At 43.0% G+C, this 482753-nt stretch overlaps 2 protein-coding genes across 2 annotated transcripts; one reads left to right on the forward strand and one right to left on the reverse strand.

Annotated features, from left to right (window-relative positions):
• Positions 1-110258: 110258 nt before the first annotated feature.
• AGBL1 (ATP/GTP binding protein like 1) lies at positions 110259-382528 on the reverse strand. The gene is made up of 23 exons (XM_032123269.1): positions 382270-382528; positions 362902-362965; positions 361468-361614; positions 360763-360894; positions 358308-358401; positions 337619-337656; positions 328498-328706; positions 323160-323325; positions 322155-322228; positions 319960-320076; positions 318385-318986; positions 317013-317096; positions 315891-315980; positions 315399-315547; positions 311994-312081; positions 305816-305960; positions 302117-302270; positions 278214-278394; positions 244108-244237; positions 239366-239497; positions 235264-235440; positions 201488-201648; positions 110259-118560 (listed from the first exon to the last, which is right to left on the reverse strand). The coding sequence occupies exons 1-23, from the start codon at positions 382318-382320 to the stop codon at positions 118254-118256; spliced, it is 3492 nt and encodes a 1163-aa protein (XP_031979160.1). The 5' UTR covers positions 382321-382528; the 3' UTR covers positions 110259-118253.
• Positions 382529-450867: 68339 nt separating this feature from the next.
• Positions 450868-476099, forward strand: KLHL25 (kelch like family member 25). The gene is made up of 3 exons (XM_032123039.1): positions 450868-451048; positions 467787-469617; positions 474539-476099. The coding sequence occupies exon 2, from the start codon at positions 467804-467806 to the stop codon at positions 469571-469573; it is 1770 nt and encodes a 589-aa protein (XP_031978930.1). The 5' UTR covers positions 450868-451048; positions 467787-467803; the 3' UTR covers positions 469574-469617; positions 474539-476099.
• Positions 476100-482753: the final 6654 nt, after the last annotated feature.

Below are 482753 nucleotides of genomic sequence, written 5' to 3' on the forward strand. Positions count from 1 at the left end.
CTTTGCTCCTATCACAGTTGCTGTCTCAAAATTCATCAAGCCCATTGTAGTAATTATATTAATCACCCAGAAACTCTGGCAGGATGTCACGCATTATGAAGCCATAGCCTGCTATAAAGTAATTATTCAAATTTTCCCCCTCCAGAGAGGACTGTACGTGGCCTTACCCAGGGAGATGTTCAGGTCAGAGCTGAGAACCTGTGGAACGTTTTCCATGAATTCTGCAGGGGAATGAATATATTTGAAGTTAAGGCAGTTACATCTTTAGACACCAAACTAAAAATAGATACATATGTAGATGAGACAACCTTTGAGTGCTGTGATGAATGAACACTTTTTTTTTTTTTTTTTTGCTGAAAAGCACTCCTTGTCTTCAAGTAGCTTTCCTAGTTGAAAAAGGACAATGCACAGTTTTCTTGAAAATATTCTGGGAAAACAGTTCAGAATGAAAACGCACAGCCATGAAATGTGTCTTTAACCTCCAAATCCAATAAGCAAGGCAGGAAGACTTCCAGGGAGAGGCATGTTCTTGACTGTTTTTTAAAGCAATTGCTCTGAAAATAGCAGATGCTTCCTTCTTGCTCACCTGCCTTCTCACCTGTTGTGGGACTGGCAACACTTGTGAAATGCCAGATCAGAAACAAATGCAGCCACCTATTTATAAATACCTCCCCATCAAACACCCTGCATAATGCCTGTGGAAAACAGGGTGCCCCGGGTGACTTTGCTCCTCTCACAACAGTTCATGGGCTTCACTGCAATTATTTCCAATGATAATTGTAAAGATAACACCATTTAAATTATCTAATGTTTTATTCAATATTTCAGTGAGTTTCAATTACTTCCAATTATAATTCAACAGCTTTCTATTTAAAACAATTATTGTCTTTTATAACCTGTTTCAAGTCAAATAAATTGTTTGCCTTTATTCCTCCTTGGCTTCTTCCATAGGTATTCATGCTAGGTCTCCCTTTGGTTTTCCATTAACTTGTGTGGCCTTTCATTAACCCCTTATGTGCCCTCCCACTCTACCACACAATCAAGTCTCTGAGAAGAAGCTGTCAGCACAGCCTCTGAGACAACCACAGTCAATTAAACTCATTAAAAATCAATATGATTAAATAATGAGCAGGTTGGTTAGCGCTGGGGTACTTGGAGCTGGGAGGACTCCACTGGGGCAAAGATGAGCCTCATCATTGGCACATGGCAAGTGAGAGGAATGCCACTACAGTTCATCTTAGAACAGGAACACTGTGGGGTAAGACTATTCTTTGGGTCATGGAATTTATGGGGAAACAATGCTTGAAAAGTGTCTCCCTAAGATACACTTGCAGTGATGTTAGCTTATATGTTATCTTCTTATTCCTTTGTAGCATAAAATATGTCCTGGTAATAGGAACTGGTTGTCCTGTGATTTTAAAAAAAAAAAAAAAAAAAAAAAGCTATTTGATCATAAAGCTATTTGAATCTGTGAAAAAACTCCCTTTGGATATGGGATGGGAAGAAACCCTTCGTTGTAAATTGTTGTCTCCTTGCTGTTCTTTGAAGGTGAGTTCCCAGTTCAATGGCTTTACATAACTGCGAGTTATTGAGAGATATTGGGGAATAAAAAAGTTTGTTTTGTGTAGAAGTAGAACAGAAGCACTTTGTCCTTCATTTCACTTAATTTCTAGGTTTTTTTCTTGATGAAAACTTGGCACATTTAAAATGAAGTGTTTTTTTAATGTCGTTTAATTCCCCAAGAGAAAAACCCGCACAAATCTTTCAGTTAAAACCCATGTTTTTAGATATATTTTTTCCTAGTGGGACACTTCTAAAAACGAAAGCATGTGTTCTTCTCTTTGGATTTTTTTGCCACAATGTTTTCATTTAAGCAAGATACTTTTCCCACAAAAAAAAAAATGCACACATTAGACTAAAAAAATCCATAAAGCTTAAACAATTCCATTTGGGATTTTTCTCTGGAAATGGAAAATTAGAAAAAATCAAAATAGGTCAGGAAAAGTTTTCCATTTAGCCAAAACATTACTTTTCAATTAATTTATTCTCAATCAAAGCATTTCACTCAACTCTAATCACTGGACTGAAGTCACCCTGCAGGATTCAAAGGGAGTTGATTTAGATGCTCCCATGGGTTCCCATGAATCGGAAAAGTAATCAGTCAATCATCTTCCTGCTCTCACAGTTTTCTGTTGTTGAGTAATTCCCCAGATCACACTTGCTGAAACTCCTTGTCTGGCTTATTTTTCTACCTAGCAACCATGACTGCAGCATCCACGGCCCCAATCCAGCAAAGCACTTTACACACACTTTCTTTAGTTAACGTAGTCTCCTTGATGTTAATGAGGTATTCATGTACTTAAAGTTAAGCCCAAGCTTAAGTGATTTGTTGGACAGAGTCCTGAGCCCTGGAAGGGGAGGTGCTGAGAGCCATTTTGTGGAAGCATCCTCAGCTTTAAAGCAGTGTGGCTTGGCAGTGGTCAAAAGTTGTATTGATTTGAGTAAATCAGTTTAGCAATTGATGAAGCTCCATTTAAGCATCTTCCATCCCAGGCTCCTCTCTAACTCCCCTTAAAGCCGATTTTGTGAGATGTGCTCTCCAAGCAGGATGAGAGCAGGGCCTGCTCTGACTGACCAAGCTCAGCTCATGAATGGTTTTCTGAGCGCCTGTAGGCACCTGAAATGGGAAGTTGCTTTTGCTGAGAAGTGTGAGATCTGTCCCTGGACGCCCATAAGTAATCACCTTGCTGAAAACAAGCAAACACAACTTGCTGCGTTTTTATATAAATTACATATTTATAGCCACTTTTAGCATCAAAGTGATCAACCTATTTTGTTCAAAGCTCCATTTCAAGTGATATAACCTGTAAATTACTGTAATCTGTTCTGCTCTACTATTATTTACATTAAAACCCTCACCACTATTAGGTGTAGTTGGAGGGCAAAGAAGGTTCTTCCCACCTGCTTGCACTTTGTAATCCTATGGATCCCTGCTGAAACGTAGCAGACAGCATCAATCATGTTACATAAATAACAGCTGTGCAGTGCAGTGCAGTGATATACCTGTCCCTAGGCATTGTCAGAAAATCCCATGTCTTCCCTACAGAAGAACAAAAAGTATGTATTTCTTGAAAGTCACCAATCAATTTCTTCAGTCTTTTCCTGCAGACCTGACACAAAAAAAATGTATTTGAAATGCCAATTCAAAATGCTTCAGAGGCAAGTTTTCCTGACTGGCAGAAGGAGACTTGTTACTGACAGTGCTGCAGGAAAAAAAAATACCTGCTGAAAATCATCTCTCAGTGCCTTTCCATGGTCTGGAAAGCAGATAATGCAAAAAGATTGTGTAATTAGATGCAGGTCCACCCTTGGGCCAAGCATGTTACAGGCTTAGACAATATCAATAATGTACATCTAAACCAGACCCAATTCTCACCTGTTGCACCTGGAATCTGCTTCAGCCGTGAGGATTTGGGTGGGTTTCAGTACAGGTGTCATAGGTTGCCATGTGCTCTCAGTTGATTCTGACAAAACCCATCATGTGAGGGAGTCCTGAGGTCTGGCAGTACCGCAAGTGGCACAGAGCATTTCACTGCTTGCATATCCATCTCGCCTTTCTGTACAGATAAGCCATGAAATATCAATGCATTAAATCTCTAATTCATTGATTTCAGAATTAGTCTTACTATTTCATCTCAGTATCTGATCACAGCCCTCCAGACACAAAGGACAAGGATAAGAAATCCATAAGCACAAGTGTGTGGTTAAAGAACAGATATTCTAGATAACACAAAAACATTAGAGCAAGGACAGACTGAAGTCAATATGCTCAAACATATTTTAATTGCTTCTTAATAAGAAGATAATTCTGAGACTTCCCAACTCAATCCTCTTCTGCTTTTTCCATTCATTCATCTACAAATCCTCTTCTCCTCTTCAGGACAGAGTGGGGCAAGGTGCTGGCTGGACTCAGGATGTGTTGATATCCATTGACCAGATGGATTGCAGAGTATTCCCACTCCTCTGGCCTAGACTAATAGAGGTGCTGACCCTTTCCATTCTCCTCTGCCATCCCTGCATCTCCACCTTCCTCAGAGGGGTGGGAAGCTGCATTTCAGCACTTCTCATCTTGTTTCAGTATGACCCACCTCACAGCTCTGCCAGTGCATCTGTACACAAAACCCAGCATCCCCAGGGGAATTCACGTGGCTCCATCACTAAGCCTCATCCCTCTCCTGCAGCCCTCTTCCCAGCTTGGGTAGCCAAAATATTCTGGTCTGCTGCCTATCGGATCTGCCCACACACCAGCTCTGTCCTCAACAGTTCAGTACTGATCAGTTCCTCCCAAAATCTGCTTTCCTGCCAGTCCCCACTGGGACCCTCCCAGTATGCAGCCATTTATAGTTTATGTCAGCAATGTGGACAGAGTCAGGGGCTATTCACCTGAGGCAGGGCTACTGCTGGGCTGAAGTGATTAAAATATTAACTGCTGGAATAGCTGTCCATCCCACTCATCTCCATCAGAAGCAATTAATATGGATTATACATATTTTGCAAGCGGAATATCTTTCCTTTCAAACCTTGGAGGAACTCCAGGGAGGATTAGGTAGAAGACTGAATGAGCTAATTTGCATAAATTAGGTAAAATGTGAATAGCAATTTGTATTCAGAAAGGCTCTCTTTGACTCTTCATGATATATTGATGCCATCTGGAGAACCTAGCTATGAACCAGGCATTTGTTGGAACGATTTTCCCCGGGCTGTTCCCACAAACTTTGCGTGTATGTTCAGAAATATTCCCCTTCCCTCCTACTGCTTGGAGCAGGGTTAAAGACCTCTTTATATGATTGACCCTTTTTATTCAAGAGAGGACAACTCAGATAGCTTAAGAAGAAATGGATGGTGCATTGGAAATACTGCAATTGCTGTTCTTCACCAGAGGCAAATGTTCCTGCAGTGGCTGTGTTGAATCCCCATGTTAATACAGCAGCAGAGTACCAGGGAAAGGAAATGGTCAGGCTGGAGTCTCATGTCATTTTTCTTTACTCAGATTACATCATTTCTTTGGGAACCATATTTTATGAGCTTACTTTTTTCTCCCTTTGATATACAGCTTTTCCTTGCATTATACTAATTTCAGCCCCACTCCTTCCTTTATCAGAAAAGATGTCGCATTCCTGGGAGTATTCCAAGGCCATGTTGGATGGGGCCCTAAGTGACCTGGTCTAGTGGGAGGTGTCCCTGCTCATGGTGGTGGGTTGGAACAAGATGATCTTTGAGTTCCCTTTGAACCCAAACCATTCCATGATGTATCCTTTGTGCACTGGATTTCTCACACAGCCACATGGAGCTCCTGCACTCTGCCCAGCTCTATCACGTGCCAGAGCCAGTAAAGTCATAGTGACAGTAAAGCCACTGTCCCCAGTGCCTCCAGCAGAACATATTAGCTGATCACCACCTTCTCCCTCTGCCAAGTTTAATGGATCACCCCTTTTTCACAAAGGCAGGAATTTTTCCCAGGCATCCATAAATCTCCACAGCTTGCAAATGCTCTTCAGGACAATGGACTTTCTGCTGCCCCTTGGAGCTGCTGCTGAAACCGCCACCAAATCCCTCAGTGGTTAAGCAGGTGGTCTGTAGGTTCTCCTCCCAGAGCTGCTGATGTTGCTGAGACTCACAGTAAGGAGCTACTGAGCCTCAGCATCACTGCTTTGTACAGACAAAATCATCTGGTGGAGCCAGACCAGGGAAATACAGCACAGTAAAGGAACGACAGTTAATAGATAAAGACTTTACATGCCCCAAGGTTTAGGGCAAAGAGACAACGACAAAGGGTCAGAGAAGTTCAAGATGCCAGAAATGAGAAGAAAACCTCTTTAGATGTAACCTTTTTAAGGCAGGATGGTAAAGGAAGCTGGCATCAGGTTTGAATGTGATTTATAGTATCCTTATGCAATGAGAATTGCCACTACCCCCCAAACCCAATTATTTCCACAGCTCTTCTCCAGACAAATGTGTCTGAGATAACAGACAAACACGACTGGGGCATGAGTCACTTGCTCATGCAGTTGCCAAGTTCACAGACTGAAGTCCGTGACGAGTCGAGTCTGTATCAGCTGCCTATGCTTGAGAGGCTGGATTTGGAATATCTGAGATGAACAGCACTTGACTACAACTGTCAAAACTGGGTGAAGGTAATAGCATCAGATTTATTCTAAATAAATACATTCAAAGTTAAAAGGATGGATAAGGGTTTGGTGATTATATAACAACTGTATAAAGCCCAAACTTGTATATCCTGCAATTAAATTCCTAGAGCCCTTCAAAGCTCTCTTAGAGCTGCAGAATTAGAGGTCATTTCTGTGTGACCTGGAGGCTAAGGTAGTATCAAAAATATCTAAGAAGTTTCAAACTTGAAATCCCTGACTGCGCTTAACTCCTTTAGGCCATTCTGTTTTTCTTTTTGAGAACACCATCACCAGCAGTAACTTTTTATGCAACTTCGTATGTTTCATATAAACTTTTGATAGTAAATGGCAAGCTGACAGTTTCCAGATTAAATGTTGGTGAATGTAGGTCAAAATAAGCTGTTTGCAGAAGAACTTGGTTTAAATGAATTTCTTCATTTGAAGAAACCTTAGTTTTTTTTAATGGCAAAAAGATCCTGTTTCTTCATTTTCAACAACTAAATAAATAATTTCTTTTTTATTTCAGAAATCTCACCACCATCTAAATGGAATATTATCAAGTTGTCTAAATGAACTGTGCATTGATCTGATCTGTACTTTTTTCTAGACTATTGTTTCACAAACACAGATAAATCCAGAATAAGGAAAATGATTACAAAATCTTGCAAATTCCCACAGAGAGAGAAAGTATTTCCTTTACTGATCTAATAACAAATAGCAATCATAATGAATGTCATAATTACAGCGGTCGTGAGGATAGTTATTGGCAATTTAAATCAAACTGCTCCCAGAAAACAGGAGAAAGTGGGAAGGAGTGAGGTGGGTGGATGATGGCTTAAAAGGATGGTTATTGATCGAGTTGTTCATGGTGGATTAACTCAGGAAGGGAGAGCTAGATTTATTTTATCTTTATCTGTGAAAAAACATTGAATATTTGCCTAATTTTATTGCATATGTACAGCATAACTCGATGATTACACAAAATTTATACAAAAAGCCCATACTAAAGCAATTAAATACTCATTATGTTAGTTTTCCTGGCTCAGGAGGAGGACTAGATATTTCCTTGGGCTCTCCTCCAGCCCTGTCTTCTATGCTTCCATACCCTATAGGCCAATCCCTCCAAAACTGGCTTTTACCGGGCTGGGCTCAGAGCCACCAGGGCTCTGACAGGAATTTCCCTAAAGATCCATTTTGAGTCCAAAGAGCATTTGGGTCAGTGGTTAGGCCAGGCAAAATAGGAGGCTCTCCTATCCTCTCCCTAGACTCCAGGACAAGTTATATGCAAGTGTTTTTTAACCTTTTCCAATTTGTTGACCCCTAAAACCTACTTGCTTTCCCCATGTAAGCCTTGTCCAGCAAGCTTAAGCCCACTGAGAAAAGCTTTACCCTTTTGCAAGATTTATGGCTTCCCACTGCAGAGCCATTAGAAACAGCCTCCAGGTCCAGAGGCATCCTCGGGGGTTGCAAACCACTGGTTTGCACCAGGGCACTGCCAAAGTAATCCTGCAGAAGGGTGGTGCCGAACCCTGAATGTGCTGAAACTAATGGAACGGGCGTGAATCTCAGCTGGAGATAATGGAGTGGAGAAGTACTGACGGCTCTGAAACTGCCCGCTCTGGTACCAGGAGCAACACAGCTCGGCTTGACCTAATTTTCCTTGTTCTCAGGCAGATCTTACAGCTCCAGGCTGCTGCTCAGCACCAGGGCACTGCCAGAGCTTCTGCTCCAAAGCCACCTCGTGGCCCAGGAACCTGCCGGGCTGCGGGGGCTGGACAGGGGGTGAGGAGGGCAGGGCAGGCACAGCAGGGCATTTCCTCTCATCCTGTCACTGGCGAGGAGACCTCGGCCTCCACCTGGCTGCAAGCTCCTGTCAGGGAGTAGTGAAGAGTGATAAGGTCCCCCCTGAGCCTCCTTTTCTCCAGAATAAACACCCCCAGCTCCCTCACAGGACTGGTGCTCTGTCTCTGCTTGTTTTAGCACAGGAGGCTGCAGAACTCCCTGCCAAGAGAAATCATCGACTTCTTTGTCTGGGATAACACTGAAAGGTCCAAACTCTGATTAGAGTTGGCTTGTTTGCTTGCCCTCTCTGTAGTTACATGTGGGTATAGGATTCACCTATATCTGCTGCACTTTTCCCCCTGGAGAAAACATTTTGGCAGTACTGAGAGGAGTCTAATCAGGTCTTAAAACCAAAGTGAATTGCACTTGCTGTAGGATTGGGGTAAATTACTAGAGCAATGATAGAGCCCCTCTCCTGTTTTAATCCATTTTAATCTCATTGTTGAGTTAATAAAACCTACTGGTTTACTAAATCAATGTAGGGTGTGATTCATTATTATGCGTGCTGGTACACAGATTCAAACACAAACTCTCTCTGCTATAGACTGGAACAACACTGATCCAATGGAAGTTGGCTCCAGGGAAAAATTACCTCTTGCCACCTGTCATAGAAAGACACTAGCTATGGTAAATTTTTGCTTGTGTGAATCAGAGGCTTTATTTGACTTCTCTGATGCTGAATGCACTTGAAATATTTTTACAAATGATTTAATCTACAAACAGAAAAGAAACCTCCTTTTGTTTGAGTTCATATTGGATTCATTTATGACCATTAAGCAAAACAGCTATGCCCTATAATGAAGAGGGATTACTAGGGAAACAAATATATTTGTTAGCTTTATTCTTCCCCCTGCATCTATTAGAACAAGCCTGTGTTTCCAGCTTGCATTTCATTTTCTTTACGGCAGGCTGCTGGAGTTGAGACATAAATTAAATAGATACATTTATATAAACTCTGAATTTCTGCTGCTTTTCTGTCTCAGATCATATCATTCTTGCCAACTGTCTTCATTTGGGAGGGTCAATCTATATACTGCTGGAGAAACAGACTCCATTTCTTTCATGCTGTTCCTCCCAATGACTCTCTGAAAACAGTGAAGTTCAACGAACTTAAGAAGTATTTATCTTATTTATAGCCTTGCAGATATCAGATATTTGACAGAATCTCTTTCTTCTTTAAGAACCATTTTCAGTTCTTTTTTTTTTTTTTAATTTTTAATTCTCATTAAAGGACTTGAAAGGGCTTGGGTCAGAAGGTGCTGTTCTCTTGGGAGATGGTTTTTCTGATCGATAAAAAGCATCCAATCTGTCACACCCCATGTAAAAAAAAAATCTGGGCAAAATATCTGTGCTATATACAGCCGTAAGTCCTTGCAAATAAGAATATATCCCAGAGTAACAAAACCAGGGCTCCCAAGGACTTTGTGACAGCTGTGAAGGACTCCAAGCTCTGACATATGATCAAGCGAGAGTGACTTAACAAGTTACCAAACATCAGAAGAGCTGAGGTAGCAGTCTGGGCACAGTTCTTGGCTGGTGACAAAGATATAATAATGCAATTTAACTTCGCTGACAGTGAAACAAAGTGAAGCTACATCATATTATTTTGCATTAGCTCCAGGCAAAGAGCATATGTACGGACAGGTACCTTCGCTCTGCTGATGTGCAAGAACATATTGAGCCTCCGTGACCCGGTGTTTTATCCAAAACCTCAGATCTTGCTTCAAATATCTTAAGCTTTCACTCCATCAGCCAGAAGAGATTCTCTAGCCAAGGTTTGTCAGGGGAAGGCAGCCGTGGCTCACCACCCCCTGTGCAGATTAATGGAATGCAGACTGCACTGAGCTAAGGTGGGATCTGCTGCCTGGGTTCCACCAGCACAAGGACGCAACACACCACAGGACAGACTCATGTGCAAACTGAGGTCAAGAGTCTAAACCTTAATCCAGACACAGGACAACTGAAACAAGGTCCCCTTACAGAAAGAGGCCTCAGCTGCACAATCAAAATGTCCAGATTTCAGCCTCTTCACAAACATTAAAGGATTATTACAGACTTAAATGGCCTTTGCCCTGCCCTTGTTTGGGGTGTCCTTCCCAGCAAATGGCACTCTGGAGGCTTCCAAAGAACACCCAGGAAAATGTAGGGAACATACTTTGAACCAGCAGTATTTGGTTTGGAGATTAAAAAGAGAGAACATGCGAGCTTGAGAATGGAAAATCAATTACAAATGAGTTCCTTAGGGCAGCGACAGTCTCAGCTGAGAGGAATGAGCCCCTCTGAGCTCCACTGGTGCATTGCTGTAGATTCATGGAATTGGAATGATTTGGGTGGGAGGGGTCCCTTAAACATCATCTTGTTCTAACCCCTCTGCCATGCACAGGGACACCTTCCATTAGACTTTGACTAGATTCTGTTGGTTGCTGTTGCCCTAATTTTCTCCAAAAATTTGGGCTGGATATCAGAGGCTGGAGTCTTCTTGTAGACAGGGCAGGATGTCTGCTTACAGTCTCATTACAGAAATTGTAATGTACAGTGGAAATAAAGTGGGATTAGTGTCACCTTGGAGGGCTAAGCCAGGTGAGAAGAGAACCTGAGCATTGGTTGAGTACAGGAAGTGACAAGGAAGGTTTTATTTATTGTGTACCTGGAAAGCCACCTGTTTCAGTGGCTCTGCTCAAAAGCAGGATAATGGGAGAGAATAAGTAGGTAATGAGGACAAGGACAGAGCTCCCATCTGGAAGAAACTAAATACAGGTAACTTCCCTCATCTACATGCTGAATAGGCCTGACTTGGAGCTTTAATGTGCTAGGGATGGATTAAATACAGAAGAATTCAAAAAAAGAGGGTCAGCAAATTCTTCCTTCTTCATCCTGTTCAGCAACAGCTGTGGAGGGCAATTGTGCTTCTGGGATGCAGTGCTCCTTCCTCCCCAGACACCTGCATGCTGTGGTAGGCTGGAGAGGAGGTTTTTCCCAGCATCTGTCCCTTGCCTTTTAGTTTCCTTCTTGGATCATAGGATTCAAATCACCAGTCCACCCTGTCTCTTTTACAGTAAGTGACCTGACAAGAACTGCATCAGTGAAGAAGATCCAGCTACAAATCAATGTCAGACTGCAGAGATGTCTTTTCTACAATGGAGCTGGAATAGATATGTATATACAAGGCACACCAAAAAAATCTGTTCCTCTAGTCCATGGAGTATTTTCAGTTCTTGACCCAGGGTTATATCTGTGCCCAAAAGAGAAGAACAAGAAGGGAGTGGGGAGCAGGACACAGAAAAAATTAGGATATTAGTACCTATTCTCAGACTTATTCTTCTGAGAGAAGCGATTGTCAGCATCTAGGGGAGTGTGAAAGTGGGGTTCTGCTGAGATGCTCCTGATTTTACACACTCAGGTGAAATAATCATAAAAGAGGCTACATAGAAAACTCTGACCATTCCGGTGCCTCTCTGCTCTCCCAGTAGAAAACCCTTTCCTTGTGCACTTGTGTGTGAACATGCCCATCTACCTCAAGATTAGATTTATCTCGAAATACATCCCTCAGTGACTCCTGCAGCACAGTCTCAGCTGGCAGCCGTGGCTCGCACCATGTGGGTTACGCTCGCTCACTTGTTCCCAGCACGACGCAGATCCAGCAGGGAAGAGGCACAAACTCTGTTTTGTGTCAGGGCCAGGAAAAAAATCTTCATGCATAGAGCTCATGGGCAGACAACTGAAATCGCTGGCAGAGAACTAAACTCTGGAGTCGTCATAATACCTGGAGGATTGTTCTTCTTAACCTACTTGCATTTTATTTCACTCGTTTCTTCTTTCCGCCTCTGCCACTCGAAGCGCTAAGTTACAAATCTGTCTAGTAGAAGAATCTCTGCTCCCTCAAATGGCCTCCCTGGGCTTCAGAACTCCATTAATTAGCATCTTTTAAATGGTTGGGTAATATTCGTTGCTCCTTTTTGAAACCATTTCCCCAAGCCCTAATTCTAATAAAGCTGGTTCTCGTGAACATTTGAATATTAAAGCCCTTGGTTACAGAAAGACAAAAGAGGCATTTTAAAAGACAGCTGGGCAAAGATTACTTAAATGGCTGATATAATTTTGTGTGTCTGTGTGCATGTGTGAATGTGCAGCACCTCTGAGATAAAGCCTTTTCTTAGAGGTGTTTCTGTGTCAGTGTGCATGAGGTTAGAACAGCTGTCACTTGGGAGGTGGCAGTGTCTGTCAGGGCAGTAACAACACCAGGGGCCCCGGGGAAACACGGTACAGTGCAATATGTTTAAGTGTGGACAAAAATTTCCCTCAAAACACACCAGAAAGGGCTGAGTTTGCTTTGTGTATTTGCATGCACTGTATCAGATGTGAAAGGTGAAATTAAAGCTGCTGTATATTTAAAGATATTATCCTGGGGAGGGTGTTTTGTAACTTTTATTATGTGTGTTCTTCAAGCTTTACAACCTCACCAGCTGGGGCTGATGGTGGTAAAGGCAGAAACAGTGTGACTGATTTTGTGCAAAGCACTCCTCTGATGGGGATGATGTACTAAAATCAGCTAAGTATGGAATTGTCTTTCAGCATTGTCAGGAAAGATCTCTAGTTCTGTCAGGTATCACTAGCAAAGGTTTCCTTACCTTGCCACCAATGTCCATCTTTGCTCTGGAGCCTGGACTCCACCACCTTTTTTTTCCCTCCTGAAGCTGACAACAGAGGTGTCAGACCGATGATGTTTTCTGTTATGTTGATACATCTTGTCGACTCTGGACAGGGCATAGACTCTCTGATTCATATCTCACAGGTTAGTGGATCAGACAGCAGTGATTTCTGCCTTATCACAAATCTGAGGTTTGGTGATCAGTGAGGTGTAAGCATTTCTTCAGATACTTCAGCCTGCCTGGGAAAGATTTACAGCAGTTTCCTTGCTGAAAGGCTTTATACACTGTCAAACCTCTCCTGAGTCAGAGGGCTGCCTATCAATGGGCTGTTATTTGCTCAGAAAGCAGCTGTGTTTTCCCACTAGATGCAGTGGCACAGCCATGATTTGTAGCCGCTGTAAAATGATGATAATCTGATATTCACAACCCACCAGAGGTGTGGTCATGGGGTTTTGCTGAGCTGTACCTACTGCCCAAGCTAATACAATACCTGAAAAGTAGGCTGGAAATTCTTCTTTTAGTTCATCTGATCTCACTGTCCTCTTTGCTGTGGTTGTTGCTGACCCTGAAACATCCTGAGGAAGCTTTGGGGAGCTGATCCCAGCCACTGGATCATTCACACACCAGCATTGCATCTCACCTCTGGTGGAGCTCAGCCTCACACTGAAAACCCCAAGTGGAAGAACTGACACAATTTTCAAAAGTTTCTTTCTCTGTATTTTTTTCAGTGACAGATTCGAGCAACAGTCTCCATCCTTAAACCATTTTCTTCTTAACAAAGAGGCTTTTCAGGAGTGCTGAAGCACTCTCTGTCTCTCTTGTGAGGGAGCAATGTTCTCCGTGACAGTGTCTGTGCTGCACTGAGTCCGTGTCCCCTCTGCCAAATCACGTCCTCTACCCACTTGACCGTAAGAAGATGTTCCGTAGCTGACCCCACTCATGGGACAGTCACAGGAAGTCCATACTGTCCATTGGCCTGCAGACAGAAGGCCAGCATGCTGTGTTTGGAGGGCAGACTGTTGAATTTGGAGGAAATGTAGTAAAAGATAATGCAAGAGAGCCTCCAGACTTCCATGTGAGAACGAGGGTCATGGAGATGGCTCCTCATTCCCATGAAATTTCCTTCTAAACCACTGGAAATGTGTATGGTGCAGCGAATCTACCTGCAGAGATTTTAGGATTTATATTCATGATTTCCATAGTCACCAATCCAAAATTAGTAAATAATCCTGAAATGTGACTCCTCTTCCCCCCTGCTCCTTTGGATCACCTCTGTGGTCTGGGCTTCTTTCCCAAGAAAGCAGTACCTCTGCAGTTCTGAAGGCTGGGTGAGAAAGGAGATTGGGTGAAGCAGAGGTGAATTTAGATTTGCTGCCAATGATCCTAAATGCAGTCCAAGGGTTTGGAGCCACCAGGGAAAGGCTGAAGGGGGAAGGGTAATACACAGGATTGAGTGGGTGGCTAAAGTGACCACAGCCACACTGTGGCTCTTCAGCTGCTTGTGGATCACGAGCAAATTTACCTTCTGTGGCTTCTTTTTCAGGGGCAGCCCCTCACCCTGCAGCAGAGGAACCCAGCAGAGCAGCAATCATTGCACATCACTCCTAAAGCTCTCCTTACCCCATGTGTGGGGGGTCCTGAACGTGAGATTTTGGTCATTGATTTGGAAAATCAGAAAATCGACCCTCTGAGAGGAGGCTGAGCTTCTCTACCTAAAGTAAGATCAATCAGCAGCCAGGTCAAGGGATGAAATCACAAACGCAGTGTGAGAGAGGAGTTTTGCTAAGCTTTATGTAGGGTTTTACCAGCTCCTACCACCCCACAATGTGCAGGATGGGTCTTCCTTCCTTCTGCATTGGATGGTCTTGTACTTCTCTTAAATTTTGCTAGTGGTTAAAACATAGAATATTTTTTTCTAAAAATCTAGGAAGACTTTCTTGTACACACTCAGGTTGCAACAGAAATTTGATCTTGAAAGGCAAAGAGAAAAAAAAAGAAAACAGGATTTATAAAGGCTTAAAGTCAAATATTTACTTTCTCTACCTTGTTTCTTTGCATTTGTTTAAATAATTGACTAGAAGTGGAGAACCTTCTAGGTGAGATGAAGAAGAATAAATTTTTTTCAGGAAGATGTATAATAGGTGAAAGATTATTATTGGTTCTAAATGCAAAATAAAACCCAGCTTCAGGCCTTCTTTGCTTAGGACGAAAACATCTTTTCATAATTTTCATGCATATGAAGGAAAGTGAATCTTTTTCTCTTGTAGTAATTGCATTTTTAGTCACAATTGCCTGCTATCTTTGCATTTCCCACAGGTGGAGATACTGGTTTTCATGGAGGGTTTGCTTTAGCTGTTCATCTCTCAAAACCCTTTGTGATATTATGAAATATCAGGCTGCCAAGTAATCAGTGTGGTTTTTTTTTTCTAATGAACACACATGCACAGGCAGTAATTTGTTTATTCAACTCCTTGTGCAGGGTTGAAATTTACTCCAAAAGCAAGCAGCAGCATAGAGAGAGCCCAGGTTAAGGTTCAGGGGAGAGATGGAGCCCCTTCCCAGGGACTGCCCTGGGAGCAGACCCAAAGGTCATTCATTCACTGGTAGTCCACAACACCGCTGGTGGGAATCTGTTCAACTTCCCCCCATTCAAAGAGCTTTCATTTGGATTTTTAATTTCTTTTTCAGGAAGCTTTTCCTGTATCATTCATGAAGTCTCTTTGTCAGAATGGAAATAATTCTAATCACCTACGTTTATTCTTCCCCTGTTTGCTGTTTTTGTTGCAGTCTGATGAAACGAGTTTGGTCAGCTTCCCATTTGGTAATAGGCAGATTCACTTTCTGATTTTCAGTCACGCACAACACAGCAAGAAAACAGCTCACGGGGGTGATCAAAACACCTCACTGAAACCATTTCTGCTTATTTTGTGTTTTGTAATTATTCTTTTTCTCTTTTTCCTTCAGCATCATGGAAATATTGAGTCAAAATTAGGTTGCCAACAACACTTAAAAAGAGATGAACGATCTTAAATCCCTAGTCAGTGTTAGAATCCATAGGCAGTCTACTAAAAAAAAAAAAAAAGAGGGAAACATTTATCCTCAGAATCAGCATAATTGTCACAGTTATTTTTATTATTCTTTGTTTTACCTGCCAAGCTCTGAATTTCAGATTACTTTCCCTTTATTTTCTACTGGTGATGGTGAATAACAAGAGATGGTGAATAACAAGAAGTGTGAAAGCAAAGATAGGATGCCAGATTTGTGAAGAAAAAAAAAAATTAATCCACTTTGCTCTTCTGCTCTGGCCTCAGTCTGTTGAGAGGAGAGGAACATGAAGGTGAAAAGAGCAGAGAAACAATTTCTGAAAACCTGTGCAGTGGCTAGGGGGAACAGCATGAAAACAGGTCTGAAGCTGCTTCAAGTATTGTTTTATCCCTCTGATAACCTCACTCAAACCATCTTTCACCTCCATTTTAGAACCTGACACCAAAAAAAAAAAGCAGGGGGGGGGAAACAGGCCAGTGAAGTGGGATGGAAAAGATTTTTCTATTTCCCAGTTCTTCTCAGAAATCTGGTGGTAACCAAATGGAACAGACCTATTCCCAAGGTGAACTGGGGGCTGTTCCCTTCATCAAGACCCAATTTGCAGCAGATTTCAGTTCTACAAGGCCAGAACCAGCTTTTGTCAAGCAGATCCTGTCCTAGAAGCTTAAAGAAAACCAAAAGTAACACCAGGCTGACAGTGTTGTCACCAGACTTGTGTCCACGTGGGGCTGTGGACACTGAGCAGTCAGCAAATTGTGGTCAGTGTGTGGAAAGGAGGATCCTGGGCTTAAACATCATGTCCTTCTGTGAGGAAAAGGGATCTGTGACATCAAAACTTCCATTCCTTCAGAGCAGAGACCTATCTCCCTGTCATGACTCTGAATTTGATGTGTTTTCAATGCAGTTTTATGTGATGGATGGCTTGGGCCCCCTACAATTTACCTGCCAAAAGTTAATGTAAATGCTCCAGAAGTTTGCAGAGGAAATGAAAGCCCAGGACGTTTCTGAAGTCTGGGAGATAATTAGTGTGATTTACATCCTTGGCATTACAGGAAGCTTAACATTTCTCGTGTTCCCATGAAACGTTGCTGGAGAGGTGGGGGTTTGGGAAAATGATGTTGGCTGAAATGCATGGATCAGGATGCTTGTGGAGAGTGTGGCTGCTAACACAGATGGAAAGCTGATAACAGACTACAGGGGCTTCAGATCCCGCTGCTGCACAAGGACACACTTTTACAGATGCTGGAACTGCTGAGCTAACCACTTATCCTTTGAAAACTACTGCTTTGAATGGGCAAGAAATGTCTTTGCTATACTTAGAGGTGGATTATGTGATGGGAAAAAAATAGAAGGGCTACTTCATGTGCCAGCGCATGAAACTGCCTCCAAGTCTTGCCAGAAAAGGAGAAAAGCACAGCAAAAGCTTCTCAAAATCTTGCTCTAGTGAGAAGCAGGTGTGAATTTTGCAGAAAGGCAGGTTGCAGGGCAGCTCCAGGGAAAGGTGACATGCTGTTGTGATAGGCAAGGACTACACAGAGGAGCGGAGAAGTGGGAGCCTCTGGAATTCAGGCCTTAAGGTTTGACTTGTTGACACATGAAAACCTATTCAGTGCTCACTGTTCTCAGAGATCAGTCACCCTCATGGGGATGGAGACTGCACAGTCCAGCAGCAGGATTGCTGTGCATCTGCAAGGTCAGAGGGGCAGCGGGGACAGGGAAAATGCTGATTGGGAGATAGGATCATCTGTAGAGTGGAAAGCCTCAGTGCTGGAGGCTCTGGGCCAGAAAAAACCCATGGGACAGTGGCAGGCAGAAAGAGGGGATGCTGCTAGAACAGGGCTAATAGATTTCCATCTTTCCAGGTTATTTAGGGAAGTAGCCAGTGTAACGGTGCCTTTAATATTTTAAAATATAATTTAACTTCTCCTATTTTTGCCCTGTGTAACCTCTTCTTGCCTTCTCTCAAAGAGATTCCTTCTGTCCACACCGGTGAGTCGCCATGGAGACTACAGCCATGTGATGGCAAGACGTGACTCCACACTGCTGGAGCCTCATCACTTAATTATTTATTAATAGACTTTTACCCTCATAGCCTCAAGAGATGCAGCATCTTGTTACCAAGGCTGGGAGAGAAACAAGAAACAAAGGCACAAAAAACAGGGGAGAAAAACACAGGCAATTAGAAATAATTAATTAGAAGTACTATAAACATGCCAGGAAACATGTAATAGGAGTGGAAATTGAGCTCAACACCCTATAGGTCAATACTGTTTAGCTGAAAAAGTATCTGGCTAGGTAGAGAAAAGACACTCAGCATACTGGGAGGTGAAGTTTGTGGCCAGGGTCGTTCTGCTTGGTGCCCACTGCAATCCGCTGGGATGGGAACAGGTTGTTCTTGCTCTCAGCTGGAAATGTACCCCAACAGCTAAATCACATTGCCCTGCCTTTAAAATCTTGCCTTAAAGATTTTGATTCTCCAGGAACCAGCAGTAAGGACCATGGAGACTACAGGACCATGTGGCTTTGATGACCGGTCACAATTTCTAAATTGCAAGGAGACTCTGGCAAACCCTTGTGAAAAACTCTCACTCCCTGAATTTTTGATTAAAATAGACCTGGCAAATAACAGGTCAATTCATAGGAATGAGTGTCAATTTATAAAAAAGGTCAAGATGCTCAGCAGGATTTCCTTGCTTTGTATTTGTTTTAATTGAACAGTTAATCCAGCCTATTATAATGGAAAATAAGTAGAGGCATCATCTTATTTCTGTCTCTTTACTTTTAGACTTCTATAAGAGCTACAGCATCAGCAGACCAGGTATTACTTTTTCTGAAAATTTATTCCCAATATAATTAAATCCCAAAAACTTTCTTGTGCCTGTTGCAGTTGGTGACTCTCAATGAGGGGGAGACTGAGAACAAGTTGGAACTCCAACAGGGCTTGTAAGGGGACATCTGTGCCCTCTAGATAAATATGAGACATGACAAGACAATGCACCAGGCAAGAAAAATGAAAATCCTTCCACAATGTGTCTTCAAAGAGGGGAAAAACTATAAAAATCCTTCAACCCCAAGCAGAATATAAAACAAAACTGGAAGAGTTGCATGGCACAGAGCCAAGCAAATTTAAGAAACAAATCTAGCAAACAATGAAACGTAACAGCTCTGACCAAAAACGACCATTAAATGTTAAATGCTGCTCTTGTAACTGACAACACCAACAACTTTAAAGGGCTGTTTTACTAGCATGTGTATGCGTGTGTAGGGAATACTTAGCCTCTCACAGAGCTGGCTAAATTTGTATTTCTTGTGTTTTGTTTTGTGCTTTTTTCTTTAATATTTATTTGGGTTTGGGTTTTTTGATTTTGAGGGGAACTCAAAATGGCTCAGGACTCAGGCTACCCCTTTTTCTTTGCTGTTCCACTCTTCTCCTATCCTCTTGTCTCTCCTCTAAGAATTCCAAAGTTTCTGTCAGTTTGTCTGATCAGCCCCTGTTGACTCAGTGTTGCATTTGTGAGAAGTCTTCCTTACCCATCTCCTTAGAGTTTTTTAGAAACAGTTCCTACCAGCTCTTGTATTCTCTGACACTAGCCAGGTGATTCTCTAATCATATTTAGTACAGCAAGATTAACCTGTCATTAAAAATATAATTGTTCTTCAATTTGCACTTCTTTCTGAAATGGAGGCTGAACTGAATGCCAATGCTGTGACTGGAACTTTGCAGCAAAGCCTCTGGCAACAAAAAGCTTATTATTTGCAAAAGAGGGGATCCTAATTGGAAAATATGATGGAGTGAAAATAGTGAATCCCCAGTAATCTCCTTCCAAAATGATAATGCATGCGGTATAATGAATATTAATGTATCATATTTATGAAATGGGGACACTGGAAAGCACAAGATAAGTTTTCCTTCTCTCTGCATTGTACATGGCAAATAACACTCGGTGGAGTCACATTCACCCAGCAGCTGTCCCCCACACCTCTGTTTCAGACACAACTGAACAAAAATGCACCCAGAATTTCCGTTATCTGTGACCTTACAACAGCCACCATCCCATCTCTGGCATTCCCTCGCCACAAACCTCCTCTTGTTTGTTTGTTCATGACTCATTTCAATCAAACATGACACTCCTCACAGAGCCCTAATTATCCCTGTGAAGCCAGGAAGATACGTGAGCTTGGACCAACCTGGCTGAAAACGTGGTGTTATCCTAATATCCACTACCACTGCACACTAAGTACCGACACAAGTGATCTCTGAGAAAGGGATATGTTTCATTTCAAACCATTCAACTGGGTTTCAGAGTCAGGTTTCTCAGTCCCCCTAGACTCTCGAAGGCACTGGAACTAATGTGAGTTGGTGCTAAGACAAAAAATTCAGGAACTCATAATCTGGCCCTTGCTGTTTAGCTATTAAATGCTAAGAAGTGCCAGAGTTTTTCCTGAAGTCCTTGGCAGAGGTGCTGTCACCCAGAGATCCCCCCATATTGGCTAAATTCTTGTTTGCAGCACTGTAACTATAGCACATGAAATTTTCTAGGACAATCGACTCTCCCTTAAGTATAGTCATTACCTGTTCTGGCAGAGTTCTTTGTAAGTCTTTAAAAAATAATTCCCAGAGAACTGAGGTTTATTGGAGAGAAATATTCTTTTATTTACTTGCCCTTTCTCACACTAATATCTTCCTGTTATCTGCTTCCTTTGGAATTAAGTGGTTAATGTATTTACTGTGCAGAAATGTAGATTTCCCTCGGCAGTCCTTTGGGGGATGAAAGGATAACTTCAGGCAGGTTCCCCTTTAGGTAATGCATCTGCCAGAACTATCTCAATACTTCTATAGGACAAATGAGAGTGACAGTCTGGGAGAGCAGGAAAGGAAGAGCCATCATGCTGATAAAACACCTGAGTGGGACCCCAGGGATCTGGACTCACTCTGGCCACAAACTTAGTGTGTGACATTAAGAAAACCATTTCATTTCCCTATTCCTTAGTTCTCTACCTGTCAAAAACTTTCCTTTCCCTCAACTCTTTTTCTACCATGTCGGTGTAAATCACAAGCTCTTAGGTATAATCTCTATCTCCTCCTGTCATGTTATTTAGCAGAAGGGAACATGGATCTTTGCAGGGGCCTTTAGAAACCAGAGCAGAGGTAACAATAACAGCGATGACAATGGGAAATACCATCCTCAGGACTACAAAGACGACTCACTGTCTTCTGATGTCAGTCCACATAATTGCCACACAGAATCCACACAGTGTTGCAATCACCACGTAGTCCCACCAGGATTACAGGAATGATTCCCCTACAAAATACCTCATCAGTTAGCACTTGTGAGGGGACAATTTGAAGGTGAGGGTGGCTCTGGGGCTGCCATCAATCTTCACAAATGTTGAACGTGGAGTGTGACAGCAAGTCGTGTGCTCTGGCTTTAAGCCTGGTCCCTGCTACTTCTGCTAAAATAAGGTCTCAGCACCTGCAGCTTAAGGGCTGTGGCACAGACAAGAGTAGTTTTGAATACATCCAACAGGGTAACACACAGAGGACATAGAGTTCTGTAGGGACAGCAGGACACATCCCATTGCAATGGCTTTGGGTTGTGCTTTCTTCACCCTACCTCCAGCAAATGCTAGGATTTGCATCCACGTGTTATTTCAGAAAGCAACTAGCACTGGGAGAAATCGCCTCCCCCAGGCTATCCAAAACCTTCAGCCACTGCCATTCGGAGCAATCTCTATAGACGGAATAATTATTTCAATCAGGAGATGTGTTAGAAATAGGATATGTGCAGCTGTTTTGTGGTTTCCTGCACTTCCTGGAATGGCTGCCTGGAAAAGTGGGTTAAAACCGTGGGTGGAAGGGCAGTTGTCATGGAAACTGCATCATTGGCAGCTTCATTTCAATCTTTTCTTCCTTCTGATAAATTTTTACCCATTTTGCCACTCTGAGCTTGTACTCTGCCATCTTGGTTCTGCCTTGCCTTGATCAAACGATCTGTGGTGCCACAAGTCGGGGTTTAGAAGTGAACCTAGCTGGGTGAAACATGGAAAACCAGTGGAGAGGGCCACTAGCCCTGGAGGACAAGACTGTGGCCTCAGGAGTTATTGACATGCATGTTTAACAAGTGCAGCTGAGAGTTAGGGTTCAAGATTTCCAAATATAATCTAAAGTGGCCTTGAGAGAATGAATTACCTTCAGTTGATTTTCAGTGGATTCTGTGGATTTCTAGCTTTGCTTTCCCCAAATATTCAGATTGCTCTGGGGCATCCAGACAATGTTCCAAAACCCCTAAAGTTTAATGAGCTTTTGTTCAGGTCATTATTCATTTAAAAAGAACAAAAAAACAACTTTCCAGAAGGTGTATTTCTTGTTATTAGCACTTTTCTACCTACTACTCTCAGTTTTGGAGGTAAACTAAAACCATGAGGTTCAGAAACCAATCAAACCATAAGAAAAATGAACAATTGGGACTAATGAACCTGAAAATGATTGGTCCAAATTATTGAATAAATATAGCACTTAAGAGTAATGAAGGTACTTATGCAGCACTGGGACTGGTTTCAGAGCTATTTGCCAACTAGACAGCAATCTAAATTTGCAGCAAATGCTGGGCCTGATTCATCACTGAGTTTTCTATCCCCAGGTGACTCTGGAGGCTGTTTTGCAGAGTAATGAATTAAGTTCATTACTCGAGATGCACGGTCCCTCTGCTCACACCAGCCCATCGCTTCCTGTTTGGTGACGTCTGGCAGAACTGTGTTGGTTTTTACACAAAATTTAAGTTTTAATTTGTTTTCTGCAGAGGCAAGAGGCCATTGGCGGGGCACAGGAACAAGAGCAGAGCCCTCACCTGTCAGCAAACTGTGCTTTTTCCCAACTTATGGCCATTTTTCTGTTGTTTCCTGGCCATGCCTGTGGTTTTTTCTCCCAGTCCTGGTTTTATCTGAGAAACAGAACCACAGCCACAAAGACGGGTTTGTCTTGCATGCTTGCTTCTGCTCTGGGTCCTCAGAGTACTTCCCAGGGATGTCTGCAGAGGAACACCCTCAGCTGAGGTCTTGGGCTGATAGCAGTAACTCCAGAGCTCAAGACTACCAGAATTATTGTCCCTTTCCTTTCCAGCTCCAAACCCTCACTGTGCAAATGAAAACAGGATTGGGTGTTTCCATGCTGATTTAACACTGGAAACTGCAAGTTCAGCACCGAGATGATTGCATTCAGTGCATCCTGTTTAACTGTTCTTCAAGCTCCCAGCAGTGGCTGATGATAACAATGGCTCTTTACCTTCGTGTGTGGCAGCGCCTGCAGTGGGAGGAAGGCTCAGAGGCAGAGATGAACAGCCTCGGCTCCTGCAGGTTCCTGTAAATGAAACAGTGCAGCCAAATAAAGGAGAAGAAAGGGGAGGGATGCATAAGGAAGAGCTCAGCTGCAAGGAGACCTCGACCCCCACACTGCTTTCCCTTTCCCAGCCGGGGAATAGAGCCCTGTCTGTCATGAGTCAGAAACCTGCACATCACATCCAGAGCCCTGTGGCTGGGATGTGGAAGGATTTATAAACATGTAGGCTGGACTTTTATTTCCTGATAATCTGGTTTAGTGTGACAAATAGCCCCATGAACAGGACACCCGCTGGCTCTCACCGTCCACGTCACTTGGACAGCCTCCAGCTTCCCAGTGCCTGAGGTGCTGGCTTCCTTCCCAGCGCTTCCCTCTATCTGCAGCCCTCCAGCAAGTTTTCATCACTCCAGCCTCTTCCGAGGCAGTGACCCCAATGTACCTGTCTCATGGTGTTCTCCAGATAGCCATGGCACTTGGCAATGTGTCCCAGAGCCAAGCACAATTTGGGAACTTAGTGCTTCACTTTCTTTGTCATTCCTCTGCTCCTTCTCCTTGCTGCTGCCTTCCTCTCTCTCTGATGCTCCATCCAGGGAGCTCTTAGATGAGGCTTTAGGTTGCTCTCCACACACTTCTCTAACCCTACTACTGCCTTATAGTGTGATAACCAGCGACCCAGTCAGCTCCTTTACCATTCTGTGGAATGGGAATCTCATTTGCTTATCCTGTCACATAGCTCCAGGCTCGGTGTCTGCAGCTGTTAAATCCTGTTTAAAATCCCTCAGAAGGGAGTTCCAATACCACTTGCACCAGATGCTGGCCTTTACACACTCCTTCCTCACCACTCAACTGGTTTCCCAGCTTAACCAATTCTTTACTTGATAATAAATCATGAAGCAACAGAAGGGAACCGTGTTTTGTTTTAAACAGAACTGTGGCAGCTCGATTCAATATAAACAATCCTGGCACTCCAAAGATTTCCAGTTGATGGAATGAGCATTTGTGAGAATATCAAATAGCTCTTCTGAGCTCTACATAAGTCAAATGAGTTGGTCTGAACTAATCTTGTGATTTCAGGGGAATCTTCAAAGAGGCCTCAGCCCATCTCAGAGTGCAAAACAATATTACAGCAAGGCAGAAATTGCTGAAACTGCCTCCTTTTTCTTTTTTTTTTTTCCAAGCAGCAACAGCAGGATGCACTGGGGTGGGCAGATGGTGCAGAATTTATCATTTTGCCTGGGTACTGTGGGCAAACCTGGTAGGTGTGTGCACCTGCAGGAAAGGTGCTCTCCATGCATGATATGTGCACAGGTGACATTCACACATGCATTAGTACATGACACACCCTCGTGTGCTGCATCCAAGAGCAAATGCCATTGTGCATCGCACACATTTTCATTTAAACCAGACTTATATTATGCCTGAAGAATCAGCTATTGCATTCTGTGAATCACTGCCATCCAGTTCTTACACAGAAATCATTAGCCTGTGGAAATACTTTTTTTTTCACCAGCAGATGAAGCCATATGCTCATCCAGAGGCAATTACTCGTCTAATGCAAGTTCTATAATAACCTTAAACAGTACAGAATAGCATAATTGTTTGCTTTAATAAATACTTCAGGACACTTTAGCTGCATTGTAAAATGGCTTCACACAATCCTGTTTTAGCTTCTTCCAGCCTGCCTGCAATGTTCTCCATCCTTCTGGTCATACATTTTTCCCCTTGGAATTTTGCAGTGATACCTAAGCAGAGATGTTTTGAATCACAAGTGTGAGCAGTTAAGAATCCTTTTCTATTTCTCTTCTAAATGACTTTCCATCATGTGTTGGACCCAGGTATCTATTAGGGTAAAATCAATAGCAGCTCCCAGAATAAAGAGAAAATACCCCAGACTTAATATACTTCATGCACAGCCACTGCAGCTGTATATCCAAAAGGAAGCTAATAGAGTGGCTCATTCTACAGGTTACTGATGTTTGAAGTAAGTCCATTGCTAAAATCGCTAGGAACAATGTAATTCTTAGCATTACAACCAAAGTAGGACTCCTGCTTCTTTGCCTTTATAGGTACATCAGAGCAGCAATGATTTCTCTGGCCTCAGTTCTTAATATCTGAGCACCTGTCCATGTTAAAATTGGTAACAGCCAAACAATATCCTTCTTCCTTTCTCCATTCCTGTGGGAATGCATGTGAGAAGTTTTATGTTGAGTAACAGATAGGAAATGAAGAAATACATCCCTTTGTTGGGACTTCAGCATCCCACTGCCTGTTCACGTTGGACTGGTAGCAAAGGTCAACGACCCTCTACTATTTTCTGTTATTTTTCCTTTTCTAATATTTCACGTAGATCCCATGCTCCTTTCTCCTCTGAAAGCTGTGAAGGAGCCAGCAGCTTGGGAAGGATCCTCTGGCTGACGAGAGCTGTTATTTAAAATAAAATTATTCTCTGGAGAACCAAAAGTTCATTGAAGACCAGCTGAGTGACACCCTTGGCACTGAGCTTGCATGTAACTGCAACCTTTGTTCTTTAGGGCTGGCTGGGTCAGGCACACACGGAGAGCAGCAGCTTTGTTCCCAGTCCCTCCCATGAAGAGTAGGGCACAGCAGGACTCCTGGCTGCATATCAATCAGGTTGCTCCAGAGAAAACAGTGGGAAGATATTCCTTCTCTCCCTCCCAGGTCCTGCGATGGGACCCGTCCAGAATACAAAGCACATCCTGTGTCCAGGAAACTGCAACCAAAAACCACCCGGAGCCATAAATATCATGGTTGCAGCACATTTTAACAGTATGTAGATGGACAAAACAGCAACAGCATTTATAATTCAGGAACACTAAAGAAAATACACCACTTTCTGGAAAGCACAGTGGTGCTCTCCATCTGCCTTATCACTGGACTCCAATGGTTGGGTGCCCACAGACCTTTTGCATTAAACTTTACACTGATTTTTATGGCCAGTTATTGCACACAGTGTCTGAGCACTCCAACTGCTCTGTCTCCTCCCTGGTGTGGTGTGAAATGAAGTTCATGGCAGTGGTGTAATGGATGGCTCGGACCAACTCCAAAAGCGGGGGTTTATCAGGTAATTATTTGAGGGGAGTCAGAAAATGTGGTCTTTTATGTCTACATATAAAAACTTCATTAGGTTTGGAAAGAGCCAAAACATGTCATATCATGGGTTCCCAGTGCTTATTACTTCAGCCCCTTTTCTTTTTCCTCCCTTTCCCTTCCAGAGGAGCATTTCTAGGCCTTTGTTTTGCTGGGAGGAGCCCAAAGCCAGCATCCCATCACTCACAGCCCAAGGAGAAAGTTATCTACTGGAGCCCACATAGATACTGAGCTGGATGCTAGAAAAACACAAGTTTTATAGCAGCTGGCAAACCCAAGGCCTGCACACCTCCCTTTATAAGCTCTAATGTGACTTTCAAAATCAAAAGGGCCAAGGCTGCCTTCGCCACATATTCAGTAAAGATGTGCTCATACTGCCTTGTACTCTGGGACCTTCCCTGCAGGAAGAGGGATAGATTTTTAGCAGGCCCTGTTGTGATGGGACAGGGGATCATGGTTTTACATTAAAAGAGAGTAGGTTTAGGCTGTGTATAAGGAAGAAATTGTTTACAATGAGGGTGGTGAAACACTGGCACAGGACCCAGAGGGGAGGTGGATGCCCCTTCCCTGGAAATATTCCGGGTCAGGTTGGATGGACCCTTCTAGCTGAAGATGTCCCTGTTCAGTGGGGGTTGGACAAAATGACCTCTAAAGGTCCCTTTCAACCCAAACCATTCTGTGGTTCTGGTAAAGGCTGTTCTCATGCTGACTTCAAGGAGAACTGCCCCCTCACAAGGAAGGCACAGCAGATTTGGATTTGCATAGGCTTGGATGGCATATTTCCATGTTTCAGGATCTTTTTCCTTAAAAAGACTGCACCACCAAAATAATAATAAAAAAATAGTGTTGAAACATTTTCTAAGGTGCAAGTAATGAGTTAAAAAGAAAAGGAAAAATTCCACTGGATTTCTACATGGCATTTGCCTCTCTGAGGTACAACTGGATGGTGGTTCAGCCTGGAAGGGGAATTGGCGATGCTGGACAGTTGCAGGGGGAATTGTGCCTTTTCTATACATCTCATTTATATCTATCTGAGAAGAGCTGGGCCCATTGTCTCGAAATTGCTTTGAGCTAGAACAGGCTGTGGATACATGAGCTATTAGAGCTATTAGTGATGGTGATGTTAGACAGTATCGCTTGTCTGTCTGCTTTACAGTTATAAATGTGTATCATTTAAAATACAATAAGGGGCCAGATGCTCAGCTGGTGCCTGACATCTATCCACCAGGTTCTCACTGCCACAGCTTTAGCATAATTCACTGTCTTTACAGGGAAGATATATATATATACATACATACATATATATATATATAAATTGTTTCTGATTTTGAGATCCAAGCTATGTCCATGACATGTGAATTCATTGTCTGCTCACATCTCCATGGAGTGGTGTGTCATTGTGCATACACTGCCCTGAGATTACAAACTGGGATTTGAAAGGAAGGTCCAAATAATAAAATAAGGTCTTGTTACTAAAAATCTTCTATGAGTGCTTGCTTGTTCAAAGACAGAAAGTTAAAATTATTTTATTTTTAACATGCTAGGGACTGAGTAATCCCTTCTCTGCCAGCCTGGGCATCTTACTTCTGCAAATGCCAGTTTAAGATGAGAAAGGGAAGATGAAGAGCTCTATGAATCATACTCCTTGGGTTCATGTCAACTATGTGCTTGCATAATGCCTCTGAACCAGCTGCTGAGTATTATCTCTAGTTTCTAATCCTCTAATTTCAGAGTTCTTTTGTGCAGATTATTGCTAAAAACTTCATGTAATTAATATCAATTATTTAGATTTGCAGTTTAATCAGTGTCAGATATTTTCCAGCTCAGAAAGCTGTGCTATTCCTGTTGCCGTTATTATTAATTTCTAGTCTCGGTCACCCAAATAGATGATAATAAATACAAATGTAGATTCACTTGATACCAGGACTGTGCATGACACGAGCTGATAAAAGCCAGGAAACTCCTGACAATCACATTTTTGTTCCTGTTACTCTGCCTGAATCTGCCCAGTCTGACAAATCTGGTCTCAGTGAAGCTTCAGTGTCCCTTTGTTGCTAGGTGCAGTCAATTATTTTGCTGTTGAACCACTCTGAATGAGCGCATATTTAAATACTACATTTGCTCACACAAATGATACCCTGCTCCTTCTCCTACTCCAGATCATTCTCACACCTAGATCACAACCCTCACATCATTTTGTTTAAAACTGTGGTCAGCCATGACTGCTGGATGTGAAGTGCAGTCATGGAATGATCAATATATGTCTACACCCGTTGTATTAGGAAACACAGCCACATTTTTTTCAGATCCAAAGCCAGATGGATAATACCCCACGACCTAAGTGCTAAGGGAGAGATTTCCCAGAAAAAAAGTATGTGTGGTTTACCCAAGAACAGGCAGGCTCGTACTGGCAGCTCAGGGAGTGGAGCTGATGTGTCTCAAGCCCACTCACAGGTTCAAGCCTCACGCCTCAAGTACCCCATGCTTTACCAGCTCTGACTATTCAGTCACAGCCCCCTGCCTCCCCTCTTGCAATTCCTGGCATCAGATAGTTCAAGATGCTGCAAAGATTAACCCTGGCAGATGTAACCATGTGTTCAAGACTGGGGAGCTGGAGGAGGGAAAGCCAGTGCCTGGAAGATGGAAGTGAACATCTTTGGAGCACACAGCTTGCCTTGGGGTAGCACAACTACGGCACAGGTGTGCGCGGGAGATGAGCTTTTGCCGCCACCAGCAGATTTCCCAGGTTTGAGGGCTGTCTGGGATGAGCAAAATGGAAATGTCTTCCTGTGAGAGGGTATAGAAATACTTGATTTTTGTAAATATTGAAGCTAAAAAGGCACAAGTAGGTACTGCAACAGCCTCCTACAGTATTGTTTTATGACAAACTGTTTAGGTGCCTCATTTCATGCCAGATGAGTTTGCCTTTGTAATTTCAGGTTGTGTTTTTTGTTTATTTATTTTTGAAGTTTTACTTTGCACATCATCCAGTCATTTACTAGTACCTGAAGGGGTAGAAATTCTTTGTTTTACTGATTTTAAGAAATTCCAGCAGGAATTTTATGGAAAAATTTTATGTGCACATACTCTGCAAACAGGTGTAGGAATGTAATATGCTGGTGGGGAGATCCTCCTTATCAGAAATATGAGGTTTTCCCTTTATTTCACCAACCCTCTTCTAGCCAAGCTGCAAACAGAGAAAGAGAAGCACGTGGAATTTCACAGTGCTTGTACTTCCAGACTGTGTAGGAAATTGTAAATATGGCATGGCTTAATTTACAAGCACCTAATTTTACAGCCCTAACACCCCTTCAATGCAGCATTTTGCACATAATGCAGGACTTATTCTTCTTGGTGCTTAACCCCTACTTGTGTGTGCCAAAGTTGCAGTGACTGCTGACACTCAGGTGTGGGAGATCAGACCTGGCCAGAGGTGACTGCCCTGGCCACAGGAGCACAAGCAGGAGAGGCAGGGGGACCCTGACTTGCCTTTAGAAAGGCTCCAGGTGTGGGGTGAGAAAAGTTCGTGTCTTGCCTACCTTTTCCTTGATCCTGAACAAAACTGCCAGTCTTAACTTTTCAGCCCAGTAAGTGCATGCAGAAAAATTTAAGTTTTTTTATTAAAAAAAGCTGGGGGGAGCAGGGGGGGAGGGGGGAAGAAATAGAAAATCACGTCCCAAGTGATGACTGTTAATAATAAAACTCATCATTTTGGAGTGAGAGAATGTGGCTTTCTGCACTTTCTAAGAGAGCATCAGCAGAACAGGACAGAGTGAATATTATCTCTAAAAGCTACGCATCATTCTCTTAAAATGTTAATGTTCCATTTCTAGCTGAACAAATAAACCTCTACAAGTTGGATGCAAGTAGCACTAATGAATCAGAGTGCAGACTGGGAAAACAAAGAACCAGACTCTGACTGCAAAAAAGCATCTTTCAAGGAATAAAAAATAATTAAGTCATTATTTAAAAATTGTTCCAGTAATGTGCCGTGAACAAAGGGCTGTTAGCTTGAAAGGACCAAACAGCTTTTATTTCAGAGTATTTTATTTGCTGCAGGAATATAAACAAGATCCCCAGCAAACCCTTCAATCAGAGCATGCGTTAGTAAAAAATTCAGAAGCCTTTTCCCCATTTCCCATTTCCTTGAGATGGTTTCTTTTCTGTTTTGCCTCCCTAATGTATTTATAGTGAGTGTGCAGTTTCCACGTGGTTTAACATACAAGTCAAAATCGGGTGGATGCAGGCAGCAGTGCTTCATGGCTTGGTTTTATGGCTTTCATTGAGTTCCTGGTGCCTCAAAACCCACTGCAAAGATTAAAATAATGCAAGATCTGATCTCATATATGCTCATGTTGAGTGTAGTGTTGAATGAAAACCCCAGGCTATTTTCATCATCCAAGCACTCAGGTTTATTATCTGTAACACATTCCTGCCTAAAAGCGCTAACCAAGGTTGTGTCAGACACTAAAGAGCCACCTGGAGTTCTTGCCCTCAGGAGGAGCTAAATTGGACAAAACCAGGAGGTGGTGAGAAGGCAGAGATGAAGTGATTCATGAAGGGATGCAGAGCAGGCCAGTGGTACAGATGTAAGCCTGCCTGCATTTAATAACTGTGTCCTGGTGGCAGCACCTTCAGGGATGACACCGGGTGTTGGCACTGTGCTTTTCAGGAAGCAAGGTGCCTTTGGTTTGTTTTCTCAACTGCACAGCTCCAGGAAGTTCGTATGACTGCATCTCCCGTGCTGACAGAGATCCAGAGCCCTGCTCTGGGCATCATTTCAAAGCACACTTTCACCTCCGTGTTCCTGCTGATGTCCCGGTGTCCCGTCTGTGGAATGGCACTGCTCAGTCCTGCCCAAGCTGCTGAGAAACCTTGAGCGAGCTCTAAAAGGCTCTTGGACTCTTGAAAAAGATGGTGAAAAACACAGTCACAGGAATCTCCTCAGGAAAGCTGTGTTTTAGAGGAATTTCAGTCTACTTTCCCCATCCCCAATTTTGTGGCCTTTAGAATAGGTTGAATTCACTCTCAAAATCACTATTGTTATAGAGCTTCTGCTTTCCAGCCTATGCTCCCCAAATATTTCAGTTTCTCTTCTCTACAGAGAAAATTCAGAAGAAAAATGAGTGATTTCTGAAGGAGGACCCCAGTATTTTGAAATTTCTCATTAAATGAAATTTCCCTTCCTAAACCACTTTTGTAAATTGCCCCATTGCAACGTTTTTTGGTGAACAATATAATTCATATGAGAGCCAACACAAGGAGGTTGAAACAAAGTGCTTCAAACTTACCCAAGCAGAATGTTAAATAAAAGTCAGATGAAATTGATACCGTCCCTTGAAACACTCAGATTGTCAGAATCAGCATTTTCTCATAGCAAGCTGTTCCATATCCCCTGCTGGCAGCAGGCTTAGAGACATCAGCTTTTTCTGGAAAAGCTTTAAGTGCTGGGTATTATTGTTGTTATTATTATCATCAATAATATGCAGAGGAAATGGAGCTGGAAAACAGAGGCAAGGGGATAGATTCTGCTACAGCATTCTATGCTCACTAGTAATATGGCTTTAAATTCACAGAGGTCCAAAGGAGAGGAGAATTCACCTCTACAAAATACTGTCCACCTCTCTTTCCCTCCATGTTTCTACTTATGAGTACATCAGGTGCTCTCAGCTCACTGCTCTGCTCTGGTGGATTCATTCACATGCCACCACTGCCTGACATGACATCAAAACTAACTCCTTAATGCTCCATTTGTGGCTTTTGCCATTTTTTTTCCCCCATTTGCATAGAATAGAAAGGTAACACTGATGCTCAGGAGAAGGAAGTCTTTGGACAGCACTTCAGTTAGCTAAGTGGACTCCTACAGGGTGACTAGGCCACTGCTGCTTGTAAGCTGCACAGATTCACTCAAATATCTGGTTGACAAGTGCAATTTAGAACTCTTTAAGATGGTTGTTAGCACACACACATGGTTGTGTGCCCACTCGATGAGCAATCCCATTAGGTGGCTAAGCCTGGATGGCAGGGAGAAGTGGGAATCAGAGTGGGGCAGGGTGGGTTGGTGTCTCACGGCACGAGCTGCTCTCTCAGTGTCAGAAGGGGGTTTATAGGAGGATACAGAAAACCAGGCATAACTCTGTCTCTGAGGGTTCCCATCCCATCTGGGGAGCCTGTGACTGACCACAGCGCTGTTCCTTCCTCCATGTGCCATTAAGTCCCCAAATTAAAATTATTAATATATTTTCCTTTAGAAGGGATTAATGACACATGTGTCTGACCCATGTCCTGGTCCTTCATGCATGAAATGTTTTGTCTTCCCCTTTAAGGAGTTTATTGCCTCACTGACCTTTATACTCTGCAAAGAAGCATTTTAATCTCCCACACTGCTGGGCTGCTAAGTGGTTTCTCATTTGGCTTGTGCTGCTCAATGGTCTTTCCATGTTGACAGGCTCTATCAAGTCACTGGAGTTAGTCTGAAACTGTTCTAAGCTGTTATTTTCAGTAATAACACTTCCATTTGTTCCCCAGGCTCGCCGCGCCCACAGGAGGTGGGAGGAGACGTGGAAGCACAAATTCTCATTAAAAGAAAAAGCAATTTTCTTTGGGAATAATGTACCTCAAGGCAACCAGAAAGGGTCAGAGCACTGGATCCAGTATGAGGAGAGCTGAGACTGGAAATTTTTAATCAATTCTCCCATTGAGGACTTTCCTAAAATGGTATTTATCACTCAGACCTGTCAGGAAGTCTCTGTGAGTCTAGGGAGTGTGCCAATATGTTATGGATGATGTTGTAATTGTTCACTCCTGTCATCATCTCTTCGTGTGGAGTTTGTACATAAACAACTTGTGAGTGCTCATCCTTCAGCACTATTTTCTGTGTATTAGTCACCAGTCATGTGACTTATTTCCCTTGAAAGGAAAGGGGGGGGGGGGAACTAAGAAACATCTTAAGAAAACTCCCCATGGAAGACAGAAAAACATACATTTTTCACTGAACTCTTCTCATCATCACATAAAATTTGGGAACAGCCAGGTTGTGTGAACTGCATGCCAGAGACAAAGCCACCCGTCAGGGGGTGAGGGAGGTTGTGCCTGCTTGATCAGATGGCAGAGCTGTTCAGACAGCCCAGGAAATTCCCTGGCCCTTCTATCAGAGAAATTAAAATGAACCTTTCCCACCGTTCTCTGCTGCTGCTTTATCCTCTCTGTCTCTTTTCTTGGCTCTGCATTCTGGAGCCTTGAAACCCAACATCAGGGACAGACCTAATGGTATTTCCAAACTCCCTTTTTTTTCTTTTTTTTTAGTTAGAGATGGTGAAACAAAACCCTCTGACTGTGAGGCCTTTGGTGCAACTTCCTTGTGCTGCTCAAGTTCTTGTTGGTTAGAAATAACTGCAAAATGTTCCCCAGTTCCACCCTGTCTTTTCCCTCTGTGCCCATTACATAAGGCTGTTTTGATAAGCCTTTGTGATGAAATCATATACACACATAGTGCAATAATATCAACCTCATAATGACTAGGGAGAGAATAAAAAATGTCGGCTTTATCAAAAAAATGATCTCTTTTAACAACAAATTGTAACTAATTAGACTTTGAATGGGAAATCAAATGAAAGTGCATGAAGGCTCAATTTTCCATACAGCTGACGTTCTGACCTTTTTAGGAGTGGGAAAGAAAATTATTTTTAATTAACATGACTAATCATTTCCTGTCATTTTCAGATAATTGGCTTTGTTGAAAAAAATGAGCTGTTTTGGGGGGAAAAATGGGGAGGGTGACAGTGGCAGCTCTACTGGCATGTTTAACCTTTTAGATTCTGCCTGCAAAAGGAATCTTGAATCCTTGTTAGCGTGGTGAAAAGGCTTTACATGGAAATTTGGTGTCCTACGCCTCTTCCTTTCCATATGGCTCATACGAATTCATGCATAGGGAAAAATTATTTGACACACTGCTAGACTTCTTTCACTTTGAACCAGTCCCTCGTTAAGAAAATGGTTTAGCTAACAGACTGTTTTCTGGTACATCTTGAGGTCACACACATGATCTAGGACAGAAGGTCAGATCCTGGAGTCCTCAATACATTCTGCTCCAGCTAGTTGGGAATTTGGCTTGTCTGAGAGTAGCCAGCTTTTATTCTGACTAAACAACAAGCAGTTGAAGGTGGCCAGACCAAGTGCTGTAAAGACTGTTTCATTGTACCTGCTCGCTGGAAATGTGGAAGTGAAAATCCTAGGAAAACAGAAATCCTAGGCCATGGGGTGTGAATTCAGTCTCTTTTAACCAGCAATGAAACCTGGTGTGTTGGAGGCTTTCCTAGGCAATCGCTGTGAGGATTCAACGCACACTTCAAGGGACAGGCAGAGTTGTTGGAGAGAGACCAAAAGGAAAGCAGGAAGATCAAATGACTGAAACACGATCTGCAAGCAAAGACTGAACAGCCTGGGATCGTTCAGCTAAGAGAAGAGAAAATTCAGTGGGGAACTTAGGTTTTGAATAACATTAAAAAGACACTGAGAAAGGCGGTAACCTGTCCTCCGCTTTCAGTTAGTGGGGTAAGTAGAAGTGAGAATAAATTGGAGGAAAGTCTCAGAAGAGATGTCAGGAAAAACTTTCAAGTGATGAAGAGAGCAGAGCACCAGGAACTCAGTAGAGTCCCCACCTCTGGTAGTTTTAAATGGGACAAACATCTGTCAGGGATGACAGGAGGACAGTTCCTCCTGCCTTGGGGCAGGGAAATGGATCTGCTGCTGTGCTGTAGTCCCTTTCAAATGTGATTCCCATAATTGTACAGGACAAAGAATTCCTGTTTGATATCAGCAAGAAGGATAAGGCTCTAAAATAATGAGCGGGTTTTGAAACAAAAGGAAGACAGGAGCATATTGCAGGTGAGCAGCAATCAACACTGGATGTAAATGAAGGCACAAAAAGCCCTGGTTAAGCAATGGAGTCAATACACACAGACCCTTTTCCACAGCAAGGAGCTGCTGGCTGTAGCCTGGTGCCTGCTTGTGCAGTTGTCTGCTGGGTCAGGATGCCCAGAGGTTTCTCAGGCTCTGGGGTTGTTACTGGTACAGCCATAAAATGATTCCTGATTTAATTGGCTTGACTTGATGCTATCTGTTTTCTTTTGGCCAGTGTGGATTGTGAAACCAGGCTGGTGGCATTCACCCTGGTGTCTCCTGAAATGACAGTGATGGAGTCACTGACACAGGGAAGGAACAGCTCAGCCTGTTACTGCTTTATTCAGGAGAAAGGAACTCATTTAATGGCTCTTTCATTTAACCCCTACCATGAAAAATAAAACTAGAAAAAAAATTGGGTTTATATTAAATTTATACCTCATGTAAAAGAAATACCTCTGACTTTCAATTTTTCCAACCCCATTTTTCTCCCGTTGCCTCCACTTACAGAGCACTCCAGCTGCTGCAGGATGAGGAACAAGCAGGATAAATTCCTAAACTACGTAACAGCAGCAACTCCTGTCCTTTCCTTTTATTTAACTGACATATTCCATAGCTGAGGAATCCCCTCTTTTACTGATTTCAAAACCGTGTAGTCATTTCTATTCATGAAATAGATCAGAACAAGTTCCACTAATGACTAAGAGATGTATTTGGGAGTTGAGAATTCTGCAAATTAGCAATCAAACACAATAAAAAAAAATCAAAGGTACTGCATTACAAAATACACTTTGTTCATTTACTTTAACAAGTATCACTTATTTTCAATTATTTACAGTGCTGGTTAGTGTGCTCATAAAGTACTGTGGCATATTGAGTTAAAAGTAATGGATTCCTAGTGCTGGGAAATCTCAGCAGAGTACTCTGCTATTAAGCACTGGTAAAAATGGAAAGGTAATGTTATGGTGGGCTGCTTTCTGGGCTTTTTTTTTCTTGTTGTGGAACACTTTTTGATGGGGTGAAGATAATTGGGTCTGCAGATTAAGGGAGTTAAGAATTTGTTGAGTTCTCACACTGTGAAGAGTTTTGTAAATTCCTACATCAGTCTTTGTCTTCCAGCTCATCTCTCCCTTTAACAAATCCAGCGTTCAGTGCCTTATCTCAGGGTGTCCTTTCCAGTCTGAATTCTCTGGCTTTCTTCAGCTGCTCATCATTTAAAGACAGTTATTTTTTTTGCATTTCATTTCCTGCTTTTTTCCTCCTCCTCTTGCATCTTTTATAGATGGTGATAAATGTGAATAACAATGTGCCCAGTGTGAAAGACAGAGTGTAAAACCCAATTCCATTTGATTTCTCTTTTATTCTGACTTTAAGTCTCAGATTTGCCCATGTCTCACTCCCCTGGACCTGTCTCCTGAACTAAAGAGTGACTCTTAAAACTGATTGCTGTGAAGAAATAGATCTCAGAAGCAAGAACATTCCTAATAATTGTTGAAACTCATTTAAATTTTATTCCCCACCCCTGATATATGGAAGCAGCTCAATGCTAATCAGGAAAGGGAGAAAAATCACCTTAATTTCAGATAATCTATTTTCAAAATCCTGTTGAAGGCAGCAAAAGGCCCTGATAATTTGCACATGGTGTAAACGGCAGAGGAAGAGAGGGGCCGGCAGACAGGGAATACTGAGCCACTTGTCGGCTTCCATGCGTCACTGCTGACACCTGCTGCGGAGCCGCCCGGCACGGCCGCCTTCCCAAAAACCGGGAAAGGGCTGGCTCCTCCCGCTTGGGAAAGGGAGTCCCAGCGTCCCTAGCAGGAGGGTCAGCTTGGCCACCCCGGGAGGAATGAAGCAGGTTTAACAGCAAGGAAAGAGCCCAGCTGTCTGGGTTTGGGAGGAGAGGCTTTCTCCAGCTGTATGATGCCTTTTCCTGGTCTTAAAATCAAGAGTTGTACATGGTTAGAAGGGGAAAAGGGATTTTACCTTGGTATTTATTTTAAGGATCCTTAGGTGCACATGTCCAGGTTATATGCATCGAGATGCACCCCACCGAGTGTATCCCCCCAAAGATTGGGTATAACATTATAGGTGTTACTAATTAGCATATCTATCAAAGATTCCCCAATGAGAGGCTCAAGTGAGCCCCCCTCCCCAAGGAACCTTCCCCTGGATGGTTCTATCTTGGTTTACAGAATGTGTTCTGGAGAGGACCTTGGGGGCTGGGGCACACTGATCCCCAGCTACGAAGCTTCTAAAATGTTGAGTCTCTCAGCTTGACAAACAAGTCCAAGAATGTAGGCAAAAAGCACTAAGAATACAGAAGTTGTAAAAAGGTATAACAGGGGTATAAAAGAAAAGGCAAAAAATCCTCATGGCATCAGTATACTGCTTTCTTTTTTCTATTTTCTTTTTCCCCAGTATTCAGGTCTTTTGCCTGTTTTTCAATATTTGCTTGACATCTTGATAACCAGAGGGTTTTTTTCACTATCTCAGACTCTGAAATAGATGGAACTGAGCTACCCTTGGACCCTGGCCAGAAGAGAAGGAATGAGCAGCAGGTGATGCTGTAGTCAGAGCTGTTATAGATTCAGGTCAAGGTTGGTTTAGAAATAAAAGTGACCAGCTCAGGCAATGGCTGTTTCTTTAGCACATCTTGCTTGCTCGTATGGGTTAATCTGGTTGGTGGCTTCCTGCCAACATGTGGGAGTTGCTCTGGCAAAAAGTGTGGTTTTCTCTGAATTCCTGATGTAAAATGAGGAGTTCTCACCTGCCATAAACCTTCCTGCTGTAAAAAGCTGTTCAGCACAAGGAGATGCCCAGCAGAGTTATCATCATTATCTGATGTGACACAAGAAGCATTTAGTAGGAGTCAGCTTCCTTTGGTGTGGTGATACAGTGAGGATTCTGATGGACAACTTGCATTAACATCATAGACCTTGGGAGAGGAAAAAATAGAAGAGAATTTTCTCTTTAAATGGATGTTTGATAAAAGAACAGAGGCAGGTAATGGCTAGATTTGCTTTGTTAAGCAGGTGTCCAGAGTATTTGCATTTTATAATTGTTCCTGCAAAATTTGGTGTGAGCTGAATATCAGCTTAGCTTTCCTGTGCTTCTCTCTTCCTCCTGTGTGGAGTGCCAGAATGTTAAATAGCTTCAGTTCCATCATGCCAGGTCCATCTTGAGCTCTGGTCATTCTTCCACTGAGTGGCAAAGCAGATGCCACCCCTCCTTCAGTGAGGGTCAAGGGGAGAAGTCCTTCAAGAGCCACCCCTGAGGATTGTGCAGCACAGCTCATCCCCCTGCCCCAAACAAAACACGCCACAAGTGGCAGAACGTAGCTCCCTGTTATTAATCCCACTGTGATTCAAGATGTCGTGCTATTACTGCACACACAAAGATACTTGAGGGTTTTCTGATTTCAATTATGATTATTATCTCTTCTGAGAGATGCTTTCTCTGCTGTTGGGAAATCTGCTGTGGAACAGCAGCAGACAGCAGTAAATAGTCCTGTTTGTATTAAATGTGCACTCCTGCTGGCCTCCTCTGCCTTGTTGAGGTCCCCTTGCTTTGTGTCCCTCTATGAGAGATGTGGGAGACTCTGAAAATGTGCTGCAGATAGCAAGGATGCACATTTAATTTACACTACCTTCTGAACGCACTAAGCCAAGCCAAAGTCAAGATTTTCACTTTGCAAATGTCACCACTAAGAATTTTTCCCTAAAGAACTTCTGCTAGATGTGAAAACAAGTCAAATACCTTTGTCCCAGGCCTATCAAATCACACCCTGAACATTGCTGTGTTCACATGGGCCAGTCCTTGAGGGCACCATGGGCAGTAGGAGTTCATGAAAGTGATAATGCTCTGGGAACAGTGAGCATGCTGCTGTGGTATCATTGGGAAGAGCACGGTGACTTTGGACAGTGAGAATTTTGAGTCACCAAACCACACTTGGAGTCATCAGTGGGCTCAAATTTATGCATGTCCTTCAGGTTCTCAGCACACTATTCTCCAGAGCAGCACCTGCTGAGCCCTGAGACCATCTAGGAGCTCTCCAGGGGTCCCAGGTATGACCTGAGAGCCTCTCTCCACCTCTCAGGGGACAGATATCCACTCATAAAATGACCAGATCAGCTCATCACCTCCCTGTTTGTCTCAGCAAGGCAGCCAAGAGATGAGCTGGCCAAGAATAGAAATCACAGGTAGAGAACAGAAAGACAAATGACTAACAGATGCTTGCCCTGCTATTCCACCTGCACTGTGGCTAAAGGGTCAGTCCACTGCAATCTGCAGGATATATATTTTCCTTAATGCTGAAAATGCTGAATATTCAGTGTTCCAGATTCTTGGTGTCTGTCCCAGTGTGTCAGGTCTGTATAATCTTACAGCTACCACAACCCCAGTTAACTCATTGTCCTCCTCCTTCTGGGGATGAGCTTCTGTGTCTCCATAACTATGTCCAGAAGCTTCTCTCCCACACAAATTTAATATTAGAAACACTTTAGTTTCAAAATAACTTCCTACTCCTTCCTTCAGATGTCCCTTTCCTGGGGTGAAGCACGAGAATAAAGGATGAAGATACTTCCTAATCCCAAGGCTGCCACTGCTGCCACTCCTTATGAAGGCTTTACAGAGGCTTCCAGATGCACATTAAGCTTGATGTGGGCTCCTTAAATCTCAAGAACATTTAATAAATGGGGAATTAGTCTGATAAAGTCATACCAGAGATGAATTTGCTACATTGATACAATCTCCAATGAGCACTGCACTTCATTTAATAAATGTATTTATTAAATACATAAAAGAGTTGTAAATGGAGCTCTTGTCTTGCTGAACCTTATTATCTTCATCCTTATTTAACATTTATTTTCTTGAGAAGAGACAATATTTGTTAAATCTTGAACACGTCATTGCAAAATCCACCCATGGTTTATTCAGACTGACTCTAAATATTAAATTTCAACATTTGCTAGACCTGGCTCCTTGTTTAATCTACCAAGATCTCTAACAAGCACAAGGAAAGATTTGCTAACTCCAAAATAACTGTTATTGAATCTCCAGTGGCTTTGTACAAATCTACATAGTATTTAATAAATATGGCCTAAGATTTGCTAAAATCTGTTTAACCTCCATTAAAAAGGGGAAAAGGAATTTGTTGGAGTCCCTTTTTGGATTCCATGCAAAACTTCATAAGTATATCAGAAGTTCCCAAAATCCTAATAAATTGCCATGTGAATTTTCTCTTTCATTTCTCATCATTGTTGATTATTAATGTATTTGTGCACAAATAACAGCTCTCTCCCCCAAGGCACTGCATCACTCCTGTCCTCCTTACTCCCCACCAGGAGAATTCAGCCGGTGGGAAATTAGAAATCACTGCTGGAGCATTTCTGCCACGCCACCTTTGAGATTGCAGCCCGTAATTTTGCAGACCTTTGCTGGGAACTTGCAGATTGCCTTGGTCAGTTTTATCCATCTCCTCTAAAGAGACACATTCCAAGAAAAAGTAATCACGCTGTATCCATAGCAGAAACAATGCTTCCCCACCTCTTATTATTCCAGTCTCTTGCCAGACTAAGACAGACCGAATAACAAACACTGTACTTAGTTCTCAACCTGCATTCAGAGCATTTTTATGTCTCTATCTAGTTCCAGGATTTCTGGGGCAGCGCTCCCAAATTATGTTTGGCCCAAAACCTCTGCCAACTTGTCTTGCAGATCACCCTGCATCCTGACCATAAAATTTCATTACAAAAGAGAAAATTGAAAGCAATTATATTTTTGTGTGCTTCTGCACACCACTCCCCCTGGCCTTTCAGAGCCCAGAGATGGGGGAAGCATGGCCCAGGAATCCTCCTCCAACACGTGGGCAGTATAGAAACATTGAGTGGGGAGGTGAAAGTAGTCTGATTTATTTGCCCCATTTCATGGCAGTTACCTTGAAATCTCCTCTTTTCCATGGCAATGAATGCAGATCCCTTCTTTACTAGGTCTGACCTTGGAGCAGCTAGCAAAAGGCAGCAGATGGGATGTTAAAACTCTCAGCACTGGAGATGGAGCTTCAGACCTGCTCAAGGCTACAGTGGAAATGAGCTCAGCCATCTGAATCCTGTCACCATTTATCAAGAGCAGGGAATATCCCACTATTTTCCTGCCTGGCACTCTGGGCACAGGAGGAGATTGTAGGAATGCAGAGGTGGGCAGTACTGTGGGGTCACTGTGTGAGAACTTGTCCCCTGAACAGCCGAGAGAAGTGGATTTTTCCAGATGCTTCAGAAATGTGGGGCTGGGACAGCCAGCAAAGCCAACTGTTCTGGGAAAGGCACTGGCAGAGCTGATTCGGGTACAGAATGGGAGGATTCAGCTCTCCTTGTAGCATGGCAATGCTATCAGACTCTCCCTTTATTGCTTATCAAAATCCTCTTACAAAAACATGGTGCCAGTATATTATTTAATATGAGCACTCTGATATGACAGTGAAGAAGACCAGACAGGCCAGACATGACAGATAACATGGCAGTTAAAGCTGCTACTAAAAATAAAGGCATGGATTTATTAAAGGGTTACAGAGGTAGGGTCTGCAGTCCAGCTGATCCCGGGTACAGGTCTCACATATTAAACATTTGAGTTTGGGTTCAAGTAAAGTTTGCAAGTCTCTACAAATCTGTAAGTTTGCCTGTGATAATTTGCTACTAGGTTCAGGTTATTCTCCTACTGATTTATAGCCTTGGATGTTCTAAGCAATATTTATTGCATCAGATAGTAGAGCCAGCTTTCAGGAAATGCTGGTACAGATGACACAAGCCTTGAACACTTGGGGATCTTATAAATACTATTTGTAAAGTGGCAGAATTTGGGAAAATTCTTGAGAAAAGCAGAAAGGATGATGTAATTACAGATTTTCAGAAGTGGTCAGTAATTTTCTGAGCATTTGAAGAAAAGCAACTACATATTTTTGGATAAAAGTGGTCATTATCACACTGAAAATCTGTTCCTTTTCCATGTGAACTATGACAGGAACACAGCACAGAGATATGCAATATATGAATCTACTTCTGGACACCTAGACTTGTGAATTATTAATAAACCAATAAACAAAAGTGACAAAAAACTCCCACAAAACAAAAAATGCACAAAAAAATAATTTTAAAACCCCAAAACAAAAACAAACAAACAAACCAACCCCAAACAAAAACAAATTCCAAAGATCTCAGACTGTTTATATGCTAACCCAGTTATTTTTCATAGGAGCTGTTTGAGCCTGAAAGGAATCCATGTTCCAGCCAGGCATAATTCTGTTGTCCCTATTAATATATGTCTGTGTATTGAGCTTGATGAATGTAGAAAGTCTGGATACACAGCTCTGAGATCCTGTAGGAGAAAAAGACAACTCTTCATCCAGTTCTGACCAAGACTGGATTCGAGACACAGCTATTTAAGAATCCATCTGTAATAACAGGCACAATTTAATTCAATTCAACAGCCTTGTAGGATTCAGAAACAAATAAAAAAACCCTTTACTTCAGTAGCATTAGAATTTATCTCGAGGAAAGCCAGCCTCGTAAAAAAATGAAGCAGAAAATCATCAGCTTAGAGGGTAAAAAACTTTTCCTGTGGCATGAAAATTATTGAAAAGATCACATTAGCTGCTCACTAAAATTTATAGCATCAAAAATTGCAGGAGTGAATACAGGGAAAAGGGCTATGTTTGGTTCAGCCATCGATTTAAAAAAACCCAAAACTTAAAGTAGAAGATATCCACCGAAGAGCAGAAATTGGGCCAAAAAGAGGAAAACAGAGAAGAGCTTAGCCAAGTTCAATGTTAATCTGTCATATGGCAGGGCAGAAAAGGTTTTCAGAAACAGCCCCTGAGAGGCAATTGAAGTCACAATTCAAGCACATCAGAAACAAGAAACTTGTCAGATATTTTATACTGGCAGTTCATGATTAGTGTGTAATGGGTTCTCAAGAAAGAAAATGCTGAAGTGGAAAAGGCTAATAAATTCTTTTATCAGAGTTCACCAGGGAGGAGGTCAGTAGTTTACAAGGGATGAATCTGAAGAATTCTCTATTTGAAATGCAAGTAGAACAACTTTCAGAATATTTTTCACAAAGTGAATGCTAACTACCCTTCCAGACCAGATAAACATAAAGTGTTACACATGAGGAAAATCAATTTTAATTGTAAATACATAGAAATGGTTCCAAATTAGCCAGAGTCTCTCAGGAGTTATTTTGGAATCACTAGGAATTTCTCTGCAAAAGTCAGTTCAGGGCTCAGCAGAGGTCAGGAGTATGTTAGTAACAATTAGGAAATATCTAGAGTACAAAAGAATAAAAGGCGCTGCTAAAATTACTCACATCTTGATTATTCTGGTTGTGCCATCTCAGACAAAAGTTCTGTAGAAATAGAAGGGGCACAGAGATGGCTGAAAGCACAACCAGGTGGGTATGGAGCAGGTCCTGGGCACAGAAACCAAAAGGCTGGGGCTCATCAATTTGATGAGTGAGGGGTTTATGTGTGGTTATATAAAATCATAAATAGCACAGAAGGGACTACAAATCATTTTTCACTGTTTCTTGTGAGGCAGAAAGAAGAGGCACCGAATAAACCGATCAGGCCACAGATTTAAGCAGAGAAAAGAAAACTCTTTTTCACACACAAAGCATAATCAAACTGTAGAGCTCATTGCCCAAAGTATAAATGGGTTCAAAAAGCAATTAGACAAATTCACGGAAGAAAAGTACATCAAGGGCTTATTAAACACAGTGAAGTGGATCCAAGCTCCAATTTGGGACTCTTTAAGCTGTAGATTACTGAAAAATGAGGAGAGGTGTTGACAGGGAGTTTTCTTTCTCTGTTTTTTTCTCTTTCTTATACTCATTTCTAAGCACCCACTACCAGCCATGGACAGAGGGACTATTCTGCTCCAGCAGGATGTTTGCTCTGAGACTGGTGGTAGGCTGTTGTCTCCCCTGTTGTAGGGAATAGACAGGAATCATTTCCATTAGCCCTCAGCCTTTCCTCTCCAAGATTTCTTCCTTTCTCCCCTTGCAGTAGGGGTGGAAAGCTTCTGTCTCTACAGAAAACCTCCTGTATCAGCCAAGTCCAAAGCACAGAAGCTGGCAACGGGTGTCACACTGGCGCTGCCTTCTGCACTTGCTCAAGGAGCAAGGAGGCACCAGCACCTTCAGCACTCACGTGAAGCCAGGGAGAAAATTCTCCTAAAGCTGCCCTGGATCAGCACATGGGTGACAGCAAGGGCAGCAGGAGCAGGGTGGATGCTGATGGAGGAGCACCAGGCTCACTCTCCCAGCCAGTACCCCAGGGATCAAACTTCTGCTGCTCAGACAAAGCTGATGCACAAAAGCATTCTTTGGTTTGTCCACTCCCAACTGCTAAATGACCCCAAATTCACTCTGTAGACCTTTAGAAGCAGAGCTCCAAGGTCCCTGTGGTGGGTTCAGAGAGTGAAAAATACATAGCACTGAGGAAACCTTGAAACTCCATACCACTCTTATCACAGTTAATCTTTGGAGCCACTTAATCATACAGGGTTTTCAGTTACTAAGGTCCTTTTAATTTAGAGTGAGAGTGTGTGGTAATTAGCCTTAACCAGGTCATTGATCTTAGGGGAATACACTCTGTGAGAATTTACATCCATCTTGCATACTTGAGGGAGGGAAGGGCTGATCAGCTTGACATCTCGGCTCACAGTATTAACTAGGCAGGTTAATGCTGACCTGCTGGCCATGGAAACACAAGGGCATCTCTCCCATAAGCCCCATTATTCCTTTGCATTCAGGAGCAGCACTGCTGTGAGTGGAGTGTTTTCACCCTTACCTTGCTGTAAGTGCAGAGATGTTCTCCACGACCTGCCATCCACTTCACAAATACCGCCAAGACTTGTGGACTGTTTCAGCAGGAACTTTGCTCTCTCCCTCATTCCACTCCTCCCTGGGGCAAAACTTTAATTCCAGGTCAACCACTTGCTGCCACAGTAAGGGCTGAGATGTCACACGTTGTGCTCTCCAGCTTCCCGTGGGCTGCAGGGATACAGATGCTGAGAACCCTGGAAGAATAAATCCGTCTCATGGCATGTGCCTTGCTTCAGGCATGGAGGGATAGAGGCCCAGACCAGGCACTGTTTCACACTAACATTTTCACAGCCAATTTCTTCAAAATGTGCAGTCAAAGTAGCCAAAATCATTCAGCACCTGCCATTCCATCACATGAGCCGCTCACTGTGACCATGCCTGTTCTCAGCATTAGGCTGGAGCCCAAGGTGGACCAGCAATCGCCATTCCCTATCACACACCAGCTACTAGGGCTTGTTCAACATTAGCTCTGCAACAGTTCTCACTGGCCTTACATCTTCAAATTTCTGCTTGGAAAGGCTCTCTTCTGGCTTTTTAAGAACTTTGTTTTTTTAATTTTCTTTTTGCAAAGCTGGCTCTTTAGGAAACTCCATGTGGACTAATATATCACTTTCCCCTTGCAGATTTTGTGGAAGACAAAAGGCAAGCGGGCTGGACCTCTCCTCCACCCAGATTTCCCACATCATGTTGTTGCTATTGCCAGGTTGTGATGTTTGTTTTTTTTCTTTTCTGGGTCTCCTGCCAAACATTTGTCTGCTTTGTCAATTTTTTCTTTTTTTCTTTTTCTGGGAAAAAAAAAAAGCCTGTTTAATTTTAGCAAATGGGTTTTTCCACTTCAATAGCCTCAAAATTTTCCCTGGAGAGCTGTAAGCCCTTTAAATATATTTAGGTTGCCAGATTTCTTATGTTCTCTCTCCAGGAAGCCAATTTGGCTTCTAAGCTCTTGAGAAAGGGCCAGTCTCATATTTTCTTGCACTTTGAAGCTCTCATACACCACCTTCCCTCTTTTCTCTTTTCTTTCACAGTCCTCCTTAGGTTTAGCACTTATCCCTGAGGTAGCACAAAGGGCAGAAACCCTTCCCAGGCTTGTGTTGAGCTCCTTATCCACTCTGGGTCTTTCATCCTGTATCCATCAGCAACTCATTCTGGTGTTTCATGACAACCATCCCCACATGCATTGCTGCGCACCAGGCTGAAGACACTAACCAGGACTAAATGCTTCAATGGCTGTGTGCCCTGCTCTGATCCAGAAGCTCTGTGGGGAATTTTCTTCTCTCTCCCTCTCCCTCTCTCTTTTTTTTCTCAAAACCAGCTCCTTGGGAAACACCGCACAGTTCATTATCTCATTTTGCCTTCATCAATTTTTGTGAAAAGCAAAGACGATACTTGTGTTCTGTAGCTCCCTCCTTTCCCACTGAGCATCACCACTGAGACATTTCCAAGGTGTTGAAATCCCAGAATAAAATGGCATCCTGGGATCTGGCCAGCCCCTTACAACCCAAACCTCTTTTCCAGCTATCTCGAATAGTTTTTGTACAGCTTGAACAGGATCAGACAAAGATGCAGTGTCCAACAGGTCTCACCACACACATGGGGAAGAGCTGGTTCAATTACAAATGGAAAGTGGTTCCAGCTTGCAAACTGAAGGCAAGACAGCTTGTGGTGTCTGTAACTGAACCAGCAAATGAGTTGTATAATATGTGACCTCTGGGACAAACAAAAGTTCCTTCTTCAGACCTTGGCAGGTTTATAAACAATGCAAAAGAAAAAAAGAAGAAAAACCCCGCAGCTGAAGTGTTCTGTGATGACCTGAGGAGAAGAAAGATTTACACTGCTGACTGACTGGCTTCATGGTGAGACCAGAGCAGTGTAAGTAATGGATCTGCAGCCTCTGGGGAACAGGCATGGCTACTCAATAAAAAGTGCTGTTTGTTTTACAATCAACAGTTCTAACACAAGGACTCTCAGGCTCTCTTATGCAGGGTGACAAATTATTTCTAGGATCAATGAGATTCCTTTTTACTGCCCTCCTATTTTGCTTACATAAAAGTACGCACGCACTGACGAGCTTAAAGAGCACCTTTGCAGGCAGTAATTAAAGACACGTTTCACACGTTCTTCCATAAATGTGTCAGGACTGCTATTACCCCAAGACAAGCTCTCATTAAGGCACTGTCCAGCTGGTGTCACTAAGGTGCAGAGGGGATTTAATAAAGCCAAGGCTGTGTCTGGGAACGGACCACGGGTGTCCTGATTTGTGCTCTAATGAACGTGTGTTCATCTCAGAACCTGACATGGGCCTGCACTGTGCCAGGAATGCTGCTCTGGTCCACCCAGCACCCTGAGAATGGGGAAATATCCCCCAGGCTGGACAGAAAATGAAAATTCCATTTATGGGAAAGGACAAGGTCTCTCTGGCTGCTTTAACCATGAACCAGGACAACGAGATAAAACATTTAATTATTCTTTTTTTCATGAACCAAAATATTTTGAAAAGGTTTTCTTTCAGTCTTATCAGTACGCTGAGCCATGTTATTGTATTGCTTGCAAATCCATTCAAATAATAATTCCAGTGCACTCATGTACATAAAAACATGAGACCTGTTGCACTTAAAATCTCAAGCCACTGTCTGGTCAACCTGTAGCTCTGCAGCATGACCATGGGCTTGAATGCTAAAAATGAAGCTTAAGAAAGAGAAGGTTGCAGGTGTAATAATGGCAGGAACCTGACTACTGAGAAACACAGAGCAAAGCACAAATATGATTAGCTTCCATGAAATCTAGATGACGGCTGTGTAATTTATACAGGATTCTTTGGCTTGTCAGCATCGTTCTTGTTTTCTGGGCTCCACTGCTGTTATCTCAGAGCACGAGAAGGCTGTTATAGTTCTCCTGCCAGACCCAGTAGCCTTTAGTCAGATTTAAGAGTAAGTGACTGTGGGAAATGAAGATTAACACTGTGGGGACAGGTGAGATTATCTCATTGCAGGTCATTATAGTTTCCATAAATCAAATATGTTTGTCTACGTATACACACACTAATGTCCAGCAGATCTATAGCACATAAATGAAAGGCCTGGGGAATATTGAATCACAGGGACTTATTGTATGGGCCTGTGAACAGAGTGTGCATGAGGACTGGCTGGGAACTGCTGATGGAAACACAGTGCGTGTGACAGACCCAGGACCTGTGTGTGGGTGTGCCTTTAAGTTCTCTCCAAAGGAAGAACAAAAATGCATCAACCAATAATTAAAAATTGCTCACCCCATTTATGGGTATTCATATTATGAGACCAAAACCCTGAATCCAAACATTCCCTTTACTGATGTATTTGCCCCCACAAAGCAATTTCAGTGACCTGATTTTTTTGATTGCCTGAGCTGGAGGGGGAGTAGGTGAGTGAGCAGCAGGATTGATAAGAACATTTACTGATAGTCTTGCTTGCCATGGATTAGTGTTCCCTGTGCTACATCCTGAGAAACTGAGAAGCTCAGAGTTACAGAAATGTGACTTTCTTCTGCCCCCTAGACCCACTTCTGGCTCTGTACTCTCTCTTCAAGCTGTTTCTATCTCCTCACTAAACTTGTTTAAAAAAGTGAGAACTTGAGGATTATTGTGCAGGGGGAAAACTGAACCCTCAAGAGGACCCCATTGAAACACAGCACCTCCTCTGGGGGGCCCTGGATCTCCTGCCACTGCCCACAATGGCCTGTCTCTAGAAAGTGCAAGGCTATTGCCTGAACTCTGCAGCTCACATTTGATCTGGCTCAGCAGATCCCCCAAGGTCATGAACAGAGGGACAGGCACGAATCACTCCACAGTCTCTCAGCTGGAGCAGTGTTGCTGCTACAGAGGGAGGCAGAAGTTTTGAAAATCAGGTGGCAATCCTGAAAGGATAAAGCGGATGGGATCCAAACTCTACCATCTCCTGACTTTGCTAGCTCAGCCCCAGGCACTGTGAGACCCTCATGCTGGCAAGGGTGATGTTGTAAAAGAGGTAGAGGTTTGAAAACAGGAATGCAATAATACAAAAATGAAGAGGCATCACTTGTAACTGGAGTCATTGGTTTTGGCATTATACCACTGCCAACTGAGACAGATTTCCTCCACAGGAAGAGATATGATCTGAATAGGGCAGGAAAGCAGCAATGGGAAGAAGTATTCTTCCAGTGTTAGATAGCCAGCTGAGGTAAGCAACTAACTCTCACCTCTTTAGTGGGTCTGCAACAGAAATTGGACTTAAATCTGCATCTACCAGAGCCTATTGCAAAATTTAAGCCACAAAAGCAGCTACTTGCAGCTTTCTTCCCTGTACAAATGCTCAGCCAGTGCTCAGCTGTTCTGCAGAGCACACTGGCCAACTCACAGGAGCAGCATTTCTCATGAGGCTCCCAGTGCTGCTCGCTCAGAAATACCTTCTGCAAGTTGGAGAGTCAGGGAGGGCCCTTGAAAAAAAACTGGCAATGAATCCCTTAGGTTTCATCTTCCACTTCACCTTAACAGTGACTTTCCACGTGAACCACACAAATCAGCCACACTTCATTTAATGCTGACTTTTAATACGAGTCACACATGGAAGCAGCTCCATGCCAGTGTTTCCAAGCCTCCCTCCACAGAGATGGCTTAGTCACACACGCTCATATCCTCTCCTTCCACGCCAAGGAGCAGATTTGCTCTCGTTCTTGCTGTCCATCTTTCCTGTCACACTCTTTTCCATATTCTCATTTCCCTTAGACGAGAAAAGCAGCGAAAGGACAGGGCATGTTTTACCTTCTGCTTGCACTGAGACTGTGCTTATCTTCAGAGCCTGGTGCCTGACAGATCAGAGCTGTCTCCTCCAGTCCAACCAAAACTAGAACAGAGTCACCCATCGTCTTATTCGCTGACGTTTTTCTGAAACTGGGGATATAATGGGTCTTTTGAGCAGATACAAATTCATAGGGCTGCTAGTTCTGTCTTTCATTTGCAAATCTTGTTTTGAGGACATGAAAAGAGGCATGAAGCAAAATATTAGACATATCTTACCAGTAAACCCTTTTTTTTTCTCTTGTGTGTGTGTGTGTGATTTTGCCAATCACAGGTCTGAGAGTGCTGAGGATATCTGGTGAGAAATGTTATTGATAGTGAGTGTCAGAAAGTATCAGTTCAGATCTCTCTGTCTGGACATCTCCCTGAATCCTATCAGAGCAATCTGAAGTTCTAACATCTGTGAAAGTTTGCTGGATTGCTTTCAGAGGCAGACTCCCTCATGAGCAGAGGTGCGTGAATAAGGGATTTTTGTTTTGTTTATTTGCTTGCAGTTCTGGAAGATCAGAAAAGAGATTGATTTCAGGGTAATCCAAAGCATATATTTTAAAAAACACCCTCAGCAAACAAAATGAAAACTTGCAAATTGCGGTCATTCAATAGAAAGATTTTTAGTGAACTAAAAACTAAGCTTCTTTCAGCTTTTGATTTTTTGTTGGTATATATCCCAGAATTACTGAGCCTGTTCTTTTCCCCCCTTCCAGAATGTTCACTTTCTTGAGTTAAAACTGATTGAATTGACCTACATTAATGAAATGTCTGGATTAAACCCGCCAAACTGTATTTACTGTTCAAGAAACAAAGCAAAATATAACCATTTCATTCAGACATTCAGCCTGTCAGAAAAAAAACTTCCTGATGCCGTTTCACTTTCCTTGTTTTATTCAGTTTGCTATTAAAATCACTAAGGTGAATCATTATCCAAAATTAACTCCAGTTTAGTTTGGGACATAAATAACTTCCTTGAATTCATCTTTATTTTACCTGAACACTGCTGCCAGCTTTTACAAAACAGGCAGCATATTGTCTTCTTTATTTAACAGAACTTTAAAAGAATTGAATTGAAATTGAATTGGCTTCTCAAAGCAGAGCAAAGCAATTAACAGGGCCATGTCAAAGACAAATGTTTAATAGGATGTGATCACTTAAAATCACTTAATTCTGTGTCTGCCTGCTAAATATTGGTAAATCTAATCAGGGCTGGCAATAAATAAAATGTTTGTGGCATCAGCAGTTCTGCTTGAGAACTCAACATGGAAAAAACAAGTCTCTTTATTATCAGTATGGAGAAATTGTTATCCTGGGGGCATAGGAGGCTTGCACAAGCATCCAGAAATCCAGTTCTTTATTCATATCCATGGCTATTATTCTCAGCACATTTGAATTTGCAGATCTTGGCTGAAAATCACATGTTAACATGCTCTTTGCTCTTATTAGGGCGGGATATTGACTGTAGAGGTCTAAACAGTAAACACCATGGAAACACCTTTGCCTTGGCATTTCCAGGCTCTGCATGCAGAATGGGAGTGGGAGGCACAGCAGCAATCAACACATATATTTTAGGTTATTCGTACTCCCCTCCACTCCTCTTTTTGAATCTGAAAAGGTTCTTGCTTCTAGAGTTACATAAAAGGTGGAAAAAAACCCAAGGAGATTTGTAACTTATCCTTTCCCAGACACTGAGTCCTGGAGTGTGACTGGGGCAAATACGGCTGGAGGGGCAGCACAGCCAAAAAAAAGGTTTTGATCAACAAAACTTAAAGAAATAAACCTGTTGAAAGCAGACCTTCTCTTCATCAGGAACACTCCAGCACTCTCATCCTCTGTTCATGATATGCAGGTGGTTCAATGGCATCGATAGAGCTTGTCCTGTTTTTCCTGTTGATGTAACTGAGATTCCAAACTGGTCCAAGAATACCCAATTTCTTAACAAAAACACTTGGCTGTGCTCCCCTTTGGCCTTTGGGCACTCATGAGCAGAGGAAAACCAGAACCATGAGCTAAGGACCCTGCAGTGCAAAACAGATAAAAGCTGTCTTTGTGGCAGGAGATGAGGCCCTAAAGGATAACTTCAGAGGAGGTCAGGGATGGAGAAAATGATGGAACCAATTGTCCAACTTTCAGCTAAGCCTGTTGTCCCCTGAGTGTGAATGATGGACAGCTGTTGGGTTCCTGCAGCCACCTGGCTCTGTGTATGAACCACTCACCTTTCTGGCCATGCTGATGTCACAAATCCCAGCCTGCTATCCTATTTAAATCAAAATATCACTGACATTGCCTGGACTGAAAGAGTAGCCTGGAGTGAAATCATCTGTTGAGCTCACCCAAGCTCAGGGGAAGAGCCTGCCAAATCCTCTTGACAGTCAGCAATGCCAGGACCAGTCTGAGAACTGTACTTGCATTGCTCAAGGGATATTGTAATTTACTGAAAAAGAATTAGGAGCTTGAGGTCAGAAATACTACAGCTTCTTTACAGGTGGAAGAAAAAAGACTGGCAAAAGATAAACAGAAACACTCTCTACTGAAATAAATTTTCTTTTCTTTTTTTTTCTAGGTACCTGTTAATTAGGATAAAAGTGGGAAACACTATCTAACAAGGTTCCTGGGAGCAAGCTGGAAAAAGCCTTAATGAATTCAGCATTATGAGAGGGTTCCTAAGCAACAGAACATTTCAGCTGAATATTAACCCTAGTCACAAGGAGAGAAAAAAAATGGCCTCAAAAATAACCCAGAAGTCAGTTAATTAAGACAATGTCTGCTCTGTGCAGAACCACTCTTGGACATCTTAAGGCAAGCGTGGTTTGGGTAACATTTGAATGAACTTCTGGCTGACAGATTAATTTCAAGACTTTTTGGAATTCATTTGCTGCTTTAGTATTAATCATCATTATGGTTGTTTACAACAAAGCACCTTAGAAGATGAGGCAAAGAGCAACGTAAAGATGTAAATCCTGTAACATTAAATTTTATAGAAATATACTCCCAGGAATGTACCATCCCTGAGTATGGACCAGCCACCATGTATCTTCAGGTAGAAAATAGATGGAAATTTCAAATTTGTGGCATTTGGAGTAGGAGTTGGAGGTTTTAAGGGAGGAGAGGAACTCGAGGACTATGTAGCTGTTTGGCTACTACTGTGTAGTTGGATGGGTCCAAAATATTGCTTAGTACAAAAAGTGGGATCATGTACCTGAAAATAGGTTATCTCACATGTCAAATGGCAACTGAGCACTGGCTAAAGGGAACAAATTAATCAAACCATGAAAATTAGGTCATTTTCAGTCATGTTACCATATTCTCAGACAAGAATCATAAGTTCATCACTCTCTTCTGTACCTAACCAGGATTTAATTTCTTAAAGTCATATGAAAGACACAGCTTTTCATCCTTAAAATCATAACTCTTACTCTTTGAGTACGCAATGATGTTTCTGAAGCTGTACAAGTAAATCAATTAATTTGTTTATGAAATAACACTAACCATAAATTTAGCCCCTTCAAAGAAGAGCAGCATCTAAGGCAATTTCTTCTTTGTCCCAAATGATTTGAAGGGACTGCAAATACGAACTCACGTAAATCAAGAAATTGCAGTATGGGCTTATTTAAATAAATTATGCTGATTGCTGTATTAGAGTTTGTGTAATTGTGTGGAGGTTACCAACTTTCTTCTGCTCCACAACCAAGGCAAGTCCAGTTTTGAGCTAGAAGGGAAATGGTGAATGTTGGGACAGGGTCACTGGTGTGCTTTGGCAGCTCTGCCAGTGCAACTCAGGTCGGAATTACCAGCTGATGCTTGCTGGTTGGTCTCTCGGAACAGTGGTTCACAAGCTGCAAAGTCTCTGGACCAGATGTGCCCCTAAAAGACGAGTAAATCAAGCAACTTCTTACAGTATGAAACATTAAGAGGTTTTTAGTTTCATTAGTAAGTTTGTCGACTTGAAAAGACTGAAATTCAATGTGAAAATCTGCCCTTAAAGTGAATTTAAAAACATACAATGCAAGGTAAATTCTGTATGGCTGTTAATCTGTAGCACTATTACCTAATAACAGTCTCCTCGGGTTTCTTTACCAGTTTTGTGTGACATTTCTGATAGCTAAGGGAAAACAAAAAAAAGAAATTAAAGCTGTTCTTAGAAAAAAATGAAGTTAAAATGGAGTTTAAATTGCATCATGGATGTAATGTGCAGGTGAAACTTTTTGAACGTGACTGAAAATGGTCCCCAACCCAAATCTTGAAAAACCTGCTTCATAATTATTCTACTGGGAAACAAAAAAACCCAAGTAATTTTACATTCAGGTAGGAACAGGAAAGGTGATAAGTGATCTCTACTCTCACTGCAGTGCTGATAGTTTAGTGAAAATGTGTGAAACATAATTGGATGGGTCTTTAAAGATCATCACTTAGGAGCCTGATTATATTGAGTATCTGTAAGTGTAACCACCTTCTTATTTCATGGTGTGACAATGGCCAGGCTTGGATGGCTCAATGCTTCCTCATGTGTCACCAGAGAACTGGAGGAAAAGATCTTTGTCCATGACGGTGCCAAGAACACAGGCAAAGGAGATTCAGCTTTGGGCTGCTGTGTTTCTCCATCGAATCCATTTCCCCTCATGTCTTTCCTCTAAGCACAGTTAGGTGGTGGAGAAGCCACAACCACCTAAAAATATCCTGCCTTTATTCAGTGCAAAACATTAGGAATTTTGCATGCAGGGCTGGAACAGGCACTTGGATCCAACGGGCTGCCCAACCCCACACACATTTCCCTGGCTGACATTTACCTCATTCTGCAGGAAGCAGTGAGGGGAAAGGTGGCTCAGGTGAGGCAAAAGCTTCCTCAGGGCAGTGAAGAAAGCCCTGAGCATGGCAGCGGGCACCATGCAGCAGGTTCTGCCTCACTAGGAGCTGTTAATTGTCCTCCGTGTGGAATTAACTCTCCAGCCATCGCAACTACTGCTGCATCTAAATCTTCCCTCTAATGGGCTCTCAGGGAGCAAGCGGCTGCAACCTGAACTGTGCTCGCCACTACATCAATCTTCCCCTCATCACTCGCACGTTATGCAGCAATCCCGAGGAACATAAGAGCAGAGCTGCTTGCCCTGGCTGTAATTCCCAACCCTGAGTTGCCTCTCTGATGTTTGGAAAAGGAATTTGGAGAGAGCATCTCTCACAGTGGACAAAACCCCGTGGAACAATGAAGAGAGAAAACAGGATTCTGGTCTGGGCATCAGAAAACAAAAATATCTCTGTGAGGGCAACAGAGAAGGCAGAAGCAGCTCTGAGTTTCCAAGCAGGAGGCAGCTCTTGATTTAAAAGGCTAATTTGATGCATCAGGGACATGTTTTGGCTGTAAGGATTCAAAGATCTGTTCTGCTTCTGTGTTTTCACAGTGCCCAGCACAATGGGATTCTGGAAATAAACAGCGCTAAAAGAGGTTTGAGAAAGAAGCAAGAGCAGGAGCTCATTGGGAAGAGTAGGGGGATAGGCTTTATTTCCATGCACATCAGAGAATCCTACCCTGAGAAAGAGGTTTGGTTAATTATAACTGGCCAGGCATGCCAGCCATTTGATCAGGGATTTGATCAAAGAAGTGTGTGTACGCAACTTTGAGAATCCAGTAATTGTTTATAAGAAGTGAAGAGTCAAGGTGAACAACTTTCACCATGTGTTGAAGGCTTGAATTGATTCCCTTAAAACTGCCAGCTAAATAGTCCAGCTGGCAAATATAAACTCACAAAATACTTGTGCAAACAGGAAAAAAAATCAGTTGATAGATGATACTGTTTACATGGAATAAATTCTGCTTCTCTGCTAAGAATAAGGTTCACAGCTAAGCAACTGATTTCACAAGAGATAGGTGGGAAGTGAGCTATTTTTTTTCCCCTGTGACCAAATTACACACTTTTCATTCACACATCTAGGTGCAAGAATAACCTTTCTGCTGGGATTATTTTTTAAACAGTTTAATTAATATTTCTGTTTGCCTTGAGTAGTTCTCAGAAACAGGAGGGGGAAAAAAAAAGGAAGACAGTGTAGCAACACAGAAAAAAGAAAGAAAAGCCCAGCGTTACTTTAACACTGACAACAAAAGTCACCCTTAGATGAATTAGTGATAAACTCCTGGGGAAGACTTCAGCTCCATATGGTGATATTTAATATTAGTCACGTAGGATCGGACAAATCAACTCCACATCCTTCGGTACCTGTGGGACCTGGTCCTGCCTGTTTAGCATTCCACTGCGACCACCTGTGAAACACTGCCATTGTCTCTCCTGATATAAATAAATAACTCCAGAATGCCAAACAGAAAGGGGTGGGCATGGGAATGATAAATTCTGAGTCAGAGGCAAGCGCATGAGAAGGGCTGTAGCTGTGATTTAGGGGTGCTAATGAGCCCCGACAGAAAATGCTTCCGACAGGCCCCTGTTGGCAGGATGTCCTGCCTGATGCAAACCAGGTGTCCAAGGTGCTCTGTGGGTTCACAGGTTCCATGTCTCTGGCTCACTTTCTCATTTCTAAATGATTAGTTAGAAAAACACCTCTTTCTTCACACCAAAGGGTACCTCTAAGCCTCCAGGTCAGTGCACACACAGACTTGGCCCACGGCAGCACATGGCTCCGCACATTCATGCTTGAGTTTTGGGGTTTAGGCTGATATCACTGGGGAAGACAAGGCAAGAAAAAAAGCTTGTCTGGGCTCTGCTCTGTCCTGAGCAGCTGTTTTGCAAACCTCTGCATGTGAGAAACTCACTTTCTTTGAGGAATAAGCTTCTCTGTTCGTCTTCACTCCCTGATGCTCACATCTGAACAAGTAAGCCAGGCCAAGCATCTTGGAGTGTAACGCAAAAGCTGGAAGCATTTGACTCTGCTCAGCAGGAGTGACTGAATCATTCCTCTCACTCTGATGGGACCATCATAAACCCTCTCCAATTAGCCTTAAACTACCAGTACACCCAGAGCTGTTCTCAGGAATGGAATAGAAGTTGTGCTTGATCCATGCTGGTTTTTGCCACGCAGCACTGCTTCTCTCTCTTGAATATGACATTCACAGGAAAGTAAATTAATGCAATCCTCTCCCAGCACCTGACTCACTCACTTTGCCTGTACTTGCACTGCTAGTACATAGATTTTGCCACAGATTCACAAAAATGCTTTATTTAGGGCTTGGTTTTTCAAGCCCACTGAAAGAGCACCCCTGAGCTGTACTCTCCAAAGCCCATCATTATGCAGATTTGCCCTGCTGATCCCAAAGTCCAGTACTCAGGGAAGACTCCAAGGTCATGCTGAGATGTGCTGCCAGGGGAAACCCCTGCCATGCAGAAGTTTTTTTATGGATTTTAAGTGATTATTTTCCTAAAGTGATAGAAGAAATGAAGCAGCAGGCACCAATGAAAATAAAGCTGCATATGTTTGGCAGCAGGCAAAAGCTGGGCCCTGACTGAGACAAATATCCTGGGCAGTGGCTTAGGTTAAGTTCCACCCTCACACGTGTGAACACCTCCCCACACACACCCAGCACAAATAAGTGGCCCATGTGCACCTACACAGTACTTATAACCACAGTTTTTCTTCCCCTGCCCTAAGTCAACTTATTCTTTAGTTTCCTCCTGCCCTGAAGTCCATCAAAGCCAGTTGCCATGGAAATGGTTGTGATGTGCTTTCACAATGTCCTCAGCCATGAGTGCATATCAAGAGCTCTCTCTGCTGGTCTGGAACCACCATCATCCCTCGTGGCTCCAGATGGCCACGTCCATGATGGTACCTGGAAGCTCTCAGAGGTGCAGCCTGTGTTTCTAAGCATTGTCAGGGGCTGGAGTCTGGCAGTGCAGCTCCTGTTTCTGAGCTATCTAGGAATATTCAGCTTACCAATAAGCTGTAATGTCCAGCCCCTGTGTTCTCACAGTCTGTCATTCAGTGAAGAGCGTTTAGTGATGCTACCAGGAGAGCAGGGGTAAGGAGGAGCCTTGCCTGAGCTGGCACTGCTAGAGAGAGCTCTGAAGCAAGGCTGTGGGAAGCTGCAGGGTTATGACAAATAACGTTTGGGGTCTTTTCTATTTCAGCAGTGCTGTCAGCCTAGGAAAATTGGCAGTGGCCTAATCCCTTGCCTGAGCAGTGCTTTTTTCACTTGACCACAAGGTCCTTGCGTAGGGTGGGAACACACAAACCCTTTTTTCACACTCGCTGTAACAGCATTAGGAGGACTGAGATCACTGTATGACTTTTACTTTTCAGAGTGTCAGTAATCCTTCCATGGGCTGAGCACACTTTGCTGCCTCCCAAATACTCCCAGGAGCAGCAGAGCTAAGGCTGATTATCAGCATGGTTTATTGTTAGCACTGCCTCCCTAAAATACAGCTTTTTAGGAGACCTGCACAGGACAGAGCCTGCCACTAGGTCCCAGAGGTTCCTACAGGCAAAGGATTTGCAGGAACCAGTTCTGTTTGCCTTCCACATCACGGAGATGCAAGACCATTAACAGACCCAATCTGTGTACCAACCCTCTGATTTCCCTCACTGCTTGGGTGTCCATTGTCTGTACACCAGAAACCCACAGGAAAAGGCGTTTTTGCAGGTGGCAGTCATGGACCACCCTGAAACAAACCCATCTCTTCTACCTTAAGTGTCTCATGAAGTCAGTCTCAAGGAGCTGAGCTCTCAGAAACCCCTTGAAAAACATCAGAATCTGACTTGTAATTGGTGTAATTACAGTATTAAAAAGAGGCAAAGTTAGATTTAATTAACTAGGTGGTGCTACCAAGCTTGCTCTCTACTAAGCACATAGCTGAAGAGCTGAGCATGCTATTCCTCAGAAAGGGCTTGACTTTTTTTCCTCACTGTCATGGTGATGACATCTCTCTGATGGACCCAATAACAGTGAAACAGCAAGAAAACCACTGAGGTGCCACTCGTTGTCTGCCTTCCACTTCTTGTACAAGATAATTGCTAGCTTTTAGCAGAGACAGATAGATCTTTTTATGTAAAAATAATAACTCCCAAAGTTGCATGATACTGTGCAGTTTTTCTAAGATTTTGGTTTTAAATAGTTTACTACAGAAGTGTATGACTGGGTATGAAAGCTGCATCTAATCCATCCACAAATCATCCAAGTTACTTTCTAGCCCCTGAGCCTGGGTTGAAGTTGCTTGGAGTCATAATGAATAAATTGTTTTTTGTTTTCTCCGGCCGCTGTATGGTTTTGCTCTACTGTATGAAAAGTAGAGAAAAAAATTCACCACAGATAATTTAGGAGGGAAGCATTTCAATTACATGTTGCAATAGAAGGATAAGGGACAGAAGGGGCTGCTGGTCTTATCATCTGAAAATCTCAGAAAGCACAAGGTTGACCAAGCACAGATTATTTTCCCTCCAATCCTGATTCATAGTTAATAATTGGCATGAAAAATCAGTCAGAGCCACGGTGCACAGAGTGGCCTTGGTAAATGATTCTCTTCCATGAACTTATTAGAGCTGATTAAAGTCTTGCCATTGATTTTTTTGGGCCATCCTGGGGAGACCAGACACAAGGTCAAGCACACAATGGATAAGTGTATCATTAAATCCAGTCCTTCTGGGAGTTAAGAAGAAATGCCAAGTAGTTACATGGAAGTTTTAAGAGCTCATCCTGAGATCTACCTGTTTTGTAATGTTTCATTTTGACAACAGCCATCCCCCTCACGTCCTACTTCCCAAACTAATGAGATATTTAGTCACTGAGAGGAGAGCATCGTGCCAAACTCCAGTTAACAATATTTCCAACCTGAGAGAACACAGCCAGGCTTATGAGACCATTTTCTGACCCTTAAAATAAAAGGTTTCAGTTGTCAAGTCTTATTTCCTCCCCACCCATTCTTTGGTCTCCTTCACTTAAAAGCATGGATATGGGAACACTGGGAATGGGTGTATGGCATCCCAGAAAGGAAAACGTGTTGCCAAGAGCAGATTTTGAGGAGAGATTAGCCCAGATTTATCCAAGTACAACCAAATTACTCTAACTGCAACCTCCTGTAGAGTCAGTGGAAATACTTCCAGGGAGTGATTTATTTTGCTTCCCTGTGGAGCTGCTGGTGTCTCTCAGGTAGTTAGTCCAGGGTAGACGAGCACCTTGTCTGGGTAGTTCACCTCGCTGCTGCCTTGGATTTCCAGGGGTTGGGAAGGAATAGCTTTTGGGCATTTATTACTTATCAATGCAATCCTTGCTCCCATATGAGACAGCACAGTGACAATAGGTCTATCCTTCCTGCCCTCTTCATGTACTTGGGGCTGTCAGCCCCAGGAAGACAATTAAATATCAGGTGAGGGGATTTTGAGATTGCATGCAGATTTGAGGAAGATGCCATTCAGACTATGAAAAATCCTCAGACACTGCAGTTACTCTACTGAAATTTTTGTAAAGTTTTTAGATGAGAAGTTTTTAGGTGTGGAGTATCATAACAAGAAGCTCTTTGCCCTATATTTTGGATGCCTGGCTTCTGTGACAGACGGTCCAAGGCGAGGCACAAGCTAATGGAACAACATCAAAGCTTTAGCCAATATTAGCCTTCTTCTGTGAGATGCTGAGCACAATGTGTGAGCAGCCACATACCCTCAAGGGCCACTAAGCCATCCAGAATCGAAATCACTCTGAGCACAAGTTTGGATCAGGCCCATTTCCCCACTTTCTAATCCTGTGCACCTGGCACAGCAAAACTCTTGCTGCGTGAGCGGATGGTCCGTGAGTGAAGCCTGGAGGCGCCTGCTGCTCCTGCTGTACCTGAGCAAACCTCTGCCTGGGAACTTGGGACAGATCCAGCTTCCTCCAGCAACTATGGACAAGATGCTGCTTCATGCACACCTCATTTGCATTCCTACTCTAAATCTGTTTCAACTCTCCCATCCATATGTTTATCAGGGAAGAAAGCAGAGCAAGGAAAGCGGGAAGCAGCTGAGTGTCTTTTCTCAAATTGTTGCACCTCTCATTTTAACTTCCATTTCATGTTGACTTCCCCCCCAAATCCCCCAAAGTGTTTTCAAAACCTTCCTCCTACTTCCTTCTCCTGTTCACTCACTTCAGATCTTTACTAATACTACGAACCCATCCCTGGAAATGTTTTCCCTTTGTAAAGACATCAGATTTAAAACAACAGCAAACAGCATGGCACCTTTTAATCCACCAGTACTTTTGCTGCTGCTTCATAAATGATTCTGGTTGAAACTCAGATCTCCTGTGTTGACTGATGGGAGAACCACATGGGAAGTGAATAGACAATGATCTTGGAGAGCAAAGGCTTCCCAGTATTCAGGAGAGGACACATTGGTTTGACAGGAGTGATTTAAACCAAAGAAATGTTTTTTTGAGGTCCCTGCATTTTTGTGGTTCAGCTGGAGAAGAGGGACAGAAGCTCACTGCAGTGTTCAGCAGTGACTCCTGAGGATTTAATGCTCAAAGATAGGAAAAAAAGGATTCTGTGAGCACCTAAAATCTGTGAGCTGCAAAACAGCTTTTTCTGGAGAGGTGGTATGAAGAAATCTAGGAGCCTCTCAGTGTTTTGATTCAGCTTTTCTTTTAAACAAAACCTTTTGAGGTCCTATTTTGGAGGCTGACAGATTTTTCTTTTAAACGTTAAGCCAAAGTTCAAAATGAAATGCAAATTTTTCAATCCAGCTCAAGTAAAATGGGTCACCTGATCTGGGAACTTATCCCTGTGCTGCCCATCTCCTCAGTTCAGCAAACAGTGTGAAAGTGGCAGGCACTGTCCCAGCCCAAGGTGCCTCCCAGCCCCTCATCTTCGCTCAGACAGCGAGTGAAACTGAAATGAGGGGTTTTCTTCTGGAAATGGAGTGATGACATCCAGATCTCTCTGCTCAGCTCCTTCCTCCACCACTGAAGTGAATAACATACCAGAGCAGTCAGGCATTTGTGTGCAGACAGCTACGGAGCTCCTTGGGGAGGGCCCAGCCTTGTTTTCTGCTCCAGAGGGAGATTGGCTATTTTACCAGGTGCCTGGCTTTGGTTATATTGTTTTGTGTGAGACTATGAGAATTTTTCCCCTGATGTCAGCTAAACTTTCCTGTCCCTTCTGGTGTGCTGTGTGGTCTGGTGCACTGGCTCACCCAGAAGTTTTACACAACAGCCACACTACTCTAGGAAAATCTAGGACATGGGAGATGTTCCTTCTCTCCTGCTGTCTTCCCTTGTGAAGAATAGCTGTGGGGTTTTGTTTTCATCTCTCACTCCACGTCACTGATGTGGGGTGGAGGGCAGTGGGACATGTTCTTTGAGGGCAGGTAGAGCAGCTGTTCTGCAAATATTTCTTGGACACCTACTTTCTGTAAGTCTGCCTTTGCTGGGATGGACAGGACTCGATGACTCAAAATTGTCCCTTCTAATCCTATGCCTCAAACAGCTAAGTGATGACTTAATGGTCTCAGAAATAAATCTGCACCTCTGTTGGATTCTGCCATTCTCAGGGATGTTTGTGAAACAGGTCAGTGCAGTAGCACAGTGAACTGAAGCTTAAGTGAGCGGAATTCCTTCCCCACCATGCAGTTTCCACTAACTTCCTACCACAAAGAACTTAGTTTAGAGTTAATTGAATTAACAAAGGCCTTCAAATACTTCCACAAGGGATTGGGTTCATTTTCGCCTTACAAAGCCAACCAAATCATCAGAGAAGCAGAAAAAACAGTCAATGACTCACATTAATCATCTGAGAGAGGAAAGGGAAAAAAACCCAACCAAACAAAATACAAACCAAAAAACCAGAAAGGCAAAAAAACCCCAGACTGCAACTCTCAGAAACTTGGCTCACCCCAGACATGGAGCACTAGATGAAAAATTGACTCTGTGAATTGCATTATAGATTTTGAAGATGGGTCTCTTTCTGAGAGTCTGAGATTGAAAGTCTGGTACGTGCTGATGGAGTTTACTGCTGCAAGGACCAGGTTATGCTGGGGAGCTCTGGAGAACACAAGCCCAAGGCTCTCTACACAGGTACCAGGGGGTCTCTGCTCAAGCACACGTTGCTCAGGGTGTTGGATTTGTGGCAGGGACTCAAACTACTTTCCCCTTGCAAGTAAAACAAGTCAGAGGTGCAGACAGCAGGCACGTGGACATTGGCGTGTGGCCCCCAGACTGGAGGGGGTGCCTAGATTTGTAAAAGCATATTTATACATCTAGAAGGGTTTGGGGCATTTTTCCCAGAGCTAAAAGCAGAAAAGCAGGACTGACTTCCCCAGTTTCCAGTCAGATAAATTAATAGAGGAGCTTTGAATTTTACAGGTGGGTGTCCATCCTACCTCCCAAGGAAGCACAGGGGCATTCTTCATCGTCCTAGACATGTCAGAGTGATGCCTGGATGTGACATCTGTGTCACACACCTGGCAGCACATGTTCCACTGCACATTCACTCCTCCTGTTGGCATTGTAAAGGTGCACCTCAGAGTGCTGCAGGCTGCAGTCGCCCCATGCATTAAATCCCTGCAGCTTCTCACCCCAGATGAGAACAAAACGCCTGCCAGAACCTGTCAAGTCAAAGACAGTGCTACAAAATCCAGTCACAACAGGAAAGGTAGCTGATAACGCTACCTGGTTTATTCCCCTGCCAGGAAAAGATTTAGATCGGATTTCAGGCCAATCTCTGCATCTCTTTCTGGTTTTTATTTTTAAATAAGTCTATTGTAGAAGGCACCAGACTGAAAGCCCTCCCTTCTTCCACATTTTTGTGCTTAACACTCAGATTTAGAGCTGGTAATTCTATTTTTTTTTAAAGATCATTCACTGTCTCTTTTAGGAAAAATACTGGTATAAGACAAAAAAGGAATCATGAAAAGGCTGAGTTTTAATTAATTTCTTTGTTCAAAAGATTTCAGAGGATCTTTTGCACATAAGTGGGGTTTGGCTGTCTTTTTTTGGTAGGGGTTTCTATTTGTTTTGTTGTTTTGGGGTTTTGTTTTTTTAAAAAAACCCTTGTTTTTTCTTACTTAGATAGAGAGTTGGTAAGGATTTTTACATAGGGTAAAAAATGAACCATCTTTCTGAATAAGAGATGTTTCAGACTGCTACAAGATATCCAAATTACCTAAATAAAAGATTCTGTCACAAAAAAACGTATTAAGATGTGATTTTTCCTCCAAAAGCATGGGACAGAAATGATTTTGAAAGACTTGAATCATTTGATGGGACAAAAACCTAATTTTGCAGTTGCACTACAAAAGCCCTGGAAAGTAAAAGATGAAAACAGAGCCCTGTATTTCCCTTCTATAGTAACAAAAATAATAGAAAGGAACAATTATTATTTTATTGGTAGGAAATGGTTATGCTAATTTTGATGGAATAAATGGGCATGAAATATCAAAGTTAATAATATGTCCAAAGCAAGTAAAACACAAAAAATTTCCAAATGAACTTCAGAGACTTCCTTTTTTTTTTTTTGCTACAGAAAGTTTAGTAAGCCATGCCAAGCTCTAGTGGCAAGCAACCATAATTAAAAATAATTTTATTCTTTTGTTAAATATGCAAAAAAGTTATCTCGACTAGAAGTCCTTGCAGTGTAGAAAATTATGTCAAACTTTCATTTTACAAGATCTCTTATTCCCTATTTCTCTAGCAACAGCTTCTGTAGCATAAGATGACCCCTCCAGACAGTCTTTTAGATGTATTTATATATGGTATTTATGGGAGAGGAAAAAAGCATTGTGAAGTTTGTGTTCTTGCCCTTATTTTAGAGTGCAAGCTTTTTTCCTTAAAAACAAAATAAGAGCAACCACATGAGGAAACAGGGTGAAAGAGAAAAGAGCAAGAAAAATAGTAAATAATGAGACCTCAGGGCTAGAAAAGGGCAGATGAATTCTTGGACACCTTAACCTGTCAGAAACAGGGCAAAGTCATTCACTGCTGGATGTTTAAGGCAGTGCTTTCAGCTGTGTTTATCTTCACTGTTGTTTTGTGATGTCATCATAGAAATGCCATTTTGGTTGAATTTTTTTCCTCTTTTTCTTTTTTTTTTTTTTTTTTTTAATGTGGGAGTGTGGTGGTGGTGTAGGAGAAATACAGCAGGGGAAATCAAAAAGGAGAAGGGAAAAGAAGAGCTCCACCTCTTTGATTGCATGGCTGTCAGCCGTTTGGCAGAGCCAGCGGAGGCACTACTGTCATTTGGAGCTTTCTCTAGAGCTCACTGCAGTGAATTTGTTCTTCCTGAGCAAGGTGACAAAGGCCTGAGCTGTCACAGTGACCAGAACGCTCTCTGGCCTCAGCACCTGCAGTGGCAAAGCCCATTCCACCCATGCACCTCTTGTCTTCAGCATCATACAAAGGATCCTCAAGGGTGGAGACAAAAGGCAGGCTGACCTCCCACCACGTCAAGTCATCCAGCAGATGGAGAAAAACTAGGGATAAACCAGATGTTCCTTGCCTCATGGACTGGTTCCCTGGCCACTGAGATACACCAAATCCAATCTGCCAATCCAGGGTATGCCCATTCCCACAGCTTTGGAAAAGGCCAATAAGCAATAGCCAAGAAAGGTCCTTCTGGTTCCACCTTCCACTTGACTCTTCTCCTGGTGAGGAATTAATCTGATAAGTGGGTAATTGCCAAGATTCACTCACCATCCATATTTTCACATCACAGCCAAAGTTAGAGATTGCTGGAAACTGTGTAGTGCCCTCTGAGAGCCCAATTCAATTCCCACGATCCAATTTTAATTCTGAAACCAAAATATCTGAACTGTCATCTCCTTGCACTTTCCAAAACCCTGCCTGTCTTCCACCTTGTGTGAGAGCCCTTTTTTCTCCATCAGGGCTCTGCCTGACCTAACCATGCACTCAGGTGTGTTTCCTTCCTCTCCCTTAAGCATGACAGAGTTTGACCTGCAGCTGGATCATTCCCAACATAAATCAGATCAAGACATTTCTGACTACTGTGACAGATATCCATGAACTGGCATTCAAGCAACGCTGCTATAAGCTTTTAGTTGAACCTTGCTGCCAGAAATACTCAAAATTTGTGGAAAACATGAGAAGTGAATTATGAGAACTTGTTCAAAAACTTGAATAAATACTCACCAGGGAAAACAAAAAAGGCCATGCTGTTTTCACAGAGCTAATATTAATTTACTGATTTCTTGATTAAAACGAAAATGGAAAAATGATTCCCAGCAGGTCCCTCTTCTCTTGCTAAGTCAATAGCAGGGATGCCATTACACTGAAAATGATACATTTGATGCTAAAACCTAGATATGTGTTCATTTCTTCAATTCATTCAGCCAGTGAGGTTCAGCCATGTCCACTGGGCTGGGACAATCTCCCTGCATTCTTAGATCTCTTCACAGAGATCTGCTGTTATTTATTGCTTGTACTGCCATTTTCCCCTTCTGTACCTTTGCTCCTTCTTGGCTGAAGCAAGTTAGTTAGAAACCAAGAAGTCCTTTCACAGGGACCCCAACACCTTCTGAAAAGGGTCATGAGGTGGAAAGAGGAATATCCATCTGCAAAACATCGTGTCCAAAACGCCTTCAGACACCTGTAGGACATGCTGCCTGGTATTCAGCTAATGGTTTCTAAAGGTCTAAAATCTCCACTTGGGTCCTAGATATATTTGCGAGTCTCTGCTACCCTTGGGCACCTGAAATGCCACACCTGTGTCCAGGTATCTGGTTTTATCTCAAAAGCCAGTGGCTTTTTATCAGTTATGTAAGGGGAATGTTTAGCTTCAAGAGGGAAATTCAATCTGTGAGCCAAGAAACTCGAAGACAAAAGGTCTGATGAGGCACAGTTGAAGGGTGCAGGAGCTTTGCACAAGTGCCCATCTCAGGTTGGTTATCACCACTCAGCAAAACCTTGGCTGTTCCATATCAAAGAATGATCCTTTCTGTGCTGCCAAAATGACACAGTGCTGACAGACAAATCCTGCTTGTTATACACCACAGCTGAGTGCTGCCCACACACACTGCAAGTACCTAAGGGGAAAATGGGCTTAACAACAGAGTTAGAGCACAGATCCTCAGAGTACAAGAGAGGAGCCAGCACATGTAGCTCAGAATCAGCAGCCTTTGGAGAGCTGAATGCATTTGAGGAGGCCACTGCTACCAGCTGCGCTTCTCTAAGATGAATTTACATTTAACACACAATTAATTTTCCTTGCACAAATGAAAGGGGTGTTGGATTCCTCAGGGACAGGCATCCCTGTGAGCTTGGCTACTAGGCAGGAGATGTTCCTCATCACAGATTCTGGGTCAGCTCGGGGCAGGGAGGATGTTTTTCATTTCAAATATTAACCAGGATAAGCAATTTTTGCTGGATTCCAGAAGCTCCTCAGGGACAAAGTTCTAGTTGTAGGGAATGTGCAAGCAGTGAAATTCCACCCATTCAGCATTGATTGCCTGTGTTACTTGGGGTGCTGCTGCTGTGTCTCCAAAATCAACGCAATGTTCAGCAGTCAAAAGCCATTATAAAACTCAGTCTGTTTAGCTGGAAGCATAATGTACTCAAATTTATGGTCAGGTTTGCCCTGTTTGCAATCACCAGGATCAAATGAAGGTTTGGCTTGCAGAAGGATATGACTTAGGCCATTTGTGTCAAATTGGCTGGAGGGACAGTGTTTGGGAATAAGCCATGTGTACCCCACAGTGTCTGAACTTCCCAGCCTGGACAGCAGATTTGGTAGGTCAAGACAGGCAGAGTGTGACACAATACAAAGGCAACTCTGAGGATCAGAAATGCAGCACTAAATATCTAAATAACATTATAGTCCATAATGCTGTAGACACAGACTACCAAGCTGTAGAATAGCAGGAAAAAAAGGCACGGATGAAACCCTGAAAAAACCAAAATGAGAACAAGCCTGCTTTTTTCCGAACAGGCCCTTTAAAAGACCCAGCTTTTGAGTCCTTGTGCACAAAGCCAGCATAGTTGATAAGATGATGGATGATTGGATCAAGCCTGGCAAACATCAGAAGAACCCACACCACTGAGCTGGAAGACTTTTTCTGCCGTGTCCTGGAACAGGCTTTGAGCTTGCATCCAAATCTGTTGAGTTTGGCCGCCGCTTCCCCCTCAAACAGAGCCGTGGAGCAGCACCGTGGAACAGTTGCATTCTGCAAGGGGAGCTCAGAGAGCAGCAGCTGATGGAGGGAGGCAGCTCCCTCCACTTAATGCAGGGCTCGGAGGCGAATTCCGGCTCCCAACAGCATGTGAAATTTGCAGTTCGCTGCGAACGTTTTTTGCTGATTGTGTCACACTCAGTTTCCTAAGGAGGAAGCAGGGGAACTCAGCCTTATTTGCATGAGCTTCACATCCCCCTCCTTGGCTGAGAACACACTGTGCTGTTCGATGGACAGCTCTTTTCTGATTCACTGCTCTAATTATGTTTTACAGCCGGAATATGGTACTTATGTCAAAGCTGATGGGTAAAATTCTACTGAGAAGCAACAACATTTTGTAGCATTCTCCCGTTGTTCATTTCCATGACTTCCCTTCATTTTTTTTCCCCTCAAGGCTCATTTTCCAGGCGCTAGTCATTCTGGAGAGAGATGTTCTCACCTCCTTGATGCTTACTTTTGACTAACAGCCATATTCTTCTTTTATTTGTTTATTTATTGTACATTTGCAGGCATATGGTGACAGAAAGAGAAAATAAGGAGAACAGGTTTATGATTTGTCTAATGCAGCTGGTAAAGAGCTGTAGTATCTGTCTGCAGGTAGACCTTCACAGTAACAATAATCCTTTTGCACAGGAGAATAGGATCATACAGGTTTAGAGACATTCATATTTCCAAGATTAATTCAGGCCCTGGGCTACATGAAACTGCTTCAGGTATGCTCTGTTATCCTCACATGCAGAACCTCTCCTGGACCACATGCCAAGGGAGAATAGTCCTGAGTCAGCTTCCCCTCTCATCCCAGACGAAAACTGCCATCAAGAGCTGGCCAGTCATCTCCTGGTCCCAGACATCACTGGAGGGACCATCCCAAATTTAGGGATAGTTTGACTTGCTGACTTCTCCTGAGAGGCTCAAAGGCGGCGTCCCTAAATTGCAAACCTGACCAATTGCTCCTTATGCAACCAGCTCACAGCACCATGGGGAAAAGGGCTGGACTCCTCCCCACCCTATGGAAGAGAGGAAGGGGAATTTCATAGGAGACATGGTATAGGACTGCAGAGCACCAGTGCTGCTGGGCTGAGCTTCACATCATTTTCCTTGCCTCCTGTTATTTTCTTCAGCCAATGTTGGAGCTCTTCCTGGGGCTGGATGATTCCCCGGCTATTCCATGCTGTAAAGTACAGCAGGACTCCAGGCCAGACAGATCTGGTGTTTGTGTGTGTGTGTTTGGCAGATAGGGAGAGGAGAGAGAGGGGAGCACGCTCGCTCCTGCTGCAGCAGCAGCAGGATCACGGCTTGGCTAACAGGGGAGAAACAAAACATGATCTCTCATTTAACTGTGCTAAATGACAAATTGCTTACAGGCAAGGCTGCCCACTGGGGAAAACACCACCAAAGTGATTGTTTCTCATTTCCTAGAGACTGCTGACCAAGGGAGGAAGGGGAAGAAGGTGTATTTGAAATGCTGGTCAGGTGCTTTATAGTGCTTGACCGCAGCTATTCTCTCCATTTTTGCAAGAACATTTAGTGTAACACTATTCTCAGTCCTTGGCAACATCGAAATGAAACGAAAAAGCTCAGGTGACTTCTTTAAAGATACTTTGTCTTTCATTGCTTAACTCTGTTTCAGCAGAACTTGAGGTACAGACGGTTTCCTTTTCTTTTTTTTCCTAAACTTAAACCTGCCAAACTTAGGGTTCAGAGATCTGTCTTTTCACACTGCACCTGCTGATAGGCCAAGCACCTACACTGTGCTGGAAGAGTTATTTTGCACCACCCCTTCTCTGCCAAAAAATACATTCTGGCGTTGCTAAGGAAATCTTTCACCCAAATCTTGGCGAGGGAGAAGAAATGCTTAATTCAAAAAAAAACCCAAAAACCTCTTCATTCCTTTATTGTATTTGTTTGCTCTACCATACGGTGCCTATTCATAAAACATAAGCCTCATTTTCTTAGAATTCTAGAATAATTTAGGTTGGAAGGGATCTCTGTAGGTCACCTAGTACGACTGCCTGCAGAGCTAACTTCAAAGCAAGATCAGGCTGCTGAAGGTCTTTTGTAGTCAAATCTTGAAAGCCCCAAGGATGCAGAGCCACACCTCTCTGGGCCCCTGTTTCAGTACTTCAAAAAACTCACATCAATTTTTTTTTTTTTTTTTTTTAGATATATATATGCAGCCAGAAATTCTTTTTGCTGCAGCTTGTGCCCACTGGCTCTTGTCCATTGATTGTGCACCTCTGGGAAGGTGCACAATCTTTGGCTCTGTCTTTGCTATAATGTCTCTTTCAAAGGTCCTCCCACTCGTTAGCAGGTCACTGTGGAGAAGCAAGGGTCTCCCAGCCTCACACATGTGGGTCTGCTCTGCTCTCTCCTCCCCATGCACCTCATCCTGCTCATGTTTCCTGCCCAGTTTTCCCCTTTGCTTTGCCTGAGATGGCTCATGCCACACATCACAGCACGTCCAGGCTGAGCAAGCCCATCAAGCAGGAGGTGAGAAGGAAAGAGGCATGAAACAGATCTAACCAAAACATCAACACAGGTGTCCAGTAAGGGAAATAATCCCTGTGGCTCCCCAGTCCCCATCAGAACACTCAGTTGGGACTGACTGGCTTCTGACTGTTTTGTAAGCACCAAGAAAAGCCTCATTTTCCCCATTTTACTGGTTTGTTCCACTGTGCATAGGCATATTTTGTCAAAAACAAGGCGTGTAAGTCCAATAATGAGTTCCAAATCAGCAACAATCTAACCTTTTCCTCCACAGTGTGAAAGAACACTTGATAGAACTAATATACACTAATTAACATATTCTTACTGTCAGAAAAGTTCTTTGATAAGTTTTGGTTATATTTTGTTTCTTGATCCTTGCATTGCAGTTTCAGGATGCTTCATGTTGACTTTTTATTCTTTTCCTCTTACTCATCCTGATCAATACATTTCTAAATTCTGACAAGAATCCTCAGGAGTATTTGCCATAGCTGTAAGCAGGCCAAAATCTCTGCACTTGACAACTCAGAAACACACTGAACTTTCCACAATTGTACAAAGACAGAGTCATGTTAACAGCTTTGACTCTATTTTCCAGCCAAATTGCAGATAACCTTAAAATAGTCTTATGGAGGGATTTCTCCAGAGATTATCAGGAAAGATTCGTACTGGGAGATCATTTTGTTCCCTGAATAAACTGAGGTTACCAAGAGGTGACATTTCAACAATGTCAACTGTTCTTATTTCTTTAGTAAAGTGTTTCAGTAGAGCCTGGCATGGGACAGAGTAATGCATTCCCCAGATAACTGGGGTGAGCTAAACCTGACTTCATGGCCCAGATTCTGGAAAGCCTTACACTGTTTCACCGTATTATTGTGTTTGGTTTTATATGCAAGTACCAACAGGAGAAGAAAAATGCCAAAGGGAACAGTCTGTTCCTCTCTCTGTCAAAAAAAATGTTTTAAAATGGTTCATTAAATAAGATAAATTGTTTTCTCATTACTATTCAAACCAGTAAATAATGCGTTTTTGAAGAACACTTTATTAATTAAAAATGTTTATGTCTTTACTAAACAGATTGCAAGAACTCTTTCTAATATCAAAGATGATGTTATTTCTCTGGTGTTGTCATTTATCTTATGAAATTATCACTAAACAAATGAAAAAGATTAAATATTTACCCCTAGAGTCAAACTTAGCCTATAGAATTATACAGGAACCGGTTCTCCATGTCTGACACCCAGACTATTGACTCCCTTGCAGGAACAATACCTTGCATTACTTGCACCTTTTGGCTTGAAGAAAAATACCAGCATGAGACAAGCAAAAATACCACGAGAATCAGGGGGATGGGTTTAGCTAGCAGCATTCTGGGTTGTGCACGTACCTGAGAAAGATCCTGGCTCACATTATGAAGAAACTGCAAAAACACTTTTTGAGTGTGTCAATTTAGAAAACAAATCCTGGTTCTCACTGTTTGGATGGGGCTATATTGGAGGGATGGATGATGCAGACTGCAAGACCAGACTAAATTGCAAGCTCAGCTGAAAGTGCCTCAGTTTTAACCCCCTGGACACAGTCCTAAGGTTTGCCATGCCCAGCCACATGCCAGTGCTGTGACAAGATGGGTGTGCCCTTGATGGAATATCCTGCTCTGCCAGTGTCCTAAAGGTGCTGCTGAGCCCAGTATTGATCACTGCATTGCAAACAGTGATCCTGGACAGCCACATGCAAAGGTGGGAGATAATTGTTGCTCCTGGGAGGAGCTGGGAGATCTCTGAGACCATCCTGCCCCTGACTCCCAGGATCTTGGATTACAGCTCTTCTTCTTATTCAAGAGGACACTTATCCTTCTCAAAGCACAGGACAGAAAATGGATTCCATCCTCTCACTGCTGTGACAAGACTATGATCCTTTCTATAGGTGGGCACAAAGTAAAGCAACAGAGAGATTAAGAAGTGAGGTATTAAATACATTCCCAAGTACAACAAAAATCCAATCTTAAATTTTCACAGCCTGGCCTTTTATACCTCTCTTCAAAAGGAACAAAAGAACACATCCAATATAATTTGAATTTTGGAGCTCCAACTTGACTATTCCCACTGAAGTAAGCGTGTGAGGTGAGCAGGGGAGGCAATGCCATTAATGGAAAAATGAAAAAGGCAACATAGTTACTCTGAAGCTACAGGACTTTGGTTGCTCTGAACTGATTGCTTGAATGCTTTTTTTGTGAAAAGGTTTTTTTAAGGCACAGCTTCATTACCAAAACGTTAACAAAGCAAAAGCCCCAGGAGCAGGTAAGAAAATTAGAAATGTTCACACATTCAAAAGCATACAAAAATAATCCCTTTCCATTTTCAGGACAGAAATGCAGGGAGATGCACTGCAGCAGTGCTCATCGCCCTGCCAGGGTACTTGGGCTTTGCAGATGAAAAAGGGGGCAAAACCAGCATAAGGCACACACAGGCAACAAGTGCTTCGTTATCAATGTGTTATTATCTGATGATTATTGACTTCAGATTCTTAACAGCAAACAGTAAATCTTTCTGATCAGCAGGACCCCTGGGATGAGAAAACTTCATTCATCTTTCTGAGTTTTGAGCCCATTCTGGCCTCATCCCCTCTGTCTGCATGGCACAGCACAAATTCACTTTAATTACACCATGTTATTCCAGCCTGGGCTGGCCAGAAAGTCTCTGTAAATGTTTGTGAGGGCAAATGTCAGAGCATGGTCACCTCTCAGCCGGAGGCTGAATTGTAAATGTGTCTGACACTTGGGTAAGACAGTGTCTCTAGTCCGTATTCACGGAATCATACTCATTTAGGTTGGAAAAGACCTTTAGGTCAGCAAGTCCAGCCATTAACAAGCACTGCCAAATCCACCACTAACCCATGTCCCCAAGTGCCAAATCTATACATCTTTTAAATACCTCCAGGGATGGTGCGTCGACCGTTTCTGTGGGCAAACATTTCTTCCAGCTGCTTATAGAATATTTCATCTATCTCTTTATCCTGCTTGGATGACCCATAACAGACTCCCACCAGGATTCCTGCCTTGTTGGCATTCCCCCTCTATCCTATTACCCCCACTCTTAAGCTCCAGACATTAAAAGCACTCCCTAACAGGGTTACCCCAGTGTCTCTCCTTCCTTGCCTATCTCCTCTGAAGAGTTTGTAGCCATCCACTGCTGCTCTCCAGTTGTTCCAGTCATCCCACAATGCTTCCAACATTTCCAACTGTGTCACAGTGTTCCAGATGCACAGGTGCTTCCAGCTCCTCCTGTTTATTGTCTGTGCTGTGTGCATCGGTGTAGATGCTTTTTAATTGGACTATAGATTCCTCCACCTTTTTTAGGGGGAGAGGTCGTTAAAAGCAAGAGTTGCCCAGAGTGTTTTCCTTCACCAAAGGAAAAACAGCTTTCCCATGGATATAGAGACAAAACCCTGATTTCATTCTGGGGGGAGTGCTTTGAATTTTTTTAATTAGCAAGCAAATTAAGAAGCTTAAGGGCAGGCAAGAGTCTCGCTGGTTCCCTGAACGCCTCAACTGCTGAACCTCACCTAAGAAAATCCCTCCTTTTGTGCATCTCCCATTAGAAAAAGATTAAATGAGCTGGACTAATTCTATGAGTAAAAGCAAAACAACCTCAACTTCACAAAGAGGAAGCATGCTTCAAGTGCACGTTTCAGTCTTTGTTCCTGTTATTTATTCCTTTTGTCTTTCAACATCTGGCAATCAAAGGAATTAAAAGGATTAAAAAGCACGCACAAAACAAGTGATGGCTTAATACATCAAAGCAGGTGTGACAACGAGTGAAATAGGAGCCAGGGAAAGAGAACAGTTTGCTGAGAATTCTTAAATTAGATCTCCAAGTTCTACATGTGAAATGGCCACAGCACAACACACAGAACCCTGTAAAACACAATTGCAATTAAAAAAACCAGCCTGGGATAAAACCAGAGTAAAATGCACTTGTCAGTGCTGCAGATGTTGCTGTGTCCTGAGGCACCTCAGATTAGAGATCACCAAAACACATCCACTTCTGCAGTTAATGCCAGCACAGAGCCACTTGATCAGTACTGCGTTAGGTTGGGACGCACAGGGAGGTGTGGATGCATCTGCCCCCCACATGACCTCCCAGGTATTGACAAATATTCTCTTCTTGAAATAAATGTGTTTTCTGAACAGTGTATCTCTTCCTTTCACAGCTGTGGTTAGTGGCAGACCCTAACCTGCAGTGACAGGAGTGTCCCAGCACAAGGTTCCCAGATGGATTTAGCTTAATTAAAACATCCACTGGAGTTACATTCAAAAGCTAAGTGCAGCCTTATAAATATCCTACACAGCTGTAAATTGAGTATTTTCTCACACTCGCAGGCAAGGTTCCTGGCTTGTCATGTGCTTCAAAATGATCTACAACCACCCCCTGAAGGGCTGTAAATGACGAAAAAAAATGGGCATGTGGGGAGGGGCCGTCTGATGACCCACTGCTGCTTATGGAGGTGAGAAACAGGTTGAGGGGACTGCCAGTCCCACTTTCAACTGCACCATGCACAGAGCCTGGCAAAAATCATGTTTGCTGGATACAACTAACAATCTAGTTGAATCAGGACAGTCATGGGGTTGCCTCCAGCATGTCCCTGCAGATCAGAAATGATTGCCCAGAGCTGAATATCATCACCACTCATGGGCTGCTTCCCCACTGCCACCTCCCTTTGACTGAAACCTTGCAATGGATTGTGCAGGTGCTCCTCAATCCTTTCAGGGCTGACTCAGGTCTCTTCTCTCAGGGTACACTGATGTTGTACCAGTCTGACACGATGTTGCTGCAATTGGCACTCTGAGGGGAATAGGATTCCCTTTCTACACAAGCCACTGAGACTTGTACTGAGGATGTACTTTTCATTTCAAATTGGAGGAAACCAAAGCAAAAGCACACGCTTGCTGCCTCAGAGCGATATTCCTGCTCAGATGCTTGGCTGGATCAGGCCCTCAGCACGGACAGGATGAGCAAAGTTCATTGTTATGAAGCACCATATAGAATTTCTATGCTGTGATTTAAGCAGCTCCTGGTCACCTGGGACACGAGGGCTACTGATGCTGTTGCAGCTACTCAGCAACACCCACTCCCTGCAGTACAGAGCGTGAGTTTGGAGCATTTGACCATTTCTAGGGAGTGGCTGATGTCCTGCCAGTACATCTGGCAATCCTGCTCCCAGTGACAGCCACCAGTGCTGAGTACAGCGAGGCACCACCCATTACTGGCCAGCTTTGTTATGTGGCAGATGAAGGAGCAATACATTTTCCAGACACATAATAAATCTGTGCAAAACGTATATCGCGGTTGTTGCCCAGAGACATGAAAATTTTGTCTTCCCTCCAACTGCTATCTTGGAAATCCGAATTGATGGGTGTAAGAAGCATCAGGGGAGGGCTCAGGATGCTCTGGATGGATGACATGCAATTCAGCCTGACATAATGGCCAAGAGCAGACAGCCAGGGCTTCAATTAACTCCCCATGTGATGGAGTCACATAGCCTCTTTCTTCTATTAGCAGTACTTCAAAAGGCCAAAGAAGCAGCAACACTTGTCCCCTTGAAGTACCACAACTTCCCCACATGCCCAAAAAGGTTTGCAACTTCAAATAAGCCCTGAGCCAAAACTGGATCTTGATTGCAAAGCTATTAGAAGGTTAAAAAAAGTGTGAGTTGAACAGAGGGGTAGTTGAAGGTACAACTCTAGCTTTCTAAGGAGAGACAAGAAAGGGAATTCATTGCTCGTTGGTGAGTGGGTCAATGTAATTTGCTGGCCTGCAGATGAGAGCTGCCTCTGTTAGCAGTGCTTGTAAGTGCAGGGCTGTGCTGGCTAAACAGGAAGCATTTGAAGGTTCTTCTTAGTTGATGTCTGCAAGGAAAGTTTGGGAATTACAAGAGATGAAGTTTAGATAAATCTCCGAGGGAGCTGAGAAGTTGTTGAGTACTGAGGTCTTTCTCCTAGGTAGGTTCTTCCAAGGAAGAGTTAAGTGGGGAGTACATCTGGTGTCTTTGGTGCCCAGTATGACATTGAACAATGTCCTTAGGACATCTTCTAACAACAGAAATCCTTTCTATCACCGTCAGCAGTGCAGTAGATTTCAGAAACAAAAAAAACTTCTTCTCCAGTATATCAGTCACCTATATCCTTGCTGGCCTTAAGGAGCCCAGTTCTCCTTCGCAAGTGCCCCTCACATATAATCCTTTTTCATCACTGAAGACCTCCCCTCCTTTTCTTTCCCATGTCACTTGTCCAAGGCAAGAAATGACCAGTCTGTGTCAGGCCTGTGCATGTGCTGACCAGCCATCTAGACCGAAGCAGGACAGGTAATGCTCATGGCAACCCTCATTAACAGAAACATGCAAATCTCTCTCCTTTGCCTGTTCTACTCAAAGAAACATAATTTCTTCTGTCCAGAATGGCTGAAATTCGCCAATTAATTCAGAGACCATTAGAGGAGGTCTGAGGGACTGCAAGACCAAAGGTGAGGGAGCACATGATTATGGATTCCTAGCTTGGGAAACTAGGCTAAAAATAGCAATAGACTGAGAAAGAACCAAACCCTGAGGTGCCCTGAAGAGGTCGGTCTGCAACATCAGCAGAGCAAAGGTGGGTGGGGAAATCCTTCTGAAAAATTGCTCAGAAAAGAAGTTCATCAGGGGAAAGTCAGTGCTTGCTATTATCTCCCTATTCCCTGGCCTCGGGAAGAACATAATTGCATTTCAGCTTAACTGCGAGGAAACGAGGGTGAGATATTCCCTGTCTTTGATCACATAAGATGTTTTACCAGGGAGAACCACTGTCTCCCCCTACAGGGTGATCCATATCCAAGGCTAATGAGCCTGCTAATGAGAATTACTACAGCTGCCAATCTCCAGGTCCAGAGAGATATCTTGCAAAGCAAATTCTGCAGAGTTCAGCTCCTGAGGGAGAATCACTGCAGGACAATGCTGGGACACCCTGGAGTAATGCTGGATATAGTCATGCAGGGTAACTGGATGAATCCTGGGCTATAAAAATTGTATTACTTCATTGCAAAACTCTGATTCGTTTCTTCCCTCTCACTATAGGTCAGGGGAAGGAATATGTTCTTCCTTCCCCCAGGCAACAGTCATTTGGATGCAAGTGGGAATTTCTTTTGGTGCTGTTCCTGGCTCTTCTCTTTGACAGACAGGAGAGTGCTTATTAGAGCAGATGCACAGAACATAGGAGATAGCCTGATTACATTCCCAGCATGAGTCAGAGAAAATTCAAGACAGTGTCTGTCCACCCTGCTGTGGAATGTTTGCCAGTCTTCCCAGGCTGTTCAAGAACAACTCAAGCTTAGACAGTGCTTTGAGTAATGCTGCAACATGCACCACTTGTCTCCATTAATCTGAGCAGTGCCAGAGCTAAGCACTGCCTCTTCCACCACACCACCACCAGAATCCCTTGGATTAAACACCGGGAAGAGATTCCCACATCCTTCAGAAGGGCCTCAGAGCAGGTCCTGCAGGAGCTGCAGTCCCAGGCTCAGAGCAGAGCAGCAGGGCAGACAGCATGTGCTGTCCTGCACCTCCTGAGTGCTCAGCAAAAAGAGCTCTCCTCATTTTAGACCTGTTCCTGTGCAGATGCACAGGGTCACCTTGCTACATAGCAATTCTTCATGCCATCAGATCACCACACACTCAGGCAAAATCCAGGCTAGAAGAAAATGGAGAGAGGTGGCATAGGAGAGGCTGAAGCCTCCCCTCCTCTCTGTGCAGCTGGGCAAATGGAATTTGTGATGTTCTGTTCCTGCTGTGCCAGAGCAATGTGAAATTTTCTGTTGCTAGAGAAGAGAAATGGAAGAAAAATGAAAAAAAACTTTGCAACAGGCATGTTGCTGTTGCAGAAAAAACAGATACCAGATCAAAAAGCTCTGCTTAAAGACACTACATATGCCAGCTCCAGGGGATTTCAAATATTTATGGTTTGCTACATTTTTAATCTTTAAGATTTCCAGGGATGCTGTGTGTAGAACATGATGCAAGCTCATCCCATGTCTGACATGGGTGTGCCTTGTAATTCGCTGCAGTGGTGGGAAGGGGAAAGCAGGATCTCTCAAGGGTTCCTGAGGCTCACACCTCGCTGTAGGCCTGATGGGGCTTTTCACTGTGCCCTAGAAGCAAATTCTGAAATCTGTCCTCACCCACTGACTCTGACACTGGTTCTGCCCCCACCTATTCCCTCCCAGGCAGGGCTCACAGCACTTTGGAAAATGCTCTCGCCACAGGCAGGGAGGTGCAAAGGAGAGATGGTGCCCACTGCCACCACTCCAAGACACCTTATCCTACCTCTGTCACAATGACAAAGGAGAGTCCCCATTCTACTCCATGGCCTAAATAGATTTCTTGCCTTCTACATGATTAATAACCTGAAAGAGATTAACATTTAAGATCTCACTGGGGAGTAATTTGCAAGGTACAATGGAGATTTTGGTTCTTCTGTTACAGCAGCATGGGCTGAAGTGCTTTAGCAGGAGTTTGGTGTGTGTGCAGAACACCTTAGGCACACCCAGGACTAATGCATCTAACACAGATGCTGGGATTCATTATTATTTCAGCTCATGTCACCTTCAATTAGAAGAGATTTTGGGTATGCTTGCCCATATGCCTCCACTTCTCTTTCCATGTTTCTTGAATAAAATAAATCTAAAATACCAAAAGCTGAGGTAGGATTTCAAGGAACTCTGGCTGCAGCACGCTGGCTGATGTCTGCCTCTTAACTTGGGGTGAAGCTGCATAAATTATTTAGGTTCCTTTATTTTAACTGTCAGAGAAATTTAGGCTTCTTAACCCATTTTGCCAACTATCACGTGAGCTGAGGGAGTTTGGGAGAGAGAAAGTACTTTCTGGAGGGCAGAATTGTTCATGTTCCCAAAGAAAATATAAGATGTGTTATTCTTGGGTACAAAAATCATGTCCTGCTCCACTTTTCTCAAAAAGGCTTTACTTTTGCTGACCCTGAGGAGGCTGTAAAAGCACAGCTGTGGAGGTCACGATTTAAGTTGTCCCTCTGTGATTACACCAGGTCCCAGGTGCTGATGAGCCAATGCCCCAGCCAGCTTTCCCTGAGAGCACTGGTACTGCTGCATCTTCCCTGTTCTAGAAACTCCCTGAGGCAGCAGGAGCATCAGCTTTCCCCCTGCCCCGTGCCATTCTATGCGTGCTGCTGGAGCTTATAGATTACAGCAGGAAGGGAGTACATCCAAAGACTGTCCCATCCACGTTTTAAAAGTGATGGGACTGATATATCCAGAGTGAGCCAAGTTACCCCATGGGGGGTTTCAGCATGCAGCGCTTTCCTGGAGGTCGCACAGAGATTGATAATTTTCCATGGCTTTTCCCTGCCTACTGTAATCTGGCATCATTAGACAGCACAAGGACAGCTCATTTGAACAGCAGTTAAGGGATTACAACTGGACTGTGTCTGGCCCTGCTTTCTTTCTCCGTGCAATGACCAGGTCATAATTAGGATGGGAATTATGGTGTTCAGCGATGTGAAGAGGCATTAAGCTGTTGAGCTTCTGGCGCCGTGACCAGGTATGTGCTGCCAGGTTTCAAAGTTCAGCAGCTTTTAGGACTGGCAGAATTGTGGCTTTGCACTGTGGCACAGCAGTGAGGATCCAGAGCATTTCTGCAGAGCCAGGTGGCCCTGGGAAGAAATGAGGAGTGGACACAGCCAGAACTGCGGTGTGGCCAGAGCAGCACAGCCGTGTTCAGCCCCTCCGCTCCTACCCAGGGAATGCACATAGTCCCTGTCCCTACCCAGGGATACCGTGGGGCAAGATGCACTATCAAACACCCAGTTCTGTGGTGGTTTCACAGGAATTCAAGCCTACACCCCAATTTAGGCAGAGCGACTTTGCAAAACCGGCCCCTTCCTCACCAATTTATTTGTAAGAACCCAGAAGTGTTGCCTTAATGCTGTTTTCCTCCCTTTTTATTTTTTGATCCACCTGACCTTTTGGAAAAGCAAATGCCATTGTCCGGCTTTTGCAACATTACCAGTGTTCTGTAGTGTTAATTATTTATAACCATATAAAAATGAGGCTAAGCACTGGATGTTCATTTGCCAAAGCTCCATCTTTACTCCTGTGCATGTTTCTTAGTATGCTCTTCACAGCAATATGTGTGTTGGAGAGTTTTACCACCAATTCCTCTCTTCTTGTGAGTATGTAGTCAAGTAAAGCATTAGCCAAGCCTGGTCCATCCAGCATTTGAATTAGGAAACTGGCACCAGCACAGGAACTCCCTTGACTGCTCATATAATGCTGTATAACCCTTCACAGTTGAAGAATTTACAATTTTTAGAATTTACAATCTTTAAAATGATTTCTAAGAATGCAATGCAATGTTGGCCCACACAGATTAAATAAAAATATCTTAGCAGTTGCAATATGACAATTTGTCAAGAAATAAAGAGCGGTACACAAGACCCTGCAAATTGCTGGCCATTCAATACCCTAAGGGAGATATCTTCCCAGTCATTTTTATAGATATGCACTGGTGAGTGTAGATTTCTGTGAAGATGAGCCATACTCAGGGAGCAAATAAAGGAGTGCAAAAATATATTTGGCCTTATGTGTCAAAGAAAGGGTATCGTCAATATTTTTTAAAGGAGCCTCCTATTGGGTTTTTCTTTTTTAATTCTGAAGCTGAATGTGCTACAAACACACGATATCACTTCAAATCAGACAACTTGCTTCATCTGTGTGTTTATTGAAAAAAGGTAACTCTGCTTTCCAATTTCAGATGATTGGTTAGTTTGAAAATACATGAAAGGTTTTATGGAGTGTTAAAACATTTTCCTTTTGTGTCTATTTTGTTTCAGCAGTAAAAGGTGATATCAGAGGATAGAAAATGAACCTTTTTCTGTTGAGGAGACTACCACGAGATATCAGCCATAGTTTCACTATCCTGAATGACAGACCATGAAAGATTATTCATCTGCCTTCCTATCTATCTACAGCAATATGGGTATCATCTGGTTCTGTGATAAAAGCCCCCTGGGAGGCTATGCTCTTCTTATCAGATGTGGCAGCAATTGAAATAGCAGCTGAGTAAGATAATAAATAATAAATGAGCCTATATATTTTAATCTGATGTAGGAAAATGTTAACTGTTAATCTGGATAATGGAGGCTCCATGTCCTAAGATCCCCTACCCATGAACTTCAGGCAATCTCTCTCTGAGAGCTTCAGCTTCGGCTTTTCACTGGAATCAAGCTTCAGAAGGCATCAGCATTTCTCAAGGGCTTTCTCAGAGGAAATCACAGCCTCACACTAAATAGATTCATTTGCTTGGGGCTGATAATTAGTACTTCTCAACTGCATTTACCATCTTGGGATTCAGATCCTGTACTTTAAGAGACACCAGGAAACACTACTGCTTCTTCCATCAGTTTTCCCCACAACCGCACTGTCTGTAAGGGCTCTCAGTCCCTCCTGCCAGCAGAAGCAGCTGGATCCTCATTCTTCTAAATCATCCTTTCCCCCATCTTTGCATTAGCTGGAAGATGAACATCTGAAAGCAAGGTGCTATGAGTTTTTAAAGATTCATTCCTAGAAGTTACTGGAGGGAAAAGGCTTGGGAGCCGCAGGTACGATACAATAAAAGGCAATGCTGTTTCGAAGCAGGCTGTGGTTGATTAGACCTGACGGGTGCTCTGCAGAATGATTCCTGCTGTGATTGAAGAGCTGCTGGTGAGCACAGCCCAGCACCACCTCAGACAGGTGCTCAAAACAAAAACCCCAAGCAGCAGTGATGCTGGACTGGGGACCTCTGCTGACAAACCAAAGACTGAAAGCACCGACCTTCCTCTTCCCCATCCTCCCAGGGAGGGATCAAAGCACCAAGTCAAGAGGCAGCCCGTGCATATTCCATGTGCTTCCCAGCAGCTCGGATTTCCCTTGCTGTGACCCACACCCTCTTGCCAATGAGGGATTAAGAATCATCCCCACAACTTCACTGTGCTGAAGAGGCGACACCAGGCACAGGAACATAAAGCCAAGCACCCGACACCAGCAAACGCGGTTTTGACAATTCCTTAAATGACCACGTGAATAATGTTTGTGTCACAGGTAGTGTGTGCTTCAGGTAGCAGCAAAACACAGCAGGTTTTTACAACTGCCATGGGGAAATACAGTCTGATGTAACTGTTAAAGATCTGTTCATATTCCAGGCAGCAAACTGCCATTTGCAGGATGAAATTGTTTGCTGCTTAAACACTGCCAGTCAAGGACATTAATTGCTGTGGGTTAGATTAAACTAGATGGCACAGCAATAGGATTTGAAGCCTGGGAGAGGGGTGGGGAGGTTGGAGGAGGGGAAGAACAATCTTCTCTCATAAATAATGGGATCTAAAAAGGATTCTTTATAGGGACAGATTAATCTGCAAACAGCCAAGTTCAAATCTAGTTCACATCCCACGGGTACTCCAGGCAGCTCCAGAGGACACAAACACTGACCTCACCACAAAAAACAAGAATTCAGCCTTCTATTGGGGTACTTTTTCCAAATATCTGATCAATTTCAAGCGCCATATCAAAAGCTTGCTGCTTCCCAAGATGGGACAAGCCACCCAGTGTGACAACAGAGGAAATGTTCTCCTGTTTTTAAATGAAACCAGTGGCAAAAGGCAGGGAAGGGGGCAAGTTATCATGACAACCTTTTGTTCAGTTCCTTGCACAGACATACAGAGCAATATATTCCCTTTGCATTGCAGGGAGAGAGGTAATTTTGGTCCAAATGTTTTCCTGCTGTATTTACCCTGAGTGCCTTGCAATAAACTCCCTTTCTCAGCTCATGGGAAGGCATGTTATTTATTCCTTTACAAATGTAAGCCCATTGTAAATAAATAAGTACCAGCTCTGGGCACTCTTTTTTGGAGCTGTCTATAAAAGCACTAATCGAAATGTAATGACAGGCTGGCAGCCAGTTTCACTATCCAGACTGCTGATAATCAGCTAAGGTTTGCAGCCATAACATTAACATCACAGCCGCAAACAAAACTATCCTCCTGTCACTCACCCTGTCCCAACCCCTTGGAAAAGGAAAAAAAAAAAAAAATTCCCCAGCCACTCAAACAAGAACTTTGCAGAATGTTTTGAAGGCCGAGAAGTTATGGCAGAGTTTAGGTCAGGCTTGGAATGATTTTTTAGCATAAGATCAGCAGAGGACACCTGCCGTTTCTGCAGTCTCCCCCAGCCCCATCTCCTCTAGCAGTGGTTTTATGAGCTAATAAGCAGCAACCACTGCTGATTTGCTGTAAATATCTGCATTACGTACATCAGAGCACCTACAACCTTCCCAGCAGGACTCATTTGGAACACTCCATGGGAACAGGAATTTCTTCTTCCAGCCAGGGAGGAGGTGGGCTGCACCCATGAGAAGGACAACACTTCTTGTCTTCTCAACCTCAGCACAGGGGAGAGGAAGCTGCAGTTTGCAGTAGTTGTAGGAGACACAACCTGGCAGAGCAAGACTCCAGGACTCCAACACCCAGGACACTCATGGACAACCCCTCCATTTCTGCCTCTGTTAGGAAGCTCTCAGGGGATAGTTTAATAGAAGTTTAGTTAGTTTAATAATCGTTTAGACAGAAGTTGACCCTCAGTGTTAAAATAATTTCACACAGTTCCAAGTAATTTTGTTTTAAGAAATACCTTGCAGCACCCCAGATTAATTGGATACCTAGTCCAACAAAGACCATATTAACAAACCAGGACCTGATTCTTCAATCTTTGCAATCACTTTTACCCTGGAGCAATTCCGTTGACTGCAGAGTATATGGAATACACAAGGGAAGATCTGGGGGTTTAATAATTGTTTCCAAAGATGTAGAGCAGACAGCACTGATAACACCAGCAATAATCCCATCTCCATCCCTGAGGGCCACCCTAAAACTCCTCGGTAAAAAAATGGCATTACCACTTTTCAGGTGTCAGGAGAATTGAGTTATTTTCTGACAATACTATACCTAAAGCAGTATTTAAATTGTATGTTAAATAAATGCTGTGATTATTAGGAGCAGACTTCTTGAAGTTGAACCACCAGGTAGCTAGCTGATAGCTATCCTATTACAAACTCCAGAAGCCTTAGTAGAGATGTACTTAATAATTGTTTGGCATTAATTTGTCATGCAATAATTATCCTATTAAATCTAAATTAAACCCTCCACTCAGACACTTCATCTAAAGTGTGAACATAACAATTAAGAGAGAGGGGGGAAAGGGGGATGATTTCTGCATCATTTGCAGAGTAAGATTTTGTGCTTTTGTGAGCAATAGCAGAAAAAGGGATTTAAGAAAGAGAAATCATTCTGAAACAGAAACACTCCCACCATAAACAAAGATCCTTCTCTCTAAGTTACATATGGTGCACAGCTTAGGAGAGCATCTTGTTACACTACAAACTTCAATACATGTATTTCTTTACCATAAGGAAGTTCTGTATTGCACTTCCTTTATAAAGAACAAAAAGCAATTAAGAAAAACTAAATAAATGTAGACAATCGACAAAGGTTGGGATGGCTCTCATCTATCTAGCAAATAGCAGCTTAAAAAACAGGCTGGATTTCTCTTTTACAAGCTCCTCCTGCTGTCAACAGCCAGACATCAGGCTCTCCAGAGAGAGATTCATCCCACCCACCTCAGAGCTCAGACCTGACAGCTAAAATGAGAAGAACAAATCCTATCCGAAAGCCAGACAGGAAGCCTGGAACGAGAAAGATTTAAACTTGTTCTCCTGTCCTAAACTGAGATTTGAGACACAGAGCTGTTCTTCCACATAGGATAATATAGCTTGAAGTGCTTAAAATGTCATTAAGTAGCACTGCTGAGATGAGGAAACTCTGTGGGTAGTTTTCTGGTCTTTTCCTGACCAATTTAATTTTGGGATCAAGAAGAATGGCTATTTTAAAGCAAGAGAAGATCTATTTCCACTTGCGATTGCCCAATGAATTTCCACATGAGCTGCAGAGCAGCACAGTACATGACAGTCACAGGAGGTTTTCTTCATCAATCGTTTTTTTTCACAGCCTTTAGGTCTGAAATCTACTTAAAAATGCACCTTCCTTCAATAGAAGAGCCTCCTCTTTAAGTAAAAGCCCTATTTAGTAATTTTTGATATGGTTTTTAGATTTTTCTTTTTTTTTTAGTTATGTTTTCCTTAGGGACAGCAGTTCTTTATATCCTCCAGAACCCCAAAATACCATTTGTGGTGTTGGTTTTACAGTGTGTGATATTCTCTCTCTCTTCCCAGGCTGCCTGATCCGAGCATGTCTCTCTCTGTGCCATTCTCTTAGGAGATAATTACCTCTTCACCTTTCTCTTCCTCTGCTAACACTCACTCCTCTGCCAACTGCATTTTCCCACAGAGATGGTATTACTCATCCCTCTAACAAAACTCTGATGATTTCTCAAATTATACTTAGCTCTCCAGTCTGGCACTTGTTTCTCTGTTCTTCTCTATATCAGTTTGTCTAATAAATGTCTTCTCTAGATCCTTAGACTATTACAGTACAAACAACACAGCCTTTTTCAACCAACATGTTTTCCTCTAAATCACACAAAAAAGTGACAGGAAGGTTCATTGTGGATTAAACTATTCACTGACTCTGTTTTGTTCCCACGAGCTTGTTTCCAACCCCACAAGTCAGCTTGGGTTTGAAAAGGTTGGTTTAAAATGTGCAGAAAGGAGATATCAAAGGGTGTAGGAGTACATTACAAAGGAAGAGCAACACGCTTTGATACAGGAACAAGAACAGTAACCAACCAGTTCCCTGAAAAGTTTATTTATAAAATTTAAGCACATTAAACTGGAAAGGAAGCTTGTCTGTTCAGAGACATCTGTGAATAACAGACTGAGAAAGCCAGCATAAACAAGGGCTGTTCAGGTAATCATAAGCAAATGGAATTTAAAGCAGATTAAATCAGAGACTCTGTTTATTGTGAGCAGCACCCACACATGGTATATTTAGTAAAGTTTTCTTTTAGTGAATTTAGTGCTGGTGGAAGTGTGAGACGGACAGCCCAGGAGGCTCATTCCAACCCACAGTGGGGACACGGCCAGGACAGAGCAGCAGCTGCTGCTTCACTGCAGCCAGGCTGGGAGAGGAGGAACCTCCCATAGACACCTCCACGCTCACCCTGGCCATCACCCAGTGCCTTGCAGGCCATGGACAAGCCCAAACCAGGTTGTTACATTCTCTTCTAAAGTATCTTGATAAAAAAGTGAAACCCTGGAATCTAGGAAATATCCTGCCACAGGGACAGGGCATTTGTGCCCACTCCCTGCGAGGAAACCACTGTTCTGTGCTCCAAAGCATCGTTTCACAGAATTACAAGGACTCTTAAGCAGCATTACCTCATTCCCATGATGAGAGGTCTTGGATCCATCATAACTATCCATAAAACATTTCCTCCTTTGGCCACGATTGGGAAAAGCTGCATACAGAGCTGCAAGGGAAACCTCAATTTTTTCCTCCAAGACAATATTAGAAATGAAGCAAAAGACAGTCATAGGAGGGTTGACAATGCAGTTCTCAGAAATATCTGTCATGGAGATCATTACTGTTTGAGGACTGGAGATTCATTACTGCTGCTGCCTTTATGGACCCAGTGCCATTAATCCCCTACTTGAGCAAAACCGTGGGGTGTGTTGCTAATGGCTTCCAGGTTCCTTTTTGGATGATCTGAAGCCTATATGATAATTAGTTCTCTAAATTAGCACTGTTTCCTTTGTAATCACTCCCCTCCCCAAATGATTTCACGTCACTGTTTCTTTGCAATATTTTTTTTCTCTCATTTCCCATTATCACCACTGGAATCACATTGATAACATTTATTTAATCTTTTTCCACAGCTCTCCTGTACATTTACTGTCACCATCTGCACACACATTGTATTGATCATATGAGACATCCTAACTGCATTAGTGTGTGTGGACTTATGAACATATTGAGTGCTTAAAGAAGCCTTTTTAAAATTCGTTATTGGCTGGCTGTGTCCCTGCTGGAGTCCTCTGGGGAGACCCAAGGAAGAGCAATTGTTTTATCCTTCCTAACAACACTACCACTGCTGCCTACCCCTGTTTTTTCACAGGGCCCTGGAGATCTTTTATAGCATCCTACCCTGTCACTGCTGTGCTGTTAAACCCTCATGAATGCAACAACGAATTAATAACACCACTATATACAATAAACAACTGCTTGCATAAAGGTAGCAACAACATCTCTGGCAACACTACCATATTCCAATCCTTAGCCAGTGGATAAAGCAAAATTGTCTGGTTCATCTTGCTCAGGCTGCTCAGAAAATATTTACAGACTGTTTTCCTTCCCTGTCTTTTCTTTTTTTTTTTTCACTTTTTCTTTTCTGGTAGGAAGCAAGCTATGGCTCAAAGCCAAATCTGAAATATCCTGGGGCTTTTCACTGCCTTATAAACAGTTAGTTATAGTCATTGATACATTGTTGGTATATAATAAAGCCTTAATGTCCAGATTGCCTGTAAAAAATACATATCTGTTATTGATGTATGTACCAGTTGTGCCTCAAGGCTCTCTTCGAGATGAGTTCCCCTTAATTTTAAGGCCTAGACATGTTTACATTAAACAGACACTTGGTAACTCAAAAAAACCTTAGCAGCCTCCATATAGAATCTAGAGAAACTCAATGACTTGACAGAGGTCATGGTGGAAGTGTGTGGCATACACAGAAATAAGAGCTCACCTTTGATGGCAATTAAATGCTCTTCTCACAGTTCACTCCCTGCTTATATTGGCAGGAGATTGAAAAGAAGAATAAGCTGGGAATGTAATGTTCAGCCATAGGTGGCAAAATGCTGGCTAGGGCCTGCTAGAACCCCGAGGTAATAATGCAAGAAAATAATTTCTGCTCCTCTCTGAGGGTGATATTCTCCCCTTCCAGAGTTTCACCTAAAGAAAAAGAAATTCACAAGCTTCACCTTTAAACCACAACAATGCATGATTTTTTCCAACACGCCTGTTCTCTGCACCACGTGCCACAGGAACAACAGCATGGCCACCAGGGCCAAAGTTTCTGTCTTCTCCAGCTTTGAGACCATGCAAGAGCCTGCTGTCACCAGAGCACTGCCAGCAGCAAGCAGGCCCTGGGATTCACCCCATTTCTGTCCAGGGCAATGACACTGCGTCACCCAGCCAGCTTTCAGCAAAACCAACAAGCAACAGATATTGAGCCAAGCACAGCAACCCACATACACATGTCTAAGTAAGAAGATCTTGGTCTTTCAGGGCAGATTCTTAACCTGCTGAGCCTGAAATGGCTGGGAATTCCCTGAGTCAGCTTGTTAAATGCTTAGGGATACAGGCAGGCACAGAGCAGGTGCCTTGGCAGGCTGACCCTTAGGCACTCCAACGAGCCACAAAATACTCAAGAGAAACTGTTAACGTTGTGTTTTCTGTAAATACACATTCTTCAGATAGGTAAAATAGGGCCTAAGGAGCTCGTGTTCTAGAGAAGCCCTTGTAAAAAGGTAAGCAGGAATTTTAAATGAAGATGATATGCCCAAGGGCTTATGGATCATGCATAATGGCTTAAATCACATTAAACTGGTGTTGAGACATGCACATCATTCCCACTTGCTTCTGTTTGACTTCAGTGTTATACAGAGCAGTCTCACACAAGGAAGATACATTCCCAGCCATTCTGCTCATGCCCAGGGCAGGGGGAAGGACACAGGGAAAATTGCTGTAGCACGCACAGGGTTGAAATATTCACTAGTTTCAACAACGCCTTCGAAGCTAAAACTTGGATGCCCAGGAAATCCCACCCTCTGTCAGCTTAAAGCTTGTTCATGTTGAAGTCCCCTCCCTATAGTTAGCTCAAAGCAAACTTAAATAAATAATCTAGCCATTCCTTTCAATTTCTTGACTGTGGGAGACTTTTGCCCCTGGAGCAGGGCTAGGAGCCCATAATACTGTGGTTTAAGGAATGTCACTGTTTCCAGCAGAAGACTGCAAAAAGGCATTGGAAATCCCAAGTGTTTGGGAAATTTGTAAAAAAAACCCCAAAAAAACCAATTTAAAAAAAAAACCAACCAACCAAAAATTAAAAAAGAAAAATACCCTAAAAAAAGTTGCTGGTCTAACACACATATTTGCATGCCAAGTGTCAGTGACATTATTTTTGAAATGGTTTGCTAATAACGCCTGAATTTAGAAATTTAGATATTCCTGTACATTAATATACAATGACCTTGGAAACATAACTAGCAAGGTGTTTCAGGCTGTGCAAGACGTGGATTTGATATGGTATCATTTCTGCACAAGGAGCCTGATTCAAACCAAGACAATGCTCCCAGTGTGCAGTTGTCATTTTCACACTATTTCTCCGTGACCTTGTATTTTGGGCAGTGAGAGTAAGAATTTAAATGCATCTTCCCACCCCTGCCTTGTGATGGGGAAGGCTCAAAGGAAAATGTTGGCTATTACTGTTTGTTTCTCTTGAACATTCCATATTTACTGCGGTAGTTCTGAACCAACAGCTTATAAAGTTTCCATTACTGATCTTTAATGAATGGATATAGCTGGGGAAACAGGATTTCCCTTCCCTTCACTCAGTGTTCGCTGTTTCCAATCACAGAACTGCTCCCCTTTCCCCTTGCTCCAGCTCCTCCTCTCATTTCTCACGTAAGTGAGAGGGTCAGCTCTAGGTCAGGCACAGATGGACACAGTGCCAACATACGTGACCTTGACAACTTGAGTTCTGCAGATGGTTTCTGGATAAATTGGATTAAAATGTTACAATTTTCCACCTCCTGAGCATATCCATCCTCACTGTGGGACACTCACATTGTGTGGCTGCTTCCCCAACCACCAAGGTGCACTGGCCATGCTTCCTTTGGACTGCCCAGTTAAAGCAAAAGCCAGGCACTGGAGTGCTGAAGGAAATGAGGTTTTGTTCTTATTCCAGAAGATGTTTAAGCAACATGTAATTTTCTCAGCACTTTCACTTGTAAGTACTACAGGAAACCATAGGGTGACAGTGCCAGCAACATTCACTTTTCTAGACCCTCTCAGCCTCTGCTGCAAAAATCTTCCAAGAGAAATTTTCTGTGGCCCTCAGCAGTCATCATCCATTCTCTGCAACAAGATCCCATTTCTGCCTGTGTTTTTATTCTCCTCTCCCTGCCAACGTACAGATTGCAATGCACTAATACCTCAGGCTAACCTGTGCATTGAAAAATGTGTCAGTAGGGCTCAAATGGTGACAGCTGACAATTTAAGAGAAAAAGCAGGAATTCTGCAGACATTTATGGAAAAGCGTTGAGGCACCCCAAACCAAAGTAAGAAAATAGTAAGTACGCTTAAGCTGCTCTTCAGCTCCAAAATACTACTTTGAAGATTCAAAAGACCAAAATTTGGCTGTCCTTCCTAATCCCTAGAAGAGTCATTGAATGTCAGCCAGTTATTCCTGACATTGGCATGAGTTAAAGAGACAGCAGATCCTGTGTTCCTCCACTAGCTTATTCCTGAAACCACTTTCTCAAAGTATTAGGTAAAAATTTCAAGTAACATGTTTCTGTGAATAATCAAAATGAGAAACTGGATGGATTCGGGCACAATTCAATAGGAAGAAAGATGACAGTATATACTTATAAGACATTTACATGATTGCTGTAGAAAACACATTTTTGTTAAGTTCCCTGTATTACATATTAGCTGACACAACATAGAGAGAATAAATCCTTAGGAAAGTCTTGTTCTTACACTGTTTCTGCCTTGCCCAAAACTAAGCAGCAGTGTTGAAATCTTACAAGGAAGCTCATTCCCTTGAGGTTGTTAATCAGCATTTTAGACAAAAGTTTGGGGTGGCTTCCAACTAAGACTTCAAATTTTTTATCTGAAGCAAACCAGACTGCTAAATTGCATTCTGGTTTTATAAGACAATCATTAATAATAATAACAGCAAAATGAGAATTGCAAAGATTATTTTTTCATGTGTTTTATTAACGTGAAGGTAAAATCCTGCTGATCAGATCAGCACAGTTGCATCAGAGATAAATTTAGTCCATTATTCAATTAATCCTTCAATGCACTCCTGTGGTCGAGGTAATACATTATTATTATCTCCGCTTCTGTTATTCCCATTAGAGACATTAGTTCCAAGAATGTGAACCATTTATTGTTGAGGGTCCTGATCCTGTAATAGGATGTGCTGGCAGAGACCCCAGCGTTCACAGTAAATCCCACTACCTTGAATGAAATTCATCATCCTTCATTAGGACAATTGTTACAAAGTGCCATCACGTCCTATTGTGCCCACCCAGTTGAATAAGTGCCTACACTGTTTCATTTAAGATGGCAATAATTAAACACAGAACTTGTTTGCATTTACTGTAACTAGGGCACGTTTAATTGACCACCCTGCTTTTGGGAACATCCCCTTGTCCACACAAACAAGGATGAGGAAATAAAAAGCAATACTGAGTGTCAAAACAGGAGTGCTCTCAGTCAGCGCGCTCCACTTTCCTGCTCACCAGTCAATGCACTGACTACTTTTAAGGTGGTGGTAGTAACCTTTTAACTCTTTAAATAAGTGATGAAACAATTCTCCTATTAGCCAGTTGATCCACCTGCATTCATGTATTATTTTGCATCAGGTCTGTCCTTTTAAAGAGCATGGAATGGTTTGGGTTGGAAGGGACTTTTAAAGGTCATCTAGTCTAACCCCTGCTGCAGTTTGCAGGGACATGAACTTCATCAGGTTGCTAAGAGCCCCATCCGACCTGAACTTGAATCTCCAGACTGTTCCCACTTCACTGTATTTTTGACTCACCTTTTGGAGTCAAACCTTAGCTGGGTTTCTTTGGGGTGTGTTAACCAGATTCCTTTTGGATGACACTTAACCTGAAGATATGCTCCAGGACCATTTAAATGCAGTGACCACTAATAAGTATCCAGTCTGTAAAGCCGAACTAGAGCTACCTAAGGGAACCCCTTTGAAATATACACAGTGTGGACACAGAATCCGCAGCCACAGCTGTATTGTTCTGTGGCTCATACTATTTCCAAATACAGAACAATCCACTGTCTCAGCCCCTTGACCCTCAGCCAATTCCAGTGGAAAGAACATTGCACGAACCAGTCAAGCTGATTGCAGCACTGTCACAGGGCTGCTAGCACAGGCACCTGCCCATTCTGAGCCAGAGCAATATTCCAGCTCTTTCAAGACTGGTCTCCAAACAGCTATTAGGTAGCCTGGGAACCTTAGCTGCAAACACAAAAATTCAGTAAGAAACAATTCTGCTTGCTAGTTAAACTCCAAAGATCAAATAATAATAGCAAGCAATGCAGGAATGCCATATAATTTATTCATTAGCATTGCTAACACGGAAAATGTTTCTTTTCCTGTGACGAATTTCACTCATTACACTTAGAATATAGGAGAACATATTCAGAACGTTGTGTCAAACATACAAGTACGTACTATATATTTAAAGTAATACAGAAAATGGCCAATTTTGAAATATTTTAGAAAAGAAGGATTTTCTATTGCCACATATATCGTACACAGATGTTCAATACATTTTCTGAAGCATAATGCATATCAAACATATAGGAAACCTTCTCCTGGCCTTTCTATGCTCCACCTTCTTATACCAGCCAGATTAATGCTGTCAGCAAAAGACCCAAGGGCCATAGATCTGTGGGGTGATCCTTGAAATACCTTGTGCTCCAGGCTGAATGATGCTCCCTAACATTTGGAGACCTATCAGGTATTGCAACTGGTAGAAAATTACCTCAGACAGAGCTATAATTTCTTTTTATTACAATTCTTGCTGGAAACTGGCCCTTTTAGCAGAATGAAAAACAAAATAATGAGCCTGTCTTTTTAATCCCCGAGAGGACCAGTTAATTTACATTCACTCACTGTTCAGTTTTCATGGGTCCTAAAATTTGCACAGGGCCTCAGGGTCTGCTCTGCTCCATGATTAAGTAAAGCAAAAAGCCAGAAATGCTGTCCTACAGCTCCTCACTTACAATCTGCTTACAAACAGTAGATCACTCCATGGTGTACAGGAACAAATACATTTTCCTCCTGTCACTAACTAACTCAGACAAATGCTTATTTACTGCAGTCTTACAGACCATGGAGACATCAAGTTCTGCAGTGGGCAGGTCGTTCCCAGCTCTGGGACTAAAGCTCCATGTAAATTTTGAGATACTTGTCTTCATTCTTTCCACTGCAAATTCCCTTCCCCTCACACTAATGAGAACTAGGCTTTTTCACAGTGGATTCCCTCACTGAATAGTTCAAAACAAACTATTGCACTAAAAGAATACACTTCATAACCCCTGGAGGAAGTGACAGTTTGATTTAGAAGGCAAGTGTTTATATGCTCTGATTTCTATCTTTTTCCACCTCTCTACACCTACACACATACTTGTATGCATATGTAAATACATATACTCCTAGAAGACAAGTGAACATGGCTTTTCTTGCAAAATACCCACAGTGAAGGGAAATATGAGGTATGAGCATAAGTAACTTACTCTGTTAGGTTTTCTTCATAGATAAACAATGGAAATGTTCATTGCCAAAATGTGTTAATGGCTAAAAGAGCCCTTACTTTGGTGATGTCTGTTACAGGACTCCACATACGAACATAGAAATTCCAGAATCATTTGGCTGAAGGATCAATTTACTAACCTTTTACACAACATGAAGCCACCAACATAAGGCAAGAATAAAAAAAAAATTTGCTCTGACTGCTAGAACAGTAGAGCTACAGAAGAACAGCTCTCACAACATGAGCAAGTGTGAAAAACACAAAAAGCAAAAGAAAGGAAAACCACATTAAAGAACAGCCAACAGTATACTAAGAAAAAAGCTTTTCCCTTGCTCTTATAAGAAATAATGCCAGCTGAAATGGAGATCAAGTTTCCCATTTACACTTTCCATGGCTTTTATTTTCCCAAGTGACTAGGGAACCCAAACATGGAAGATGACATGCTTTCTTGTTGAATGTGTTTCCCACAGAGGCGTGCCAGGCCACCACATTAATGGATTTCTACTTCACATTTGCTTCTACAGATGATAACGACTTCTGCCTTTGTATATATACCAGAATACAAGCAGACAAAATAACTTCTTTGCTAGAAACAATCAACAACAAGAAAAAAAATCAAGGTAGGTTTTGGTTGAAGGAACAAAAAAACCCCAAACATCTAAGTGACAACTGGAAATCTGTTTCCTAGAATTTACAAACATAGATAAGATGCTGAAATATAGGATTTGTTTCAGCTTATACAAACAAGTGTTTATTTCTAGAAGACAGAGTTGCTGTAGAATAAAAACCATCCTACTTTAAGAGGCACATAGCTGATATCAGGCACAGCCCTTCGCAAACAGAGATATAAGAAACAGACACCTCTATTTCTTCCTTAGTCATATTCAATTTCTTCAAGCTATGACTATTAAAATGAAGACTGAGCCATCAAAGTGTCATTGAGCTGAGGAAGGGGAAGGAGCTGAAGCTAATGGAAACAAATTATGATCAAAAACAAGGGAATTTATTTTAAGCAGAAAATGAACACATTTCATATTCAACTTGCACCAAAATCTGACTAGAGTAGAAGAATTTCTAATTTGTCTGGTTTAATTATAACTGAATAAAGATCTTCAGATTCAATCCCTACAATATAAAATCCTTTAGTGAAAGGACAAAGGACTAGATTATGGTCTTGCTTATGGCTGCGTAAATCTCTGGTAACTTCAATGAAATCACACTGCTGTGAATATTTACAGTTCATTGTAAACATTTTGAGAATTGTAGTGGGATCAACTTTATAGAGCACATGATATTTTAAATACTAGAAATGTAGGCTTTGTGCTTTCAAGCACCATATGCAGGGCTTAAATTTGCCACCATGAACAAAACTTCCCAGTGTAACATAAATCTGAATTACAGGCCCATAGAATATCTTGAGTTGGAAAAGATCCTTTGATGAGGATCATCAAAGTTCAAATTTTGGTCAAGGCTCATAACATTCAAAGGGCATCCCTTAGCCCCATGTTTCCTCCATGGGAGTTGTAAGGGCTCAAGACAGATACCTCAAAGCAGCATTGAGAGGCATCCCATGCAAAGATGGTTGGTCAGTTCTGATTAGGTCCTAGCAGGACCTTGGGGAGTGGCTTATTTGAGAGTATAAGACAATATTTTGCTGTCATTAATTGACTGAGAATGTCTGGTTCTTTCATTACCTAAACATGACATGCATATTTCAAATTACACATTTTTACTTGATAATTATTTAATAAGATAGGGATGGAGTCAGCAAATAATGGCTCGAGAAGGAACATTTAATTTCCAAGAGTGTCCTAAGAGAGGTTTCATTGAGGGGAGCCATAGCAATTACCTGCAAATTCAATGTCAGTCACATTTCAGTAATTCAGGACTCAGGAAGACAATGTGCATTAGCCCTAGGAAGGTTGTAGATAATCAGATAATGAACATCACAGTGGTGAATCTACAGACAGAAATTACACTACTGCTCTGCTTGTCTAAGATTTGAAATGCAAATTATTTTGCAGATTTACTGAATGAACTCTTGATTCTTTTTAATTCTTTGCCTTAATTTTTTTGGGATGATTCCTCATTTACCTCTTGACCTTTAGCAGATGTCTGAATTTGCAGATAAGGATTTTGGCTGGTAGGCATTGAATGCAATGTACTTTCAAGCTGCAGGAAACATAAGGACAATGAGCAGAGAAGCAAAGTACAGCAGGCAGTGGTGTTGTGCCAGGGCTATTTGATCAGTCTTCATTCACGAGTGTATGTCCAAACAGCTGGATCTGACTACATATTAATATTGTTAATACTGGGCCCTCTTGGGAGGGCCACATGCCAAAAGAGAACACCCCGGGTCAGTTAAGACAGAAGTCATGGAATGCAAAGCAGATTAATGTGCTAACATCCATAAGTTAGACCAGACTGCCGGTTGAAGATATCAGGAAAGACTTGGAGTAAAACTGCACTAATTTGGGTTTTGTGGTGAATAATACCTAGGAGTCAATGAATTGAAAATGGAGATAGTCAAGCTTTGAAATAAGGAGCTCTTGTCCTCCTAGTCCCTAAATAAATACAGGAATAGGCTGTACCACTCTGTGCTCAGGAGCGCCGTACTCTGGGTGTACTCTGTCTGAAGTTATTGGTGGCATGAATCAAAGTGGCAAGGCCTGCCTCTTATCTGTGCTCACTTAAATTGAGTACTTTGTATGTGTATCTCTAATGTATTTGGGTCCTATATTCAGCAACAGTGATAGAGAATCCTCAAGTACAAACATGCGCCAAGTGATATTTCTGATTTAAAGGTTAACACTGATTCAAATTGCTTTTATTCTTCCCTCCTGCTGGGTAGGAAAATGTTCCTTAGATTTACTCTTCTGGAATGTTCTCTTTCAAGATCTCACTACTTTGCCCCCAAGATTTCCTCATTCTCTTCCTCTGAATTTCCAAGAACAAATTACAAACATGATTATTTGCAAACTTTAATGCCTTTGATAGAAAACTACAAGTAACAATCTTGATCCTGAATCTTATCACTAGACAGTGGTCAAACCTCAATTACCCTTTTTCTGACAGCTGCTGTCCTGACTTCCTTCCAACGCTAAATCATGAGTCCTTCATCATTTTCTAATAGATTAAATGATTTGCTTTTGCTGAAAATTGTTTTGATATTTATTATGCTCTGTTCATTGCCATCCCTCTGAATTGTGCTGGGAAAACTTAAATGTTTTGAGAGAGATTGGATAGATGGGTAGATAACTGTGAAATTTTACAGTTAATATTTGCGAAGCGCGTAGAGATTTCAGAATAAAGGAGGCATAGAAACACAGAGATTTCTTGTTATGTTTCAATGCATGAATGCAAAAAGAAGAAGAGAGGGCAGGAAAAACCAAGTGAAATATTATGGTAGGTCTTGAAAAGTCGCTCGCTTTAATCCACGACTTCCCTGTTCTCTACCATCTCAATTGGCACTTGCAGAACCAGACTTCACTTGCTTCCTCTGAGATTTTCCTTTAAAAAGGATATGAATGGAGATAGGGATTTCTACAGAGCACAGGTAATTAGTGCTGGATGACTCTGATTATCTCTTTATACCCCTCCTCACCATTTGACACGATTCCACATAATAAGCCTTTCCTTGAACAAACCTGGTCTGAGACATTGTCTCCTGGGAGGCTGGTTCTCACTGTGAGAAGAGCTGCAGATTTCCATCCTCTACAGATACAGGTCCTTTTTCTTCACTTTTCTAATGGTTATTGGAGAGCAGAAGAATGGTATACTGCATTTAAAGGTAAAATCCCAGTCCCCTACTTTTTCCTCCTAGCAGAACTGTGGGACAACCAACTGCTTATTTTTATTCTTACTCTAATTTCCTTTCTATGCTTTCCCTAGTTTAATTAAAATGAGATCAGCAAGAAAACAAACTCATGAAAGCTGCACTGAATATACATCTGCATTATAGTTTAATAAAAACTTAAAAGTTAGGGTATTGAATAAAATTAAACAGTTTCCCCTAAACAGAGTGGGAATTAAAATAAAACCCAACAGCAACAACAAAACCAGGAGAGATCATGATCAATTAATGATGAATACTGCATTGCTTTGTTTGCAGTATATCAGTTCATGCCCAAAGAGATAATTTGGAAGATGGGGAGAACTATTAGGGGTGTTAAGGGAAATACCAACAAAGCCCAAAATGCTAAACTATAAGAAATAATAGCAGGCAACAACAAAAGACCTTGAGGAACACGAGACTAATTAGAGAAGTCGGCCATGCGTTTTGTTATCACTCCATTACAATGAATGGAAATGAGGCCAGGGGTTGAACATCTCTGCTCAGGAACACCTGGGGAACCGGAGCAAAGAAAAACCTGATCTGCTCTTGTATTAGTTATTTAAGGTCAAAGAACTTTAACTGACACAGAGCTGATTTCAAGCAAAAAGACATAAATTCTCACTAAAGATCAGAAGTTCAGAAAACATTAAAAGAGGGACTGAATAAATAAAATTCCCACACACTTTTCTTCACAAGAGTCAATGGGGCAAGCAAGATAACAAAGGAACTTATGACGGGGAGAAATAACCATTACACTTCACAGACACTTGTTTAGAAACAATTTTCTTTTGCCAACAGCTATAAATGGTGCAAGCTTCAATACTTTTATTTGTACTTAAATGAGAGGCCACTTGTCAAATATTTGCGCAGAATAAACCTCAGCTCAAAGCTTTTGAATGTATGCTTTGCTTTAAATATGGTGGTAATCCCACCTCTAGTCAGCCGAATCCTTAAAGTCATGCTGTGCTGAACCACATCTGTCTCTTGAGATTCCACAATAAAAATTATTGCTTTGCATTTCAGCAGCAAACAAAGTGATTCCCATGTACAGTTTGTTTGCAAAACACTTTGTCAACCAAATGGATCTTAAGCAACTGCATATTCTTATAAAGCAGAAACACAAACAGAAAAAACCCACCCCACCCTCTTTCTAAATGTGAATGACAGTAGACAAACATGACAAACTGAAGCCAGCTCGACTGCCAATTCCTCTGGGAAAGACAAGCTGTTTGCAACTGCATCAAAGGCAGCAGCTGGCCAGCCCAGCCTGCCAGCGGGATGATGATGCTAATCAGCAGTTTGAAGGTGCTAAAGTAGATGACATGGTGCTGTTTCAAGAATCTGGGCCCATGACAAGTTTATCTGAGGATGGGCTGGTGAAAATGCCTCTTGCTTTTCTTTCTAACCATTCTTCACAATGATTTTGCCACTCCTGACTAAGCCTCTGATAGAGGCAGTGTTTTCTTTTTCTAGAAAACGACCCATTGTTTAATGCTTCTGAATGGTCTGAGAACTAGGAGGGTGAAAGGCACCCTTCCAGTGACAGTAAATGCCCTCTCTCTCTGTTTTGATATCCAGAATGTAGATCTGTAAGGCACTGATCAGTGTTGCTCTCCAAGGCTGCTCCCACAAGCAGCTGGGAAAGTCGATTCCTTGTCGAAGCAACAGCAGCTTTTGCTCTTTGCTTAGGAAGTTTGGGGTTCCTTGTTTCTACATTTTGATGATACAGAAACATCAGCTGGTGGATGGACTGGATGCAAAGAGTGAATTGCATTCCCATATCCAACCAACACCACTTTTGTTTCTTCTGCTTTTTCCTTCCTTCTGTAGCTTGGCTTAAGAGATCCAAACAGCCGTCATGCACAATGGAGAAACATTTCCTGCCCAGCCAGCACATTTCTACTTAAACTCAATGTTCTCAGGACACAATCAAAACAGAAGACAGATGTTTGACAAGTATCTAGTCTGCGTGGGAAGATGGTGATGTATAAGGAAGGAAAGCAGAATCTTTCATTCCTCCTATGTGAAAAACACATTGGTTTTGCATTTGCAGTTGAAATCTAGATTGCACCATGTAAAGGCAGGCAGACAGTGCAAGTTTGCCATGGATTTTATCCTAGTTTTGGAAGCATTTTGATACTGATGCCTATCTCAGTGTAGCAAATTTGACATAATCTCTTGGCTAGATAAACTGCTGCTCCCTTGCAGGTCACTGGATGGTGATGGGGAATATTAAAAAAGCCCTTAATGCCGACAGCAAAGCCACAGACCTTGCAGTAGTTAATGAGTGAAGGAGCACTTGCTGCTCCCCATCATTCCTTTCAATTCTGCTCACGTCATTTAATCTCAGACAGCACAAATTGCCATCAGTGTGAGATACCAGGAATGCCTCAAAAGCCGCCGTGGAGTTCAGTATGAGAGGTGGAGACTGAACAGCATCTTCAGCCTATCCTCCTGGGGTATAGCTTTAATTAACAAGGTTCTATATAAAGAATTTGTTGAGTTGGTTATTTGAAGGAAAAAAGTCCATCTGGGCTCCTAGAAACAGGACCCATTTGAAATTATATTCCTTTTTATATAGCTTGGACACAGCAGAAACAAATGTCCAGAAGGGAAAAAAATCTTTCTGAGATAAAAAGGAGCTGGCTGCTCTCTGCTGATCCTTTGGCACCATGCCTGCCAGTATTTGAGAAGAACAAAGCTGAGAAATAGAAATTCAGCACTGGTAAGATACACCCACTACCCCTGAAGCACTTGCACCCCACAGCCACTCCTAGGCCTGAACCCTTTAGTCTGGGAGTGACACAGGGAATGGGAAGCTGAGCCAAGTGTCTCTAGTTAAGATGAGAACTCCAGAAACAAACACAGAAAATATTAGCTGATATAATTTGTTACATGTTTCAGGGGTGGGGAATAGAGCAATTCAGAAGAGAAGAGGGGACAGCTCTTCTGTGTTCCAGACACCCACCAAGAACTTGCAGAAGGAATTCCCAGAACTACCCACTCTTATCTATTCTCAGCGACTTGGAGCCAAAAAAACCTTCTGTCCTCAGGATGCTTTCCTTCTTCATTTTTTTTTCTTCATGTCTGCTCATATTAAACTACCACAAAATAAGAAATTCTTAAAGTACTGACAAACTGGAAAATATACCAAGAAGAGCAAGGAGAAATGAATTATGAGTGCTGGAGGGACTCACTCGCAAGGAAAGATTAGAAGAACTAAATATGTCTAGCTTGGCAGAGAGATGACTAAGCAGAGAGGGGGAAGTGATAAATGTCTACAAATATTTGAAGGGCGTATACACCGAGGAGGCAGAGAGATTCTGCAGTGTGAGCCATACCAGGTGGTGGGATTAGGAGCAAAGGGATGGAATCAGAAAAGGAAAAAATAAAACAAAACAAAACAGAAAAGAAAATCGCTTCAAAAAGCAAAAATTCAACTGAAGGATATGTAAACTAAACTCCTTATGAAAATGATATATATCCATATCCCCCACACTGGGGACGTGGAGATTTTCTCAGAGGTAGAAAACTCAGTATATGAGACATATGAGAGGACTGCAGGAGTGCTTTGTTGCTTGCAGAACTAAGGGAAAGAGCTGTGCCTTGATGCTGGGAGACCAAAAGGAGCCTCAGTGGACAACAGGTGTCCCACCAACACTGTCAATTAGAGAGCTTCAGGCAGGAAGTGAAGGTAGTTGTTGTATCCAATTGAAATCACTAGAGGAAGGTTTGTTTGGAATAATTTTATGACCCTGAACTTGGTAGAGGTACAGGACTTTATAGATATATCCCAGCCAGATGGTCCCTGGGAAGCAGGAGGCTTTGGGTTTGTTAAGCATTCAAAAAGATGATGGTGGAAAACCTGAAAGATCAAGATGGAAGACAAAAGCATCAAATTCCTCCATCTTAATTCAACCATCACCAGTTTAACCAGGTCAAAAGGAGACAGGGGAGAATGTAGTCCATTCCACAACTCAGTTCCTTATGCAAAGCACACCAGTGCTCCTTCAGCACCTCAAAAAGTCAGGAACTAAATGTAGCCAAATCCTCTTTCAGGAAAAAAAATAAACCGAAACCACTCGCCTTCCACTTTCAGACAGGGCGGACCCCAGTCGCCACCACAGACATGGCCCCAGTACATCATTGCAAGCCCTCTCCTGCTCCACATCAGCACATTCATCTGTGAACAAGCAGAAGGACACCCCAGAGATCACCTCCAAGGGCATGTAATTGAAGGTTGTGCTCTAGACCCAGTTCAGCTGGATTCCAGCCAGGACATGCAGCTCAATTGCTTTAGAGTCACAGACAGCAGTGCCTCCTCCTGCCAATACAGGAGGGGCAGACCTCGATTTTTGTCTTCCTGGAGCTCTGTCACCAAGACCCCTGTACATAGCACTTGGCTGTTTTGCCTGAGAAGGGGGCATGGGTCCAAGGTGATGCAAGGAAAGCCATTGATTCCTCCCTTAGGAAATGCATTTCAAGTGTTGAACCTCTCCCTTGTGCAATCTTGTGAAACCAGGCAAAAGGAATTCCCACAAGTCCCAATATGGGAAGCATGTCAAGGTCCTTTACCCTGGATTCAATTCAAAGCTTCATGGGAAGTCAAAGCCTCAGCTTATATTTTCAGAGTACTCCATGTCCCTAGCACAGGTTTGCAGGGATAAAACCCCATGCCTGTGTCAGGGAACTCTCTGTAAACAGGGTGATGCTCATCTGCCTGGCAAGCAGAGCTAGTTCTATTAACATTGTACTTTTGTAGGTGAAAATAAAAAGAGAAGATATTTGACTAAAATGAGATTTCAGGATGATTGTCTATTTCTCTAACAACTGAACTAGGGGAGCAAATGGAACCAGAGGAGCCAGAGGTCGGAGCAGGTGATGTGGTGAATCAGCTCACCTAGACAATGGTACTGTAAGGGAAAAGACACACATCTGTCTGTCCCTGCAGAAAACTGACACATTGCTGAGCATGGCCCTTCACACTTGGAACAGCAGAACTAAAAGCCTCAGTACAGGGACAATCCTGTATCAGTCAGGTAAAGCACAGTAAAGGAGAACTTCGATGGACAGAGGTGGTAGAGGCAGAGGGCAAGTTTTCCAGGGATTCTAGCACTGGATGCAAACACAAAGACAGCCTTGTTTCCAGTAAGCCAAAACCTCTAAGCAAAAGATGCTTTTAATAACATAACTCCCACCAGAAATTACACTAGTCAGCCATCACAAGGTCGTCCCACCCCAACAGAGCTGGCTCTCAACAGAGAGATTCTTATCATCCACAAGAACCAAGTCCCAGTGCTCCTTGCTCGAGAGCCAGTCCTAGGACAGAGAAGCTGTGATGACCTTTCCACATGGAAACAGGAATGAGGCATCCCAAGTCAAACACAGGGAAGGAGGTGATAACAGACATGCTCTTCTTTCTGCCCTTCCCAAGCACATGATCCTCTGCTAACATCAAGGATGGGATTTCTCAGTGGAGCTATCGTGCAGCTCCTGCTCTGCTGCGCCAGATGAAACATACCTTGAACTGGGTAGGACAGGCACTGAGCCCTCTGTAGAGGCAGGCTGGGCTGGCTTGCATCTGGGAAAGCTTTTTCATCAGGAAAAACAGCAGCTGCCATTCAAGACTCAACTGAGCCACTTTCAGCAAAATCCTGGGACTCGTGGCGATGAAGCTGTAAAGAAGGAACCAGGCTCATCTTCACAAAACAACACAGACTCCAGTGTCCCAGCATGGCTGTGGGGAGCATGGTGCTGTAGCAGCTCTTTTTATTAATTCACCAGGCGTTTAACTTCGGCATCCTGGCTAAAAATCTAGCATGGAGAAATACACTTCCTTTCTTTACCCAGTTTTCACTCAGCAGCTTCATCCTGAGCAGTTCCCCCTCCCTGCCCTGGCACAGTCACTGCAGAGCAGGTGCAGTGTCACCCCAGAACATGCTGCACTTCAACAGCAGGTGAGAAACTGCTCCTCAGCCTGCCTGACCCAAAGGCTCACGGAACATACTGTGTAAACATAAGGCACTATTATCTCCCCTCTCCACATGGAATCACTTTATGGAATTTATTATTATTATTTGGAGCTCAAATTGAAACCCTCTGGCCATGTATGAACACTAAGCCTGCTTAGGGAATGCGGGGAGCAGCTAAAGTAGTGAAGAGGCAAAGATTTATGACAGTCAGAAAAGAAATTTTCTTTTCTAGCAACAAGCTTCACATTCCTAATCTATTTCTGCAGATTTTGCTACTCTCTACCAAACTTCTGACAGGTCTTAAAGACTAACACTTACCATGCTGCAAGCTGTTCCTCTAAAGTCTATTTTATCATCGTTTGTAACCACCTGGCTGGATTCCCTTGGTGGTATTTTTCACTCTTTCTCATAGACCTTAAGAGTATCCATATTACCTACAACACAGCCTTCATTTTCACCTTTTTTCCTTCCCTCCAGCATCATCTCAGCTGTTTTTAACTGGGCTCTCTTTCTCTCCTCCTGAGAGCTTCCACCCTTTCTGATTCCCATTCAAATCATCACATTAGTGAGACAGACTGACAATGGTTTTCACCTGTCTCTTAAGCCAGATTGCATGCTCACCCTCTGCCTTAGCTTCAGTAAAACTTTCTTCTGTAAGAGCTTTACAAATATATTTCTGTCCCTGATAAAATGATATTAGGTAAGGATTTAAGGGGAGGTCTGTGAAAGGAGAAAAATAGCAGTGACAATGAGTCGTCTCTCCCAAATTGTCTTTCTGAAAGCTCCAAATGGCTTTGTAACAGCATGAAAGTGCTTCCTGATTATTGCCAAGCTGAGGCTCAGGAAAGCCCTAAGGGTGGACAGGAGAGGGGTAAGGAATATATAAAAACCTGCAGGAAGAAGGGGTGTGGTAGAGGTGCCGTGGCCCCTCGCACTCCCTGGGATGGTAGAGCTGCCCCCACAGCAGAGTTTCAAGGAGAATTCAGGGCTCCATTTTCCCCCACACTACAAACTTCAAGCTATTCCCTATGCAGGAGCAGTCTAGTGGTCTCTAGGTCCCTGGGGACTCCCCTCATGATCTTCAGCAAGACTTTGCAGCAAAAGATTCAACCAGGACTTATCAATTTCCCACCCAACAGTCAGATGTATCTTCCTAATTTCCAACGACTTGTCACTTCAGATCTTCCTCTCAGAACACCAGTGGGGCTGACCCCCCAGTCCCCTAGGAGAGCACATGGGCAAGATCCGGCCAGATGCCACCAGTGGTGGTCACAGCCACCTCTGGAGCCAGTAGCTCTGGCTGCAGGAAGGAGCACAGCTAACACAAACATCATGCTGTGTTCCCATGGCAACCAAAGTGTCATGTTCATCATTGTCTCATTTCTGGAAGAAAAAAGATACAGGTCCAATGAAGAAAAATCCAAGAGTCCCAACGGGCTGTGCTGAGGCTGGGCAGATTTTTAACGTCATTGCTGGCAACACTCACCCCAGGCCTTCTGGAAAGTGCAGCACCCAGCCCCGTGATGGCCCACAGGTTTGAGCAGGAGGCTGAATGGGATTCAAATGCACCCAGCCAGATACAGACAGTTCATGTCTTGTCACTTTGAAGCTAGGGACACAGAGCAAATTATCACAGCTCTAGAAGTTATTAGACGTTAGCAGAAGAGGTTTCACCTCCACCCATCCTATCTCACACTTGACATGACCTGGGGATGATGGTCCTCAGCAGTTATCTTTGCTCAGCGACTTATTAAACCCCAGTAACTTAAGAAGATGGCTCAATTTGGAATTGCTCTGCCAGAGGCAGCAGAGACTCTGGTGCACCAGACTGCACCAAGTCCCCTCCTGGACTTGGTGAGCTGCCACTATCTCATTGTCCCATGCTTTTCTCTGCTGATATCTGTGCTCCAGAAACCAGATCCAGCTGGGATCCAACATCCCCATTAACATGGATCTGTATGAGCTTCTCTGCAGTGGCTACAGGGCAACAACTAAAGCAGTGCCACATGGAAAAATGGAAAGCTCACCTTTCAGTTCCAAGACAAACATGCTAGAGATGCATCACTGGACAATTTTGGAGTTCTCTGATGTGTTCTTGCTTGAGGCATGAGAAGATCTAAGGCTGGAGGATTCATTTCAATCACTTTAAAATCAGTTCTACCAATTAATATTCTTTTTTCTATGGGAAAAAATTATTTAACAGGAACTTCCAGCCTGAAGAACCAAAAAAGAAGACTGCAAAGATTAAGCTTGGGAGAAAGTATCTTCCTGCAAAAGAGAATTATGCCTGTGCTTGAGAGGAAAAGGGGAAGGGAAACTAGGAAGAGAATGAGAGCATTCTATAGAGTGCCTGGATAAGGCAGGAAAAAGTGCTTGGAGCACTCCAGATTCTCTACAGCCCAATGCTGAAGCCAAACCCCAGCAAGGTGCAACGTTTGGATGGTTTAGTATCATAAGTCAATGCAGATCAAGGGGAAATATCCCTGGATGCTTGGGGGACGGGTATATCTAAACAACAGTGAAATCCAAAACATTAGTTAACTTGCTATTAATCCTTAGTTTTAACCCTCAATTTTATTCTTGTTTGGTTTTTTTTTCCCTCCCTGAGCAGTTTTGCTGGGCCAGCAGTGAAGTGTTCAAGTCAGATTTATACCTGTAACTGGGGCGAGCACCTTAGCTAAGAGATTGTCCATATCTGGAGCAACCTCTTCCTCCTTAAAGACAGACAGAAACCTCATGCAGGCAGTCTTTCATGAGAGGCATAAAGAGAAGCTACTTATAGGCATTCACTTGTGCTTTTATGGGAGAAGAAGCTAGGGATTAAGTATGACAAAGGTTAAGGCAGATGGTTGCATGAATGTAATGAAGTTTTGGCCTCTGCATGACACCTAGGAAGGACAGCCTACAGGAAAGTGCTCGCTATTGTCCCATGGGCCCTGAGCTCTGTTCCAGGGGAGCTGCATTTTCTCCAACTGATCTGTAGCATCACCTTGCTCAAGTCACTCAGCCATGTCACACATTTTCTTGACTTTTGGGAATTCCTAAGCAACCAAGAGATGAACATTCCAGTCATTTCCACTGCCCAGACCACAGCTCTGAGCAGAGGAGAGAGAAATAAGTTTCAAAGCTTATTATTTCCTCTTTGGACCCACCCAAACTAGCAATCAGCTCTTGTTAATACAGGTGGAAATACCTGAGGGGACATTAAGGTTCAGCCTGGTGTCCTTTTATTCCACTCAGGCTGAGAAACAAAATACTACCCTCAGGGCTGGGGGATGGAAAGGAGTCCATCAGCCTGTAAAGGCCTGAGATCACAAATAGAATAGTTCTGGATGTCCTTAGTTAAACACGGCAGAGCGTTCATTCGTGCCTTGCTAAGTGGTGTTCCTGCAAAGAGGATGAGCCATTCTGGCAAGGTAAGTGTACAATTCCCTCCTCTTCCCCACTGGAGCAACCAAGCAGGGCCAAGGCAGCCCATAAGAGAGATGTGCTGCCTGTTTGCTTGCTCTGTGACTGGCTGCCCATGTAGAGGCTGCCAGGGAGCTGGAATGTGCCAGCCAGGTTTTTGCGAGCATGAGAAAATTAGCAAATCTCACCCTGAGCTGGAAAAGGCACATAATTGAGAGAATTGAAATATAAAAAAAAAAAAAAAAAAAAAGAAAAGAAAAGGAAAAATGAGGGGAAAAAAGAAAGAATGTGGAGATGAGCCAAAAGGAAACACTTCAAAGGCCCATAGCCTGCAGCCCACATTAATGACAACCAAAAGATGGGACCCTTACATTTTAATCAAAGGTAATTAATTTTTTTAAAGGTATTATAACTCTGCCATGCAGGAGCTGGCCCCCTGCCCCCAGAGGTGTTGGCAAGGCAGGCTGGCAAGAAGAAGCTGTGGGTTCCTTGGCTGCCTTCTTTCTGCACTTCCTTTGAGCACCAGCGAAAGGAAAGCAAGAGTGAGCGGGTGCTTCAGGAGAAACGCCTCGAGGGGAGAAGCTACAGGAAACCAAAGGAATTGGAAACATGTCTGAAATCTAAATCCCAGCTTCCTCTGGCTGGTGTCTATGAATTCTGCATGTAGGATGTGAACTCGAAGCTGAAAGCCAGCTGAATCAGCAGCAGGCTGGCAATCACAGGGCACTGGGGCACCTGCCTGGGTAGATCAGAGTGGAGCCGTCAGGGATACAGATCTATGGAGTGGCTCTGCTATAGAGATACAGACGTGTGTGAGAGAGGGTAAGTGTGACCTCAAACGTCTAAGAAAGATGCTTGTCTGTCATCCCTGCCCTCCATACAATGGAGAGATCCTTGTCTGCTGCTCAGGCAGGACCAAAGGCCCCCCTGCAATCAGTGAGGCAAGTGTTCCACACAGGAGACCAGACAAAAGCTTTTCTGGGGTGCAGGCACTGGGGTCTTTGTTCCCCGGTACATCTTTGTGAAGGAAAGGGGGAAAATGGAAAAAGGGAAAGGAAGTAGAGCAGCACAAAACCTGAGGATGATCAGAATAAGGCTGAGTGTGCCACAGGATGAAGGAACTGTCCTCAGGAAGCAACATGCAATTGTTTCCATTAGTCTAAAAGAAGAGACAGAGAAATAAGGAAAAAGGTTTACAGAGACAAAGCCTCAAATTAAAAAAAAAAAAAAAAAAAAGGGAAAACAGAAAGAATAATTCCTGAAACACTCACTTATTTACATAAAATGAAGACAAATACTGGTATATTTAGTTGTAGTCAGAAGCTGAAATTTTCCATGGGTTTTTAAGGCAGTATCACATGCAGCCACAAGTAGCAGTAGCCTGTGATTCAGCTAAATTTCCATAACAGCATGAAAAAATGAAGGCCAGAAGGAGTCACACCTGGATTAAACTGCTCAACCTACCAGAGCCTGTGCCTAAGCAACAAGGAGACATCATATTTGGGTAGAAGAGCTGCAACTCAGAGAGAAAAAATAAACAACCCTTCCAAAAATGAGGTATATTCCGGCAGGTGGTAAGGTGCAGCAGACAATTTAAAACAGAAAAAAATCTAATTTTTAATACACATTAGAAATTGTTAGCTTCTTTTACTTAGAAACAGCCAAGAAATTATGGTACTCAAAAAAAACCCCTCTAACGCTGAACAACAGAGGATATTTCACATGTGCTGTCTACACAGGTTGCTCAAAACTTTCAAAAGCATGTAGTGATTTTTGATAACACCTGCAGTGTTACTACACTCTGGGCACTTTCCATAAACAAAGCTCTTGGACTGTTGCAATTGCAGGCTGTTAGGAGAAGCCAGCTCCCTGCAAACATCCCTTCTCGGTCCAGAATTTTAGGGCTTGCTGAGAAGTCTAATACTGCACGAAGTCAGAGTAAAGTGAGCACTTTATTCTCCCCAGAATCATATTGCGGGAAGCAGAACTTCCAGCTTCAAACAGAATATTTCTTTGCACCCAAAATCCCATTTCTACTAAAGTCCCTAGGAGGTTTGCTAAGGATCTCTTGATCCTTGCGCCAGCATTAGGCCTGATAAACCAAACAGTGCTCTCTGTGTAGGTATAGAAAGGGAGGTGTGTCTGGAGCTGCAGCTGAAGGCAGCTCAGAGCTTGGCAGAGTGTGCTAACATACAAGCCACAGGGGATTTGCTTTGCAAGACCAATCTAGTTTCATGTAATTTATGATCCTTCAATAGTGACAAAACTTGATGAAGGAACACTGTGTCTGAAAACTCTGCTGTCCAATTTTAACAACCAGCCTCCTTGCAAATTTGGTTTCTCTGGCACCCTCAGACTCTCAGGGCTGCACCACCACTACCCCCTGACACTTGTGCAATGCTGCAAAGGACAATAGGCTTTTTTTTGTTCCCTGCAGGTGTTTAACCAAGCAGCAGTGCCTCTGAGCCATTTTAAGGTTTGCTCACAGCTAGCTAAACCAGGAACAATTCAGTGACCTTCAGGATGTTAATAGGTCCAAAGTCTCTTTGTGCATGGGGAGTGGGCAGGGGACACTTCACCATTTATGACCTGCAATTACTCTCCCACCCAACAGAATAGACTTTGTTGTCTGTCATCTACAACAATTACCAGGGTGTGAGTGCTGTCATTTCTAACAGGGCCAGACACAAACAAGCATCCTGGTGTGCCTTTGTCTCACTCTCCCTCGGTCCCTCTGCGATGCTCAGCCTGCAGAGCTCTTCCCATCAGTGGTGTGGAGTTGCCAAGCAACATTTGTCCTGTCCCTCCATGGGCCCTGCTCATGGTTCTGTGGCAGCTCAGGCTTTGAAGAAAAGGGGTTGCTGTGCAGAGTGAAATAACTTTCCCTCTCTCTTCTATCTTCTCTCTTCCTACTTGATGAAGTGAAAAATGAATCATTCTGAATATGACAGATCAAATCCCTCATTCAGTTTCTCTGAGGTAAATCCCATTGAAAACCGTCTTTGGGGAATAAATTCACTGCCAGATACCAAGGACCAGTGCATCATACCCAGCACACACATCCAGGACACACCAAATTTTTTTTGCATCATAGACATTAGAAAAAGCAGCTAGAAGAAGTCAAATCATTATTGGCAAATAATTTATTCAGCCATAGTCACGAAGGAATTAATCTTATCCATTATTCTCAAACATGACTCAACCAATTCCTGGAAATAACACAGCTAAAGCTTCTAGCTCTGAGCTGCAAACCCTAAGATTTAAATTCTTATTTAATTCCACAGCTCTTTCCCTCTTGTTATTATGTTCAACAGTGTGCTGCTGCTGTTCGTGTGCCAATGATACAAGGTTAGAAGGCTTAGACAGTTCAAAATGTTCTCTCCGCATCAGTAAAGCTAAAATGTACAAAGCAGCTCTTACAACTGAGAGCACTCAGGCCATCTGGCACAGTGGCTTCAGTGTGAGCTCCCTGCTTCAGGGCTCTTGGCATCTACCTGGACATCAGCCACCAGTGAGAGTGCCTGCGCTGATCCCAGTTCCCTCTGGGATGCAGCCCCCCAGATCACCAGTATTCCTTGTGTTCAGCTCTGGGGGACTGAGACTGCCAGAGCAAAGGATGGGGTTACAGAGCTGAGTGTGGGCAACTCTGAAGCAGAGCCCTGTGCTGGAGAGGCTGAAGGTGGGGTTGGCAGGTGTGACGACATAAATAGAAGTGTGTGAACATGGAGCTGAGCTTCAACAGAAATATATGGGATTTTCTGAAAAAAGCACATGGATTTTCCATTGTATTTTCTCAGTTAAGTAAAATAATGCCCTGCAAGCATGACTGTAGGATTTCTTCTTGGGGTGGGTTTAAAGCTAGGAGTCCTCTCTGATCTGGTAGCTTAACTTCACTCAGAAGTTAACAAGACAAGGAAATATCTTAACAAATGATCCTTTCCCAATATCTTAGGATGTAGATCCTGTGGGGGTGCCTGTTTCTCTACATTTACCTTGTAGAGGATAATTTAGGCTAGATCACAGAATCACAGAATGGGTAAGGTTGGAAGGAACCACTGGAGGTCATCTGATCCAACCTCCCTGCTCAAGCAGGGTCCTCAAAAGAGCATCATTCAGCATTGTGTCCAGAGGGCTTTTGAATATCTCCAGGGAAGGAGACTTCACAACCTCTCTGTACAAACTGTTCCATTGCTCACTCACCCTCACAGGAAAGAAGTTCTTCCTCATGTCCAGATGGAACTTTGTGTGTTCCGGTTTCTGCCTCTCATGCTATTTCTTGGCACCACGAAGAAGAGCCTGGCTCCATCTCCTTGACACCCTCCCTTCAGATATTGATAGACATCAACAAGGTCCCCTTTCAGTCATCTCTACTCCAGATGCCTAACTTCTAGGAAGCTAAAGTTTGTGGAGATGAAACCTGTCTCTCATAAGTAATTCCTCAGCTAATGTGCACCTTCCTTACAATTACTTCATATAAACCATATTTCTTTCACTCTTTATGAAAAGAAAGTATTCAAAGCTTTCCTAAAGCAAAGACATATGTTATCCTCTAAGCCAATTAGGCAATAAAAGAAAGGAATTAGATCAGCTTGACAAATCCATGTTGATTCTCTTTTAGCACCTTCTTATCCTATACCAGCTAATGAATTGTTTGTTTCATAATTTGTTGAGGTTTTTCTGTAGTCACTCAGCTTAACTGGCTGATTTAAATTTCCTGTCTCTTCTTTTTTATTTCTATCTACACAAACAAGTACCCTATTTGCCCTTTTCAACTCTAAAGAACCCTCTTGATGCAGGAGTTCTTGAAGTCCATTCCTAACTGTTCGCAGACTGTTTTCCTTGGACAACCTGCAGGGGAATTCCTTCAGGTCAAGCAGTTTGAGTTCACTCAGTGTAAGGGTTCCTCAATTTACACCCCTTTGCTCTGGCCCATTCCCATTCCCCAGTCAGTGAGACTTCTGCTGCATTTATCCAGCACCAACTGTTTTGGTGACAAGGGGAGTCAAAACGGCAGTGACGACTCCAACCCTTTGCACGTGCTCTCCTTCTCTGGTACACAGTGCACACTTTTATTCCTTCTAGTATATTTATAGCATATTTATAGGATTTCTTTTTCTTCCCTTGTGTGTTTGTAGCCACTTCAAGTTCATTCTTTGCCAGGACCCTTCTGATTTCATCCACACATCCTTTGGTATCATTCTCTTCTCATTCCTACTCTGCTGCTGCTTGAACTTTTAAAATACAATTAATTTCTCATTTTAAGGTGCTAATGAGGTCCTCACACACTTTTAGTGTTTTCCTTTTGTTCTGTTCTTCTCCCTACCTTTGGAGATCTCGTCATTGCACCTCTGCTCTAATCTCTAAGTCAGTGCTTGCTGGCCTGTATTCCTTTTTCCTTGACTCAACCTACCAATTCCCTGATGTTTCACAGCCAATTAATCCTTCTTCTGCTGTTCCTACTTTCTCTTTTCCATGTGTCTGGGAAGCTGATTAACTCATAGCTTGGTATATGTACTAAGGCTTTATATTCTTCCTGTTTAGCCCTTACACTCCTAGCCCTTGGGCAGAGACATTTCAGATGTTTACCAGATTGCTCCATTCTTTTCCCAAGTGCCTCATTTTCACCTCTATTAAATTTCCCATTTTCCCAACTCACTAACCAGCATGCTGCCTGGTTCTTGGAAGACTGCTGTGCTGTAAAAAATCCAGTCTTTTTGTCAACACTGTCCGTGCTTTCACCTCAAGGATTTGTCTGCCCCACCTGTGCCACCTTCCACAGAGACCAAAGGAAACACAGTGGCCCCTGGAAAGGAGGTAGCAGTGATCCCAGTAATGGGCAGGATTTTTATTTCAGTGATGGCAGATATATGAAGGAAGCAGCAATTAATTCTTCCTGTTTGCCTTCTCTAAGGATATCAAATTGTGTTGTAAACACTGGAGATTTAAACCTCGCTGTGACCCCTTTCACTGAAAATAAATATTAATAACCCCACTTCACAGACTGGGAAACAAACACAGAAAAGCGAAATGACTTGTTATGGAAATGCCGAGGCAAAGGCAGGAGCTGCCAGAGCACACACTGGAAACCATTCAGGGAAAGCCGTCAGTCAGGCCTTGAGGAGCAAGGGGGCAAAAAACAGGGTTGTGATTGCAATTACATCAGCTGGTGAGGAGCCAGCCCCTCAGTGCCCAGAGCTCAGTTAGCCAAAGGCTATGGCAGTTTACTGACACGGGAGTTATTGCCAGAGCATCCAACTGATGACTATTTCTAGTGGTAGATTTGTCTTCCCTCTCACTGGTCCATGCATGAGCTACAAGCAGCTTAATTAAAGGCTAAAAAAGCCCCTGATGCTAAAATAGCTGCCTTGCCATCTTTCTGGAGATCTTGCTAGACTGAGATCAGGGCACTTCCTTCTGCATTCTCCTTTCTCTCTCACTCCCCCCCATTCGATCACTTATTAAAAGTGAAATAAAAGAAACAGGAAAAAGAAAAGATGAAGAAAGTAGCCACAAACTGCTCCATCAACAATAATATGCCATGGATCTTCCAGGACCTGTCTGAGGATGTGAGTGCCTGGAGAGGAAGCCCAAGGCCAGGAATGATAGAGGCTCAACCGTCATGAAAAGCACTCACAGACCCCAGAGCCGAGCACACAATGCAGCGCTGAGGATACGGACTTGGCTGCCGTTTATGGAGTGGGGAATACAGTGGCAGATTTATTCTACAGTAAAGAGGGTTGTTTCTTGGTAGCACTAATACTGACACATTCTCTGGGGACGGAAGAGGATGCACAAATAGGAACAATTCTCCCATTTCTCTGCCTGTGTCTCCCCCAAATGCTCCCTACTCCAATTCCCTCCTGCTCTCTTCATTCCTCTGCCTGCGCTGAGTCCTCTCCTTCCTCTCTGATTTATACCTTGTTTCTTTAGCCTTGTCCTTCATCTTTTCCCAATGCAACTACATGGACAGGGTTTTTAGTTCTCCAAGATTTTGCATATTATCTCCAACTGGAGCCTTGTCTCCAGCCCTCTGCCTGGAAAACCATACAAGTGTTCTCAAACAGAGGGTCAAATCCTGCTCTCCCTAAAACAAGAGTGAAAATTTCCACACTGCAAGGACCAGGCCATGGGACAGGATAGACTGATAACAACCTGCCAGGAGAGGCTTTTAATATTATCCAGCACAGCTTAAAGAGAAATGTCCTAACAAATCATCACTGCACATCATTGAAGTGGGAAGCAGTGATGGAAACTACCACCGCACTCCTGCACAGAGTAATTCCAGCTCCCCTCTCATCAGCTGAAATCAGTATAGAGCAAACACCTGGGCAGTTTACATCCCATTTTCCCCCCCTCCTTCTTCCAAAACCACACACCTTCACTACTGTATTTGCCATTTGTATCTCACAATGGAACAGAGACTGGGAGCACAAACAAATTGGTCAAGAGCACGTAAGAGATCTGTGGCAAAGAAAGAAATGTAATATGAGTGTTGCAAATTGCTGCCAAACAGTCTCTGACTCGGGCTTTCCATCTCTAAGGGATGGATAGGGGCAGTGGATCTTGTCCAAGGACAGATAAGACAGGAGATAGCTCTGTCACCCACATCTCTGCTCTTTGGCAGCAGGAGAGAAGCAGTGGAGGAGCAGGGCTGTTGTCTTTCCCCCTCCTTAATCTGCTTCCTGCCTGCTTCAAAAACAACCCAGTGCACGGTTGTTTATTATTATTATTATCACTGTTATTTTCCAGAGTGCTGTAAAACTAGGGGATAGAGCACTCTGACAGCCTCATAACAAACAGCAGATAAAACTAATTAGATTTTGTTCTTCCTTCAGTTTGCTGACTTGATTCTTTTTCTTTTTATTGTTTAATTATTTATTTTCTTAGCCCAGAGGTTTACACTCACGTGTATTTCACTAGACACTGGCAAGGCATCCCTGGGATCATCTCTGACAGGAAAGGGCTATTGTGGCTGGGAGACCCAAGAGTTGGTGAGGGGCTGAGACAGAGGGTGCAGTGTAGTGCAGGGCTCCTCACAGCATCTTCCACCCACGTCATGTAAACTGGTGAGGGGAGGAAGGAGAGCACAGCCTCTAAGAGAGTCTAAGAGACAAAAGGCATCAGTGAAAAAAGTTAAGGTGCCTGGCAGGAGCCCAAAACTGCTGCAGCAGTGGGAGCCAGGCTAGTGCCTCTAAGACACCATCTCTTCTGGCCATTACAGGAATATTTGGCTTGAGTCTCAACCTGACAGCCTTGCTGACTCTTGAGGAACGACAAAACAGTGGGGAGCAGGGCGACTTGCCTCTCCTCCCTCCCGCCCTTTCTCCATCGGCAGCTTCCAAATTCTTTGGGATTAGCTAGCGACAGCAAGAAAAGGCGCTGCTCTCACTGCTCAGCACTTAGCAGGCTGAAGTGAGGTGACGGGCCCCGGCGCAGGGGACAACGGCTCCATTCACTGGGGGATACCAATCCAGAATTACAAGTGTGCAAGAATAAACAAGGCTGGAGTTAATCTAAAGTTGTTTTACACTCTGTTTTATTAAAGTCAATGCACTTCCGTTCCTCTGTGCAGCGCCTAGCTCTGCTTAATTACCATGACTCAGGGAGAATTTTAATAGTGTGGAGCGCGCAGTGCACATGGAGGCATTCTCCTGACCTCTAGAGGTCTGTCAAAAGAAGAGGAGCATCTGCTCCCTGTAGAAGTACCTGGGAAAAAAGGAGGCAGCCCACAAAACTGCTTCTCCTGAAGTTATCCAGGTGCCATCCCCAAGTGGTTGGTCACCCACCTGTCCCGCTGCACCTTCTCAGCAGCAGGCTGACCACCCTTGGGCTGGAGGGTTCTCCTGGCCACTGCCTTCTGCAGCACTCTCGCTACTTGCTGACAAGTTGTTTGGCACAGGTGTGGAATGCTGTGGGAGAAGAGATTGACCAGGTGTTTCATACCACACAGCAGCATTTATACAGGTGTGCTCAGTGTGCAGGGACATTTTGCTCCCAGCTTAGCTGCTGCATTTGGATCCCAGACACTGAAAACGCCCTAAGGGCCTTTGCCATCTCCCCGCCTCCTGCAGCTCCTAGCACAGGGATCTCTGAAATGGTGGTGCTGCTCGTACACATTTGGCTCCAAACACACAGGGAAGATACACCTCTGCTTTTATTACATTATGACAACTCTCGCACAGTTTAGTCACCAGGGCAGAATTTTCCCACTGAACTGAATTCCCCCATCTTAAAAAATTCAGAATGAAGCAGCTAGAAAGCCAAATATTATGGCCAAAATATTGGTATGTCTTTAAGGAAAATGCTGATTTAAGATTTCTTTTTCTTTGCAATAGGGTTTACCACTGGCAAACCTTGGTAAGTGCTCTTCAGCTACTGTCGTGGCAGTGTTGGTACAGAAAGCAGAGTGGGTGCAAATATGCACATTTGCAGACACAGATATGTACAACAGTAGTTTTTACTCCGTGTTCTGGGGATGTGCTGAATGCTGAACATCCCACAGCATGGCTTTTGTATGCTGCAGTCAGGACCTAGCACACTGTCAAGTTTTTGTCATGCCTACAAATGTTGGATTTTTAAGTTAATTATGCACATATATTGTTTCTTTATTAATAAGCTTTGAAGCAGTATTATACAAACTATTATAATGGGAACACCTGTTTCACCTCTTTTGTGTCCCTTCCTGTGAGCCACCCTTTTATTAAAATTCAGTATTGTGTGCAACAAGCTGCACGCTAAACCAAGCAGAAAAGGACATCTGTACAGAGGCGCACACCACGCCTAATGAATTAGTTTGGGCTAAGAAGCTCAGCTTCTAAGGACCCAAGCTGCCTGTCTTTTGAGCAGCATCATAGAGAGACAGAGACTCAGGGAACTCTTACGTGCTAGTGAAGACTTTAAAATACATGGGTACTGAAAGCCAAGCAGGACAGGAAGAAGATTTTTATCTAAAGAGCAACCTCCTGCTGGAAAATATTGTCTAGGTAGTCTGAGGAAAGGTGTTCAGAAACACATCAGAGTGTTTCTTGTTCTGCACTAGGAATTCTCTTCACAACCAGCATAAAACCAGGAAGATGACATGGTGCTTTTAACCAAGCATTAGTATTAATAATAACGGTCACTGGTAATCACTGGAGTCCTTGCAGGCTGTAATGCTACAACACACTGTACATTCATCCTTGTCCTTGAGCCTCACAAAGCAGTGGCAGAGTTGGGAGCCTCTTGCATCACACAATTAGTTCCATTTGGATTCAGGGCAATTCCCCATTTGCAGCAGCAGAGTCTAAGACACATGGGAAGATCAGGCAACGTGAAGTGTGACATGAAGTGACTTCATGTTTTAGGGATATAGGGCACTTGTGTGGATTCTCAGTCTGTGCTGGATTCTCAGGAGCTGGGAGACAATTTTAGGAGAAATCTAATTTTTCTCCATTTGGGGATTAAAGGAAATGTTTTAACTGATGCTTGGGCTAAATTCACTCCTGGGTATTGCCACCATCACTAATCTATTGGTGAATTTAACTCAGGTTTCCAGAGGATCACTATGTATTGTCACTGCTGTTCTTAGTGTGGGACACTGGATTTCCCACACTGTTCCTGAGATACAACCAGCTCAGAAACATGCAAAGCCTGACCCAACCTGTTGAATGCACTGCAAAAATTCTGACCAGACAGAAATCAGTGACATGCTCTACAGCTCAAGAGAAATGAAAGGCAACAGAGAGCTCTGGTGAAAGGCATCGATTACTGTCACTTCTCCAGGAAAAGGCTGCCTAAAGTTGGAAAAAGAGAAACATCTCTGATACCTTGGTCTCAAAATACTATCCCCTAAGTCAGTCTGTATGAAATCATGTACTAGAGGCAGCCATGAAACTGGGGATTATGTTCAGGAATGGATGATCTCACATAGTACCACCCGGGCCAGTGGCCTCTTGCTCTGCCTTGTGTACAAAGCGTAAGGAGTCATTGTCAGCAGATGTATGTATTCAAATTACACAAACATACAGTCATCTTTCCATTCAGAACCGGAGCAACACATCTGGGAAGGGTGCTGAAGCTGGCAAACAGGCAAACACGAGCAGTGACACATTCTCTTGCTGCTCTGCAAGTCACAGCCTGGTTCACACAGGACTGCCCTCGAACCCACTGTACAGCCCGAGTGCTGTTGAACCCAGAGGAAGAGCTGCACTGTTGGGTGCTGGCTGGCTGGAAATGTAGAGTCCCCTCAGAGCCCTGGAGCTGCATGTCTGTCCTGTGGTTGCTCCCTCATCTTCTGTCTCGCCTTCCACCCACGAGAGGCACTCCTGGATCTCTTGGTCTAGCTCCGAGAATTCCTCTTCTCCGTCAGAGCTACTGGCAGTGTCATAATCAATCTCTTCTGCACAAGGAGGTTCGTCATCAGACTCCAGGCTGCTGTTGCTGCACCTTCTGCAGAAAAACCACAAGAGAGACTGGACGTCACCAAAGGAGGGGGTGTTCTCAGGGGAAGTGCAAGCAACAGGGAAATGCTTTTTCTGGGTTCAACCTTGACTCTGTTAATAAGGGACGAGGTGGCACTCAGCAAACTCAGGTGGGTCTCTGTGTCTGTCTCAACAATGAGAGTGATAAAATGAAGAGTGATACTTACTGACCTCTCAGGAGTAAAGCATTATTATTCCCATCACTATTACTGCTATTGCTTATACAGAAACAGTGCTTTACATACAGACAACACCATTCTTGCCTTGAGGCACTTACGAGGTTACAGAAGCTGAATTATAGCAGAGAAGAAGGTATTCAGTTTCCAGAAGGTTGCTAGTTTAATCATCATCTCTCTCACTGTAGTTCCACATTTAGTGTAAGACCTAATTAATCCAGGTGGTTGAAGTGCTTTGGCATCTTTTCCTCCTGTTCTGTGCAAGCTCAGAGCACTGCTAACAAAAGGCAGCACAAACAAAAAACTGAGCCTCTTGGATCTTCAAGCACGCTGGCTCAGGAGGGCAGAAACACCAGGAGTGGCTGTATTTTGGGAAGAACATGGAAAGGCTTTGATAGCGTGAATTCCTGGGGAAGGGCCAAATTCAGAGTCAGGCCTGAATGGCCGAGGAAAGACTCTAAGTGGATGTCACAGCCATGTCATCTGGCTCTCAGAAAAGCAGGTTACCCCACCTTGGCCTCCTGCATTTACTCAAAGGAATGGTCACAGGGGATTTCCTCACATGCCCACTTTCAATGCACACTGCATGAGGTTTGCCTGATGCAGTATTTATGGCAGAACAGTGACCATTAGACCATAGCTCTGGGGGTCCTTCTCCTCCCAAGCTGCCCACTTCCCATCTGGCCTTCAGCCCACAAGGGCAACTGGATAATCCTTTGACACCAGAAAGAAGCCTGTGATTTCAGTGTTGTCTGGGTCAGAGCCTGGATGAATCAGGGGAGCAGATACTGTGTTTTTCACCTCCAGGTCAATGTTTTCAATCAGACTCAGAGCAGGGGAATGTATTGCTTTGAGGGACTGGGAAAGGAATAATAATATTCCACCTCTGGGCCAGAGTTTCTAATTTATCCTGAGCTGGGAAGAATGAATGGCTTGGCAGATGGAACATACACAGCTTTAATGTGTGGTCTGCTCACTTACATGTCAGTAACCAGAATAATCTTCCAGCTTTCAGCTGTTTCACAGCAGTGCCAACAAGTGAGGTTTCAGAACATACCAAAGGTGCAAAGTATTGCTTTTGGATATATTGATCCCTCCCCTCTTCTGCACTCCAAGAAAGGTGTAAGATTTTCCTGGGTCTGAAACTCCAGATCTTAACTGCATACAGACTGCTCTGCAGCAGAAACAAGCAGTGTAAACCCACATCTCCTTCTCAGGCTGATCTCTGGCTTAGTTTACTTCAAAGGCTGGGTATAAAGGATTTTCTGAAAGCTTAATAGAGCTGTGCAGCTTAAAAATAAATAAAAGAATAATTATGCACTTTTACAGTTTCTGGCTCTACTTCAGTCTGCTTAGAAAATCTGGGTCAGGAAGAACTCATACTGAAAATGAGGATGTGACATGAAACAAAACAAACAAACCAGGACAGTCCTCCCAGCACAAATAGCAACAGCAGTGGTCCCAGCTGAGTCTGACCAGTGGGTTTGATTTCTTCTTTTATTTTTCATATGCAGGCATGGCATGAATTAGCATGATACTGAGTACCTATGATAATGTTCAAAGCTGACTAAACCCAGGGGAACTGGAATTTTCATTTATAAGCCTTGCTTTTGCAGATTTGCAGTCAAAAAGAACCAAAGCATACCTACTTTCAATATTGTACTTGTACATTTTGAAGGAGCTGCTAATGCCATTGGGAGAGAACAGAGCTGTCTCCCAGCTCACTGATATTTTACAGATGGAACATTTTGCAGCCTAGGAACCAAAGGTCAAACATTTGCGTTAACAGGATAATTGGGGGAAAAAAGGGTCCCTATTATTGTTTAAATCTGGGAAGCCAAATAACAGGGTCTTCTGAGTTTTTCAATAATTTAAGTGATTTCAAGACTGCCTCTCTGACAAAAAGGGGAAAATGCCTCCTACTGCAAAACCAGTTTGCTAATGAAGGGAAATCTGGAAGACAACAGAGAATGAAAGACAAGAAATGTACAAAACTGCCATTTCTTTACATTGAAGACTGCAGGGATATTCTTTAGGAAGCAAGCATTTATTCATAAAACCTGTGTAATGGACTTCCAAAGCTCTCCCTTGTTGTCTGCCTGCACAGCACACAAAACACCAAGACCACGATAGCTCAATACTGGGGCAGGTGTGCCGCAGGAAGAGGTTCCCCACAAGTGAGGATGGGCTTAGACCCTGCTTGGAGGTCAGGAAAGACTTTCTTCCTCATTAGCTTTGCCCTTTGGTCCTTTGCTATGACAGGGATCAGCACTGATCAGCAGTTAGCACTGATCTTAGTAAGGGTTTCTCCAGCCTGGACTGACACCCACTGGACCAGAGCCACCACCACAAGTCTCAGAGTGAGCTACCAAACAGCAAATAGATGGTACCAACCTCCCCCTGCTGCCAACACAGGCTGCAGCCACACTGCTGACTTAAAAGTTGAGAAGCTCTTTATCACACTAACAAACTCTACAAACCAGTTTCACCTCTGCACTATATGGAACTTTACATCCCAAAAATTCACTTTCTGCTGCAGGAAGATTTAAAACACATTACAAAGCAACACAACAGGGCTGGTTCCAAGCAGCAGGTTCTTCTGAAAGGGGAGAGGTGGCAGCATGTGGCACATGGAGGAGCCAGCCAGTGCCACCAACCAAGTGCCAGTCCTTGCATGTGGTTCTCCACATCACAGAGACCAGCTCCTTCCATGCAAATGGTGAAACATGGTAAGGAACAGGAATGCTAACATGTAAACTATTGTTTTCTAGCCATAGCCAAAAAAAAAAAAAAAAGACACAACACCTACCCAGGAGACATGAAACATTTATCAAAGAATAATGATGTTGTCTTACAGAAGGTAAACAAAGAGGAAAACCAATGACACTACATTATAGAACTCCAAGACAAATATAGACTGTGAATACCACTGAACATGAGCACAGTGCAGAAGAGAGGGGGGAAGGCTGGTAATATATTCTACAGCCAACAGTCCCCCAGCTATCACAATAAAACGTGCACATTTGGTTGATCTTCAAAACCTATGGCCTTGTAGCCCCCATCTATTCCAGCTGATGGGAGCCACAGCAGCAATTTGCAACTTCATGATGTGATAAATAGAATTTCTTTGTTTTGATTTTTAATTTGCATATTTACTCAGATATGACAAGCTTAATTAGTTCTCCTTTTCTATGTGTGTACATTTTTTTATTTGCTCACTTTTGGAAAGCAAGCAAGATTTAGTTCCCTGTAAAATAACTGTGGGGGTTTTGCTGACTTAATGTGAGGAGAAGGAGAAGGAGAAGGAGAAGGAGAAGGAGAAGGAGAAGGAGAAGGAGAAGGAGAAGGAGAAGGAGAAGGAGAAGCGAGCCCAGTGCCTCCTTACATGTCAGCATAACTGGAACTTTGTGTCATGGCTGGAAAACACTTCTTTCAGGTGCCTACTGTCAACACCTCATTCTGAGTCAGCCTACTAGATCACAGCTGGACAGAAACCTCTCAAGTCAGCTGTCCTGCTGAGCTACACTTCAGAACACACACTCTGTAGCTGTGGTGATAAACTATAGCTACACACTGTACCTGGGGATGAGTGGCGATCTCTCTTCCATACATAATTCTCATCCACTTGTACATGCACTTCCAGGGAATGGAGAGAAGTACAGAATCCCTAAGTAATTTCTAGAGATGCTTCACTCACATTTTGCTTGCATGGCAGGTCACTCACTCTCTGTGTATTCTGCTGGCTGGATCAAAATAGAACTTTTCATTTTTTCTGCTGGAAAGAACGGGCACTGACAACTGTCCCTCTTAGGGAATCTGTGACTACAGCTCAGGGTTTCTGCTTGACCTTCACTTGACAGGCCTCACAGTTGCAATGCAGTACAAAAGAAAGTGGAGCATTTACTTTTTTTTCATATTACTCCTCTCACTCTTGAAATTTGTTGCAGCCTTGCCAGGGGGAAACTGGAAGTGGGGGGGAGAGGGTTAAATGCATTACAGGAAAAGGAGGAAAAAGCTGAGGCTGGAGACCACTGCTGGTCATGGACATACCAATGATTCTCTCTGAAGGATGTATCAACAAACAAGCAAACATGTCCTCAGCATCTCTCTGCAGTGAAAAATAACCTCCCAGCATATTCACCCTGTCTGTAACCCTATTTTCTCATTTTGTTAAACCTTCTCTCCATCATGGTGTGCCCCAATCTTTTGGAAGCTGCCCAAAGCAGGAATGTGGCCGTGTATAATGAGCCAAGCACATCTCTGATATAGTTCATAAACTAAATAAGGCTGGAAATAGCTTTATTGAATTTTTTCAAGAGATGAGACATTCTTGTGTGTGAAGAGAAAACAGGAAAAATATTTTTGTCTGATTAAACAAGCCAAGTTCTCCGCAGTTACAGCATTCACCTGAAAGAAGGGTGTGTTTTTTCCCCACTCAAGCAGGGACTAGAGACCCCAGAAAACTCCCTGACCACAATTATCACATGTGCAGAAGGGGAATCACCCATTCTTTTCCAAAGAAGTTTTACCTATTGTATGAACATTTACCAGTCCTGGTAAAAAACTGTCCTGCAGCTTTTAAAGATATGCTGCCTTCTTCATAGTGAATTGGAATTGTCTTGCCCTTCTGGCTTTTTGGCGTTAAAATTCCACCTACATCACCAAATCTGAATGGGGTGTGTGGTCTTGCACAGTTCTGCTTTTGAGGAAACCATATGTTTTATTAAAAGCAGGAACACTGCTTCTGAAGGCTTGTAATGAATCTAAAATGAACCTTAAGCAGACACATTTGCATTAATCCCAGAATACAATTCTGCCTTTAATTGCTTCATAAAGTAGTATTTTAGGACATAAATGAAACAACTATGATGCTTGCAGGTAATTACACCTGTAAGAAATACACTACAGCAACAACATGCCAGCAAAGAAGGGCTTTAATCTGCCCTTTGTGTCTGGATTCAGTTGCTACAAGGTGCCTTGCACACCTTGTAATAACTTTCTAATTTCTTCTCTGCCATTCAGCAGCTCCCCAGACAGCAGCCTGGCACCCTCCTGCCTGAGGAGTGCCAGACAAGGATCTATTTAGTCCCTGACCTCACCAAGGGAGGGGATCAGCTCTGTTCTGACGACTCCAGCTTTAGGAGCTATTGCTTTCGCCTCCATTGTTGCCACACAGCAAACACTAATGATGTAAACTTTGTGGACTCCCAAGAGACTTCCCTTCCCGAAGACTCTTTGACAAGGACTTTTGCATCACAGCATCTCCTGAGAAAATGTGTGCTCAGCCCAAGGCAGTGCCAGGTGCCCTGGCTTTCAGCCCACCACAGCCCATCCTTTCACCAGCAATAAGAACATAATTAAACGTGGCCTTGAATGCTGTTTGCTGTGGCTGAGAGATGTTTGGTCTTGTTTTGAGTGTAGGTTGGAGGTTTTTTTTTTCCTTTTTTTCTTCCTGCTGCAAATAGCCAAGAGAAAAGTGTAATTCATCGCTAAGGCTCGAAGTAATTAGTTTTTCCAGAAGTTCCCAGGCTAATTGTAGACTGCAATATTTATAATTGATTTGACCAGATTAGAAATGGGTGTCTGGTGCACCAGTTAGATAAGCAAAGGGCAAATGGGTTTTATTTGGAAGAGAAGACAGCTTGTAAATAAAAGGAGAGCATAAAGAGGAAGAAACAGGCTGACTCCTGGCCAATACTGTCCCCTAATGTTCATTCAGGCTTGCAACAATTTAGCCCTGGGTCAGCATTTTACTTACATCTACCATAAACTCTTATTGTCCCCAGGAATGGCTGCCTCCAATAGTGGTGAGAAGGTGGCTGATGCTGCTGGAGGAGCAGCGGAGGTGTTGGGTACACACCTCTCATCACACGTGGTTCGGAAATGGCAAAGCCTTGTACGAACATGGAGAACTGTATTTAATTGAATTACACCATGCCATTGGGACAGCTTTGATCTTTCTGTGAAAGATGAGTTTGCAGAGAGGACAAGAAGGTATTTTTGTCCCATTTGCAGGGTACCTGACAGTACATGACATTCCTGGATTCCAGGTACCTCAGTTCAGGTCCAGGTGTGCCTCTAATGTTAACAAATAAAATTCACACAAGCTGGTCTTCAGACTTGCAGGATGGAAAAGCTGTTGAGAAGCCAGAGGCTGTGGATTCAGTCTCATGAACAATCATTAATTTCCTGCTAATGGAGGACCAATCTATATATCAGAGCAGGGCAAACACTGCATCTTTAGCATTCTTATAGCTGTAGGCTTGTAAGCATTAATAAAACCCACTGACTTGAACAGATACAAGTCAGCCACGAAATGAAGCTCTGGCAGTTGCTGCAGACCCCAAACATAATGAGTTTTTCTTCTCTCACCCTTAGACTGTTCTTAGGTTTTGCCCCTTTTTTTCTTTAAATACCTTCACATTTCAGCAAAGGAAAGCACCATCCTGTGGGTGCTTTATGAAAGATTTGTGAACTGGCATATTCATTTTGGTTTGTGATGATGTTTTCTCTCACATAGTACAATACCTGGCTTGGACAAAGAATTAATAATTCTGTTAATCTGCTTCTTGCAAGGGCAGATGTGAACAGAGCAGCTGCATCCCCATCACCACTGACAAGTTAAACCAAGGTACTGAGTAAAATTTCCACTTATGGTGCGAAGTTAATTATACATGAATATAAACATGGAAACTCTGGCTTTACCTCCACAGTCATACCAGGCAACCTGTCAAATTTCAGTCACACCAAACAAGTTCAGCCACTCCACCCAAGCTCATTCACCCAAACCTGGCATCCAGCACCATCTTCTGTGTTAATTCCATGGCAATATGAGATACACCTGACGAAATCTTGAGACCTGACTGCCCATATCTGTACAGCATTGTGTTCTTGAGATTTGGGCCAAAATGCCCAGAGCTCAAGCCCTGGGACACAAATTTTAAGCAAATTGAAGACCTTTATGAGAAGCATATGTGATATATTTTTGTGATATAATCAGGCACTGTTGGGAAACTAAGGTTTAGGATGTCTTGGGAAAGCATAGGCTACATCTTGCATTTTAGATCCACATTACACTACAACTTGGTGTTTATTTAAGGAATGGTTTAATATCAGGTCCACTGTGATCTTGTTATATTCAATAAAAATGAGATATACCCACAGGAAATAGAAGTCGGCTGATGCAAAATAGATGGAATAATACCCATCCACCAAGCAGCAAAATCAGTGGCTTGGATTTAGAGTTTAAGGATCAGAGGAAGTGCTTCCAAAACAGGTAAATTTTGGCTTTCTACAGCTTAAGCTTCCTATGGAAATATGAGCAGCCAAGTCCCCTTGTATGGGAAGATATTTACTGAGACTACCAGAACTCATTGGGATACTAAATAATGAAAGAGTTGCTGAAAATATGATTTTTAAAGTGTTTGTGGGCTTTTCTCACAGTGTCTCTATCTCAAGCAATTTCTTCTCAAAAAAGGTAATAATGTTATTGATGATACTTAGCTGTCCAGCCAAAGTAATACAAGAAGATTATTGGAATCCTTGTAATTGCTTTTAGATGCTTCCAGTAGTTGAGATATTGGCACTGAATGGGGGAAAGAAATGTGGAAAGATTTTGGCTTAGATGCTAAAAAATTGTACTGCTGAGGATAAAGAATGTAAAGGCAGGCAGGTTCCCCTGAGTTCTTGTTTCCCTTGGTGCTCTTTCACATAATTCCACTGACTCTATCCAAGTTTCATAATTGGTTCTATATATTTAATTTCAAAAGTCCAAGTTTCATATGTATATATCCCTTGGTTCTCTCTGAGCGACTTAAAGGATTTGGGATTTTGAAAGCAAAATGTTTTAAGATGGCCAAGACATGTCTAGACTGTGCCTTAGTTACATATCTGTCCTATGTACAAGGTATTTTTTGGGTCAGATAGCTACACATGCAAATATTTGTTGGCACAGCAGATGACAGATAGATATCTAATTACTTGACTGAACTAATTGCTGTAAATTATTAAATTCCAACCACTATAGCCCGTGAAGGAGAAAGAAACCTCTTGGTTGGTAGTTTTTCCTCACGAAAATATATTTTTAGCTGATACCCACTCTGATGTTTCAGAGAATCTATGACAGGGGTGTATATATGTGTCTGTGTATGTAAATAAGTTTAAACAAGTGCATAAATACATCACCATCCCTTATACACCTTTCCTTAGAGACAGATAAATAATAGGTATATGAATATCTGTATGTTATAAACACACACCCACACAGGCAGGCAGTTGTCTGGTTTGCTCTGTACTCAGAGCACAGTTTCCATTACAAGACATGGGAGGTCTCAGGAGATGCTCCCACAGCTCCCTGAGAAATAACAACAGGTGATCACTGAACCTTGATGCATTCAAGTGGAAGCAACCTGAGGGAAAGAGCTGCTTGTGACCAGAGCAAAGCAATTCTTTGACTCCAGTCCTCAGGTGAGTGTTGACAAAGCAGGAGCTCACCCAAAAGGGAAATTAGACCCTCTGGGTAGGACATGAGATATATTAGGATGGTCAAGAGGCAGGCAGGAATGGTTGTCTAAAACATCCAGTGTTGTCATCAGCTATTTGAGAGCTTAAAGGAAGACTGTGGCTCAAGTTAAGATCTTGGATTCTCAGTAAGGAAATCAGGACATTTTCCTATTCCGTGTGGACTTGGCTGATTCTTGTACCTCTTAAAGTAAGGAATACCTATTTTAGAAACCCCTCTGCACAGATTTTTTCTTTCAAAATCTTGTGTTTCAAATGGATGAAGAACAGGTGGGACTAAAAATTAGTCTAAATTTTAGTCTAAAAACTAAAAATACCCTGGTAAAGAGAATGCTTCTTGTTCTGAAGCACCCAGAGAGAGGACACGGTATGGCACCACATGGAGGTTCAACAGCTGTTTTTCCACTGAATTCTGCTTTTAAGGAAACGCTTCAGGCAATTCTTGGTTTAAGGGCCACAGAAAATAATTATTGGAGTACACTGGAGGCAGTTAAAGCCAACAAAATGGCAAAGGCTGGAAGTCTAAGAGGTTCCAGGTGATGAATATCAGTCATCATGTCTACCTCTCAAAGTAATTTTACCTCTGCAAGGTCCTATGTTATCACAGATTTCTTGGAATGGATCCAGCACAAATCTGCAAAGTAATAATCCCCATTGAACTTATGCACCTCATTCAGGGCTGCTCATCATAACTGAGCTGAGAAACCTCCTGTACTGCAAAAAGTTCTGAGACTAATATGAAGCTTTTGTTCTCTCGTCTTTTCCTGAGGAGAACAAATATATTTAATCAATATTATAGTTAGGGGGGGAGAGAAGGAGACTCTGTGTGTACCCATAAGAATGAAAGACAACAAGGGCAAGGTCAAAGAAATCTATTGTGCCTTTAAAGGAGATTGAAGTGGGGTTTATAGCAGAAACATCTGATGAAGTATGTGTGATCATAAACAATCAATAATGGATCCAGCTTAAAACTTCAGCCTCTGCCCTCACCCTAAATCTCTTCTCAGACATAATAAGATTCAGATAAAACAAATCTGAACACTCATGCTCAATATATTTCAAAACATTCTGATCAATTCTGTTTTTAACACCATATGGAACCAAATCCAAAACCTTGCTTAACCTCGCTCATTACACAGCTGATTTGCATATGCTTTGGACTCCATTAAGGACAACAAAAAACGTCATCTACTGCATATAAAAGTGGCAACTCTTGCTAATTCCCTGATCTTGCCAAAGCCCTGCCAGATGTTTCATGAAGAATAGCAAATATTTCATTATGTTCTCCCTGCTTCCTAAAATTTGTCTGTCAGGAACTGCAAGGATGAACAAGAAAAACAGCAGGCATGGAGAGCTGACAAAAACATGAAGCATCAGTTTCAACCTATTTCAGAGCTCAAACTGGGTTTTAAAGGGATTCTTCATGCCAGAAGGACCTTCCAGCCAGGAACATATGACTCCCAATAAACAGAGGAAAGAGGAAAAACAACGACCATTTGCTCTGATCCAAGGAGACAGCATTGCCTTGCAAAAAGAACAGAGTAAAGCATGTATAAAAGTTGCCATTGCTGTTTGTTGTACAGTAGATCTCCAAATTCTTGTCTGTGTTCCTGTTGTAGATATTTAATAATGCTTCACCTGTATAACAGGGAGATGCAGTTTTCAAATGAATCCATTTGTAGCTTGTAGCATCTATCAACTCCCAGCAGGGAACAATTTTTAAAATTGCTGTTAACATGAGTATTTTCTGAATATTTTATAAAAATCAATTTTCAAATGTCTGCCAAAATATTCTATGTGTTTTACCTGAAAGTTGCAATTACATTTTCTTTCTTTTATCTCTCTGTGAAGATGTGTGTCTATATTTATATATGCTTACATAAATTCTTAAAAGAATACTAGCACACCATGGAAGCAAGCATATTCTGAGTGAAAGCTGAAGCAATATAAACTGACAAAAGTATTCATTTAATTATGGTAAGACATGTATTTGGATGGATGGGGCAAATTATAGCACAGCTTGCCGAGCAGGGAAACAATCACTTTCTAGAGAACCACCCTGAGCATTTAACATCACTCTCTGATTTACAAGTAAAAATGATAAAAGGTCAGTTCTTGTGTGCAGAGTAAGTGACTGAAAAAATATGTCAGGCTGTACATCAAAGGAAAATTAAATCATGGGTTAAAACACTTGGTTTTCAATTATACAGGTTCTGTACTTGGAGGGCTCACAGTCACTGTGAGCAAACTGCTTTTCTCTCTTTGCCCCAGTTCCCCAGTAACATGGACAGAGAAGGCTCCATCCCTCCACCTGTCTGTGTGGCAGAGCCAAGGTGTGTCTGAAGCACTCCATCACCTGCCTAGTCTAAATGAGGGTTCAGAGCTCTTTAATTGCCTCTTCTATGTATGTGCCTTTCTCTCCTCTGAAAGCAGTGACAAAAAGGGTGCTTAACCTTGCTGAGCAAGGTCCAAAAAGGTGCTAAAACCTTGCTGGGTTTGGTCCAAACACTCCTCTCCACAAACCAAGACTTCAGTAAGGTAGCAAGTTTCCAGATCCATTAGGGACAGAAGTCAGTGTTCGTGATTCTGCCAGACAGGAACAAAGAGTTTAGCTGGAGGAATGATCAGGATGTAGGACCCCTGCTGACATCAGGAGAGAGGTGCTCAGTGACACCAAGGATCAGCTGCCAGATCATCTTTTGAAAGAGAAACGGTGTAATTCTTGCAGTACTGAAAACCAGTAATGTCATAAAGGTGAAGGGGAGATTATTTAGATGGCAAAGACACAACTGAAAGCTGCCAGATTTTCTGTACTCAGTGTGGCCTCTGAATTTAAACTGCCCAGCAATTCTGGCTACCAGATCCAGCTCAAGCAAACAAAGGCTGAAGACTTGTGCCTGCTGGTTCAACTGGACCTGAAAACCTCATTAGTCACGAAATCTTGTATTTCCTGGCATTTGCCTTTGCAGTTATCTTTTCCTAGCTCCTCATTTTTGTCTCTGCATCAGGAAGCTGATGATTGCACCAAAATTAAGGGACATCTGCTCTTCTCATGGTGGATTCTGTATTCCAGGAAGTGAAACACCAGGAAAAGACCAGGTTGTGAGTTGTTCTGGCTCATGAATTGTCCCCAAGGCATGGAAAGAGCCCACGAAAATTATACTTGCCAGTGCAAACATCACAAGTCCAAGTGCTAGAATACACACACACACTTCACAGAGGGGATGCATTTGGGAAGATTATATCTATGGATACATACAGGATTCTTGATTGATGTGTACTGTGATGGAATGTCTTGGTCCTTCTCCACCAAATCATGATGGCCTCATTTTCTCCACAGCCCCTTCTGCTGTCCCCACAGTACTCCCACAATAATACTTCAAGTGCCAGTAACACACAACCCCTTAAAAACCCCTGTACGCTGCTGAGGGAATGAGACTCTTGGAATGATGGGTATAATAGAATGGTGGAGTAGCTGCAGCCAAGTTAGGCTGCTGCTGACTTTACCCTGAGTTTCCCAGGCTTGCGCTGGACTTTCTCCTTTTCTGCACAGCCAACTGGCAGATAAACTGTGTCAGATTTAATGGTGCATGATACAGGCAATTCAGTATCAAGGAGAGGCAGAAATAAAAAGCATTTCTGAGGCAAGATGGGTTATCAGCTCAGCTCGAAAAGCAACCTATCAAGAAACACTGCCAAGGCGACTTCAGAAATTTATAATTTAGGTGTTACCTTAAGCCTGAAACTTTGTTTGGAAACTTCGTACTTCTCACAACAGACTGGCAAAGCCCAGGAGGATCAGACCAGCTATCAGTCCAGATGACAAAGTAGTACACTTAGTGTATATCAAGTGCTGTGCACATGAAAGGTACAGGAAAGATGGCAACATTATACAGTTTTATCCTGCCAGGAATCAAAGCTGTTATTCCACAGCAGTAATGGCTATTACACCCCATTGCTTACCCACCAATCAGCTCACCTTACTGGGCTTCCCAAGGACATGAATCACTTTTAAATAACAATGCATTTACTTTACATACAAGCTTTGCAGCCTGAAACACCCCACACTGCCTTCTGAAAAGGGAAGCAGCCTGAAGATTTATCAGGAGCAGGGCTGCTGATGTACAGGAAGCTGCACCAACATGCCCCAGCTGAGCAGCTGAACTCCTGAACAGCATCATTCACCACTAATTTTGCAGCCATTTCTGAGGCAGGGAATGACACTTTACTTTAAATCTTGTCATTTTTAGAACAGAAGATAAAGAATTCTAGAGTCAGTCAACAACTGGTGCAAAAATTTTAAGGAATGAAAGATAAGCGCAATATGCCCTGTGTCAAAACTTGGCAAAGGTGCAAGCCCTAAATCCCTGGTTCTTAACACTCAGTATTTCTTGGTTTTCTATTGAATAAGGATTGCTGTGCAAGCACAGCCATTTCATGGAATCACATAATGACTTGGGTTGGAAAGGACCTTAAAGATAATCTTGTTCCAACACTCCTTTCATGGCCAGGAACATGTTCCACTAGATCAGGTTGCTCAAAGCCGCATCCAACCTGACCTTGAACACTTCCAGGGATGGGGATCATAATTTGATCATGATTACAACAGCAGCAAGGGCCTGTGGAACTTTTCATGCCAGCATCACACAGCTGACACCGCAGACAGGCACCGTGGCAAGGCATGGTGCAAACTGCAGGCACTCCTGGGAGGGCTGTGCCTGCTTGTGTAGCCCTGGGAAAGCTTGGGGCTTGGGAAGTGGCAGAGCCAGGTCAGGGAACCTGTGGACACTGATCCAGGGCACCATTTTTTCAGCCGTGCTCCCAGGTCTCAGTGGAAGACAGCACTAATCCTGCCAGCTGCCTTTCTCTGACACACATGTATTTGCTGCAACTGTCTCCTGAGGGTTTAGGAGGAAAAAGCTCCGAATTAAATCCACTTACACAATTAGGGTCGTATTAACCTAAGCTGCTAAGGGTGAATTCAGTAAGCAGTATGTGTAAATTATGTGTCCAAAGATCTGTGACTACGGAAGAGCCCAGCCAAGCACCCCAAACCAACAGCTTTAGCTTCAGAGAGATGCTTCCTTCCATTCCATGCTGTTCTAGACATACCCAGTGCAAGAGAGGTCCATGAGGAGACAATCATGAAAAAAGAACATTTTTTGAGCTTCTTACTTACTTGCTGCTTCAAAGGTCTCCCCCTCCCTCAGAAGTCTGGCATATCCTTCTCCCACACTATTCCCTATAGTCCGGAAATGCCTAATATTTCTCTTCTTACAGAGGGTCTCCTTTAAGATGGATTAACCTGGCACTCCTTAAACTCAGACCTCTCAATTTCCTCTGTTGGAGACTTTGGATTCAGATATCTTTGCTCTACTGGAAAATATCTACTGATAACACGCAATTATTGTTATGAAATACATCCTTATAGATAGAAACTGGCTGCTAGGAAAGACTGAAATGAAGGGAAGAGGAGAAAACCAGAAGTACTATTCCCACTTACCCTGACAGGGATTTAATCACTTTCCCAGCATGTCATACCTCAGAGCCCATGGACAACTTCCTGAACAAGACTCAATTGACACGGATCATGTCAAGCACTTGATTTTCTCACGATAACATTAAGCATCATTACCAGAAATGGATGATACAGTTCAAAGCTAATTTCAAATTTAATTTGAAACCATTAAATATATATGTAATTGCCTCTTTCCACAAACCAGCATTTGGGCCCTGAAGAGAGCATGCATAGTAAGCTAAAAGAGAGTATGTGGAGTTCTTTCTGTGAGAATTTACAAGTGGGCATGAGATTAAATGATTTATAAAACACATATATAATGCCTCTAATAGCAAGAATTGAAATCAAGCAGTTTGTGATTAGGGCTGTTTTAAAGCAATAGCTGTAGTGGGGAGAAGGTGCTGTAGGAGAGGAGCAGGGGGTTAATGTGCTCACCTTGCCAATGCTGTGGACCTGAATGTTCAAGTCATGGAGGCAATAACTGAGCAAAGCAACTGTGGCATATTCCAGAAAGGACTTTGGGGTGCATCATGAATCCTCAGGGGGTTTAGAGCACAGGCATACTGTGCTGGACAAGCAGCAGTGGCCTGGAGGATGCCTGCTACCCCTGAGAATGAACTTGTCAGCTTCAAGGGCAGTGCTTAGTAGAGACTGACAGCCTCAAAATGAGCATCCCTCGCACAGAGCTGAGAAACCAACACAAGGAGAGATCCTGCCAAAGCACAGATTAGAAAATTAGTTATGGAGGTGAGCAAAAGAGTAGCTGGTACAGAATTTCTGTGGGAATACTGAAAACCTCAGTCTAGAACACAGCAAGGAAATGAGCTCCCTGAAAAGCTCAGGTGAGGTGTGAAGTGAGACAGGACAGACACAGGGAGGGTGGAAAGATGTAAAGCATTAAAGTGCCTGCGCTGCTCAGATGACCTGGACTCAGTGCCCAGGACTGCTGACCACAGGAACTACAACAGTATCTGCCTCTGTGGAAAGACCCTCAATTTGATCAGCATCTGCCAGGTGTGGGAGTAAGCTGACAGCCTCGGCAGGAGCAGGGATCTGGGTCAATAACGTAGCTGAGGACAGCTGGGAACAGGACTCCCTGCAGGGGCTTGTGGGGCTGCAGCAGCAGCATGGGAAAGACAAGCCCATAAGGTCAGGCTTTGGCCAGTACAACACAGTGGTGGAAATAATTTTGAAATGTGTTATTCCTCGGTAAGTCTGGATACAAGATGGGAAGCTCATATCCAGATTGTGGCCAGTTCTGAAATCCAAACAATATATATTCCTATTTCCTTATCCAGTGTTGCTTCAGCACTTAATTATCTACCTGCTGGCCTGGGCTTTTCTGCCATAGTGGTGCCAGACCATCAATGATGTGTCTATCAGGGTGAAATGAGCTTTGAACTGGGTGATAAATTGTTGTTTTTGCTGCAGCTGCTCGCATCTTGTAAATGTTTAAACAGCATAATCGCACACATATCTAGTAGCTGCTTGGTTATGTTTATTTTGGATGAGGTGCTTCGAAGTTTCTTAGATGTGTGTGTCAAATATTCATAGATGGCAGGCTACTGAAATATTTTTCTTTAGTATTTATTTATAGACTTTATTTATCAACAGAATCAGTCTTTATGTTCCCAGCTGCAGCATTACTTCTTGCCTTACCCATTTTTCCCAGACAGTGCCTGTCTGTCTAACAATATCCCTCTTCCTGCAACATCTATTCACTGAGTATCTGTGCAAGGTATCTTCCCATGTGTACTCACAGCATCCATCTCTTTAATTCCAACTATATATCCACTCCATCTAACGCTCGTCATCTCTCTGAAGCACTTGCTCGCTCTCTCTCCTCACCATTTCTTTATCCAGGCAATGGTATCTGTCTCTCCATAGTGACTCTCTATCCCTTTCTCTCAGTCACTCACAGCACCAGGGTATAATTATGGATTTTGGACCACAAGAGGTTTCCTTTCTTTTTTTTTCCTATCCCCAAATTGGACTCACAAATCACTGGTTAATTTATTTGTTTTTATGCAAAGGCTGGATGTGAGAAATGAACTCTGGAAGGGTACAAGTGCCTTTGGGTCAAAGACTCTTTCCCAGGCTTATTTGCTTCCCTGCTGTGCGTGAACTGTTCACTGCTGTGAGAGCTGCTGTTATCTGAGAAACTCATCTTCAAAGAAAGATGCTGCAGTGACTGCTGCCTCGCTGTTCTCTTCCTTTTTTCCCTTTCCAACTCCCTTTTTCTCCCCCATCTTTCCTCTCTTCCTTTCCCCCAACACTTAACATCCACCTCTAAGTTTTTCCCTTCCCTTCTTTTGCCCACTTGGCATTCTGAGGATAAGTGAAAGTCCCTCCCTATTAAAAATTCACTGTCAAATAAATATTAAAGCAGGGGGGAAAATCCAGTTGGCTCTGTGTGATTTATTGTGATCTGCAACACAAGACCCAGGTTTCATGGCCTATTTACCCACTTCACAGGGGTATAAAGGACTTGGTGACCCTCAGCTCTTGGAAAACCCATGATGGGGAGAGATTCCCTCCTCACCATCAGCCTGAATGAGATGGGTAGGGACACATTCTCAGGGCAGGAGAGAAAGGATATAAAAACTAAAACCTCTCCTTGTTTTCTTTCTTCAGTTCATCCAGATGAACTGTGACAAGAACAGTACAAAAGATGGTCAGGTCACACAGAAATTATCAAAGAGGAGAAGGAAGAAAAAAAGAAAAGAAAAAGAAAGGAAACAAAGCAAAGAAAAAGAAAGCAGAGCAAACTATGACAGGAAAGGAGGGAGGGAAGATCTTCCATGTCTCTGGTTTTGGTTCCCTGCACAAAGACCCCAGCAGTTCATAATTTTTCTTCAGACAAGGCCAGTATGGTTCAACAGCAGAATAAAACATGCAGTAATTAATGAATAGCTTCACAGTTTTATGGATAGGTTTAACTCTTTTCCTTATTTAGAGCTGCTGGAAAAGACTGAGACAGATGCAAAGCACAACATCATGAGTTAACTGGAATCGATGGGGAAGGAGAAAATGATATTTTCACTGAAGTGAGCAAACTTGCTAATAGGTTATGGACTTCAGAAGGGACCCAGATTTCATTTGAAGAATAAAGATATTTCCCCTCCCACCACAGTCTGCCCTGTCTATGTAGGCTACCAGCTATGACTACCAGCCTGTGCCTTAGCTCCTTCATGGGAATAACTGTGCCCCCAGGAGTGGCAATCTGCCAAATGATGACTAACCCTTAGGGAAGAAGAGTCAATACAACTTTCAGAGGAGAAGGCAAAAGAATATCCCACCATTCCCCTTCCCTATATTGTTTGAGACTGCTTAATAGTGTTTTAAACATGTAACATCCGTGAAGGAGACAAGAGCTGTGAGTTGGGAAAGCTTCCACACAGGAGCAATCCATGAACACATCAACAGGTCCACAAGAGAGGTCTGCTGTTAGTGCTTGTCTCATATAGAAAGAAGCTACTGCCATGCCCAGACCACGGCAAGGAGCAGAGCAAGAGGCAGCAGTGGAAGAGGGAAAATGGAGAATGATGAGATCAGGGTCAGCTGCTCAAGAGGTTTTGTCTCTGCTCATGTTCACCCTTATCATGGTGTGAAGACACAGTGTGAACCACTGGGACAGGATGTGGAGACACTCCAAAGGCAGATCAGCAAGAACGATCCATCTTGTCTGACTTGTCTAATTTACTTATTGTGAGCAGATGGGTTATGAGGTCTGCCATCAGTGATGAATTATATTCATGATAAGTCATTCCCAGCTAATGAGGATCCATTATCATTATCTGCTAAGGAAGAGTAACGGCTTGCCAAGACAGAGTGGGGGTTTCACAGTTTCCAGGGAGAACATTCTGGGCTGGTAGCCACCTGGCAATTGAATTTTCAGGAAACTGAAAACTTTCCAAGATGGATACCTTCTGCTTGTTTCAAACCTTGGCTTTTAATTTCTTTGGGCAAGTTCAGGAGAGGGAATGTAAAAGGAGGTGGAGGAGGAGGAGGAAGTGAGGGAAAATAGTAGTAACTGTGTCTGATAAGACTGTGATTAAATCAAGGTCTCACTCTAATTACACTGCATTTAAATAAATTTTGCCTAGTAAGTAATTGTAATTAAACTGCAATTAACCATGTATTTATATCACCATTTCCTCCCCTGCACAGCTGTCTGTTTCCACCTCCTGTTGTTGGCTGTCTACCTGCCAAAACCTCTGAATTATCACGAGGAACTTTACATTTCCTTGGACTTCCTGGAGGAGGTGTTGTAGGGGGCAAGGTCTGAGGCTCCCCCAGCAAGAAGCTAAAAGGAACCTCTGTTTCCAAGCTGCGTTGGAAGAGAGGTGCAGCTGCTGCTGTGATAAGCTAGACCTGAGGAAAAGGTTGTGAGGGGCAAAGATAGGACTGAAAGGAAGTGTCTCTTTTCCTCTCAGAGGAACTTGAAAAGGGACATATTTTCACCTCTTTGAAACTTCTTCACATTTGGGCTAGAAATGAAGGTATCCTCCTTGCCTTCTTCAGAGCACCTTTGTTACGAGTCTCTTTCCCAAAGCCCCAAATCTCTGTTTACAGCATCAGGTTTGTGAATTTTTGTACATAATCTGGAGGAAAAGAGCTCACTTACCTACACAGTAGCACCTGCAGGTGAGAGTCCAGAGCTCAGAACACAACTCTTGAGCTCTGTTTTCAGCTTTTTAGGAGTATTCACTAACTCTGTGTCTCAGCTTCCTTTATTTGCTGCTCTGAGCTACCTATACATAACAACCCTACAGATGGTCTTTAAAGTTTACTGCAGTTCTGAACAATTGGGTTAGGAAAGTCTGTTATGGAAAAACAGGAGGTTCTAGCTATTTAAAATGAAAGCTACTTCGTGTTAGGAACCTGAAGGCAGCAAGGAAAGGAGAAACAAAAGATGAAATAAACAGCTAAAGGGAGAGTGATAAAAATGAGAAGGTGAACGCATATCACAGCACAAAGAATGCCCGGGGCTATCAAAAGCAAACTGGTTTCTCTGCCTTACCTCCCTCCTCATCAGAGATGATGGAAAACATCTCCATTTGTGCCTCTGCTCTCACAAAGCTCTAATTAAGGGACTGGAGAAATACCACCGTCACCCTCATCTGTTTGTGCTCAGTTGCTGAAAGGACACCATGCATCTCCCTGACAGGTAGTCATTACAGCTTGGTATGGGCACCCCTCCTCCCAGCAGAGCACTGAGCCCTCAGTTAAACACCTCCACCGAGATCCTCGATGTGTTTCTGGTGCTCCAGGGAGGTGAGCCGTGAAGCCCTTGTCATGGAAATCACTGCTGGCAGGGAAAGGGCAGCTGATGGAGCAGAGACTGCATTCTAGACATGTTGCTTCAAAAAACATACAGCAAGTGGGAGAAACCATATGTAAAAATGTGTGGTGTCCAGAAGTGCATATGGACACAATGTATACAATAACAAAAATATTTCATTATTATCCAAAATTAGTTAAATGAATCTATTTAGTTACTGACAGTTTCCACATGACTGCAATGTTACAAGCTGTGTTCACTCCCTCTCTCTCTTCCTTCAGACATTTCTGTTTTCTCTCTGATTAACTTGTCGCAGGAAGGTCTTTATGGCAGTGTTTGGTGAAAAAAACAGAACAAGCATCTCAAGCTTGATTTTATGATGTGACCAATAGTCAGCCTGATCTGGAGTAATCTGTCACGTCAAAGAATATAGATCCCAACTCTGTGACTCTCAATTTCTTTCCAAACCTTTCTTTAACCTACAAACCTCAGTTCTACTCTCATAAATAGGAGACAAAAGCAATACTACTGGAGTGACATTTATCAGAGGAATGACGGGACATTACTTTCCCTGCAGACTCACTCTGGAATCATTGTTTATTTATTGGTTTGTTCAACAACATCATTCACTCATAAACAGTCTGATCTAGACGGTATCCTTTCCACTTTCTAAATGAAAGGGGATGAAACCCCCAAGGCTGTCATCACCCACAGTTTCCCCACACAGCATCCTTTTTAATCAGGAGCCGGTGAAAGAAATGGCACCATTTTAGGGTACATGAACGGCTGCCCTTTCCCCTTGGCAATGTGCTGCACACAGAGACAAACCATCGAGTACACAACTGCTTTCAGTTTGATTCAGCTCAACTTAGAGGTGCAGTCAAAGGAGGAAAATGACTGTCACAGATCAAACCCCAAACCTTCCTTTCTCTTTAATGGCTCTGTGACTGCCTCAGGCTTTTCGTTTGCACTTACAGTGATCTCCGTTCTGTCAGCAATTTTGTTCTGCTACTAGACAGATGGAATAATGTGAACAATTATCACCTCTGTGTGCATTCTCTGTCTTTCTATTTTGATGTAAATACATCTATTTGCAATCATGGATGGCCTTCACCCCCTTTACAAGAGACCTAAGACAGATCTTTTAGAAATGAGGCTTAGACAAGAGTCTTCTGAACATTTGGGACTCGCTGGAGATATTCAAGAGCCATCTGGATGCAATCCTTTGCAATGTGCTCTAGCATGACCCTGCTTGAGCAGGGAGGTGGACCAGATGACACACTGTGGTCCCTTCCAACCTGACCCATCCTGTGTCCAGCAGTATGGACAGAATTCAAGAGAAGATCTTCCCATTTCTGCCTGTGCCTGCCTGTCACATCCATCAACCATCAGATCCAGGCTGTGCTGCCCGTGCTGTGTGCACAGCTGCAGACTCCAGAACTGAACATTCACCATGAATCCTCACTTTGGTTGGCTTACTGGAATAAAAACAGGCCATGGGTAGATTTAAAATGAGACCAGTATCCCTTCCCTTGTGGATTATTTGCCCTGGAGGGGTAGGCAGCACTAAAAAAAATGTTTCAATGCAGGGCCTATTTTCTTCTTAATGGCCCACTAGACTGGTCATTTTTACACACTAGAGCATGATCGACATTCCTAGTCCTAGGAAAAAATGTTTTGCTTATTTAGCCATAGTAGGAAGAAGGATCTAGTTCTGAGCAAAATCCAGATATTCAGTCTGAAATCTCAGAGAAGAAAGCTGTGAGAGGAGGGGGAAAAGCAGAAGAGAAATCCTCAAAAGGTAGAGGCAGAATGCTATGAGACATTATCCTTCATTCAGCATGCAGATGAGTTTGCCAGGAAGGAAGCAAAATGGAGGAAAGGCATCTGACGCATCACATGCCATCTCCGCTGTCACTCACACTCTTTAATTACCCCTAAATCAAGTGCAATAGCTTCCCCAGCCCTGAAATGCATGCTGCCTCTCTCCTCATACACATAATAAGGCCTGCAGGGATTTCAGAGACTTTAGCCTTGCACGTCACATTGCTCTGATCCTGAGGTTTCTTTTAGCATAAAATCAGCAGAAAAGCATTAAGAGGCACAACCTTATTTTAACAAATCCCCATCCTGCTTGCCAAACCTATCTGAGTCAATGAACACCCAGGACCGTGATTTGGATTCTCTTGCACAGGGTATATTTGTGTACTGCTGTTTCCATATGTCATCGTGTACTTGTTATGCTGCTTGTAACTCCACTGGTACCTACACAAGGAAGAAGTCCCAGCAGAAAACCTACAATATTTCTAATTTCCATGAGATTTCTATGAATGGGCAAAACCTTTTGGAACACACACACACACAAAAAAAAAGAATCTTCAAACACCTGTCCCCTTCCCAGATACCAATCAAAATTAGTTCCTAGAGGAATTCAGGTCATGAAAATTTAGCTGAGCTCTCTTTTTATTTTCTGCTTCTATCTCTGGTTCTTGGCCTTCAATTTGTTAATTACTGTGGGTGACATCCAAGGAGACATGTACAAAATGAAGTATTAAACCACCGTAAGAGGGGAATTAGTCTCAGGTAGTCCAGCCAATGTAGAATGGCATCTGGTCTGGTCTAAATTTTGTGCCTGCCACTCAAATCTATGAAGGGAGTTAAAAGATACATTGCAACCACAGGTAAATAAAGTTAATAATTTGATCATCTTTCAGCAGCCTCTTCCTCTCTTCATGAACTACAGAGGAAGGTAGGTAACCAGCTCTATTGAGACACCCAGATTTTACAGCCAAAGGCTATATTTTGCAAAGGTTTGTGCTGCTGAGAAAACACGCCCCAAGGAGAAGTTTGAGGAGAGATAGATGAAGGATATTAAAATGGTCATTGAAGAAAGAGATGAGCCTAAACTATTAAATCCATATATTCCTGCAAAGTTCAGCACCAAGACTGTCTGAATATCCTGTGTCTTGAATTTTGGATATATATCACTGAAATAGGGAAGGTCTAGGGCAGCCAAAAGATAAGCAGAAAAAAACTATGTTTGGCTTAGGTATTTACTTGCTTTTCTCTGCAAAAACACTGAATGCATCACACACAATGCGAAGTGAGAGCCAGACTATTCCCAAAAAGCTCGCACAGGAGTGGGCTGGAATATAAAAGCAGTATAATAATATATTAAGTGGCAGTACAGTGTTATCCTGAAAGTTTCAGCCTGTTGGCCAATTATGTAAGAAACTAAGAAACTAAAAAACTAAGAAATATGATGTGTGGTTTGCTGGCTCAACCTTGCAGGATATTTGCTGTCCCATCTGAGTATAAGGAGATGATCCTGAGTCCAGGTTGAGTAGTCCTTAAGGAGGACACCTGGGATAAACATGGTTCCAGGGAAGGGAGGGGCTGGAGTTTTGAGTTCATTTTGTGAATAAATGAAACCAGAAAGCTGCCACCTTCTTGGGATGCATTTGAAAGGGAGAAAGAGAAGCATTGATATTTATAAACATTGATAAAGCTTATGATATTATAAAACCCCTATTCTTTAACTTATTCCAAGATTCCCATCTTGAAAACATCCACAGGAAACTCATCTACAGGAGAGATCCGAGAAAGGAAATGGCAAGGAGTTAGGGAATCTTTTCTACAACCACTAGAAAAGAAAGCCCATTAGAACGTGGAGGGTGTAAAAATTTTTTGAAAGCTGCTTTTTAAAAAAATTAAGATTGTACCAGCCCTATTTGTACCTGGCTTTTCTCTGTTGAAAAAGCCTCCAGCCCCTTCCCATTCTTAATCTAGTTCAAAGCTCTCCGGCCAACTTGTTGACCAAGACCCTCTTGCACACTTGGTCATTTTATGCTCGTGCCTGAAACCTGAAGAGGAAGAGGTGTGTTGGGGGAGGATGATGCTGCTCTCACAGTAGTGTGGACAAAGTTAACACATTCACAGGTCACATACTCATTATCTCTATCTGGTGCTGCCACCTACTTCACTTCTGACTGCATTCTGTCCACATTAAAATAAATGCTGCTGTAATGATAAACAGCAACTGGTGTGACATGTGACTGCTGACCTCACACGTGCACCCACAACAGGGAGCAGAAGAGATTTCCACGAAACATAGGAAGGAAATGGACAGCTCACTTATGATGTGGAAAGCAGTCTGGTGTGGCTTGCAAGAGCTCACAGAACCTACAGGAAACATTCATCACCTGCAGTTGTGTGTTCAGTGCTGATCTGAAGTGCTGTCACCTGAACATCAGCACTGCACATGCCCCCCGTGTGTTTCAGATCCACAGGTACATGACTTGAATATTTCCTTTCCTGTTTATCTTGCTTCTCAGAAATGCTGAGCACAGTGTGAAAAATCAGCAGGAGCAAGGAATTCTGAGCAAATTTGAAAACAATGCCACAGGTAGGTAAACATCCGAGGCAGGAATGAGCTACCAAACATCAGCTTCTTGACTCGTTTGAATATTTAGTTTCTTATTTTTACATATGCATCTGCTGTAAAACCTGTTTATCTGTTTGCTGTTTGCCCAATGAATCTCCAAAGCCTCCTGTGCCCCAGTTATGATTAATTTCTGAATAATTTCATGAAAGGCAAATAGCATGTTTCCAGATCCACACACTTGTCTGATATTACGGGGCACTCCATCATTTGGAGGCAATCTTTTCCCACTTGTCTCAATCTTCCCTTTCCCTCCATACATGTAACACCATTGCCCCTACATTCTGACCGCTCAGAGATTGCAAATCATTTTAAGTGGAGGAGAGGTTGAGCCCCAGCTTTGCGCTTGATGCATTTTGTTTAAGTTGCTCGTGCTGTTCCAACATCTGTCATATCCTCCACAGCAGTGCAATCAAACTGTCAGGGCTGAGTGAAGTTTTGCTGATCCAATCTGCTCCTTCTGTGATTTCTGTCAAAAGCATCAGGAGGTGGCAGATACAGTTGTGTGCTCTTTAAACAACAGATCTTTATTTTTGTACATTAAAGGAACTGTTATTGTTTGTTTCTCTTAAGCTCACAAAGCGTGTTCAGATGTGGCTGCAATCACAAACCAGACTGCGCTTCCCAGATTCTTCTGCATTCCTACAGCTCCCGGATTTTACTTCCCACCTTCTCTTGTGAGGTCAGAGCACATAAATATCTCTCAGTCTTGCTGGTCTCTGTAATTCCACAACACATCTTGGGAGCACCCAGGAGGAAGTTACTCTGTGGATCCTGCATTATTATTAATGAGGTAATTAAACCAAAGGGCTATATGGAAAGGGGAAGAGTCATATTTTAATAAGCTCCCTTCTGGATACTGCACTATGAGTAGCCAGATAAATGTTATTCCCTGTTAACTATTCCAAAAGGATCTGATACTAATTGATATTATTGATACTAATATCACTAATCACCCTGACTAAAAGAATAGGATGTTCTTTCATCAGTTAAAATGGATGTACCTTTGATGTACCTTAATAACTGAAAGAATGTGGAAAAAAATTATTCCATTTGGGCTCTGTTAATATGCAGCATGTATTTTTAATCAGCTTTCCAGCATGATGCACCTTTTCACACTTCTGACTGAAGCCTTAAACTCGTGCTGTGAAATGGAAACTTACGATTTTATCATTTAATAAAAGGAACCTGGATCTGAGGTGAATCATATGGTCCTGCCCCGTTTCTGTGCTGGCCTGATAGCCTATGGCTTTCCCATCAAGGCAGAAAGTCTTCTAATTACAGCAAACCACCAATGGAAAATGAAACCTAGGATGTCATTATGCCCTCTTCTCTAATACTTATATTGGCTGGTGACTCCTGCTGTGATGAAAAATCAGGTTCAGAAATGCTTTGATTCATTAAAGAAAAAAATGTTAAAAAAAAAAGATAAAAACTCTAAGATAACAGACTTTTGTTCCATAACACATATATGCGCTTCTTTAAAAAAATCTCAGTTTCCAAACCTAACTGACAGGAAAACATATTCAACTTTCCACGATCTGCCTTTACCCCCTTCCAAAGCATTCCAGCCAGGGACTGGATTATTCTCCCTGAAGCAGAAAAGAAATCTGAAATTCCTGGCAGAGACGAATCCTGTGCTTCCCGTAGGCATGAAAAAGGATTGGCTCCAACTTCCAGCTTGGATACAGAACTTCAAAATACACACCAAGTAAACTCGTAGACTAATGACAAGTTAAACTCGTGAGTCCAACACATTTGGGCTAGAAATCCAAATGTGAATCCAAATGCACAAGGTTCAGCGCTCTGAAAATCCCACATGGTACGTGGCTGTCATCACTAGGAGCTGCTCTCTTCTGCCTTCTACAACGGCTGCTCTGTAACCCACCCTTTCCAGTTAAAGTTCACAATTGATCCCAAGAAGAGTCTCCCAAGGAAATGCAGGGAAAGAAATGGACACTCAGAGCATACTTCTAAAAACCTATCTTATTTTACCAAAACAAATACCATATAATAATATTTCCAAGGTAATAGAAAAGTGAATGGCACCACTTCCACGAGCTGGAAGCTTATCAGGTTGGTTCTGCCTGGGAGGGCTGTTGCAGCTACTGATTATACATCTTCTCACACTGTGCTAACAACTCAGCCTGACTCCAGTTGTTGATGAAATTTCTTTTGGATCACATCTGTGTTGTATGATGGAGTCCAATTGTGAGCTTTTTGGCAGCTGTATAGACTACTAAGTCTCCACTAATTTGATTCCTTGTCTGAGAGTATACATCTTTAGGGAATTTACTGCTTGCTCGTCTCTGAGTTCCAGTAATATGGCACAAACAACAACAAAATCCAAGGATGACTTATAACAAGAATTTTGCCAGTCACAGGACTTCTCCTTATAAACAGGATCCATTAGATCAGATGAAATGAAAAAGTAGTCAGGGACAGAAAGTTGCAGTCTCTGAGAAGTAGCCACTCTCTGAGGAAGAGAAAACCATATAAACAATTTTGACTGAAAAAAAATGAATTCTCAATGGCTATCTCAAGCAGAACTTTTAGCAGTGCACCCATCTTGCACTGTAAAATAATGGAGTTCGGAAAATGAAATAGAAAACAGGAATCTGTGGTTGACAAGGACAGGGAAATAAAAACATCCTCAAACCTTTTTTTTTTTTCATGTTGGAAAAAGAGGAAATTAAATCTGAGTTGGCCAATTAGCCCCCCATCCCCAAAGGCAAGACAAGATCTTTTTGCAGGAAAGCCTTGAGGTGAAGCCAATTCAATTAGTTTCTACGGCAAAACTGTCAAGATCCAAAAAACTAGGTGGAATAATGAACTGATTAAAACTTGTAATTGCAATTCAATGGATGAAACCATTAGTCATGGAGATGGCAACAGTCTCTCATTTCAAGACTGTGTTCGGATGAGTTGCCAACAAAAGGGGTTGCAGAAATAAAGGGCTAGCATAAACTGGAAAAGGAGCATCCTGGAAAATTGAGTGGTTCCATGACTGACCTGAGGAAAAGAACAACCTTCCCTAGACAATAAAAGACTATTAAAAAAAAGTTTAGGCACATTTTTTTTCTTATTCTTAATTCCTGCACTCTCAGTGGTTTACATCACATCAGAAAAGCTCACAGCCTGTGTCAATGATGTGGTGAACAACACTCAAAGCATACTCAAAGTCATTTCTTCCACCTTTTATTTCACATGTTCCTACTATTTTCCTCCTCTTACTTTTTTCTCTTACCCAACCTTCCCACTGCAGGTGCCTTGGTCTCATCTTCATTGATGCAGCTCCTCCAGAGATGTTCAGATACCTCCACCATCCACAACCTCTGTTGCTTTCCCAGCTGCTGCAGATGCTGCCATGGCACAAACTGCGTAGCAGAGGGAACCAGGCAAACAAACCTCAGTTCTAATCAAACAAAACCTGATTTTAATCAAAGACAATATTTTTATCTAAGCTTTTGAGATAACTCCACAGCTCGGACGAGTCTTCATGCCAAGACCTTTCATCATCTAAACCTTAACCCAACTTCTTTCTCTGCTGCTACTCCTTCAAGATTAAGCCACTGTGATTAAGCTCAAGAGGTCAGCAAAGTCCCTCACCCTGTCTTTTGTCAGCCTAGGTTTTTGTCTTGGCTGACTCCTCTATATCCTGTCTCTGAAGGGAAGGGTTAGACTGGGGTGTCCACTAAGCTGCTGAAAGCAGGCTGGAGTGAGAGTAGGCAGGATGATAAAGAGAAGTGGGTGGTGACACAGAGGGTGGGAAGAGTCTAAAAATCCTGTATTGTACCAAGTCTACATTGCACATAAAACTGACCAGGAAATTAAATGCAAAGCATGATAAGAAGGCACCACTGCATTTATGCCAAACCAGAATGGAAATTAGCAGAAGAGGAAAAAAATTGGACATTACTTCATTTTGGTAATTGCTTTTTCAGTGTGTAATATTTCCCCATGGTTGGATACCATTTAACCTGAAATTCCTTTGAAGTCTACAGGTCTTGTAATTATCAGTGGTACCACTAAGGGGCTGTTTTACAAGCAAGGAAGGTTCAAACCAGGGACATGAAAATATTCCTGCCAGGAAGAAGGAATGTGAAGAAGTAGGGTGAGAATGAGTGAAAGCTCCTCTTAGCTGAGCAGACTCTTCCCCTGGAGAGCCCTGAAGAAGCAAAGCTTAATTAATTGTAGCACCATTGAAGCTCTGCAAAGAAAAAAGCCTGTTAAATCATGAGCTCCATCCTTCAGACCACAGCCCAATTTCCACACAGCCATCCACTGCTCGGTGTCTTTAGGGATGAGCTTTCTGGAAATCCTAACTCACTGAAGCTCCTGTGCACTGAAAAGCAAAAGAACTCTGATATCTTTGGGAAGAAAAAGGCAGAACTGCACATCTCATGGTCTGTAAGAGCCTTCTCAAGGACTGGGTCTTTGCTTAAGGAATGAAGTAGAAGACATGAGAAAAGTAGGTGAAAGAAGGAACAGACAAAGTGGATTTTCACCTTCTCTTTGGCTCAAATCAAATTCATTCATCCCTCCAAAAATATGTTTCCAATCAGAAGACTGCTCTCCACTTCAGATGTGAGAGCTGGAGGGAGTGGTTACAGGTAGATTTTTCTGTCTCTCACAAATTATTGCAGCCAACAGAAATGCAGCTTATTACAATCAACCAATATCTGAGGTGTTTGCAAAGCTGAGATGTTTTATGAACTCACTGGGGACGTACCAGGCCACTCTGCCACCCACACTACTTTCAGAGCAAATAAATGCAGCCTTGAATTAAGGGATGCTTTAATGGACTGGCTTGCTCCCTCTGCCTTTTTTATTTATTTTTTAAATTTATTTTGGAAGCCAGCTGCAACTTCCAAGTCTTGCCCTTAATTTGTAAAAATCCATTATTAATTTATTATTAGCTTATTTTGCTATAATGATCTAAATGAAGACTTGTCTGTCAATTATCCCATGTCAAGGGAGATAAAAAATTATTCCTCAACTTGATTTAAAGGCTCCAGCTTCTAAATTGTGGGAGCGATGTGGGAGCTCAGAAGTTTTAGAAGCTCCAGGGACAGTTTAGAGGAATGGGTGCTTTTAGCATGAAGGGAGGGTGAATGTATTCCTTTGCCATAGGGAAATGAAGAGCTGCATTGAGCAATTCACATTCTGGACACAACAATGCTTCCTGGAACACCAGATGGGACAAAAAAAAAAAAATAGGTTCACTTATTTCCATCTGGAAATAGCCCTCTTGGCACCTGAGTGGAAAGCTCCCTGCCTCCAGGCTGCCTTGAGATGTCATATTTTCAAGGTGTCCTCTGAATTCTTAGCCCTATTGTAATGAATAACACCCACAGGATTCTCAAAGCAAGCTCCCTCCCAACAGCCTCCTGTCCCACAAAATTCATCTGACCTCACTTCTGCACAGGAACCTATTTCAAGCCTTCATTTTTCTGACTGCACAAGAGTAGGTGGGAACAAGCTACCTTGTGTTCATCAAGGATACGAGGATGTACACAGGCAATACTTGGACAGACTTGAACTGAAAATCCAGTGTCCTGTTCACTTGTCAAAAACTTGTAGCATAACCAGATCACAAGGCATTCAAGTAAAGGGAATGGTGACATTGGACAGACACTGGGATAATTCTGGGGTAGCTGGGGAGTACATACTGAGCACTAAACATGAAGTTAGAGTGCTGAGATCCATCTCTGGGGCTTCCAAAGCATTTCCACCCCCTAGACTATCCCTGGCTTCACTTTTTCAGGATACTGGAAAACCAACCAATTTAGAAGACAACCAATGTCAAGATCCCTTTTTAGAGTCTCCAAACTCTACTGTTCCCTTCCAGGTGACCTCACCAATCTTTCTGAAGTCTCCAAGCCTCCTGTAGGTCCCCCAGAGATCCTAGTGAGACATGTTTACACTGCCTTTCACTTTTCTTTCAGGACCTCAGCCATGTTTATTGATTTATGCCTTGTTTCCCAGAACTGCGTTTCTGCTGAAGGTGACCCCGTGCCTACCCAGACTGGAGTGTTACTCTTTCCAGGTCATGCTCTAATGCCTGCCTGGCTCCTGTAAAACATCACTCTCTGAACAGCTCCTGGTGGATGTTTTGGTCAAGAGTTCTGCTTATTGCATGTCAAAATTGGTTTGAAAATGAGCACAGACTGAGTGCCTTGATGGGGTGAAGCCAGGATCACGTCAAAAGTTCTTTTTGTTCTAAAGGTCAAAATATCAACTTCTCCAATAGGCTTTCCTATGGCTGTAATTCCAAATCTTTCGCTCAATGTAGTCAAACAAATATGTTTTTGAAACTCATGAGTTGATTGAAAAATATCTACTAAATTAGCATGGGGGAATAGAACTCTGCCTTCAGATCACAAGAGGAAATCAACTTTTGTCTTTAGAAACCAACTGATATTGCAATTTTTCAGCTTTCCAGCTGCCTCCTAGCAACTGATAGAGCTCCACCAGAGCCAAGCTTTCAGAGAAAGATTTCCTCCAGATAGGCCCAGCAATTCATATTTGAACTCTGTGTTAAGCTGTTAATTTTAAAATGTATTAAGCATGGGAGTCATGCCACCTTTATGTTTATTTAAAATTGAGAGCTTAACCAAAGTTTTTTTCATCTGAAAAACTTCAAGATTGTCAGCATCACCCCCCAGCAGACACCACACCACTGTTACAATGTGCTGTATGTGCAACCATTTCACATTCTAATTCTCATTACTGAAAAACTTCTCAAACCAACTCAAACTGTTCCTTCACTCATGCAAAGCATTGCTGCTTGTGCTACTACATTTAGAGAGAAAACAATTCTGTTCCCTGAATAACTGGCATTGTTTCCTGAGGGTGTTTATAGACATCGGTGAAATCTCCCCCAAGCTCTTTTCTACACTACAGAGTTTTGGTTCCTCACATCTCTCCTCCCTCTGTTTCTCCTATCCCTCCAAGGCATGGAATTATATGTGGAGGACAAGAATCACACACTACCACGAAGTGCTACAAAGGAGAACAGAGTAGCAGCACTAACAGTGCTCGTGTTTGGGATAGTCTGAACAACAAAACACAAGGTATTCTGTGATATAAAACATCACAGCCCTACAAACGTGATACAAACTGTCTTGATATATAGCAACAGAAAATCTGGTCATAAATACATCTTTATACATCCTTAAAAAATGTCATCCGATGCTTTGCTAAGGATTGGGAGGAGAAATTAATGAAGAATGACACTATCTTATTTACAAATTAAGGTAGAGAGGACAGAGAAAAGAAGGGGAAAATCCAATCTAAATTTTTCTCCCAGGGGAGAAAAAAAATGCCATGAAGTATAATGGAGTCAGCGTGTTTGAGTCTGCATTTTCATAGAGTAATGTAACCCTGCAAAATGGGATTAGAGTGTTCACAGCAACACACAATTTATACCAGGAGGTAGAGCCATCACCCTGCACTGCTGAGTCACACAGGCCATCATAAACGAGATCTGTGAGGTTCTTCACCTGACTGACTGGGAGATGGATCCATAAAAACAGCACTGCTTCACGAGTTTGCTGGCAGCCCTCCATGAAAGGCCACCTTTGGCAGTGTACAGGGAAGGAGGCCAGGCAGACATTCAGGTGGGATGGAGCTGGCATGGATCACCAATTCCCAGCCATTGTCCATTGCAGTCCTTCTCAGCTGCATATGCTTTTCCTCATAAAAGAAAACAAACTTCAATCCTGTCCTATCACCAGAAATGCTTTCAGGTTTTACTTCTACAGGATAAAAAGCTGTTCAATCAGCAAAGATAAAGTTTAATTCTTTTCTATATTTAATAACATCCATAAACTTTAGGCATATTTTTGGAGTTTTGCATCTTTTGCATCAACTGACCAGATTCTGACCTTGTTCTGAAAGTGTTTCATTCTGCCACAAAGATCACCAACGAGCTCCAGTGCCTTTGTAGTCCCCTGACAGTTTACCAAAAGTGTTTCCTGAAGACCCACGACACCTAATGGTCCAGACATCACTTTCCCAGCCTCCCTGAGAATGTCTCTACACCTCTCTCCTTTCCTGAGAAAATGCTCCTGGTTTTCAGCAGCTCCTGAAGTTTGAAACACCAAACAAACCCCCAAACAGAAGAAATGGAAAATGAGACAAGACAGTAATACAGATAAAATTCTGTAAAATAAAAACCAAGTAGGTTTCATCCTCTGCTGGAATAATGTGCTCAGGCTTAGTCACTAAAAAGGCCAAGCAGAAAGAGACAACGGAGGCAGCAAAAGTAGGTTGGATTACTATGCATTATTATAGAGGGGGAAGAAAGTAATCCATTAGAAGGAAAATGAAAAGCTTTGGGATGATGAGGGGTAAAAAGAAAAAGAAGGAGAGTAGACATATGAGAGAACGCTGCAGATAATGTCTAGAAGGGCAATTACTGGTTCTCTTTCTCTCTACTCTTTCCCATAACATGAGACCTGGAGGGCAACATGCAATTAAGGGCCACCCATTGAAAACACCCCAAAATGAAACACTATTTAGTGTGTAATTAACCTGTGGAACTCAGTCCCACATGGCATTCTGGGGATAAAAAACTCAGACAGAGCCCAGAAAGGATTAGACACTACTAAGTGGTAAGATAGCGTTTCCCATTCCACCAGCTGGATAAAAATAAAGTACAAAGAATATCAATCCTCCAGCTTCAGGGCCTAAGTTGTTCATTGTGATCAGCAGCAGGTAAAGCTCAGCAGGATGTGAAAGATGCAGTTCTGACAATGAAAGCTTTAGTGCATGGCCCTTTCCTGTATGCTGCTTGTCACTTATCTCAGATGCTTATATGGCTCCTACAGCTCCAGTACGGGTTCATTACAATCAGTAACATATTCATCATCACAATAGCCTGAGAAAGTACAGAAGAACTTTTTTCCCTATTGTACAGACTATGAACGAAAAGGTTAGGGACGTGCTGGAGGTCACACAGGAGAGGGGAGCAGAGCACTGCGCCCTTCCCTGCATCCATCCTGATCGTTGGACCCTACAGCAAGGCAGACCAAAGAGCCAGCTGGGAAAGGAGACAGCAGCTCCATTTCCAAGCCTCTTGCAAACATGGATGTCCCACCAAGACTAAGCATAGCAACAATTGAATTAAACAGCATCCCCAGCACAATCAACACAACATCTGCATCAGCCAAACCATGACCACAGTTCCAGGGACCCATCCCTCAGGAGGGACCTCCCAGCAGGTCGCTCTGACCTTGCTGATGCACAGCACTAGCTCAGTAGCTGGTTTGTCCTTTGGGATGGATTCCAGGCTGGCAGTGCTGGATGGCACAGTGTCTCTTTGCATGTGATGCTTCCATCCTGCTGTCACTTATCTGTAGGGGTTTAGTGCATGCAGCCCACTTAGGGTCAGGCCATGAAGCTGCTGCATGTTTTATTTGCCTAAGCAGTGCCAGCCAGTCCAGTGCAACTACTCCCATGGGTTGCACGATCTGCCAACCTTTTAAAAGAGCAGATGCACAGAAACCAGGACTTTACTCCATGTGGAGATGGGTCACCTTTTCTTTTTTTTTTTTCAGATGGCTATGTATATGCACTCTGTACCATTTTTATAATATCATATAGTTTTAATATGCTTAACTGAGTGATTTATCAGTCATTCTCTAATGATAACTACAGCACTCCTTTAATGTTCATATTTCTTTTCATTTTTCTTCTTTAACCTTTTTTTCTTCCTGGAGCAGCTTTGCCCTGAGGTGGAAAAGTAAAGGTCCACCACAATCTTTACTGGAGAAAAGAGTCCCATTTGAAGCTGATTCAGTGATACAATGAATGCACAGGTCATTTGGAGAATAAAACATGAAGACACGCTAACCATAAAAGTTTTATTTCCTTCACAAGTGATAAGCATGTATGAAGGAAAGACTTTTTTTTCTGCTACCTTTGGCCTGCAGTAGAACACTTGTTAAAAAATGTTCCTTGATACTAATCTCCAACTGGTGTTTGACTTAGCTTGAACTCTCAAATGTCACCAGCTTTCAACTGGTGCTGTGAAAAGACCTAACTTACATATCTATAAAAGTAAGAGCTCTATTTTAACCAAGTCTCATTCTTTCTTCCTTCTTCCCTTCCTTTTTTCTTTCCCTCCTTTCTTTATTTCTTTATTCTGCCACTGCGTTTCTGCTTTGATTTTGATGTTTTAATACAAAAAATAGGCCAAGAGGAGAAGCTATAAATTATACAGAATAAAACTACTCTTAATTTGTCTAAACTCCCATTAAATTAACTTATTTTTCCTTACACTGACCTAGCACAAATATTTTAACCAAATTTGCCTTTTAAGAGGTTGTTCTACTTCACCAGGGCTGCAGCCAACTGTTCTGACCTGGAAAATGGACCCTGAAGAGATGCCAAGAGCACCCTGAAAAGGTGAGAAAGGTGCTTCTTCAGAAATACAAAGACATGGGATGGGAAGGGAAAAGTGGGTGCTCACAAATAATAGGAATGAACAGGTTTAATGTCACCTGTTTCAACCTGCAACTTTATACTGAAGTAATCTCTATCACTTTGATTGAATGTCCATGAAAATGATAAATCTTTATTGCCCAGTAGATTTCCATGGCCCCCCCCCCGCCCTTCCAAAGCCAGGTAATGCAGGGGATTGGGATACTCTTCAATAAAGGAAGCATCAAACAATCAAGGATGCAGCTCAGAATGTTACTGACAAAGAGCAGTAGAAAATTGCTTCATTAATGGGATCTTGTTACAAATGAGTATATAAAAAATCTAATCAAGCACATTCCACCACACACATGACAGGGAGATCACAGGCAAGTGCAGGTCACAGATTCCTTCATCATTGGCTTGATGGGCACGAGAGAAGCAAAGCTGAGTCATGCAGCTGGACAGAGGGATACAAGGATAATGATGACATTGCCCCTTTGAGGGAAGGAAGGAATGAAATTCCACGTTCAGAAAGCCTGCCAGAAACTGTCAGCGCTGCACATTATTCCTTAATCTGAATCATCATTAGATTATTGACTCTGAAGTTCACATTCTGAAAAGTAATTTGGTTCTCTAATAAGGCATCGAGGCACAGCACCAGTGAGCATACATATCATAAGAGGATAATGATTCGGGTAGTTCTGTCCTTTCTGCTGGTGTCTTACCCCTCAGATCTAAACACTGGACACACTTTCCATAGTACTGCTCATCTGAGCATATCAAAGTGCGTTATAGATGTTCATTATAAGTAATTACCAGGCAGCACGTGTGAATGAATAATTTACAGGACGGTAGAAGTGAAATTTCTACTGCTCTGACACTTTTTCTCTCTTTGCAGCTTCAACACTTTTAAAATTTGTTCTCTCTCTTTTTCTAACCAGTGTAAATTAAGAACAGCAGTTATTTGAATATCTTCCTAAATCACATCTCTAGGTGCCTATAGTTACAAATATCTAGCCCTAAATTTGGAAGGAAATCTCAAGCAGCAGCCTAAGACAGAGATCCCTTCCAGAACCAGCTGTGCCAATGGAAGGGTTTCTGCCTCCAGCTGGATTTTTTTAGCTAATATGAGCTGTTCCATCAGCATGAGCTTAGCTTTTTACCCAGGTAAAACATAACAGTAATCAGTAAGGAGGTGTGAGGCAGTAAGTGGGAGAGAATCTGACTCTAAAACACACCCTACTAATATCTTGAGAAAGTCTGAGAAATTAACAGACCTGAACTCATTAAATTCAGTCAGAGTCACTTCTCAGTGTGTCTCATTAAGACAAATACAGTTTAAGCATGTGAAGATCCTTTATTGATCAACAGGGGAAAAGAAACCTTTTCAAATTTGCTGGGGTTTTCTCCTCCATTTTCTGCAGAGATTTTGCACAATTCTGTTCACTCAGTCTCTGCCTTTCATTTTTTCCAGTCAGGTTTGGGATTCCATCTCCCAGGGCAGTCTACATTTAACAGTCACGAGCATTTAAAACATAACTGTGAATTGTCATAATTGTCATTTTGAGCAGAGGCTGGGATTTCTGGGGTTTGTTTCCTTTTTTCTTTTTTTTTTTTTTTCCCTACAGGATCTTAATTGCTTTTTTCATCAGAGATTTTCAAATAGAGTTGATGCTTGGGAGAGTTTAATACTTGAAAAAGAGAAGAATGGTGCCCACCTCAGACACTCAGAAGGGAAAGTGATACAAAGAAGCAGAACTAGAAAGTTGTGTCAAATGGCTAAAGGTGTGACACAAAGCCCAGCAAAGTACAAAGCTGAGCACAAAGGAGGAAGGAAAAATACAGCAGCTCTCTACCAAGCCAACATGAAAATGTTGAAAAGTTAAATAACCAGAAAGGAGAAAAAGGGGAGAGCTTTCATGGCAGGAAAAAGAAAGGGCAAAAGAGAAAGAAGCAGCACAAAGACAACATAGTCTTATACACACAGAGGAAAAGAGATGTGTCCAATGACAGAACATATGGACAAAGAAAAATAACCCCAACCACAGATGGATTTCCAAGGCAACACACAGAAACCAAACAAAAATGAAAGGCAAGAAATTAATTTAAAATCTCCACAAAATAATTAAAACCCAAAAACATTTGGGGGAAAAAAAGCAAATAGTCTTTTTCATCTTAACAAAAATGTTCATTTTCTAAAAAGGCCATTTTCCAACACAAGTTTTTCCATTCAGCTAATGTCACCCAGCTCCAGTTATGTATCCCAGGCCCCCAGGGCTAAACATAATCTGTGTTTGAAATGAGAACATCTTTGTTCAAACTTTAGGCCAACAGCAACCAAAGGATCTATCAGTGCTCTGGTGAAAAGAAAGAGGAAGGGAAGAGTAGGGGTAGATTTGAGCATGCTTTGAACATCAGACAGTGTCCAAGCACTCAAGGATGCCTGAGCCAAACTGTCATTTTTAATACCCGTAACTCATTACCACACCCAAAATATTTCAGAATGACTCCTGCCGTACAACAGCTTCTCCAATGTGTAGCCCTGTAGGAACTGCAATGTGCCATCTGTAGAGCCCTTCCAGGATTCCCAGGTCTCTGGGAAGCTGTTCTCTAGTAGATCAGTCAACTCACCGCAGTGAGGAATTCATAAGCACTGGGCAGTAAAGGTTCATCTTGTCAGGGGAGCTCTTGGAAGGCTTCACCCATTGACATCTCCACTATTGCTGTGGAAACAGAGTCTAGTGGACTATATACTACACAATTCCAGACCTTTGAGCCCAGCAAGGGCTCTTTTTTCTGGGTACCACAGTGTGATTAGATGGAAGAATCACTCTGTAATCAGAGCTGCAAAAGGGACGGATCAATAGAGCCACAAGCGATTAACACTGCTGTAACTGCCTGACACATCTGTTATTTACTGGAGCAGGCAAGTCAAGATGCCTGGGGAATAAGCAGTCTCTGGCATGGGAAGACCTATGGACAAAGGGAGAAAAGATATTGTTCGTGTTGGAACATGAACCCCTTTTCCCTCCCTTTGCTGCTGTCACAGTCTGGAGGCACAGGAGCATGTGCGCATCACAGATCACTGCAGCAACATCTGATTCACAGCAGAGCCTGGGTGGCACAGCAGGTTAATGCTTCTCTCCATCTCTGGACTTACAGATGGAACAAGTCTGACAGTCCCAGAGTATTCCTATGTGGATTTTCATTTGCTTCAGACCTCTATGTTCACTTTCTTCACCCAAAGCAGTTTACATGACCAAAAGTCATGGCAACGTCACAGGCCAGGATTCAGTAGAAATGAGAATTGCTCGAGGGGCAAAACTGGAGAAAACAGATATAAATCAAAGCCTTGGATGCACTAGCAGAGCTACATGAAGAGCCTATGATGAGAATGGCTGGAAATATCCAAGTTCAGGAGAAGAACAGCTGAGGAGAGCTCTGTGGAGGCCTGGGACTAGCACAAGTTGCCATTCAGAATGGCAGAGGTAGAAAATTGCTGTGGCCTCTGACCAGCAATATCACAACTTCTGTTTACCTTCATAAAAACCAGGAAAAACACCCAATGTTTCAATAATGAAACAAAACACCTTAGGGAGACTGTGGATTTTTAAAAGAGGGTTCTATCCCAGCTGGTTTTGGTCCCCTGGTTTTAGCTGTTTCCTGAGGCATGATTGCTTCTAGTTTTGGAATGTGTTAGTGTTCAGCTCAGCTCCAGGCATCATTCTAAAGGAGAAAGGCAGGGTGAATTTTTAAAAGAGCCAGATAGTAGTATTATTTTTACACGAGCCGTTACTGTTCTTTCTCACTGGAACACCTCCCTGCTGGTACTGCTGATCCGAGCCAGCCCTCACCCTGAAGGGCACTTTACTTTTAGTCCTCACTTCACATGTGGCTGTAAGAGCTCAGCCATGAAAGGAAGCAGTAGGCACATCCTACATCCCAGCTGCAGCTCTCCGCCTCTCCGCTCCTTCACCCAGCTGGAGAAGTTTGGCTCCGCTGTGCCCTGACTGGACTAACCCAAGTTCAGGCAACCTCAGCACGAGCCAGCTCAGTCCCAGTAATGAGGCCACTGGGAATCATTTAGGATGATGTCATTAGCACAAACACATAACCTTTAAGTTCTTGGAGGTAATTTCATCTCTCTTTCCATAGCTGATAGGGTTTGTTCTGTACAGACTCAAGGAAACTGGAGCAGGATATTTCAAGTCAATCTCAACTAAGACTGATAACTCCCCCCAGTTCCACCTCCCTTATTTATAGCCAACAGCTGGACATTGCAAGTCAATGACCATTGACAATATGACACATGGATCTACAGACCCAGCAAGTCTAATACCAGCTGAAGTGACAGTGCTGGATCCTGGCTATCACCACAGGAGAGACAAATATTCCAGCTGCCAATAGATGTGCCCTTGCATCGACCTTACGTGAAGCACCCTTGGCCTGGGGGACAAATAGAAATCAATTAGAATTCTTTGTTGTGCCAAATTCTACATACCTTTCAGCAGCTCCCTGTCCTCCTTCCTCTGCTACAGGTGGACCACTAATCAGAACCCCTTTTTTGTACAGCAGACAGCTAAAGCTTCAAAGAATTTACAAGATGGCAGTGTTTTTTTGTTTGCTGATATAATCTGGGATCTCACCTCCATTTCAAAGCCCACAGGACCAAATGTGTGAAATCTTTCATTGATTCTGCAGCTTCCTTTTCCAATCTTGTTTGCAAAAAGCTCTTGAAATTTATCCTGCACTTGAAGAGGGCATTTATAGTTGTCACTTTTGCCTACTCTCAGCATCCATCCTCCACACAAACAGCTTCTCCCTTGAGTCAAAGAGGACATCTGATTCTTTCCAAGAGGCAGGTTTGCATTAAGGATCTGCTCACAGGGGAGGAGCAGAGACTCTGAAAGTGTTCTCCAGCTGCTCTGCTTAAATGTCCCTTCAGGGTACATGGCAGCTGAGTGAGAGGAGCTCTGGCCAGACCCAAGCTAACCCCGGAATCCAGTGCTACCATAGACAGAGGCTCAGCACAGCTGAGAATCCAGCCTGAGGTCCCAACACAGCTCAGCTCTGCTACTTCTTAAACCCACATGTCAATTAGTAGTGAGTGAAGACCGCTTGTAGTGATCAGAAAACAAGAGATCATTTCCTACAGCCCACCCAAGAGCTGTACAACAGCAACAATTCTGCATTAATGTGGGCCTGGGCTGCAGCTGGGACAGCTGTCTTGAAGCACAAGGATACCAGCTTTAGCTCTAGTGCTTCAAACCATGAAACCTCATGGTTTCATGAAATATAATTCACTGTGTAGGCTCACAAATTACTTGTTCAGCCATTGGAAAGCACTGTCTTACCTCCTTGACCTTCCAAGAGTCAGACTCAAAGTAAGTAGCAGAACATGGGAGAACTGCGAATGTGGATGGAACAATGGGACAAAAAGCAAAGTGAGAAGAAATCTCTTCAAAATAACACTAATAAATCAGAAAAGCACTGATTCTCTGTCTACACAGTTGGTGGTATTGACAAACCTTATCTCCCTTGCTTTTTCCACAATTACACTATCAACCAGATTTTTGGAAGCAATAAAAACTCTTTATGTACTATCAGTGTACACTGAGATTTGAAATTACTTTCAATGACAAAATGCAGGCTTAAGTGCTCTCACTGGCATATAGTGGGTCTGAGACATTAGCATCAAGAGATGCTGTGAATGAGTCCTGCTCCTTCATTGCTCTCAGAATAGCAGATGATCTCTGCTGCAAAGTCACTGTGATTTGCTGGGCAGTACCTCAGCTTAATAGGGACAAAGTACCCCCCGAGTTTGAGAATAGCTTCTGTCTTCATTACAAGCTCTTCACCCATCTCCACAGACACAGTCCTGTAACTAATGACTGCAAGAGGCTCACCACAGACTCTGCAGAACAGTGCTTTAGCATAACAGCAACTGCTCATCTCTGAGTGGTGATTATCTTGTCACACCAGCACTTCCTTCTCCTAGGCAGACATGGTGAAGTTATCTGGAGAATGCCTAAAACACACATTTTTGAGAGGGAACTGTGGGGTGATGGATTATGGGAGGCTGCCAACACTGGCACCGGAGCCATTAAGACAGACTGAGGTCTGATTACAGTTTTGCATAGCGTGAGGGCACATCTGAAGATGTGTAATTTAATGGCTCATTGCTCGCTTCCTACCCAGAACTGTGTGAGAAGGAAAAACTGCCGGAGCCTGCTTGATTCGAAATCACCTGTTTGTGTTCTGCCATGGAATAGTCCACAAAATCTCATAAATACTAAGCAAGGAAAATGCTTGGCTCCCTCTGAATTGCTTCAAAGTGATCACCCAGCAATTGAAAAGTAGAGCTGGAATTGCTAGGACATTCCCTGATATTTGCTTTTTGTAACTCCCTTAAAGGAGGAAGCCTGCATTTCATTACTCTCACTTTCCTGAAGAGAACTAGCTATTTTCTTACACATTTCCTCATGCCATTTATTTTCTGCCCTGCAAAGCAACCACTGGTGCATGCATGTCTTACAACACAGGACCTCTACAAACCAAGAATTAGTGTAGGAAAATGAGTGTCACCTTCTGCCACTGAGAGATAGAGGCTGGGACGAAGCAGGTTGTCTTTCCATAACAGCCCTTGTTTCTGGCCCTGCTCTCTTTCTCCCATTCAGGACTGGCAGATCATATTTGTCCTGTTAACTCAGATGCTGGCTCTGTTCTGACCCAGGTAAGAGCTAAACACTGATTTAGACTTTCTCAGTTTTCACATATGTCAGCCAGCAGGCCCTTTAGTTTAGCAGTATATCATGAGGCAAGGAAAGATTTGTCTTCTGCCTTGAAAATGCAGTTCTTCATCAGGCTGTGATGAAGCCTTGGGGTGGCTTTGAGGTGTCTGCTTTGTGTTTTTACTGGTGAAGCTCTTGTTTAAGAGAGACAATTTTTATTCTGGCTAGCTTCCACATTCCAGTGCCAAACAACACCCACTCTGACAGCATCACTTTCTTTTTTTCTGCCAGTCCCTGTCATGTTGCTGTTCATATTCTTGTTTTTCTAATCCCTGAGTCCCTTCTTTCATTCACTGCTGTCAGACACCTTGATCAGGCAGCAACAGACCTCCTAAAAAGACCTCAAGGCTTAAACATATACATAGTTAGGCCATCAAGAAAACTACCACACCAAATAAAACTGTCTTTGGGCATGAGGAGTAGGCTGAGCTCTACAGATATCAATTAAAAAGGTGCACTAATTATCCAGAGCCAGGGTATTTCACATGCAGACACACATTTGCTAGAGAAAATCTGTTTGTATGAGCAAAGCAGGAAAAGCCCCAAATTTTGTGATCATTTGTAAATTCAGTGAGCACTTTAAATCCTCTTTGGAGTGGTTAGAGGTGCTCAGGAGCTGGCTGCTGCCTGGCCCACAGCAGAGGTGCTGCAAAGCTGCTCCTGCAGTGGCAGCCTTGGGAATACCTAAAGCCTCCTTTCCTGGTGAGCACCTTCCAGCAAGCAGGATATGCTCCAGCAGTTACACAAGGGGGCAAAAAGGACTATTGGATTTAGAGTAATAGTTAGGTTTAGGCTTTGGGGGGGTTTTTTGGCTGTTATTCTTTTCTTTAAATTTATTGTGGTGGGTTTGTTGTTGGCTGGTTGGTTTTGTGTATGTGTATGGCTTGTTTGGTTGGTTGTTTTTTTTTTTTTTTCCCATGAAACAATTGGTTCTTTATTCTTTTAAAACTCTAGATGACTTCTTGTCTTCTGGAGGTGGCTGACTAATGTGATGAGAAACATGAAGCGAGCAGGTATTTTAAGGGTGTCATTAAAAAAACCCCCAAACTTTAAAAGATACACTGTGATTGGAATCATGCAAGTCCTGCTGAGATCAAGTGGAACACGCATCTAAAGAGATTGCATGAAGGAGAGGAAGGAATAATAACATAAAAATTATTTCATATAGGGGAACATATTCCTTAGGAAAAAAATAAAAACACCCAAAAAACCCCAAAAAGCCAAACAGAAAGTCTGAGAGCCACAGAGGGAACACCAAGCAATTTCACAGCAATTCCCTTGGGAGTTGGTTGCTTTCCTGAGACTCCTAATTAATTATACATGCTAGTGAAGAAATACAATGTGGCTTTGAATAAAATAAGACTCAAAATTTAAAATGAAAGAGATAGGGAGAGGGAAGACAAAATGATTTTGTTAATTCAAGTTTGAACTAATTTAACTTTAATCAGAAGCTGACAGGAAAATGGTAAGCTCAGCTGCTTGTCACATTGAGCCTTGATGTCCCCGCTGTCTTTAACAGATAAAACATTTCACTACTGACCTCCAGTGGGAGCAGAACATTGCCTTTAATGCTGTTGAGTGCAGTTTCAACTGATCACAGTCTTTATTATAATCTGTTCCATGGTCATCTCTCCATCAGCCTGAACAAATGGGATTTTTTGAGTCTTAAAACCTTTTATTTTTAGGGCAGTAGAAATATCTGGCTTCTATAAGCTGCAATGACCTCCATGACTCCATGACAAAGCAAGTCAGGGCAAATCTGGGTTAAAAAAAGACTCTGGGCTCACCAAAACAGAGGTGAAAAATCTTGTCAGTTACAGTAATTTCAAGAGTTATCAGATTTAGGCTCTACAAATCTCAAGTGTTCTGATCCCTGGCTCTGAGTCCTGCAGAGAGTTCCCAGAAACCATGTTCATTCTCTCTGTGGCCTCTTCCCCTTCTTTAGACCTTCTAGAATGCAGCCCACATCTGGGGTTCATTTATTGAGTTTTATTTGGATTTCTCCAATTAAAAAAAACCCAACAAACCCTGGTTGCCCTTGACTCCAGTTATCAAAACAAAAGTAGAGCAGCAGCATATCCCCAGAGCCAAAAGGGTCCTCCAAGCAAAACACGGGAGTTGTCGTGTGAGCAAACTCTGCCCGTCCACCCAAGCAGATGTGCTCTGTGCCTTTCCCTCTGACATGATCCCAGCTGCTCTGGGCTTTGCTGGGAATTCCTGCCACTGCCAAGCACCCTGAGTAGCCAAGGCTTCTCACAGATGCTCAAATGCCTCCACTGAGCAGAGCTCAGGCAATAAAGTTTAAAAAGTGCCTCTCTCTTTTCCCAAGAGGGGCATTTCGAACAACTCAAGGCTTCAAGTGAGAATCATCCTTGGAATGGAATGTGAATGTTAACAGGCAGTGAGCCACAAGACAGGCTGTCATGCAAAGGGACACCCTCTGCACCATTGCTGGTCATACTCCTTGACCACATACTGATGGCCTGGGGAGTGGCCTCAGCAAGGTGCCACTGAAGGGAAAAAAATCCCAATAAATAACGAATCATCAAAATAGCCATCATTAAATTAATTAAAAAAAAGGTATAGCACCTCTCAACATGCTGCTACAGGTTCATATGCCAACAACAAAGGATCCAGCATTCTTGTGAGACTGAGCAATTGTGCTTTAGGTGGGAAAGGTATCCTCTCTTCACGGCTTCCAGTCCTTCCCATTAATACTGGGGCATTCTATTATCTGCCTTTATACTATCAGAAATTTCTTGTTTAGGGGTAATAGGTCAGTTGTTTTCTCACACAACACTAGCTCCATCACAGGCTTGCCGGATTTTCAAGCAAACCTCTCTGAGACTCACCTCAGACTCACAAGGATATTAGAGATATCCTTCAAATTCCTCATTAACCTCCTATTTTCTCTGATGCCTGCAAGAATGTGGAAATGACAGGCCATAATTATGAGTATTTTGCTGATTACTACTGGCAAATCTCCTCTCTCGTCTTTTTGGATGCCCCCCCATCTGTGCTCTTGTGCTGTACCCAGAAGTTGTGAGTTCCTTGGGGAAGAAACTGCCCTCCTGTTCCAAGTTTGCACATTGCCTAACACAGCAGGGACCCAGTTCACAGCTCTAAGATGCTGCAGATACAACTGCAAACAACAGCAACAGCAAACACAACCCATTTCTGCTCCTGCTCACTTGCATCTGGACTGAGCACATAGCTGGCATGTTTGTCTGAATCTCATTCTACAGGAATCCTGGGGGCAAGAGTCACGTCTCATCTGCAGAGATGAGATCTCTCTCCTCCCTGCCCATTTCCCCACAGCAGCAGACCCCAGCTGCTCCTCACCAGTTGAAGACCAGATGTGCCCCTGGTCTGATGCCAGTTGGCAACTATTATGTCTCCGTAAAATAAAGGCACTAAAAAAAGCCAGGTTAAAACAACAGTGATTCTCTGGGACCAGCTAGAAATAGGGCAGTTGGATATGAACAACCACATAAGGAGGGATGGATTGAAACCACCAATTAACCTCAAGTAGGTCAAAGAGCCACTGCAGGCGAACACATCCCAGTCGCATATGACAGGGGCTGAATTTAAAGCAATGGCCTGAAAGAAGAAATCATTATACCACATGCTTAAACTCCCATATCAATCTGCCTTCAGAATTAGGTGGTTCAGACTCTCTGTTTTTATCCAGAGGTATTTCCATGCGCAGCACTGTGGCTCTTGCTGTGGCAGCACAGATCTGACATCAAGCTAAATTTCACTTTCAAACACGTACAGAGCTCTGTGTTGCAGAGTAGAAACTCCACTTCATTTTCCTCAGTTATTAAGAGTGTTGCTGCCTTAATTTTCTTCTGATCTGCCAAATAAACTTATTGTCTGGAGTATTGCTGCTTAGCAAAATTTTGTAATATTTAATGTTCTCAATTAATATCTCTGAATTTGGATTTTTGCAGGTACATCTCCACTTCTCCTGATCAGATTTGGGTTGGCAAAGTCATTTCTTCTTACAAAAATATTTCAATCTTCTTGTTTTAGAGTGACTTTTCACTCTCCCATTTATGGTTTTCTCATTTATGTGTTACAGCCTGGAGCTCTCTAAGTTACCACCAGCTTTTGGATCAGTGATACACCAATGTTTTCCTCCTTTTTATTTTGGTCAATGGATCAACATTTAAATTCACACCATGGGGGTTTTCTGCCTGTCATTGTGATCTGTAAATTACCCCAGAAGAATTTTTCTATGTGACCTCACATACCTGCCAGGACCAGCTCTGCAAACAATGTCTAACTAGAGACACTTTCATTCTCCTGTTATTTCTGCACAGATTACACTCTAACTTTATAAACAACTGTTCTTCTGTACTTTTCGTCATTTCCCATCTACCCAGCACAATTTCAAGAGCATGTCTACCAAGGTATAATTTCAGCCAAAGAAATTAAATCCTATAAAATGGGGGGAGGTTTGTACTATACTCAAAAATAATGTCACATCCCATTCTTCCAGCACATGAATGAACCTCATGTTCACAGTGTTGGTGAGAACACATTAAGGGCTGGAACAGAAAAGAACCAATAGAGCAGTGTAGAGTAACCTGTAGAGTGCACAGCCTCACACACATTTCCTCAAGACTGTTTCTGCCTCTACTTCTCATTCTGACAGCCTCTTCCCTAGCTGGCCCCAGGAATTCTAAACCTGTCAATAAGTGCTTTTGCTTTTCCTTGCATGGCCCCTGTCATATGGCCCTGCCAGGAGAAAGAGGTAGAAGGTTAAAAGCCTCATACAGACTGTGATGCACAAGATCTGTGCTTTGCTTCCTACAGCTCAAGTTAGGTAAAAAATATCAGGGCATATCTAGAGCTAGACTGGTCTGTTGGAGGACAAAAAGTGCAATAGGGATTTACAGCCACTTTTCCTCCAGAATCCCACACTTGCACTTCCAGCACAGGACCAAGACGTTGACAGCTGGGCAAGAGGCTCCTGAGAACAGAAGCACTCTTCTTGCAACAGCTGATAAAAGTCAGGTGTAGGCTGTCATTACCTTCTCTGGCTCAAACCCTTTTCAGTCCATCAAAGCAAAATAGCACCAGGACTAACACAAAGACACATTTTGATCATTCTCTTCTGTATTTCTTTCACTGTCTGACAAATGAGATGTTACTTCAAGTGTATTCTCTACTTATCAACCTGGGCTCTTGTTTTGCATTGGGTTTTACGTAAGGAGCCAGAGTATGATGGAGTGCCAGCTAATGCTTGAATAAAACAGTTTCTGAATCCTAAAGATGAAACGGAGAAAAAGAAAAGATATGTCTTGTAGAGATATGTCAAACTTTATTCTCAAAGTGGCACACTTCCTTCTGGGAAGCAGCTAGAATCCATTTGAAAAAATCTTCAATCTGTGCTCCTCACAAGAGGAAGGAGTTGCTGCTCCATCTTTTCTCTACAGGCATTAGTCACATACAGGGAAGCAAGGGAAATTTACGTTACTTGGTACTTTGTACCAACTCCCCACATATTCACACAGAGTTTATTGTATTCTGCTTTCTCCCTGCAGAGGTTCCCTTAAACCATCCCCTGTGGATATGTCCCGATTAGGATGGGAAAGTGGCAAAGAAAACTCACAAGGATGCATGGAAAGGAGCTGGACACATTCTTCTTGTCAAATGGGGGCTCAACCCATTATCCAGCAGTTTGAGCTAATGACACTTCCAGTTTTTCAAAAGCACAGAGCAGGGATTGAGCTGGTCCCCCTACATGGGATCAGAGAGATCAAGGACATTTCCAAGAAAACACAGAACTGTGGGCATGCTGTCTTTCAAGAACATACAATTTTATCTTCAGCTAACTTCCACCTTCATCGGTGCATAGCTCACAACCTTGCAGACACTTTTTTCCCCTGCTACAGTTTTCTGTGGGAAATTCCATGTCAGAAGCAGTCATGCTGACCACCAGTTAATGTGACTAAGTATACAGGGAGCAAGTGACAGATGTTGTGTCTGAAAAGCAACAGGAGTTTGGCATGGGAATATCTCTTACAAGCTGCAAATACACATGTGAACAGCTCCTGCGAGTAGAACAGAAATAAAAAATACCCCACTGAACTATAACTTGTTCTACAGTTACCCCAGAAGTTATATAAAAATAATATAACCCAAAATTAATTAAAAAGACATTACATATAATTCTGGGAAATGCACTGAAACTCATTTTTAAAGTTTACTCTTGCTTTTCAAGCCATAGCAACTGTGGAAATCTGTGCAGAAGCTTGGATTACACAGAGCCTCCGTAGACTGGTGGGTAAAGGACAGCTGATGAGGTGAGAAATGCTGGGAGATTCATCACAGAGCTCTGCAAATTATCACATGGACAGCACACATCCACAGAAGTACCAAATTTCCCTGGCTGTGAGTCTGTGCAGGAAACTACCACACCAACACATCAGTTAATGTAAAGGGAGGTTAAAGATACTGGATTAGCAACCCAGAGCAGAAACCCTGGAACCACTGCAGTCTCAGGGAACAAGAAAATCACACTGACTCCTCAGGGTGAGGTTTTCCTCTCGCTCAAGGCTGTGAGAGAGTTTCTTTCAGATCAAATAAAGAACTGCCAGTGGAAGATAAAGTTTTGCCTCAGCCTTTGCCAGTGAGACACACAGCTGAGTTATGGGACCCTTATGAGCCATGCTATTGCTGGCCGAGCAGCACCAGTTTTGTTTGACCTGAATTTTTGGCAAATAAATGTGACCCAATTTTGATTTTTTTTTTTTGGTGCCACTTAAGTGAAAAGTCTAATCTCTGATCAGTTTTGCAGAAATTGGATCACAATGGTAGATTGTGCAAGAGGCCATGAAATCGACAAAACCATAAAGGAGAACATACAGGAAATCTAATAAAAAAATCATATTCTTGTCCATGTTACCACTAAATCTTCTGCCTCTCTGTATTTGGTGGAGGGGGCAGAAGCCTTCCAGGATAGAGGTCACTTGTCACCTCAGTACATTTATAATTGAGAGGAAAAAAAGAGTACAGGCATGAAGAAAGGAAAGGAAAAAAAAGAAAACAAACAAAAGACAGGAGCATCCTTCAGACTTTTTTGTTTCCATAACATCCACTGATATTTCACCACTTCTGTGGGTTTTCACTGCATTTAGAAAGTAATTGAAAAATGTTAATGGTCTGGTGGCAAAGCAGCCATTGGGAATGAAGAATGAGCCAGCGATGGAATGAGGGTGTGCAGCTAATGATTTCCTACACGAGCTGATTAAACATTGCACTTCCATCTCTTGCCACCTAATTCCCTCCACTGCTGATTTATGGAAGAAGCCCCACCATGTATGGCTCCTGCAGTTTTATTAGCCAGTAACAATTTAGCACCACAAGAGGCTTTTCCAAGCTTTTAATTTTCTTATAATGAAGAAGGAAACGGGATGAATAGGAAAAAAAAAAACAAAACCAATATTGCAGTGTCTTTGCTTAAAGGTGAGGGGAAAGGAAGTGAGGGAAGTTAGTCCAAAAATCCTAATAGAAATATCAAGGAGGGCACCAGGTTCAGCACTCAGGATCCTGTTTATGATGAGAGAATCATTACTTCACAGAAATCATTATCCTTTTCAAGGCACAGAAGAAGACAAGTACAAGTTCCTATAAATGGAACTTGTCTGGTACTATTTCAGTGGGTTTAAAAATATCTCTTCACCTCACTTTCTCTAATACAGCCCTGCCTGCTGCTAGGTCCTTTCCAGTAAAAGATTCACAACATTTCTTGAAAAACTAAGTGGAGAAGATAGGGGGAATTTGCTTTATTTTTTTTAATGATTTTGAAGTTCATCTTTTTCACCAGAAGGCTCAATTCTAGAATGAGAAGTGCAAGGGCAGGATATTGTACCTAGCTAGCTGTGCTCCTTGGAGGAGGAGAGGCATGGGATATCTCCTTGGAGGAGGAGAGGCTGTTTCATTCCTCATGAGCAACTTGGGGAAAGGCTGCAGTCAACCTACACCATGATCACCCCCCTGTTCCAGGCTGGGGGAAGAGAATTTTTTGCAGTGGGACTCAGAAAAGAAGTCACCACAAGTTTCAACCCTCTGGGAGGAACTACCTATGCATTAGCAAGGACTTCACAGCAGTTCAGATGCTATTTGCTCTGTTTGGCACCTTAAAGTCAGACGTTTAATCTAAGATGGTCAGTTTGGCATCCTGTATTTTAAACAAGAAGCTTGATCCCATCCCAGACTGGGTCCTGCTGCTGATCTCAGTGAATCCAGCACTTGTAAGCATCAGCGCACTCAGCTGGCAGATGACTCTTCTTCCTTTGGCTGGATGGGTTTTCTGCTGGCCTGACAAGCTGAAGTGATTGTGACAGCAAGACAAAATCCAGAGCCAGTGAAGGAGCAGAGTCAGAGATGTGCAGCCAGGAGTGGGCAGCAGTTTAGATTGGAAAGTATCTAGGTAGGAGTTATAATGTCTCAGGAACGCAGGAAATGACATACTAGATCAAACCATACATATCCTATCTCTGACATCAATCAGACAGGCATTTTAGAGGGAAATACAAGATACTGCCTTTAGTAAAAGATTATTTAACCTGCCTTGCTGATTTTTTTCCTTTAACTCCATCACTGACAGTCTTGGTTTGCACTAATAAAAAGGAGAATTTTAAGCTCCTTCCTAAATCGCTGCAATATTCATACAAGTTATAGAAGTTCTATGTACAGCCTCATATTCTTGTTATGCAAATCTTACTGTTCTCTATGTGAAAATTTTAAAGGCACCGCCGCAAAGTTGATAGTGAAAAATTATTCCCTAAAAGTGAAAGATACATTTTGCTTAGGTCCTTCTACTGCTACTGCAATGGAACAGACTTCAATCGAGTTGGTTTGGACTCAAGCTCTGTATTACATCACTGGCATGAGCTGATGGCAGGGTTCTCAGGAATTGGTGTAAAATTCAACTGCAGCACCTAAGGAGGGATCAGAGGCAGAGCTGGTGAGAGCATGGACTGCAAAGCTGAGCTGGCTGTACTCACTGGCGCCAAGAAGGGATAAGGGACAGGCTTTTGGCTTTTCCTGGCTTCTGTGAGGGCAAGGCACATCTCAAGTCCTTCCTTGGCTGCAGGAAGCTTAGCTTCCTTCAGCACTTCAAGGAGCCCAGAAGCCAAGCCAGCTTTTCCCAGCAACCTCCTGTCCCAAGAAACTGCTGTGCCTAAAGGTGGCCTGTGATTTCCTGGCACTCATTTGAAGAGATGGATTTTTCGCTCTGTAGCATCTGAAAACATAGAGTCTTCACAAACCAATCAAGCTTTTTGTTACATTCCAGTATAAAAAACAATCAGCGCTCACACACAAGAAAATCTCCAGGATCAAACTGAGCCTCGGTTAGATTTGATCAGAAACCCAACAACAGTGACAACTGTGCCAGCTGAGGACTTTTTTCCTAAGCCTCCTGGTTTCTTGGAGAAAGCCTTTGTATCTGGATTATGGCCAGTAAAATGACTTCATCTTGGACAAGGCTTTAGCTACCACAGCTACAACAATGAACCAGATCATCAACAGGAAGAAATCAGGGAATTCCATGAAAACCCATGGAGCTGCATCTATTTAAACCAGACATGAGACCAATAATGTCATAAGATCAATATTGAGCCGTAATTGAAAACCAAGATTGAGGAAGAAGACAGTTCATCTTTTCTTCTATTTCTCTCTTGAGACTGAGTTTATCTATTTGGGTTTTCAAAAGCAAGAGAAACAAAGTTGGCTGAGCTGCCTCCTCAGTTATGGATGCCAAAGAGTAGTCATCTATACCTACATATGTTTTTTAATTCTTCTAACTCTCCACATACACATTTTTTGTTTCCTTGGAACAGACACTGACACCAGAGTCCATCATTCCACAGAAATATTTCCCAGTCTGCTTTCTCTTCCCCAGATAGATATAAGGATGATGCAATTTCCCCTGCCATCGTTTTGGAATGAAAATATTTTGATAAATCAAAGATCTCGAAGGCATTTGTCCATCTTGTTCTCCCTGACTTGTGCACTGAGATTCTGCTACAGCAGAATGAAATCCAAGAGAGAAAAGAGTGGATATGTGTGGAGGAGAGAGAATGATTTAAACAAAAGAAAGGCCACAGATAGATTTCCCTAGAGAACAAAAACTCACATTGACCAAAAGGTCATCTTGGCATTGAAGGAGAACTGAAAAGTTCTAGACGGAAGGCAACAAAGAAACTGTTTTGCATGAAGATACTAATTCCATTAGTAATTATGCATTGAAATAAAAGGTGCAAAACTGTTCTTCAACAAAAGGCTCGTGCTTCCTGCAGAGTATGCACACAGCTTCAGGGGATCGCGAGTTCAGAGAGACGTTTCCCTTTGTAATTACACAATGTCAAACCACGATGTCTCCGAGTCTTAATTGGGGTCTGCAGGCCCTATCATCATCATAATAATAAAAAGCAGCTATTTAAGTCGCTGCAAATAACATACATCAGTGTAAGTCAATCTAAAGGCTTCTCAGCTGTCTATCATCAGGCTGTGTGTGTGAAGGTAAAATGAGGAAATACATGATCCACTTGCCTGGATCCAGTCCTGCTCCCACTGAGGCCAGCAGCAGAACTCTCGTTGACTTCACTTATGGCATAATAGTGTTTATAAGAAAGAAGTATTATTTCCCTGTTGACAGTTCAGTCTTTGGGCAATGCCATAAATATAGGCTTTGTATTCTCTTCTGTGCTTTTTACCCTGGTGCTCAGAAAATGCAATTTTTGGATTTACAGTCTGTACAAGACAGGTGAAACAGTTCTGACACAGAATGGCACAAGCCCACAATTCAGATTATTTACAAGTGACAGGCCAAATGACAGGAGAATGATTTGCACCAGCAAAATTTCACAGGGAAAGTAAGTAAGGAAGATGTACTTTGGCATCTATAATTATAGGAAGGCTTAAGAGAGCCAATGAAAACTCCAAATTTATAGAGTTGCATCAAACTGGAACATACAACTACTGTGATTTTTTTTCTACCCTTGAAAAAATGTATTTTATAACAAATGACATATTTTGCATTAGTAATACTAAAATAGTATGAAAAATTGAGAAAAATACTAGAAGTAATAGAAACTGAAATTAACTTTTTTCCTAAAAACCAAAAAAAAAAGAGGCAATTTCGAAAAGGATTTGTGTCAAGAAAATATGTTACAGGCAGATTCTTGGAAACTTCTTTGATTTCTGAAAAAGATCCATTTTGCTAAAGCTGTGTTTTCTCATAGAAAATGGTTTCAATTAAGTTTTCCTGAACAGCAATATGTCACATCCCATATGCAAGTTACAGCTGAGCAGTAGCAATTCCCATGTTTGCTTAGATATTTATGGCATCATTTATAGCTACTCCATTATGGTGAGAAATATTTTGACTTCATTCTCTGGATACAGAGTGATGGGGCCTAGACAGCTAACAAATGACAAATGAGAGCTAGTCTGTGCTCACACCCAGCATCTTTTTAGGATGCATTTCAATCACCTGGCTGCATTGCTTCCTCTGACCTGCTGCACGGGGTTGCCAGTAATCACTAAAACCACAGGGCTAATTTGTAATCCAGGAAATCTCTCTTGACAAAGATGACAAATCTCGATTGTGTTAAAAAAAAAAAAAACCAGACTCAATGTAAATTCTGGTCTAGATTTCCAACATGTCCTTGGAAAGTGTTCTGATCATCATATATCCTTCACACGGTAGAAAAAGAAAGATTATGCTATTGTTCTCATAAATTGTACATGGATGCCAGTTTACAGAATACACAGAGTTGTTTTCCTGTGTACCAGGTGTTCTTGTAGCCCAGGGTTATATAGATAAAAGCCTGCAAGACATCCAGATTACAGCTTCTTCCTCGGGTAAGGTTTGCACAAAGCACTGTGATAATTCCAATTACCAAGGTTTTAGCAAACACTGTATTCAGAAGTGGCTGCTGCCCTTCCAGCTGTGTGTGTGCCTCACAAGGGTATGAAAGGTCTTTGTAGCAGTCAGCAGGTTCCTGCTGGCCTGGTGAGTGATGCTCTGTCAGGCTCTCCAGCACAGTCACTCTGTGTGGCCTATTTCTCTTACAACCATTACCTGTGGAACTGATCTTTCTACTGCCCTTTCTCCTGCTTTGTCTCAGCACAGCTCTCCTTAATCACTTGGCTCCTGGGAATGTTTCAGACCAAGTCTGCACAGCATGGAGCAAAGCCAGGTGTGGCTGCAGCTGGGCAGATGCAAACTGTGCACTGTGCTGTTATCTCTTTGGAGGGAAGTTTTAAAAGACCTCGCTGTGGAGACCAGGATTTATTGTTCCCATTTCTACAGACAGCAAAACCAAAGCACAAAGTGTAAGCGACAGTACTTTAGGCACTTTATGAAAAATGCAGGAGTTGCTGGCTCCCAGCCACTGGATGTGGGGGACATTCAGGCTAGAACAGCCCATTAGTTTCACAAATGGTCGTTGTTGAGTGGTTTCAGCAGCATTTTCAGAATGGATAAGATTAAAAAAAAAAAAAGTTTCCAAAGAAGCCCAAGTTCCTATTGATTCAACCAAACCACTTCCCCACTCTGCAGCATCCCAAGTTCCCCAGCAAAGTCCTCCATGAATACCAAAGCACTGGAACAAGGCCATGTCAATTTATAGGATGACTAATACTGGATATGCCAACCAGCCAGGCAGCCTTCTGCAGCCAGGAGGACATTTAGCAGCCAAGGTCTGCCTGCTCTCACCAGTGGGGGTACAACCAGGGCTTTCTCTACTCTATTTTAACACCTATTTTCAATGTACTTTTATAACCTTACTAAGATTTTTACTCCCTCTCCTGCATTTGTTTGCAATTGGTAACACTTTCAAATGTTATCAGAGAAGGCAAACAGCCCTGTAACTAAAGATATTTTTAAGCAAACCATCAGTAATAGTGCTGTCATTTGCTCATCAGTACCCCTGCTGGCTACTGAAGAGTTCATGTATAACAAAGGTCAAGTTGCATTCTGATTTCTGAGGCTGGTTAATAAGAATCTGGTCTGATATAACTCTTTTTTCCCCACCAGGAATTTGGGTTGTGGTGTCTTCAGCCTCTACTTTTGTTAACACGTGTTCAACCATTAACAATAGGTTACTCAACATTTCCCTTAATTTGCAGAAACATACACAACTCCAAACCACTGCTTCATTTATGTACGGGAATATGTCTGATAAAATATGGCAGGAAAAGAGATCCTGAGAAGAAGACAGAAAGAAACAAGGGATGAAGTGGAACAAAGATGACAACCTGATGCTTACAGCTATCTTCTTACTACTACACAGCCAGCCCAAGTCCTTACTGCTTTTAGATCTGGCACTTGGGTTTTCTTGTCTCTGTCCAGCCTGCATCTACAGTCTGAGATATTAAATCTGAAGCAGAATGATTGATGTCCTTGTGTTCTACCATAATTTACTGCTTAGTTTTTCTCAAATGGTCCCCTCATTTATTTGTTCTATGGTTGTGACCCTCAACTGCTCATTAGTCAGGAAGGTCACTTCGAAAGGAAATTTTTCTGCCGGCTTTCACTATGTATCAGCTCTCAGTTCTCCTACTGCTCAAAGGGAAAGCCAGACTAAACCTCAGTTACTTGTTTCTGATAATTACTAGGTAGAGACATGCATAGATAGGTAGATAAATAATGGTATTTTCCTTAATAATATTTTGCAGTAGAGCCTAGCAGCCTGAGAAAGCAATGAAGATCACAAGGTAAATCATGGGCAAACATGCAGAGCTTGACTCAAGAGCCACGTCCTGTAGGGAAACACTCCTGTGTTCTGTGTACATGCACGTGATTTCCACTTGATGGTACCAACAAGATGCTGTCCCTCTTTCACCCTCCAGCAGGTTCTCCCATGATCTCACCTACACTAACACGACACTGAGGTCAGCGTGGAGCAGCAGGTGTGTGCTACAATCATCTGTGCTGTGTTCATGTCAAGTAATAACACACAGTATCTCTCCTCAAGCTCCCAAAGACATCTTCTGAGCTCCACACCCCTAATTCAGTTTTTGGCAAGGGACAAAAAGGCAAAGGTAATCCAGTTTCCATTAAGAGTAGGAAACTAGTACCTGCAGCTCCTTAGGAGCACGATCTCATGGTTTCTTATTAATCAGGCAATTCTGAACCTGGATGATGGAACTGCCTCAAAGGAAAACCCAGATGCTGTAAAGATCTACTAATTAATACAAGATGGTCTTGCTTGTAAGTCTGTACTGAACTAGTGCCCAACACAGAGCTGTCTTTTGGATAAGATATAAAATCAAGGTCCTGATAACCTGTCCTTTTTTTTGCGAGCACAAAACTTTTAAAATCCAAGATTCTGGACAAATTCCAGTTAAGAAGATTACATTCTGTCTACAAAAAATACTACCGTTGTTTCTCTCTTTACCTGTTAACAAATTTTATGTAGCTCTTGATGGAGTAGAGCAGTTGCTGTGTTCCACCCCAGAAGTGTTGCATTTCATCAGGGAGTGAACAATCTCTTTGTATGCTGTGAGAAAAGCCCTCCGGGATTCTTTCAAATGAAAGGAGTTAAATAAATCTCAGTTATTGCTATTATGACTTTCTCCGGCATTTATCCACAGAATAAATGGATAGGTAAGTTGATTTTCAGGCTGCTCTTCATTATTTCCTGAGTAGAACTACCTGAAAGTGGCTCACTATTACTTACACAAAATTTAATTTGGTGACTAATAGACCCAGGCAACTAAAGCAGGCAGAACTCTATAATCAGCATAAGGAGACTTGTATTTATTAGGTGGTGAATGGTGAATCCCAGGGACACAAAGATTCTGTGCACTTCCCAAACTGCACACCAGGCTTTTGTAAGGTTCCCAGGATTCATTTGAATTCACAGAACTTTTCTTCTTCTGTAACACATTCACAGAACTAGATCCTAGTCCCCACTTTGTCTGCTTTGAAATACAGGAAGAAATCCACTGCTGGCTTCTCTCCTACCTGTCTGCCCACTCTCACAGCTTTCCCATAGGGAAAAAAGTCTGAAGATACAGCTCATGTGGCCTGGATGCCTTTATGGCCTCTGTTGCTTAGCTACCAGAAAGGTCCTGCATGGCTACTGAGCTGGCACAAATATGAGCAGCTTGACACTGCTTTTCTTTACACTGGGAGCTTGCTGGATCCATTCTTCATCCTGCTGGTGTTTTATTTATATTTCACTGGGCTTACTCCTCTCCCTGGCTCTATTACTCAAATGAAAGCCAGTACAAAATGAAGCACAAATAGCCCAGGTCCAGCTGCAGAAGTTTCGATCTTGGAGACCATCCAGAGGAAAACTAACACAATCCTCCTCTTTAATACTTCAGGAGAGGATCTGAGAGCAGCACAACCCAGGGAAGAGTCATGTTCACACTATTTCTCATACCTCATCCTAGAAAAGTCTACAATAGGAACATTCTAAAACCAGAACAATAAGGATTTTATATAGGGGGATCAGATTACTGGAGATTCAACACTGGCCTACTGCCAGACCATGGGCAGTCATCTTCCCAAACTCTTTCATATCCCCAGTATGCTCCTTTCACTGATGCAGCAGGATGCAGCTGACTACAATAACAGGGAAATTAAACCCTTCAAGGCAAGAAGAAGTGTATTCTAACCCAATGGGAAAGGATGGTAAGAGCAGCTGCTCAGGAGAGGTGCTCTCACATCAGGGTACCCGTGGCACAGTAACAAGCTGAACTGCTAAGGAAAATAATCTTTCTACTAAATGATAATTCATTAAATACATTCCTAATTCCTGAAGAAAAATCCTTGCTGACTGATCCTGGGTCTTCAGATACTCATTCTAGCATCTTTTGGTAATCCAGAGGTCCCAAGAAAATGCATGTTAATAATCCATGAACAACCTGCCCTTCTATATTAGCTGCTCAGATTACCTGGCATGGTGACAGATGAAGGCACACAGACACCTGAAGGGCAGCCCTTCTGTATTCATTATGGACACACTTTGGACTACTGAAATGCCAGAATGATTCTCAAAGATCTGGTAACCCCCTGCACTATAAAGGCTTATACTGTCTCACATAAATCCTTGCCACAGAAGCAGCACACTCATATTGCAATTCTTACTCTGCAGAGTCTGCCTGCAGCTCAGTTACTGACTCAGCTCAGGAAGTTACCTATATTGATTAAAGAGTCTGTGTCAGTTCACTAATTAATTTTCATAATTAGCAGCTACCTTTTCAAAGTTTAACTTTATGGCTATGCATCTCCAGAAACAGATAATGGGAGGCGGAGGTATCAAGCTTCTATGGAATAAGGGATCTTTTTAAACCTTATCTGGACTAACCAGGTGGAAACAGACTGTAAAAGACACATGTAAAACTTCCCCTTAAGTGTGGTGATAAATTATTTGCTGCTTCAAGTTTTTGTCATAGAGTCAAACCTAATTCTTTGTATAACTAAAGTTCTGAAGATATCTTCCCCTAGGACTGGGAGCTTAGAAGTTCCCAATGCATCCCTCCTCCCTCTAGGATTTGATGTCAAGCTGTTCAGGAGAAATCAGGACATTGTGCTGCCAGGATTAGATAGAGATCCAGATCCAGACACAAGAGTGAGAGAACGTGGGCCAAAAGAGAAAGAGGAGGGAGCCTTGGCACAGAGATCCACCATGACTCCGTGGTGGGTGGACAGCTGACCCCAGAGAGGTGATGTACACAGAAGAGACCTTCCTCTGTGTGTACTGAGCCAGGCAGAGGGAAAAGGAATCACACAACATGAACTATTAATCTACTGCTCAAAACTGAAATGGAGAAGTCTGCATTTAATGACTAGACACCAGCTTCTGTCACAGGTACTAAAATGACAGCCAGTAGATGGAAGAGGTCATAGTTTAATCAATTCTCCCTCTTTTTGTTTTACATAACTGAGGGTGATAGACAGCTAATACATTTCACAGCCATGTGATAAATTGCACTGTCACCTGCACTTTGCCTGGTACTCCTTCTTTGTCAAGGCTATTTCCACCATCCCTATTCCCACTCCAACGCAACCGCACTAAAAGTCACAAGTGTGTCAACTTTTCCTCTGACAAGCAGATTTTTTCCATCAGTCTTTCTAGGCCACAAGATCTAGGATGGGGAACCTGTAGGGTTAAACCAGTGAGAAGTGTCATGGCCCCAATCAGCAGCTCTATGTTACTGCATAAAGAAATGTCTCAACTTTGTCATATGGCTGACTCTGTTTGTTTCTTGTTGCAGAAGGGCCAAAGAAGCAGAGTTTACATTCACAACACTTTCCAGTAGAAATAAAAATATTTGTGTCCTTTCAGTGTTAATTTTCTCATTCCCAAAATCTTGTCCAAGCCAGATTCTCGGTGGCCAAATCATTCATTCTTACAGGCCATGTGACAAAAGAGCTCCCTGGCACTTGGAAGGATGACTTTCCACACTCATTCACGTCTTTGGCACGCACGATAAAGCAGCTATCCCAAAAGCAGAACTAAAATCATTTCAGCTCATTGAGACTCTCCCTCAGGCCCTAACAGCATAAGCTGTAGGGAGCTGCATGGCAGGTGCATTGCCTGTAGTCCCTCCACCACTTCTCAGGGACACGGCTCCTTTCTGGCCATTACTCATGGATTTATGGAAACAAGACAGTGTGGTACATCAAGCACTGAACTGGTACACCACCAGGGTATTGAAATTAGACATATCCATAGAGAGCAGGATGCAAACGGGACCAAATTCTCATTCCACAAAGGGCAATATTCTACTTATGTACTTGGCCAAATCACTACCTTTGACACTGAAGTAATAAATCTCAACTGCCTCCATAAAATAAAGTTCCCAGGCACTGAATTGAGCTTGGTTCAAATTGTGGATGAGTGCTGCACTATTTTTCTGCTCTCTGGATTCAGCCATCCTGAGTAAATATAGCAGCAGCATGATTGGAAAATTGCTCTCAAAGGTGATAAAATACAGGATTCATCAGATTTCGATATGTCCCTGAAAAAGGATAGTTGTCCTTTCTCACTTGACAGCCTGGAAGAATCAGAACTTGGAAAAACACTTCAGGAAGGAGAACACATTCCTGGAAGGGCCAGACTTCACCCCTACTTTTCCACAGCCATCCTTCTCTGACTTCCTATTTATCTCTTCCCTTCTCTGATGTGATGCTTTCCTTTCTTGCTTTTTACTTCCCCTAAGAAGACTCCAAAGAAGGTGTTTTGCATCACAGCTTTGATCTAATTAGAAGCCAAGGTACCATCACCTCATGTCACATCAATATGTTCAGAAGGAGTGCAAAATGCAGAGCCAAAGAAGGCCTCCATCAGTGTAGGGCAGTGCTGTGCAGGATGAAGGCAAGCAGTTCCCATGTCTTCGCTTCTGTTTTCACAGTTTTGTTATCCCAGAGCAGCAAATCCCTTTCCCCTCCACCTTCAGTGGAAAAGGATGGCAGTAAGGAAAAAAAAAATAAAGGCTTTTTACTGTGCCTGGATTTTACTTTAGTGAAGTTCCATGTGGTGGAAAGAAGAAAGCTCTAGGATGGCTGACTTGAGGAGCTGTCAGAGAGAGGTATTCAGACTACCTTTAACAAATTGTTTCCCTTCACAGTCTTTTCCTAGAAAAATACACATTTTTTATGCCTCTGGATCTAAATCTTTGCTGAAAGAAAAGACATTAACAAATATGATGGCAGATGGATGTAGGGGAAGTTCCCTTCTTACAAGTCTGTTTCTTCCAAGTGCACTAATTTTTCACCTGTGAAGATCAGGCTAGAAACATTCCTGACCTTCATTTACCCCAGCCCATCTGCACATGAGAGGATGTCCCTCCCTGCCATTCTCCAAGAGAGATGTTGAGCCCAGCTATGAACACGTAACTGAATCTATTTTCTAAGAAGTGCTGAGTTATTTTAGTGCACTTGCATGTGCAAACACTCTATTGGACTAAAATCTGATTTAGCTAAATTGGGGAATCAATAAATTTTAGTTAATTTAATTTACGTCACTGCTGTTGAAGAATCTGAATTATGCCAAAAATCCCCAAATGGGCTATAAACCAAGGGCTTATATTTTTTGTTTTGTTTTGTTTTTGTTTCTTTTTTTTTAAGCTTCTATTTGACTTAGGGCATGGACAACTTTACAGAAGTTGTAAAGATGTAACTAAACTTTATGACAGGTTAAGATAAAGAAAATAATTTTAGGTCATTAAATAGCACTTTCAGAACATCAGGAAAGGAAGAACACCATAGTTTCATTTGCGACTCAGAAATGGGGACAAGGCATTAATACACCACTTCTCAGGATACTGCACACAGGCTGTTATCAAGTCCATCACCATTCAACACTTAAATAATTCCTTCTGAAACCACTCTTTCTATACCCAGAAAAATTATAATAAGTTTATTCTGCAACCTTAGCCTCTCTTCCAGTTGTGAAAATCTGGACATAAGACTGATTTTTCTCCAGTGTTTTGCCATATGCACTGAAGTCATGGTGTGTGTTTCTGCTCTGTTGCTGGAAAAGCTCAGCTTTCAAACCAACAATGTGCACCACTGCAAACTCTGCATGTCCTTCCCATGACTGTTTTATAATCTGTTCTTCTACCTCCCCCTGCCCCAGATCACCCCTAGCCCCAGGATGCTGGCAGAAAGCAACACAGAAGGAATGCAACTGTGATGAAAACGAACACAAAAATCCAACTCGCATTTGTTGGAGACATTTTGTATTATTTAGCTGTCTTTCTTCTCAGGACACAAAGCCCTGGACACTGGACAGATAAATGCTAGAGATTTACAGCATCAAAGTAGTGGAAATATATTCTTTGGTTGTAGTTCCTTACACCAAAAGCTCCAAGGCATATTCTGTTTCCTTTGTGTTATGTGGTACAGAAGAAGGAAAAAGATAATTAGACATTGAATTTTGTTGGAGCCACCACAATACTGTTACATAAGTAAAACAGTTACTTCACAAAAACAGACAATTCTGCTTCAAGGTTTTTGTTTCCACATTCTCTGTCAGTGCAGCAGCTAAGAAGGCAGCTAGTTTGTCTGAGAGATCTAAGGTAGCACTCCTGGTGCCAGAGTACTTATGTGACAGGGGTGGGGAGAAAATATCCTTTGATTGGACTTGGACATCACTGACAGAGATAGACTGTGACACCCCACAAGCTGCAGGAGTAAAGGGGAAGCATAAGTCAATGGAATAACCAGGTCTCCAAAGGGTTCAGCACTGTTCTGGCTTCGTCGCAGGCTTATCTGAGGGAGCCAGGTACTATTTTCTAGTGTCATTTTGAAACTAATCTCCTTTTGGATATGTGTTACAAACGCAGATTAGAAAACCTTGGCTTCATATAATGTGGCTGGAACAGACAGAAAAGCAAAGGCCAAAACCATAAATGAAGAAGCCATTAGAAATAGGAAGTTGTTGACATGGGATAAAGAAAGCAAAAGAAAACAGAAACAAAATGTCTAGGAAGTTCCAAGTCACATTTTCCAGGTTTTTCAAAAAAATTTTGTTTCGGAGTTTTTCGAAGTTGTCATCCTCCAAAAACACACGTGCTGGGCAAAGGCAGGTTCTCACATACACAGTAATTGAGCACAGCAATCAAGCCCTTATTTCTCAGCACTGTTGGATTTATTCTTTGTTCCCTCACTGGGAACACAGCCCTGACAATAGCATGGGGTGCACAATGACTCGATGTCCCTCTTTCTGCTTTCAGGGACAGGATGATGCTTATTCATAATCAACGTGTGCCAGCGTGAACCTGGGGCACCATAATTCTGGTCCAGGGCTGTCAAACAACTCTGCTAATGCCCTCAGCTTCCAACTGTATTATCTCCTGTTTGTTCCAGTCCATCCTCACTTCCCAGTTGCAGTTCTCTCCTACCCCTGCACTCAGTCCCGAGCTCTTCCACTGATTTAGCTAAAAGCTCAGCCCTGAAATTAGTTTGGAGCACATACAAGGTAGAGCATCTCATTCATGTATTGTGAAATATAACAAAATCTCTCCCCAGATCTTGAAATTTAAGAGGCACACTTTCAAGTGTGTATTGCACTTCATTTGTAACCTTATCCCTTGATAAGTGAATGACCAGAACCTAGGAAGCTTATTAAGAATAGAGGAGTAGCAACAGGGGAGAGAAAACAGAAATCCATACAAAAAATATTGTTCTATTCTTTTTCCTCTGTATGCTACCTGTCCTAAAGTCATTCTTTGCTTTTTCACAACACTCAACTTGCAAATATGTCTACTCCTTCCCTGAAGGTGTAAAGAACAAGAACCCAAGAAAATTTTTTGTCTTTTTTTTCCCTGTTATCTTCTCCTCCCTCTTAACATTCAGCTAAAAGGCTGCATATCAGAAATAATTATTATTCTCCAGATTGCAGGCAGGACATCAGAGCACCTTTTGCACAAAAAAAAAAAAAAAAAAAAAAAATACAAACCATGATAAGAAATAACTCTGCTGAAAAAAATGAAAGTATTGAAATTTTCTTGCTCAAGACTGCATTCTCTCACATACTGTGCACTTGGGGTCTAATTCAAAGCTCACTGAATTCAATAGAAGAACGCATATTATATGCATGGAGCTCTGATTCAGCCTCTTTCACCTCATGTCCACCTCAGTCTAAGGCTGTATTTCAGAGAACAGTTTTCATCTCTGCAGAAGGAGAATGGCATTTAGAAACGATGGAAGCTCATATTTTTGTTCTTTCCACCAATGCAGGTGTGGTGCAGTTCCACTGAACAAGGGCAGACTCAACTCGAACAGACAATTCCCTGAGTGACAACACTCCATAACCTCTACATGAAGGTTGTTTAGCAAGCACTTGGTCCTTTAAACCCTCCTTTAAAACCCTCTGGTCTAGAACATCAAAAGACTTCAGAGTAAAGGGAAAGAGGTATGGCCAACATAAATTGTCACATTTCCTTTTACTTTCAATTTCTCCCTTTGGTTCCTCTGCATTTTTCCCAGCTCAGATAAGGTTGGTCTTCATTTTTCATTGGTATCTGTCCTGCCATATAAAACTGCACATCATGCTTTCTATCCTATGGGATACATGCTTTTCAGCAAGCTATAAATCAGGATGAGCCAGAAGACACTGCAATTAGAGGAGACACAAACCCAACAGAGTGCAGCTACAAATTTCAATCTTCAGATAATAAGCACTGGGGAAAATTGCTAATACACTCCAAAACACTGAGGGAAGCACACTCCAACACCTAAACACACCCACCCCTGTGTGTACACTCAGAAATGCTGTCTGTTCTATCCCAGCAAGCCTACAGCCTTTGTAAAAGAAGTTGTAAGAGTTTAATATTCTGGAGTGCTCTGTGAAACAGAGAATTATCACAGGGAGCCAAGAAGCCTTTACTGGAGAGAACAAACCTGCTTCATGGACATGGAGACTCTCCTATCAAAACAGGCTGACAGAGTTGGGGATGTTCAGCCTGGAGAGGAAAAGGCTCCAGGGAAGCCTCATTGTGGCCTTCCATAAAACTCACTCCAGCACAAGGTAGGAGACATCCAGTAACAAATGAAATAGAGAATTACATGCACTTAAGTCAGAAGGAAAAAAATAAAAAATTGCTGACACTGACCGGTGTCAAAGCTATTAAACTTAGTGGATTTCCCCTCATTCTACAAGGTAGACCAAGGGTACCCAGCAAGAGAGCTGAAAGCAAATCTCCCTGGGTTTACATTCATCAGGCACCCAGCTGATATAATCAGATGATTTGTAAGCCAGTTCTGGGCTATTATGGAGCATCTCCCAGACTAAAGGAGTAGCAATGCACTGGAGTCTAACTCCAATCTACTTTTAACACCTTCAATCGATCAAAAACTCCTGACTATCCCTTCAAAGAATGAAGAGACTTTGGGAAACAGAACTTGCAGAATAAGAGATAAAGCCAAGGTCTTTAGATAAAATGAACAAAGGTTTTGCATGTTGTTTTGCAACAACAAGCATGTGATGAAATTTGCAGTCTTTGTTTGAGCTATACTTTAACAGAATAATGTGGGTTTATTCATCTCATAACTTTGCCTGACTAAGAATATGATTTCCAGGCAAAAGTGACTCTGAACAGTTTCCTTCACAGGCAATGAACCCTGATATTGAGCAGATTTGTTCACTTTTAAAGAAAGACCTTGTCAACCCAGCATAAAACACGAAGTTCTCCAGCATTAAAGCACAAACTCACATCTTCCTTGCAAGCAGTGCCAAAAGAGAAAGACGACAAAAATCCTAGAACCATGAAAGTTGCTTCCATGAAAGAACTCCACCAAAGCTTAGTGAAAGACTAAGATCAAGCAGACAAGGCTTTATGTAAATCTACCAAAGCAGAGAATTCAGTGGGGGTGGGTGGATGGGTAGGGGAGGATCCTTAAGAATTTTCTTTCTATAAGAGATTAAAAAAACCCCTGTACATTCCTGAGAAAAATGACAAAGTCAAGCTGTTTTACTACAAAAAAACAGTAGCCAGGCCAGCTTGGTCATACCAAAAGGTGTTAACTGACTTCAAATATATGGCAAAAGTAAAAAGGAAGTTGAAAAAAAAATTAGACTAGCCTAATGAGTGCAAATGTACAAAAATAACAGCTAGGAAAAACATGAAAAATGAAAGTACGAAGTGAGGTGAGACTGGCAAAAATATCACACAGCAAAGGATATCGTTCTTTATTAGTAGTAAAATGCAGTATAATTCATTAGTCCACTTTCCTTAGGAGGAAAGCTTATTGACAAAAAGGCTAAGAGTGATTTTTGCATCAGTTTTCATAAAAGGTCAGCTGTGATGAATTAACATTGTTAAGAACTAACAAAGGAGGCCAGAATACAAAAGGGATTGGTTAGAGAAGTTAAATTGCTCAGATTTTCCAAATGATCTGAATCTACTGTATTCCTTCTGCAGCTCTGAGGAACTGACTGAACCAAGCTCAAAGCTGTTAATGATTATTTTTTTTGAACTTAGGAAGGACTGGTGATGAACCAGATAAGTGACATAACAGAGTAACTGTGCTCTGAAGACAGGAAAAAGGAGAAGACAGCAAACGATAGACCTGTCAGGTTAACTCCAGCTCCTCAGAGCAAAGAAACAATTTGGAAGCACTTAGGAGAAAAGAAGTGGGAATCAGTCAACACAGCTTTGTCAGGAACAGATTATGATGGCCCGTTCTAATTTGATTCTGCAAGAAGGTACCAGGGGAATACCCCATGGACAAGATGTCACATAGTAAACTTTTTCGAAACCATTTCAAATTCTTGCAGCAAATAAGCAGGAGGGTCTAGGTGAACCACAGCAGAGTAATTATATAAGCTGCTTAGAAAATTGTACTGAGAGCAGTTCTCAGTGTTTCACTGTTAAAATGGATGTGTCGAATGAGCTTCTGCAGGACTCGGACATGGATTTGGTACAATTCAATATTTTCATTAAAGGTTTAGATGAAATGCAGAGTATGTTAATTCCATTTGCAGATGAAACCAAAGTATGACAAAAACTGCATTAAAATTCAAAATAATTTTGACAAACTAGAGATGTAACCCGAAAAAAAAGTTGCAATTCAGTAGGGTCAAGTACGAGTTGCTTCAATTAGATAGAAATAATCAATGGTATAAACACAGAACACGAGGAGCAATGACAAGGTAATATTTCTACTGGGAAAAAACTGATTTGTTTAATTGAAAATTACAAGCTGAACATGAGCCACCCATTCCTTCTGTTACAAAAATGCAAATACAGTACTGTGTGGGTATAAAGAATTAATGCTGACATATAAATTAATCTGTTCTCTCTTGATCCAGCAGTATTAAGATCTCTGCTACTGATCTGTTTCCATCTTGGGCAAAGCAATTCAAGGAGGACTTGGTTCAAGTGAAAACTGTGCAGAAGACACATTGAAATAATTAGTTCTCTATGTCTAGGCTGGATAGGTAAGAAAATGACTGTCCAGGACATCCTGTAGCAAGACAGGGCTCAGGCTAGATACCTGGAAAATATAAGGGTGGTAGGAGCTAAAATAGATTATTTGGAGTAAGTCTGGTAATTCCATTATTAAAGCTCTTTTAGAAAAGATTAGATTAACATAGCAGAAGTGGTAGAGGTAAAGCTGATCCTCACTGCAGGAAGCTGATGACCTGTGGAGATGCCTGCCAGCCCTTAACTCCTCTAATTTTATGCAAACCCAAATGAAGTTAAAAGTTCATTCCCCACATTGATAATATAGGAGGAATAATTCCCATACCAACTGTCAGAGCAGAGGTAAAGGAGCAGCAGAGCTGTAAGAGCTCAGGCTGTCCAGAACACTGCAGGGTGGCTGTCATCACTTTCCACCAACCAGAGCAGGAATTGATGCATATCAGAAATGGGAGGCAGGGAAAAGACTGCACGTGGCTCCCAAACCAGCAAAATCAGTCTCTACTGGAAACAACAGTATTAAAAGCCAATCACTGTAAGGTCAAAAGACAGGAAGATGAGGAGGTACAAGTCCATACCAACATGCCCTGATTAAACTGTGCAATGTTAGAGGAAAGCTTGAACAAAACTTGCTCAAGCTACACCAAGAGAGTACCACAGTTCACTCCTCTCTTGCAAACTCACTCCTGCTCCTCAGAAGTCTGTAGCAGATCAGAAGGAAGGGAATTAGAAGGGCCTTTCACTGATGAGCTGCTGGGCACAAATAGATTAATGAAAGCTGTGTACAATGCATCAGCAGCAACCAAGCTTGGCAGGGCTGTTATCGTTGGGTATTAGTTTATAGCAGCAGAGATGAAGGAGAGAGGCCACTCTGGGCAGAGCTGCCAACTGAATCATAGCGGATCAGGAGCAAAGGGCTTCCCTTCAGAAGACTGAGCTGGGAACATGGCACTGGGAATTCTTTTTTTTACAAATTTCATCTAATCTCTTCTTTCTAAATCCCTTTTCTTTTCTAGGCTTTGCTTCTCTGGAGTCACTTCCAACATTCCTTTGTTGTGACTGAAGGAAGGAAACCAAAGAAGCAGCAAAGCATTTTGCTGTATTAAAAGCACAAAGAAGAAATATTTTGCTCCCTGAATGTGTACTCTGCAGTTGTCCTGTTCCAAAGCACAGGGAAGTCTTCACTTGCCTTGGGTCACATCCACAGGACAAGATAATATTTCATCAGTCTGTGGATTGGACAGGACTGAATTATCACAGTGTAAAACTCTGGATTGAATTTTTTATAATTGTATAATCCATGGACCTCACGTTTGTTTTCCCATCTGCATTTTAGCAAGGGCTGCCAGGATGTGTCCCTAGATTGGGTCTGAGGAGATGAATTTCCACAGCCTTCACACTGTGATATGAAGAGGTTTAGACTCCAAAACAGAAAGGAAAACAGATTTCAGCCCTGGATTATGCCTTCTCTTCTCTTTTTTTACATTTTTTCCTCTCCCTCTGGTGAGATAGCATTCCCTAGTTAGTTACCCTGCTACTAGTAGAACTTATGAAAGGTGTGTAAGAGAGAGGGGGTGAATTGCTCTCAATTTCTGTAAAGAAAGTGCTTGAAAACTGGCATTGCCAGATGCAAAACTTTTAGATGGTTAATAAAGTTGGTGAATCCATTTGGTGAGCCTGAAGGACTTGGGCATCGTTTTTCTTTGTGTATATGTGTTTGCCCCTCTGCCATCAATTCCTATATTAAGTGGAATAAACGTTGCCATGACAAGCTACAGGTAGGCAAAAAAAAAAGTGTGCCTCATCTTTTCTAAAATTGAATTCATTTTGGTGCTATAAAATCTCTATCATGTTGATTTCAAAGGCAGACTCCTCTAACAGTTTATACACTGCTGCTACTGCTGGGAGATTTATTCACATCACAGCCAAAGTACTTCACGTGTCCAGGAAGACTCAGTCCTCTGGCTTTTACCTCTTGTGACATCCTCAATGCATTAGTTTTCTCATCCACGGGCCAGAGTATATTATGGATTAATACGGCTCAGCAACTCAAAACACACAGATTGTCAGTCTCAGTAATCACCCTGAAGAATTTTGAGGACAGTTGTTATTTACAGAAAGTGAGAAGAGACCCAGCAGAACACTTAGCTCTAAATAAACAATGTGGAAACTTCACTACCCAGGAAGTCCTAAGTGGCAAATAGGCAGCTCAGATGCTCCCGAGTGTGGTTTGATTGCGTTCCTGCTGAGACTCAGCAAAAGCAGGAGACAGGAAAGGGTAAGTGAGAAAGCAGGGGGCCTTTCTCACATGGATTCACTCTCATTTCAACCAGTGTTTATCTCTGGTTTGTTAGTTCATTAAGAACGTGCTACAGAAACCAATCTCAACACACTGATCCCAGCTCTGCTGCAGCAGCAGGGCCTCTGCTCCAGCCCGGCCCAGGGTCAGGGACCTTGTGGCATCTGGCAGCAGCAGGACTCACTGTGAATGCTGTGAAGGGACCTGGCAGGATTTTGCAGCACAGAGCAGAGAGTAACTGCAAAGTGAGTTCTTTTCCTTTCTCCTATGTTCCCTTCTCCAGAGTGTCCGTACTTGGCAACACGAAGGGAGACATTTCACCTGCACAGCAAGCAGGCTCCTGCTAAAGTGCAGCGAGCAAGACAGGCAGCATAAATCTTGTTTTAACAAGAACAGGGCTGTGTGGGTCCTAAATTAACCCTGAGTTCAAGCTACAGCCAGCCTAAGAATCATGGAGAGAAGCTTCCCATTAGAACAGCGAGGAGACTCCAGCCAAACCCCACCTACTTGGGGTACCTCCATCCTACCCTGCCACTGAGAACTGGAACAAAGAGGGCGAACTGGGGGTCCTAGAAGTGCCACATGGAGGATGGTGTTTTAGTGCTTTACCTCACTTAAACCTGCATGTGGTTTCTGCTCACCCTCATGCTGGAAAAAACACTCACCAGCAAGCAGCTGCTATTCACTGGAGGATTTGCAATCAAGCTCTAAATTTAGCAAGGTGCCATAACAGAGAGGGCTCCCACACTGCTGTTAACACCAGGAACCAGAGTTTAGTGATGTGAACGGGCTGATAATAGCTTCTGTCCTCACACTTTGTGGTAAGATGATGCCAGCTGCTGAATGCCTTCCTGCAGCTTTTCTGATATTCCATTATAACCAGCCAAATGGCTGGGCTAAAATTAAACCTTGGCAGAGTTCTGACATAAAATTGTGTGTACCCCAAGACCAACTCTTGCTGGTCTTTGAACTCCGTTGTTATCTTGAAGAAAACCCTTTTCTGAATTTTGGTATGAACCTAATTAATGAGTTAATTCCCTGATAATCTGTTCTCTTCTTTGTGCCTGTTTCATGATTATTTTAGTTCCAGTGAATTTCCTTTACTGAGTGGAGAGTAGAAAAAAATTTCCTGTCTTCTTAATTTCCACTTTTGACCCATCATCAGGGACTAAACAAGGGCATATGTCCCCATGTTTTAATTTTCTTAATCATTACAGAGCACTGGTATGTTCCAGAAAAGCAAGGTGAGAACAAGGGAAATTGTCCAGCACACTTTTGCTATGACCATAGAGAAGATGGAGGTAGGCTGCACACCTAGAAGGTGAAGAGGCTGTGAAGTAGTTGAAAACCCTGCCTGATTACATTACCTACAGATCTAGCTCAGAGGACAGTCCTGCTAGGCTGCAAGGTACACAGGAACATCATTCAGTGACAAAAAAAAAAAAACAACCTAAACAACAAAAAAACCCAAAACAAAACAAAATAATCAAAAAGCCCACCAGAAACTACAGGCATGGAAAAGTCACCTTCCTCACAGCCCTCCCCTCACAGCTCTCATACACCCCTTGGGCAAACTCCTAAAAAAAAAAAAAAAAAAAAAAAAAAAAAAAAAAAAAAAAAAAAGCAGCAAATCCAAGCCTCCCTCTCTCAAAATGAAAACAAAATGTACTGGGGCTGTGAACATCCATGGTAGAACAGTGCTGCCAGCAATTAGCATCACAAGCCTTCCTCCTGATGCCACAGCGTGCCAAGGACGTTTTCAATGACAGATCAAGGGCACTGCTCTCTGTGAGGTGTTTGAGCTGTGTTAACAGGAGCCTTCTTGGAACACAAATCCAGTGTCCCACAGGGCAGGCAGTAAAGGCAGGAAAGCATCACAAGGCAGGAGAGACCTCTATGCAAACAGGTCTGCTGCTTTCCTGGCTGTTCCCATCATAGCTGTAGGGCACCAGCTCTGAAGTTTCACTGAACTTCTTTCTATTGCTCCTTTCCCAATAGCTGGTTGCTATTAGAGTCACTCCGTGAGCGGAGGGAAATGCCAGAAATGAGACATGAGGAAAAATATACTGAAAAGGGCAAAGAGCTCAATTGTTCCTATCCATTATCCCTTCTCAGATAAATTCCAGCCCCTATGCCAGAGCATTTCATTTCTGAGAAAATGCAGGAATTAGTAGATGTTGCATTACAGAAGAGCCTTACAGACACTGGTGAGGGCAAACTCCTGATGGACCAGGGCCTCCAGAGGGAGCTGGGCTGGCAAAGGGAGCAAGGATCAAAAGTTAGGGAAGGACATGGGGTACTCTGCTCCCCACCTCACTGGATCAGCAGATGCTGAGTCATGCATGACTAGATTTCCCAAACAGACTGGGATACAGCCAGCTGCACTGCAGGCTTAGCCTTCAGGCCTTGCTCTCCAGGGACTTTCTCTGCTCCAAGATAAGTCTTTGATCATGAACAGTGCATTTGCACAATAAGAGTTTGGATATGATTTTAAAACGTGAGGGAGGAAAGTGAACAAAAGCCATGTTTCTGCATCTCATGTCTCCAATCTGTTTCTCCTTGAAAGGGGCAAAGACACCTCAGAGACATTGTCAAAGTGCCTAAACCAATTTTTCAGCCTAATCCATTATTTATATTTCCACTCAACCCTTTTTTTAATCCTGAGCTCCTGAAATTAGGTTCTGTAATATAGAGAATCACTCCCATGAGCTGAGGGGAAGGCAGGGAGAGGGCTTAAGTCTTGTCCTGCCCTTACCCTTCCAAATCCACCTCTAACAGGGACTGTCTATCTTTTTCTCTCTGTTCTGTACCTCTCACAAACTGCCAACAACATCTTTATCCACTTGTTTCTCTCTTTTCTGCTCAGCCCTTTCTGGGATATTTAGGTAAGACAAGCACTGTCTTCAGGACAGACCATTAACACTGAAATCTAAAAGGTCTAAAAAAAGAGATCACTTTTTATGGGCATGCACATGAGAGACTGTGGTGTCCTTCACCAACCCCATTTGCAGCCAGTAACCCTCCATGAAAACTGCTTAAAGATAAAAAGGTTTCTCCAATAAAGTTCATCAAACCATGTGAGGATAGAGCTGATTAGTCCATGAAGCTACCATCCTTCCTGAAAATAATAAACCTCAATGGCAAGGCAATGGGCAACACTAAAAATATTACTAAACTGTTACTTTAAAAAACGCTACACTTTCCCTAGAAAATCCATTCTGAATTCTTGGTTTGTGATATCTTAAACGTGCCACATAAATAAGCAGGATAAAAAGTAGGCGATAGCAGTAGTTAGAGGCATAAGTAGATTTAAAAAAACTATCCTCTTTCTTGACTAGATGCATGAGAAAGGAGGTGATAGTCGTTTACAAAATGCCTGGCAATTTGGGCACTCCCAATTATTCTACATTACAGTAGAAGATAAAGGTGCATCTACAAAGGTGGAAGAGCAGCAGATGAAAGGAAATATTTTCTTTCCTCACAACATGCAGCTAATCTATAAAATTCACAAGATAGCAGGGTGCAACGAGGAGCAATGCAAGATTCAAAAGGCACATACGCAGAAAATGAAAGCGCTGGAACATTTCATTAGACAGAATTATTGTTATTCTAATTATTTGGAAAGGCTACAAATTCTCGTGTTCCCAGGCATAAATAAATCACTGTCTGAAGATAGAAAAAAATCCCCCCAGACGATAGGGGCATTCTGTAGTGGTCCACTATGGCAAGTGGTTGCATTCCTCTATGAAATCTCCAACGCTGAGCACTGCCAGGAAGGACACTTGAGTGTGTTAAAGTACTACAGTGGATCCTCTCTTTTGATTCACTTTTTCATAGATGAAAACACAAGTTGTCTACTAGAACAAAAAATAAGTATTAATTCTAGGAAAAGGCTGACGAGATAAATCCGGGTAGTAGGACTTTACCCAAATTCTTGGCTGCCCCCTGCAGTTCAATGGGAGGTGAGACGCAGCTTTATTACTTGACATGGGTGTTTGCTTCCTCTTTGAATTGCATAGGACTTTTATCTTTTAATGAGATGCTGGTACTTTTTGGAGGATGCTATGAAGCAGCATCTTCAGAAAAAAATTCTCAAATACAGGGCGTGATGTAAAAACTTGTTGGGTAGACTAGGCAGAACAAACAGATTAGACAGAGAAATAGAGAACAGATGTTTTCTATTCTTCCCCTTATTCCTAATTTCTGATCATACTGGCCTGATAGCAGAATCTTGTTCTGGCATTCAACTGCTTTTACTGCTTATTCTCCCTTACAAGTCCAAATCTTCAAATTCATGTTTAAATAGGGATTTAAGGTGGTAAGTAACTGTTAATGCTTAAAAGCAAACCATTATAGATTAAATGGTGAATAATGTGCCATTGATAAAGATGCTGATTAAGTATTTTTAAATGGTTAGGGATATATTTGAAAGTCTAGCCAGAAAGCATGCTATTGTTATTTTAAAAATGAAATCTGACCTTCCAGAAATTTAAATTTTCCTCCTGTTAAAAACAACTTTTATCAGGAACAAATAGAAATAGGAATGGGACATGGAACAGGGGGAGGAAATAGAGAAAATACCCCCAAACAGAGACAAAGTGAATGCTTTTTCTTTCCTCTTACACTGTTCTGAGTCTGTCTCTCCCTGCTGCTCTGACAGCAGCCCTTGCCCTGGTACGATGATTTCCTTTAGCACTCATGGTCCAGACAGCAATTGCCTACACCCTCAGCATCTTCCCAGAGACACAAAAGCAGAAGGAAGTGACAATCTTTCCTTGAGAAAGGAAAGTAAATGAGAAACAGGGGTTGTTTTCCATTTGTTTTGGCCACTGTATCCCAGTCCAATTCTTGCAGAGTCACAATTTTCCAGAGAGTTCTGCTGATGAATCTCGGCTTCATTTCCCACTCTCCCCACCCCCATGTGCACACTGAGCCCTTCCAGCACCTCACAGGTCCATTGGCCCTGTTTCAGCCTGGAATCAGCCCCACACCTCTCACATCGCACTGTGACAGCAATAAGAAAGTGGCAGTGCTCTGTCCTGGACTTGTGGAGGAGGTTCCTTAACTGGGATATATTGCTAAGTGCTACAGAGTGACCAGGGCCAGAGACAGATGGGGCTCCATGCTGTACTTGAAAGAGAATTTTCCCTACATACATGACAATAGGATCTGGGACGTTAAGCTTGAGCACATTTCTGCTCTGCAGACAAAAGGTAGAAGTCTAAGTATTAATTTCATGTGCATCTTCCCCCTCACATCCTTCTACTCTCAACTCCAGTCTAATTCTCATAAGTTCTTTTTACCAACATCACATTAAACATACACATCCTAATGAATCCATATGATTTCTGAGAGAATACAATGAATTATCAGGGGGTACAGGGATTGACATTCACATTTATACCTCTGTGCATAAACTCTCAACCACTGTGGTGCACGTGTGTGCTGGGCCCTGCAACAACAACCTGCACGTATTTATCTCCTGTCTCACACAATACCTCTGCCTGTCTCTGTACAGTATCTAGTGAGGCAGCAAGAGGCAGGGTCTGTGTGTGAGTCACAGCCACAATACACTGAGCAGCCAGAGTCTCTGTCAGAATACACAATACAGCTGAGATGTCAGTGGAGGTGGCTTTGGAGTACTTTAAAATGCTGTTGAAGTGCCAACTTTCACCTGCAAACACGACACTTTGCTCGCCCACCCGCTTTCCTTCCAGGCTATGCGCTCCTTTTACTGCAACTTGACAGCTTTAATTATGAATTTCTCTGCCTTCTCTATCCCCTTAACCATTTAGTCTCTTATTGATCTTGCTAAGTTTTTGATGTGCTCCTAAATAGCAGCTGTACACTGTGACCACAGTAGAGGAGACCTGGTCAGACTCTCACTTGCAGGCTCAGCACCAGACCAAAAGGACTTGCAGCACGGCATTTGCCTCGAAAGCAGAAATCTCTGCTCTTATTTTCTCTTTGCAGAGAAAGGAGGCACCAATGGGGAGACAATGAGACTATGAGCATTGTTAAATCAAATCCATTTGGGACTCCTTAGCTCTTATTGTCTGAATAATTTATACAGCTACAAACTTCTGGTGAAAAACTGGATCCCACTGGTAGTTTTACAGGGGATTCAGCTCCTTCTAGCCCCATATTTCACCCATGACAGGAAACCTACTTCAGACAGTGGCAACGTATGCATTGTTACTCTCAGCTCTGTAAGACTGGAGCCTCTGATGCTGCTGGTGGGTGGGGAGACACTCTGCTCTATAGAGGCTCACAGACCACTGGCATTCATTCTGGTTTGCCTCAAAGCTCTGTGATGCTTGGACATCTGAGCCACTGCATTGGATTCAAGGGGTGAGAACTCCACATGGTGAAGCCTTTGATCAGATAATCCAGATCTAAGTCTCTTGTTCCTGTGTTCTGTGCCACATGATTAACTCTCCAGCACATGGGATAGAAAAGTCTGTTTTGACTCTCAACCACTCTAATTTTCACCTTTGTGACTGTGTTCCTCAAAAAGCTCTGGTGGGAGCTGTGGACAGATTAATTAGAGGTCAACTCAAGTGACAATTGCAAGAGAGGGAAAACACACAACTTCCCAAAAAATGTCCTTACTTCTAAAGTGCTGAAAATGCATTTCATGTAACCACCATCCTACTCACTCCTTCCATTGCTTTTCCTGCCTAGAAGAAACTACTGAAGCATGTGCTGGTATGAAAGATTTGACTGTTCTCTGGTTTTCACAAGTCTCAAGTTATTCTGGGACTCTGGGAACACCATTTGGAAAAGTTCCACAAGGAAACACTAAATAACCAAGATCTTTGAAACAGCCGTAGTGTTTATCTATGGTTCCCACCCACCTGAAGACACAAGGACTCCCACTACAGATATGCCTTGTGCATCCATATCCTCTGAATAATGTCAAACAACTGAAAACAAAGAACAGGGATCACCAGCAGAGTTGCACTGACAAAGTTTTCTCCTCCTGCTCATGCACCAGAGCCCTAAATCTAATGCAACTGGTGTTCAGCTGCTTCTGCAGTATAGATGTAGTCTACATGAGGCTATATATAGTGCTCTGAACGTGCCTCTTCAGCACTAGACCTGTGACATGTTCAATCTGAAATCCCACCTCTGCCTGCATTCAAAATGATCAATAGTCTAAACAGACTGATTCTCCCATTACCCTTTACATCCTCTTAGAAAAAACCCATCTATTCTGTTCTGGTGCCAGCAGTGTCCTGGTGTGTATAAAGGCCAGCTCAGAGAAAAGAGTGCATCCCTCACAATGCATTGCTTTGGGGAATGCTCCATAAATGGGAACTTCTGAACCCCTGATAGCCCTCCGGTCTATTTTTCTATCCCAGCATGTGAAGGACCCCAGTGGCTTTCATATTTCGAGTCAGATCTTAAGGGAGAAAGACTGCAGCACAGAAATACAGATGCTCCTAATCAATACCAAAATGTCTAATGCCAGACAGCACCACAGCAATATGCCTCACAGAAAGGGCACTGCAGAGCCCATTTGTTCTGCTGGGTATACACAAGTTCATTGCCTGTAGTCCAGTGAGATCCGTGTGAGTACGGTAATTTGAATAATCTCAGACAGATACGACAGCAAGCAGTGTTTCTGTGCATGTTTAAATTTCCTTCTATGATCTCTTTCTCTTCCCATTTGCTCTTTTCCTCTTCCTCATTTCTGCATTTATTTAAATTGCTATTATTAGCTAAGAAAGGATAAATTAATTACGTCTGAAATGAGCATGAATACTTACACCCAGCCTGGCATAGCTGGAGCTGGCATTTGATAACAGTCAACAGAAGCTGAGCAGCTTGCAAGGCATTTCAGAATAATAATAATAAAAATCAATAGGAGGAAAATAGGGAGAGCTCTAGAAAGTGTTAATGAAAAGTTGCTGAATTCCAGCGGCTCACCTGTGAACAGTTACATGAAAGCCTTCTGAATACCAAATATATTCATTATAGGCTGCACTGCTTGGCTGAGCCTCCAAAGAATTCTCTGGGCTTGTATTCTCACAATAACAAAGGAGAGGCACAGAAGAGAGTAGGATATGAAGGATGAAGGGGTGGACAGAAGAAGATTCACATTTTTATTTTGAAAACATGATTATCGAGGCATTTAAAAACAATAAAATCTAAAATCTGCAATAGATCCAAACTTGAAATCTGGAGGTTTTTTCCTCTCAATAACAGAGGCAGCAATTCTTTAGGTCAGACCCTGGGGGTACGAGAAGGCACCACTCTTTTGCAACATCAGTGTGAAAGATTGCTGGAAAGTGTTATAAAGCAGTCAGGAGTTAAAGCATTTCCTGAACTGATCCTAAATGGTTACAGCAACATGAGACTGCTCTAAAGCCAAAGTCCAGCTTCAGCCACTCTCACACCTGTCACACTGAATTAATGTTAGACTGTGCTCTCACAAGTGTTTTATGAAATGCATTACAGAAACCCCTTTTGCCCCATGTTCTGCACCAAAGTGACAAGCTAGTTTGGCTTACTTAGGTAAATGCATTCCCACAGCACTTTCTCTCCAGCATCCAAATACAGAAATACCTCATCCAGAGATGCTCATATAGCAATAGAAATTTCAGATTCCTTTAACAGCAATAAAATTTGTGACTAAGCGAAAAAACAGAATCAATAAACACCCTCCTCTTCTGAAAGCTGCCAAAAGGTATTTAATGTCTACAGATGATCAAGGTTAAAAATGCACCAAATCTTTACTTACAGAAAAATGGAACTCCAGGCAAATAAAAACCTGAATCAAGTCTGGTCAAATAATTCCTGCTGTGGTTAGATTCTCTAAAGGATGAAAGAGTGCTTTCATCTTCAGCCATATGTCAGGGGGCTCCCCAGAGTCCAGCTGTCCAGTCTGCCTTGGGACTGGATGCCACGACCGCTGCTACACCTGAACTGGGAGGGGATGGGGTGCTGCGCAGGGTGAAGTCCTGTCTTGCACTTAAACCCCTGAGATGCAATTTGTTTCAGAATGTATAATCAAAACAATATAACACCGACACCCATATTGCCCTGTAAGAATAGGAAGACCCAGCCCACCAGGCAGGGGAACTGTTTTCCATCATACATGTGGCTATAACACCGCATTTCTGCTTTCAAAGATCCACTAAAGATGCCCCAAATGAAGCGAGAGTGCTTTGCTCCAGCTGCATTATTTTGTTGTTTGAACTTTCCTTTTTTTTTGTTTGCTTCATTTCCACAAAATCACCTTAATTTTATCTGAATCACCTTTTGGCCACACAGTTTAAAAGATGAGTGAAATTGCTTGCACAGCCATAATCAGGGGAAGGCGCATTATAGTAAAAAGATGGGAGATCCAACAGTTCAATACTATCCAGGATCATGATGGTGCATCAATGTGGTATAGAAGAACAGCAAACACAGTTCCAAATGATCTGCAAATCCCTCTTGTCAATTCCTGGCTCTGCCATCCATACACTGACTGATCCAGCCCTGCTCACTGTACAGAAGATGAAGAGATTACATCTGGACAAAGAAACAGAGCAATGATTAAGCCTTCTGATTTTGATTAATAGCAGAGGTAGACATATTTACCATCTGGGGTGGAAAGAGATTTAGTTCTGCTCAAGAAAGGTAAGAAATGATGAAGAAACACAGGAGATAAATAACATCTGAGTCAGCAGAAAATGACTTCACAAAAGTCTGTCTCAACACAGGAGATGTCTCATGAACAAATGGCTGCAATTGCTGCAGTCTATGCAAAACATTTCCTAGCACAACCTGGAGGGCAGAAAAAAAGAAATAAAATTAAGGAATGTGCCTTCAGCTTAAACCACAAGGAAGAAGGGGAGGATACTGTAGAGGGAGGAGATTGCTTACTTTGTCTCTCTCAAACCTGCTTTATGTGAGCAGCCACTTCCCATCCTCCTTGTGGTCATGACAAATGTGAACTTACTGGACAGCAGTGACTTAAAACTTAATTACTTTTATAGCAAATGAGGCATGAAAACTATTATCAAAAAACACCATGTCTGAAGTACAAGCTGCATTTCACTTTTCCAGCAGAAAGCTTCTGAATGCCAGAATTGACTGTAAGGCATGGTGGGATGCTGGAAACATCAGTAATTCTTCCTAGTGCATGGCAATAGTGTCTTATGAGGCCAAGTTTGAGAGAGAGCAGAATAAATTGCTTGTACAAGCTTGGTGTGGCTTGGTTTGTTGAAAGTGGCTGCAAAGCCCAGAAAATTCTCCACATATTTGGCCTTTAATCTTGGAAGAGTGGTCCATGAGTGGTCCTATTCAGTGCTGGAGGAAAAAGGGCTATTCAGTGCAGAAAAACACCCAAATATCATTAGTGAAAAGAAAAGCCACAACAACTAAGTCCCTACAGAGATCTTGTGGGTGATAGTGCCTGCATAAGTGTGAGAGTCAATATGATGTATGCCAGGAGCACAGGTTATTAATTAAAAGACCAACTAATGCCTGGAGCAATTTAACCTTTCTTCCTCACCATCACACGTTTTAGCTCTCGTGCATCTTCTGTGCTGCATCTCGTACTTTCTCCATTTTTGGCACGTTCCTGAGAGAGCTGCCAAACGTTGGAAAGAGTAACACAGAGCTGCTAGGCCAAATTAATTATATCCTTGGAAGTCACATGTTTAGGGGAAATACTCTACTGTCCCATTATCCACATAGCCCCACTGATGGAAGTTCAGCCTCTCTTGCTTATTCTCACAGCCTCTGCTGTGAACTTATTCCAAGTGCTGCTGCACTCATGCTTGTGAATGATTCCTTTTGCAGTTGACAATTTAGGGGAAAGATAGACGGTGAAGCGGGGACAGGAAGAAATTCTTGTCTGTGCACCAAACCGTGTTTAGTTAGGTCTGCTAAAGTCTTCTTTCACCTTTCTTTGGCTCATTAGAGACAGCATACTGAGCACAATGGACTTGATCTGGTGTGAGAAATCCCCCATTCACAGGGGATGCCTCCATTAGAGCAGGCGCTTCCCTGACAGCTATTACCTTGCTCCAAATTACTGACCACTGGCTCTGACAGAGCTCTGTAAAGTGCACAGCAAATAGTTTATTCCAGGAAAGCAGGGTCCAGCCTGCTCCTTTATCCCCCTCACAGCAGTGGTGAGAGAATGAGGCTGCAGCATACCCAGAGCACAGAGAGCCCAAAGAGGAAAATTAAAGGACACAAACAGTTATGAACCTTGACAGGTGAAAATGTTTGCTGTCGGAGGGAGATGCTGAGATGCCAAGTCAATGCCACGCACACCAGACACCAGGGCAAAGAGAGACAAATGCAGAACATGAACTGCGGGGTTTTCACAACAGAAGAGATCTGTGTCTCCACAGCTTTTGATCTCTGTACCTTTGCAATGAGACATTTTATCTGGGAGTCAGCTTTATCCAGTGCTGGATTAACTTCTTGTTCTGCAGCTTGACCTGTCACCCAGAGTATTACAGAGATGGGCACTCAGAAAACCATATATAGAAAACACACTAGATTGAGATAGATGTGTTTAACATAAGCACTGTGCAATACATCACACTGCTCACAGCTTAATTTCAGCTTGATTTAGACAAAAAAACCCTCAACAACTAAGAAAAGACTCATGTTTTCATCAGGGCTGAACAATACTAATCTCTTCTTCTGATATTGGTGAATACTGCTGTGGCAAGTCTCACCCATATTTGTATCTTTTTCTAGACACATCATCAGGACAGTTTTTGGGACACATTTTCCTTTGCCAGAAAACATTAGCTACAGTAAAAGCTATTGCCTCCCACTTAAATATCTGTCGTGCATATCATTTCCTAGGACCAGGACACTGCCAATTTCTGGAACAGGGATAGCTTGTAAGCTGTTCAAAAGACACTGCTCCTCACTATTTAAAGCATTCAAGAAAAAAATGTCACCAGGTAACCACCCAGAACTTTTCCTGTGTTGCACCTGAAGGATCCCCAAATCTGACTTTGCTTTGGCAAAGGTACACAGAAATGTGGATATTTTCATTCACACCTACTCACACTTTCTGCAGCAAAATATAGAAAGCATGCAAGGATATTGTGCATTTTTTTTTGGAAACCACAGAGGAAAACAGAGCTAATTTTTAACTACAAACATTTCACTCTCCTTAAACCCACAAAGGTGGGTCTAGCCCAGGAAGAAGCAGAGTATAATTTCCATTGATGTAATGATATAAGAGCAATAAATCTCTGAGGCTCTGATACTACCTCATAAAACTAGATTAGACCTAATATTTACAGATTAATATTAGACTGAGTGGCACCCCTCAGCTTCCTCCAGAGAAATGTTTTGATAAAGAATAATTTTTATTTTTTCAAAACCTGTGAGTAGAGAGAGGGATATAGAAATAGCTGCCCTCCTGTCTCTATCAGTGTGCCATCTGTATTCTGCATTCTTCCATTGGTTCCAATATTCCCACTAAAACCAAACCACGGAATTCTCTTGGCTAGGCTCAGAGCAACATGGGGGGAAAGTGTTAATTTTCTGAATCAGAATATCAATATGCTGCACAATCAGTTTCCATGAATTATTTATTCCTTAAAAGAATATGCTAGCAAATGCTTTGATCTCTGCATCTCCTTTCACCCAGCCTTTTGCAACCAGCTCCTGCAATGTGACACCTCTGGGTGGGACTATCAATTCAGCTGCTTACCTGGTCTGCAAATAGTAACAAATTACATCCAAGTTAGTAAAATTTCACAACCTGCAGTTATACCCAGTGAAGTGAAAACTAACAACTAGCCACCAATTGCCTTTTAGCAATGACATTCATTCCTGGATGCCACAGAGGTGCTCACTACTGCTGGGCAAACTGGAAGGGGCAGGGCACTTTGCTTTCAGCTACTGAGGACACATGGGAGTTTTACAAAGTAAGAGAACTTTTATCTTTTTGTTAACTTCTTTAAAAATATTTTTAATTAGAGATCTTCCTTCCGTACTGATCAACTACCACACAGTATTGGATAAATAGAGTGAATTCCCATTAATATAAAATCAACTAAGGGAAAAAGTAACAGAAGGCTACAAAGATCAGAGAAAATGCTCACTGAGTTACTGTGACCAGATGGCTTTTTGTCAGTGTCTGAACAAAGTCAGGGTTTGATGTTTTTCTTCCCATACATTATTTTCATGCAAAGGCCCTTCCAGCTCCTGTTCAAAAGTGAGTTTGATTTATATCCCAGAACCATCTACCCATCCAGGCTCCAGCAGCTCTCTCTAATGACATACCAATGATTTTTCGGATGGCTGTCCACAACATGGATGGTGTTTAGCATCCACCTTAATTGCTCCATTTATATGTTCGTACATACAAGTGAGCACAGCTAATCCAAAGAAATGTCTCTACATTTTATCCCTCTTTTTAAACCGTCCCTCATAAACATCTAAAACTGTGAACAAGCTTGCAAGAATGGGTTTTGGCATGAGGAACAGGTGGTGCTAATGTTGGGTAAATGTTCCTGCAGGGGAGAGACTGGAAGTCTGCTATAAATTACGGGGGTATTTCTGCAACTGAAAATCTTGATGTTCATTGATGAATCTGAGAGAGCTCCTTGATGGCAAAGCCATCGGGGAGCTTTAAATCATGTCACATCACTGAGTCTTCTTTCTCCATTTGTCTTGGAAAAATATTCTTGCAAACATATGTGATGCACATAGCACTAACAAGTGATGGTGGCCTAGAGAAATTATGCATTTTTGCTTCATCACAAATTCAAGCTGATTAATCTCATACTCAGACACTTTTCCAGGTCAAATTTTTCTTGTATTTATAATGGTGCAAACTCACTTAAATACCCCCCACCGAACCTAGGAAGCAAGTAAATTAATTTTGCAACTTGGAAAAACGTGTCCTAAATAAGCAGCGGGATCAAAACTTCTTTCTATCTATCAAAAAGTCATAAATCTATGCTCTAAATGACTAAAGGACTCCATGCAGTGAGGAAAAGAAGAATATATGGTGTACTTGCATATATATAGGAATTCCCGTATATAGGAATATAGAGTATGAGGCCCAAAATTTCTAAATCATGCTATCAATGTCCTTTTATAATCTGCAATACCTGTTCCCTTCAGTGCAGCACTTAGATAATGCCTTTCTTATAAGAGATCCTCTCCATGGAGGATCTGACCTGCACAGAACTCCATGTGACAATTAACGAGCAGGAAAACGTTTCCTGCTGATTCATTTTTCTGGGGCAGCAACATCCCCATGTTCCAGTAAGCATTTTTGACAGGAAAATGGAAAATCACTGGAAAATACAAAACAGGTATTTCTCTTCCACCTATTTTCTCCACATGGATGGCTGCAGGACACAGCTTTGGCAGTTTCTTTGGGCATCAACTACATCTCAGTTCCAATTACTCTCAATACACTGCAGTTTCCAAGATGCAAATCTCAGCCATAAGGAGGGTCTTTTTCTGCAGATTTAAACCCAAAACATGCCCCCACCAATTCGATTCCTGCAGCAGAGCCCTCTGGGTATGGCAGTCACTGACCTTTGTGCCCGGTCTGTGATCTCCTCCTCCAGATCCAGCAGGAGTGCTGCCTGAGCCATCAGCTCCTTGCTGCAGGGCAGGGATTTGAGGTGCAGAATCAGCAAACCAAGGCAAAACTTGCTTCCCATCTCCTCCAGCTCCTGTGTTCCCAGCTGCAGGCCCTGATGGAGAGAGCCACAAGGTTTCGTGATTCCTACGTACGGCAGTTTCCCCTACAGAATCATTTGTAAGCTAATAACAGCACATGGTCTACAGGAGCTATCCTAAAATAGCCTCTGTTTTAAAACAGGGGAAACAGAGGCAAATAGTTTAAATGCCTCAACTAAATTTTCAGAAGTCATTGTAAGAATGAGGCTTGGACCCCAGGAGAATCTGACTATAAATCCACTTTTACAAATCATCCAGTTTTTCTTTTTCTTTGTAGAGGAGTTGTCTATCTAAGCAATGGGAAAAATAAGTCCTGTGATTATAGACATTAGGCAGTGGAAAAGATGGAAAAGGGAACTGGACAAGGGGAGAAAAGGGAGGAAGAGATCTTTAACAAGTTATGGAATTGTTTAAGAAAATCAATTGCAAAGTAATTGCAAAATAACAAACACCTCTAAGGAATTTCTCAGTCTGTTAAAAGCTGGTGGCACAGGCAGGGTTTGGATTATCAACCTCATCTTTCAAGAGAGGAATTCTCCAAGCTGCGGATCCTTGCTGACTGTGAATAGTCTGTGTTTGGTTTTACACCAGGTGCCTGCATCAGAGTAAGTCAGTGTAATCGATGGCAGCTTCACACATCTGGTGAGAGCAGGGCAAACAAAGCTCAGATATACCAAAAAGACACTAAAACTGCAAAGTCCCTCATCTTTGGCACTTAGTGACCACACCACACATCAGGGGCTGGACCAGCTGCTGCCTCAGCCAACAACAGCCCTACGTGTTTTTGCAGCACAAAACATCTCTCCAGCCAAGCTTCTGTGAGACTTCCAGCTCCATTCCCAGGCTGTTTCCTTAGCAACTCTCAGGAGGCCAGAATAAGCCCTGGCCTTAAGCATGGTGCGAGCTCCACATCAGCACAGCCCACTCATCACTCTCCATTAGACTTTTGCTAGTGACCATCTCATGGGTAATGAACACATTATAATTTATATTATAAAATAGAACGTGTTCAGTAATCCATGACAGGGGACAGAGCTCTGATCTTATGTTGATTTTTCGTTTTTCTACATAAAATTATATTTGTATAATGTTTTGGGATCCTCAGGTCTGAGCACCTCTGTATAGCTGGAAGATTATTTGTGAGCCAAAAACACACAGGTGGACAGAAGAAAGAAGAGATTTCACACAGAAACTTTTGCAGCTCTCCTAAGGAGTTTTTTTGTGCATTTTTATCAGAGGACAGAAACTACTTGCACAGCACCGCCATCACTTCATCTCTAGCAGGCCCAGGCTATGCAAATATCATCTGGCATAAAAATCACCCTCTCTGATCACAAATTCATTTTCCTATTGACAAGATATTTTAATTCAGTTTCATTTCTGAGGCCCTGTGAGCAAAGCAGGAAATCAATGTTATGAGGAGCATAATCCAGAACTCAAACCTGTACTGAGGGGCTGGACAAGGCAGGACCTGCTCAGAGGAGGACACACCAACTGAGGGGACAGCCTCAGTGCTAGGCAGGGTCTAGGGCCCCAGGAAAACTCATTTTTGCTTTCTGAACAGTCTCTGTTTTTTATCACAGTGGGCAAATACCTGACATCATTTCTACTCTCCTCCTATTCACCTCTACCACAAGCTTTGCCAAGCAAGATATGGGCATAAAAATGTGTAGCAATAATTAACAAGGAAATAGAGGGAGAAGTTTATGGGAACTGAAGGTCATTAACAGGAAACAATGAGAATGCTCAGCAGCTCTGAATAGATTCCTAAATGTTTTATTATTTTACTTTAAAAGACTTAAGGTATTTTAGTGTGGCAGAGTTACAACAAGCAGACAGAAGTGGTGACATTTCAGAGAAAAAAGACGTCATTTCCGCAGCAAGAGAGTTATTTCCTCAGGGGCAAAAAATACAAAGAACATCTCGAGGCTTTCCCTGGGGTGCATCTCAGGGTCCAGCTATCAAGGAGATGTGAGCAGAGCCTGAGCTGAAACTCAGCCTGTGCCTTTATGACTCCCTAGAGCTTTATTCAGGATATGAAGAGGCCTTATAAAACTATGAGCAAATAAATATTATTATTATTATTATAACTATAACACACCTCAGAAGCCTAAGACAGTAACTGCTCATGCTCTGAAGTCAGCTGCTGTACGATGGACCCATACTGCTTAAATACCAGATAGCTCAGGAGTAACAGCAGAAACTCAGCCAGAGGACTGCCTCTTAGCATATTTTCTTCCCTTCAAACATGGATATTTATTTATTTGAACTCAGACAATTCTCTCTCTCCTTCCTCCCTCCTCAGTTCTCAGCAGAGGGAGGAGCTGGAGGTGCAGAGCACAGCTGTCATTAAACTGAAGCTGGGGACAGAGGTGACATGTTAAATTAATGTTATTGATGGCATCTGCCAACAATACCAGGACCTGGTGTAGTGGTTAATAATCAGTCCCACTTGCATTCCTGAAAGGGAAGCCTGACCTCCAGGCACTTCCCTTGTAACCATGTGGCACAACCAGCTGCAGAACTCTTGAGATTGTGCTTACAACTCCGAGTTATGAAAATATTTTTTAAGAAACACAAGAAAGAAGAAAAGAAGGGTAGAAGCGATGCACTCTGGTTTGGTTGAGAAGCTGGCAGGAAGAACACCTCCATGGCAGCGAAGCTGTCTGGGTGTTACCAAGTGACAATATACAGTCTGCTTGGCACAGCTGTATGGGAGGAAGTTGCTCTGCCTGCCAGCACCTCTCCTGCAGTGTCCTGCCAGCCTGGATTCTCAGTGACCCCATCTTCCTCTCTGGCACAAGGCTTTACAGCTCTGTCCCCTCCTTTGGTCACGTCTGTGTGACCAGTGGAGCATGGGGCAAAGACTCCCTTGCCAAAAGGATCCAGACGAATTCTGAAGCAGGAAACAGCACCCCTGCACCAGAAAGCTGCAGACAAGCTCATCAGTCCTAATTAGCCCATCCTCAGAAACGTGCTAACTAAACCATCCTACTTTAATGATCAGCTCAAAGCTCCACACAGGTTTTGCTCTCCACTACATCAAAGTACCAGTCTGGACCAGCATCAGCTTGAAGCACCACATTCCACTGCACAATGCAAATTGGTCCCTTGGGCCCTGTCATGCAGTAATCTCCTGCAGGCATCATGTTAAGGGATAACAGGTTAATTGTTTCCTGGCTATTATAGAGAGTAATGGAGCTGAAAAACTTTTCTTAAACCCTTTTCATACTGCAACAGACAGAATGGGAGGAGGTGATGCCTACTAACAGACTAAATTTGGGATATATTTATTTCCCATTGTAATACAAAACAGGGGAACAGGAATAAAAGATTTATCATTTGGCCAAAACACTGTCAATACAAATTTTCCTAAACAAAATTGATCAAATGTTATTGGAAAACCAGTTAATTCATGCTCGGCACTGATGCATCAAATGAATATCCACAACTAAATGTTTCCAATATCTCTCAGCTTGCCCTCAAAATACTTCCCAAGCTGAATGACAGTGTAATGGAAAAACTTTATTATTCATTACTCATGTGCTTTAAATACTCCAGGAGGCAAAGGCAGTGATAGTTCTGTAGCACAGATATTGTTGAAGGAGGTGGAAAGACTCCAGGAGTTAAATTAGAGATTTCTCCACAAGGGTTATGAGAATTACAGTAAAATTAGAGCTGGAAGATACTAATAAATACAAGTAGAGAGAAAATTTCAGGGGGATCAATTTTTTTCCTAAAAAGGATTTTCAACATTCAGCATGGTCACATCAGCAGCCTCTCCCACTTTAGGTCACTGTTCAGCCCTTGGGGCAACAGCTTTTCCCTGCAAACCCACTTCCAGTCAACACATATACAGACCCACTTACAGAATATTCCCTGCATCTCAATAGCTTTACACATGCACAATGGCTATGCCCTAAGGCCGGGTATAAATAAATTGACAGTCTGGTTTCTCACTAATTCCATCAGTTAGCTCTCCCTTGGAATACTAATCAAAGCCATTTGGAAGCTCTAGAGGACAAACTTAGGGAGCTGAATGAAACATTTGGTGCCTGGTGTTTGGTGCCTGGTATCTGCAGCCTTAATTTTAGCTTGAGCTGGCCCTGAAGGTTACTGCACTTTCAACCCCTGTGAATGAAAATACACAGACACCTGCTGGGGAACTGGCTATTTAGACAACTAGGACAGCAGGGAATAACCCAGCTTTTCTCATGCCCCAGAGATCTCTCAGCAGCAGGTATGGCATGCAAAACAGATGAAGTGGAGGGGATAGGAATTTGGGCCAAAACATTTCAAGAGGATTAAGTGAGTAGAAAAGGCTGAAGATGCAAGAAAAAAAAAAATAGGCTAGCCTGAATTTCTAGAAAGAAAGATGAGAGGGAGTGGAGTTAGAGACAGGAGATAAAAGGATGGGAGACATAAAAGAATGAGAAAGAAGGAAGGGTTGTTGAGGTCAATGGATGCTGATACAGAGGAACGATAACAAGAAGAAAGCTAATGGCAACCTTGACCACTTTGGCACCCTTGGAGAGATGTGCCTTGCTCTGAACATCTGTCCCCATTACATCTGGCACTCTGTCCTCATTTCATCTGGTGCTCTAGCCATGTGGTGAGGAGAAAAGGCCTGGCTTGCTTTGAATCTGCTCACAAAACTTCTGCTGAGCTCAGCTGGTGTTTTGGCTGAGCAAACTTCAACAGCACAGAAGTAGTTATTGTTTTAATCATTCCAATGGGCTCTTTTACTATTAAAGATATGTATGTCACAGGCAACACTGTTCAAGGAACAGACTGAAAGGGAAGATGAAATATCTTCTCCCTCCAATCTGCTGGAGAAAGAGTCCTGGAAAAACTGCTCATAGGAGAACTGGGGATTTAGCAAACAAAAACTTGTTGCAAATTTCTCTCAAAAAAACCAGTTATTTAGGTTATGAATTCTCCAGTTCTACTGTGGGGGAAGGTTTTTTTCCTTCTTTCCACTGACTAGTTATTTTTCTGACATTTCCATCTCTACACCTTTTCCTTGCAGTATTTCCACAGCGGTTTCCCTCCACCATTTTCTCCCTCCCAAATTTCTTCTCCTTCTCTGTTTCTTCCTCAGCATCCTTTCTCCCTTCCTTAATCATGTCCCATGAATGACTCAGTATATGTCAAGTTCATCATGTGTTGGGAGAGCCAAATTGCATTAGTGTTGTACCTGAGCTAGCTAGTTTTGCTTGACCACTCTACCCCAACACTGCTGCTAATGTTTTATGTCAAAAATTTGCAAACTACACCGGATGGAGACAGGAGTGGATTTAACTTCCCACACTGAGGTAGTAGCTGGGCATGGAATAGCACAATATTTTTTCTTTTTTTTTTTTTTTTATGTGGGCCACAACTGTGATGGGTGGTCATGTCGGCAACAGAAAGAGAATGAGAAATGAGGGTACTTTCCACCTTATGCAGACAAACCGTGTAGAAAGATGTTATTCTTTGCAGAGTTCTTGCTTTCCAATAAAATTGAGCAGTACATTGGTTTTCTGTCTCATTCATTTCCTTGTGACATGCTGGGGACCTATTTTAGAGCCTGGATGAACCTGGACTAAGCTTATCCCTCTCTGCAGACATTGAAAAATCTTTCACCTTGTCCCACGATGTCTTTTCAAACAGAACTGAAGGGTCTGAGCAAAGGATATGCCAGGCCAGAACTGCTCACTTTAGAGGAGTCTGCACTGTTTCACAGTAACAGGATCAGGAGTGCCTCAAGTTCCTATCTGAGGACTGCAGGCAGTTTTGGGGAGGAGAAGCCTGCCTGCACCATCCAATGAAGACATGACAGTCCAGAGAGCAATCTTTTGACAGTAGACATAACCAATAACATAGGCAATGCCATTATTTTAAATAATAATAGAAAACAAAACAAAACCCAACATGCTAATTTCTTAAAGAAACCAAATGTTGATCCAGGATACTTAAGCTGCCTACTTGGCAGACAAGAAACAGAACTAGGGAACTGTTTAAGTGACATTGGAATTCTGAGGAGGTGTAAGGAAATAAAGCAATTATCAGTTATTGGAGACTATCAAGTGCTTTTTTCAAGAAAGCACCTTTCTTCCCCATGCTCCCAGTATTCGCGACAGGCTAACTGGTATCTGATGGTGCCTTGAAAATTCATCAGTAGCCTAGCCATTACCTCCTCTCACGTTTCATTCCCTGCTATCTGAACTCTGTGGAACATGGAACAAGTCACAGAAAGGTTATAGCCTGAGGTATCTGGAGATTAAGTGTAAGGTGGGGCTCTAAGTACGTCTCAGAATCTGTGTCAAATGAATTAGCTTTTAAAAGCAGTTTGGGAAAGCAAGAAGCTGAAATCTTTCAAGTTCTAAATTGGCAGCCTAATCCCTGGATGACTTTTCTTCCCCTCTTCTTCCACTTAAAAGTTTTCCTCTATAAATAATTTTCATGTACAGAAAAGTAAGCAGACTCTTGACCCACCCAAGCCTTCTCTTCATCTGTGAATTTACCCAGTTTGGCCATATTTCACCATGGGTGTAAAATAATTTTCTAATCCTGGCTGTTGATCATCACATGCCTTGGAAAAAATGATTTATAGTACTCATCCTGGCTAATGTAAACGTAGATGCTACTCAAAGTGTCAAACCTGCTTTAAAAAAATCTCGGTAAGGTATTTGTCATCATAATGCCATTCACAGTGGGGATCCCCAGGTTAATTATGTGTTACATAAAGAATCAATTGTTGCATCTTAATTTCATGGAATGGTGACACACGTTTGTATTATATTACACAACACTTTGTTATTTTTCTGCATGGTTTTCAAGCATTTAAATTAACAACTACATTCTACTCTTCCCATCAGAGAGGGGATGAAAATATGTATATTGACCAAAATGATACAGCAAGGTTAGTGTGCTTTAATTCCCCATCCAAAATGAGACACCAGGACCCTGGCACCTTTCACTTTTGCACCAGCACAGGGACAGGGGCACTAGAGCAGATTTAGTGAAAGCCAGCACGACTCAGACAACACCCCAGCTGCTCCAGCATGATACCCCACATTATCTCCATCCTTCTGCTGCCACACTAGACCGCAGTGGGATCTAGCAAACCACTGAAGCTGTGCCTTGGCCTGGCAGCAGTGTCACGTAGAGGAGGAACCCCGTGAGGTGGGTTCTGCTCCCTGCTGCGCTGGCTCCAAACATCCCCAGCACTGCAGAGCCTCCCCCAGCCCGGTGCTCCTGCCGCACGCTGCTCTGCTCTCTGCCCTGCTGAGCTTTGTTCCTCCCCTTTAGAATTCAGCAGCTCTAGGATCCCTAATGCTTTCCCCGTATTGAAGCTGCCTTCCAGGCCACTAAACACTTTCATCTGTTCCCTCCAGCCCAGGTATATCACTGCTTTGTCTCTCACAAAGAAATGACCCATAACACACACAGTACTCCGCAGGAGGTATTACCACTCACGTCTACAGGGATATTAGAACATCTTCCAAGTCTCCCTGTTTCTTCACACACACAGGAATCTTATTCACTTTTTCTTTATTGCTGCTGCTGCACATGGCACAGACATCTTTATCAAGCTGTCTTTATAATAGCTACTTATGTTTTCCTGAATGGTTAGAGCTAATTCAGAGCCCAGCCATGCGTCTGAATGCTTTAAACTATTCCTTCAAACATGCTGCACCCTGCCACTGCCTATGTTTCATCTTCCATTCTAGTACCCACAATCTTTCAGCCCTTCTTCCCACTGTATAATTTGCATCAGCTGCTCGCAGCAGATCTTATTATCTTATTATCTTATTATCTCCTTGCCTTCCAGTCATTCAAATTACAAATACTGACCAGCCCCAATTCCCAGAGCAGTAACTGGATTCACCTCACATTTCTTTCCATCCCAATGTTGCCTTATCCTACCCACTTTTACCAGCCTTTTAACTAGATTTTGACTACGCAAACAGTCCCTTTTGTTTCTCACTCCATAACTCCCAAAATTTCTTGATTATTTTTTTCTTTTTGTGAGAGCCTCTCCTTTCATCAGCTCTGACTCATCTGGGAGGCCCACTGATACCATTCTGCATGAAAATTAGCCTAGGTTCACCCTTGAAAGCCATGAGTGAAACTTTGTATACTAATTTCTCCTTTGCACTCTAACTTCTGTACTTCTTTAAAAAAAATTACAAATCATATTAACAGGGCACTATTAATTCTATTAATACTCTCCAGTCACTGAGTTTCCTTATCCCTGTGTTAGTCCAGTTCCTGTGGTTGTGTTATTGGTGGTTCTCTCATGACATCAAGTAAGTTTCCAAACATAAGGAATCATAATTATGATTATTTACCTTGTTGAACCTGGTTTAGACAGTAAACTGCTGACTCTGCTGGCCAGTTTTAATGATTTCTTTTTAGTAGTTCAATTTCTTAATTCCTTAAAACTACTACAGGGGAAAAAAACTGGGATTCACCTAATTCTGTGAGTTACAACCTTAATCAAATATCAAATCACACAGCAGACAATGTGTGAGCACTGATTTGTGTACAAAGCAGCCAGCTTGGTCCCACAGCATCCGGCTCTGTTCCCATCCTGGCTGCCTACGAGCTCTGCCAGGGTACCTGTGACTCCAGAACATATCCCAAACTCAGCCTACACAAACTCATGTTATTCCAGTGCTTAGAATCCATTATTATTTTCCAAATCACTCCTTGAAGCATAGAAGCATGTTTCTTTCTTCCAGGTCTATGTCTGCTCTCCACAAAATCCCTCATTTCCTTCTGCCAAGGGCCTCAGAGCAGAGCTTCTGCCTGGGGGTGGCTTTCCTGGCCACATCAGATGGCACATGGCAGCTTCCATGGTGGAATAATTACATGCACATGTCCAGAAGAGATTATCCTGAGGCCCTCTGTGTGTTGGTTTCCTTAAAAATTTACTTTAAATAGGTCCTCACACAGACCCTCACAGGTGAGAGGTAAGGACACAGACCAATCCACAGCTCTGCACCTTCCTCTCATTTCAGCTTTCATTACTGTAACCTTTCATGCCTTCTATATCCATCCCCTTATTCTGATACATGTCAAGAGCTACCTGACACTTTTTTCTTAAATTATAAATGGCTCCCGCAGGCTAATTTCTTTTTTCCATATCACAAATTCTCTTTGGTCATCTTCAGCAAACACCATCAAAGCCAGCCTTCCCACCTACCCCTCCCTACAACCTCAGCATCAGTGACAGGAAGCAACTATGATTCTACAATTTATTGTATTAGCACTTCTAAAACAACAAAGCAGGCCTTGATTTTCCAAGCCAAAGGCACATGGGAAAGCACAAAAATCATCTATGCCCAGCTCAGATCAGAGCAAAGAGGCACTGCAGAGGAGAGGGCTTCCCCCAGCCTGGTGCCTGCTCCCTTTGAAGAGGGAGGATGGAAGTACAAGCAAGGAGCTCACTGGCTGTTCTCTCACAGGTGTCAGTGCAATCATTCTGACACAGGACCCTTCTTGCTTCTTGTCATTTTTAGCAGAGAAATGGGCAATAACAGGGAAAATATGACCCTTTTTTTCTCTTTCTTTCTTTTGAATACCCTATACTAGTCACCTGGAGAATGGCTGATAACACTAAGGGTAATTCAGGCAAAAATACTTCAGGACCCTCTTTGATGTCTGCTCTAATATAATATAGGTTCACAAAATGAAGGTGTAATACAATAATACCATACAAAGTTACAGAATACATGAGAAAGCTGGGTCAGAGGGAGATTTCACCAGACAGTTCAAGGGCAAGTTACTAATCATTTCATTCAGAAGCTGGGTTAGGAGGGATATCTTGCAATGAATCCCAGGGATGAGATACCCACAGTCAGAAATCAAAGATCAAGAAGGTCCTTTCAGGTGAACCAATTGTTGTTAACCACTAACAAGGGTTTGCAGGCCTGCAGAGCCCAAAGGTTCCTTTCATCACAGCCCACATGTCCAGTGGCACAAAGTAAACTGAGAGCCATTAAGATACGGATGCTGGATATTTATGCTTTAAATTTTATTGAAAGAAATTATTACTAAAAGGAAAGCAAAAATGAGGATCAAAACAAAACTTCTACTTTATTACAGGAGATAGGAAGTTGTGGTGCTTGTCCATGAGGAGCTGGCCAGGAGCGTGCAGATGATTTTAGACATTTGGACATATTTACCATTTATCTGTCAAAACTGGCAGCTGAATGTAAACTTTTGCAAAGCACCTGCCAGTATTTTCCCTTCCATAATCCCACCAGCACAGGATCAGTTTAACACCTGCACACTCTATGCTTTAGGAGAGACAAAGAAATCAGGTCTTTGAAGACTGTGAGGAGCAGACTGAAGAAAAGGAGAAAAGTTCAGAGAGACAGAGCTATGCTGAGAGGAGGCAGCTCTGTCAAGCAAGTGGGGTAACTGATGTGACCCACACAAAAGCCCATGTTGCCCCTTGTTCTGCCATGAACGTGTCCATGTTGGCTTTTTCAGAGATGGAGACTACAAATAAGCAAATGGAGAGCAGCTGACAAATGTTTCACCTCCTAGAGAGAGCATCATGTGAGAAGCACACAGGACTTGTAAAAACTAACTACAAGTTTCTGAGTCTTTGAAAACCAACTGCCCATTCACAGCAAAGCAGATGAACATTTATCAGCAGAGGAGATGCCGACTCCAGATTCCAGGCTCTCAGCTGTACTACCTGAGAGAATTTGCATAAGAACATGCTGCCTTTTTCTTAGGAGTCCTTTTATGATTTCTACTGAAAATGATAATCCTCTGTTTGTGCCATTGCAATCATTTCTACTACAATCAAATGTTCTGTCCAAAAGGAGGATTACTGCTTCACTTTGGAAAGTGTATGGACTTTCAGAGGAACTAAGGAGCCAGTTTCCAAGAAAATGACCTTGGTAACAGAGAACAAAGAAGACAAAGATCTAAAAACACTACGTCTGATCAGAACTGCCTCTTCCAAGAGGTGTCTGAAGCCCTTCAAGTTCACAAAAACTGATGTTCCTGCAGATGAGGAGATGGAGACAATGGAGACAAAAAAAGTGACGAGACATTTCTCTTTACTGTGCCACTCCAACATTCACTCAGATTTTTCCTTTGACAAGCTATTAATGTTTTAAAACTAAACATCCCAGAGACATGTATAGAAAACCCACTGCAGTTTTCAACTCCATCCTTTCAGCAGTGCTTTGTGGGGAGGAGCATCACTCCACATGGTGCTGAATGGCAAACAACTCACTTAAACCTGCCCTTCTGGCAGCTGCTCAGAAATCCACAGAACAAACAGTTAAAAAAAGGAAAGCCTTTGTTTTTCTGCCCTTTTTTTCCCAAGAACATAATTTAACATGACTTTCCACAGAACAATTTGCATGGGGTTACCCACAATGCGCTGCATTATGTTAATACATTTCAACCTCTGATGCATATTAGACTGACAGTCCTAAGGATCTGTTAAAGGAAAAATAAATGATACAGGATAAATCATGATGTAAGACAGGACAGTATACATTCCACACTTGTGTAATCTGCCAAAATTCAGTCTAAAACTAGCCTAAGAAAGAGAACAAGAGTACTGTGCACTCAGAACGGCTTTAGGGAATGTTCCCAACTCAAGCAGAAAACAATACCTGACTGAGACATGGGTGTAATCACGAAGGAATGGAATGTACAACAAACCAGAACTAAGAGCTAAAGAGAAGACAAGGAGAGATTTTCTTCATTTCTTTGATTTCCCAGTGGGTAGCACTGCAGGGAATATTCCTTCTTGCCCATCCAAGGATGGTTCAGTTCACTGCGCTTCACCACACACATTCACTCACTCTGCCTTCTGCTTCTCTCCAAGCCCTGCTGCATCTTCTGATGCTGGTAGCAATCTGTAATAGAGCCTGGACAGACTCTGTGTTCAAAAACAGCTCTTCCAAAATGCTGAGCCTCAGGGCTGTGTGGTCACAGAATCCAAACTACTGATACCTCCTTCCTGCAGTCATGGATGGAGACTCAGCCCTTCACCTGGGGAACAAACATTTCCTCCTAACGTTTTACAGAATTGGTCTTGCACTTTCCTACAGGAAATATCCACAGGAAAATAGAATCAGATGTTAACTCTCCCCTTCAATCAATTCCACACACTGTTTTCCTAGTAATTGAAGCAATCAGCTATTACTCCTCAAAACCTGAACTGAGGGATAAGTTTCTTTTGGTATGGAATGAAGAGACATTTAACTGGCCAGGGGACTTTCCTGCAAAACCCTCAGACAAACAGGAGCAAAAGTTAACAAGGAGGGAACAAGTTATAGGGCTGGTCGAGGGGAAGGTATATGGCAAAAAGCAGGATTTTTCCATCAGGGTCTTTTCCTTAGTTGTCTCAAAGCTAAGTCACAGTAAAATGAACAAAATAAGGGTCGAGGCCAAATTATATTTGCTGAAGAGGAGCTATAGAGATTAGTGTATTAATTAATCGCGACAACGATGTCAGCAAGGGCCTGACCTTTATTCCTGCCCTAGTAACAGCTTTGTCCCTGGTGACTTTCAGCCTGCATGCTAAAGCCATTTAGATACATCCCACAATTAACCACAGGATACCCTCTGGGAGGTAGGAGAGCAGCGCTGCAAGATTCAAGCAGGGCTGCTGAATCAGAGGAGGAGTAACCTAGTCAAAAACACCCTGTCAAGGGCATTGGCAGAGTTAGGGAGAGAGCCCACAATTATCTGTACCTCTCACACTTCACCCCGCATGGCTAGGAACTAAAGTGTTTGAAGGTATTAATCTGGAATTCTGCCATACTTTATTAAAAAAAAAAAAAAAAATCAGAGACTCACAAAAAATAAAGATTAGGTTTCAAAATCCCCACTGCAAAACCACAGGAAAGAGCCTGGCTTAAAAAGAACTTGTATCCTTTATACTTTGTAATAAAAAACCAGCAATACATGAAACTTGGGCAAAATGACAGATAATACTGAGACCAGGACAGCAGGCAGGTCTTCAGTCACACCCACAGAGCACCAGTCACTCTGACAAAGGCTGTCCAGAGTCCACAAGTGCAGCTGGATGGCAGGATACGAGGCAGGATAAAGAGCTGGTGCTGTCCCACACAGCAGGGGTGGACAGGGGTGGAATCTGGACAGGCTCAAGAAGACAATAAACAATCACATTAGTACCACTGCACTTAACTCTTTTCTCAGTACAGGCTCCAAACTGTCTGTCTCAGCTCCAGATGAGCGACATTGCAGAAGCTGTAGCTTGGACAAGAAAAATTGTTCCCTTGACATATCTGTCTATCCCTAGCTGAGCTGAACCTGCCTGTCCCTTCCACTTCAGCTCTGCATACAGTCCTTCACATTCAGTCCTGATGCTAGAGAAAGCTCAGACAAGAAGGGCTCTGGTGTGGATAGAGCCTAGACCAGCACGTACTCAGCTTTGTTCCACGCTCTTCCATTCAGAGGTTACAACATCCCAAACCACAGCCGAACTTCCCTATGTTACATTGCACTCACTTGTCTGGCACCTCCTGGTCCATAAGTAACCAGCACCTGTCACCTCTCAACTTTCATATTTGAATTTGGTCAAAAAAACTTTCCAGTACAAATAAGCTTTTAGCTTTAGGCACCGAATGAATTTTCATTAAAGCCTACAGGGTTACCTCATGTTAGAACTCAGCTACAAAAATAGATTTCCTATCCTCTTCCCTAGCTATTGTTGGCAAACATTAGTAATAGCGAGAGAAGCTATTTTGGGACTTTTATTGGCAAGTCTTATGTTCAGACATTAAAAGAAGTAATTGGCTGACAGTGGGGAAAAAAGTGCTAGACATGGGTTTCAAGAAAATACCACCTTCTGCCAAGCTCTTTATGCACAATCTCTCTGGAAAAAAAACCCAACACCAAGCCCCAAAACAACAAAAAACCAAAAGGCCTTATTAACTGCTACTAATAGAGGACACACCTGTGAGGATGAATGAGAGAAAAGGGCACATATGGAAAGTTCTCTGTCTCAGAATGATGATCACCGACATCCAAGAACACATTTCTGGTACACAGGTACCATAACAAACACAGCCATTCATAACTACACAATTAAAGTAACATGTTCACCATGTCCAGACACACCAGTGGACATCTGTGTACTTGGAGGTGTGAGAGAACATGTTTTGAACTAGTTCACTCATATGTGTGCCCACATTCAGTCACAGTCTTCAACCAAGACAAGTTTGCACTCAAATATTCCTTGCACACAAACACTCCACCAGTACAAGCACTCACCTCTTGTGAGTCAGGAAAGTACAGGCAGGAGCTAAATAGAGGCACACAGAGATCCATATCTGTTTCTCTTGTAAACTGTGCACACAGTCTTCACTCATTTATTAACACCGTGCTAATAATTTCTAGTAATTAGTGCTAAAATGGGAAAACACAATAATGCAGATCTTGGTCCTTTGCAAGGGAATTAATTACACTCAGCAATACCTGTCACCCCCAATACATACAAAGGAGTAACACAGACTTGTATTTCTATTTCCCAGGCATTTGCTTCAGTGTAACTAGGATTTATTCATCAATGAGCTCAGAAACAATACAATAAAATTCACCAAATGGAAACATAAAAATTAAGCCCTTTCCTACAAAGCCACTCTGAGCTGTACAATTACCCAGACTTTTAGACTCCTAATGAAAATCAAAAATGATTGGCAAATGATTTAGGAAAAATATAACCTGTTCTTTTTCACTTCTTTGTCTGGGTGTGGAGACAGTACATTTGTCAGCAAGCAGGTTACAGTCATGCATAATAAACTCGTGCTGTGTCTCGGTGCCACTAACCTTGCTGTGCATCCAAAACCCAATAAGGATTACATGCAATCAGTGAAGACAAAGTCGTTATTCGGTCCCTAAGTGTTCTTGTACCAGGTTTGCAAGAGCTGTGGGCACAGCTATTCACAAAGACTAATCACCTCCTCACAGACAAATCGTCAGCACATTACATGGGTTACACATGGAATTATTCTCTCCATTTACCCTACTACTGATTTGCCCTCCAAGTGAAAGCAAATTCTCTACAATCCCTATACAAAGAGACTGAGTTCTGTATACATGACAAATAATTTTGTGCTGTTTCCAAAAAAATGTGTCATGGGCAACGGAGGAAAAAATTCTTAAGGCTTTATTAATTTCTTTTTTTTTTTCTTTCCTCTTTTCCTTTTAAATGCAAGAACATATACATAAATGAGATGTATTTTGGGATTATGCCAAGCCTCAGTAGTATTGACACAGAAATATGGGTAAAACATTTCTGGTTGTCTTGGGAGCATTCTGGCTGTCTTAAAGGAGAAGGCCTTCAATTACTGATTCTGCCTTTTTGGAATCTCTTTAAGGTTTAGATTCTGGGTGAGGAGTTATGAGAGCTCACATTTAATTCGGTTTATCATAGCTGTACACTCTCAAATGCAATCAGTGGAACTGACTGGAAAGAGAGGGATATATAATGAAGCACCTTGGGGGTTGAAATATCTGTTATTCAGTCTTCATGAAATAAGCCTCTCTTCAGAATTTTACTTTCCCTTATTTCAACCAGTCAGGATCTCCAAAAAAGCCAGCCTGACCTTAAATGCCATCTGGACTGTACTTATGTATTCCAAGCACACCTAGAAGAGCCACATGCTTCTCATTCTTGGGCTGTATGAGCAGATAATAAGCCAAATCTGTACCACAATAATTTGATCTCTCTTCAGGCTGTCCCTCTTTTATGAACCTTTTCACGTGAATTCATAAATCTACCCAAGCTTTTTCTTTCCCAGAGAGTGTAACAAAAGATTTTTCAAAAAATATATGAGAAATCCTGATAAGACTTCTCCTTTCTAGCAATGGACTCACAAAAGGTCCCATTCATGCTACACCAGTTGACAACACTGAGTCAACAGCACATTCACTAAAACATCGTCTCAATACCCTGATAGCAAGGTCTGCCCTTGTAATCAGGATCAAGGACATGCACCAGTCACCATGTACACATCTATGGGATACTGAGCATCTCCCTACCCACAGGCTAAGGGCACTTCAGTAGGGTCTAACTCCACATCTCCCTCTCCAGCTGAAATGGTCTTGCTTTTTCCTGTACTTCTCTGCCACTAAATCCATCCACGTAATTTTAATTCCCAAAATGTTTGTGCTGACAAAGACATGCCTGAAAGGCTGTAGAAGACCCTAAAGAAAGGTAAGGAAAGTCAAGAACATCTGAAGGTTCTTTTCCACCTTTCAATAAACACTGTATGAGCAGAAAGGAGGAAACATTACAAGGGACAAGCTGCTCTCCCTTGCCCTACAAGCAGCAGGTAACAGCTGAAAGCAGCAGCTGTGACAGGCGCTGCCTGTGCTGGTTTGCTTTCCACGAGCCCGGCACCCCTCACATCAATGAGGTGTCACTGAACAGGACTGCACAGTGTGAGGAGCCTGCCCCACCCTTCTGCTCCAACCCTGGGTAGAAGAAGGGGCAGGACAGAACCTCACAAGGCATTCATCTTCTCTGCTGTCCTGAGGGCTCCCACAGGCAAGCAAGAAATGCACAAATGGCAGTATTGTGAGCGTGCTGTCCTTCAGAGGCTCCGCTGCAGTCCCATGCACTGCACACCTCCACTCCAGTTAGTTACAAATGGAAGGGATCTGAGAGACAGGATACCCCCCAGCTTTGCATTTATTAAAAGGTCACCAAGGAAATGTGATTTTTTTCCTGTGAACAGAGATATCAGAAGCTAATGAAATCTGAATTCCATCACTGCTGCGTGCATTTTCTTTTCAGTCTTCCTTTAGAATTGAGCTTCTTTTCCCTTTCACAGGCTACTACAGACTCCCATAGGTCCTGTGGCAGGAAAGATTTAACAGGAAGGCTGAGGTTATGCATCTCTGCCTTCTTCCCACCCTACCTGCATTGGTAACTGTGACTCTGTCACCCAGCAGCAGAATAACACCCAGTTCATCATCATTTTAGTTCCACCTTGCCTGGTATAGACCCACAGGGAGCACCCATGTGCATTCCACATGTCTACACAAGATACATGCTCTCATGTAGTAGAATCACAAAATCATTTAGTCCAGGGAAGACCTCCAAGATCGAGTTCAATTTTTGTGTTAGACTCAGGTAGTGCTGATACCAATTACCAGTATTTCACATTCTGCCTACAAGCAGAGATAAATGTACACTCACACATGTACACACAACCTTGTGCACAGCTTCTTCCAAGTACAATCTCTCACTTGCACACAGCCAGAATATGCAAATCCATGTGAAAATCATAATCACATACATCCTGCCACCCACCCATGCTAACACACCCCTACAAACCTGCATGCTCTGTCCCCAGGCACACATCCTTCCCGACCCCCACCTCTAGGAATGCAAGAGGTCTGGGAATCAATAACCATTTAATCCTTCAATCCACCACTGTCAAGTTTGTTCTCCCCTGTTTGCAGTGACAGACAAGCAGACTAAAGATGCAGGACATCAGTATGCAGAGGAGGAGAGGTGGGGTGGGCACTGTGTCAGCATGAAAAGCAGGAAGATGCTGCTGAATCCAGTCGAGGTTGTTCTTGCCACCTGCCACCAGCTGGGCAGAGCTGCCACTGCCCCAGAAAGCTCCTGCTTTATTCCCAGGACATCAATGCAGAACAGAGCAGGGAAATAACCACAGGCCATTTTCCAGAAATAACATAACTGTACATAGGAAAATTCAGAAAGAATCCTGCTCATCTGTTTTCAAAGCCTAAGCAATGACTTACCCACATAAAAATGTGCTACATGATCAATCTCTTACTAAAATGACTTGATGCCATATCCTAGAGAGGAGGTAGAGTGAAACTAAGCACACTTCAGGCACAGCAGGCAGCCTTTAGGAGAGTCAGGATGCTTTGCTGACCTTATAAAGAGAATGAACATGCACGTGCAGTGCACCCGAAAGCAGTCAACACCTGCACCAATGAATTTCAACCAACTTTGCAGCACACAGAATAACCAAAAATCTGACAGTATTCCCAGAGTATGACACGAGCTCTGACCATGTACCTCTGTCACAGCCCACAGCCTCACCTGCAGAACGAGACTCTGAACATCACAGAGCTACTCAAGCTCAGCCCACAACATGGCCTCATTCTCAGAACCCTGAGTTTATCATTGTATCTATATTCAGAGATCTCTATTCTGCATTAGAAACAAATTCTATTATGCCAGGCCTGAATCTCTCCTGGGCAGAGACTGGCATTAATATAAATATAATTATGGTTGTTTAATAAATGTACAATGTCTGCTGATCTATCTCGCTAAATTAACCACAAGAATGAATTTTGCATTAGTCCTGACAAGGCCTATTTTCAAAGCTGACATTTAATACCAGGCCTCAGTACAAATTGTACTTCAGGGTACAAAAATCAAAGGATTTGGTGAGAACTAAATGTGTGAAACCACAGAAGCAGTCTTGGTGGCTTGTTGCAGGTACCCAGCCTATGCAACACCTCTACATAGAGCTGATCAGTCAGATAAGAAATTCAAGTAATTTCTGTGTATGTGGAAGTTAGCAGGGTTGTTCCTGCCCCAGAAAAAGCTTCAATGCTCTGACCCCTGGAAGCCCTTCCAATCACTGAACATACTGGCTTGATCAGAAAAGTGACCTTTCTGTCACTCTTTCCAAGCCAGCCTGAGCTCCACTTTCAGATCCCATTTATTTCATTCTCCCTCACTGGAAGAGACAGAAGGGCTGCTCTTAAAAGGTCATTACAAAATTGGTGTCCAGCTACCTATTGCACATTCACAGCTTTCATCTTTGGTGGAATGGTTCTGTCAGGTAGCCCAGGTGACAGGGTTTATTCAGGTGCCAATTCACCTGGGTGTAGGAGAGCTGAAGGTTGTGAACAAGTCACCAAGTAACTCAGGCTTGTTTGTTTGTGCTGTGTTCTAGGGTTGTTTCCCTTCTTCCCCATCACTGCCAGCCAGTGAGGCATACATGCTCTGGGCCATCATGCCATGGTTATGCAGCCCTTCTCCCTAACTCACATAACAGATCCAAGCCTATTCCTCCTCAAGGCTAGAAAGAAAAATATGAGAAAGGCAGTAAAAACAGAATTGAAAGCACAATGTAATGTAAAAAAAAAAAAAAAAAAGAGGGCTAAAGTAAACACCTTCAGAAAGGCTAGATTCATACTCCATTGTTTTCATGTAGAGATAGCAATTCAAACCAAATAAGCTCACTCCACTTTCAATTATCTTGCAAGATAACATCATTTTATCAACTCCCAGCTTCCCCTCCAAACCAGAACAAGTCTCTGCACAATCTGCTGAGCAGTATCTTTTAAACAAACGACTACTCAAAAAAAAAAAAAAACCTATGAGCAAGTGCAAACTGCCCTTATGGATTCTGTGGCAAAAGAAAATCTATATATCTGTTCTAAATTATACCTTATAAAATAAGTGATCTCCAGCAGGACTAAGCTGCTGTAAACTGGACAAAATTTCTAGGGTTTTTTTAGCCCTGGTAGTACATAGTTGTACTTTTTCCCCATACTCATTTACAGTATCTTCCTCAAACTCATTATAAAACGTCTTTTTCGTTGCTGCTTTGTATGAATCTCTGATTCAAATTCATTGTGGAATTCAGTCATTACTTTCAGCACCCCCAAAGGAAACTTTCTGCTATATTCATAAAGCTAAGAGGAGGTAGGAAGCAGGAAGAGATTTGGTGAGAAATGTTTTGTCTAAGACAAAACTTGTTTGTGAGGGTATGACAGGGCACAGGTGACCTTTCTCAGGGAAAGCTGCTCAGCTCTTGAGTGATGTTTTTGATCAGACTCCACAAGAAAGATATCCTTGCAAGTTGAGCTCCCTTCCTCCCCGTGAGGGATGGGGGCTATTCCATTTTAGGTGAGCGCTGTTGTTGCTGAGTTGCGCAATTTAATCTCTTTCTGGCTCAAGGAACATCTCATTATTTACACAAAATATTACAACTATTACATGAGAAGCAGGGACAAGTTCAACAAAAGACCTTCTAACAATCTACATCCTTGCTTTGAAGCAGAGAGACTGGAATCTGAGTTTTCCTCAGCTGAAAGAGGGTAATGACCTGCTCTGTGATCAGCTGTTTTCAATTTTTGCAAGTCATTTTAAAACAAGTCTGTGTTTTCACCCCAGTGCAAAATGGGAACATTGGCTTGAAATATCAGAAGATTTCAAAGACAACACCTGCTTTCCACAACTACATATCAATATTTTTATCTTCTGTGGCAAAAGGTGCTGAGGAAGCGTTGACTGTGGAGATGGTGACAACAATAGAAAATGAGGTAAAGCATCTTCAGAGGTGTAAGTCCCAGCATCAGCCTTGTAAGGATTTGGTCTCTTTTAAAGCCAATCTATAAAGAAAAAATGTTGGAATAGGACTAAGTGTACAGTCAACAGAGTAGAAAGTTTCCCATTCCTGGGTCAGAACAAACTGAACAAGACTTAAAGAGCCAATCCATGGCAGATAGAAAAGGTCCTGAAAAGGAAGAGTTCGTTCCCTTTTCTCTTAGTCCAGTGACCTAATAAATCCCAGAAGAAGAAATGATAAGGGCAAAGATAATCAACATTTAGTATCATCATTATTGAAAACACCCAGGCAAGAACAGGCTATAATCTTTGAAAAGACTAACATAGACTTGGGTGGGAAAAGAAATACCTCCAACAAATTAAAGGCACCACTTTCGTAAACAAAATCTTATCCACGTAATAATTTCTATAGTAGCATTCCAGAAGTTATTTTCTGGTGATGGTCTCAAATACTTTCTTACTGTTCTAAGGACTGACTGCCATGAATTTTTACTTTTTATCTTCTTGTATCCATTTCCAATGTTACAATGGCTGGTGTCTATTTTCCCCATTTTCTTTGTTCAGTGACAGTAAATCCATGCTATTATTCTTCACAAGATTATTTTCATGAGCCACATTTAGGGGAATGACCTCTACTGTTGTTTACTCATTACATTCAGAAATACTAGAGTGCTAACAAAGAAACTGGGACTGAAATAACAGAAATCTGTCCCACTATAATCAATCATGTAGATTTTTCATCAGTATTATGAGTCACTGTCCTCCACACTAATTATTACTTTCTTCTTGCTACTAAAGCAGCATCGTTTTCAACTGAACATATCCTCAATTCTTAATTAGAGAATTGTGCCTTTTTGGATACATAGCAAAATCCTTTTTAGAAAAGGACTCAATTTCTATTCATAATACTTCTTTTTTTTTTTTTTTCTTCCCTCTTGTGGTCTGCTTTACCTCTAACATTTCTTCAGCTCTGAAAAATCACCCTTATTAAGGAAAAAAAAAATACAAGAAAACATGTTAATAGGAACACTGTCCCCTGCCCACATTAAATGTAATTGGGTCATGATCACTGGTGTCTAGGTAACCACAAACTCCCACAACAAAGATTAATTCATCATTTCCTATTACAAAGTAGTCCAAAATAGACCTACAGTGGATACTACATCTTTTGTGTTACAAATTAGTCATCTCTAATGTTTGGAATCTTTAATAGTATTTACTGCTGTCACATGAAATCTCAAGTAGATCTCACCCAAACCGAAATCCATGGCTACACATTTACTTTTTCTGTATGGAATACAAGTGCTTCTGAGGCAGTTTATCCCATTTTCTAGCTTAATTCAGTGTGCCAGGCAGGATCATTTCCTAGACTTTGCCATCCTACCTGCAGTATGTAGACCTGAATTATCAGTAAATGAAGGTGTAGCATGCTGCCATTCCCCTCATCCCAGCCAGACATGCTACTGCCCTTTCTGTCCTCCCCAAGCAGGCAACAGACCAGTAGCTAGAGATGTTTAAATTCAAAAAGTACAATTCCAACACTTTCCTAGCAGGTTCCAGTACAGCCAGTTAAATTACACCTTATCAACAGAGGTGATCTGTTAATTAGTCTTGCTCATTGCTCTTTAGCAGTAGTATCGAGACATTTGGGAAATTATTGCGCCTGCAGTTTTCCCTGCACTGGTTCAGTTTATTTATGACAAGGTGTTTGAGTTTGAACTGCATTTATTTTCACGGGGCTTGCCCCCCCTACCACTTCATGAAAGATTAGTTCTCTTCCTCCAAAGGGCAAGGGACCCTCATCCACCTGATGTCCCTGAGTACTGGAACATGGCTCACTTCCCCAAAAAAGTCTTCTGCTTCATAGCAATTTCTGCAACCAACAGTTATCTTTCATTCCTCCTCTGATTTACACCTTTAAAAAACTCTGGTAAAATCACCAAGATTTTTGTCTTTCCTTTTCATCAAAAGCCCTGAAGAATCCTACCATACACCACTCCACATATTTCACTGCTGTCTGTTCCCAAAATGCACCATCCAACCATGCCTTTGCATCTCATACTTCTGGTCTAGACAGACAATGCACTGTCACGTTGTACTTGTGTTTACTCCTCTGTCCACTTTGGCTAAGTGAGGCTCATCTATGACTACTACTTGGTTGAAAATATCCCAGTGGTGGTTTGTTTTGCAGCAAAAGACATTCAGAGATATCCTTCTAATTCTCAGTAGAGTATCACACATCATCAGCATTGAATGCCTCTAGATTCTTTCTCTTCTCTTGGCTATAAGGAACCAACATTTTTTATTATTATTTCTAATATCTTCAACCTCCTCAAGTCTGAGCCTTCCCTGCTTATGACAAGTATGCAAATAATTTCTGAGTTGTCCCCAATATCTGCATCTCTGCGTGTCACTTGCTGTGCCAAAATGTCTCTTTCTAGACCACATATCTTCACTTGTAGATCTCCCACCATCTGGCAGCACATGTATTCCTTAGACAAAAATTAGAATATAACACATCCAAGGCAGATCACAGCAGTTTTTGGGGTTTTATTTCATCATCCATATGCAGTATGCAATGCAGGGTCTTACCTAAAGATAAGCCATAAAACTCCAAATTCCATCCCAAACTAGGTTTATCAACTTCTGCCTGAGTTCATCTGGCATAAGCATACCCTCACTTTACAAGTTTATCGCACACAGAAGCACATATTTCTGCTCTGGTATTCAAAACTAAAGTGTTTACAATTTAGTTTGGTTTAATTTACTTTAGAAATGAGTTAAGCCAAATTTAATTAAGGGCACCTTAATTCTGCTTCAGAGTGTTGACATGTAGCTTAATGTGGTTTAGCACAAGAATTTCCACTTGCACCTTTAGCTAATTCAGAGGCACTTTCCTGCATGTTCTGATATAGACAAACTATTAAAGAATTAAGCATGTTTAATTAATTATCAAAAAGACTGAAAGGTCACTTAGGTTGCATTGTGTAAGTACCTTCAAGAGAACAAACCAGTAAGTTACTAAAGGTCTGTCTAAACTAGCAGAGGAAACAGAAATGCAGCTAAGACATGAGGCAGATAAATTCAAATGAGAATAAGGCAATAATATTTAACAGTTACTAACACCTAGAAAATGCCAAGGGACCAGATAGATTTCCAGTCCTGTGATATTCTCAAATCCAGCCTGGATATTTTTCTGTTTACACAAACACAAGTTAACAAGCTTTGTACAAAGCTGCCTGGGTGAAGCCCAAAGGCTTATGACATAGAAGAGGTCAAACTAGAAGAACTAGCAGTCTCTAAGCATCAAACCTTCATGAATTTGTTATTAAGATTCTGTTTTCAGTGCTTAATCCCTTTCCCAGAAACTGCAGCTTTCCCTGCTACTGAACAGGCTGCACCTGGACATGGCAGAGGAGGGCAGGAGAACGGAGCCCCCTTTGCTTTTGCTATGACTCTGGAATATTTTTCAAGTCTTCAGTCCAGACTTGAGTCAGAATTACAGAAAGGCAGAGTGGCTGTGGAGTTGTGCTACACAGGACACTCTTATCATACCCAAGGAGCTGCAGCAGGAGCAGAATTTCCAGATGTGGACTCGTGCAATACCCACCTTCTCTAGCTGGAAGACCTGACTGTACTTGAGGACAAGCCCACCACATGGCAGAGTTTGCAGACACACAGGTATTATTTATGATGTTTAAAATACCAGGCAAGGGTGCATGTTCTGATTTAAGCAAAAAAATGACAGCACTCTGTCAGTAAGGAAGGAACTTAGTACTGCCAATGCAGAGAAATAATAATCAGATCTGCTATATTGGGCAATTGGAAACCATTTTTGTGGTAGAAAGAAAAATAAAGAAAAGGTAACAATTATTTAAAGAGTTCAGGACACCTGAAGAAAAAAAAAAGTCTGGATTGGAAACAAAACAAGGAAATGAACCAAACAGAGGAGAGCTGGGTGGAAGCAGGATGTATCTGCAGATTTTGAGACTGAAGAGAATGAACAGACCATCTAGTGTGATTTTAGGGGAGACCAGACCAGGGGACCTGGATAACAGAGGCATGAGGATGGCTGTGAGCGTGGATACAGAGCCGTCAGACTGGGAACTACTGCAGCTGTGGGAAGCACGTTTGCCAAGGATGCAGAAACCAGGAAAAGGAAGATTAGATTTCATAGTATAGTTTATGCTTTATAACAGATAGCATATACAAATTATGGGCATCAACCAGTAGAATTCACTGCTGCAGGAAGCCCTGTCTGAAAAAAGATTACAAAAGAGAATGAAAAAGCTACATAATTATTCACAGAGAGTGTAGCTCATTATTCCAAGTTTTGAAAATTTTAATCAGGGCTCATGTTGTAGTGTATGAAGCAGAGGAGAGGTAGGTCAGGCTGGTAGGATTATTTCCTTTCCGTGTCTTAGTGTAATTGAATCAGTTGCCTTACAGGCAGGTTTTGTTTTCTCCAGAGCCGTGAGGAACTAGTGTCTGCACGAGGCAGGCTACCTGATTATATGGACCAATGATCTGATCCAGCATGGCAAATGTTATGATCCTAAGAGGAAAGAAATTCATCTTTACAGAAAATCCTGTAATCAAAAAGTTTGAACTTTAGATGCTTCTAAAAATCCATGCATAGTCAAAGGCAAACATGGCTCTTTTTGCCTGTGCTTTTCCACCTACCCATTCTTATTTTCCATGCCTGAGGAGTTCATGATTAGACTAGGAGCTTCATCAAAGAGCAATTTTCAGCTGCCAAATAGATTTGTACAATAAATCCACACGGGGCCAGATTAACAAGCAAGAGAGACATCAGAAATCAAAAAGCTAGCTGCTGTAATTCCCCAGAAAACTTGAAAGGATGATGTGCAATGATATTTGGGCATTTAAAGGGGCACCATTGAAAGGCTGCAGTTAGTTTTCATTAGGAATGTTGCTTTTCTATTCCTTATCCTTCCCAAGAGTTTTTTCTTTAGAAGACTGAGATCCCATGGACATCCAAGGTCATGCCATTCAGGATTTTTTAGTGGACTTCAAATAAAACAGTAACATTTCATCCAGAAAAATTTTGTGTGTGTGACTGCAGTTTTCTTATTTGCCATTATATTTAAAATAGAAAATGAAAAATAATCTTTAAACATCGAGTTTGCTTTACTTTTATACTTTTTCTGTTTGCTGTAATAATTTGTACTGTGAATGTAGTTAAGGCTCTAACATCTGAAGTCAAACCAGGTCCCCAGCTATGCCCATAAACTGAATAAATACAATTCAGAGATTAGCCTGGCCATAAATTGCTAGGCATTTTCAGCCGTCTAGCACTACAAAAGACTGTTTGACTTCAGAGCATGACAGCACTGATTTTAATACTGGGAGAGCTTGTTCCTCCTTGCAGCACATAGACAAACCTACCCCCTCAATCACAAGGTGACAGCACCTGTTGTTTTTCTGTTTCCACACAAGCAGACTGGTTTTGTTCATTTTTAAATGTGGACACAGTAGCAGTCACTTGTCAGCAGGCTGAAAATATGGAGGTGAGCCATTGATTCATGTCTTGTTCCCTCACAAAATGCAATTTCTTCTCCATGCAACCCCAAGAGCAATAGCAAACAGCTTTTTTGCTTCAAGCACCTGGGCTGCCCGGATTGATAACGTCAAAAAACCTGAGATTCTTCCATGTAGTCCTGCTCTCTCAAATTCTGGAAGATGGATATGACAGGACACTTGCATTTCTGATTCTATGCAGTCTTGTTGCTCATCCACTTTGTAGAGAAACAGTTTGATAGCCTCTGTCAGTACCTATCACCTCCTTTCTGGAGTACAGCTTTGGAATAGGGGAAGACTGGCCTGCAACCAAGTATCTGGGGAAGTGCAAAAGCAGATGAGGGGGGAAAAAATCCCATAAACAAACTAGAAACATCCATTGTTTACAACACACTGGGGAAAAATAGAAATTTAAAGGAAGATCATCATTTAAGACAAGCATTATTCAAGATGATGCCTGTTTTCCACTCCCCAGCCCAAGGAGTTTGCTATGTCCCTATGTTTAACAAAAAGCCAACAACCAGCCAACAACCATCATTAACATCATAAGAAAGTGAAGAGATTTTCAGGGTTTCTTCGAACAAGCTCTCCAAGGGTGAGTCCCAAGCAGAAGGGGTAAACAGCAGAGTTAATACAACTGTATGACAGTGGAAAAGGGTGGACCAAAACAGAGGTACATGACAGCTCTGCTTTTCTATTCTATGTGTCAGCCATGTCCTTTGAATCTCAACAGGACTGGATACCCCCCAGCTTTGCAGAGTCAAATCTATTATGATCTCACCTCTCTGTCGTCATATTTTATTGTGCTGTAATTTAATCATATGGCATGGGATGTCTTCTCAAGGTCATAGCAAGTCAGGGATACAGCTGGCTCAACATCTCAGGAGAAAGAATCAAGATGTGAAAAATTAATTCAGTATCTTCATTCATGATCCAGTTAGCACCAGTGACCATCTTGTGTCATACACACAAAAAAACATTAATTCCAGTATAACATTCCTTTGGTACTCATCAATAACGAGAAGGAATAAATACTGTTCCCTGGTGCCCTGCTAATTCTTGCATTGGCTTTTAGTGCTTCCTGGGTGCTTTGGGGACAGGGAGGCTAAAGAAAGCTCTGCGCTGTTCTTCTCCTGCGTCTTTCTCCCGTTTTGAGTAAGTGTGAGTTCAAACACAATGGAACACTCCTCCACCACCCAACACTCAGATTTTGCAGCCCAGGAACAGCAAAGCAGATGGCCTGAGCAACAGCTGAAACCCACTGCAGCAGGTGCTGGGAAGGACTTTTCCAAAACATCTTTCAAGGCAGCATCCATGGGACACCTCACCAGATGGACCAGTACAGGCAGCCACCCCTGTTCTGACTTCTTGAAAGAGTTAATGAATCATTCAGACATGGTGGGAAAACATTTGTTTGTGTGTACAGCAGCAAACTCTGCCTGCTGGCCTGAGGGCCCACAGCTTTTCCAGAGTCATTCACAAAACACCAACATTTGGCAAAAGTGGAAGGAAGAGCTGAGTGTTCCCAGCAAAAACTCTAATGCAGTCACACTAATGACAGAAAATAGGTTTTAACTTTATATAGGGTTAGAAATCCCCAAACCAATTCCCCTGCCAAAAAAAAAAAAAAAAAAAAAAAAAAAAAAAAAAAAAAAAAAGAGAGAGAGAGAAAAAAAAAAAAAGCCTTCCTCAGATGTGATAAGAAAAATAACCCTACCCCAATGACTGAACTTTTCCAAAACAGCAAGGTTAGACTGACTCTGGAATGGATCAGCAAATGAGAAAACAGAGTATGGAGACCAGCATCACCTTCCTGCAAACTTTACAGACTAATTTAAATGCATATAAATAGCCCTTCCATATGGCAACATTGAGCACCTTCAACAAAACTTAGCAGATAGCGAAAACACCCATAGCTTTTGGGAACAGAGATGGTATTTACATCCCATTTGCTTTTGGTCACACCTGCCTTAATACAACTGTCTTATTCCCCATCAAGAAGGATGAAGTCTGCTGGGGTGGTCCTAAAGACAAACTCCGTTTTTTGTGTAGATATAAGGCTGAAAGAATCCCCTCAAATGTTCTGTAATTTGCTTTTCCAAACAGAGAGCCAAAATCAACACACCTTCAGACAGATCTGAGCACAGATAAGCATGTGATTTCTTAGTTAGCATCCTGTCAAGTAATAAAACAAACAAACCAATAAAAAACAGTTAACAAGAGGAAATACTCCTGCAGTTAATATGAGAGTTTCATATAAGAACTTCGTGTAAGAACCTCGAAGATTTAAATACGTACAATAAAGACAAACACCCACCATCTCCTGATTTGTTTGCTCAGAAACCCCTTCTCTCTCCTTCCCCCACTTCCTAAATGCCATTAGTCCCCACAAAGCTCTGTGAAGTGAGGCCCACAATCCTAAAAGGTACAATTAGAATCTTTTACAAAATGAATCACCAATCAATTAGCGCAAGGGGTGGGTGGAAATAACAGAGGGAGGGAAATAAAGCAAATATGATGCAAACTTTTGCCATGGGTAACAACTTAAGGAAAGGGAAAAAAACAACACCCTTAATTTGAACCATCAGTCCTTAGATTAATATTAGATAACCATTTTTTTCTATACTTTTCTTGCTATTACAGCTGCTTCCAATTTAAGCCACTTTGGACCAGAAGTGGAAGGAGACTTATCAGAAAGAAAAATCATTCTTTCTTATTCTCAGCATCTGCTTTAGAATGAGATCTCTAGAGCACTGAGGGTCAGCTAAAAACCACACACTTTAGAGGTTATTTTTTTTAAAAAAAAGAAGCTTTTGAATGCTTTTGAGACTTACTCATACTCAGGAAAAGTATAAGCTCTGGGGCACAAAAGAAATCAGAAATGGCAAAAAGTCTGTCAGATTTGCAAAGATGATGTAATCATTTTCCAGAAATGTACACCAAAAAGCATAGAGTATATCCTATTTCTTTACCTTTTCTGTCTACAACTACTTATCAAACATGCTCTATGGCAAGAATATTGCTGAAATCATTTTTGTTGGTAGCCGAATAGTGGCAAGAGGCCAAATTAAAATTATTTGCAAGTTTCTGCACCAGACTTCCAATTACAAGAACAATATACATCTTACTGGAGAACAGAAGCAGCATCATGTGACCCGTAAATGCCATCAAAACAACTCAATTTCTGACTATTAACTGTAATAGACTGCTTATGAATAAAACATACATAAAAAATTCCTCAAAAAATTTGGTAAGTAATCTTCAAAAGTAAGGAAGATAAAGAAAATATTTAATTGTGTACTGATAATTATGAAAATGTATTGCTGCAATTCAATGGTCAATCATACACAGGGAACAATTTGGCTCATCTGGACAGAAAGAGATCAAACCAGAGAAGGCCTCTTCTGAAGGATGAGAAAGAGGGAAGGCTTTCTTCTTGGCAGATTGCTTTAGTTGGTAAATCACTGATTCATCACTCTTCTTAAATATGTCAGCCCATGCAGGTCAGGCTAAAGGGGATGGGTAATATTAGATCTTCTAATTAGACTAACTCTCACCACTTCTGTTCAGCAAAGATTTTTTGAATTAATATTGAGAGTGCCTTATGAACTGTAAGACCACGCTGCTCGGTGCTGGGGTCTCCAATTCCAGTGTCTCTGCAAAGGGATGTCTTTTTCCTCTAACCACATCCAATGAAAAAATTTGAAGTATTCAATTCCTCTGATTTAGAAGAGTTAAAATGGACAGGAAAAAAACCTCTTATGTCACAGCCCTCCCAAAATCTTTCTTCAAAGAGGGATCCATACCAGCAGTAAAATCTCCTTCACAGGATACTGTCAAAACACCTGCAATAATTTTAAAACTCATTTTTGTTACTCCTTGTTGTTTATAATCCGTTTGAAGCAAAGAACTAAAATCTATTTCCATTACTACTCCGTCTCCTCCATCAGGCACACCATGCCAAGGAAACTGCTTTTCCAACATAACGTACACACAGAGCGTGGAGCTCGATATTTTTAGATTAGATGTATTACCAAGACATATGGTTTGGAACTCAGGTGCAGACACTGGCACTAAAGGTATTAACTTGGAGGATGATGGATGCAGTAATGAATGGACCAGCACAGTGGAATATGCTATAGAAGGGTCTTAATTAGCAGGTGAGATAACAAGGAATCAAGAAAAATGGTGAAAGAGTGTGACATGACAGAACAGCAACTGTCCCAGGGTCCTGGCTGTACCTGTGCTCAGAACTCCTCACAGCACAGCCTTGCATTCAGTCTTTTCAAAACCAAAGATGAGAAGGGGGCTCTGTATCCCACAAAAGGGAGGCAGCAATTGAAATCAAGTTAAGCTGGAGGGGTAAAAACTCCAATGAGGGACCAATGCAGACAGTCATCACTTGAGCAAAGAAATGATAAGGGGTTTATTGTTTTACTAATAATATTTTCTGGTTTGACCACAGAATTGTAAACTGGCAGAAGCAGGAGGCAAAACTCCCTGTGGAATTTCGTTGCTTTGTTTTTAGCAACTTTCAAATGGAGATAGGGCTCCTCTAATACTGATTTGGGCAATCCAGACAAGCTGATAAAAGAGTTTGGATATCTTACCACCCTCTTTCTTGTTCCTAGGTTGAACAAAATCTTAGATTACATCAATAGTTTCTTTAGTTTTATGTTTCGCTTCCTTAAGCGTAGTTGGCTTATTGCATTTCCATTGATCACAGACAGGAAGATTCATCAGACAAACCATCTCTTTTCTCCTTTCATTTTCACCCTCCTCTCCATTTGAAATCAAATTATTTTTAAAAGAAGCTGGGGTCACTATTTTTTCTCATTTACATATCAATAGTACCAAATTCCTGCTTTATCTTTCTGTCACTGAACTATTTTAAAATTTCAGTGCAAGAGAGGGGACACACATTTGAGGGGAAAGCTTTCAGAGATTTTTCTATCAGGAAAACTAAATTCTGGTTTACCTCAGCCCTCACTCCACCTGTGGTGAGATGGGGTACACTTAACAGCTTTGTGCAATTAATATTTTAACCTCTTGTTGCCTCTATACAGCTTCCTTGTTCTTCCTAAATCCTTTGCACAACCGCCACCAGATACCTCTGTGCAGCTCCAAGCGCTGTACCTGTGCTCACAGCCAGCAAAGAAGCTGCTTCAATGAATTCTTTTCATCACTTGAAAGCTGGAAAAAAGCTAAAGACCAGGTCTGCTGCTCTCCAATAGAAGCCTGACCACTGGTTCACTGAATGATGCTGGACTTGGGAGCCTCTACTGCATTTAATGAGAGATTTTAAATCCTAGCTTCCGTTTGTATTGTACTTCAAGGTGTAAAAGTAACAAAAACATAAGGGTGTTCTTGTCCAGGGGAAATTCTGCATATATTCCTACAGAGAGATCAGTCATATGCAATTAAAAAACTGACTCAATGATCCACAGTTAAACAAATCTTCTAAACCAAATATCAGAAAGCTCTAAGTATAGGATGTTGACATCTCCGGCCTGAGCTGTAGAGTCATTCTATTGCTTAGACACACATCCAACTTCAGGGTCCAAGAGTGAAGAGCTCAGGTGGAAGCCACTAGGAAAATCAAGACCTCTTATGTGATTAATTTCAAGTTTACAAGAATGATTTCAGGGCTCCAAGATACTGTTGAAGTAGCTTTGGCATGATAGATGGAAGCTGGGAATTAAATAGTATTTTTATGCAGCAAAATCTTAGTTCAGTCTGTCTATTCCACACTCTTACTAATCCACTTGTAAGAGCAAGTAAATAGGACCAACTCTAAAGACCACTAAAAAGAAGAGGAAATAGCTTATAAGTACCCATTTTCTGGAAGAGATACTTTATGTATTTATATGCAGGTCCAGTATAATCAACATAAGAAATTATATTCCTATACTAACAAGTTGGGTACTTAGTGCACTGGGAAAAAAACAGTGGGAATACTTTAAATCTGGAAACACAGAAGCTGCAAAAAGTGTTTTTATTATCCTTATGATAGAGAAATGGTGAAGAAATTCTTCCTAATGTGAATATTCATGTACTCCCCCATCTTTGAGATAAATCATAACCCTAAAAAAAAAACCCCTCAAAAAAAAACCAAACAAGGATATGTGACCTCATAAACATAACCCATTGATCCAACTAAGATTCAGCTTTTCAGGGCATTCAGAATGGAAATTTCAGAACTGCTTTACAGCTTTCAGACTTCCTTGAGAGCCATGGGAACACTGGATTCCCTCACCAGTCATGAGCTCTCATTTGTCAATTGTTTCCTGTCCTTAGTGGCTGCCTGTGGCCCTGATCAGTGACAATAAAGAGGACAAGAAAGAACACAGTAAACAATTTCATGCATTTCAAGATATTTCTCTTCCTACTATTTTAAGCATCTAATGACACAAATGAAGTAAGTTTGTTTAAAGACCCCACAGATGCAGATGGAGAAGGAGTCATTAGATATTGATACAATCTGATGTGTCACTGGTTTTAGATCTTACTGTAGTTATCTAAGCAATCAGTGAAATCCTCCTCCACAGAGATCATTTGGAGTTTTGTCATTGATTTCAGTCAAAGTAGATTTTCCCCCACTGTCTAAAGAGATTCAAACCCACTGTCTTGACCTGTGGTGCCTATTAAAAAGCCATTAGCACTTCTCAGGAGTAGGGAGTGTTAGATATAATTGCCCTGGGCATTACACTCTCTTGATTTTAACTGTCTGCTGTTTTTTAATTCTGCCTTTCCTGTCCTGGAATTGATGTGTGTATAGGAAAGCATGGTTAAAACAGCAGCTGAATACTTCCTGCTACATGCTACAGAGAGGTAAAAGGATTAGTATAGAGCTTACAAAGATAATAATTTGAATGTCTTATTAATTAATTGTTATTTGTAATAATGGCTCTTTCCTTAAGGGTCTTTCAGGATCCTTAACTGCTTATTAATGTTGTACAGATAAGGATTGCTCCCTAGTGGAAGAAATGAGGTGGAATGTAGAAGCCTTTCAAATGAAAGCAACAGGTTTGGAATAAGAAAAAGCAAAAAAATTCATCATTTGAATGAATGAAGAATTATGATCACTCAAATACAATTACCAGACTTTATCCCATATGCTTAAAAATTGCCAGAAGATCTCCCAGACTGACGCCTGATGCATTTGGTACAAGTACAGCCCTTTGTACCAACCTCATTTGATGTGGAATTTGGGTCCGTCTAGATCACAGTCTCAGGCATAGCTTGAATTTATTGACATCTGTCAAAAGTAGCCTTAGATTGGCTACCTCTGCCTGTCAGGAGCAGGCAACTCTAAATGCAGGATTTTCAATGCAGGCTCTTAAATTTAGCCAGGTGAATGCTTAGGCAGTGAGCCTGTACCAACGAGTATTCCAGTTAATTACCTTAGAATTAGGCTCAAAAATGTCCATATGACCGGCCAGAATTTTTATTACAAGACTGTGAAAGCCCTTGTAAGGATAAGTGCCCTATATCATCCCCAAAACATTCCTTTCTCCAGCTCAGTGCTTTTGGCTGCAGACTGGACTTTCCTTTTATTTCAATGCTGAATGAAACCTCAGAGAGGGACTGTGCTTTCCTGGCATGGAAGGTAAAAGAATGAGGTGCCCCTGAAAAGAAACTCTGGCTACACAAGTCTGGAGAGAGCAGACAATGGCCATCTGCACCATCCAAGCTCACGAGATGTGCACCAGGAGGGTGGAACAGGGTTTTTGAAAGGTTTACTCACTCTGTAGAGTCCGTGGCTGCAGCTGCAGTAGGTGCTTTCCATGGTGTAGCTCCTCAGCACCCCCATTTCCTTCCACACCACCACCCGGGCTGTTGACGCCCGGGACTTCTCCACCAGGAAGCTGCAGCTATTCATGACAAATGCAGGGGCCACTTTATCCAGGATTTTGGGAAGAGTCTATGACAAAATGAATGGCACAGATGTGAACGTGTTGACATCATACACACACACAGACCTGTGTTTTAATGTGTCCATAATCAAATGTATCCATAGATAGTTACTGAGAGCTCCAACTAGTGCATTATGTCCCCATGTGAAACTCTCCGATTCTGACATTTGTTTCATTCCAAATAGTAAAATGCAAACTTCCTAGTAGACTTGACATATATCATTCAAAATCAAACATTTGCACACCCAATAGTCTGAGACTGCTAAAGTCAGAGTTTTGTTCTCAAGTTGCTTCAACCAACCTACACCTTCCCGCTGAGCTGCCAAGTCACAGCTCAGTACCTGACATCCCTATTCTCCCCTCTACAGTTCTATCTCCTCCCACCATAAATCCATGGTTTGACAAGGGATTGAGTTATGAGAGGAATTTTGTCTGAAGCTGGTACAGAGCAGAGAAAGAGGATATGTTTTCTCAAAGAAGGTCACACATAACTATGTGAAAATAAAGCTCAGCATTTAACTAACTTGCATCGTGAAACAAACCAAAATATTCTCTTCCAAGTCCAAACAATGTATTTCATATAGTTCACTTAAAGAATCACAATAAAAAGTAATAATAAAACCAGCAAATATCACATCTTAGCCCTGAGTGATTTTCTTACTCTCAAAATCATATTTCCCTACAAAGTCCATAAACACGCCTGAAGTATCAAATATTCCATCAGTACAGAGGCAACAATTACTTAGTCATTACAGAGGGCTAAATGTGCTATTTTTACACTCTATAAAAACAGATAACAGCTACATAGAGCACATCTAGTGCTAATGAATAGACTGGACTGTTGGATACTGTATATACACATACACATGCATGTGGGCTATGTCTGTGTGTGCCTGAACTTCAGTGCTGCTACACCAACCACAACATGTGCCAAAACACCATTTGATCCACCTAGGGGAGACCAAGCAAAATTAAAACATTCATTATTTGTTTTATGACAGCTTTCTTAAAGCACCTGAACCAAATGGAATCCTACAGAAGGAGTTCCAACATATTGCTAGTGGCATTTACCCTTGAATTTCATTCAGTCTGGGTAGTGAAAACCAACCAGCTAATTTCACTTTGCAATAACCACCAGTTTCACCAGTTCTGAGGAACTGTAGTTCTATTCTTTCAGGCTTTACTTCACATCACTCTATGTGAATATTTGGTTTGAAAGTGACTGAATAACGTCTTTTCCTTAAACACGCTCGATATGAGTGATACATATTCGGTCTAAATTATTTTGCAGTATCTCTTGTAAACTAGTTAACCGTACATATCTTTCATTTATACATATTTCATTTTTCAGTATATTTTGGCTGCAGTCATCACTGGTCCCCTCCAGTTCCATAAAAGGTCCATTTTTCAGATGAAAAAACTGAGGTAGAGAAAACTGGAACAAAGCAAAAAATTTCACTTTAAATCTGAGACCACCTCAAGCCTCGCTCTTAAGCCAAGATCTCCAGTGTGTTACTGAGAACTGCAGCACTCTCTTTCCTGTGGGCACACTGAACAGAGAAACCTTGAAAATTCACTTCTTGCCTTTGACAAAGCATCCAGCATTTCTGCACTGACTTCAAGCTGCCACTTGCTGCACAAAGATCACAAAATTTTATAGTTTCATGCACAGCTTCCAGGTTCTCCTGAGTTTTGACTAAGCAGGAAGTAAAAAAAAAAGCAGCGGAGCCATACAGTTCAGGTGTTTATAAGCCTCAGCACAACCATGAGACCCAGTTAAACTGTATGTGAACTCCATGTACCCTTATCTGAACCCACACCCAAAATTTTGTAAACTTATCACATAAAATACAATAATCAGAACCCTAATCTACTTTAGCTTTTTAAAGAAATTCAAATTACCTGCATAATCAATCTTTTAATTAAATAAAAATACTGGCAGATAACAGTAATGTCTCTGTACACAGGACTCATTTAGAAGCATTAGCAAACCCGAATTTAATATTCTTTTCATTTTACCTGCATTCACTGAATTTCACATTAATGGCTCTTTCTTCTCTATTGATTCTTCTCATTAATTATCTTTCAATAGTATATTTTGCATGCAAACACATCCCTTTAAAGGATGCTTTTATGATAGTGCAGCAGTGTGACTGTGTTCCGTGTCTCTCACATGTCTGGATTTATCATGTGTGACAGCAAAGGAAGCTGCTCCACTCACACTGGACCCCATCCATAAACCTCCAATCCCATTTGAAAAGAATGGAATTTTATTTCTTTACTAATGTCCCTGCAGAGATTGCTGTCAAAGGAGCCTGGAATGTTTATCAAAAGGTTGGGATTACAATGCCAACACTGTGCAAGGCACCCAAGGCCACCAAATATTAAAGGCAAGGAGGACTCTGTACATTGCCAAGGGCTACAGCTGAATCTATAACGTATGAGGCAAAGGCTCTTCCAAAACCCATAATTTTCTTGAGGTATTTGGTTTCTGTTCCTGAGGAGGAAAATCAATCATGGAAGCCAGATTAATTCCCATTACCTGGAGGAGGCAGGAAAGAAACCTGTGCAAACAGTGCAAGGCAGCAGGTCTGAGGCAGGGCTGGGTATCTGCCAGTTTGCCATTGTAGATGCGTCCCACTACAGACCCAGTTTCCCCAGCCTAAACAGGGAGAGGGTGACCCATTGTCTGGACCTGCAGCAAGCGCTCACCTCCCATTTAGTGCAAAAGAAAGGTTTTTACTGCTCAAATCCTTTCTTATGGGCCACTGCAGAGTGTTCTTGGACAGCCTTGGAGCCTTTCTTCATTGCAGATTCAGGTCAGGCTCCAAACACTGACAGTAACATTTGAATTCTGTCTGTGCAGCAGCGAGCCCTCCTCTGCCTTCGCAAGCCCCTGGAATTCAAACACAGCCAAAGATGCCCTGGCTATGAGAACCCTCCCTGCTTTCCTCAGGAATCAATGTTTGCCCAGAGACCCCTCACAGACGATGCTGGAGCCCTCCAGTAAAGTTTCAGTGTGCAGCTCCATAAGATGAGCTCGGAAAACACGACAGTCTCATGGAAGGATAACGAGTATTTATGCTGAAGTAGCAAAAATTATACAGAGGCATAAACTGACAAAGACTTTTCAACCTCTTTCAGGTTTGAGTGATCCAAGCTATAACTCTATAATCAGTTTAAGGCTACAATTAATGTTTTGTGAAATTAACATTTTTTAAGAGTAGAATTGGAGCTTATAAAATCTCTTTTTCCTGAAAAAGCTTGTTTAATAGGAAAACATAATTTAAACAGACACAAAAAAAAAGAGAGTTGAAAAGGAAATCCAAAGAACAGTTTGATGAACAAGAAATTTCCATGAAGCAGAAATAAAATAGAATTTAGAATTTGTTCAAATTAAAAAAAAAAATCCTAGGTATGACACCAAATGCTTGCTCTAGAGATAGGTTCACTATGTTACATTTGTTTGGCATCCACTCAATTATCTTGTGTTTTCAGTGGAACCAGGAGCATTTTGTGATGAAGAAATTCAATTGAGCAGGACTGTGGAACACCATTATTTTCTCAGTTAACATTACATAATTCCTATTTATTTTTGTATAATGGGAAGGGTAGTGAGGACAAAATTGTATGTATATTTAGAAATTATACACCACACAAAAATATGTCCGTCCTATTAGCCTGCAGCCAAATGTTATAGTGCATCATTTTACTAAAATGAAATAAATAGCAAATATACTGTCAGTAGATGGGTCCCTTATACCTGGTGCATGAGGATATTACATGTGACTAAACTCGCTGGACCACTATTCCTCTGGAGCAAGGAAAGCTTGCACCCTATCGCCAAAATTTCTGAGGTGACCTTATCTTAAATATTTTGAATATGTAAGCACATACAGACTGGGAATTAAGGAAGGAACCAAGTGGACCTACCCTGTAGCCAACATCTTCCGTGACAACTGCTGTGTCAACCATGCAGCCTGCTTGCCACAACGTCTCTTTAATGCTGCAGCCATAGAGAAACACATTCTTTTTCTGGGAGTGCCCATGGTAGTCACAGAACACCTACAGAGAGGAAAAAACGAGGCAAAATCTTGAACATTGGAAAGGTTTCTTGGTTCATCATAATAAGCACTATTAGACTGTGGCAGGGAGGTGTCAATATTTTTTTTTCAGGCGTCTTCGCAGAAGCTTAGACTCTGGGCCATGCCTTTGACCTGTGTCAGACTTCATTAGCCACTTGTATCTTGGTTTATTTATTTGGTCTGACATGATCTCAGGGGTCCGGAGTCAAGCCTAGTGCACTTCTGTCTGCAGCAGAAATAAACATGACACTTGTGCAAGAATCCATGGCAACTCAGGGACCTAAGGGTTCATGGGAACTCCTGATACCACAATGGAGCAATTTGTCAGGCTCTTTCTGCTTTTAAATTCCTAATTCCAGCTTTATCCTCATGAGATTTGAAATCTATGCCTTCCCAAGCGATTAATCATTGCTTTGTCATCTTTAACTTAAAAACCCATGCTACATAATTTTCAGGAAAATATAATTGTGCAATGGTATTGTCAGATCTTTGCACGAATTCTTGCAAGTCAAGCACAGAAAATGACCCCTATTCAAGGCAAATAATCTCATTCTACACTAATCTACCTGTCTATCCAATCCATCTCTCATGTCAGCTGTCATACAAACCAGGCACAAGGCACATTCCCAGTTTTAGAGGAAGTTTTGATTGCCTTTATAGGCAGATATTGATTCCCATGGAAATGAAAATCACAATTTAATGACCCAAGAGGTAAATATTGACCCAAGTCTAAGAGAATAATCCATCTCAGTGCCCTCTGAGATATGAAGTCAGTGTACACATGGCTGTTACATATATTCGCCATGTCTTAATCAGGAATGTTCAGGAATCTGTCAATTAAAATATAGGAATCTCTAAAGAGAAGGAATTATTTCATTTTAAACCAGCATTCACTATTGAGGAGAAAGGAGCACCAAGATTTCATTGAAACAGTTTTCCAGGACTTATTTGTTGGAGACAAATGAATAGGAAGGGGGAGAAAAATTATGGGTCCATGTAGAGATGGGGGAAAAATATGGGGTGAAAAAATAGGATCATAGAACCTTTCAGGTTGGAAAATGTCTCTAAAACCATCAGGTCCAACCATTACCCAACACTGCCGCCACTAAACCCTGTCCCCAAGTGCCACAAGTGCAGATCTTTTAAATACCTCCAAGGATGGCAACTCCACCACTGCTCTCTGCAGCCTGTGCCAATGCTTGATAACCCTTCAGAGAAGAAATTTCTTGTTCATATCCAATCTAAACCTCCGCTGGCACAACTTGAGGCCATTTCCTCTTGTCCTGTCAATTCCTGCTTGGGAGGAGAGTCTGACATCCACTCACTGTCAGCTCAGGGATCCAGCCTGTCCAGGTCCCTCTGCAGAGCCTTCCTACCCTCCTGCAGATCAACACTCTCACCCATATTCTTACCTAAATACATACATGAGAGGGGAGAAACAGATGGAGAACAAGAGCTTCTTCCACCAACTCTTAGGGCAAGACTTACCCTAGCTTGCTTATTTACCAGCTCTACAGTAACTAAGTTTAGCTGCAGCATGTCAGGGAGTTTATTTATCTGGGATCTGAGCACGTACACTCTCCCAGCTCCTCTGACAGTGCCGTACTGGAGAGGCTGAGGCACACATAATAACCAGTCAGATGGACAATTATACACATCCCAGAACTTGCATGCTGCTGCTTCCTTTGTTTTCTGTCCTGTAAGCTTCCCTTCCCATACCACCACTCATCTCCAGATCTTTTTGTGGGGCTGGGGGCCTGCAGGTTCCACACCTGAAGCATGTGAACAGCCACCTACCCAGCAACAACTCTGATCCACGCACAATTATCCTGGAATGCCTCCTTCCAAAGAGCTGCATTTATTAATTCTCTTGACACATTTTTCCAGCTAGTGTTTCATCTAAGCTATCAGCAATACAGTCATAGCTTAGGTTAACCAGAGTTACCATCTAGGATGTATTTCTATGAATATCAAAGAGGATTTTACAGCTTTTGTCTCATTTCAAGGCAGAGAACTCAGCTCAATTGGGTATCAATTACCTTCCAATTTACAGAATTACAACACACAAAAACCAATATATTATCTGCCTAAAACATTATTTATCAGAAACCACACAGGGATGATCAGAGAGTGGGGCTGCCTGATCAGCAGCAGGTCTATAATTCTGCACCTCAAGAAACCTTAGTGACAGGTCTGGAATGAGACTTCTTTACTGGTAAATGATTACCAAGGCCAGGTTCTGTAATTTGGCAGCTGGTTCAGGCCATGGAATCTTTCACTGAGTGTCACTAGCTTCCACAGTAGAAGCGTCAGTGACACTGAAAACACTTTCATTCTATTTGCAAGTTGCATAGCACTACATTTTAATTAATTTGACTGGATACTGCAGTCACTCCCAATGTTTATACTCAATTATTCTCTATAGTACATCCTTCTGCCTGATTTTCACACGACAGGGTAGCTTATGTCTCACCATTCAGCCAAGGCTAAGAGATATCTTGGAGTCTGAGCACCCAAAACAGAATTCTTCCTGGGATATGTCTGGGCAAACACTGAGCAAACTTGGCATCTCCCAGTGCTTTTTCTCCAGCCTGTCCTTCCATATGGCTGGGACACTGAGACACACAAACCAGTCAGACTCCCAAGCTTGCACTCACTGGGATATGACTCAAAGACATGCACAATTTTTTAATCTATTTAAAGTTATTTATCAGCACTGATCATCCTAAAGGTAAGGACTGCCTTCTAGCTCAAAAACAACCCTCCCTATGAGTCACAGAACCAAGTACCTTTTAAAATAAAGGAAAAGCTATATATAAAGTGGAAAGCAAGAAAATCTGTTGGAAAACAGAATTTTTTGAAACTTCTTTTTTTTTCCATGTAAAGTCTTTTTTTTTTCCCCTTAATAACATTGTGACAGGACATTAAATGCCAGTTTTGACATGCTTAAGGGTTTTTTCCTCTCAATGAGCACATCCTTGTGGGCCATGCTTGTTTCCAAGCTTGAAATAATGCCTTTGAGAGGCAGCAAACTCTGCTCACAGCCTTCTGGACCATTGGAAGTTCTTTCCTCCTTTAGGGCATCCTGCTCTTCACTAGAGATGAGACTCTCAGCAACGTCCCAGCACATCCAGTCCCTTGGTCCCATTAGGGTTCCCACAGCCAAAAAGGGAAGCAAAAAAACCCCAGCACCTAACAGGATGTTTTTTTGTTAACTAAAGCGTTGAAGTGGGTTTTGGTTTGAAGGGCTGCTAAAGTTCTTTGCTTTTCTCCTTCAAGCAGCTTTTCATCACTTTTTCTTTAAAGTCTTTGCACATCCCTGGGATAAGTTAAACCAAATCAGTTCACAGAAATCATTTGGCTATCAGTGAATTTAGCTCCATGGGATCTTAGAGGTTAAAAGAAAACCCAACAAAACAAACAAACCTCCCCCCCACCCCAAGCTCTCTTCTGAAGGAGGGAAAAGGCATTTTTGATAATGTATAAACTAAAATCAATGCACTCTTCAAAGGCAAAGGAAAATCAGTTTATGAAGTCTGACATGCAGTCTGTGAGTGAGGGAGATGGTAGAATCAACAGTCTCCCTTCACTCAACAATGATGAAAACTTGTACTGAGTATTCAACTTTGTGCACCTGAATATGACAAGGAGGGTCGTGTACTAAAAGAGACCAGACAGCAAATTACAAGGTAGAACAAGACTCATCCTACACTGCTCTGAACCAAAGGAAAATGTTGGTGACTCAATTTGCAACTCTGAGATGAGTTTCCACAATATTCCTCAGCCTACAGAGACAAATTTCAGGGCTGTCAGCTTAGACAAAAACCAAATTACTGCAAGAATTCTCCTAGAGAAGCTCACAGACATTTTCACCCTGTTTGGGGCTTTTCTCACCAAACCCAGAGGGACTCTGGTGCACTTGGACATTTCCTGCCTGCTGTAGCTATCCCCAACAAACCTGCCAGTCCGTGTATCCACACCTGTTTGCCACCATGTGAAGCTCCTTGTGGTTTTCCTCCTGAGGTCTCAGAACTATCTTTTCCTCCTGCTGGGTAACTAAGCAGATGGGATGGATCCCAGCCCTGTCCCAGTTGCAGCTTTGAGACGAGACCCACCTCATGAATTTATGGTAGCCCCAAAACCCAGTCCTTTTCTTCCCATCACCAAAGCAGCATGGAAGTTCACACCCTTTAAGGGCTGCTTCCTCTGTTTTTGTGATTGCATGGGCTTCAGCATAGCCCATTTAGACTACAACTTTCTGGAATTTCTCCTAACGCTTCCATGAAGATAGCAATAACCTACTCATAATATTTAGCTTAGTTGGAGTGCTTTGAGGATATAAAGAGCTTTAAGGAATTCATTTTCTCATCTTTATTCCTGGTATACAGGGATTCTGAAATTTGGAGTTGCTGGTTAGAAGATTCAAGAGGTAATAAATATTCAAGGCTTTCAAAACAATTCCATAAGATGAAAGCATAACAGCACGTGATGCTCCCAAATCACTCCAGCTCCGAAACAAGACTGTTCACACAAGTACAATAATCAATCCACTCACAGAATCCCACAAAAAAAAACCTGGAAGAGACTCACCAGAGGAGCCCGGCCGATGCTGCACAGGTAATAGAGGAGACCTTTGGTGTGGTAAATTGTTGGATGCAGCTGGGAACTGGGTGTCAGCCACTGCCTGTTGAGATCATCCCCACTCAGCGAACAACGGTGGCTGAAATCAGAAAGCAACACATCACAAACTGCCAAAACAACAGCTGATTCCAAAGTGTTTCCAATCCTGGCAAGCCCTGGCACAAGGACGGGGAATGTCCATAGAACACAGATATAATGGTTTTATTATAACTCTGAGCTGGAATTAACCAATAATCCCTATTATATTTCACAGGTGATTATAGTATAAGAATTTTACAATTTCCTTTCCTTCTAAGGTTCACATAATTGCAGTCCTGCGCATAAGTGTAGGTTTTCATTTAGCTAAGGAGGCACAAATCAAAAGACCATGTAGAAAAAGAGTCTTCAGAAATGTTCTAAATTCTGTGCTATGAATTCTCAAAACCCCCAGAGCAAACAAGCATGTACAACTTCTACTCATTCTAATTGAAGACAGGCACTCAAACCTCATTGACCAGTCTGAAATATGAATGTACTTAAATGAGATGAGCTGGGTGTCTCATTTAAGCTTCTCTACTCACTGGAAATGTCTCTATCTAAAGCCCATCACAGAAATCATGGTGCCTGCTAGAGCATTATGTAGAACAATTACCCAGCTTCACTGCAAAGGCTGGATAAAAAGCTAAGTGAGGATCCCAGATTTGCACTGAGGAAACGTTTCTCTTAGTTAGTTACAACATATTCTCTTACTGACTCAGTGATCAGTGGAAGATTGTGCAGGATATTTGACCATGTGGAGCAGTACAGCACTGTGCAATTTTGAAAAATTCAACTAATCTCCCTTGTTAGTGACTATGTAGATCAGAGCCTTACACTCTTCAAAGGATTTGCTGTAATTTGGTTGATAATTTTCAAATCACGGTGTGGTGATAAAATTCAGGAATCAACCCTCCAGCGTATGAGATATTGTGGTAGGTCTTCATCATCTCCAAATTATCCACTAGAATGCTTCTGGTGGCACTGTAAACTTGGGATGCTTCTTCTTCAAAAAAAAAATTAGAACATCCTAAATGTTGGATGAATTTCTAGCTGTGGAGCTGCATCCAGCTTCGCTGCACCAACCTCCTAGAGCAAATTAAAATATAAATGTACTCATAGAGATGGGTTCTGCCTTTGTATTGACAGAGGTTAGGGTGTGCTGCACGTGGAATCTTGAGCATTATCAATGCCTTGCCTAATGCTTGAAAAAAAAGGGTCAAAAAGGAGGAATGCTTTTTTTTTTTTTTTTTTAAAGAGGTGGGAATAATGGAGAACTGGTTAAAAATGGAAGACAAAGAAATAATAAGATTCACTAAGAATTTTTTATACATCTTTAATGCAGAAAAGCAGTGTCTTTAATGGCATCTTGGGGTTTCTGGCAACACCACAAGATCCATTCCAAGTTTACTCTAGTTTCAGTTATCTGAATTCCCTTATTTCCTCATAATCCATAGTTCCCATGTTACTCATTCAGCAAATCAGAAAACACTAGCAATAGCTAACATTTGGGAAGTCAACAAATGCTGCTGGGCGGCTTCTGCCAAAAATTCTGCACGAAAACATGACAGTTTCTGTTGTGTTTCTTAAGGGCTCTTCAGATAAAGTTACCTTTAGGCTCACCTCCCCTGATCTTCAGGACAACAGCTGCTCAACTGAGATGAGCAGCTGTATTTCTGCCAAGAATTTGTGTGCTTACACAGTTTGCCTTCGATAGGTACAATACCACAGAGAAAGTCACTGAATTGCCTAAAGAAACTCATCTTTATCTAATATGACCAGCAAAAAAAATAAAACCCAAACGCTTCCTTGAATAAGACTGTGATATCTTCCTCCATCACAACTGTACCAGGGAGCAAAACTAATTGAAAATAACAACAGAATTTTCATTCTGAAGGAAAGAATGATAGCTGTCCTTGAATTCCCATGCTTTAATTTGCTATCGAGAAGAAAAACCAGAAGGGAGTCTTGTTGTTTCAGACCCACAGAAATAGTTTTCAACAATGCCATAGGTCACCCCACAAACAGACTATTCCCCCCTTTCCTGTGGGAATCTGTATTAGTTTATGCCTACTCAAACCATCCACACTCCCCTCTGCTAAAATGCCTTAGTACACACCAGAAGAGTCCAGCATAAAGGGGAGTAGAAATAACAGCTGAAAATTGTTTCTAAAAGGACTCAGTGAATACAGAGACTAACATTAAACCACTACCAAATGCAATTTTTATTTTTCAGGCTAAACTAAAAGCTTATAAAAATGTTCATTATCTCTTCAGTAATTATAAAGAAATCCCACGATCTGTCACATGAGAAAAACTCCTAATCAGGTCCATAATACAATTTACCAATTCTGTTGCTCTGACATAAACTGTGATTTTTTTCAGAGGTGACTATGACAAGACAATCCCCAGCTCTGCAGTCCACAGGTGCTGCTGTGCTTAGCAAGTTTAAAAAGTGCAATCCAACTCTAAAACAGTAATTTGAAAGTTCTTAAGAACTGTATGGAAAGAAGGTAACATCTCTGCATAAAAGCAAGAGCTAGGGGACAAAATTCAGCTTTGTCCCTTCAAAGATTAACATCTCTGCTCATTTAAACCTTTAAATATTAGCTCTCAGCTTGGCTGTATGCACAGCTCTTATGGAGATGCAGAATTTAAATTTAGTTACAAGAGGCTGATTTTTCCCACCCTGCTCTGTCCTTCCTTCATACTGCTAAAATCTGTTTACTTTTGAACATGACTGTTCCCTGCCAGTCCTGTTTCTCCTTATCCCTTCATTTCTTCTCTGTCTTTCCTGATAGTGATGACATGCATAGATAATGGTTTTGCCTGTTATGCTCTGCAGCCAAGGGTGAAGGTAAAATATTAAGCTGATTTCAAGTGCTGATAGCAAATAAAGGGACTGGAGACCTGAGACTGGCTTTGAATGTTTGGCAGGATTTAATGAAATTCACTACACAAATCAAAGGCATTTCTTACAACACATTTCCAAGCTATTATATTTCCTTTAAATGCTTTACATGTCTTTTCTCCTTTGCAGCACTAGCAAGACTACAAAAACAATTTCCAGAAAGAATTCCAATTTAAAAACCCCCACTTCTTTGTCTCTATACAAAGTACCTGTAATTCTGATAATTGTTACGTATCTTCAACCCAAGTGCATTACCCAGAGATATCCAAAATAGTTAAACTGAGTTTCTCTTGTTCACAAATCTCATCTGTTGTAGTCCTGCCCTCTCTACTATTAAACAGCCAGGACATCCTTGTCTTTGAGAACAAAGTAACCTCAGATACGACACAAAACTCTGCACAAGCCATGTGTATGGATGGAGAGATCCTACCCAGTCCTAACCTGAGGCTTTATAAGTTAAATGGAACCTTTCAGTTGACTGCAGTGAGCCTGTGTCCCACAAAGGTACAAAAATGGCAGGGGATGAGAAACACTGGAAAAACAAAACTGAACAGGATTGCATAGTAAAGAGATTGAGGATAAGAATAATACACAAGATATTAGACAAGAAAGAGTGAAATGGAGAGAGAGAAAAGTCACTTTCTAAAGAAAATATGTTGCTGTGCTTGGAAGATAAAATGTTTCCCAGTTGCCTGTCCATAACAGATAAAAGGAAAGACAGGAGCCATCATATTGAATGAATGATGTCAGAACTGATAATAACAGCACCTGGGGCACAGGGAAATATAAAATCTAAAGGGATGTATCATGTTTGATATGTAGACAGGAGAATCACCATTCACTGTGCATCTTAAAAGCAGACAGCAGTGCAGGATGAGAGTATCTGTATAAAAGGCAGCAGGCACAAGTAAACATCAGGATGCCATTGAGCAGCATGAGGCAGCTTCAACCAGACACAGCATGCTGGACTTTATAAATAACAGCAGCCTAGGATGAAAGCTGAAACATTTGTATTAAGGTGTTTTGGTCCTCTCAATCAGAAAACTCAGAGCAACATGAAGGAAAAAAATAAGATGGATAGAAAATCCTTTATTTCTTTTAATTTTAAATTTTTCCAGAGATCAAGACTTGGTGATGTGAGGAAGCAGCAGCAACAGCAAAGCCCTCCTTCATATTTTAATGGAGGGTGTCAGAAATATAACCATTATTTTCTGTCTTTGACTCTGGCCTTGTTCAAGTCCATGTGCTGTAACCATAACGCCTACATTGCATCCTGGTATGACCCTGTGATGCCAATGATTATTCCAGAAATGGAATATCACCAGAATAATGCAAATTTTGGAGGCTTTACAATGAAACAGTTCTCATCAGCACTACTGCAGTCAACAATTCACTGCCTATCCTTCTCTTTCCTTCTGACTGCAACATGAATGCTAAAATGTGTATAACAAAACCAGGCTCAAGAGCAGTTTGCCTTCCCAGCATAACCAAAACAGCTGGGAGTCCAGGAGCTACAATCCCTATTCCACATCTCTTTTCTTCAAGCGTGTATTTCATTCCTAAGTCACAATCATACTCCCCCCTCCTTTCTTATGCATGACCTACTGCAATGTTAATTGTCTTCCAACCTCATTAGCACCACATCTTACTACCAAACCTCTTTTTATCAAGATTAAAGACCACAGTTAGCATTGGAGTGCCAAGGCAAGATGGCACTGTTTAACTAGATGATAACAAACAAGGCCAAAAAGTCAGCTTCTCCTAAGACACCCCCATAAAGTACCAAACAATGATGTTTTTTCAATTGCACTGTGAAATGCTGCCTATTCATTTTATCACCAGGCCTTTAAGAGGAAGTTTTTTATTACTTTCTTCTCTTTTTTTTTTAATGGCACCTCACACACACACAGGGCCAGACCCATGTCCTGAGTGACACTTTTGCTACCTGGGTGCCAACCAATTTAAGGGTGCCACTGAAAGGACCAGTCTCATTTCAGCCCATGGCTGCTGCACCACCTTCCCCTCCCAGCACTGACTGATGAATCCATGATGCACAATGCTTCCTCTTGGGCAAATGCTATCCTGAAGTATCACTCTGCCAGTTTTTTCTTGCCTCCCTACAGCTGAGCACTGATACTAATTAGCGTAATGAGCCTTCAGCGTTTCACTCGCTGCATCCGACTGATTTTGTCGCAACGGACAATTCCTTGCTTCCCAAGATAAATGATGCAATCTGTGCTCTTCCTGTTCCGTGCATGTACCATATCTCTATCCTTGCTCAGCTGCCTCTGATAGAAGAGCTCCTTTTCTCTCTGTGGACACGTTTCATTAAGTCACACTTGGTCACAAATCACTTGGAGATGCAGAACGAGATCTGCCTCACCCCAGCTAATGCTGCCAATGTCATAATCAAATAAGACAAGGAGTTCACCTGATCTGCTGAAAAGGTGAGCAAACAGCATTGTCAAGGAGGAGCCACCCTCCCTCCCCGTTCCACACCAAAGGATGCCCAGCTCATTTCTATTTCTTCTATCTGTAGTAGCAGTAATCGTTAAATACCAGATTGTTCATTCACCTGCAGCTGCCCACACTTGGCACTGTCTACGAGAAAAATTCAAGTAACAAAAGTTTTGAGGTATTTTATGAAGGAGCAAATAAAAATTGGGTCCTTGCCCATGACATGGGGTCATTTCAAGAGTCTCTTCTGAGGATCTTCAAATACTCAATATATCATTCATTTAAAAAAGCCTTAGAACAACATTCTTAGCCACTGGTTTTGGGTGGAAATGTCAATTTTCAGTTGTATCGACTTTTTGCAGAAAATGTTAACTTTTCCTCATCAACCCAACACCTGCTCCCTTCAAAACTGAATTTTTTTTGTCAAAACCTCAAATTGTACTATCCAAAACACCTGAACTGGTTAAGAGAGATGTCTCAGAAAACACGAATTTGAGGTTTCTCAGGCACCTCTCTTTCAGAGCATCTCCTTGAGGGGGGCACATTTTCCCTAAATGCAACACCAAGACTCCGTGGCAGCAACTCAGTGGGATGCAGAAATATAATGCAACATGGGAGTTGTCGTTTGGCTGGAAGAGCCAAACAACTCCCAGACAGCACCGTGATGACACTTCCAAATGGAAGTACTGTTTTTAAATGGGAAGATTTGGCTCCAGTTTTGATTATGCATTATTCATAGAAAAGCTTAAGCTTTCCATGGGGAGGGGGTGAATAAACAAAAGAATCCTGAAAAACATTTTCCCAAACAGCCCCACTTACATCCTCCTACAAGAGATGCAAGCAAATCCTAATTTTGCAGGCAGGGATATCGAGAAGTGAAGCCACTCGTGCAACAAAGCAGTAAATCAATGAAAAACTAGGAATAGAACCTGACAGCTGATGAAAGCATATCACATTAACTAAAACTTTACTTTTAAATTTATGTCCTTTAGCCTGTTTCAAATTCCTGTATCCTGACTTTCTTATTTTAAATGTGGCTTGTATCCATAGAGCTGAAGAGGATTCTTAACTGACTTAAGCTAATTGCTCACATATGGGTTGCATTGAATTAACTGAGTAGATTTAAAAATCTGTTAGTTAAATCAGTGCAATCTCTGCATATAAACAAGCACTAAGAATTGCAATTTGCAGATGATTGTTCTAAAACTTAAAGCAAAACAAACAATGCAGAAGGACAAAGCTTGGCATCATAGAATAAGTGATAATCACAAGCAAGGGTTTTGTGAAGGACCAGAAAAAAAAAAAAAAAAGAATATATTCCACTGACTTCAGATCTCCAACAGTTTTTTCTAGAACCCATCCTTAGCCAGGTAGTCCAGGAGGTAGCACCCTGGCACCTGCACAGCTTTGTGTGGCAATCAGGCTTGTTTCAGCCAGCTGACACCTCATAACAAAGCAGGACAGTGACCTCAGCTGGCAAGGAAGAAAGAAAAAAAGAAAAAATAGAAAGAAGCCAAGAAGACCTCAGAGAGATGAAGGTGAGGGAGACTGAAGCCACTCCTCCTCATCTTAGGTGCAATATGTACCGTTCTCCATCACCTCAGCCATCTTCAATAAAAACAGGCAGCAGGGATAAGTCTCTGCAAGGCACACCTGCATGACAATGAGGTGCTGGTGTTCCAAAATAAGATGCTTTTGAGCACATATATTTTTGGCCCTGTAGGAGGCTGAAAGGTTGTTCTGCCAAACTTGTGTTGATTTCTGAAGAGAGGTTAATAATAAACTTTACAAAAAAAATATTTAAAACACGGCTGGTCTAGATTAGGCAGTGTTGGTTGTCCCCTGTAATGCTAAGTAGGCTCACATATTAATCCTTCAGTATTAAACCCCATTGGTCAAAAATGATGTTGTTTTTCTTCTCTAAGAAAGATTTAGCACAGGATGGGTTCACTGTGTGACCAAGTCGTTCATTTCAGTGTAGGAGCACAAAAAGGGACCTCAATGCACAAGAGGCTGCTGTGATTTATGGTGGAATTGGCCACAGGCTGACATAATTCCTCCATTAGTAAATTATAGATCTGAAAAAGCAGAATTAACTGAAATATGCTGATTTTTAGCTTACAAAATAACACAAACCCAAGTGCAAAGCTTGCTAACTCTTTCTTTTGCAAGGCAGTAGTGGGCTGGCTAAGGAAGATAACACTGGATTGTGTTTCTGGCTCATCCTAGAAGGATTTCCTCTTTTTCTCCCATCCTCACTGGACCTTTTTCCCCAGTTGTTGTAAACTCAATATGATTATGAAGACATTACAGCTATATCTTCACCAGCATCAGAAATTCCCACTATAGGGGGCTGTAGCTTTATGGGACTTCACCTCTACTAACCTCACAGGCTACTTGCACAGCAAATATCATCTCTCTGCAATGTAGTAATATTTCCTCACAGGTTACTCCACAATGAGACATATGAATCCAGGCTTTTTATATTTTTCCTTCGTGACATGGGATTTCTAACTCTGCCTGTGAATCCCACTGAGGACCCAGGAGTTCCTATAAAAACACTGTTTGCTTTCTTTGCAATAAATGTTCCCCTCCGTGCAGATGAACAATATTTATGGATCAGACCCATTTGCAATCCAGCTTCCATTTGAAAGCAGACAAGCTGGAAATAGATGATCTTTAAAGGTCCCTTCCAACCCAAGCCATTCTATGAAAACAGGAAAAAAACCCCAAAACAACCAACAACATATACCACACCGAAAAAATCAACCTCCCCAAAAAGCTGATGAAAACACCTCCTTTTATTTTTCTGTTATACATTCCACTTGCCTTTGGAAGGATGTGGTTATTTTCCATTTTACCAGACCTTGAATTCTTTCTTTGCCAGCACACAGTATCTTCCTTGTTGATGTTCTACTCTCACATAATACTGCTCTCCAGTGTTGTGAACTCTTGGCTAACCCTGTGCCTGATTCCCTCACGTATTACTGGAAACCACTAAGGCTTTGAGAGACTTGAGCAGAGAGCTAAAAATACCATCACTACCATAACTGAACACTACTTCTTGCAATAGGTAGAAAGTGATGCATAGCAAGTGCTTTAATAAGTCCTTGCAGTTACTGAAAAAAATTTAAACAATAGTAATAATAATAAAAAAATATAAACAAAAAACAAATACTCTGTTGTGGACCTTCCTGCTCAAAAATGTGTCTACCATCTCTCCTTCTACAGCCTTTCTGTAAATGTCTCAGGAAAAGAGGAGCAGAGGAAGGATTGATTTCCTCCAGTGCCCAGGTAAAGGAAATAATGTGTTTTAGGAATGCCAGACAAATGATGGATTCGAATTGTCCCTGCATGAAATCTGGCAGCTACCAAGGCCACACCTCCAGCCTGCAAACAACAAAGTGTTACCAATAAAGAATCCATTCACCAGGGTGGGCTTGCAAGCAATAATTATTGAATTATTGAATGATAATGACGAGGAGACACAAAGAGATAACAGCTCAGCATCTGGAATTCTCTGCAAAACAAATTCAGCCCTCTGCTAGCATCGGTCTAATCCTTCAGTGCATCCTCAAACATCAGGCAACAGCCACTGCAGAGTGCTGGAAGGGCATGTGAGAGACTGAGCTGCAGTGACCAGAGCTGTCCCAGAGAAGAAAAGCAGTTCAGGGTTAGGTGTGTAGATGCACTAAACTCGCCTTTATTTGTTTACTTTCCCCCATGCACATGCACTGCGAGCCTTCAAACCTCAGCTGAATCCTAATTCTGATACTAAAAAAACCACAACAAATTGCACTTACATAACTGCTCATCCAAGCATGGTGTCTCTGGGCACTTCAAAACAGTAAAGTTAAACGAAGCATTCAATACACACTTATTAAAATAAAGTATCCACTAGAGAAACCTGATGGGCTTGCAGAGCACTGCAAAACAGTCAGGGAAAAAAAAATTAAAATATACACATATTACAAGCAGTAGCAGACAGAATTCCTGTCAGAGGAAAAAGAAAAAAAAACAAACAAATTTTCCAGAAAGCTTCACAAACCCTAGCAAGACTTGGACAAAGTTTTAAGAGAGCTCATTTAAGTGCTAAGTAAAGCTGGCACTGAGAATTCAGGATGCACAGAAAGATTTAAAATTCCTAAGAGGTGCTATCACAATCTCAGGGGAGCTGAGAGACTTGCAATGGGTACCTTGCTGAACATATTAACAGTCCAAGTCTTGCAGGAAGTTTCCAGTGAAGAAAAACTAGGGCACTAGATGGGAACAAATGCATGGAAGTGGTTCATATATACTCATGTGAGCAAAAAATCTAAGCTGCTTTTGCATAGCAATTGACAAATTTTAATTGGGGACTAGTACGATCAAAAAATTCCCTCTTGAAACAGATTTGTAAAGTGAAGTTACTTGAATACTGAAATAAATGACCTGATTTTTCAAAATATGGAGCTATTCATCATAGCCTATTGAAGTTCAATAGAGTTGCAAGCACTCAGCATCTTCCAAAGTCAGGAAATTCTTAACTAGCTTCCTGAAAAAAAAAAAAAAATGGATTGGGTCAACTAATTTATGGTACTTAGCATTCATTTTTAAATCTCTCCTTAGTATGAATCAGGAAGCTTGAAGCCTCAGAAGATATCAGCAGTATTCCAGAATGGAGGATACAGTGCTTTATCCAAATATTTTGGGCTTTTTCCCCTTAGCTCTTCCCTGCCAACCCCTCCACACACTCATTTTTAATGCAACATACTAGAAGAATCATCTTTTAAAGGGGTACAAATTGTGTATAATGTTTATATTGAATGTATGGGGACTGACGGATAATCATGACAACAGCCATGAAGAAAATTGGTGATCAGCCTCTCATTTTGGTAGAAAAATGTTTAAAAATCTTTCAGATAAGTGGCACTGCCCCTTTTCAGTGAGTTAAGAATATCAGGTCCTGATCAAAAATTGAAATATTTCATTGGAAAGCAAATGACAAAGTACCAGGCTGACAGAGCCCCTTATTTAGACAAGGAGAAAAGGAAAAGAGAAGAGAGCTGTAATGCAACCTCTATATCACTTACTATAAGACAGAGAGAAGGGCAATCTACAGCTATAGCTCTCTCTCTTAGAAGACCCGTGGATAAAAATTGACACAGTGTCACTAAAAGCAATTTATATCTCCTGGCTGATGCAACTCAGAACAGCCAAATGCACTCAGCAACCAAAGAACAGTCCCATGCTGTTTATAGAAATCAGCAAACGAGGGCTACAGTTTTTGTCTGCCTATAAGAACACTCATTTTAATCTCCTTATAGAGAAAAATATTTTGCATATCTATGTAGAAGAGCTGAACACATTTTACCTGTTAATACACATTTAGGCTCAACAAGTGGATGACAGCACTGCTGTACTGCACTTACAGAGCAGCACAACATTTGCCTCTAAGGAGAAACAGTGCTAAGATCCAGCCTGGAACCAAGAGGTTTTCAAAACTCTTTGCCAAAAAAGACAATATTCTGTCACTGCTAGGAAACTTCAGGATATTGTTTTCCATGCAGATGTAACTATAGTGTCTCTCTCAGTAGACTCACATTAAAAAAACAGAGGAATAAAATATTCTCAATTTCAAGATGGTGCTTGCTTAATAAAATTTCCTCAATTTCAAGCGTGGTGCTTGCTTAAAATACCAACAAAAGGCTAACAAAGTCTCTAGAATAATTCTGATTATACCCAATAGTGTTTTTCTTTTTTTAATTTCTTCAGGATTCCTTGTTCTTTGAGCTAATTCTACCACTCAGAACCAAAAGAGAATAAAGACTCAGCTGCATAGCATTTAGTCAATACAGATAAGCTCACAGAAATATCCCCTACAAAAATCAATGTGCATATTCAAGCAGGCCATTCTGATCAGGTGGAATAAAGGTTGTACAAGGTTGCCAATTATTTTGGCTTCTCTTGTATTTTTAGAATATTTATAAGCAAGGGAAGTCACTTGCTGCCTACAAGATAGGATCTAGCTAAAATTTTGACCACTGTTCTGCCCTTCTTGATCAGCTTCTTTCCAATAACACTGTGTAATTAATAATGCTATATAGTGCTGTATGATGCTCAATAGCTGTAATTTTTGTTTAGGTATAACAATGTTTATAACCAGAGAAAAATATAAATAGTTTTCCAAAAAGTTGATTTTTCTGAGCAGCTGGCGAGCTTGATCACAAAAATTTGCTAGTGAGGGAAAAAAGTACACCAAACCAGTCATATTTTTTGCCATTTTTGACTGCCCAACATAAAAATCGACCCTCTTTAAAAAAATTAAGCATCCCTAATCCTCCCTCAGAGTGCAGTGAATGTACTTTGAGTGTGAAATCTCCATTTCAATAGGACCATCTCTTTTCAGACTAACACTGGAACATTTCAAACAATTATATAATCATTAAATTAAGCCCAAAAAGCTTCTTTAAGGTATTCCTGCCATCACTGTATAGATGGGTAAAGTAACTACAAAACAGTTTAATGACTTGCCTGAGATTGCACAGTAAACATTTGACAAAAATGGAAAAATGATGATTCAAAGAGAGCAAAACATTCATAGGGGTTTTTTTAAGCTGTTCACAGCCTGAAAAGCAATTACTTAGTGGTCCTCAAAGGATGCCATGAAGGATGCTTATCTCTATTCCTGAGCACTGAAAATTACCAGTGACAGACAGCAAAAAAGGGATTGCAACCAGGAAAAGAATAAAAAAAAAAGAAGAATTAGGTCTATAGAGCTCATTTTTCTCCAGCTCACAAGGCAAATTTGTTGGCCTGAAAAGCATGCTCACTGAATTGCAGCTTTGAATGTATTTCTCACGGTGTGACTCCACAGCTGCAAAATCCCAGCTGCAATTAGGGAACTGTAGGGCTGGATCTTATATCATTGCTATACATGCCGGCTCTCCAGCGGTGGCTGTGGCAGGCTGCAGCTGGCCTGCCATCAGCCCCAGCTGCTGTTGAGCAGCAAGGCAGTAACTGCAATTGTGTGTAAACAGTAGTAAAACACTAATTTCACAGGTGTGGAAATGGGCTGAAAGTGCTCAGTGTGGTTTCAGTCCAGCACTTCAGTCAGGTGAATATGAGTTCCTTGGGAGAAGTCACAGAACAGCGTTTTACACCATCAGACAGGGAGGGGTGATGAGGTGAGTGTTAAGTCTTCAAACAAAAACATAACCATTGAATTTCAAAGTAAAATCACTTTAGAGAAAAAAAAAACCCCTCATGATTCCAGTTGTCCAACGATTAAAGATTGGGATGGTGCCCTTTTCTCACATTTGTGAGAGGAGGATTCTCATGTCTTCTGTAGCATGGTTGCTCTCAAAAGAAATGCTGCATCAAATCATTCACAGATGCTAAGGATGAATTAACAGAATGGTGGTTTACATCCAAACCCACAAATTCCTTCCTTCCTCAATATTCAAGCTGACCCTAAATGAACCATTTTGGTGACTCCTTCTGAGTGCAACCTCTAAAGGGTACAAGTAAAGCTCTCATTCAGCAGGTGTAAGTCTAAGATAAATTCACCACTAGAAGACATTACTTATTTAGTGCTTAACATCCACTCAAACACTCATTTATTGTGTAGCTTTATTTGACCTGTGGCATGTGGCTATGCCATCTTTCCCTTCCTGGATCCCCCAGTAAAGCCCATTAAACATTTAGAGAAGAAAAAGGTGCTGAGACTCAAAACAGATCTCATGGGTGACAGCACACCAATACAGCACACATCTCCCCATTGCAGGGTTTCATTTCAAGCTTCCACTGCTGCTCAGGAATTTCACATTTCATTCTTACATAGAGATAACCATCTCTCTACCTCTCCAAGAGTTAAAGCAAGCCTTGAAAGAAAAAAACCAAAACCAACAGTGCCCAAAATGTTGAAAGCTGTCATATCAAAGACGACAAAAAATATTCTACATCCTCTGCAAATACACCTCCTCTCTTTCAGTTTGTTCCAAGTGTAAAGCTCCAGAAGAAGAGGAGCTGCTCTACTATAAACTGTTGTCTAAGTAACATAAAGACATTAACTAGGCCAGGAGGTCTTTTGTAGATAAAGATGAGGGTAGTTGAGGAGCTGCCAGTTCCCTTCCTGCCTCTTACAGGTCTGTCACTTTACCTGCCTAATCAGCCAAGCATTGAGGAAAAGTTCCCCTTGGAAAGGGTTTTCCTGCTCTCACACAGTGCTGGCACACACGGCACAAGATGCATTGCCTACTGCTACAACACTTGGGAAGGAATGCCAAGCCCCTTCATTGTGAGCAGACTGTTTATCACTGACACCAGAAAGCTGCTGGAATGGGAGGACTTCGGCCCAGCACTGCCAAAAGGGGGTGTTTGGCCTGGCAGTGAGAAGATAATAGGATGCCACAGGGCTGTCCTAACTTATGGCTCTGGCACTACTCTTTGGGTAGAGCTCTCTATCTTGAATTGGCAGAAAGACACCAGAGTTCAATCCTTCTCTCCCCAAATGATTCTTCAATCTGTCACAAAGAACAACTAATGGACATTGAAAGGAAATAGGTGATTTTTTTTTTTTTTCCCCCATGTTAGAGACATTCTCCAATATACAGTTTAAATTTCCCCTTTGGAAGAGAAAGGCTACGAGCAGGAATTAACCTAATTTAAAGATCTCTGCTGTTGGCCTACAAAAGGAATAGGATGATTCAGTAGTCAGACTGATTTGCTGTCACCATTTATTCCAAGATCCTTGTTTACTCTAATAAATCCTTATGCTCTTGCCTTACTCCAGAGGACAAATAATCACCAGGTCTTCCTCATCGAACAGGGTCATGAAGATAAATGCCCAAAGCCATTCAGCCTCACAGACGGCAACAGCTTTGGGCTTTCATGGTGTTCCTTCACAGCTACTTCTGCTCATGCTATGGGGTCCTCCAGGGATGATTTGTCATGGTCCACAGCCAGTTGCCTAACAGTTCCTCGCATAATTCAGTGACAGGTTACATCATTGTTTCTCCTGGAGTGCCTCAGGGGGTCTCCTCCTTCTTTCTTTTCCCTTTGCCAACTTCCACTCACATCTACCGTCTCAGCAGGGATGTTATTTGAAGCAATGACAATGTTTTGGAACAGGTTCCAATGTAAATTAGTTTGCATCCATTATGAATTTTGCTATAAACTATACTTACATCCCACAAAAAATCTCCAGGATAGAAAACTTTAAAAGACAGTGGAGGCTCAAAGATCCCAGTGTTTTATTATTGACCTAATCTCTCCCTTAAGAAGCAAAAGTAATCTTGCTGCAGCAGCAGTTTGGGAGATACCACTTGAATAAAATAATAATAGTAATAAACTCAGTCAAATCCCTTTTCTTACAGGTTATTAAATCCTCCTGAAGCAGGGGAAGTGTCAAGAATAAAGCTTAGGACAAATGGCTGGATATATTTTTTACTTTCATATGTGTAAAGTAACTCAAGAGCCTTGAAGGAAAGAATCACTTCCTTGGGTATTCTGATTCAGTGAGCTAAGTTGAAAATTCATTCCAAAACATGTTTCCCATCATTACAAAGGGACATTTGAGTCAGCTATGTTCTCAAAGAATTATTTACATCCACTTCTCAGGATTTCATCAAATGCAAAGTGACTGCACTGATTGAATGGACACAGCTCCTTAATTGCATTCAGAAAAGAGAGCTGCTTGAATTTTATTTATTTACTTACTGATTTATTATTATTATTTAGCTGTCTGCTTCCAGCTGCAAATATGTCTTTGCTGCTCCATTAACCTGATCACATATCTGTGTTTCAAACTCAGCCCAGAATGTCCACACAGGAAATATCTCTGCAACACTTGGGGAAGCCATGCCCTGCATTTTACGGCCAAATCGTGGGTTACATTTTTAATGAACACCTGTCCAGTTTTTCTACACAGTAAATAGATATTCTCCAAGAGATTGTGTGTGTATATCCAACATCAGGTCCTAGCAAGAGTTGCAATGGCAAGGGAGCATCAGTACACATCTTCCTTTTGCTGTTCCCAAAGGAAATGTTTCCTTGCCATCACAACCCTAACACAGTGTTTGCTACTTGTTATATTCCTCTGCCAGCAGATGTTTAAGCCAGATGTTTCACTGCCAGTTCCTGATTGGTTCACAAAGCAAACAGTTTGTTCTTAACAAAAAGGGATTAAAAAAACCAGGAGAAATTTACACAGCACAGTTGGGTTACGCTTCCAGTTACCAGCAGAGCAATAGTGAATTTCCAGTGGGGTGTAGGAAAACAAGATCCAATCATAAGACAGGGTACCTATGTTGACCAGTTTGCCTTTCAAGATAAAGGCTGTAGAAATGCCTCACACAATGTTACTCAGAACGCCATCTAGACATCTATTTACCATTTCCTGAAATGAGAAAATTAATCAAACCACTGTTCTCCTATTTTGTATGAGTAGCCAGCAGAATAGGCATTTCCAGAACACTCACAGGCTCAGATTCCAATGCCAAAGATATCCCTGTTAGAATTCAGGGCATTACGCTACACATTAAAATAAACTCTTTAGAACAAGGTAATAAGAATTCTTATTCCTCCAGCTCCTGGGCTTTAGATTACCTCAGCAAACTCAGAAAGCTTTTCCTTACCATCCCATCATCACTAGAATGGCCTGCTCAGAATTCAGTATTGACACCTGGTGTCCCCTATTTAATCTGATGATGACTACAAATGTCAGGCTTTGTCCTCTTGGACCAGGGTTGCCATGTGACGCCTGTCAATTTTTTACTATGCTTTTTTACCTTCCCTTCAGCTCCTATTACATTGCATGGTGAAGAGGAAAAGATGCTTTCTTTCTGTGGACTATAAACATCTTCATTGCACTTCAAAGTAGCAGGGGGGAAATAATTACAAACGGTGAAAAACACTGCTCAAAACAAACAAAAAGAGGAAAAAAGAGAAGCCTTCCCTTTAGTGGATTGATGCATCGATATATATATTTGACACATGACCTTTCTATACCCAGGTGCACTGCAGATACATCAAGGATCACTCTGAATAAATAAGATGATCTTCCTCCCTAGTGTACCACTAGCAAGTCTGACACAATATTTTTTTAAAAATCCAGGAATTATGTACAATACTCATTTCTGTTCCCTACTAGACATTTATCTTTTTTTACCTCTGGGTAGGACAATTTATAAAAGCAACTCCTTTCCCAAATCCCTACTGGAAGCAACAGGAATATTATGTTACAATCAGCTCCACACAGACAAATGTTTTATTCATATCACACAACTGAAAAAAAAAAAAAACCAGATACCAGTTAATGTTATCTAAATAAAAACCACAACATGGTTTTTAAATGCCTCCAAATTCTTTTCTTAACCTGCTGAGGTATATTTTACCTATTTGGGATGAGTGGCATCAAATGGAGGCACTGAGAGAAAAACCCCAGAGATGTTTACAGTAAGTCATGGAATGCTAGGACCCTTCTATATATGCTGCACATAAATGGATTATTACTAACACAATTTTTAAAACAAGTGATCAAAGACAACTCCATTTCAGTTAGCCAAAAGAATTTTAAGCAGGAGAAACAGAGAAATCTGCTGCCATTTTCAAGTTTGATGCTGCTGCTCTTCTCTTGTAATTCTTCCCCACAACCACCTTTTCATACTTGTCATTAATATTATAATTACTGAATTGTTAGTCAGAGAATTTACAAGCACCACTTGTTATTTCTTGGAGATTGAGGGAAATTGCCATAGAAATGAAAGCTATGGTTTGGAAGATATAAACACAAGAATATTTTTCCTGGGATTTGAGCTTGTTCCAGATCTGAGGAAGCTTAGGCTACACTAAAGATTTCTGAATGCTATTAATTAGACCATATAACACTCTCTCTTATTTAATATAAAACATTCTACATAAGTAATAGGGGGAAATACTGTAATAGCACAGGCCAACAGGGAGCTAAGCTACTCAATGAATTGAAAAGGAAGAATTATTTTACAAATGCAGGAGAACTACTAGGCCAGAGTTTCCCCAGACTGAGGTATATTGGCAGAGCAGCAGAGGGAGGCTAGAAAGGGAAGCAAGACATCATAACCCTCAGAACAGGGTAAACTGAGAACAGCTGACACCAAGAACACATTTTTTCAACAAGTACTACGTCTCTTAAAACACATAGTACCCTAAATAACTCCTGGAATCTCGGATACCAAATTTAGGTAATAATTAGTCTACCTGAGAACAGCTGGAGAAACAAACTTTCCTATGTGCTGTGTGGAACCTGCCCTCTCTAGACTGCAGTATTTTGTGATCATAGAATGGTTTGGGTTGGAAGGGACCTTCAAGTTCACCTTGTTCCACTACGCTGCCATGAGCGGGGACACCTTCCACTACACCAGGCTGGTCCAAGCCCCGTCCAACCTGGCCTTGAACATTTCCAGGGATGGGACACCCACAGTTTCTCTAGGCAGCATGTTCCAGGGCCTCACCACCCTCAAAATAAAGACTTTTTTTTCCTAATATCTAATCTAAACTTACTCTCTTGTAGTTTGAAACCATTCCCTTTTGTTCTGGCACTCCAGGCCCTTGTAAATAGTCTCTTTGTTGTTGGCTCTCTTCAAGTACTGAAAGGCCACAATTAGGTCATCCCAAAGCCTTCCCCTCCCCATTTCTCTTAACCTTTTTTCACAGCAGAGGTGCTCCAACTACTGAACTATTAGTGAACTATCTTCAAACAGCCTCTCTACTACCAGGAAACAACAGCAAACAGAGTTCTCTAAACAGTTCCCACCAGTAATGATAAGCAATGAGCTTGGAGCTTCCAAGGTCCTTGGTCCACATCATGCTAAACAGGAACTTTAAAAACCAGTGGATTACCAAAGCAAAAATAAATAAAAATGAAAAATGGGAGACTGGCAGACAAAAGGCAGAAGGAGAACTGCATGGGGAGAGAGACATTCATAGAGAAAGAAAGGGCAAAAGTGTAAGACAAAGAGACACACATTCTGAACAGAAAAGAAATTAGGATCTAACTCCCTGTGGGGGTAAAGCAAGGAAAAAAAACACCATATGCTGGGATAACAAGGAAAAACAAGTAAAACATTTACATTTCTTTTCACATAACTGAAAAGGTATAAAGCATAAGAAAAACCAGCTTGGTACTCAGGGGGTTTCTCAGTATTGTTTTGTTTACACACAGAGACCCAGGACTTTGCTTAGAGCATCTTCCATTAGCTCTACAGAGCAGAATTACAAATGAGACATCAGATCGTTCTCTGGAAATGATGCTAATATCAGTCTCTGATGGTCAATAAGTTTCTGCTTTGTGGAGGTCTTGGCAGAAAGTTCATGCTGCAAAGCCAAATAGCACTGGGCAAACATTGGATTTGAATCCTGGAAAAAATGCCAAACGCTTTCTTGCATCAAAAATCCAGAAAGATGAGAAAAACAGCACACTCATCATTTGACAATGTTGCTTTTCCTTCCCTGTCTCCTGCAAAGTGACACAGATACTGGAAAGAATCTCATTTTCAGTATACTCCTTGTTACCAAAAATCCTCACTCGATTTATAGACTGTAATTATAAACCAGACAGTGAAACATGAAGAAACTGAAGACAACAGCTGTTCTCCAATCCAGAGCTAAGAATACATTATCAGTCCCAAAAAGCAATTACAGCCTACAGGACCTTTAAACCAGAAAAACCTGAAAGTCAAAGTCGAAGGCCGAGTTTCACTATCCATCCTGAGCTGCCAGTCCATCATTTGTGACTAAGCCATTGACAAATTGCTCCATCAGGCTACAAGATACTGGCATCATTTATCTGTTACTGAGACGCAGTTAAAACATTCAAATATAATAAAGTGACACCTCTACATCATGTTGGAAGGTAAGCAAGAAACAGTTATCAACCAAAATTTGTGCTCCAAGGAGGGACAGCACAAGTGTTTGACACATCATCAAGGATTACTGCCCTATTTAACAAGATTCCTCTGATGACAGGCAATGACAAAAGTCATGGCTAATAGCCTGGGCTATAGATTTTGCAGACCAAAGCAGAATGTGCCACATGGCCTTGCTCCTCTTCTGAAGGCAGTGCACAGGACTCACATTTTTGAAGGTTGTCTGAGTCTAGAGAGAATTCAGAATGAATTCAGAATTCAGAACAGAATTACTCAAAAGGTGTCATAAGTGGAGTAAACATTAACCTTCACAACATCTGAAGAGATATCTTCTTGTCATAGCTGCTCTGGATTTTATTTAACTGTTGTGGGGTTTTTTAAACCTATTTTTGTTTTAAGCATGCACACAAAGCAGAATACTACAGCATTCTACCAGTGCTCACTGTAGTGAGCTAAAGGATCATGGAGAGATACATGGAGGGTATAGAGATGCTTTTCTTCACTCTACTGTTTCTTATGACTCCTTATACTAAATGAAACTGGAATTTAGAATTTCTTCCTGCTTTGCTTGTTCATCTTTTCTCCCAGCTTGACTTTTCTTTTTTAGCCTTACCCTCAGGATTTCTTACCCTTCGCTCTGCCATTCCAAGCACTTCTTTTCTCTGTACTCAGCCGGGTCTCCCTCACTGTGACTTCAGCTGTAGGAGTTAGGAAAATTGGCTGCTTTGATTAGAAATGTGTGAGTGGAAGAGAGATAATAGCCTGGTTCTCTACACCTGATCTCCCAGTGAGAGGTCATTGATAGGTCAACAGCTGAAATAAATGTCTCATCACATGAAGAGTTTGTGAAGGAAAACCTGTACTGTCAAATAAAGTGGAGCACAGCAGCACTGGGAGCTGGAGGGGCTTGAGTTATCTATAGATTTAGGTTGGTTTGTGTTTAGCAAATTTTGTTCTAGGAAGGAGCTTCCAGGAACTGCAGAACAGATGCACCTGAGGGACTGGCAACTCCATCCTCCCAGAGATGGATTTGCCCAAGGGGCAAGGGAAGCTGTAGCCACCCTTCTCCAAGGCTGTGCTCTCGTTCCATATGCGATCAGGCTGCAGGAATAATCTGGAAGCAAGGGGATTTCCTTAAGCCAGTCCACTGATGGGCTCTGATTAAATTATCTCCAGACTAATTCATTTGTTGATTGACACTTGAAACACGAAGACCATCCCAGATCATTTGACACTGGCCATTGGTGAATCACCAAGTTAAAGCCTTTACTTTAAATGTGACTGTTATTAATGAAATGTCAAGTAGTGACATTTGATATTTTGCACCAATTACTACTGTGCATGGGGGCACATAAGCACCATTTAAGCAGAGTCAGAGTCAGGCTTTTAGGAGTTCAGGGATCAAGAGAGACAGACTACTTGTCTTGTCTAGGTTTATAGACTACATAGCTATTGAGAGTCCATTAATCATGTAGAGGAAAAAACAGCCGTTATGGCTAATGAAAAAAGAGAGATGGACTCAAGGAGGGTGAAACGGACAGGTGTCTCTTACACCACACATCCTTTGCTCCTCCTGAACAGCCACTGGTGCATGTGTCAGCCTGAAATGAATTTAAAAAATAAAGAGCTACTATTGGGTTAAATGTGACACAGAGAGAAGAAATCTGAGATCAAGTCACTCACTTTCCAAGAGCAGGAAGCACAGAGCTGTGAAAGCTTGCCCCATTACTGCTTAACTTGAATGGCCAAAGCAAGTAGAAAGTGTCCTACAGACAATGTTCCTGTGTCAGGTATGTCGAGAGTCAAAGCCCTGCTCCTCCCCTCAGGACTCTTTTATCACCCTGACATTTATAACAGCACCTGTACCTCCTTGCCTGTCATTCCCATGTCTCACACTTGTAGGAAATTACAGATCAGGACTTTCATTCCACTGCATTTCAGACTCAAACTATCAAACAGAGGTGAAAGGAAAAAAGAGAGGAAATCTGAGGAAAGAGGGAAAGTCTGGGGATGTATCAGGGAACAGAACAATTCTTCCAATCCAAAATATGGTGCTAAATAGGCTTTCTTTAGAGAAAGTTTAGACATCTAGAACGAAACTTGGTGGCTTTTTGAAACCTTTTGTCTACATGATTTTTGAGACAACTGTTGAAACTGAGGTTTATTCTTGAAAAAGATGTAAAACTGGGGTACTTTTCAACAGAAAGAGACTTTAAAATTCTCAACTCAAGACTCAGAGGCTATTATTCCCATAAGAACACGCACTTCCAACTTTCTTATTTTCTCTTTTGAGCACACCATTGGCCCTACCTACAGCTTCCCCCAGCTGTTTGTGTAGCTGCCTCTTGTTTTAGAGTGTGTTGAGAGGAAGCCAGCATGATGGATAACAGGAGTCCTTTGACATACCATGTCATTTATCACATAACAGCCTCAATCCTGCTAAGGGGGCCTTCTCCATATGTCACTGTCAGCTCCTGCGCCACCTCAATGCATCAAAAAGAAAAGTTTGAATATGAAGCACTGTAATTCCTAAGTCACAGCTCATTGCAGCTTTCCAGACGTGAAGAACAATTCTGTCTATCTGCCAGCTTGTTTGTTTAATTTTCACTGTCTCACATATGTGAGAAATTAAGTCTTCAGTGTGGAGGAAAACCAGAAAAAGTCAGAGGTCTAGCAGAGTGAAGGAAGATAAAAATCTCTAATTCCATCAGGAATCCAATGTGACATTTTGAAGTGGAAAAAGAAAAGGCAGCCTATGAGCAATAGGTATTAGGGAATTATTAAGAATTCTACCTTTTTCCCACTCAAGGAAAGTGGCTCTCTAATGGGCTGAGAGGTTCTCTAATGGGCTGATGTGAACGCAGTAAGCTTAAAGCAAGGCAGATAAGCTCCTGGACTTGGCTGCCTAATGGACACCTATCTCATCTCTTCCACCCCTTGAAGGGTACAAAACGCAGTGAAGGCTTCCAGGAAAGCCTCTTTCCAGGTCTTGCTTTGGGCTACCTAAATTAATCAGAACTCACCCCCCAGTGCAAGATTTCAGTGAGTCAGTTCCCAGGGGACACCTGAGAAAACAAACAAGAGGAAGCTGGAGCCACTGCTCTTACAAACCTCCCTCATCCTGCCCTGTTCAGAGTGGGCTGTTCAGAGCCCACTCTCTGCAGAGCATCCCCAGCACCATCAGGGCATCCATGACTCTCCAGATGAGTCCAAAACAGGTTCTTTTTAGTTCAAGTGTCCTTGAGTGACCCATGACTGAGCACAGCTCCCACATCTAACCAGGCAAACTGTCCTACCACCTACCCTGTCTATGAATCACCATTTAGAAAGTCAAAGTTATAACCTTCCTTTTCACATTCTTTTAGCAGCTTACAAAGCTTACATTCCTGGCCCAAACTTATATGAATCATTTCACAGACCCATTTCCCAGGTTAGATAGATTTGTATATTCCTTCCAATGATTCACAAACTCCCCCAGTGTGAATGGTGTTAAACTCCAAGAATTAAGATGACATTTTTGGATCACAATAACTGACTTAAAATATATGGTTTCCTACTTCCTTGGGTCATTGTTGTATAGTCTTACTATATTTCCATTTCATAAAGATATAGTTTTCTTTCAAAAGAATCACAGGCAAGCTACAGCTTGAAAATTAATCAATAAACCTTTATTATGCTAACCCTTAGTAGGATTACTAATATGAAGGAACTTTAACATGAGTTTTTTCCCCAGGAATTGTTTACTGACAAAACCTCATCCTTCTCTGACATTCACACTGCATCACTGTCCTTTCCCAACATCTACTCTTTCTTAAAGAGCCACAGAAGGGATATTAAACACAATCTTCTTTAAAAGCAGTATTTCAATTAGTCATAAGTCAAATGACTCAAGAGTTCCTATTTCTGGTGCAAATTTCAGTGTACTGAAGATCTTTGAGCAGTTTAGCTTCAGCCCAAATAGCCTTCCATTCCTGTGTCAGATTGGACCTCTTCATCCTCTCTTGTATTTGCAGTAGATGCTCTACATAGATATATTTAAAATGTGAAAAAATAAGAGCCTATTGAGTCTCCAGAAAGGCTATAAGCTAAGTCACTAAAAACCCTTTAAAGGCCTTTGTAGTCCTATAGGCAGCTCTCTCCCTCAAGCTGCAGGATGGAGCTCTGAATCAACAATATTTCTTTTGCTTTCCTTGGTCTTTCAGAGTTTGGCATAAAGACAGACTTGTTTATGTGTATGTAGGGAAATTAGGAAGCACAAGAATGATAATTCAGCTAGGGGCAAGCCATGGTCATTATTTGGGCCACTAGACAGCAGGGTTGAGTTATGGCTTGCCATGACAGTACCCTAAATAACTGTTAGCAGGAAATATTATCTTACATTACAGAAACAATTACAAGAGTTAACCATTTGGAAAAGAAAATCATGCTGCTGAAGAACTGCCATTCAGCCACCATAGCTCACATTCCTCAGATTAAAATAGAAGTTTCAAAGGGAAAAGAAGAGAAATCAATCCAAGTTTATGTCCAAGTAATGCAACATGTTTTCAGGGTAGCACACACCAAAACATATGCATATTTGTGTTGCTGATTTGCACAAACTCATTCCTGCAGGATGAACATCATAATTGAAAATGAGAGCACAAATGGCCACTTAAATGCCTAAACCCCAGCTTGAGTAATTGTGCATGCACACACATATCTGTTTTTCTGCATCTTTTCAATCCTGACAGTCTGGATCAAAATGGTTTCTATTAACATTATAGATGTATTTACATGCACAGAATACTATATCATTTGGACCTCAGAGTTTTTGGCAAACCTCAAAGCAAACTCCTTATTTAGGTTTACCTGCGGTTCAAGCAAGAATTAGCAATGACAGAGCTGCCCCACAGCTAGTTTGTGGAGGATTAAATATGTGCTCTTTAGGGACCAACCCATCTGAGACTGCACGTAAAATTATGGTTTTGGAGCTGCCACATGTGTTTGTCAGAGATTAATAAAATACTCAGGGAAAAACACAAAACAGAAGGGGTTTGATTGCACCTAAGTGATTTCTTTTCTGTGCTTTGTAGCATCTGCTGCAGACCTGGTTGCCACAACTTCTACCCAATGGCCTAAAACCAGAAACACACAACATTGACAAGCAATGGGTCCATCAGTTAAGAAAGAGCCAAGTCCAAAGGGGTGACAGTAAACAATGCCTGAAATAAAGCAGGTGCTCTGTTATGGCACTTTGAGACCAAAGATATAACAAAAAAACTTCTGCAATCAGTCCACACTGTCAGAACAGATACACATCAGTTAAAACAAGGAGAGGTATGAATGCTGTCAATGATACACTCCTAGTGAGCCCCAAAATTGTGTGGGATCTGGTGCTCCAGCTGGATCCTTACAAATCTATGGGGCTTGATGGGATTCATCTGAGGATCTTCAAAGGGCTGCCGATATTATTGGAAAATCCTTCTCAATGATTTTCGAGCAGTCTTAGGAATCTGGAAAGGTCCCAGATGACTGGAAGCTGCCAAATGTTGTCTCAATTATCAAGAAGGGCAAGAAGGAGGACCCCAGTAACTACAGGGCTGTCAGTGTCACCAGTTTGGGTCGGATATTAGGAAAAGGTTCTTCACCCAGAGGGTGGCTGGACACCAGAACAGGCTCCCCAGGGCAGTGGTCACAGCACCAGCCTGAGAGAGTTCAAGAAGCATTTGGACAATATTCTCAGGCACATGATGTGACTCTTGGCGTGCCCTGTACAGGCCCAGGAGCTGGACTCAATGATCCTTGTGGGTCCCTTCCAACTTGGCATATTCTCTTATTCTGTCATAAATAAAAGCCTTCAGCTGGGTTTTTTTGTTTTCATAAGAAATTGTGTAATGAAAAGATACACTTGAAGTATTTCTACTGTTTACAGCAAAAGAGCCTTTTTCTTAATATTCTCCTTTTTATTTACTTTCCCAGCTGTATTACTGTTATGAGCCTGAAAGCTGAAAGCCATTGATATGGACACTATTTGATTTTTGAACAGACTGCATGCTGGATGGGATTACAGCCCATTCAGAGCTATCTAAAGATAGAGAAGTAGCACAGTTCAAGGGTGCCCTCACCTGCATGTCAGAGAAAGAGACAGAAATTATTGTGACTTAAAACACTTTGCTGTTCTCTGCCTGAAACCCAGCATGTGCACAAAACCAGACAACAAAGTTATTCAAAAGCAAACTCTCTTTTTTGTAATATGCATGTTCTGGAGGGGAAAACAACTGTTCTCCCACCGTCCTTGGATTACCATGCCCAGCCTCCACATGAGTTTATAGCAGGAAACTTGACAGGTAAATCTGCAGACTTTGGTTTGGCTATTCCATGCAGATGGTTCAACCCACAAAGTGTCAAGCTGCCTTTCCAGAGATCTCAGTCTAACCCCAAGGATGTTATTTTTGTCATCTAAAAATATCCATGAGAAACATAGCTTAGTCTTAATCTCCCATAGCTGCTTCTACTTCATGTTCAGACCTTGTGTCAACATGCTGCTCCCACAGAGGTAATCCAGACCTGCTTTGCCTTTATATCCATCTAAGCACAGAATTCACTGCTACTCAAACGAGGTGCTAGAGATTTCAATTATATAAACCAAGATCTATTAGAAAATTGGATGGGAGACCACCAACTTTTTTTTCACATCACTGGAGCAATGACTTAAAGTCATGATAGTGCACTGTAGAAGTGACTGATTAGTGCAATAAACTACATGGCTACATAAAGCCTCTTTCCCTGGTTCTTCTCATTTCTGAATGGTATTAAAATAGTTTATGAGTGTTCAGCTGCTTTGCACTTTACACCCTCTTATGTGCCATAACTGTTAGAGGGAAGACAGAAAAATCATCTCTTTTTAAATCTTTGCCTTTTGTTTTTATGCTAATGACCTTTTGTTATCTAGCAGACAATGAATACAGGAAACAGCCCTCAAGAAGTAAGTTTTCATTAATGTCATTCCTGTTACTGCTGGCAGAAGACACCACAGACCAGAGCTAGAACTGAGAACCAAACTTCTGCTTTAGGCAGTGCTCCATGAGAGCCAGGGTCCCTGGGAGGACTGGTACATCCCTCTCCTTCAAAAGCTGAGCTTATGAGCATTTTGGGAGAAAAATGGGGCAACATGGGAAACAGAGAAGGAAATTACTACTAGGGATGCTGTCATGGGATGCATCTGAAAAGAGTTCTTGCACTCACACCTGGTTATTGCCTGGTAACTCGAAAAAAACCCAACAAAACAGCATTACATGAAGATAAGATATGACCTAATTATGGATTGTTATGTGTGTGTATTTAGCAATAATCCTTTTTCCTATTTGCATTCAGCAATATATACACAGTAGAATATGGCAGTCCTTCTCCAACTAAGAGTCCTTAAGTCTTTGCCTTTTATGGCAGACAAACGAAAGCAATCAAAAAGGTGAATAAGGATCTAGACTATATCACTCACTTCCACTTCTCTGAGTTCTGCTTCCCCAGACACTGAAGGATCCTGTGGGATATAATGCAACATATGACCATTTTATATAAGGGCACATCCACTGGTGAAATTCAATAAGCCAGTTGTAAAACACTATGGAAATGTTTCTCACTTATACACGACTCTGAATACAGCATAATTTCCAAAGGATTTTACATCATAAATCATCCCTATTTCCATGCAGAAAAATACCAGCAGAGTTATCTGAGAGTCCCTACCCAGGTTATGGCATCATGGAGGTAGGATGTGTTCAAACACCAACTTCAGAGCTGTGCAGTGTGCATAGACCCAAGGTGCACCATCACTGGAGCTCTCTTCCCTTCCAATGCCACCCCCTGCTTCTTTATTTTCTCCCCTCAGCTCCAACCTGAGCTATACAACTTCAAAAGTCCTTCAGTTTTTCTACCCCTTCAAGACTCAGAGATACTTCACAGCATTAAAACTGTGCTGCACCTTTTTCCTGACTCCCAGCAGTGCTGCCCATTAGGTTGCAGAAAAGGTTTTGATTTCTCACTCTCTCATTGCGATATTGACTCAATTTTCTGGTTTTTTGATGCTTCTGTGGGACACTCAGCTAGGTTTATAAAATTAGGATGGCAATTTGCTGAAACCACTGGAGCAAATTTGGCCCGTGTAATTACCCAATTGCATGTGCAATCACACGAACCATGTGCACAGGTAAACAATTCAACTTCAGCTGGACCTCTGTAGGTACATTTTTGCACAGCAATTTTGAAAACATAAGCTCTCAAATGAAGCTTATTTTTGTAGATAAGGCTCTTCATCACTTTTCTACAAACACCATTTCTGCTTGCCAGTCTGTTTCCACAACCCAAGGTTATTTTACATCCCCTCTCCTATCACAGCACTTCACCAGCTTTTAATGCTACATTTGAATAACAGATTCCAAAGAGAGAGAAGGGAAAAAGTGAGAGAGAAATAAATAAAAATGTTAAAGAACACATTAGCCAAAACAAAAAGCTAACCCAGGATAGAATTTTTCTAAAGAAAACTCATGGAAAATGAGCTTTATACTTGCAAACATAAGCTCCTGATTTTTTTGTTGTTGTTGTTCATAAGCCTTCAAAAATTTCAGTGCATATTTCACAAAAAAAAAAAAAATTATGTGTTTTAATACTTAAAAGGGACAAAATAGCCATATAAAATGTGAAATGTCACTTGGAACTCCAGGGATGTCCAGTTTTCATGGCAAAAGAAATACTGCCTGATTTATTACACAGGGTAATAGATGAAGGTATATTACAAGAGACAATAACCTTCATTCCCAGGCAATTTCAGCTTTCCAGGTAGTGGGGATATTGCAGTAAAGTATTGGACATTCTTCATTGCTTCTATAAAAATGAAGTTTTTACAGTTTCATTTTGTGGACTTCTCTTTTCCCATCCTATGAATAACAACTCCATCTCTGCATCTGTAGCTTCCGACAGGCTTTAAGTCGGGTAAACAGACTTGATTTTGAGATGGGTGACCAAAAGAGTCCCCTTTACTTGTGATATTAGCTCAACTCCAAAATATTCAGCTCTGATATCAGTGTTTGATGTCTGCCACAACCAGCTATGAGGTACTATCCAAGTTCAGCAGCAATTATGTCTCAGCGTAGATTTGCTTATGCAGCCACCTGGGCCAGGGTTTGCAGATATCTCCTGTAAATCCCAAGAAGGTATAAAGAGACTCCAGATTTTTAATACATTTCCCCAATTCCTGCACTGATGACACTGAGATATCCCCTCACAAACCTTCATCAGGTGGTTGTGGAAGTCACTGCAGCAGGACACCTTCCCTGTGCCAGAATGTAATCCTGAGGAGGAGCTGCAACTACAAAGCTCAGAGCTCCATGAAGTGACCAGGGTTGAGATGCTGGGTCAGACCTCACGGGAGCCAACAGCCCAGTGGGAGTGGTGGGAATCCTCTCCATTCCCACCAATCCTGCTGCACAGCCTGTGGCACTAATGCACCAGGCCCTAACAAGGGACCAGCTGCTCCTTGCCTGTCTCTCTACAGAGCCCAGCATGGGCACAATTGTGATTGGAATAATACACCACAATTGGGACTCAAATAAGCATAATAACAAACAAAAGGGATAATGACACACAATCAAGCTAACAAGAATTATAATATAATTCAATCATCTCATTAACTTTACTAAAAGCTGGCTTTGTACACCAGTCTCCTGGCTCCTGGAAATGTCTTCAAAGGAGTGCACATATCTGATTACAAACTCACATCATCAGTCAGGCAAACAGACATGAATGCAGAACAAAGGGATTCCTTTCTGAGCCTGTGGAACAACCTGTTCATATCTAATATTCATGCTAACTTGAAAATGCAAGGTAGAACCTAACCGAAATAATTCCCAAGGCTAGAAGCTGAAGTGTTTAGTAGTCCAAGACAGTAACATCACTGAGCCCACACCCAGGGACTTTTGTAGTAAAATCTCCAGGTGACCTTGCATCACCAGCATTAATTGTATAGAAAAGAGCAAAGGGACACACACACAGCTAATTGGGTACCTTTACTGAGCTTACAGAGGCTGCACATGCCTTGGCAATTGGCAACTGGGAGACCGATGAAATGCACTGGATCCTTCCAGTTTTTAATATGGCCATTAACTAATTAGATTTCATGACCATTTAGAAGACAGATGATATTGCAATCTCCATTCTATTAGCAAGAACAATATGGTGCTTCCATAAGAAACCTACCAACAGGAGAATGAGGCCTCAAAATTAAAAAAAAAAAAAAAAACAAACAACTTAGATCCTGTCCATGCCACACTTTTTAGTCAAAAAGCAGCAGTTGTGTTGGTCAGTTACTAGGCTGGACACTGTCACAAGCAGTTCTAAGCAATAAATTGTGTTCCCTCTCTGGCTCAAACTCCTGGAAGCACATGGGATATGTTGAAGACAAAAGCAATTGTAGCAAAGCACCCAACATTTCAGCTGTACAGCTTCTGAGAAACAAAAGCACCAAGCAATAAAGCCAACCACTGAGACAAGGCTGGTGCTGAGTCCCACAGAAAATGATATCACACAGGCTCCTGTTTTAGAGGCTCAGGCACGCTATAAATTAGGTGAGGGTGGTAAAACAACAGCTGGCTGCTAATTAGTCACAGCCCCCCTCAGCAGGGTATCAGCAAAGTGGCAGAGAACATCTCGAGTAAATTAAATTTTAAAAAATCCTCCTGCAATCACTCCCCTGACAGACCCTTCCTTCATCTCCCCTCTCAGCTTTTTATTTATTGTAATTACTTTAGTAATAAGATTTGTTTCCTTGTTATTATATATATTACCATGCAGGGGCAACAACAACAACAAAAAATAATAGCTGGGAAGAGTTATGTAGTTTATTTATCTCCTTGGCTGTTATTGGGCCATTGGGTGGAGAGAGCAATGAGGAGGTGGGGGCCTGGGAAAAGCAGTAAATAGAAAAGAAAGCATATTCCTCAGGAGCAGAGACATATGGGGGCATATTTACGAAGGAGGAAACACTGACAATGAGTGAATAGAGCTAATAACTCAGGGGGCCCAGCAGCTCTGGCTGATAAAGGAAGGAATAAACAATCCTGCACTGGAAGTGCTGTCAGAAGGGAGAGTCCTGGGGTGCAGCTGTCTGCAGGGGGATGTTTATCACAGAAGGAGAGCCAAGGATGGGCTGTCACATCAGCACGGCACAAAGGGCCTTGGATGAAACTGGGGCACCTCCCAGAGCAGAGAGGAACTCAGACGAGTGTGTGGTGCAGGGCCAGACACCATTTCTGGCTCCACCAAGGAACAATTCTCAGAGATGAGAACTAAGAAATACTGCAGCTCATATTTTATCTCATGCTGTGCAGGCACTGGCCACATTTGCTACCCTAAGCTCTCAGATCCATCACTGCCCTCTCAGTGGAAGGCAACAGAAGCAACACCTGAGGCACCAAAGCAGCAAAGAGATGTAAAAATTTCTGCTCCACTTGAGGAAAATTAGCCCACATTTCATATTCACTTCCCAGAGCCACCAAATATTCCAGGATAGATGTTCACAGATCTTACATATCTTTGTCATCTCTGAGGTCTTCAGGAAAGCACCAGTGCACACGAACCTGCCCCCTTAGAGTGTGCATCTCAGAGCACAGCCAGTGTATGTGATGGTTGAGTCTTTCCCAATTTACAAAATGTTCTTTTTTTTCCAAGTATGCCTTGCCTTCCACATATGCCTAACCAACTACTTTTGGCAGGGTAGTGACAATTTAGGTGCGGAACTTCTGAAAAAAACGTGGGGACAGACTCATACAGCATCTGCCAAAGAGCAGCACATCACTCCTGTAGCACCTCTCTCCTAGAGAGAGATTGCATTAATTCAAAACCACTCCTTTCCCAGCCTTCTCACATCTCTGCACTATCCTTAGAGAAACACACACATCATAGGTTAACCAGTCTGGAGAGAGCCTTTGGAGTGTGTTTGCAGAGTGCATGGCACCAATTTAGAATTAAACTTCCCTTTCAATCCTCTGACCACAGACAAGCAATAAAGAGAAGGAGCGATGTCTGCAGTTGTACAGCTTTGTGTGACACCACCTCAAGATTTAGTCCTTGAGGAGGCAGTTCTGCATCATAAACCGACGCCTTAGACCAGCCATTAGCTTTTTTTTTCCAATCCCTGATCCTTTCTGCCTCTTATTGCCCAGAGAACACAATGTCTCCAATTCAGGAGAGCAAGCATTAATACAGGAGAGAAAAAGGTCATTTATACAAATAGTGTGTTTGGGTATAGAGACAAATGTGCTTCTTCTCCTCCTCTTAAGATCATCTTTCCAAACAGAAAGGACCAGGTTCCAAAGGTTAAGTGGGAGCACACTCCTTTTTTCCTTTGTAGTTTTTGAGAGTGTGCAGAGGAAAACTGTTCTAGAAGAGATTTTAGAGGGCATTTCTCCCTCTTCATTTCACTAATTGTCAAAAAACTGAAGCTTTTCTCTGATAGGTTTGAGGAGGTAATGAACAAAGCCCCTGAGTAAATAAGGAACAGAGTAAATTAAAGGGAGGGAACATCAGTGGAGAGACAGAAAACCCAGCATCTCACCTGCCTTACCTTGGAGAGGCAAAGCTTACTCAGCCTGTGTTGTGGGAGAGCAGGTGCAGGAGGGAACAGGATGTTTTTAAACCATATAAAGAATAATCCATGGCTATAATCCAAAATAAAAATCAGGACTTCCTCTACCTGGTTGCTACTATGGTTACCCCACAGCTTTAAAGAAATCATGAGGCTTCCAACACATTTCCTTTATCAAAAAAAGACTCACCAGCTCCCATCTCCACTCATTGGTTCATTAATTTATAAAATGCATCCATTTCTTTTGAATGAAAAGCCTTGATTCAACAGGAGGGAAGAGTGAGAAAAGGGAAGCAGATGAAAAGAAAAAGGAAACATTAAAAGCAAGTAAAGGAAGAGGAAGGAGGTGGCAGCGCTTACACACCCACACACGCTCTTACACACTACCAGTAAACCTGAGGCCCAGAACAAAAACATTTCTTTTAATATAGGAGGAACCAAGGCTACTAAAAACCAGACATATAAAGAAACAAGAAGAGTATGTGGGCCACAGGAGGCTTCACAAGAGAGATGTCTTTAATTTAAGGCATAAAGGAATGAATTACTGCCCCCTCCATGCCTCACGATCAGTAAAGGAACCATGGCCAAGTCCCTGTTCCCCTGGTCCCATCCCACATTTGAGGTTTACTAAACTTTTAATTCATCACCAGATTTAACTACAGTTCAAGCTCATCTGCACCACAGAACAGTAAACACCCTCCTGTGTGACACAGGCCTGGGCCATACCCTTCACTCAGGTGTCACCAAGAGCCACATTCTCCCTCCTGAAGGTCCCTTCTCTGCTACACTGACTCCTGACAGCTGGAGGAAAAGCTTGGGCACTCCCTCCAGTCTTGCATCTGACGGAAAATTTAACGAAGTGTAGTGAGAGGAAGAAAATAAGGGGGCGGAAGCCACAATTGTTTTTCTTGTTCCTTCTGTCTGCGAGGATCAAGAAAGAATTTGGTGCCAACAGAGGCACCAAGATGGGGCAGTACCCATCTATTCTGAACAGTCCTCCCAGACTTCTGGCAGACCCAGGCCCTGGGGAGCTCAGCAGCCCAAAAGCTGTGACTTCACAGACTAGAGACTGTCAGAAAGACCCAAGGTGCTCCCTGGTGAAATCTCTCACCCCAAACCCAAGTTTAAAACCCAACTCAACGCAGCTATTGCTCAGGATTGCTTTTCTGCTCCTGCAACACTCAATCTGCACAGCCCAACCCCAAAGGAGGTGAGGGAACGTAGCTTAAGAAAAGGTCCTCTATGCTTTGCCGTGTTCCAGTGCTTGTTTAAGCCCATCTTTCAGCTTTGACATTTGTCCTGTGTTCCACTGCAATGAGCCAGGGGACACAGCTGTGACAAACCCTGCAAGACCCCATTACCAGGTCAAGACACACAAGTCAGCACCCACTGGTGGGATGTGATCATGATGTCCTTCCCCTCCATCAGGCAGAACCAACAGTTATTAACTCACTGCCACTCCACAAACACCCAAAGTGAACAAATCCCACTGTCTGCAAGAGAAGGAGATTTATTTTCCAAAAAAGCGCAAGCCTGCCTTACCTTTGTGCACTCTTCAAGGTTTCACACAGCAATATTGATTTCATCTCAGCATATTACGAGCAGAGTTGCACCTTTTCCAGTCATGTACAGGGAGAGGGAAGTTAGTGTGGGTGGATAGGGAGGGTATGAGGTAAAGAATGCAAAAGAAATCAATATTTTTCCAAGATCAGATTCAGTATCTCTTAGGAAACATGTGGGAAAGAAGATTGAAAAGAAGGTGGGAGAAGGAAGAAGCTTCACTATACAGAAATATTTCTATGAAAATTAAAAAATCCTTACTCATCCTCCTCCCACCAGGCTATACAAAGCATTAATTACAGCCAGTTTTTGCAAAGCATATCTGCCTTGCAGCTGTAATCTGCCCTGCCTTATTGATAACCTCCATTTATCAATAAAGATCCTGTTTCTCCAGCACCACTAACACTCCTTCCAGGCAATTGAGAGATCTTAAGGCCACTGACAGATGCAGGACAGCACACCATGCCATGTCTCAGAGTCACATATTCCATACAGAACTGATAACAGGATGAATAAAACATGAGGCAAAGGGAATTCTCCCAGCACCAACACTGAAGACGAGACCTGCCGGGTGCACAGACAAGCCCCAGAACAAGCACACATCACAACTCACTTGCCATTGATGACTCCATCAGGATTAAGCATGGGCACAATCTTGAAGATGAAGCATTTCCTCAGGAGCTCAGCAATGGGATCAGTGCTCACGAGGAACTCCAGGGTCCCCTTCATCACCCAGCTGGCATTGCTCTCACCAGGGTGAACACGGGCTGTGAGGAACACGTAAGGACGATTGCCTGCAAAACAAAGCAAAAACACCCCTAAACTGAACAGAGCTTTTCTTTGAATAATATCTTTGCAAGTGGATTTTATTCCTTTTGAATTTAGGTAACAATCCAAAATGGATTCTGAGGAAAACACATCCCCCTAGACAGTCTAGATATTTTCTCAAGGTGCTAATTGATCACAGATTTGGACCTCAGAACCAGCACAGAGCCTGTTTCATCTCTATCCCTCTGTTTGTTTATTCTGTGATACCATACAGATATTTACTTTCCATTGTAGAGCATTCTGCAGGTACAGGTTACTGCCTCTCCAAAGAGCTTTACCATACTTTCTAGCAATTATTGAAAGCTTGATCCCATTAAATTTCACTATGGTTTAAAAGGCAGCAAGAAATTATTTCATTTTCTAAGGTCCTGCTCCACTTTCAGTATTTCACCATTAACAATTCAGAACTTTCTAAATGTCTAAGCAGATTTGCCCACCCATAAGGGCTCCAAGGACATGCAAGCTGCCTGATCTCTGGAAATAATGTGTTGTAGGGTCAAAATCATAATTAATTGAACTAAACTGATATAATTAAGGAAACTGCACTAATACGTTCACCAGAGCTGCAGAGGCTGAGCACTCAAACCTAGCCATTATTTCACAACCATAAAACAAAAGGTAGAAAAAACAATGCACATAGCTAAGGCAGGCTGTTTCTTTTGGTGGAATGACATTTTCAGTTTTATGTAATATAGATGCTTACTCAGATTAGAAAGGCTGATTTTCAGAAGTTGCAGCTAGAAGAGTTCATCTGTTTCTAGCACTACTTTCATGCATGGAAACATAAGCTGTGGCAATTTGGGGTAGGGAAGAGGTTTCGGGGGCTGCTTTAAAAAAAAAAATCAATTTTTTACTAAACAGTTCATCAATAATCTCTACTGAACCTATTTCAAAATAGACTTGCAACATAACAGCAAAAGTTGCCTTGTTATCAGATATGTTATTTGCTGTTCCTGTGAAAAACCACTAAACACATTTGGTCTAGTTACAAGCCTCCAAAAACTCTCAGCATACATATGCTTAGAAAAGACCAAGTTTGACAGCAGATTCTTTGAAGATCCCATCTGTGCTGAGCACACTTCAGGGATGGGCCAAGGAAACAGGAGAAGGCAGAAGGAGACACCTGCCAGGCACAGAAAATAAAAGGAAAGGAGAAAGCAATTATCTGTCTTAAAATGATCCTTTTGTGAGCATTCACTATCACAAGTCAACCTGACAGATTTACTTCAGTGGAAAGTTTTATCTGTCAGGGCATCACAGCCATGCCAGGGCAGGTTTGTCCTGCTCGATCAGACAACGTCAGAGCTCAGCCTCTGTTCCCTTCATGAACTGAAGGGCCCCAACTGACAGGACAGGGAGAGACAACAGGACAGAAAGCAAAACCAAAGGCATCAGCTGAATGCCCTTGTAAACAAAAGCTGAATTAGCAATTTAGCCCTTGTCCTTAGCTCCCAAAGCCATCCTTCAGCTTCCAAATGCTTTACAAATCGTTAATTAATCATAGTAAAACCAGGAGGTAGAACACCGTCCCCAAAAATAGAGATGGTATTAAAGAGCTGTTTAGCTGACCAAGAAAAGGCTGTGTCAGAGCTGGGAATACAAGTGCAGTTTCTCATTTCACATTCAAACAAGGAATAAGCACTAATTTTTCCCCTTAACTATATATTCTGCACAGTTCTGTTCAGTATACACATTACAGCACAATTTAGTTACATCATACAGGGACACACTCAGATTAGGAAATAATTCCCCCTCCACACCTCCCTCCTGAGCAGTTGGTGGGCACTAGAAGAGTGAATTGCACTCCCAGCTCAAAGAGCTCATCCAGAGCAATCATGTTCTGGTCCAGTAAAGCAACTGGGACTCTGTTTCCCACATATCAGGCTTTTATCATTCTTACACCTCACCATACTGGGGGGAGGGGGGGGGGGGGCGGGGCGGGGTTAGTACATTTTCGTCAACATGTACATAAGTGCCTTAGGCACTTACGGACTGCAAAAGACTCCTTTAGCTCCTGAAGAACCAGACATTCTGATTTTTTTCCCCCAAAATTAGAGTACACTAGTTCTATTCTTTTCCAGCTAATTGTGCATTACTATCTACCTTAGTAATGCTTTATAATAGCAACAAACAAAAGCTAGAGTTCACAAAGACATCAGCTGCATTTTGCCATTTCCAAGCATTTTCTCCTTTCTCCCATCACCATGAGTTAGTGCTGCTCTGCAGGCTCATTGCTGAGCTAAACTTATGGGGCTGTGCAGTTATAGCTGGGAATGAGGCTCCTGAGGACTTCTAATGGACAACAGCTGTAAATAGCACAGAGCAAAATAAAACATGCTCTCTTTTGCAATTGATGAATACAGCTTTAACAACTCTTACCTCTTCTGTATATTGGGAGAGAGTTCAGCATCTTAATTGAGGGGTTCATTCCTCAGTCAAAATAAGAAAAATAAAATAAAATAAAAACAAAACAAAACAAAAAAAACCAAAAAAATAAAACAAAAAAACCAACCTCCAAACAATGGTTTTCTCATGTCAGAAACCCAGGACAATTTGCCATAATTCTGCTAATTGCAATAGCATGGAGTTGGCAGAGACCTGAGTTCTGCTGTTTCTCTCAAGGCTCATCAAAGTCAAGCTTGTCTTACTTAGACTCAGTGTTGGAAAAGCTCCTGGAGTCTCCAGATCTTGAACCCCAGGAAACATGAGGGCAGGGAAAGAGACCCGAGGTGACTTACACTGTTTCCCTGTGGGTGCAAATGGAGGGCCCCACAGCCTGCAGCTCCAGCCAAGGAAATCTCTCTGTTCCAGTGAAAGTCTCCTTTGAAAGATCCCCTCCTGCCACGCACATCCGCAGCTCTGACATCCCACCCACAGGAGAGTCATAAGGAAGGTTTGTACAAGCAAGGAAACCACAGAGCTTGTTAACTGCCTGTTCCCTTCACAGGAGCCATCACAACCAAATCCCACATCCAAATGCTGCTCCCCCAGAGTGCTCCCAGCGTGAAAACTAATGAAGCAGCAAATAGAGCGAAGAGCTGATGACATGCCCATAAAACTTGCTACCCTTGAAACACCTGGAAAACAGCAGGAATCCCCCAAATCCATGTTTTACAGCATATCCAGTTACTTTGGAATTATTGTGCTAACTGCTATTAGCAGAGCTCATGAAAGGAGTAGACAGAGCACTGGCCAGCCATGTTCCACACTCAACTGGCAGCACCAGTCAAGATCTCTGCACACAGCTCAGCTGGTTCACTTCATTCCTGACTTCCAACACCCCCATAACTGCAGTCATGACCAGACCACTTCAGGACTACCCAGTCAGCTTACTGGTTTATACTGGTGCCCAGCTGCCCTTCTCTGCTCTTTCAGAGCCCTGTGGTACAACTTCCCATGCCCTGCCAAACTTGTGTTAAGTACTCTCAACCTCAGGTTCCTCATGTACCTCCTCCTAGGATCAGAACTGTGCTTAAGTCTTCAGAATCCTCAGGCCAACACTTAAGTAGCTCCCTTCCAAGTTCTGAGGAAGCTGCCAGAAAGCTCAGGTTAGCCATTTATCTCTGCAAAGCCCACACGACACATAACCTTCTCTGGGAATGTAAATAATAAAAAGGGAAAGCGGAGGAATCTTTTCATGGTACATAAAGCCTTATCCAACAAATCATGCCTCCTTCCACTGTGCTACATTTCAACATGCCCAGAATATAACATGGCATCAACAATACCCAAGGTGGGAGATTAAAGAACCACTGATTCCTCTTGCAAAACTTCGAGCAAAGAACCTTTGAATAATAATTTTACTAATGCATCACCTAATTCCCATCTCTCCTTCTCTTCACTCATTTTTGATTGTGGATATATGCATGAAGATGAGAGCTTTGTTCTTCCAGTTGTGCTAACTTACTGCTTAATCTCCTGCCTCTAAGGATCCTCCTCTAGTCATGTCATCACCAAGGTTCACTAGGAAGTGACTTTGATGTCACTAATCATGACATCAATTGCAGAATGAGAAGCCTGAAAGAAAAGAACAAAACCCCATTAACACAGCAGTGTCCCTCATCAAGGGGAACACAGAAAGGAAATGAAAAGCAGTTCCAGATGCCCTGATCTGGGCTGCTGTTCTAAATTATTTCAAGCTGAGGTTTGAACCATGCTATTTGTAAAGGGACAGGGCATTGAAATAACACAGGGCTAGGATTTTTTAAGGAGTCAAAAGGAATTATATACACAGCATGTGAAAAATTCAGCCTAGATCTGGGTCTTGGGCTGAAAGTTTCTGGCTGTGCCTCTGCATTCCTCTCTTTCCTTTACACAAGCCCAGGGCCATTAAGACACAGGCTTCTTTTTCTCCGTTATATCTAAGTACAGCATGACTACCATGAACATGACACAGATCAAAGGGTCAAGTTTACCCTGGGATATAGTAGAGAAAACCCAAGAAAGCAAAACTTTCCCTTCCAACTTAGCTGTGCCCACTACAGGCTATTCTGTGAGTAAATGATGGGTAAAGAGGAGGACCATCACATAGCTCTGCCATGCATGTCACAGCTGCATCACGCCCAAGGCTGCATAGGTATGCAAAGCCAAAGAGAACATGGTGTGGTGTACAATGAATATATAATAGTATACTTATAAAAAGCATCAAATACTGAGATCACAGAAAACAATGAGCATGATCTGAGGCAGAATCTGTCAGATACTTTTCTCTCCTCCTAAAACTTTTCTACTAGTTGTCAGACTTTGGGTTGCCTTAAGACAGAATAATTCTTTCCTGCCCATCTCCCCCACACCCCAGATTGCTCTCTCCTTGCTGTGCCTGCTTTTGGCTAAATGCTCCAAAAGAAGACCCATCTTAATACAGAGGCAAAATACAGTCTAGCAGGATCAGCTGTTGTTTTCCAGAGTTATCAATGAGTTTTCCTTTCTTAAATATTTCTATATTATATGTATTATTAGTGTTACCTATGGCAAAGAAGTGAACATTACAAATCATCTCAGCAGCCTGTTCTCTACCTTCCTAGCTTGGTGGGGGAGTTTCAGCCTCTAAGTTGCTTGGCAACCTTCTTTTGTGTACATGTTTTATGAATTCATTCACCTCTGAATCAGAGATGATCAGGGAGCTGAATATGGGTACAGACTGCTCAGCCTCAGTTCAGCTTGACAGCCTACTAATGCTGGGTTTGAGCTCCAGGAAATTGGTAAGCAAGTTGTCAAGCCTGCTTTGGGGAAAGTTCCAAAATCCCAAGCTCTTAAAGCAGCAGGAACCAGTACAATTATTTAGCAGGACCTTCAGTATGACTGAAGGCAAAGAAAACTCACAGGAACTAATTCCACTTCAAATCAAAGCATACCTCTTGGGGAAGATTGTGGAACAACTGAACCTTATTTTCAGAACTTACACCCATGGAAAACCTACTATAACCTTTTGCAAATTGTTTCAGTTTATAACTAACATCCCAAGTGTGTGCACCTGCATTAGTCCAGCTGAAATTTCCAACCACTGCATCATCCAGGCCTTCATACACCCACTCAGCATTCACTGGCATATCCAGTGTCACTCTGCACACCCTCTGAGCTGTTTGAATATCATCAGACTTCAAAACTGAAACCATGCAGGTACCTTATTACTCTGCTGCCAAGCAAGTTACCTGCATTTACCTTCTCCCAGAGCTGTCACTAGCAGAGGAGTTCCTCTGCCTGGGTGTGCCTCCCCCACCTGTGCTCACTGCTGCCATCCATCTCTGCTCCCCTCAGCCACATTCCAAGGGCATAAAACCAAGATGGGGGACAGCTGGTTAGGAAGAAGTACTGCCAAGAAGGATTAGGATCAGGGGATTACAGCAGATGAGATAGTGATGCAAAGCAGTTGCAAAAATGGCAGCTCTCCTGGGACTCACTCTAGGCAGCTTCATAGCCAAGGCATGGAACACTGTTACTTCCCTCTGCTCAACCCAGTGAGCAAAACCAAATAGCTGCAGTGCTGTGCCCACTGCTGCCCACCATAGGTTAAAAAATTGATGAAAACTGAAGAGGTCATTGGAAATTATAAAGTGTTTAGAAGTCTTAGGCAGAAAAACTGGAGAAAGTGGGCTTCAGACCCAGAAAGAAAAGATGAACAAAGAGGAAGGAGAAATAACCTTTAAATTGCAAAAGGCTGCTATAAAAAGAGATTGCAATCAGCTGTCCTCACTGTCCGCTGGGACTAGGCTGCATAAAAAGAAACACAAGTTACTGTCAACAAAGCCAACCTGTGGTGACCTGACTGCCCTCCCTCCTGCTGGGTTCTTGTTCATAAAGTCCTGTGCCAAGAAACTCCACTACAGCACCCAGAACAGTGTCAGCACAGACCTATAGCCACATAACTTGTGCTAGCTCCTTTAGAAACTTGGTCCATGATTCCCCTTATTCCTCTGGAATTAGCTCTCTATTCTGAGGGCTGCTGGAATTACTATGCCAGTCCACAAGGCAGATCCTGTGTTCTCTTTGATGCAAGGTGTCTGCTTACTACTTAATGTTAGCCATTTTAAGCCATGTTAATCATTAGCCACTAATTAGTGGCTAATCAGAAATATTTCATCATCATAGTTTGACACCATTAGAGCTTATTCCCACATACAGATCAGAATTATTTATGGAAAATTCTGTCTTACGTGCTCATTTAGTGGCAATCTCGCCACTTCAAGATTGGAGTAATAAGATTTCTGGGATTTCTCTCATTAGTAATGATCTTCCAAAGCCCCTCTATTACCCTTAAGATTATCATTTCTCAGCTTGTATCTATCCCTTGAAAGGTGTGAGCAGCAACCACTAAGATCAGCTCCAACACATGATCTAGGTAGCTGATGTTGGGAGCTCCAGATTATCTGTCAGAAGGCAGGCAAGGATCTATCATCCCCTGCTTCTGTAACACACATATTATGGCTTTAATTTGTTCTGTGGCAGCAGGCAATTTCAGATACTCAAGTATTTTGTATTGCCATGGCCAGGCCATCAATCCATGTGTTTTCAGTCAGCATTGGAAAAATGTAGACTGTCTTGCAGAGATGCAAACCTCTGAGATCTGGCAAGTAGGAAAAAGCAGTGTTTTCAAGTTAGGCATATGTGTGGCTTTCATTTTCTAGGGTTTTTGCACAAAGACAACAATGCTGACCCTGAGAGAAGAACCAGAACATTGCCCTAAACTGTCCCATGCCTAAAAGAAGGTGCAGGCAAGAGATAAGTACACAGAGACCTGAAGGACATCTGCGGTAACAGGCAGAGTGCAGAGATCCATAGAGCTATAAAATCCATGGGCTCTTTTCTGAGAGAAGGATTTCATCTGAAATGAAATCAGGCAGGAGGAGCAGACTGAAAAAGCTTCCATTGTCATAAAAATATCTCCCTGGGTAATCCACAGTGATGGAAAAAGGAAACCCTGATAATTTATGTGACAGTTTAATGGGATTTTGGTGACATTCGATACTTTAGAAAGAATTTGCCCAAATAGGACGGGCAGGACTTTAATAAGGCTTCAGCTCCAAACCAACAATATTTTCAACCCCTTGCTTTTACATTTCATTCTGCATACACACTTCTCACTCACAGCTCGTCTTCCTCATTTGCAAGGCACATTTCAACACTGTAGGGAAAACAACTGCACTTTCTGGTTAGATCCCCTGCCAGAGAGGCTTCTGAGTATCTGATCCCTAAAGGGATCAAGCTGCCTTTGCACCTACAGGGCAGAGCATCACCGAGCTGTGAACTCTGAGGCATGAGCTGCCCTCTGGCCATGTCCCCTGCTCTGTGGATGGCACTAATAGCTTCTGTGCAGAATTTAAGGGCAGCAGATGGACAGTGTGGAGCAGGAGCTGCTGGCAGAGGGGATGCCCCCAGAACACACTCCAGGAATAAATGGTTTTCTCACAGTGACTAATGCCTCAGTCCCCATCTCCTGCCTGTGAGGGACACAGCCTTTACCCCCAGAACAACACCCCGTGCCCTTCACTGCCATCGCTTCCAGAGCAGGCACAGCGCAAGAGGAATCGCTCAGAGTGCCAAACTCGGGTGAACCCGGGGTTAATGGGATGAAACTCCACAAAGGAACATTTAGACTGAACATCAGTGAGTTACACTAAAAACTCTCCCCTGTGGAGAGGTGGAAGTTAACATTAAAACCACATTGCCCAGAGCACAAGAAGTCATTTTGTACACAACAATCTTGCAGTGCCTGGGGACAGAAATAACCCAACAGGAATTTGTTTTCTTTGCTAACTTCCATGGATCCAGTTGAGAAGCCCTTATTTTGCTGGAAATTCTCCTTCTGGGAAATCCAGGCATGAAAGGAATGGTAAAACGTTGGGTGAAGATCTCAACATTTTGTCCACTCAAAGATGAACTTAGAACCTGCAATGGGGCCTGTGAGCCCTAAAATGGGCATGGGAAATGGAGCACCTGCCAGAGTTTCTTTCACCACTGGGAATAACAGCCAAGTTTAACAGGAAAACAAGTTCTCTTGTGTTTTGCTCTAGAGAAGACAAACTCTATAAAAAAAACCTCTTTACTTTTTATGCAGAACATACTTAAAGACCACTATTACCACCTACAGCATAAAATAATGTTTATTCTTAAATATGTGTTACGCTTTTAAGTGGCACAGATCCATCTCTCCCTGACTTGAAGTCTTCCTCAGGGAATGACTTGAAAGTAGTAAAATATATTAAAAGAAAGTACAATCAGAGCCTCTCATTGTCAAAGTGATAAAATATCAATTTTTGTTAAGATAAAATGCATCACAGATTGCCTCTGATGGTAAAAATTAAATTTTTGGTCTTCACTTGATGTGATATTTATCACTCCATTGCTCCAGAATCAGTCAAGCAGGGAATGTTTCTTAAAAATATTATTCTGTATTTCTCCTGAAGTAAGCAAACTATGAGAATTTTAAACTGTGTGTTTTCTTACGTATAAAAAACTCAGAGGAAAAAGGAAATAAACAGAAAGTCTACAAAAGACATCTTCTAACACCTCACTATGCCAACAGCTTCACAGTAAAGGACCTTCTGCAGGTTGACTTCATTTGTGGCATCACTAAATTGATTTTTACATCACTGCTGTCCAAGTCTATCCTAAATCTTGGAACTGCACTGTCCGGAGCTGATCCCAAAGGAAATTCTTGCTTTCCACAAACAAGAGATCAACAAGGTAAAACTGTCTCCAAACTTTGAATAATGAATCTTGTCTTCATAGCAAGGTCTTAGATGAACTCCCCAAACACCTGAGCAAAAGAACACAAATAAGGGCTCACCATAAAAGGTCTTTCAATCAGATCATCAAGAGAGCAAAACTGATGCTGGCCCAATGATCTTGTATCATGACAAAAGCAGCACCATCTCCTGCTTCATCTCCTAGACTACAAGAGATGTTGTGTGACAGACCATAAGCAGAATATAAGTTTTCCAAGAGAAATAGCAGAGACGAGCCTCAAAGTTCCCAACTAAGTTCATACCATAATTTTTTCAAGCAGTTCTACTATTGAGATACCCTAAGGATGAAGAAAGGATCAGGCTCAAAGAGCGCAATCTGAGTCCCAGAGTATTTGACAAAACTGGGTGGAAAAGAATTTGCCACTGCATAAAGCAGATAACATGCAGAAATTTCAAACAGTCTGTGGAAAAACATACTAAGCAGTCCCTGTCTTGGGTCAGTAAGTTCTTCCCTTCAGATGTTGGCAAAACGATGTCTAATGGATGATGTCTTCCTACATCAATCACTGCAGGGAGCAGAGTGTCAAGTTAGGAAGAGTAGTTTGTTCAAGAAAATAGGGTGGTAGGAAGGCTATGGTGAGGGAAAATGTTCTTTTTATCCCCACAAGTTGCTACAAAGTGTAGAAAAAGGTTCTCATGTATAAAGGAGTCAGGCTGCAGAACAGTCTGGGCAGCCCCAGAAGAAACAGAAGTAGAACATGTGATGTCCTTCCTTGGCACTCCATGTATCACTGCAAAAGTGGCAGCTTTCCCACAGGAGAGCTTTTTGTTCTCCATAGTTTCCGAAGTGATATTAAACTTATTTTAAAAAACATTTTCCAGAAGGTTCTTTTAGGCAAATAATTTAACAGCACAAATGATGGCTCCTAATTAGTTTGAATTTCTGATGTGTAGTACACAGACTGACTTCATGAAGCTGGTGCTGTGCCGTTTCCTCAATCCCAGTGCCTTCCTGCACTTTCACCCCAACACTTCCCCAGCAGAACTTTGAACTTTTCCAACTGACTCTGCCCCAGAATCCTTCCACTATAGCTCATCCACCCTATACAGCCTGTACAATCCACAGCATGAGCTCCTCTCTTACGTGCCGTAAGAAGAACTCGTATCAAAACCATTCTATTCCAGAGCATTCACTGTCACTTCATCTCCTGCTCTGTAAACTCTGAGTGCTTTTAAAAGAAACATTTATTTATATAGAAGAAAATCCCTGTAAATCGTGGTCATGACAGGCTAATGGCTAGTATTGCAAAAATGATTTATCTTCCTGCTGTATCTAACAAAGCTTCTTACGCTAATACCTTGTTTTCAAAATATGAAGAGACTTCTAACTGATGTTTTCTAACCGCAAGAATATGCAGCTAATGAAAAATGCCTTACATCAAAAAATAACCTTCACCTGCCACCTAACATTGCCATCAACTCTCAAAATCAAAGGATCTCCTTGAATTATTTTTTCTTCTGTATTACTTAAGGTGCTTCCTTCATGGATGAACAAACCACTATTCAGTCTCACTGCCTGTTTATAATCCAAATTCATTTTAGGGTTTGCAGGCATTACCTGCATGCTTTAATTTGATATATTTTATTTGATTTCTGCCTATTAAATTACATTTGAGGCAGGTTATATGGCCTCATGGGGAGCACTACCCTTTGTGCAAACAGCAGTTTTATCTGGGCTGAGCTTAATTTCACATTACATTTTGATAGGCTGGCAAACAAGGTCATGGTGTCTGCGTGGCAAGTGATGTCCCTGCTGGAGGGAGAGACTTCTGAAAAGCTAGAAGGTGGATCCTAGGAGTGTTCTGATTAAAAGGGTATGATCTAGTGTATGAAATTAAGGAGCAAGCCGTCAGTGATAAGCGGAAGCGCTGTTTCAAGTCTATTGACAGGCGTTCTCCCTGGATGACAGGGCCATCACCTTTGCCAGCACAGAGACTACAAGCACCTCACTCCATGTTTGTTGCTCACTCATAGTTAGTAAGGGCTACAAATGGGGAGAATAGGGAGAGTGGGGACAGCACAGCCACTGACACGCCCAGAGCCCTTCATCTGTCTCTTGCTTACTCATTCAGCCTCTGGGCAGTAGCTCTTTTTGAAGCACAATTCCCATGGGTTGAGTTGTGCCTCATGGTGACCCTCTAGCTGTTGCTTTTGTGCCCTTTCAAAATGCTTGACAGAACTGTCACAGAAGGAGCTTGGCATCTGGAAGCCGTGGCAGACACGATATGACCTGATTCGTAAAACACAGCTAAACAGCTTGGGCTGCCAGAGGCCAGGATTTACAGGACTGCACTCAAAAAAGGCCTTCAATGCCTGCTCTGCTAAATGGACTTTCCTACTCCACAGCAACAACAATTCCCAAGTCGTGTGAGGGTGACCTGCAACACTGAAGTGACAAAGCAGACACTGGAGACACTAATCTTGTTAGAGCCTACCCTGTCCACTGCTGCTCAGGGCAGGAAAGGAGTTACCTCAGCTCTGCCTGCACCTTTTACACATGGCTACAGGGGCAGGAAGCACTAAAAAAAAAAAAAAAAAAAAAAAAAAAAAAAAGATAATCATTTTTTCAGAAATTCCTCCAGCACAGCAGGCAGAACGGAAAAAAATTAAATCAGAGATAGTTTCTGCTGCATTATCCACTACAGCATCATTTTTATAATAAAAGGCTCTCTGCCTTTTTATTTCCAGCAGGCACAGCCCGATCAGCGAGGAATTTAAGGGCTTTCTGCCCTCCCACCCATTTTCTTCATCTCTACTTCAATCACTAGTTACAGCCTTCTGTTAGGTGCTCGCCATGGGACCTAAACATCCTCTGGGAGACCTGTCAAAGTCACTCTGATGCCAGTGATAATAAATTCCATCTCACTCATCTTCTCTTGAAGCACTTCATAGACTGAAGATTACATGTTTCAAGTGTGTTCCAAGATATGAAGGTAAGGATTTACAGAAAAATCAAGTAAGTTGCCCAAGGATAAAATACAAATCAATCAGAGCTGGAAGCTCAACAGCTGTTTCCCAAGCCCCAGTCAAAGAATTCTGTGCCATCCATATTCACCCTCGACGTGAATTTCCACATAATCCATTACTTCAAATCTCTTCCTCCTCTTTTCATTAGCTATGAAAATGAATTGAATTGTGCACTTAGACAATCAGTAGAGCCCTCTCTCAGTCATGTTATTTGTGCTAGATCAAGATCAGCTGTCATTTTCATTTTGGAACCCACCCATTCTTCCCAAAATTATCAAGCACACACACATTTGCAGAGTGCTACGATATTCCTTTATCCATCACTATCATGTCATGTTTTCAGACGAGGGGAAAAAGCAAAAGATGATATGAAAATGGTAAGGGAAGAATAAGGAAATAAAATAGAATTTTCTAGTAGGTCTCTCTGGCTTTCTTGAAAAATAAAATTTAAAAAAGGAAGCAGCCCCTAAGTTTTCCACAAGTCCTTCCTTATCTGTGGGCCAAGACATACCTCCAAACCCATTCTGACTTCTTCATTTACTCATCACCTCTGCCCACATCATGTTTTAATAAAAATTTCAACCTATTTAATTTAACCTCATTATTTCAAAGACAGAAGCAGCACCCAGGCTAAGCCAGAAATATCTTCAGAACAGTATGTTAAACAAATGCAATGGAAAAAAAAAAAAAAAGACTAAAAGCTTATAAAAAAGAATTGCCAAGTGACAAGGAAAATTACTTTTTTCCCCCCCACAGCTAAGTAGCACAACAATTGCAATTGATAGAGCAAATTAAATTCTAAATGCACTGGTGATTTGATAGATATAATTTTCCAAGTGTTACAGCCACATAATAAATGCCCTGAAATGATAGAGAAGTCCGAGTTTAGCTGTCTGGGAGCACTGGTGCACTTTGCAGTACCTACCATGTCACTCGTCAACTCGTTGATCTTATCAGCACATTTGCAGTCTGAGCAGAGCAGCTGTCTCCACTTGGTTTTTATTTCTATTTCTGCATTAGAAACAGGTGGGCAAGTTCAGAGAGCTAACAAGTTTCTCTTTGATGTAGAGATGGACAAATCCTCTCATTAACAGAGCGGCCTTTTAAAAATCATTATGGGGTATTTTTAGTCCCATTTCATTTTAGTATTTCTGTATAATTGCAGCCCATTAATCACAAATACTTGTTTCTAGAATCTGTCAGTTATAGGCAACAAGTAGTATCAGCCTGTGGTGTCTGCAAACTACTACTTTTAACATATTGCTGACTTATTTTACTGGTATAATATTGGCTGCATCAGTCACACAGCAATGGATCTCATTCTCCAATTACAAAAATTAAACTCAGTTAAACAGGTCAGGCAGAAATCCACACAGACCCTCCCAGCAAAATCAACTTGCAGGTGGGAATTAGAAATAGCAGGTGTTCAGAATTACAGATAAAAAACCAGGAGAAAAACAAACGCATACCAGATATCGCAAATATGCCTCCTCACTCAGTGATGCCCTTGGATAGATTAATATTAGCATCAGCGCATAGAAATAGCATTTGATTAAGATCAGCACATAGAAATAGTGTTTGCTACATTTCACAAGAGTGTAGAGCCCCTCGCATGGATGTGGGCAGAGTAGCTGAACAAACTATCTGCTTGCAGCTCTGGCAAACATGCACTAAAGCTGCTCCATACAATCCAAACAACTCCAGGCATTTGCAATACATGAATAGCCAGGTCAGCCTTTATCAGACAAGAATGCATAGCTTGGAACATTAAATCCAGAAATTAGATTGTTGTTTTCCAGAAAGTTTTCAAAGCCTTGAGGTATCAGTTGAATGACTTTTCTATTTTCAAGTCAGACACAGTAGACAGTATCTCCAAACCAGTCAGCCAAGATTTAGAAGCACCAAGAAACTTCCCAGTTTAGAAGGATAAAGGTGAAAGCAGCATGAAAGTTATAACACCACCCACACAGTTTCCCAGCAGTCTGTTAGTTCTGGGTGTTGGGGAAGGGTTTGCCTGTGCAAGATGAAGCCTATTGTTAGAGTGAGAAATTCAAGAGTCACAGGATCATGAAGAATCTACCTCAGAGTAGCAGAGTTCCCTGTTAGCAGGACACACTCTGGGTTCTGTCACAGCCTAGCAGTTCTTTAACACAAACTGTGCAGGACTTGACAAACTGTCCTTAGGCTGAGTTCCCAAACTAAAAACAATGGTTTGCTAGAAGAGTGACAGACCCCACTTCTTGCCAACTCTGCCCATTCTTGCCATCCAAAATAGTTTGTTCCCACAAGATCACCAGGCATCAGAAAGCAATATGTATCTACCTCAATCTGTGTATCAGCACAGCTTTTCTGGAACAGAAAAGAAAAAAATATTGAACCAGAAACAAAACCTGCTCTCTGTGATGGCAGGAGTGGTTGTGTGGGTCTGACAGCAGCTGGTACATGTACTATACCCATTGGGATTTCCAGCTACAGATTAGTCTTCCACAAGGCCAACCTGCCAGCTGTCCTGCTCCCAACTCTCTGATCACAGCTTGACTAGCAATTATCAATGAGCAGGTACAACCAAACAGAAAGTAGAACAACCGGTCACATTTCTACTCTTACAAAACGACAATTTCTTACCTTACAGAAGGCTTTAACCTGAGGAACTTCTAACTGACCTTTTAATTCAAGGAGTAAGAATGCTCCACACACCACCCCACCATCCACACCTTCAGCACTACTGACCAGAAGCAACTGGTTCGACACAGGTGTTCAGGGGCAAACCCAACTACTTCCAGGACAACCACTTTATACACCACAGCAGGTGCTCCAGACCTTCTGATTTGTGAAAAACAACCAACCACCTGTGCAATATGGCACGTGACCAGCTGGGCAATAGTGGCACCAGCTGAAGGAACCCCTTCCTGACCTTGGCTTTTTCCTTGAGGAACAAGCATTGACTTTTCACCCCTCAGTAAGCACATTGCTCCTATCAATAGTCAGTCTCCAGAGTCAATCTGACCCTAAAATTATGTCCTCCCTCTCACAGCCCATCTCTGCCACACTGAGGAAAGATTTACTTCAATTCAAATGCTTCTCTGGCTGACTTACACAGTACCACAGTGAGCTTTTAGCACATGCCCCACAGGACTGTGTGAGACTAGAATTTATGGCCAGGCATGGGAAATGTGCAATTCACAGAAACACTCTGATTTGGGTTTTTTTTGCCATGCCGTAATTTGAAGTTGGTAATAGAAACTTAGTAGCAGTTCAATGCTTGTTCACCATTTGAGGGAGTAAGAGCTGCCTGGGAGCTCTGCTGGGCTGTATTTCAATACCTTCATTGGCCATTGGAAACACAACACCTGCAGGCTTCTCACAAATTGTTTCCACCTAAGGGAGAGAAGATGATTTTTTTTTTTTTTCCCCTCCTAGTAAGGCAAGAATTTGGGCAACCTATCACTCCCAACAGAAGCTTGAAGGGCCCCTGCAATGAGAACTGGTCCTGGGGTGTTGCAAGAAAGGCACATTCCCAGCAGCTGGCTATAGATTTCCAAAGCAATATAAGAAATACAAACAACCAAACCATTTTCAGTTTCATTGATAATTTTCAATGCCTTGTAGCAAAAAATACAAGTATAGTACCACACGCCTGTGGGAAGACCCTTCTGAGGCACTTGACAAACCAATCAAGAAATAAAATAATTATAACTAAGATATGCTAATTTAGATTTTCGAGATGTTTAATTCATTAGTGTATCAGAAAAAGCTGCTATGTTCTGGAAGTCTGGAGCATAGCCAGTGCTAATCACTACTGAGACAATCATAGAGTATCTTGGGTTGGAAGGGACCCACAAGGATCATCAAGTCCAACTCCTGGTGTTCTAACCCAAGTCCATACCAACCAAGAAGATATTGATAACTTATGTTCTAGAAAATTCTGCCTTTAATCACATAGTTTCTTCTCTAGAAAGGACATGCAAAGGTTATAAGTCTCTTGGGCTAGAAATAAGACTGTTATAATTCAAAGAAGGAAAGGCAGCTGAACAAGTGCTGAAAAAAGTGCTGCAGCATTTTCTGCTCTATCCCTTAAGCAGAGGAGGGCTTAGAAAAAATTTCCAAATTTCAGAAGGAATATTATTTTAAAAAAAACACAGAACATGGCAGCTGAATGAACACTACAAATAATCTCGTTTAAGGTGCTTGTTCTGCCATCGTGCTGCATTAGGCAGAGGGTGGGACAGAAAGAGGGATTACCCTGATATTTACTTTCTCTCTTTGCTAAAAAAACTGTGACTGTCTCTGCTTCAAAGCCCAGTTTTTGCATCCTTGTTCAGTGTTTTCTGTCCATTCCTCGCTGCCATGACTACTGGGATTCAATATATTAATATGCATTTTGCCAAGCTCACAGAAGGCTGACCACAGTGTCAAAGCTGTGCTGGCAGAGTCAGTTCCACCAAACACTGGGATTTAAGGAGCATTGGATACATCATGAAAAATACTGGACTCAGCCTGCAGACAACCATGTGTCTGTCCCACAGATTTCATATTCTGTTAAAACAGCTTCTGTCTTTATGGCAGCAGGCTGGATACTCAAACAGGAGCACAGTTCTGCAGAAATTTGTCTGCTCTTTTTGCAAGGAGCTGCCAATGCTGTTGTGACGGGGATATCAGAAAGAAAAAGAAGAGATGTTTGAAATTGAAAGAATCTTGAAAAATTTTCAGCACACACCATCAGTGTTGCATATCTGGAGAGCATTGCTTTGGCTTCAGATGCTTGAGAAACTGTCTATTCAAGTGGAAAAAAACGTTCTCATTTCTGTAATTATTTAACACTGTAGAACACATGACAATTTTATTCCGCCTTTCTTCACTGCTGCATTAAAACAGGGTAACAGTTTTCACAACAGCTGACTCTTCCTGTCACCAAAAACAAAGTGTTTGGTACAAAGTGAGAGGAGAATCAGCACCTCTGCCTGGCAGCCCCGCAAATTAGGAGAAAATTTTCAAATCAAAAGAAGACATAGACACAAACCTCATTATTACAGACGCAAGGATAAAGAAGAAAATGTTTTTCTCCAGTGTTCTACAATCATCTCAATCAATTTCTATACACAGTAAAATCTGTTCACGTTTAACCATAATCACAAATAAGGAGAAGAGATAGAGAACTGATGATAGGAAAAAGCAGAACAGGTCTGTAAGTGGAATACTTGAAGGAAATGTAATGCTGGTGGAGACTTTCTGCATAAGATTGCAATTTGGTCCATGTTTGGTGCCCAGAAAGCTACAACAACAATCTGAGATAACATCTTCTGCTCCCATTCAGTGGAAATTCCATCTAATGGGGGACCACCCAAGGAGCAGGGGCTTTCCTCAGTTCTTGGTTTCTCTCCTGAGATCATCATCAGTAGCAGCAGTAGCTCTTTCTTGTTGTATGACAATACACTGTGGAAATGTCACTATAAAAGCCTATCAGACCATTCCACAGAAACCAGTCAGCACCCAGACAGTTCTGGGGAGGTGGATTGGTCCCCATTTGGCAGACATATGTGACCTGAGGGTCCATCAGCAGTGGCTGGACCGTTTGCATGTGTGCTGGAGGGAGCATCACATGCAGTAACAGTGGAAGAGAAGATGCGCTTGCTGGTGTGAGCTGCTTCCAGCCAGCACAATGCCAGGTTAGCACTCCAGATGAATTGCTACAGGCAGCCGTTCTGCCTGCTGAAACGATCATTACCAATCAAAGCAGATCATTCTACCTCCTTATTTTGACATTATTAGATGAGAGCTTCCTTTAAGGAGTGCTGCTTCCTTTGGGGCAGACTGACTCCAATAAGGTGTTGAACTAATTTGATCCCTCTTTCACTAGGAGATATGTCACCTCCAGGTTTGAAAAGTTATTCAAGAGAAGAGAGCTTGAGCCTTTCATAATTAACATGCAACATTGGTTGCCACGCAGGGAGCAGGCACAGTTATAATAACTCGGAGTCAATAATTCATAAACTATAATGCATTATTAATCAATTATCGAGGCCTGAATTACATTTAATGAGATTAAGCTGATTGGAGCACTAAGCTGTTTGAGTCATATTGATTTAATCAATGTGCTTAATTAAACTGTGTACATTTTCCACATGATCATTATTTCCCAGTATCCTTCATAAGTGGCCCCTGCAATTCGCATCCTCTGCTGTTCTTTGCTCAGGAATTGCTCTTTGCTGGAATTTATATTTAAAGGTAAAGGGCTTGTTTCTTCCTAAGAAGAGATCTAAGCTGCAAAACAACCATCTAAATAGCTTATATGAGCAAATTGAGAAATGCTAGAATATTTTTTCCCAGCAACTGTGTCTTTTTTATTCCATAAGCTTAAGATGAGACCAGGTAAAGACACCTCATTAGTCTCACTTTATCCCTCATTCCAGCTCCAGGAGCATCTGCAGATTCAAAAGGCAAGAGCATCCTACCATAACTATCCCAAAAACATTACTCTATCCATCTTTAGACATGCTTAGACAAAAAATGTGCTTCAAATCCCCAGAAGCCTACATGTAAGATAAGCAGGTGTCATTATCTTTTTTTTGACAATATTCATAATGGTTTCCTCAGCCATGCATAAAGAGGACACGTGATGACAGAAGAGCAACTCAAAATGACAGATATTACAGATATAAATCCGTTCCCTAGTGTCATTTTTGTTTAATTTCCCTCACCTCTGCTGCCAATTATCTGGGACATTTTGGGTTAACTTTAAACCCCAAAATTCAGATCTGTAATGCTACCCACTGCTGAAAGGTTACTCATCAGATGTGTTGACTATGGAGTACACATAACACACTGAATAATCACTATTATTAATGAGGATGACAACAGTACAATCAGCCATGAAGAGAGTTTTGCAATTCCTTTTGACTGTTTTAGTCATTACTCTGTGTTAGCATTAACCAGGATGGCACCTACACTACATCACATCCCAGAGGTGTCCTGCCCCTTCTCTTTCTATCTAAATGTGAGAGCAAATCCACCCCATCTCAGGGCACAAGCAGGAAACACCCCCTGAAAGACACTCACATGGCAGCATAGAGTGTACACTGTTCTTTTCTGACCAGTCATTTTGCTTTTGGTGGTTTTAATTCCACCACTCTGTTAACATTAACAACATATCAGCATCCTTTACTTAACGAGAAGACAATTTTATCATTGCCTGTGCGTCAGTGTTTAGATATTTTCCTTACACTTCTTTGAAGAGTTAATCTGTCCATTTGCTCTGTCACTTACAACAGTATCCTACTGCTTGCAGGGTCTACTCAGCTGTCTGCCAGGGAGTTTAGTAGAGTTACACACTGCACACATGCATAAATAATACTGTGAACTAAGAGTTTGCAAACTATTACTGAGTACACATACACGCTGCTAACACTGCCTTCACCGGGGTCTGTGCATGTGGCAAACTGAAGAAAATCAGAGCTCTGCAAACACCTATTAATTCATCAAGCAGGGAGTTGGCACCAAGATTTGGAAGCTTTATCCTTCTCCTTGTTTCTGCATTCATTTGAGAATGCTCTGAAAGATGTTGGGAATTGCCCTCCCTTCAAAAAGCCCCTTTAACTCTCATCAGGCAGACCTATCATAGCCAGAAATAAAGTCACCCATGCATAGTCAGAATGGCTTTACCTTTATCACAAGACCATGGAGGATATTGCAGTTAGAATGGGTAGTAAAGACATCCCTACTAGCTGGATGCTCAGTCTTCACGGTAGCAGGAAGGGCAAGTTTAAAATTAAGCAGCAACCACAAAAACCAAGATTGTTTCTATTTGTTCAAGTCTATGGAGCTGCAAAGCACAGCAGGGACCACTGACCAGCCCCAGGTACCCACAGACATGGATCAAGTTTGAGTGGAAGTCGTGCTGTAACTGAGGGGTTGAATGACTGAGAGTCAAAGCACAGGAAGCCAAAGAGTTCCCAGGTAATTTCTTTCTTTCTTTGTATCAATTTCAGAACTGAGCATTTATTAAAAATTATTCAGTACACCACTGTCACATAAAGGGCAGATATAAAGAAAGGAAGGAGAAAGGAGCCTAAAGTGCATATCAAAGCCTCACACAAACAAGGCATAATGAAGGAAAGAAGCAGCCCATTTTTCTTCCCTTCAGCATGGCTTGTGCTTCCTATTAACAAGGTGCACATTAATAAATTTAACTCAGACAAATTTAACCATCCTAGGACCACATTAATCAAAAGCCTGACAAGAGTAATCTGAAAGAGTTGAGGAAGAGAAATAAAGCACAGCTGACACAGAGGATGCCATGCCCTCACTCTCCCTGGGCCGCTCCCACTCCATCAGCATCTCCAATACAAAATAACTCCTTCCCACTGCACTCCTACCAGGCTGATCCTGCTGCCTTCTCAGCACTCCTCAGCCACCCAATGCCTCTTCATCCATGATGTTTCCTTATCCCCATGTGTCTATACTTGAGAAGGATTTAGAGTATTTCAGTATGATCATGTGCGGGAGCTACAAAGTCCTGGTGTGATTTGTGCCACTGGCATTGTTGGAAAGAAACTCTCAAGGTACGGATTAACACAGGTAACAAAAGCAAAATAAATTTGATAGGAAATCAAAATGACTATAGTTCATGAAAACTATTAAATTGGACAGAATCAGATGGAAAAAACAGATGCTGTCCATTTTTATTCATTATCCATGTGCCAAATTCCCCAGCGCTGGAACTCCACGTTCCTTCTCAAGCTGGAATACCCATGCATGGAGACTTTACAAAGCCATGGGAGTTACTGCAGGGAAATCCTCCACCTTTTGGTCTCTTCATATTTAGCTCTAAGTTATGTTTTTAGCATGGAAAACATTGACAAACAGGTCCTTCCATCAGCCAAAACACTTCACAGAACGATGGGTATGTCATACAAAATGAGGAAACTGAGAAGTAACTGCTGATCGAAGCCACACAAGGCAGCACAAATTAGACCAAGTGCGTCCCCAAAAGCCATAATTATCCAAGCTACTCAAACAAAATAAGCACATACATGATTATTCAGATTTGCCTAGAGGCATCCCCACAGCATAAAACATGGTGTGCTGCCTTGCTGTTCTTCCACTTGATAAAACAATAAATATTTTCATCACTTAAGAGTATTGGTGTTTACTTTTACAGTCTTGAAAACTTGAGTGAGACTGTGTTGCCTTGACAATGTCTTCCTCCCAAAAAAAATTCTTTTTCAGTTGGACAGCTGGGGTTTCTACATGTTCTGTTCTGATGGAGTTCCATGGGTTCATGGATAGATGTAGGAAGGCTGCAATCCTATTGTAGTGCAAGGCTTCAGAGGGAGGGTTTAGTAGCACGCGATTTCATGGCATTTCAGGGAGAACTACAAGCTCCCACTGGCTTCGCATATTACCACAAGGCAGGAGATATTTATTTCCATTGAAAATAAAGAGGACTTAAGCCACATAATTGGGATTTGAACCCAGATGCAGTATATTAAACAGTCTAAAGCATTCGGAACAAGTATCTGTCCAAGTTGTTCATAGATGTCTTATGAAGCTTTCAGCAAACCTGTGCTGAATAAGCAAGCCAAGCGTTGTCTTTGCAGACAGGTTAATGACCTTTGAAAACCTGCCAGGCTCTCTTCTAACACTGCAAAAAACAGTCTAATATACTCTGAGAATACAGTGCTCCAGAAAATGGCCATGCCTCCCAACACTGTCATATTTATATCACTATACTTCCTTGAAATTGTATTTTTGTTTTTGCTCTCCTACGGCAAAACACTCCTTTCAGGAAGTCCTTTCAAGGCCAAAAGAGCTAAAGTCCAGTGTTTAGGGTATTGACTCACCATGTGACTGACTCACTCCAAGCCCTTGCTTAGATAAACCCAAATGTTAGCTCAGCTTTTGCTTCGTACCATCATTGGAAAGGGCTTCTCACTTGGGCAGAATCACTTGTTCACTCTATGCCTCTTCCAGATGGCTCCAATCATCAAATAAAATATTCCAACTTACTTTCAGTTGCCCCCTTGAGACCTTCTGCCATGAGGTGCCAGCAAATAACATCTGACCAGGTGATCACCTGCCATGTGCCAGAGGCTGCTTTGGATAACCAATCTCCCCCTTCACAACTCCCACCCACTGTTTTTCTGTATCATCATTATCACAGAACAAAAGTGCTTAAGGACAGGAATTCTCTCTTCAAGCCAGGCACGGGCAGCCACAATTAAAGCTGTGCGTGTACGTTATAAGTTCCCATGTAGCCTGTACTTGGCTATTTTGCTTTAATATTTCAACCAAGAAAAGCATGTTCATTATATAAATTTGCTAATCCAGGGTAAAAGCTGAATTCGTAATTAAGTTGTTACAGTAAAAAAGTACAAGCAGTGGATGATGACACTAATGTCAGCATAGCTTCAGTCACTCTGCTCTAAACCTGGACCAAAAAAGATAGCAATTTTCACCAACTCTCATATTTGAGCTCCCTTTTAGTTTAGAAGGGGAAGTCTGCAATGAGAACTGTGGTTCATGTCACAGAATCCCGTTGGATTCTTCTAGCTTAGTATTTGAGGTAATGAAAACTATTCATTTAACATCCAAAAAGATCTTAAGACAATTTAAATATTCACAATCCCTCAAAGGTCTCAACCTGTGTTATGTGTGAAGATATTAAAAAAACAAAAAAAAACAAACAAAAAAAAAACCCACTGTATACCTTGTTCCTGATTTCAGAAAAAAAATCAGCCTATATATAAGTCATTAATGATTTAGGCTCTAAAATCAAAGCTAACCCAATGTGATGCTAATCAGAATCTCATCACTTGCTGTTGAGTTACAGAAACATGCATATCTTTATCTTGTTCATCAAGGCCACTGAAGGTCTAAATCTTTGGCTCTCACAATGAAAAACAACCAGCTGTAGATATAAAATGGCAATTATAATATTTGCTGTTAAACAGTACATCGTCAGTATGGTCTCAGACAGAACGCAAGGAGCTATATTGTGTCCAGATGGATCTACTGGGCACACTGGAGGAGATGGAATTTCACCAGAATGCTTCAATTGCTGGTCCAGCTGGAGATGAGTTATCTTGGTTTTGGCAGATTTTTTTCAAATTTAAGACCTCAAAATACATAAATCATTTCAATAGGGAACATAAAATACCAAAAAAAAAAAAAAAAAATAGTTGAATTAGTTTGTCACAGTTTTTTGCTGTAGGAGATAGTTGATTTTGAACTTTTCAAATGTTTCAGATCATTGAAGAGAAATTAGAAGTACAAAATGGTATCGGTTCTCCTCCCTCCTCCATGCAAACCTGTAATTTGTAAAGAGCATCATAATTGGCTATTCCTCATATTTATATTTCTTTTTCCAAAGTGAGAAAGACAAGAAAATCAGCATGTTCACAAAAGAGGTTGTTATTGTCACTGCTGACATGAGCACAACTCACCAGCATCGTTTTTACTGCTTCATTGGGCTACTTACAGAATTGCTCCAGGTCATCTCTGTTTTTAGACTCAGGCATGGCAGTGATTGTGAGCAACGGGCATGGATTTCCTCCTAGAGTCTGGCAGAGTGTCTGCTGCCTCCAGTAAACCTTCTTACGGTTCCTAGTTTGTTCCAAGACATCAAGATGGGACTGAAAACGAAGCAAGGAAGCAGATTTATAAAGGAGTTCACACTCTATAAAACCTGATTTTATTCCAGTAGCTGTATATTATTATTGACACTAATTTCATATCTTCCTAACTTCCCAGCTCCTCTCTTCTGCCAGTTAATATCACCACCTTTTACATCCCACAAATATGCACAAGACACTCACAACGCATCCCAGCTCACTGAAGCTGCACAGAATATTTACTCTTCTATCATGGTCTACTTGAGGGTGTCCCTTTTTGTTACAGAGGGGTTGGACCAGAAGACCTGTAAATGTCCCTTCCAGCCCAAACTATTCTATGATTATGCCTGAACAGTTCCTAGGTGTTTTTGTTAGCATAATGAAATACTTATGCATACATGAAATCCAAAAGAGAAGCATTTCCTCTTTATATTTTGATAGGGGTTTTGTAGAAACGTGAGAAAACTCACCAGTTTTTTAACATTTACAGAATTGATTGCTTAGCTGTCAAGCACATGCCATTGAAACTCAGTGACAACTCCATATCATTATGAGAGGCAGCCAAAAAGTTTATATCGAAACAACATTTTGTACAATCAGTAGTGGGAAATCTGAAGATTCTTTCCAAGAAGTTATTTAAAAGGGAAATTTTCTCCCCACCCCCAAAGTTTATGACAGTTTTAAACAATTCTTCAGTCCAACAGCTTCTTGAGAAATTTGAGAAAAGGAACTGGCAGCTTAGAAGAAAGACTTTTTGGAAGAAATTACGATTGCCTCATTAGACACAGAGCCACTTGTCACCCACACACCAGATGAAGTGTAGTCCTCTGTTTACATTGCAATTGCAAGTGGCAGGATGAGTGTGAGTAATGCCACTGCAGGGTGTTGCTGAGTGTTGTGGAACACCAGTTTTCTCCCAGTTGGTAGGAAGAGGTGCAGTGAGCACACTTGTCCTAACAATAACTAAACCACATCAATTGACTCAATGACCCTCACATAGCGATGGTTTGTTTTTATAAGTCAGGGTTACATCTTAATCCACATTTATGGGACACCACATTCCTGTTCCTCAAACCTTGGAGCTCACGATGTTTCAGACTGCCTTCCCAGCATCCAGACAGAGCCATGTAAACATAGAACTGAAATTTACAGTCAGCCATGTTATAAAACAATTAAAATACAGGTCTATAAAGTAAATTTAATTATTAGATGCATTTAACAGTCTCACATAGATACGGAGAACTCAATATCATCATTTACTTATGTTCCTGGTACCCAGTGAAACTTAATTGGGTATAGCTACCACAGAGATTTCAGCTAGATAGCAAAACAATTAATACTGTGATGTAAAAATAGATAAATTACTGTTCATAAAAGAAATGTAATTACTAATGGACAAGAAGTAATGAACTGCAGAGTGCATCCAGTTCAAATAGGATTCTGCAATATTTCCTGCAAATATACCTATAACCATTAAATATATATGATATTTAAAAACATTTTCAAATTACTAACTCCATATACAAGTTTATCTTCTTCCCCAAAGCGCTATGTATTTAATTGAGCCCTTGGGTTCATAATCACTTTTAATTTATTATTAATATGTAAAACCAACACACTTCACCAGTGGACAAATGCTTTAAAATGCAATCTACTGATGCACAAACCTGGTTTAGTTTATTTAGTGTGGAAATAAAAGTAAAATAGAAAAGCACATAGTGCATCACTTGACATTTTAAATTAGCCCAAGCAAAGAAGTCTTTCAGAATTATTAGAAGTAATGATTTTGCTTTGGCTAGAGCTGGGCGTGACAATCTATCAATCTTTTCCATCCACAATTCTCATTTACCAAACTTTATGGTCCTTATTGGGTCTGAGTTCATTTAAACTTTTCCTAGGGCAAAATTCCTTTTAACTTCAATGAGCATTTTATTTGAAGAGACAGTGAAATATTTAAAGACCTGGCCCTGCAAGCCTAGGAATAACATCTTTTTCATCTCTATTCTATTCATCCAGGAGCAGGTGAGATATTCAGTGATTCCCAGAGCACACAAACTCTCCAAGTCTCTCTTGCTTTGTGCCAGCAGAAGATAGAAATCAATAACAGTTAAATAATGATGAGGTACTGCATTTACGTGGAAAAGTATGGTGGTGAATAAGTCCAACTAATTCTTCAGTACTGCATTTGTTTTTTACCCTGCAGACTGTAGGTATGTGTGCCTTCAGGCTAAAGGTCAAACCCCACCACTGGAGCATACGGTCTTCCCCATGGAATTCTAGGAGTAACTGGTAAAGTACTGATGAGAAGTGGGCTGACAGACATGTTTTGGACTGAAGGCTGGACTGGCCTTCCCCCAGATACTGGAAGGAATTTCTTTGAATGCCTATAATAGGTGCACAACAGTTGACAGGAGATTTTCTTGAGTGGGAATCAATCTAAGCCTCACTCTGCTGGCGTGCACAGTGAGTCCTGGGGGAATACACTGTCCCCTGGAAAGCACAGCCTCCAATACCTGGCCATGGCAAACTGATACCATTACAAAAAATGGAGCAACCCCAAACTCCCCCAACCCACACCGGCGTGTACTGCCCAAAACAAAATCTGTTGACAATGGAAACTGAGGCGAGAAGGAAGGAAAACTGATCTACTGGAACTGTGTGATTTTATTTGCAGTAACATCTTTCTCATCTTTAGCAACAAAGAAAAGCTATTCCCAGAACTATTCATTTCAGTTCTTTCATCCTACCTCCCCTTCAGACCCTGGTCTCCCCTACATCAATTATAGAGGAAGCACATTGGATGCATTTCCCAGAAAATTCCCTTACCATCCACCTCTGGCCAGAAAAGGCCATGGAAAACAAACCCATCCCCAGCAAAAAACCTGATACAGCTCAATAATTAAATTTATGCTTCGGACTTGTATTCTTTTAGTTTCTGTACTGACAGCACTGGTGGGAGTGTCATAAATTCCTACTGACACTCCAGCTGGCACCGAGGAAAGAGCTGGTAAAGCATCACATGAGGTCCAGCAGCCTGGTGAGGCTGGGTGCAGCTCTGAAAGCTGAGCTGTTACCCTGTGTCAGGAGGAAGATCAGGCAGCACATCTGAGTTGTCATTAGGTTTAGCCCCCTGCTTCCCAGCCCTTCAGGAGGAGGATCCTGCAGCCCCCAAGTGAATGGAGCACCTTTGGTCTGTATTATGACTGGTATAAGCACTAATGGCTTGTACTCAGCTTATCCCACAGAGAAATTTCTTTTCTCCAGCAACATTCTGGACTTCTGGCAGGAGCTGCAGCTGTAAACAAGGCAATTATACCATCATGATCCCAGAATGGTTTCAGTGGGAAGGGACCTTAAGGATCATCTTGTTCCAACCCCCCTGCCATGGGCAGGAACACCTTTCCCTAGACATGTTGCTCAAAGCCCCATCGAACCTGACTTTGAACACTCCCAGGGACGAGGACGTGTGAAAACAATCCTCTGTGTCATCTCAAAATCTACATATACCCAAGCAGCTCCATCCTGCCAGGGCCATTCTCTTATCTAGGTGGACACGTCAGTATTACCATCATAGTGGAGTAGGTATAGGGGTAATGGTAGGCCAGGTAGCAGACATCATCTTTGTGAGGGAACCTGATGCTGAAGGTGAGTGTGTAGTAGAACCTTCCCCTCACGCCGCCTCCTGCAGCTGCACTGCAGCGGTAGTGGTTTCTGGAAGAAGAGAAAGAGGAGGAAAGTAAATGCTTTTCACTTCTAGATATGCATTTGAAGCAGCCATGGGAAAAATAAGCATTCAGAGAAGCATCCACACAAGAGGACACAAAGCCCAGCAGAAGTCAGGAGGCAGAACTGCACGTGGCTGTGCAGGGCACAGCCAGCCACGTGCTGCTGAGGGATGGGAGCACTCTCCTAGGAAAATAACATCCATTAATGCTTCCTTTTGTTAAGATGCAAATAAAGAATCAGTCAGCTAATAGTAGCTCATATAGCAGAGTCCAAAGGCATTTAAACTATACATTCAGCTAAAACTGCTGTATTTCTGCAGATATCCACATTATCTTGCTCAGAGATGCAGGTTCCTCTTCACAGCCCTGAACAATGCTACAAGAAAATACTCTGCAAAAAGCCTGGAAATTGAGAAAATATGGATACCCTACCAAAACAACCATTCAGTTCTACCACAGGAAGTGATATTTCACTAATGAAAATAAATAATAAATAGGACATAGATAAAAATATTTCAGATGCCATCAAAGGCACTTTGCTGAATAGGAAGAGGAGGAGAGTAGGTTTGGAAAGAGACTGGGCATGAAGGAGAAGATACTTCATTCATTTGCCAGTTGTGATATAGCAAAAAATTCCTCTTCATATCTCTCTTTTTTGAAGATTTGAGCCTCTCTCTCTCAGGGACCAGTGAGGACCAGCTGCTCCCTAAAAAAAGGGAGCTGAGCTTGATATGGAAGCCAGAAGATCAAGGAACACTTGAGGCATGGTCATCTCTCACAGCACCCAATCAGGGCATGCCCAGGGACAGCAGAGGGATTTTAACCACAGATCCAGATAATCAGACAAGATTGTGATGCAAAAGCAGGTCTGGGTCCAGCTAGCAGGTCAGTTCATGGGTCAGGGGCCAGAGCAGGTTTTGTAGCAAAGCAGGGACACAGCAGTGACTGAGCTGAAGCCTCACTACAACAGAGCTCTGGGAGGGGCTGGTCAACACCGACAAGGTCTAAGAGGGCACACAAATCCTCAACACTGCCTTCAATAAAACTACAAAATCTTATAGCTAACTTCTCAGCCTAGTGTCAGGACCTGATCTGTTGCAGGAGACTTACTCTGATGAAGAGATGACTTCAGGCTGAGTAAGAAAGTTTTCTTTCAGCATAGATGAAGTGACAAATCATGCGCTTTAGGGAGAAGCCTCAGAGAAAATTGCATCCATAAGTACATTTCAAACAATATTTTTCCCACATTGCACCAATTATGCTGTTGCCAAACCTTCTGATTCTGAAGGACTGTGAGGTTTCTTTGACAAATGTTATCATCAATGTTGCATTAAAATGCAAAATAGAAGAAGCAACCAAAAGATGCAATTTCAGCTCCTGAATTTTACAATACTAGTTTATTTTGCTGCTGTTCATTTTTATTCAAAGGGGAGGAGAGAAAAGATAATTATTCTTGTCAAATTCTCCAAAATAATCAGCTCTTTTTCATAAGGGAGACACAATACAATGCTGCTAGGTTTTCACTTGGATTCAGTAGCTAGGAACATGTGGGGTGAGTGATACCAAAGGGATCGATAGAGAGTGCAGGAACACTGAGTCACAGTGGCAACCTGAAAAGCCTATGATTTTATTCTCAGCTGAGCCCTTTACTCCAACATGCCCTTTGTAAATAAAACACCTTAATATTGAACAAAGAGACTCAGAGAGAAAAAAATTTCAATAAACCCACAAATATAGAAACATGTACTTAGTAGCATTTATATGTGTATTTCAGTGGATCAAGAGTTAAAATCTGGTATTTCTTGAAGTCAGAACAATGACATTTAATATAGTTCCTATTAATTTTAACAAGGAAGGATAATTAAGAACCATTTCCTGCATAGTGCAGAAGGAAAATGCTCATCTCCATGGCCTCTATTATACTCAGTGTCACTTGGAAGGTTAGATCTTATTCATAAAGAGTGTCACAAAAGTGCTGAATTCTTCTAAGTCCTCCCCTCCAAATTCACATTTGTGGTTAGAGGTGTGGGAGGAAGTAGGTCTTTGCAGGCAGGTACTGCCTAAATATCTCACACAGACAATTCCCACCTGTCCCTAATACTCCAAAGTAAAGACTTCTCCCTCTGTAGTCTGTAATTCTGCAGCCAAAAGTGTCTCTCTCCCCTAAAATAGCCACTTAACCCAAGGGTTTTGTAGCAGGAAACACCTCTGACCCTGATGGCACACTGGTAGTTCAGTTCCTTACTCCTGCCTGCTCAGACATGATCCCCAGGGTAGGGAAGGGATGCACAGCACTGCTCAGCAGCACATTTCATTCTTGTTCTGAGCATCTCTGCTGTTCCACCTAACTAACCACCCAGAAAAGACATTTCCAGACTTTTGGATCACTTCTTGACACCTGCTTCCATCTACGGCAAGCTATCTGGCAGTAACAGGAACTTTACAGGTGGCTTTGGGAGGCTTCGATATTCTTCACTCATGCATTAAAAAGAAAAATCCCCTGTGTGTAAGCAGTGTAAATGATCTTGTACTTTTATTGCATATAATCTGGTCTCCTCACAATCCATCATACAAAGCAGTAGCTCTGAATACTTTTAAAAGAAACCTAAAAAAAAAAAATAAAATAACATTTTTCCTCTGTGCCTCCCTCTCCTCCTACTGCTGTCAAGCCAAAATAGCTCTACTGCTTCCTTTTTCTTCCACCAGGATTGATGTTTTTTAGTTCCTCACCACTTTTTCATCACAACACCCTACCATATCAGCATGGAGCCTAAAGTAACAAACAAGGAAATGGAAAGGAAAAAAAGATTCTGGCAACATCTGGCCCCCACTACCTTATTTGTCTTCTCTTTCAAAAACACATTGAAAGTCCCTGATGCTTTCTAGAAGATAACACACTGGTTATTGGGAAGAAAAAAAGAGACCAATGCACAGTCTTCTCAATGAACACACAAGCTGTATCTCCTGCATCTTTCAGTCAGTTTGTGGTAGTGAAAACACTTTGCCTGCTGCTCTCTGTCAGAAGAAAACCACACAAGTATTATATTTCCAGCACAGTAGTGATGAACAGTTAATTAATAATAATTATAATACTACTTATCTTTCACTCTGCAAGATAATTTTTGAGTTTAAAAAAATCTTTTGCAAACACTATCTAATTAAAACATGCTTCCCCATTTATCTATTATATTCTTTGGGTAGTAGATTAGTGACTCTAATTTTCCACCCTTTGTAGGGGGGGGAAACCGACATAGGTGAAGCAACTTGGACAAAGATGCAGGCAGGAAAGGAGCTGGGTTGTAACTGAGGAATTCAAAAGCACCAAGTGATTCAGGAACAATGTCTCCTGGCCATCTAGTCTTTAGACTTCCTATCTGCAGCATTTAGTGTAGTAAAAAGCACTGTTAGATGATGGAATATGGCATTTTCAGCTTAGACTAAAATCGGCAAAGAAAGTTTCAATATCCCTGACTTCTGGGCCACTTCAAAACAGAGTTCAAAGGGAAAGTAAAATGTTTATCTCTTCTAATCTGCTGCTGTATTCCCTTGGTCCAAAACACTTCCCACCTGGAGTTTGGTGTCCCCATTTTCCATGTCTTGACCTCCTTACATCTCTAAGTGTGGCTATTAAATGCAAGATGCTTCAGTAACACCCTGGTTCACACCGTAAAAAGCAGTATTTAACAATGTATTGGGCATGGCTGCTATTTTGGGGTCTGCTAGGTTGGCAAGTGGAAAATGCACAACAACTTCCTTTTCAAAGGCCAAATCCATGATAAAGTATTTTTGTTGTCAACATTTCAGGCAGAAGCCCAGTCAAAGCAGAATATTGCCCCAGCCATTGTGCCATTAAGGTGTTCAGCAGTACTGCAAAGGCCAGGTGCTCTCAGAGTGAGATGGATGTCTCACTGTCTCACAGATATCATTAGAGGTGACCTGCTAATATTATGATGTTTATTTTATTCAATGTGATTATAAAGATGCTGGAAAGAGAAGACCTAGTTCTGACATCTTTATGATCACTAAACAACCAAGTTTTTAGTGGTGATGTGAGAACAAAACACTCCATGTACCTCATTACTACCTGACCTGACTATTTTCTGAAAAGGCTGGAGGTTGGATAATAAGCTTAGAATGAGCCATGAAACCAAAGGCACAAGCACATTGTCACCAATTCAACACTCAGCTGCCATTGTTCCTTAAATAATTTGCCAGAAAGGAATATTATTCAGTGCATAAAAGCTGCCAAGACAGCAAGAGAATGAGATGATCTGATTGTAACTGCAACTGTTTATCATGGGTGTATCCTGTCACTTCACAGAGAGGCAATAAAATGGAGCAGAAGTGTCACTCAGCTACTTTTTGACAAGAGCTCTGCTAATATTCTCCACAACATAAAAGCTCTTGTGAGACGTACGAGGAAGGTACCCAGTGACACAGCTGTGCCACAACATTCATCTTTACGAGTGAACTGCCCCATCTTCAGGGAAGATGAATGCCAAAGATCAGCCAACCTGCTTCACACAGACATCTCACCAGTGAGCTCTTCCTCCCCCTGTCCTTCAGCTCAGAGGTGTCTCTCAGCAAAGGCCCTGCTGCAAAAGCAATTAAGAGCATCCTTGTGTTCCTCTGTATTTTTGAAACTGTATCACTTTTCCCATATTGATTAATAATTCCTGGTTTATTAGTAACTCCTGGTAAAAATAATTAGATGAGGTTCCCTTCAAAATGTGCAACCCCACCTTAGGATACCTGAGAGCAGGGTGAATGGAACTGAAGTGTGCTCTTTCCCCAGAATACTAGCAGTGTGATATCACTGTAGCCATCCCATCTCCTCCTCTTCTGAAACAAAGCCTGAGCAGTCTCAACCACACTATTTTCACATTTCTCCCCCCTATAATTTCTAATGACTAAGAATCTCTTTTATGATCACTGAAATAAAAACTTTAAGGTTTCAGTCGAGGTGAAAATGTATTTATGTGTGTGCATGCACATTCTTGTGTGTACAAAAATATGTGAGAACCAGGAACACACAGTAAATGAGAGACAGCAACAAGTTATCCTAGATGATTATGTTGACACGTAAGTCAATGTACAGCTAGAAAACACAGAATATTCCAAATCAATAAAACTATTCTCTCATTTATTCAGAACAAGAATCTGATTACAGGCTTAATTGCACAATCATGGCTTAATCTTGGAAGTCAGCTGCTGTTTAATCACTGCACAATAGCTGCCTTGCTAATGACATGGGAAGCCACTGCAATGGTATCCAGCATGAAAAGTCTGCCCCACCAGAAGCCCATACTCAGAGAAGTCAGGGATTACAGGCACGTCAAGGGAAGCCACCACAGTACGTGAGCTTTTGAGGTACAAAACGTTACAGTCAGGTGCACGAAGGTTAGCAAAGAGCACTTGAAACAAAATAAAATAGCTACTCAAATTGCTGTAGACAGATGCCAGGTTGAGAGAGGATAATCTGTGCCTTCAACCCCTCTCCACCCCCTCAAAAAGTAAATTACAACAGACAGAAATTGGGACAACTTGGAATTTTCTTCTGAGGCTCTGGCACACTGTAAAACCAGCCTGAAACAGGGAGCTTGCACAGATATCAGCACTGAGTTTGTCAGGATTCCTTTACACCACTGTTGTATATCCAACCCTTTCTTTAGCTCCTCAGCTGCTACATCATCTCTTACAAAAGTCAATGTATGCAACAGAAAAACAGTGATCCCATCCAGCTCTTCCCAGACAGGGGGAAAAGCCAACTACAGTACTTCTTTCCTTCTCGTTCCTCCTGGGCAAGTGAATTCTGCATATTCCCTGGCATGTAATAGTGAGATCTCATTTGCAGCTGTTTTCTGAAGCTGGAAGCACACAACACATTGAGCCAGCACCAATTTAGAGACATTTGAAATAAGGGGCACTGGTGGTGAGAGGCTCATGACATCAGTGCAGTTAACAGGAGTGAAACAGTGGAGAAAGGAAGGCACAAATTATTCACCAAAAGTGCACTTACTTGTAATAGCAGATCTCCTGGCCTGCCCGAATCCAGCGAGGCCTGCCCTGGAAAGCTTCCTTCACTGAGTACATGACCAGCTGCATGCCTACAGAAAACAAGACAATTTCAGGTGATGTGACTTCCCTGGCTGGAAAAGACAGGAGTGGGAAGGAAAAGGCTAAACAAGAAGCATCATTATTTTGTCAGTGCTCTCTCTGCTCATAGTTTATACAGAGTAAATACATCTCAAAGCCCTGTGTTTTATTCTGAGACAACCATGTCTGTACAAAAAGCCCCTCCAGAAGAAATGAGCTGAATGGAGTTTATTAAAAAATAAATTATTCTTCTGGTCTTTGCAAAGCATTTTGTTTACAAGCAGAGAAAGGGAAAGGAAAGAATATTAATTAAGACAGATCAGTAATTTGGTTAGTCCAATATTTTATACTTGGCTGCACTATTATTGAACTCTTAATCCTACCATAGCATCAGTGATGTGTGGTGCATCCAGAGCCCTGCCTTCAGAAAATAGCAAGCAAAACTAGAAGAAGGTTTCAAACTTCCTATTAGATCTAAATAACACCTACAAGTCACAAGTACTGATAACACTAACATCCATCTTTGTACTGCATTATCCCAGAGCATAAACTTCTTCCTGACCTCCAAAATATTACTATTTCATGTCCTGAGGAGTGAGGCTTTCTCTGATCTGAGCTGCACATCCATTACTCGCAGCTCAGTGAAGGCAGCCCACCTGCAGGGAGTTTTTATATCAATTTCCTGTGCTGTACACACCTGCCTGCTCTTTAAGGCAAGGTGAGGATGCTGCCCACCCCAGTAGAGCTCTCTGCACAGGGTGTCCCTGGTGAGGGGCTGCAGGGGAGGCTCCTGTCAGCAGCTCCAGTGGACCCAGCACATCCACAGCTGAGCCCAGCAATGATGCTAGCAGCACTTCTGCGAGAGCACACATAAGAAAGAGAAAAATGCCCTCCCAAATATTTTTGCATGCTGATAAGTTGCTCCCTGAGCCTTCTCTTGGCTGTTCTTGTGCTGGGGGGAGGTGATGCTTGAAAATCATTAATACTAATGCTGTATTTGCATTAGCAGCTATTCAGTTCCCCTCTTCCTCTGGGTTTGTGTGTTAAATTCCCCAGCACAGTTGGACCCAGGGATTACCAGCAGCAATGCCTTTCCAGCTCACCTTTGGCTGTGCTGTGGGGAAGCACTTACTCACCACAGCCAGGAGTAACCTCTGTATTGATGTTTTCTAAACCAGTGCTGTGAGCTATGTACAAGAGCCAGCTCTGTGTTTGGTACCAGGATGTGGCCACCATGATTTTAAGAGACACAGGCCTTTCTAGATCCCCAGTTCCTTAGAGATGTGGGGCTCAGTGTCTTCAGGGGTCTCAATATCCCAAATGCCAGCTCCTGCCCTTCTCTCTGAGTCCAAAGGACTCACACATCAAACTGTCTGTCTCAGAGCAATGGCTGATATTAGTTGGCCATCTCATTTTCATTAAAGAAGAAATCAGTTTCTCCTTTCTACTTCCCCTGTGGAAATGTTCAGTTTTAGAAAACAAACTTAAATCAGGGTTCTGATGAAATCCCATTATTTCCCATGATAGAGTGAGTTAGTGAAAAAGGGGAAAGGAGAGAGGTGGAGACTGTGCCTCCTGCCTTGCTCTGCTCCTGGCCACAACTATTTCATTAAATATCCTTTCTACTGATTTGAAAGTCATGGTTTGAAAGTCAAAGTTTCATGGTTTGAAAGATGGTTAGTGCCATCTAACCAAGAGCAAAAGGGGGAAAAAAAAAAAAAAAAAATCAAACCAGAAAAGTAACCAGGAGCTGTAAAGAATTGCCACCCAGGGCACTTTGGCACTACATCACAACTGGAGGCTTTTTGTCTTAGAGCATGGGCATTAGCCCAGGAAAGTGCAGAGGGAATGTGACAAATAAATAGCATGTCTTACCACTGCCCTGTGTAAAGGTTATGCATGTGCTGGAAGGGGTAATGAGCCTCACTCAGCCAAGCCAGAAAAGCTGGAGCTTCACTGCCCGCTTGGAGCAGCGGAAGGAACCCACAGAGGAATTATTTAATAGCCAACCCCATGAACAAGCCAGCCAAAAGCGAGCCATGGCTTAGCCACTCTCCTTACTCCAGATGGTATTTTCACATTTCTCTTCCAAATATATTTTTCATTGCATGCTTGAACATGTGAGTCATGTACAATTTCAGGTACTCAAAATGAGATTATAAATGCTGACAACAGCCAAACTAGCAGGTAACAAACAACCTTCAACCAATAATAGCCTGAATCTCTGGCTGTGGAGGTACTAGGGGCTACATTAAGGATTGAATTGTGGTTTAAAACAGGACATCAACATCCTTCATTTTCAGGTTCCTACCATACACACCTCACTGAATTGTTGGGTAACTCAGGTAAGCAGTATAAGATGACCAAAGAAAAAAAATCATTTTCAGTTGGGATCTATATGAATACTTGAACTACAGCCCTTTGGGTTAAAGAGTAAATGCCTTTTAACTCATCATGTCACTCATCCAGCCAGTTTCCACACATACAAGCGACAAGTGATTCCAACTCCTAATTCTGTTTGTTATAGGCACATTGATCCTGAGAGAGTTGTCCTGGTGATGCTAAAGGCTGTAGCCACAGGGCTTCAGAGGAATGCAAAGTCTAATGCTATGGACTTATTAAACATTCTAAGTCAGGTGTTGAGCTGGTGTAAATTAACAGAGCTCCATGGAAACAAACCAAAAAATTCCCCAGTCTATGCCAGCTAAGAATTCAATCCACAGTCTCCTTGCAGAAGAAATCATTTCTCTTCTAAAATGGGTATTGAAAGCTGGGATTTGTCCTGCCTGTCTCTGAGCAATGCTGCTTTCCTCCTGAACCATGACAGGAGCTCAAAGGCTGCAAGGAACAAAATTTCTTATCATCATTAATATCAACAGAAATTTCACTAGGTCTGAAGATGTCTTACTAGATAAAACCAAAGAATCATGAATATTTGTTTGAGGATTATCACATTTATTTAAGTCTTAGAAGTACTTTCCAATCCTATGCTTCTCATTCAGTTCCAACAGATTGTCTTTCCCCCCCAGCTCTCCCAAACCCTAGTGCCATTCTTCCTCAGTTCTGGTCTATAAACAACAGCGACATTTATTTCCCCCCACAAATCCTCTCCCAGGTCTCAATATCCAGTTTGCTCTTCAGTCCTCCTGAGGATAGACAAAGGCTCTTTGACAAATCTAAAGTGACTTTTTCAGTGGATTTCAGGGCAGGTAAGATTGAATTTACAGTCTCCCTTAAACTTACAGACATGGAGAGTTGGAAACCTTTATGGCATTAAAAAGATATTCTTGTGAAGAGACGGCTACCCCAATTCCCCAAAGGCTCATACCATAATTAAACTGGCTGTTGAACTTCTCACAGTTGATGATGTTGAAGCGATAGGGAACTGCCGACCTCATGTCACAGACCTCAAAGTAGAACCACTGGTGGTGCTGGCTGCTGTTCACATCCGCATTCATAATTAGGTCATACTCAAACCTGTAAAGAAGAATAAAAGAAGAATAAAAGCAGCGGCCATGAACACCTCCTGTCTGCCACTGAACACGCTGACAGCAGGCAATGCAGTCAGATTGATTGATATTTTGTGAGCATCACCAAACACCATTAAATACTCACACTATAATAGTCCAAATATTTTGAGCTCTGTTTTCATAATCATGTTCCTTCCGTGACATCCAGGTGTTAAGAAGACATAATAAGCTCCACATCATCTAACCTGCTTCCCTGGCTGACCCTTTCCAAACCCAGGAGAAGGCCACCATTCCATGCTGTGGTCACAGCCCAAGGCAGGCTGGCACAGGCCTGCTGCAGGGGTACTTACTCACGCACTTGGATCGCTTTCCGAAGGTTTCCCGACTCAAACTTGGAGAAAAATGTCAGACAGCCTGGAGCACCTGGGCTTAAGTGACTGCTGTAAAGCAAAGCAAGGACACCTGTAGCAGGTTGCTTCAAAGACAAGCCTTTCCCAGCACCTTTTTTAGGCTAAAATTGGCTTTAAAAATTTTTTTATAAGCAAGACTCTGGGAAGGAGGAAGAGGTGAACAAATCCCTAACCTTCCTATCTGATGCAGCTTTTCTCTCTACTCTTGCTTATTAATTCTAAATCACATCTTTCCTTTTCCCAGTAGTCTCTCTTGTAACTATCTATGTTTGCTTTCTTTATTCCAGTTACTTTCCCACTGGACTATTCCTATTATTTCATTAATTGCAGAAGGCACTTTTATAGAATTACTGTATATTTGCTCTTCCCTCATCTGTAGAGTTTCCTTCTCCAACTGATTAAAAAACCCTTAAATTAATCCTAAGCAACTTCATAACTTTCTCCTACCTCAAACTTTTACTTCTATTTTACTCCAAAGAATGTTCCCCAAGTCACTTATCCTTCCTCTGAATGCAATCTCTTTCAATTTGGAACCCTCTCAGCTGCCTGGTCCTACATCTTCTCACAGACCCTAGCTGAGCACTTAAAGCAGTTCACAAGGCCAGATGTTTAGGGTTTTTATTCAGAAACATTGTGAGTGTCACACTTAGGGTACATCTACAACCTGTGACACTGGCTGTGCAGCCACTCAGTGGGAAATGCTGCTTCAGGGAATGAAAAAGCTGGATTCATAGATAAAACTCCCAGCACTGGTCTGCACATCTCTGTTCCAAATCACTGCATGCAATTGAGACATATCCAGGGACAATCTACAGTCCCCTTTGATATATGGATTTTCCTTGTTCTGTCAAAGTTTTGATGCTCTCCTGCGCCAGTGACTTCCACAACAAATCCTCTCCCTGCCGTCTCCTACTAGGAATTTATCCCTCCTGTATATTTTCTCTGTTAGGCCTTTACCTCCTGTGTTACTTCTTGGCCTTTATCAGAGTTGATCAAGTAAACTGAGCTCACTGACAGCACTGACAGGGCCACTGGTTGCAGCACTCAATTTAAGTGACCCACCTGGGATCATCTAAATCAAACACAGTTCTTCCTATCACATCCCCCGGCTGGATTAGGCGGCGAACATCATCAAGGACTTTGTCCCTAGGAAAAAGAAAGCAGCAAATCTTAATGACACTGTGAGAAATCTGGATATAGAGTATTCTTCTAGAAGAAATATGAAGAGTCTTAGGAAATTATTTTTAAGGACTAGCAAGAAAGGACTTTCATGTGCTAATTCCAGGTGAACTTTTATTTCCCATTGTGACAAGAGTTCTGCTCCATCCCCACTACAACGAGTTGCCTTTTGGGTTAAATGACTGACTCTGCAAAATTTTTTATTCACTACTGGGTTGTGTCAAATTTGATTTATCCCCAGTTCTTCCCAATCAGTTCCAACTCCCAAGTGGCTATTCTTACCCCGTGAGGAAATAGCTGCCATAACTTGCAAACCTAGTAGTCCGACTCATAGTGAATATTGACTCTAAGTCAAACCTATTTCTACTCATTATTAAACAGAGCTTCTCTGATCCCTGAAGATGATCAAATGTGGAATACCAGATTTTCTTCCTGACCTTTGAAGCAATGACATTATGCCTTGAAGCATGATATGATTAGTCCCATTTTAGCTGTAGAGTTATACATGTTGTTGTGGCCATAAAAGCAGAGCTTTTAGAGCAACAGTGCAACAAGATGGTAGAGTGATTTTCCCTCTAAATAAGATTTCTAGCTTATATATTTACTGCAGAAAGAATCATTCTCTCTAGCAGTCAGAAATCAGTGGTCTTGACAAATGCCATTTGATTAGTGTTGATCAACTCTAAAGTTTGGCATAGAATCCACCATCTTTGCTTCCTGCTAATAATCCCCTATACCACTAAAAAGAAATGTAAAGTCACTGCATACAGCCCTACTTAGAACAAAAGAACTGTAGTTTATAAGAGCTTTCTCTCCTAGAACAACTTCAAAACACAACTTCCCACTCATCTGAACACCTAAATAATGAGGTGCTTCCTGAGAGGACAGATAGGATTTTCCCTGAAAGAAGCAGATGGGACCAATGCTGCAAGCACTGAAGTGGCTAAATAAAGAGTAAGACTGAAGGTAAAAACATATCCCAAAAGGACACAGAGGTTTCTCCATCTCTAAAATGAACTTGTTCTCATTTGTGTTCTAACAAGGTCACAGATTCACAACCCAGCTTAGAGTCCCATTACAAATACAGGTATATTGATGAATTTATCAATTTATCAATTGAAATAAATCATTGGGTAGCCACAAAATTTGTTCTATAACTTCCTAAGACATTCAGAGATGTTAGAGTCAGACCCTACATAAGCCAGTTTTGAGCCCAAGAGCTCTCAATGCTCTCATGGCATTAAAGCACAATCACCTTTGGACCCCATTCTTGCGCTCCAACACGGGCTTGCTGTAAGGAGGTGGCTGGTGACCCCAGAAATCCGGGAATGCCAGGTCTCTGTAGCCTGGGATGGACTTCAGACTTTTGGCCCTGGCTGCACAGAAATGAGGGCTGTGGAATGGGATATCCCCTCGGTGCTTCTGCAGAAGATTTCTAACTATATCTGAGCTCTCCAGCCTCCCTTCAGGACTAGGATTGATTGAGACCTCACAGTGAGGGTAAAACATTTTTTTGTACCAAGCAGCATCTTTTGGGAGAGGGTACAAAGCAAACACTTGACTCCTGGCTGGATCTTCCTCCTCACAGAAGTCTTTATCCTGAGCTTCTTCAGCAATGTCTCTCTTTTCATCATTCTTATCCCATCTGTATTCCTCCTTCTTTCTGCAGCTCTGCAATGGGACTTTGAAATCCTGTTCCCCTGGATTTGGTCCCATCTCTGTGACACTTTGGTTTCTCCATCTGCAGTTTGGATGTTTCATGAAAGTAGCACTTGGAATGAAATGAGAGGGAGCAGAGGGAAGACTCTCAGTCCTCTCCTCCAAGCTCTTCTTTTCCTCAGACTCAAATTCAAGCTCCTTTAAATTTAAAAAGCAGAAGAAATTAAAAGAAACTACTGACAGATTGTGCCTCCTTCCAGAGGAAAGCTTTCAAGGAGGAAAAGAGGAAATATTTACACATCTCCCAAAAACTGTACTCAACCCAAACAGCCAGAGCAAAATCAGTGCACGGACCCCCTGCCAGCATTTCTCTATCCACAAAGCTGTTTCAACAGAAGTTCTCAGAAACCAAAAGGGTCCAATTGGACATGACTCAACCAAAACCAATCATTCGAACAAAGAAGGGAGGATACTTTGCAAGGCATTTTTTAAAAAATATAAATGTTACAGGAGGGTAAAGGTGGCCAATCTGTCATGCAAAACTCCACCCCACCTTCATGCAGGAGTATGATTTAATCCCATTTGACTACTTAAGGTCACAATCAATATCACAATATTGTGTCTACAGGAGATACATTAAACCAGTGATCTTTTTCAGATTAATATTTGAAACAGGGTTTTCAGTTCTCCTAAATTCCAAAACTTGTGATGAGTGCAATATTCCCTAATTTTTTGTCCCAAACATCACTAGGAAAAAATTATTTGAACTGTTCATTTCAGTCAGTGGCAGTGCAATCTTCTCCTCTTCCTTCAAACCACTAGTTGACACTATTTATTTTTCACATCTCTTTCTGATCTTGATATTGCTGTTGAAATTGCCAGTAAGGATACAAATTATCTGACAGATCTCTCATGTGGCAATTGATTCAACAGTGCTTACTTAATCTACACCCAGAAAAGTGTGCATCAAAGATCATTCCTTTTATCACTCATGATTCACACCAATAAACTACTGCAAAAAAGTCATAATCTTTGGCTTTCCAGTCCTACAAGACTTACAGGTTCACTTTTGAAATAGCCCCATCTAGATATTACTTGTCAATACTCCCTTTCAAGTATTTCTTAAATTCTGGAACATTCACAAATAAAGGAAACCGCGTTATGACCATACCTGAAAATTCTGGGAAAGTTCTGCACACAGTGCCTCATATTGTCCAAGGTCTTCTTCTGGCCGGTCAAGCACTGGCCTTGACCTCAATTTATTCACATCTGTCTCCAAGTCATAATCCTACAAGAGCAGAATTAGAAGAGCACACATATTACACCTGCCGCCCGAGGTGATCTCAACCATCAGTGAACTGAGGATAAGAGCAGTATCTGAAGCTTTCACAGTCAAAGGCTCCTGTGTATTAATGCACAGCCTCACCCATGTCAGATGCAAGAACCAAAGCCAAACTGTCAAGCAGTCAGCCATTGCATAAAAAAAAACACCGAACAGGAAAAGCTGGAGCAAGAGGAAAGGATGGAGACATGGCATTGATGACTGGGCATTACATTACAACGTTACGTTATTCAAATTATTACGTTATTATGTTATTCAAATAATTCAACATATCTAAGTGTGTCCCACCAAATGCCATCAAAGAAATTATTTGCTCCTGACAAACAGACTCATTTCCAAAGCTGTTATAAAAAGAATGAAGTACAATTGCCTGAATGCACCTGTGCCCATGGCATTTCAAACCCTCAGCCACACTTGGGTCACAAAGCAGAATCTCAAGTGTTGTTTGGGCTGAGATAAAAAGGCAGTGAAGACCTGCAATGAACGTGAGGTCAGTTGAAAAGGATTTGCCAACTGAGAGCATACTGATGTGTATGTAGCTTCAAACTTGCTGAAGATTTGGATGGAAAAGAATAGATGGTTGATATGGTGACTTTTATTTTCATAGGACTCTGAACATTTCCTGACAGAAGCAGAGAGCCAAGTTTCAGTTTGGTTGGTATTGCTAGCATGCATGGATATGTGTTATGTAGCTGTGAAAATGTTTGTAAATCACATCAATACCAGGAAACATTGTGCAAAACATCTCATACAAAAAAAAATAAAAAGGCAGTTTGAAAGTTCATTATCCATTCCCTGCTTGCTTTCCCTTTAGCAAGGTTTTTTCCAGGAGATATATGACCAGCAAACCAGACAAACAGTATTTAAACTCATATTCAGAATAAGCTCTTAGGCAAAAAAAAAAAAAAAAAAAAAAAAAAAAAAAAAAAAAAAAAACACACCAAACCAAAACTGCTTACATCTACTTGGTAAATCCTTATGAATAATGAAATAGTTCAGAAGCATAGAGGAGCTGTTACTGAATGAGTAACTAATTAAAGAAGGAGATAAATCTACTATGAGCCTTATTCCTAATGAGCATCTTGACGAGCTCTAATATTCAGATAAAAACAGCCAGACGGGGGCAAGTTAGGACAGTCAGATAATGTGGGGGGGGTTTTTCAACTTCCTTTTTTCATTGGCTGACATCAGTTTAATATTTGAGGAGAAAAAGACAGGGCAAGTAATGAGAACTCCCTTTCACAGAAGTCTCAATCATTTCTAATTAGACTGTATTTGAAACTTCATTTCTTTAATTTGCTTTCCCAAGCCACTTTATGTGGCTAAGACTTATTAGCAGCATTCACTACTCCACATTTGCATATGAGCTTGTTTGTATTTTCACAACAAAAAAGTTTGCGTCCTCATCCTCAGCTGGTAGAAGTTTTTTTGCCAGTTAGGTCACTGCAGGGAGACTGCTAAGGGAGAATTCAGAGAAGTGTTGAATAATTCATTGTATTATTTGTCTGTGTGCAGAAGCAAATAAAGAAAGAATATAGGCTCAAATGCCCCAGCTGTGGCTTAAAAGAACTAACCTTTTCCTTAGAATGGGTGCACAGCCCAAATATGCTCTGATATGGGAAAAGAGAGGGTTAGCCTTTCCTAGATGACAAATCAATTTTCCCTAAGTGCCATTTTCCTGGCATATGCCTAGTGGATCAAAGATCCACCATTTATCTCTGACTGTGTATGTGATTCTGGGCAGTCTCTGTGCAGGAACCGAGAAGTCACCAAACCCCCTCCACCATGCCTGACAAGCATGAAAATGAATAAAAGAAATGCAGGACACTTTTTAGTGAAAGTCAGTGCATTCTCCTTTCCTTCTTTCAAGTACCCTCCTATTATCCATGAAGTGTGTTCACGTGGGACCACATGCACCTCTACATTCTCTGCTTGGATGGTCTTTCAGGGTGTCAAAATGGACAATGAAAAGTTTTACTTTCTGGTATGTAGACAATTTTGGGAACTATGGCTCATATACCTACTTCCTCTTTACTCTCCACATCCTCATTATCCTGCTCTGTTTCAGCTTCTTCCTCTCCTTCGCTTTCACTGTCACCTGCAAAAGTAGGAAAGAAGCAGAGACCAAGGTATTCAACCTAATAACCCTCTCATACCCTGCAGAGAAATACATGTAAACTCTTCTACATGTGCCACACAGTCCACAACCCACCCATTTGTTAATCTCATATAAATGAATTTGGCACTAATTCACCCAGTTTTTAAAGCTCTGTTCTCTTGGACTCATGCACTGCCTTTCAAAACCATGACAAATGTCCCCATGATATGGATCCAACTCATTTTACAAAGCAATACAGAGATTTTCTGCTTGGCTGCAATGATATTACAGGATGCTCTTAATCTGTATTATCTAGATTAGGGTGTTTTACTGTTATGATTGTTATAGTCTTTCAGCATCTTCCACACGAAATTGAATGCAGCAAAAATCACTTATGTGTATCATGGAGCCTTTTCTGCAGAGTACCTATCCCGCCTGGGCTTGAGTTGTGCTTTCCAGCAAGGGCTCCCATCTTTTACTCATGCAGCCTGACTGCTATCTGCTTTTACTTTAGGAAGGGAAAAGGATAATAATTCTTGCAATTCTTTACTGATAAAGCTGCAGGGCAGTTTTTTACCCCCCAAACAGCCAATGCACAGGCACAATTATATCTCCCTCTGTTACTGCGGAGCAGTGGCATCTCCAGCCTCTGTTATACCCACTCTGCTCCATTATTTTTTGGATAATAGGAGAATTTTTTTCCTTTTCCTTGCTCCTTTCTGTCTTTTCTCATTTGTTCTCCAAACAGATTCTCCCAGCTTCAAGAAGACCTGGGAGTAATTTCTTCCCTCTTGAGTGACACTGCAGATTATCAGATTAATTTTAACTGTAAACCTCAGGACTATGCCAAGTCTCCCTTCCCCAGATCCCACACTTAATTCTTATGTCATGCTCCTTTTCCTCCTACTGAACTCTCCCTTCAGCCATTTACCTTCAGATCCCTCACACAGAGGCTCAGTCTTGACATTCCCAGGAAGAGGGAAGGAATAGGAACTTCTTACAGTCACCAGAGGCAGATGCTCCTTGGGGTAGCATTTTCTCAGAATATGAGTTGCAGTAGTTATGATAGGATCCAGACTTTTACAAGATAAACAGTCCTAGGAAACAAAGGAGAACAACATTAAGAATAGTCTCTTACAACAGTCCTCCCTGTCACACACAATCCCCCAGAGTAGAGCTGCTCTTCTGGTGAGAATATAATTCCCTTTACCACTCATGATTCACACCCATAAACTACAGCAAAAAGTCACAGTCTTGGTTTTCCAGTCCTATAAGACTTAGAGATTTACTCTTGCAACAGTCCTGTCTGGTTATCACTTTTCAGTACTCCTTTTCAAGTACTTCCTAAATTGTGGAACATTCACAAATAAAGGAAGATTCACTATGATTGTACCTGAAAATCATGGGAAAGTTCTGCACACATTGCTTCATATTATTCACCTTACTTCCCCTTCTTTTTATCACTAAAGAAATATGTCTGGAACAGCAAGACCTCAAGTTCCTGCAGTTCATCTCTTACAGACATACAGGCTGGCACGGACCTCAGGGGACTTCCATCCCTGAATGTCATGTGGGAGACACAAAATCTCTGAGCTCTGCTCCAAGACACTGAAGTCAGGGTATGCTGAAGGAAGCTAACACAGGTGACAGTAGCACTGAAGCAATATGGCTTTTAATAGGGATTAAAAATCTTTGTGGAGCCCATGTATATGTTTTGGCTGCCAAAACATGCCAAAGTCTGTGCTTCTGCACCTTCAGCACAACTATACTCAGAGTCATAATGCCAAAACTCACAGATATAAACTAACACAGTTAACACCACTATTTCAGTGTATTCAGGGTACACAAGGTATTCTCAAAGAGAGCTTTCCCACTGTACTCTATTGTCTGTAGTTAAACCCAAGAGCTATTTTGAAAGATCACTATATATTACCTAGTCATAAAAGAATTAATAATTGCAGCATCCCACAATTCCTGCTGCTATAATCCAGAGCAGGAAATAGAAAAGCAAGGATTTTTTAGAGCCCAGGTATACTTTGAAGACACAGAATATTTTGTATTTTTGTTGTGCTGTTATGCAAGCGAACTCCTTAGACTTTTGTTGTAAAGAAAACAAACCAAAATCCCCACAGAACTAAAAGCAAAGACCCATCATAGAAGTGATGTATGTCTTCATACATCATAGTGTATGTCTTCAATATAACAGAGTCAGGGAGTTTGGATAAAGGAACGATCGTGCTGCACAAGGGTGAAGTTGTTTAAAACCAGTGGGTGCAATTCTCAGAAAACCCAGCCCTCGGATTTGCCCAAATACAGCACATCGAAAGCACGGCCTCCATCAGAGTGACTGAGTGACAAGTGCAGTATCCTACCCAAATTCACAATTTCCACTCTGCCTCTCAGCATGTTTTCTTCAGTGGCTTGGAACTACGGCTGAGCTCAACAGGAATGCAACTTAAATAAGCAGCACAAATGTGCTCTAAGGCAAAAGAGAAATATTACAATACATTCTACTGCCATTTCATAATTTTGCATCCCTGCAGCAGAGCTAAAATGGAACAACCAAGAGCGAAGAACAGATACTTCTGACAGACCATAGTTAGGATTTGGGCTGGACAAAAAACTCCAAACAGTCCAAACATTCAGCAGAACCAGGCAGAAGGCCAAAAGAACATAACAAAGAACATAAAATGGCCATTGGAACACGGGTCCTGCCCGACTAACCTGATCTCCTTCTAGGAAAAGATAACACTGTTTAGTGGTGGACTTGGCAGTGCTGGGTTAATGACTGGATTCAATCCTAAAGGTTTTTTCCAATCTAAATGATTCTGTGATTATAAAGTACTTTATTATAAATCGGGAACAGGAAAATGGCTGTATTGGGGTTCTTTAGGTTGTAGAGGATTTTACTCTGTTTTCTCACGTATGATTGAACAGCATTATAAGATTCAGTGGGATTAACCAGGATTCTTGTAGGGAGGCTAGAAAAAAAATCATCTAAAGCTGACATGCTTACAAGACTCACTACAAGAATTTTAATATGTATTTCTCTGGCTGTTTGGAAAGAGGGGGACAGAAAAGAAAATTATGAAAGCATCTCCAAGGAAAGTTTTATTATGGGTAGAGCAAACACCGAGAAGAACTGGTTTCTATTTCTGTTTCAATTTATTCACTGCTTCATATGGTTGCCTTTGCTTGGTTGTTATTAAAGGAAAGATTAGGAAAGTCTGTCTACATGTGGGAACGGGCTAATATTCTTAATAGTCTACTAGTTTAGTTTACTAAAGCTGTTCAGTTTTTGCTAAAACAGTGAGCACAGGACTGTTTAATTGCCTGCCTTGGGACAACCATCTTAATTCACTGCCAAGCGAATTTAAATAGTCAAGAACAAGGCATTTTCATCCAGACAATGAACTTCCACACTTGGAATTACTCAATGATGCTATTTGAAAGTCATATTTTTCTTTACAGCAAATTAGCTCACAGGTACAACAAGCCTTCAGATACCTTAGAGGGAATTTGTGGGACTGTTTTCATTACCACTCTTAAAGTGCTCTCTGATTCCAAGGTAACACTGTTTACAAATGACTAAAATTATTACATCAGTGTATTGGAAAAGCCCTTTTTACTGACACCTGGGAAGAAGACAGGAGACTGCTTTGCATGTGTGTAAGCTATCCCATTTATTTTATGGTGGGATAATGTGAATGAGGGAAGAGTAAATCCTTAGCTCAGAAAAACTCTTGTAAAGCTAACCCGAATTCAGATCTGCTCTTTAATCTCCACACTCAATCTCTTCTCCACTGAACCTGGAATAGATCAGATATTATGGTATGTTATACATAGAAAAAAAAGGAGGTTTCAATACGACAGTAAGATAAAAGATAGTGATGCTAATGGATGCTCCTACTGACAAACAGAGTGGAATGTAGGATAATATTATCCTGAGTACTATGGGAAGGTTAAAGAGAAACAAGACAAGTTTAAGAAACCAGATGGAAAAGTGATAAAATAACAAGATAACGTTCCATGCAGCATCTCTCCAAAAGCACATACAAACCTGTTTTCTTCTCTTAGAGTAGCAGTTCTGTCACTGCACACAAAACCAACCAGTGCTAATGTGAATATCCCATTTAACTGTCAGGAAAATCTAAGTGCACCTAGGAAAAAGGAATGGGAACAGAAAGTACTTCCTTTCCATGAATGATTTCATTATCTAAAATTATTTTTTATTCCAGGTAGAAGTTGAATTCAAAATACCTCTAAATTCCCCTAAAATATCTCTAAACTCTCCTCAAATAGAGTAACAGTAATTTCTAATCCATGTGAGGCGACAGTTTTTGAACTATTGGCTCCTCCTGTAAAGACATAAGCTTAAGGGCTATTAAAAGCTCAGGTATTTCATCTGTCCATCAGCCCAGACAATAGGCAGCCAGAGAGGATTCAATTGAAATTCTACTGGAGTTTACAACAAACCCATCTTGCGAAAATGGTTTTCATTTCAATAAATCTATCTGTATAAAGAAGAAAAAAAATATATTTAGAAGTTTTAGAAGAACTTTTCTAGACAGATTTTAACACCTTAAAAATCTCATTAGCTGCTCAGAGTTTGATGCAGGTTAATCACCACAGCCAGCAAATTCCCTAAAGGCACCAAAATACTGTCCACACAAACAGGCATCGCTTTCCCACTCAGGAATGGTTTGTCTTGCCCTGTCTTCATCTCCTCCTCTCTTGCTACAGCCTGTTATCCATCTCAGGAGACAAGATTTCCCATCCTTCTATCATGAAAATTATGAAGATTTTCATGGCAGCAGCAGCCTCTGCCTCAGGTCAGAGTAGGGAAGAGCAAGAGTGAGACCCCCTAGGGCTGCCAGACTCCTGCCAATGCTTCACATCTTGGAGAGACACTGCAAGACTGACAATATCCCAAAGAAGCAGTGAGAGAATATTGAGCTTTGAATTTATTAACCTTGGTAATTTCTTGTCCAAGGTCTTCCTAATAGCACACACTGGGAAGAAAGCAAACTGGAGGCCCCTGAAGCTGTCATTTCCGCTCCACTTCTGACCTTTGGAAGGATTAGCATTATCAGGGCTTACTGCAGCCTTAGCATGTCATTTCCTGTTTGCTCACCCAAGGCGACCCCACGTTCACACTTCCTATGCAGTTGCTCCCAGGCTGAGCTATCAGATGGTGTTAGCTCAGAAAACTTCACGGGCTGTGGAAGCCTCTCGAGAGGGAAGGAGCCGACATCCACCCTCAAGCAGCTGTTTCCATCTACCCTATTCACATTTATCCAGACCAGGGACTTCTCATTAACAGGGGCCATAATCCCCCGGGAGGTCTGCTGGCTCTGGCCACCTCATCCTACCTAAAGAAATGGTCAATTCCTCATGTGGAAAGTGAGGTGAAAAAATCCCAGAAGCCTCCCATACACTGCTAGTAAGAAGTGACTCACAGAAGAATCCTTCACGACAATGATGGTGAAGGGGAAGAAATAAACACACTGGATCATAAGGAAATGGATTTTTTTAAGGGAGAAGGAGGCAGGCTTTTCTTTCTGATGGTTCTGGAGTGAGATAATGCATAGCCAGTAAGAATGAATGAACCACTCCTACGGAATCACACAGGTCTACAATGGAAGGAATTTCCCTAGTCACTTCTCCAAAGCAGGATAAGGAACCATTTTGCTGAGAGACTGAGAAAACTCCCACTGTTCTGTACCCACCTTTTCTATATCTTACAGGCATTCCATCCACAGGACCACAGCATCTTTCTTCAACTCACATTATTGTCTCACAAGATTAAAATTTAACCTCCTGAAAAACTGTTGATGGATGTTTCTCATTAGGAAAGGCTTGGCTAAGTGAGCAGTTTGTTTAAAAGGCTGATTGAGTGGAATTATCTGGATATTGTAAAGGAAAATCTCACAAAAGACCTAAGCAATTCCCTTATAGAGATATTGAATTATTCTTCAGGAGAAGTCCAAGCAGACAGCAGGATGCACAGGGAAAGAGAAAAGAAGCACTAAAAGCATAAACTAGAATTCCCATGCGTCCCATAGGAATGAAGATTTGTTTTAAACTGAAACATTTCAGCTTTTCTAAAGTACTAACAGTGTAAAAGTCAATATTTCTTAATGTTACCAGTTTTTTCATCTATATGTCCTATCCTGAATTCATATAAGGATGGCATTTCCTGCAGTGGGATGTAGAACCCAGCACTAACCACCAAGCCACCTCATTTAAACACAAAAAGCAGCATTTACCTGCACACTTGTGAAGAGAATCTCCATTCCCCGGGAACCAAGGAAAGTCTCCCTGCCCAGCTGGATGTTGGTGATGTACTTTAGGCAGAGCAGGAAACCCCTACGAATGTAAATGCAGTTGTTGGAGACATCATTGCGATGCCAGTCTTGGTAGAGTCTCAGCAGTTCACCCAGGTAGCCTCTGTTCACTGCCCGGCGGCTGTTCGACTCTGAAAAGGAGAGAAAAGGCTGAATTAAACTCCTTCCTGTTTGATAGTTGTGGCTACTCAGTGCTGGAACTCAGACTTTAGTGCCTGCTCATTCTGGCTAATGGTCTTGGTTAAAAAAATATTTTTTACCTTTTTTTTTTGTCATTTAAAATGGTATTTGCTAAACATGAGCTATGTTCTTGGAATCATACATGAAAAAAAAGCAGCAGCGTCCTGTCTGGAAACAGGAATCCCCCCACATGAACCAAACCATGAGCCTATATCTCCCTCCAAGTGCTAATAAACTTAATTCCAGTTGCAGCACCATGAGATTTCCTGAAAGTACCGAAGCTTGTGAGGAGTGAGAAAAGCTGAAGATCAGTAAGAGTAGTCAACAGCATAAAACCTTCACACAGTGCTGCACTTCAGTCCTGAGAGAACACCTTGCTGAGATCAACAAATTCAAAAACCTTGTGGCTGTACAGTCCTGTCACAGCCAGAGAAATTATGTTTAACTTCTAAATGTATTCCCACAAATACCTGTATAATGAAAGCCATGAATCAAGTGATTCTGAAAACCCACAGTATTTAAAAATTAACAAAACACCAACATGAGCAATAGCAGTTTGGGTTTCTTTTCTGTTGCTTTCTGGCTCCAAGATTTTAAAGGTCACATTCAGATAGTGTTTAAAGGCTTAACTGCATAGGCAAGAAAATTTAAAAAAAAAAAAATTTAAAAAAAAGCTTTACAAAAATATAAAAGGGGACCTATAATATTCCCTTAATCATGTAGCTCCAGGATATCAGACTGCAAGGAGAAGTTGATAAAGCTTGTCTTATAATACAAATTCTGCTAAGCATTCTAAAACACATCCCTTCACCTACTGCATTCCTTGCCCTGCCCCTCAGGACAAACATGAAGCCATACCAGACTCCAGGCTCTCTCCCTTCAAACCAACCCTGCCTAAGTTTTCCTGACTGGTCCTGACATTCCTTGCTGTGACACACATTAAAAGCTGTCAGGAGCTCAGTAATCAACTGAGGGGCCAGGTAGCATATGTAAGGCAGGAGCTCAGCTCTCTGAATAGCAATTAGCATTTGCAGCTCACAACAGATGGCTCTTGGTACCCAGAGCTGGTGGGCTCCAATCTATTGCCAGTTCATTAAACAAAGTGCCAGAGCCTCTCACACCTGGAACTTTAAAGCCATCAGTGGGGATTCACGGGACAGGAGAAGAAGCTAGAGGTTAAGTGGGAGAATAGAAAGATGCTGCCTGAAGAAAATCAGGAAGAAGAGAAGGGATAGAAGGAACAAGCAGGAAGCAGCATGGGCAGCAAACCTAGATCCTGGTGATGAAGTAGATAGAGACATTGGAAAGGGGAAAGAAGTCACCTGAAGTCATCTCAGTCTGCTCTCTGCAGCAGATTAGCAAACCCTTACCTGGAGGAGGGATTGGAGGGTTGTTCTGCTACCTGGCCTGGTCCTGCAACTTTCTCCACCACCGGCACCATCCAGCACCCACAGCCCGGGTTGCCAACTCATTTTAATGCTGCTCTGCATCTTCACACCACCCTGCTGACATGCCCCTGCACTGACCTGCTGGCCCCACAGCTATTCCAGTCCTACACAGCTCAGCCCAGGCTCCCACACCTTGGCCTGCAGCTCTCCAGCACTGCCTCCCCTTGCTCTTAACCACCTACACTAACTCTGGATTTCGAGGTTCAGTGGCTGTCAGTGTGTAGAAGGTCACCCTCCTCCTTTGACCTTCACTCTCTATTTCTGTTTTCTATTTGACTCTCAGCGAAAAAACTTTAATTGCTTGAGAATCCCTTATCAATCCCAATGATTTTATTCATGATTTCCTGTTAATCCTCAACCAGCTGTCATGTTTACTAACCTGCAGGATGACTAACCCCTTAAATCAGTCAATCTTCCTTGAAGAATTACTGAGGAAGCTCTGTAAAAGTCAGTGAGTATATAAAACATGACAAGAAGAAGAGAGTCAGGGAGCATAAGGTAGGGACAGTTTAGATCAGACTCAGAGCTTCCCTGAGCTGTTCAGGGACAGATGAAATTGGACCAGATCTAGGGTTTTATAGCCTCTAGCACTCAGTGCTTGAAGTCTAAGCTTTCTGTGTCAAAGTCAATAGGAAGAGGGAAAAAACTGGGAAGAACTATGTGTAGAGCTTCTTGGGGAATTTATTTAAAAAAAAGAAAAGAATTCTCTCAAAGTGTTCTGTGATATTTTTTTCCCCCGTCACATCTTTTAAGACAGATTTCTACATTTGAATCTCAGCTCCATGGGGACCAGAACACACAACTGTCCTATGCTTTAGTTTTAATACTCATTGAAAAGCATGGAGGAAGGTGAGCAGAATAATTTTGTCCTTTCCTCCCAGGTTTTCTGTAGTATTACCACCTTTAGGATCAAAACAGTCACTTTTCAAAATGAAGCTGAGATAGTCTATTCTGTGAGAAAGAGATGGAGAGGCAAGACTACAGTTTCCTGAGCCCTTTGATCAGAAGCAATGAGAATTAATTGCTGAAGGGGCAAAAAACACATTCATTTTGTTTCTCCTGTCTGATTTCATTGATTCTCCTCTGCTCTCCTGTGCTGTCAGTGTTTTTCTTAATTTTTTCTTCCATTTTTTCAGTTCTATAGTCAATAAAGTAGTGAATAAATGAAGGAGGAAGTATGCCAAGATCTCCAGAAGGCAGAATGGAAAACGGAGGCCTTTCCACCTGTCTGTGTCTGTTGGTCTCTCCATCTAGGGAGGCACCAGCATGGGTATCTCTCTATATTTTGGCACAAATACAGATGGTGGAAATGAATCATACAGGTACAAGCAGCTACAAGCAGCACTGCACAGATTGGCAGACAGCAAGGACCACCCCTCCTGGAGCAAGTATGCACAATCTGTGTGGCAAGTGGCAAAATGCCTTGGGTCTTTTGACCCTCTTACTGATATTCTTTAGTTAGGCCCTTTCCTTCTCCCTGGGTATGGTCAGTGGCCAGTGGAAAGGGAAGTTTTCTTACCAGACAGCTTTCAGAGGTGCCCAGGGATGGTGCTTCCTATTTTGAGTGAACTGAAGGGACTCCTGTTGTGTGAGGTCACCAGTGAGAACTCGGCACCAAACCCAAAAAACCTGTTTTGGCTAAAGACTGGGCTGATAAGTGGCCAAAAATGCATCAAGAGCAAAAATCTGACTCTACAGCAACCACTTTAAGCTATAAATATCTGCAGCCATCAGAAGAGCTCTCCCTTCACAGCAGCTGGATGTGTGGTACTGACCGCCCCTTGAGCAAGGACAGCTCTCAAGGCTACCCCTCAAGGCTGAGGGATCCCTTGCCTGACACCAGACATGGATTTGTGTCACGGATAAGTGGCTTTTTTTGCATGTGTGTGACATTTAAGACACACGTAGTACAGCTTACATGATCATCTTTGTATCCCATACTAACCTGAAGTGCAGTAAATCGAGTATTGCCCCTCAATCCATCTGTACTTATTAAATATTTTCCATATCCAGGTTTATTGATTAAAACTAAACTACTACTAGACCAGATCTGTCTGAGCAATCTCTGACTCTTCTCCTAGACAGTCTGTCTTCCTAATCTTATTCTGGCATCTCTGACAGGGGAGCACTGTCTTCCCCAACACCCCCAAACCTGTCCCTGGCATTCTATTTTCTTTGCAAGAGTTTCAGTTCTGCCTGATGAGACCGGGGTGAGAGGAAAATGCTCAATGCCTTCTTAGTTTCCAACATTTCTAGAACTGCCCCTCCATTTGTGGCTTCCAGAGCAGTGCTGCTCATCAGTGAAAGTCCGAGAGCTGCAGCTCAGAACATTTGAGCTGAATCATCTGTGCATTCACCAGAAACATCTGACATTAATCTCCAGCCAACATGCAGAAGCCTCAAATGGCTAAAGTTGCATCTAAATTAGCAAGGGAATCACGCTAGAAAGAAATCCCCAGTTTTGACAAAATTCTTGTTCTGTGTTGGGGGACAAGGACAGACTCTAAAGTCAGGTTTACAGCCTAGTAGATGAAAGCCCCGTGACCACCAGTGCTTCTGTGGACATTTCTGAAGCCCTCTTTGCAATCCAGTCCTCTTTGAAGTGTTTGCCAAGAACATGGGTACCACTGGAAAACATGCAGTGCATTTAATCACAAAACTGAATTACAGTCAACCTGAAATATGATGAGCAATGCACTGCTCACCAGGCAGAACAAAGAGATATTTATCTTTCTGTCTATCTGCTTAAATCTCTTTGTTGATGCCACTCAGCTGATTCATTATGCCAAGAACATACTTTGCTACAGCTTGGAGATAAGAATACTCTGCTAAATTAACCCTGTGGCCCCTAAAGCAGTGAAAGGAATAAGAAAAACTCCAGCTTCCCCCCTTTGCTCTAGTCGTTTCCCCTTGGGAATGGAAAATGCAAGATAGCTCCTACAGCAAAGAGAGCACAGCTGTTTTATTTGGTCATTGAGAGGTCATTTTTGCAGAGAAGAGCACAAGGGCTCCCTCTAGAAACAAAATTAATTGTGCCCATGAAGAAACTGAGTCACACATGAAGCACTGGGATCACTTCAGAAGCTGCTATTCGCTCAACTCACATTGGAAGCCAGAAGACTGCCCTGTAGTTTTGCCCTAAACAGTTTCCCTTTTCTCCTTTGCTGTTTGATATCACAGGATTTTCTGGTTGCAACTCATCAGAAAACCAGAAATAAATAAATAAATAATAAAAAAATACAGTAGCACAAAATCTACAGTGTGATTTTTTTGACTGAAGTGGTTTGAGAGAGCTTTAATAAGGATGTCAGAATTTGGAAGACTTCCTCAAATTCAGGCACTAAATTTTCTGAAGCCAGATCCTCACTGGAGGCACAAACACTGCCCATGCCAAGACAAAGAGGTAAACAATCATTATTACAGATGCCAACAAGAAAAATGCAAGTCCTTGACACTTAGGTTTCATTACACCCACCCTGAGAGGCAAAACAGCAGGAAGTTGCCATGCCCCAGGAGATGAAAGAAACCTTTTTCTCTGGAGCACTGAATTACTTTCAGTTTGGGATATGTCTGTGAATGAAGAGTCCCAGGGAAGGGAATATAAAGGACATTGAAAAATAATTTTCTTTCCTACAAAGTGGCTCTTCTCAGAGAGATAAAATATAGGATCAAGACTACTTGCTTCCCAAAATCGAGGAAGAAAAGTCAGACACAATGCTTGGTTTAGATTATTATGAAAGGAACTGCAAAATTCAGCTCCAATCACAATATTCTACATGATGTGATGATGGATTTGGAACCAGACTGATACTGGAGTTTGAACCCAGAGATGGATAATAAAGACTTAAACTGATGATGAGAGATGAGTACCTGGTGCAGTATTAGGCAAATCCCAGACATGGTGCTGTTGGCTACAGGAAATGGGATGGTTTAACAATGGGGTGTTTTGACTCGAGATCAAAGGCCTGCCTCACTAGATCTGTTGTGAAGCATTATGAATTCTGATGTAGAGAGTACAGGCCTTTCACACGCCCTAATCCGCTTCTGTGCTCGAACATCACTTTCTGCTCCTCAGAGGTACTTGCCCCTCCTTGATGCCAACATAAAAGGAAAAGAACGACAGTGATTAGTTTATCCCAGCAGCCACAACACACAATCCTTATGGTTCGACAAGAAAACGAAAGAAGTGGGTGAAAGGTTAAATAAAGGTTAGTTGATGAAGATGGGGAGGAAAGAGTAGGAAATGAGAGATGAAAGTCTGTGGGGGAAGACAGGAGGATAAAGACAGCAAAAGGAGGAAGATATAGAAAGAGAAAGGGGAAAGGCCATCAGCAATAACTGCTGTTGGCACACAGAATTGCCTTGATGAAATAAGCACGATCAGGAGGTCACCACAACCTGTCTTTTTAAATTGCTCATTACAATTTTACCAGGCAAGCATTGCACCAAGGGCCCTGCCTGTTTCCCCAGCCTTTTCCCTCAATTTCCGCTCAGCCAATGCCTCCGAGACCAGCTCTAGCTAATTTCCTTAAAGACATGCAAGCTGGTAATTCTGGGAAGCACAGATAGTCGGGAATAACAAACACAACCAAAATTAGATTAAAATAACCTGCTGATAAACAAATTACTCACCCAAAATACACATTGGATTAGGCACGGTGGGGATCCCTATAATCACATCGCCACCGTGTGGCTCCCGGTCCTTCACATCCCATCCAGCCTCAGCACCCCTGGCATGGGTTTGTCTGTGCTTGGATAGCAGGTGTCCTGTTCTATTCCGCTCCCCCCAAACTGGGAATGGTTTGCCTGGTTTATTCTAGGGTTTGGGTTCACTAAAAGCAATATGCCCCATGGTTAAGAGTGACCTGGAGGGCGTCTCACACCTCTGAGCTCTGTTCAAACAGGATCCAGCCCCTCCACGCCTGGGGGTCTTGAAGACACAGGAGGGTTCAGCAACGAGCTTCCCAGGCCCTAATACAGAGCTGATTCAAGAGATGAAGACAGATGTACAGAGAAGAAATAGAGCAAAGCCCAAGGAAGCTGGAAGACTGTAGCATGTGCATCCTTGGACTAAGAGGAGAGACTTTGGGAAAGTTGCAGTGCCTCATCCCACGTTAGTTTATCTCTAGCTATCAGGAACTGCCTCCTCCTCCCCACGTGGGCTGAAGTGAGCATCTAGAAACTGAAGAAGGAAGAATGGACACTGGAGAGAAAGAATGGACAGGAAGAAGTAACACTGGAGGGTTTGACTGTAATACAATAGAGAAGAACAAAAAAGCTTTTGATGCTCTCACGACAATTCAGCACCACTATAGGTATTTACCAAGCAAGATGTTCAGCCTTTACTATAAGGTCAGACAGAGTTACCATAGTGGACCAGACAACAGATATTAAAAAAGCAGTGAGGCAATGGAGGAAGAACTTGCTGTGAGCTGTTTTCTGTGTGCATGTGGGCATGGCAGGTGAGGAACAGCAACTGGAGGAACAGCATGAAAGGACTGGTAAAACACTCTGGGATGTTTGCAAAGAGCTAAGTCAGGAGTGAGAGACTGGCTGACGATCAGACAAGAAATGTCTTCTCCATATCAGTAATCTGAGCTTTCACTGATAGAAAGGTGCAGCACTGCCATTAGAAGGGACTTAAACTTCTACTCCTCCTTTATTTGCCATCTCTTTGATTATCACCACATGGGAATCACTGGAAACAGGGACGCAGGACAACCAAGGTCACTCATGTCTCACTGAGTTTCGAAGCCTTTCCTCCCTGTTGTGGATGAAGCACAAGTTTGTTGTGTCCCATTGCTAATTTCTTTAGACTAGACTTCCCCCTCTGAAGCACAACAGCAACAATTTCCCAGGTCCATCTGGATTGGCAATTTTTCTTACACTGATGTCTCTTTTTCAGGCATATCTTGCTTCTTGCAGTTATGCACCTGATAAGTGAGCATTTAGCATCAGCTTCTGTTAGGAAGGAGACAGAAGCCAAACAGTTTCTAGCCAGCCCATGGCTCTGCAGGTGGACAAAATCTCAAGTAGAGCTTATGGAGCCTGAGATGAAGATGGATGTTTCTGAATCCATCAGGGAGGCACACTGCCATCTGCCTGCTCCCTTTAAAACTACTGTGTGCTCTCCCAGTGCAGCTCTGCTAAAAGCAAGAGGGGACACTGAACCTCCAGCAGAGCCCCGTGTATAACCATAACCCCTTGGATGACTTTGGGCTGAAGCACTCAAGGATAGGCCCACAGGGATACCCCCAGAATGGCCACCTTCTTGTCCTGTCTCTTACAGCCTTCAGCACCATCAAAATACAATCTCCCCAGCATTTCCCAGCAAGCAGGTTACTGGAATTCTCAAAAAAACCCTAACAATAATCAGTCTACCACTTCACCACTGTAGCACTTTCCAGGATTCCTCCCTTCCATTTAGTTTGTATCCCACCTAAAACATGCTCACGTGCTTCTGGGTGCTTTGCTTTATCCCGTTTTCATAAGCAATTTTCATGCTACAGCATTCACCAGATTTGATCCTTAACTTTCCAAGAACCCTTGCACCACTCAAATGCACTGAGGCCATGGCCACAATTATGTTAACCATGACAAAGAAAGATGTCCTGGTGCAATCCTGAAAAAAAATTCATCACTTTTCCAAGCATGGTGAATTTATCTCAATGAACCAGAGCTGTTTCTCACATCTCCTGACCCACACTTCCCAAAAGATACAACCTGCTCACATTTGTATGCAGCTACAAGAGCAGTCTGCTCCAAAAGCCTGGAGCTTCTCATGCCCTGAACCACAGGGCAGGGAAAAAACAAGACATTCTTGGCCACTCAAAACTCCAGAAATCATCCCAAAACCACAGTTCAGGCTGACTTGTGGTACGTGGTGCTCCATTTGATTTTACAGTATCAGCCCCATTTCCTAAATTCCAACTCCACTGCCTTAAAAAAAAAAAATAGCTGAAAATAGATTATGTCTTTTCCTAAAATCACTTTACCATTCACAACCAAACAACACTGCTGTTATTCACATCCTTTTCTCCCTTTCCATGGAAGCAACAACAAATTGGGAAGGACAATAAGCATTTGTCACTGGCTGGAGGAAATCCCCATCTCTCCCATTATACCAAGCCCAGGACAACCAACGTTCCCTAAATACCAAAAATAAGGGTCCAGCCTGGCTCCCTGGGCAGTTTGCCCCTGGGCACTCCAGGCACCATCTCCCACAGGGCTGAGGGAGCTCCAAGAATCAGAACTGGTATAGGAATCTCCTGCACTACTGCCTCTTTCCTACACATTGTTCTTTGGGACCAAGGGATGAGGGAATACCAAGGCAGAACGAGGTTCAGCAGGATCATTCTGTCCAGCAGCACAGCACAGAAAGGAAAGTCAGAAAGAATATGAAGAAAAAAGCTTACTTGATTTCAGCAGAGCTGCCAGAGCCCCAATGGCTGCCCTGGGGAAAGAAGAGAGATGGAGAAATAATGTCAATTTCTTCAATAATTTTTGTAACCTTCATCTTCACAGTCTTCTGGGCCAGGCTTCCCAGATGGTCTAAACTGACAGCTTATGATGGACTTTGACAGAACTGCAATGTTTTACACCAACAGAGGATCCAGCCTCTGCAGCTGACTCTGTTATTCTAAAAGACCATTAGCCCTCTAGCTTTACTGTTACACTGATTTGTAGTGACCATTAAAATCTAAAGCAACACCCACATATCCAAAGTGATCTAGCACGTCTTTAAACTGCTGCCCCAGAGCTTTTTCTTTGTACCAGAGACTCAGCACATGCCCACTCCAGACACAAGTGCGTCTATCTGCATCAGATGATAATTTTCATATCAAGCTGGGACATTGATGTCAATATTTCCAGCAAAATCCCACTTCTTTTTCTATTTCCCCAAAACAAACTTCATTCCTATCCTCCCTCCCAGCTTTAACTGAAAACAAAATTGAATTTCTTAACTGAAACCACATCTTGCATTGCAGGGGTATTTAGAGGGCCCCAATCAGAGGAGGACTTGTAAGAAAGCTGTTAAATCTCTGTAGTAATACTGCTTGCAGTGAGAGTAAGGGCAGGGACAGACATTTCTGAGGCCCTTCTTGCCCTTACCTGCACATTTCATTGTGCAGGTAAGCAAGTGAACATGCCTGAGCTAGCACAGCACTGGTTTGACTGGGCACTGGTCACTGACATTTGCAGCTTGAGAAGCTGAGCTGAGACATCATTGCTCCCCAACTTCTGGAGGCAAGTTCCTTCCTCATGTGGTAAAACCTCCATCCCACATGTCTCACAGAAGACTTTCTTTTCCAGTCATATTCTGCTGGAGCAAGATCCCTGTTCTAACCTGGCTCACTGCTGTGAAGTTAAGTGCCCAGAGCTGATTAAATAAATACAGCTATGAAACCTCCATGCGCTAGGATTCCTTAAAATGTAATCTCTTTACAAACCAATCCCCAAATAAAATTGTATCACAATCCATACTGAGCCAATTATCATCCTGCAGCAAATAAATATTTTTTGTCACCAAGCTGCTGTTCAATATGTGTCCTAACAACAGGTGACACTAAAAGATTCAAGAGCTGGTTCTTCCTGATACTGGGTCAACATCTCTATCTAAAGTCATTGCTTCATAATGAAACTATCAGAGTTCAACAGCAGCTTTACAAACTGCAAAGAAAATGTGCCCAAATACAGACAGAACAGGAAATCACTAGCTAAAAATCTCATTAGTGGAAGCACAGCCATGCTTTCATTGCTTCTTTAGCTCCAACTAAACAGCAACCATTCAGATGGTGAAGGAATACTGTCATCCCCCAGCTATTCAGCCTGCTCAGACAAGGAATACTCTACAGCCACTTATCACTCAGTCTCTTCCCGGGTTTAAAGTCTGGGACAAAGTAAACAACTCTAAGCAAGTTAAAATTCCAGCCAGAGCATCTCCCAAAGCTCACACTCCAGTACGTGCCTTTAAAAAGGGACTGCTCTACATACCTATACTTTACAGGCCTAATGTGATGTCTCAATCACAAGCCAGAGCAGCAGAGCGATGAAGGAATGACCAGAGTATCTCTGGCTCCAAGCAGAAGAGTTCTCAGAATTTCCTCTAGGCATCTGATTTATTTTGTAGATGCTTATGAGCATTGCTAAGAGTTTCAGCAGAGCTACACCACTGCCATAAAGTCAACACTGCCAGCAAAATTCCCATCAGCCAATAAATCAGCAAATCTGGATCTTCCAATACTTTTGGGGGGGCGGCCTGTGAGCCACGTTGTATGCAGACAACTTCATTCATCCTCAAAGGATCCCAGAACTCCCAGAGCATGTTCTCAGACAGTCTAATCTCCAGTTCCTGCTGCCTAAGTAGGGTCTAGGTGCAGGCCCAGTAGACTGACCCCAACGATATGCATTGCTTTAGAACAGATTTTGAGAGAAAAAACATAAAAGACATGAGGATAAACTGCAAAACAGGTAAAATAAGTTTAAGTGATAGAACAGACAGATTAAGCCAGCCTAACTTGTTATCTTTCTTTGATAAGATAACCAACTTTTTCTACACAAGGGAAATGTGGTAGATCTAACTTACCTCTACTTCAATAAAGCATTTGATATGGTGCCACACTGAAAATTATTAACCAAGATGGAGCACATGGGGATTAGTGTAAGAGTTACAACGTGGGAAAGGAATTGGTTAAAGACTCAATGACAGGAATTGTGCTGGAAGAGGAATTATTAGTCTAGAGGGAAGTTATGTGTGGAAGTCCTCGAGGATCTTTTCAGACTGATCTTATTTCATCTTTTCATTAATGACCTTGGCACAAAAAGTCAGAGTATACTAATAAAATCTGCTGACTGTGTGAAGTCAGGAGCTGCTGCCAATAGCAGGGAGTTCAGAATATCTTTCAGGAGTAACAAGATGTTCTTGGGTTCTGAAGGAATAGAAATGTGATGAAATGTAATAGTCAAAGTGCAAGGTTAAGCATTTAGGGTTTAATAAGGATTACTGTTATGAGCAGGAGCTCATAATTTGGAAATTAGTAGAAGGACACCCTGGATATATGAGCCCATTAAGGGATGACGACAAGCATGACCAGCAGGGTGACAACCATGAAAAGGACAGATCATGTCTCAGAAAAGCCACTGCCAGTGGAGAAGGGGAAGCATGAATGTTCTCATACAAGGCTTCACCTGAACAGCTGTGTGCAGAACTCAGAAGGAACCATGCAGAAATGTGCCAAGGAAACCATTATGGTAACAGAGACATAACTCATTAGGAGTCTTAAAGATCAGAGTTTAGTCACCTTAACAAAATGATAGCCAAGAGACAACTGGATTGTTCCCCACAGACACACTGGGTGACAGAGAAGTAAACACTGAGGGAGGCAGAGAGATACTTAGGCTGAGGAAAAAATTTGGCACTAGGACAAATGGATATAAAATGGCCGTGAATAAATTTAGCTGGAATTGAAAGGATAGGTTTTAAGCACTGGAAAATGAAGGCATGAAACATCCTCTTGGCAGCAATGGGACAAACAACCTAATGACTTTGAAAAGGCAGCTTGGATTGCTTTTAATGGGACTGCCAGGCCCAGTTACCAATGAGGGAAGGGTCTGAGAAAAGTGACCCAGGAATACTGCATCCCTATAGCCTTACATTTTAAACACAGATATAATGGGAATGAAATGAGAAACATGTATTCTAAGTGCAGAGTTAATCAGCCAGCCCAGAAAAGAGCAGCTGCACCAGCTTAAGATGAAGTCCAAAGAGTCCAGTGTCCTGTGGCCAGCAGTGCCAAGGAAAGCAAGCAAGGCCACAAGAGAAACAGTTCTAGGACTTGAAGAACAGACTCAAACTCCAGCAACTTGTGGTCCAGAGATCCCATAAACTAACAATGGTGCCTTTGGGAGGGGTTTCAGCTCTTAGCTGATTTTGCTCCCATATATTTGCCTGGGAATTTTTGAACTTGTGAAAACTCTTAGCATTCATAATTATCCTGGGAAAGCACTTCACACCTACATTGTGTAGGGAGTCAACTACCTGCATTTGTTTTAAGTTTGGACTTTCAATCAGCATTGTAATTTGCACATTAAGTCAAGTGTTAGCCATCCCCAAAATATTACCTGTCTTTGATGCTGAACAAAATCAAACATACAAAACACCCTATAGGAACCAATAAATCATCAAAGAGGAATAGAAGCAGAATAGGCTTTCACTGAAAGCAGCAGCAAGACCATTGAAGCAGCAGTAGGGCTACAGCAAGCCAGGCAAACAGTGTTTGTGATAATACCAGCATCTCTTAGCACCATGTGGCAAACCAACAGCATCTTTGCTGGCATCAGGAGATATGATGAGATGAGTAAGCCCAGGACAGGAAGACAGAGAGAGGAGTTCATAAATTGTGCATGAGAGCAAGGACAGGGCTGGAGGAAGATGAGAACAGGAGGAAAAGTTTAAGAGCACAAGAAAGATGACTTGATGAGCCATATGCCAGGCCAGAGAATTTCATAGCATGCCCAGAGCAAATCTCTGCATTTTTCTCAAGAAGGAATGGAGGGGAGATGAGGTGGAGAAAAAGGGATTAAGTCATTAAAAAACTTGCCAAATCTGTCCAGATATCTTCCCCTGATTTTCTGTGGTAATACATTAGCAAAATCTTAGCTGTTTTGTCAAGTCCAGTGTATCCCAAAGAAGACTCATTTATATATTAAAAAAAAAGATGTGCAAATAAAGTTGCACTGTCTTATAAAGCATAATAATAAATGCTGCTCCATAATCAGAAAACATTAAAAACTCCCTGTAGTAGCAGTCGAGACAGCCGCTCTGAAGAATGGAAAACTTTGAAGTGTTTCCAAGTCAGCAGCTTGGGTATCTGGGCAGGAGTACAACTAGCAGACAGATAGACAAATGCAACTTCCAGATCCTGTGCTTAGGAACCAGCAGCAACAACAAAGAAAAACTCCATGTCCCAGGCCAAAGCACAATTGGATTAGCCAGTAAAAAGGAGTCCTGTGCCCAGGTCACCTTTTCAGATCTGAGTTGCCAGGATATTTTTTTGCTGGAAATCACTGCAGGCAGAGGTGCCTGAAAGCCAAGATCTCAGTTCACAGCAGGAGGCACTCTGATGGACAATGCTGGGCCTCTGTTTCTGTCTCTTGAGGAAAACAGAAGGACTCCTGGAAATGCAAAACCTCACTCTAGAAGAGATACATGGTTGATGGCACGGAAGGATTTTAAGACTCACAGAACACATTGATGTTGGTGCACACCCACCCAGGACTAGCTTGGAACTATGGACAGGGGACAGCAGAAAAGCCAAAGACTGAACAAAAAGGGCTCTTCACATCAGCCCCCAAGCAACTTAACTATCCCACCTTCTATGAAATTGTGCCTTCTACAGGCTAAAACACAGAACACCCTCTTCAAATCATTGAATGAAAGCTAATGACTAGATGATTTATTATAAACCTCTTCAACCCGATGCCTGATTTAATTCCTTACAGCATTCATACCTGGATGATAAAGACATAAAGCACTATTTGTATAGAAATGTAAGAAAAAGTTCCATCCCTGCCTGGCAACCCATGTTGCTCAACTCTTCTTGCTCTTCACCCTGCTATTTCACATATACTCACTTGTTGCTGTCATGTTTATTCATACCAAAAGCAGTGTGGGGATATGTATTTGTACAGCACCTGGCACAATGGATTCCTGACTCTGAGCTCGAGGTATCACAGCTTACAGGCTTAAAGCCCCTAAGCTTCCACAGCCCCTGTCTCCAGGAGGAATTGTGTCCTCAAGTGTACACATTATCTGGCTGCATTTTGCCTCAAACCCCTGGGACTCATACTTAACGACTGGAATTTATACAGTCACAGAACCACTCACTGTAAAGACAATTTCACATTTGACAACTGAGAGACATTCAGAAACAACACATAAGCACCACAGCAATAGGTGCTTTATAAATCCTACCAGAAGGTAGATCTCATCCAAGGCAGATGCCTTGAAAGTAGTTTCCCTTGTGGCCCAGAAATAGAGATCTTAAATATGCATGCACTTGCACAGTGATTTGTTTTAAAGACTTAAATCCAGCAGCTTCACGTCTTGGAAATATGGGTGGGCAAAAAGCTGCTTATGCTGCTATTTTCATAGCATTGCTAGTCTAGGACTTATGCAAAAATACCCACCATCTTGTCCTCTTTAATTCCAGCTTGTTAGCAAGGCATTAAAACTTACACTAATGGCAAAGTTTGCTTACAGCCTGCAATGTCCCACACACTGCCAACAGGTGGAGTTTGGAGATCCAGCTGTTGTGCACAGATGTGCTTTCAGTGTAATGCTGAAAGATGAGGGGGGAAAAAAAAAATAATCACACACTACTTTTCTAATGGATACATCCATTCCAGTGACCAGCATGCCTCAGTTCCCAGGTTCAGCTGAAAACCTTCACTGCAGTATCTTCCAAACACCTCTGCCTGCTCTGCAGCCTCTCAGGTTAAAATCAGTGAAAGGATACAACCTTGCAGCCTCTTTCATCTCTGCCTCCCTGAAAGAGCAGTGACTCCAGGCTTATCCTCCAGGCATCCTTACAATTATCCTACTTTCTCTTGTGTGCAACGAGTACAGAAGGAGAGACAGCTGTATCCTAAAAAGTCAAGCTACTCTTTACAGCTCTAAATTAAATTAGCTTCAAAGTAGTAACAAAGAAGAACAAGGTACATGAAATGCACTTAAAACCTTGCCAAAAGAATGCCCAGGCATTTCTTTCAGCGCAGGGCAGAGTTGGCGCTGCCTCTCCAGGCAGAAGCCATACCTCAGAAGATTATGTCAGCTCCCTCTCCAGGGTCAGATGTCACCAATATGGCTGAGGCAGGCTGTGACAGCTTGTCATTCACATCAAGATGAAGAGGCTGGAAGGTTCACAGTCAGACAGTATTCTTAACAAATTCATCACCCAGGCAGTTCCATGGTGACAGTGTGAGAACCCAGCTCTCACACCCCAGGGACACGTGTAAGAGGACTGGGAAAGGGGCTCAATACTATCCTTGATTGATTAAGAGGAGTGGTGAGGACACTCATCGAGGCCACCTCTGCTAACAAGCACCAGCAGAGCCCTATAGAACATCTCATACACAGTTAAAGTGTGTCAGGGAATGTGGTTAAATTCCCCTCCTTTCCCCAGGCAGCTGTCTTCCACTCCCAATCCAGTTACTACTCAGTTCAAAAGGGCCTCATGTTCTGTTGGCTCACTCCTTAGCTGTCATTTTATTTGTAGCTCATCCATTCCCAGCAGCTTTTGCTTTGGAAACCCCAGGGACTGACATGAAGACTGGACTGCTGACAGGAGACTGTGTGCTTCACACATGGGGGAAGACATCCAGCCCCATTTTTCTTACTTCTGGCTCACTCAGCCTTAAACTTTTTTGACTGTTGTGTACACCCAGAGTAAGGGCAGGGAGAGGGACATAATCCTTGTACCCTATTTAGGGCATGATGAAGTCAAATGACACCTATTGGTGACATACCCAGGAACCCTGGGCTCAAATCTCAGCAGGGCAACTGGGACTTCTTTCATTAAGAGAAATTGAACTGCAAGTGTTTTGCCACTAGGGAGTCTCTGATGGTGAACTATCCTGAGAGAGTCTGGGAGCACCCAGGGGCTTATGACGCCGGAAAATAAGGCTGCACACATCCCATACTGCTGGCAAACCACTGCAAGGTCTCCATTTTATGGATACCCTCAATTACTGGCAGTGACATATCCAAGGGCAGCTTGTGCTGCTGACAGTCCAGGTAGGGAAGTATCTACCATGTCACTGCTTGTGCCCAGAGCTATTTGAAAGCATAAAAGGGGGGCTGGTTTCAATGCAGTCAAGGCTAAGAGCTGCAGTTCTTCCTGACTGCTGGTTAGTACAAACCATCTCTAAGGCAGCAGTAATCGCAGGGTACAACATCTCTTGAATGCACTTTGTAGTGAAGGTGCTCTTGAGCTGTGTTTTAAATAGCTATCTTTCCTGCATGGAGCTAAGCTGCTGTGGTGGATGGAAAACCTGAGTTCTCACTTCAGCTTTTCCGGTGGTTTTCAGAATTTTGAGGTCTGTTTTGTTTGAGGTTTTTGTTTGGCTGGTCTTTTTAACCAAAGAAATAAACATCTTTCAGAGAAGCTAATTGAAAAAATTGTACAACATAAGAAAAAGGACACGAATTATGAAGCTGAAGGACTAAGAAAGCATCATCATCTTCCTTGAGCTCCTCCAAGAAAGAAGACTGACTTGTATAGAAGCCTTTTCTTTAAACAAAAGTCAGATGTTTCAGAATAAAGGAGGAATAACTTATATCGAACACAAGATAAAAAACTCCATTCTTTTAAATCTAATAGTACTGTTTCCATATTACAAGACCCTAGAAGTAGATCCATCAGTTTGAGTTTATGTTGCACTTCCCCTCTGGTCCTATTCAGATGAAGCACATCCATAAAGTTCAGCCAAAGGAAACTCAAAGTTTAAAATCTCTAGGGAAGAGGTCTGGATTGCAGAGGGGTTTTGGATAGGTCAGAGCAAGAAGCTGTTTCATGCAGCAGGTGCAAGTGCAAAAAGATACCTATGGAATTAATCTTCTTGCATGTAATGCATTTATCAATCCCCATGTGCTTCCCAAGGAGGTATCATTCCCCTTGTTATGCACACAGGTCAGGCTGTGTCTATCCATTACCCTTACCTAAATACCAAAGGATGGTGGACAGGTTAAGACCTGCCTGAAAAGCTCATATGCAAGTGGAATTTCTACAAAATATGCAGAAAAAAATGCGTGGAATAGGTCACCAATATTTTCGTCTTTTCTAGCTATTTCCACTTCTCAACCTTTCTAATGATTGTGTTCCCTAAGTACATCCACACACAGCCCTCCAGCCCTAAATTTAGTGTGAATTGGGCACTTTACAATTTGTTGGTCCTAACTGATGCTGCCAAACAGGAACTTGCTTGGAAATACTGGGGCACTCATTTGTATGCCACGTGTGCACACAATACTGAGCTTAATTGGCACCATTAAATCAGTCTCAAATTGAGAACAATGCATAAACATGCTTGAGAACCACAAAGTAACATTCACTTACAGATTCACAATAGGCATCTTGACCTGAATTTAAAAGGCATTTTTATGTCTAAACAAGCAGGTAGCACTCAGCAGGATTTTTCAAAGCTCCTTTGAATACTAAGGTCAGAACTACCTTTTAACTGTACATGTTAATCCATTAACCTGCTGAGAGGCTTTCTTTTATGCTTACATTCCCTTTCTTCTTCACACATTTAAATATCACTGAAAATCTGGACATTCATTCAAAAAATCAGGTCCCACCTAAGTACTTTCAGTCAATGCCAGTAGCTAGTCTTAAGAAATTTTTCAAATGTGTCTTTTGTGTGAGAAAAAAATGCCCATTTTACCCACCATGTATGTCGAAACACAGGGCTGCAAAACACACGTAGAATAGTGCTGGAAATGTACAATACTGACTAGTTTTGCCACAGGTAAGCATGAAGTTTTGGGGAAAAGAAAATGTTGCAATTGCAGAGCAGGGAGAAAAAGCTTATTAATTTGCCTGGGATTTTCAATAAGGGTTTAGCAGAAAAAGTCATCCTGCTCTTCACCTCTCTCTGTGGTTTCTGTCTTGCTGGATAGAGAGGGAGGGGTGGGGATACTGCTGTATTGTGCAGTGTATCTGCAGGAAAAGGAGCAAAGGTGTGGAAAGCAGACAGCTTTCCCACTGCCCTGCAGCAGCTTTCTGGACATAAGACCTCCAGGCTGCCATAGGGGAGGCAGCAGAGTCATCTGAGGATGATAAGGTTGGCACAGAACAGGACAGATGCTGCAAACGAGGATGCATCTTCTGCAGAAGCTGTGCCTGCAAGCAGGCTGAGCCACCACCTCCAAGAGCAGAACCCCAACACCTGCTGTGACCCTGTCCTTGTCCTGTCGTCATCTCCACAGCTCTGCAGGACAGAAGTAGGACATCTGACTGCAGGGAAGGCAGCCTGCAGGTCAGAGATGAGGCTCTCTGCAAGCACAGTACCTCGAGATATGCAGCATTTCAAGGAACAGCAGTGGGAATGGCATAGGTAGGGTCCTGAGAAAGAACGTTTGTTTATTCATTCCACTAGAACGCACAAGAGTCAGAGAAACAGTTTTCTCTGCTAGGTCACCATGTTGCCTTCCCCACAGCACTTTGCCCAGCTGGTGCCTAAGGTTCAACATGCAGGAAAAGACTTTGACTCAGGCTTTGAGAGGAGGAGCAGGAAGACTGCCGTGCCAGGGGCAGCCAGAGCACAGACTCACCTTCCCCCCCCACATCTACAAGCAAGGGGATTTGAGAGCAGGCAGTTCACACCAGCCTCCATTGCAACACAGGTCACAGCAGCCCCGTGGAGGCTGCTGGTAAGGCAGCATCTGGCTGTTCTAGCCTAACCCTGACTCTCATCCAGTCACCCACAAACTAATGAATCTGTTCAGTTGCATATCTGGAACTCCTTATTTAGCAATAATCTGGTCACATCTTAATGCCTGTGCCTATTCTTCACAACATTTAGCTAGAGTGTTTAAAAGGAAGATAAAGTCAGTAAATGTCAAATGCACCAAACACTGGGTCAAATTCTCTTGATATTTGCTGTTTGAAAGCTTCAATATCACACTGGCATAACTGCAGGGGATTTTTGAAGCTGCAGTTTGCCAAAGCCTAAATAATAAAAGTTTGGGGTTGGGTTTCTTTTTTTCCCCCCGCTCTTCCACTGGAAATCTTCCATCTGATATAACCTAGCCAAACTCTGGGGTCTGAAAACAGACCATATCAAAGCCAAGGCTGGTAGAATTTGAGCTGTAAATATAATAATAAAGTAAAAGGGATAAATAATTAAAAGGCATAGGAAAAATCCTGAGCATTATCGGGATGGTTCTTCCACATGCCTGTTTTTTCTACACAGTAAAATCTGGAAGGTGGTTAAAGCTGGAATGACCACAAATTTTAAAGTGCAATTTTAAACAACAATGAAAAACAAGGAGAAATTAAGCTCTTGACTAGACAGTGGCAGCTGTTGTGCCATTGCAGCATATGCCCTATAGTCCACACAAAGCCCAAACTCTATCCCCTTAACACAGGGGAGGAAAGAAACATATGGAATAGATGATCTGAAGTTACAGGATGGTCTCTCTTTTCTATTCTGCAGTAATCTGGCTTGTGCTGTCTCAGAGCCATGACCTTTCCAAGGTTTGCACTTCAGGGGGAGTTTCCATTCCCATCCCCAGAGTTGCAGCCATCCATGTTGGGAAACAGCAGCCCTGTTCTTCCTCACCAGCCACTTCCTCAAGTTTTCAGGTTCTCCCCTCCATATTCCAAGCCCTGTCTCCAAACACCTCCCAGAGCAGCTCAGCTCTGGGTTTATTTACAGATTTTGCTGGCATTGCTGCAATTCCAAGTGTTGCCCTGTAGACAGAGATCGAGAAGAGTCCTGCCAGCATTAGTGAGCCAGAGCCCTGTGCTGAGTCTGTGCCACTGCTGTTACAAAACCTTCTCTCCCTAAAAAATTCATTTCCTCTTCATTGGCAAATACTCTATTATTTACTTTATCTCTTTTATTCTCTGTAATAATTTTTTTATGACTATTCAAAAGAGCCTGAAATACTGAAGACTTTGCAGCTCTCTTTCTCTCACCCACTGGAAAGGAGTCTCTTGTGTCTCCTCTGTATCTCTAAATCCAGTTACCCTTCTGCTGCTACACCTGGTGTGGCTCCAACAGTGCTATCAGGACAGGGAACCCTGCAGCAGAAAGGCTGTTGCTAAGGCTTCGACACTGTCTCATAACTCGGCCCAGGGCAGGTCTAATCACTGCTGTGCTTTAAAACCACTGATAGTCCTAGAGACTGGCTCACACTGCACCTGCCAGCATTGCCAGCACTGGTGGAGCTGGGAAAAAGCCTTAGCAACCACAGGAAATTCTTGGGGTTGATTTCCTTGTAGGGACAGCACTGTGCAAATTGTTTCTGTAGGTGTCCTGCATTGAGACTTTCATTGTTTTTCCCAAATTTCCCTTGTCTATCTTTGGACTGAAAGCTTTTGTGGGGAGGATATCACAGCTGCTTTCTACCCTCTTCATAAGGGCAAGAGGCTTCTGGGTGGGAGGAGAAATGGCAATAAATCAAGTGAAAGGCAAAGAAGAGGAGATTCCTGGGCTCTCACATGTGCTGACACACAAGTGAGTGCCCTCAGCTTTATCTGCTCACTCTCTGGCCTCTATCAGAGATTCACGTCATTACCCAACTCAGTGATTTCCGAGGGGGAATTCTTTCTTTGTCTCCTTGACACAGGAAAACCAATGTAGGCAAACAGGCAGGGTGGGCACCCGTTCATCATCTCTACACGCACATTCAGATAGGCTTTGTTTGGAAATCTCTTCCTTCCAGTCCCTGTCCTCTAGGGCTGCCTGGCTGAGGTTTTCTAAAGGTTTTGACACTTCACAGCCACCTCAGACATGATTACAAAGTCTCATAAACATGTTGCTCAGCCCTCTCCTCACCGCACCAGCTCCATGTTCACTCCACAGTCCACTTCAGCTGCATCCTGCCTCAGCATAAAACCTGTCACAAATTCACTACTGTTTTTCTCTCCCCTTTCTCATTGCCCCCCCTCTATGTTCTCACTGAATGCCTCAAACAGAGCTGAGTGTACCCTCACTACCCTTAGCAAGGCATGAGAAAGGTGTGGGTTTAAGTGTATTAAGCATATGAAAAGTCTGAGCTCAGGTGACTTGCCCACAGTAACACACTGTACAGTGTCTCAGATAAACATTTCAGACATGAGACATTTTATCTCCTAACATTAGACTTTTTGCCTTCGTTACTCTTACAGCCCAACACCACTGGTGAAAAACCTCCCTGCACCTCCAGATCAGTAGGAGTCTGCACACTCCTCATCTCACAGATAACTCACAAACCTCCAGAAGTCATCCCAACCCTTCATTTCTTCCTGAACCGTGAAATATTTTGTAATCCTTATCCATTCTCATTTTTTCAAATTTTCACAATTCCACTCTGTTTTGCTACTTACAAAATGCTTAGAATAGCCAGTTCCCACTAGTCTTGACCTAACCTCCTATGGGGGAATATCATATTCAGCTGCAAGAAAGAACTATTAACATTACTAATTCATCTAACTCTGGGGAACACTCCGAGATGCAACTGATGTATGAAATTCGGAGGAGTGGCAGTAGTTTCCATGGTTACATGGGATATACACCTCAGAAAGGTCCTAAGAGGCAGTGGGATTGCAGTGAGGCACCCAAGTGCTAGTTTTAATCCAGTTAGAACAGAGGCCAACAGCAAGACAGATACAGCAACATGAATAATACTCCCAGACTGGATGATATGTCCTAAGAAGCTTAGGTAGCCCACACTGGAGGCCCCACTGCAAGCCTGAACAGTTGTTAGGAGAAGGAGGAAGATTAAAGCTCAGGAAGAAGGACTCTCCAGCCCAACAAACCCAGAGCTGCCTGCAGTATGGCCATACCCAAAGCCATCACGTGAGGCCAGCCACGAACTGCATCTGTCATAGCCACCGGCTGTGAAAAGCCAAGAACTTGAGAACAGCAGGGACTTGCCCTCGCAGCATCTTTCCAAAGATAGCACTCTAGCTCACCAAAGGGCAGGCAAAGAAAGGCCTTCAGCTGAAGGCATTGTTTCTCTTTCAAACTGTGACCTGAAATAGATGTAAAACATAAGGTAGACCCCAAAGAAAATTTCAAAATATTTCTTTCAAAATAACAGTCTCACAATAAGCAGCTCCACTTATAAATTAGTTCCTGCCTTCCCATAACAAATTAAGCTGAGAAGTGAAAATCTCTCTATATAATGCTCATTCATCAATTTTTAATGGATCAGAGGTAGCTGCATCTGTGGTGAAACTTGCCATTCCAAAGGCCACCAAGAGATGGCACCAGGATTTCTGTGTGCCACATGTTCATCCAGACCTCTGGAACAACCTTGGGAGATGCTATTCCTCTCTGCCTCATCAATTCCCCATCTCTTTTTCGAATCTCGCCTGAAAACATCTCTTCTTCCCTTGTCTCTACCTCTTAATTTTTCAATTTCTCTCATCTACTGCTATTAACAGTACAATGGCAGTAAAGTGTAATTCTGAAATGCAACTCTATTTGTTCTGCAAAGCAGCACTGCCATACCATCAGTCTGAAATGAGATTCTGTAACTTATTATTGATATTAGAACAGGTCATTCTTTGAGAGAAACCACACAGACCATAAAAAGAATGAAAGAGAAGGAACTGCACGACACTGGGACACCTCTGGCTCCAAGATCATTTCTTCTATCACAATGGCTCATTTGCACAGTAGGGGTTATTTACTTATCTTAGTGATGCAACCATCCCTGCTTCATGCTGCCTGAGATTTCAGTCAAGTTAAAAAGACACTTTAAGGAAAGGAAAACTTTCAAGACAACCCTCTTTCTTTTGTTGCTGGCATCATCTTCTTCAGAATGATATTTACCACTTTTATTTAGCAGGACCTCTAGGATAAATCCCATGTAGATCAAGACCAGATGGGAAGCAAGTCATTTAGTTGTGATATAGCTCAACAGAAATATCTTGTCCCTTTCCGTGAATTTTTTACATGGATAAAGTGAACCAAATACCGTCTGTTTATTCTCAAAATGCTAAGCATTGATTAATTCTGACCACATTCCAGTAGAATCATGTGCTACTTTCCAATTAAATACCCAGACTGCTCAACATGATTAATGACAAAACACAGACTAACAAGAGGAATTAAGCATGATTTGCTTTTGATCTTCTATCAGGAACCATTGCCAAATAAACAAAGGCATAAAGCTGTATATGGGGTATTCTTCAAAAAGAACCCATCACAGGTTCCCTATCAGGGAAGAAGAGCTCATTACCACATCTGTGCCTTGAGTTTCTGCTCTTTCTCAAAACACTGTCTGGCAGTGGCCATGTATGCCACATATTCTTCTGTTCAAGAAGAACAAGCTGGAAGCTTAGACCAGTCTAGGATATGGAACTGCAGTAAATGTTTATGGTGGTCTACCAGCAAGGTGTTATCCAGGATTAAGGATAGGGAAAATCTAACTGCCTGCACTGGGGTCTAGGGCACGTTTGCAGTTGGATCCCTTCTGCCTGTCCATCGCTCTTAGCAGAAGAGATAAGTCCAGTGTTCAGGTCATCCCCAGGACACATCTCCTCTCTCTTTGTCTAAACCAGACATAGCCCACTGCTCTTCTGGTTTCTCCTGTCGGTGTTAAGGTCACAGGAGAGCACTTGTACAAGCATTTGTTGTTGTTGCACCTTGGTCACTTTTCAACACTATGGGCTCAACACTTCAACCTTGCACTGAAAGCACCAGTTTCAAGATGAGAAAACAGAATCTCAGTTGTATGCAAACAAAACAGGTTTCATTAAAAAGCAGAGTAATAGATATTTATCCCTCTATTCAAAGCCTGATTTGAAGCTATGTACAGCCTCTTAACATATCTTCAGCATTTCCAGGGTCTTCATATTCTCCTTGGTCAATCTGACACAATATCTGATTAAATATGGCTTTTAGCTTTAGATGTGCTCTCTTGATCACCTTGGCATTTCTCTCTTCACTTGCACTTTGCTTTCTGTAGTCAGTAAAAATCTCCTCAGCTCCCACCATGACAGAAGTATGTGATACTCTTGTCATGGCCATGAAGTGATTCCTGTGTCATCAATATTCCCGTGTGTTTCAGACTCATTAATCCCTCCCCACCTCAAATCACCCCTGAGCACTTATCAGCAGAGACACCAGTGGTATTCTCATTTCTCCTGGGTTTTGAGCCCTGACACCAGATGGATCTGACTCCACTCTCCAAATCTCCTTCAGCAACCTTCTACCTGACCCAGCCTTAAATGGCCATCATGCCACTTCCAGATTGCCTACTGCAGACTCATCCTCCACTACACAGAGAGAAACAAATATTTTCAAGACACCTCAAGTTTCTAGAGGCAAACATTTACCACAGGTGAAGAGAACTTGCTTCTTTTTCCCTTTAATATGTGAGGAATCCAGATATCCACCTCAGGTGAAATAGTTACATGGGAAGATTTCCTCCCCTTAATGAAAAGGGAGATTATCAGTAAGCATTTGAGGCACTGGGACTGTACAATAAGCACCAAACGCAAGAAGAATTGTGATCAAATGTCAGAAGTGGGTTATGCTGGGCATGAGCAAAGGCAGATAATTTCTGCATAACACATTTTCTAGTGAATTAATTTGGCGCCATTCCCAGACCTTTTTTTATTCACTTTCCACTTTTAATTAAGTAGTCAAACTTTACTGGAATAGCCCAATGTAGAAAGCCAAGTATTCTGAATACCCACAGAAAGAGTTTTTATTTCTGATGAATACTCTCTCTTGTTGTAATCTTTCATACAAGGTTTATGTGAGCACTTACCATGAGCCAGCTCTACCCAGTATGATAAATAGATGTACTCATAGAGCTTTGAGAAACAAAGACATTTTAAAAGGCTGTCCAAATTGCTTTAATAAAACTGTGCACCAAGCTTTTAACAGCAGAAAAGGAGAACTTAACGGAGGGAACAACTGAGGCACCCCACCATTTGCCATCTTCTAAAGCACAAGTCTTCCTCATATAGAAAGGAGAATAAATTCTGAGGGTTTTACTTTCAGCCTCTTTGATACTCTATCTTCAACATAAGGAGTCCTAGAAGAGCCTGCACAACACAAAGCCACAGACAACTCACAGCCCCCAAAGCCACTGGTGAAGATACCTGGTGCCTGACAACCTGGAGAGTCATGCAGAAGAGACCCAGCTCTCGGCTGACTAGAGAGCAAACATCTTCCACTGTCACATTCCACATCCCACAACACATCCAAATACCTCTCAGAACAAGTGAGTTGGGATAACAAGCAACAGTGTTGAAAGGGACACTGGAAAGCAGGAGGGAGTAGAAGCTGTGAACATCCAGGGAATAACAAGGATAAAAAGTCAAAAGAGAAGTGACCATTGCACTGTGTGAGGCATCAGAGATGCTACATTAGAGAAGGTGTTGATGGAGTGAAGATTTGAGCATCCCACACACACTCCTATCAGATATCCCAGCTACTGACATAAACAGAACTGAGAAAAACAGAGCATCATCTGGCTTTATTTAAAATTGTCCCTGTAAAAGGTATCAGAAAACTTTCTCTGCAGCACAGCATCATGAGAGGTGAGCAAGACAGCCTTGAGTGTCTGACTCACTTGGATTTCACAGTGGCTGACTCAAGAGTTCTCTACACCTCAGAGAGTTCCATGTTTTCTCCATGTAGCTTTTACCTCAGATATGGATAGATCTGGAGAGATCCACAGACATGGCACCAGCAACCTGAAGACCTCAAATGCCTAACTAAAGCCAATAAAGTCCATGAGTCACAGTCTCAGGGGAATCAGAGGTACTTGGCATCTACCCAGAAAAGGTCAATTGGAACATGGGGAGACTATTTCTAAATACCCCCGAGCTTTGCCACTGGGAAAAATAAATAGAACTATGTATCTTGTTTCCACATCTTAGCGGGCTAAATAAATAGCTCTCACAGGGCACTCTGCAGGGCAGATTCTTAAAGTGACCTTGGCCCTGGTGCTGCCTGGGACAGGGGAACACGGGTGTACCCACCAGAGAAGGGGTGCATTTCCAATGCTGCATTCCTGGCAGCTGATCAGAGAGCCAGGGTAATCTCAGCTCCCACAGTTGCCAGCTGTTCCATCCCAGCAAAAAGGCAAACCACGGTGGCACATAGTTATGAGGTGGACAGAAGGTATCAAGAGCAAACACAAAGGGAGGATCAGAGGATTTCTGGGACAACATTGGAGTTTTGCTCTGCAGGCAGGTTAGAGGCTGGTGCTCTCTACAACTTCCATATTGATAGCCAAAAAGAAGCAGAGGTTTTTGTGACCAAGAACCACACCAAAATATCACACTCCCAATTTCAGCATAGCCACAGCCACTTTGGGAAGAGCTGCACCGGTATCAGACAGCTGAGAGCACATCCTAAGCTAGGCAAAGAACATGACCTCTTTTTATCCTTTCTCTCCAGCTCAGAAAACTCATCCATAAGCTCCCTACCCCAGTCACCTCACAAATTTTTAGCTAGAGCAACTCAAGTCATGGAAGGACATTTTCCCCACATGTACCCACCTCCATTTTCTGATGAACTGCAGAGATGCTTAGAGCTTTCAGACTGTAGCTATTCCAGGCATTTGCTAATGCTGTGAGAGAAGATCTGAAACCCACTGTACAGTCTGTTCTTCTGGTCTTAAGACCTAAATTCTTGCCAATAGCATCTCCTGAAGCCACTTTCCACAACAAAAACAGCACTTGCAAGTGAACTGCAAACAAGCAGAATCTCCACTAACAAGACCTTAGTGCCTTTTAATGGGTTGCAATTGTGTTTTAAAACAAAACAGGTTTGTGTGGTTCTTCTGATGTAAAACAGGCTGTCTCCACTGTGCCACCGACCTTCTCAGCTGCCCCTAGTTATGAAACAAAGGGCACAGCTCTGAGCCCAGGGCAGACCAGCTGAGTGACCACCAGGCCTGAGCTGGTTTATGGTTCTTGTTCATCACACCAAGAGCAGGTGGAAGTCATATCACCTTTTCCTGCGAGCTGGGTCCCAGCAAAGATTGTATGCTCTGTTTGCACACTCATGAAAAATATGTTTTAAGAAGAGCACAGATCTTTTAGGAAATAAAAAAAAAAATTAGGAAACTGAATTAGCAGTGAGAAAGCTCAGGTAGACAAAAACTAATGCATAGGGCACCTTTTTCTTAATTGAAAAATAAATTCAGGCTTTTCAGTAATAAATAAAAAGGCTTATTAGCAATAAAATGGGCTTTACTGAAGGCAATTTTGAGGGTTTTTTTCTGGTGGTTGTGTCTGTGTTCCAAATGGAAAAAAATGTCCACAGAAGAGTTCAAAACAATCCTTGTACACCAGATAAAAGGAAGTAAAAGCTATATATTGCATATTGACAATGTGGAATCATTGAAATCAAAAGCAGCGTGTTTCTCTGGAGGTTGTTTCCCTTAGAAGGGAGTATTTTAGAGCACTTTACAGCCTACGTTTACAGCAACCCTCAGCAGCACTCCCTGCATCTCCAAATGTATTTCAGCAAGAAGCCAAGCTAGAAAGGTGTGACAGATACCAAGTTTTCCACTTCCCCCATGGGAAGCAGTCAATGGAAAATAAAGTACTTTTGCACAAAATTCATTTTAAAAGCCTTTAGGCAGCCAGTCCCATTGCTTAACAGAAAACTGATACAGGTCCAAGTCCTACCACACACACATCTTGGTGCATCACAGAAGCAGAACTAACACTGGTCTAATCGCAGCCAACACTTCCATAGGAAGGAAAGCAGGGAATTGAGTCGAATTTGCTTAGTTAAGCATGGGCTTGGACCCACCAATCACTTTTGTTTGCGTCAGAAGCCAAGCCCAGCTCTGGGTCTAACTCATCCTGGGCACCCCGTCATACATAAAGCAGTTCTCCAGGCTGACTAAATCTTAAAGTTATTACATGAAGCCTGAGAAGAATGTTGAGGGATGCTCAGATATCCTAGGAATAATATCTTAGTGGTAATATTCTTTGAGCTGGGTAATAGCCAAACCTCTGTGTAGGAAACATCCTGGTATCACCATGTAGAGGAATCTCAGGTACTTTGTCTAAGAGAGAACTGAAGCTGTGAAGCAGTCCCAGGTACTTGGCACTGTGCTAGAAAGCCAAAAGCACAGGCAAAAGTGAGTTGGCTCCATCAACAAGGCAGCTGCAGGAAGTTGAGCATCTGCTGGGCCCCCTCAGTACCTTATTTATCAAAGCAAACTGTCTGAAAAATTGTGTATCTCCAGACGTGTAGGCAGAGGAACTGGAAGAATGCTGCATTTAGCAAGCAGTTCTGTGTGTTGATGTGCAGCTTCAGCACTCGTGGCTGGTGGAAATTAATTCAAATTCCTTCTCATGCAGTGTATTGTGTAACTGGTGATATTGAGAGAACTGGTATCAGTCTTTGATGGTAACAGCAGGATGGACATTATTTAATGGATCCAGGGTGACTGGTGCCCACTTCAACCACAGCTAAGCAAGCAGTGGCCAGACTTTACTGAGGGTGCCAAGTCTGTCCATCCTTCTCACCTCGTGCTCTACCTGCTTCCTCAGTAATCACCAGCCATGGACCTCACCCATGTCAGGTCCATGCAGAAGCCAGAACTAGGTGAATGCTGCTGACACATGCCTGAGCAAGTAGGGACTGTGCCCCACTGTGGCACTGCATGTCTCAGCAGGAGAACTGGCAGGTCCTGTGTGGCTTAAGCAAACAGGACTGTGTGGGGACAGCTCACAGCAGTAAATTCTTCCTCCTGCTTTTAAAGAGCAAGCCACAGATACGTGTTGTGCTCTTATAAAGCTTGCCTTGAAAGACATCTGAGGAAGTGGTCAGAGCAGACAACTTGGGGACTAACATTCAGCATTAAGATGAACTGATAAAATGGACTTGCTGTCTTCAGAAAAGAACTATTTGAAATATGTGGGATGGGTTTAAAAGCAGATGCAGATTAATACTAGTAAGAACTGTTGTACTTCAAAAATATGACCAGGTCATGACTGTCTGCAAATGGAGAATGAGACAGCACTTCCACGATTCCACTCTACCTACCCCCAGGCTGGTGGTGGCAGGAGATTCTTGCTGAGGGGGAGGCAGGAGTGTCTTGTCTGCTGCCAGCACATGCTTCTCAAAACCCAGCTGTGGCTGGGAAATGAAGGACGGTACCTTGCAATCAAACTGCCATCGCTGTCTAGGGCACACTACAAATAAAGGACCACCAGCATGAATCATATGATGAATCACAGCATTAACGTGTCCTTTGGGGAACTATTTCTGTCTCTTAAAAAACCCTGCAGATTTAAAGTGAGTGGAAACTGCATACACTTCTGATTTCTTTGCCTTTTCAAGTGGAACCAAAATTTTATTTCTTGCTGTCCTGGAAAGATGAGTTCCTTTGGGGCTACTGCCTACCTGACCGTCCTGATGTGTCTCTTGCTGTAGGGAGTGATGACTTTGAAAAGCAGCTCCATGGCTCCATTGATGCCAAGCATAGTTCCTGTGGTAACTACAGCAATAAAAGGAAAAAGCAGTCAGCTCTGAAATAGGCAGCTGGCAACATTGCTTAGAAGAGATGTGGGGAAGAGTAGCTGCCCCTGGGGCTATGAGCTCTTTGGGCTCCCATCTGGACTCCATAGGTCCCCTTACAAACACAGAAAGGGAAGCACAAAGCTGTCTGTGGACGCAACTTGAGCCAAAATCAGGTGCAAAACCAGTCCCGCAGCTCTTTCCCAATTTCCCCAAAGCCTCTTTTCCTGTAGACATTGTACTCTCCAGATAACAAATCACAATTAAATAGGGCCTCCTCCCACAAAAGATGACAGAGCTCAAATTCATTCCACATTACCCACATGCAACTCAATGACAGTTCATTTCATAGGGGCTTAGAGGGCAGAGTTTTCTTTCTGTGCTATTATTCAGCAGAGTGGAAGCGGGTTTTGGGGGCTTCTGAATGCAGTTTAATTTCATCTAGGCCAATTTTCCCTTTAATCCTTCACTTTTTAGCACACTAGGAACTTTTATAGATGGATTTTGCAATCAGTTTCAATACCTAATGCATAACCTAGGAGTTTAGCCAGACCTCCCCACTATGAGACAGGATATCTCTGTGTAATGAAGGAACAAATACAGCCCTGAAATTTTGAATGGAAGCAACCAAGGTGAAAGGATCAGTAATCAACAGCAGCCAGAAGGAGCCCTGGCTGTCTGCCTACTGCTGGGTTTTGGCTGTTTTGTAGATATCTCCCAGTGGTCATCAGAGAGCTGCCAGAGGGCCCATCATCTCCTGCTGTCCTACCACGTCCCTGCCAAGCTGTCCTGTGATGGAAAGCCTTGCAAGGCCTGCCAGCTACATTCGCACTGGCTGGCAATTCATTAGAGACAGGGTGATGGACAAGGCTGCTCGAACTCATCCCGCTCCAGAGCAGGATGTGGGCAGCCACAAACACCTGGTGGCAGTGAAAGGAGCAACCCAGAGTGGGGCATGAGGTGAGACTCATCTTTATTGCGTTCATACATAAGCACTCTCAAGAGTTTTATATGGTTCCGACTTCCCTTTAGTTCCATTCCATAAACATAATTTTTAAGGTGAGGAACATGTAACCCCCTGGTTTGGTATCACACCCCCACAGATCTTCACCTAACCTCCCCTGCAGCTTCCCAGCTGGGCCACAGAACCCACAAAGTCAATATTATTAATGGAGAGTGCTGGAGATACCTGGAGAGTAACAGAGATGCTCCAGCAAAGGTGCAGAGCTGGGGTTCTGGGGTCTGACATTAACAGAAAGGAGGCCAGGCTGCAGTGTGCACCCTGAAACCTCTGCAGAAACAGCAGCTGTACTGGAGTGCAGGTGCACTGAAGCAGGGAGCAGGGAAGTGGGCAGATCATCATTTTGGGTGGGAGGCAGCACAGGGTCACTGCACAGCTGTGAAACCCAAATAAAGGCACACTTCATCTTCTGGCTTTGGTTGTATTTTCAGCCACACTCAAACTTTCAAATACTGCTTATCACGGGGAGAGGGATTGAGTGTTGAAGCTTGGCTGCTTGCCTGAGAAAGCCCAAAGCATGAAACCAGCTCCTGTCCAGGCAGAAGGAACCTGCAGGGCTGGGTGCCAGGAGAGCTAAATCTCAGGGTGCACATAGCAGACTGCAGATAGGATGGCCATCAAGAATTTTCTGCTGGGTGAGGGATGTAGGGAAGGAGAGGAAAGGGTTAGAGTGAGCAAAGGGAAATTTGTGCTGACAAGCTCAGTGCTTTATAGCAGGGAAAGCCTGTATGTGTCTGTAATGATCCCAGGAGGGAATACTGGAAATCCCGTTGCTTGAATCATTTAACGTGAGGGCATTGCCAAGCAAGAAAAGCTGGGAGAGTGCACATCTGAGGGGATACTAGTCAAAAGAACAGGATTTAAAATCTGCTTCCTGGGGGACCTTGAATAAGTAAAAGATTTCTCTCTCCCTCTGCTTCTCCACCCTCATGGAGCTGCTCTGAGGATCAATACAATCAACAATAGTGAGACATTTGGCTGTTATGGTAATGGGAACTGTATAGAGACTTAAGGTACCCAAGTCTCAGAGCAAAAGAATTGACTGTCTATATTCCAGAATAGGAGATCTTTGCCATGAATATTTTTCACTACAGCACTTTTATTTCCATAGCTCGCGGATGAAATGCACTGTAAAGGCTGCATAGGCCCCTTGAGGAGCACCTTTTTCTAAGGTTGTTCTGGCTTTTGTGCTTTTCTGTATATTAATGGTGCATGCAGGCACTAACCCTACCAGGAATAATGTTTCTTTGCATTGAAATGACTAAAAAAGGACCCTGGTGGTTGTCACACAGAGGAAAAAAGGAAAATCCTGGCACTCACCATTAGAAGCACAAACACGCAGGACCCAGAGGCAGTGGGTGAGGTGCAGGTGGTGGCCCAGGTTTCTTCTTGTCAAGCTCAGTATTATATCAGTGGCTTCTGCCTTCTGCACTTTCAGCCCAAACTTCCTATCTGTGAAAAGCAAATAAGAATTAAACTGTTGCAAAGGCCAGGTCGTTGCAGCAGTGCTGCTAAACATATTTCCACCAAACCTTGAAACTCAAAAACCTCGAAACTCAAAAACCTCATTACAAAGGCATTCAAATACATCAATGAGTTAAATCAGTATTAATCTTGCTGGAAACAGAAAAACATGGGATTTACTTTAAGTCACCATAGATGAATCATAGAACAGTTTGGACTGGAAAAGACCTTTGAAGGCCACCTAGTCCAAACCCCTTGCAATGAGTTGCACTAGACAAGGTTGCTCAAAGCCCTGTCCAACCTGACCTTGAATGTTTCCAGGGATGAGGCATCCACCACCTCTCTGAGCAACCCATGCCAGTGCCTCACCACCCTCATCATAAAATATTTCTTCCTTATGTCTTATCTGAATCTATCCTCCTCTTTCAGTTTAAAACCCTTACTCGTCCTGTAGCAACAGGTCCTACTAAAAAGTCTGTCCCCTTTAACTACTGGAAGGCCACGATGAGGTCATCCTTAGTGATGGCCCCCCTCAAGAAGCCCCCCAGCACTCAGCAGTACCTCGTTGGCCCACCCTGGCCAGCAGCCGCAGCAGGGGCAGGAGGGTGCCGTGGTCAGGTGGCTCTGTCCGGGCAGCCGTGGCCAGGGCCTGCAGCAAAGCCTCGCTGCCCCCTTTGCTGATCACGTAGTGAATTCTCCGTCCAGTGCCTGGGGAAAAGAGGAGACTGCTCAGAGCATCCCTTCCCTGAGCCACAGCCGTCACAAACCCTCAGCCCTCACGGAGCACAAGGAGCTTCGATGGCCTTCAGACAATATTTGAGTGCCATGAACGCACAAGCGTTTGCAGAACTGGCCATGGATCCCAGGACACGTGGCTGGTGGCTGCATGGTGGAACTATGTGCTCTGATGACATTGAGTCTCTCCAAACCCATGTGCTGCAAAAGTTTTTCACTGTGCAATGAAATGTGGCAGAGAGGAATGAGCAGAGACACTGACGGGTTTCAAAGTAGCAAAAGGCTCAGTGATCTTTTCTTAGATACTGGAAATTAAACAAGGAAAGAACTAAAGCTGCACTGGGCTTCTGTCAAATGAAAAGGAATCCTAGGGAAGCCTTGGGGACAGCTTTCAAATAAATGTAGGTCTCCGAAGAAACCACATTCTAACCCTGGGAGCCTTGCTGTGTTAACAAACATTGATCCAGGCTCCGTGGTTGGGGGATGCTGCTCGGTCAGTTCCTAGAGGAGAGTAGGAGCCCCTATTCTCCATGGAGGCCATTCTTCCACCCAGCTGAGGCACAGGGATGCAGGGCTCCAAGGGAGAGGCGCAGATGGACAGGTGATGTCTCTGGTGGGGCTTCCAGGAGTGGGGGACCCACGAGGATCCAGCACTCACTAATGCAGCCCCCACAGCCTGACAGCTTAGTTGGGTTGGGAATTGTTTAGCAGATGAGATTTTTGTGATGGAGTAGAAAGGAAAGGGAACTGGATTTCTTTTTTTTTTTTCAGTTCTTTTGCCAATACAGTTATTTTTTCATGCAGCTTTGAGCACATAAAACGACATCCATTCCCTGCAGCCCCAAGGTAGAAGTGCCTTTTGGAGAGAGGCTGAACCCTCTGCATTAGAGGGTCCCTGGGTTCCAAAAAGTCAGGTTCCTTTCCCTGTCCCACAGCCCTCTCTCCAATGGCACTGGTGAACATTTCCAGTGGTTGACTGCCAGGGATTATGAAACGCTTTGCAACCCATGGATATCTTCAAAACTATAAAGAAAAAATCGAAACTTTCTCTGAGTTTCTTTTTTTTCTTTAACACTCCCAATAAGCTCAGTTTTCCAAACACAGGAGTAAGGACTGCTTATCTATGGATACAATTTATATTTTTTTCACCTTGCAAACACCTGGCCAAGGTTGAATGCAAATACAAATTCCCTGATTTACTTGAGGACCTCCTTTTCTGCCCTTGCCCACAGCCTTTGCCCCAGATCTTTGCTTCCTTACCCAGAGACAGCAAGTCAGTGAGGACGCTGAGAATGTTCAGGATGACATCCTTGTCACAGGAGCTCTGAAACAGAAACACAGCACATTAGGGATCAGCTCAGGACAGGGCACTTCCTGCTGCACAGGGCTGCAGTGCATCACACAGCGCAGAGGCATTGAGATCCTTGTTTGGATACTGAGCATTTTTGTGCCATCTGGACAGTGAATATGTGGAAACATATTGATAACACATTTTAAAAGCCTCTGACAGATCATAGTACACAGTATTTAATACACAGTAGCATTTCTGTAGAACTTACATCTGAATTCTAAACTAAAGCTCTCTTTTTTGACTTGATCTAGCTACTCCAAAGTTGAGGAAATTCTGTATCGCATAGAAATGCTAAATGTGGGGTGGTTTTCCATGACAGTATCTCTTATTACTGGAGTTGAAGAACAATATATTTAAATTATAAAAATCCCATCTACAAGAATATTGTCCTGTCTTTGCAGCTACAACCACGTGGAAGCCTTGAATTTGAGGAGAAGAAAAATTCCTAAGCTTATTTTAAAACTAATATAATTTAATTTTAAGACCAAGTTACCACCACACTTTGACATGACACATTCTGCTTTACAGTTACTTTAAATTTTTCACTAGAGGAAATAAGATATAATGCACTTGAGAAGAAGGAAACACATGATATCTACCACCCATCTGTGTGATACACTAGACCCCTTCTTTAATCCTCCTCCAAACAGATTTCACTGCTGTGATTCAAGAATTAATCACCAGTGTGTATTGCAATCTGAGGGATTTGGGTTAAGTCCTGGGTGTCTTAATTTCTGAACAGATGCAACACCATGCAAATTTCTAATATAATACAAAACTTGCATTTGAATAGCCTTGGTCCCAAAGAACTTCAGGATCACGTAAACTATAATGGAATAATTTTATTTTCAATTAAATTATGACAATAAGGTAACATCTCACAAATATATGGCTCCTATGTTTCTGACTGTTGAACTGCTTCAGAAACTTAACCTACTTGGTAACTTAAACTAACCCGGTATCTGTTCTGGATATATGTGATCATTTTACCAGCCAAATTGATTCAACCATTCTCTGACACATTTAACATTATGCAACTGAATATTTAAGACGAGTTGAGAAGTAACACCTAGCAAAAAAGAAACTCTAGAAAGAATGTCAGGGAAAATCTAATTCATATCTGTAACAATGACTATTATTGCAAATGGACACTTTTTTCCCAATGAGTCCCTGAAAATGTCACAGCACAAACTGACAAGGTGCTGAGGATTGTGTAGATAATTAGGGAGCTGCAGTTCATACCACCTCCTTTGTTACAGTTGAAGAGGGTATGCATGGAGTGACACATGAGGATAGAGCAGGAAAATGATCAGTCTGCAGTCAGAGAAGGTGACTGCCAGCCTGGAGAAACAGATTTCCACCCCTGTCACAAAAATCCTGTAGGATGCTTGGCAGCTCCCTGCAACCAAATCTCCTTCTGTACTGGCAAACTATATGTGCCATTTTCTGCATGGAATCACTACGTTAGTGTCAATGTTTCCTAGTTTCTGTATCCTAAGCCTTGTATGTATTTTTAGATTTCTTTTTTTGCCATAATTATTAACAAAAACAAACTCCAAATCTCTGAAAAACAAGGTTTCTCATCATACTGGTTTTGGCCAATTAGCAGTTCTACCAAACTTTGACTGCTCAATATATATTTCATGATGGCATAAATGAGCAACAGGAACAAGAGGTATCAGCAGGGGGATGAGAGTAAAGAACAAGATGTGGTCAGGGAAGGGGAATGGAGAAACGAAGAAGAGTCAGGTGAGGATGAGACTGGAGCAAACAAGCAGAGAATCACTTCTGAAATGGGAACTTGGTGGAGGAAGGTCTGTGAGCACTGATGGCTTTCTAAAGGCTCACCTTGCTTTCACTCTTAGCTAAAACCAACAGGCAAAGTGCTTGTCTCATCCCCACCTCAGAGCTGGCCCATGCCCAGAGAGAGAGCCTGCTGTTTCTATTTGTTATTAACTCAACAAGCAGAGATCTCAGCACTGAATGTAAAAGTTCAGCCCTTTTATGATCCATGTTGAAATCAAAAGGCTCGATGTGATGGGATTACTGCTCCTTTCAGAGCCAAGACAAACAGAATACGTGGCTTCAATGAAATCCAGTAACTCTTGGTTCACCAAGTATTGCTGCCCTCACCTTGGAGGAGTCCAGATTTGTGCTACTGGCTCAAGGGATCACACAGCAAGGAAAGTCTGCAGCAGGGTCAGAGCAGTTCTGAACACCATTACTCTTGGGTAAGATATATAGTTTTAGTCCTATGTTAATCTTCCTTATTCATGTCTGTTCATTTGAGCTGTCTCAAGTCTCCTAGACTAAACAAAGAACATTCGGAGTTCTCTTCCCCAGAGTTTCTTGGCATTTTTTAGCATAGGGACTTAATAGTCAGGGGCAGATTGTCAGGAATGAAGAGCATCCATCAAATTTACTGACTCCAGGAAGACTTACTGTTATCAACACCTTTTTAAACATCAGGGTTGCCTAAATCAGACTGTCCTCTGGTTTTGTCTTGCTGCCTCTCAGTATCCCTTTCCTCTGTAGGTGGATGGATTACACATTAAGGTTTCAGTAATGAAGTCTTCATTGATTTATGCTCCTATTACACTGGGTTGTTTATTTTAACTGATTGGATTGTGGGTTCCTAAGCCATTAACACAAATAGTGATGACATAAGATATCCTCTGACTTTCCATGCACTTTATCCAGGGACTCAGGCAAACAAAGAACTTCAGGGAACATGAAAGATCAACCCTTAAAATGTGAAAATTAAAGCTGGGTGATATTGCCAAATATTTTACCTGAGTGTTTACTCTTGATATTTTAACATTAGCATTCTGTGTTGGTGCTTCATTGTTGCCCTTCCTCCTTGCACACTAGTGAAGGAATTGGATGACTCATGTGTTGGCTGAAACAGTGGATAAAACCCCAGTCCCATTACAAATTCTAACATATTTCCCAGTAACTTTAGTGGCAGCACTGGATAATACAGACTTCTGCAGAAGAACAGAGCTCCCATTTATAATAGCAAGATAATACAGAAAAAAACCAGCCCTAAAAAAAAGTAGCCCTAAAGTTGCTACTGTCTTGCTAAATGGCAACTTGCCTGTTGAAAAGAAACAGCTCAGATTTTGACTAATTACCTTCGGGTTTTTGAAGTCATCAAAGATATTTGGACATTAAAATCTGTTAGAATCAATTGTTTAAATTAATACACGTAACAAACTCTTTGTGGATGAATTGCCAACATATTCATTCATAAAAAATAATCAGTAAATCTTTTTGAAGAGTAAGTACAAATGCAAAAATCACAACTTGTGCCTGATCTAAAAAAGATGAATAGAGTAATTTCTTTAATGCAAATTTCTTACCCAGCTCTGGTAAAAATAAACACATTACTTATTTTTATTGAAAGAGCGATGTTTGATGGTTTAAGAACAACCAAAGAGAGGAGGGAAGTAAAATTCCTCTTGCTAAGTATTTTCCACTCCTGCCAGCGCTTACAAATGTTAGATTCAGCATCTACGTATGCACAGACTAATGAAGATACATTTGTTGTATATGGGTGGAACAAGAGCAGAGAAAAGTTCCCAGAGGCTTAAGTTAGATTACAAAATCGCTGACCTCCTGCAGGATTTCACTAAAAGGATTTACAGTTAGAGCCAAATTGTTACCTATTAACAACAGCCTGTAGTTGCCTCTCACAGCTTGTGGCTGGACAAAGGCTAAACTAGCAAAAACATCACTTCAGATATCAAGCATGGCTGTCCTTTTTGGTCAGAGTCCCTCATCTCTCTTAGCCTTACTCCAGCAAAGCTTTCTGTTGTCTTCACCCAACCAGGAGTATGACAGGGCTGAGCTCAGATGCATTTAATCAGCTCCTGGCTGAGAGCTCCTCTCTGAGCTTTTTCTGGGAACTAATCCCTGAAACACTGGGGTTAGCCTGGCAGAAGCTCCTCAGAGATAAACAGCAGGAGGATGGAGAAATCCAGGAATAAAAAATATCCCAGCACATTATTGTTGATACATTACAGGCGGCAAGTGATTAATTGGTGACACTGGGCTTGGAGGAAAACAGCTCCATCCCAACATTTCTGACTGGCAGCTCAGGTTATTTCACTGACCCACGATTAAGCAGGGAACAGCTCCTGTCTCCTTGTCCTGCTTCTGGGAACATGCCAAGACCAGCTGTTATTTACTCAAGACAAGATTATAAAATTGCTACTAAGCCACAGTAACGGGTAACCTCAGGGAAATCTCTGGGGATGTTTTGCACAAGACTCAGAAACCCAACAGAGGTGGGATTTTTCGTGTCCCCCCTGGAGGATAGCAGCCACCAGTGCCATTACCCTTCCAGCACTGCCTTCAAACAAAAACTTCCCATAAACTCAGTCTTTTGGGCTTTTTTGTGTCTTTTGCCCAAAGGCAAGTATTTCTCCAAATGAGACACACAACCTACTGAGAGGGTTTGTTGGGAATCTAAACATTAATGCTGAAAAAAGGAGGACGCTCAGAAAGCAATCAAACAGCATTAATTTGTGCAGTGCGAGATTTACTAATAAATATTTTATTTGGGGGAAGAAATACAAAGCAGTTATTCCAATCACAAAAATAATGAATGCAAAATGAAAGAAGTCGCTCTTGCAAGACAACGCACAACATGATTTCTATCAATACGTCTCTTAAATTAATTGTTAAATTGTCTCACAAAGCTGTGTGACTGCTTAGGAAAAAACTCCCAAACAAACAACAAGACAAAATGGTCTAATTTTAAAGAAAAGGTACTGCTTCACTGGGCTAAAAAACTTCCAGACCTGTTTGTTTGAGTCTTTTTTAGTGAGACTAAGGAATAGGATGTCCAGTTCCAGGGTTTGTTTGTTTACTTGTTTGTTTGTTTCTAAATAGCCTGTTTCTAAATACGGAAGCAGGATTTGACCTGTCCAAAATATATCCTCCTCTCTTCTCTTTCCCTTAATAAATTTGCTCACACAAATAGCAGTCGGCAGCCCAACTGCCTGTGTAATGAGACTTACATCTGCAAGTCAGATCTCTCACTCTCTGCACTCAAAGCCTATTGAAGAGAAATTCTGGTGCAAAATTAATACAGGTTAAAATCAAGAGCAGGTTAGAGGCTGAGCAGCGTTACTCCTCACTGTCTTCTGAGACCTCTAGAAAATATTGGGTTCTAATTACTCTCTTAATGCTTAAATCAGAGTCCTCTGCCAGCAAGGGAGAGGTGCCTACCAAACCCAACTGCTGGGCACGGCCACTCACCGCTGGCATTATGGATTTGCCAGCTGGATATCTTCTTCCCACAGCTGACTATCTAGCCTTACAATAACTGTGAAGCCAGGTTTGGTGCCTTATGTTCTGTGCTTTGTCAGAGTAAATTGCTTTTTCTAATTTAAGAGGAGCTAAAAATTCACACTTAAATAAGAGAGCGAAATACCCTGGAGAGTTTCTTGTCTGTATGCTCCCATCCTCAGCTTCAATATTCAGCCAGCTAACTGTGATTTCTTCTTGTTGGAAGGTTATTATCCACAGTATTTGTTACATGGAGGCTTACGGGGGAAAAAAGGGTTCAGGGACCTCTGAAATATCAGTAGGCAACCGCAAAGTAAGGGAGGATTCCAATTAAAGTGATTATAGCCTGAATTTTGTCATAAGTGGAGCACCTTCTTAACAATACTACCATCATCCAGCTTCAGAAGGATCCCAAGCAATTATGGTCAAGTTGCCCCTGCTCCCAAAATACCCAACCAAACATCCTCAGCATCACCACAGGGGTCACCATCCTCTGTGGTGAACAGTACATGCATTTCTTTGTCCAAATCTGGATTTCCTCTTCTGAGGAGTCAGATAGGCCTGAGCAAGCCAGGAAACTCAGAGGAGACATGGAAGGAAGAGGGGCTATTTAAAGCCTTGGAGAGGAGGACCTTGCTGCTCTGGGAGTGTCCTAAGTGACCTCTTTAATCCTGGGAGAAAGGCGTCCACAGCTGTGGGGGATCACGTAGCCCTCAAACTGTACCCGGGGCAGCCAAGGGGCCTCCAGGGACAGGACACGTGGCCCGGCAACTTCTTGCTCCTGTTCCCAAGCCTTGGAGACGAGTCCCTCTCGCTGGCCCTGGCCACCCCTGTGAGGCATGGCAAGCACCCCACTGAGCCAAGCGCCAGACATTTCCTTCCCTACTGATGCTTCACACTAAGCCAAGCCCAAGGCAGAAATTATGGGGTTTATATCAGAGAATATAGCAAATACTCATTAAAAATGTCCCTCCCTCTGGCCTGCTGCAATCAGGTGGGCAGCTTTTTTCATGGCTTGCAATGACCTGAAGGTTTGGGTTTTTCTCACCCTTGTTTGCACTTGGGTGTGATAACCTGGAACATCTTTTTCAACAACGAACCAGAGCACTGCTGGGTGCAATTATTCCAACATTTCACAATGGGTGGCAGCTCATCCAGGTGGCTGAGCAGGAGTAGTGCCTCAAAGCAAACTTCTAACATGCAAATAGACAGGGCTTTGCTCCTATTCACTGGGCTTCAGGACTTCTTCTCAAATGATACAGGCTACACTCTGCAGGACTGAACTGCTTGAAGGCAGAGATGGGCAAATTCCAAACTTACATCCCAAAGTCTTCAAAACACTGAAGGTGTTGAGATGAAACAGCTTGGCTTGAGCTGATCTCTAGCCAAAATAACTTGGTGAATAACATGGTGGAAATCATCTGTGCCAAAGAATCTTACTAAATTTAATGCAATAAATTGCACTAACATAACACTTTTCATCAGAGGATCACAGACTTCTTCACAAATATTAGGTAACACCTGCCCAACAGCATCCCTCATCAAGATCAGATTGTTTCTTATTTTCCTGGTGGGAAATATCACCCTGTGGTGGGAACTTCACTTAGTCAATGCTTAAGAGGATGGCTGGCAGAGCCAGGATAGATATTACAACAAACTGAAGCAGAAACACTGTGTGCACAGAAGTACTGTGGCTCTCAATCACACACTTCCTTCCATTTATTTGTGGGGAGATCAAAGACTTCCTTCCTCGAGATCAGTCTTCTCCTCCCAACTTCCCAGAAGTAAGTGCAGCAGGAAAAACTGTCCCCTGCAAGGAATACTGATGCCAGACTGGGAGAAAAAAGAGCTGCTCCCCACCAGAGGATCCCAGAGCTATTTGAAAAGAGATTCATCCTTGTGCCAAGGGATGAGGAAGATGCTCATTTAATTAATCCATACTGGAATTAGGAAGCACATAGACCAGGACCTGATCTTTTTCCAAAGGACCTTTTACTGTGTCAACAGACTCAAAGGTGTTTCACCTAGCTTCAGAGCAAGGTTGTTCATCTCAGTGCCACCTTATTAGTGTGTCACTCCAATAAAATATATTCACGTCCAGATATCGGCAGGAATTATGCCCTGACAGACTTCAATATCTTGGATACTGTTGGCAAAGTAAACTGCTTTTTTTCTCTCTTTCTTTTGTCATGCCAAAATTCCCTCAGTGTTCTCAAAGAAAAGCTTGTCCTTATGCAGAAGTTCCTCCTGATACAAAGTTCCTTTGTGTCACTTGCTCCTCTCACTAATGCTCCTCTAATAGAGCAATTACTTTATTATGCAGAAATGGTGGTAAAACACATTATTATATAACCCTCAAATGCTTCTGTCAAATTGGAAGTGTTAAAAGAATGAGGAAACTTTGAGATAAATCAAAACACGTGATACTCTGCAAAAGGCTTTTAGACTTTCTTTTGAATATTTCTAATGTTCTTTCTGTAATTTCTACTCCAGATAAATTCTCCCAGGCTTTATCTCTTCTTTCACAATAAGTTACCTATGACACCTAAAGATTTTGACTGGATTTAATGTTATTTTTTTTTTGCTCTTTTTTGCTCTTTTTAATCTATTTTTATATTAATGCCAAGATTATCCTAGCATATGCCTTTCACACTCTCTTAATAAGTTTCTGTAAGGCATTAACCATTCTTGCACAATGAATTCTATATGCATGACAGCACCTACTGTTTATTGCTGTTTCTTGGATTTATTCCTATGTTTTATATTACTTTTGCTGTTACTGAACTAATTTTAAATAGTAATGTTTCATTCAAATGCCACTGTTACAGATATTTAACACAATTGCCACCCAAATTTAATAGGGAGGGATCTGTTTTCTCCTTTCATTTTTAGGTTTATTTTCCCCTACCAACGACAAAAAAGCAGCATGAAATATGCTACTGTCTTTCTTTTTGTGAGATTTGATGGGTGTCAGTCCAGAGAACACTCTGTCTTTCAAAGAAGAAGCACATTTGGGAATTGACAAACTTTTTTACAAGCAATGGCATTTCTCAAAGTACAAGTGAGTCGGGAGAATCTTGGAAAATTTCCAGGTGTACTCGTTTTTTAATAAAATCACGGATTTTTGAATGCCGTAGCAAATGTGAGTATGTGCATGTGGAAATAAATAGCCATAATTAGGGTGCTGCTATCCTTACCTTCTCTGGGACGTTCCTGGTTGGACCACACATGATAAAGCCCACAATCCCTGTGTCTAATTCAGTCTGCCCTGGCACTTGCCTGTGTTCAGTCCAGGCTTCTCCCTGTATTCCAGTGCAAACACTCCCACTTGCTACACATTATTCTGACACTGACTTGTACAGGCTGAAGATGAGGATCACTGTAAGGTACATTCTGGTTTAGAAAAACACCAGTCCTTTCTCTTGCCAAGACAAGTGTCCTTATGTGTCAATCTACCCCACCTCCCAAAGCGCCTTCTGGAACAGCCACGCAAATGCTTTTAATCAATCACATTTAATAACGATGATTGAGGTATGGGCAGTGGAGACAAGCCACTAATAACTATTGTTAGTCACAGCTTATTTTCTTCAGAGATGGAACCTGAAAGTGAAAATGATGAACCTATTTTTCCCATCCAGTCTAAGTGAAAAATCAAACAACAAACGAAACTCGGCATCCATAATGAATAGCAAACTGTGTTTTGAAATTCTAATGATTTAAAGTAATATTACCAGTAATGTAAAGCAGAACTTCTCTTTAGCTGCATTGCTGAGACCCATCCGTCTAGATTTAAACAGCAATCTCTTAACAGCAAAGCCCTCATTTCTCTGAAAATGTTGCCAAGTTTTTAAGAGGCATGACAGGGGTATGTCATTTTCCATCCAGAAGGCAACAAAGCTTTTTATCTCCTTTTTCTTCAGTCTACACCCCATGCAAGACACCCAGCAGCAGCAAGCCAATGCCACCACGCTAAAGACAGGCATGTTTGGGGCTTTATTTGGCCCTTGTTACTTCATTCAGTGGCTCAGAAGCACCTGCAAACCAAGTGTTGGTCAGTCAAGCTAAAAGGCATTTTATTAATTCCATGAATGAGCCCACGGCTCTGTTTGTGCTCCAGGAAAAGGGACAAGAGTTATACTTTAAAATATTCACCTCTACACATTCTGCTGGGATCCCCTGTGGAGTCCACCCAACCAAAGTCCTCGGGCTGTCTCTTCTGAGAATCTCTCGCATGGAATGGGCTGAACATGCAATGGCACAATGGGCTGATCTCTCAGAGAAAGGTGAATTCTTCAGTGAATACCCAGCAGGAGATTTGATCTATCTCAGAATCTACCTTTCATGCCTGCATCCATTGCCAGCAGAGAGAGATCACCAAAAAGTTGTTGTTGTGTCCTATTTTATCTAAGCATGTTCCCAAGGAGACCTGTTGGTGTAATAGTGCTCTACAGGCTTTGTAGGACATAGCAGGGGACTCTCAGCTAGGGAGATTTCCAATTGTTTGATCACCCAGCCATGCAGACCTTTTAGAAAAACCCTCCAGAGTTTTCAGTCAGTGAGGTACAGCTGCTGCTGCGAGAGCTTTTGAAACAAGCTGTTAATAATCATGGTTTTCATCTCAAAGAGAAGTCGTTTTAATGCATCTCTGCATCCAGCTGTCCCCTTGAAGTCCCTGTGCATCGTGGAGAGATCAAATGACCTTAGCCATATGGGAAGAGAAATTGTCAAAGAAAACAAAGCCAGGAACACATTCTCTTTCTCATTTGTCACCTCTAGCTCCCTCCCCCACTTGCAGAACTTCAACATGGAGCAGGAGGCCATTCAAATTGCAGAAGATTGTCCCAAAGAGAAGGTCAGATAAACCAGGGCAGTAATGCTGCTTTCCCCTAGCCTCTCCAGAAACTCTCTCCATATGGATGGTGCTGGTTTATTCCTGGAAGAATTGAAGGTTGAAAGAGGCAGTTCAGTTTGTTCCTCTGACTTCATCAGATCAGCATTTTAATCATAGGGAAAGGTCAGGTGGTCCATTCTCCCTCCTCCCCGCCTTTGAAGTGAGACAGGTGGGCATTCACCATGCCAAGCAAACTGCTTACAGGAGGATATCTCACTCCCTGTCAATCTTCCACTTGCCAGGTTAATCCTGAATAAAATGGAGGGCCAGCTTTATCTTCACTGAAAATCTGCTGCTTTGGCCTTGCAGCAGGAATCCCATAAAAACCACAGAAGATGGTAGAGGACAACAGACACTGCACTGATTTTACCCAGGCTGCATGAGTGTCATCTGCTCTGGGAGTGAGTTGTTCCACCCTTTGATTTGGGAAACAATGTGAGCTAATGTTTCCTTTGCCCTAACTTGACAGATGAACCTTATCTCCATCTACAGTCCGAATGAAGAAAGCAAGAGGCACAGACATTGAATGAGTTTCATGGGGTTTGTAACAGTTCTGAAATAAACCCTAGGGCTCTTGCTTCAATACAGCACCATTCCCTTCTTTGAAAGGAAAGGAATAGGCACCAGAGAGTGCACTGAGCTGATGGGCCATGGGGAGAAGAGTCTGTCTCAGTTTACTACAGGGATCAAATTCCCACTGGGCCCAGTGGGAAAGCCTTTGCCTGTAAATTACACCAAAAATTAATGTGCATAAAAGGCTTCTCAGAAGTTGATTGCAGTAAAACACAATACTGTGGTGTTTCCATGTCAGGAAAAAACCCCATATGTTCTGGTTTCAAAGTATCACTTGTTGAAAGGCAGGGGGAAAAAAGCCAAGATTTCTTTGGTAGAGCAGTTATTTCTCCCGCAGGACTTGTGTCAGAATTACTCAATTTTCTAATAAGAATCATCATGAAAGCTTTACTGTTCTCATTAATTCCACCTCAAACTACACCACCTTTTGAAAATAAGGCTGTGTTCTTCCAGGAGAACAGACCATGAGAAGAAAAAACCTGTCATTTTTCTCTAACCCCCCGAAGGGAAGGAGGTTTAGCTTTGCCCATGGAATTTCTTATCAAGAAAATGTTATTCTATTAATCAATAGATGGTCTTAAACACTAATTCTCTTTTTTGTAACTTAGTAGTGCCTGTGGGCAGAAGAATCTCCACTATGTTATCTTTGTCCTCTCTAGAAGATATCTTATGAAATCAATGACAAATTCTTGGTTTCTGACATCTTGATTTCTATATGGTGTGGTAGGTCCCCACTCAGTAAATCAAAAGTCGTAACAGCGCACAGATCAAAAGGAAATACTAAGTCACAGATATGAATGTGCTCTGTCTCCATCCCCCTCTGGAGGAGAATGACCAAGTTTCCCTTATTTTAAGAGATGATCTTCATCACATTATACTTTCCTTCCCAAAACTCTACTAAGATAAATTGTTTTGCTGGTATGAAAAGGAAAAGGGTTATCCAGTTCTTGGAGATTTGGATCTCCACCCAAAGAATGCACCTAGATTATACTTATGTTGACTTCCTATAAAATGAAACAATCAGGGGGATAAACCCAGATTTTTAATAACAGAAAATGTCTACACATATTTTATTGATTTGGATTCATGTTCTTGCTTCAGTGTCATCTCAAATTAAACTGTGTTTTCTGAAATCAACTGTCTCTTCTGAAGCAGCAGCACAGTAATGTTCTCTGTGGCACACAAAGCTTCCAGAATTGCAGGCACCAGTGTCAGCTGGACAATACAGTTCAAGAACTTACCACATTGCTTACCCCTAACACTCACTCCTCACCTCCTGCAGCAAACTTGGTTTCTCTGTGGGGAGAAGGGAGGCTGCCTGGTGGGATACTGCTCCTGGTCTCCTTGGAGAAGGTTGTTACTCCCGCTCACAGAATGCCTCACCAATTCCCAGGACCATTCTGGCCTCACAGTGCCCTGGGGACTGAAACCAGCCTGCTTTGCCCGGGAATCACAGCTCCCCATCCTTCCCTGCGGAGATGAGCTGCGATCCCGGCGCGCAGAGTGGCTCCGCTGATGCACCAGCGCCTCCGTCCTCAGGCCCGTTGGGCCCTGTGGGCAAACAGGTGCAAATAGACTGTCTGTGAGACAAGTGCTTATTAAAAGAACAGGGGAAGGCAAGAGAGAATTATTTGCTATCCTGGTCTGGTGAGAACAGCATAGTCACGAGACCAGAGTCTGGCAGAGCCCAGTGACACATATGGGCACGTGGGGTGTGCGTGGATTTGGGATTCTCAGAGCCTGAGGGTCCCAGGTGTGCACACACCAACCCTAACAGACCGAGGAAAGGGACACCTCTGCCCAGGATCACACCCAGTTCCATGAGCAGCTACCAGCAAACACTGCCTTATTCTGCATTTCCACTGACTGCTCTTGGAGCCCTAAGGAAGGAACAGCTTTTACCTGCACTTCCAGAGGCTTAAATCACCCCCCGATTCCATTGCAAGAGTAATGATGGTATGAGTTGTGTTATCTATCCTGGCACAAACAGGTGTGATCACACAAAGGCAGCGTGTCTATGATAACAACAACTCCAGGAGCAATTTCCAACCCTGTTATCCCAGACCAAGCAACAAAATATCCCTCCCCATCTCTTAAACTCCTGCTATGTGTATGAAATTATTTTCTTTCTGTTAACACACATCAGTAAAATCTCTGCTGGTGCCAGTAGACACTGCTGGAGTCAACCATTATCAGCCCATATGTTTTTCAATACAAGCAACTTTTTGTGTGCACTTTGCTGAGCACAATATAATAAACTTTAATTCAAAATGCCCATGAACACATTTTCTACGACAGATATTTTTTCCTATTATAGATAAAACCAAGAGGACTGGACCAAGGCATCAGACAGAAAAATGTGTCTAAGCCATCACAACAAATGCAGCATAATATACAGAAAATAACATTATGCTACACAAAGACACACAAGTAAGACCTATTCAGGCAAACACCTCTCTGTAGGAAAACATCTCTTCATGTATTTCAAAGAGGGAAATTATTGAAACCTGAGAAAAAGAGAGGGTGGAAGTTTTCCATTGACATAGAAATATTGATGTAATGTATAAATACATCTGTAGGCATACAAAACACCTAGGGAGGCTAGATAACCACCAGTAATTGTTCTCAACCTACAAATAGAGAAACATATGTTTTTAAATCTATTTTCATACTGTATGTGAAAGGTAAGCAGTTTAAACAAATACATATACCTATCTCCATTATGTGGTTTATTCTATTAATTTTTTTGTGTCTACAGTGCAGTAGTTGTACCAAAATACACAATATTGAGTTGCATGACATGGCATATTGTGCCATTATATTACATCCAAATAGTCTAAGCTAAACAGATTGGCCATAAGCATAAAGTCAGCCCCTCAACAGCTAAAAAGCACCAGTTTTAAAGCATTCCTGATATTTCATTTGGTCCCCTGGAGTAACTGCACTTTTTAATTTCCACATGACAACTTGTTTTATTTCACAAAACCTCTGCTTCAGGATGAGCAGTGCCTGCTGCCTGGTAAATCACCCCATGCAGCATTTTGTCCTCATCATTTAGCATGTGGTTCTGTGCATTATTTATTGTGCAGGATCCAAGCCCTGCACTGAAAACGGATTATTAATTTGTTTCTCTCTTTTTTTTTTTAACTGTGCTGTCACCAGAACTTCAAGGTTTTGTTTTTTTCCCCAGTGTTCATTGCCTGATTTCTCAAACACTGATGTGAGGCATGGTAGGATTATTCGCCATGTTACACATGATTAGCTCAGAAGCAGAGGTTTATAATCCATTTTTCCAGACTGGCACTTGACTGATCCAGCAACATGGCTATCCTGTCACATTTGCATTGCTGCAGGAAGGGAGAAAGGGCTCTCCTCGACCATTCATGACACAGTCTCATTTGTCCTCAAAGCACAAGCCATCCTAGACAAGGATGAGAGACAGCAGAAGACGAACAGAGCTCCACTTCCCTTGTCTGACACGGAAAGTTCTGCTGAGGCTCAGACTGTGACGCACTCTTGTGCTCAGCTCAGCCATCACTGCTGCTGCTCCAATCGGTCTCTGGGTACATTTTGCACCCCAAGGTCCTGAATTCTTATTAATTCAGCCACAGAAAATTCTGGATAGCCCATCTGGAGGCATTTTCAGAGTAGGTGAAAATGTGCCAATGATTTGGCCAGCCCAGGGACAGAGAGCAATTCTGGTCCCAGCTCAGTCAGTGGAAGGGTTTCAGCAGAGTCCAAGACCTGTTGCAGCTTCCTCTGAGGACTTTTGGTGCTCTGCACTGATTCACAGGAGTGACAAACCTCAATATTTCTTCTGTGGCCTGGCAGGAACTTGGGATTAATGTATGGATGCTAGCCTCCTTTCTCCTTTCTTGCTTAGCAGTGCCCTGAGGTGGTGAGCCACGGGCTGTAGGGAAGAGCTCTGGCTTACCTTCAGGTTCTCCCTGGACAGGGAGGAGATGACAGTGGAGGTGGGAAGGAAAAGCAGTGGCCCTGAACGCTGGGGTGGGGGCCTGCACTACCTCAATAGGATTGTTTATACAGGATTATGCCTTTTCTTCCATGGTTATAGCCAAAAACATGTTCTTGCAGCCTAGGGGGCATTGGCAGTAGAGACATGAAAAAGCTGCACCCATTATTTCTCCTTGAACCCTACAAGCCAAATGTGTCTCTGTCCTAACTGCACTTCTTCTGCTGCTCCAAAGCTAGAATAGTTTTTGTAAGGAATTGCAGCAGTAAGTCCACTGCTGCTCACTTTAGGTACAACGATCTCAGTAAAACTCAGTTAATGAATCACATAAAAATGGCCATCTGGTTTTGAGTTGATTTTTGTTCCCTCTAAGGCTATTCCACCAAACCCTGCCTGCCAGGCTGCCTCCCAAAAACACAGATCCAAACTTTGAGCTCCTCCATCCTCAACCCAAATGAGTGGCCATTCTGTTACCTGAGCAGTTCCTGGGATTTTTTGCATCTGTTTCTCTCAAAGCCAGGAATCTCAGCAGCTCTGCTGACAGAGTAAGTGCAAGGATGCAGGAGGAGACAAAAGCATTTTGCAAAATGCATTTCTATTCATCATCGTTGGAGCAGCACAGATACCTTCTCACTTGTCCTTAGGATAACAATAGCTCTGCCTTGTCAGCCAGCCAGCACAGCAGCTCGAAAGGGGCAGCACAAAGAGCTGAGAGCTTCAAGTCAGCAAACAGCAGGTCCTGTGTCTGTTCTGCTGGACACTGTGGCCACTCACAGATAAATCCCTTTGCAAAAACAACATCTGCCACTGATACATAAGATTTGCATCTTTTCCCTGTCAAACCACAGCATTTGGGAACCTGTGAAGTCCAACACAGTAAGACACAGCTTGAGCCAAAGATCTGCCAACGGCCCCGGGGGCTGCCAGCTTTGCAGAATGTGTGAACGGGGACTGTGGCTTTGGGAAACATGTGAAAACCATGCTGAGAGCCAACAGGAAATCTGGGACTCCTCAGGCAACACAATGTACCCTGCCATGGAATAAGGAGATGTTCTCGGGGGTAACCAAGGCATGGGCAGTGAGGAGGAGAGCAGGGAGAAGGAAAGGGAAGAATCAAAATGCTTCTTTTTTGTCTAAATGATCAGAGGGTGGGGTGAGACGAAGGCCAGGACAACCAGGAGATGGAACTAGAATAATCTACAGTCTCAAGGGATTCAACAGTCTGGGTCACAAGGCAAGATGCTGGCTCCAGTTTTCTATTGCTCTTCTTAGCAAGTACCAGCTGTTTTTAACTAACACCCAGATATCTCCTCCTGGTATTAAAATAACCAAGAGATCTAATCCCACATCTCTTGGGATTTTGCATTGAGGAGGCTGACCATGAAATGGGATGTCAGACATTTTTGCCTGGTCAAAAACCATACATGGGGTGGGTGTTTATTTCTGCCATGCTTTGACCAGGGACTGGGGTGAGAGTGGCAACCAGCCCAGCCTTTATTGAGGGACTGCATTGTCCATGTATGAAAGACAGAGCAGGGCTGGATTGGGGCTGAGGAGCTCGATGTCATGCAGTGAGAGATGGGAACAGAAACGGGTAACACTATCCAAGCCAGAGGGATGAGAGGTGCTAATTGTAGGATCACACTTAAGGGGAGAGTCAAGAAGAGAGAGCAAAGAAGGCAGCAGGGTTAGAAAGAAAATGCGAAATGACAGTAAAATCCTCAGAGCTTGGCTCTGCCATACTGACACAAAACCTGTGAGATGGGGAGAGGTTTTCTTAAATCTGAAATTCACATTTTTAAAACTGAACATTGTAAGCAGTGAAGCACTTTTTACCTAGAGATCTGAAATGTCACATCTTCCCTGCAGTGACATTTTGGTGACAAAATGCAGCTGTGCTTTGAAAGGAGTTTTTGCTATTCACCTTGTCACTTTGCAGAACATCCGTAGCACGTGGCACTTCCAGGGGTTTGAGCTGTCTTTGGAGGATCATGTTCCTTCATAGCACTGGGAACAGTTTTGAAGAACTCAAAAAATGTGTTTCTTTCCATGACTAGAGCAGTTGTTCAGTTACAAAATGCACAGTGTTCTGGATTTGTTCTGCTTGATACTGCCCTTACCAAAGCCAGGCTGAGTCTAGGGGTGAAAGTGTCAATGCCAGGAAGAAATGAGGGAGATCCCTCCCCCAGCAGAAGGTGACAGGCCCTATCTCAGGTCTGGACATTCCTCCAACTGGGAATAAAAATCTGTGCCAGTGCTTGGAAGGGAGTTAGAAATCAAGCCCTGTGTGAGTGACTGATGGAGAAAGGATGTTTTTATTCTGAGTTTATAAAGACTGGCTGAATGGTCCGTCATTCTTCACCTGAAAGCTTCCTGCATTCAAAGCAATATTATGTGCTAACAGAAATGGAAAATACCCAGTAATACCCTGCAGAATAGCCTGCTGTAAGCAGCAGATATGTTCTTCATGCCCAATAAAAGAATATGAACCAGCACTGACAATCCAGCAGGTCACAAAAACAAAGCAACCATGTTCTGGACAGCTGTTGCAGAAAATAACGAAGTGTGGAGAGATGTTATCAGCAAAGGCAAACATCAACCAAAGTTATTATTTCCCAGGCCAATACTTTCCAACTGTGTCAGGAAAAGGTATTTTTTATCACCTGATTTTTTAGCAAAGATAGGTAATGGTATTACAAAGTTATGCTGGTAATTTTTTGGCTGCAGGTAGGGGAAGGAGGTGAATCAGAACATGTAATTGTCATCAACCCCTTACCTTCTACCCTTCAGCACCCAAGCCTCTGCATTAAAGTGAAGATATAACAAGAAATACTTTTTATTTTCTCCAAGTGAATACAGAATTTTTGGAAATAAAGGTCTCGTACCAAGGTGGGATTTTGTAACGCTGGGGATGAAAGCTGTGCTAACTTGTGGTTTTACCAATACCATGCCTGCAGTGCTTCTATTTCTAGTTTAGACCTCCATGTAGCTTTGTCAATGAATTGCATATGTGATTTTAAACTATAGCTTCCAATTTAGATCTGGGTCTTGTCCAATTCTGTTCCCAGATTATGCAGAGAACACCAGGACTGTTATGTTAGAGAGCATAAGAAAAAACAGATGTGCACTCAGCTCTCAACTATCTAAAGAAAGAGGGAGAGGACTATAACCAGCACAAATATGATCTAGTACAAAATATGAATTAAATAAGCTGTAACAACATAGGGCAAACAAGTTACACTGCCAAAATATAAAAGGATGGCAGGATAATTTTCTTCAGCGTGCCAGTTTACCTGCAGAACTCACTGGCATAAGGGGTTACAGAGGGCAAACCAGTGTTTGATATGAGAAATAAAAGTTGCTGACAGTTACATAAGCTTGGATAAATACATCAAGGTTGATCATCCCCCACAACTATAGTTTCAAAGCCAATTGCTATCAGCGGGTTTTATAACCTCCTCTACACGCTTGTAGCTGGTCATAGAGACCTCCTGAGACACAGGGCTGAGAGACAGGAATCCTCGGGCTGACCCAGGTGGGTCGGTCTGTTTTGCACACCCTCTCCCTCATTTTCTGCGTCTGCAGTGTGTGAGGCTTTGATGGCACCTGTAGCAGTCAGAGGATGCTGCTGTCTCAGACATGAAACTGCTGTCCCCACAGGGCTCTGGCCCACATCAGCACAGCTGCACACAAGGGCTCAGGGCACCTGAGGAGTGTGCACAAGTGGCTTTTCACCATGACTGTCTAAAAGCTGCTTTATATGCAAGCAGCTTGTCCTGGCAAAGCAGTTCCGACCCATCCCTCATGACAAAACAAGGCTTATAAAAGCACAGGTTCCCTCCCAAAACATGCTCCCTATTTCATAGAGTAGCTCATGCCACAACCTGGGCATCTTCTCCTGCCAGGAGGAACATATCCTTGTGGTGGGAAAAGAGAACCAGACATTCCTTCATCCCATGGCCAAGCTTGTCCATCAGGTATGATCCTGGACTTGGACACTTCCCTCTGGTCCTCAGGACCATTCACTGAGCACACCCAACACCAGCACCTCACTGATCTCAGCTTCAAGAGTTTTTCTCACTTCCCTTGAGTGCTTGAGGGTCCTGGTGCAGACAATTTGACAGGGAGGAACTTGCTCCTCGCAGGCAGATCTGTTTACGCGTCCCCCTCAGCCCGCGGACGTGCCGAGCTCAGACTGACAGCGCTGTCAGCTCCCATTCATTTCACAGTGGCCGATGCCTCACACCTCCCTGCTCCCCTGCTGAACACAATGAGACCTTGGGAGCGGAGCCTCTGCCCTCAGATGGGGCCCAGAGATGGACGCATAGCAGTAATTGCCAGCACACATCGCTGAGCAGTGAAACTTCACTTCATAAAGGCTTTTCAGGGCGGGATGTGCAGGTCAGGGCTCCCACACGCTGATGCTTTTAGAGCCAAGCCAGCCAGGACCTCGTACCAACAGCCTCAGCCCAACAGGTCACTGATGGGGAATTAAAGAGGAAAACAAGCCCAAGAGCCTCTCTTGTTAGTTCAAGCCGTTCTTACCTGGAGGGTGGAGAGAAGGACTTGCAAGCCACTGGCTTCTTGTTCTGCCATGCTGCTCCCCACTCACACTCCCTCCTTGTAGCAGCAGACACAAAGCAGCTCGAAAGCCAAGCTGCCAACTTGCCTTGCTGCTGCCCCTGCGTCGTTTAAGAAACGAAGAACTAAACACAGATCCCCAGACACACGCACACTGCTACCACCAATAATCACAGCAATGCAACTCTAGACCTCAGCAGGAGAGATAAATGTACCCCCTCCCTCCCAGCTCTCCCACTGTGACGAGAAGATTAATTCCTATATAAAGAATCCCGGGGATTAAGTAAAGTGCCCAGGAAAGGTCTGGGTGCTTGATGTGTGGTAAGGGGAGTGTGGGGAGGGTGGCAATAGCAACAAGAAAGCAGAAGAGCTACAAACCTCAAAGAAAGCCAGGGAGAAGGGAGGGAGCGCGCTGGCTGCCTGACAGGCATTCCCAGCTGACCTGCTGATCCGTTCCAGACCCTGCGTGGAGTCGTCTCCATTTGACTCCGTTCCAGTGAAACCGGAGACACGGAGAAGGCAAAGCAAGCGAGAGAGATGCCCTCGGTCTTAACGAGCGCTGACAACGAACGGAAGATACACCCGGCATGAGGGACAGGTGGAGCAAGGCAAGGGAGGGTTTTTGGCTTCCAACCCCAATGATTGTCCCAAGTGGCAGCTGCTGTGGCCACAGGCAGTGCCCTGCAGGGCAGGGAGTGACCGCAGAGGGGCATCTCATAGCTGCACAGGGTGGAAAGCCACCTCTTCAAGGTGTGGTTTAGGGGAGAGTTTGCTCCAAGGGCCACTACAGTGACTCACACGTACCTATATCTGTCTATAAGCACAGCAGCTCAGAGCCTGGTTCACTCCCTGGTGCACAAGACACGCTGTAGTACAGTTGTAGTTGTAGCTTGAATTCCTAGGAGGGCACCGAGTCCACTTTTAGCTTCAGCCGAGTGATATCAAAGGGCTTGGTAAACAAGAAGGAGCAGATAAAGAAGTTGAGTAGAGGGTTAGATGAGGATTTTCCAGCAAAATATTTTCAATGTGAAAAGGTCAATTAGTCCCACAACAGGTATTTCTTTCAGCTTTCTCAACACCAGAATGGTATTTTTGGTCCTGCGAGACATCACTCCAGGATGGTTAGAAGGCTGTCAGTGGAAACAATTAGTGGATATGAAGAAGACAAAGGTTAACTCTTGTCTTTCCAATTTGGAAAAGAATTTCAGTCTTTTACCTCTAGAATAACTTTATGCTGGTGTGGTTCTTTTTAGTTCCTCCCTTTGGAAAGAATAACTAAGGATTTTTGGAGCAGTAACATGAACCTGGGTCTCTGAGCACAAGGCAGATGCTTACAGGACTCAGTGCCACACAAAGACATACCAGACACTCAGTGTGCACACATTTGCCTTTGCTGATGTCAGAATAAAACCCTAATCTTCTAAGAAGCAGTCAAATGAAGAATAAAACGTTCCAGTCTTGGCCAAGGACCATTCTCACATGATGAACCTTCATTGATAAGTGCTTTATGCAAATGGTAAGACTAATCCTCCCCAACTCATCCCAGCAATGTGTGAACAAATGGCACAAGCATGACATTCCTCAGTTTCTGTGTGTGCCAGCAGGGTCCCAGGATGTCACTACCAAGTTATAAAATAAAACAGATTAAAATGCCTTTGTCATAACTATGGAGACACATCAGTCCTTTCAGAGAGAGGGCTGTGAACACCATTCATTGATGGACAAGATACTCTACAGACAGCCAGGCAGAATAAGACAAGAAACTTCCTTTCCTATGAAAATTCAGGTTCAACAATTTTAATTTTCTTAAAAACATGTTCTATTTCAATTTAAAAAAGAAATCTCTCATGCTTCATGAAATACCTTATTTTAGATATAGAGCTGATATTCAGCCATTAGAACACTGAATTTTTTGGCCATTTTGGATAAGCTTTTGGCCATGCTGGCGGCTTCCCACAGAAGTCACTCCTGTAATCTCCCACTACCAAAACTTTGCCACACAAACCCAGTACAGATTTGGGGGTTCTTTCACATCAGCAGGATTCAACAAAACCTGATAAGAGGCCACAAATAACGGGGGGAGAGAACCAAGGCAATGCAGGCAGTGTCCCCAAATATGTTGGGTGGGTGGAAGGTGGGTACTGGGTTTGTGAGCAGTGCCAACACATATCTCTTTTGCAAATTATTACAGTGACAGAAAATGACTTCAGAGCTAATTAGAAACTGTTTAAAGAAGCTCTTCCACATTGTCGCTTCGTTCTCTTTCTTGTGACAATTGTACCTGTCAGCAGAGCTGTGTGGAACTATTAATTCCTGCTGTGTGGATTTTCAGAAGGCAGCGAGAGCTGATGGATGTAAGCAGGCAGTGGCTGCAGGAAGCCTGGATGACCTGATCCCCCCACCTAAAACACAACTTTGCCTCTGTTACAGGATTCTATAACAGATTCTCCAACTCACCAGTGGTCTGGTTCTTCCTCTCTCTGTGAGCTTTGGGAATACTTGGAAAAGTATCACTGCAAATGAACCAACCCAAGAGGAAAAGGTCACCAACATCAAAGCTTGGGGTGGGGGGAAATCTCTTACGTTCCTTAAAATTTTGAGGTATTTAGCTTGGTTGTACTGAGAGAGCAAAAGAAAACATTGTATGCAGAAACCTCTGGAGCTTGCATTTGATTTGAAAACAAGACACGAGAAGAGCGATTCAAAATAAAACACTCATTAAAGACCCCAACAGTGACAGTGATGTTTATATTGATGTATGGTGTACAGCAAAACCCCTTTGAAACCAAATTTTAAGCGATAAATCATGGAGTCTTCTAATTATTCACCATTCCCAAGCCATTTCCTCCAGATTTTGTTGAATTTCCAGTGTCATTCTTGGTTTCTAACAGGAGGTCCCCCACCTCAACACACAAAGGCTGAATAAATTAGGAAACCTACACAGAGCTAAATGCCAGAATTAAAGCATTCAAATCCTCCCATTCATATTACAATGCAAACTCAGTTTGAAGATTAGCTTGTTAGTTTATGTGGATGTCGTTGTTGTTTCCCCTGTGCCCTCAGGATTATGTGATCTTAAAATGAAAATTAAACTCATGGCTCCAGCTTCCTACTAGTGCCAGAGTTAATGTTCTTGTGGGGAGGACAGAGGGGATTAGAAGCACAAAGGCAGGACCTCTGAGCTCTCTGCAGGTGCTGCACACACTCAGACCAGTAATTTTCTTTTCTTGTGCTCCAGGGCTCAGACACACAAGCAAGTTAGAGATGTCATCTGATCTAAATAAAGTATGTGTACATACATTTAGCCCATAGCAAAGGGAAGGTAATTCAGGATCATTTTACCTGCATTAAAAGAGCACTCAGTCCAATTATTTCACATTTTATGAGCATATGCAGAAACCATTACCATGGATCAGCTGACATTAAGTAATACATTAAGCACAGAAACTTGTTCCCATGACTAAACCAATGTTTTCCCTACCTGTGAAAGCTTGAAGTTTTCCTCATGGAGATGTTGTACAGCTATAAAATTGGAAAGCCTTCATCCAGAAGCATTTTTTTCAGATTCAGCATTGCACTAGGGTGTTATAAGGTCAAAAATCTTCCTGGATAAGATAATCTGGAAATTGATGAGAGGAAGACAGAAGTCCTCTGCCAGGTATCCAGCAACCATATTGTTATTGGTTTGATATTTATTAAAAGTAGGAAAACCATACAAAGAGATATATGTAAATAACATTTTACTCTGTTATTATCACTTTTCCACTTATTCTGTCACCTCCAAAACAAAATTAATGTTCTTATCCATCTGAACCCCTGCAGAATCACATTTGAACGTCATTTACAGGCTAAATAAAAATTAGCCTAAAGAAGACTTAAACACTACAAAAGCAGCACCCGAATCAACATCAGCAGAATAAAGTGGCCAGCTACAGCCAAGCTTCACATTTCCTGTCCAGAGACTATACCAAGGAACTGCAGAACTCATTCTTTTTTTTTACATGAGCATTAAATGAAGTCCAAACACCAAAATCAGCTCGGAAACCTGCGATCAACCTGAGGATATTTTCCTCCTCATTCTCAAAATATTGACACCACTTTTAAACTCACATTGCACACCTGGTTTCTAATAGGATTATTTCAATTTTTAAACAAGCGAGATAGATAAGAGAACGGCCAGGTTCTATTAAAAATGGGAAGAAAAAAAATCTAATTGGATAAATTATTCATTCTGAAGCCAGCCTGAATTTTATGAAATGTAATTGAAATATCACTGTGTAAAATACCCAGTTAACTGTCCATATTTCATTTATATTAAATAGAGGATAGACTTCTCCTGTCAAAATTATGTGTAGTCAAGAAATATACATATTTTAATAAAGGGATATTGCTTTTTCTATTTGGATGTTTTTCTCCCTAACAAACCCTTCATTTTCATTGTATTTCATTCAAGCACAATGCTTTTCCCAAAACAAATTTGATATATTTGAATGGGGAGGACTGATGATGTTCCATTTGTGAATGACTATGCAGAGGTTTACCCCTCTGAATAATGTCATGTTGCCCCCCCTCCCTGGAAATAATTTACTCTTCTGCAGAAGTGAAAGGGTTAAAATCCACGTGAGAACACAAGTCATGACAATGAAATTGATTTTCAGATGCTGCTGGAAGTGACTCAAGGCTCCTGTAGCCACTAGATGTGAAGATGACATCTTCTGGGTCAAAACCAGACCACTGGAAACTGCTGGTGTTACTGGTTTAATGAGAGGCTGGGTCTGTACAGAGCACCAGGGACAGAGAGGGCAACAGGCAGGCTTAGCCAGAGCTTCATTTCCCTGGGAACATCCCCATCCATCCTGCCTTCCATTTTGTCACTGCCCAATGGCATGGCCTGGGGAGGGAGTTTTGACAAAGGCTTGTAGGGATAGGACAAGGCTTAATGGCTTTAAACTGAAAAAGACTGGGTTTAGACTGGGTTGGATGTAAGGAAGAAATTCTTCCCTCTGAGGGTGGTGAGGCCCTGGCACAATTTGCACAGAGAAGCTGAGGTTGCCCCACCCCTGGAAGTGTTCAAGGCCAGGTCAGACAGGGTTTTGAGTAACCTGGTCTAGTAGAAGGTGTCCCTGCCCATGGCAGGGGGTGGGACAGGATGATCTTTAAGGTCCCTTGCAATTCTATGATTTTATGAATCTGTGAGAAGCCTGTCATATCTTAAATACACATACACAACTCACCTTGAGAAAGATGTATTTAACACTTGACTGCTGTGAGATGTTCCCACTTTTTCCCTACGGAACCTCTTGCTGTGTCCTTCAAGGCCTCAGATACAGCAGGTGGAAAATACCTGCCCTTCTCCTGAATGCTACAAGTGTGTTCCAGTCAGACCTACCTACAGAGCTACTGATTGCCCTCAGTGCCCTGGCAGAGGAGACACCTGCTATGCCCGTGGGTCTGTGAGACTGAGGCAGGCAGAGCCCTTGCTGGGCTGCTGGTCTTCTGGCTGGTGATAGAGCCCCCACAGCATGAGGCTCCCTGTCCCACTCCCAGCCAAACAGCCCATAATGCCACCTCCATGTTGAATGATAACAGTAAAGATGTACTAAAGAAGCTAAAGAAGAGGATGAAATTATAGAAAAATACTTAAATTAAGAGCTTTGATGCTTTAATCCTCTTTGGCAGATCCCTGGGCAGCAGTACAAGGCAAAGTCCCCTTTATCCTGATGCTCAGTAAATGTTTCTGCTGGACAAATATCTTTTCCCACAAACATAACTATATCAAGCTTTCCTATTGCTTATAAAAAGAAAACATTATTTTTGCTACCCTGAGAGCCTTTCTTTGCCACTTGTGTCATCATTTTTTTTCTGCTTAAAATGTTCTAATTTAAAAGTACCCGGCACTCCCATTGCAAAACTGTGAGCACAGACAAGTGCAGGAAGAGGAAGAATCCAGTTTGTTGAATGTTTAAGTGGACTTTACATGAGTCAGATGCAGCAGCAGACAAAGCTTTCCCATTAGCAGAACAAATTGTGTTATATCTGTCTTTTCTGTTCGTCTCACGTTTAGCATCTCTGACACACACAGTATGCAAAGGTGCCAGAAAAAGAGGTGGCCCTGAAAGGGTAAGAAACAAAGAAAAAAGAGAGAATTCAACCCAAATAAACAATCCCATAACAGCAGTTTAATGAGCCCTACAAGTGGAATACAACATGGAAAGGTGGGCTGGTTTAGGTGATACCATATTGGGACTCAGAGAATTAACTCCAAAAGCGATTCCACACCACAGTTTTTGTAGTAGCACATCCTCCTTCTTATTTTGCCTTGAGGTGTGATGAATATCAGTCATCTGTCTCATGAGGAAGGAATGACAAAAACAGTGATGATGGGAAAATCCCTATCCTGTTTCCCGTGGGTCCATCAAAACTGGCTTTATTCTAAATCTGGAGCTGAACTCTCCAAATCTGGAGGAGTCTCAGTACATACCCTGAGATTTGGCTAAGAATGAATTTGAAAAATGGTTTGTGATCTAATAAATTTATCAGTGCTACAGAGGCCTTGGAAGGAGTTGTCATCATAAGAAACACAGTCAGAACTGAGGATGGCCCATTATTTGCAATACTTCATCATTAAAATCCTCTCCATCCTGAATGATGAACAGCTCTCTACAGGAATAGAAAACACAGCAAAATTTAAAATGCAGAGAAATTTATACTGTGGGGAAGGAAGTCACCTAAGAGACAGAGAAGTTGTAAGACTAAGGGACAGCACTTGTCTACATTTTGCTTTGGTTGATTGAAAGCAGGCAGGGTTCCCAGAGACTTGGTCCTGGAAGCAACTAGAAGGATCTCTTAGGAGAATAGGTCCTTCTAACTTTCCTCAGAAATATGTGTTTACACTCTCAGCCCTTTAGCTGTGCAGAGCAGTGGCTTTTTGCAAACACTCCAGGAAGGAAGCAGTTCAGAAAAGCCCAGTTTCCCACATCCATGACCCCAATGAAAACACACACTACTACAGGCCATATTATGCCCACAGATCCTATCTCTGCTTCCAGCTTCTGCTTCATCTCCCCATCCTAGGGGCTTTTTCCCTACTCTGCCTCCCTGGAGGAACCCCTGCAGACCTGCTGAAGGAGATGGTTTGGTACAATTTCAGAAGAGTTTTCTTGTCACAGCACAGACCCTGTGGAAATCATCCTGGGCAAAAGCTATTTCTGGAAGTAATAGGGTTACTGAAGCTTGGCTTCTGATGGAATGCAGTTTCACAGCTGACCAGCTGTGGCTAAGAGCACAAGCTTTCCAACTGAAGCACTTGGGGCAATCTTTTCCACACTTTCCTGGTCCACAGAGCCTCCAGAATCTACTAGAAAAGCCTTTTCCTCACCAGCGGCACATAGCACATGTCTCACTTACACCCAGACACCTATTTTTCCTAAAATCTTAGGAACTACATTATCTTTGGGATTTCTGCTTCTCTGTAAACTCATTTTGAAAAAGGCCAATGAGCTTGTAAGTTTTTAGGGCGAGGGAACAAAATCAGACAGGGAAGGATTTTATCAGTCATGTTTCCAAATGAAACGAAATTAAAGAACAGCTGTTGGAATAATAATCATTCAACGCCAATTTCACATAATCTCTGAACACACCAATAATGTGACCCACCAGTGCTGGTGTGTTCTAGGCCCCTCCTGCTCAGAGCTGTGGTGGTTGCTATGAACATGACACAATTGCTAACAAATGCCAGGCTGGTCCTCTTGTTTGAGCTGTGGCAGCCCATCCTTTTAGCTGTGGATGTGTCTGGTACATTCCCTGGTGTGCCTATCAATAGCTCTTGACACGTGCAAAATTCAGTAAATATTAATCCATCAAGCCTCACAACCCCCTCTTGGGGAGTGAAACAACTTTTTTCCAGCTTACACTTTGCAAAGCCAAGGAAGAATCTCTCAAGGACAAATACAACATTGCTGACAGGGGGACAGTACAGGTCACATTGCCCCCAGTGCCACCACGGGGGCAGCAATATTTGGGGTGGAAAAGAAAAAATGTTGTCATCTATTCAGCTGTTGCATTTTTCTCCCAAAAGTCAAAGAGGCTGTGGCCAGGTGCACATTTGTCAGTGTTTCAAGCAGGCAGACCTTATTACTGATGCCTGAGCATTCATTTGAACATCTGCACCCTTTTGTCCTTTGGGCAGCATTTGGCGAGCCTTTGGTTTGTCCCAGCAAGCTTCTGTGTGCATCTGCCTTGTTCTGGAGACAGGCTCAGTGAAATCATGAGGGTTTTGACTCATTTCTAATGAAAACTTGCCTCAGAGACCAGCTTCAATTAAGAGTGGCCACAAAGGTTCATATCTCCACCTTTCTCAACACAACCTGGAGCCAAGTGTTGTTTATTCCAGGACGTGTCCCTGCAGGCTGCTGGTGGGACAGTGCTGGCATCGATACGGCCTTGGGCTCTCAGGTGGAAGTCAAAACCTTGTGAATTCAGGCTTATCCTGGGGGAAATGGGGAAACGAACACAGAGCCAGAGAGAGCCACAGGAAACAAACTGCCTCGCAACTTCATTATCATAAGTGTTTCTTGTTCAGCTCATTATGTGAATCCAGTTCTTCATGTATTTCCTCCAAAATTTGTTAGGGGAGGGGAGCCCCGTGGCTTGATACATCCACTTTACCTCCCTCCTCCAACTGAAAACTCGTCAATCACTGCTGACTCTTTTTCAGTAAAACCTTCATTTCATTAAAATTTAATTATTGGTTTAATTAAAATAGGCAAGCAGCAGTGTGAGATGTGTATGGTTTTTTATGGCTGAAGGAGATTGTAAAGTCCTCATTCATTTCCCAAATGAGCTTCCTCTAAAAATTGGGCTGCCTTTTTATAGGCCAATTCTCAATGCTGCTTTCAAATGGATCCCACAGCCATTCATATAGATTAATTTGGGCAGTGAATCAGATCCTGCTTATTGGCTGTCTTTCAGAACACACTGACGATGCTCCAGGAGCCCTGAGAGCTCATGGGTCTCTCCAAATGATTAATTAATCCTCATACAGGAATTTTTCAGTTCCATCTTAATTTATTCACATTGCAAAACAAATTTAGTCTTGGTGAAATGGGCTAGATTGACAAGCCTTGTGTAACTGACAACTGCTCTGTTATTCCCACAGAAGGTGTGACTTGGGGAAGGTTCTCCTATACTGGTGAAACTTGTGCTGTATTACTTTTTTTCTTTAGAAATACAAAAACACAGTGATCCCTGTCTCTTCTCTCAGTGGCTTCTCCAGCATCCCTGTCCCCTCATCCAGCATCTTGGGAACACATGTCTATACACAGTGAGAAATCAACACAAAGCAGGCAACATGCAAAAAATTGGCCTGGGTCACCATACAAGGAGGTTTCCAGCTGTTCCATGGAAAAAGTGGGGAAGGGACAGTGACACACTGGAGTGTATGGATGTATATCTAGGGGTAGAGACAGCACCTCATAAGGACTAGCAATGAGACATCCTAGTGCAGTCATGGCTTCCCTGAGAACCAAGCCCATGAGTTGCTAATGATTTTCAAGTAATAAAAGTGATTTTCACCTCACAATAGAGATGTGAATCTTTAGACTCTCTTCAATCCCCAAACCATCTGGTCCCTGGATTTGTTTTAATCACTCTTCTCTTTGCACCAGTGAACTGGGTTTCAAAGAGCTGTGTAGCTCTTTGTAAATGCTGGTTGCAAAATAATCACAACAAAAAGGGGAATATTGAAACCTTCAAATATTTTCAGCTCATGCTCCTAGGCAGTGCTGGGCTGCCTTCCCAGGGCTTTGCAATCTTCAGACCTCTTCGGCCATAGTCCAGGAGGAAATGAGAGAAGAAGCCTTTCATTTCAAAGCAACCCTCCAGACACTTTTGCAAGTACCTGCAATGACCTTCAGTTACCCAACCCTCTCCAGCAACACCAGCTGAGAAGGCCAGTTAAGCACGGGGCTGGGAACACAGTGTGCTGCTTCAAAAAGCTTTTACATCTCTGTTGTGCTCACTCTACTCTCATCATTTTTCATTTTAAGTATCTTCCTAGATATGCCTGAAGGTTGTGGATCTCTTTTTATAACAAAAAGCATAGATCAATCTGCAGGTAGAGGTCTAATTTTCAGCATTGTCACTGACTTCCTGGGGAGTCTGGAAGCACTTGGGAAAATCAGGTAGCAATGCTGGCACTGCCATATCTTTCTCCTGAAGGTAAAAACATTGTATCATGTTGAAATTGAAGGACTTCTTTTCCTCTTCACATGGCTTGACTGAGAAATACCTCATTAACTCCTTGCTGTTGATGCTAAAATGGCACTTGGCTCCATGGATCCTATTGGATCTTTGTGAATACATTAATAGGTTGTCACGGTTGCTGTTTAGAAAAAATATAACCACATATAGGCTATAGGTTTGAAGCAAAGAGTACTTGGGGCATCAGAAAGGGTTTCAAACTGGCACGCCCACAGGAGAAACAACACTGGGTCAGGGAGGCTTTCATCTGAGCCAGTAGAGCCATAGGACGTGGCTTGTGCAGTCATGTTCAACCTGTTTGGGCTCTCTTGTCTTCCTCAATAGCAATAGATTCACATCACAAGGTCTTGTGAGGCTTTGCAGCTTTGAGCTCCTCAGCCGAAAGGAGCCATGTAAGTGTGGACATAATGGTATCTTATTGAGGAGTGCAGCTGTAATAAACAGCCTCTATTACCAACTGTCCAGCTGTAATATTTGTGTTTATGTCAGCACTTAAAAATCATTGATCTGCAATAAACTCAGTGTGGGGAAAAGAATCTGATCCAGAGGTCAGAGAAGAGAAATTCAATTTTTCCTTATCAGGCTGGAGAGCTCAGCCAGGGAAAGTGGGACTGCACGAAGCTTTGCTGCTGCTCCCTTCCCCACTGCTAGAGCAGAGCTCAGGAAGATGACCCAGGATCAAAGCTGCTTGCAGCAGCAGTCTGGCTGCAAGAATAATCATCATTACTCTGCTTGGGCTGCCAGGTTGCAGGTAACCACCCACTGTGGCATTTGCTGCTGTGCCAGAGCTGCACAGGCACTTTCCAAAGCCAGAGAGAGCCTCCCCACACCCCTGTGTGTGGCAGCAGCAGGGTGAGCTCTGAGGATATCTACTAACAGGTTTTGCTCCTCACAGAGCCTTTGAACGAGGAACTGCCTCACTCATTCTCTCTGGGAGTGGGAGGGTTGCTGAACAATGGGTGTTACGGAGAGGTGGAGCCTGCCCAGGGCACGCAGCCCTGAACACGCAGCAGCACAGAACTCTGCTCTGCAGCACCTGAGTGCAGGATGTTGCACACTTTAGCCCCCGTGTGTGTGTCTCTCCCCAAAGGCAGACCCATTATCTTAAAAGAAACCTGAAAACCTCTTCCTGAGGCAGCTCCTGATGTGTTCCCTTGCCTGTATCAGCAGGCATCCTGCCCATCCAAACAATCTGGGATTCTCCTTCCTCCCATCTCCTGCAAGGCAGCTTCCCTGCTTGACTCCCCCTTCCTTCAGTGAGGGACTCAGGATTCTAGTCCTTGGCTCCCCTGTCACCACACATCCCAACAGTCCACTGAGGATGAGTGTCCATGTCCTCCTACCCCTGGAAGGACCTGGGACCACCCATGTTGTTCCCTGCCTACCCTCCATGTGTTTTTTTTTTCCCTCACTTTCCCCATTCTTGTTCTTGAAAGCATTAGAGTTACCTAGAAGGGACACCATCTCCTAGTAGCTGGGCACTTTGGAAATGGGATTTCTGGAGTACAAAGCGTTCCTCCCATCTGATCTCCCTGGTCCACGCCTCACCACCTCCCTCCTCTATGGGCTGCAGGGAGTTTGCACTGGGCCTCAGAAGGAGGGGAGCAGAGCAGGAGGCAGGAACTGCCTCACTGGCTCTGTGGCAGCTTCAAGGTTGCTCAAGCTGCAAATCTGCACTCAGAGGTCGAGGAACCTCCAAATCCTCTCTGAGTCTCCATTGGCAGGTTAAATGGGAGAGAAGTTGGTCATCACTCATTACAGAGAAACTGCAGAAAAAAAGTGAGAAATTAGACTGACCTCTCCAAGCACTGGGATGTGGGAGAAGAAGGGGTGATGCAAGGGCAGAGGGCTGGTGATGGGAAACGGGGCTAATGGAGACTGCCACAGCTGGATTCTGGCTAAACCACAGCAAAACAGCACAATATCATCACCTGCCAGCTCCTTCCTTTAATCCTCCTGAGCCTGCAATCCATAACTGGGGACTTGTCTCTACCATCTAGGGCACCTGGCAGCCCACAGCTCGCCTCCCTAGAAGAGAGATTTGTGATCAGATTAAAGCCCATTTCATGTTCCTCTGCTCAGGTCCTTGTCAGCTCCCTGCTCCCCCTGATGTTTACACACGATGGCTGACTCATTTCCACATGAAGAGCTGACATTTCCCTCTCAAGCCCAGCGCAGGGGTCATGGGTTGCTGTGTTAAAGGGAAAAACTACAATGAAGAGATTTTTCTAATCACTGCATCAGATTACAAAGGAATGCAAATCACTGAGCAGTGGTTTTTTAGTTAGAAGCAGAGCAAGGTTACTTCAGGTAGTTCTCAAGAGCATGTTGATATCTCACACGATACACCCACGTGCAGAAGCTCACACGAGTTCACATGAACTCAGCTAATCGCTGGAATCCTTAGGAGAAGTTAATCATGGCATGGGAAAGGAAGATGCTCTGATATGGAGGAGTGCCTCCACCCTGTGCTGCACCCCAGAGCTCTCACCTGGTCTCCACAGGGTCACTTTTTGCTCTGTGCCCCTTTCGGACATCGGATAAACTGGGGTAATGTCCACTCTTGGCAAGGACAATCACGTTAGAAATAGAGCAAGGAGGATGCACAGAAGGAGACAAGGCAGATATGGGACATATAACCATCATCTAGGGCCAGATTTATCAGCATGCCTTACAACATGGTTATTCACAGTCACTGTGGATTTGCAAAAACATCATCTGCGAAGCTGTGGCTGCCCCAACCCTGGAAGTGTTTGAGGTCAGGTTGGATGGGGCTCTGAGCAGCCTGATCTGCTGGAAGGAGTCCCTGCCCATGGCAGGGGGTTGGAACTCTAAGGTCCCTTCCAATCCAAACCATTCCCTTATTCTATGATTTAACCTCACTTTTTTCCTCTCCCCCTAATGAAATTGAGGTGGTTCAGGGGAAGATCGGGAGGAAACAAACCCATAAATGGATATAGCAAAACTGTTTCTCTTTTGTGACAAGGGTTGGAGATGGTGTAAAACAGGGTAGAAATTGTCCTGGCCTTAGAGGTGTCAGGCAATGCCTGCAAAGCTCTTCCAATAAAGATGGTGTATATATTCTGTGTTTCTCGCTCTTTCCTGTGATTTTTGGAGGACCTTCTGTGAGCCACCTGCTAAGGTCCTGCTTCAGAAAAAGTATGATAAAAATGGAGAGCAGTTAAATGTGACCTGAACCCCACTGAAATGCTCTAGAGGGTCTCCATGCAGCCCCGCTCCAGCCTTTTTTTATCTTGAATGAAGATACGGTGAAGAGCAGGGGAGGACAGATGGGAGCAGCCTCTCTGGCAGACAGCAAACTGCCACCCAAATCAAGCAGCAGAGTCAAGGAAAAAAAAATAAAAATAAAAAAATAAAGAAAGGCAGGAGCCCATAATCATTTTATGATTCTAATTTAACTTTTATGAACATGTTTTGAGCTCCCCTAGTCAGACTCTGGTATTGATCTTTTCAGTATTGTTAACTCATAACCAGACCATATTTGAAGACATAAACTTTAAGAGGGATAATAAAGAAGAGCCAGACTGCACTGGCTTTATTCTTCTCAGCACAGGGACTGGGAGCTGTAAATCCTGCTGGAATCAGTGAAATTATGCAAGTGGAGATGAACTCCTGGCTGTGTCAATTTTTTAGATATTGGGCACCAATGACATCAGTCTTTATTTCTACTTCAAAGTGGAGTTGTCTTGGGATATAAAGCAGTGGGAGTAAGAAGCTAAACAATGGAAAAGAGCACTGACTCTGTGAGCCTTTGAGAGATGGGCCAAATTGCATCATTTTGACCCATCTCTGGGCCAGCTGCAGGTTCTCCCAAAATTATTAATTTCTTAGATTCAGGTCCTTCCTTCCAACTCCATTGAAGATCTGAGCTAAGCATTTAGATCTTGCAAATGCTTTTAGGGTGAGCTGCCCTGAGCACCAGCACAGCGTGATGGATCTCCTGGCTCTGCTGTACTGCATGTCTGCCCTGAGGTTTAGGTCAGGGATGTTCGTGTAGCTGGCTCCCTGCTTCTGACTGATAACATGAAAAGCCTAAATAACAATGTTAATGGGCTTTTTTTTCTCTCCATGGTAACAGTACAAGAAGGACAGTTTTCCAGCCTCTGCCTGCTTCTTGAAAAAAAAGGAACATGAAAATATGAGGCAGAAATAAAATAAATAAATATGTGACATTTATTTTCTCTATTAAATTGATCCCAGTTTAATGAAGTGAGGCAGGGTGGGGAGGGGCACTGCTTTCCACCCTGTTTATGCAAGATGTGAAAGGTGTTCTCAGTTTGAATAGCAGGCTGAAAAACCTGCAGGTGAGACTTACACAATTCCTCTGAGGTATTTGAATTTACAGTGCAGGCTGGCAAACAGTCAAGATTAAGTGTGAACCTGCATGTGCTTGCTGTTGGACTGAGTGGTCCTTGTGAGATGTTACCCAGCCACAAGCCACAGGGAATTGCACACTGAATCTTGCAGACTCACAGTGATGCTGAAATCTCAGGAACTCAGTGATGCTTTTTGTTAAAAACAATCCACAGCCCTCAGTTTTCGATTCTGAACAATGCCCTGAAACAGGTGAGTTGTTTTAACTTCAGGTCTTGTTGCAAACACTTGAAATAGCATAACTCTCTTCCCGCTCAGCATCTCCAATCCCCTCGGCACCCTGCATCTCCCCAAGCTTGTCAAGGTTGGAACACATCCCACAGCCCTAATTCTGCATTTTCCATGACTCACACCACCCAACATCTCCACACTGTCTCATGCCAGTTGGAACTAAAACACAAAGGGGATCTTCAAAAAAATAAAAGGCTGTGGGGTGTGTCCTGCCAACAACTTGGAGGGAGCTCAGCAAAGAGCAGCTGGAATGATCAGGGTACTCAAGGCAGTGACTTTGGAGGAAAGATTAACATTGTTAAAAATAGCCCACATGGGTAACCAATGATTAGCAAGGTCTGTGATAAAACCCCGTGGGTTTCAAGGGGTATAAATAATCAAGGATGGAATTTAAGTATTTAGAGGGCACAGAGGGCAACTACCCGAGTGCACTGCTAGGAGTGATGGTATTAAATAAGGAAAGTAGGGGAAACAAAATAGGGATAGTCACCTTCTCTCTCCCTGACTGAACTCTCTTTAACCAGGTCTTGAACTAAAGCCTACTGCAGTCCCTGGAAATTTCCCTCCAGCACAGCAGTAACCACAGCAAGAAGGGGACGACTCTAATTTACAATAATCTCATCAGGGTCTTTTAGAGGCACCTGGAACCGAGGACATCAGACTGGACATCCCTCTTTTTCTCTCAGTGGCCTGTCTGCCCTGCAAATCTGACAGTATCTGCATGGAGCCAGATCCTGGTCTCTTTATCCAGAAGCAGCAGCTCACTGCAGCTGGCAGAGTCACAGCCAGAAGGGCTCACCAGGGAAGATTGTTCTGACCCAGTGCAAAAACACCCAGTCCTTCCTCACTGTTTCTGCTTCCTTGGGTGAGACAGGTGCATATCACTGAACAGAGTACACACTGCCTTTGCTGCTGCTCTTTTCTCTGTGTGTCCTTACAGTTACCATGGCACCAGCACAAATTACTACTACAAGCTCTAGATTTGACTCAGAGACAGAGAGAGAGAGAGCTGCTCGTCTCTTCTTCACTCGTTTCTGCCCATCCCTTAGGCACCCTTTCTCTCTGGGGTGCATCCACACATTTCTGTGCCAGGAAATTCCCTCTTGCACTGAGATCCATTGTGCAGTTTTCTTTCACTGTTGGGGTGTTACCAGACAAGGACTATGTATATATGTTATATATGTTAAGGAAATCGTAGTAAGTTATTCAATCCTTCCAGAGTAAGAGACTATGTACCTAAGCAAACGCAGTAACGAGGCTGTATTTTGGCTTTCTAAGGTTTTAAATGTCATTGCTCATGATAAACTAATGAAACATACTCATATTTTTTTGTGAAGAGCTATTTGAAAAGCCATATCCAGGATAATAAGTGGTTCATTGTTGGACTAGCAGGGCAAGTCTCATGGAGGATTTACATGGTGCCTCTTAATTCTGGTGCTGCTCAATATTTTCATTAATAATCTGTTTGATAAAATAGAAACTAAACTTATTAAATTTAGTCCCAAGATTCTATTCAGAGCATCTAAATTCACTTAAAAACGTAATAAACATAACACTCAGCAGAGAAGAGATAAGCAGGGATGGCCAACAATATAAATACAAAGTAGCAACAACTGGTTAAATAACTGTATGAAAGGGGATCTGGAGTTATCACTAAGCTGAAAAGAAGGCGAAAATGTCACACTGCTGAGAAAGGGACAAACCATGCTGGGATACAAACAGCAGTAAGGCCTGTGGGATGCACTAAAACAGCTTTTTGTTGACTTTGGGCTGGTGCAGGCTCAGCTGAGAACTGCAGCTTCTGACAGGCACTGCATGGATCAGCTGGAGGAGATCAGAGAAACAGCAGGATCTAGAGGAACCAGTGAAGGAAATGGGGCTGTTTGACTCTCAGAGGACAAGAGAAAAAGAGAAAGAAAAACCCACTGTCCTGCTCAGTACATAAATTGGGGGACTGAGCAAGGGGCTGGTGATACTGAGTGTCCAGCTGGGGTTAAACCACAATAAAACTGCTCATAGTGACTTTCATCTGTGCTTGAGACCTGCATCCCGACTCCTCTTCAGTTTATAGGGAGGTGACATTGGAGCTCAATCAGGAATTTTTGGGATGCTGTTTTATTTGCACTGAGACAGTATTTATTTTATTTCATCTGACAGCTGTTTTAGACAATTTCACTCTGCTGGAAGCATGATCAGATCTGAAATGTGGGTTGTAAATAGCTGGGGAAACTGCACATTTAAGTCTAATTTTATGTGTAGCATCTTTTATTAATGTTACAACATTTATTGTTTATTTTAAGTCATCATTGATTTTTATTTAAAAAAAAAAAAAGATATTTTTATTATATGTGCATGCTGCCAGCAAAATAAAATATTATGTTTTTCCCCCCTCAGTATGAATTCTCATTAATCTTCTCTAAGAACACAAGAAAGCAAGAAGACAACTCTCTCAGTTCAAGGCAGCATCACTGCCTAAGCTCTGTGACTGAGACATTGTCATGTATTCATTCCACCGGCATGCAGAAGAGCTGCTTAATTGCATCACCCAGCATGTGCAAGGTGGGGGCCGAGGAAACAAAACACTCCCCTGTGACTTATGACATCTGGGACTGATTAGTGCTGTTATTATATCATTAAGATTCAGAGGAGAGCCATAAAACAGCCCGAAAGGACACTGAAAGATTTTTGAAGTGTGTGCAGGCAGCTGGGAGGTGTGGGTAAAGCCAGGCACAGGAAAATAACTGCATTTTGCACTCAATCTCCAGGTCCTTTCTTAAGCCAGGCTGCACTGGGTCTTAGTGATGGCACAAAGGTTTTCCAGCAGTAGAGCTGTGCATGCTGCAGAGAACCCACACCCCCCAAGAAGCCTCATTCATTAGGAGTTTTACTACCTAGAATAGGTAAAATTGTAATGAGGACAGTGACTTTTGTTTGATTTTCAGCTAGAACAGGTAACATTGCTTTGCATTAATTGAAAGCTTGACTTTGACCTTGCATTAACTGCAAGACTATAAAGATCTGGTTGCTTATTAGACTGGAGTGCAGGTAAACCAAACCTCAGAGTTTTGGTTGCAGGCATTTTGATAAGACACCTGCAACCATCAGCTTTAATACTAATGAAGCCATGGCAGTGGGGTTAATGCAAACACGGCACAAATTTGAACGAATAAATGCTGCTGCAACAGAAAAGGGGTATAAAAATGTACATAATTAGGGAAATTTATATGTAAACTGGATACAGGGTGTATGAAAGAACATACAGAGGCCTCTAAAACTCTTTTCCCTAAAACTCTAGCTTCAGCACTGGGGGACCACTGTGTCATGCCACACCAAGGAGCCTGTGAACACAAGAAAGACAGAACTGCCTGCTGGCAGGCTTTGTGTGTTGGAGCATTGCTTTGATTTTAATGATAAAAAAAGAGCTCCTTTACCTCTCATTTATCTTTTACCATGCAGGTGTGCAAAAATCAAAGTGCTAATTTCAGGTACCTGTTTGGACACGTGAGCCTGCACAGGGCAGCCACCTGGCCCAGATGCATCCAACCATTTGCAGACCCAACCACCTCCCTCAGCATCACCTCACAGGGAGGGCGTCTGCTGAAGGTGCTGGCAGCACCAGGATGGGGCTGCTTGTGTGGGCCCAGCTGGGAACACCAGATCTATGAGAAAAGCACCTCCACTTCCCCTCCCAGAAAAACATCCTCGAAAAAGTGTCTCATTTCTGAGCTTACCTTCACCCAAGCATATCTCAGCACTTAGGGAGCATCCATCAAGGAGGGAGCCATGCTGGTCCAGATGCCATCAAATGCTCCACAGACACAAAACCCATCCTCCCTGAAATGGCTCAGTGGCTTTTTAGCCTCCTTCTAGTCCTCACAATTAAGGCCCCCTAATCAGCTGTTGGATACCACAATCAGCCCCAGCAATCAGCCTCCTGCCTCTGCCGCTGATGAACGTCTGGAAGGGATCTGGGAGTCAAGAGACTAATTGACCACTTTGTTAAAAAAACAACACAACAGGAAGAGGAGAGGGTGGAAGTGCGTTTACACCCCCAGATTTGGGGAGCCCAGGAAGGAGGCTGGTACCTTGCTGATGCCTTCACAGCTGGTGTGAATTTGCCAGCAGCTCTGTATTCGTTGTGCACAAAGGCTGTACAGGCTCATGCCACCCAAGAGACTGATCTGATCTAGTTCTGCATGAGCCTGAAATCAGGGGGAGCTGGTGCATGGTTGTTATCACAGGTTATCACACGTGTTACTGAACTATATCAAATTTAGTATCGGAACTCTCTTTCGATTCAAAATTTGTTAGAGGAACAATCTCAAGCATTCAATTAGTGGACAACACTTGCTTCCTCTCTGGTAATTTAGGTTTGACAAGGTAGAAATAAATCTAGGATTACTGAGCTCCTGTTAAATATTTATCATAGGTATTTTCATGGCCCTTAAAGTCCAGTAGGTGAACCGGGTCACTGCTTTGCATCCAAAAGAGAGCAACATGCAATGAAGACATTTTGCATATGAATCACACCAGCTCCTCCAATGTAGTCTTCATTTTAGCCACTGTTAGCACACCCAGTTCACTGCTGCTGATTTCTTTGCCCAAGGCTCCATGACAGAGGCAGATGAGAAGTGGCTGAGAGGCAGAGGGGCCATGCTCTTGCTGTATTTCATCCAGACCATGGCTGGAAATTGGCGGCGTTCCTGCCTGAGAAATCACCTCCACCTCAGAAATCATCTTTAAAATGGAAAGATTTGCTCTCGTGTTTCAGATGCATCACTCAGTTTGTTTATTGACCCATTAATTATGGTCTGTGTCTTTCAATGGTCAGGGCAGAGCAGCAAACTGGGATGATAGCTCCAGTGTGGCTCTTAAGAGACAGAATTAGCAAAGCTGTTCAGCCCAGTCACTGTAACAAGGTTATAATGTAAAGCACTAAACAATTAGCTGGGAGATTTACCTCCCTGTCTTAAAAGCATTTTTATTACTTAATCAATCACAAGCAATTTATAAACAAGACTGAAATTTTACATGAAACCATAAACCTGTCTTATTTGCTTCCACGACAAAGCAGGAAAAACAGACCTGAAGTTTCAAAAGACATTTGATCAATTAAAAAAAAAAGAAAAGCAGAACTACCTCAAAAGAAGATAAATGATTTTTCAAAGGGAGGATGGACTTCAGCAGAGGCTGGGAGGAGAAAAAAGGCCATCTGTCTGTCTATTTGCTACTCTATAACATCATCCATAACAGTGGCTTGAGGTAGCAGTAGTGTTGTAAAGTGAAAATGTGAACCGTCTGGGGCAGAGACTTTGTCTGTGCATGCCTTCCTCAAGCTGGATTTCAGCCACTGAGGGCCAGCACTGTGCAATGCAAAATAAAAGTATCAGGAGTGCTGCGTCAGCAATATCACGTGTGCTCTTAACACCCGTTTTGCTTTCAGAGCTTCTGACTCCCTGCCAGGACAGGGTTTGCATTAAGAACCTGTTAGGTAGAGACAGGATACTTGACGCCTCTGAGGAGAGCTTCTCCAAGCCACAGGAGTGCTCAGACTCTCCCCATTTTCTCTTTTGCTTTGTCATGTCCTTAGGATGGGTTACTGGCAGTAACTCACGGGCAGAATTCATGCAGACAGAAAGAAGCAGCTGACCATGGGCTGCACCACAGAAGTGCACAAAGGTGCACAAAGACGCCCCAGTCTGAATCCTCCCTGAGCCACTGTAGCCAGGAGGCTGTTTTGCATCCTTACACCACAGCTCTCCAGCATAACTGGTTGGACCAGTTAGATTTCCATGCTGGGCCCTTGGGATAGTTACCTCGACAGAGATGGAATCAGCACTTGCTGGCTGAGTGTGTTTTAGTTGGTTTGGCAGCGGTCCCAGCTCTGCCAGTCCCTCTACCTCTGACATTCAGCGCCCCAGCAGTTCTGCTGACTCCTGCGAAACTGGGGCACCGATACGGACATGAAAGTCCCTCTTTGGAGGAAGCCACTGAGGAGCTCAGTGCTGCACTATGTGCAAGGGCTACACTGGAGGCTAAATTCACCTTGGCTTGTGGTGATCTAATTCTTCCAGCATCAGCTTTTTACAGGCTTTGACTGCTCTGATCTTACAGCTCCCAGTCCTGATTCTTCTGCCATTTCCCACCCCACCTGCCAGCTCTTGATTTGCACCTTTCCAGAGTAGGAACACACTGATTCGATTCAGAAGAGTATCACTTCTATATGTCCCTTACTTCTAGTAACTACCCAGGATACAAATGGATGGAAAAGCAACTGGGATTCTGATGGGGTGATTTTAGGGGAATAAATGAGTGGATGCTCTTGTGTTTGTGTTGTGTTTGGGAACACAATGCAGTGTGGGAAGTACAAGGCAGGTTCACCTGGGAGAACATGGGGAGCTTCACCCAACCCCACTCCCCACATCTGCAGCTGAGGAGGTACAGAAATCGGTGGTGCTCTCCATCCCAGACAGTCACACCCTGCTGTGGGGAACAACACCCTTCCTCTTCCCAAGGGCAGTGACAGGACCTTGAAATGTCCTGGCAGACATCCACTTGTGCCCTTTACTCCTTGCAGGGGCACTCTGGTACCACCACCCACCTCAGACCTTGCTTGGGTGGCTGATGACAACATGAAGCAGCTCGGTGAGACACTTCAGACTTCATAGGTGTTCTCAAACTGTCTGCCCCACGTTTCAGGTTCATCTGTACAGGAGGCAGCAGCAATTCTCTACAGCTCCATGGTGACGGGAAGGAAAAGTTGCCTAGATGAATAGCCCTGTTTCCAAGGTGTTCCTGATTGAGATTTCTTCTCCCTGAGCCAGGTGGGACTCTCCTGAATTGGGCAGGCTCTTCGCAGTTGCAGTTGCAGTTGCATGGGCAGGTCTGTGGCTGAGCCCCCAGGACTCCTGGGTGGCAGAAGGGAGAGCTGCATGGTGGCATCACATTTCAAGGCCTGGTAGGAACAAATGTGTCATCGCATCGTTCAGTGATTTAACAGCTCTGAGTGTTTTTGACAAATAGGAGCTTCCTGGTTCCAATTTGTGCACTTTTACGGCTGATAATGAGAGTCAGATGCTCGCTGGTTTAGGACTCAGATCTTCCATAGCTGAAGCCCAGCTTTTGCCCAGAGTGATGGGAAAAGTCACAGTCAGAAACACTCACCCCTGCACCTTTGGGGTACAGATTCCTGCCTCATCCTGAGATGCAAGAACATATTTAACAGAAGAAATATATGTCACAAAAATATTGCAAAATACTTTAAATTTAAGAGGAGAGGAAGTGTTGTCCCAACTGATTCTTCCCAACTTAAACGTCTCAAATAATACCTGCAAGTAGCTCCTTAGCACAGAATTATCACTGGATGATTTAGTGTCCTGGCCCACCACACTTGCACAAAATAAGTATCTCTAACTGGCAATGAAAATGCAGGTTAATTTTCATTGCATCCTGGCACTTATTATCAACATAATTTATTATTGATCAAGTACCGACAAATGCTTTCTATGCTGTACAACCAAAAGGAGATAAAGCCCCTGCCCCATTAAATATACACACAGTGTTTAACTGAAGGCCACCGAGAATCCTGCTAAACTCAACACCCATTTATCTTCCCAGGGCAGTTTCCACAGACAGACCAACTTGGAAATGTGAAATTCTCCTGTGGAAGCCTGGGTACAGCGTGCTCTGAAGGAGACTGTCCCCAAAACTGTGCTCCATCACAGAGTTTTTCCTCTAGGAGGGTATGCTGGGATTTGACATGGAGAGGCAGGGAAAAGCAGGTGATGTGTAACAACATCCATGTTCTGATAAATGCTCTGGGAGACAACAGGATCTTGGTATCCAAGCAATCTAAATAACATATTTGATTACTACAAAAAGCTCTGGCTGCCCATGCCAAAGAGAGAAGTATGGGTATTGTTTCACAAAACTCTCTGAAAAGCTTTGACCTATTCCTGTTCCAGAGCACCCAGTAACTGATGGGTCCAAAGCAGTTGTGGGAGAAGGTTTCCTTTCAAGTTTGTTCCAAATAAACATCAGCTAACCAGAAATTTTATTCATAGCCAACTATTTATTTAATTATTTGACTATTTAATTTCTTTATAGTGTAGAGCTGTTGGTGGTCTGAAAACAGACTTGCTAGTGAGATTCACAAAGAATGTTCAAATAGGTGCTAAAAAATGCTGTAAGATCAAGCTGTTATGGCATCTCAGCATTTGTGAGTCCAATTTTTCTGGAGACTGAAAGTGAACTTTACCTCGCTGAGAATATCACAATACCCAGGAAGATTTTAGGTGAATTTCATTGAAAATTCATGAACCTCTTTGAATTAGCCAACCCATTTCCTACACCACTGCTGCAAAGACTGGTCGGATCAGCAGAGGTTTCAGGGGTGAATTTTACAATTGTGTGCTGCTTCCAGATGCACGGATCTTCAAGACCTCTTCAGCCTGCAGGGCTTGTGTTTCGCTTCTGCAGATGTTTGAAACTGCATGCAGGATCTAAAAAGAAATATTCCATTTATTTACGTGCACCTGCACTTTGACATTTCATGAACTACTGAATAGAATTCAGTGTGGAACGTTTAACATATTTCCACTTCTTTTATAGGATGAATGATACTTTGTGCATCACCCTGTTTCTTAAGCCCAGACTGGCTTCAGCAGTGATGCACATCCATCCAGAGTCTTTCAAATGATGAAATTTAGATGCATTTACTTCCCATCGCTCTTCTGCCATGTTTCTGAGTTGCAGGCCATTGATTAATACAATAAGCCTCATCAACTGCAAATGCAGTACAGCAGTTATTGAGCTAATCTATCTTATTTCTAAGCAGTTTTCTATCATGTAATTATTGTAATTACTTTAACAGACAAAAAATTTTAAGTACTGGGAGCTTTCTTCTCCACTCAAGCCAGAAATTAGCAAAAAGAGCTTTTCTCTTGTTTGTTTAAGCAGCAGAAGAAATACAGGATTTTCAAAAGAAAAAGAGGTTATCACAAGTTTTACAGCTTCTGAACAAGCATTGGTTTTAAAATGTGGAAGAAGATGACTGAAATGAGGGTTAGTCAGAAGAGCGGTTGCTCCATCTAGGATGGATATCTCATCTTCAACTTGTAAGGAGCAAATATGAGCAGTGGATTTTGCTCTCAGCTTCCATGAACAAAATCAGAGGGTGTTTTGTGAGAGTGAGGATGAAACCCAGTGCTGTGAAAACTATCACAGAACCATGGAATCACAGAATCATTTAGGTTGGAAAAGGACTTTAAGATCATTGAGTTCAACTTTTAACCCAGCAGTGTCAAGTCCACCACTAAAGCATGTCCCTCAATGCCACGTCTTTGAAATATCTCCTTTGCAAACCATATTTTTATTCTTCAGAAGATAGTTTCATTTATTTGATTTTTTAAAAATAAAAATTCTATATTAAACATTCCATTTTAATATTCTTCACTTTCCCTTTTCCCTCAGTTTTCTTTTTCTGATATATTTTTCTTCATGTTGCTTTTTTCTCCCGTTTATCATAGAAAAGGAGGCTCAAAATAGGAATAAACAATACATATGGAAAGACCTAATTGACCCAAATATTCGCATATAGAAGAAAGAAAATGTAGTCAAGCTCAGCAGATATTATCAAGAAAAAAATTCACTGTTTCTCTGGGAAGGGATTAAACAATGAATGTAAATAATATGCACCCTTGGCAAGTGTCTTCATACTTCTGGCCTTACCTCAAACACATCATAAACCTGCACAGCTGTGAAAAGCTCTCTAGGGACATTCAGTTTAATTGCCAAAGCTTTTCTCCACAATACGAGGTTTGCAAATGCTGTAAAATACGTGCCTGAAACCTTTCTGTGCAGCATTAATTCACAGTGCTCAGTGTCACCAGGTACTGAAGAACCTCTTGGCTATTTCCAGCTCTGTGGTTCTGGGATCCACAATAAGGATTTGAGCTTTAGTAACTTTAGAAGTCTCTGGGCTCCACTTTCTGGGTGCACTGGGGACGCAGGCAGGTGTGATGTGGCTGGGCATTGCTCCTCCACCCTCAGCCCATCTGAGCACATAAATGCTCACTCTTGAGCTTATCCACCAGCCAGGACAGAAGTTTGTCATTGCTAGGGGAAGGTGTCCCTGCCCACGGCAGGGGGGGTTGGAAATAGAAGCTCTTTAAGGTCCTATCCAACCCAAACCATTCTGTGATTTTATGATGATGATTCTGTGATCACTCCCTCTTCTGCAGCTGCTCTGCAAATCTTAAATCCCTTCCAAGCAGTTTGATCTTCAGTCAGCTTAATTTCTCTCTTTTTCACTGTTAGGCTCTTCCCAGCTCTCCAGGCAAGGGCAGAGAGCAAAGCAAAGGAACCAGAAACTACAGGATGAACAGCAGAAATACTTAGCAACTTGCTGCCCTCCCTGACACCTGCTCTCTTGGAGGTACATTTTACCCCATAAATCATCTCTAAATGGGACGGGCATAGTTGTGCCCACATATTTCTGCCTTTCAGTGCCCGCTGCACCTGTAGAAATCATGCCTTCTATGCCATGGGCTAGTTAGCCCAGCTAGCCGGTGTATCAGGGAGGTCCTGGGTAAGCACACCCCAGGCTCATAAATTAGGAGCCAGCAACTTTGGAAATTGGCCCTTGGCACCTCCGAGCATGTTCCCTTCCACACCATCTCTGCAGAGCTGCTGTGGGATTCACCAGGGTGAGAAGCATTTCTAGGCACTCTCTGAGGCAGCACAAAATGCACATTGCTGTACCTTGCATAAAAATAGAACTTTCAGTGCAGGAGCTTGCTGTGCCAACTTTGTCAGAGGTGGTTTCTTCTCCCTGCACCCTGCTAGACTCTTTCCTTCAAAGCAGAAGCTGTGGTGTTTCTCGGGGAAGTTCCTGCCTCATCATCTCCAGTTCTTTTCAACATTCATTTTAAAATTAATTTCCCCTCTTCTCCTTGCATCTACCTCTTAATTTGGCTCATACACTGTTATGAGTTTTCTGACTGAAATTTATTCACCAGACAATGTCTTTATGACTGCTTTGCCTCATTTCATTTTAAAAAATACTTTGCAATCCAGTTTCCCTAGAAGCCTCCTTACAAAATAACTTTTTGTTTTATGTTATGGGTAAAAACTGCAAAGCTCTTAGATTGCTGCATGCAGGACATTAATTCCAGCTTGTGAACGTGTTTTTTCTGGGATCTTGCAGCTCTATAAGTGGAATTACTTTGATGAGTAAACTGCTAAATCAACACTTGTCTCACTCTCTTTAAAAAACAGTTAAATCAACCCTCCTTCACCTGCCACTGAAACAAACAGAAAACAGACAGATCCCTTGTTGTGACTCAACATTTTCAGCAGTTACCAAGTGCTGTCATGATTACATTTTCTCTTCTGTGAATAGTTTTAAATCCACATTTTTTTGGCAGAAGTAAGGGTGGTAATATTTCCATTTTCTTCCCACTTTCATGTGTTTCTGAGACTTGAAAAGATTTTGGAAACAGCAGAAATGGATGGATTAGAATTGCCAATGGGACAGAGGTGACAGATAAAGCTGGGTCACTGCCTAGCCCCAGTCCACACAGATGGAATAGCACTGCTATCTGGTGGCTGCTCCATGACTCATGGAAAATGCCTTGGTTGTCTCAGGCCTCTGTTTGGAGGCCAGGTATACATAGCACAGAGGTTTGCCATACAGCTAATCCCAGAAAAAAAGCCAAGGATTAGCCAGGCTGCCAAGCTTAAACTCACTTTGACTGACAGGCCAAAAATAAAAGGATTTAAAAAAAAAAAAAAAAAAGCAAAGCACAGTTGAGAGGTGAAATGGGGAGAGTTTATTTGTCATATTGCTGGGGGATAGGGAGAGGTTTGCAAAAAGTTGTTTCCAACATGACAGTTTCCTGATTGTCATCAGATTTCATTCTGCAAAAAAATGAAACAGATAATATCAGCATGTCCCACTTGTAGCAGTCATGGAATTGAAAGCTGTCATGTTGTTGCTCAAAACCTGCTTTTGAAAAGAAAATGGATGTTTCTTCTGTTAAAAAAAATTGTTTTAAAGAGCTGACATCTGAACTAAATGTTTCAATTGCGTTGAAATGTTACACTTTGACCCAAGATCAGTGGGGATGTGGAGAGGGTTCCTTTAGTTCTATAATGCTAGTAGAGTATTTCCAGTCTTTTCAGTCCTATCTGAGTCTGGTGACAAAATCAGGCTAAAAAAAAAATTAAATTATTTTCAAGCAGGGCATCAGGATCCCAGCCAGATTTTGTCAAGGAAGTAATTTGGAAGAAAACTGTTCAATTATATACAATGCAGACCATCACTGCAGTTTAGGTTTGGGATGTACAGAAATGAGTCAGCCATGGGGTCTGGATCCAGAAGCATGTCCATGAGTGGGGCTGCTCCCAGTAAAACAGCCTGTGGCCATCCAACACCATCCATCCCAGCTGAGGATCTGCAATTCTGTACTGGTGAGCAAAAGATGTGCCACGGAGAGGTCTGGACCCAAGAGCTGGAGCTGTTAATTACAACAGACCCTCACCTCACCTTGAGCTTGACCGCCAGAATAAACGCTGGGACTGGCTGAGGTGAAATGAAGCAGCGAAATCGATCCTGCAGGGATTGTTCAGGGACCTTCAGGCCCATCTAAAGAAGCCTTGCTTTCTCCTTGACAGTTTAAAGACCAGCCGCGAACAACTGCGGCTGTGACTTGCTGCTCTAAATTTAGAATCACACAAATTATCACATGCTGACAGGTTTCAGTTCCAGGGATGGGTCTGCCAGCAAGGCCTTGAAAGCATCTCCACTCGGCCGCCTGCAAGCCCAGCAGATAAACTCGGTGGGAATAACATGGTCAAACCAGTAGTTTTCTTCTTCCAGCTCATCTCATGCTCTCCCCCATCCCTCCTAAGTTAAACTCAGCCTATATGAGCACCCTTCTCCTCACAGTTGTAGATGCTTTGTCATTGACATCACTTGATGGGGGAGAATTACAACCCCGAAATTAGACAGCACCTGATTTTTCTTATAGCAACAGTAATAAATCTGTGCCTGGCACTTTATCCTGTACATGCATCTGGCCCTGCAGACCACCAGCCAATGTATTTTCCTACTTCTCACACAATTAAAGGTGCCAAAACTTTTTTCCCTCTTAAGTCACACTTCTGACAACTTTACAAAAACAGTATTAAGGAGGGAAAGAGTCAGCACCAGACCAGCAAGTTGTGAAATGTAACAATGTTTGGATGTTTGCATTCTGGCGTTTCCTGCAATTAACCTTCTTCATGCAAATTTATTACAGTTTTGAAATAAAAAACATTGTTGCGAATAAAAAAAGAAAATAATTCACAGCAAGTGTTGGGAAGAAAGCATTCCAACCATTTCAACGCTACTCCTTAAAAATATTAGTTGTGAGAGTTGTAATACAACGATTTGTGTGATCTCTATGTACAAATGTTACTCATTGTTTGGAATACACACTTTGCACTCAGCAAAGGCAGTCAGTGTCTGCTTGCCCATCACCAAAAAGAGCTGTCATTATGATTCAGGAAGTACTAGACACATTTAGCCCTCAAAAACAGTGCAATTAATCTTTTTCCCCACTTTTCCTGAGAAGCTGGGTCTAACAGAGATTACCCCTCAAAGAGCACTACCTCAAAAGCTGTGAAAAGTGGGGTCTTCATACTGGAAAACTCAGCAAGCAGCAGAGATGAGCAATGAGTTTGTGTAGTCACAGCACTGGGGATGGCACCTGGCTGTGGGACCAGCTGGAATAAAAGGAAGCTGAATTGCAGGTGGATGTAGGGGGCAAAAAAAAGGTGGTGATTTAAAAAACTCTCAGGACTCAGAAGGACTCTGACCAAACACACAGTGACCAGGAAAACAGAGCAGGCAAACGCAGGCAGGGTTTATCCTTCTGGGATGAATTGGTTTGTATTCTTCTCATAAAGTTACTGGGAGTGCCTGCTTGTTTTATTATCATGTGTCCCTGGAGATGTAACTGCAAATCCCGAGGGAGCAATTCATACCACCAAAGTCTTATCACCTGTCCAGATAATCATGGAAAAGAGAAAGGGCACTTCAGCTTGCCTAGGATACAAATTACACTCCAGAAGTGCTGATCTGTCACTGCTGGTTTTATGGGGAGCCTGGGGCGATCAGAGCGGAGCGAACTGAATCTCCCTGATCCCTGTGGACCACAGGGGAGAGTCATGGCAAAGAGCAAGACCTTAAGCCATGGGAGAGCAACTGGATCATGGGCTCTGTTTCTGTGATGGCAAAGGACCCTCTGCCCAAATGTGTGGCACAACAGGGCACTCCCAAACCTGTCTGAGATGTAGGATTCATGTCTCTGACTTAGCATGGACTGATCTCTTCTAGTGTGAAATCACTCAGCTAGCAAACTCCCAGCCAGCAGCCTTTCCCTCCAAGTCTCCTACCCAGAACATGGCAGGCCCAAAGGCTTTTTTCTCTCCTCTTGGTGTTTCATCTCCTGAGAGAATCAGCACTGCAACAGGGAACGGTGTGTTCCCTTGATCCTCTCCCTGCTGATGCCTCATACCCTTTACTTCCATGGCTCCATTAATGCCTTGCTTTGAGCACATGAATGCAGGCATTTTGTGAGTCTCCTTCACTCTGGGGACTGGGATAACTCCTTATTCAGGATGGAAAAGGACATAAACAGAATATTTAACGAAATGACTGTAAGCGCCAGTTATACCTGAACAAAGAACTGCAAATGGCCCTGTAATGTGCTTCATACCTGCTTCTTCTCACAGATTGCACTACAGGCTATTTACAATTCACATTCCACATACCCTGCATCTGAAATGTCTTTCTTTCTCACTTACTTGCTGATTAAGTGACAGTCTAATCTCAGCCTCCAAAGCCGAAGCAAACACAAATCTTCCCGGAGACAACTGAAATAGCGGGTTTATTTATTTCCATTATTTTGCAACTCAGTATTAGCATATTAGAGTGGTTATTGGGAGGAGAAAAGTCACAGATGCAAATCTGACATTCAGATGTCAGCTTCTCCATACATAAGGTCAACTATGATGAGGACACTTGCTAGTCTCCAATTATAGGTCTCCTAATGCATAAATAAGGGTAATGAATGGCATCTGCCATGGAGCACAACTCATAAAGATGTTAATCGAAGCCAACCCAGATGAAATTTGCTCCTCTTACTGTTTCATGGCCTTTTGATTCTCAGAAGATTAAGATGTTGACTTGAAAGTGCTTTGAACCACTCAGCGCACATAGCTGGGGTCTGACCAGCCCTCCTGGATCAAAATGCGTCCCCTGTCACCTTCTCCCTTCCCTGGGCACCTTTCCCAGCCCAGCCCAGAGTGGCCTAATTTTACAAATTAGGGTGACCCCAGCTCAGGTTCCAGCCCAGGCGTAACCACCTGCAATTCAATCCCTGTGGAAAAAGGATCTTGGTCCTTTCCAAAGAGGACACCGGCCACTGCTGCGAGGACAAGCCCTCTCAGCCCATCTTCAGGAGTTGACAGGGTAGATGAGACTTCAGTTTAGTGTCTTGGAGAGAGGGCTCTGACACAGACATTGCCTGAGCCTGGCAGGAGTGCCGGCGCTTGACCTCTTACTGTTTTTTCTCAGGCAAATAACTCCCTGCAAGGCTGAATGCTTCCGATGGCACAGCACTTGTAGCTGGAGCTAATTGGTGGCTCCTTTTTATCACCTCTCCGGTATCAGCTGGATAAACTGGCTCTATCACTCTACAGCCCCAGAAACGTGAGTAGGGTAATGGGCTAAAGATGAGAACACAGGGCTGACTGCCAAATGCTTCTGGGACTTGCTCTTCAGGCATCTTGGTTCCTCACTAATACTTTTATCCTCTCCCCATAAATCTCTGTTTTCAGGTTGGTACTTTTTGCTTTTTTTAGAGCAGGGCCATGGCAGTTCCCACAGTTGGAACCCCTGGTGCAACCTTCAAACAGAAAGTGAAATGGTCACAGGACCAGCGAGGTGACAGTGGCACAGGCAGAAAGACACAAGGGAGCTGCTGAAAACCTGGGTTCTTCACTTGGTTTTGCCTTGGCTTTCAGGGGAACTTAAATAAGCACTTTACGCCTCAGTTTTTCAGGAGCTGCTTGCAGCCATCTTTGTAAAACGCTTGAAAGCTTTGTGGACGGGAAATGCACAGCAGCAAGGATTCATTAAAATCAGGGTGAGATATTTTGTCTTTCTCAGATCAGGGCAATAAAGCACCGATGCAAAGAGAAAGGCAGCAATAGTTAACATTAGGAAAGAATTGACTTCCATCTGGTACAATAACTTCCTTTAGGCTTTTCTCCAGCTCTACCTCAATAATCTCCCTTTTATTACCCTTTATATGAGTTTCAAACTCCCTGGCTGCAGAGGCTGGCAGGGAGGGAGGTGGAGCTGCTCTTCTGAGACAGATCACTTGGCTTTCTCCAGCCTGGTGATGGTAACTGGAGCTCAGAGCAAAAGCTGTGGTGAGAAATTTGGGCAAAGAGCAAGTCAAAAAAGCCCACTGCTCTCCAACTTCCAGGTCATTCCATGTAGCAGCAACATGCACCCATAAGCCTGGAGTTACCCCAATGCACTTGTTGGGGCCACTCCACGGTGGAAGAGGGAGATTAGAAAGTGGGAGGGCAAGGGGCTAAGAACTGAGGGCAGGACAAAAGCAGGAGCTACCTGCAGCTGAGACCTGCAAATGCTAAGCACTTGCAAAGCTTTGTTTACAAGCAGCGTGAAAAAAAAAACTGCGGATCAAAGACAGTCTTTGGGGTAGTGAAACGCTGTGAAAGCCGGTGGCTCCCAGCGTTAACAGGAGCTTTTCAGCCTTTTTCCAGCCGCACCAGTAAGGGGTTTATTTACAGTTTCTAAAGAAGAGAGAGCTAAGAGATGCCTGGGAGTAGTCACAGCAAAAGGCAGAAATTTTCTCCCTTTTCAAGAGGCATCAGTGAGCTGTGATCCCTGGAGCATCCGGCATCTTTCTTCCCTTGTTCTGTACCACTGTAAGGGCTCCCCTCAGCACTCCAGCAAAGTGATCCCTGGAGCTGCCCCTCCTGCCTGGGGGAGCATCTCTCCCTCCATGCAATGAGACACGTGCAGTGTGGGAGTGAAGACAAGACCAAACCTTGATGAAGTCAGTGCAACACCACCAAACCTTGGGTTACTGATGAAATCAGTGCAAAATCTGGAAACTTGTTTAAAGACATTTTTCTTCAAGCTAGTAGATAACCATTCACGCAGGTCAATTATCTCAGTCCCTAAGACCTTTCTTCGTTACTACATTTAATGAAAAGAATTTAAAATCCTCACATCCATCAGCCTAAAACCAGTAAAGAAGAACAGCTCACACTCAAACAGCACAGTCTGGCTCTGAGGGTTGCCTGTGACTCGAGACTGTCTCGCCTTATACCAGGGATTTTCTTATTAACAGGAATTCGCCAGCACAAAAAGAATTGCTAACAACTTTCAGATCACAAAGTTTCCCTTTTGTATTCAATGGAAATGGGGAAAAGCAGTCATACAATACAAAACTTGTTAATATACCATAATCTGCTCATATATTATAAGACTTGCTTATTGCTCTGGTGATTGATTTATTTTTAGTATGCAAGAAGCTGAGCATCGTGTGCCTTCCAACTGCTTGAGCACAATTATTGTATTGATTTGATGTGACAGTAGCACTGTGTTTAAGGTGGTTTATGTTTTTTAATTTGCAATTAAATAAAAGGATGTCTGCTCTCCAAGATGGCTGACGGTTGTTTATACCCTGCAGTAGTTGATGAAGCAAACTTTTATTTGGCTTCATAAAACATAGTTGTTCTGTCACTCTGAAGCGCATTAGCTAGAGTTCTCAGAGTGGTTTCTTACCTAGCAAAAGATAAAACTAAACTCCAATCTATTTTAAAGTAGGCAAGGTAACAACATCAATGTTGCAATGGGACTATAATGAAGTAAGTGAGCTGGCAATATTGTACTATTGATAAAAGTAATGGTGATAATATATTTCTATAACACCTTTCATCTTGAAGTGCTTTGGGCATTCGTGTGTTCCTTTGCTCTCCTCCCCTCCCTCCCTTCCCTCTTTCACTGTATGTATATAAATACAGTCATATATACATATATTTTATTTAAGCCCTCCTCTTCTTCTGTGGATTATATCTTCCCAACTTTGCAGAAAGGAGGAACCTTGACAACTACTTAAAATCAGGTGTTGCACAAGAGTTACGGAGCTATGGATGAGATTGCTCCATCGTGCATGACTAGAAGGGAATTACCCTGCTGTAGAAGATACCCGATATCTCACCCAGAAGCAGGTAAAGCTCATGCTGCCTGACTGCTTCATAAATCTGAGGTGCTGCACAAAAAATGGGAAGCTAACATTTTCTCTCTGTAAACGTACACTATAGCTCCGTAGGCTAGTAACAGGAGGAGCCATAAATGCGAGCTGGGCACATCTCTGGGTCCATCTCTTCTCCACAGACCACGCATGACAATGGCAGGAGATGACTGATCTTCCACCCACACACACCATAACCTCAGCTCAATGTCCCACTCTTAAACCAGGAAAATTTCCTCCACCAGGGCTGCCCAAGAAAGAGGAAAATCACTGAGTGCTCCCTTGAAAACTTGATGCAAAATCTGATGATCTCTTGAAGTTCATAGAATATTTTCTACCATCTGCAGTGGCTCTGAATTGATCCCAATTCAGTACAAAGGCACTGGATATTTGCCAGCACCACATAGTTCAGCTTGGTGCCTGCCAAACTAAAGAGTTAAATCAACTGGGGGACATTTAAAACCAATGCATGTTTCAAGTATAGATAAGGCCTGATCTTGCTGACCTCTGTCCAGCTGGCCTGTGCCCAGAGCTAAACCACCTTCCAAGAGATGCGATTGCCATCTCTCCATTGCCTTCATCATTCCCGAGATTCTTCCCCACATGAATGTGGCAGGCAGAAATACAAAACACCAGCAGGGTCAAATGTTTCCAAATGTTGTGTAGCATATCTCTCAGCCTCGGGTGGGCCTCCCAAAATTCCACAGATTCTGGGCCATCCATCCATCAACCTCAACTGAGTTCTCATTCTTGTCGTGCCACATGAAACATATGTTGATTATCATATGATGTACTATAGCATATATACTGCTGAATTATTGTGTCACCTTGTGCTCCTTCAGACAAAATAATCTATAAATACCAGGTCTGACCCTGACATGGATTTGTTTTGACTGCAGCAGTGCCACTTCTGCATGAATATTCCAGCAAGCAATTACAACAGGAATGTAGCAGAGACAAATATTATCAAATACTCCCTTCAAGGAGACTATTAAACAAGTCATCATGTCATCCTTTGCCATTATACAGTCCAGAGATCCAACATAAGGAATTGGGTCCTTCCAGTGTAGGAATCAGTTTGTGGCATGTGATCTCATCTACCTCAAACATTCAAAGTAATAAGTTATGAAAATCAAGTACACCAAGCACTGTTGATGGCCAACATTTAAAAGCAGCTAAAATGTGCACTGCATTGTCTGATCAATTATTAGGGCAGACAGGACAGTTACATCATCCAGCTACTAAACGGGAGAGGCCATTATATCTCAGCCTACCAGCTTTAAATAACATGACACGGACTGTCACCCTGGTGTGATGCATTGTTGAGATACTATTGCTCCATAGACCTCAGACAAGTTTTAGGAGTAGTTGAAAGCACATGCATTGTGAGTTTATGGCATACACATGCATTTCTGGCAAGTTCTGCCATGAGTGAAAGTGAGATTAACATCAGATTGGCTCCACAAGGGGATGGAGAGGGACAGAAAGGGACATTTACACAACAAGATTCCAGGGATTAAGATATTACAGATTAAGTTATTTTGTGTGTCATTTCTGAACTTGATGCTTAATCCCAAATCTTCTAATGTTGTGGGAAGAAGAGACAGCACATGAAGAATAAATATATAGCACACAACATATAAATAACCAGCATTGCAGAGTAAAAGAATTAATTTTTTTTTTCTTCCACCATATATAAAGCTTTTATTCCAAAATTTAACTCTACATAAACCAATAACCTCTTATTTAACTACAGGTGATGCTTCTAATTGACTGATTTTGGAGATACGCATTTTGCAACAATTTCATGTTGCTCACAGTTTAAAACACATTTAAAGAAACACTTTAGGGTTTTGTGCCATTTTAAAAACATTCTCTACCCAGCTTGTAAAAGGATGAAAATATAGTATTTCTTTCTTAACAGAAAACAGGTTATCAGAACATTGTAATTTACATATTTTTCAAACTCCTTGGAGTAAAAACCTCCATAATTAATGGATGAGTATAGGAGGACCAGAAGAAATATCCAGAAAACAAGGAAGCCCCACTGGAACAGACTCACTGAAACCTGGAGTGTCACACAAACCTCAAACAACCACAGCTTTGTCCCAAGATTTTTGATCTGATAAAGAAACTTATAAAAATAGAAAAGGCTACTTAAAGAGGAAGATTTCTTTCATGCTACGCAGGTGTCTGAGAGAGATATGTGGTGTTTGGATTAATAACACCCTTCTGGTGTGAAGAAGTGACCGGGCTGAATTGGTCCCAATTCTCTCAGGTCATGAAAGCCTTGCGGCAAACCTTGCCATGACAAGGAAAGATTGAATGATTGGGACTTTGTGGTTTAAGGAACAGCAAATTTCCACCTTGCTTACTTAAGTCTGGGCATTTTCTTTCTGTAGAAATGCATGTGGCAGTCTCAGACCACCTCTGAAATACAGGTACAAGACCTAGCTCCAAACCTTTCAGCAAACCTCTGGCAAAACGATCTTGGGGACTGCTTCCCACATAGCTGCTGACAGGAACCACATAAAAGTAGTTTCTGATCACAGGTGTAGGTTAGATATTAGGAAGAAATTCTTCCCTGTGAGGGTGCTGAGGCCCTGGCATGGGTTGCCCAGAGAAATTGTGGATGCCCCTTCCCTGAAAGTGTTCAAGACCAGACTTGGATGGGGCTTGAAGCAACCTGGTCTAGTGGAAGGCATCCCTGCACAAAGAATCATAGAATCAGAGAATGGTTTGGGTTGGAAGGGACCTCAAAGATGATCTCGTTCCAACCCCCTGCCATGGGCAGGGACACCTTCCACTGGACCAGGTTCCTCAAAGTCCCATCCAACCTGGCCTTGAACCACAGCAGGGGGGCTGGATTAGATGATCTTGAAAGTCCCTTCCAACCCAAACCATTCTGTGATTCTCTGTTTATAAACTGCTTTGTGACACAAGCCAGATTCAGATGTCCCTTTCTAGGAACAGAGGATTCACAAAGCACCTTAAAACAATGGTGTCTTTTCCCACAGGAGTTTAGGACTACAGCAAGGACTTATGTAAACACAGATTTTCACACACCACATCTCTCAAAAGTGCCAACAAGATCCCATCATCCTCCTGCTTTTCACACATTACTCAGTTTCAGTGCTGAAAGTAAGGCCCAGGACTTGGAGCCTGCCCAGAACAAAGCCACCCTGATACTGTTATGTTTTGCTGCTCCAAACAACAGACTTCAACTCGGCATCAGTGCAATGTTGTAATCACACTGTGAACTGTAAGACCACAAACAACAGGCACAGGAAAAGTCTTTCCAATCCTGCAGACAAATTTCCAGAACTATAAAGCCATTCTTATTCCACACTGAAGAATAAAAACAACACCTCTTGAAAAGTTTTGATGCCACAAGAACCATAGTCCATATCTGGAATCTCAGGGCTTACTTGTGCTCTACACTGCTGAAATGAGAGGCAGCATATCCATGTCAGCGTGGTTCCCAGACTAATGATTGCTTTTCAAAGAGGACTGTTCCTGCCCAAGGCAGGCAGATGGTGCTGGGAACCCCAGTGCTGTGCTGGATACATGCACAGGTATACGTGGGTGCTAGGAAGCCTCTGCTTCAGGCAGCATGGTGCATTAGCCATGATACATTTCCCACAAACCAGTTTACAATCCAGACCAGAACATGATTCACTGTTTTAAGGAGTCTGCAATTCTCTCTCCTGCTATTTCTGCCTGTCCCTCTCAGAGATCTTGGACTCAAAAATGATGCTAACAAACCAGCTCTGAATGCTACAGTGAATATTTAAATTTCTTTGAACAGATAACCTGCACTGTGAACCTTCAACTTTTACTGTATCTTACAGCACCAAAAGTAGTCGCCTAAAGCTGTGCAAAGAGAGAATCTCCATAGCAAGGGGTTGAACAACAAAACAGATCAGAAAAGCAATTTCCTTCTTGTTCATGGGAAAGCTTATTAATTGCACACAACCCTTTGGGTCATGGGCACAGGTACTGTATCTACTGGAATGATTTCAGGGATTTAGCTCCAGACAGGGACACCTGAGCCCTTCCCAGACAGCCAGGGGTAAAGTGAAGCCTTTGGCAGTAGCACACATGGGCACCCTCCTGGGGTTGGTGACCCTCCTGTGCCCACTCCCTCAGTGACAGCTTTGAGCTCTGCATTGCCCTCCCTTCACTCAAACACAGATTTCAGCAGCCAGGAGCCACCTCCCATCTCTCCCTAGGACAAGCATAGGAGTCACCAGAGGTAACCAAATGAATTCTAAGTCCGGAGGGGGGAAGAGAGACAGAAATGGGAGATGTTTTCTGGGTGTGCCATGCACTGAGTGCATCTCCAGACACACAGGCCCTGCAGCGTGTGGACAGATTGTAGGCAGATTTTTGTGGCAGTTCCTTTGGGAGCAGAAGCTTCTGTTTGTGAAGAGATCACAAAGGCTGGAGTGATTTTAACCTAGAAAGGAAACATAAAAACATGAACCTGCTATCATTGCAGTAACTAGGTGCTTTATCTTTAATTTTAAAGAATTTAAAAGATTGTTAACTGAGAGCTTGGCAGTTAAGAAAGAAAATTAACTCTGTGGTGAATCCTGACCTGATGCTCCTCTTCTCCCCTCCTCCTAGAGTGATGGAGAACTTTTTGTTAAACTAAAAAAGCACATAATTTGGAAGTCATGAGAAGAACGCTGTTATTATTTTTTTTTAGCATGCTGCAGACACCCTGTGGAATTAGCTATTGCAGCAGGTCAACAAGTCAAACAGTTTATAAGGGTTCAAACTGACTCAGATAGTCTTATGAAAACAGATAATCACTGGGAGGAGCACAACATCCAGCTAAAGGAGAGAGGGAGAAAATCAAGCTGCCTTCTTCAGACCCAGCTTGTCATCCAATTTTACCCACAGAGAAGGCGAAGGAATGGCCACTAATGCAACAGCACAGGAGGAACAGCATCAGAGCAGGATGAGGCATTTATTACAAAGTGCTGCTAAATCTCACCCACTGCCTCTGTTCTGCTGTCCCCCCTCAGGATGCTGAAATAACTCTCCCCATCAGCTCCGGCTCTCAGCCTCATGGGTTGACAGAGCTCTTTAGGAGACAGAAATCTCATCTGCGGGAAATATTTTCAGACACAAAATACCAAATCAAGTTACATTTGGAAGGACCAAATGAATTGTTTCCACACATCACATAAGGCTGCCTCTACATTAGCATTTTGCTTCAGAACAGGAGTGGGATTTTGAAGTAAATCTCCCAGTCATCAATTTATCATGCATTGGCTCTGTTTGCAGAGCTGTTTTGATGCCCACGAACTAGATTCCTTTTGGAGAAAATTAAACCAGAAGCTCCGATCCAAATGTGCAGCAAATGTGCTCCAAACCCTGAGGCAGACACAAGACATAATGGCCAAGTTGACGTCTGGTCCTCCAGACAGCTTTGGATCCCATGTACGATGGAGACATTTGGTCCATGGGACCAGACTAGGTCTAACCAGAAATAAAAGTCCCAAATTTCATGTAGGACAGCAGAAGTGCCCCAGCATGACCTGCTCCGAACCATTCTTGCACCTCTACTCCCCTGGTTTGCTTGCTGATCCTATATAACCTAAAAATTAGGGGTAGGTCTACATATAAAGGTTTCCCCATCTAGTCAGAAGAAGAGAAATCCAAGCACACAGAAGGATTTCTGGCATCCCAGGATAAACAATGAGGGCAAATAGGGGCAATTTGTGCCTGGACAGGAAATGTCTGTCTCTGTCCATCACGAAGTGAGGGTGACACCACAGGCATTGTCTGCAGGTCAAAGCCATGCCCAGACTCCAGTCCTTTGTGTTCCCTTCTGAAGGAAATCTCACAGAATTGAGTCATAAACCCCACAAACATGCTACCAGATAACAAACACATTCATGAGAGGCAGCTCCAGATACAAATTTGAGACACTTTATTTCAGCACTGGATATAGGAGAACTATGCCAACCCTGAGCTCTCTCTTTGCTTTTTTGAAGAGAGAAGTCCAAGCCCATGTGAAAAATAAATTTACTTATTAAGTAAAACATTTCTTATATCAGCTTGGTATATTTAGGACTTCATTCTTGCATTCCTTTGGGTTATTTCAAAACTTTAAAGAGAAGAAAAATGTTAGAAGTAAAAAGATATTTTTCATTTGTTAAGATCCAACAGCCAACTAAATGTTAATCTTACATGTTTTCCTAGACTCAGGTCAAATCCATCATCTTTAATCCTTGGGGATCATCATCCTCTGATTTTTTCACTCAGCTTCCAAATCTTTTTACTTAACAGAATTTAAACATTCCTTCCAAGTAGTTAAAGAATGTCCTTTTTTTCTTTTCCTTTTTTTCTTTTCCTTTTTTTCTTTTTTTTTTCTTTTCTTCTTCTATCAGGACTTGCCAGCAAGGAGGACCCCTGCTGCTTCTGCTTTACTTATTTGCTGGAAATACTGGCAATCTTATAGATGTTTGTAGGCAGGATGGAACTTTAATGGTTTTGATGAGTCAAACCAATTCAAAAGATCCCAGGTGGTTTTGTGGACTTGGTGTAATGGTTCTTTCTTCAGACACACTGTGGACAAATACTGAAGAAATGGGTATCCCCTGTTTGCTTACCTTTTCCTACCCAACTGTAACAATTCAAAAGTAAGATGCATTTTGAAAGCAAGCCATATTTTCACCCTGTGCTAGTCAAGGAAAAGATCTGCTGCTATCACCCCTGCTGTGAGTTCGAGGTCAATCCGTGGCCTGCACAACAAATCCAGAGCAAAATGATGGAAGTGGTTTTCCAGCATCAGAGCTAACTTAAGAACTCCACTCCTCTGTCTCCAAAGCTTCACAAGCTGAGCTAGTCCAGTCTAGGTTTGGACCAGAACCCTGGGGAAAGGTTAATTTTCAGAGCTCTGAGGTGTTCAGAACTGAGGTTCCAAACTCTGGCTCTTCTCTAATGAGAAACAGTTTGTGCATCTCTCCACACACCAAGGGAATATTGCTCAGCCTGACCCCCCTCCAACTTCATGATTGGAAGGAGTATGATACACAGGAAGCAAAACCTCCAGACCGAAACACTGCCAGAAAATTCCCCCAGTGAGTGTAAAAATGAGAGACAAAATTGGATCTCAACCAATTTAAAGTTTTAGGAAAAGAATAGACTGTGGCCTAGCATATCGGTGCAACATTATCCCACTGATTCACTCTGGCAGCTTGACCAGGCTGCTCTCATTAGTTCCAGCATAGCAATATAAAAATCTGAATATTGTCTCCAAGGCAAAAAAAGAAGGCAATGGAGGGCAACAACTGTGTTTGCAAGAGGCCCTGCTGGTCTGTACATACTGACTGGTCTATAAAGTCACCTCTGAGTGATGGATGGTGCCACAACCCTTTCTCACTCCTGAGGTGACCTTTCTTGAGACAGCACTGATGTAACAATGTGTGTTTTAGGGTGAGATGGCCCCACCCCTGCCAATCCTATGAGCAGTGCAGCCGCTGGCCATGGCTTTCCAATGCTGCCATTCATGCCCTTTTTTCCACTCTGGGTTGGCACCAGTTTCTCTTTCCATTTGGGATGCTTGAATCCCACCAAACTGAGGTCCTTTAAGCAGTTCCACCCCTGATTAGTGAAAGCAGAGTCCTTTTCTCAGGACTTGTCTCCCTCTCAGTTTCTCTCAGGACTGCAGCATGCTTGGGTATAAAGTACACAGCACCCAAGTGCATTTTAAATAGGCTGGGTCTGGGTCTCTTGTGCAGAGCTCTGAGCCCCTCTCTGCGCTGTCAGAAGAAGCCACTGCTGCACTGTATCTTGCCTGCATTGAGTTGCCACTGTGGTTTTCTCTGAGAGATTAAGCAGAGATTTATTTCTCCACTTCAAGTGGGTTTTTTATGCTGCCACCAAGCTTGGATTTCAAACTTGAGCTTGATTGGGCTTTAATGGATTTTCTACACAGCATGGCCATTGAGCACCTCCTGTGTGCTTCTGGAGAGACTTTGCTGCACGGGGATATAAAGTGCTTAAATGGTAGATGGTGCTGTTACCCACTTAGCTACCGAGGTCTGGTTCTAAACCACGTCACAAAATTCATCCAGCACTGCTCTCCCTGATAGCACAGCTTGCAGGAGCTGGCATCCATCTTTTCAGCTCAGGTTAATCAGCAGCAGAAAATGTTGTACCTTAGACAGTATTTATTCATTTGTTACAGGGCTCAAGCAGGGAGTAGCTCATGCTGTCAGGCTGCCTAGCAAGTGTGCCTGCTTTGGACTGGAAGTGAATAGAAATACAAAGAAAATCAGCCCTTGGTGAGTCTCCATCCAAGGGGGATCTTTGCAACCTTTTCTTCAGAGAAATGAGAAGTGGAAAAGAGAACCTACAGCAAAATTCAGCTGAGACAGTGATGCAGTAGTGGAAGAAAGGCAAGAGTTTGCATAATGTCCTGGATATCTGGACTCAAACCTGGCTTCTAAAAGCTGATTTTGCCTGATGAGAGATCCACAAGAGGATCAGCTCAGTCTGACTGTCAGCAACAGTTCTGGCACGGCAGAACAACAGGGCTGGTCAAGAGGAGTTGGGGACTGAGAAGGGTCACCAGATGACACAAGGCACTCACCAGATGAGGGGACTGAGGTGGCATCAGCAGTGATGGGGCTTCAGAGCTGTGGGGCATTAGTGCTGTGAGTCAGAGCTGGGTGCTGGGCTGACCCAGGGCTGGCACAGCCTCCACATTCCCCATCACACTCTGAATCAACAAGTAACTCCCCAGACCCCTATTTGCCCTTTGCAGATAGCCTGTACATGACTGCAAAACAGACAGAACTAGCAACTTACAGGGGCTTTTTTCCTAAAAGAAGAATCTAAACAGTCCCTATGGATATTTTGATTATCTGAGGTCTTCCAGAGCTGTGAAGAAATTGAAGTTTCCCCTTTAGTGTTTGCCCATTGCCTCTTCAATAGATACAAGCTTCACCAAGCACCCACACTAAATCTGCCAACACTTATTTTCCACCATCTGCATAGTAATTGCACTAGGAGCTGAGTTTAATATCCTTAAATTTCCATTTTGACGTGCTGGAGAGCTCCTGGTGCACAAGGTGCAAGGGGATATTTAGTCTCAGATTATTGACCTGGAATGAAGAAATCCAAGTACCAGCTTTCCTCTCCTTTCTTCCCTCACCTCAGTGGCTTCATCAATTAAATATTCCCCATCTCTTCAACAAAGACAGCTCTCCTATCACCCTATTCTTATTTGCTCAGAGGGTCTCCTTCCAGCTGTATCCCACTGAGTTTGTTGCATGATGATCTGTAGTGGTTGTTTTCTCTCTTTCTTCACTTTGCCCCAAACTGTGTTTTTCTGACATATTCCTGTGTTTTGGGGCAGGCTCTGTGATCCCCTATGCCAAACTACCAGGGAGCAGCTGGTCTGTGAGATTAACTTCTCAGCTTCCTCTAAGGGGCCCCAGGCCTCAGTCTGCCTACGCCCCCACTAATCTGAATGAAACCACAATTTTTGCAGCTCAAACCTATTCTATCTGCACTTAAAAAGTGGAGTGTTTTCTCAGAGGAACCCTGCTTCTGCTTCCACCCAAAGAAAGCGCTCTTGGAGGCAGTGAAATAGGCTGATTGCTGGTGGAGGTGGGGAGGACTTGCTGTCGATTATTGACTGGTGAAGACCTTTTTCCTTCAATCCTGCGAGCTGCCTATCTATTAAAAAATGATGCTATCTAGCCTTATGTCACTTAGGACTGAATGCAAAACTCATCTCTTTGACTTTGCACTCCTAAAATACCCTACAATGCCCACACAACCCCTCAGGCACACCTCTGTCCCCATCGAGCTCCCTCAGACCTCCCTTTCTGTAACTCCTGATACCTTAGGACCAGGTGCCTTGATCCCAGGCTTATCCTGCCATCCCTACTCATTCACTCAGAAATGCAAAACCTTCAACAACACAAAAAACAGCTCACCCTGGAGTACCTTGAGATAAAGTCTTACTGTATGAGAGGATAAAAAGTCCAGGGGTGGTGGTAAGTCAGGGAACTGATTCAGCCCCACCACCTTGGTGCAAGTCAGGGTCTTGTTAACCTTTGCAGGGCAGGTGTGTCTGAGCCTGCCCTGCACCGCTGGCCAGCGATTGCTGTGGGAACTCTGACATGGTTTTTTCCATCCAGCAAACTCAAGAGTTTTCACTCAAATGTGATTTTCAGGCAACGATGACAGTGAAGCATTGCCAGCTCACCCATGACCGTACAGTGACTCCTTCAAGGCATCACCTAGCTGAGGGTGGAGCAGAGCTCTGTTCACTGCTTGAAAGCCTGTTTTTAGAGTCAGGTGAGGCTGCCTCAACATGAGTGTGTGTGCAAGCACGTGGGTACTATAAAAATACCTGTTTGATTAGGTCCCAGGCAGGGTTTGGCTCTGTTTTACACCAAGGAAAAGCAAGCTGCTGATTGATGTATTCCTCAGCCTCCCCCGGTGGAAATGGTGCAGCTCAGACACAACAGAGAAAATTATTCCTTGGTGTTGGATCTTCCTTAAATGTGCCTAGAGCAGGGCTGGAATGGGCGATCACAGTCACCAAAGGCTCCAGCCATGTATGCAGGGGAGAAGCTCAAGGATCCCACAGCACAGCTCCCACAGCTCCAGCACCAGCAGGGGAACCACAGACCTTTGGGGGGGTTGCTCTGTGTGGGTGCCTCAGGGAGCAGATAATCCCTCAGGGAGCCACACATGGACAGAATCCCTTCTAGGTGAAATCTGCAGCACAGGCTCCAACAGAAAGGAGGAATTTGGCCTCGGACAGGAGAATAGACCAAAAGCTGCCCTGCTCTTCAAAGCTGGGGTCAACACAAGACTTTTCAAAATGCATCTTTTTTCCTAAAGCATGAACTTTTTTTTCTTTTCTAAGCATGGTGAATTCATCTTTAGAGCAGACATCAAACCTCGCAGCACCGAGAACAAAGGAGCCTGTACTATGTAGCACAGTTGCTTTTTATGACTTTATTTTTAGTAGTATACAATGACACAAAAGCATTTTGTTAAAATAAAACAATATTTAGTGTGAAAATAAGCCATGAAATACACTACAGGGCTTATATTTTGTTTAAGATTTTCTAAATACATGCGAAAGACAAAAGCTTTGGAGGATTTTCCATTAATACAAAATGTTATTTGCTCTTTGTCAAGGGAGACCTCTCAGTGTTTTAAAACACAACATTACACATAAAAAGCACGAAAACTTCCTTGATTTTCTGGAATTTTAATAGCTAGTGACCTGTTATTAAAAATAGCAAGCCTCCAACTTTACAAATTCTGCTGTAAGTTTTAATATGAAGAATCAGATAAACATAATACTCACAGAAGAAAATTCAGATCTAGTTTGGAGAACCAATTGCCAAAAGCAATGAGGAGCAGAAATGAGGACATGAAACAGAAACTGAAATAGGTTTCTCAAGTGCTTGAGCTGACACAAGTGCATAAGTATAGAAATACAGTGAAAAAAAAAAAAAGTGGTTTAAAATTATTTTGGTTCCCTTAACATTGAAAATTATCATTAATTTAAGCTACATATTTTTGTCTACCCATCACGTTGTGCAGTGGCTATGAATAGTAAATGTGCAGAAACATTGTCATTTTGGGGTAAGAGGAGATCTTACTAACTGTTAAGTTTATCCCACTGAAAATTTATTGCAATTCCTAACCTGACTAAATCAGAATTAACTTTCAAAATCCACACAAACCCTGGAATCCACTTTTACCATCCAATCCTCAAAGCCCCCTTTTGCTTTTGCAGTTAATGTCAGATTTTTCAGAGATGTAATGAAATCTCATCCAGAGGAACAGCTGAACATTCAGGCTCTCATCTTCCCTACAATTTTGCCCTCTCTATCAAGTTATGAAGATACTTGCATGCACATATAACCCTGTGGCAGAAAGAAATGCTGCTCCTGCCTTTACACAAATTGGAGATGAAGTGCCCCAGACTAACGCCTCTGCTGCTGCTCTAGGAAGACAGAGGAACATATTTTTCAGAAGTTTCCTCTTTTCCTCATCTCTATGCGTGCTGCATAATGTGTAGTACTTTAACATCAGGACCAAAATTTTTATTATGCAAACTTATTGTGACTGTCAAGTCCTCACTGAGCATTAACAAGCTCTGAAAGATACTATTAAATGTGTCACTTTAACTTCAAATGAAGCCTGTGTATTTTCAATTAATAAGTAGAAGCGTGTGAGCGTAGCAGATGCTGCCATTAACCATCTTATCGGGTTAGGGGATGGCAAGAGTTCTTCCCCAGCACTGGCTGGGAGAGCATATTCTCCTTTTATCAACTTGGAAGCCATTGTACAACCATGTGCATAACAAAACCCAGGCTGCAGCTCCAGAGCAGAGGGCACACGTAATTAGACCTTTTGTTTCATCTGTGTCTCTGATCTCCACCTCCTCACTACCACGATTTTGCCCTTTTCCTCTCTCGTTCCCATCTGCAGCTGGAATCAAAGGGTGTGTGGGAGGCATGGTGTGGGCAGGATTTCAAGGGGATGGTAAGATGCTTCAGCTGGGTGATACATGGGAACAAATAAGGCACTGGAAGGCTCCCAAAGCCTGCAGAGCATGGCCAGAACATGGACAGGAACTGGGGAAAGAAGCATTCTGACACTGGTTGCTGTTTTCCACCCTCTGAGCCAGTCCCTCACCAACTATACATGGGAACAGGCCTGCCTTAGATGAAGGAGAACACTTACAGGAGGCACAGAGTCAGTTTCTAATCCTCACATCCTCTGGAAATGCACCTTCCTTCCCATGGTAATTTGTTTTAGCTAGAGTTGGCTCTGACACAGATGCTTGTCATCCCTCGATCCTGTAAAAAGGGCTGGGATATTCAGGACTCTTTTTCATGGAAACCCTGAACTCCTTAAAACCCTCCTGGGCTTGGTGAAAAATTACCATGGGTACCAATGACTTGGGCACTACACCCAGCACCAGGACTTCCTCAGCTCTTTAAAGAGCAGGAAGGGGGACTGAAGGGAAGCAAAATGATGGTTATCTTTAATAACAAGCTGTTGCTGAAAGGTGGGATAAGCTGATTACAGTGCAGCCTGGGTGTAATTTTAAATAATTGACATGGCACTCAGAACTCATATCAGGATGCTTTTTCACTGTTCACGCATCAAAAGGAATTAAATACATTAAATAAATGTATTGGAGGGGTGAAGTATATCAAGCTGGTAAATGGATACAATCTGATATTATGCAAATTCAGATCAAGTAGCAGGAGATGATTTTGCTTGCATTGCCTCTAGCTAAAAAGAGCAGTGGAAGGACGCTGTACCTATTCCTTCCTGCCTCTGCTACTGGGTTTTGTAATCTGTATCTCAGAGCCTGCTGCCCTTCAGACCTAGAGCAGCACCCAAAATAAGGGGGGAATTTGCTCTCTGCTCTGATCCCAGTAACCCTTGCACCTGGCTGTTCAAGGTCATGTGTGCTCCTATTAAAAAGGCTCCTGGGTACCATTTGATCTATGTTAGATATAAAACCAGGAAAGACAAAGATCCCGAGAGCCTTAACTGAAAGCAGAAAGTATCACTGTCTAAGCTCCCATAGATTGCACAGCATTGAATTCAACCCTGGTATTTCTGTTGAGTAGAAGAATTTTTGCCTGTCAAAGCTGTCCAGGCATCTGCTCTGGGAACTTAAGAGATTTTCATGTGAAGGAACTACAGCTTCCCTTGTTAGTTCATTCCAATGGTTAATTTTCCTCCTTATCAAATCATGTAGGTAACATTTCTGCCAATTTTAGTGTGATACTGCCTTTAACAATTTGTATGAGAACACTTCATATGCTCATGTGCTGCTCTGTGTGCATTTGTGTGTCTGTGCTGTCTCTTCCCATTTTTTAAGCTATTTAAACAAAGAAATCTTATGTAAGACACTGGTTGAGGGATGAAGTTATCTCCCTAAGTTTAATGTAGAAAGGGAAATCTAACCCAGAGAGGGACCTCAGAAATTCAATTGTCGTAAATGCCCATTCTGGAAAAGCTAGTAAATTTTAAGGGTATCTTTTCCCTGGCAGGATGAGCAGGAATTTAAATCAGTCTCTTATGGTCCCATTGGTTTAAGCATCCGTATCTTGTGGATGTTAGCAAAGCCAAACTGTTCTGCTGAATTTTTATAATCTACCAGACCACTCCAACATAGCCATGGTCCATTGCTCTAATCTAACATGTCACCAATTTCACCAGCTGGCAAACCCAGCAACAGTGGTTTTGTCTGCTTTATAGATAACGAGCATTTTAATAGGCAACAATTAAATATTCATTTAGGAACTGATGGAAATCAAGTCACTGGGGATTCTGCCTTCTAAAAAGCTCTATTTCACCAATAATGGCCTCACCCATGTAAAAAGTTTGTGTCTCCAAATTAAGGCTCTAATCCTGGTTGTCTCAACGGCTGGTAGAATTTCTCCCTCTATATTTCTCCCTCCCTCCCCATCCCTGTCCAGGGTTATTCACAGTAGGAGATGGTAAGGAGAACACCAGAAGTTCACTCTGTCTAGCCATAAAGGAAAAACACTGATTGACAGCCAAAGAGGGGAAGAAAAACACAAATCAAAAAAGGACTGAAGCAAGAGGACACTTGGGGGGCATGAGGGGTCATTCTCTTACAATGAATTTCCTTTACTCCAGCTATAGTAATAAAATTCCCAACGCACTATCACTTCATCTCCAGTTCATCAAATTCTTCTCTGATGGACAGTTAGTTGCAAAAGATCTCTTTCATGGCACGAGATGGGTGAGAAAGAGCTTCTTTGTCTTCAGAAAGAAACCATCTCTGCTTTTGAACTACTTCCTTCAACACTGATAAAAAAGGCCTTTCATCCTCCTTTCAGTGCATCCATTTTAAACTGGAGTCAGTCAGCTTTTCAAAGTTAGCACAACTTGATCAAAACTGAGTTTGCCTTGGAAACTGCACATTAACTAGAATGTGATGTTCGATTAAGGAGGCAGAGGAAAAGTGCAACGAGAAAAGTTCTTTGACTCTTTAAATATCTCCTGTAGGAAGCATTCAGGCACTACCTCATCTTTTCTGCAACTCAAACAGGAGGCAAAGGCAATACAGTATAGCTCTTATTTAATAACCTGGGAGGGATATGCCAACTCAGGAGCTCTTCTACAAGAAGTCTGACTGATTTTATGAGTTCTTCCTGGGAGCACAATTAGTGCTGGAAGCTGCTGGAGGAAACTAAGGATGCAAGAATTCTGCTTATCCTGCACCTCTGTGGTAAAAACATGTGTTTTCCTCATGGCACTTTTAACCTCCAGCCTGACTAAAGGCAGTGTGGCACAAAATACACCAGCTAAAGGACTAAGAAATTATTTTGGTTATTGTGCCTGAGCAGGTGTTGGCTTGTCAATTCAGCTTAGTAAGGTAAATGTATATGGATGCAAATACGGATGATCTCGGGAGAAGCAGCCCAACTCATGGAAAACAATCATTTTGGGAGAGCAAATTATTTCCATACAGATCACCAAACAGTAAATAATTTTTGGGTGCTTCCATCTTAGCTATGAGCAGCCTGAATTCTCTGACACAACATTTTAAAATAATTCAACCACTGAGATGTCTGTAAAGTCACAATTATCATGAGAGAAAAACCAAGTTCATAACATATTTCTGCTATTTCATTCTGGAACTGGTGTTCTGAAACACCTCCCCCATTACACTGTACCACTAGCAAAATTTATCCTGGTCTCTCTCTCTTGAGTATTTAATTGTAGACAGCGAAAAAATACTAGAGATAGAATAGAGACTCTGACTTGCAGAAACACAAGTGACTGCAATCCAGTGTTGCAGTATCAAATTATAATAGCACGGGTATTTAAACTCATAAAGCAATTTCTTGATAATCCTCCAGAGAATCTGTAGCAAAATTAAGTCCCATCAGTTCTCTTAGAGGGGCTAGTAATATTGCTGCTGCAGGAGTTCATGTGTTTCAGACCTTAGTGACTCTTTTTAGCCCTGCTGCCCATGACACGCTTCTTAAGACAAATATTCCACAGAAGGAGCTAAGCCAATTTCCTGTACTTTAGAGGCAATTTACTAAACCTTTCTTTAAGAACGGTTGGTGCATATTTTCAGTGATAAGGAAATCTCTTCAGTGCCCAAGCTATAATTTTATTGAATATTCCACTGCAGGTTATACACATTTACGAGAATGAAAATAATCATGTAATTAAGCTTGCCACCTAAATTATCATGTGTTTTTCTTATTTATGTGGCCAATTCCTCCACTGGAAAGTGATTCTCAAATCACAGTCTACAGAGAAATGCTGAAATCACAATTTCTGCACTACTAGATCTAAAATGCTCTATCTCAGAAATGCTTTAATGTTCTTCAACCCAACCAGGGGTTTCCAAAGGAGCGAGGAGCTTCAGGTAACTGCAGTGGTTCAGGGCACCCTTGCCAGGAGGGGCCAGTCTGACAGCTGGAGTGAACAGAGATACCTACTTCAGTTCCCTTTATTTGGGAGAATTGTCCTAGCAGCAAAAACATGCACAGTGAGAAGCAGGGAGAAATCTCCTTCTCCATAGAGAGCCCCTGGTGTCATCTCTGTTTCAGGAAATAATACAGATATTAGAGGTATGTCTGTGCTGAAAACATGAGGCAGCTCCCCAGAATTCCTACGGCAAACTGGTACTGCCTTTCCATCTTCCTGGCTCCTTTTGGGTGCCACAGTATAAGGAGGTTATAAAGCAACTGGAGAGCGTCAAAGGAGGGCTGTGAAGATGGTGGAGGATCTGGAGGGGAAGTAGCTGAGGGCACTGGAGGAGAGGGAGTGCAGAGTTCACCGCGGGCTGCAGCTTCCTCGGGACGGGCAGCTCCGAGCTCTGTGACCAGCGACAGGACCCGAGGGAACGGCTGGAGCTGGGTCACGGGAGGTGTAGGATGGATATTAGGAAAAGGTTTTTCACCCAGAGGGTGGTGAGCATCGGAACAGGCTCCCCAGAGCAGCGGTCACGGCACCGAGCCTGACAGAGCTCAAGATGTATTTGGACAACGCTCTCGGGCATAGGGTGGCATTTTGGGGTGGTCCTGTGCAGGGCTGGACTCCATGAGCCTGTGTGTCCCTCCGAGCCGAGGATACACCGTGATTCTACGTCTCCGCGGCTCCCGATGCTCCCGGGAGCGGAGCCGTGTGCCCGGCAGCCGATCCGTGCCAGGACACAGGGATGCGCTGGCGGCGAGTGCCATCTTGTGGGGACTAAGCCACGGAGCGGGGACACGGACAGCCCGAGGCAGCCACGGGGCCAGCGGGATGCTGCGAGCGCCAGGAACGCCGCTGCTGCCATTCCAGCACCGCCCGCCAAATTCCCCATCCTCAGAGCCTGACCCGCGTGTCTTTCTCCCACTCCGTCAGCTTTCCAGAGCGCAGGGATTAAAACAGACACGTAACAGCCCACTCGGAGTTCAGGCAGGTGAAGGTGTTGTGTGTCTTTTAGATAAAGGTACCTCATCTCCCAGAAAATATGGGCACCTCACAACAGCTGTTCCTTGGAGTTCAGCCTGTATCAAGGTCTCGTGCCAGCACGTTTCAAGACAATCTTTAATCCAGAGTGTAAAATCTCCATCCTGAAAAAAAAAAAAGCATTCATATTTTAGATTTTCACATTTAAGAGAAGTAAATACTAAATCTTTGCATGACCGGGGCCAAGGAAGACCAACCTGCTATTATTTTTCTTTTATACTGGCTGTCACACTTCAGTGGCTTCAGCACGTAAAGGTGAGAGAAATCATTTAGTGGCACATTTCAAGTACATTTTGCTCATTTTTGCTCCCAGCTGCAATTGTCTGTGCTCTGAGGTTTGCAAAACCCTCCATGCACAGTGCCCAAGGAATTCTAGAGCAATTTCCTCGTGTAAGACAGGTCGACATGAATAAGCAGAGCTGAGTAAATCACAGCACAGAAAAGTTAAGTGAAAATCATGAAATGAGTCATTGGAACGGCTGACACAAAGCAGGTCACTGTCATAATCATACAATGCATTCCTGTCTACCCTTCATAACATCTCAAACAAATTCTGCCATCACAGATATCAGAGCAACCTCATGGATGTAAATGGGGACAGAATTTGGCCAGCTCACACTCCATAGCATTTGTAGATCTCATTTCATAGACTATTTAGCTGCAATTATCCTTCAGTGCTGAGCCAAATGCACATCTGATAAAAGCTACTCTGGGTAACATCCATAAACATGACAGAAAGGGATCAGCTTTAACATCTTTTTAATAAATCCAGGTCATCTTCCAGCAACACTCATACCAGGGTACCAACTCCAGAGGCCTCTTCTTCCCTTCAGGCTCTTCCCCACTTCAGTTTCAATAAGCTGAGGCACTCTTTCCCTTGCAAAAGTTTTTTCAAGCCCTTAAGAGCTCAGTAAACCACATCTCTGCTCTGGCTCTCCTGCTGTAACCCACCTCCTCAGTAAACATCCACTCTAACTCCTTCACCTCCCAGCAACTCCTCTGCCTTCATCTCTTCTCCTACAGTCACTCTTGGTCAGCTTGAGCTCCTTAGTCAGCTGCTTCAGCCCAGTTAGAAATCAGAAGTATTGGTCTGGCTTCTGATAAGGCTACATTTGGCCTCATATCCCTTAGACAGCCACATTTAGAGCCCTCCTACTTCCCACGTGGTTCTGGGGAAATCCCGACCCTGCTGTTAGCCTAAACCTCCAAGGAAGTGGATTTCATCCCTGTTCTAAGGGTTTTGATGTAATTTGCCAGCACTGGGGGGTCCATTTTCCTGTCTAGACCTGTCAATCTCATCACTGTCTACTTTGAGTACTACCCAAGAGCACCAGGAGACAATGGAGACAGCTTGCAAGCCTGCTCCATTTTTAATTCAAACCATTTTAATTCCTCCTTCCCGTCATCTTTTTGGAAGGCATTGGTCCCACGCCACTGCTGCTTCGGGGTGTTTGTGGTTTCCTCTGAAAGGCTGTTGTGTTGAACAAGCCCACTATGTTCTTTCTATAGGTGCTCTGCTGCTTTCCCAGCAGACAGACATTCACTGGAGCAATTCTTCCATACACACCAGCTATGAGCGAGTTTGCCATTCTCTGTGGGGAAAATGAGACATTGCAAAATCAGGACAGCATGTGAAAAAGGAGTCTAAGAACCCCATCCTCCCAGCAGCTTCTTCCCAGTAGGGAAAGTTAGCCTGGGAATGCACAAAATGTAATGGAGAAATAAAATGCTTTCTAATGCATGACTGGAATAAAGCAGCATGACACGGTTAGCTGGGCGTTGCATCCTGATCAGTCAGATGGCAAAGACATCATGCTTCACTTAGCCCCAAAGCACCCACTGCGTGACAAGTATGAAAAGATGTGTCGGAGGGAGAGGAAGAGAAGGCTGCTTCAGGTCCAAAAGACCCTTTTGCCCCTGCTGCACTCACAAAAGGGGTCCTGAATAGGAACCCAAATGAGCCCAGGGAATATTCACACGATCTTAATTTACCATGACTGCTGCCTACCAGTTCCAGATAAGTTGGATTAATAAACTGCCTTTCACGTGTGTCATAGGTTAGCAAGCATCGTCCCGGAAGGGACGTCCTTGCTAAGAGGTGCTTACAGTTTCCTCTGGGAACTGATAGAACCTATCAGCTGGCCAGTTTGAATATGGACAATTCTCTAAGCCACTTAAAATTGTGATCACCTCTGTGATCCACATTTAAGAATAGGCAAACTCCCCCTCCAAGCTCTCTCTCGTTTCCGGCGCTGGGACAGGTGGCTGCGGGCCCTGAGTGGGGGCCAGCGGGCCCGGCCAGGCCCTGCTTGGGCCAGGCCGGGCCGGGCCACGGCCATCCTGAAGCCATGGACCTGTTCCAGCCATGGAACCCCCCCCACTGCCTTGCCGTGGGCAGCCGGAGCGGCTCGGCTCTCCCCCCTCTCCACTGCGATAAGAAAAATTCAACATTCCAGCTGCAAAGCTGCAAGGCCGAGGTGAGAGTAACCCTTTTATTGCTGTGAAGAGCTGAAAACCTGAGGGAAGAGAGAGAGGAGATACTTAAAGCTGAAATTCTCTTGTGAAGCTATGATATATCAGAGTATCCTGTTGTAATTTCATGAAGATATGGGGGGTGGAGTGTTCAACTCGTAAGCAAAAGCACCTGCGCTGAGATAGGCAGATGCTGACGCAGCTGTAATTTCATGAGAAGTTTGGACAGGGAGAGATGGACCAGATGAGGACTTTTGCTCCAAACGGGAAAGGAGAAAACCTCAGTTCCTAGAGATGCTCCCAGAGATAGTCCTAAAGATGAAGATGATGAAGACCCTTTGCTCCCAGGGAAGGAGAAGGGCCTCTGTTTTTGTTTCTGAACGGCTCAACCTTAAAATTGTACCCCAAAAAACTTCAAGAGTGGACCCTCGGAAGCAGTTGCGGGAAAAGCTGCAAGTTGGGGGAAAGGACTCACACGCAGGCAGAGAGACTCCTCTTCCTAAATGGACTGAACGATATTTGGAAGTGGGCGGCTGTCTCGTTGTGATAATGTTTTCATAGCATGAGCAAGAAGAGACTTCTCTTTCTAAATGGACTGAACAAGGCTATTATGGAAGTGGTAAACAGACTGAACATCTAAAGGGTTGTCTTTTCACATTGTCAGTGGGAGAAGGGAGGAAGGTGGGGGGAGGAGGAGAGTTCTGAAGGTGGTATAATTTTTTTTCTTCTTTTAGGTCTGTTAATAAACTTCTTTATATTCTTTCAAGTTTAGTGCCTGTTTTGCATTTCTCCTAATTCTTATCTCACAGCAGATAAACAGTAATGAGTATTTTGGACCAAACCACTACACTAAATTGGTGTTTCCGCCCGGTTAAAACCGAACCCGCGACAAAATGGTGGAGAATGCGGGCAATTGATGAGAACTGTGAGATAATGATTAATTAGGAGGAATACTGGGCAAAGCAAGTATTAAGTCGTAAGTTAAGTAGCATGATATTGAGAAACTTATATTGTAATTGTATTGAACTATCTAGGGGTGGAATATAGTAGAAGTTGAATGTAATTTTGATAATAATTCTTAAATGTGTCTTCACAGAGGTGAGGGGTGGAGAATGTCATAGGTTAGCAAGCATCGTCCCGGAAGGGACGTCCTTGCTAAGAGGTGCTTACAGTTTCCTCTGGGAACTGATAGAACCTATCAGCTGGCCAGTTTGAATATGGACAATTCTCTAAGCCACTTAAAATTGTGATCACCTCTGTGATCCACATTTAAGAATAGGCAAACTCCCCCTCCAAGCTCTCTCTCGTTTCCGGCGCTGGGACAGGTGGCTGCGGGCCCTGAGTGGGGGCCAGCGGGCCCGGCCAGGCCCTGCTTGGGCCAGGCCGGGCCGGGCCACGGCCATCCTGAAGCCATGGACCTGTTCCAGCCATGGAACCCCCCCCACTGCCTTGCCGTGGGCAGCCGGAGCGGCTCGGCTCTCCCCCCTCTCCACTGCGATAAGAAAAATTCAACATTCCAGCTGCAAAGCTGCAAGGCCGAGGTGAGAGTAACCCTTTTATTGCTGTGAAGAGCTGAAAACCTGAGGGAAGAGAGAGAGGAGATACTTAAAGCTGAAATTCTCTTGTGAAGCTATGATATATCAGAGTATCCTGTTGTAATTTCATGAAGATATGGGGGGTGGAGTGTTCAACTCGTAAGCAAAAGCACCTGCGCTGAGATAGGCAGATGCTGACGCAGCTGTAATTTCATGAGAAGTTTGGACAGGGAGAGATGAACCAGATGAGGACTTTTGCTCCAAACGGGAAAGGAGAAAACCTCAGTTCCTAGAGATGCTCCCAGAGATAGTCCTAAAGATGAAGATGATGAAGACCCTTTGCTCCCAGGGAAGGAGAAGGGCCTCTGTTTTTGTTTCTGAACGGCTCAACCTTAAAATTGTACCCCAAAAAACTTCAAGAGTGGACCCTCGGAAGCAGTTGCGGGAAAAGCTGCAAGTTGGGGGAAAGGACTCACACGCAGGCAGAGAGACTCCTCTTCCTAAATGGACTGAACGATATTTGGAAGTGGGCGGCTGTCTCGTTGTGATAATGTTTTCATAGCATGAGCAAGAAGAGACTTCTCTTTCTAAATGGACTGAACAAGGCTATTATGGAAGTGGTAAACAGACTGAACATCTAAAGGGTTGTCTTTTCACATTGTCAGTGGGAGAAGGGAGGAAGGTGGGGGGAGGAGGAGAGTTCTGAAGGTGGTATAATTTTTTTTCTTCTTTTAGGTCTGTTAATAAACTTCTTTATATTCTTTCAAGTTTAGTGCCTGTTTTGCATTTCTCCTAATTCTTATCTCACAGCAGATAAACAGTAATGAGTATTTTGGACCAAACCACTACAACGTGTGACACCTCGGCATGAATTTTGCATTAGACTCAATTCAGTAAAGTTCACAACTGACATGCTTGCTTTTATGACAATCCTTTTCAATTGTTTTTTGCACTGGGATGTCATAAAGATGTTTGAGCCCTTTTTTTTTTTCTGATGAGGAACTGTCTTTTATCTTGAAAAAGAGCTTTTATAACCCACTCATGCCGATAGCACTCTTGAATTAAGCTGGAAGGCAAAGCCCCTAGTCCATTTATACTATTAACAAGACTGGATTTTTCAGTGTCAATGAAAGCAGTGACGTGCTTGCTTCAGAGCTGGGCTTGTCACAGCAGAAAATTTCAATGCAATGGGGGTGGGGATGATTAAAACACAAAGAGGACACAATGTGTGATAAGATCAGCAGAACCTTATGGAATTAATGCAAGGCGAGTGGATCATGCCCACCAATTAGAGCTTACATGGTACTTGCTAAATTTATCAGACCATGAATCTGTTCTTCCTTAATTGATAAGCAGGTGGCATGGCTGATCTGCATCCAGATTCCAGGAGGAGAGATAAACGTGGATGAATGGATGGATGGATGGATAGATGGATGGATGGATGGATGATATGTTTATGAGATGGTTTTATCTCTTAATGATACACCCTAGTTTGATACTGCCTCTCTCAACAGCAGGTACTCAGGCCAGGCATTGTTCAAAAGATGATCTCTATTGGAGCTAGGTGAAAATGAGGGGTATAAGTTTGGGAAACTATTTGGGAAAGAATTTGACTGCAGTCTGACAAAATAACGGAAATTAAAGTGGGCTGGAAGACTTCATTCCTGACCTGAGGTGCTGGCTCAGAGCCATTATACAGAACGCAGCCCTGCAAAACCACACAGAACCCAGCTAAAGTCAGTTCCTGAACAGTTTCATCTGTGAAACCATAATAATTTTTTCTCTTACCCTTTGTCTTTTGGGCCCCTTCAGATAACACGTCTTTCAGAGAAGGAAATGTTCCTTACTATGCACAGAGTTCTGATCTCACTTGGGGTATCACACATACTCAAAAACATCTGGATGGATTGCAAAGACAGAGCAGGCTTGTGTGTGCAAAGACCAATTATCCACCTGCTCTCTTGTGGCTGCCCCCATTTACTCCTGGGCTGCATGAAAGGGAACTTGATGCTGTGCTTCAATCCCAAATGCACCCTAGTTCCATTTTTTTTAATCTGAGCATGAGAGGAGGCAAATTTGAAGCTTGCTATGTGGAAGGGAAATACATTTCTAGACAGCAGGTTCAAAGTGGTTATGCAGATACTTCCCTTCCTCCATGAAATTCTCTAAGATAGGAATCTTAATTTTGAGATTATTGAAATATCTAATGACCCTGAAACAGCTTAAATATAAGGAAGGCAACCTGGAAAGAGTAGGCTGGCTTCATCTGTGTGTACTTTGGATGACTGCTCCTCTGTGTTTCACAGCTCCAGTTTGATAAACCACAGATTGGTTCAGGGGCTTATCCCAAATAAGCCATCAAGACCTATATATTACCTCAAAATTGGCCTGTAAAAGTGATTCTTCAGTTACATAAAATGTATTGCAATTACTTTTATTCCTGTGCTGACGAAGCCAGGTGTCTTAGCTGTTGCTGCACTCAGAGAAGTGGGAAAAGCAACACACATAAAAATGGCTTAAACCAGCTCTTTGCATTACCAAGGCAGGACTTCAGGGATATCTACACAGATTAGTCTGACTATGCTCCCTTGCAAAGGGTCAAGCCTCCCATTTTTCACCAGGGACAGAGCTCCAGTTTCTGACTTCTCAGTGTTCAACTGTAATACCATGATTGTACTTGTTCAGGGCTGATTCTCTGCTGTTTGGGCTGTGAATTAGGGAACATTTCAAGGGGAAGACAAGATTATTTGATCTACTAAAGAACTGGGGTTTCTCACAGGGCTCAGAGGAGAGGATTGATGCAGTCAGGAATTATCAGCCATAGGAAGGAAAAGGACACAGGAACCCAGGAGACTTTCCCAGGCTCTGGTAACTTTACAAAAACACAATTCTGCAGACCCTTGTCCCTTCAAATCAGCTACAGACCTTTCTGTTAAAAGCAGCTCCTTTCCTCCCTCCCCTAGAAACACCATCCTCTGCTTGATGTGCTGTTTCCATAGCAACATTTAATTAATATAAACCCCCTGGCCACCACACAGCACAGGTAGTATCTGTAAGCAGCATTTAACATGAAATAAAAGCAGGAAGTTCAGCCAGCAAAAGGCCTGGCTCCAATCTCAAGTGTGTTTACAACAGTGGAGTGGTGCCTGTGCACTGAGGAGGGAAAGAGCTGCTCTGGCTTTTAATTACACAAGACCTACACAGCAGTTAATTAATATGGAGCAAAATCTGGAGATGCCTGAGCTTCCAACCCTCCAATCAGCACCTCGGATCACACATGTGGGATGCAGCAGCTCCATGCTCGATGCAGCATCCTCTGAGCACCTCCACAGCTCCCTGGGTACTCCCCAACGCACAGTGATTTGGGGATGAGAACCAGGGCTCTCTCTCCACCCGCCACCAGAGCTGTATCCCCCAGTCCCCCTTTCCCCAATGTCTGGGAGGTCAGGGCCTGGGTATTTCTGATTAAAACCCCACACAGCCTCTCTCCCCTCCTTCAGGAGCCACTTCAGCATCTCCTGATGGAAAGCAGGGGGGTTTCAGTTACAATGAGGCATCAGAAACAAACTGGTTTTATGGTTTATAGGAACTGCAGTTGTGTGGACACGTTTCCACCAATACATTCTGGGCTGTAAACTGATCAAGAATACGATGTTGTGTTATCTAAAGATAACAAAGCCTCTGTTTTTGCTTATTCTGGCAGAGCACCTCCACACCACAGCGCTTCCAGGGAGTTAAGAACAGGTGAGAAGATCTGTAGACATAGAGGAGAAGGCACAATGCTCCCTCTCAGCCACCAAACCCCTCTCCTGATTCCTTTGGTTTCACTGTTTGTCTAATTTAATATGAAAGCATCTAAGAAGTTGCATGGAATAAAGGCCCCATGAGCTAGGCCTGTCATATAACTGTGCACAGCCCCTGGGATCACAGAGATTTTGGGAGCAAATCACTGTAATTAAAAGATACCATCAAGGTAGACACCATATAACAAGCTCTCCTCTCCTCCTCCATGTTAATGAACTAATCCTTGCTTTTTGTTCAAGTAAAACTTCTGTGGGTGGCAGTAGGATTCCTTGCATTTAGAAAGGTCTTTAATTTGGTGTTCTGAACATAGAGAGTCAAAATTAAACGGGCAGCAAGGATTAGTGTTGAGATACCTCTGAAGGAAGGTGCTTGGACCCTGGTCTAAACGCCAGGCATTTTCCAGATGCCTCTAAAAACTCACTGTAAAAGACACAGAACATCTGTCTCCCCAGTGTGTAAAACAGGTTTTAATTCACATCCCTCGGGTTTTCTTGTCTCTTGTGGGAAAAGAAGGGAAGCCTGAAGCTTGTGGAAATAACCAATACTCTTCACCTTATATCCAGCACTCAGAGAAGCAGGATTCAATCTCTCTCTCCCTGGGGTGTGGAAGGGATTTGCTCTGGGTGTCAGTACTTAATTCAGAATTACCACATCATTTATCTAAAGTTTTGTTATCCCAGAGCTTCTCATCAAGTCTTATTGTTCTGGCATGTCAGTTACCTGGTATCTGAGTCAGTTTCTCTCCTGAAACTTAATCTTTATAGACCTAAAAAAAAAAGAAAGTAATTACTCCAGTTATGCTTTTACAGTGAACAATTTTTGGATGGAAAATGGCTTTACAGTGAAAAAAATTAAAATACATGTAACAGTTCTTGTTTATCTTCTATTTTAAAAAATTGAAATATTAACTACAGAAAAAATAAATAATGGAATTTGGAGTCAGTAGCTGAAAATGGTCGTTCTGGTTGTCACTGGAATTCAACATAAGATAAAGATTTGCATGAATATGGTACTTTATTTTCTTCTCCATTTTCACCGGCATGGAGAAAATGGGGAAGAGAACAAAAGGAAACTTTCCCACTTGGATGCAACAATATCTGCTCTCCCAAGGCTTTGGCAATGGTCTGTTTGTTAATCCCCTTGTGAAAAGCACTTCGAAAGTGCTTTGAAACTCTCCTTTGGGACACGGAAAAACCAACAGCTTAACAACAGACCCCAGGGGCTCATTTCTGTAGCTGAAACAACACTAAATCTCTGTTACTTCAGATTCATGAAATCCTTATTATTTACTAGTACATAATATTATTGATTTGGACATGAGGGGATATAAGAACTAATGCAGGCAGGCAGGACTGATATGGGGCTGGCAGCTCAGTTAAAGTTTACAGTGAGCACTTCTAAAATCATCCTAATTAACAGTGACACCAGCAAGCATCTGAACCCTGCTGAGGGTTTGGCAGAGAAAAGCTTAAAGCTTTACTTCTCAGCAGAAGTATTCAAGGAGGTGTCTCTGCTTACTGGGGGGATGTCAGGCCTGAAGAAAAATAATTAAAGTAAATCAGTGGGAACGGACCTGTAAATTCAAACAGATACCAAGTACTGCAGCTTTCAGCTGGAAAAGCTTCACAACTACAGCACAGAGTCTGGATGCATAGAAAGATGAAACACTACATGAATTATTTGAATATGTATCACATACAAGGGCCAGAAAGGTGGAGGAATCTCCAGCCTGAGAGACATTCAAAGCTCAGCTCAACAAGCCCCTGAGCAAGGTGGTCTAGCTGGGCTTGGGCTAAGCTGAATGTTGGGCCAGATGACTGCCTGTGGTGTGCTCCAGCCTGTATTATTATGTGACTTTAGGACTGTATTATTTCCATGTGCTGGTTCAAACACAGGGAAAATATTCTTTCAAAAAAATATTTTTAAAAAGTTCTTAAAGTTTTTGTCCTCTGAACTGTGTGTTAATGTGGGTGAAGCAGCATTTTAAGTGGCAGCATCCTCCAGTCTGCTTATAATTTTATGATCCTTTTTTTTCTTGGTATTTTTGATGCTTCTTGAATTACACAGCCTTTCAATGACTAGGAGGTTGTCTTCAGCAGGTGTTAATACAGCTATTCCAATGCAGAAGCTGGAACTCAAAGGGCAGTACTGGCAGGGAAAAGAGGGAAAAGAAAAAAGACTCTTAGGAAAGAAACAGTGCCCAATTATTTGGTTGCAGCATGTGAGCCTAGAGTTTGTAATGAAGTCTTAAATTTTTGTAAGTTTTCTTCCTTGGTTATGAAGCAGAAATTGGAACACATTCGAGAAGACCGAGGCCTTTTTCCTCCTCTATCACATATTCAAATTGCTGCAAACACCATTTGACTCAGCACTGGGCATGGATTTTGCATAAGGCCATGTCCCTTGACTGATAGAGCCCAGGAACAGAAATAAAGCAGGCTTGTGACAACATGGGAGGAAGGAGGCAGAAAAGCATAATGCAAAGGATATTTTAAATTACTTGGGCTTGAAATTGCATCTAAACTCAGCTTCTCACCTCAACCCACTACTGTGGCTGCTGGAGACTGAGCTAGCCTGTGCTCTTCAGCACAACGATGCTGCATCACCACCTAGTTTTTATCTGGATTTTAAAATGGCAAGGGTTTTGGTATGCATGTGGCAACAATTCAATTCTGCAGGCTCTCTCTATTCAGTCATTTCTCTCAGCAGCAGCAAAAACAGAAGCAGGCAAAAAACACCCCAAAAACCTGAGCAGGCAAGACCTGGAATCTTTTTAAGCCTACAGTGTTTCAAACCACCCATCTGGAGGAATATCCAGCCTTGGATGGGAGATGCTACTCAGAAGGGAGAAGGTTTTTTTGTTTAATTTTGGATCATTGCCTTTGACACTGTTCATAAATGGTTAAAATAGTTTAGAATTCGCCCACTGACTTTTTTTGTATACAGATTTTTATGTAAATAGAAAGTAAATAGAAAGTACATAGAAAGTAAATAGAAATGGGAGGTTGAGTTCACCTGGGTGTACACTTGGCTTTGTGAAATGAACGTTCACCACTAGAGGACTCTACAGCAATAGCTAATTGTCCTTTTTTTTTTTCCTTCTCTTTTTTCCCCCCCCTCACCTTTTTTTTTTTCTTTTCACTTTATGCTCCCTTTGGTAATCCTTTCTATGAGGACAAGAAATCCTGCTCCAGAAGACCCAGGTGCCCCAGATTTTAAAACAAGTTCTCAGACAAGGCCAGTTTGAAGTCTCTGAGCTTCTTGCCCTGTTTAATGGAGAAAAAAGGATCCCGTTTTCAAGAAAACAATCCACATGCTATCATGCAGGGGTGTGCTGAGGGCCTCCTGGGATCACCTTTTCATTTCCTGCACTCACCCCCGCCAAAACAAAGGAGTTTGGGCTCGTGGAGGTGGACAGCCCAGGGACAGAGACTTCAAATCCTAGGAATGAGTAGGAAGCACTGACACAGTGCTGGGGCTGAGTCACAGCAAGTCTGTCTGTCCTCTCTCTCCTCCTAACACGATGCTGTCAGAACCCCTTCCCAGCTGGAGCCGCTTGCTGCTTCCTCTGGAGTCCCTTGGCTCCCCTCGATACCCCCAAGCCAAAGAGGGCAGCCAAAAGGCTCCTTGTGCTCCCCGGTCACACTTCCTCTCTGCCTTTCTCAGATTCAAGGCATTGCAGAGAACTGGCCATTGATGGATAAATTAGAGTTTTAGAAGCACTTTTGGGCTTTTTCTTTTCCCTCTGGAACCTCTCAGAAGGAAGTCTGGGTCTGAAACACAGACATTCAAACTCCAGGCAGCCGGCCAAAATCTGCGTCTGCTCTCGGACCGTGAACACTGGAAAGCTTCACACTGGGTCAGCAGCAGCCCTGCTTGGAGCCCCATGTGCTGATACATGTGGATGAGCTGGGACCAGCTCTCCAGCTGTCCTTAGAAAGCTGAGACCTTGTGACATTCGCCATTTGTCATGTCCTTGAGCTTCAATACTCTGGAGTCAGCTGAGTCCAAGGCTTGTGCTGGCAGGACAACCCCGTTTAGCACAATCTCATGGTGTGAGGACATCTCTCCTTCACCCAGGCTGCTGGGTCTCCCAGTCCTACCAGTCCACACGGCAAAGAACAGCAGAAGGATGGCAGCTCTGGCACCTTAGATATTTCATCCTTCACCACAGGAAGATAATGCTGGAGAATGGTTCCTTGGATGGTCTTTGAAGAGAACAGGGACACCCAACCATCCACCTGCATTGCACAGGAAGACCTGACTCATGCAGCTCACTGCTGAGAGCGTGGTTTGTGCCATCTCCAGAAAAGAGCAACATCTCTGCACTTGGCCTTCCCTGATTTCTGTGACTGTGGACACCTGCAATGGGTGCCTTTCTCCAAAACCTGCTCCCAGTGCCTCCCCCACCACACACCATGGAGATGCAGTGCTTGGGAGCAGGCCAGCTGCAGGTCAGCATGCACAAGGGTACAGCCACCACTTCTACCACCAGAGAAGTGAAAATAAATCTGCTGTCAGTGAGCTACAGACAGTCAGCAAATCTCCAAGGTTTCTCTCAAAGAGACATGATGGGGTCATGATGTTTAATGGGATACAGAGCACACACAGCAAATGGGAGGTTGTTCAGAGCCAGACAGCCAAACCTGGGGATCAAAACTGTGGTGGGGGGGGGGTGGGGGACAGCAGTCCCCAGAATAAGTGATCAGGGCCTACAACCTCATCATCTGCAGCTATGTCCTTTGTCAGGAGGACCATTTTTACTTCTAGTTGCCCTGACGTTTGTGCCAGATCAGGACTGACATCTCTCTGAAGGAGAATGCTGCTGAAGGCAGAAATGGTTTAGGAAACTCTTATGTTTCTCTTCGCCACTCTGGAGTTGCTGAAAGTTGCCTCAGTGCCAAGAAAACTCTTTCCTTTACTGCAGCTCTAAGTCGCTTGTTCCAAAGATCCTTTAATCTCCAGTGATTCTTTGGCAATGTTTGGAGAGCATTGTTTGGAATCAGTAATGATCCCTATTAATTAACTTTTTTTAGGCGCAGGGGACGTGGGCATTGCTTTACCCATGTGGAACGTTTCCAGAGCTGTTGGAAGTAGGGTGTGCAACCAGCAAAACGGGGGTCCCTGTTGGCACTGCCCATGAGGTGCACATTGTCCCAGGCACCTGAAGTGGTATGGAGTGCCCAGGTGCACAGAGCAGCCCCAGGCACTAAGCTAGGACAAATAATAGCTTGGGTTGGAAGAAATCTTTAAAGATCATCCAGTCCAGCACACCCTGCTGGGAGTAGGGACATCTTCCACTAGACCAGGCTGGTCAGATGAGCTGCTTTGAACCAGGCAGGGGAGAAAGAGGACATTAAAACAAGATGGGGGCTTTAAAGCGAAGGCTCAGCACAATGGGGATCTCTGCAGTGCTGGCAAAATTGGCAGCTGGGGCCAGTCTCCTGGTGAAACGCTTGGCAGTCTCGTTTTGCAAACAGTTCTGCCGGCTCCAGACTGAGGTGGTGCTTTGATACTCCAAAGAGAAGACACTGAAATAAGGACACAGAGCTCTGCCTGGCTGCCTGCACCTCTGGGGGAAGCTGGCAGTGCTGAGGGAGGGAAGAAGGCACAATGTTCTTACATGCACAGGCACTGCACATCATGGGACTCCTTTTGTGCTTGAACACCCACTTGGAATGAACTGGGGGACATTTTCCACCATTCTCCTCTTTACTTCCTTTGTGTTTCCATAGACGGATCAGTTATCCTGGGCAAGGTGTGTGTTATTATCTTTGTAACTCTTCCATCCCCATTTGCAGTACTTGCTATAAGATTTCAGCTACCCTTTAATCTTGCCACACCTCAGCGAGCTGCCAGGGTAGGATCTGATTCCAGTGTTAGGCTGGAATGATTTGCTTTGAAACTGAAAACAAAATCACTGGCCACTTGAAAACAACATAAAACAAGTCTTTGACAACTACATTTTTTATTTTGAGTGGCTTGGATGGATTTCAGCACAGGGAAAGTCTCAGGGATATGCTATCACATTATGTGCCAAATTTGGACTTGGTCCAGTGAGGATTTTTGATGATTTTGTATCTTCTTCCCTGTATTTTTCAGGATCATGTACACATGGCCATTGTCCTGGGGATGAGATACGGTTCCCTCTGAATGCCTAATTAAGCCCCGATTAGCATTTCTTCTAGGAGCAGACGCAGCTTTTCCAGCCCAGCAAACAATGCCATCTGTTGTTCCCTGGTTGGAAGTTCCATCCCAAAGTGTGCTCTGCTTCTATATTTAATTGTGAAGTTTCCTGCTGCCAGAAAAGTGAGGTTGTTTAAATCTGGCATCAGGAGGAAAAGGCGGAGAGGGAGGGAGATTGGATTTATATTGTTACTGCAGGGAATGCTAAATTGGTTTAGTCTGACTGGGAGCTCTGCAGTTTGCCCTCCTGTGCAGGACAAGCCAAAGGGTGAAACCTTCCATCAGGACTCCCACTGCCACTTTGCACCCTCTTCTTGATGTCAGGGCTGTCTCTGCAGGGAGTCTTCAGCAGCTTTTCCTACCTCTGCTGCCACCAGTTCCCTGGAGAGGCTGAATTCGGGGTGATAGCAAGGCCCTCAGGCACTGGCACTCAGCATTGTGCTGTGACCTTCTCTAGAAACTTTTGGCACTCACAAGAGAGGAAAGTGTTCACAACCAACCTTGTTTCTGTTCCTGGCCGCGGGGAAATGCTGAATTCACATGGCCTTCACCAACCTTCCATGACTGCCAACGAGGAAGCCAATTGGAGAACTGATTTTTGGGCATATGTCAACTGGCTTCTGGCTGGAGACCCACTAAACTAATTTCACACAGACCACTTAGCAGCCATTAGCTGGTTGTGGCATGACCTGTGATGGACTGCAAACAGTGACCTGGAGGAGAAAACACTAATTTTATTATTTAACCCATGGGAGAGCAGGGTGTTGTAGGATGGCAATGTTCAGGGGAAAACAGTAATAGATGCAAGGAAGTCAATGTGGTTTGTGGGCCAGATTTTATCCCTCCTACTTCTATGAACATCACCTACTTAGTCAGCTACATCAGGAGATCCAGCTCCATGATATAAATGGGTAAAGCTAGCCAGTGAATTCTGGCTAGGGTAAATCTTTTGACTCTCCGTTTTTGAGAAAGTGAGGATTTAATAGTACCAGGCAATTAGTGCTGATTTCTGTAACAAACAGAACAGTTTTCTGTAGTCAAATCAAATGTTTAACTGTGCAAATGTTTACATTTTCCATCGTAATGAATGTTATGCTAAACAAATACAGCCAAAGGGTAAATGCAATTATTTAAAACTTTGGGTTTGGTTTTTTTTTTTTCCCAAATTTAAAAAAATTTAACTCTGATGGCTCATAATGAAGGAAGGGATCTCAGTCAGCAGTTTTCCAGCTTATTCTTAAAATGCCAGCGAGTCACAGAATCCTGTCTCCCCAGATGGCTGACATCAACTATGCATCATGTACATCAAACCATAGGCCAATGCAGGGCATGATTTGTTTAATAATGCAGGAGAGTTTCCCCTATACACTGAAATCATAACCACAGCACTAGTCCCTCAAAAACCCTCAGGGATGCTTGAGGTCACTACCATATGTAAGGAGCTGGTATTAACATTCATCATAAATTAAGCTTCTTTCCCCTACATACACCTTGTTCTTAAATCCTCTTTAAGAAGAGATTTAAAAACATTTTAAAATGTCTGCCAGGTTTTTTTCCTTTTCTGTCAAGCATTCCTATTGTGCTGCCCCTGCCTTCTCAGCTGTCTGGCTCTGCATCTCCCTCACGGTGAGGAGCTGGTTGCCAGTGTGTGTATCTGATGTGCCCATCACTGCCATATCTGGCCTTCTGCTGCTCCCTTGGAACAAAAGCAAATATCCTAATCTCATCTTAACACCAGACGTGTGCACTGCTACAGCACAGGATCTTTCCTGCAGAGTTTCCTGGGACTTCCCTCTGTTTAGCTCTGCCCCAGACAGAGGAGTGAGAGTTACAGCTCAGAAGCTGGTGGGCGGAGATTAGCGACAGACATCATGGCTTTGAAGTGTCTTTTCGGGTAGAGTTTTGCAGGGAGCTCTCTTGTGTCCCCAGGACAGGCAGATGCCAGAATTCTGCCTGCCAGGTTGCAGACTGTCAGTCTGGGATCACACACAGCTTGCTGGGATGGCATTTGGCTTTTGTAGTAGCACTCTGAAAGTGCTTCGGAATTAAGAAACACGACCTTGCTTTTCTCCGCAGCTCCTTCATCCTCGGGAACAGCTGGGTGGAACACAGCAGGAATAGGGAAAGTCAATTTTGTCTTACATGTTTTTGTTGTTTCACAGATGTATTCAGGATGACACCACACCTTCCTATTGCACAAGTCCCTGTTGTCTTCCTGAACAGCTCATTAAAGTCATTAGCAGGCTCCCAGACAATTTTCAGCCTCCTCAAGAGTAGCTGTGCTTGTAGCTGGGAAGGCAGCAGCTAAGAGTTAAACTGCAATGACCTGGAACAACACAGATCCAAAAAACCAGGAATTCGATACAGTTCAACATCTTCAGTGTACTTTGTTATTTACCATGCACAGCTTTTGCCAGCTGTAGCTGACCTTCTGTCTCAAGATGGGAATAAAGGACTGTATTTTGGACTTACTGGAACTTTTGTTTCAATATATCCCTATAGCAGCAACTTTCCACCTCCTCCCATGGCCACACCATGTAAAATTGGTCATGCAGGGAATCACCACTGCAAAGCCAGGACAAGCAGTAGTAGTTAGTTCGGTGGGGAAACTGGGGGGATTTCCTTTACTAGGTCAGAAGGAGCAGCCCTCAAATCGTTCATCCCTAGGTGTATGGAAGTTTCAGCATACTTTGGATATTCCCATCCAGCCAGTATCTGGGGAGATACACTTAACAGAGCTGTTAAGTTTTTCACTTGAGTCTTATTACTGAACACTTGTGACTGCATACAGGGAGTAGGGCCCTGGAGAAATGGGGTCATGGGAGAAGATAGTGAGCAGCTCTTCCCTGCCTCCTCTGTGTATTCAAAATTTGTGAAACCAAAAGAAGCTTCCAGCTTCTTTTTTTCGGGCAGATGAAGCATTCCACAAACCCTAGGGAAGGCACAGCCACTCACAGAGAAATTATCCCATAGGGCAGGTGCGCAGTTACCTGCTGCGCCTCACTCCAGAGCAGGGGTTGGAAAACACGGGTGGGATCAGAGGCACTGCTGTTTCCAGCTGCTCTTGTGTTATGAGAAAATGTTATTGCTTTGAAAAATGTTATTGTTTCTAAATGAGACGGGTTTTTTTTTTCCAGGTTCAGCCCACACTGTTGCTGAAGGGAACACTGCCACGTCCCCCCCTGCCCCTTCCAGATGACGGCACCGACCCACGGGTGGTCCCCACGCAGGCCACGGCCCCTGGCCAGTCTCCCTCCGATCCCAGGCTCTCTGCAGCTCTCCGCAGGCAGCGGGGCCCCGGGGGTGGGCCTGTTGACCTTCACATCCCCCACGCATCGAAATTCTGCTGAGGCCAGCGATTTCACAAATCTGCCTGGATTTTAGCCGGGTTCTGCTGACTTTCCCTGTGCCGCTGCAGGCGTGGGCGGGCGGTGGGTGAGTGACACGCGGGGACATCACTCCGCGGGGCGCCCACGCTGCGGAACACGCGGGGACAGGGCTGGCCGGGCATGACCCCGCGGCGCGCTGACTGCAGGGGCGAAGGCCGGGGCACAGGGGACGGGCTCCTCCGGGGAGCTCCGGAGCAGCCGGCGGGGGCCCTGACCCCGCGCCCGCAGCTCGGGAAGGCCGGCCCGGCGGAAGGCGGCCCTCCGCCCCGCGGACAGCCATCTCCCTTCGCCCCGCCCACAGGGGCCCTCCCGCTCTCCTATTGGTCGGTGCTCCCGCAGGAGGCGTGGCGGAAGGGCGCGTCACAGGAGTGGCGCCCGCTGATTGGCGGCGGCGGCGGCAGGCGGCCCCGCCCCCGCGGTCCCACGCGCGGCCGGTCCCGCCCGGTGGGTACATTGTGCGCGGGGAGCGCGCGGGGCCGCGCCGGGGCCGCGGGGAGCCGCGCATCGCTCCGCGCTTCAGCCGTGCCTCCTGCATCCCTGCATCCCTGCCTCCTGGGGCTGGGGGCTTCGCGGCTCCCGGAGATTTCGGCTGGGCCAAGCGACGGTGAGTGATTTCCCCCCAGCTTTGGGTTTACGCGCCGCTGCTAGACCTCCTCCGAGCAAGGGGTTTGCGGGGGTTCGGTGCCGTGGGGGCGAGGATGTGCCGGTCTCCCGACAGGAGAGACCTCAGGTGCTACCCCCGGTACCGGCCCGGGACTCGCCGGGGTTTGGAGCATCGTGTTCCATAGGCAGGAAGCGGCAGGGAAAGGTTTAAGGTGGGAAGGACTTTTCACTTCTAAAGAAAAAAAAAACAAAAATAGAGAATTAAAAAATATTAAATCTCAGCTATTTCAGCTATTAATCCCGTGAATGTGAAAGTAAAGTGGCATTGCTTTTTGCTTTGTTCTTTTCCTCCTCTCTTGTCCCTATATATATGTCTCAAAACTGTGCTCCAAGGGACACAGCTTCATGGCCTCTGATGAAATCGGTTCGAACAAGCCTGTCTAGAGAAGTGAGCAGGTCTGTGTGAATGACTGAGCTGAGCTGACAGAGGAGAAAAATAGTTCTCTCTCCTTGTGCTGTCCTCACGGGCCCCTTTGCATTTAAAAAAGTTGAAAGCCTGTTTGGTAGTTGAGTTTTCTAATTTTTTTTTTCTTTATTTTCTTTGTCTATCCACTTGTAGTTGTTGGGGTGGGGGGCTTAGACCAGCCAGACCTGTGCTTGGAAAATCTGCCCTCAGCCTTGCATAGGCAGATAGCTGAATGTTTCACACTATTCCAGCGGAGAGCCCCAGTGTCATGACTGCTCTGTTTTCCTTTCCTGGCAATCTCTGCGTGTGTTCTCTTGTGATCTGTTGGAGTGATTTCCTCAGCCAGGGTGCTGTGGGCTTTTGTAACCTTCCTGCAAATGTACCTCTTCCTCTCCAGGACAGATCCAGAGACACAAGAAGAAAACAAGCAGCACTGTAACCTTTATACTTTGACAACTTCCCTTGTCTTTCCTTCTTCCTTCCTGTGTCTTGTGACACTTGTTTTTATTGAACTCACCTTAGGAGCAACCCGAGATGTGTAACACAGCCCATGTGTTCTGGTGGTGGCCAGCTGCTGCTGTTGGCTCAGCTGCTCTGGTGACAGTCTCCGTCCAGAGTTCTGAGCTCTCCTCTACTTTCTTGTCTCTGTCCCTGGGCTCTCCTGTATGTTTTACTTTCTGTCCATCTCTCAAAGAGTCTGACTCCTTAATGCTGTAGGACCCTTTCTGGGGCCTCTCTGTTTTCCTGGTCCTGTTTTCTGCTTCGAATCAAATCTTATCTGAAAACATATTTTGTCTCTTTTGTGTCTTTAACCCCAATCATCTGCTCTGGCTTATCTTTGTGATAAGCCCAAGTAAAGAACTTGGGGAGGAGGCATAGGTGGAAGTCTGCTCTGCAGCAGGAAGGTGTGAGGTGGTGCGAGATTCTCAGGATTAAAAGTAGAGTGAAAATTGTTGCAGAATTAAACCATGATATGGACATGGGAGACTGTAACCAGCTTCAGCACTGAAGAACTTAAATTTCCCATTCCTTTCTTGTTCATTTTCTCAAGTATTTGAGGCTTGTTTACTGAAGTCCTCCTGCCTCAGTATGTGTGCAGAATGCAGTATCCTCTCATGCTGTGTTTGGGGCAGGCTCAAGTAACTCAAGCAGAGAGGTTGGTGTCTCAGATGTGCTTTTGCAGAGGAGTTAAGGCAAGTTGAAAATGGTTTGAAGAAACAAGGCAAAAGAAATTTGGTGAAGCGACAGCTTGTGGAACAGATTACAAGATGTTGCATAACACGTATTCCAAATGTGTGAAAATGAGCATGAGTCTGATCCAGAGTATGGTTCCTCCAGCTCTGGAGGGCGTGCTGGACATGGTCTGGGATGGAGATAAGGAGTGTGTGCATATCTATGTGTATGTATGCACGTGTGAATTGTGATAGCTGTTTTGTCCCTGTGGTGGTGACCAACTGTCCCCAAAGTCTGCAGGAGTTCAGGTCCTTCTGAGCAGCCAGAGGAGGTTTTAGGCAATGCTTAGAAGGTGGATGAGTGAAACAGGAAGGGCAGGATGTGGCCATCTGTGGAGGTGGAAGAGGACAGGCAGAGTTGCAAGGTGGGGAGAGGAAATGGCAGTATTACAAAAGAGTGTTGAGCAGTGCCTTGGCTTGGGTGTGAGTAGGTGGAGCAGGACAGGCAGAGCTGGCCCAGGGTATCTGTGGCAGCCACAGCTGCTCACTGTGCTCAGGGACCGTGGAAGGGGCAGGTTTTGAGCCGTGTCAGCACTTGAACTGAGGGGTAGATTTACTCCCCACTTTCACAGACTGTAGTTGAATTGCAGTGAGTGTAGCTGGCATTGCTGAAAACAGTGCCTGCAGGAATACTGGCTAGGAAGCATTTAGCTGTAACAAGCTGCCCCAAGCCCCCTGGCCTGACCTTTAACCACCATCACATCGCTCTGTCTTTGCTTATCAGCTTTATATCCCCATAGTGACTATTAGTATCACTCCAGCCAGAACAGACAGCTCTGTCTTTCCCCCGTTGGAGGAGCCTGGGAATGTTGAATGTCCCATAACCACTGTCTGCTTACTGACCATTAGGCTTTGCAAAGACTACCAGTTTTATATGATAGCCTGTCACACTGTGGTGAGGCAAATTTATTACTGTACCACACTGGCAATCACTCTGGTTTGCTTGCAGGGATGCCCGGGACAGCCTGGGCTGCTGCAGGGATGCCACAGTGGCACAGAACTTGCAAGCTGAGTCTGTGATTTGATGCTGTGTGAGTACTGAAATGGAAAAATCTGAGATTTTTTTGTTCCTTCTGTCCAGAGCCAGAGGGCAATAAGCAATGCCCTGTCTTGCAGCCTCAAACCCTTCAATATCTGTCAGCGCTTTACAATCCAGTTGGGAGTGGCTGTCCCTCATGCCCAGCAGCATCGGGGGCTAATCCATTCAGGAGGCGTGAGGGCCTCCCATCTCCATGGCTCTGAACTCCAGCCAGAATTGCAAATGAGCAAACCAAACCTGGCAGTTGTACCATGATCTCCTGCCTGGCAGGGGAATAGGGAAGGCAAAACAAAACCCCAGCTTAACTGGCCAGGCCAAAAATTGAAATCCTGCCCTGACAGCAGGCAGGCAGACAGACCTGTTTGGTGTGAGCATCCATGACAGGGCTTTTGGTCAGCCTGGCCACCGGAGCACTCAGCTCTGCCAGCCTCAGAGCTGGGAGAGTGGGAGGATCTGAATAAGATCTCTGGAGTCAGCAGCTGCTGTGGTTATTCTGGCATTAATTTCATGTATACCACATCTCATCTCCTAAACTCTCCCTGGGAAGTGGCGTGTGGTTCCTCTGTGTTTGAAGTACCAAAGGCCTTTTGCCTTTGCAGCACATTAGCAAGTTTGGCTTGCTTGAAAAGGACTTTATCCTGCCCAGATGGAGCTGGGTTAGGTACTGCAATCAAGTAGACTGTTCCCATTCTGGAGCTTTTTTGGGTATAATTTGGTAGACGGGATTGTGAACTTGCTTGCCTCCTCTGCAGCCCCCATTCATTTTGCAAAGCGCCTGTGATTGATCTGGCAGAATGGGATGTATTCACAAACAGAGCTGGAGGGCAGCAGGAAGGACAAAACCCCACCACAGCCTCTGAAATGAATCATGGGCTCTGAAAAGATCCGCTGGGGTTAAGGCGTAGCAATGAAAAGCTATTGTCTGGAGCCTGGACTGTGGCTAAAAGCATTATTTATCCCGATTTTGGTAGTGGTTGTAGGAGGGCGTGGTATTCCCAGGAACAGCAAAGCCACTGTGCTTAGTGGTGAACATGAACTTTATTTGATTGTGTCACAGGTAGCTTGAGAACCTTTATGGAGTATCTCAGCTGCAAAGTAGCAAGTCCAATGCCTGATTTGTGACTAGAACTGCATGGATTGCATGCAAAGAACATTTCCTACAGGTATTTTTTTGTGGTTGGAGCATGGTTGCCTTTGACTCAGATGAGTGCATGTCATAGATTTGAGGCACTACAGCCCCTTTTACCAGTGCTTTTGCAAGACAAAACAAGAACCTCACTAATTGGTTCAGCTTGACAATAATGTTTTGATTTTCTATCAAGTAAGTGGCATTCAGTAGATTCTTGTGGTGGCTTTGGGCTCAGAGTGGAGCATGGGTTTAAAGGGGGAATGGTGGGTACTACTGAGAATGGGATATGAGGATATGAGTGGGATATGAAACTCAGACTGAGTTTCTGAGACTGAGTTTCAAAATGTTCAGATATGCACCCGGATCTTCTCCAGACAATCTGATTCCTGGAGCCTACAGAATTGGGCCTGGAAAACCTCCCAGTTTCTGTCTGAGCCAACAGAAGGAGCCTTTCACGTGGTCTCTCTGTTTTCTGTCTAGGGTGTACAGGCTAGACTAGGAAGTGAGAAAATGAGAAGAAATGATAAGGATGCTTCCCATTCTCAAAGGCTGGGGCAGGATCAGAAATTCTGCACTGGGGGGATGGAGTCAGCTGCCTTTCCTTTGTTTGCCTGTTTGCAAACCTGGTGAAACATCATGAGTTTGTCAGGAAGGGCAAATCCAGAGTGATACCCTCTGATTCACAGCAGTTATGTTGTCTGAATTCCACCCTGCAAAATCACAGTTGCATCTTTGCTGTGTTAGTCATCCTGAAGAGAACAGGAACAAATTTGGCTGACACAGGCAAACCACTAAATTCATCGGAATTGCTGGAGATGAACCCAACCTGTTAGAGAGCAAAGTCTGCATGCAGGAGTGTGCCAGAGCAGAGGGCATGCCTGGGAGATGATGTAGTGAAGGTCCCGTGCTGCCCACCTGGCAGCAGCCCAGGCTCCACGCTCAACAAGTGTGGTGCTGCACTAAATGCCAGGTGCAATTTTAATTCCTTTCATCTCAAGCACTCTTGACAGAAGGGCATTATTAGTATTGAGCATTTCAAGCAGCTCCAAGCTGTGTACCTGACAGTCTGCTGTGATATGCAAGGACAGGAAAATTATCTGAAAACATCTTCACATTTGTTCCTTCCCCTTTCTTGTTCTTCTCCCCCACCATCCTTTTCCTGGTTTCTGTTGGGTTTTTTCCACTTTTGAAGCTCAGGCTGCCTCTGAGTACGTGAATGCCTGCATGTGACAGATGCCCTTTCTCAAACCTTTTGATGGTCTCCAGTGCTGGGAAATTGCATCTGAAACACAGCTGTATCTGGCTCTGTGTTTGACAGTGCGTTGCCTCACTGCTCTTTCTCCTAAGCAGTTTTGCAAGGAGCTCTTCCCTGTGAAGACAACACAGTAGGTGACTTTTATGTTTCTAGTTTGCTACTCTCTACAGTAAAAAGGGAGAAATTGGTTCTATAGCAGTAATTTTGGCCTGGGATAACGCTGCTGGCCTAAGCACCAGGTGGTGGAGTCCATGAAAGCGTTGGAAAAGTACAGATATTTGGGATGAGAGAGCAGGCACATTACTAATTAGTAGAGAATTGATCCCACCACTTTCAGGGAGAAGTTAAACTTTGACTGAATTCAAGACAGTGTTTCACCCCACAGGGTTGATACTGTGAGATGGAGAGAAAATAAAAATGAATCTTATGCCTGCTGTCACTGGCCATTCCAGGTGGGTCTGCTCTGGTTTGGAAGGAGTGTCTGTAGGTTGTAGTGCAGCACATGCATAGAGGGCCCATATGGCTGCTTGGGAATGAAACTGCTGTAGTGTGAGTAGCTTCTTCCAGGTCTTCTGAGCTGAGCCAGCAGGGAACCGTGCTGCTTATTTATTTACTTATTTACAGCTTTAAATAGTTCATGGTTGAGTGGGGGAGAAAGAAACATGTTCTGCTTGCTGCTTCTCTCATGGGCGAAACAGAAAGTGCCAGCTCCGGATCATGGGATTTGGGGTCTTTGCTGGTGTTCAGACAACCTTTATGGTCTTGGGAGTGCATTTATAAACCACGTAGTTTTGCCCTTCTAAGCAGAAATGATTCTTGATCCCCTGAAGTCTGACTGGGGAACATCTTAATCACTCTCAAATCTTGTCCTCTTGAAAGCAAGCAGGATCTCAGCTGGTGATTCCCTGAAGGTGAATGAAATTGGAGATTTGTGGAGAGCCTGCTGGTTTGAGATGGAGGGGGAGCCCCAAGCCTGGCTAAATATAGTTAATGTATCAAAAGCCTTTCTGAGCTGTCCACTCACATGCAGTTCTTCTGTGACGGGGGACAGGGCCTGATACAGCTTCAAAGTATCTGTCTAAGATGGGCTTGGGTTTTTCAAGAGGTGGTAGAGTGTCTCCTGAGGTTCTCCTAAAGGACCACTCCAGCAGGGCTCTGACAGGGTGACCCGTCAGCCTGGGAGGGAAAGTCTTCTGCTGGGGTGTGGTTTGTAGGAAGCAAAAGGCACTCAGACAGGAGAGCTGGGGTTCTTTGAGTGGGGAGTTTGGCCAGCTCTGTGCTTTTGTTTTTCCCCTTTTGCTTTGTCCTGTCCAGAGAGACTGCTAGGGTGTTTTCTTCATGAGCTGAGATTTGAGGGGTCTTTTTTCTTGGGCCAACTCCTTCCCTCTTTCAGGATTCCTGTCTGCCCTGTCTGGATGAGTGGAAGGATTTTCAAAGCAACCTTATCTTGCTCTGCTGGAAAAAACCTGTCTTTCCCATCCTGGCTGTACAAAGGCTGCAGACAGCCAGGGGAATACTACAGCCAGCAGACAGCATTGGATAGCTGTCAAAAAGCTGATGCCCCTCTGCCCTCATCCATATGGAAGAAGGATTATTATCTGCCTCTGCGTGCACTAAGATCCCTTTAAAAGGTTATGCAGTAGATACTTATTTTTTCAATAACTGCCTTTCTAAGGAAAAAAAATGAATGCAGCATGGAGAAATCCAAGCCCCAGTTTGTTCAGGTCATGCCTTCTGCTGTTCCCGTGGACACGGCTGTTCCAGTAACAGCTTCCTGCATGATGGAAGATGCAGCTGGGAGCTCCGATAACCCCCGGGCTCTCACAGAGCAGGTGGGAGCTTGGCAGGAGCCAATGACAGGTTGTTTTGTGTAAAATACTCCTCATTCTGAGCGGTTCTGCTTTTTCTCTTTAGCTCAGTAGTTGGGTAAGGGAAGCAAGGAGTGTGGTAGGGGCCAAATTGTGCTCTGCATGCGTCTGCTTCAGAGAAGTGCACGTGTCACAGGTCCAGCCTGCTCATCGCTGCAGTTAAACATGGCTTAAATCGAAGCACTTTTGTGCACTTCATGAAATCATAGAAGACACTTTGCCTACAGGCTTCTGAGGTTTGTCAGCTGCTACATTTTGGAAGAAGCCTGCCAGATGAAGTAGCTGCTGCGTGCAGTTTCTGTTTGTCTGATATGGGTGAGAGGATGCCAAGGTCTCTGGTAGACTGAGACATTCGGTGAGGGGAGTTTGTGAGGGGAAGGATTAGTATCTGCCACTTTTGTGCTTGTACCTAGCTATGGCAGGATTCAAGAAGCCCTCAGAAAAACCTGTTTGGGTGTTGCTGAAAACCACAAGCAAGGCTTTCTGGTGAGATGGCTGCACCCCAGAGTTCAGGGGCTGCTTTAGTTTCAGTTTAATGTTCTGTCTAGCCCTGCTTGTCTGTGACCATTGACACTGTGCTCCAGGAGAGGCCAAGTAAAGGGGCTGTGACTGTGGCCTCTTTAGCTTTCACACTTCCAGCTGCGCCAGGGATCAGTTGGTGCCTGTAGGGACAATGTGATAGGAAGAGCAGTGCTGAGGACTGGACTGCAACCTGCCAATTTATTCCCTGGATATTGTTCAATACATGTAGGATAGAAATATTATTTGCCTCCAAGTTCCCTGGGATAGATACTTGATGCTAGAAGCCTGAGATTTGATATATATGTGTTGTGTGCACATGTGTGATATATGTATGTGTCTCTTTGTGGATGTATATATAAGAAATGGCTTTGCTGCAGCTTTTATATAGACATTTCAATTTCTAAATGCCCTGTTTCTTCCACTCCGAGTAGTTGCATTTAATCTTAGTGTCAGAAAAATCATTGCTGCCTGCCTGCTGTTTGTTTCCATAGCTGTCCTATATAAACTGCTTCTTTTTTTTTTGTGCATAAGCAAATCAAAGGTTAACACTGAATAGTTGACCTGAGCTGTGAGCAAAGAAAGCAGTAGCAGTGGCAGGATGGTTTCTGAGGTTGTAGGAATAGGAACCTAAATCAATAGCTTTTAGCAGAGTCATAAATGTTTCATTTGTATTCTGCGCTTTGGCGTTGACATGGGAATCCATATAACCTCTTAAATTAGTGTTGTTCCTACTCTGGGTGTAGATGTTGGAAACATTTCTTTCGGATGCACCTCAAAGTGCTGTTCTATAATAGCATTTTCCTTCCTGTTTTGGAGCCTTGGTTTTGCACAGCCTCCAGTCACGGGTGAAATGAGCTTGTCAGCCTCTATCCCAGGCTGCAGGAGTTTGGGCCATGGACATGGACATATCCCACCTAATTACCTGAGTCAGTGCTCCTGCCCCTGATTCGGAGGCCGAGTGGGACTTGTGGCTGCTTGGGCAAGCTGCTGCTTCTGCACGGAGAAGCACAGAAACTTTACTCTGGAGTGTGACACAGCCCTGAGGAATGGGTGCGGCCTTGAGAAGACCAACCTCAATAAGTCATGGCAGCGGGTGGGGAAGGAGCAACATGCCCACAACTGTTTGTCTAATTCGGACTCTTTAGGAGGCGCTGGAGAAGCAGGGGCAGGAAGCTCATGAGCAGAGCCTGAGTCAGGCAGCTTATCTGGCCATCTGCCTCCTCCTGAGGTCATCCACCCATGGAGTGTGGGAGGGTTGTGCAGCTCCCGGTCACTGCCAGGTCAAGGCTGTGACGTGCCGGTGGCCTGGGAGCGCTGCATCCACTCTCTCGGCGTTTCGGGGTTTTCCCCAAGACCCCCAGTGCTGGTGAGCTCAGCCTGGCTGGGGAGGAGAGGGCTCATCTGCAGACCTTGTGTTTGCAGGGTGAAAAGACCCTTGAGAAACCCCAGGCTGTGAAGAGCAAGTTAAAAAAAAAACCCATCCAACCAACATCAACAAAAAGAACCCATCTAAAAACTCTTCCCCAGCTGACTATCTAAATAATTCAGTGACTGGAGTGAAGGTTGACCCCATTTTGATTTTTTTCAGGTTAATTTTTCAAACCTCGGGACAACTTCTCTATTAACTTTCTCCTGTAAGAGTGGGCTGTGCGTGTGTCTGCTTTAGTTACACGGGGAACAAAATACAGCTGGCTAAAGTATTTTGGAGTAAATGACTTGGATTTTATCATCTAGGTAGTATTAATTTGATTAGTCCAAAGGGGTTTTCTTCTACAGGCAAGGATTGGTATCAGGTAGCACTTAAATGAAATAGTAGCTAATAAAAACCTTGTGTTTAATTCTGCCTGTCTGGTAAAAAGTATAATTTATGTCTTTCTTTTGTCTTATTCTGATGAGAATCTGTTCCAGTTTGGGCAAATTTAGAAATATATCCTCTGAGAGAAGGCACAACCACCCCTCCCCCACCAGGTTCGGGAAAAAATAAATTTTCCTCGAAGGAAAGTGAAGAAGATAAAACTATTTATTTAACAAACACATGGGAAGGAAAACAATGTTAGATGGTAAAATCTTTCGCGGTAGAGGAAAAAACCTGGGAAAGTGTTCGAGTCCTCCCTTTGGTCTCCTCGGAGCTGGGGCTTGGGCCGGGGCCAGGCCCTCTGTGCCCGGTGGAAAGTCCTCCCGATGTGCTCTGATGTTACAGCAATCAGGCAGTCCAGTAGAAAAGGGGAAAAATCCGGAATTCCAGAGAAGGAAATCCAAAGTCCAACTCTCAGTCTCTCTCCAGAGAACAAGAAGAAAAAAACTGGCCAAAAACTGACTGGAAAAAAAAACAAGCCGGGTGCTTCCTCCCTCCCCTGCCCCAGCTAGGGAAAAAAAAAAAAACCTGCTATCTTTTTGTAACCTTGAACGAGCTGCAAACTGCTTTGAGAAAGTTTTGCTCAGTTTTTTCCTTCCCCCTTTCAGGCTCAGTTTAGAGGCATAGAAAGGCACAAAAATTAATTTCTGGGCATAGGCAGCGATATGGGATACACATCATAAGGTCACCCCAAGACATTCCACCCCTTATCCCATATTGTTGGCTCAATGCCCAAACTAAGATATTCCAATTTTACACACACATTAATACATATATATATATATATATATATATATACACAGCTATATATGAACAGTGACAGTGATAATCAGCAAGCAGGGGTATACTGGCATTTCACACTACAGGTGGTTGTCACACAACAATCAGATCTCCCTGTGGTACACAACGTGTTGTTCCATCTTTCTGCATTACCCACCATGTGCAACCAGGTCCCTGAGCAAAGACAACCCCACGGATGGGTTTGTCTGTACTCGAGGCAGAATTTATCCACACAGTCTTTCCTAATAGACCTCTGACATGCACTACTGGGACCTTATCTCCATCTGTTGTATGCAGGGATTCAGATTGGGCTGGACCAGCTCTATTGGTGGAACCTCGGGTGTTAACTAACCAGGTGGCTTTTGCTAGATTCTGTTCCCAATTTTTGAAAGTTCCCCCACCCAGTGCCTTCAAAGTGGTTTTCAACAATCCATTGCACCGTTCCACTTTGCCTGCAGCTGGTGCATGGTAAGGGATGTGGTACACCCACTCAATGCCATGTTCTCTAGCCCAGGTGTTAATAAGGCTATTCTTAAAATGAGTCCCATTGTCAGATTCAATTCTCTCAGGGGTGCCATGCCTCCAAAGGACTTGCTTTTCCAGGCCCAGGATGGTGTTCCGGGCAGTAGCGTGAGGCACAGGGTAGGTCTCCAGCCATCCAGTGGTGGCTTCTACCATTGTGAGCACATAGCGCTTGCCTTGGCGGGTTTGAGGCAGTGTGATGTAATCAATCTGCCAGGCCTCCCCGTATTTGTATTTGGACCATCGCCCACCGTACCACAGGGGCTTCACCCGCTTGGCCTGCTTGATCGCAGCGCATGTCTCACAATCATGGATAACCTGGGAGATACTGTCCATGGTTAGATCCACCCCTCGGTCTCGTGCCCACTTATAGGTGGCATCTCTGCCCTGATGGCCTGAGGCATCATGGGCCCATCGAGCTAGAAACAACTCTCCCTTGTGTTTCCAGTCCAAGTCTACCTGTGACACTTCTATCTTTGCAGCCTGATCTACCTGCTTGTTGTTTTGGTGTTCTTCATTAGCCCTACTCTTGGGGACATGGGCATCTACGTGGCGGACTTTCACAACCAGCTTTCTTACTCGGGCAGCGATGTCTTTCCACTCTTCAGCAGCCCAGATTGGTTTTCCCCTACGCTGCCAATTAGCTTTTTCCCACTTTTCTAACCATCCCCACAGAGCATTGGCTACCATCCATGAATCAGTGTAGAGGTAGAGCTTTGGCCACTTCTCCCTTTCAGCAATGTCCAGGGCTAGTTGAACAGCTTTGAGTTCAGCGAGTTGGCTTGATCCCCCTTCTCCTTCAGTAGCTTCTGCAACCCGTCGTGTGGGACTCCATACGGCTGCTTTCCACTTTCGTTTCATCCCTACGATGCGACAAGAACCGTCGGTGAAAAGAGCGTAGCGTGTGTCTTCTGATGGCAGCTGGTTGTACGGTGGAGCTTCTTCAGCACGTGTCACTTGTTCTTCTTCATCAGTGAGACCAAAGTTTTCACCTTCAGGCCAGTTTGTAATTATTTCCAAAATCCCAGGGCGATTCAGTTTTCCGATACGGGCGCGCTGTGTGATGAGAGCAATCCATTTGCTCCATGTGGCATTGGTGGCATGGTGGGTAGAGGGAACCTCTGCTTTGAACATCCACCCTAGCACCGGTAGTCGGGGTGCCAGGAGGAGTTGTGCCTCAGTGCCAATTACCTCTGAGACGGCTTGGATTCCTTCATAGGCTGCCAAGATTTCCTTCTCTGTTGGGGTGTAGTTGGCCTCAGACCCTCTGTAGCTTCGGCTCCAAAATCCCAGTGGTCGACCTCGAGTCTCACCAGGCACCTTCTGCCAAAGGCTCCAGGACAGGCCATGGCTCCCGGCTGCAGAGTAGAGCACGTTCTTCACTTCGGGTCCTGTCCTGACTGGGCCAAGGGCTACCGCATGAGCGATTTCCTGCTTGATCTGGGCAAAAGCTTGTTGCTGTTCAGGGCCCCAATGGAAATCGTTCTTCTTGCGGGTAACCAGGTAGAGAGGACTCACAATCTGGCTGTACTCAGGAATGTGCATCCTCCAGAAACCTATAGCGCCTAGGAAAGCTTGTGTTTCCTTCTTGTTGGTTGGTGGAGACATTGCTGTGATCTTATTGATGACCTCAGTGGGAATCTGACGCCGTCCATCTTGCCATTTCACTCCCAGGAACTGGATCTCTCGGGCAGGTCCCTTGACTTTGCTCTTCTTGATGGCGAAACCAGCTTCCAGGAGAATCCTGATAACTTTCTCTCCTTTCTCAAACACTTCTGTTGCGGTGTTCCCCCACACAATGATGTCATCAATGTACTGCAAATGTTCTGGAGCCTCACCTTTTTCTAGTGCAGTCTGGATCAGTCCATGGCAGATGGTGGGGCTATGCTTCCACCCCTGGGGCAGTCGGTTCCAGGTGTACTGCACGCCCCTCCAGGTGAAGGCAAACTGAGGCCTGCACTCTGCTGCCAGAGGAATGGAGAAAAATGCATTAGCAATGTCAATAGTGGCATACCACTTCGCTGCTTTGGACTCCAGCTCGTACTGGAGCTCCAACATGTCTGGCACAGCAGCGCTCAGCGGTGGAGTCACTTCATTCAGGGCACGATAGTCCACAGTCAATCTCCATTCCCCGTCAGACTTGCGCACAGGCCAAATGGGGCTGTTGAAGGGTGAGTGGGTCTTGCTGACCACCCCTTGGCTCTCCAGCTCACGGATCATCTTGTGGATGGGAATCACAGCATCTCGAGTTGTCCGGTACTGTCGGCGATGCACTGTCGAGGTAGCAATTGGTACTCTTTGTTCTTCCACCTTCAGAAGGCCGACTGCAGACGGGTTCTCTGATAGCCCAGGCAAAGCGTTCAATTGCTTAATGCCCTCTGTCTCCACAGCAGCTATTCCAAAAGCCCACCTGAGTCCCTTTGGGTCTCTAAAATACCCGTTCCGGAGGAAGTCTATGCCCAAAATGCACGGGGCCTCTGGGCCAGTCACAATGAGATGTCTCTTCCACTCATTTCCAGTCAGGCTCACCTCGGCTTCCACCAAGGTCAAATCTTGTGATCCACCTGTTACACCAGAGATAGAAACAGATTCTACCCCCACATGCTGCGATGGAATTATTGTACACTGCGCACCAGTGTCAACCAAGGCATCATATTTTTGTGGTTCTGATGTACCAGGCCAACGAATCCACACAGTCCAAAAAACACGGTTTTCCCTGGCCTCTACCTGGCTAGAGGCAGGGCCCCTCTATGCCTGGTTATCCTTCTTTCCCTGGGCCTGCACCTTAGAGGTTCCTTCATGGGAATTGGACATGCCATCGTCTTTTCCATCATTTCCAGCAGTTTGGCTACAGGCAACTGGAGCTACTTCCTTTTTGGTAGATCCTCCTTTCTGAGACTTGCGCTCCTTCAATTCACTCACTCGTGCTGCCAGAGCAGACGTGGGTTGTCCACCCCACTTCCTCATGTTTTCCCCACTGTCACACAGGAAATTCCACAGCTCACTTCGTGGGATGTACCTTCTCTCTGGGGAACGTCCGCGGAGAAGGCACTCTTTAATCTCCTGGTGATTCTTCTTCATTTCATCTTCAATTTTCTGCATACGTGTTTCCACAGCTGCAATTCTTGCATGTGTTGGGCCATGCACAGAGTCTGCATATGCTCGGAGCTTTACTGCCATATCCCGCACGGTCTCATTCGCACCGTAGTCCGGTTTCATTATTGCTAAAGCAGAAGCATATTCTGGTGGCCCAAGATGTATGAGTTTTCGCCACATGTATGGAATAACTCTGGCCCGGTCTGGACTTCTCAATCCTGGGTCATTTGTGAAGACAACCTCTACCACCCCTAGTTCTCTCAGGCGCTGGATCCCTTGTTCTATGGTCTTCCACTGGGTTTGCTGCATGTAGAGATCATCTCCGCACATATATCTTTCAGCCACGCCTGTCAAAATCCGTCTCCAGAGACTGGTAGAGTTAGCCTCCCTTTTCATCTCTTGGTCGATCACTGGATCATGTGACAGGGATCCCAAATGCCTCGCTTCAGCACCGTCCAGCATCACATCATCACCTGCAGCATCCCAAATACGGACCATCCAACTTATTATGGATTCATCGGACCGTCGGGTGTAATCCTTTCTTAGGCTGTGAAGGTCCTTTATGGACATGGACTCAGTAATGGTTTCTGTGCCTGAGTCCGCTGGTGGTTTTGAGGTTCCTTCCCCTGCATCATCATCATCTTTCACTGGGCGATCAGTTTTGGTTGTGTGCTTTTTCCTCGTGACAGGAGCCACTGTCAATGGCTTAGACTCTCCATCTGGTTTGGGCTTGCTGTCTGGTTTATCTGCAGCCTGAGTGACTGGGGTATCTGCAGGCTTTGCTGATTTATCTTCCTGCCTCTCTACCTTTACTTGCTGCTGCAGTGTGCGATAGGCATATGCCAAAGCCCAACATATTGCAAGGAGCTTGTTCTCATTAGAATTGTCATTGTATTTCTCTTTCAGATATTTTCCCACCTCAGCTGGTTTCTGAATTTGTTCAGATGGGAAATCCCAAACTATCGGGTCAGAGAATTTCTTTAGGGTTTGGCCGATGTCCTCCCATTCCCCACACCACTCAAGATGTTCCACCTCTGGGTCAGGTGTCTCAGCAGTCACCCTGGAAATCTGAGCTCTCATTCTAGACAAGCTATGAATTACATGGAGGAAGATTACCAGATTAAATACCAGGAGGGTGGTCTCTTTAACATCAAGGGGATACTGAACATTCTCAAAAGATAACCTATCAAATTTAAAGGGAAGGGAAACCCCATCTCCTCCTCCTCTAACAATCTGGGTACAATTACTAATAAATTCCCAAAACAGGCTACTGAAGCTAGGACTGGGGTTAGGACGGAGAAACCACTTATCATACACACTTCGAACAGCTGCTTGTACCTCTATCAACTTCTTATAAATCATTATCACCGAGCACAGCAAAATAGAAATCCTGGTTCGTCTCCCTTCTCTGTAAAATTTACATACCAGGGACAAGATTGGAGCAAGTTGTGGATAGGTAAACAACCCTAGGGACCAAAAAAGCACTAGTACCTCAATGAAGCCTAAGGACCAGAAAGACATGAGGACATCGAGCCAGAGAGACATTATGAACTCAACCAGCATGGTGACTACTTTACTCCAACACAGAATAAGTAAATTCAACCCAAAATGTAATTAGCACAAGTTTTTTCACTTTCCTTCGAGCCCCACAGTTGGGCGCCACTAAATTTGTTCCAGTTTGGGCAAATTTAGAAATATATCCTCTGAGAGAAGGCACAACCACCCCTCCCCCACCAGGTTCGGGAAAAAATAAATTTTCCTCGAAGGAAAGTGAAGAAGATAAAACTATTTATTTAACAAACACATGGGAAGGAAAACAATGTTAGATGGTAAAATCTTTCGCGGTAGAGGAAAAAACCTGGGAAAGTGTTCGAGTCCTCCCTTTGGTCTCCTCGGAGCTGGGGCTTGGGCCGGGGCCAGGCCCTCTGTGCCCGGTGGAAAGTCCTCCCGATGTGCTCTGATGTTACAGCAATCAGGCAGTCCAGTAGAAAAGGGGAAAAATCCGGAATTCCAGAGAAGGAAATCCAAAGTCCAACTCTCAGTCTCTCTCCAGAGAACAAGAAGAAAAAAACTGGCCAAAAACTGACTGGAAAAAAAACAAGCCGGGTGCTTCCTCCCTCCCCTGCCCCAGCTAGGGAAAAAAAAAAAACCTGCTATCTTTTTGTAACCTTGAACGAGCTGCAAACTGCTTTGAGAAAGTTTTGCTCAGTTTTTTCCTTCCCCCTTTCAGGCTCAGTTTAGAGGCATAGAAAGGCACAAAAATTAATTTCTGGGCATAGGCAGCGATATGGGATACACATCATAAGGTCACCCCAAGACAGAATCTGTCCTGAAAAATGTTTAAGTCACATGAGGTGTCTGGTAAGTTTTATCATCAAAAAGTGCAACAAATGTGTTTGGTAAAATTTGTTCAAAACTTTTGAATTGTGCTGGTAATTTAATACTCTGTAAATAAAACTTGTAGCAATTGCCTTTCCTAAACTTGCAGTAATCTACATGAAAATCAGAAGCCAAACTTGATTTCTGCTGAGCCAGGAGCAGACCGATGCCCTTTATCCTGGATAGTCTGCTCTCTAGATGCTGTTTTCTAAGGAAAAATAACTCTTCTGCGGTTTGCCAATACCCTCTGGGGGCTGTTGAAACAATCTACCACCAAGTTTGAGGTTTGATTGCCTCACTTTGTTGCTCCTTTGTTGAAACCAAAGCAGAATTTCCCCCTTCACCCTGCTCTGCCTTCCCACCCTGCTCGGCCGGAGTTAAATTTTTTGGAGGATGTGAGGGTGCAGGAGGAAAGGGCTTTGCAAGGCAGGGTGCAGGAGCAGCCACGGAGAAGGAGCCACAGGGATGTCATCTGGTGCTTCACCTCTGAGGTCCACTGGCAGTGTACCAGGGTTGGATAGCGAATGCATGTGTTCTCCATACCTTATATCAGTAAGGACAAGGGAATAATGATTTCTCTGTTCTTTTCCCTGCAGGCAAGAGCTCTGCCACCATGTCTGTCAGCGTCCACGAGAACCGTAAATCCCGCACCAGCACCGGCTCCATGAACATCCTGCTTTTTCACAAGGCCTCCCACCCGGACTGCGTCTTGTCCCACCTGAACACCCTGCGGAAGCACTGCATGTTCACCGATGTCACTCTTTGGGCAGGGAACAGGTCATTCCCATGCCATCGGGCAGTTCTGGCTGCTTCCAGCAGGTACTTCGAGGCCATGTTTAGCAACGGCCTCCGGGAGAGCCTGGATGACGAGGTGAACTTCCATGACAGCCTCCACCCGGAGGTGCTGGAGCTACTGCTGGACTTCGCTTACTCTTCTCGGATCATTATCAATGAGGAGAATGCAGAGTCTCTCCTGGAGGCTGGGGACATGCTGCAGTTCCATGACGTCCGAGATGCAGCAGCTGAGTTCCTGGAGAAGAACCTCTACCCTTCCAACTGCCTGGGCATGATGCTGCTCTCGGATGCTCATCAGTGCCGGCGGCTCTATGAGCTCTCCTGGAGGATGTGCCTGGTCAACTTTGAGACTGTTCACAAGAGTGAGGACTTCAACAACCTTTCCAAGGACACTTTGCTGGACCTCATCTCTAGTGATGAGCTGGAAATTGAGGATGAAGAAAAGGTCTTTAAGGCTGTCATGCAGTGGGTGAAATACGATCTGGATGAGCGGAAGGCTTATCTCCCAGAACTTCTTAGGAATGTTCGTCTGGCTTTGCTTCCTTCTGAATGCCTGAAGGAAGCCTTGGCTTGCGAGGACTTGATCATGGTGGATGAAAGGAACAAGCTTGTCCTGGATGAAGCTATTCAGTGCAAGAAGAAGATCCTCCAGAATGATGGGGTGGTCACCAGCCCCTGTGCCAGGCCTCGCAAAGCTGGGCACACCTTGCTGATCCTGGGCGGACAGACCTTCATGTGTGATAAGATCTACCAAGTGGATCACAAAGCAAAGGAAATTATTCCCAAAGCAGACCTGCCGAGTCCACGGAAGGAGTTTAGTGCCTGTGCCATTGGCTGCAAAGTGTACATCACTGGAGGCAGGGGCTCAGAGAACGGGGTCTCCAAAGATGTTTGGGTGTATGACACCGTGCATGAGGAATGGTCCAAAGCTGCCCCGATGCTAATTGCTCGGTTTGGGCATGGCTCGGCCGAATTGGAAAACTGCCTGTATGTGGTTGGTGGACACACTGCAGTAGCTGGAGTCTTCCCTGCATCTCCTTCTGTTTCCTTGAAGCAAGTAGAGAAGTACGACCCCATATCCAACAAATGGACGATGGTGGCTCCGTTGAGAGATGGAGTGAGCAACGCCGCGGTGGTGAGCGCCAGGCTCAAGCTCTTTGTCTTTGGTGGGACCAGCATCCACCGAGACATGGTGTCCAAAGTCCAGTGCTATGATCCAGCTGAGAACCGATGGATGATCAAGGCCGAGTGCCCGCAGCCCTGGCGCTACACAGCGGCCGCTGTCCTGGGCAGCCAGATTTTCATCATGGGAGGAGACACAGAGTTCACGGCAGCCTCTGCCTACCGCTTCGACTGCGAGACCGACCAGTGGACGCGCATCGGGGACATGACGGCCAAGCGCATGTCCTGCCATGCCTTGGCCTCAGGGAATAAACTCTACGTGGTAGGAGGTTACTTTGGCACTCAGAGATGCAAAACGCTGGACTGCTATGACCCTACATCAGACACGTGGAACTGTATCACCACGGTGCCTTACTCACTCATCCCCACGGCTTTTGTCAGCACCTGGAAGCACTTGCCCTCATGATGAGGGGCAGGGCTTGGGGGCTTGTTTCCAGGAGGTCAATAAAGGTAAGGGTCTCCTCCTCTTAAACTGAACATTGCTATCTTGCCTCAATTGCATCTCCACACCTCATGCTGAAGCCATAGGTTCCAGGTTGCTCATGAGGTTATTTTATGGGAAGGGAGCATTTAAAAGTGGGATGCAAAGCCAGGAGAGCATAGCCAGCTCTGCAGTGCTGTAAGTCTAGCTAGCTCCCAGGGTTCTCTGATTTCCAGATGATCCTCCCCAGTATCTTAAGAGATACATCTACATAGGTGGTTGGGCCTCCTCTCCTTCTGCTCCAAGGTAGCTGGATGTGCCAGCATCACCCTTCTGTAGGTGGGGGGTGGGCAGATGTGTCCACACCTGCTCTCACCATGGAGTACATCCTGTTCCCATGCAGTTGAGGGAGTTAAGGTTTCTAAAAACACTTGCATGTGAGTCCTGGGAGATACCAGGGCAACAAGTGCTTTGGAAATGTCTCAGTAGTTTGATATTTTTGCTGATTTTCTGGGTGGTGTATTTAGAAATGATGAATATGTAGGCAAGTGACCCTTGGAATGTCAGCAAGTCCTGTTTCTCTTTTTATGCTCTGTATTTACACTTCAGTGGGTAGCAGAAGCAAAAGCGCAGAAGCCACGGTGCATTTGATGGTCTTGGTGTTTATTTATCATCCAAACTGTTGCTTGTTAAATCAGAACTTCTGAGACTTCTGTGTCAGACCTGAGTGGGAGGGAAGGGGTTTTGTAACCAGAAGAAGAATGTGTTTATCAGTGTTTTGGGTTGTGTGAGAATAAGAAAGTTGGTGGAAACCCATGATGTCGTGTCTCATTCTGGTGCTCCAGTTTTCTCTTGCTCAGGGAAGGTGCTGCTGCAGTGTCCCTGGGACAGGGCTGCTGATTCCTCCTCTTTCCTCTCCAGTGGGATGTTTGGTTGCCCTTTTGATTGTCAGTGTGGCTCCACAGGGCTCTTTGCATGTCCTCACCAACCTGTGCTGAGGTGCAGCTCAAAAACTCTTCTCAATTTGCTCTGTGAAAGCAGATAGTGATACAGGCAACACTTGGATAGCATCACCTTCCCAGGAAGTCTGTAACACCTCTGCTAGCTCAGTGTGCAGGTTTCTCAGTGCCAGCAGCACACATAGCCCTGCCTTGGTGGTTGGAGCCTACATCCCAGCCAGATGAAGGAGCTGGGAAACCCTCACGTATTGGTGTGGGATTGACAAGCTTCACTTACAGTTTTATTTGGAAAGCGGGGACTGTGGCGAGGGAAATTCTTCCACAGACTCATCAAAAATCCACTTCACTTAATACAGGGAGAAAAGAATGCTACCCAAACCCTCTGACACCCTCTCACTTCCCTGCTTTCCACTTGGTGTGGTTGGTGCGCCTGGGAATCTCCCAGTGGGTGAAATTGCTGGCACCTCCCAGTGATCATCTCTTTTGATGCCAGATGGGAACCCAGGAGGAGTTCCTGGCACCTCTGCCAGGCATTAGCCCAACGTGACCACCTGCTTTTCTCAGGTGGGAAAAAAATCACCCAGGGCATTATGCTGGCCTTTGTGAAACACCTGGTTTTAACATGGGTTAGACCACCATGAGGGCAGGGCCAGAGTGGAAAGGGTTAAAATGAGATCTTAAAGTGCTCCCAGCATTGGAAGATAATGGCCTTTCCAAATTCTCCTCCTCAGGCGTTGCCTAGCATCTGTCACAGTGGCTCAGTAATCTAATTAACTGTCACTCGGCTATTAAATATTGCAGCAAAGACTGTGAGGACTCCATCATTTTCAGCTCAGGTCAATGGGGCCTCCCTTTAAGAGCCATCCTAGAGCTGAAAATTAATTTTCTCTGGTAGCAGATGTGTCTGAATATTAAAGCTCAACACCAGCCACATGGCTGGGAGTAGGAATAGGGAGTAGTTTGAGATGGGAGTCGATTCCTCAGCCACCGAATAAGAAACAGTCTTCAAAGTCACAGTGATGTTACTTTCCTCTCCTACCTTTTTTCCTCTATACTATATTTGGGTTGTTCAGACCTAATAAATAGTTTTGTGGGGGTTGTATCGATACTTCTTTCCCCCCCTGTAATCTGGAGCCTAACACAAGCACAGAAAACTAGGAACTGCAAATAAAGCTGGTGAAAAGTCACTGTGTGAGGGGTTTCTGTGCTTTTTTGGCTTTGCCTCCAGTCTTTGGTTAAAAGAAGTATTTAAAATACACACAAGCTCTTGCCAGAAAGAATGTCTGTCCACATGATTTTTCTAGAGTGGTATTTTTTTTGGTTTTTTTTACTAAGTTATTGTTATGGCCTGAGCCACTGTGACAGCTCTGTACATAAAGCACCAAGATGGGTGAGTGAATGTCCCTGATGTGCACATGCTGCCCGTGCTGCAGCAGCCACGTCCCATGTGCCTGCCTTGGCTGTTCTGGCTGCATCTGTGCCAAAACTGGGCTTGGGACCTGGGGTAACTGCCTATAAGATCCTTTGACTATGATCCAGTTTACCCCATTGTCCTGCTGCAGGTCTGGCTGAGGGGTTTTCTGGTTTGCAGCTCCCACCATGGAAGATCTCTGCTGAAACCCTGGATTTGGTCCCTATGGGATCCTTCTTCAAGGAGGGGTGCCCAGAAGGCAGGCTGGGCAGCACCTGCCCAGGTTCCTATTGAACTGCCTCCCTTCCACTGGAAAAACTCAGGAGGGACCACCCCTCAGAGCAGGACAAGGTGGGCTGGTAGGGAAATGCCTGGGCAATCACACGGCAGGAGACTGTACTCATGGGAAAAATAACCTCCTGCCTATAAACTGGTCCCAGAAAACCAAGTAGTCTGTCCTTGACAAACGTTGATCATAAACCACCCATCCTGCTTTTCATATAGAGCATAAAACTGATCAGCTGGAAATGCTTCCTCGAGGGCATGGCCTTCACCCTTCCCAGCTAGAGCCGGGGCACCTTTCAGCAGAGGTCCCAGCACTGCTGCCAAGATGGCCGTGTGGCACTAATTTAGTGCTTATTACCCACAGTTAATTCCAGGGATCAAGTGTGATTAGCAATATGAAATGTGAAAGCCTCGTCCCCTCCCACCCGTGGTGGTGGAGCCATCAGGAGGCAAAACATTACAAATGGGAAATAAACCACTGAGCACTCAGCTAATAAAGACTCTCTGTGTTGATAAAGACAAGCACAACCCAGCCAGGGGGAGGATGGTGGGTGGTTTGTCACACTCCTGTGCAGAGACAATTGATGGGGACAACTCAACACCTCCCCAGAGGTGACTTCAGGCAGCACCAGAAGCAGGTTCTCCAAGCTGCCTGTCTCCACATTAAAGCGGCTTCTCCAGACTATCTGTCCTGTGTGACACTCTCATTTTCATGGGGCAGTCACAGATGGGGGTGGGATGGTCACTTCAGATTGCATGGTCCAGCCAGGGAAGGTGAATTGGAAAGGGGAGTCACTGCATCCCTCTGCACTGCCTCCTGAGCCTCAGATGCTCTCCTGGGGTGGAGATGTTGGAATTCCCATCTCAAGACAAACAGGAGAAGCAAGCAAGGAGCCAGGGGTTCCCCTGCCCTGGGGTTCCCATTTAGGTGCTTTTTAGCTCCTGCAGGACCTTTCTCAGTCTTTGCTGTAGGGAGCAGAGCCTGGTGGCTGGGCACTGATTCCTGGGACACATGCAGAAGCTCAGAGCTGATTTTGTGGCTCCCTCTGGAGCCTTTTGGTGCGTTTAGCTCCCGTGAGGGCTGTGGGTGGCACCAGCAGCTGGCACCTGCCTTTGGGTGAGCGCTGAGCGACTGGCGCTGAAGGGTTTTGAGGCTGGTATGGCACCTAAAAGCTGAACTTTGGCCCCAGAGCTCCTGCAAAGATTTAGGCCGTGTGCCAGGCTCTGAGCTGTATTCCAATACCACACTCACACTAAGAATTAGGTCAATTCAGTGGCTTTTCCTGGTTATTATATTACAGCTTTAGATAACAAGCCTTTTGCAGAGACACTTTTACAGATGCCTGGTGTGGCTCCCTTCCACGTGGAGCAGTGCTTTCACCTTGCAAGCTGCATCATTCCTGCTTTCATGCATGGAGCCCTGCTCACAGAAAGGCACCTTCCCATGCCAAGACCTGTGTACCTGCAAACAACAGCCCAAAGAACCTCAGGATAATCTCCTGGCTCCTAGAGGCTGCTCCTTGCTCACCTGTGTGCTGCTGGGGTGGGTGGTTGCTTGCAACCTGTTGCAACCCTGCTGGAGTTGCCGGAACAGAGTCACAGCTGCTTTCTCCCGGTGGCTCCTAGGGAAACCCATTTGCATGTGTATAATAGCAAGGCTGGATAAACAGGGATTGTAGTTTTTCTGCCGCTGCTGCTCTTTCCAAGTAGCTGGTTGTCTCTGAAGCCAGTTTATCAGGCAGTGTTGGAAGGGAGTGGCTGGCCTGGGGAGGAAAGTCGATGAAAATCAGGCTTTTCCTAACCCTGGGCAGATGGAAACATGTGCAGTCTGAGCTTGGCCCCAGACTGTATTAATCAATCCCTTGGAAATGTCAGTGATACGGATGTTTTTGGAGGAACCTGTGGAAAAAGAGAAAAAGGGTCTTTTTGTTTTGTCTGTTCCAGTTCTTGGGCTCTCCTCCCTGCCCTAAAAAAAAAAAAAAAGAAAAGGAAAAAAAAAAAAAGAAAAAGAAAACTTTTCCCTCAACTTTTCATTCTCTTGTCATGTCCACAGAAGTTGGCTACCTGGCTCTGAGCCCTCCCCAGATGAAGACCTCCCCTCCCCTCCCCTCCCCTCCCCTCCCCTCCCCTCCCCACTCTTCCACAAGCAAAGGACAACACAACTCCTAAAGAAACCAGCTGCTTTCCACCTCCACCCACCTCAGGGATTTGGGTTGGGGGTTACCCCAGTGAGTGCCCTTTTGGCTCTGACCTGAGGACCACAGTAGTTAATGAGCTTTCTCTTTCCTTCCCCAGATGCCAGAGCCACGTCCACGTCCCCTCTCTTGCGGCTGGAGCCAACACAGTGATCGAGACCCTTCTGTCCTCCTGCACAGGACTCCGAGGCAACTTCTACATCTCTTCCTGACACCAGGAGTGGGAGGCACAGCTGGGGCCCCACTGCCAGCATCATGCCAGGGTGTCACCAAGGGCTACCCAGCCCCACCAGTGGTCACTGGCCACTGTGCAGGGATGGCAAGGAGCCGAGAGCACTGGTTTGCCGGGCTGGGCACAGGGGGCACAGGGATGGCTTGTGGGCTCAGCTGGACCAACAGTGCTGGGGAGATGGAGGCTGCATCCCTCAGCAAATATGGCTGAGAAGCCCTTTTTGTTACTCAGTTGGGGGGGTTAAGAGATACGAATATGGTTTTTTTTTTAAGGCAGTGAACTTGCCATTGGCAATGCATACTGCTTGGGTTACTTGGAAGTGTTTGTTAAAGGGAACAAGGTGAGAGCACCTGGCTCCCTATCCTCTGGCCACTTCATGGAGGCAGTGGCTATTGAAATATTAAAACATAGGAGCTTGGAATGGCTGCCAGCAGCACCAGGTACCGTGATGAAACAGGGCAGGATGCCTTTTGGTCGGTACTTTGGGCCTTTTAAGTTCTTTTTCCCCCTTTCCTTGCTGTAGCCGGCTGTGATTTGGTCAGAGGCCGGGTAGCTCCCCACACGCAGCTGCTGGAAAGAGCACGGGGCTCTGTTAGTGTGCCAAGGCAGCAGCACTGCTGCCGAGATATTCCCCAGATAAAGCCCACTGCATGCTCAGAGCCAGTCTGCTGAACTTCCCTGCGTGTGGGTGAGGCTCTCATTAGCAAAGGAACAGAAAAAGGGGTGCGGTGGGGAACGCTCATGCCTTGGGAAGGGGCACTTTGGCTCCATCAAGGCCTCAGAGGGAGAGCAAGAGGGTTAGGGTAGCACTGCAGGGTGGGCTGGGGAGGGATTCCCTCCTTCCTTCTGCACCCCACATCCTGGCTTCTCCTTGGAGAGATGTGAGCATTTCTGACGGCATGCTGCCTGCCAGCAGTTGGGCTGAGGCTGCCCCAGGTTATCCACGCACACTGGCTGCCAACTGTGTTTGGGATTATGCATCCAAGAGCTGTCAGCCTGAGCCATTCCTCATTTTGCTTTGGAGGAAGGCACGTGGATTTCAGCTGTCAGTACCGGGGTGCAGCTCCTGACTGGCTTCTCTGGGGCTGGCCACTGCCGAGGACTGGTCCTGCACCGCTCCAGCATCCCGCTTCCCTGCACAGCAGATCTCCAGATGCTCCGGGCTCGCCTCTTGCCCCTGGATGAGGTTGAGCTGTAGCCTTGCCAGATGAATGATGCAATGCCATGAAAAGCCTTGACACAGCTTCAAACAGCAAAGGTCTTTTCAGAGCAGCGGGCGCCCGTCGCTGCCGGGAAGAACACACGTTCTGCACAGCCAGTCTGCGATGCGCTGGATGACGTTCGTTTATTTACATCTTCTAGTCTTTTTTTTTTTTTTTTTTTTCCTTCAGCTGCTTGTGAACTTTAATAAAAATGATGATCTGGGAAACTGCTTGTGTGTTTTTCACAGGAGTCTTCATTCTTAAGTAAGCGGGATTTAGGTCTAATAACAGGGCCGAGGACTAATAACAGAGTTGGCACTCTGTGGGGTGGTTCACAAACAGCCTCCAAAGCAACCAGCCCGGCTGTAATTACCATTGCTTCAGTGCTTGGGAAACTGAGGCACAATGTCAAGTGTCTTGTCCAAGGTTAATGGTGGATCTGGGAATAAAGTCCAGGGCTTCTCATGTCCTGAGGACATCATGTGGCTCTCTGTTCCACAGCTGCTCTCAACTCAGTTTGTTCGTGCCATGATTTCAGGAGAACTTGCAAGTCTGCGGTGCTAACAACACCTGCCAAATAGGTTGAGAGGCCCAATGCAGGCACAGCCATACTCCTGCAGGGAAAGCCAGTATTTTCTAAGGAAGACAAGAAGAATTCATGCTTCTGTTTTCCTTATTTGCCTTCACTTGGCTGCTGCAGCTCCCAAGAAAGGGGCCTTTTGACAGGAGAAATGTGCTTTCCAGCTGGGGCTCCTGTCCTGTTCTCCGTGTGCGTCTCTCCCCATCCCAGAGTAGCTCCCAGAGGAGCAGGGAGATCTAGTCCTGCCCTGGGAACACTCTGGGAGGGTTTTCCCTCCCTACAAGACCAGCAGCTCCAGCTGTGCTCAGGGCTGGGACTGTGGCAGCATTGCTCAGAGCAGCGAATTGGCACCAGGCAACTTTGTATTTGCCTCTTCTTGTAAGCAGGGGCTGTCGGGCTGGGAAAGCAAAACTTCCTTCCCTGTTACACAGGGTCTCGAAAAGATTTGGAGCCTGAATTGGTGAGCTGTAAAGGAGACAGGGAACCTGTCCCCTTGCCCACAGGAGCTGGGTGGGCAGCAGCATTAGCTGATGTGAGCTGAGTAGATAATGAGTGTAAGGCTTCATAGAAAAAGCTCATTAAAGACCCCTTTGGGAAACCAATTCAGGGTAGAAATTACTGTTTGATGAGCAGGAGAGGGGGAAAAGAGGAGGCGAGGATGTGAATGAAATCCCCTATAGTTTTGTTGATTTAGGTTTTATATGGGACTCTGGGACTTTAAATAGCAGCTGGGGAGGCTTTGCAATAGGCTTGCTTTGATATGAGCCATGCAGAGACCTGCTCTTTTGTATTTATTCTGGAGCTTGCCTGAAAGACAATTCAAAAGCAATCAGCAGCTGCTGTGACAGCAGCGACCTGTTGCTATGGAATTAAATGCAATGAGAAATACAAAGGTTTCTTGGTTAGCAGCAACAGAGTAAGGGGAGCAGGAGACAGAAGTGGATGTAACAGAAAAAAGCTACAGCCAGAGCAGGGCTGGCGTTTAAATGGGAGGTACAGGGGTAGGAATGTAAATGTGATTTGTTTTCTGTTTTTAAAAGAGCTTTTTCGACATCTCAGCAGGTCAGGCTCAGCTTTGTCTGGGAGCAAGCACTTGGGAAAGAGTCCTGTCTGGTGGTGTTAGAGGAGTTTTGTGTTCCCAGGCTCCTGGGAAACAAGCCTACACTCTACAGCCAGCCCTCGCTGTGGGGTGTCAGGAGCTCAGACGTCTTCCCCACGAAGTGCCAGGAGCCCGACATGGAGATCCCTGGAGGAGCAGGGGGGCTCATCCCACACCTCCCTTTGTTTTGCAGGGCCCAATCCCATGGGAGAGCTGGGGCAGGATACAGCTCCTTTCTACCCACCCTCTGGCCCTGGCTGGAGCCTGCCCATGAGCTCTGTCCACCTCAGTTCCCCAGCTCAGTAACAGGGTGCTTCTCACTCCAAAAAACACTCGAGAGGGCAGGGAGATGCTTGGAGGTGGAACCAGGCAGGCAGCTGGCATGATCACCCCTCCATCCCCAGGGCCTGAGCGTGCTGAATGTCCCTGGATGCAAAAGGCTGATACTGCTATGTCTTATCTAAATCAAACTCTTAGAGCCTTATTGGGTTTTAAATATGCATTTTCCCAGCCTGACCCCAGCTGCCCTTGAAATAATACTGCTTTGCAGTGAAGCCCTGCAGGGAATTATCATCTGAGCCCACTCCCTTTGTCATGAGAGTCAATTAAAAGCAGAGTAGCTGGTGATTTAATAGCTCTGGTGTCTGAGGAAGCCCCACATCCATCCAGAGGCTGACTCTGGCATTTAAACACATCATTGGAGAAGAGGAGCACTTCTTTCCAGCCATCCAGCATGCTTTCAGATTCATCCATGTCCATATGGACCACTAACTCCTTGTGTCCATGGCTTGTCATCTTCTCCTGCACATTAATTAATGCCCCAGCATCACACATGCTCCTTGCAATATATCCCACATGAAATTGTTTTCCTATTTCCCCATGCACCTATTCCCTTGGGGTAAACCCAACAGGTTTTAGTCTCTGAAGAGGGTCCAGGCTCACAAAATGCCATGCATGGAAATGCAGCTCTGTAAGCAGCATTTGAGTTAAGCTGCCAAGAGCAGGAGAAACCTTTGCCCCCAGCTTCCCACAACCAACTGGGAATTTAAACTGGGCCCAGTCCCTCTTGCTCCAGTGCAGAGCAGGAGCCCAGTGCCCTCAGTCAGAGACAGCAGTGCTGGGGGCCCCAAGGTGGGAGCCAGCAGCAGGGACCCTTGGTGGGAATGAATTGCCAAGGCTGAGCTCATTTATTCTTCCTTCCTCACAATCTCCCTTTTCTTTCCATTTCACCACCTCCTTATTTAACATCCTCAGCTGTTGTGCAGAACCATCACCCTGTTTTGCAGCACTGTGACCTACTTTGCCACAACGTCCCAACTTCCTTACTGAAATCGTGAGCTCGGAGCCCACCCAATCCATTCAGCATTTCTCAGCTGAATAACAGATCCAATTAGGTGGAAAAAGCCTGGCTTTCATGCTGTCAGTGCCTGGACATCTCACTTCCCTCTCCCCAGCACACGCTGCACCACTGATGGCTGTGGCTCGCAGACAAGGGCCCCTCTGTGTTTGTGTGTCCCCCGCCAAATGAAGTTGGGGGAAGGGTTCAAGAAGACTGATCCTAGCTATCCAACCTGTCCTTTCATTCTTCCTGACAGTCTCTGATGACCACAGAGCTCAGGAATCAAGTAATTTGTGGGTTTTCAGTTCTGGCTCTCTTGGGAAGCTCTCCTTTCCCAGCTGAGGCTGGGGGGAACAGTCCATGACCAGGCCAGGGTGGCACAACTTGTGCTTGTGAAGAAGCTGCTGGCACTTACAGGCAGAATGTGATAATGACTGATAGAAAGACCTGTCTCTCACTCCTGGCATCATACCTATCCCCACTCCTGTGGGTTTATCCCAAGCAAACGTTAGCATTCTGCCCTTTACTGCTGCCGTCACTCTCCTTCTCCACCCCAGCAGGGCTCCTTCTTGCTACAGGCCCAGCAGGCAGCCAGTCCCCAGGGTGCTGGCTCCGCTCCATCGTGGGGAATAGCTGGTTGTAAAAACGGATGAGTAAAAACCAAACAAGGAGAAAAAAAGCCTAAGGGCCACCAGGAAAAGCTCTTTTGGTTTCTACCTTCCCTGGCTGGGCGGGATGGACGGCCATCCCCTGCCCTGAGGCCAGCCCAGCAGCACTGGGGCCCACTTGGCTCCCTGGCAGGTGCAGGGAGGAGGGTAAACACCCTTCACTCCATTTCTGGGTCATGTCTGGAGGAATTACACACGCACACACAAACGGGAGCTGCTTCCCCACGGCTGCTTCCCAGCACCCGGCGGAGCTCCCGCTGCCTCCCGGCCCCTCTGCCCACGCTGCCGCCCCGCCGGGATCACGGCTGCTCCCGGCCTTCCCACAGGGCTCTGCTAATGACTCACCGCTCCTGCTCAGCTCTAATTAGGCTCATGTCTAATTAGGCTCACTGGAAAGATGTGGCTGGTGAGAAGCAGCCCTTTGGTGAAAGGAAAGGGGAAAGAAAGAGCATCTGGAGACGCCGGAGGGAGAGACGCCAGGCTGTGGTAAGAGGTCAGGGGGGATTGGGAATTGCCAGCTGAGCTGCATCTGTGCAAGGGATGGAGCATAAAGGGAGGAGAGCAAAGGGCTGAAAACAAGTCCACTCTGTATTGACACACAGGGGAGTTCCAGAGTGCAGGGAGAGTGGGGCAGGGGGAGCCAGTCCTGAACCTGCACCCTTGGGCATCCTTGAAACAGAGGCAGGAGAGCAGGCTGTGGAGCAAAGCCTGGTTTGGGGGTGATTCAAGAGGTGTGAAGGCAGCTTTAGGGGAGAAACAAGGAGCACCCACTGTCTGCCCATCCCTGTGAGAGCTGGGGGTGCTGATATCAATTGCTAGTGTCAAATATTATTTTCCACTTAATTTTTACATGGTTCAACCTCCTAAAAATCAAGACATTTGCTATATTTAACATTCCTGTAGCAAATTAACAAGCCCCAGGTGCCTTCAATGGCAAAGGTAAGTCATTACCATCCACCCTGTATCTGATCACAAGGCATCTCACTCACTCACTGCACTAATTACAGTTTTGCCTTTCCTTCTCTTAATAAAACCTCTATGAATGAGTGGCCTGTCTGCAAGCCCCAGCCCAGCTTGCACCTGTGTCCTCCCAGACCTCCCATTTCCCTCCCTGAAGCCAGTGCCAGGACTGAATCTGGCAAGGGCAGGGAAGGGGAAATGCAGATCATGCAAATAATGCAAATGTTAAAGGTATCACTAAACCGTATTTTCAAAGAGCCTCTCCTGTGCCTGTCAATGCTCCTTTTAGAGGCTCAACCCATTCTAAGGATCCTGTAGGACCCATTTTAGGTCAATGTGCCAACCACATCCAACAAACCCACAGAGATCTTTTGCTCTAACTTCAGGTGCCAAGGAAAGGCTGGGCAAGAAAGCTGGGATGCTCAGAAACCCATCACTCTTTCTTGGGCCCATCTAAATTAATGGATCCACGTGGTCTAGAGAGAACATCCATTTCATTATCTTGGCTGTGCTGTAATGGCTCAAGCATAGAAATTGTGAGCATATGGAATTGTGAAAAGCTGGTTAAGGATAGTCAGATTGCCACACGGATGTGTCCTGGAGCAGCAGGGTCTTTGCTTCCTCCTCTGCCAAAGGCAATTTGTATTGCCTGCCCAGGCTTCCCCCCTGGCTAATGGAAGCGGGGCTTTGGAGCACACTGTGGAGGACCAGAGAAGCTCAGGGTGCCTGGTTTGCTCTACACCCCAACCTTTCCCTGGCAGGAGCTTGATTCAGAAAGGATTTGATTTTCTCCATGTGGTTTGTCATCAGTAAACGTGCTGTCCCATCTCCCATGACCAATGCCTGTTGTATCACAGCAGCATCTCCCGTTCCCAGCAGCTGCAGCAGCTGATGTTGTTTCACTGCAGCCATGCAAAGGCTGGGGGTGCTCCAAGGGGTGCTTTTGCCAGGCATCCAGGTCACAGAGCCAAGAGGGGCCACAGGAAAATGTGCTTTTTAAAAGCCATACCCAGGAGCCGACAGTTTGGCAAAGGCTTTTATTCACCTTCTGTAAATAGGTGAGCCGGGACGCCTGGGAATGCAAATAAACCCGGGACTACTGAGCAGCCGTTGAGATAAACGAGCTCTTTCATCTCCTGTCTCACACCCAGGGGCTGCCTGTCTTGGAGCAAGTGCTGCGTGACAGGGTGTAGGTTCAGGTACATTGACGTGACTTGGGCTTTCAGAACAGCACGTGCAGCACAGCTGAGAGGAGGGGAAAACACCAGCAGTGAGTGCACTGGGAGGCTGGCGTTACCCAATGCCTGCTGAGGAACAACACAACACCCCAAGCACCTGACAGCCCAAAGCTTTGATCAATACTTGATTCTTGGGGCTGTCTTGTGCTGGGTCAAGAGCTGGACTTGATGCTCTTTGTGGGTCTCTTCCAATCCAGGGTATTCTGGTTCTATGAATACATATCTGATTCTCCTCAAGCATCCTTTCTCCTTCCCAATCATACCTCTGAAGGCAAGTGGAGTAACAAATGGAAATGAAGCAATTCCTCCGCCTCAAAATCAACACACAGCAGGTGAAGGGTGCAGGTCTCCTGCTTCTCCTGCCTGGGGAGGATGGCGGAGTCCTGTGCAGGACTGGCAGTACAGGGCCAGCAGCGATTGCTTCTATGATCCAGCAGAAAATGGTCATGGGGAAACTCCAGCCATCGTGGTCCTCCGTGACTTCTCATCGTCATGGCTCTGTACTTCTGGCACCCTCTCCTGCCTGGACTGATGCCTGCAGGCACTGGGAACACCGTGTACCTTATCTTGGAATCACAGAATAGTTTGTGTTGGAAGGGACCTTAAAGATCCTCTTTCCATCACCCCTGCCACAGGCAGGGAATTTTCCACTAGACCAGGTTGCTCCAAGCCCTGTCTGACCTGGCCTTGAACACTTCCAGGGATGGGGCATCCACAGCTTCTCTGGGCAACTGTTCCAGTGCCTCACCACAGAGAATTTTCTTCCTTTCATCACCTCCTCAGTGGAGACCTGGATCCTGGATACAGCATTTCTGATGGGTGTCTTCTTGCAGGAGAGATGGGAATACCTAAAGAACACAGCATCGTGGACCTTGTCCTGGGATGAGATGCAGCATCTATGGTTCTCTCAGCCAAATAAGCCAAAAACCTGTGTGTCTAGGATTTGTCAAAGACACAGAGCTGTGTTAGGGGGTTACAGGAACTCTGTGCCATCAGC

Source organism: Corvus moneduloides, chromosome 13 (assembly GCF_009650955.1).
Source record: "Corvus moneduloides isolate bCorMon1 chromosome 13, bCorMon1.pri, whole genome shotgun sequence".
NCBI classification, from domain to species: domain Eukaryota; kingdom Metazoa; phylum Chordata; class Aves; order Passeriformes; family Corvidae; genus Corvus; species Corvus moneduloides.

What these genes read in the sequence shown, in the direction of transcription:
- AGBL1 (XM_032123269.1), bottom strand. Translation starts at nt 382,320, where the DNA reads ATGGCAGAACAAGAAGCCAGTGGCTTGCAAGTCCTTCTCTCCACCCTC. An exon ending in CACTGACTTGCTGTCTCTGG is followed by an intron (nt 361,615 to 362,901) that starts GTAAGGAAGCAA and finishes TCTTTTCCCCAG; the next exon opens with GCACTGGACGGAGAATTCAC. An exon ending in GATGGAGTCATCAATGGCAA is followed by an intron (nt 244,238 to 278,213) that starts GTGAGTTGTGAT and finishes TTCTGATTTCAG; the next exon opens with CCACCGTTGTTCGCTGAGTG.
- KLHL25 (XM_032123039.1), top strand. Translation starts at nt 467,804, where the DNA reads ATGTCTGTCAGCGTCCACGAGAACCGTAAATCCCGCACCAGCACCGGC.